We start from the raw sequence: 576,716 nt of genomic DNA, 5'->3' as shown, positions 1-576,716 counted from the left end.
CATATTAAACTATAACTGGTCTGAAACTAGCCCAGAAATCTGCCAAAGGAATTGGTTCAGCATTTGCAGAACATAAAGCAAATCTGGCAAATAAAGCTGGCAGAGTGAAAGCACAGGCCCACTGAAAGCATGTGGCAAAGCTCCCACTTGTGAGAGCAGAGGCAGAACACATCCACATTACCTGCTGAATTGATGCAAAGCAGAAAGTAAGATCTTAGGATGGAATTTTTCGTGGGATCTAAGGTGTCGGGCACCCTGCTCTCACTGCAATTCAGCTTGTTAGAAAATTCCAGCTGTTTCCCAACAGCTGGGTCCCAAAAGTTCCATTATTGCTTTATGATTTGTTCCAGCAGAGCTCTAAACTTAATCTCTTAACACCTGCTGGAATTCACGTTGCACTGTATAACAGCAGCAGTACTAACAAATATTTGCTAATACTTGCCGATATTTGCTCCTACGGCTTTATTAGCCTCCTTACTCTAAGCAACCTTTTTTTTATTACTGCTGCCACGGTTCCCTGATCCCATTGGGCTGATGATTGAAATTACCAATCTGCCTGTCGTCACCAGGCTTTGCATAGATCTTGCAGAAAGTGTGGAGGCAAAAGCAAAGTTGTTCCAAGCTTGGCTGGAAAAAATTGTGGGCATTATGGCTAAGTTTAAAGAAAACTGTCATTGCAAAATGCCAGCTACAAACTGCCACCTCTAATTTCCACATCCTCCCCTTCTGATGAATAGGCAATGATTTGGGTTTGTTCCACTTGCTTGTCCCTCAGACCATCAAATAACATTTCTCCTTGCCAGTCAGTTCCTTTTGTCTACTTGGCAAACAGTAGTTTGCTCCCCGCTGCATTGCCTTCTGCGCAAGAAGCTGGCTCTGCAACTGTTTGGTTTTGAGTTCTGCCTTATTTTTAATAGCATAGTCTATAGCAGCTCAGCTTTAGGAGCCTGGCTAAAGTCCTTCCAATGCCTTGTCCTGACAGCTCGTCTGTCCAGCAGCAGCATAAAAGCAGTCTCATACACAGGAAAATTTTAAATACCCATTGATTGTAAGGTGGCTGTAGCTGGGCACAGGCCAAGTATTCTGGTGGTAGTCCAAGACAGTAACATCTTGGTTCAGAGGAAGGGACCTAGCAATTAAGAAGTCCATTTTTGGCTACCACACTACAGCACTCTACCGCAACTTGAGTATTCCCTGGTGATAGACTTGCCCACACCCCCAGCAGTGTGCTGGCTTGTTGGATACCTGGAGTACCAGGGGCACTTAGTGAACAATCCAGACCAAATGAAATTGTTATGTTTGTGAGCAGCAGGCCTCAAGGACATCACTGAAGCCGCTTGTGAGAAAGTACTGAAGCTGCCTGTAAGAAAGTACTGAAGCCACCTGTGAGAAAATAATGAGGCCACCTGTGAGAAAGTAATGAAGCTTCCTGTGAGAAAGTAAACGAAGCAACCTTGAGAAGAAGGAAAACAGCTGGCATGCGTGACGGGGGGGGGGAGGGGGCTGAACGTGAAGCAGGGTGCAGGTGGAGAGAACTGTGCGCGTGAACAAAGAGACTTAACAAATCATATTTTAGCAAAGAGCGCGTGCATGATATAGTTAGCCAATTAGTAGAGAGCTTGCGCATGATACGGAATTAGAAGGGCTATATTAACCGGGATGTATCAACAATAAATCGGCATTTGCTTGATCATATTGGTTGTCAGCAGTGTCCGTGACTTCCGCGTCAGCACTGGCTGAGCTGTAGTTTCTATTAGGAATGAGTCTAATATGGGAAAACTGCTTCTGTTTCAGTATAAGCAGGGACTGAGCCTCAGTCCTTCAGTTCCAAGAGCTGCCTTTGCTCTTGAAAGCAACAAAGGACAGAAATAGACTTTACTGTCACATCTTCAAATCCCAAAGGATTATGTCAGAAACAGCAGGTGATCTCCTCCACTCCTGCTCTATCCTCTGCACAGATAGAAAAGTACTTAAAAGAAAGAAACTGAAATTTCCTCTATATGTATTTTTTTCACTCTTTACTGCTTTTCACTCTACTGCATTTTAAAAAATGTGAATTAAAATAAGACTGAAAAGGGAATCTGACATTCTTCAAGTCACAAAAACATACAAAAATAGGGAGAGGCATTAGTTTAAAAAAAAAACCAAACACAAAATCAACAAAACAACAAAATTTGCAAACAAGAAATTATGTCTGCCTCTTGCCTATTTTCTGATTTCATTTGGGAGATAATAAAGCACTGAAACAGCTTGCACAGAGCAGTCAGGAATCTGTCCTTGTGCTGAAAAAATCCCTGAGCAACCTGGTCTGAATGTGCTGTTGGCCCTGTTCAGGGCAGACAGCTGGACTAAATGACCGCCTGAGTATATCTGGTACATCTGTAATATTGCCGCTGCTGTTGCACATTCTGTCATTATTTATGCAAGATACTTACAACATTTATTACATTTGTTCAATCTTTTTTAAGCAGGCATATCACTAACATAAAGCAGGACCTCAAAGCAAATCCTGAAGCTCTCCTGATTTGACCTCCACCTCGTTCAGAGCTGCTGTAGGGAGCTACATTACAGATATAGCTCTACCACTTTAGCCACAGCATCCCGTATGGGCTGGACAACTCTCTCAATTCCTCCAAGTGTAAACCACTTTCCAAACTAATGGGCTAGAGGAATTATAGCAGGAGAATGCTATCACCTTGCAGTTCTAAGATACTACCTTTTAAGATATCTAAACAAGAGAAGTCTCTGATGTACCTATTCAGAAAGTGCCTGGACAAATGCTTAGCTAAAAGAAGTGTGTATTCATACAAGTTTCAGACTTCATATTTGCACTAGGGAGGAAAAAAAAAACACTGAAATCCTGCAAGGAAGTCAATACATCACTGGAGACAAGTAAACCTTGACTGCAGCCTCTCCATCTCTCTGCCTTGCACTCAGTCAATAGGTAGGATGACCAGCCACTGCAGATAGGCCATGACAGTAAAGGAACTGACATGTCTGCAAAAAACATACAAACCTCATTTGTTAAGCCAGCACATTATTCATGGCTACTAAACCCAGCACCGGAGAGGGTGTTCTGCCCCCACCACATCCATATGGGTCTCAGCATCCTTGGACTTGCAGAAGCATCATTCTTTCCTTTAGCTACATTCCCAGGTTTGTGTCCATCCCTCTTCAGATCACAGCAAATTTCCTTTCTACCTTTTTCTGAAGTCCTTCTTACTTTAAAGGACATCCCATTCATCAGTTTCTCATCTACAGTCTCTTTTCCCTTTTCTTATGTGCAGAGGGAAGAGCTCTGAGAACTACCTCTCTGGCCATCTCCAGATCTCAGCTCTGCTCCCAGGCCTACGAAACATGCCAGCTGACAAGCAAGCATTAATTCAGTGAATTGCTCTTTGCCATGCATGACTCATTCAGTTAACTAGTATTTGTCCTTTACCTCCACTTATTCCCTTCTCTCCCAAGTCAAAATTAAGTTTTGTGAATCTTTTCAGTCCAGGCTTCTGAAAAGCTCTCAGCACCTGTCACGGCCCACTCGGGACTCGTGATGGTTCTTTTAATGCGATCTCAAAGTGCAAAATTACGGCGAACACGCCAAAGGGGTTGGTTTCAATCAAACAGCACAAACTTTATTATTTTGCCCATAAAGCGGCGTGCGATAGGTGAAAGGGAGTGAAAAGGAAAAGTAAGGATAGGGAAGGGAAAAAAGAAGATAATAGCTACCACCGCGGGTCCAAGGCGTCCCTATGGTCCCAGGTCCAGGCAGCGTCCCGCTGGTCCTCACGATCGATGTCGATGTCGATCCTTGGTGGGGAGAGCTCTTCGGGGGTCTCGTTGTTAGGGGTCGACCTTTTATGCCAAGTGGCAAACCTTGCTCCTCCTTATTTCGGGGATCTCCGCCTGTTCTCGGCCCTTAGGATAGAAGTGTGTTTTTTGTACATTATAATTAGCAAAGTTCCGTTAAAGGGCACTTTCTCACCGTTGTTTTTGAGACAGCAGTTGTGATTCATCCTCCTCGATAGCAGCTGCACGGTTATCTCTGCCAGTTTTGACAACAGGGATGAACCATGGCAGCTCTGCGCCACTCTGTCCGCCGTTTCAAGGATGTTGTACATTTTGTTGTCAGGCCAGAGTCGGCCTTGTCCATAACAGTTCCGTTCTGTTCCCGGGAGGAAAAAAAAAAAAACCAAAAAACCCAACTGCATCTCAGGCAGGTTGCTCACAGCAACTCATGTCAAGTTGTGAGCCTAACTTTTAGGCCAGATCAAGTCCATAGTCCACCTGGAAGTCCTCAATGACAAGGTTGAGACAATACTGATTTTCTGACCAACCCTTACACCACCCATGACCCCAACCAGTGTTTCAAAAAAGCGTAATTCTCTTTTAACTGTATGTGTGAAAAGATGAAGTTTTCAGGCATGCCCAGCACATCAAACAGATCTCAGTAGAAAATGTAAGAGGCAGAAATATATTTCAGCATCGGTGGCTAACCAGGAACCGCAGGAGCAGACCTCTGAAAAAAAAAATTATTTTCAGCATCATCCATGTTTAAATGGCAATATTGACACAAGTATCTAGCTCTTCACTGTAATTGAGTGTTCCATTTCTGGTCCTTTATTACCAGTTTCAAGACCAATCTTATGCCTCATGGGGCAGGGGGAAGAGGGGAGGCAGAAAACAACATTTCTATTGAATGGGAAATTCTAGTAATTCAATCTTTTTTCTTCTGTGTAGGAGAAAACAGAAGTGCTTACAAGAAGGCATTACCTTTTTTTTTTTTTTTCAGAATGAAAGAGTTCAGGAAAAAAAAGGTTTCATTTTTATGAAACAGTTTGTCAATTGAAATTATTTATTTTACCTTCCTGCCTGAAGAAGTCACACTCCATTTTGTTGAGCCAAACAGACTAGTCATGTTAATCCTGTTCCTTGTTCCACCAGGCCTTTCTGAGACACAGCAGACTCACTGCTCCCTCTTTCAGCCGGGGCACTTGGAAATGCCACATGCCACTTCAGATTTCACAGCGCTGGGATGATGCGTCATCCCCTCATAAGTCACACTGTTCTTGCTACAGAAGCTTCCAAATGACCAAAGAAAGTGGCTGCACAGGAAACAGCTCCACAATTGCACTAGCCTTCTTAATCAGCACAAAACTCTCTTCATTTAGAAAAAACAAAATACTGTAACTTCCATTTAACTCTGTCTCACAACTTAAGCCTATGATTCACGACAAGGTTCACTGTTGTAAAATTACTTGCATCTTGGTTTTGTTGTAAAAGCAGGTACAGTATGAAACTTACATCCATGTCTCCAAACCACAGTTAGACCTGATTCCCCATCGCTGAGCCTCAGCAGAGCTGATCCTCAGCTGACATAGCCTTTCCAAGTCCACATTTCCAAGCGCATCTGCCTTGCCACTCACTAACAATGTCAAGTCACTCAGGTCCTTGGAAAGCACTACATCACACAGCTCCCAGAATCCTGAATTTTATTTCCTCTCCTTCTTGAGGACCTTAGTCACCTCACTTCACCATTTGCTGGTGGAAAAATCTCTCACTGCAAAGTAAAACTTCAGCTTCTGTGGAAAATTTCCCCATGAGTAAGCACTCAAAAAAAAAAAAAAGCCAAAATACATCTCTTTTCTTTATGCATAATTTCCTGTTATCAAATATTTTAGATAAAACATGAAAGTGTGTTGCATTTTCAGCTGTTTAACAAAAACAATCTCTTTTTGTTACCAGAATACCCAGCAGTCATGGTATTGTCTTGCTTTTTGTTGAGAAATTAGTTTTGCCTTGAAAGAAACCATGTAGTTGCTTTCTCCATTTATTCTGCTATGACCCGTAGCAGCTCCCAGCACTACTAACCTGTGTGCTTGTGGAGTAGCCATTCCCCCATTGAGACAGACACAGAGGAAAGTCTTGCTACCTCTCTTCCCATCACTGGGACTGCAGAGCTAATTGCAGTTTCCCAGTCTGGAGAGACCCTTGAGCTTCTGAAAGTGAAGACAGAAAATAAGGAGGAAGGGAAGATCTTACAGTTCTGGTACCTGCTCAATATTTCTCTGTTTAGGGCTGGAGATAACAGAATGAATAAAGTCCTGCGGGAAGAATGCTCTCCTATTTTGTGTTCCTGCCCACCAGCTTTTCTATCTTTAGATACATGGCAAGAAAGCCAGACAGCTTTTTTCCTTTGCTGAGATGCACATTTTTTGGCATAGAACTTCAGCTCTTCAAGTATTTTTCAAGATCCATCTCCAGCCTGATTTTGCAATTAGTGGTGTTAGTACAATAAAATTTCCAAACAAAAAAAATTTGAAGCACTTGAATCATAAAGGTATTATGTTTTCCATCATCTTACAACTTCTACTAAATCCTTCACAGGATTCATCTTCCTGACTCAGGGTAACCACAAATTACACTATTTAAGTTGTAAATTACAGCCTTTTACAGTATTTGAAAGCCCAAATCCTGCACACACTACATTATTTCCACCTAATTGCTGAAGAGATTAAGTATTTAAAAATAAATTTTCTCTAGAATCTTTCCCCTTAGGATTACCTGGAAATGAATTAGTGTCAAGAGACCAGGCTTGCTCTATCACTAAAATGTGAGATCAATACAATGAAGATCAATATCGCTAATTTTGACTTACCATTTTTGTGTCTTCCTGTTAAACACCTCCAAGCACAAAATGCAAATGTTTCCATCACTTGCTACACACAGGCTTTTACAACCAGAAACCCTCTGAATGCAGTATACAAAATTCACTTGAATACAGTATTGCTTCCTGCCTGTGTAAGATAGAGTGACGCAGGAAAGGTGAACAAAACTGGATGAAACAGGGGTAAGCTTAACACCACATCATAGAATTATAGAAACATGGAATCTTAAGGTTGGAAGAGACCTCCAAGATCATCAAGTCCGATCATCAGCCCAACATCACTATGCCTACTAAACCATGTCCTGGAGTGCCACATCTACACCTTCTTTGAACACCTCCAGGGATGGTGACTCCACCACTTCCCTGGGCAGCCTGTTCCAGTGCCTGATGACTCTTTCAGTGAAGTGTTTCCTTATATCCGATCTAAACCTCCCCTGCCACAACTTGAGGCCATTTCCTCTTGTCCTGTCAAAAGTTACTTGGGAAAAAAGACCAACACTCAACTCCCTACAACCTCCTTTCAACTAGTTGTAGAGAGCCTCCTCTTCTCTAGACTAAACAGTCCCAGTTCCCTCAGCCACTCCTCACAAGACTTGTTCTCCAGACCCCTCACCAGCTTCTTTGCCCTTCTCTGGACACGCTCCAGTAACTCAACATCCTTCTTGTACTGAGGGGCCCAAAACTGCAGACAGTATTCGAGGTGCAGCCTCACCAGTGCCAAGTACAGGGGCACGATCATTTCCCTGGTCCTGCTGGCCACACTGTTCCTGATACAAGCCAGGATGCTGTTGGCCTTCTTGGCCACCTGGGCACACTGCTGGCTCATGTTCAACCAACAGTCAACCAGCACCCCCAGGTCCCTTTCCACCGGGCAGCTTTCCAGCCACTCTTCCCCAAGCCATAGCATTGCATGGGATTGTTGTGTCCAAAGTGCAGGACCTGGTACTTGGCCTTGTTGAACCTTATACAGTTCACCTCAGCCCATCTGTCCAGCCTGTCCAGATCCTTCTGCAGAGCCTTCCTGCCCTACAGCAGATCAACACTGCCGCCCAGTTTGGTGTCATCTGCAAACTTACAGAGGGAGCACTCAATCCCCTTATCCAGATCATTGATAAAGATATTAAACAGAACTGGCCCCAGCACTGAGCCCTGGGGAACACCGCTTGTGACCAGCCCCAGCTGGATTTAACTCCGTTCACCACAACTCTCTGGGCTCAGCCATCCAGCCAGTTTTTAACCCATCGCAGGGTACACCTGTCCAAGCCATGAGCTGCCAGCTTCTCTAGGAGAATGCTCTGAGAGACAGTATCAAAGGCTTTGCTAAAGTCCATTTAGATCACATCCAGGGCCTTCCCATCATCCACTAGACAGATCATCTGGTCATAGAAGGATATCACGATGTCAGGTTGGTCAAGCAGGACCCAGCTTTCATGAACCTGTGCTGGCTGGGCCTGATCCTCTGGTTTTCCTGCACATGCCAGGTGAGCACACTTAAGATAAACCACTCCATAATCTTCCCCAGCACCAAGGTCAGGCTGATAGGCCTGTAGTTCCCTGGATCCTCCTTCCAGCCCTTCTTGTAGATGGGAGTCACATTGGCAAGCCTCCAGTCCTCTGGGACCTCCCCTGTTAACCAGGACTGCTGACAGACGATGCTTAAGAAGACCATGCTTAAGGATAAGGAAATAAAATTCATTTTTCTCCTCCCGTTTTTGGCCAATTAAGAATTACTACTGCATTTTTATAATTAGGAAAAATAGCACAGGAGGCAAGAAACAAAAATATGACAAATCAAGACAGATAACATGTACTTTTCCCCTTTCACAGTTTGAAGTTTGGGAGAGGAAAAAAAGGTTCAATTTTTTCCAGCTCTTGCTTGTTAGAAATTACCCTATGACTTGGCTCACTTTTGCACATGCTCTCTAACAAAAATAGCAAGAGGAAATTGTTGAACTTGTTAAAGTGTAACTTCAAAAAGCAGATTAGCAGAGTCTTTTCTTTAGCTAGCCAGGCTCCTCTTAATACAAGTTTCACACTGTTGAGAACAGCAAAAAGCATAGGAATGGTCAGAGCAAGGGCATGCCTAGTCTCATAGACACTCTTGGACAGAAGCCAGCCCCGACCCCTGGCCTTAGGGACTCATTAAGAACAGGTTCACAACAAGCAGGTTCAGTACCTTCCTCACAGTCCTCTTCCAACATCCACCTATTTGTGATCTCCAGGACTCTGAATCAAATGTTGGTTTTATGTATTTAGCATCTTTCAATCAATTTATTTTCAGCAAAGCTCAAGAGTCCCACTGAAACAGTGAGAGCTTTTATGGCAACCACTACATTGCATAGCAAGTGACTCCACAGACAAATGTCAAAGAAGAGCCATCTCCTCTCTCTTATTTTATGCTTGCAACCTGTTGGCCTCCTTTAATGCCCCCTAGTCCCTAGATCTTTGCATAACCAATTTAGACAGACCTGTCAATTCAGAGAGATAATTTTGTGAGTTGTTACACACATTGAAATTCATACAGATGAATTTCAGACTGGGATATTTCCTTCATGGAGGATGCATTTAAAAAAAAAAGACTACAGGGAACAAAATAGCGACAAATTTCTCCATGTAAACTAAGAGAAACATAGAAAGATCTGTTTGTTGCTGTAGAGCTTTGGTGTAGAAAGTCAGCTGAAACCATGCAGACAAGCATTACACATACAAGAGCCACAACCCCATGAAAGACTGTGAGGAGGCAGGTCTAACAAGACATGGTCAAAAGGTCAATTGCAAGACTTTCTCAGGCATAGTAGATATCCTGACTAGAGATGAGTCGGTGCAAAGGAAGGAGTTACCTGGTTTTGTTACACGTAGCAAAAAGTGTTTTCCCATTGGGAGCAGGAGTGTGATTCCCTCACACGGCCTGAAGCAGTCCGTCTCTGCCTCTCACTTGAGATTGAGAAGGGAGAGAATGACAGCTAATCACTGTATGGGGTATCTATCACTACATACAGAGGAAAAGACTTGACACATTCTGACAAAACTCCACCTGCTCTGCGGCAAGCAGAAATCTTTGATCTTCCTTCCTATTTTGAAGTTATTCATTACCAGAGAGTGGTATGGAAAAAGTCAGTGGTTCACCAAACAAAATACATTATTGCTTCACTTTTTGGCAATTTAAGGCTAGTTTTTAAAAAAACAAACCCTAGGAGGCAAAGCAGAAGCAAACAGTTTCTTCTGTAAAGGAGGCTTATTAAAAATAGGGAACATGTAAAGAAAATTCACTCTCTAAATACCAGCTGTGCATGGCCAAATTGATTTAATGAATCTATCACCTTTTCTCACCTTTCTCTCCCCTCTGATGAAGTCACAACTAATAAGCTTTCTCCCGTGATCCCAAAATATGGTGAAAGATCTACGGGAAATCCGTTCAAATAGCTATAGTTTGGCATAAAGGCCTTCTATTAATGAATTGACACTAAAAACACAGCTTTCATCTCCCGCGGAGCCACTGCTATAAGGAAGTACTTATGTGATCTCTAAATGCTGAAGTCATTCTTTTGTTCAGAAACGTGGTCTTGACTGAGCTGTCAGACCCATGGGAAATTACACTTCTGTGGAGCTCAAACATAATAAGCAACAAGCAAATCCCACTAGCTCAAAAGCCAGGTTGGTATATTCCTGCTGCACCACCACCACCACCCCCAAGTCAGCAGCATTCAAGCAGCACCTAGTGTGCTCACCTCTGTTGAGATAATTGCTAACCTTGGCAGCTTATTCCATGGATATATTACAACACCTCATGCTTATACAGCCCCTTTTAGGCAGGAAGATCAACTTTCTTTCCAGAACAGATCCCACACAAGGATGCATGACTAGCGAAGAGGAACCTAAGGCGCAAAACCAGATCTATGTTATTCATGGTAGGCTTGCATCACTGGAGAGAAAACACAAGGGGCTCTCCTCTCACTTTGAACATTAAGAACACTGTCTCACTGTTGGTCTGACATTTAAGTATAACCTATTCAGACTCAAGAAAGGATGTGCCAGCACCAAGTGGACAGCCAGCAGAGGTTTTCTCCAGACACCGCTTTTCTTTGCATTGATGTTTGCTGCTGAGTTGTAACTACCTGTGGGGAACACCCACCTGCCTGTGTTGCACTACTGCAAGCTCGAACACCACATACTTTGCTAAGATGAATCAGGCCAGTGCGTGCCCCCTTTCATAGCAGCAGAAGGTGCAGGTATACAGCCTTTGACCGGAACTGAAGTAATTAATTGCACTCATGCAAATTTCTTCTGACTAATTATGCTTGAGAGGCCCAAGATATGGCAGTCCTAATGATTGAACCATTGTCTTGTTTACCAATTAGATTAAATTCCTTGCTGCTGCTATTGGACAAGAAATGAAATTAGAGTGCTGACTGCATGCCAGACCCCCACATAAAAATATATATATATATCATATATATATATATATCAATACTTAACTTACACTACCAGCATGATGTGTGTCTCTGATTTTACACTTGCAGAAATCATATAGTAACATGTTGATGTTGAAGCTAAAGTACTGGCCCCACCCAAGTTTCTCTGCAATGTCTCACCCAACTCCCCACTATGCTAAACCTAACTGCTTAATCACAACACCAGGCAGCCTCTCTAGGGAAACCAGAGAGATCTCAGCTGAAAACAAATCCCTGTAGCCCTGATGCAATAGCTGGTCATGACAGCCCAATGAAGTAAGTGCTCCTACCTCCAAACCTTCCTGTTAATAATGGCCCTTTGGGGATTTTCCACTTGCTTCCTCATATGGGTGGATGGGACGAAGCAGGGTTGTTGCCTTTTTTAAGTGCAGGCAGTTGCAACAACACAACCTTCTATTTGCATGCTTTTTATGTGATAACACTGTGCTATGAAATTCAGTGCAATGTGCTCCATAACTAAACCAAACTGAATGTAATGTATTTTATTTGCACAAGGAACTGCCTTTCATCTCACTCCCACTGCCATCTGCCCCAATATTCTATTAAGGTTTGTAAAAAATACTGTTTTATTTTTTCATAATATCTCAGATTTCAGTGATTGCGCCTTCATTTTAAAAGCCCCCACCTTGGGTGAAGCACTAGCTACATTAGAAACATGGAGCTGAGGTTCAGCAAACATTATTTCTAATCCAAATCTTGCCATTGCTTTACAAATACAACCAAGTCATTGAGACATGTTCGAAAAATTATCTCGCCACTGCACACAGATAAAAATTTACCAAAAAAAATTTTCTCTCTTCAGTTGGAGGTCTTAATATTTTTTTTTTCACCTGACACATTGGTTCCAGATTTAAAAACTGAGGGGCATGTGTGGGGGAAGGGAGTGGAGGAAAGAGGGGGAGGTAGATAGATGCCTTACGAAATAAAGTGGGAATACAATTTTAAGTCAAAGATTCCAAATTAAAAACTGCCAAAATGGCATTAAAACTAGTTTTTCTTTTTGGGGGGGGGGGAAACAAAGTTTTGCTTCTAAAACTTGTATTTTTATCTGAAAAAATATCTTCAAACAGTTTTCATACCCCATATATTACTGATTGAAAAGATATGGCCAGGAAGCTCCCCCCGTCCTGCAATAAGTACTGTATTTACACTGTTGCAGGCTTCTATTTGAACTTGTTGATAAATGAAGAAGAGGAGGTAGGACTGTAGTTGAAGACTTCACGCTAACTACTTTATATTAAGCTGACAGATTATTACGATCTAAAGATATTAAAGTCTCATTACTTAATACTAATGACAATGTGAGGGCTATTTGCTAAATAGCCTTTCTGTCCTCTCAGACATCAGTACTCAGCAGATTACAGGAATGGAATTTCAACAATCACTCATATTTTTCTGCTAGGCTTCAATAACATGCTATGCTTACAAAAGACAAAATGCAATACAGTTCAATCCCTCCAGGTCTCAATACTCTCCTAGCAGCTGTGCAGTAGGCTTATCAGGGCTTACAAAGTGGGCCTTTTCTACATCTGTTCATTTAGAGATAATAATTGAAGGCACTAATCACACATTTCCAACAAAATTTTCTGCAGTTAGAGACATCCTGCAAATTATGTGATCCCATGTACATCCACTATATGTTGTTATGTTGCTATGGCTGTGCTGTCCTTGGTCTGAAAGATATAATCAAAACTTAAACAATAGATGGATTTTCACATTTAATGGGCTGGGCTTTCAGCTTAGTGGCAGTGACCCTCTCCTGACTTTCATTTTTCGTTACTGCTGTTGGAGCGACTGGGAGAAATCATCCCCAGAAAGCTTAGGAGCATGCATATCACTAAAATAAAAAATGTGAAGTTGCTCTCAGCCACACCATTCACCACTAAGTGCGGTAAGCTATTTTAAGTGATGTGGTATCCTCTCATTCTATCAAGCTAACCCCAGCACTGAGGAACGTACTTTGTCTTCATATCAGATTAATTAGAAATTAAACTTTGAGGCAGTCAGCAATGCCTAGGTGATTGATTGCCCAGTTTTGCTGACTGAAGCTTAAGGAAAGTTTTAACTTTTAGATCTAGACCTGGGCACCAAAACAGAGGCAAAATAACCTCAAATATCTTTTTAAAAGAAGTCTAGGGTGGTGGAATAATAGAATTAGGTAAGCTAACCGACAAGGTTGCAAACTGAATATCCAACTCCCTTAAGTTTCTTGTAAATAAGGATTGAGACACAAGACTAGGTATATGTTTCCAGTGGTGTAACAATGGAAGACCTTGCAAGAACAACTTTTCCAGCAATGTCCCCTAATTGCTAATAATCTTTTTTTAGTGATTAGATTGTTTTTGTCAAGAAACACAAATGTTTTCCATGTTGCAGAGCCTTACGCTGAGAGCAGACAAATTCATATCTGAGGTTTTCAACTGCTTCCATATACCCATTGTACAAGTGACATCAGTGTGACACCACTTTACTTTTCAGCCCTCTAGAAGAGCAAGTTACAGGTGCAGGGCAGAAGGCTAGGGCAGAAGGCCAACTCGGAGCCACTGCAACTCAAGTTGAACAGACATTTGAATTTCAATAAGGCTTTTCTCTCTCTCTTTATCCACAGAGGAAATGGCAAACATTGCCCTCTCAAATACCGCTATTGTTACAAGACTACTCTTAGGATTTGTATTTCTCCCTATGAAGTATATCTCCAGCTGGAGCAGGTAAGAAACATTCAATGGAAGTAAAGTGAAGGCAATTCATCAAATTCAGAACATTTAATGGAAATTGCCCATGTTAGAACAGCTGAAATGCTGTCAGAGTTTACATGGGGCCTCATTGGTCTCCAGCAGTGTGCCTGCTAAGACACCAGGAAGCCTTAAAGGCCATATAGAGAGCCATGCAACAGGAGGCAACACGGCGCCTGCTTGGGTCCTGTAGGTCACTGACCTCCTGGAGGGGCTGCCAAAGGGTTGGGATGAAGCGTAAACATTGCTACAGCTTGAAGTGGAGGGCAAACAGAAGCCCAAACAGCTTTGTGTTACTTGCCACATATCTAGGAGCCTCCATGCCCACAGTCTATGGCCCATACCTCTACCCTGACCCAGAAGCTCTACTTTCCTTATTTAAAAAAAAAAAAAAAAAAAAAAAAAAAATTACTCTGAAGCAAAGAAAAAGTATCCAGCTGTCCCTAAGCCTGTATTTTCACAGGACCTTCCAGGAAACAAAGCCATTTATTACTGCAGGAGAGTTTCAGACTACACAGGGCAGATTCAGAAGGAGAGAAGGGGACCTGCAGGGATAGCAGGTTTTTCTTCTCCATTACTTCTGCACACGCCACACCAAGCTTCACATCATGGAGCAGTTGTACCTTTCCACATCCACACCACGCTGCCTGGAGCTCTCTGCTGTCAAACATGCTAAGCAGACAGATGAGAGCTTCATCTGCTGCTGATAGGCTCCACAGAAAGACTCCCGTTAGCAACAGGGGGCTCTCATGGCACTACATACATTAGCCCTGTGAAGGTTCTCTGAAACAGTTTTCAACTGCTGTGGAGATAATCAGTTATGTCTCTGGTAATACCATATTTAACAGCTCCATTTGTTATGGAACATAAGAAAAGGTCTTGCACAACACACGCTTTTTCTTCAGAGGCTAGAGAAAGTCACTGGAATCTCTCCTTTTGCTGTTTCCTTAGGATGAGGCTGTTTGGTTTACCACTGGACAGCAGCCAAGGTGAGTTCATGTTTGGTGAAAAGCAGAAGTCATCCTGAAGAAAAAGTAGCAAAGAGGGGCAAGATAGGAGAGAAGCCCATGCAACTTGGGTTTAAAACCTTGGCAACTTCCTGAAATTTCTCTGCAAGGAGATTAGATCTGACAGAGCCTCAGAGAAATTCAGAAAGGATCTGTCACGGGCTGTCATCTATTACAGAATAAATTATACACACTGTACCAAACAGAAACATCGGCAAGGCTTACAGCAAGTGCAGGTGTGCCTAGCAAATTGCAGTCATGTCATATATAATATCCCTATCACTAGGTGAGGTATTTACACATTACATGGAAGTCTTCCCTTTGTCTATGGCAAGTCCGCACTGAAATATGTCCCCACAGTAAATCTACCTTCTTTCAGCATATGTTTCAAAAAATCATTATGAGTTTTATTGAGATCCCCACAATGCTTTCCATTTTTCTTAAGTCTCCTACTCCTGGATTCCTCTGATTACATGAAAAAAAAAATCCAGTCGTGACTATTAAAAAAAAAAGTACAAATTTACACAAAGACAGTGAAAACCTTTTTTCTATTAATAAAAAAATCCACAATCTTGCAACTTCTTCCTGAATATGTATAGGCAAGGAACAGCTGAGGTGTGAACACTGCCATGTGGCAAGAGAAAAGAACAGAGCTCTCAGACAGCGCTATCACACATAGCTTACTTAGACAAAAGTAAGCAAACTCTTTACTATGAAGCCAGTCTCACAGCTGAGGTACATAGGAAGATAAAAGACCTTTCTCCCTTAGATTACAAGGCATGCACTGAAGTCACCTATGAAATTTTGAAAATCATTACCTTCAAATCTGATTAAGCAAACCCTAGGGGTTTTTCTAATGAGTATAGCATGCATCCAAAAGCATTTAGAACAGAACCGAATCATAGAATAGTTTGGGTTGGAAGGGACGTTTAAAGGTCATCTAGTCCAACCCCCTGCAAGGAGCAGGGACATCTCCAACTAGATCGGTTTCTAACCTAGATCAGGTTGCTAACCTCAATCAGGTTGTTAACAGAAAGCCTAGTAAAACAGTAAGCAGAAAACATTTCACAACTGTTCTGGTTTTATTTAGTGTGTGGGGGGGTGGCTACAGTGGTAGCTTCTGTAAGAAACTGCTAGAAGTTGTTCGGGGCTGAACTACGACAGAAAAGAGATAGGAAAAATAAGCAGCAAATGTTAATCACTGGGATGCTAGTAAAACAATGCTCAAAAATAAATTACTTAATATAAATTACTTATTATATATAACAGCTATGATAATAATAGAGGTTGATATAGCAGGATAGATGAACGTAGCTGAAAAAAAGCCTTTTAGTTGTTGTAGTTCAGCCCCAATTGGGACCAGACTATGCAGTCTCTCTCTCACTCCCCCCACCCTCCAAGAGAATAAGGAGAGATAATATAAGAAAAAAGGCTCAAGGCTTGAGATAAGGACAGGGAGAAAATCCTTAAAGTTACCGTTACGGGCAAAACAGACTCAACTTGGGGAAAACCATTCATTTATTGCGAAAAAAAACACAGCAGGATAATGAGATAGAGAACAAGATAACCCCACCGCTCCCTCTTCCTGGGCTTAACATTATCTCTACTACCTTCCCACTGCCCCCACCCCAAGCGGCACAGGGGGGAAGAGGGAATGGGCGTTAAGGTCAGTTCATCACATGTTGTTTCACGCCACCACTTCATTGTCGGGGGAAGAACTCCTCACATTCCTCCCCTGCTCCACCATGGGGTCCCTCCCATGGGCCACAGTCCTTTGTGAAACTGCTCTAGCACGGGTCATCTCTTCCGCGGAGTGCAGTCCCTCCAGAATGGCTGCCCCAGTGGGCCCTCCATGGGCCACAGCCTCCTTCAGGCCTCCACCTGCCCCAATGTGGGGTCCTCCATGGGCTGCAGGTGGATCTCTGCTCATCCATGGACCTCCATGGGCTGCAGAGGGACAGCCTGCTCCATCACAAAGATGATAAAAGGGCTGGGGCACCTCTCTTATGAGGACAGGCTGAGAGAGTTGGGGCCGTTCAGCCTGGAGAAGAGAAGGCTCCGGGGAGACCTGATAGCGGTCTTCCAGTACCTCAAGGGGGCCTACAAGAAAGATGGGGAAAGGCTGTTCAGTAGGGCCTGTTGCGATAGGACAAGGAGTAATGGTTTTAAAATAGTGGGGGGTAGATTTAGATTAGATAGTAGGAAAAAATTTTTTACAATGAGGGTTGTGGAACACTGGAACAGGTTGCCCAGAGAGGTTGTGGAAGCCCCATCCCTGGAAACGTTCAATGCCAGGTTGGATGAGGCTCTGAGCAACCTGATCTAGTCAGGGATGTCCCTGCTTCTTGCAGGGGGGTTGGACTAGATGACCTTTGAAGGTCCCTTCCAACCCTAACCATTCTATGATTCTATGATTCTACCATGGTCATCACCACAGGTTGCAGGGGAATCTTGGCCAGGAGCATCTGCAGCCTTTCCTCTCACAAGAAAAATTCTTCACAACAGGCTGGCAGAGGCCCTCAGTAGCTCTTCACATCTCATTCACATCTCATCTCCTCTCCACTTCTTATGGCTGGGCTGAGTCGGGCCCAGTTGGCTGCCTGGCAGGAGGCCAGAGGGTGAGGCCTGCAAGGCCCACGAGGCTCACGCCTCCCCCTCTCTGCCCCCCGCTCACCTTCTTCACATCTTCTCTTTTTTCCTGCTTTTACCCCTTCTTAAATATGTTATCGCAGAGGTGTTATCAGGGAACGTTTTGCTACCAGTTGGCTCAGCCTTGGTCAGCAGCGGGTCCGCCCTAGGCCCTGTGAGTCCACTGAACAAAGGGGGACAACTTCTAGCAGTTTCTTACAGAAGCTACCACCATAGCTCCCCCTCACTAAATAAAACCAGAACACTGATCTTATGTTGTTTTGCTATTTGAAATTCCTTGTTCCTTGCAGATATATCTGTGCAGATGGCACAGAAGCAGAACTACCTCATCTGTGTGCAGCTCAGGACGGCTGCAGCCACAGCCACCCACGTTGGGAGTGCAGGTCAGAGCACAGAGGGGTTAGCTGCTTTGGCTCAAAAGGAGCATCCACAGCTGCTTACAAGAACATAACAGAAAGGTAGGTTTGCCAAAACAGCAAACTGAACTGGTGTCTTCTTTTTATGTCTCCTGTTTGCTTGAGAAGAGCAATAGTCAATACCAGTCACTGGATTCTGATCAGAAAGGAGAAAGGTCCCTAGACAGTCTTACTCCACAGCAGTTCTCATTACCCTACAGCATAGTGACTTTGTGGTAGCTGCAGAAATAAACTCGTTTTTGTCTCCAGAACTACTGGCAACAGAAATAACTGGAAACTCAGTGTGATACAGACAACAGATATCCACTGGCTCCAACTTAAGTTAAAGTCACAGAGTGACTAGAGTCTTGATAGAGGAAAAAAATAAACCAAACTCCTAACAACAGCACAAAGTCTGAGGGATGACTTTTCAGCAAAATTTTCTACCAGAGCCCTTTTAGTACTAACTGAGTTTAATGTAGTTTTTGGCACAATAAGTGGTGTAGTGTAAAGCTGTTAGAAGATGGATCTGCCAGAATGGAGGCAAGTAATATAAAGGCTTTCTTGCATCTGCAGCTGATAGACAGAAACGAGAAGTCACAAGGACTAAATAATAGAGCTGAGTTAAAAAAATAAAAATCAATGTTTTCTTCCAGACTTAGGACAAGCACTGACATTTTTCTCAGAAGTGTAAAAAATTCCAGTTTGGTGGTGGCAAAATATTTAAGCCACTTTGAAATTAAACTCAATTTGCCAGTAAACTCAGTCATCTCTGGATCTCAGTCTTTTGTAGACCAGAGTCTCAGGGAAAGCAGGCAATACATTCCAAGAGATCATTTTCTTGATCTGTGCTGTGCAAAAAAAACCCACTAGACTTTTGTGGAAGAGAGAATGCACATGGCCCTTGAAGCACTATAACCTCCTTAAAAGTATGAACTGACTGAAAAAATAAGCCAAGATAACAGTATTAGGTTATGTTATAAAAGCCGATCTACACGCACATAAAGGAGCACAGACACACAATGGCAGGATGCATGTATTACAGGATGCAAAAAGCATTTGAGGATTGCACAGGACTTATTATTGGATGTTTAGGAGAGGAATTGAAGGCAGGTAAAAGGATGGCTCTAAGTGATTTGGAGAGGAAAAACTGTGGGAAATAGAGGGATAAGGGGATAAAAATTATCAATCTCCTGTTAACATGGCTGCTCTATACACTTGTCTGACAATACCCTGCACCTGATCAGCACAGTCTGTCCTATTTTTTTTATCAAATTCCGTTCCTATCTGTTTTGCTGGGTGAGGGATCCTCTTTTATGTGTGCATGTGTGTGTATGGGAGTCTGCAGTACCAGCAACTGGAAAGACTGGTGTGAGTGAAATGAAGTATCAGCAACTGGAGTAGTTCCCTGGATCACAGAGGCTCATGAGTCTCAGGTGCCAGCACCTGGAGGGACTGAGGGTTTAACCCTCTGCTGATTTCAAAAGGCATTTTAGTACATCCTGAAGACAAACACCACCTTTGATTTCACAGTCTTGTCACAAGATGTTATTTGGACCTACCTACCTACAAGGAGATGAAAAGAAGTCGTACACTTTCACTTGCATTTTGTTACATTCACTTGCATTTTGTTACATTAGAGGCCTCAAGTACTTGCATACTTTAAAGGAAAATGAGGATTCAAATCTCGAAGGCAGCTTTAACATCACAGTCTTCCCCTTATGAATCTTATGAACATGCAATCAGATGTTATCAGATGCTCAAGTTGTCTCTCTTGAGAACAATATAGTACACAGCCACATATAGCTTTCAAAATTTGACCTATAGCTACTTGGTATTATGAAATATTCAAATCCAGTATCAAATATTTAAAACTCTCTATCTTTGACATATTAGAACAGAAACCAATTAACACACCAATAAGGAGAATCTATCAATTTGTTTTTTTCATTTTTATTAAAAAACAACCAAAATATAATATTTTATTCACGTAAAATAATGCTGGTTTTCCATTTGGATGGAGGAAAGTCTTATATATGATCCATTCTAAATCATTTTTTATTATTATTGTTATTTTTAGTTTGGCAGCTGAAGCTAAAAATCAATTATTTGTACAGCCCTGGATGACAGCTGAAAAAAAAAGTTTCTGATCTTGTGTCAGTAAAGGCTGTTGCCATGAGCAGCAGGATCCTCTGACTAACACATAAACCAGTGGCTTTCAGAATAGTTTGACAGCTATTCTGTAGGATTTTTTTTTCCTTTATTTGTTTTTGTTTTTTAAACAGAGAAGTCTCTTATTATAATTAACACACAGCAATTCCTCTCTCCAGTACATTAGCTGAAAATCCACTTGTTTAATTAAGCTTTAGGCTGTAAGCCTTCTGTTCTTTCACTTTAATAGGCTTAGACATGGAAACACAAGCTCTGCAGGTTTTACCTTAAATATCATCAGGTTGCTGACTTCTTAACTAGATGACTAGACACAAGGCATGTTAGCAAGGCCTTGCTGACTTGAGTCAAGTGGGAGAAGCCACAGCCAGCCTGCTTCTAGATAATACAGATGACAATATTATTCTCCTAATAAGTGAAAGAAAGCAAGCCACAGTGATTTTATACACAGGAATGCAACCAGCAACTATTATGCAAACAGGTAGCAAAAATCTGTCGTGACCCCAAGAAGTTGACAAGACAGACAAGTGTAGTGCTAGATGCACTTGCCTGATGTTATCCAGCAGATTAGTGAGCCCAAAGCAAAAACAACAAACCATTCACAGGGCCCACGCCACCCTTCCTGGAGAACAGTCCGTGTGACTATTTATGTTGGACTCACCTACTAGAAGGTAATTAGGTTATATATTTTTTTTTACTTCTAATTAATACAGACAAGAAGAAATGAAGTAGCTCTTTCTAAATTCTAAAAGTATGCAGAAAATATGCCATTTTATCTGAATATGTGTTTTTTTACAGTGTGGTTACCCTTGCTGAATGGCACTCTGCAAACACATGGGAGAGGGGCGCTGCTTCGGGACACAGCATGATGCCAGGTGCTGCACATGGTGTACAGCAAGAGAGAAAGATGATGATTTTGAAGTGACTAAGCAAGGCCATGTTGCATGCTTCTGTTCTGTTTGACATATCTCACGTACCACTATCTTTCTGCCTTTCCATGTTACATGGTATAATGACAGAGCTACAGTGAAGTTTTAGGATTACTCAGTGCTGCGAAAGAAATTATAGTAAGATGACAAGAATATTGTTGGGCAGCACTTGGGGATTTTGTGGTGTGGCTTTGTTTTGGTTTCGTTTTTTTTTAGGTTAGGACTCTTCTTACCTATCTTGAATCGTATACAAAAGTGCAGGACACTTGACACCACCTATACTGAAATTTAGCTACACTTTTAAGGGTAACAAGTAACAGTCATGCATAGCCATAAGGAGAAAAAAAAAAAAAAGGACCATAACTGCACCTAAATATTTCATCAAGGCATAGAAAAAGATAATTAGCATTATTACATGGCCCTTAAGTACCAGCAAGACCTTAATAGATCATGGACAACCTCGAGCCCCAAGGCTGCCAGACAGAATCGAGGCCAGAGCTTTTCTGTGCTATGGAACTATTTATGCTTATTAGATACCAATACCTCCACGTCAAGGTTTCATTGTGCCAGACCCACACATAGCAAGAGACAATCTCTGCTTCACATATCACAAGAGAGCAAATGAGCCAGGAATGGGCTGGAAGGGGAGAGAAGGCAGACGTTAAGATAGGATTGTAGTACAGCCTCTCCTCATTAGCATTGCCCAGTAGCATCATGATACTGATGGAGTCACATTCTTCTCCCCAAAGCCCATTCTTCTATGCCCAGTCCACAGAGCAGCTACATATGACTGGAAGCAAGAACATACAAAACTCATTCTCTGTTCAAGGCTTAAATCTCAGGAGTCTGACAGACATCTGAACTAGTTTTCCTTACAAGAAGCAGGGGTCCAGAAGAAAACCCATAAATACTGTGCAGCTTGGAGATAAAAGACTGAGTCTGGACAGAAATAAGGCAAGGCAAAAGAAAATTTTCTGCATCCCTTCATAATCTATATCCTGTCCTTTTTTTGGCGGTCTTCTTTCCTTAGTTTAGACTCTTTGCAATCTTTTACCAATGCAGATATAAAACAAATGCAATTATGATGAATGTATTTTCATTCAGTACACTGCACATTATAAGTGTTCTTCCATCACCCTCAATATATCTCATTTTGAGTGAGCAGACATGTTAAGAACTTTCACTGAAATTTAGGCTATAACAAAACAAAATTATATTCAACAAATTATAATGGACAAGATATTCAAAGATAGATAAGACAGGACACAGCAGACCAGTCGACATTGATTAGCAGGTTTGCCAAATGTGTTTTCAGTAGATGGCAAAAAAGAGAGCAAAAATAAGTTGTCTTAGTTGAAGCACTTTATACAGGTAATCTAGGAGCAACATATTGGTATGCAACACATGCTTGCATCTGAGCACAAAGAGTACAAATTTGCTGTGCTGTAGATGCACCGTTGGAGACCAGGGCTCTGATATCTCTTAAAAACACAATCCAGTACAAGAGATGGCAGAAATGTAGAGTGGCATTTCTGCAATACTGGAGTGTAGGGAATCTCAATCCCTATTTGTAAGGAAAAGTGACCCAAGAGCATCTGTGAGGCCAACAGCCAAAGGCTGCTGCAAGAGCCTGCTGGAAAGCTATGATGTACCTCCCTCATTGTAAGCTAAGAGATTAAGCCCTGGGAAGCAGCAGGATACTCGCTTGCAACCAGCTTCTTAGATCTTTTCTACCCTGGTTCCTCACTGTTCAGACCATACTTTGCAGTGCTTGGCCAAATGAGCTTTTGGGTACCCAGCTTGCAAAATATGGAAACTGGCCATCTCTGCTCTAGTCTTTTATCTGGGCAATTTTCAGAAATCTGAATTTGCATTGATAGGGAACAGTAAACAAATATTTGGTGGCAATTAGGAGAAAAACTTCTATTTCTCTCCCTTCAAAAAAATCTTAAGTATTCTTATGCTAATTGAAAAAGCCAAGAAAGGCAATCAAAAGTAATGGAACAGCTTCTATGCAAAGAATACTCAATTAAGTAGGACTCTTCAACCTGGCAAAGGAGATGGGAAACTGGAGGGAAAAAATAAGAGGTTTGAAGAAAGCAATCAAATAAATAAAATCAATAAATAAGGAAAAAAGTTTGTTCATAGTCTCTCCCTATAAAGACACTAGAGGACACTAGGGAAACCCAGAGGTGCTAGAATCAAAAGCAAATAAGATGAGGTGGTTCTACAGTTGTGCATAACACAGTCATGAAACTCCTCATCGTCTTATACTTGCACCTCAAGTGGCAGCCTCACAAGCTATCCGCTGTGCCTTGAAAGTTTTTCTGATATGAAGCCCAGCTCACAGGGGCTTGAGGAAACCTGCAGAGGCCAGATCAGCTGGTAGCTGAGGCTGGGAAGCTGGTTTTCACATTACTGAAATTGTTAGACAGATGATTGGCATCAGAAAAGCTATGTCCTATGTAGGCACGTAAAGACTGATACAATCTCCCCTCCCTTCCATACAGAACAGACCTGCTCATTAGAGAACTCCTTTCGCATGAAGACACCTTATTTTACACCTTACTTAGAAACACACACACACTCCACTGCCGACTGTATGTGTAATGATGCCTCTGCATGTACACAGAACAGCAAAAACACATTAGCATTACTGGTCGTATTACACTCCAATAGTCTTTTCAATTTGGTCAGAGGATAGACATTTCCTTAAACATTCCTGTTGCTTAAGTTTTTCCTCTAACAAAGTCTATGTTTGTAGACAAAATCATGCTTTTTATTGTCTTTCCTTCTAGACACAAAGACTAGATTTTCGGACTCCATTTCCTATGTCCTTGTTTTTAATCCCATTCATTCCCCTCTACCTTGTTTTTGTACTCTAAACGTCATTCTCAGTCCTTCAGAACAGAGCTGCATCTGTGAAACCGAGTCAAATTTTGTTTCCTTCCTCTCATAGATCTTTAATGAAAGCTGAGGAACACCTCATCCCTCAGCAGCCTCTTACTATTTCTCCTCCCTTCATCACACACAATACATTGCTCTTTGTCATTTATGGTCTTCCTGACAATCTTCCTGACAAACTTTTCTAGTAGCATTTGGGAGAACGCCACAACAAACGCTTCAGTCACATCCACAAGTGCAACAGCATAGCTGGCAGCATTGCTAAACAGGTGAAACAGAGAAGATTAGGTCCATTTCAGCTATCTTTTCCTCACCTAGTGTCATTTTCCTTTCAAACAAAACAAGCCAATCACATGCATAGACAGACCATACTCATCATACTGTCCCTGTTCACATTCTATTATAATCAGAATTTTTTGGGGGTGGGGATTGGGTCCTCTCTGTCCTTTTTATTTATTTGGGGCATCCCTTCAGTGGATGGAATGGATGAGAATAGAGATGCATAAAGAAGATGGGTATTAACACATTCAAGTACATCAGTAGTCCTTTATTAATATATTAGTAGTGACTCTATTCAATGGGTACTAGTAATGTATTCCTGAATGTTTTGCATCTCCCTATGAAAATCCAGGTGATATCCAAGCAATTCCTAGGCTGATAAGTTTGACATTGATTTAAATATAGTAGAAATTGGTATGAAAAAGTCGGCAAGATAAAAGATACAGTGATAAGGGTTGATCTTTTTCTACAGCCAGTGAGGACTCTAAAACATTTGATTTAGTCTCACATGGCAATACAGAAAAATATGTACCTTTGCAACTCATAAGCGGTCACTAGTGCAGCAGTAGAGTACAGAAAAAAAATTAAGTGGGAAACATTCAATGACGTAGCATTATTTTCCTTCCGATCATTATTAAATCCTTGCAAGTAGAATTCATGCTGTACTGAAAACGGGGAGGCTTGGGTATAATGACAACAATGAATCTGTTACACAGACAAACTTGATCTCAGAATAAGATTATTAATTTGAGTGGTAGGGATTGTTAAACAAATCAAATACATGACAAAATATCTTGGATGTAAAGCTGTGCTCGTAAGATAGGAAAAGAATGTGAAATCCTGAAATACAGTGCCACGTAGTGAATGACTAAGGACCGTAAGACAGAAAGGGGAGCAGAAATTCCCCACAGCTAAGTCTTCCTCATTTTATGGCAGAGGGCCAGCCTGACTGCCAGGTGTTCAAGAAGGAGATATGAGGCAGGACTGAGAAAGCAGCCAGAGAATTACCTGAAATGCTCTGTGTAGTCCAGGTGTCTTTACTCAAGGAGAAGGGAGAGCCAAGGTGTACCATATCAGAAGAATTTTAGAAAAAAAACCACATAAGTAAGCTAAGGTTTAGAAAAACCAGAAAGGAAGTAAGAAACAGTCTACATGAAGAGATCTGATGAGAGAAATCCTCAATGAAGAAACAAAGGTCTAGAAACTGAAAGTGGATAAATCCAGCTTAGAAATTAAAGTACACAACTTAATTTTTTATCATTTATTAATTTGATAACTAATCGAAGGCTCATTGGATGTGCTTCTGAAGCTGCACCTTAGCTCAAAACAGAAAGCACAAACAGCACCTTTATAGGGCCCCATAATGAGACATAAAACTCTTGGCTCAAAAAAAAAAAAAAAAAGGTAGAACTTTTGGGACCATTTTCAACCAAATCAGGTTTAAAAAAGAAACTACTCTGTCACTTATAAGCTTGAAACTAAGACAAGGCACTGGTTTCACTTATTTTAATCCATTTTGTTTAAGTCTAACCTATCCCTGCTGGCAGCTTTGCACAACAGTACTATCACCATAGCAATCTATGATATCATTTGAAACAGAGAGGTCTTTGCTAAGTTGGCACTCCAGTGAAGGCTACAGTGAGGGCACTGAAGGCTCTCCAAGTCAGATACTGGAAGTAATCTACTGTGGAAGAGAAAGTCCCATATATCATTACTGAAGCCAAGTCATTGAGATAAATGGTCAAAAAATAATAAATATGATCTCACTGTTTATGGTGCTAAGTGGTAGCTGGGGCAACCCAACTCTAAAAAGCTTAGTGAGGGTATCAAAGATGAGAAAGTGAAGTCTCTGAAGGCTTCTCTGAGTCAGTCCACACTATGATAAAAAACAGAGAATAAAATTTGTTTCTAAGCTTCCTAAGCTTCTTGAAAGTTTACTTCTTCCTTTTCCCTCAAGTGAACACAACGAAACACATCAGCTTCACATGCCAAACCCCCTCCCTGCTAGGCTTTCGCTGCAGTTTCAAAGCCTTAGTTCTCCTGGCTACTCTGGCTCCTCCTTGCTGCTACTGTGCACAGGTAAAGTCCCATAGGTGCCAAAGAAAAGATCTGATAAAAGTCGACTCTTTCCCTCAAAGAGGGGAAAACAATTACAAGAAAATTTTGCTAATCTTCTAGATATACTTCAGTGACTGATTTTGATGTTTCAAGCCAAATACATGCTCTATTTGCCTCTTATAGACTGCATTTGCGTGTGAAGAACAGTAGCTGTGGATAATCAGGCTAAAATAATCCCATGCCAAGGATTTCCACTGGAGCTGTACGTGTTGGGGAGAGTTACATAGGCATTTTGAACACGGCCCCCATAAAAAAAAAAAATCAGAATTGGCAGAAATGGCAAAGCAGAGTTTCTCAAAAAAAAACCCACTTGGCCTTTGCTTTTTTTTTACAATGCATTTCAAACTTCTCTGTTGGATCAGCTTCCCTCCTGAGGAGGGAATATTCAAACAGTATGCAAAAATGTGACAACTACAGAAAAGATTGTTCAGAGTTATCTTCACTACATTTCAACACCAAATGTTCACTTTGAGTGTTTTATTTTCACCTCTGTTACATTACACATTAATGTCTGATATTGAAAAATATGATGAGCAAACTATGCCATGCTGCCAATTTTTATTTTGCATTCCCATTTTTGAACACAGTTTTTGAAGTTTTATCTTCTTACCCTGACTGAAGACACATTTCTTAAGTGGAGAAATGCAAACTCAATTGTAACTTTTATTGAATTAAGGAAAAAGCAGGAACGTGCATTTCTTACAAATGTGAACTGTAAGACTGATTTCCTAGCTCATTTAAAGGCTCCAAGCAACACTGGATGCTGATTATATGCTGAGGTCAGAAGGAGCAAACAGGTTTAGCTGCTTTACTAATAGTAATCAAGCCTCTTTAGGAAAATGTGCAGTGAAGTTTTGAAAATTCTTGACTCAAAGATGGGAAGTCAGACTCACAGAAAACTCAAGACTCAGCCTGTTCCTTATATACTGGGTATACTTCAGGATGCGCAGCAGTCATTATTTTTTTTAAGCATTTCAGGAAGTTGGGGTCTAATTCCTATAGAGCTCCCTTTGCTAATTCTGAAAATGTTAAGCAGATTGTAAGGTTCTGAAGCAGAAAGTGTATATGGTAAGTAATGTTATAGGACAAGGTCTATTACATGAGACTGTTCACAGTCACGTGACAAATCCTGCAACAGCAATAGCAAATGGCAAACCAGACTTTTATTCAGCTAGCTCAACAATTTCTCTTACAGAGAATGCTAATACTGCTTATGCATGTTTTCATTTCCCAGCATTTTAAAAAACAAAATTCAAGGTTCCCAAGGTAGCAAGATATCTCACAATAAAAGAAATTGGCATCAGTCAGACAGTCTGTTACTCTAACAGAAGCTGTCAAGGATCAAGAAAACAACATTGGGGCATTCACTATAAGCTAGTTAAAGTGGGCTCAGCAAGAGCTTTCAAAAACCACTGCTCAGAAATCACAAAAGCAATACAGCCTTTCTTTGCCCAACTCAAAACCAGTCAACTTTCTTCACGTTCAGCACAGAGATGCTCTATCCAACTACTGTTACCTTACCTTTGGACATCCAAATCTCACCAATGCAGCCACAGACCTCCCCGCCTCAGCAAAAGCAAGATCCCAGTGAGGCATGATATGCCATAACTCAAAGCAAACCAGTGGTGCCTTCTTTAGGGGGTCAGAGATGCCAGTGAATTACTCATTTTTTGTTATCTCCTGCTTTATTTCACACATTTCTTAGAAGAAAAGGGACACACTCTTTAGTGAATGAGCAGACTAGAAAGGTAGCTGCAGCATCTTGGCAGCTAAAGCCAGTCCCTACAGCTCAGCACCTGACAGCAGCTGCCACAACAGCCTTAGGAACACGATTAGATATGTCCTTTACCAGTGCAGCAATCAAGGTTGGTTGTGAAAGTATGCTTTTTAAGGGGGATTGGCGAGTTCTTGTTAGTTTGTGCACTAAGCTAATGCTAAATGGGCATAACATGGAACAGTGCTTCACATGGCAGGGATGCAGAATAGGGGCAGAGCTGGTCACTTTGCCTGAGCTCAGTGTGGGGCTGGTGAAGTCCATGTCAATCCTGTCAGCTGACCGCAACAGTGATCAGAGTTAGCTCCAGAGCTGGGAGTCACTGGTACAATTCTGCAGCTCTACTTAAGTCTGCAATTTAACCCTCTTACCCTGTTCAAAAGAAATCACACTGTGCTGGGTGTCAACTGCAGGTACTTTTTAAAATGCCCTTGTTATCAGTTCTCATAGAAAGTGTCCGTCCTTCACACTGAAGAGAACTAAATGAACATTTCAGCTTCCTTTAGCTCTGTCAGGGAAAATACATACAATCTGAGAGCTAGTTTTGACTTTAAGAAAGTGTTTAAAAAGAAGCAAGTATCACCTTCCATATTGCAATCAGAGGCCCTACAGACATCAGATCAAATTCCTAGGGCATACTTGGCTTTCACCAAAGGATATATATAAACAGTAATGTATGGAAGATCTAACACAACTAGGAAATTAAAACATTCCCTTGAATTGTGCTCCTAAAATATGTATAGATATATACATGAGACACATGAACAGCCAGTGGAACTTGGAAATCCTTTTGGTGTCACAAAATTCAACAGAGTTTTTCCCCAAAAGAGACATTGCACAGTGAGGAGTTAGGATTTACCTGTCTAGAGCTTATTTTACTGCAGAAATATTAACATAATTTACTTTCCTGAAGGCTGCCTTGCTCTCTTTTCCAATGTAGATTGAAGAGGATCACTTTCTTATGATGCTTCACCCTGCATTCCTTCTGTCTGAACTTCTGCTGTCATCTCCATACAACAAATGGGATTACAGTTTTCCTCCTTCTCTCAGGGATATGGTAGTTTTCAATTTCTGAGCACAACATGGGTTTGTTCCACTGTGCAAGCTGACCCAGGCAAACCTATTTAGAAAACAGGTACTGCCACTCCACAGTGCTTTTACTGAAAAAAGAAAAAATTGTGTCTCTTGGCACAGCATGGAAGCAAGCTCAAACTGTGATGTGGTCCACTAAGTAGCTTGTGAGCTCTGCTCACACTCTCCAGTAGGCCAGACAGTCCAAGGTAAGAGTCCACTGCTGCATTTAGACTGGAGACCTCTCCAATTATGATCAAATCATCTTTGCAGTGAGAATGTGTGTTTGTAAGGTATCAGAATTTATATGACTGACACATTCCTATATCTGAGGGGAGGAACTCCGTGGCAGGTTTAGCATTTCATTTAAAAGAAGTGAGAGCAATTTCAGATAAGTTTTATGAGCACAAGGTCCCCATCCTGCTTCTCTACTCATCAAGAGAGAAGTTATTTCCATTCCTCTCTTCTCCCCCAACCAAACTGCATGAGATATGTTTTTTAAGTAGTTCTTTATTTATTGTTCTCAACCAATACTCCTAATTGGAACATTAATTTTTAGGCCCATAAGTGATAAGAAGGATAAGGAGGGAAATCATGTCTGCATTTTCTGAAGGAGAGTAGTATGTAGATAGAAGCCTTAAAGGGAAGTACCATTAGCAGTAGTATTAGCTAGCCATACAGTATCAAGGTTAGCAGTCTGGTCTTCAGCTCCACAGGAGAGCAAGAATTATGGGTATCCTACTGTAACACAGCCTTCTGGTGAAATATTTTCACAGAGAAATTATGTGGGTAGCTGTACAGTATGAGTGCTGTGTTTTCTGAAAAGGTTTGAAGCCCCAGCAGTAGCCTCCATACCTCTGGCAGAGGCATTTGAAGCAATCATGAAAGAAGGGCTGCAGCGTCCAAGTTCACATGTTCTTCTGTTGTCTGTGCTGAGGTCATGATTTTGATTTTTAAAGTTTTGCTTTACGCAGATTCTTTTCTGCATTAGACCCATGACAATTGTCCATCTCTCTACCCCAGGCCATTAGTACCACTACTTCCACTCTTGCCCATAGTATGGTGGAGCCAATTATCTTTAGCTATAAAATGGGTTTGCACAAACATACCATTGTACATCCTTTGTAACTGGCCCCACACTGGATTTCTGTTGCTTGTAAAGACATTCCAGCCCTTTTTTCTAAGCTATCAAGCTACATGGATGCATTTGATTGTGTTCAACTCTGTTAGTTCTTGCACACTCAGAAAGCTTAATTTCACAACTTCTGGTTCATTGATATTGCTTGAAGTGACATATTGCGAGGGTTTTCATACAAGAGCAGCAGCTTTATGCTGAAGAGGTTTATTCTAATCAGGCAGCAGTGACTTTTATAAATTAAAAAATCCCCACACATTCTAATTTAAACCATTAGCATGGCCTGTGGTTAGATGACATTATGTTGCTAATGGATCCACTGTGGAATATGACACCAGTTGTGCTGTCCACTGGGATTTACAGGCAGATAATACACATGTTTATTTCAACTCTAAAAGGCTGTACTAATGGCTTCAGCACTTTTGTGTTAAGTAATCAACATTCTCCCCCTTTGGCAGTGAATGCGTATGTAATGCAATCCATATTTTCCTGGGATAATTGGTCTTTCTTTCCTCAATCAGAGATATGATGAAATTCCAGACTAGATGTGTGTTAGAGACAAGTTAGGTTTGCCCGTAGGCTATCTCTAGTTTTCTTTGGTTTTCTATCATTTTAAAGCCTTCTAGGTATTTTAAAAGTGGTTATGCTTTTTACTTCTCATGTCCTCCCTTCCTACTGTTTTGCTTCAGGTCTAAAATGAAAACTGATGCACTAAGATTTTTGTGAAGACATGCTTCTTCTCTAGCCCAACACTAATTTAGAAGAAGCAATTCCAGTGGTGAAATGGACTGAACTGTCAATGGGACAGATGCAATTGCTTAGTGAAAGGCACTATCAACGAGTAATTAGGCTATGTGGTCTTCTATCTAATGTAAAGCTTGCTTGTTGGTAAAGCATAGAAGTGTTTTCTTCGGTTATCAGTATTCCAGCACCCAACTTGACATCTGCATTAACAGAGGATGCTTGTCACCAAACCAATGCCTACCATTTTTAAAATGGTAGCACACAGGGGACAAGCAAGAGTAGGTAGCCTTCCAGATACTGCATTCAGTATTAGGTGGTCTAGGGCACAGAACACACTGTGGTAGCGGCAATTAGAGTTTGAATGTGCAACAACTGATCAACTGAGAAATGATCAACATAGTCATGTGGATGAAGTTATACTTTCCTATTAGTTTTATTTATTGTGTTACAAGTATGCAATGCTGTAGTTGCTGGAGTGGCTTCCAGGTGTTTTTGACTACATTGCACAGAATCATGACACATTCCCATTTGCCACACTGCCGGAATGAAAGAACCTCAAAGGGTGTATCCAAGTCTGAAAGGGATTCAGTCATGGGCTTACTCCTAGCAGTCAGCTGTAACAAATGGGTCACTAACCAAACCTCCAATGGGTAGCAGACAGTGAAAGATTCAGATTCTGGAGAACAACTCCCTCTTACTGTTCACTTTTTCCTTTTTAATCTTTCCAGGAGGATCATGGTTCTGTTTGGATCACAAATAGCACAAAACCAATATAACACTTTGCTGTGCTGTTACATCACCCTTCATACACACCTCAAAGATAAACTCTCCTGAGATCTACCCATGCCGCTGGGCACTGTACTTGCAGTGAAATCCAGACACACCAGAGTTTGTCTGTTTGGATGACGAAGTTCTTTACAAACACAAATTTCAACCACCTGCACTGAAAACAAACTAGAAGGTCTAAAGCTTTCGAAGAGGGCTCAAACTATCAGAAAATTGAGTTGAATGCTCACCTTCCTCTTTCCTTCCCTGTTCTGCATTACTTCAGGTTGACCTCACTGCTTCCATAGAGAACTTGATGATCAGTGTGCTGTTTTAGACACATACTAAAATTCAGAGGGAGAGCAAGTGAAATTCTGACCTTTAAATAAATAATTGTTTTATTATGGATCTCCCCTGGATCTGACTTCCACTCTCTTTCTGAATCAAAGCACAAACAGAGCTAAATTCAGGAGGAAAATGTTTAGTTCAATTGAACAATACTAGATGCTATACTAAAGGAAAAGTATTCCTTATAGTACCTAAGGAACTTAAGACAACATAGCAAAGCATAATCCTGCAAATATATGGAATGGTATGTATTTCATAAGGCTCTGTAAATAAAAAAGGGAAAAAATTTGCTCCAATTTATATGCATGCCACAGGCAAAGAGTTGAAACAAAGGAAAAAAAAATATCTAGAGGAGCACTTCCCCAAGGTGCACTGATATTCAATTTGAAAAAAAAAAAAAATTCCACACAGGAAAAAGCTCATTCAAATGCCTCCTTATGCAATAGGAACTTTCTTAAGAGTCCTCCACGTCACAGTAAACTGCATATTGCCAAGTGTTTGGGATTTGCGTATTTCTAGTCTGCCACTGCAGCATGTGTGCCTACCAGGCAGCTACTGTCTGAAAGTCACTAAGTGACTATTAAATTTCACAAAGGAGGTACGACTGTAATGCTATACTACTATTAATTAGATTTCAACCAAGATAACGATTACCAGGGATTTGTCAGATTTGTAAAATTGTAACTAGTGTAATTTCAGTGTTATCTAGGGACCAGAGATAGACATCTCACATTATATTCAAGTTAACTAAACGTGATTTATAAAAAGGTAAAACCTCAGTACAAAATGAAATAATTTCAATCAAAACCACACAATCTGAGGAGGCCGCTCCTTCAATCTTGCATTTAATGAGAGGTTTCTAATTTGCATCGCTTTTCAGCAGGGGATGATGTGTCCAATTTAAAGTTCTCACATTTTATTTTTCTCTCTCAAGTACAAAGACTCTGCCACCTGCTTTGGAAGTGTCCAGCTGGCCAATCTGTGTGGACAGCATAATTATTAAATTGTCTTCTGCCTCTTGCTGGCACTGGATCCAACCACTACAGCGCACGCTACTTCCTCAGAAGCGCTCAGCACGCAGAGCACCCACTCTGGACAGACAAGTGTAAAATGGCATCACTTCACAGGCTTAAGTTACAGCCATTTATTAGCTAGCCCAACAATATTCCCAGTCCTCTTCAGATCAGCTGACAAGGTGGCATTATAAAAGTGCAACACCTACAATCCACAACCTTATAACAAAAACTATATTCTATCCAGCATCCTCCAGCAATTTACAAGAGAAACAAAAGTAGAATATAGATGATTCTAAATTTCCACCTGAATTAAGATGCCTCTATGAGGCAGATCTGCTTATTTGCTCTACATGTGTGTGTGCTTTCCAGATTTCAAGTGACTGAAAACTGTGATGCAAGACAAAAAATAATGCACCATTAACAATTACATACCTTGATAGCACAACTATTGTAATACCATAGCTAAGAGGAACCTGAGATTTTTATACCACTCTACTTAGTTGTTAGCACTGAAACGGCAATTCCTACACCATTAGTTAGTCACAGTATTGCCTACTACCTATAAATGCACTTATTATGGTACGTGTGGGTTTAGAAGCAATATGTATTAAATTTCCTAACACATCTCCTTCAATAGACAAAAGAAATAACCAGCACTAGAAAATTACATAGCTTTAATCAAAGCCATTCAAGAAATTAGGTGGAAGATTACAAGACTAAAAAGCATGTGCCAGCAGTTGGAATGGCATGTAGAAAAAATGCAGACTAATTAGGATGGATGAAAAAATCTTTTGAGAGTTACTTTTGTTGCATATTCATGCTCCAATAAATTGTGTTAATTAGCTAAATGAATGAGGGGGCAACCAAGAATGAATATCTTGTGCTGAATATGCACACCTTAACAATATAACTAATGTCTCAAAAACTGCAGGGTTGAAATCCACACCTACCCAAACACCTTTTTTCCTTTTGTATTATTCAGATAGTCACTGCTGCCAGGACTGAGGAACTGTGTATGAAAGACAAAGCTACTTTGCAACACAGCTATCTGTTAAGATGCCCACAATAATTCTTCTCCTTTATCTCTCTCCCCTCTCCCATGAATAACCATACTTTTAAAAACCCAAAAGACTTAAAACTCCATTTTCTCCTTAAGATAAATGTATGTATGCTGCTGTGGAAATAGACAAGGGGTGTTTAGAACATGACTATCAAACAAAGCCCAAGGCATCAGTTCATTATCCCACAAAACCCTTGAGCCATCCCAGGCCCACCCTGGACAAGACACCACCCTGGGCCATCTCAGAACTTCAGAACCCAAGTATTATACATACACCTGAAATAAGATATATTCCCCTTTGCAGCTTTTCTTAAAAAGGCTGCCAGGAGGAGAGTCAACACTCTACAAATGCATAAAAAAGGAAGATTAAGATCTTGGAGATACAAGGACATTAGCTGTCCAGTTGCTTTTAAAATTTAAGTGCTAAACAAATTCTGATTCCTTTATGGGCTTTAGGTTAAACTCTGGCCTTTACCCTTCCACATTGCTAGTTATGAACATCCACTTAAGGGAATAATGAACTTGCTATTTGATCACAATGAACAACATTTTGAACAACATATTACTTTAGAGAAGAGTATCTGCTTCTTGACTTGACAGAACTCAGCACTAGTTTTCTTAGCCTGTTCAGATTATAGTTCTCTATTTGCCCTTCTACTTCATGGACAAAAAAAACCCCTACAATGAGAGCAGCAGTTCTGAGTTAGGACTACACCATGCAAACCTTAGAGGGAATGGACAGGAAGGGAGAAAGCTGATCCTTTTTTCAGGTCCTACTACAAGCTAGACTTAGGGATTTCCCTTCCTCCTTTTAATTCTAGACTTTACTAACAAGCCAAGTGTGTTTTTGAGCACTTGTTGATGAGTTCAGATTAGATGGGGAGATGGCTATTTCCCTTTGGTAATGTAGTGAATAGTGAAGTAACAAGCTAGCCCAAGAAGCATTTTTCACCCAAAATTCCTTCTAATTACCATTCTCATTTAAAAACAATAAAAGGTGATTTCCCCTGTTGATATCCCTTTGAAGGTCAATTTAAATTAAATTCACCATATAATTCTAAATAACCCATCTACACACATGCACATAATTTACTTAACCATCAAGGGATTCAAGAAGCTCACACTCAGTGGTCTTCTTGTAGTAGTTCAAAGTAATGCTTTTATTCCCCAGGACAAGTAGTGCATAGCAGCCAGCCCTCTCCCTTCCTCTCAATACCCTTATTTTTCCTCGTATTACTTATTCCTTTGCAGACACCTGCAATGTAGTCCTGGCCCCAGTGAAAAAAAAACAAACAAACAAACAAAAAAACCAAACGTATGGCTTGGGCATTTTACACTCCAAACTCTGCACAGGTTGTACATACTCCTCTGGAGAGATGGTGGTAAACAAAAGATCAGAGTTAAGGTGATCAAAACACTCTGAGGGCAGAATAGACCCAGCTTTTGCAAAACATGCCGTCACTGACAAGATGATCTGCAAATGTTTTCTGATTGCCTTTTTCTCTGCTGGACAGTCTTCTGTTTTTGGCTTCTGTTAGCCCTATCATTTACACTAATGCTACAAGAAGCTCTCAGACTGCACCAAGGTTCCCTGCTACAACTTCATTTATCATTTGGACTAACAATTTGGAGAAAATTTCTGGAGAGGAGGAAACCAAATCTGCCAAAGCCATGAACTTTCTTTTAGTGTAGTCAGAACCAAGAGGAAGCTGCAAACAGCCTAAGAGAACAGCACTTGTAATTACAAAAAAACCCACAATTATGCACAAAGGCAGAGATCAGCTGAACTTATTAATTGTAGCAAGGTCTAAATAACCAGTGCAGGCAAATAACCTGGCCATCATTACCAGCAGGCTGAGCCATGGTTCAAAATCTTTTACAGTGCAGCTGGAGCACTGCCAGAAACAAGCATTGCAGCTTGCAGATTGCATTGCTGCATATCTGCCCATCATAGGCACACAAACTTTGAAAATGCTCTACTGACTCCCACTAAAGGCTGCAAGAGTATGGGCTTGGACACATTTATGAGCATCATGTGCCTAACTGGATCAGTGATTGTCAACAAACACATTCCTAATCCTCACAGAAATCAAAGAGAAATATATCAAGTTGTAACTTATTTGGCTGTTTTGAAAGTTGCAGCTGTTACAGCATCTTGAGTAACAGTGGGCCACAGGCAATAGAGCATTCTTATTACAAAAAGCACCAAATGCCACATCCATTCTTCTCATAGTCAGTTCCATTGAAGTTAACAGGTGATCATCAGTCTCACCCGATTGCTTTGTGCGTGCAAATTGAGTGTACAGGTAAGTCACATCCTGGATGCTGGGCAATGGTAGGGACAGAAGTTTTCAGTGCTGCAAACCATTACCTATTTTGAGCAACTCATCTGTGGCTGTGATATGCGGAAGAACAATCTCCTTATACATACATACTTCCACAAAAATCCTGAAAATTGAACCATTTGGCAGCCAGATTTGCCCCTGAGGTTCTCTATGGCAGTAGCATAGTCCAGAGGCTTGTTAGTAATACCTGTCCTATTTCAGCAACCCAAGTACTCTCATGAATGCCTTTATCTCCCCATTTCCCTTTAACAAAAGTATTAACAGGTTACAGGCTATTGTTCTTTAAAAACTAAAATATGAATGCATTGTTCAGACAAGCAAGTAAACACTATATTCACACTACAATGTAAATCCACATCACTAGAAACACAGAAAAAGAAATTCTGAACCTATGTGGTTTGGATTATCATCTACCAAACATGCTGTACAGTACAATACTCCTCTAAACAAAGAAACTGAGTCTTCCTTGAAATCTGTTACAAGGAGCAAGTAGCATTGTAGTTGAAATTATAACCTAAATAGGCATGTTATGTTTCAAGAATCAAAAGGTTACTGTCCCTAGAGTCTCAAATATTAAGTCTGGAAATAATTCCAATATTTTACAATATAATTAAATTCATTGCTTGCCTAGGTTTTAAATGCTGCGCTGGGAAAAAGTGTGAACACGGATAATAAAGTGTGTGTAGTTATTATTGAACTTAGAGGATTTCTGGTCCTAGCCAAATTTGCAGAACCCACAGTCAAATAAATGGGAATCAAAACAGGCACTTTGAATGTTAAAAAGGATAAGTACAACGTCCTTGAAAATGTCAGAAGAGCCAGGTACCTAACTCTGAACATTGTAGCACACTAATCAGTATCACCCTGGCATAGAAGAGCTTATCACGTTCCATCATATCCCAAAACCTTTAGAGTCTTCAGTTGCAACAGAGAACAGCAGAAGTTCAGCAACTAGTACTGCTGCTAGTACTTGAACTGTCAGAAAAAAAAAAAAAAAATCTTTAATGGAAGCATCAACTGGCATTGTGATTCGCACACACATATCCCAGAGAAAAAGCCCACCCGGACCAAAGAAAGAAAATTCACAGATTCATACTCATATTTTCATAGAAGACCTGTCTCTAATTTGCAATGGTTCTATAGTCAAATACATGTTGTCATATACGAACAAGTGACAGTTAGGGCATGTCAACATGTAACCCTGTCTCCTGCATTGGTTTCCCTGGGTGTCACTCCTCTGCATTAACCATATGGTGTACTGCTCTGCTCTGCCAGGCTGAGATGCTTTGATCCAGCAGAGGACTCTCCAAGGAATAGATATCTCCTGTGGCCTACCAGGGTGTCAAAGCAAGGCTCAAAATCTTTTTTTATTAAAGTGGAAACTTGAGATCAGAAGACGATATTAAAAGAAAATCTAAATTTAAACAAAAACAATTCTGGAAGAAGTTCTCAGTGGCACTTTTCTTCCACACCATTAAATAAAAATACAACAAAAATGGTGTTGAATCATTAGAATGACTATTGCTTTTGAAACTCAAACTGCAAAGCAATTGTACTGGTGACTTGGGGAGGAAGGGGAGATGGGGGAAGGTGCTTGTCTTTTAAAATACCTTTCTCACACTATCTATTCTGTAACGGTACGGTCGATCACAGTACCAGTTCATTTGTTTGGGCATAACAGTTTTCCAAGACTGCTTTCCACTCTTAGTTAAATCAGACCATCTCTGAAATGAAACACCAGTTTTTTGGACAAAGACTCCCATAGGTGACAGAACCTGCCTTTGTGATATCAAAGCTACTAACAGCTTCAGAACTGCAGCAACTTCTGAGGCAGCAGTTCCTCCTAGCAGCAAGTTTTGGACACACTCTAAAATACATACAGAGCATCCATCCACACAGTATCCTGCCGTAATTATTCCCAGCCTGTCAGGTGAGATAAGAAAATACGAGTGAACTGTGGCACAGAAGAATATTGGCACCTGCCCCATCTCACAGAACTCAGTAGCAGAAGAGGAAATCATTGCTTGTCTTCCAAGCTAGCGCTCTAGCACTACACCATCCTACGTCTCCTTGACAGTTTTCAAAACAGTGTTATATTAAAAAATAAAAGATGAGCTTTGAGGGCATCTATGCATATCTTTAACACCTAGCAGCAGTAGCTAAACATAACTTTAAATACGAATCCAAACAGTTACCTTGACAGTGCTTGCAATAACAGAAAGCAGGATTAACCAAGCCAAAACTCTGAGACAGTGGCACAGTAGGACTGGGACCCCGTATGGAGCAGGACACCTTATCTTCCCCAGCATTCTCTCTAGGTTCATCAGGGTCTTCAAGGTGTCCTGACTGCTATTCATGCACATCCTGCATATTCCACAAGCTTAATTGTTCCCACTAGACCCAGCCTGTTTCTCAAACAAAGATTTAGTAGCAAATTTCTGTAAGGAAGTTGTGTGTCACCATTCCCTCTTTACTCTTGCAAGAGATACTGCTATAGTATTTTTACTAGTTGAACACTATGAAATGCTGTCATAAATTATTTAAAGAATAATTGTCCAAATAAATGAGTGAGGTACTGCTTATTTGTGAATGCACATTTGCTTGCTAATTCATAATAACTAGTCTCCCACAGAAGGCTTCAAGGCCATTACTGTGAGTTAGTGTAGTCCTACATTATGCTGTATTTTTTTTTGGTTTACCATATCCCTGACAAATACAATAAAGTCAGATTTTTTTTTTTAATGCTTCATACTTCCTGGGCAGATATCCAGCCATATAAGAAATTCCAGAGTATTTCAAGACACACAAACTACATTAAAAAGAACTGTTTTGAACAGCAGCCCCTGCCATTATAAGGAAAAAGGAATCAATTCACCAAAGCTGTGAACAACTGGTCAAAGTAGGGGCTTCAGTAGACTAATTAGGGAAGTGCATTAAAGGTTCTAACGGTCAGAGTCACCTGAAGTTAATGCAATATTTTCCTAGTACAAAATATATAATATTGTATTGCATTACTCAAACATCATCATGTAATCCCCAATATTGGACAAGCCTATACCCACATCCTCCAGGCAATACCATCTAGAATTTGCCAGCTGCTGCAGAATTACTGAAAGCTCTTACAAACCAATGAAGATGAAATGCCTCAGAGGACATAAGTGTGTCACATTCACAAAGACAGTAGTGTTGGTATGCCACAACTGTTCCTTCTTTTTTTGTTTATTAAACATAACAACTTGTAAGAATAAACAGTGATGTAAATCCAGTTTTCACATATCTCAGGAGACTGCATCATCATTAAATGATACTATACCTCTAGGCATAAAAAGACATGACAGAATGCTCTCATTCTTTATTCCTGAAATTGCATTATTTCACATGGCATAATATGCACCTAATTATCAACCAAACAAAGAGCATTCCTGCATTCTTGGAATCAATTCCTCAAGCAGAGAGGTCACTGCATTCCACATTCCGTTCCCAAAGAACCCTGAAATATGAAAAAAATATAAATAGTCTATGCAGCACAGCTAAGAAGCCAGGTTTTACCCATCTTAGGTGGCACTCTGAAAGACAGTCCTGCCCTCACTTGCACTTCACCAATACTTGCTCATTCACAAGAAGTGGAAGAGCTTCCACAAAGCCAGTAAGAACATCCTAGAATATCCTATAGATAGTCTAATAGTTGCAAGACCTGGGAAATAGTTGCTTTCAAAATCTCTCAGATAGATGAAGGATTTGAATGTGTTTCACATGAAGGAGAAATGAAAAGAAGAAAAGATGCAAACCACTGAGCTAGCAGGTAAACACAGAGTTAGTCACACCTTAACTACCTAGCAGTCAAAAGTTAGGTAATTTAGCACCCGCTATCATAACACACAAACCTTCTGTCTATATTCAAGTTGATGTCTAAAAAGCTTATTTTTTTAATGAAAATTAAAATCCAGTTCTTCAGCTAAATCCTTAAAGAAGCTCCTGGAGAGTTATGTCCCATTTTAGGAAGAATCTTGGACAGATAAAGCCATATTTGGAACATAAGTTTAATACTGAATTCATTGGGTTTTCCAAGGATGACTAAAGTAGTCTTTGTAATCACATTCTACCTGCTTTTGAAATACCTGCTCCCACTTCCTAGCCTGCTGGTTCTGTTTATTTATACTTTTAAGTCTTTAGGGCAGAGACTGCTGCTGACTGTAATGATGGAGTCCTGAACTCATCTGGGCCTGTGGACATTCCTTTGATGCAGACCATAATATGTTTATGGAAAGGAAAAAAGCTATGTTCTTTAGCAGCTAGATCAAGTTTGAATAAGCAGCCATCTATTTCTGGCAGTAAATACACAAGAGAACAAGCAATACCATCTTTGATCTATGCTCATCTAACAAAAAAGGACTATTTTGACACATAATTTCTAATCTAATCAAAAGGATAATCTGGACAGTTCATTGCAGCTAACACTGGTGAACAACATTTTGTTAAATTCATATACTTGTGAATTGTCAGCAGTTACTTTAGTGTGCATGTAGTGCAGCTATCAGCACTATTGATCATGAAATTTTAATATAATGCTTGGAAACATTCACTGGCATTTCAAGAATACCATACAATTGATTTGGAACTTAGCTGCCCCCCAGAGACAAGTCCTTATTGTCTGGAATCCTCTTCCTCTCCCTTTTCAGTTCATAGAATCATAGAACGGTTAGGGTTGGAAGGGACCTTCAAAGGTCATCTAGTCCAACCCTCCTGCAAGAAGCAGGGATATCTTCAACTAGATCAGGTTGCTCAGAGCCTCATCCAACCTGGCTTTGAACGTTTCCAGGGATGGGGCATCCACCATCTCTCTGGGCAACCTGTTCCTGTGTTCTACCACCCTCATTGTAAAAACTTTTTTCCTACTATCTAATCTAAATCTACCTCATTCTATTTTGAAACCAATTCAGCTGGTTACTGAATAAAAAGTTGCTTGAAATTTAAGTTTACTCAGAATCCATAGGCTGTGCTGGCCTTTATACTATTGCCCATTACTGAAACTCTGCATTTCTCAACAGTTACTCTATAGATTTATTTAACTTTTACCGCATTTGATGCTGTTATGCTGGGCTCCCTTTTCCCTAGCTCCATGCAACAGTGAAAACTCAAATATAATCAAGTTTTCTCACAAGTAAATTAATCCAAATCTGAAATTACGATACCTTGTCACTCCATTGCCCTTATAATTAATAGTCCACCTCCATTTGCTTTCAACAGATACAACTTTTGGATAAAATCTTGCCTTCAGAATCAATTTGGACTGTAACCCAACATGCAAATTAGATGCAGAACTTGAAGGCTATTAAAAAAATTACAAAAACCAAACCAACAAAACAGCAATAAAAATTGTTAAAACATAAAAAAAAAAAAAGGCAAAAAACTACCAACTGTTTCCTCCCCAGTCCATTCTCCATCTCTCAAATATTGCCTGACTTTACTGACATTTGTTTCCCAAGACTGAAATTCTGCTTTAGGCATGGATTTACCCCCATCCCCAGCAACTTGATTATTGCCATTCCTGTTAGTTTTTCTCCCTTCAGCTACTACATCAAACTGCAACATGGACAGAGCCAGCTTGCACAGCCCTGCAGGAGACACCTGGCTGCTTCCAGTATCACTTGGTGCCATGTCAACAGACATCCTGAAATCACCCCAAAATAAATACAAACTTGATCTCACTCACATGAAAGAATACCTGGCTCTGGATCAGGCCCTGGGGTCTAATTTCATCCCAACAAACTTCAGGAAACGAACTCATACATTTTAGGAAACCTGGAGAAAGCAAGAAAGTTTGACACGTTCTCTGGGCAGCTTAGCTCTGCCAGAGCCGTAGTCCTCCTAGAAGCACCAGAACTTCTAATTGCCTAAGTATGGACATTATTTAACAACAATATAAATCCTTTTTGACATGGCTTAACTTAAAAAAAAAAAACAAACCAAAAACTAAACCCCAAAAAAACAACCAACAATAAACCTCAAACAAATTAAAAGCATAACCAGTTGCATCGCTGGTGTGTTTAAAGTCCAAAGTAAGAGCCAGGACAAATTTAAACAAGAAGAAACAGCTCCCTGTTGTCCCACACATCCCAAAATCCATTAATAAAGCACAGGAGGGAAAAAAAAAGCAGCTCTCATTTTACAACAGGAGCTCCAACCAGCCCTGCATTGGCTCTACCCAGCAGCAAGTTTCTCAGAGAACTGCAATAACTTCACTCTCTATTTCTACTTCACCTTCAGAAACATCACTATGCTCAAACTTTTAAGTTCAGCTTCACTCCAGCCACCGCGAAGCTCCCGGTGTCACTCCCACCCCGCAAAAAAGAAGCAGGAGTTCAAGCCTTATGAGTGAAATTTTACAAAAGCACTTTCAAAAGTAAGAGAAAACACAAGGCAAACTGGGAAGGAAAAAAAAGCAAGTAGAAAAGAAATACTCAGCCCAGCCCCAGCTTACTGTGTGGCAGAGAGGCATTTGCCTCACATCTGCTGCCGATGTTGGCCCTCCTCACAGTGGGTGATGATGTGGAGGCCCAGGTGTTGGTGGAAGAGTGAATCATTGCACCTACCTTAGGTGCAATACCATGCTAGTAAGGGACAGGGCCAAAGCTTGGGGATGGGAGGAATTGGGAGGAATCTAGACACCCCCTGCTAGGGGTGTACCTTGATGCTGGAGGAGGGGGAGCTCCTAAGAGGGAGCTCCTGTCCACTAGCCCCCTGAAAACTTGCTTCTGGGTGGCTGGCATAGCCAGGAGGAGTTTTATTTGCTGTACGCTTGGCTAAACAAGAAGTAGGCAAGCCTCCAGGCCAAAGAAAGCAGCCTCTGCCCTTCAGAGGAAATGTCTGTACCCTGCTATGGCCCTCAGCTGTGGAAAGACCTGCCCAGTGCTCAGGCCTGGCACATGCCCTCCTAAGGGCAAGTACAGGATATCTTCCTGGTAGAGCAAAGCTGTACAGAGACAGCCACGATTTGCAGAACACCAAATCTCCTCATTTGTTGCCCCTCTGTCTCCTTCAGAAACAATATATTATCCAGCAATGATGTCTCAGCTGTGATAATTATCAGCAATGTCAGGCAATCAAGGGCTTAAAACTGACTAGGAGAAGCAGTACAAATGAGATCTAAGCACAGCATAGACTATATTCAGAATTGTTATTCTCCTAGCCCTATCATTCCCTTGATTTCCTGCTGTCTGTGATATTGTAGATACTCTAGTAACATGTCAACAGTTGGAGCCAAAGCAAAAATGTAGGCTCAGAGGCTGTGCAAAGGTAGAGCAAGAGACGTGAAAATGATCAAAATTCTGGGCTTGAAAAACAGAGCACGGGCTGCTCTCCGCAATCCCGTTTGCCATAAGGATTTCCAGGACTGCAAGCACCAGCAGTGCTAACTCTCAGTAGTAAGATGACCTTTCATCTGGTCATTCCAGCTAAGGAAACACATCCCTATCGTATTGATAGCTCCAGTCTGGGCCTCTGTGAAATCCCTTGAGGGATCCCTCTCTTAACGTGTCATGTTTTATAGGCCTTAAACATAGACTTGGATTCCACGAGCTCATCTTTCACTCAAAAAGTTGGAAAGCACACTGGCAAATAAACTTGAAAAGCAAGCTCTCTTGCTTCCAGTTAACAAGCCACAAAATGTGGCTTTGTATATGAGTTTGTACATGAGTTTGCTGTAACCCCTACACCAGGACAGGACAAAGGGTTGGGCTAAAATGTAGCATATACAACAACAAATTCCCTTCTCCCCAACACCATCCAAGAAAAGTAGCAGAACAGTTCTACACAAAAGAAAGCGATCAGAGGCCTGAGCAGTTCAGTAGATCCAAGTCAATAGCAGCTGAGTTATAGGATTAAATACTGAGGTGCACTGCCTGTAAGGCAGTAATGCCACTGGAGCACTCACAGAGGCAGTGGGACATCTGGTCCCAAAGCCCACTTCTTCCTGAATGCAGTGCAAGTGTCCCCTCCTGGGAAGACAGACCTCTGACTACTAAATGACAATATCAGCTGGGTAGGAGTACTTTTCACCCTGCAGCAAAAGTTACACTGTTTGCCAAAAGAGCATAAAATTAGAGAGGTACAATTATAAAACTAGAATACATACAACTGTCAGACAACTGGAAAGGTTGCTAGACACATAATGAGACTTACGCAGAAGCTGCCAGCACTATCTCTGCAGACTTAGCACAGGCTGAAAAATTAGCCACGATGATTAGACACAGGGCGTAACCTTTAAATGTGTGTTTGGAGCAGGAGCTCATCTCAGAGCTGCTACGAACACTTTGCCGTCTTCCCTGCACAGAACTCCTCCAGAATAATAATTCTGTTGTCTTTCCACTTCCACAAACCCACATGGTCATTAAGAAAGTCGAACTGAAGTGTCATTCCCGAAGATTCTCAGGTGACTAAGCTAGCATGGCTAATGACTTTTAAAAATCTTTTTATGCCATCAGGAAAAGTGATATAAGTAATGTAGTATTTTGTTTTCCAGCTCTATAAAACCATTTGGTTTTGTCTCATTTCAGAATCCCTCTGGAGTAGCTCTCCAATTTGGCTTATTTTGTATTTGTTGAAATTTATATCCATCTATTGTCCTAGTAACAGGGTTGAAAGCCAGGAAGCATAACATCTTTCTATTTCTGAGAAGTCACTCGGTCACTTCTCCCTGACCCAGAAGCAACTGTATCATCATTGAATTAATTTTGCTCAAAAAGAAAAAAAAAAGCCTAAAATGAAATAAGCCATGGGGAACTGTGTGGAATAGGAATAACAGCAGACTAATATGTTCATTTTATGTAACTACTTCTGCTCTTTTATGGGCCAAGTAAATTATTCTATTCTTCCAGTTCTTGTGGCTTGTTATACATTAAAGGTGTTATTATAGCTGTAGCTAAAAGAATCTTATTCTGGTACTACTTAAATAAGCTTCTTTTTTTTTTTTAAGAAATGTATCTGTGCTTAGATAGAGTTACTATTAACTGTAAAAAAAAAAGCAACCAAATATAAACTGCAAAAGAATTACAGTCAAATGAACTGCAGGTGGTAAACGTGTTTCATAGAAAGTAATACAAGTGCTATCATTCAGACTGCAGATTACATTAGAGGAATTAGAGACAGATTATTGTTCATTAGGATTTAATACTGAGACTCTCACGAACATTTAAGCAAGCCCATTCACAGCATTAAAACATCCTCTGACCAGTTCAGAAACTAAATACTGGGACACAATTATGTAATGTGCCTTATTTTCAAGCCTATGTTGCAGGTGTCCTGCAACTTACTACTGAAGGAATCAACCTGAAGATTGGTATCTCAATATTTTACCACCTAAATAGCATGCTGAATTTGGCACAACTGCACACATGTTTTTCTTAGCCCTGTCGCAGAGCAGACCAATCTTACTCAGACATAGTGGTAAAGCAATCCATGCTCTCCCAGGGGCAGGCTTGTGTGAGACAGCACCAGGCTGCACATGCATGTGGAAGACTGTTGAATTTCATAGAATCATAGAATCACATGGTTGGATGGGACCTATAAGATCATCTAGTCCAACCGTCTTCCCACTACCATTGCTGCCACAGCTACTAAACCATATCCTGTAGCTTCTCATCAAGCCGCCTCTTGAACACTGCCAGGGACGGAGACTCCACCACCTCCCTGGGCAGGCCGTTCCAGTGCCTTACCACTCTTTGAGAGAAAAAGTTTTTCCTCAAGTCCAATCTAAACCTCCTCTGGTACAACTTGTGGCCATTTCCTCGGGTCCTGCTTGTTGCCTGGAAGAAGAGGCCAAACCCCTGTTCATCACAACCTGCCTTCAGGAAGCTATAGAGTGCAATGAGGTCTCCCCTGAGCCTCCTCTTCTCCAGACTAAACAATCCCAACTCTCTCAGCCACTCCTCATAAGACTTGTGCTCCAGACCCCTCACCAGCTTTGTTGCCCTTCTCTGGACACGTTCCAGGGCTTCAATGTCTTTCTTGTAGTGAGGGGCCCAAAACTGAACACAATACTCAAGGTGCGGCCTCACCAGTGCCGAATACAGGGGGATGATTACCTCCCTGCTCCTGCTGGCCACACTATTTCTAATGCAGGCCAGGATGCCGTTGGCCCTCTTGGCCACCTGGGCACACTGTCGGCTCATGTTCAGCTGAGCATCAACCAACACCCCCAGGTCCCTTTCCTCTTCACAGTCCTCCAGCCACTCAGCTCCGAGCCTATAGCGCTGCATGGGGTTATTGTGGCCAAAGTGCAGGACCCGACACTTGGCCTTGTTGAACCTCATGCCATTCAGCTCAGCCCAGTGATCCAGCCTATCCAGATCCCTCTGAAGGGCCTCCCTACCCTCAGGCAGATCAACACCGCCACCCAACTTGGTGTCATCTGCAAACTTACTGAGGGTACACTCAATCCCCTCGTCTAGGTCATCAATAAAGATATTGAACAAGATGGGCCCAAGTACCGACCCCTGGGGGACACCACTTGTAACAGGCTGCCAGCTGGACTTGACTCCATTAACCACCACCCACTGGGCACGGCCCCCTAGCCAATTCTTTATCCAAAGAAGGGTATACCTACCCAGTCCACAGGCAGCCAGTTTCCCTAGGAGAATACTGTGAGAGACCGTGTCAAAGGCCTTGCTGAAGTCCAGGAAGACCACATCAACAGCGTTTCCTTCATCCACCAGTCTGGTCACCCAGTCGTAAAAGGAAATGAGGTTGGTCAAGCATGACCTGCCTTTCGTGAACCCGTGCTGGCTGGGCCTGATCCCCTGGATGCCACTCATCAAATTTCTAATTTCTCTTTGAAGTGGCACTCTACACCGAAGCAGGCCAACTAGAGAAGGTGTCTAGAGGGGAATTCTGCTTTTATAAGTTGAAAAGATGAGTTATATGCCTTTCCTTACAGTTTTTTCATCCCTCCAGGGCACAGATACTGAACCTACTTATGGAAGCCATAAGTGATTTTACCTCAACACTTAACCTATTTTTGTGGGGCAGTTGCAATACTGCATTTCATCCCTTCCATAATGCCCCATAGGCAACTCCAGAGGAAAGAACAGCCCAGAGACTAGACAGCCCATGTGGCCATTATCAGTACTTGCAAGCACTGCTCTAATAGACAAGTGAGACATTCACTAGCTGAAGAGAAACTGCCTCAGGAGTAACAACTCACAGAGAGGCAGACTTCTGCATATTGCCACAAATCGGCACCAGTGGATCCCTCTGTGGCACAGCCACAGGTGTAATCCATTAGGATGTTGACATTCTCTACACCAGGAGTTTCCTACATAATTACCTTTAGCTAGAAAAATGTTAGTCTCATCTTCTGTTCACCTCAAACTTTGTGCTTCAATGTACCAAATCACCTCTAGGTGATTGCCTACTAGGCTGTGGACAAAAAAAAATCTCACAATCCAGCTGACTGCTACTTAGGCTCTCTATAAGCAGAGACAAAATACAGGACCTCTGTTTCAAAGCTCACCCTCATAAAGTAAATGCTTATAGCTCTCCTACCACCTTATTTCTTAACATCATTCCCATAGAGAGGAAATTATGGCCTTTCCCCTTTCCTACTGTGCTAATTGATCCTCTCAAGCTGAAAATGTCTGCTAAATGCCCTTCAAGAACCAGTCAAAGTGGAGTAATCCGATTCCTCCTTTTGCTTATGCTATCAGCAATTCTACTGACCTAATGAGGGCTTAATGATGTGACTGCAGAGGATTCATGTATCTCCCACAGTTAAGTCCCTTCAGCTCCCCTGGTCTGTTAAGCTCCTACAAGAAAAGTAGCATATTATAGTTTGCAAGTTAAACTCTTCTCTGCCAGTTTTTGCAAGAACCAGGTCTGGCTTGCTCCACCCTTGGAAAAGCTCAGCTTGTTGAAGCCGAAAAAGCTAAAATAAAAGAAACTTAATAGTCCATGTAATTATTAAGCAGGTATTCTTTGTAACAGCGCCAGGCACACGGGGGATCGCTCCTCCAAATGTGTGCAATGTGTTAAGGAACAGGTACAGTATTTATGCATCATAGACATACATATTGATAGAATTCCCATGGACCTGGTTATATATTAATTAGGTTTCCGAGAAATCGTTATCATGTGTTTCCTCCCACGACAGGTTATTCCTCAGTCTCTGTGTCCACCTCGTGTCTGTTCTCAGGAGTCATAGTCTCTCTGGTGGTCGTTCTCTCCTCCTTATCACTACATCCAGCTGCGTGGGTTCAGACATTTGTCCTGCTTTGTTCTTGCTGCCAGGGTGGTTTCTTGCTGACTTATCTTTGCTGGTTCCCAGTTTCCTTGATTATTGCACCCTATCAGTTGCTCCTAAACTCCTCAAGCCCCCTTTATCTTGGTTTCAGCCACTGTGTCTGTACCCCCTCAGAATGTTCCCATTTAACTTATCTTAGCTCCTGCTAGAGCATCCTGAAAGTATCTCGTTATGTTAAGCTTATGACTCTGCTGTCCTTTCTCTCAAGGTTAGTAGTTTATATTTTCATACGAGAATTAAATTGTTAGGCAGGGTTCCTGCTAGGATGTATATTTGATAATTTTATTATTCTGATTAGTGTTTTATTCTTCTAAATCTCCTCTTCATTGTATAACACTGCTTTGCCAACCATCCTACTAAAATAACTTTATATTCCTCTACAGGCTTGTTATGATCTGATTTTGGATGAAAAGAAGGCCCCTTTGTGTTCTAGCTGACCTCAGACAAGTCTAGGAGGCTAGGGGTGGCTGGACCAACCTCTCACGGCAGGTTCGATCCCTGTTTGGGATAGAGCTGCAAGAATACTCACCGCTATGGATCCACGGTGTCCCAGGAGTCCAAATCTCTTGATGCTTCGGCAGTGGGTGATCGCATCGGTGTCCCAAGGGTCTATATATCTCAGTGTTTTGGTGGTGGGTGATCGTGCCGGGGTTTGTCTTTGGAGGTGGGCGATTGCATCAGTGTTTCAGTGGGTGATCGCAGTGAGGGTTTGTCCCAATCTTCACTTTTATCCGTGCTCAAGAGCTGCGGTTTCTGACCACCTGCATGTTTCTGACCACCTGCACATCTCTGTATACTTCACGATTCTTCTTCCCATCCCTTCAGACAATTGTTACATAATTTTACATGCAATTATCCTTATCTTGTCCAACATCTTATCCAGACTTTCTCACTTAGCCAAGCAATCTTTTGAGACAAATGCTCTTTTGTCTTTCATATGCAAGCAAGCTTTGAGACAAAAGTCCCACAATTCAGTTTCTCACAAGACTTCTTGTACAGCCAAAGCAGCACTTCCATGAATTCCTAGTCAATAGATTTTTTTTTTTCTTAATCTTATGTTGACATGTCGGAAAGCTTTATACCAGAGGATTTATAAAGCAACTTAGCCTTAATTGGCCCTGTACCTTTCTCTGGCCTTACACACATGCTAAATGGGTGTGTTACCAAAATCCGGAATAAAACTCCTTAACAGCAATGAGAAGTTAAGGAGCAGGCACTTCTTTATTGCAGCGCTGGGCGCACGGGGGATCGCTCCACCTAGCGTGCGCACCTGTTTGATCAACAGCACAGGTTAAATACATACCTGTTATACGTATTCACTAAATTTCTGAGAAATATTATACATAAACATCAACTTCCCAATAAGTCATTATAATATTCCCCACCCACTTGCTCAGTTCCCATGCTCAGTCTTTTGAGTCGAGGGTCTTTTGGTGGTCTTGGTGGTCGTCAGAACACCCCCTCCTCGAATTCACTGGTCAAACTCCTCCTTGAAATTTCCATATATGGTCTTGAGCTCAAGGTTGCGCTGTCCTTGAAACTTTCTGGCTCCAAAGTGATGGCTTAGGGCCTATTTTCACAGGTGGTGTTTGAGGTGTTTGGGACCTACCATTGTTCTAACACCCTTCTTAATTACCCCCAGACATGCTAGACTAACTTCTAACAAATTGGATATTATAATATCTCTAAGATTCCCATTCCCTTTAAGGACAAATAGATTTCATATAAAATTTAACCTATGTAACTACAGTTCTACTGTTAGCAAGAATCACCTCATATTGATATTTAATTTTCAACATTTATGTCATGTAACGTTTCCCCCCTTTAAGACTTATTTAATTTTTTTTCAATAAGTCTCATTTACGTATAACTAATCCCCATAATCAATAAAACAAAAAGTATTATTAACATTACTACTAAAATTCCTTTGATAGATGTCATTATTTTTGTATGATTTTGTCTAATTCGCTAAAAATGAGAGACTGTTAACTTTAAATGACATGTTTCTTTAGAAATCCATTTGTTCTGTTTTGGAGGCGGTGCTTCTTGACTCTCAAATAATGAATCCAAGAATCAATATCTTCAAATTTAGGGGCTGTATATATTGCTAGAAGCACCTGATACGGTTCTTTCCATTTTTATTAAAGACATTCTGATTCCCAAATTTTCAGGTACATATGATCTGGTTGAAAATGGTGAACTGGGGAATCTAAAGAAAGAGGCTCTGTGGCAGTTCCATATCCTTTTAAAGCATTCGGAGTTCTTCCAAGGGATATCAAATACAATTCCATTTCATTACCCCCAGTAACAGTCACATTTTAAACAAGGGTTGGAGTCTGATAAGATTTTCCATACATTAACATATGGACTAATTTTAGTCTTAGATCTGGATTGAATCTTGATTCACTCAGAAGTGCTTAAGGAAGAGCATAAGGCCATTTTAAAGATATTTTCTGACAAATTGTACTTATCTATTAGATTGTGACCTTCAAGGAGTGTGTAAATTCAATTTAATTTCCAGAATTTTGCTCAATATTTGAATAATTTCAGCTACAAAGTGAGGACCTCTATTTGACGACATTCTTTTGGGGATTCCAAACCATTATATTATTTCTTTTAACAGATTTTTAGCCACTTCTCTTGCCAATTGGTGCAACAGGAAAAAAAAAAAACTTTTGGCTATATCTACTAATACCAATAGATATCTATATCAATTTTGTTGTGGCAATTCTGAAAAATCAATCTGCCAATAATTTTCAGGCAAGTTTCCCTTATATGTGGTTCCTGGGGGTGGTTATTTAATACTTTTAGGGTTATTCTTTAAACAAATTTCACACTTTTTGTTACTGATTTTATTAGCTTTATCATCCTAACACTAATCACCTGTCTTCTTAAATCACTGATCATTGCCTCTATTTCCCAGTGAATTTCTCCATGTTTTTTGCTTTGTGGTGAGACCACAACTTGATTTTTAGGAGTAATCATCCATCATTTTTCATTTTTATTTGAATTGATTTAGCTAATTCCAAATCAACCTTACTGTAATTTGGGGTTTGTTGTTCAAATCTCATTTCTTTAACTGGTATTATGGTCATGATGCCTTTTTCTGCTCTCTCCTTTGCCTTTTGATTGACTAATTTATTTCCAATATTCACTGGGAAATTCCCAAATTGGTGGGCTTTGCAATGCATAATTGCAACTTCTTTGGGTTTCTGCACCAGTTGGTGCAATTGCAGAATTTCTTCTTGGTGTTTAATGGATGTTCCTTGTGCTGTCAGCATTCCTCTTTCTTTCCATGTGGCTCCATGGGCATGTACTACTCCAAAAGCATACTTTACATCAGTCCATATATTCACTTTTTATCTTCTGTCCTTTTTAGGGCTTTTATGAGGGCTAGTTATCAATTCAGCCTTTTGTGCTGAGGTGTTAACTAGGAGTGGCTTTGCATCAATAACAGAGGTTGTTATTGATATTGCATATCCAGCCAATCTTCTTCCCTATCTCATGAAGCTGCTTCCATCAGTACATATCTCGAATTCTGGATCAGGTATATGTTCACTCTTCTGTTACTTCTGCTGGAATAAACTTGTTTGATGGTCTGTAGACAGGCATTACTTAAAACTTCTTCTTCTATTGAATTTAAAAAGATGGCAGGATTTATTGTTGTAGTTGTTTTCAATTTGACATCATCTTGTTCCAACAGGACAATTTGATGTTTGAGCATCCTGCGTGGGGATAACCAGTGTCCTTCTTTCTGTTCCAGAACAGAAAGTTCCATATGCAGTACATAATCTGTTCTTGGCTGCCCCATTGTCAGCTTACGAGCTCCTCAAATCAGGAGGACAGTTGCTGCTACAGCTTGTAGACAACCTGGTCATCCTTGGCTAACATTGTCCAACTGTTTGGAGAAATAACCAGCCGGTCTTCTTCATTCTCCATTTTTCTGAGAAAGGATTTTTCTGAAAGCCAAGTGTTGTCTTTCATGAACAAACAGTTCAAAGGGTTTGGTTAAATCAGGCAACCCTAGAGCAGGAGTAGACATCAGAGCTGCCTTCACATTCTGGAATGCCTTTCGAGCTTCAGGTCCTCACACAAGGGGTCCCTCCTTCGATTCCTTTAATCCACAGGTGACACCAGCCACCATTCCCAGAAATGTTCGCGGCTCCTTAGCTCCTTTTGGCTCTGGCATTTGGCAAATTGCCTCTTTTCTCTCATTACCAGGTCGTCTTTGTCCCTGTGTGATTTCAAATCCCAAATACATGACAGTCTCTTTTCCAATCTGTGCTTTCTTCTTGGAAAATCTGCTATCACTTTGGCCCAAGAAATTTAGCAGGTTAGTAGTTAAGTTGAAATATTCTTCTCTGGTTTCTGTGGCTATTAAAATGTCATCCACATATTGCAACACCAGTCTTTCAGAATAAATTATTTTCCATGTTTCTAATTCCTTAGCTAATTGATTCCCAAAGATCATTGGGCTATTTTAAAATCATTTCCAAAGATCATTGGGCTATTTTTAAATCCTTGAGGTGTCCAGGTGAGCTGAGTGTTCTGCCCAGTTGTGGGATTTTCCAGTTCAAAGGAATGATATGCCTGACTGTCAAGGGGAATACATAAAAAGGCATCGTATAAGTCCAATACTGTGAACCACTTGTGATTTTCTTTTAACGCTGTCAACAAGGTATATGGGTTTGCCACTAAGGGGTGAAGCATAACGTTTATGGCATGGAATACTCTCTTTGGCCAGTTTGGATCAATTATTCTGTCTGTCTTTCGCCCAGCTTCCCGCATCTGCACGTTAATGAGACTTTAACGAGACTTGGAAAGCCAGACAGTGTCTTTGGTCTCAGTAACAACAACTCGTATCATCAGAGTGTTTTTATCAACATTCTTCACACACGAAATCCAAAACACACCAGCTACTGAGAAGAAAATTAACTCCATCCCTGCTGAAGCCAGGAGACACACCATAAGCCACATCGAACTGTCATACAAATTGCCATGTTAAATTTGGTAACCAAGAAGACAGTTTTTCCCACAGCTCAGAAAACCCCCAGGAAGTGTTATCCCTGGTTACCTCATGGAAAATTTTAGTTTGTTCCCAAATTTTGGATAAGTGTTTCTCTATCCTTTGTTCTTGATTCACATACATACAACAATGTTCGCCTATGACGGTACATAACCCACCTTGTTGGGCAAACATCATGTCCAAACCTAATCTATTCTGGAGGACCATTTTCCCCAGAGAAGAAGTCTCCTCCTGGAGGGCTTTGATGGCATCTCTTGTCGCATTACTGAAACTTTCCATGATAGCTGAAATGTTCACCAAAGCCTTTTCTAATTCACTCACCCCCAACCATGGAATAAACCACCATGCAAAATTATGAAAACTAGTGGGCCTTTCTATTAAAGGGTTTCTGGTTGTCCTAAGAGTTTTGGTGTGTTAGGGTGGGTCAGGTACCATCTAACGGTGATGTTTGGTACTATAGTTCCCACAGCACATTGGCCAACACAACCCAATGGTAAGATTTTATATCCTGTATGCCCACAAATCCAATACCAACCTAATCCAAGCGGGGTGGGCCATCCTCGTGGGGTGGTCCCATAGCCCTTGCGGGTCTGGTTTACTGCTTACATGTTTACCCCTCCGTGTCTAATACAACTGGTACAATTGGGGTACTGTCCTATAAATATTCTCTTTCCGCACCTTAAATTGGTGTTATTTCCCCCCGAGTTTGAATTGACAGTAGTTAAATGGCACTTTTGAACACATGGCACACCTTGGGTCTCATTCCATAGCAAACTTAAGTCTATCTGCCAATTAAAATTTTCCTGTGTTATGTTTGTATATTCTGCAAGAGACACTTTGTTAAAGGCTTTGATTATCTTGGAACTGTTTGGGAAGACTGCAGCGAGCTTCTCAGCGGATGTGAGCATATCCAGCAATCAGACCAATTCATGGCCTTGGCAATTTTCCCATGAAGCTGTAGAAAAGTGTTATCTTCCCATGCCCTGACTTCCTTTATCAAGGTAACGACTAGCGTCATGATAATATAAGTTTTTGAGGCTGTACTTGCGTGACCCTCCATGTAGACTTAGGTGCTCTTTTTACCCTGGTGTGGTGTATCCAGGCATTCTGCTCTCTGATCTTGATTGCTGTAAAGGAGGTGAGGAGTACCTGGTATGGTCCTTCCCACTGGTTCCAAGGTTTTTTCTGCAAGAGACTTTACATATACATAATCTCCAGGTTGTATATCATGCACAGGTTCATCTAGACCTCTTCCCCAGGTTCCAATTACATGCTTTCCAATTCTATTAAGCTATTTGCTCAATGCTACCATGTAGGAAGTCATCATTTCATACCCAGCTTGCATAGACGTCCCCCTCTGTATTCCATAGGGTCATCCATACAAAATTTCCAAGGGGCTCAGTCCTTCCTTCGCCCTTGGTCTCGTTCATATACGCAAAAGGGCTAAAGGGAGAGACTGAGGCCATGTCAGGTTTGCTTCTTGTCCCAATTTCACAATTTGCTGTTTGATTAAGTGGTTCATTTTTTCCACTTGTCCACTCGACTGAGGGCGGTATGGGGTATGAAGTTGCCAAACTATACCCAAATGGTGGCTAATTTGTTGTACTACTTTTGAGACAAAATATGGTCCTCTATCAGAGGATATGGTTGCTGGAACCCCAAAATGTGGTATTATCTCTTCTACCAATATTTTAGTTACCTCCCGAGCCTTAGCTGTTCTGGTTGGGAATGCTTCTGGCCAACCTGAAAAGGTATCGGTTAATACCAGTAAATATTGATACCCCCCTTTTCTTGGAAGTTCTGTAAAATCAACCTGCCATTGTTGTCCAGGCCCATTGCCTTTTCCAATCTGGCCCACTTCTGGTTTGGGGCTATTTTTAGGATTAGTCTGGAGGCAAAGATCACACTGTTGAGTCACCTGTCTCACCATGGTATATAAATTTCTAGCCACAATTTCTCTTATTAAATGTTTTTACAGAACCTCTGTTCCCCAATGGCTTTTTCTGTGTTCCTCCCATATCAAGTGCCACAGTAAACAAGAGGCAATGATTAGTTTTCCCTGTGGGGTATAAACCCACCCCTCTTCATTATATGACCCTTCTAAGTCTGTAATAAGTTTCTGATCTTCCTTGGTATATTCTGGCTTACCTTCTAGGGAGATTTGCCTATCAGGAATTAGAGCCCCTTCTATTTTTACTTTCGTTTTGGCCACTTGTTTTGCCTCTCTGTCCGCCAGCTCATTCCCTTTTTCCAAATCTGAGCTCACTTTCTGGTGTGCCTTAATATGCATAATTGCCACTTTCTCAGGGAGCTCAACAGCTTCTAGTAGCTTCAGAATTTCTTCTCCATGTTTGATATTTTTTCCCTGGGAGTTCAATAGTCCTCTTTCTTTCCAAATTGCTCCATGTGCGTGTACAACTCTGAAGGCATATTTTCAGTCTGTATAAATGTTCACAACTTTGCCCTGGGCCAATTCCAGGGCACGGGTTAGGGCAATTATTTCTGCCTTCTGTGTGGAGGTGTTCGTGGACAAAGGCCCTGATTCTATTACCTCTTGACTGGTGGTAATGGCGTACCCCGCATGTCAATTGCCATTTAAGACATAACTGCTCCCGTCTGTGAACCAGTTTTCTCCATTTTCCATGGGGCTATCCCTCACGTCTGGGCGGCTTGCGTATGTTGCTTCGATGGTTTCCAAACAGTCATGATGTACCGGTTCTCCTGTGTTCCCACTGAGAAAAGAAGCTGGGTTGACAATGTTAGTGACCACGATTTCCACATCATCCTGTTCTATTAGTACAGCTTGATATCTCAGGAATCTTTGTGGAGCCAGTGCCCACCCTTTGCTCCCAGTACTGTTGATACTATATGAGACACCAAAACAGTCATTTTCTGGCCCAGAGTAAACTTTTGGGCTTCCTGTATGTTCAGTATCACGGCTGCAACCACCCGTAGGCATCCAGGCCAGCCCTTTGCAGTCGCGTCTAACTGCTTAGAGAGGTAGGCAACTGCCCATCAATATGGACCCAGATCTTGTGCTAATATTCCCAGGGCAATGCCCTGCTTCTCATGGGAGAAAAGAAGAAACAGCTTACTCACATCTGGGAGTCCTAAGGCTGGGGCCGACATCAAAGTCTTTTTCAGTAGCTCAAAGGCTTGTTCAGTCTCCTTGTTTCACTTAAGGTGTTTCTGCTCAGTGGCTGTCAGTGCATACAGTGGTTTAACCAGCAGTCTATAATTATAGATCCACAATCGGAACCACCTCATCATTCCCAGAAAAGTCCGTAACTCCTTTACTGTCTGAGGCCTCCGAGTTTGGCATATTGCCTCTTTGCGGGCCTGTCCCAAAGTTCTCTGCCCCGCACTAATTTTATAGCCCAAATAATTCACTTTACATTGCATTACCTGGGCCTTCTTCTTGGACACCCGGTATCCCTGGAGTCCCAGGAAATTCAACAGACTCACTGTCCATACCATACAGTCTTCCTCTGTTTTGGTGGTGATCAGGATATCATCCACATACTGCAACACTTTTCCTTCCTCAGACGGGGTTTCCCAGGATTCTAAGTCTTTTGCAAGCTGATTCCCAAAAATGGTAGGACTATTCTTAAATCCTTGCAGCAACACCGTCCAAGTGAGCTGGGTCTTCCTACCACTTCTAGGGTTTTCCCATTCGAACGCAAACAATTTTTGACTGGCCTTGTGGAGAGGGAGGCAAAAGAAAGCATCCTTCAAATCTAAAACAGTAAACCAAATTAGTTCAGGTGTTAACACAGTCAGCAGGCTATATGGGTTTGCCACTACTGGGTAGAGGTCTTCAGTTACCTTATTCACCGCCCGTAAGTCTTGGACCACCCGATATGACCCATCGGGTTTCCGAACAGGTAATATAGGGGTATTGAATTCAGACTCACACTCCTTTAATAATCCTAACTGCAGAAATTTTTCTATCACCAGCCGGATTCCTTCTCTATCGTCCTTCTTTAGGGGATATTGTTTAATTCTTACCGGTTGTCGGCCTTCCTTAATCTTAACTTTGACAGGTGGAGCACTTTTTGCTCTTCCAGGTACGTTGGTAGTCCATACCCCCAGGTACACTTGATTTAGGATTTCCTCATTAATTTTTCCTTCTGAGGGGAGACTGGTTAAGGTTAGACTCAATGTCTGAACATATTGCTCATCTTTTATCTCAAGAGTAATTTCTCCTTTTTCAAATATAATCTTTGCTCCCAATTGTTCCAACAAATGTCTTCCCAAAAGTGCTTTCGGGGAGTTGGGCATATGTAAAAATTTGTGGATGCCCCATTGTTTTCCCAATTTGTATTCTATAGGCATACAAAAATATGCCTTTTCATTTTGGCCAGTTGCTCCTTTTACCATGACATAATCATTTCCCAGGGGCATCAAGGCTTGATTCAAAACCGAGTATGTTGCCCCTGTATCTGCTAAAAATTCTGCTTCTTCTTGTTTTTCCCCTAGCCTGATTATAACCAGTGGATCCGCTAGGGTAGATTCCCCAGGTTCCCGTCAATCTTCCTTCACATGGGCTATCATTCTTCCTGTTTGAGCCCTCTGACCTTTCTTGTTCCTTGGGCATTCCTTTTTCCAATGACCAAAATTTTTACACAAAGCACATTGATCCTTGCTCAGTCAGGGCAGGTCTCGTCTAGTCCTTCTTCCTCCCTTTTCCCGGATAACGGGTATCAGTTTCTTTTGCCCTTGTCTGTATCCTTCTTCTCTGTTACTGAATACTCTCCATGCTTCATCTAACAGTACTTCTAAATTCCTGCTTTCTGTAGGGCGTAATTTCTGAAGTTTGCACCTTATATCCCCTGTAGATTGACCCAAAAATAGGGTGACTGATTGCTGTACTCCTATCTCTGACTCAGGATCCAGCGGTGTGCTGCGGCGCATCACGTCCCTCAGTTGATCCAGGAATTCAGATGGGCACTCGGAAGGATTTTGCTTGACTGCATATAAAGCTGACCAATTTATAGTTTTGGGGATTGCCCTCTCCATTCCCTTTGAAATCCACTCCTGATACTCCTGCAATCTTTTCATATGTACAGATCTATTAACATCCCACTTTGGATCTTGGAGAGGGAAATATTCCTTAATGTCCCCTCCTGTAATCTTATAATGGTCTTCGGCCAGATTCCCTGCCGTTTTTAAAATTAGCTGTTTCTCTGTCTCAGTCATATATTCCAATAATAGCTGTATATCCTTCCAATCAGGATTATGTTGTTTTACAATAAATTGGAAATGCTTAGTTACACTTACCGGGTCACTCCTATAATCTTTTGCAACCTTTTTCCATTCCCCTAGGTCAGCAGTAGAAAAGGGTACTTTAATTAACATCGTTCCACCATCCAGCCCCACTGCCTCCCGGAGAGGTGCTTGCAAAACTGTTGGAGCGGATTTCTTCCTAGTACAGGAAGATACGGGACTGTCCAGGAGGGTCGAAGCTCTGTCCGAGTCCACATCCTGTTCCTGTGGTCGAGGGGGAGGTTTAAACAAATCAGTTAAATCTTGTTCTGGTGCCTGGTGAATCTTATTTGCCTTAGTACATCTTTGTCCAATACTACATGCCGAACAACAACGCCTCAGTTTACCCCTAAGCTCCTTGTTGTTATCTCACTCAAGTGCGAGTACCATAGGGTCCTGTGGGGGTACCATGCCACAGTCCCTTTGCCACTCTGGATGGTTTCGGAGGGTGAAAAACATATCTGCATTCAAAACCTCATCCCATTTCCCTTCTCTGCTTAAAAACAGCATTAGTTGTAACAGGGTATTATAATCTATTGACCCATTGAGCGGCCACTTAGCCTCGCATTCTAACTTATACAACGGCCACTACTGATTGCAATATTTGATAAGGGTCTTTTTATTTTCCGTACCTCGAGTCCCAACAATATCTTTCTAGTGGGCAAGTATACACCCCAGAGGACTCTTTTTAATAGTCCTCCATGGTTATTTCCCATTTCACAATTCTCCCAATGATCCTTAATTTTGATTTGGCTGCCTCTTTGCTTCCACGCAAATTGTCTCTTACACTTCTTTATAATCTCTCTTTGTGCCGGCATACAAAGGTACTCACAAGTGTTCACACTCCCGTGGACATCCACACATTCATAGTGGTCACACAATCATACAAGAAACTTCAGAAAGAGGAAAGTCCCCTTGCTTTCTAGCCCACCTCAGAAGAATCTGGGCGGCTAGGGGCGGCTGGACAGACCTCACGCCACACACACAGTCGCAGCTTTGCTCGGATTCCCGGGACTCACTCACGCTTTTACAACACAGGCATTTACATCACAGAAGGTCCCGCACACAACATAGAATTTTTACCATGCAGCACAGAAGATCTCACACACACACAAAAACCTTTAACATAAAATTTCCAGACATTCAAATCATGCAATTATTGCTCCAGCTGACAACCTTCCAGCAGCTGCAAGTATCTTTCAAAATTGCAACAGGCCCACTTACCCTTATCTTGCTTCTCATATACTGGTCATCAGCAGGTCCGTCCTGGCTCCTGACACTGGGATGCAGCAGCTACCTCAGACTCACTCTATCTACCCCCAAGATCACTAGCGGCCACTCTATCGGCCAGCGAGTCCCCCTTTGGCACCCCAAACCTACCTGGGTACCCACCCAACGGGGACTATGGTGCACGCCAGATGTCTCTGTGTGATTTACCAGCTGCCCCGGCCATGCGTATGACTTACAGGCTCCCTCCGTAAAACATACCGTTTGGTCTGCAGCTTCAGGAGGTTGTTGTCTGCTCCCGCGGTGAGCGGCTGGCAGCTGAGGCTCCTCCTAGGAAAGTGCTCAGGGCGCGCCTATGAGCGTCTGCTCCACAGTCGATCCCACAGCCAAGCGGAGATTCTCCTGCCTGGCTCGTCAAACTGACGTGCGGAAAACGGACTCCACAATCTATAAGATTGTAAAGTAGGTATGTTTATTCAGCGCTGGGCAGCACGGGGGGTAGTCCCACCAAAACTATGCATGCCTGATGCAGCAACTCACTTTAAATTTATACAACCAAGTGTTACATATACATAAAGTTTTGCAATATGCCTATACATATGCATGACTTATCCCCGCTTTGTATTAAAATTAATCCCAAGGGGTCATTTTCATAAACTCCTCCCATCTGCGCCCGTTCAATGTCTCCCAGTGGTGGCCGTTGAGGGTCGCGGGGATGAAGGCAGGCAACTCCCCCTCATCACCGACAGCAATCTTCTGTTCTTGCACAACCGCAGGGTTTGTTTTAGCTGGTCTTAAGGCAGGTCCCTGGTTCTTATCAGGAACTGTCTCTCGTGTCTCTGGTTCTTATCAGGAATTGTCTCTCGTGAAGAATCGCAAGACTTTCTGCTTCAGATAGTTTGCACAATGGTTAGTAAATCATTGAGCACTGTTTATCATCTTGATTCCTTAGTATTAATCCCTTCTTTCAACACAGCTCTCCTCCATTTGACTCCAGACCTTGTTTTTATGATGTGGTTGGCTCCTAAGTACACTTACCCTTAAACATGTTATAGAAAGAAAGTTTGATACAAATTAGATCATTCTGTATTAAGATAACCCCCCCAAAACAATCTCTTATATTCTAATCTTGTGATTCAGTGTAATTATGTAATGCTTGTACAGTGATGAATACACTGATAGGTTGACATTAAAGCAAAGTTTGAACTATTCTAGTCTGTAGCATAATGATCACATGCCCAGGAATAAAATTAATGTGGCCTCTTGGAGTTGTACCCACAACCTCTGAGAGTGCTCCTTAGACCATCTCCGCCATATAGAAGAAATGCCTCAAGGAGAGGAAGAGAAGCTGTAACATTCTCCATGAAAATTGTGGTTTGTTGCCATATGCCTTTTCCCTTTTTTATTTCAAAATACTTCCATCTGCTTCCTGCAGAGCTTGCTACAGCATACCTGTGTGTAAATAGCATGGTTCTCTATAATTAGCTTCCTCCTCTGTGACTTAATCAGTGATATTGTAAACCAGACACTGTGATAATTTGATCAGCTCGGTGACAGTGAACTGTACCATGACTAAAAAGTCCAAGCTGGTTGTAACTATAGAAGAAGCATCTGCTTGAGGGGAAGGGTGATGTAGTCATTAGGTTCAGAGCACATGACTACATTTAAATCCTATATCTAATCCCAGTTCCTATTCCTCACAAGCAGTCCTACTCCTTAGAGTGAAGAGGCACGCAAGCTTTCTCTTCCTCTACGATACCCAGTGATTCTTAGCTACTCCATGTTGACGCGGAAGTAACGGATACTGCTGACAACCAATATGATCAAGCAAATGCCAATTTATTGTTGATACATCCCAGTTAATATAGCCCTTCTAATTCCGTATCATGCGCAAGCTCTCTACTAATTGGTTAACTATATCATGCACGCGCTCCTAGCTAAAATATGATTCGTTAAGTCTCTATGTTCATGCGCACGGCTCTCTCCACCTGCACCCTGCTTCACATTCAGCCCCCAGTCACGTATGCCAGCTGTTTTCCTTCTTCTCAAGGTTGCTTCGTTTACTTTCTCACAGGAAGCTTCATTACTTTCTCACAGGCGGCCTCATTATTTTCTCACAGGTGGCTTCAGTACTTTCTTACAGGCAGCTTCAGTACTTTCTCACAAGCGGCTTCAGTGATGTCCTTGAGGCCTGCTGCTCACAAACATAACAATTCCATTCGGTCTGGATTGTTCACTAAGTGCCCCTGGTACTCCAGGTATCCAACAACTCCATGCACTGCTTATGCAGAAGGGGAGGGATTGCTATATCCACTCCAGAAGATATCATAGTCACATGATTAAATGCTTTCCAATTAGCTAAAATTTTCCTTCTACAGTGTCAGTTTTCTCTAGAGTGCTTGGGTAACCACTGGCTGTGCTAGTACATGCAAATTGCACTCGGCAATCTGCTAATGAGTTCTCAAGCTGGATTGTGCACTTAAATAGCTGAGAGTTGCTTACATAATTTGTCTTTTGCCCCAAAAGTAAGCCTGGTTTCAGAAGATCGAGCATGCTATTAGGAGCAATTTGCTTTTGCATCAACAGGATTGCATTGTTTCTCTGTGTGTCAACTCTGGGTTTGCGGGTGTATGCTTGCATGGAGGTAGTATGAGCAAGCTTACTTGCCTCATGCTGCTAATTACTTTACAGCATTTAGTGCCAAAGCTCTCAATCAATGCTCTGACTCAATACCAGAATTCACTCTTTCCTGTATGTCACCTGAGTGTGAATTTTAGAGCATATAATATGAGCAAAGAAGAAAAAGCTGTGCATTTCTTTCCAAGGAATTTTGCTGAGTCTACCAATCAGTGAAGTACCAAGATACTTCCAGGAGTAGCAAAGGATGAGCTAGACAAGAGGAAGTGACCGTGCACTGTGTAGATAATGCATGAACAGGTAAGAAGGGCCGTAAGGGGAAGGTGGATTTGTGTTACATGTCTAGGAAGTCAGTGGAGAGATTCCCTGGCTGCAGTCAGGGAAGAAATATGCATAAGCAGCTGACGCAAGTGACACAGTGCTGTCCCAGCACAGATAGCCTGACCTCTTCAGAGGTCAAATTCTGCCTCCATGGATCCATACAATACAGCTCTGGCTTCTTGCCCTAATAACAAGCTGAACTGAAAACATATCATGCCCCTAAAGGGGGCCATTTTGTTAAAGGCCCCCGGCAGCAATACAGTGCAGGGTGGATTCAGGCTGTTGGAGTTGGCAGTGGCTTAGTGTAATGGCATAAACAGACTCCTCTCAGTGTACTGGGACTCATGGAGGTGTTCACAGCCTGCTTTAAAGGCCAGAAAGAACTGAGTGGTGATAACCATTCTGTTTGCCCGTGTATGTGTGGGTAGGTAGGAATGTATGTGTGCAAAACCACACATAGACCTTATTGTTTACCTAAGAAATGTTGCAGCAAGGATGCATGGTTGGATGCTGTTTCTCCCTGAAAAGGCTCTTCCCAGATACCCCGTTCTGTCCACAACACAAATCTGGTTCCCAGAGAGACCGTCAAGCAGACAGGAGCAGCAGAGAGTGCTGGAGCCTCAGTCTAAGCAAGCAGAACTGCATCGTGACATGCCATCCCCCTGTGGCTTGCAAAACAGACTAGATAAATCAGAAGCTTTTCAAAACCCACAGTATCTCCAGGAACAGGCATCTTGCCCAGTGTGACAGTACTTTTCTTTACTTGAGATCCTTGTCCTGAAATATCTCTTCTAATTTCAGTGCTTATTTTGTACAAAGGCAAGACAGTAGAATCTGTCTGCCTTTTAGTGCTTTGTGCCTTTGCCATGAGGGGAGTGTGTTGCTGCAGAGCTCTGAAAAAGCATTGAAGTTAGAAGCAGAAGTGCCACTGAGAAATGGTGAGCCTGGCACTCCTACATCCTTTGACAGCCACTGGGAAAACCTCTCAGCATTAATACAGACCCTAAATGCTCAAAGGTCTTTGTCACTGAAAGAAACACATCTGCACTGGAAAGTCATGCTGGTGCGTCTCCATTGTATAAAATACCAGCCAAAATTACAACCAGCCCACCTCAGTAAGGAAAAGGGAAAAAAGAAAACTCAACCTGTGCAAAGTTGTCTTTTCCTGGCCTCTTACTTTGGCAAAGAAATTAGAGCCTATGCATTGGGATTTCTGGAGAGGGTAAGGCTTATCCTTATAGTAAGCCAATCACAATAACAGCACCACACCAGTGAGGTTGCATATGGGCTAAGTACCAGTTCATGCAAGTACTTTTAGTTAAGGGATGTTATATAGGAGCACTTAGGAGCTGTGACCAGTAGAAGGATCCAATTTTGGGTCCTTCAAGGATTTTTGAAATGCATTCTACATATGCTACACTTTAAACTAGTTGCTTTAAAGCTGTTGCATAGCTCTGCATCTTGCAATTCAAGAGCAGGGCTTGCTAGGACACATTTGACACCACCACTAAAATACTGCATGCAGCCATTTTTGCATTTCTGAAAAGACACTGTAAAGTTGGAGAGGAAGCAGAATTTTGTGGTTTGAGGAAAAAAAAAACACCTTACATCAAGAGGTTTAATCTGCCTAAATTACCAAAACAAAAATCAAAAGGTGACTTAAGAAGGGAATACCTTAACGTGGATAAAGTTCTGGGTATTGAAGATATGTTTAACTAATGGAGAAATATGTAAAAAGGCAGAAGCTAAGACCAGAAAGAGGATAGGTTCAAATGGAAGAGGGTATAGCTTTTAAGAGTGAAGGAACTTAATTATTGCAATAAATATTGGAGCAAGGGTGGAGTTGCATCATTCAATAAATTCAGATCAAACCTGCATCTCTTTCTGAGGAAATGTTTGTTACCCACAGATTACTGTTCCTAGTAAAGGAAGGATACATATTGTTTTAAGATCTTGTGATACACTGGGGTGCAGACCAGAGGATCTGTTAACATGTTCTGAAGTCAAAATGTCTGCGCTAAGGATTCTTGGTAGGCTCAACCAGATCCTCATATCCCATGACCTAAATCTTTCTAAAATATTTATTTTTATTAAGCCCTTAAGCATCCTGTCCTTGAGCTGACTGACAGCTCCTCTTCATCACATAGCCAAATTGAGTGCCACTTAGAGAGAGGATCCTCACTAGAGGGGACACTTCCAGCCTAACTAAATGAAAATAACCTGATTCTGGCAGCAGGCATGCTACGGTAACATCACTGCAAGGTAGAAGGCTATGTTTCAGCCAAAATGATTGCTTCATTTCTCTTGGATAATATTTTATATCATTATTTTGCTAAAGGCATCAAGTGCCACAAATAAAACTCTTCTTCAATTTAGAGTTGTATATTTTGGAGTCTGGCTGACGCAGGTTCCTTCAGCAAATACTAGCCTGAATGATGGGAGATGATTGACTAGGCAAGTCCCAGAGTAAGCCCTTACTCTGAAACAGGGCTTCTTGTCTGGCAGGTCGCTCTTCATTATCACATCATTCTATAGTGCCACAACTTCTGCTGCATGGCAGGGGATCTGTTTCCTTTAAGTGCGCAAAGATAGTTAATTTTGGCAGGTAGCCATTGCTCTTCTCTGAATTCCAATCTGTCATGGCTCCAATGTGAGATGAACATAAACAAAAGATTCATGTGCTGTTCAGCAGCTATTGCACCACCTTATGAATTCACCATAATCATTTAAGCAATACATTCACATGCAGTGTGGGATGCAAGCGCTTTATGTATCACACTACATTTTTATCACATACCAGTCAGTCTAATCCAGTATCAGTAAAACAAATCTTTTGCAATATTTTCCCCTATATCTAGTGTTTGGATATTGAATTTGTACAAATGGGAAGGGTTCTCAAAAGATGACCTGTAAATAATTGCAGCAGAAAGCATAATTACATTCCTCTTTCGGAGTAGCATGAAATCATCTGCACGTGCTTAAGAGTTCAGCAAGGCTTAAATACTTTGCTGAATAAAGATTGATGGATAAGTCAGATCTGCAATGAGTCTGTCTTTTGCATTGCTACGCCTTTGTCTTATCAGCACTCTGGTACCAATCTGTAAGCATTGCTTCTTGTATTCAAGAAGCATTGGTACCAATTGCTTCTTTTCCACTGGCTGTATGGAACAGTGCAAGGGCAGGCAAGTCCTGCTGGCTGATTTTAGTGTAATAGGAGTTATTGAGTAGAGTTTCACCACAAACTTAAATGTTTGAAGGGAGTTTGGCTCCCAAGCATTCAAAAAAAATTCTCCTGGAGACCAATTTGCCACATTCTGATAGGCATCCAAGACACTTCCAAATAATGGACAGTATAGGACAAATACTTGCACATCAGTGCAATGAATGGTATATGCAGATGTGACTGAAGTTTGAATCTGTATTAGACATGTCAAGCAAGAGCTTAACAGCCATTCCAAAGCCAAGTCATTTTAAATATATTATCCTTCTTCAGTGCTGCTTGCTACAGAAAATGTAGCAAATGTGTTCTATTTTATTTTTCCCTCAAAGGCTTGCAACAAATAAACCTTATGGTATGATCATAGGAAGATTCCGTTTGCAAGGGACCTCAAGAGACCATTTACTGCTCATATGATTCCCCTGTAACTCAGATTTTGATCTATTTGTCTCAGCAAACCTGGGTCAAATCTTGGTTTTAGTGTGATCTAGTAGAACAGCCTGGAGTTGGGTACCATGAGACTGCTGCTTCAGGATTCAATATTGCTGCCATACAGTTTTGTGCAACCTTATTTTTTTTTATCCCTTTTGTTGCTTAATTGCACAAGAAGGTCTTGGAGGAAGAGGGTCTTTGTTCCAGGATATTTGTAGTCTGTGTAGCATGATGTGGCTCTGATTTCAGTCAGGGTTTGTAGATGCACCCATAATAAAACTTAGCACGATAGTGAAGTGATAGCAGCATTACATGGACCCTGCAGCAGATAGTGGAACCGAAACCCGATTCCCTAAAGCTTAGACTCTGCTTAATCATTAAAGTAATCTCCTGTGGAATTTGCCTATTTCCATCAATAAAAGAGCAAAATTGACACTACAGTTCACTCATTACTCGAACTCTCTTTTTATAAGACTCATAGCACTTGTACCAGGTGTCTGAGGCAATTGAATTATTTAAAGATCTTGGTTATTATTTTTTCTAATTCTTTGTTTCTTTTTGGCTTCATTGCAAAGTTGAAAGGCATCATTTTAAGTCTCTGTAATGAACCATTCCAAATTATTTACTTGAAGCACCATCTCACAATGGAACTCGTCTTAGTACTGACTTTTTTTTTTTTACCACAGTAGGTTAATTATTTACTGAGTTATTTAGCAAAAAGCCCATTGATTTGATATGGCAGTGAGCTCTTCAGCTAATGCTCATGCTATCTTTTCTACCTCTCAGTGTGTCATCAGATTGTTTAAAGCTGTAAGCCAGATTCAGAGCCTGTGAATTGGTGAGCGTCTTCTGACACCTTGGGCCAGATTTTCACCTGCTTTATATCATGATAGGGCCACTCAGACATGCAGAAGATATCTTTACCCAGAAAACAGCTTTAGTGGAGTCTGATTAGGCATTTTGCAAAAAGAACTTTTTTTTTTATTATGCTAATGGCCAGTATGTCTCATCCTAGGGAGAGTCTGGCTTACTCAGCACAGAGAAAAAAATGGGTGTTAGATTAAGTGCCTTCTGACCTCAGTTAATTTAAAAAAAAATTCTAGTACATACAATTTCACTGAGATTTTAAAAAGTATGGTTTAGTGTGTGGACACAAGCCAGATGTCTCAAATGGAAAAAATGAAATTTAGACTAATACATGGTGATACAATTTAGTAACATAAATTGGTATGTATTTTACCACTTATTCTAGGAGAGGTGGAGGGGAAAAGACAGCTAAAAACAATGGTGCTATTACTTCGAAAGAAACTGCGTTTTTCCCCAATGCACTTGGATATTCAATTTGAAAAAAAAAAAATTGTTTCAGTTGCCAATGAGAAAGACTATGGGACCAAGTTGTCATGGTCTATTAGTGTACCGTATACTTCTGCTAGCCCTCTGGTTGCTTTCAGTTCTTTTGCCATTCAGAGAGAATGTAATTTACAATCAATTTCAACAAATACCATATGGATAATGTTGGGAAAACAAATGATATTTCAATATTATACAATATATTATTATATAGAAGAGTTTCAAGTTCACCAGACCTTTCAAGTTGTTTGATTTGGTTTGGGTTTTGTTGTTTGTTTTTTATTTGGTTGTGGGTTTTTTTTTTAATAATATCTGCAGCCTAGCAGCTTGGAGACTGAGGGTCCAGTTGGTAATCTTGCAAGTGCTTGCTCAGCTGCTTGTGGTGAGATATGCAGAGAGACTGAGGAGCCCCTTCTGAAGTTAGGACTTGTGAGACCAGCTCACAGGCATCAACTCCAGAGCACATGACATGGCCTGGGACTGAGAGCCTATTTCCTACTCAGAGCATGGGCAAGAGTAAGAACATGAAAGACATATCAATCAACACCAGGGCTTCTAACCCTGAATTTGGGAGCTGGTTTGCACTGATGGAAGATTTAGTGTAAAAAACTCAGGACCTCTTAATACTTAACTCCTCAAGGTTTCTTCCACAAGTATTCAGATATTCAGGCATGAAGGGAGGTTCTTTATAGCTACTCAGAATTTTAAGAGACAGATATTGAATTCAGTTTTGGTAAGCATTGTTTTAGTGCTTTTATTTTTCAGTTAGCAAAGTACATATTTTTTTCCTACAAAAACTCACTCAAAAAAAATCAGCAGAGTTTCATTAATCTTTTCACATATTTGAAAGTTCAGATAGTAAATATTTTAACAGTGCTTCTAATTAGTTAACTTAGTCATCTAGTCTTGCAAGTAGAACGTATGGAAAATTTCTACTGACATTGAATGTTAACAGATGGGACTTTACAAGCAGTCAGCATTTATCTAATTTTCCCTCTATATTTGACTAAACTGGATATTTACCACTTGCTTCAGGAAGGACAGGTTTGGGCCAATTTTAAAATTCCTTTGCTATTAAATACATAATAACTACCAGATTTGGACAAAGTTGCAGTCTCATTTTCAAGACAGCATGATAAGCATTGATATTTTTTAATAACAATTACATTCCATTCTAATATTTTATAAGAGTCACATTAAGCAGGACTGAATTTCTATTCAAGCCACTAAAAGATCATACTGTAAGATCTTTTCAACTTCAGCTCAAGAGCAGTGTGAATGACACTGAAGGAATATACAGAATGAGTTTAGAAGCACTTCCAAAAAAAAACCTGACTGCCCATTCTTGAGATTACAAATAAAGATTCCTTTGTGGAAGTACACTAACATTACAAGTGTAACAACAAAATATTATCAGTCTGGCTTCAGGTATGTCAGTAACTCCATTCCTTCTGCATGTTTGGAGTCTTATACATTGCAAAATGCGTCTTAGCATCTGAAAAGACATTTTCTGACGAGACATGCACATCCCTTCCATGATTAAAAGACCTTATGCACAAAACCTCACATTCCTTAGCGTTCAGAAAAATATGTATACTAATTTGTACTAACTAGGGAATTGATTCTGCTGCACTGCTCATGAGCAATGTACTTGGCAAGTTACAAACAGCACATTATCTGTAGATTTAATTTTTCATGGAAGGTTGTAATCATCACTCCCCTTACAGCACTGTTATTTCAATGGAAAGTGCTCCAATCATAGTTAGGCATTTTGTCTCCAGATAGCACTATAGGATGGATGTGACTGTTACTGCACCTGCGATGCCCTCAGCAGATTAACTGTTAGCTTCATCTTGCATGTGCTACCCACCATAGATATTAACTGATTACAAAAACAAAGGAGTCTGAAAGAGCTGTGCATTTGATCTACCAGTCTTATCTGTGCTGTGCCCTGGTGTAACCAGTTTGTAGGATTCCTATGCACAAAGTTCACCCAGCATATGATATTTAAAAGCACAACAGTATTTATTGCTCTATTATAGTCTTGCATAAGCAGTTACCAGTGTATTGTTTTCCCTTTATGAGAGTCTTACCAACCCGACTAAGCTGGAGACACCGCCAAGCAGGAGGATGATTACCAGTGGGGTCAGAGCAGAGAAGGGAGGTAGGCGCAGCACCTTCAGGGCGTTCCCTGTTCTTCATAGAGTGTGCTCTGGGTCCTTTCTCCCCCTCTCTGCCCTGAGCCACCTCTGCTTATACCCTCCGTAGCTTCAATGGAAGAGTACTGGCTAAGCATTGACGCACACGTGGCCAGCAAATGCAACAAGGCCTGCCAAGTACATGCCCTCCTGGCTAACAGTTGTTTCCGGATAGCAACAACATACTGCTCAATGACAACCCTCCTAGCTCCCCTCTCTGAGATAACAACCCTCCTAGCTCCCCTCTCCAAGGTTGCATTCTCACAGCTGTGTGCAGCTTGTAATTTCCCCCAGTGGCCCTACACAGACCATTACTGAAATCCCTCACACACTTGAACACACTGCAGTTCTTTTCAGTGGAAGATGTAAGGTGTCAGAAGTTATTTTTATAGAATAGCTTCTGTAGAGACCTGTCCTGGAGTAGTTAGCACCAGCCTGAAATAGCTCTGCTCTTGATGTTAACACGGCACAAACAGCTGGGTTTCAAATTTTCAGAGATTAAGCAAAACCTGAGCATCAATGTCTCTCCCAAGACCCTTCTCAAGGAGTGTTCTTTCTAGCGCTTCTTTTGAAAGCAAAGTCCCTTTTCCCATGACTTGTGGCTGCTGCCACAAGATCAGTGGGCTAAAGAAGTTCTTTTCCAGAAGTCACCTTTATGACTGCTTCCTCAGCCTCTTGGAGACACACAGCCAGCACCAGACAAAACTGACTTTCAAGCTTCCAACAACTGCTCAGTGCTTTGGATAGCAAGAGAAATGTACAGTTATAGTTAAGACAAACCTACCTCTGAGCATGTCTCCCTCCATATTCACAGATCTCAGACATTATTTGGGTCATGCCTTTCAATAGCCCAGAGCTCTCCACCCCATGTACCTTCTGGGTCCTTGCAGAGAAATCTGAGTATTTCTCTCACCTCTGTAAGCCCCTTTAAATCTTCCTAATTTGGGTACCTTAGGATATGGGTTTGTTTTGCTAGCCTCTGGAAATGCAGACACTATCTCACCTTTTTTTATCCTGTTGACTGACATTGTCAAATGCAAGCCAGCAATCTCATCATGGGTTTCCTATTCACTTCTCCACAGTAAGGCCCAAAGACCTCTTGTTCAGGAATGTTTCTTGGCCTTGACATGCATTCCTTCCTTATGTTGCCGTGTGGATCCATCCATCCTCCTAAACACGTCTGTTAACCAAAAGGCAGCTGTTACAAGAACATCCCTTGCCTACATACAAATTTGTGGTCTGTAAATAGGACTCAAGAACGGATAGCATTGCTTGGAAGTCTTGCCAACTGTCACCAGCTTCCTTCATACAATTCCTTAGTATAGCATAGTATCTTATTGCACAAAACAAAATAAGCCATTCTTTCTTGCTTATTCATACTGTCTAGTGGCTAAAATGATTGATTTTCTAGCTAATTCAGTGTTCACTAAAACAGAAATAAAGATTAATTTAGTGAAAGCACAATACTAATTAAGCTCTTCCAGTAAATAAACTTCCGGTAAATAAACTTCATACACTGAAATATGGGGAGCATGGAAATTACAGCACACAACCCATATGACCCATATCACTTGTTAGCAATGCAGCTTCCAGAGACTATTCTTGGCTTTCAGACACCTCAGAAGCAGATTTTGCTGAATAGATGAACCCCAAGCAAGCAGAGGAAACAGTAGCGCACTGCTACAGGTTAGCTGATACAGAGCAGTACTGTTGGTGAGCGGTGTTGGTTTAAGTGTTTCACAGTGTTGTATCTACAACAGGTTGCTACCAGCATTATATCTGAGCCACCTAGTAAATATAAGTTCAGAACTCTTTGCAACTGCATCTTAACTCCCATAACTTACAATTCTGGATTGTGGGTCATTACCACTTGTAGCATTCACTTGTAGCATTTATGTCCCTAAAAAAGATTATTTAATAGTGAACCAAAGACATATCCAGGCTTTTTTAGCCTCTTCCATTTGGAGCAATTTTGTGGAAATTTTTGGTGGTCTGAATCATGATTTCATGAAATGGCACTAGTGATTTCATCAATGGCAGGTGCTAAGCAAGAACCATCATCACTTTCCATTCTGAGTAAATGAAGAACAATGAGGTCAGTATGGAGCAGCTACTGCAGTGTGTGGCTTCTGAAATAGAATATTATCAGTTTCCAAAGTTCTGTCTGCACTATATAGTTTTTAAGCAAAAATGTGATTCTCAAATAAGTCTTCATACAAAACCCCAACAACAAAACTCCAGAGATCTCATAGATACATATTTAAGAAAGTATGCCAAAGAAGGAATGTTGTTTGTTGTGAAAATTTCAACTATATAAAAATGTGATAACATTAAACATGATAACATTAAAACAGCTACATAGAGGATAACTCTAAACCAGCTCCTCTGAGATTTATTGTTCACATTCTGAATAAGACTAGGGGTGCATGTGAAAATGAAAAATGCTAGATGCAGAACTGATAAAACACTTTCCCCATTACTAATCTGCAGAGCTCTACCATAAGATGCCAGTGGCAGATACCATAGCAGCATTCAAAACAGCAGCATTTGTTTTAATATATTCGATACATTATCAGTGTTAAGGAAAAAGATTAAGTAAATCAAGTTACTTTGGGAGTTAAATCAACAGCTATTTAGACATGGAAGGAAACTTTCTTTATAGACAACTTGCTTGCAGGATGCTTATATCTTCCCCCTGAAGCAGTGCTGATTACCGCTGCATATAGCAAAGACTTAGCTGGTATGTGGATTTTGTCCAGTCAAAAACTGACAGTCCTGAAGTCACATGAGGTTATTGCATTCAACAAAATTGTCAGACTTCATTAAATACTTTGAAACCAAAAATCGAAGAATTTGTCTTCAGTAATTTAGAATAAAATATCTGAGGTTTGCTTCTTAAAAACTCACCTTTGTGTGCATCTATGTTTGCCCCTGGTTTACTACTACACACATAGAGCACTCAAGATCAGAGATCTTATTTCTTTTTGCCTTCCTCCACAAAAGCAGAAAGTAGTAACTAATCTGGTCACATACTGAAAACATGTTGAGACAGCTTTAAAATCCTTCTTTGTGTAAGAGAAGTTGCTTGAAAAATCAGATGCCACATCAGGTGGCAACCCCACTACTGCTGAGAGCTGGGACAAATCATACTCCAACCTATGCACTTACAGCTATGGTAATGCTTTGCATTTTGGTTTACAGCTCTCTTGAAAGTGTAGAGGTGTATGCTTGCTCCTCCAGAGTTTAAAAGCATACTGTAAATCATGCATAGAGTTTTGCAGAAAAGTTTCTACCTCAACTCAAGAGCCAAAGTGCCTGGCAAAGCAGGGACCATATTGTTTCCATGGGTTCAGGTCAACTGAAGGATATCCCCAAGCACTCACTTTTCATGTAGCTGATGCTCAAGACAACGCCAAGAATCCACTCAAGGTTTGAGTGAGAAGCACACAGCAGTGTTAAGCAGGCTGAAAATACACTACATCTGAAATCCAGACAGCTTCAATTCAGGCTATGTTTCCAGCTGCAAAAGCCCTGAAAGGGAGACCCAGCTGAAGCTGAGCCTCAAACAACTTGGCAGAAGATGCTGGACACATTAAACAGGGCAGACACATAAGTTATGCAAGCAGGTGGCCCTGGCCTTAACCCAGTGCCAAAGACCCACACAAAACTAAAGGGGATGGGTGGAGGGAGGGGCATCCAGTGAGACATTGGAGCAAATCCTGCCTTCTCTTGGGGTACCTTGTAGGCATTTGTAGCCTTCAGAAGACTCCCTATAGGGCCACTGTGAAAATTGTAAAAGAGCGAAGTCCAATCGTTTCTTGTTCCCAGGGCAGCGCCAGTATTCCTGACCTAATCTGCTGCTCATCTTCTAATCCATTCCTCCTCGAGCAATGAAAGAAATTAAGAGCCACCTTTGAAAATCAGATAGTTGTAAGAAGCCAAACTATTTTGTCCAAGAGATTTGTCTTCATTAATTGGAAGAAGCCAACCACACTTCAGCCTCTCTAAAATAAAAAGTTACTAGGTGAGGTATCTTCTTTCAGTTGCCAAGTAAGGGCTCAAAATACCAATATGAATTACAGACAGAAAATTCTTCCTGAAGGAGGAACTGCTGCAGCTGTAGTTCTTTGTGCTATACTTCATTAACTTTCAGACCTATTAGCACCTCTTGTCTTTCACTCCCATTCCCTCTTTTCACCCCATTCCAATGCTTCTGCTTTACTAAACATCTGGGAATGAAAAGAAAATCAGGAAGTCAGGATCAGAAGACAGATTCAGACCCATGTAAGCAAAATGGACAGTTTAAGCAACAGCTTGCATTTGCCATTTGCTTTTGTGCACTGCAGGGTTTTTCCCTTGATCCTAGGTAAAAGACTGGACTGTGAGAACCCAGTTCACTCAGTTTTGCTTGCCCATTTCGAGAATGCCTTTTCACAGTAAGTGCTCAACCCATACCACCACCCACTACTATCTGAGAGATGTTCTTGTCCCTGATGCCTCACACCAGATGCTCACAACGGGTATGCCAAGCTTTTCCCCTCAGCCCTTCTGTGTCATCCCTACAAGTTAGCTGCCTCCTTTGCTCTCCCTTACTGGTTTGTGAGAAAAGCAGCCTTCAGCTTCCTTAGCCTTTAGGAAGCAAAAACTTCAGATCCCCAGATCCTCAGTTCAGTGTCTTGAAGAGTTTCAGTAAGCAAAGACAAAACCCCTAAGAGGAAGTCCTTTTGAAAATTAAAAATTCCTCTCCCTAGTTTAAACAGTGGAAAGATGTCACTTACCGGTGTTTGCTAATGAGTAAATAAAACCAGGGGAAAAAACAGGAGAAAGTAAAAAGGAACTTCTGTAGGATTTAATGTCCAAATATCTAGCTTGCTACTGTCGCCTTCCACATTCTTTACAAGATCATCATGACTCAAACTAACCAGTTTGTCAATATAATTTGAATTCTTAAAAGCAACTCTAATCTCTCGTGTTCCTTTCTCAGGTCCAATCTATTCTGTATTCTTTTTCAAAGTTTTCCAGCAGAGTAAGTACTATAGCTTCATAACAAAAGGAAACACAATTCTTACTTTATGGAAAATTTATTTGAAGAAAATAACTGCACTATTGCAGCTTTTATTAATTTCAGCTTTTATAATGGACATTGGTATGCTCTTTGGTTTTCATAAGAGCCTTGCAACTGCCAGACATTGTTTTATATATATATTTATATACACACACACACAAATATATGTAATGCTCAGAGAAGATAAATAATTTCAGAATATGAAAAAGTGCAGCAAACTTGGGAATGTTATCTTCTTAATATCTTCTTAATACTAGTAATTTGCTAAAACTTACCTTTAAGTAGAACAGTATTTGATGAGCTTTGCAGGACCATATAATAGCTCAGATATCTTAATAGCTAAATATCAGTATTAGTTTCAGGTTTGGCTGCTACACTGATGAATGACAAACTGGAAAGCCCAGAAAATACACCAGAAGTAATGGAATATGAGTTTAATACATTTGGCTACATATAAACTTCATAAACTTGCATAAACTTCAAATTACAGATCTAGTTCTCTTCTCTAAGGATGATCTAAGCTATCAAGGGATGCAGAATTCCTTGCAGACATAGACCTTATATGTGGTGGAGCAGCATCACATCTCATATTTTGGCTGCTATTTTCAGAAAAGCCTAAGTAAGTCAGTTCAAAATACCACTGAAATTAAATACATTCAGATAATTTTGTTTCCTTGAATAAGCAGTTGTGCAGTGTTACTAATAATTCAGGTCACTAAGTCACTGCTGCTAAAATCTTGATACCATATTGCTCCACAGTAGAACAAGCATATGGTTTTCACTGGGGAGTTATTTCGCTTCTTTTCACCAGTCCATTTTTTTTAAATTTTGACATAACATGGGGCTCTCAGGACCACAAATTTAACCTCACAGGAACTCAAAAAATGGGAAAAAAAAAAAAAAGATAAATTTCTGTTGGGGACTACGAGTATCAGAAGCCATGAGAATGAGAAACAAGAAGCCATGGGAAAGAGAAACAAGGGACTTTTCGAGAGAAGGAAAACAAGATAAAGGACACCTGGTGGTGGTTGGGCCATCGGAGGGTATATAAGTACATAAGCTGTAACAATAAATGATTTTCGCTTAGCATGCAGGAGGGGTCCATGACTACGTTCCCACAAATTTCTTTAGAGTAGTTCATTGTGGCAGCACTGCAGGATGTTACAGGAATAAAAGCAGTGTTTTGTTCTGATGGGACATGAGAGTAGTTGCTTCCCAATGGCAGAGGGAGTCTACTGATATTTCTAGGCATATAGAACATTATTACACTCATCTCCATGTCAAAACTCTGCATTGATCACCCAAAGTCTTAGACTGGAATTATTTTGAAATAAATTTCAATCTGAGCTTGATGACTAGATCTAAGCAGCCCAGCAAGACGTTTGTCAAGCAAGGCGTTAGTCTTCAAACAGTTTTTATCTTGCAGTATTTAAAGCTGTTTGCAATGTTAGACTGAGTCCTGAGGGAGGCAGGCTAACAGGGAAAATGCAGATGAGATTTTTAAAAACATACAACTCACTGCAACAACAATACAGCTTACAGCCTAAAACTGACCTCACCTGTATTCAATACAGCACCAGCACTGCCAGAGCTGGGTGCTTAACAAATGCTCATTTCAGAATGGGCATAAACGTGCATTTGTAGGTAGGATCTTTGACAGCTGGCTTTAAAAAAATAGGATGTGACCATCTATCTCCAACAGACACATATGCATATACCTGTACACCAAGTTTCAGTCAAATATCTGACCAAGTCCCAATTTGATGGGCTAACTACTGATTTGGAAACTTTAGTTTCTAGAGACTTTGGAAAATCTAGAGATGATTTATTCTGAAATGTTGGGTGACTACATGCCAGGCAAGCAGAAAGGTCTTTGTCTCTAAGGCACAAGACTTTTGCCCCACGGCAAACTCAGTCCAGAGGTTAATGAATGAAGCACAACTAATGAAGCCCTGCACCAGTTTTTATACTAGCTTTCAGGCTTTTAAATTCAGCAAGCTTTTGCAGTTATGCTTTTTCCCATCTCTTTTTAAAAGTTGGGAACACTTAAAAATTCTTCAGCAGTGAAGTGTGGTGCTCAAGGAAAAGAAATCTAGCTGCAATACTCACTCTAACAGCATATAAGGTACATACCACAACCCCTCCAGGCACAGTACCCACACTTAACTGTCAAAATTCAGGCTAGCTCGCACAGACAGATTTTCCTGTTGGCAAAAAAAAAAAAAAAAAATGCCAAAGAAATGGGAATGGTTTCCTAGCCAACAGTGTTCACTAAGCCAACATTTACCTGGAATCTTTTCTGACTCTTTACAACAGTGCCATACTCAGATCTAAATGCAGTCAAGCTCTGTTCTCCAAGATTTTCCCTAGCTTATTCATTATACCCAAGGCAATACAAAATGGAAACAGTTCAGCCTCCCCAAAACTTAACCCCTAAGAGAAACTGCCAGTGAAGCCTTGAATTAGTAAATAATTTATGTTATTTTGCTTGCATTGCTTCTTGCTCGGGGGAGTATGTACATGGGTATTCACATGCTTTTCTGAACAGGAATGGTTTCTTTCAACCAGGGTGTCTCATCCTGCATCTTCCTTCAGCAGTGCCTTTTTGTTTTGACTAATAGATCATTCGAACAGTTAGCTTTTGCACATCAGGCGAATAAAGGATCTCCCATAACAAGGCTCCAACCTCACTGCAAAAAAAAAAAAAAAAACATACAATAGAAATGACTGAAGCATGGAGTAAAGCCTCAAGACCATTTTGGAGATGACATCGTTGAACAAAAGAATGTCACCCCCTCCCCCGATATTGAGACTGATGATTTACCTAATCAAATTATGAATTACTGATATCTTTTTGTTGTACCAGTGTGTAATTGTTCCTCAGTCAAAGCAGCTTCCTGCATCTTATCCTGGACATTTGGACATATTTTGACACTTCTGAAGTTAAATAGACACCAAGAGATGACATAAGCCTGTCCAATAACATACTGCTTTTCACAATAGTCACGACAAGGGAATTACAGGTTGTTATTCTGTTTTTGTTGGCTGGAATGTCTTTTAACTACTTATTGTTTATTTAAAAAAAAAAATTCCCCATTTTAAAGATTCATAGAGCAAATAAGATGACTTGTTTTTCTGAAAATAAAATTACCCTGCAAAGGTAGATGATCATGCAATCAGTCTGAGATGACAGCTGGTATTTAAGTGGAAAATTAATTCTTCTCAGTCTGTCAAAGCAGGGACCTCTTCTTCCAAAGGAAGTGTAGTATTGCTTAAGACCCCACATATCATGAAGTCACTGACAGGAAGAAGATATGAATGAGGTGAAAGTAGAAATCATCTTTCCCCATGAAAGCTGCAGCTCGCTTGCAAGCCCTGCTCCCACATGCCCTGAAGAGGCTCTATATGGTAGCAGAGGAGTAACACTCATGTAACAATGGTGACAGTCCAACAAATCCTAGAGAGACAGTGTCTAGCTGCACAATAAAGGCTCACACTTAGCTCCTGCTCACACTCACCCTGGAGGGTACTTTTATAGTCTGTTTTCAACCACTGAGATGTATCTGCAAAGAAGACAGAATGGGACTGTTCAGAGCCACAATTGTTCCTCACTGTGTGATGGTACCATTAACTTATTTTACTCCAGAACACAGCTTATCCTCCGCTGTATCCCCCAACCTGGGGGTGGGGCTGCTCAGTGAGTGCTCCCTGTTGAGTGCCTAGGAAAACCAAAACTCTTGTGGGCACTGTGCTGTGCATCCCGTGTTCAGCTCCACCACCTTTCCCTGTCTGCTCCAGCCCAGCAAGGAATACCTCAGACACAGTCACTGCACAGCATAGCGGGAGCCTCCAGGAATAAATACCCAGCAGCTTTTGTGGAGGTCCTTCATGCTGTATGTATCAAAAAAGATACTGTAAATGGAATATTTAAAATTATTGGCCCACGTGTATTTGTGATACTATGTTCAGTTTCTCTGTTTGAGGAGTGTTTTGATAGCTGCAGCAAACCAAAGAAAATAGTAATATAGATATTACTTACATAGTTTGTTTTGTTTCAGAAAGAATTCAAAGCAGAATTATTTTAAAAGATGTGTTGAGAGCGCCTTTAGGTGAAGTACATCAATTTTATTCCATGTATTTCCAGGCAGAGACTCCCATGTATTTCAAGAGCTGCCCAAATATGATTATCTTCAAATCATAAGCCTTTATAATTCTATTGTATAGATAAACCTCCACTACTGTAGTATATCATATTGCCTCCATCCTCCCACAGCTCCACAACATAGGAAAGCACTACCAACCAAATCAGAGATGAACATGAGGTCCAGAGAAAAATAGGGCAAGCTTTCAAGATTAGCCTGCAGCCAGCTTGCCAGAAGTCACACAAGAAGCACATAGCAGAGCGGAGAACCAAGCATTAGGCACACATAGACTGAGGTAAGCATACTAGCAGTAGCTTACACTGGCATTCCCCTCAGTAAAATCATAGAATCATAGAAGACACCTCCATGTCCACTAAACCACATCCTGAAGTCTACATGTTTTTTTAACATCTCGAGGGATGGTGACTCCACCACTTCCTTCAGCAGCCTGTTCCAGTAGCTGACTACTCTTTCAGTAAAGAAGTGTTTCTTAATATCCAACCTAAACCTCCCCTGCTGCAACTTGAGGCTTTTTCCTCTCATCCTATTACTTGAGAGAAGAGACCAACACCATCCTCCCTACAACATCCTTTCAGGTAGTTGTAGAGAGCAATGAGGTCTCCCCTCAGCCTCCTCTTCTCCAGACTAAACTATCCCCAGTTCCCTCAGCCGCTCCTCATAAGACTTGTGCTTTAATTCACTGTTTCCCTTATTCTGCAGCACCCCTCCATCCATCACAACCTGGTTTATACTTGGTGAGCTCCACATGCAAATTAAGTACCTGAACTTCCACTACAGTCATGAGAGACTAGGGTGTGTCTAAAAAGTACTACTTAAATATAGTCATTTAGGGCTATTTAAAGTGCCCAGAGTATTTCAGTTATCTACACAGGACTGGGAGATTAGAGGTGCATTTGTGTATTTTATGGTGGCAGGTGGCGGTCAGCTGAGATATGCTAGAGCTTCCCTAATGGCATTAGGTGTGAGCAATTGAATCGGGCCCTAAGAATGCATCCTATGGCTGAGCACACACCTCATTTTAGGTAAATGTGAACACCCAGGTCAGCAGTTAGTTGAATCCTTCCAGCACAGGGTAGTACTGCTCATGCAAGCACTTCTACTTCACAGGAAAATAAGGCAGCTTCAACCAGGTGGTTTTCAGCTCTTGTCTGAAATGGGAAGTCATGGTATCTGACTATCCTACCACAGAGGAGCTTCAGGCAAACTACTAAAGTCAATCTCAGTGTCAATGTGTTTCCAGACCTCCTGTGAGCAAGTTCAGGATTAGGGGTGCTATCATGTAACTGTATCCGGCAAATGAACAATAGCACTGTAAATCCACAACTGTGAAAAATAACATTCATCTCTATTTGTCTTCAGGCTTTATACTTTGCCATAGTGGGATTTTCAGCAGGAAAGGAGACTATGAGTATACATACACACATATAGGAGGCATGCAGGTAAACACATGCAATTTTAGAAAAAACAATAGACAGCACATAGCTTTAACTTGTCAAAGTTCTGTCATAGGGCACGCCACATGTTTCTGCCAAACTGATGATCTGGATGCAGATCATGGGTTCTGACTGCAGATGTTAAGAGCACACCATTCCTAACGGATGCATAATCTGATTAAATATGAAATGCAATGATATTGTCAAAACCCATTAATCACTCTTTCAAGACACATTAATGTAGGCTTTACTGACAGTTGTGATTATACTGTCTCTGCAGGTACTGTTGCTCAAAGTTACCCATTGGGTCTCAAAGAAGAAAAGATATTCAGTATGCAGAATATACATAAGTGCACTGTACAGATATTTCTATCATGAAAAGTGTTTGCATTACTTATATTCCTGCAGCTTTCTCTAGGTTATTATCTGATATTTACGTAGCCTTCCACATCTGTGCCTTGTGCTAAGACAGTGATAACTCTTCAAAAATACATGAATTCAGAAACAAACTGCAAGCATGGCAGGTCCATGTATTAAAATGCAGCTCCACAGGGGATATTCTACAATCTCCCTGCATAACTGGCAGGAACCTCCAGGCATCTGAAGCAGAATGAAGGACCAAGCACCTTGCACCTGTGAAGTACATTGCACAGAAGGGATGCCTCATGATTAGGGCGTAAGTATCATAGGCAGAGAGTTTCAGAAATAAACGCTTACATCCAAACCCCATGTTTAGGCAACCAAGACTTGATTTTCAAGGCTCTTCAAGTATCTGTTGACCTCCATGACAGATGCTGGTGCCTGGATCCTCTCAATAACTAACCAGTACAAAACTTGAGTTTAGTTCTTACCACTTCAGAGAACTTGTGTCTTCCTGTGCTTCAGTCTGCCAATGCTGCTCCAGAAGAAAGAGTTTTCCACAGTTTCTATAGGTCCTATCTTCTTTACCCTCCGTATACTACTGCTTTTCAAAACCACTCCTTTGCCTCTCTGCATATAGCTACAATTCTGCCACAGAAATGCTAGGATAGCAACCTAGATGCATCAAGTTTTAGTAAACACTATCTGCTTGCATCCCTTCCCTGCTGCATCACCATCTTGGAATTGACCCTGCTGCCTCTGTTATCAAGGAAGGACACTCCAAGCTTCTGCTGTTCAGGCTTAGGACCCATAAAAGAGGAATATAGCAGGTAGAGGACTTCATAGGGCTGCTACGTCAACTGAGATGGCCACTCTTTAACAGAGGCATCCAAATATCTAGGTTCTTGACCTGGGAATTAAGTCTGCATGCTCTCCCTTATTTTATGTCAGTGAATCCAAAGGAGACAAGCTATGAATCAGTCTTACAACCAAGCAAGCTTCCTTTATTCCAGCCTCCTATGTCCTTAATGCATCTACCAGTATAAACCTGCCATTGCTAAAGTTACCTGCACATTTATGCATAACTGGAATTTATTTCTACATCTGATTTTAGTCTTTTCTCAGCTTCATTTATTTGATTACAGCCTTGTTATATGGCTTCCTAGACCTCTGAATTAGTTATTTTGGCCTCGATGTAAGAAAAACAGTAGCTCCAAGGGCCAGTAGACATTAAGATGACTAACAGAAGATAGACTTTGGTAACAGTAGAGGGAATAGATCCAACCTGGTTGGCACAGTAGAGACACGTCCACTTACTGTTCAAGAGTTTGACCATGACAAGCTGCCTAAGGAAGAGCAATGACTCATTTACAGAAATGACCAACTGTGTTGTTGAGGAAAGAGTAATAAAGGCCAGTGTATGTTCACAAGGCAAAAAAAAATATTCTGGCAATTTTAGCAGCAACAAAGTTTAGTGGCTACCAGTAAGTTACTATACCAGACTTCCCCAAGAAGATAATGCCAAATGAAAAAGCATAGAAAGATAAGACCAGGAGGTACCAGGTCACAGCAAGGACTAATGTCCCATGAGAGACAGTGGCCAGACATATATACCTGTCGTAGTTCAGCCCCCATCGGGACCAAACTACACAGTCTCTCTCTCGCTCCCCCCACCCTCCGAGAGAATAGGAGGAGAATTGGTAAACAAAAGAAAACCAGGAAAAAAAAAAAACCAAAACACATGGGTTGAGATTGAACAAAAAGTAAATTTACACAGTAATGACAGAAGAAAACAAAACAATCATGGAATACAAACACAGTATAACAGCTTACAACAAGTCTCCACATCCAGTTTCTTCCAAGCAGCAGGAGGCTCCCTTCAGCACCCTCCTCACTTATGTACTGAGCATGATGTCAGAGGGGATGGAATAGTCTTTGGCTAATTTGGGTAAATTAACCCCAGCTGTTAGCTAATTAGTTAACTATCCCAGCCATAGGGACCACCAGCTTCAGTTCTCCACCCAGCTCAGGTGAATATTAACTCTATCCTAGCCAGAACCAGGACATTATCCACCCCTTATTCCATACCATCTACATCATGCCCAGATCCTACACTTTCCAATTAATCATCAACTTTTTCTTCCTTTGATCTACTTGTATGCATACACACAGATGTAACTCTCTTAGTCCATGGCCCATCCCTTCAAAAGGTCTGTTGAGTTTATCCAGTCCATAACTTTGGGCTCCGTCTGTCATAACAGTCTCTCAGCATAGGACAGATGACGCAGTGTTTCCTCAGGTAGTCTATCTGGTGCGAGTGATTTAGCAAGTTCATAGTCTGCAGGCTGAAGATCTGTTGGTAGGTGCTAGTAGCAAGAGCCAGTTCTGGTTGCATCACTGCTGCAATTGTTTCTGTTTTATTAAAGTTCATTCTTTGTTAGTCTAGATGATTTTACTATAATACATTTGACACAACATAAGTATCTCAGGGAGTGGAGCAGGAGGAAGCAAGGAAGGACATATAACAGCTAGATAATGACATACTGTACTGTATAGTAACTGACATCAAGCACTTCAAATTATTGGCTCTTTTCACCTAAAATTAGATCTCCTTGAGGTACACATCGGACTTTCCCATCCTCCTGCATTACCCACCAAGTACACCCAGGTCCTTGAGCAAAAGCAATCCCATGCATGGGTTTGCCTTTGCCCAAGGGAGAAATGACCCAGACTGTCTTCCCCAGTGTATTCCTTACGTGCACCACAGGGACTTTATCCCCTTCTACAGTATGTAGAAGTTCAGATTGGGCAGGGCCAGCTCGATTGGTGGATCCCTGAGTGTTGACTAGCCAAGTGGCTTTTGCTAAATGTTTATCCCAATTTTTGAAGGTTCCACCACCCATTGCTTTCAGTGTCGTTTTCAGCAGCCCATTATACCTTTCAATTTTTCCAGGTGCATGATAGGGGATGTGGTATACCCACTCGATGCCATGCTCTTTGGCCCAGGTGTCTATGAGGTTGTTTAGGAAGTGGGTACCATTGTCTGATTCAGTTCTTTCTGGAGTGCCATGTTGCCATAAGACTTGTTTCTCAAGGCCCAGGATGGTGTTTCGGGCAGTGGCATGGGGTACATGATATGTTTCCAGCCATCCAGTGGTTGCTTCCACCATTGTAAGTACATAGCGCTTGCCTTGGCGAGTTTGTGGGAGTGTAATGTAATCAATTTGCCAGGCCTCTCCATATTTATACTTCAACCATCGTCCTCCATACCACAGAGGCTTTAACCGCTTGGCTTGTTTGATTGCAGCACATATTTCACATTCAAGGATAACCTGTGCAATAGTGTCCATGGTTAAATCCACCCCTCGATCACGAGCCCATTTGTATGTTGTGTCTCTTCCCTGATGGCCTGAGGTATCATGGGCCCACCAAGCTAAAAATAATTCACCCTTATGCTGCCAGTCCAGATCCACCTGAGCCACTTCAATTTTAGCAGCTTGATCCACTTGCTGGTTGTTTTGATGTTCTTCAGTGGCCCGACTCTTGGGTACGTGGGCATCTACGTGACGTACTTTTACAACCAGATGCTCTAACCAGGCAGCAATATCTTGCCACAGAGTGGCAGCCCAGATAGGCTTGCCCCTATGCTGCCAGTTGCTCTGCTTCCATTGCTTTAACCATCCGCACAGAGCGTTTGCCACCATCCATGAGTCGGTGTAGAGATAGAGCACAGGCCATTTTTCCCGTTCAGCGATGGCCTTCACCTCCGCAAACTGACTCGATTCACCTTGGCCTTCAGCAGCTTCTGCAACTCATCGTGTAGGACTCCACACAGCAGCTCTCCACTTCTGATGTTTTCCTACAATACGACAGGAGCCATCAGTAAATAGGGCATACTGCTGCTCATTTTCTGGGAGGTTGTTATATGGTGGGGCCTCTTCAGCACGCGTTACCTCTTCCTCTGGTGGCTTTCCAAAATCTTTGCCTTCTGGCCAGTCTGTAATTACTTCTAATATGCCTGGGCAATTGGGGTTTCCTATTCGGGCCCGCTGTGTGAGCAGTGCAACCCACTTGCTCCATGTAGCATCCGTTGCATGATGCGCAGAGGGGACCCTTCCTTTGAACATCTAGCCCAGCACTGGCAGTCGGGGTGCCAAGAGGAGCTGTGCTTCCGTACCAATCACCTCTGAAGCAGCTCAAACTCCTTCGTATGCTGACAGGATTTCTTTTTTGGTTGGAGTATAGCAGGCTTCAGATCCTTTATATCCCCAGCTCCAAAACCCAAGGGGTCGACCACGGGCCAGAGACTCCAGGTAGGGCCATTCTCCGCAGCTGCCGTGTAGAGCACATTTCTTACCTCTTGCCCTGTCCGGACTGGCCCAAGAGCCACCGCATGAACAATTTCTTGTTTAATTTGTTCAAAAGCCTGCTGTTGTTCAGGGCCCCATTTAAAATCATTCCTCTTTCGGGTTACTTTATACAGAGGGCTTACAATCATACTATAATTTGGAATATGCATCCTCCAGAAACCCACAACGCCCAGGAAAGCTTGTGTTTCCTTTTTGTCAGTCGGTGCAGCCATAGCTGTTATTTTGTTGACTATATCTATTGGAATCTGACAACGCCCATCTTGCCATTTTATCCCCAAAAACTGTCTCTCTCTTGCAGGTCCTTTCACCTTACATCGTTTTATGGCAAGCCCAGCTTTCAGGAGGATTTTAATTATTTTCTCCCCTTTTTGAAAAGCTTCTGCTGCTGTGTTGCCCCATATGATGATGTCATCAATGTACTGCAGGTGCTCTGGAGCGCCACCCTTTTCCAGTGCAGTCTGGATCAGTCCATGGCAGATGGTGGGGCTGTGTTTCCAGCCCTGGGGCAGTTGATTCCAAGTGTACTGGACCCCGTTCCAAGTGAAAGCAAACTGTGGCCTGCATTCTGCTGCCAATGGGATTGAAAAAAACGCATTGGCAATAGCAATGGTGGCATACCACTTGGCTGCCTTGGATTCCAGTTCATACTGAAGTTCTAACATGTCTGGCACAGCAGCACTCAGTGGTGGTGTTACATCATTCAGGCCACAATAGTCCACTGTTAACCTCCACTCTCCACTTGATTTTCTCACTGGCCATATAGGACTGTTAAAAGGTGAGTGGGACTTGCTGATCATTCCCTGGCTCTCCAGCTGATGAATCAGCTTATGGATGGGCATCAGGGAGTCTCGGTTGGTGCAATACTGCCGCCAGTGCACAGATGTGGTAGCAATTAGCACCTGTTGTTCTTCACCTTCAGCAACTCCACAACAGAAGGACCCTCTGACAGACCAGGCAAGGTGGACAACTGTATAATTTCCTCCATCTCTAAAGCACCTACACCAAAAGCCCACCAATACCCTTTTGGGTCCTTGAAATATCCCCTTCTGAGGTAATCTATACCAAGAATGCATGGAGGATCTGGGCCGGTCACTGTGGGGTGCTTTTGCCACTCATTCCCTGTCAGGCTCACTTCAGCCTCCAATACAGACAGCCGTTGGGATCCTCCTGTCACTCCAGAAATACAAATGGGTTCTGCCCCATTATATTTTGATGGCATCAAGGTACATTGTGCACCAGTATCCACTAGAGCTTTATACTGTTGTGGGTCTGATGTGCCAGGCCATTGGATCCACACAGTCCAATAAACTAAGTTGTCCCTCTTCTTCTCCTGGCTGGAGGCAGGGCCTCTTTATTCCTGGCCACAGTATTCATTGTTCATTTCTTTTAAATATGCACGAGAGGTCCCTTCAAGAGGGTCAGAACTAAAGCTATTCCTTCTACTCTGCCTATTGGAGACTGGTGCAACAATTTTCCGGGGAGAACTTCTATTTGCAATGGTTTTTCCACACAAGTCACATACCCAGGCCTCTAGGGCAGAGGTAGGTTTCCCATCCCACTCCCTCATGTCCTCTCCTTGGTCACACAAGGTCAACCACAGGGTACCCCGCCGCGTATACCATCTCTCTTGAGCAGGGAAACGTTTACTCCTAATAGTGGAAATATTGGCCAGTACCGGTAGGGAAGGGGACATATCTGCTTTGAATTGCTGGAACTCCTGGGATAGTTTCTCCACAGCTGAGACACAGGCCTGTGGGGTAACGTTAGCAGGGCTGCATGTATGCAGGAGGGGCAGTCTGAGGTGATTCGCGCTAGGCGCGGATAGGTCCATGGGCGCAGGGGGCAGGTGCGTCCACGTACGTGGTAGGCACGGATAAGTCCATGAGTGTAGGGTAGGTGCGTGGCGGGCATGGATGGGTCCATGGGTGCAGGGGGGCGGGTGCGTTCACATGGGTAGCGGGTGTACGGGTATTTAACCCTGTGTTGCGCAGCATTAAATTGAAGGCTTGGCTTGGTGGTATCCGTGTGATGCCCTGCTTTCCCCGGGGCTCCGGTGCGTGCGGGGTAGGTTAGCTGGCAAGAGAGCCGGCACAGGCCCATAGGGAGGAAGACAGGCTTTCCTCGTACTGCCAGACTCGGCCAGCCAGTTCATCCACTGTTTCTTCCTCTTCATCTTTCCAGGTCATAACTGCCAATGAGTTGGCATATGATGACAGTGCACTTCGAACAAACTTCCGCCACATTTGTCGTGTGCACCTGACTTCATCTGGATCCTTAGGTAACTGATAATTGTCCAGGTCATCATAAATGACCTCCAGCACAGCTAATTCCCTCAGGTACTGGATACCCTTCTCCATGGTAGCCCACTTGCCTGGGTGACACATTACATCCTCCTTGAAAGGATACCTTTCCTTCACACCTGACAGGAGTCGCCTCCAGAGGCTGAGGGCTTGTGTCCCTTTTCCAACTGCTTTGTCAATGCTTGCTTCTCTAGAAATGGATCCCAGTTGCCTAGCTTCTCTGCCCTCTAATCCCAAGCTATTGGCCCCATTACCCCAGCACCGCAGCAGCCAGCTGATAATGTGCTCCCCAGGATGACGGCTAAAATCTTTTCACATGTCTTGCAGCTCACCCAGGGATAGAAATCGAGTGCTCACTGTCTCCTTTAGGAGTTCTTCCTCTGAGGAAAAGCCTGCCTGCCGAGTTCTTCCTTGGCATGAAGCAAATAATCCTTCCTCTTCTTCCTCTTGCTCCTTCTTAGAAGAAGCTTCTTCATCCCTCACTAAACGAGCTGACTTCGGCTTCCAAGTCTTCTTGTATACAGGGGCAACTGATACTAGCACGGGTTCACCCTCTGATTCAGCTGCAATACCTGTTGCTGGAGTTTGAGTACCTACATTGCAGGTCAGTTTGTTCTCCCTCATACCATGCCACGTATTAGTATCTTGCCTTAGGGTAAATCTCGGGAGGAGATTCCCAAAAAGTGGGTTTGCAGCCCTAGACAAGACTTGGCACACATTCAAGGTACATAACAACAACATCAGAGTGGCTTGAACATCCCCCAGATCTTCAAAGTTCTCAAAAAGTGGTTTAAGTACCATGGAAGTGAAAGAATTTGGGAAGCTGTCCACATAGGAAGACCAATTTATCTCTAAGGCCATTGATGTCACCATGTCATAGATGTATATGGCATAGTATAACAGAAGGATAATTCTCATCATTTTCCCTGAGGTGATAAACACCACCACTGGGAACACATAGTACATATAGGAGCGTAGACAATACAACAACATAACCAACCACTGCAACATCATGACCAATAACTGACAACCAATACAATGAGCATGTATAAACAAATTTGTTTCAAGCAAAAAAAAAAGTCAGATCTGTTATTATCTCAACCCTTCGAGCCCCACGTTGGGCCCCTTAACATAAGGGGTTAAACCTGGAAAGCAAAGTTGTTACTTCCTGGCCCACTGGAAAGTTGTTTCCCATTTGACCTGTGCCAGAGGCAATGGCTCTGTTTAATTGCCTGCAATGCCTTTTTATTCCATTAATTTTTTCAGTCACACTTTGAGCCCATATAAGCTTTCAGGATGTGCAGTATCCTGTGACAAGAAAATCAACAGCTTAACTATCTGTTGTGTGGCAGGTTACCTCCTGCACATCTACTAACCACCTACTAGGTTACCATTATGTCTTATAGCTCTTGTGCTAGAAGAGGCAACATCCTACCCCTACTTCCATTCACCAAGTCATAACTATGGACTTGTCATATTTCTGGTCATTTTTTCATTATTATTTAGTCATTGCTCAGGTATAGAAAATACTCTGTCAATTTTTATTGCTCTTGTTTCCACTTTCTTGTTTTACTTTTCTCCTTCCTCTCACCTCAGCCATCTTGTCAATCTAGGCCTCCAGTCTGCAGTTTAGAGGGTGAACTAGAAGCCTGACAGCTTCAGAGGGGAACAAGATTGGCACAGAAGTCCATCACATATTGTTGATTAAAGGAATATAGTTTATATTTAAACTCTTCAAAGCAGGGATTTTTACTATGTATTTGCACAGTACTTGCCTTATCTAGGACTCATGGGTGTTGTTCAAACAAATAATTAATAAACAACTCAAATAGGTAAAACAGTGCTAGATAGGCATTTAAGAATAAACACTTGTAGTTGAAGGCTTACAGATATGCTAAAACAAGCATTAAGATGGTGATCAGTGAGGGAAAGGAAACAGGCATATTCTGTAAAGTGACATGGCTTTTGGTGTTGAGAGATGTCTCAGGACAGAAAAAAAAAAAGAGTAGTGTCTGCATATAGATACATATATGCACATAATTGACATACATGTATATCAGCACATAGCAGCATATGAAGACAGCAGTATTTTGACCACGTAGGCTGGAGAAAATTATTATAAGAAAACCATCTTTCTGCACTGCCTCTTAATGCAAGACCACCAAGGCTTGAGGGAGGCAGGACTATACAGTAGTGTCAGAAGTAGGGTGGAGAGGCTTTTCTTAGGTAGACACTGATGCACAGACAAGTTAATAGGGACCAACAGCAGCCTCATCAGTCCTATGGATTAATGAGATGATCACTAAACTGAAAACTAACAAAATTCCTGTACAAAAGCCTAGCAATAGTCATTTATACTGAACTCATTGTTATTTAAGCTGCTGTTTGCTATTAAACAGTATGCTTTACCTTTCCTAGAAAACAAAAAGCAGTTGCCCTGCAGTTGATTTAGTCTAAGTAAGTCCCTCAGCAGTCACCTGGCTTTTATGTACAGCTACAGCAAATAGCACTGAACACAGGGATATTTTCTCTTGAGATTTTGCAGGAATTGCGTACATCAGGCTTGAGGCCGCTACTTCATCTGCAGCAGTATTTCAAGGGATGGAATGAGAATATCTTAGACAGACACAAATGCCTAGTTCTTGAGAGTATTTCTTGACTACCTTAACTTGTACAATACTTCCCAAGTATTTCTTGAGAGTATTTCCAGTTATTGAACATACAAATATTCACACCTTGCATTTAAACACAGTGGTACAACCCAAGACTGCTTATGGTTAAGCATAGCTATATATGCTTGGCTAAAATCAGGGTGAGAGCACTCAGCATCTGCAAGCTGGAACTCTCCTGAACAAATGTTTGCAGAAGCTCACAGTAATGTCTGTTACTTCTCAACAGAGGCTGACACCCTGAAAATCACTGCACATGAAGTTTTAATAAGAAACACTGGCCATAGATAGAACATAGATATTGACTTTATGTGTGGAGTTGGTTAGGTAATAAATTTTAGTACCATGCTGCATTTCATGTAGAAACAATCTAAATGTAGGCAATTATCAGCCATTTGCTGTAGTCTGTGAAGTTGGTACAGGAATTTGGATCTTTCTGGTCTCCATCTCAAGCCCAAAGCCAATAAGAATTATTGTAATGGTAAAAGACTAGCACTCTTTCATACTTTGAATCATAATCTAACAAGGCCATTTATTTGCATGATTATTCAAAGAGATTTTCAATGATTGTTCAATATCAAGAAATCCTCAAATACCTGTAATGTTCCCGCTCTTTCTTCACCTAAAAGCACAAAACTCTTCCACTGCGGGAGGTAGAGAAACCTATCATACTGGAATACTGTCTTTGTCCTCCATCAGGCCACTGTAGTCTTGTAAAGGACTAGAAGAAATAGCTATGTGTGAGTCCTCTTGCCTTGCTGCCACCTCTATGCAGAGATCACCAGAAATATTACTTTATTGCAAAACAAGGCATAACCTTAGCAAGGCTCAGGATAATGGCACTGTGATTACTACAGCTTGAGACTGAGCCAAAGCAGACTCAGAGCTTCTCAAGCATGCTTAACAGTCCAGATGTCTGAAGGTAAAAAGAATATAGGGAAAAAGAATATAGGGAAAACTGGTTACAACAGCATCTCCCACTCTTCCCTGTGTCGTGGAAGAGTCATTTTGTTACACTAGCAGCTTCTGAGTCATTCTCAAAAAGCGGTTTTACCCTGTGGAAGGATTTTGTCTTCTTTTTCCATATCAGACATTTAATGTGCCTACACACCCAGTTCCAAGGACTGTCCTTTCACATGGAAAAATATATAGGCTTCCAGTGCCTTTTGCAAAAAAGGCCTAAGTTCAGCCTGTGCATTATAACACTGGTACTCTGGGCAGGGAACATCTCCTTATGGTACAATAGACAGTACCCAGTTGAGAGATGACTCAAGCACCCACTTTGGGGGTGGCTCACTCAGTCATAAGGTGACTCATTCCAGGTAGGCAGAGTGATATAACTCCCTCACGGACCTCAAATTCTAAAGCATACATTTAGCAGCTGCATCCAGCCTGAACACAGCTCACAAGCTTAAAAAAAAAAAAAACACATGACCAGCTTGGATACTTTGATTTTCATTTATCCTCCTGGAGCTCACTAGTCACCACTCATACACCAAGGGTCAAGGAATCCAAGGTATACACCAGTTAGCGTAATCATTTCTTAGCGACAGCAAGCTGCCAAATAAAAGCAGAAACCTCATGGAGGTGAGAACTTTTATGCACTTGCTAACACTTGTCATGCCCTAGCACAGGGAGAAGGGCTGGCGGAGGAACAGGAATCACCATTACACTTAATATAACTGTACTGGCTTGCACCTCTGCAAAAAAAAAAAAGCCTCTTCCACAGCAGGAGAGCACTGCAACTCCAGCAAGTTCAAAACAGAGCAATGAGAAGGTGATATTTTCTTCCCATACAGAAAAATACTGACAAGATCAAAGTATTCTGCAAATCCCTGCATCTCAAAGAAGAGAACAAGGAAATCTAGGAATAGTTGAAGATATCCTGCTTATATAGGAAATCCCAATGGAAAAAAAATTCTTACCATTTTAAACAGAAAACTGCTCTGAGATCAATTTGCAACAAGCTGAAGAGAAGGAAAGGTGCTGTCATAGTCATCTGGGGGCAGAACAGCACAGAGCTGCTGTTTCTCCATTGTGCTTTACTGAACCATGTATAGGGTTTCACATCAACTGTCCATCAAATCCCAGGATTTAGGCTAACTTTTATGAAAACAATTTATTGGCTGGATTTGAACATACTTAAACAAAATATTTCAGGGAAATTGTGTAAGCCATACTGATTCACAGCATGAGAAAATGATTCTATTAATTATTGTTCACCTCATATCAAGAGGAATACAAGTAAGGTTTATAACAGGAGCTATCTTTCAAATATCAAATTTTACACAACGGTCACAGAAAAACAAATATCCCACACCCCATCATATCCCTCACGTGTGATAGTTAAAATTTGCTTAAAGATAGGGCAAGAGTTGGAGCAAAATCTCTGCCAAGTGTTGGCATTGGCAGAGTACCTTCCTGGAATAACATCACATAAGCAGGAGAATTACTCATAGAAGATAACACAGTCTGAATTTTTACTATTCTGGAATTTGCTGAAACACACAGCTTGGAGAGGAGAAGACAGGCTGTTGACATGTGTGACAATAGTTGGGAACGTTGTCTGTATTTCACAGACAACACACTGTCCCTTTCAATAGCATCAGCTCCATATCTCCATGTAATCACTCTAGTTTAAAATTAGAACAGAAGCCTATGGCCAGCGAGTTTTAACACTTCTGCAGCACTTAAACAGTCAACATTTTGAGGAAAAAGTGATCAGATGATCCACAGTGCATGCACTGTGCTAGCTGTCAGGAGGTTAATGTTGTGCCTCCAAGCACAAGGCTAAAGTAGGATGTGAACACCTTAATCTACAGTTGCAAATGCTGAGAGCAATGGCACTTCATTAACTATTTTTGCAGTCTAGCTGCATATCTCCCTAATTTCTCAAGCCTGTGCCACCAACTCTCCCTCATCTCCACATAAATTAGCTAAATGACCTCTTGCAGGCTGCTTGAAATTAAAATTGTCATCTGGAAAAGAATATAGATGTTGTAAATGTTTGCAGAGAATGAAGAGTGTTGAGGATTGCAAGGTTTCCTGCAATACAAAACTTTCAAAAATCATGTGTCAGAAATTAGTCTTATCTGATATTGAGAGCCAAGAAATGAGTACTCTTCCCTTAAAAAAAAAGCAGATCCCTCTTTATATTTGCATTTAACATTTTTAGGTCTGTAATACATTAACAACCTATGGATCTTGTTTAAGAAAAAGTGTTGCTGTAGCAGAGTTGTAATTTATCTGTATTTGTTACATAAGTCTTATAACACAGATTCTATACCATACTGCTAAAGAAAACTGATGGATAGAGGTATCTGAGTGACCAGATGCATTGATAACGTGCTCTTAAAAACTCTACTGCAAGAATGTGTTAAACAAAGCTGAATAGTAGAGACAGCTTCAACCTTACACTGGCACTGTTTGAGGGGGCAGAGAGATACTGAAATCAGAAAACAGAAATTAAACTATTTGCCAGAGGTATAATAATAGCAATTCTCCAACATGTACCCCTGAAAAGATTAATTTAAGGACAGCAACAGAAACAAGTCACAGTGAATTGACCTGGGAGTGAATTATTTCCCCCAGGGTAACTGCCTCTGAAGACATACCTATCACAGCAGATATCAAGAAGTTTTCACTAAATAGAGAAGCTCCTGATAACTTCACTACAGATGCCACGGCCCATCAGGCAGGGAGGAGAGGGGGATATCACCTCCTTCCACCAGCTCTTACACAGTTTAAGACCCCAGTGGCATCCTCCACTGCCAGGACACAGGATTAGCTCATGCTTAGCTACCCAAGTCTGGAGACACCAGGGTCTTTCTGGCAGAGTAGCTCCCTGGGTGGCCAGGGAGCCATGGCCTTGGCTCATGTCTTTGCTAAGGGCTCATTCTCCACTGGGCAAGACTTGCCATTCATCCTTGTTGGTTTACACAGGGTAATTTGGCCCACTCCAGCCTGCCTAGGCCCCTCTGCATGGCAGCCCTGCCCTTGGATCTAACCAGTCCCTCCAATTAGAGATCGTCTGCAAACTTGAAACCATCATGCTCTATCCCCAGCACACATTCCAGTACAGACTGCATGGTATGGCTCTTGTTGCCAGCCTCCAGGTAGATTATAAGGCATGAACCGCAATCCATCTCAGATTTCAAAGTTTGAAAGCAATGTTGAAGGGGCAACACTAGCCTTTAAGTCTTTAGTAGGTAAACTGTTCTGCAACTTTAAGGAAAAAGTAACCTCTCACACACTTCTTGAGAACTGAGAAGGTATGCCAGTGCTGCTGAGAATCCTGTTAGTCATCGCAGGAGTAAGCTGCCATTTCACCTTCACCCATGGGGCCAAAGCTTGGTAAAAAATATTTTTGGTGATCTTACTAACACCATTACTAAGTGTCTGTATATGTAGAAAGGCATGAAGGGAGAGAAGCAAAAGGGAAAGTAGTCCATCCACCCAACTATGCCTGCGTCCCCACAGTTAAGATACCCATCATCTACATACCTAGCCTGTGACCATGTTATCAGGAAGTCTCGTAACAATGCTACTCCAACTGTGATGGAAACTCAGAAAAGAAAATTTAAGATGCATTAGCTAATAGATCTTTTAAGAAGGCAGAAAGGCATCTTCAGGGAATAGCACAATGTGGGGGGGATTATCTCCAGAAAAACATCCTTATGAAGAGAATAATAATGGAGGAAGGTTGGAGAATACAGTATGTCCACTATGTCAATGCAAACAATTATTCTCCAGACTCTGAGAGCTAAATAAGCCTTTGAGGCTAAGATCTGACCCTTTAAAGAGTGCATGACAGAGTAGAGGCAGAAGACCATGAATGTAGTTTACTCATTTATAAGAAAGCCTGATGAGAAGGCTAGGACAACATGATATTTGCACATCAACTGACAGCTCAATATGAAAGGACATTTCAAGTACACACCCTGCACCACCTGAACAGCATGAAAGAGGTGTCAGATGCCCCACCTCTGCCTTTGATACTCACTTTGTCAGCTCACTTACAGGCAAGATTATTCCACATCTTATTGCAGCAGCTGAAACACTCATCTGAGAAACATTTTGAGTGTCTTTCCGTGCTAGATGCATAAGCAGGAGAACTACTTATAGAAGCTAATACAGTTAAAACTAAAAACGAGCCTGCCACCTCCCAATTCCTCAATAACTCTTCCAAATATTTAGAAATCCAGTAAATTCCAAAACTATTTGCTTCAGCAAGTTGTATCTTTGCCTCCTCACTTATTTCTGCTTCCTCAAGAGTAAGGGAGGCTACAGAGCAGCTGCATGGACTCTGGATTTCTCTCCAGATAGATATAAAGGGGCATGATTGCCCTGAAAATCCAAGAAAGGGACACCCTACACACTGGCAAAGCCATACAAGTTATCCAAGTTGATCCCAAAGCCTGTTCTTCCTCTTTGGCAGAGAGGCTTCTCATTACACAGAGACAGACAGCTTCAAAATTGCCACAGAGAAATAAATCCTGAAAGAAAGGGGCAGCAACATTTTTCAGGCTTGAGAATTTTGTGCTATATAACACAACATAACTGTTCAATATTTTATTATTTTTTTTTTACATATTGTGGAGTGCCCCTGTAATCCTCTTATGCAATTTTATGCAAAATGTGTTACGCTTCTTCCCAAGCTGAGTGAAAGAACCAGAGGAACTAGAACAATGAAGAAAGGAAAATATCCATGTACTCAGTCACCGTTGTTCCAAAAGGCCATTAACACAAGGTTGTTAAGCAAGTACTTATAATTATGCCTGAAGTTTCCCTTCAAATAATGCTTTTCTAGATTGGAAGGAAATCAAGCAAGAAAAAAAAAACAGTATTCTTGTCCTGAGATCTTAAGTGTCTTAAGTGTAGCATGGCCTAGCAAAGGTTAAAGTCTCCTACAAAGGAAAACTTTCTAGAGTTAAGTTTGGAGTACTTCCTCCAAAAATAACTCAGTACTAAGGTGCTCTTTTTTTTTTTCCCTTTCTTTCTTTTCTTTTTTACACACTTGCCACAGGGCTATTGCTAGCACCTTTTTGCACTGAGATCCTCAGATTCACAGCAACTCAGCTCAGGTGGCCCTGACTTCAGCCTTCACTTATTTTCAGCAAGGGTTCATGAGTCAACAAGTCAGTGTCCCCAGTTTCCATGGGGGCTTATGAAGGGACTGTTCTGCACAGCCACTAAATCTGTTCTCTAATTTCAGCATATGCCTCAGAAGGATCCATGTCTTGGAGGGACACAGAGAGTGAATCCAGTGCCTTCATCACTGCCCTAGAACACTCAAGACTCACCAGAACCTCACTAGTTTAACACAGGTGCAGCAAAAGTGTGAGGTTTCAGAGAGGAGAAGGATTCAAGTCAGCCTAAGTAGTAAGGAGTGTTATATCCAATATTTCCCAGTGTAATGGTGAGGGGCTTATTTACATTAGTTATTCAGAGTGCAAACCACTGGCAAACATCCCACAGCAGGTTTGCTGAGTGTTTTAGCTACAAGAGAAATTCTGATCTCTTTGGTGATTCTAGACCAGCAAGCAGAAGATGTAAAGAGATAACTTTCATTATTACAACAGAACATTTCTTTCATAGCAGTTGTTACCCCATTTGGAAAAATACTGCTTGATATCCTGTAATCCCTCTGCATCCGTCATTTCAGTTTATTAGTTCCCTGAGTATATTTCAAAGCTGTAAATGGAGAAACTGAGCTGTCTAAGTTTTAAATTGAAGATAGGGGCCAACTGACAAAATAGCATATAGCTATTTCAGTTTAATAATCCCACGTGGACAGATGATGCATCTACTATTCCTTCAGAAGCTTATTTCCCAAAATCAGTTATCATGCAGATGGTAAAAATCTATTCTTTGAGGGTCAAGATTAAAGCCAATGGAAAATACCATGTAATTCATTGAGGAAAAATAGCTATTACTGCTACCTGGAAGGGAATATCTATTTCCAATACAAAACTCTACTTTTTATGACAGGTAACATTTTCCTAAACCTTCCTAAGCACCTAAACTTTAAAATCTAATTTCAGACACTGCACAGAAGCAAACAAGTACAGTTCAATATGACCACAAATGTTTTCTAGACTATGTCACCTAAACAAGCACCTGACCCACATGGAGAGCATTTTCTCTCTTTTGAATTCCAAGTGTCCCAGTACCCAGAGAAGGGCTTAGGCACCTAGTCTGCCAAAAGCAAGTGAAGAGCTTCTGCACACGCCAAAGCTTCCCCCGCACAAGAAATCAAACACGGTCCATGCACAGCCTTCTCAAGGACTCAGTATAGGTGGAGTGATGCCTACATCCTATGAAAGGTCCTGGCATCCTTACTATAGCCAGACAAGTGGACATATTCCCCAGGGCTTGCTGATGTGAGATACAAGTCAAGCAATACCATGCAGGCACCTCTATGCCATCTCTACAGCATTCCAAACAGAGCTTATGTAAAAATTGGCTAATGGTGTAAAACCAGAAAAATATTATCCCAATGTGTCTTACAATAAATTCATAATATTTATTACTTTGGAAATTATTAATTTGTACAGCTGGTGCACTTTATTTTTACTGGGAAGAAAAGATGTTTAATTTAACCCTAGCATTAAAATACACTTGCTATATGTGTATATTTGTAGTCTTCAACAATGTAGTACATTGTTGCTCTGGATTCAGGAGTTCAATAAATACATTTAAGTGCAATGGCAAACCTTCCAAAGCACATCCTGACTCACACATTGGCATGGTACCACACCAAGGCAGGCATGTAGCACTTGCCAGCAAGGAACAACACAAGACAATACTTTGAAGTCTTCCTCAAAGTCTGGACCTTGGCCAGTCTGTCCAGGTAAAGCAAACACTGCTTTGAGCAGCAGGCCAGGGAGATCCTCCAGTACCATCAGGCATACTTGCTTCCTACCCTGTCCCAAGGAGCTCAGTTTCAACAACAAGCCAGTACTTCGTCAGGTCTCAGCAGGGAAAGGTGAAGGTATTAATGTGGGTTTTTCTCTTACATCACAGCATTCATCTGAAAATTCATTTCCACTAGCAGGGCTAGTTTAGAATCTGCCAGCTTTTTTTTTTTAGATTCTTTGTACAACCCAGCTTTTTCCCCACTCCACACAGATCTTTTTTACTAGAAGGTATTGTGTTTTTAATCTAAATTCTCTGTAGAGAGACACACGCTATCAATATTTTTGAGCAACTCCCTGCTGCAGTCAGCAGGGAATTCTGCTCAGAAAAATCAATGGCACAATGAAGCCTATGGTTGTTGGGGCTTTGTTTTATATATTATGTTACAGCTTTTAAATGGCATTGATCCTTAGAAAAATTAATGAAAAATTAAATGAAAAGGAGAAAAAGATTACAAAATACTTGCTACAGTGAAAAGGCTGGTAAGGGCAAAGATAGTAACATATTGTGCTGCTAGAATATCAGATGTAGAATCTTGATAATGTCATAAAATAACTTTGCTATAAGCCCATCAGGTGTTTGTGGGATCTGTCTGCATCATTTGACTATTTATTGTAGAAGCAGTCAAAAAAAAAAAAAAACAGAGTAGGACTACCACTATCAGAAGTGAAGGACTACAAAAATCTGGCCAAAGGGAGAACATTCAACAGTATGTGAAAGCTTTCAAGCACATCTTTCCCACTAAAACAAAAGGGACTAGCTCTCCTAAATCCTTTAAGCACTTGGACAATCTTACCTATTAGGTGCAAAAAAACCCCTAGCCTAGCACAGAAGCTTTGCCAACATGTACCAGCCCACTAACTAAAAAAAAAAAAATTCCATTTTTACTATCTAAGAAGTCACCTCCACCCCTCCAAGCTCTAATTGAGTTATGATTAATTGCAGCAAAGTGGATCTGGCCTGGTCCTTTCAATGCAACACTATTGATTTACTCCTGCAGCACAAGTAATCCACCAGATTTTGACACTGAAATATGATGTCCTTTAATGATACCCTCTCTTAGTAATATCTTCCAGCTTTCTCTGTTATTCATTCTGGGATTTAGATTTAATTTGGGTGCTGTTATGTTGCATATACTTGTATTGTGCTCTGTTTGTAAACAATTATTCTTGCAATTATTGCAATTATTCTTGCAATTAGTTATAGTAATGAGATTATGGCTAAAAGACTCACAGAATGCTGATTAGATAATGATTGGTTGTTATTTGTAGCATTATTGAATATACACTCCAGGTTGGTCTCTCCCCTTTCGTTTTTTGGTCTTTCTTGCCTGAGTTCTAATAGGTAATTGAGTAAATGATTAGTGGGAAAGTAGATTACATGAATCATATTTAACCCCTCAGCACTTAGACAGGAATCCAGAATAATATAATGTGAGGAATATAAGAAATCAATTTCTTTGATATTTTCATTTGAGTAATTACAGGCTGAAAATAGTTTTATATCAGGCATTATTTTAAAATTGGCAAATAGGCTGGACCTGACATAAGGAACCTCTCTGCAGGAGCAAGTGAAGTTAGAATAGCTGTCTGCCAGTGAAAACAGGACTGATCATCCTGCAAAGGGACTGGCCAGGACACAGCAGAGCTTGACCATGCAACCTAATGTGGTCAAGTCTAGAGTCAAGTGGCTGACCATGAAAAAAAAAAATTTCCTTTCAGGACCTGAGATAGAAACAAGAGATTGGGTCATGCTTTCCTTGTTCTCAGTAAGCTCCTGTGAAACTCTTTAGCCAAGCTAAAGCCTCGTCTCTCTTCAGGGCCAAGCCATATCACAGATAAAAACATACTACCACCATGAGCTGGATGACCAACAGGTGCAGTCAAGTTCTAGATTAACCAGAAGTATTGGGACCAGTACTGTTTAATATCTTCATCAATGACAGACAGTGGGATTGAGTGCACCCTAAGCAAGTTTGCAGATGATACCAAGCTGAGTGGTGTGGTCAACATACCTGAGGGATGGGATTGCCATCCAGAGTGACCTCGACAAGCTTGAGAAGTGGGGCCATGCGACCCTCATAAGGTTCAATAAGACCAAGTACACCATTTTGCTCAGAGTAGTTTAGATGTCAGCCTCCAGAGGTGAGGTGGAAACAAGCATAAGCTTCAAAAGGATACAAAACCAAAGACTTCAGTGGTGTGCCTTTGAGACAAGTCACTAGTTTACCAGTCATATGACAGATTGCCAAATTCACTCAGATAAGTTGCATCCCTTAACATCCATCAGAATCTGGCTATCCTGTGATCAGCATTATTCCACTACTGAGGCAAACCACCCAGATTACAGCAGATGACACACTAGCCTATTCTGACATTGGTTTAATGAATGAAGATGAATTATCTTGCCTCTACCTACTACCAAAGACAGGCCTCCACAGATGAATTCCTATAAGACAGACCTATTCACTCATGGAAGGGCAGATTAAGCTACCATATGCCCAACGCATATAACTTTCTCATTATCCACCTATATTTCTCCAACTATCAGTTCAGCAGTTTTCCAATGAAACACATATTTTACAATTCATTTTCAGAAGACAAAGAAATGTAGCAGGGAGAAAAGTGTGTAAGATTTCTCCCCATCCACCATCAAAAAGAAACATTACCAACTGACCAGGATAGCCACACATTTGAGGGAAGTTACATATTGAGAATGATTTTCTTCTGCACAGCATGACCATAGATAATTAGCACACATGACTGCTAAGAACACAATTCTAAGCCCCTGGCTAGAACCTGACTTTGCAAGAATCCCACTCTGATTATATCATATGTTATAGGTACTTCCAATATGTTTAAGACGAGGAACAGGATTGCTACTCATACAACACAAGCTTTTTATAAGCTTCAGAAGCCAGCTCTCTTGGAGTAAAATCCAAGTCTAGCAATGCTGGTGGTTTGTGTGAGCACAGTTAACAACAAAGTTTCTTAAGATGTTTTGTTAACCCATATACAGCACCTAACACCTGATGAGTCATTACCTTAAGATTTTAAGGGATTAGCATCTATCTTGAATGAGAAAAAGCATAAGAAGGATTTTATTTTATTAAGGACACGCATGTCCTGCAGTTACACTTATATACCAGTCTGTGGCAAACCTCAGGCTGCTGGCAGCTTGCCTGCACTCTAACCACTATTTATCTTGTACTCCTGCAAAGTAGTTTTTTTGCATACATGTTTAAATGCTTTCTGCAGTTGCCAACTAAGAGGTAGACCCCTGCAGGTTAACTCATCTTCTATGACCAAGGTCTGAATGAACTGCACAGCAAGCCAGAATTCAGTTTAAGTAGTTTTATTTTGAAGTTTCTGGCTATTTCTCATTTCATGCAAAACCTCCTTGCAGACTGAAGGGAAGTAACTGCTGCTTGATTGAGTATTAGACCACACCATTTCTGGCCCCTCATTCATACAACGAATTTTAAGAGGGCCATTGTTATATAACCAGCAACTTCCTGAAAATTCACAGCATAGACATGAAATTAATAAATATATGGGTACGACAGAACAAAGCCTGGCTGCAGATAGCACAAGTGCTGTTGTACCCTCACAACAAGATCAAGGAACTCAAAATGTCCAAGAAAGCAGCAGCTTTCATCTCCACTCCTTCCCAAAGGTCAGCTCAGTACATACCACCAGATATTTCCCATCATGTCACTAAACTACAAAATAAAGTTGAAGTTCCTGATACAAGTGCTGATATGATAGTTTGAGGTAACCATTACAACTTATTACATTAATAAGGGACAGACATTAGGTTGTTGTATATTTTAAACATGTTTTAATACCTCAGAATAGTGAGGAAAGAAGTTTTGTTGTAATTTTACTCTTGTTAGCATTGACCACCTTGCAAGAGAGCAGATCCTTCATTGCTGCAGACATAGCAAACAAGATAGCTCAGAAAAGACACTCAGTTACAGCTGAGCTCTTGCTGAAGGTCCCAGAGAATAAGCTGAAACTCAAGTAGGTGCTGCACTTGACTCCTTTTCTAGCCTTAACTATACACAGCAAGCACATTGGAGAGCTTGAGATTGTTGTCCAAACAGATGTACAGACTGGACAGGAATCCTGGACAGCACAACGAAGTGAGCCATATAAAATAGCCTCATACAACTTCTACACCAGGCTTCATTCAGCTTCTACTTCCTGAGGTCAAGAACCCAACTTCATGTTAATGTTAATTCAGTATATATCTTACTGAGTCACATTTATCATGTTAATTTGTAGCACAGTCACAGAATGATAGAATCATAGAATGGTTAGGGTTGGAAGGGACCTTCAAAGGTCATGTAGTCCAACCTCCCTGCAAGGAGCAGTCCAGTACCAATGATAGCATCTTACTTTACTCCAGCTCTGAGCTGCAGCTTATTTTTCTGTAAATCATGGGAAGCCAGTGACTCTTGAATTGTGTCATGGTACTTCACTCAGAAAAGCTGTCAGCTTTGCAGCGGACATTCTAACCTCTGCAAAAGTCTAGAAATGCAAAAATTTCAACAGGAAGGACTGGAAACTTCCCATCTCTGAAGCAGCCCGCTGGGTAAACTAAAGGCCAGTCATTTGCTTTAGTTATGAACCTAGTTTCTGCACTCTATAGATGCCCCTGAACTAACTACATGTGTAGTCCGCGTTTGCTGTTGCAAGTGAGGCTCAAAATACCTTTAACTCACCATACCTAGAATTCTTTATAGACAAAACAAAGAGCATTTAATTTCATCAGGAAGAAGACATCACAACTTCTGCTTAAGTCTGATACTACACTACAAGTAGTTTCAGTCAGCCATTCCATTTTCCATTTTGGAAAAAAAACATGGGTATTTGGGTCAACCATTGAACAATTAGAAAGTGTCAGTCCAATGAACTGCCAAACCAACAGTTACCTCAAGCAAACCTCCTAAGCCAAGGCCAATCTCTTCTCACTTCACTGAGAAGTATATTGTACAGTTACCACTAGTTCTGCAATTTTCCTCAAGTTGGAGTATATAGTTTGGTGAAAACCCATGAGCATTCTCACCATCTGAGATGAAATATTTTGCCCTGAAGCCAGACTGCAAAGTGATATAGAAACAAAAGAAAATCAGCACCTTAACAGGAGGAAATACGTGCAACTGGTTCTTTTACAAAGAACCCAGTACATCACAGACACCATGATAGTAACTTCTGTTTTCTTGCCCACAAAGCAAGGAACCCAATGCTACATAAATACTCATCCCGCTTCCTCAAAGCAGTGAAAACATCTGTCATACATATACAACAACCTCAGTCATACTACTGCTTAACTTCCTGCTCTCTCCTGAGTTGCCCCCATGCGACTTTGGTCCCTTGATGGACAGGTAAATGTAATATAAGCAGATAAAGTAGAGCCATTATTTTTATATTAAATTGTACAGCAGAACTTCAACTGAAAGAAGTTATTCCCCATCCACATATGCCAAGTGGATGTGTCAAGTTCACTTGACAAATATCACCTGATGAATTTTATTACTAAGCATCTGAAATGGAAATCATACTCCTTTGTCATGCTTTTTATATGCCCAGGTCTAAATAGAAGAGATTGAATTAGGTGGTCATTTGCTACAGGATTCAGATTTCACACTCATAGGCCTTGAGGCATTTTCCAGGGTCTGTGCCATGTCTGACATGTGATGAGTTAACTCCTAAATTGGTATATCTTAGTTTGATTAAAAAGATACAGTTATACCTTAACAACATGCTACAGCACTAGTATGAAGTAGAAAAAAATCTGTAGTCCCTAGGACCAGTACAAAGTGGTGAGACCTCAAAAATCAACTGGCCATTACAGCTCTACATTAAAGGAATAATAAACAGTCTATTTTCATTAGAGTAACTTCTATAAATTAGTTTCTGAAATAATTATTTTATAAGAAAGGCTATGAGAACATTACCAGCAAGGAAGTGAAACTGCCAAAGAAAACCTCAGGTATGACTTTAGTTTCTTGAAGTTAAACTTGTGAAGGGGTGTGTTGGTTTTATTTAGTGCGGGGGCTACGGTGGCAGTTTCTGCAAGAAGCTGCTAGAAGTTTCCTCTTTGTCCAGTGGACTGGGCCAGGTCTAGGGCGGACCCGCTGCTGGCCAGGGCCGAGCCAATTGGTGATGGAATGTTCAGTGATAGTGCCTCTAGGATAACATATTTAAGAAGCGGAAAAATGAAGAAAAAGCTAAATGATGTGAAGAATCTGAAGGGCAGAGGAGGGAGGCATGAGCCTTGCAGCCCTCACCCAGCCTGGCCGCAAGAAGTAAAGAGAGGAGATGTGAAGAGAACCTGAGAGGCATCTGCCTGAGCCAATTGAAAAGAATTTCTTGTAGGAGGAACGGCTGCAGACACCAAGGTCAGTGAAGAAGGAGGGGGAAGAGTAATGTTGCTCCTGGCCGAGACTCCCCTGCAGCCCATGGTGAGGCAGGCTGTCCCCCTGCAGCCCATGGAGGCCCACAGAGGAGCAGAGATCCACCTGCAGCCCATGGAGGACCCCACACCGGGACAGGCAGATGCCTGAAGGAGGCTGTGGCCCATGGAGGGCCTGTGCTGGGGCAGCTGGTCCTGAGGGACTGCAACCCGTGGAAAAGGACCTCACACCAGAGCAGTTCATGAAGGCGTGTAGCCTGTGGGAGGGACCCCACGCTGGAGCAGGGGAGGAATGTGAGGAGTTCTTCCCCTGAGGAGGAAGGAGCAGTGGAAAGCGACATGTGATTAATTGACCATAACCCCCATTCCCTAATCTCCCCTGTGCTGCTCAGGGAGTGGGGAAGGAGGTAGACATAACTGACATAAAGTTAAGCCTGGGAAGAGGGAGAGGTGTGGGGAACTTGTTTTTGTTCTTTTCCTCATTATCCTGCATTGGTTTTAATAATAAAGTTTTCCCTGAGTCAAGTTTGTTTTGCCCATAAGGGTAACTCTAAGGATCTTTCCCTGTCCTTATCTCAAACTTGAGCCTTTTTTTTTATATTATCTCTCTCCATTCCCTCAGAGGGTGGGGGAAGTGAGTGAGAGACTGTGTAGCTTGGTCCCGAGTGGGGCTAAACTATAACAAGGGACTGGGTTTTCCAGCATGAAGAAGCACTTCCAGTGAAGATTTCTTCAGATGCTGCACATTACATACCTAAAGGCAACAAAAATAACTTTTGTCTAGTTTTACATAGATCCCATATGTTGCCTTTTTAAATTCTTCAGGTACATCCATACTTGTCTTTTGCAAGCTTCCAAGAAGTTTCTGTTTGGAAAGCCTTAATTTCTTCCGTAAACTCAACAGCTAAGGACACAATAACTCCTTAGAAGTCTGAAAATTGTTTTCTGTGTCCATCACTCCCATTTAACACGAATATGTATAGTTAAGCAGAAGAAATCCATCCCTACTATAGTACAAGTCCCATACATCCTATTGTACCACTGATGAGACAAGTAGATTCACTAACCCTTCATATAGTAAAAAATTTTTTTCCCTACTGGGGAACTATGGTTCCCATCCTTCCCACATATAGACCCCTCACCCTCCCCACCCAGGAGCATGTATCTCATGGAGCAGTTTAAAGCTCTTAGCAATTATTGTCAGTATGGCACAAGTCCTTAGGCATCTGAGAAAGGAAGTACCTTATCACACACATTGCACAAAAAGAGCAAGGAATCAAATATCTAGAGACTTCAGAAGCCAAATATCTCTATACATTTAGATTAAGAACTTGACATATACAGACTAAAAATAGAATAAAATGAAGTGAAAGGTTTAAGCATTATGTTACAGGCTTCAAAAAACAGCACAGTAGTAGCAAAAGGAAAGCCCTTTCAGTTCTATGCAACTGTATCTGTGAGAAACTATTTATTTGCACTATTTCATTTAGGAAAGACCATTTATGAAGGGGTGGCAGTCCTTGTTTTAGACATAATAAAAACCAGGAAAGTGAAAGATAGCATATAGACCATCAAGGATTTAAACAGTTCTTTCAAGCTCATAAGTATGATCACATGCACCTTAAGACTCCTTGGTTCTGCACTCAAACATCAGCTCAATAATAGAGCATGAGTGAAATCTGTAGGTCATATCACGATGTGATAAACAGACTGAATCACTGCTCTACGTTTACAGGAGCAAAAACATACATCATGTAAATTAATCACATCAAGTGTTAATGACAGATCACATTTCTTCTGCACTCACTGTAGAACCAAGTCTGTTTTCTGGAGTTTCTTGCATATGCTTAGTTTTATGCACCTGAAGCAGCCTCAAACATGTCAACAAAATTACCCACAGCATGACATTCAGCATATGCTTAAGCAGAGAAACAAAACTTGGTCAATATATTAGCAGCTGTTCATAGAATCAGCTTGCACTGAACAGGCATATAGCTTTCACCTGTACCTAGCAGGCAAAGCTTAACTAACCCAGCTGAGACAAACAGATTTTGGACTGCCTAAGGAAGACCCAAAGTTTTAACCAATTTTAACTACTTTTCCAAAACAGCAGTTATCACAGGGAGCCCCAGTAACCACCCTCTCCCCCTTCCACTGTCTCAGGGAAAGCAAGCTACTACTTATAAGAAATATGCATATAGTGTAAAGAATGGCTCAGGATGAAAAAGCTACAAAACTACTTCTCAGGGATAAGCTAAGAGGAGAGAAAAGTCTCTACTTCTTACAAGAGTAAGAAAAAAGGTTCCTTCAGCTCCCCAAACTGAGAATTCTTAATCTCCACATTTTAAATATGCTCTAGTAACAGAGGAGCAGAGCTCACCTACACAGCTGAGAAGCCTCAAGCTACGCATGAACAAGAGCTGCTTATGGAAAAGCCACAATTATTCAGTTGACAAGAGAAGAAATCAAAGGGCTTAGTAACATTCCTGCCACCAACCAGACACCTTTTGTAAATGTTTCCACACTGCCTAAAACCAACAATAAAATATCATCCACAACCCATAAGGATCTCCATAGGCTTTCAGACCCTTAGCTCACTGCTCCCTAGCCCTTTATATTTAAGAACACAAATCCTTCTTACCACAAATCTTGAGTTGAATAGGAAACACCTCACCTTTCCAGAACAAACTACAGCCTAGCCCTCCCAACTCCCTTACCACACTGTCTAACTCGCTTCTACAGGCAAAACTGCAAAAATCCCTTCACATGCAGACTTTACAGAAATTGTGACCAGTTGCTGCTCGGTCACAGCTAGGGGAAGCTCTCAGATATTATTTATTGCCTGTGTGCATAACAGAGGCTCTTGTTTATTCCTCTTAAGGAAGTTGTAGAGTAGAAGGTTGGTTGTTGCTATTTTTGTATTAAATGTTGTGGTACATCAAGTTTATTAGTTTTTTTTTCAATGCATTGGAGAAAGTGCTGGTTTAATTTGAAGTCTTTGAATTTTGTTTTGTTCAATTCACTAGCATTAGGACATCAGCCCTTTGATTTTATTATTTTTGTTTTATTTAGGTTGTGTTAGTTCAAAATACAGAAGACTGAAGCTGTTCAGAATTGCTTGTGGAAAAGGCATTGAAGACATATGGTTCATCTACTGTTGTGGTTTCATGGCCACATTCCCAAGTTATGTTATGTTATTAACTGATATCAGTCTTTGATTATAGAGGAAAATAGGCTACTTTTAATTATGGCTTATAATATCTATAATACTTCTAGCTATTTTATTTACCCCTTTAAAAATTTCTTATTCATGCCTGCAAAAGGCTTACAGAAGTTACCAGTAGCTTATTAACAATTTTAAAAGTGAATGGTTTGTTTCAGAGAATTGAATTTATATGTTTGCTTAAAATAAAAGAAATAGCTGACTAAACTTGTTCTCAAAATTAGCCTCTGAAATATCTGAATATTAGTTTCTTTCATATTTCCCTTTATAATACTAGCTTCCTAGCTGCAAGTATTATTAATTGAGATATTAATGAAGGTTGATATTTTCTAATGCAGGGAAATTAATAGACAGGGAAAAATATTCTAAAACTTGGCTTTATCTGGCACTATGGAAGGAGATTGTTCTGACTATAGGCAGTGTTATGTTTAAAAACATAATTTTAATTTTTTTCTTGAGGATTTTAAATTTCTTTAGCCTAAATGCTGGTCTTAATATTGTTTTAAATTACTCAGAAGGATTAATGATAATTAACTGCAGAAAATTTTAGTACTATTTTAGCCTTCTGAAAGAATCAGTCTGAGCATCTCCAGATCTACATGGCAAGCTCTAAACAACAATTTGGTACAGAATCAGGATTTCTTTATTACATTTGTGATTTTAAAAAGTAATGGAGTGTGTTTTAAGTTCAGGTAACAGCTTCCTGTTTCCAATTTCTAGTTTGACCAGAGTAGTAGGATAGAAAAAAGTTTCAGTAGCTAGTGATACATACAGCTTCTTTGTTACAGTATTTCTAGTTCTTCTATGTTTTAACATTAAATAGGATTATTTTGTAATGCAAAAGTGAGAAGGACTGAGACTGGACAGCTCTTGGTTGGCTCCCTTCTACTTGAATGAGAATCCCACTTCTGGTAGCCTAAAAATGATGATGCTTTGTCAAATGCTGTATCTCTAACCTGATGTGTCAATGCAATATGATTTCCACTTTGCTGGCAGCCCATCTTGGTCAGAGTAGTTGTAAACAGTGATGCTGCTATTTTTATTGGCTAATTTTACAAGCTGGCATCTGCCATCAGCAGCTTCGTGTAAACACACTCCTGCCACAGAATCTGTTCTGCTGCATATTGCCCTTACCATAGTGCTTGCATGGAGCTGAGGACGGAGTGACAAAGCTCTCTTCTGAAAGGAGGTATGTGTCAAAAAATGGGAGCTGAGTAAGGGGCTCAGACCTTCTCCTGGGACTGAATTTCTGGAAATGGACTACTTGAGTCAATTCAGGGACACTGTTTTCTAAATGGCTTTGAAGCCTTCACTTAGAGTCCAGCACTGCTTGATGTGTGAGCAACCACATGCTTTCTCAATGTGAAGTTAGAAAATGTGAGGGTGATCGGAACAATGGACTTCTGTATAGAATGGAAGATAATTAATTAATTTTTTTAAAATAAAACTTGACTGAGATGACAGAACTGACTTGCTACTCAAATGCAACTAAGCTAAGGTTTTGCTTTTGGAACCCAGGTATAACCCAGATGAATATGAGCATCAAGAGATAACAGACCACAGCCTAAGAGAAGACAGTTGTGCAAGGAGCTAGGTATGTACATAGAGATAAACTTTTGGTCTCAATGGAGAAGATAAAAGGAAGCTATGACCTGCAGTTTGCCAATGGATTATGAAGCTATTTAAGTACGGGAGACTTGACTAAGAACCAGAGCAAATCAGTGTCAATGCCACAGAAAGTCCAGCTTGCTTTCGTGTCAGGACAAAGAAAGAACAGACCTAGGCAAAAACTGAATTGCATTAAATGTAGTATGATACAAGGTATTATCATGTTTAAGTGGCCTCTTGCATCTCCTACTGTTTATACTGTAAACATAGCTGCTTTGTTTGAGTATCTAGAATTTTTTTCTGTTCTTGTCACCATTAGCTTTTCTTCCAGCAGAGCACTGAGGGCTGATTCAGATACAGATGGTAGAAAAGGAAATGACAGAAGTTGGCCTGTATTTTTACTGGGAAGCATTGAGGTTTGTTGGTTTAAGAAGTTCATGTAAAGTCTGGGATCAGTCCTAGGAAAAGTGTCAATTGTAGAGTGGAGAGAGCTTTATAAATCTGTCCTAGGAAGTAGGAGTCTTCTCCTATGTTGAACACTGCCCAAGCAAGATTTTGAGACTGGTGTAGCTCTCCTGTCAAGATTAGGAATTTTTTCCCACTCAGTGTGTTTTTCTGCCTCCACTGTGCATGGGAGGATGACACCTAAATACCGAGAAAGTAGTTACTAATCTGAAAATAAACTAAGCCTGCTCTGTTCTCCTGGAGATGCAAGCAGACCTGCAGGAGCCTCTTCTCCATGGATGCTGACATGATGTGAATGTGCTCTCACCTTCCAGATTAGGGGCTAACTCAGACCCAGAGCAGCCACCTAACTTGCAGGTGCCCAGTTCCTGTGGTAGTGGTTGAGAAGAGTTAATGGGGGAGAGTTTGTGGTAAATGAAATGGGGTGAGCTTAGCATGGAGAAAATAGATTTGCAACACCCACCAGTAGCAAAGCAACAAAGAACAAAAGTGTCTACTGCTACCATGTGCAATGATCAGCCCCTGTAGCATTTTAGAATAGACTAGACTATTTCAGTTGGAAGAGGTCTACAATGATCACCTAGTCCAGCTGCCTGACTTGACCCTGGCTGATCAAGTTAAAGCATGTTAGGAGCATTGTCCAAACGCTTCTTAAACAGTGACAGGCTTGGAGCATTGACCACCTTCTCTAGGAAGCCTGTTCCAGTGCTTGACCACCCTCTTGGAAAAGAAATGCTTCCTAATGTCCAGTCTAAACCTCCCCTGATGCATCTTTGAGCCATTCCCACATGCCCTGTCACGGGATCCCAGGGAGAAGAGATAAGTAGCTCCCTCTCCACTTCCCCTCCTCAGGAAGCTGTAGAGTACAATGAGGTTGCTCCTCAGCCTCCTTTTCTCCGAAGTCCTTAGCCGCTCCTCATAGGACATGCCTTCCAGCCCTTTCATCAGCTTTGTTGCCCTCCTCTGGATGCACTCAAGGACCTTTTTATCCTTCTTAAATTGTGGGGCTCAGAACTGCACACAATATTCAAGGTGAAGCTGCACTAACACTGAATACAGTGGGACAATCACCTCTTCTGGCTGGTTATGCTGTGCTTGATGCATGCCCCAGGATGTGGTTTGCCCTCTTGGCTGCCAGGGCACATTGCCGACTCATCTTGAGCCTGCTGTCAACCAGAACCTCCAGATCCCTTTCTGCAGGGCTACTTTCCAGCCACTCGTCTCCTAGTTTATACTTGTGCTCAGCATTACTCCATCCTAGGTGCAGAATCTGGCATTTCAACTTGTTAAATTTTATTCCATTAATCATAGCCCAATGCTCCAATCTATCTAGATCACTCTGCAAGGCCTCTTGTCCCTCAAGAGTCAACAGCACCTCCCAGTTTGGTATCACCAGCAAGCTTGCTAATGTGCGTTCAACTCTTGCATCCAGATCATTGATGAATATATTGAACAGGACTGGGCCTAGAATTGAGCCCTGAGGAACACCGCTGGTGACCAGTCATCAGCCAGATGTAACCTCACTCACTGTAACATTTTGAGCTCTGCCCTTCAGCCAGTCCTTCACCCAGCACACTGTGAACATGTTCATCCCATCCAGAAGGATGCTGTGAGGGATGGTATCAAAATACTTACTAGACTAACTACATCCATTGCTTTCCCTTCACTCACTATGCAGGTGACCTTATCATAGAAGAATACCAAATTAGTTAAACAGGACTTTCCCTTTGTGGAATCACGTTGACTGTGCCTGATGACTGCATTATTCTTTAAATGCCTTTCAACAGTACCCAGTATGATCTCCATAATTTTTCCAATAACTGAGGTTACACTAACAGGTCTGTAGTTCTCTGGGTCTTCCCTCCTGCCCTTTTTGTAGATTGGAATAACATTGTCTAGTTTCCTGTCAGCAGGGACCTGTCCAGACTTCTAAGACCTTTGGCAGATTTTTTGCCTTTTCTTTATGTTTTTCAAAATCTAGCACAGGCAAGCTTTTTTGAGTAGTACTTTGTTTGTAACTCTTGGATGGGATAGGGGAAGAAACATCAAAAACTAAGAGTGACAGTGGGAAACACATGGATTGTACGTCACCAGGCAACATTTGTGTCAGAATTTGTCACATGAGACAGTCTGTCCCAGAAAGCTGGCACTGATTCTACCTTGTCACTCTGTTGTTTAAAAATTACTTAACAAAACATATGCCAAAAAAATATTTATACTTGCTGAAGAACTTCTCTGAGTAGACACTGGAGTTTTGCAAGCTAAGTGTTTCTGAACACAAGGGGTACCTAAAGGCACAATTTGCACACTGCAAAGGAAGGAGAGAAATAAATATGCTCCTGCATTTCAAAACCAGTTGCAATTAGCTGATGGAAAGTACTCAAAGACTATAGCTGTGATCCAGATGCCATCTCACAAGAAAATAAACGAATATGTTGGCAACAGAAATTGCTAAGCATTTGAGAGTATTTGAGATATGAAGTGACTGACAATGATGTGATTTACTTAGGAAACCATAAGGGGCAGGTTGAAACAGAGAAGTCAGTATCAAACAGCTATGCTCATAGGAGTGAAGTGAGATGAAATGGATTTGCTTTCTTCAAACAAGAGGAGAATAGACACAGTTGGCCTCAGTGTGGAATAATAGGGCAGTAGCTCGAGTTAACAAAACTGGTCTGCCTATAATAAAAAAAATTCAGGGTAGCCACCCAGACTGTCCTTAGAAATTAAAGAAGGTATTATTGACCTTATGAAACATAGTTTGGAAAGGAACTGAGTTCTGAACTGTATGCAGGAGATTAATGTACTTCATTATTAAATGATATGTTAATATAGTGATTTTTATCATCGTATCCATTATTGTGTTTATACCTTGAAAAAAATGTGCATTTAATGAGTGGAGTGCTGAATGTGAACCCTCGAACTACAGTAATGTCCACACAGTGTAGATCCTGATCCAAAATGACATGCTGGAAAAGGAAAACTGAGAATGAAAAGCAAATGGATGCTCTAATAGCTTTTGTGCTTGATTCAGGTCTGCCATACACCTTCTGTGTGACCTTGAGTAAGTTGCTCAAGGGCTAGGTTTTCACAAAGCACTCTGATACTTGCAAATGTACCCAAGTCACTTGCCTGAACGTCTGCAGCATCTGCTAAAGCTCATGACTGAATGTCTTGAGGAGATAAGCCAGTTCTTCTTAGTATCTGCTGATTCTTATTCTGATACAATAATAAGATAATTTCATTAATATTTTAAGAACATTGCCCCTAATCTAGAGAAGCCATAATCAATTCAGTAATTTTTATCTGGATCTTTAACGTCGCGTTTACTTTTGTCTGTCTGTGCAGGAGTAGTAATGCTCCTCTTCCTCACAGGGATGAGTTAGGAAGACAGATTCAAGAGCGTCACATGTTGAGCTATTGCAGTTAGTGGATGCATATGAATAGCTTACAATAAGAAATGTGGAAGTGAGTCCATTATTAAATTTATACAGGGCTAACAATGTAATCAAATTAGCCTTTGCACTTTCTCCTGTGCTCCATTTTCTGCATTAGAAAATCTCCATAAAACTCTACAAAGCCATTTCATTTATTCCCTTTAATGCTCTCCTCTGGTGTGATGCAAAGAAACACCTCATTACTTGCTAAGTAGTGGGTGGGCTGCAAGTACTGCCAGCTGTATCTGCTGCTGCTCTTGGTGCTCACAAGTGTGTACTTCCACATCTGACCTGGATTATTTTGCTGATCAGTCTAATCCAGACTGGCATGTGAAGTGATATACCCTGAGCCTCGTGGGCCAGGGACCATTCTTTTGTGTGCAGGTGGACAGTGGGCTTTTAACACCTGGGATCTGGCTCCACTACAGGGCAGTGAGCGAGGGGAGCAGTGACACAGCATTTGCAAATGGGAGAGTGTGCTGCTAGGTCAAGGGCCTTTGGAAGAACTGTTATCAGGACCGAGGCCTGGTGATGAAGTGCTCCAAAATAAAATGCCAGGCTGAAATGTCATGCTTTCTCTAAGCCTTTTCTGACTGAAATAAATATTCACATTTTTTTTCCCATGGATTTTCATGGCTTTGGATTGCATTTCAGGCTGTAAATGAAGTGAGCAGACCTTTTCCTATGTGCATAGTTGTCAGTAGGTCCTGTGTTTTTTGGGGGTGGCAAAAGACAAATCAGTGCAGATGCCATATATGTGGCTGGGTTGTGAAGTTGCCCAGGCAATGCTTTATTTACCACTTGTTCATTTCTCTTCACACAAATACCAGTTCGTTGGTTAAAGTCTTTCTCCGCACTGAAGTATGAAAATTTCAGCAGTGCCCAAAGGGCACCATCACTGATACACCTCGTCTGGCCAAGGGGTGGCCCACCTGGACTTGATGTTTAACATTTTCTGTTCCCACTGGCTCTTGGTAGAGATTTTTCTGTTGCCCACTGGGGCTCTAATGATTGCTTTCCGCAGTCCTACACAGGCTGCTGGGGTGTTCGTCAAACACAGACATTTTGTATTAAAATTGCAGTTGCATTCATGGTACAAATCAAATATATCTACTATGCAAAGCTGCTTAGCTGCTCCCAGATTGCTTTGCTTTTAATATGCATTTCATTTTTGAATAGAAGGTAATTCTTCTGTTTCAAAGGGCTTGTGGGGAAAAAACAAAAACTAATTACAAAATTTCATGAGGGTATTCCTTAAAGGTGTCATCTTCTCTGACTCTTTTGAAAGAAAAGAACTTTTGAATGGAAAATGGAAATGCTTATATGCCTAACTAATTAAACAGTTGCATTATAGTGGGGCTTCTATTCCATTAATGCAACAAAGACAGGGCTTTAGTGGGACTGTTTACAGTCAAATTTAAAATACGAAATTGAATCTTTTCTCAGATGGTGGCCTTATTGAATACGGAGCTGCGATAAGCATCATGCCCTTACACTTCAGTAAAGGATAATGATGCAGGGAATTGATTTGGCTGGCAGTTTTTGGTTCCTGAAATAATCTGAAGGATAGACTCATTTATTGTTCAAGTGTATCCTGTTGATGACAGGATAAACAGCACACTAACAAAATAACTGGCAATGCCGAACTAGAAGCCAATCAGAACACAGAAATTATATGAAGGGAACTACATACATAGGAGAAACTAAATTAAACTTGGAAAAATTAGCTTTTGCATATGTAAGTGAAGTAATCTGAAATGAACTAATTCAAAAGACGTCTGGTTTAATACATAGTTTAAAATATGTGTAATAGCTGACAGCAAATTAGATACAAGTTGGCAAGTTACATGGGACAAAGCTGTAATTTCAGTTTCAACACTACAAGCAAAAACATTTCAGAGATAGCTGTATATTATCACTTTAGTATGGTTACACTTCTGGGCAAACTGTTATGAGGGAGATGCTGGGAAAACTGGAGGGAGTTTGAAGTATAACAGTATTACTAACACTCTATAGGAGTAACTTATGAGAAAAAGATGTAAAGGATGAAATACAGACCTTAACTAAGCGATTATTAAGAGGGAATACTGATTGCATAGGGGGAAAGGCATAAACATAAGGGGCAGAAATGAATTAAAGAGATGCAGAAAGAAAAAATTTGAAACTATCAGAAAATACTGGGTGGATATGGGGAGAAATGGCATGAGCTTGAAATGGTTTAGGTTCCTAAATAGTTTGTGACCCACACCTTGTGATTTTTACAGTGAACTTACTCAAAGCAATAAAAGAAAGATACACTCTTTGGTGGGAGAAAGGAAGGGATCCCATCAGATTGTCCAGCTTCTCTCTGATTACCCATCAAGGCTACTGGGAATGCTGCAGCACTTTTTGCTAAAATTTCTGCCCTCTCTTAAAGAGGCCACTGAGTGTACTAGTGGGGCAAAAGGCAAGAGAGAATTGCCTGCTGCAGCTTACCAATAAGATTGGTGGCAAAACCAGGAGGAGGGTTCTAGAAGACTGAAGCCCCCACCAAATAGGATCCACTAAGCAGTGCACTAAGCTGCAATACCCTCCATTTAGGGATAAGGCAATAACCTCTTTCTAAGGCTGTATTTAGTTTTTTTATCAGTACTTAATGATGTCCTGGGAGATGAGGATAGGACACTCTTCCTGTGCCACAGCCAGGGTGGAGAACAAAACAAACGTCTTGGAATAAAAGCTGTTTTCCTGCAGGAAAAAAAAGGCAGTTAGGATAAAACCTAGAGTATGGTGGCTATTCGTAAATAGCTTATGAATCATACGAAGCTCATCTCAGTGTTACGTAGAAAATTAAGATGTCACTAACACATCATCTGAAATGCCTCTAAATTATAAGCCTGGCAGTCCAAACAGCAGTTAATGACTGCCAAATAGCAGCTGAAAATCAGGAGCAAACAGTAGTTTAACACAAGATTATGATGAGACTTGTCTAGCTACAGCAGTTGTGCCCCTCAGCCAGCACATGCTCCCATCCAGCTTGGCGTTTTACTTGTTCTTCGCCATCTGATCCTTTTTACTAGCAAGGTGCTGCTTCTGATGACACTTTCCTGTATTGCCTTGATTTCTGGGTGGCAAAACTTACTGCTGCTTCTACAGATGGCAGATCCCTAGAAATGAGTATACCACATGGTGCTACTCCTGTCCTAAATCTGATGCAGGGCTAGGGTCAGATGTTTTCAGCAGTGATTCGCCCCAGATGAGGATCTGGCCATGTAGCTTTATGCAGGGCTGGTCTGATGGCAAGCCTTAGCGCCTTTTGAACTACAGCCTAGTAGGATATTTGAATAGCAAAGATCTGGGGCACCGATGTAAACAGATGCATGCCATGCTTTTCATTTGGCTGACAACTTCACTGATGTACCTCATCTTGTAAATCAAAGGCCCTTCCTTGTCCTCCTGGTAGCAGTAAAAATGTTGAATAGCTTGAGGTAGAAAATCCTCTTGCAAAAGGAGCAAACACTTTTAAAAATAATATGCATGCACAGATCAGGACTATGTTTATATTTTGGCAGTAGCTAAGGTTTGCATATAGTGCAGGGGCCCAGAGAAAAACATTGTCCAGCTACTTAAGAATAAAAAATGAGCAACAGCAGCGTAGAGAGCTGTGTTATCGGCAGTTCAGTGGTTGAAAACTACTTGTCCTCTGAAAACTGACTTTGGGGATTTTGTTATTTTAATTGCCACTTGTTTCGAGCTCTGGTCCTGAGCCCTGCTGACTGGAGGGAGAGCCTTTTGTAGGTGGTCAGCCTTCAGTTACTGCTTTTATAACATAAACAAACAGGCCAAAATCTTGGCAGTGGAGTGAAATAGAGGAGGCAGCAGCAGCTGAGAAGAGTTTTGGTCAGCCTTGACTTGCTGCTTGTGAACGTGCAAGGCTGGCTTTTTGTCTTTATGGGCTTATCTGGAGGCAGCCTCCTCAGGAGAGTAACTGATGTGGGTGAATAAGCCTCCATGAATTAATTTTTCATACTTCTGGGTTTTGGGTTTGTTTTTTTTTTTTTAGGAATATAGTGAAAACTAGAACAATGAGGAGTAAAGAAACCTCAGTGAAAACTTTACAAATCTAGTTGTCAGCGCTTGGATTCAAAGCTGTGGTCTGGTGGTGTCCTGAGGTAAAAGACACCTGAAAACCATCTTTCTATTCACCCCATTGCAGAGTGTCTGGCATTTTTGGCTTTCCTGGCCGGGAATGAGCTTTCCTCTCAAGCTTGCCCGCCCTGTGAAGCTGTGGCTTCCCCAGCTCTGTGGGCCGAGGGGGCGTGGGGGATAGCTTTTCGCTCCGTGACCCGTGGCGGCTGCGGGGAGCGCTGGGGCTCCCCGTGACCTCCCAGCGGGTTCCTCGGGGACAGCGTGGCTCTGCCGGGGGAGGGTTCCCCTCGGAGCGGCCGTTTTATGTGCAGTCCCCGCTGCGGCCCAAGACGCCGTGAGGCGCGGCGGGCACCAAGCCCCGCAGCGGATGGCGGCACCGAGCGACGACGATGGCGGGTCCGCCCCGTCGGGGGCGTCTCCGCGGCGGCGCTGGGCCGCCTTCTCCGTCCCCGCCCCCTGGCTCCCCAGTCGCGCCGGCGGCTGGACGGGGAGCGGAGCCGAGCCGCGCCGCCAGCCCGCCCGCCCAGCCTGTCCCGATCCGAGCGGACAGCGCCAGGGGAGAGCCGCCTCCACCACCCCATGCGTTGAGGGGTGGCGGGATGGGGCCGCGGGGCCGTGGCGGCTGGGTCGGCCATGCCGAGGCGCCGGCTCCCGGTTGGACGTGCCTCCTGCCGTTGCTGTTGTGCGCCGCGTTCCGGAGCCTGCGGGCCAGCCCCGGCAGCGAGGGTGAGCGGGAACGGGGCGGCCGGGCCGTCGGGGCAGCGCCCGTCGAGGCAGGAGGCTGCCGGGCGCCGCACCTCTTTGGGCTTGTCTGACTTGGGTTTTGGAGGAGGAGAGCTCTGCCCGCGGGAAGGCGGATGCCGCGCCGGGGGATGCGGGCAGCTCTGGCCGGTGGGGCTGGGGGTCCCGGATAGGGAGAGGGGAGGCAGCGCTGCCTCAGGGCACGGGCAGGCTTGCGCGGGTGGGAGTGCACGGATGCCTTGTCACGGGCGCATTTTGCGGTGTTTGGGGTTTTTTTTTTTGGTTTTTTTTTTTTTCTTTTGGGGGGGGGCGGGGGCCGGTGCGCGGGGGTGGCGTATTGCATGGGTGCCTTTGCACGGGGCCAGGGGGGTCTTGCGGGAACGGGGCCGGCCGGAGCCCGAGGAGCCCCGCAAGCGCTGGCCGCAGTGCGCTTACTTCGTGCCTTAAAATACATCTGTGGAAAGGAGGGGGAGCCGCGGAGGTACCGGTATTTAACTCGCAACGCTGCAGAGTGCGGCCCCTGGGGACTGATTTTATTATTATTTTTTTTTTTAATACGTTTAATCTCTGCGAGGCCTCTAGCCAAAAACATGTGTCCAGGCTTCATGTCTAGCAGGGTACTTCCAGGCGTTTGAAAACCGGACTGTTTGTTTTGTTTTGTTTTGTTTTCCTTTATACGTGGTGTGGGCACTACTTGAGGCTTTTTATTATTATTTTTGGATCCGTACGCAGGCTGTAATGTGAAAGCAATGGGTGGAGAAGTTTGGCATCTGATGGCAATGCCGGCTTCTCATAGCAGGCTGGTTTCGTGATGCACCGTGGTTATCTGTGAAACTCCTTTGGAGGGAGGAGGTACGTAGGGGTTGGTGAAGGAAAACCGTACTACAATTTCAAAGATGTGGCCTGAGGTAACCAGCTATCTGTAATTGATCTTGGAGAGGGAAAATAACGTGAATCGCAGTTTTCTTTAAAAGGATGGGAGTGGGGGGGGAGTGCAGAGGAAGGGGAAAATGCTGTTCCTCTGTATGTGAAGATATCAAATGTTCAGGAAATGCATTGGTTTGGGGATGGTGAAAACGGCTTTGCCTTGGTGACATAGCAGTGGGCCCGATCCTACCATCCCTGCGCAGTTTGGCATGATTTCACCCGTGGGAGCGATGCCAGGCAGGCAGCATGGTTGCTTCCTGATGGCTCTCCCTGTTCATTGGTGGCCTGTCTCTGAGGAGACACACCGTCCGGCACCCCCTGGTCTGCCCTCCTGCTTTTCCCAAGAGCTGGGCAGATGCTCTGAGCCCTGTCTTGGTCATCCTTGGCAGTTCTTGGGAAATTTGGAGAGTGCTCATGGAGTTAACAGGACCATTCGCCAAGTAAAGAGGTGCCTCTGTGAGAACAGGTGGTTGCAGAATGGGACTTTCACACAATAGGAATCAGTACTGGAAAGAACTGATGAAGCTGCCTAGCAAACGGGTCTAATGTCGTCTTTATAGGGAGGTTTGCAGGGGAATATTACAGTAATGCTTAGCAGCGTGAGTGCTTGCTTTGGGGTCTCTCTCCCTCTACTTTTCCGATTACTGCTCTCTAATTCTTGCCTCTTCGGTAAATGCAAAGCTAAAAGACTGCTGGGGGTGGGTGTGTGTGTGTCTGACTCTGGACCTGAACTTGTTCAATAACTGCTGTCCTTTACTACTAGGAGATGTATTTGTAAACAAGCATTATTTGACAAGTGCTTCTCACAGCATGTCCCCATTGCCAATTACTGCTGAACAGCTCCGCTTCTGGGAATGGCTTGCCCTGCAGTACGCGAAGCCTAACGCATGAGAAACCTCAAAGGCTGAAGTCTACCTGCCTAGCTGTATGCCGCTGGCTCTTGTCACCATCTCGGGTTTGAAAAGTTCAGTTTGGCTGCTTCTGGGCTCTGATGAGAAAGATCCTCCCCTTGTTGTCATATTCAGCTGGTCAGGAACTTTACTTTTGCTCGGATGGAGGTAGCCATCTTAGACCTACGAATAATATTTTCAAAAGTTGGTGGCAGTGGCTTTCTGGGTTATGTTTTTTGTTATCCTTCATCCTACTCACCATGGTTAAACAGCCAGCCGATACCCGGTGCCATGTAGGTGTGTAATGTGTACATAGTCATAGAATCATAGAATGGTTAGAGTTGGAAGGGACCTTCAAAGGCCATCCAGTCCAATCCCCCTGCAAGGAGCAGGGACGTCCCCGACTAGATCAGGTTGCTCAGAGCCTCATCCAGCCTGGCCTTGAACGTTTCCAGGAATGGGGCTTCCACCACCTCTCCAGTCGCATAGAGGATGTCAATTTCTCATAATTACTTTTTTCTTTAACCTGTCATCAAGGTTTTTTTTTGTTTCTCTAATAGTGATTTAGAGTGACTTCATAGGATAATATATATGCAGTTAACAATTCACAGTGCATGATTTTTTACCCTCTAGTGGAGGGGCACTTAGGGGAAAATGATTTAAAAACCTAGGTTAAGGTTTGGTTTGGAGGAAAAAAAAAAGTAAATTCAGTGTTTGCATTCCTTAACATGGAAATAGCTTTTTGCAAGGTCAGCCGAGTTTCAGAAGCTCCTGCCATTTTTATGGGGAGGTATCAAGTGCCCAGCCTATATCATAAACCTGGTCACTTTCATAGATATCTCCAGTTATGAACTGAAGGATATACATTGGGAAAACTGAACTAAATTTTTCCCAGATTTTCCTATAATAGGGAAGTAAACCAGATTTTTATTTCAATCACCTTTTCTCAGTTTATATACTAAAAGCAAAACATGTAGTGAAGGATGAAGGCTCAATGCTATTTCATGCATTTTTTCAAGTATCTTCTAGTTGGAGATGTCCCTGCTCCTTGCAGGGAGGTTGGACTAGATGATCTTCCAGCCCAAACCATTCAATGATTCTAAGTATTGTTTAGCCATTATCTTTAACTCTTTAGCAGAGTTCATTGATTAGACCCAGAGGTTTCCTTCTTCCCTGTGACTATTTTTACAAATTCAGAAATTAGTCACAAAGAAAATATTCCAAAGAGTACACTGAAAGTATTACATAATTTTGAAGTGCTGATATTTCAGAAGTACATTATTACTTTAAAATGTATTCCCTTTGATAATAGTATGCGGGAGGCATCCCTGCAGTAGGCGACTGGGCTTCCTGCACCTCCTTCAATTAAAAAATGCATGTGTTTCAAATCTTTCTGTTGTAAGTACTAGGGTTTGGGAAGTGGTTTATATAAATTATATATGTAAAACACAGAATGAACAAAGGAATTGTTTAAAGACCTCCCCTCCACTTAAACTCCATGGTTTGTTACACATCGCCTGTGGATTTGGGTTGGTTTGCAAATCCTGTTTGGACATCACCTAGATGACCTTAAAAAAATGGAGTAGGTTACATCTGATTGCTTGTAACAAAGTAACTCCATAACACACTTGCATAGTTGTCATTAAATACAAAGTTGTCATTAAATAAATATTTCATTTTAGGGTTTTTCAGCAAAAGTACATGCTGATGAGACAGTGCTGTAGCAACAAAGTATATTGTTAAGCAAATCAAAAGAAATACAGTTTGAAATAATCATATTGACTTAAATAGATAAAGGTGAGAGAGACAAAATGACTTCTTGTAATGTGTTGCATTGGGTTTAAGACCATAAGGATATTCTGTAGTTACAAACTCCTGCATTTGTTCCTCTTCCTCTTAATTCTTACAGGGTTTTTTGAAGCTCGCTATATCTTAATGTATAATTTTTAATTTGAATGAATGAACAAATGAGTACAATTAAAGGGGTGGGTCTAGTGTAGGCAAAAACAAAGGAAGGTTGTAATTTGCAGATTATTCATGCCAGAGCCTGGAATGAGCCTACCTGTTCTCAGTGTATTGACTTGTATGTGTGTTGTTTCATACCAACATATAATTTCTGTGTCATGGCACATGGGATAAATGCATATTTAGGTATAACATCACAATATTTATCTTTAATCAGTGAATGAAATCTTTTTCAATGAGACTTTTTTTTTGTGTGTATTTAGTAGAAGCAGGTGTGCAAATAGTCTTAATTGTCATAGCAGTGTACTCTAATGCTTTGGGTAAAAAATACACACTTATTAGGTTGCTCTTAGTAGCTTGGCTTCTTATGTCATTCATTCACACAGCTGTTGCATTTTGTGTAATTCTTTAGGTATTAAGTACTGCTAGTACGCATACACCTTGTATATGCAGGAGGGGTAAGTTTGAACACATTTCAATCTGCTCACAGTGCTTTGTAAGGACGCTTTGAGGAGGTATGTATCTTAATTTCATAGAATAGTTCCCTGTGTACTTTCCATGATAGCAGAGCATAGTCGCGGTGCCCTGTGTTTATTTTACTCACAGGAGTAATTACCATTAACTTTTAAATTTACTGCGGTGGAATTACTGGTATGAGAAAGGACAGCTCATGTCTAATGGTCTTTTTGGGATCAATCTGATGTGTGATGTATGGCTTTTCAAGAGGTTTAGAATGACTCAATCATGGCTTTAAAATAGCAACTACTATCCTTTTGACAGTAAAACAACATTTGAAATGCAGCACTTTTAGAATACATGACTAAAAGCATTGCTGCCTAGTGACAAATGTTTTTAAAAGAAGGGAAATAAACAATAGCAAAGATTGACTCCAAGGTAGTATCTGTTTCCTTTTGAAGCTTATCTTAAAAATTGCAATAAATAATGGAAAGTAGATAAACTGCCTTAAACAGAACTGCTGACAGAGCATCTGCTTACAGTATCATAAATGTTGACACCATAATTTGATGTATAAAGCAGGTATTTGCACATCAATTTACAGATGGGTAAACTGGCAGGTACCATGGGAGAAAGGGAAGAGTTAGTGGGTTTGTCTGACAGCTTCTTCCCTCTCCACTGTTAACTCTCCCAGGGTTACCTAACTTTTTAGCTCAAGTATACAGTCCATCTCCATGTCTGCCATGCTCTGTCTGTTAAATAAGAAAATAAAAGCTCACCTGTAAATAAATGTTTATTATTTGCACTAAAGTACAAAGTGTTTTGCAGCAGGCTCGAGGGTGGGCAGGGGGAGAGGGGGCAGGGGGAAGGCGGGAGCAGGATTTTGTAAAATCTGGCAGAAATTGCAAAGCCAGGACAGTTATTATGTGGTGCCTTGTTCTCTGATCTCGCCAGTTTTACGCTTTATTGTTGAGGATTTCTGTGCTGCTTCTGCAGGAATCCTTGTTGCCAGCACATGCTGAGCAAGTGTCAAGCCCTTGGACCGGGAAAGTCTAGCTAAGATTGCTCAGCTGAGCAGTGGTGTTGGACCCTGTTGGCTTTAGGCTGTTGAACAGAACTGGGGCTATTAGACTCCCCCACCCCCACCCTGTCTTTCTGACTTGGAGCTGCATTTTTAGTGGTCCATTCCTTTAAGTGTGCAGGTGTGTATATTCTTGAATAGAGATGAGCTTCAGACATTGCTCACAGATGTCAAGGAAGTGAGACCCTGGCCCCCCCCCCCCCCCCAAAAAAAAAAACCAAAAAAAAACCAAAAAACCAAACTTTTTTGCCAGTTTTAAAAAATATTCTCACTTCCTCTTTAGGAAATAAATCTAAGCCTGTATGTGGTTCAAGGGCAAAGTGAGATGTAAAAAAAACAAATGCACACAGATTGGTCACTTTGTAGAAGCACTGAATTTCTTAGTAAGTGCTCACTTCTATGGAGGAAAGAGTATTTAGTGCAACTCTTCAGCAGATACTCAGCCTACTATCTACTAAAAAGGTTTTTATAAAAAAAAATAAAATCTTGTACTTATAGTAAAACATCTAAACTCAGAATTGAAATATCTGTCAAAAGTGCATCTTTTTCACTGACTGTAAGTGCTAGTGAGAGATGGGGACTCACTTCAGCCAGGATAGACTTGAGCTAGGTATTTTTCTTTACTCTAAGAATGTTGCAGATATACTGTGCTAATGATTGCATTGGAATTAACTTTTTTTTTTTGGTAACTTGCTCTTTGCTAAACCAATTTTCTTTGATATCTGCTGTAAAAATGCTGCATATTTTACAGGTAGTAGAAACTCCTTTTTTCCATTGGAAATATGTTCTTATGATGTCCCTTGTTTTTGGCGCAGGCGGAACAGAGAGATGGATTGCCCTCTGTGTTCACATCGTGCCTATCCCTCAATGTGATCTGTGACTGACTGGACATCAAGGTGATAGGTTTTGCTGCACTGAAAGCATTTGCGGCCCCAGTTCCTTTCACAGCCAGCTGTATTGGCAAACTGGAGGACTGATCTTCAGTAGCTTAGGTCTTTCTAGGGATTTGTTACCCTACTAGTTGTCTCTTTGACCTATTATATCTTTCACAGTCTCAGTTTTGGTATTTGCTATGGCTTTGGTCAGCGCAGTATCTGAGCCTCTGTGAAGGTTTAATGTGCTTATCCTCTTGGAGGTAAAAAGCAATTATCCCTGTCTTGAGAGGGAGCAGTCAGGAGGAGATGCAAGCACCACAATTCACAGCACTTGACTCCTAGGGGCATGGGAGGTGACGGGTGGCTATCTGCAGAGCTCCAGTGGCACGTTGCCTGCTGTGGACAGAGGTGCGGGGACCTGCAGGCTGCTGTGGACTCTGTATATGAGCACAGCCTCCCTGCTTCTACTATGCAAAGAGGACTAAAGATGTTTTGGGCTAGAAGAATTGCCACGGGAGCATTTGGCACATGCTGTGGCTATCTCACTGGGGATGTCAGTGGTGGGAAGCGCTGTCCTTTTCTCTCTCTCTTCCCTGGTATTTCAGTTGTGCAGGAGGTATGTTAGGAGGACTTTGACCAGGTAGAGCTGCCCAGGTGACCACTAGCTGGAAGGATGAGAGATGCCTCCTGAAGAAGGTGATGTAGCAGGTACTATCACTGCAGGTCAGGGAATGTCAACATAGAATCATAGAATGGTTAGAGTTGGAAGGGACCTTCAAAGGTCATCTAGTCCAACCCCCCTGCAAGGAGCAGGGACATCCCTGACTAGATCAGGTTGCTCAGAGCCTCATCCAGCCTGGCCTTGAACGTTCCCAGGGATGGGGCTTCCACCACCTCTCTGGGCAACCTCTTCCAGTGTTCTACAACTCGCATTGTAAAAAAAATTTTTCCTAATATCCAATCTAAATCTACCCCTCTCTATTTTAAAACCATTACCCCTTGTCCTATCGCAACAGGCCCTACTAAACAGCCCCTCCCCATCTTTCTTGTAGGCCCCCCTGAGGTACTGGAAGACCGCTACCAGGTCTCCCTGGAGCCTCCTCTTCTCCAGGCTGAACAGCCCCAACTCTTTCACCCTGTCCTCTTAGGAGAGGTGCTCCAGCCCTCTGATCATCTTCGTGGCCCTCCTCTGGACCTTCTCCAATTGGTCCATGTCCTTCTCATATTGGGGGCTCCAGAACTGGACACAGTACTCCAGGTGGGGTCTCACCAGGGCAGAGTAGAGGGGCAGAATCACCTCCCTCGACCTGCTGGCCACGCTTCTCTTGATGCAGCCCAGGATGCGGTTGGCCTTCTGGGCCGCAAGGGCGCATTGCCTGCTCATGTTGAGCTTCTCATCCACCAGCACTCCCAAGTCCTTCTCCTCAGGGCTGCTCTCAATCCATTCCCTGCCCAGCCTGAATTTGTGCCTGGGATTGCCACAACCCAGGTGCAGGACCTTGCACTTGGCCTGGTTGAACTTCATGAGGTTGGCATGGGTCCACCTCTCCAGCCTGTCAAGGTCCCTCTGGATGGCATCCCTCCCTTCCAGCATGTTGACGGCACCACACAACTTTGTGTCATTGGCAAACTTGCTGAGGGTGCACTCTATCCCACTGTCCATGTTGCCGACAAAAATGTTGAACAGGGCCGGGCCCAACAAGGACCCCTGAGGGACACCACTCGTGACCGGTCTCCACATGGACATTGAGCCGTTGACCACCACTCTCTGAGTGCGGCCATCCAGCCAACTCCTTATCCACCGAGTGGTCTGTCCATCAAACCCATGTCTCTCTAGTTTAGAGAGAAGGATGTTGTGCGGGACAGTGTCAAAAGCTGTGCACAAGTCCAGGTAGATGATATCCGTTGCTCGTCCCTTGTCCACCAGTGCTGTTACCCCGTCATAGAAGGCCACCAAATTGGTCAGGCACAGTCTGCCCTTGGTCAAGCCATGTTGGCTGTCACCAACCACCTCCTTGCTCTCCATCTGCCTTAGCATGGCTTCCAGGAGGATCTGCTCCATGACCTTGCCAGGCACAGAGGTGAGGCTGACCAGCCTGTAGTTGCCCGGGTCTTCCTTATTCCCCTTTTTAAAAATTGGGGTTATGTTCCCTCTCTTCCAGTCATCGGGGACGTCACCAGACCTCCACGACTTCTCAAATATGATGGCCAGTGGCTTGGCAACTTCATCCGCCAGTTCCCTCAGGACCCGCGGATGGATCTCATCAGGTCCCATGGACTTGTGCACCTTTAAGTTCCTCAGGTGATCCTGAACCTGCTCTTCGAGTACAGTGGGCAGTTCTTCATCCTTGCAGTCCCTGTTTGCGCCTTCTACAGCTTGGGTGGCAGGACAAGAGCCCTTATTGGTGAAGACTGAGGGAAAAGAAGTCATTGAGTACCTCAGCCTTCTCCATGTCCCGGGTAACCAGGACACTGGTTTCCTTCCGGAGGGGGCCTACATTCTCCTTGGACTTTCTTTTGTCCCCTACATACCTATAGAAGCTTTTCTTGTTGCTTTTTATATCCCTGGCCAGATTCAGTTCCGTCAGGGCTTTAGCCTTCCTCACCCGATCCCTGGCCACTCGCGCAGCCTCTTTGTAATCCTCCCAGGCTAGCTGTCTCCATTTCCACCCTCTATAGGCTTTCCTCTTCACTTTCAGTTGGTGCAGGAGCTCCTTGCTCATCCACGCGGGCCTCCTGGCCTTTTTGCCTGACTTGTTCTTCGTCAGGATGCACCTCAGCTGAGCCTGGAGGAGGTGCTCCTCGAATGTGGACCAACTTTCCTGGGCCCCTCTTCCCTCCAGGGCCGCCTCCCATGGCACTTGGCCCATCACATCCCTGAAGAGGCTGAAGTCCACCTTCTTCAAGTCTAGGGCTGAGAACTTCCCATGTAATTTCCTCGCTGCCCTGTGGATTTTGAACTCCACCGTCTCATGGTCGCTGCAGCCAAGGCTGTCCTTGAGTTTCACATCCCCCACCAGTCCCTCCCTGTTGGTGAGCACAAGTTCGAGCATGGCACCCCTCCTTGTCAGCTCCTCTGTCGCCTGCAGGAGGAAGTTGTCATCCATGCATTCCAGGAACCTCCTGGACTGCCTGTGCCCTGAGGTGTTGTCTCTCCAACAGATGTCAGGGTGGTTCAAGTCCCCCACGAGGACCAGGGCCTGTGACTGTGAGGCTGCTCCTATCTGGCTATAGAGTGCCTCATCTGCTCTGTCCTCCTGGCCAGGCGGCGTGTAACAGACCCCCACCGTGACGTCCCCTGTCCGTCCCCATCCTCTAATCTTGACCCATAAGCTCTCTGTCAGCTCCTCCTCCATCCCCAGGCGGAGCTCCACACACTCCAGCCGGTTGCTGACGTAGAGAGCGACACCCCCTCCTCATCTCCCCTTCCTGTCCTTTCTAAAAAGCCTATACCCTCCATGTTGATGCTCCAGTTGTACAAGTTATCCCACCACGTCTCATAGCCCTGCTCTAGTGCATGCATCTCCAGCTCTTCCTGTTTATTCCCCATGCTGCGTGCATTGGTATAGAGACACTTCAGCTAGGCCCCGAGCAAAGCCGACTTGCTGGCTGGAGCTACAGGGGTGCTATTGGACCGCAATTTAAGTTCATGTACATGAACTGGTCTGGCAGCCACGAGGGACAAGGTGACTCCTACCCCTCACAAGATCCTGAGCATCAGCAGGGGGTCAGCTGGTGTGTTCCTGAGCAAACTGTGCCTTGTGGGGAGTGCATGGAGAGAAACCAGTCCTCCACATAAGTTGAGAGTTTCTAGGTTTAGATGGCTGTGTAGCCCATATTGAGTCTGTAGGAGAGGGGTTAGGACCCTGGACTTGCAGGCTTTCATGCCAGCTCCTTCATTTTGGTATAGGGGGCAGTAAAGTGCCTTGCCAAGGTATTAACTCCTGGGTTCTCTAATCTGGATCACTTAATCTTTGAAAGAGGTCACAATAACCAGTTTGAACTTTGTAATTCTCTGAGGTGACAGAGAAACACCTGCAAGGAAATTAATTATTTAGCATCAATAATGTGCATTTCATTATGATTCTGGGTGGACTGGTATAATTTTTTAAAACTGTTTTGCATGTCCCAAACTAGTGAAACTACTTGGCGAAACTATCTGCATACTTACCTTTTGTTCTGGTTTTGTTTAGTGAGGGGGGGCCTAAGGTGGTAGCTTCTGTAGAAAACTGCTAGAAGCTGCTCCCCTTTGTTCAGTGGACTCGGCCGGGCCTAGGGTGGACTAAGGCCAAGCCAATTGGTAGCAGAATGTCCCATGATAACGTATTTAAGGGGAAAACAGAAAAAAAAAAAAAAGGGAGAAAATGTGAAGCAGCTGAGCGGGGGCACAGAGGGGGAGGCGCGAGCCTCATGGGCCTTGCAGGCCTCACCCTCTGGCCTCCCGCCGGGCAGCCGACTGGGCCCAACTCGGCCCAGCCCCGCTGCAAGAAGTGGAGAGGAGATGAGAAGTGAATAAGATGTAAAAAGGATCCTGAGAGGCGTCTGCCAGCCTGTTATGAGGAACGGCTGCAGAGGCCAAGGTCAGTGAAGGAGGGGGAGGAGTGATGTGGCTCCTGGCCAAGATTCCCCTGCAGCCTGTGGTGATAACTGTGGTGGAGCAAGTTGTCCCCCTGCAGCCCATGGAGGTCCACAGAGGAGCAGAGATTCACCTGCAGCCCATGGAGGACCCCATGCTGGAGCAGGTGGAGGCCTGAAGTAGGCTGTGGCCCATGGAGGGCCCGCTGGGACAGCTGTTCTGGAGGGACTGCACCCCATGGAAGAGATGACCCACCCCAACTGCTGTAGCAGTTTCATGAAGGACTTTGGCCCGTGGGAGGGACCCCACGATCGAGCAGAAGAGGAATGTGAGGAGTTCTTCCCCCGATGATGACGCGGTGGCGTAAAACAACACGTGATAAACTGACTGCGACCCCCATTCCCTCTTCATCCTTGTGCCACTTGGGAGGGGAAGATAGTAGAGATAATGTTAAGCCCAGGAAGAGGGAGGGGTGGGGTTATCTTATTCCCTGTCTCATTCTCCTGCTAGTTTTAGAAATAAATGAATAGTTTTCCCCAAGTCGAGTCTGTTTTGCCCGTGACAGTAATTTTAAGGATTTTCTCCCTGTCCTTATCTCAAACCTTGAGCCTTTTTTCTTATATCGTCTCCCCCTATTCTCTTGGAGGGTGGGGGGAGTGAGAGAGAGACTGCGTAGTCTGGTCCTGATCAGGGCTGAACTAGGACACCTTTGTAAGTTAATTTATCCAAAACTCCATTTATTTTGGTTTATCCATCTTTGCTTTACTAATGTTCACATGCAGTTTCTTCCTAAAATGCATTGGCAATGTGCTGTTCCCACTAGCAACCTCCACCTTCTTCCCTCAACAGAAATAGAAGGGATAAACTGTTAACATCCCTGAAAAGCCAATAGATCATCTTAAATGTTTTTTTTTTTTTTTTTTCGCTCCTGAATGCTATCTAAGCATTATGTCAGTTCCTTTTTTTTTTTTCTACTTGAGTGAACTTAGTGGCAGCACAGTAGTCGTTATTGCCAACAGGAAGGCTTTATTGGTGTTGGACAGTAAGGTCCTGCGAGTCCACTGGTAGTGAAAGCTGACAGCCTTGACAGCTCTGGATGTGTCTGTGCCAAACTTCTTTCTTTTTGTTGAGTTTAGCTATATACATAATAGAATTTGTCCATGTATTATAGGATACCTTTTAGGAACAGAGACCATACTGCTTTTAGTTGGTGATGCCCTAATTTAGGGAAGAAGGTGAGATTTCATCCCAGCATTGCCAGCAGGTGTTTTGATTGCACTAGGAAGCTGTTAGGATTTTAGGGCTTGACTTTATGTGAGTGCTTAATAAGGTGCTTGCTTTAAGTAGGGTCTTGAAAAACTGACGGCCTCCTTCAACCATTTGCAGATGATACCCTGGGTCTGCAGTCAGCACCGGTATTTTGTTTCTCCACGCAGGCTGGTTGTCAGGTTGCTGGTTGCAGATGCTAGTTGTATCTTGCTGTGCCTGCTGGAAAAAAAATGCAGCCAACCTGAAGAACTTTGTCAAAGGGCAATATCACAACCCTTGTAAACAGTTTGTTCAAACAAATTATTGACATAATGCAGAAATTACTGGGTAAGATTCTCTGGCTGATCTTATGATTGCAGTTGTCCATCTGGCCTTAAAAACCTATGAATCTGTAATGCAGATTGTAGTATTAAAAGGGAATCATGAGAAAACCTAGAGCATAATGAAGCCAATGTAATAAAATATAAATCTGCAGTTAATATTAGTTTGCAAGTTCATTAAGTAGTGTATATTTTCTTCCTCCAGTGGGCTATAAATAATAGGTACTGCTGAAGCTTGCACTCTGCTGTAGCTGGTTTCCACTGATGGAAATGTTTCTGAGGTTCTTGCCTGTGTGTGTTTTGTCCCAGTTCAGTGTACCTAATTAATACAAAACATCTGCTCCCCGATTAGTTTGATTTCTTTCAAGAGTTTATTTTTTTATCTGTTTTTTGCTTTCTTGGATAATTTTTGACTGTTAACTTGTTGAAGTGCCTTGGATTTATACTTTTTTTGAATACATACTTGGCACAACAGGGAAAACAGTTGGAAAATGAATGGCAACAATACTGCAATAAAACCAGCAAAGACTGATGAAGCAGGAAAACTTTGACTCGTAATGATGAAGAGTCCTCTGCTGTCAGTGTGTCTTGGTAGTGCTGTGAACTCCAGGAGTAAGGATGAGGAAGTATGCAGTGTAAAGAGAAACCAGCTCTGTTAATGATGTCTTTGGCAGCTATACCCCCTGCCTTGGGAAAGAGGAGGAGAGAAGAGGCGTGAAGTTTAGCAGAGAGCCTGTGATGCTGTTCAGGAGACCTCCCAATGAAGGTTTGGTACAAAGCACTGCTATCGCATCTTGTCGTGCACCTTGACTCCCATCCAGCAGAGCATTTTACCTCATGCTTAATTAGCAGTGTGTGAGCATTCCCATGAGAGATTTCTCACAAGTATTTTAAATGCAGTTGCTCCCACAAGCTATGAGTGTTGGATCAGAGCTGGAGCTACCTTAATGTAGCTCTGACCTTTCCATGGGTGCTACATCCTGTGGAGTGCTGTGCAAAGTGGGCCAGGAGCTGCAGGAGGATGTAGGGGAGTTCAGATTCAGGTTACTCAAAACAATGTTCACATTCCTGTTCAATTCATAACAAATGTATTAAAGCAGAATTTTGCTTCAGTTTTTTAAAACAAAACATTTTGATTCAAAAGAGTTGCAGTCAACAGCTAAATGTCCAAGCGGAGGCTGGTGATGAGTAGCATTCCTCAGAGGTCAGTATTGGGACTGGCACTGTTCAGCTTCTTTGTTGGAGACATGAACAGTGGAATAGAGTGCACCCTCAGCAAGTTCACCAACGACACCAAGCTGTGTGGTGCGGTCAACACACCTGAGGGACGGGATGCCATCCAGAGGCACCTTGACTGGCTTGAGAGGTGGGCCTGTGCAAACCTCATGAAGTTCAACCAGGCCAAGTGCAAGGTCCTGCATATGCGTCGGGGCAATCCCAAGCACAGATACAGGCTGGGCAGAGACTGGAACGAGAGCAGCCCTGAGGAGAAGGACTTGAGTGTCAACACAAGCCATCAATGTGCGCTTGCAACACAGAAAGCCAGCCGCATCCTGGGCTGCATCAAAAGAAGCGTGGCCAGCAGGTCAAGGGAGGTGATTCTGCCCCTCTACTCTGCTCTGGTGAGACCCCACCTGGAGTACTGCATCCAGCTCTGGAGCCCCCAACATAAGAAATACATAGTTCAGTTGGAGTGAGTCCAGAGGAGGGCCACGAATATAAGAGGGCTGGAGCACCTCTCCTATGAGAACAAGCTGAGAGAGTTGGTACTGGACAAGAGAAGGCTCCGGGGAGACCTTATAGTGGTCTTCTAGTACCTAAAAGGGGCTTATAAGAAAGATGAGCACAAACTTTCTACCAGAGCCTGTAGCAAGAGGACAAGGGGTAATGGTTTTAAACTAGAAGACGGTAGATTTAGGGCCAGGCTGGATGGGGCTTTGAGCAACCTGATGTAGTTGAAGATGTCCCTGCTCCTTGCAGGGGGCTTGGACTAGATGACCTTTAAAGATCCCTTCCAATCCAAAGTATTCTATGATTCTGAACATTATTGTTTTAAAATATGCTACTTCAGAAATCATGTGGTGTTTTGAAATATCTATGCAGGCTTTAAGGAAGGCTTCTTTACTCCTGTTTGTTTTATGATGGAAACTGTAGTTACAGGGTATTGATTCAGTCAAAGAGGATGTTCCTTTCCTCCTGCTTCAGGTGTGTTTCAGTGAAATAAAAGAAAAGATTCTTTTGACTTTACAGCTTCCTGGCATAAACTCCATCCGCTTTTGCTATCCTGACCATTTTGCCTGTTCCAGAGCGATTTTTCAGAAGAAACTTTGGTAGAGCGTGCCCTGTGGTAAGCCTTAGCTTGCAAATGGTGCTGCTGAAGAGCAAGACTGCTCTGGAGTAAAAGGATTTATTGGAAATCAAGCTCAAAGACCATGGCAACCCAGAAGAGTTCAGTCTTTTGTCTGCCTGCAGAGACTTTGCCCCAGTGTGAGCAATGAAGGTTCTTCTGGAAGATCCTTAGATGTTGAAATGGCTGGAGGACGTGTGGCTAGTAGGACCAGAAGTGCTAAATGTTTTAGCCTCTTGGCGGGGGATTTTTTTTTGTTTCTTTGGTTTTTTTTTTTATATTTTGTTTTGGTTTTGTTTGTTTGGGTTTTTTTCCAATTTGAAATTGGAGTGAAGAAAATGAGGCTGCTTCAGCTAATTCTGCTCCAGACCAGAGCCAGACAAGCCGTCTTGCTTCAGTGGTGTGACCAAAAAAATCCATGGAATGATGGCTTCTACTTCAGGCATTGTACCATCATGACACACCTGTCTTGCTTTTGCCTGGGCAAAGTAGTGCTGCCACATGGCACTGTTTTAGGTGGCTGTGTCAGATGGGGCACTCTGCTGTGTGGGCAACACTGTTGGTTTAAGTCAACAGTGAATGCCATCAGCTCTGGCATTTCTTGTGCTTTCTTCCAGCCACAATCCCTGTGTAGCCATAGTGAAGCTGCTAAATGTCAGATGTTTGAATGTGACAGGGACATTTGACTGAAAAAACATATCCAGTCTCCCTGTCAGAGATTCCTGAATGAAAAAAAAACCACTATTAATTCACCAGCTGGAGTTCAGGACAAAGGTTGAGATCACTTCTGGTTTTATTCTAACTTGATTGCTCACCCATAGTAACTAGCCTGTCTAAGAAGTGTATGCAGATTCCCTGGGCTATTATTCTGTTCTAAAAAAGAAAAAAAAAAAAAAGGCAAAAAAAAAGAAGGCTGTGGTATGACTTTTAACTTAATCATCATTTATCCTACCCTGAAGGCATGGAAGTTAATGATGATATAGATCTGTGTGTTTTCATGTTCCTCTTGACTGAGCATTAGAAATAATTAAGGCTTGTGGGATGGATTCACTGATATTAGAGATGAGCATTTTTGAATGTTTGTATGTGCCTCTTCCAAGCTTGCTGGCAAAGATACAGGTGCAAAGGGTGTGCTTATGGCCTCTGAGGTTTCTTGCTTGCTTGTTGAGACAAAGCTAGCTGGTGATGAGGAGGAAGGAAGTGGGAATAAATGCATTCTGTTATTTTGGAGGCTTCTGAGATTATGGGCCAAGCAGAGTTGCTAATGACTTCTGGAGAGACTTCTTCAGTGGGGTAACCTCTCCTGCATCCCAAGGGCTACTGAGTATAGCTCTGGGTTATGCTCATGGATCATCTACAGCATTGGGGCTGGTCCAGGAGTCCCAAGCTGTACAGAAGCTGGCACTAGACCTCCCAAAGTATGGAAGCCTTAAGCACCATAGTTGGAGGTTGTCGTAGTTCAGCCCTGATCGGGACCAGACTACGCAGTCTCTCTCTCACTCCCCCCACCCTCCAAGAGAACAGGGGGAGATGATATAAGAAAAAAGGCTCAAGGTTTGAGTTGAGGACAGGGAGAAAATCCTTAAAGTTACCTTTACGGGCAAAACAGACTCGACTTGGGGAAAAGAAAACTATTCATTTATTTCTAAAACTAGCAGGAGAATGAGACAGGGATCAAGATCACCACCCTGTGCCCGGGAAGAGGGAGGGGAGGGGGGAGGTTAAGAGGGAATGGGTGTTGTGGTCAGTTCATCACACGTTGTTTCACACTGCCACTTCGTTGTCGGGGGAAGAACTCCTCACATTCCTCTTCTGCTCGATCGTGGGGTCCCTCCCATGGGCCACAGTCCTTCGTGAAACTGCTACAGCAGTTGGGGTGGGTCATCTCTTCCATGGGGTGCACTCCCTCCAGAACAGCTGTCCCAGCGGGCCCTCCATGGGCCACAGCCTACTTCAGGCCTCCACCTGCTCCAGCATGGGGTCCTCCATGGGCTGCAGGTGAATCTCTGCTCCTCTGTGGACCTCCATGGGCTGCAGGGGGACAACTTGCTCCACCACAGTTATCACCACAGGCTGCAGGGGAATCTTGGCCAGGAGCCACATTACTCCTCCCCCTCCTTCACTGACCTTGGCCTCTGCAGCCGTTTCTCATAACAGGCTAGCAGACACCTCTCAGGATCCTTTTTACATCTTATTCACTTCTCATCTCCTCTCCACTTCTTGCAGCGGGGCTGGGCCGAGTTGAGCCCAGTTGGCTGCCCGGCGGGAGGCCAGAGGGTGAGGCCTGCAAGGCCTACAAGGCTCGCGCCTCCCCCTCTCTGCCCCCACTCAGCTGCTTCACATCTTCTCCCTTCTTTTTCCTGTTTTCCCCTTCTTAAATACGTTATCACAGAGGCGTTATCATGGGACATTCTGCTACCAATTGGCTTGGCCTTCGTCCGCCCTAGGCCCGGCCGAGTCCACTGAACAAAGGGGAGCAACTTCTAGCAGTTTCCTACAGAAGCTACCACCTTAGGTCCCCCACCTCACTAAACAAAACCAGAACAGAAGTTTTCCTGAATTACTTCCTTCAGTGAACCTGAGCGTTTGGGTTAGTTGGCTAGTAGACATTGGGTTAGTTGGCTACTAGACAGTTTCATAGTTTAGCCCTAGTCAGGGCCAAACTACACAGTCTCTTGCTCACTCCCCCAACCCTCCAGTGGGATGGTGTTGTGGTTCAGCCCCTCTCGGGACCAGACTATGCAATCTCTCTCTCTCACTCCCCCCACCCTCCAAGGGAATAGGGAGAGATAATATAAGAAGAAAAAAAGAAGCTCGAGGTTTGAGATGAGGACAGGGAGAGATCCTTAGTTACTTTTACAGGCAAAATGGACTTGACTTGGGGAAAACTACTTGTTTATTATTAAAACCAAAGCAGGATCATGAGAAAGAACAGATAACTTCCCCTCACCCCTCCCTCTTCCTGGACATAACATTATCTCTACCTTCCCCCACCTCAAGCAGCACAGGGAGGGGAAGAGGGAACGGGGGTTACGGTCAGTTAATCACTTGCCGCTTTACGCCGCTCCCTCCTCCTCAGGGGAAGAACTCCTCACATTCCTCCCCTGGTCCATCATGGTGTCCCTTCACAGGCTACAGTCCTTCTTGAAGCTGCTCCGACGTGGATCATTTTTCCACAGGGTGCTGTCCCTCCAGAATGGCTGCCCCAGCACAGGCCCTCCACAGGCCACAGCCTCCTTCAGGCATCCGCCTGCCCCGATGTGGGTCCTCCACAGGCTGCAGGTGGATCTCTACTCCTCTGTGGGCCTCCATGGGCTGCAGGGGCACAACCTGCGTCACCATGGTCTTCACCACGGGCTGCAGGGGAATCTCTGCCAGGAGCAACATTACTCCTCCCCTTCCTTCTTCACTGACCTTGGCATCTGCAGCTGTTCCTCTCACAAGAAATTCTTCACAATCAGTAAGCATGTGCCTCTCAGGTTCTCTTCACATCTCCTTTCCTCTTTCTTGCAGCCAGGTTGGGCCGAGTTGGGCCCAGACAGTCATCCAGTAGGAGGCCAGAGTGTGAGGGCTACAAGGCCCGAAAGGCTCATGCCTCCCCCTCTATGCCCTCACTTCAACTTCTTCACATCTTTTTTTGTTTGTTTTTTTTTTTTTTTCCCTTCTAAAATACATTATCACGGAGGCCTGATAAGGGAACATTCTGCTACCAATTGGTTCAGCCCTGGCCAGCAGCAGGGCCACCCTAGGCCCAGCCGAGTCCACTGGACAAAAGGGAAACAACTTCTAGCAGCTTCTTACAGAAGCTGCCACCATAGCCCCTCCTTTACTAAATAAAACCAGGACAGGCAGAGAGGAGAATTGGTAAAGAAAAGGCAGCAAAATTTGTGGGTTGAGATGAAACAAAAAAAAATAAATTAAGAGAAATAACAGAAGAAAACAAAACAGTGATGGAAATGATTAGGTAGGGTGGTGATGCGGAAGATACAGATACCTTGTCTCTAGATGGAGCAGTGGTAATTTGTATTTATACCAGAACCTTGGGGATTCTCAAAGCAAAATGTTTCTGTGCTTGCAGGCAATTTAGAATAACTACCTGCTAAATATATACTTCAGAGCAGATCAATATAGTGCAGTATTTTAGAAGATAGACTGTGAAAGCAGTCCTGGGCAGAAGCCCACAGGGTAGCCAGAGAGTCTGCTGTACCTTAGCAGCCCCTCAGAGCTGTCTGAGCAATGCTGGGAGCCCCTCTGGTCTCCAGAGCAGCCCAGGCATGGGGTAGCGGGAGTTTAAAGTCACTTGTGACTTTTGTCTTCCTGGCATGTGAATTTGGGTTACAGTGTGGCACCTGTCAAAAGGTGTATCCCATCCTGTCCTATTTATTTTGCTCTATGCAGAATTCTACTAAATTAAGGGAGGAATTGAGTCTTTCCTAACTGGAGATTTAGTATTCAGCTCTGCTGGCTGACTCACCGGTAGGAAAATTCCCACTGACTTGAGTTAGAGTTGAATAGGTTGTATTATCTTTTCATATGAAGAAAATTATTTTGAAATTGAAGTTAATAACAGCAATTTAAAAATTGCCATTGATAGAAAGATAATACAACATTTAGTAGTATCATGTTCTTTTTATGATCTGATGTTTGAATAAAAACACTTCTGCTTTTTTCCTTAATTAGCATGTCATGAAGAAGTTTGTGGCATCAAGCATGCTATTTAATTACTTTCATTATTAGCATCTCCAGGACAAGTTTTAATTAAGTTGTGCAATGAAGATCAATACTTGTTTTGCATCTATTGCAACTTAAGATGGGAATATACTGTTCTGCACAGTTTAATTACAGTGATTGTAATAGAAGGAAGTTAGGTAAACGTCATTTTGGCAAGTGCACTCCCTTTTCTTTTTAAAATAGTATACGGTTATAATACGGGATATCTCGTTTATGTGTGTCCTATTTTGAAGTATATTTTAAGATCTCCCTTTTTATCCCATTAAAATGAAAATGCACTGTCATTCAGGAACACTTGGGTACTTGGTGCTTGACTTCAGCTGGAGCAGCAGACCTTAATGAGCATTTTACCTGCAGACTTCAGGAGAGGAAAGGCTAGTCGTCACAGGGTGACATATTTAATGGTAGATGATAACAATACTTTTATTTTGCTTAGGCTGTGGGATGAAAGTCACCTAATTGTATGTTTACTTACTGTGGATGTAGTTCAGTGTAGTCTCTGAGCATTGCTTCCACCTGTGGTTCGATAGTATTGCCAGCTCCCAACTGTTTTCTGTTTTGGCAGGAAAAAGAAATCTAGGCATGAAAACCCTGAGCTGCCAAATGTTTTTGCTAAACATCACAAATATATACTTGACCAGACAGAACGCCTGTATGCCTTATGATAGTGTGCTGCATTAACACTTGCATACATTGTGAAAATGTCTGGATAGACAAATCTTAAGATAAGTATTTGATGCTAGAGCTGAGAACTGTTCTGGTTTTGGTTTTGTTTTGTGGGGGTTATTTTTCCTACCTCAGCATTGTATTTTTGTGGTTTGAGTTGCTTTTTTGTACAAGGGACTACAATTCTCAGCCTTCAATACTGTACAATGATTAAGACCAAACTAATTCAGAGAACTGGTTTTTTTTTTTTTTTCAAACTAAATCTGTTGTTTAATTTTCATTTGTTTTTTAAATATTTCTTAAGATTTTAAAGGAGATCTTTAACACAATATCTTTTGGTATAGCATTAAATATATATATATATATAAAATATATATAAAATATACAATATATTTATATAATATATAAAATATATCAATATATTATATAAAAATAGAAAATGTAAATATATATACCAAATACCTTTTAGTATAGTGTTATAAGCTTGGGAATAGTTTTTTGCTTTTTAATGTAAATTATTGGTTGCTTAGGTGCCGTTACAAAGCTACTCCAAATTACTGTGTGGGGGAGAAAAAAGATCCCTTGGATATCTTACAATTAAGTTGTCAAAGACTTGAAGAAAAATGTGGGAGAGGGAGAAAGGAATAGATTCCTGATAACAGTAATACCGTAATACTTGCACATAAATTACTTTAAAAATGGAATTCCTGATAATCAGGAAACTGCATGTTATTTCTGGTTTAATTTTTGTCTTAAAGGCCTGAATATGCTAAAAACATGTGCCACCTTAGAAGAAATGTGTGTATAAACACATAGATGTTTGTGAGTGTATGTGTATACCTATATATTGTATGTCTAACATATACACATAAACACACAGTATGCATTATGTATTTATTCCCCTCAAAAGACCAGATCCTAACGTGAAGGATCTGGATTTTACAGAAGTTTAGTGCATTTGTAACTTGGTTTCAGTGTCAGATCTCAAAGGAATAAAGTAACGCATATATAGAATTGTTTTCAGTGCATGACCTCATTGCTAGAGGAGTTATTGCATGTTATTCTGCTTTACGAAAATCTAGCTTCCTTAGTTAATTGTAAACAGCCTTTTTATAGCCACCCAAACCTTGAAGTATGTATTGACATTTGTAATCCATCCATCTTCCTTAACAGTTTTTTCTCTTATTTTCAGTGAATTTACTGGACTCACGCACAGTAATGGGGGATCTAGGATGGATAGCCTACCCAAAAAATGGGGTAAGTCTCTGCTTTTGTTTACTTTTTCTCTCACAAATTATACTAACCGTTTCCGTTTGGAAAGTAGACTACCGGGTTTAAACAGTCCCTGGAGTTATTTGTCAGCAATGGAGAGGAAAAAATAAATAAAACAACAAGCTGTGACTGAAAAAATGGAGTAGTGTTGCTAGGGTATTGATTTATTTATGCAGTAGAGTCAGCCACAAGTGTTAAAAAAAATCATGAGTGAGCCCCCTCATTCCTTCCCTCACCAAAAAAAAAATCCATGACGTTATTTAATTTTTTTTTTTAAAGTTATAAATTCCTGTTCTTTCCTTGAGCCTTTCGGGTAAATGGACTACACAATTTTCTGGAAGTTTTCTTCTGAAACACATGGTCAGGGACATTACTGTTAGCTTTAAATGACCAGGGCTGTTCAGAAATACTTTCCAGGCTCATGATAAAATTCTGGGAGCTGGTAACACTGGAAGAGGAGTTGAGTTTTAAAGACCTTGAAGAGCCTCCCTCCCTTACCATTAGAGAACTGAAAGAACCTGGCCTCATAATTTAATACCTGAAATAAGTGCTGGAGTTTAGGTGCATTAATACTGTCCAGTGTGTGTGCTTGACCTGACTGCATTGTGCAAGCAGTCATTGCTGTGACTTTTGATCTTTGGTTCGGCTGGGGCATCCTCGATGCTGTGCTGTAACAAAGCTTTGGTACTATCTTGAAAGGTTGGTTTCTGCATGGCGCTGAGTATTCATGTCAGTTCCCAGAAGCCATGAGCACCATGTGAGGTGAGAAAGCATCCCAAGACAGAAACGCTGCATTACTGCGCCCTCCAACAGCGTAGCTCTCAGGAATGTGTTATTCCAGACTTAGTCACCAGTTGAAACAGGCTGCAGAATTGTCTTGGACTCCAGTTTGATTGCCATAAAAATGGTGGCATTGTTTATATAAAATGCAGCTAACCCTGCACATAGATTTTAATTCACCATGTAATATATGACTTTCCATTTATTCTGTGTAGATTAAAGGTTGTAGAAATGGCAGCATCACTCAGACAAGCTGCATGCTTGCAGGCATGGGTTATGGCAGAGATGTAAAAGCTACATAAGGAGCTGAGTTTATCTTCAACTCAGTTCAACATCTAATCCTGTTGTGATTGGAGTCAAATTATATATATATATATATATATAAAATATTTTTTCTTTACTGATTTAAAGACAAGAATTAAACTAGCTCCCCTTTACATGTGTGGACATCAGAATAACCACGGCCAGACATGCTGGCAAAGCAGATGTATTGGTGCCATGGCATGCCATAAAGATCCCAGTGTCCACTTCTTAATGGAAGATTTTTTCCTTTTTGAACACCTCTAGGTATTTTTCCTATGGTATAAAGCACAATTACTATATATACACCAATGTCCTTACAGGAATATCAGTAGACAACTAACTAGACTTGAAGAGTTGAGAAGATTCCTGGGTCTCTGTGTGTGGATGAGTAAACGAAAAGTTAAATATTCTATGTGTGAGCCTCAGTTGTGTTTTTTCATTATTTAGATAAACCTTTCTTTATTTACAAGCTCAATTTCCAAACAGCACCTGGAAGTGCACTCATGAATGCCAAATTAATGGTTACTGACTCAAAAAGGAGGATTTTTTCCTTAAATTATCTTTAACAAATAAAAAATGAATCAGGCAGTTGGTTTTTCAATTTCCAGAAATCTCCTCTTAATCATCTTTGTTTTCGTAAGACATCATAAAAATTCATGAGGTTAGCACAATTGTCTTTCTTGGCCTAATATATTAGCAGTATTTTGCAAGTACTGAAAAAAGTCTTTCCAAACTTCCTTTTCTAACCCCCTTATCTGCTGTACAATCAGCTATACTGCAGTCATACTCTGTTGGCTTAATTTTTTTTTAAAGATCTACCTTGTATAAATATTTTAAGTAATTCACTTCAGAATTTAAATTTTGAAAAGGAGGGAGCTTTCATTGAGATCAGAAATATACAAGCTTTTTTTTTTTTTTTTTTTTTTTTTTTTGAGGTATTCTCATGCTGATTTGTTATCTCACAATGTCCTCTTACGGAAATTTTGGAAAGTCTCTGTACCTGTCTGCATAGTCCTCCATCAAGGAAAGGAACAGAAATGTCATAATGTGTGACACTTTGCAATGCTACAGTGTGTAGATACAGAGCATGTGCTTTTTGATTTTATTATTTTTTATTATTTTATTATTGCTGTTAACAGTATCCTGTAGAGTCTAGTTACTTTTCAAGTATTTGGTAGCAGTTTCAACTGACTGAAAATACATTAGCTTTTGAAGCAGCCTTCAATTCTTCTAGTGTTGCTGCTTCTCCACTTGATTTTTATTATTAATCTTAAGGAAACTTAGTATTTTTCCTAGAACCACATCTGTTAGAAGTAGGAGATTGCACCAGGAGCACAGCTGCTGTTAAAGAAAGCAAGTGTTTAGTCTTTATAGTTGTATGGGAGTGCCTGGGAGAAGTTATCTGTGTATCAAAAAGGCTCAGTCTGGTAGGTTTTGAAAACAGATTTTCGCATTTATTTAAAAAAAAAACAACCTCAAAAAATTCTCACCAAAACAATGGGAGTAAGAGGTCTCGTCAAGCCGAATGAGCTTGCTTTTCGCAGATCATTTATAGGTGTGATAGTCTAAATTATTATTATAGGTGTGTGCCATGGTATTTTTTGTGTATTAAAACTTTAAGACATTCCATGCTCCAGGGAAGTCCTTCTGCCCTTGTTTAGCCCATCGCTCGCCTCATTTTTGCGGGACACAATGGGGAAATGTGATCTAACGTAGGAAATGAAAGTAGCAGTGCACTGGAAGGAGACTGACCCTCCAGTCTGAAAACAGATTAGACTTAGAGTTAGACCTGTTTCATGGCTGCAATTTCAAATAAAGCACTGCAGCTGCTTTAGTCCCTACAAGATCAGACCTTGGTCCACTGTTAAATAGCATGCACCAGCACATCTAGTGAGTGATGTGCTTTAGGGGAAGGGAGAAGAGCACTTTAGCCAAGGGTTGCCTTTGCAGAGCTTTGCCTAGCTAGGTGGTTATTTGGCACAGGTTTTGTTAGTGTCCAGTGTCCTCGCAGCCTGGCTGGCCTTCATTTCCCTCATGCCCATAGAAGGTAAGAAAAATCCCCCTCTTCCATCATATGGACTACTGAGTGACCAATGGAGATGAGATAATGTGACTGAAACATGCTGTGGCCAAGCAGAGGTTGAAACAGCGTCTCCTACTTTGAAGAACCGGCTCTTGTGCAGAAGTTACTTTCTTCTTTCTGTTACTTTACTCTGAAGGATTAATGAGTCCTAGTAATGTGACTTCCTGACTGCCCCATGAGGCCTTCCCTGGCTGTGTGGGTTCAGCAGCTTGCAGCAGTCATGCAGTCGGCACTTAAACCTGCAGTTTTATCTGATACAGTGTGAGCAAAGTCCTTGTGAGGTCTGCATGGCCACGGAGCTCAGAAAAGGAACTCTCTCCCTGCCAGTGGAGCGTGGCCAACATGGAAATGCTGCCTTTTCCACAGCTCAAGTCGAGAATGGATCCTGTTATTACATGCCAAAGAAACAATTTGGACGTGGCTTTGCAGCTCCTGTAAGTTTGCTGTAACCTGAAGGAGGTTATTGGAATTAGCAGAGGCTATATCAGAAAAGTCTGGTTCCTCTTGTGTAGTAGGAAGCCTCCAAGTACATCAACAAAACAAGTCAGATTTTTTTTTTATTAAAGCCTATGCTTGTACAGCAGGTCTGCAAAGCCTGAGAGTCTCTTTTACCTCCAAATTTATTCCTGGGATGCTGCTTAGGATTACCCAAACTGGGCACATCAGAGGTTTATATGTGTGTTATACGTGACTGTGACACTGTCTAGCTCTGGCTTACAGAAACTGCCTGCACTTGCCTGTGCTAAACATACATTTTTATCATATGGAAGCTTCCAGAGGTGGGAACAATGGTAAGTGCTGCGAGTTAATAAGCCGAGTCAGGCAGTGTTTGTAGGCTGTATTGCCTCCTCTCCTCCCTTGGTTTGGCAGGAGACTGCATGATGCATTTTTGACTCCCTGCAAAGCCATTGCAAGGGGAGAAGCTATAAATAGCCCCCTGTAAACCTGTGCTGTTCAGTCTTATTTGGTCTGGGCAAGTAAAAAACTAGCCATTTTTAACAATATCCAGATAATTGCAGAAGTTGCTGATTAGAATAAATGCTTTTTGCTGGCATGATTTATTGAGCGATTATGTCTGATTTTTGTTTCAGTGGCTATAATAGCACTGATTTATTTGTTTCAGATTCTCCCTTCTTTCAGAGTTTATTTTAAAACTTATTTATTTTCAGCTTAGAAGTACTCTTTTTCTGTCTAAATCTGAGTGCCGCACACTTGCTTTGCTTTTGTGGTCCTCTCCCATCTCCTCCACCTCCCGTTGATTTCCCTGACCTTCCTGTAGCACAGAAGAGGAAAGCCTCTGTGGTCCTTGGGATATTGGCTGTGTGTTGTGGCTCATTGCACTGGGATTTTATTTTTTTTAGGCTCAGACAGGAAAATAAACATGTACTAAGGAATGTGGTCCTGTGGAGATGTTCATAATTCTTTATTCATTGCAGAAAATGAGAGAGCTAGATGACTTGTTGCATGTGAACGGCAAGAGGGGAAGCAATTTCTGTTGCTTTTGGTAAGGCCAAATACCAAAAGTTAGGGTGTAAATCGAAAGCAGATTGATTCTGCAAGTTGCTTCTCATTTATCTAGGACATTGGCGGGTTTGATTTTTTGTTTTTGTTTTCTTTGTGTTTTGGTGGGTTTTTTTGTTTGTTTGGTTTTTTTTTAATTTTTTTTTGCAAGCAGCATTTTTTACTCATTCTTTTGAGGACAAGTACCCTAGAGTGCCTCTTTGAAGTTAAAAATAACAGTTATTTAGATTACTCAGCATGGTTTGTGAATAGATTCATGTTGTTCTCTGTCTGTCTGTTGATCTTGGTTCAGATAGAGATTTTATACTGGAATCCTGGATTGGAGGCAGTGTTTGCCCTCAGGGATAGAAACAAAATAAAGGGGGAGAGATAGGGGGTAGTGAAAGGAGGAGGAGGATTCTTGGCACCATTGAGATGTGTCATGTAGCTATTATTATAATTGGCATTTTCAGGGCAGTACTTTTGGCAGCCTGTGTGGGTTTTTTGGTTGGTTTGTTTGCTTGTTTTCCTGCAAATGCTACTCAACTGTAACTGGTGTAGAAGAGGAATCAGGGGGATATGCTAACATGGCAAGAATGCAATTCATACTGCAGCAGGCAGCATGAAGGAAATAAATAATATCTAAGTAGCTGAAAAAATATATTAATGACACCTTAAAAATCTGCAGTTTGGCTGCTTTGGTTATCTGTACATGTTTTTGTTGCATGCACAGGTGTCCTGGTTTCAGCAGGGATAGAGTTAATTTTCTTCTCAGTAGCTGGTGTGTTTTGGATTTCGTGTGTGAAGAATGTTGATAAAAACATTCTGATGATACCAGTTGTTGTTAATGAGACCAAGGACAGTGTCTGGCTTTCCAAGTCTCGTTAAGGTCGCGTTAACGTGCAGATGCGGGAAGCTGGGCAAAAGACAGACAGAATAATTGATCCAAACTGGCCAAAGAGAGTATTCCATGCCATAAACGTCATGCTCAGTATATAAGTGGGGGTTGCCCATGGGAGGGGGCATCCTTTTCTGGCATCCTTTTCTGTTCGGGCATTCTTGTTGGGTATCCATTCAGGCACCCTTGGCATCCTTTTCTTCTTTCCTGCTTGCTGGCATCGTTCCCTCTACCTTTCTAGCTTGCTCTCCCCCCTTTTGCTTGCTGCTCGGTGTCGTTCCTGTGATTGCTGCTCAGGACAGGCTGCGTCGGTCATTCGGACATTGGGTGGTGAGAAATCGTACATTGTTCATTTTGTATATTTTGTATATATTAATATCCTTATATCCTGTTAGCTTTGTAGTTTTTAGTATTTTTAGTAAACTGTTTTTATCTCAACCCACGAGTTTTCCTTTCTTCCCAATTTCTCTCCCCCATCCCACTGGGTAGGGGCAGGGTGAATAAGAAAACTGTGTGGTGATCTGGGCTAAACCACCACAACAGGTTAGTAAGAAACACAGTGCACATCTAAGTATTTGAAGTAAACTGAGTAATCCAAACCAAAGCATTACTTAAAGTTTTCTGTTACATACAGAATAAAGGAATTTTACATGAATAATTTGTAGGATGATGAGTTCAATAGAATTGAAATATGTGGGGGGTTTGTTTTCCACTAGGATTCCTTAAGGTAAAATGCCATATCTGAATACATGTAAACATCTGTCCTCTGTGACCCTCCCCCTGGCTCTTCATGTGCTTACATGGTCATTTTTGCTCATATCCCATGGGGCCATGATGATGTTTTGTTCTTTTGGTTATGCTGCCTGTTTGAGTCTGCCAGAGTGATTCATGTATGCTTGTATTGTATAGCATAATTATAATAAAAGAGCTTGAGCTTTGAGTCTGAAAAGACACCAGAAGTTATCCAGATAACTGATAATTGAACTAAACTGTTTTTTAAAGCAGCACTGAGTTCATGTTTCAAACTCTGAAAGCTCCAGAGTGAGACTGAAGATGCTGGAGTGGAATTTGTCCAGCTGACTACTGTTCAAATTGATGGGTTTCCCTGGTGATTTGGTGGCCTTGCTAGTGCTTGCAGAGCTACATTTGTTTGACACAACTTCAATATATCAATCAAAATCTAAAGAGGTCAGCTCTGCAATGGAGAGATGCATCTTGTGTGGAAAGGCTGATGGAGCTGGGTATCGCATAGAGTATTGAACTGGCCCACAACCACCTTGAGGGATGCAGAGAAGAAAGGAATAACCTCTTGCCCAGGTTGGCAGTGGGTAGGATAAAAAAACCCCAGGATTTGTTTCAACTGAACTGATTCAGGTTACATTTGATGGTAAGTATTTTCTACTGGTGCATCTTTGGGGCAGATGTGAGGTTTCTTTCACAGGAGGTTTCTGACAGCAGATCAAATAATCATCTCTGTCACTCTGGACAAGCAGAATTAATCTCTTCAGGAGGAACAAACCAGGTGATGTGTTCTGGTGTTTTCCAACCCTACATCTGAAGCCCTGCTATTTGAAAGCTAGTTCTGACTCTGTCTAGGGTGCAATCTGTTTTGTTTTTTTCTTCTCTGAGCTCTTTTTTTTTTTTTTTTAATCTTGCCTCACTTAAAAAACATTACTGTTACTCATTCAGCACCCCATATTTAAGATCTATTCCCCCTGATGCCTGCAATAGATTAGCTATGGTATGTAGCTGCTTTTAAACCGGAGCACCTCATGCTAGACAACAATTCTCACTGAATAGCCTCACCATTTTATTAATGTCCTTTCTCATATCTTTCCCATCTGAAGTTAAATCTTCTCTCTCCATTTCTGAATGCTCTTAAACTTGTTCTGCACTCTCAGCTAGCTGCCCTTTAGTTTATATGCTGTTGACATGTATCAAGCCCTTATTTGGGAGCAGCATCTGGCAAGGTGTAGGTCTTATTAAAGGAGATCTAAAATGCCTAGAGTACTCCCAGATACTGTAAAATAAATTAATACTAGTAAGATTAAGAATAAAGCAAATCATTATCTCAGCTAGAACTGTATTATTGAAATAATATATTACTATCCTGGTCTTGAAAATCCGCCATAGAAGAAATGAAGGCTGATCCTTCAGTGTATTGTTTTGTAAATACAGTTGTCAGCATTAGGTTCCTCCACACAGGTTCAATGGGCAAACAGTCATCTCCTTTCATGCTAAAAAGTATTTTTTTTTTTTCTCTAACGCTTAAGAATTACATTTGGGGATAAAAGACTTTTGAAGACCTTTATCTTCTAAAACCATTGTTTTCTCTGTTACTTTTGTGCCAATTTCAGAAGTATTGGTATCCAACAGTTAGTAAACGTACAATTAAAATATATAAATGTAGTGCTGTCATGGAGAATCTGAAACTTTGCAGAGTAAAGTATCACTATTACAGAACGCATATGCAACAACCCAGGGTTTAGAAAATATGCATTAGGATTCTATACCTTATGTTGCTGATTTTTTTATAGTATGTTACTTACTAATTCATATGCTTAATAGATGTATCAGTGAACTACTTATCACTTAATTGCATAATCCTTTTATAAATCTTAAAATGCATTGCCCCATTTGACAGCATATGTTTTTATTCAGGTTGATGACTTATTTGGGTAACTAAATTCAAGACTGCAGTCCTGTTTGATTTGTTTAGTGTTCTTATAATTGAGGAAAGTTGGTTTTGTTTTCATGTTACTCATTCAGGAAAGCCAGCTCAAAACCCATGAAATAAAACTAATGCTAACTTCAGAAAGGGAAACACATGGTAGGTTTGTCTAGAAGGAGAAAAATTTAAATGCAAAATTCCTGAAAACAGTGTTAAAATGGAAGCTGCTACTTTGTCTTCATGACCAATGGTTGCCTTGTGTATTGCACAGTGAATGAAGACAATAAAACACAGAGGGCTTTTTTGAAGACCATCATATATCTTAAAACCTGTGAATCTAAGGAGAGCTTTTTAATTGACTTCTGTTTTACTGCAAAGGCTATTGAAGAAATAATTCCTCAGTTGAACATCTAGGCCTGTTGAAAAATGGATGAAAGTTTGTTCTAAGTTATTAATGGAATGGTTCAGGATCTTCAGAGATTGAAAATGGCAGCATTGTGTTCTCTCTTTGCTTGTGTGGGTCACAAAACCAGAATGGTTTTCAGTTGCTGAAGGCTATATGCACATATGAAACGGGAGGGTGGGACTGAGTTTTTGGCTAGTGGAAGAAAATGCCAGTATTTTAGTTGGAAGCTCTTTTTTTGCCTCAAAATATTTTGGTTTTATAGTCTTAATTTATCTTAAGATGTCTTTATTTTGGGGGAAAAAGCATGCTGAGCTATATGATATAGTGTGTTTGACTAAGGCAGGCAGTAATCATGAGGTCTGTTGGTTTTAATATTGAAAATACTGTGGTGAAACAGATTGAAGATTAAATACCAGGAGTACCCATGGATGGTAATACATCCTTTCTGGGGTTGTATGTTAACTCTTCTCCAAAGAAAAGTGGTAGCTTCTCTCACCAGCTTTTAGGCTCTTCCCAACATGAATGATGAAGCACTATTGAAGGGATCTTCGCAACAGAATGATGAAGCACTATTGAAGGGAAGGTGAATGACACCCAGCCATCAGTCATCTCTGTGTTACCACTGTGACACTGTATGCTGCCAAGCTGCCATGATTGATTGTCTGTACCCCGTGGGCTGAACAGTGGCTGCTGCTGCTTCTGCCTGGCCAGAGGGTTTGGGGAAACAACTCTCCCCACCCCCTCAACCCACGAAAAAATCCCCAACCAGCCAACTAAACAAAAACCCACCAAAAAAAAAACTCAAAAAAAAAAAATAGAGACCCTACCATCCTGTGGGGAGTTTTGAACATTTACGGGAGAAAGCAATTATTTTTTCCATATTCCTTATTTCTCTTTCAAGATGGTTTACTGAAAACACATCAGTGATGTAGTAGTGGTTTAGAGTTAGGAGTGAATGACACTTGCATGTTAGTTTGATCCTCACCTACCCCTATATGATCTTAGTAAGGAATAATCCTTGGACAAGTTGTCAGATAGCTGTGGGGTGGGGGGTGGGGGGGGGCAAGATCAGACCAGTACAGTGGGAGCTGTACATCAGTATGTTGATGGAGGAGCAGCTCCCAGGGGAGGAGTGGTGATGATGAGGAGTAGAGGTTACTGATGGCTTTCCAAAAACTACATCTGTCAGACCAGGCTGAAACACCCCGAGCACAGACCTTGATTTGCCTCCTTTTGCTGCTTTCCAAGAAGGAAATTATTATTAGATACCTCATTCTTGCCAAAATCCTCTGATAAGTATTTAGCTTGTGTATTCTTGGTTGTTTCTCTTTTGTGATCATTATTCTAGCAAGTGCCAGATCACTGCTTTGATTATATTAAATTCTTAATTTGACAAAATGAGTCGTAGAAAAAATCAAATTATTCTACTTTAAGCAGATGTGTTTAAATTGTTAGAAAAACTATTCATTCCTAAAGCCTAGTTCCACTTTAAGACTGTGCATCTTATGGTTTTTGGTATATAAGAACTACCTATATATTGAAACACAGAAAAAATGTCCTGTAGATCCGTTGCTGTGCCAAAATAAGATAAACCAGAAGCTTGTAAAGATGTGTATTTTCTGTGGATAAATTACCCTCCTTGGGATACTTTCTAGCAGTATCAAAGATGAGAACTTTTGGCTCTGGAGGAGGGGAAGGACTGAGTCTTTATGCTGCAAAAATTCTCATTTGACTTCAATAAAAATATTCTGGGACAAGTGACCTGGCCCTTGTCTTCAAAGGTCTTCCTGTAACAGCAGTGATTCTTCCCGTAATATTGACAGTCCATAATGCTGTGCAGAAGATGCAATTGGCAGGAGAAGATAGCGTGGAATATTTCTTAATTTGATTTGAGATGTTTGTGTACACCGTTAATCCATTTGCAGCTCTGTTCCAGTGGTGAGGAGCAGCTGCAGGCTTGGTTCAAGTGAGTCCTCACCCCCTGCCTTGCCTTTGGCTGTCAGCTAGACTAAGAACTGGTAGGTGAGGGCAAGGTGGGAAAAGAGATGATTACAAGATTTTGTAATTTAAATATCTACTTATCTAGTGAAAGTAGTCTTTCAGAATTAATTGGTTTTTTAGGTATTTGGGTTTCTCTGTGATGCATATGTGCTGCTCGTAGGGAGCAGTCCTGCTGGGAAGATATCCCAAGACCCAACTGTATCCAGCAGATACCAAGTGGGGTGGGAAAATTGTCTATTTCTGAAGAGAAGGACTTAGACTTGCTATTTTTTCCTCCAGCCATTTAGAAAAACAAGCACCTTCTGCCTCCACTGGAAGCCTTTTTCATTGGGACCTCTTTTTTTACACAATCTCTGTCTGGTTTACTGTTTGCTTTAGTTTTTGCAATGCTAGATTGAATAACTGAATGTTCCTGTGTAGTTAACTTCAATGGCAGAATATCTGCTTTTTGTGTTGCTACTAAGTCTGGAGTTTATTTTACATCCTTAAAAATATGGATATTGGTAATACAACAGTTGGGCAAAGCACTGATTATTTCAGTTCTAGTGCTGGGAAAATCAATCTAAAAGTGATGAAATTTTAGAAAATAATAGCTAGTTATGTCAGTCATTATAGGTGTATTGTCAGATGATCAGAAAATAAATAAGTTGTGGTCATTGATACATGGTGTTAGGTGATGGGGTAGGTGACTGCGAGCAGGTTGGTGCCTCCCTTAAAAAGCAGTCGCTGCAGTCGCTCTGCTGCAGAGTTACAGCAAGGCAGAGTGCAGCTGCTGAACAGGAACGAAATGAATAGTTAACTTGGAAATGGATTTCAGACCAAATCAAACCTTTTTGCACGGTTTCAGATATCCATCTCCTTTCTTGTGCGGTACTTGTTGGATGTCATGATGCTTCCAGCGTGAAGGAAACTGCAGTGGGCTAAGGAGCAACTTTTGCCCGTCGGCCAGAGCCCAATGACTCAGTGTGTCAGAGTAATTCTGATAAATACCAGTTTGAGATTATAAAAACCTGTCAGGGGATTTGGTTGTTGTCCTACTTATTAATTTTAATGATAATTGAATATCTGTTCTGATTACACAGCCCATAAGCTTAGCTTCCCAAGACCTGTATATTGCATTTCAAAATGCTGCTTATTCAGAGCCTGGTATATTTAACTCAGAGGAGTGGTCTCGATGTAGATAAGCTGTATGGATAGGCTGGAGCTACTGTGTCCTTTGGAGTCACAGTAACTAAGTCTGGCAGAGCTTGTTTCTCAGAGCCGTATAAGTGTATAGAACTGGCAAATGTCCAGGGCATTTGCTTATGATGCTGCCTGTATAATGTTTGTAAAAGGCTTTTGCTATGAAGATGCTGGAGAGAAAGCAGGGAATCTTAAGCAGCCCTTTCTTAGTGTTTGCAAAGCTATTTTGTTTGATGCCACTAGCCCAGGTAAACCTTTTGGACTCCTCTCTTCCCTGCTCCTTTTGAGCACAGCAGTACTCCTGAGGCTTTCTGCTTGAAGGGTTAGCTCCTCCACTGCTAACCTGGGGTGTTTTTCCTCAGCAGTGTTGTTTGCAGTGGCTGACCTTGCTGAGGTTGGATGTGCATAAGTCCCTGTGTATCTCTCCAGGTGTTGCAGAGTGTCTTTGGCAGAAGCCAGAATCTGTGATGAGCTTTTTTGTATCAGAGGGTCTTTTCCCAGATGAATTCCCTGGTGCATCTGTTCCTGCTGGAAGACCATGTAGTGTCTCCATTGATCAAGGATAAAGCAAAAAACGAGAGCCAAAATGGGTGCTAGTGCCATAGATGTCCTCTGTTTTCTTAAAGTGGGAATGAGCTTAATTTAGCAGAGTCTTGACTGTTGCCTTTAAAAAACGGACTGCCCCCTTCCTTTTGTCTAACCTTTGTTTTGTCTGTTCAAAAGAAAGCCGGAAAGAGAAAATAAAGTGATTTTTTTTTTTTTCACACACAATGCTGTGACGAAAGCTATTACTTGGCAAATTTCCTTTATTCTCTGCTCCACACTGTTTTAAATCTGAGAACTGAACTAGTTTTCTCCCATATTAGAGTAAATACATAAGTAATCAAAATGATATTAAAGAAAGTTAGGCAAATCCTGCTGTCCAAATATGTTAATTGCAAATCATTAACATTCTAGACATGCTGCTTCCTAGTGAATTATAGTTTCCTTGCTGGTGAAGTAAAACAATCAATTGAAAAAAAGCACAGTATTATAGTACTTACTAGTTCTCGTTATTTAAAAATAAAAGCAGGTTTGTGCATGTGTGAGCTGAAGGTAATGGTGCTGTAGCTTCACAGAATTGAAGTCCAGTGGGGCTGTTAACATTGTGTAGTTGAATTTCCTGTGATATGTACAATGTAGAAACTTGTTCAAGGGTCCTTACAGCAGGTCTGTAACCTTGATTTGACCTACAGTGCATCTTCTGAAGAGGGACTTCTTCTTTTTAGTCTTCCTCTTCCGGTGAGTCCACAATATCCCTTTGTAGCTTGTGCTGACAGCAAGCTCTCCTTGTCATAAGACAAACTACTCTTTTTAGCCATTAAACTTCAGTTCTCAGACAATGGATCTTGCTATGCCTCTTGCTAACTTTACAGGTATGTACTAACCGTCTATCTCTTCCTCCTCCCCACACCCCATTTCAGGCAAATAGAAGCCACAAGCAAGTAAGCCACATCCCAGCCTCCTCTTCAAAATGTTTTTACAGATTTTTGTGCTGTAGAGTAGATTTTTTTTGGTCTCTCGAGTAGCTGTGGATTCTCCTTTCTGGCATCTTTACAATTTGTCCTAGCTGAAGTGTCATCATTTGAAATGAAAGTGACTTTCTTGAAGTGGTCTTAGTAAAATGTTGTATTATCTTTTTGTTTGATCTGTGAAGCAAATGGATCATGAGGAGGAGAAAATCATCTTTGTGATGGAAGCCAGGTAGAAATGAAGGGGATATCTTAGTGGCTACTCAGCTGAATGCTGTGGCAGGGAGGAGCTGGGGTACAGTGCCAGATGTATCTATGACCTGAAAGTGTGTGCTGGAGCTGTGCCGAAGCCTCTACCAGTAGCTGACCTGGATGCTTGGTTATTTGGTCAGAGGAGTCCATGGATGACAGTTGTGCTACTACATGAATCCATAAAATGTACATAATTTCTGTTGGGAAGACAAGTTCCTGTTTACAGGGGATGATATAACCCTGCAGCCTCCTAAAGCCATAGGAAAGGTAGGATTCAGTTCTGGCTCAGCATCAGCTTTAGTGCAATTAAAGGCTTCACACCTGCAAAGCCAAATACCCTGAAGCATTTTGGGACTCTGCATCTCTGAGAGAAGCAGACTGCATCGAAGTTACCTGTGTGCTTGGATGAGCTGTCTCTGCTTCAGTCTACGCAAATACAAAAATTCCCCTTTTGAGTGTATGAGTGATGCAATTCTTTAGGTCTGGTCCTGTGTCACTCACACCCATGGCTAGGGGAAGTTATGGAGGTACAACAACAGGTTTTTTGTATCCTTCCCCTAAATGGCATATTCCTTTACTTAGTAGGAAATGTCTTTCACTGCTTACTATTTTAAGTTTCTTTGTGCACAATGACTTATGGATGAGGGCCCACATTATTAGAAAGCTTTATGTATTATGCACTATGGGGGCAACTTTTCAACATCAGAGTGCCATTTCTTCAGCTGTCTAACTTCCAGTGGGTATGTGCTTTGGTAACAAGAATGATGTCAATTAACCACATAACCTGCAGAAGTGCTGTTTCTTATGCTAATTAGTTCTTCCTCTGAGAAATGTACTTTTAATTTATTGTTTTAAAGTGCATTCATTCATCCTTTTCCTTTCGAATGTCAACATTTTGTGAAACGTGCATCCAGTTTCACTGAAAGTCTGAAGCTGAAGAGACAAAGATTGAAAGGGGATTAATTTCATGGTTTAACTGCTAAATAATTATGGAACTGGATTTGTAATTTCATGTTTGTGTGAAGTAGTCAATTAGTCCATTTTGTAGAGTGAATGTAAGGCTTAGAATAGGGATGGATAAATAATTATCTGTAGTTTCTGTACTGCCTAGTGCCTTTCCTCCTGGGGACTCCTGAAGATTATTTAAAACTTTTTTAACCAGAAATTCAGGCCATAAACAAGAACTATCTTGCCTAGCAGTAAAATACCGTTGCTGCAATTTGGCCTTGTTATGTCCATAAGCTGCACAAAATTGAGAGAAGCTTGCATTCAGTCATGGGCTTGCTGTGAAAACCTCTCTCCCATACACAAGTCCATGGGAGGTCCTTGCTTGTGGTTTTCTGACTGGCCCTGGGCTGCTTTCCTAGCCATGGCATGTTAGTGTTCAGTCGGTTCTTTAGTGATTGTCAGATGCTGGAAGACAGTGTGGAGTAGCAGGAGGTTGCAGGTGAGGAAAAATATCTTACGAAGTATGGAACCTCTCCAGAAATGTGTATTTTCTGAGATGGTTAGGATAGGACATTCATCATAAACAAATGAGCATATCTGTGTTTCTTGAATTCCCAATTTAAAGAAACATCGAGGTCCAGGTTGCATGTCTGTCTGACAAATTTACATCCTTGTAATTTCATATTTAAGTAGTAATGTAAGCCTGACACAATGGGAATTAAATTCCATGGAATAAAAAGTAACTAAAGGTTGCATTATATGGTGGAATAAGCATAACAAGCATCTACATGTATAATTTATTACCTATAGTGGGTAAGTACTTAACAACAGTCATAATAAACTCATTCTGTTTATTCATTTTTAGATCTTAGCATACTGACTCAGACCTTAACTGAAAGTGAATCTGCAATCAATGTGAGGCTTTTTATGCTGGTTTAATAATGTAGGCCTGCCAAGGATCTTTAATTAAAAAATTATTCTTTGTTCAATCAGGATAAATTGTTTCACTATAGGGATTGCAGACAAGAGCATGAAAAATCTGCCCCGAACTGATCATGTTTTAGCTGCTTACTGTAATCCCATGTAAGTGGTAGTCTTTTTCACATAAAGCAGTGAGAGCAACCCAAAAATTGGGGAAAAAATTGTAGTCAGATATTAAAAATGTAATGCCTAATTCTGAGATGATCAAAGAAAAGTATGCTAAGACCTAATTTGGTGGTGCTGTGAACAAGTTACAGCTGTCTGATAAATGGGAAAAGTGAATTTTCTACAGGGCGCAACTTCAACAGCTTGTTTTGGTTTTGGTGACAGTTGTAAGGTGCTCAGCATGGAGTGAATCAGAAAATCTTGGTTTCTGTTTTCTTACTGGTAACCACATGTACTCAAAAGGTGGCAAATGGAGCTGTTAGGAGGAGGTGCAATATGGTGTATGTGCCTGCTGTGCATGCCAGTTGCCATAAGAGGGTCTGCACAGGCAGAGCATCCTTCTCATTTTTTCTGTCTGACTGTATTGGAAATGCAAAAAAAAAAAATTGTTTGGCGTAGGGGCTGCTGCTTCTAGCATCACACAAGGCTGATTTTGGATGGCCCCTGCCGCTGCAGCATGTCATTAATGCCACTCACAGCGGCTGGACTGAGAGGACTTCAGTGTTTATTAGGGACATATAATCATTTAAGCCTGAATAAGCTTCAAAGCTCTGATGTGGCTGTTTGACCAACAGAAATGAGGTGTAAATTAGTGCTGGATAGCCACTGATTATAGAAGGATGATTAATGCAATAATTAAAATTGATCTATGGGTGCAGTTGTCAAAGCCTAAGCCAAGAATGAAATATTATCTCTATGAAAAGCTTTGAGCAGATTAGAGACCAGTGAGCAGGGGCAAAATAATGCATTTGCTGGACAGTCTGATATGGTGTATGGGCCATCTATAACCCAGTCAAATTTGTTATATGCCTGAGAGGTTAGGCTTTGCCAGCAGAGCACATGGATAACAGTATCACTTTGCCTGAAATATTAGAAAACTGAGAAGTTTAATCTGTTTTATTTTCATTAAATGCACTTTTTGATCAAGCATTTTTTATCTTTTACTGGAAACTCTTAAAAATGTTTCCTCATTTTCAGGAAACTATAGATAGTCAATGACAATGATGAAGATTAAGAATTTGGTTTAGTTTTTGCAAATTTTCACTGTTGTGGGCATTAAAAATAAGCTTTGTGTTATTCCAATTGTAGTAAACATTTTGATTTATTTAAATGTTAGGACTACATTGAAATAACACGGCAAACTTATTTTCTTGCTGCTTTTGAAAATTGTTCTGTGAACCTCTTTGTATCATCACTTTATGAGTAACATGAACAGTGTCCCAAAAGCTTTGAAAATCCAAGCATCTGGTTATAAAACTAAAATATATGTCATATTGTGGATCCTTCTGAAAATCTGTCTCTGTCAGTCTTCCAGTGTTAAACTGAGTGATGCCAACACTTTGTTATGGTATTTATTAAATTGTTCTGCAATGAGTGTTACATTAAGCAGTGAAAAATGATTTAATGGTATTGTGTTTCTTCATTGACTCTTTCATGCTCATCTCTGTTTTCTTACCCTCAATTGCTGGGCTGCAATTTGAAATGGATATTTTAATTCAGATGTATGGAGAATTTCAAACCTTTAAAAAAAAAAAAGAAAGAAAATTGGAGAAGGGGAGGCAGGGTTTGCAAATAACACATTGCTTTGTTCTGGTAAGGAGTCAGAGCAGCCTCTGATTACGCATGCTGGAGAGGGGCTGACGCTCCTTTCATTTCAGTTGCGCTAACCTCCAGCTGGGTTCTTCTTGCATTTGGATTCTGGTCCTGACATCTTTCATTGATCATGCAAATGATCAAAGTCTGAAAAAAAACTCCTGTTCCATTTTCATTTTTTTTCATTGTGTCTTGGTGTGCAGCACTGAAAAGTCAAGGTGATTTTGTCCTGATGGTTCTTGATTTTTTCAACAGCTTGAGTTGTGCAGGTCTTTGAACAGATAAAATATTTCATCATAAGCATGTACTGCAGTAAGAATTTGCTCTTTATGGGGTTTTTTTGGGTTTTTTTTTGGGGGCAAAGGAGGTGTAATGGAAGTGACTTTTAAAGTTTGCTTTCTGCTAGGCAAGTGTCACATGTTGGATAGCAGGAAATATGCGAGTGTTTGGTTAATATAGGGATGGAGAAAAAAAGTTCACTAGTCAGATGTGGCATGTCTCAAAAAGATGCTTTAGATTTCCAGTTCATAACTCTTTGCAATTTCCTTCCCCCACTTATATTTTAGTTCATGAAAAAATGATCCTTAGCTTCTGGCTGGGAAATCTCCTCTAATGTGCGAAATAACTCACATTTACTTCAGGTAATCAGCCTCAGGGTATTCTGAGCCTCTGTGTTAACTGGACTATGCATTTTAGTGTCCAGAGTAGAGTGGCATTATAAGAAAAAGCAGAAAACTGCAATCCAGTAGTAAAATGAGAAGTGTAGCCCAAAAGTTGTGGTATTCTTTTGTTTGTTTGTTTGTTTTTAAATTTATTTTCCCAGTTGGATAAATTGAAGGCAATGTGCCAAACCACCAGAAAATGTTAAGTTCCTTCTTTGGAAACTCAGCTTTTAAAATTAATTTCATTAGACCAGACTTCTGCCTGAGTAGGGAGATTAATCAGATCCTCTCTGTGCTCTGTGTCTGTTATCCATTATGGTTTTCAGTTGACTAGTAACTACTGCCAGTAGGAACATACGTCTGTATGTATAAATGTCTTGGTTGTAAAATTGCCATCCAAATGAGGCTTGAGCCTCGGGTGGGGGGAGTGTCAGATGCATGGAAATGGTAATATCCTGGGTAGTTGCAACTGCTTCTGGTTTTTAATAAACCAGTTGCAACTGCTTCTGGTTTTTAATAAACCAGTTTTTAATAAACACTGGGCCTAATATGGTTTGTCTTGAAGTCACTGTAGTTTCCTTTTGACACTGGCTCCTGCCCTTAAAATTAGCTCCACCCCCGGCCCCCCCCCGCCCCCCCCCCCCCCCCCCCCAAAAAAAAAAAAAAAACCAAAACAGGCTGAGGCTGTCTAGGAATCTGTTCACCTTTTGCATTACAAAAGTGGATGTTGGTACTGGAAAAGAAAACTTTGTCTGCACAAGTAGTAACGTTTTTTATTTGGTTGGGTTTTTTTTGGTAGCTGAAATTTTTAAAAAGTGTTTGATGTTGAAGGAAATAGTTTGGGTTACTCTAGAGCAGTTTTCATGTTCATTTCTTTTTTGTTCTGCCCTCTAATTTATTTGATGGTACACACATGGTTTGGGAGGCTGTCAAAATCACTGTTTTCCCCTTGGTCTGTTTTGTTTTGTCCACTCCTCTCTTTTCTTAACTTCATCCAAGTGCGTGAATTGCTTTGCTTTACTTATTATTTTTATTTCAAATTTGTGATTTACTGGAAAAACTCACATGGCCATGGCTGGTGTCCTTCCACAGTTTGGCTGGTTGAGGGCAGGAGGGAGGATGCTGCAGGGCTGTCCCACTAAGCAAGCATCCTGCCTCAAAGCTGTATTTGAACTTTAAACCTGAGTTGTCACACTGGCACAAATGCTTAAAAATTGTTGCCTAAGAGCTCTGTTTAAAACAGGATCCAGTGACCTGGCAGTGGTGGAAGAGAGCTGGGCAAAGCCATTTTGCCTTCTGTTCTCTCTGGAGGTAGCATGTAATGGGCACCGTTTATCCCGTAGATCTTGAACTACTTGCCATGTCTCTGCTCTGCTCCTGGCACTGCTTCTCCATCGGAAAGAGTAGACTTGCAAATTTGCAGGATCTGACAGGTTACTGTATTTTCTTCTGCTTGAGAGTGGCTTGGATCATTGTTCCTCACTGTGAGAGGGGACCAGGCTTCCCAACTGCTCCGTGAGGTGCTGATGGACTCTACTACAATCAGTAGGTCACAGAGGTTATACATATACCTCTTGCCAAAGTCAGTGTTCAAAACAGAACTGTTTTGCTCCTGCCAATCCTGAAGTCAGCTTCACTTTAGAGGAGGCTACTAATAAGATGACTTTTGGGTACTTTCTGTTTTGTCATCTCGTTCTTTGAGACAGCAAAACCGTTTTTCTTTTAATGAAGACTGAAACACCTCCAGCAAAAGCAAAGACACTAATCATACGGCTCCAGAGCTGAAAATCTGAGCAATGCTGAGCATCACAGGGCGTGTTGATAAAACTGGCAATATTGGTAGCAGGCTTTGAAGCAGTTGAATTTTGGGACTGGTGTGTCTGTACGTGGTGTTTTGCAATAGGCAAGATGGTGACACAGGCTTATTTTACAGTTAGCACAGCCCTGCAAAACCTTCTGCAGTGCAGAAAAAAAAGATGTATAGCGCTCTGCCTGGCTTTCAGTAGAGGCCTTACATGACCTCATTGAAGTTACTGAAACTGTGCAGAGAGCCTGCTTCTTATTTACTTTAACTTTGTAATACAACAGCAGATGGAAAGCTGTCAGGCAGCTAAAAAAAAAAAAGGGCAACGAGTTTTTGGTTTTTGTGATGGAAGGAGAGTAGCAAAGGGAGGAAAGGAGCAGGTTGCAAGATAAACTAGAGTAGCGGGAGGGAATGTGCGCATGGGAGCTGAGGTGGAGAGTATTTTGGCAGCTAGGTCTTAGCATCAGCTGCAAAAAAGGAAATCGAAGAGACTGCCCAAATATTATTAGCATGAAAGGCAGGATAAATAACAGAGTGCTGAATGCTGGGCTGGTCTGCCCTTCTGGAAGGGCGGCAGGTCTCCCCTTTTAACTTGGTATAGGGATTGCATAGCCCTATGCCGCGCTCTCGTCTGCACCACTGTGTGCTCGTGCTGGGTTTGACAGGAGGATTTTGGGGTAAAATTACCCTCCTCTGTCTGTGGGAAATGCGTGTGCAGTCTCTCAGATGCTTCCACACAGTCAAAGCCTCGGATACGATATCTGTGCCAGCCTTGCCTTTCTCCAAAAGAAAAAAAGGTGAAAATGCATAAATCATTTTCCAATTTTACATCTTTGCATCAGGAGACACCTGGATTAACATGCATATGTTGCAGAGCTCCATGTGGTGGGGTGGAAAATGAAATGGGAGAGGATGAGGCTTCTTGTACCAGGGAGCCTGTGAAATAGGCAGTGGGAATAGAGGCAGGTTGTACAGTCCTTGGAGGGAGGGAATCCTGCTGGGAAGGTTCCAGGTAAGTCTTAGGAACCCCTTTGCTTAATGCTCTTAAACTCACTTTCCCTCTTAGAACTCCTAGGATATTGCAAAGTGCCTGATTTCTTTTTCAGCAGTGCTAGGATGTGTGGACTTAGGAAAGAGGATTGAAATTTCCGCACCACCTTTAGTGGCTGCTAAAGAGAGTGAGTGAGTTACTTGAAGATCAGTAACAAAAATTCTCCTTGCCAAAACAAAACAAAAAACCAAAAAACCCAAAACTAAATAAACAAAAGCTCTGAAATTTTCATTCCCACTGTCAGCACTTGTTTTTGGAGTACCAGTCTTCTACTGTGCTGTGGTAGCAAATTACCTGGGATCCCAGAGATTAGAAACAAGCCTGAGTAAAAGAGAGCTGGTGAAGGTGTTTTAAAATTCTGTTTAACACAAGGCTGCTTCACTGGGTGCTTTCTTAGCTCTTATATTTTTTGTTAGATGTGTGATATCTTTGGCCTTTCCATAGGCAGACAGCCTGTGTGAATTGCATGCTTCTTATGGATGGAGCAGAGTGCAATCCTGAGTTTCTGTTAATTTTCTTGCAGTAGTGTACTGGAAATTTCTGACTCAGAAATAGATCTTCTATAAATGATTTAACATCAGGCCACTGAAATGTGTTTGTGTTTTCCTTCTTAGGGCTATTAAAAATGTAGAGAAAACATTTAGCACCAAATTAATGGTTGCATTTTTGTTTTAATCCTGCAGATCGGGTTGATTTATATCTCAAAATACGTGCTGCAGAGAGGAATTACAATATTACACAATTTTTCAGTTGTACTTAATTTTTTATGCCAATATTTTCAGCTAGATGCTGCCTCTTTAATATGATGAGTTTTCTTTTTCATTAACTGTAAGGTCCTGCATTTCATCCTTGTATTCCTTTATCAGTTGAAATACTTGTTTGAGGTGATTGGGAAGCTGGGACCAGGCAGAAGGTCTTACACCCATCACCTTCTCATGGAGGGATGCAAAAGCAGAAGGGTACCAGGCTGCCTGAAGTCTCTGGGGGGAGGCAGACCTGGCTGAAGAAAAATAAATGGTGCACGCCTACATGCAGACAGGAGAGAAAAAGATGGGATTAAATGACAGAGCAGAGATTTTGCACAATAGTGGCTGCTCTGATAAAATCTATTTGGCTTTCCCTTGAGGACAGCCAAGATAAGCAGCCTTAATTCATTAGCACCTCCTTTTCCTCTTGCTCTCTGATTGTTCTAGGTTTGATGGCAGGTGGTGATGGCAGGTCTTGCTCTGATCCCAGGTGCAGTGCTGAAAATGCAGTGCATCCTGAAGCCTGAGATGTTGGGTCATGTGCCATTTCTTGCAGCTGAGATTAGACTCTAGTTCATTTGATGTATTTATGCTGGGACCTTCCTCTTCGTGGTGTTTAGTGCTCTCAGTGCACGAAAGCAACCATTGGAATCACTGGATTTAGTTGCTGGAGGACAACTCCTGGAGCAGGGATGGAAATGAGCTTGATTTTGTAACTATGGAGAGCATGATGGCTGGGTCTTTGAAAATTGATCTGGCAAGTATTAAAAAAAGTAAGTGCTGTTTTTTTATATGCCTTCAACTTAGATCACTAACGATATTACTGTAACATCACAGTCACTGTAAACACCAGTTTTCTGAAAGAAATACACATTACACGCTCCCTAAATGTAGTTCGGAGTTACACTGTGTACCTTGTAGCCATCCATACACATCCTCACTTGCTAAAACTGGTCTGAGCGATTTCCAGCCCTCAAATGCTTTTCACCCCCACCTGCTGGAGGTTAACATGTCTCCATATATGCTGGTTGATGTGTGTGATCGTTTGAGTGATCTTCTGACCTTCAGACAGAAAAAGCAAACGTTTGAAGTCATTAAGGTCTTTCCTGGGCCATACTGGGATGGGCTCACCTGTCCCCTGGCCTGATTCGGCAGGGACCTCTGCATGGGTCAAGGAGGGGAAGTGGAGGGATACCCTCCCTTTTCATCAAATGGAGAATCGCCACTGTAATAAAAATAAGACTTCACGTTTGTATAGTGTCATGTTAAACAAATCCACTTAGAAGCACATAAGTACAGCATATATGCACTTAAATTAACCACAGTAGTTGAAAAATGGGGCTTTTCTGCTTTTTAATTTCACGTATCTGAATTCACCCTATTTACTGGAACATAGAGAAGCCAGCTGCAGATTTTTGCTATCTTGCATACTTTTCCTGTGTGTTTTCTGAGTGGCTCTACTCTTCGTAATTGTTAATTGCCTGTCCTCAGAGTTAGGCATGAATCTTGCACAGATCTACCTAGTTTTCGCTGCAGACACATTTCTAGCTAACTCTGTGGCACTGCTAGGAAGGGTGAAGTGACAAGTTGTTGTAGTTCAGCCCCGATTGGGACCAGACTACACAGTCTCTCTGTCACTCCCCCCATCCTCCAAGAGAACAGGGAGAAATAATATAAGAAAAATGGCTCGAGGTTTGAGATAAGAACAGGGAGAAATCCTTAAAGTTACCGTTACGGGCAAAACAAACTCAACTTGGGGAAAACTATTCATTTATTACTACAAACAGCAGGATAATGAGACAGAGAACAAGATAACCTCCCCCCACCCCTCCCTCTTCCCAAGCTTAACATTATCTCTACAACCTTCCCCCCTCCGAGCGGCACTGGGGAGAGAAGAGGGAATGGGGGTTGCAGTCAGTTCATCACACATTGTTTCACGCCGCTGCTTCATGGTTGGGGGAAGAACTCCTCACATTCCTCCCCTGCTCCATTGTGGGGTCCCTCCCATGGGCCACAGTCCTTCATGAAACTGCTCTGGTGTGGGTCATCTCTTCCACGGGGTGCAGTCCCTCCAGAACGGTTGTCCCAGCGGGCCCTCCACAGGCCACAGCCGCCTTCAGGCATCCACCTCCCCCGGTGTGGGGTCCTTCACGGGCTCCAAGTGGATCTCTGCTCCTCCGTGGACCTCCATGGGCTGCAGGGGGACAACCTGCTCCACCATGGTCGTCACCACAGGCTGCAGGGGAATCTTGGCCAGGAGCCGCATTACTCCTCCCCCTCCTTCTGAACTGACCTTGGCGTCTGCAGCCGTTCCTCTCACAAGAAAAGTTCTTCACAACAGGCTGGCAGACACCTCTCAGGATCTCTTCACATCATCCATCTCCTCTCCTCTCCACTTCTTGCAGCTGGGCCGGGCCGAGTTGGGCCCAGTCGGCCACCTGGCAAGAGGCCAGAAGGTGAGGCCTGCAAGGCCCATGAGGCCTGTGCTTCCCCCTCTGCACCTCTGCCCCCACTCAGCTTCTTCACATCTTCTCTTCTCTCTTTTTTTTTTTTTCTGTTTTCCCCTTCTTAAATACGTTATCGCAGAGGCGTTATCACGGAACATTCTGCTACCAATCGGCTCGGCCTTGGCCAACAGCAGGTCTCCCCTAGGCCCAGCCGAGTCCACTGAACAAAGGGGAGCGACTTCTAGCAGTTTCCTACAGAAGCTACCACCTTAGGCCCCCCCCACCAAACAAAACCACAACACAAGTACGTATTTATCACAGTAGGGTCATGGCCAGTTTAAGCCTAGGGACATAGAAAAGGTTAGAAATTAAAATACAGCTTAGCATGACAAAAATGTTCTCAGGTTAGGTTCCTCACTTGGAAGACTCATGGTACATGTGAACTCGGTGCATTGTGGTGGGTATGTCTTGCTGAAATTGCAAGTCCCCGCTTTCATATCACAGGTCAGGGAAGAGAGGAAATGCTTTTCTGCTGATGGTGTTTATAAACTGATTTTGGACTGTAGCAGCAGATTATGTTTTCATGCAACTTGTTGCTGTCATTTTAATTTAAAGTTTAAAAAGAACATTTCCCTTAAAAAAAACCCCACTTCATCATTATGTTGACTCTGAGGGTGTTCCCTGTCAGCTCTGCAGTAATGACATCTCGGCTGAGAAGGCTTTCAACTTCATCTCAGGCTGTATTTCCCATGAAAAAAAATTATCCTTTGGCCTTTGGAGGTATATAGCTTGGGACATAGCTATTACCTTGTACTGGAGCACCTCTATATTATGCTCTGTGCATCTGTTTTTTGCTGTGTCTGCAGCTGTGACTAGATGCAGGCAGCAATGCTTAGCAGAGAATGGAAGAGGCTTTGGAAGTTAGACCCTTCCAGATGAACAGGTCAAAAGTAGAAGAGAACAAAAATTAAATCACCGGTTTTCCCGAGTTCTTTGCTTTACTTATGTGGGGTAATATAATCTCTTAATGTGACACTAAAGTTGTAAAAGCAAAGAGTCTCTCTCTTGTAGGTTCTGTTGTGGTGCTACTGACTGTGGTGTGCTGGATCAGGAAAAAGCATTTCTTCCAAGGGATGCACTTCAGAGCATGGCCAAAATAAAATGAGAAAACAATTGCTACAGTTTCCACAAACAGCTGCAGGAAGTTATCTGGAGCCCTGCTTAAAAACTTGTGTAGCACACAAATAGGTCAAGATTTGCAGATCCCTGTAACCTTTTTTGGAATTAATCTCTGTATCAGCAGGAACTCCTCTAAGTAGCACACCCAGGGACAGCACAGACCCATTTATTTCGTATATCACTCTGCTGATTTTCTGGCAGGCTGTTTGGTGGGGGAGAATAGCTTGGAGAAATGTGGTCATCCTCACTGCATTGGGCAGTGATTTGAGGACGTGGTAGAAAGGAGCCTGGGGGAGCAGGGACAGATGAATTGTAAATAGGTTTTTTGTTGGTTGTTCTTTTTTTTTTTTTTTTTTTTTTTTTTTTCTTCCCTTCCTATGTGGATGCATTGGAAAAGGCCAACTCATGACCCCATCTGCTTTTGTTTTGTTCCCTAACAAAGTACTAGTGCTCCAACCTAGCAGTATGTTTTCCCACTTCTAAAATGTCTGAGACAAAAAGTTTTAACTAGTTTTAATGATATCTTTTTATATTTCTAAAGAGTTTTATCTGACTTTATCAGGAATGTATCAAGCCTCCAGTATGGAAAACTTTACCATTTAAGATATTTTTTTCCCCTAAAAGTCCTCCTGAACCTCTGATGCCCAAGGTGCTCTTTGATGGGAAAGCCAAGATTGTGCAGGACCTGTAATTTTTTTTTAAAAAGTAATACTTTTCCTTTTTATACAGTGGGAAGAAATTGGTGAGGTGGATGAAAACTATGCTCCAATACACACATACCAAGTATGCAAGGTAATGGAACAGAATCAGAACAACTGGCTTCTGACCAGCTGGATCTCTAATGAAGGGGCATCTCGTATCTTCATTGAGCTCAAATTCACCTTGAGGGACTGTAACAGCCTTCCTGGAGGACTTGGGACTTGCAAAGAAACTTTTAACATGTATTACTTTGAATCAGATGATGAAGGTGGGAGGAACATCAAAGAAAACCAGTATATCAAGATTGATACCATCGCTGCTGATGAGAGCTTCACAGAGCTAGACCTTGGTGACAGAGTTATGAAGCTAAACACAGAGGTGAGAGATGTTGGACCCCTAACAAAAAAGGGATTTTATCTCGCTTTCCAGGACGTGGGTGCCTGCATCGCCCTGGTCTCCGTGCGTGTGTACTACAAGAAATGCCCATTGGTGATCCGCAACCTGGCCCACTTTCCTGACACCATCACGGGGGCGGATTCCTCACAGCTGCTAGAGGTGTCAGGTGTCTGTGTCAACCACTCAGAGACTGATGAAGCACCGAAGATGCACTGCAGTGCTGAGGGGGAATGGCTGGTGCCCATTGGGAAGTGTTTGTGCAAGGCAGGATACGAGGAGAAGAACAACACCTGCCAAGGTAAGGGTCTGCAGGGAGGGTGTTGTGTTGAGGCTGCCGAGGTGATGTGTGGTTTTCTTCCATTCCTTCATGTCTGGTTGAGTTGACAATGGTGGGTCAGGGTCTCACTTCCCCTGAGGTCCTTTGAATGACCATGACAGCATGAAAAGAGAGGCCTTGGCTGGATGTAGTGGGACTTGACGCCTATGTATGGGTCCTTCTGGTACTTAGAGGGTTATGGAGAAAGAGAATTTGGCACACCACTATTACCTCTGGAGCAGAGTCCATGAGGTGATTGCAATCTTATCTATTATTTAAAGATTTACATTATTTTTCTTCAGTATTGGAGTTTTCTTATGAATTTTAGAAACTTGGTTTCTTTTTTCTGGATTGTACCAGGGAATGCTTGAAGTTAATCTCCCTATCCAAGATGAGTTTTTTGGTTTTGTACTTAAAGGAGTATGTTTTTCTCTCTTTTTCACTCAGAGGTGGGGGCAGGTGGTGGAATTTGATGTGGTTTGAGTTGATTGATTTTTCCTCTCTGGTAAATAGTTTAATACAAAGATGCTCAGCAGTTCAGAGTTAAACTTAAAGCCCCACTGATAAAAATGCTTCTGTATGTGCTGAAGTTTTCACACAAGTAGCTGGCTAAGGTTCCTGAGTTGTGGGTCAGCATAGGTCTCTTAAATTGTCGCGGGCCTTGTGCTCTTAAGAGATCTAGGATATCTGAAGTTCAAGACCTAAAAAAGAATACTCTTAAAGAAGTGCAACATACTCTCATTTTATGGTTTGCTGTATTATATGCTTGTTTTTACAATGGAAGGGCAATTCTATAGATATATAACAAGTAGCTTAAAACCAATTTGAACATAAAAAAGAAGGGGAAAGAAAAAATATTTCAGTGCAGTTTGCCTTTGGCAAAATTATTATATGTTGGTCATCAGTCCCATCCTAACTGCCTTGTACTTGCAATGCACTTGGCACTATTACTTGGCTGCACTTAGTAATAGATAACCTGTGAGGAAGGCAGAGGGATTCTGCTCCAGCCAAAGCTGGTGTTGCATTTTGTCTTCACCTCACTCCAGACACTTGTTATTGGTGTTTGTAGTGTTAGTGCAAAGGATAGATCAGTGTGTATCCAAAGCAAACTGTGGCCTTGATCCTTTCATCCTTGGTCACACACTGTGCCCCTGAAGATTACATAGTTCAAGTCTCTTCAAGGGTTTACCTGGAGAGAAAACATAGGTATGCTTGGTTTTGGAGAAACCTCTAGTCAACAGAAGGCCGAGTGTGCTTTTTGGCCTGGATAGTCTCCTTTTTCTGCAGAGATAGTCACATATAGCAATTTGCAGATACAGCAAAATCTGACTTGGTTTTGCTTTTCTTGTGCCAATAAAGATATTTCTCTCGTTTAGGGGGGAAGAAGAGTTGGAGTTTATGTTTGATACTGCACAAAGGAGGGCTAAGATAAACATTAGCCAAACCTGAGGAAATCTACACTGTCACAGATGAAGGATGTGAGTCAGATAGATAAGCAAGGATTTGCTTATTATGGCAAAAAGTACTGTGTCTCAAAATAACATGCACTGGTTGGGTGCTATGTCTGGACCCTGACTTCAGTTACCTATAAGAATTTTTGGAGAAAAGGGGTACATCCATTAGTCACCCTCCATATCCTACCCTGCTACACTGCATGAACAGTATGGCATATCTCAAAGCACTCTTTAAAAAAAATCAAAAGCAAACAAAAAAACCAAAACACCAAAAAAACCCTAAACCAAAAAATTGGTTTAAACTAGAAACCTGGGACTATCTTTGAAGAGCCTAATGTGCATGTAGAGCAGTTGGATCTCTGATAGTGCTGAGATAGCAATCTGGGGTGTGCTTTCAGAATCATAGAATCATAGAATGGTTAGGGTTGGAAGGGACCTTCAAAGGTCATCTAGTCCAACCCCCCTGCAAGGAGCAGGGACAGCCCTGACTAGATCAGGTTGCTCAGAGCCTCATCCAGCCTGGCCTTGAACGTTTCCAGAGATGGGGCCTCCACCACCTTTCTGGGCAACCTGTTCCAGTGTTCGATAACTCGCATCGTAAAAATTTTTTTCCTAATTTCTAATCTAAATCTACCCCACTCTATTTTAAAACCATTACCTCTCGTCCTATCGCAACAGGCCCTACTAAACAGCCTTTCCCCATCTTGTAGGCCCCCTTGAGGTACTGGAAGACTGCTATCAGGTCTCCCCGGAGCCTCCTCTTCTCCAGGGTCAACAGCCCCAACTCTCTCAGCCTGTCCTCATAGGAGAGGTGCTCCAGCCCTTTTATCATCTTCGTGGCCCTCCTCTGGACCTTCTCCAATTGGTCCATGACCTTCTTGTGTTGGGGGCTCCAGAACTGGACACAGTACTCCAGGTGGGGTCTCACCAGAGCAGAGTAGAGGGGGAGAATCACCTCCCTCGACCTGCTGGCCACGCTTCTCTTGATGCAGCCCAGGATGCGGTTGGCCTTCTGGGCCGCAAGGGCGCATTGCCTGCTCATGTTAAGCTTCTCATCCACCAGCACTCCCAAGCCCTTCTCCTTAGGGCTGCTCTCAATCCATTCTCTGCCCAGCCTGTATTTGTGCCTAGGATTGCCATGACCCAGGTGCAGGACCTTGCACTTGGCCTGGTTGAACTTCATGAGGCTGGCACGCGCCCACCTCTCCAGCCTGTCAAGGTCCCTCTGGATGGCATCCCTCCCCTCCAGATTGTCGACGGCACCACACAACTTGGTGTCGTCGGCGAACTTGCTGAGGGTGCACTCTATCCCACTATGCATGTTGCCGACAAAGATGTTGAACAGGGCCGGGCCCAGCACGGACCCCTGAGGGACGCCACTCGTGACCGGTCTCCACATGGACATTGAGCCGTTGACCACCACTCTCTGAGTGCGGCCATCCAGCCAACTCCTTATCCACCGAGTGGTCCGTCCATCAAACCCATGTCTCTCTAGTTTAGAGAGAAGGATGTCATGGGGGACAGTGTCAAAAGCTTTGCACAAGTCCAGGTAGATGATGTCAGTTGCTCATCCCTTGTCCACCGATGTCGTCACTCCGTCATAGAAGGCCACCAAATTGGTCAGGCACGATCTGCCCTTGGTGAAGCCATGTTGGCTGTCTCCAACCAACTCCTTGCTCTCCATCTGCCTTAGCATGGTTTCCAGGAGAATCTGCTCCATGACCTTGCCAGGCACAGAGGTGAGGCTGACCGGCCTGTAGTTACCTGGGTCTTCCTTATTCCCCTTTTTAAAAATTGGGGTTATGTTCCCTCTCTTCCAGTCATCGGGGACCTCACCAGACCGCCACGACTTCTCAAATACGATAGCCAGTGGCTTGGCAACTTCATCCGCCAGTTCCCTCAGGACCCGCGGATGGATCTCATCAGGACCCATGGACTTGTGCACCTTCAGGTTCCTCAGATGATCCCGAACCTGCTCTTCGAGTACAATGGGCAGTTCTTCATTCTCGCAGTCCCTGCTTGCACCTTCTACAGCTTGGGTGGTGGGACAGGAACTCTTGTTGGTGAAGACTGAGGCAAAAAAGTCATTGAGAACCTCAGCCTTCTCCATGTCCTGGGTAACCAGGACACCAGTTCCCTTCTGGAGGGGGCCTACATTTTCCCTGGACTTTCTTTTGTCCCCTACGCACCTATAAAAGCTCTTCTTGTTGTATTTTATATCCCTGGCCAGATTCAGTTCTGCCAGGGCTTTGGCCTTCCTTACCTTATCCCTGGCCACTCGCGCAGCCTCTTTGAAGTCCTCCCAGGCTACCTGTCCCCACTTCCACCCTCTTTAGGCTTCCTTTTTCACTTTCAGTTGGTCCAGGAGCTCCTTGCTCATCCACGCCGGCCTCCTGGCCTTTTTGCCCAACTTGTTTTTCATCGGGATGCACCTCTGCTGAGCTTGGAGGAGGTGCTCCTTGAATATGGACCAACTTTCCTGGGCCCCTCTTCCCTCCAGGGCCACCTCCCATGGCAGTTGGCCCATCAGGTCCCTGAAGAGGCCAAAGTCCGCCTTCCTGAAGTCTAGGGCAGAGAGCTTGCCATGTATTTTCCTTGCTGCCCCGTGGATCTTGAACTCCACCATGTTATGGTCGCTGCAGCCAAGGCTGTCCTTCAGTTTCACATCCCCCACCAGTCCCTTCCTGTTGGTGAGCACAAGTTCGAGCATGGCACCCCTCCTTGTCGGCTCCTCTGTCGCCTGCAGGAGGAAGTCGTCATCCACGCATTCCAGGAACCTCCTGGACTGCCTGTGCCCTGAGGTGTTGTCTCTCCAACAGATGTCAGGGTGGTTGAAGTCCCCCATGAGGACCAGGGCCTGTGACCGTGAGGCTGCTCCTATCTGCCTATAGAGCACTTCATCTGCTCTGTCCTCCTGGCCAGGCGGCCTGTAACAGACCCCCACCGTAATGTCCCCTGTCCATCCCCATCCTCTAATCTTGACCCATAAGCTCTCTGTCAGCTCCTCCTCCATCCCCAGGTGGAGCTCCACACACTCTAGCCGGTTGCTGATGTAGAGAGCGACATCCCCTCCTCGTCTCCCCTTCCTGTCTTTTCTAAAAAGCCTATGCCCTTCCATGTTGATGCTCCAGTCGTATGTGTCATCCCACCACGTCTCCGTGATGCCAATGAGGTCGTAGCCCTGCTTGTGTGCAAGCATCTCCAGCTCTTCCTGTTTATTCCCCATGCTGCGTGCATTGGTATAGAGACACTTCAGCTGGGCCCCCGACAAAGCCGACTTGCTGGCTGGAGCGACAGGGGTGCTATTGGACCGCAGTTTAGGTTCATTTGCACTTATCTGTGATCCTTCCTCAGCTTCTGGACCCTCGGTGCTGGCACTGGCGCCATGCTGACAGCAGTGGGCTGAACTGTGCTCCCCCTCCCCCAGCAACACTAGTTTAAAGCCCTCCGGACGAGCCTGGCAAGTCTTTGTCCAAGCACACTCTTCCCCTCTTGGTTAGGTGCACGCCATCCGCCCCTAGCAGCCCGGGCTTCTCAAAGCACGCCCCGTGATCTAGATACCCAAAGCCCTGGCTGTAGCACCACTCCCTGAGCCACGAGTTAACCTGCCAGATACATCTGGCCCTTTCAGGTCCCTGCCCTTCGACTGGGAGGATTGACGAGAAGACCACCTGCGCCCCAGAGCCTTTGACTGTTGAACCCAGAGCCCTGAAATCCCTTTTGATGTTTCTCAGACTGCTGCCAGCTGTGTCGCTGGCCCCCACATGAAACACCAGCAGTGGATAATAGTCTGTGGGCCATATGAGGCTAGGTAGTCTCTCTGTGACATCCCTGATACGAGCCCCCGGGAGACAGCATACCTCCCGAGAGAGCGCATCGGGGCGGCAGATGGGTGCCTCCGTACCTGTCAGGAGGGAGTCACCCACTACTGCCACTCCTCTCTTTTTCTTGGTAGCGCTAGTTATTACACGAGCCGGGCGCGCTACCTCGCACAGCTCCTGTGCCTCCCCCGAGGTGCTGGGTCTCACTTCCTCAGTCTGCAGAGCAGCAAAGCGGTTCTGCAGGGGCACCTCGGGGTTCTGGGGAAGCTGCTGCTTCTTCCTCCTGCGCCTTGCCCTTGCAGCTTTCCATTCAGTGGCATCTTCTGCCTGCTTGCTTACGTCGTGTGTCACTGGGGGGGGGTTGATTGGTTCACTGGGTGCTGCGGTTCCGGTGCAGACTGTGCCTGGAACCAAGTATCCAGCTCCCTCTCCGCCTCCCTGATGTCCCGCAGCCTCCTGACCGCCTCCTGCAGCTCAGCCACTGCCGCAGGAGCTCCTCCACCCGGGCACACCTTCTGCAGCCAGGGCTGCCGCCTGCCCCTGCCCCGGGAGCAGGGTCCAGGCTCTGCCTGCAGCCCGAGGTCTGCACCGCAGCCTCCCCCCTCGGCTGCTCCGTCTGCACGGAGGCATCGACCGCCGCAGGGGGTGCCGGTGCAGGCCTCCCGGCCGGAGGGGCAGCCTTTGTTCTCAGGCGGGTGTTGGCCATGTCGCCCTGAGCGGCGTGAATCACCAAGTGCCCCGGGGCGGCGCCCTTCCTGCGCAAACTGCCGCGCCACGCCCTGTTCGCTCCCTAGGCCCCGCTGTACCCGGGGAGAGGGGCCGGGCCGCCGGTGCCCCCTGGCTCCGCCCACGTCTCGTCAGCCGCTCTCGCGCGAGCTGCGGGCTCCTGGCGCCTCGCTCCGCTCCCCCCTGAGCTTCCCTGCCTCGGGAATCCCCTGGCTGCGCTGCGCTGTGCCGCGCCGCTGCGAATCGTGCCGGCTCCGAAGCTGTTGCCTCGGCGACTTTAGTAATCTGAGGTTCTGCTTTCCATTTTGGGGTGTGGATTGTTTTTTTTTTTTAATTTATTTTTCTTAGTTGAGAGGATATCATCTGGCCCTACAATATATGAGTCTGTTGGGTAGGACTGTGATCACAGTTTGGAAGTGTAAAGATGCTTTGTGGCAATGTTCCCTTGCCTGCCTTTCAGAAGGCATACTCACATAAACTACTTTTATACTTTATCCACAGCCTGCACCCTTGCCAGGAGTTTATAATTTTAATTGCTCTAGAGCTGCCAAAGCCCATAATTCTCGTTTGTAGAAAAGCCCTAAATTCCATCTCCAGATCAATGGGATGTTGGGATCTGAGTGCCTATAGCACAGTCTGTTTTAGGGCCCCAGATTTGATGTCCTGTGTTTAACCCAGGTCATCGTGCCAAACGTTTCCTGCTGGTTGGCTCCAAGATGCTCAGTCAATAGGAGATGTTCAGCCTTAGGCCATCCAGGAGGTCTGTGTTTCGTATGTATGGGTTCATGCTGATATACTGTGTGAGTAAAATGCTTTCTGGTTTGGATATTGGTATATTCACAAGGATGAGGTCTTTTTCTAGGACAGTAAAGTTAAGCTCTGTCGCCCATAAGCAGAACAGGTAGCACCAAGAAAGGCAGAAAGGTCCTATGTGCTTGTAGATGCTTCCCCCCAGCGCCTGACTGGTATTTAGGAAATGCGCTCTATGCTCCTGCCTGACATAATGATGGTCTCAGCACACTGTGGTGTAGCTTTGACAAGTACTTAAATAACTTCTGACCTTTGGTTTATAAATCACTTAAGCAAATCTTGCAAGTGGTCTCCCTGCTTACTTTCACTTAGGCATAAGCAGGTTATTAGTGAACCGTGCTTTGGGAAATGTTTTCAACCCAGAAGAGCCTGGCTTTGTTTATTAAAATTTCTCCCTTTTGCAAAGATGACATTTTCCAAGCTCTAGTGTCATGTCTGGGCAGGGCAGAGTACACTCTCTGATTAGAGGTGATGTAAATCCTAGTCACCCTCACAAACATATGGGAACTATTGAAATCCCTTCTGCCTACAAATCATTAATGGGCAACGATGTTCTGAATTCATCATCTTGTCAGCAGGGTTCCTATTTGAAGAAGGCACTGACAGTAATAGCTGAGCAATTTCTTTCACTGGGGACACACAAGGTTGTAAATATGACATTGTCTAATCTCCTTACATATTGTGCTCACTCTTTCAATTAATATAGGCAGCTAGGTAGTAGGTACTGTAAAGAAACCAAACTACTTGAATTTTTACATTTCCTTTGGCAACATGGCCCATTTATCAACAACTGCTATGGGACAGCTAGAGGTAAATTGTGACTGTTTTGGGACATGTTTATAATGGACCACTGTTAAGGTTCAGAATTCACAAGAATAAATTGCTGTACTGGTTAATAAGAGAAATGAAAGCAGTTGCTCTGGAATTTCTGTGCCACTTTCCAGAGTGGTGATTTGATGCCACTAAAGGACCGGTGGTTATTGGCTTTGCCTCAGTTCAGCCAGTGCTGTCTGAATGGGTCCTTAATGTTCCTGAGTGTTTCCACTAGCTGGCAAATGTCCAGTTTGAAGTCTGTTTGGCCAATTTTCACGTCTCCTAATGGTGATCTCCTCCTTAGTCAGCAGTACGCAGCCCAAGTTGAAGGCCAGATCCTAAAATGCTGTAAAACTTGAAGTAGCGCTTCTGAAGTCTCTGTCTTTACCCATTTTGGGGTTTGGCCAAACAATTTCTTATCTGCACCAGTCTAGGCTTTCCTTCTTCCTGCACTGGCATTTTATTGTGACTTCAATTTTAGTTGCTTACTGTATACAGCAGGGCTCACCATTTGGGTTTCTGCAGGAAATGAATAAAGCTGTGAAAAGTGCACTTTCTGCTACTTCTCTCTGTAGTCATCCTCCCCTTCAGCCTCAATGAGGCTTATGTTCTCAGTGAAAAGCAAGTACTGTTTTTTATGCCTTTAAAGGCTCTGGGGCCTATGATGCTGGAATGGAGGGGATGTTGACATGTTATGCTAATGAGACCCAAATACACTTGCAGTGATGAGGTCCTGCTAGTGACTGGGGTGGGCTGCAGAGCAGTAACTGTGGATGTAACTGATTTGCAGAGCCTGTTATTTTGTCAGCAGCTTTCAGAGCTTAATCACATATTAATTAATATTAGAGGGTTGGTTTTTTTTTTTAATAAAAAAACCAAAACAAAACAAAACAAAAAAAAAACCCAAAACAAAACCAGTCAAAAAACCAAACCAAGCCAAAAACCAACCCCTACTGCACTGAATGAAAGCAAAGCTGAAAAGGCAAGTAATGAGTTCACGAGGCTCTTCTTTCCAAGAATTGGTGCATGCTGCTACTGGAAGAGACAGCGAAAGGAACACAGCTGGTTTTAGCGAGCTTGAAGGTATGGACAAGATTAGATGTTAGAGGTGGACAAAGTAATGGAAAACTTAGTGCAATCTTTCTTCACCCTTACCTTTTTCTGAGGAAGAACTTTGAAACTGAGGGTTGGAGGGACGATGGGTTGGAGTATGCCTTTCTGGTTTTAGAAAGGAACTTCTGCCAGAGGAAATACTTGGATATTTTGTAAAACAACTCTAGAATGTTCAAGCCCTTCTGCTATCTTACAAATTGATGTTTGTTTGATTGTTCTTCCCTTAATCAACTTTGCTGGACATACCTCAGTGCATTTACAAAACAATATTTATTTTTGATGATTGTTCATTACTTGTATTGCAATTCAGCTGAGCTCTTGACAAGAGACATGAGAATTTTTTACAGAAAACAAAGGCTACAGAAAAACCTTGTGTTTGCGGTTCTTTTATTCCAGATATAATTAAAACTAATTGTCATATTAAAACTAATTGTCATAGCTTACATAGATCAGAACTTTACCTGCCAAATCAGTTCTCAGGTGATTTTGTTGGTTGATTGGGAGTGAAGCAGAGTTACTCGTCTTCCTTGGAAAGCAGCACAGACAGCGCAGATGTCTGAAGGCGCTTTCCCAGAGTGGTGATTGCCTCCCTGTTGATCAGCTATTGCAAGGATATTCGGAGGCAATTGTTTTTTTTCAGCCGTGCAGGAGCAGGCAGGCAGAGGTAGTGACCCTCAGCTAGTGGGTAGCAGAAGGCAGCATCTGTGGAGGGTTGGGGGGAACTGAGGGCTTACAAAGGTAGCGATGGCAGAACCACACTTGATGAGTATTGTGTTTCTGTGTCTGCACAGCAGCTATCCCAGAGGCCTGACTTGTGAATGAAACACATATCTGATACTACAATAAAAAAAAAAAAAAAGTGTTTTTAACAAAACAGCTGCAGCTCAGCAATTCCCTTTCCTGTCCCCTTATTTCTAGGAAATGGAAATGTGCTACTGCACCAGTAACCTTATTTTGGAGCTTGGGCTTTTGCTCCAAAGCAGACAGTGTTTCTGGTTTTGCATCTGATGTAGGTGCAGGAGGGGACAACTTTTCTTCAGCCCCCTCCACAACTTATTTGCTTGCCTCTCTGCCTCAGGTTGGCTGAATTCTCCCTCTAAACTCCTTGTTATGGATGCTAGAAAGACAGTGTACTGCTAAATCCTGCCTGTCTTGTGGGAGACTTCCCAGCTGGTACTCAGGTGAATAAGGCAAGCATGCTTTTACACTGTGGTGAAGTGGAAAGCAAGCAAAGTCCAGGAATAATTTAATTGTTCTACTGGGAGGTGATTATATAGCAAGAAAAACATTGATGGAAATATTCAGTATATGGAAAATACTGAATTTGTAAATACAGTTGCCCCTCTAGGGAGTTTTTGCCCATCATTCATACTTCTCATGTGTTTTTCTGATTAAAACCAAATTGGCTAGAAGTATAGCATGATAGGTATTTATATAATTATAAGATGAAGTGCCTAGTTAATTTTAATTAGGCACAAAACCAACCAGTGTCAGAATAGCTGATTTTTTGGCCATGCAGTGTGTATTATCTTTTCAAATGTAAAGAAAATAATTTGAATGCTACATTTCAGCAAAGGTAGGTGTCACTGGAGGAGGAATCAGTTTTATTCTGTAGAAAGGTGTGTGCATGTATATATTTAGGTGTTTTGTTCTGCTGCTGAAATAATTAACAAGAGCAGGGAAATTGTTTTCCACAGGAAAAAAAAACCCAAAACTATGTTGCAACAGGTTTGATTAAATATTACTCTCTATTTTATTTTATTTTGTATGTGTGTTTGGCTTCATTATAGGAGGCACGGTATCCATGTATGCACAATATATCGTGCTTTGCTAATGAGTTGTAACCTTCTGCACTACCTTGTATGCTTGTAACCCAAATGACTCTGAAGCTCTTTCCCCATTCTGCAGCGATGCTTTTAGGCCATTACTTTGATCAACTTAACCTTACCGTTCTTCGCAGTGTGGCTGCTGTGCAGTCGTCTTTCAGAAGGACAGTTAAGGAGTACTTTGTTCCCCACCAACAAAGTATAGATAGAGCAGTGCAAATAAAATAAGGTTTAGAGATGGCTCTGGAAGTATAAGCTGTGAAGGTCATGTTTACTTCTTAGCCATAAGGTATTTTTGGGCAGATCTTAGGATATGCTTTTTATTCTGGTCTTAGATAACTAACTGATAGTTACTTAATGCTGACTTTGTTTGGTTTTAGCATTCTTGAATACAGAATATCTATTGGTAGCTTAGGGGATTTCTTAAATTGTGGGATGGGAGAAGTGTTGCAGGAGAAAAGGAGTGTTAGCCATGGTGCTGTTAGGTTCCTTTCATTGTCACCTTTGACTTTGGATTGCTTGGAAACAGTTTGCTTACTAATTGTGGTTTTTAGGAACAGTTAAGGACTCTGGAGAAATATTAAGGATAAAGTACATTAATGCTGGTTGGCAATACGGTGAATTTATATGCCTTGATTTAAGATATGGCTGTCTCCAGCTGCCCACTCTTTCCCATTGCTGGAAGCTGCTCCTGGCTCTGCAGAACTGGCTAGTCTGCCCATGAGTTGATGTGACCGATGGAGGACTTGTCTGGATGCCCTGGCCTGGGGGCAAATAAGACATGATCACTATCCCTGGACAGTAATCTTTATCAGAAGGGTTGCTGCAACCTCTCAAATTGCTGAGGGTCTGCCAGAGCTCGTTTGTCAGAACCCTTGTTCCACCTAATTTATATGGAGTATTAAAATGGAGTTGTACTACTGTGTTTTGTTCATAATTTGGGTTTTCAGTTTTGTGTTTCTCATTTAGAAACACTTAGCAGTAGTTAGTATGTGCTGACATTTCAATAATAAGCTTTTGTCTCTGCATGCTTTATATTTTGATCATTTTAACTGGCTTTGGGTTAACGTTGAGGTTGAAATCCAGGCACCACAGAAGGAGGGCACAATTGTGCCTTCTATGAACAGGTTTGCAGCTTACTTATTATTTAATTTCTTTAGCTGGATAAACTTGTATCCGCATAAGGTAAGTGTTCAGTAGACTGCAGTAAAAGCAAAGAGACTGCAATACAGATGTCTGCAGAAAGAGGTGAATCTGCTTTTCGTGTAAACAGAGACGCCCGTTGATTTTGCTGGAAGTGTGCTCATTTTCTATCACTGAAGAAATTAATCTAGTATAGACACGATAGTATCCACGAACAACACATGGTTAAGGTTGTATTGAGCATGGTACTGATGTGCTTCCATTTTTTATTTCCCTCAGGGGTGGCTATGAGGTTGTTAATACTGGAACAAATGTGAAGAACAAGGGCAGGTGTTATATAAGCCCCAAACCATATTCTCAAAACAGATTAAAAAAAAAAAAGACAAAAGAGACAATGCCAGGCTTATGTATGTCCCTCATTACTTTCATATACCTGTCTTATATTTATAAATATATGTCCTTAAAAAAAAAACCAGCTGGAGATTGAAGAATTGGGATTTAAGATGATAACTTTCTTCTCACTGTCAATGACAGTCAAACAAGTTATCAATTTAAGGCAAAGGAAAATGTTCCCTCTGCCTGAAAACCCAAGCTCTAAGAGCTGCAGCTCAGTGGCATTACCAAGACAAATCCAATGGCTAGGGTATGAAGCAAGGCTGTTCCTGCCTACATGCCTCCCTGCACCACCTCAGGTGATGTTCCTGGAAGCAGGGTGGGTGGGAGGGAGAGGATACACATCAGCAGAGCATCTACATCTGCATCTTCAGCCTGGCATCTCTGCAGAGCTGACTGTGGTGGCAATGGTGGTGGGCTCAGCTCCCATGGCAGGTTTGCCTGGCCAGCATGGCACACAGGAGGCAGCGTCGGCTTGGGATGTGACTCATTCTTGCAGTGAGACTTGGTGGTATATCCCGAGTTAAATCCTCATGGTAGGGTTTGAGTGGCTCCTGAGTAGTTTTGCTGGCACTTCAGACGTGACTGTTTCAGTTTAAGAAAAGGAATAGTTAATACAGACTATTAAAAATATTTCCAGGTCATACAAATGGCTTTTCTGTGTCGGATCTTGAAGGGTGTACTCTATGAAGGAGGTCAGAGTCACTATTCCCCCTTTAACAAATGACAGCCTTGGGCCAGAGGCTGAGTTGTTCAGTGCCAGCCAGAGGCTAAAGCCTGAACCAAGGTTCTAGGTGTCAGTGCTGCACCTAATCTCCTGTGCTCTTCTTGTGGTCTTAAACTAGCCTAAAACCCTTGTAGGATCATTCATCTCCAGGTGGATTCATTGAGAAGTAAAAACAAACTTACCATTCTTCTAGAGAACAAAGTGAATCTGCCTAGGGAACCACTGAGTGAAATGGCTGCCTCCTGCGTGGTCATAATGGTTGCTCTACTAATTCCCTGAATAATGCATTAGAGGTCTTACACTGAGTCAGACAGTCTGTCATCCCATTGCAACGGTGACAGAGGTCACAGCGTTGCCTTCAACAGCTGCCTGGAAAGGAAGCTTTTTAATTACTGCAGAGCCAAAGAAAAGCTGCTCCTTACAAGAATGGCGAACGTGCTAATTTGGTATTCAGCAGAAGCAGCCTGTGGGTTGCAGCTTCCCAACTCCAAGCTGCTTTGCCTGCAACCTAGGCAGTGACAGAGCCCAGACCATGGACTTCATTACTGCTGGGGCTCTGCACGGGTTTGAGAAGTGCCAATGAGGATGGAATCTTAGGACAGGACCCAGCATTTTATTACAATAAATCCAAAGCAATTCGGCATGTTAACTACTGGAAGAAATCCACAGCAGGGAGGAAAGGATTCAGGATGACAGGAAGGTGCCATGGTTAGTTGTCAAGGTCCACGGATGCCCTGTGACCCTGTGCTGGTGGGGTTTCCTGCATTGAAATTGTTGAATTGCAGCAGATTGAGTATTGTCTCTCCAGGAAGAAATCTCTAGAGCAAAGTGTCTGTAGAGGGAATTTCAGATAAAAATGGCAAAAGGCTCACAGAGTACTGTGGCAAAAGCAGTAATGGAACTCTTAAGTACCAAGTCAGATGTTGCTCATGTCTTTTGCATGTGTATGAGTGTGATTTCACTCTTCCTGTCCTACCTGGTTTTGGGGCTACTTTTTGCCTGAGCACTTGATGCTCTTTCAGTGCCAGAGCAGGTGATCGGCAAGAGACTCATCTTAGAAGTGAAATGCATTGAAATGGCTACAAACCTCTGCAGAAAAAAGCAAGTGTCTGTTTTGCAAAATAATCTTTCCCTTTCTGCCTACCTAAAGTCCTCAGTCAGGCTCAGACAAAAGCTTTTCTCCCCTTCCCATGTACAAGGCTAGCCCTTGCATCCAGTTCTGGAGTCCCCAATGTAAGAAGGACATGGACCAGTTGGAGAGAGTCCAGAGGAGGACCATGAAGATGATAAGAGGGCTGAAGCACCTCTCAGCACAGGCTGAGAGAGTTGGGGCTGTTCAGCCTGGAGAAGAGGAGGCTCCAGGGAGACCTTATAGCGGTCTTCCAGTACCTAAAGGCGGCCTACAGGAAAGACAGGGAGAGACTCTTTAGCAGGGCCAGTTGCAATAGGATAAGGGGTAATGATTTTAAAACAGAGGGAGATAGATTTAGATTAGATACTAGGAAAATTTTTTTTTACAATGAGAGTGGTAGAGCACTGGAACAGGTTGCCCAGAGAGGTGGTGGATGCCCCATCCCTGGAAATGTTCAAGGCCAGGCTGGATGAGGCTCTGAGCAACCTGATCTAGTTGGGGATGTCCCTGCTCCTTGCAGGGGGGTTGGACTAGATGACCTTTGAAGGTCCCTTCCAACCCTAACAATTCTATAATTCTATATTAGTTATTTATTTGAAAAGTCTTTTTTTTTTTTTCAGAAGAGCTTTTACATTATTTTTCTTTGCTCTCACAGTTCAAGCACGATTTAATATGTCAAAACTAGTTTGCTTAGCTGGCCTTGATTGTCTTGCATACTTCCACTAAAACAGGGCAATCATCCTTCCAGCTATTCTGCTGCCCAGACAAATGAAGTGTCATGGCACGTAGGACCTGCTTTCGTGTTGTGACAGCAGTAGCATCCTCTGACAAAGCCAGCAGTGGGTAATGCCTATGTACACAGCTTAGGTCAGAGCAGTGTGGGCCCACACAGGCAGATGCAAAGACAAGCGTATACTCAAGAGACTTAATTGATCATTCATGTGCAAAGGCATATGAGTTCAGATTGAGAGTCTAGCTAGTACCAGAGAGAAAGAAGCTGTCCTGTTGGTGCCTCTGCTGGTGAGCCAGGCAGAAATAGCACTTGGAGCCCTTAATGCAGGGTAGTGCTGCCAGACTAATGTATCTAGGTGCGGGTTTCTTAGTAGAAGTGAGTTGCAGTGTGATCTTGTGCTTTCTACAGTCGGTGGGGATTTTATAATTGATTTTAGTGGGAAGGAAATGATAATCCTTTATAATATATTCTTAATGAAATTATTTCCTGGCCTAGATCTTTATTAAGCATTGCACTGACTGCCAGCAGAGTACAGCCTATAGGATAGAAATTTAGTTCATAATAATTGATGTAACTCAGATCAGACCTATTTCTCAGCAAATAATCTGATCCTGATCTCCTCCAAATCTCCTAGATAACACAGAGTTTCTGGCTCTTTGTGATTGTCTTTTTTTTTTTTTTGTCTTTTTCTCATCTCGTGCAGGGGGACACAGGCTGAAGTTCATCCATGTGTTTCTGCACTGTGCTCCATCAAAAAGAGTAGGGAAGTTTTGAGTCTCTCTTTACTCTTATTAGAGTTTAAAATGGTATGTCAGCCGTTCAAGCTTGCTTGCAGGACTTGGTGCATCATAAGAAGCCTTCCCTAAGCTGCTGCTGCAGTGCTGTTTGCTCAAGTGACTCTTGCTCTGCATTTGACATCATTATCATTGATGTCTTTGGGCTCTCACCTCCTGGACACGTCAGTAACACAATATTCAGCAGTCAAGTCAGACATCTCCTGGTGCTTTTTTGCTAGTGTGCTACATGGAGTTTTCACTCTCTGGTGTGTGGGATGGCTGCCAGCGGAAATCTGGTGCTTGGGGACAAGTAAAATAATTGTATGGGTCTGTTATTGACTGAGCTCTAAGTATCACCAATGACATTGACAAGAGCTGTGTCATCCTGACGGTGAGGGTGGCACGTCATGCACTGGCTTTGAAATGTAGCATGTGCACTTAAGTGCACTGGTAGACTGAGGGGCAGTGCCCCCTGCCAGACCTTGCCCTTTCAAAATATTGTAGGGTACTGTTGGCTTTGCTGGCCTCCCAGCAATTCCCAGGGCAGAAGGATGCTTGCAGAGAGCCAGCAAGTCTGCTTTTTTTCTTGGTGTGTGGTGGGGGTTTTTTGGATTTTTTTGTGTGGGTTTCCCCCCCACTGTCATTCTCCCCCCTCTCCCCACCACCCCCCCCAAGATAAGCCTATGCTAGATCAGACTTTGGTATATAAAGCAGTTGGCCAGTGTTATCTGAAAACTTGATCCCATGACTGTAAACTTAGGTTTGAAAGTATGCTTTTACAAAAGCTGTTTATCAAGATGCTTGTGCATGATGTGTCTTCAGCCACGCCTATACGTGCAAGTAGTTTGCTGCACTTTGTGCGTGCTGTGCACGTGACTAACAAGATAGTACTTCAAACGTGGCGTATGTGTTTTAATATTATGTGTAGCTTTGGGCTAGCAAGAAAATGAGTATGTTACAAGAAAAGCAAGACTAGCCCAAACTAGAGTCAGTCCTTTCAGGTGGAGGCATTGCTTTTAGGTTGGAAGCATGAAAGCTTAAAGGTCGGTGTTCATTTTCAGTGAGCTTGTTTTAAGTGTTTTGCCACTCTGATCAGGGAGAAACCAAGACTGTGCAACAGTCACGCTGTAGTTATGTCTGTAGGACATCTGCAGAGGTGTTGTGGGATTTAGTTGGAGGCATGCTGTCTCTGCCTGCGTGCTGCTGGTAGATGGGTGATGGCCCATGGAAAGCTAAGCTATATGATTTCTGGTTCCAGGGTCTCCTTCTGTGTTTTACATTGTGTATGTGCATGCAAACAACATGGGCTACAAATACAGAGAGCAAAAATATTATTTCTGAAAGCTTATTGAGGCTTCTGGTTTAACAAATTCAAATTTTACATGTTCCAAAGACTGATTTCCAGATGCCATTGGGAAAAGTGTTGGGCCACATTCAAATTAGCCTTATTGTTCCTTAATGTCTTACTGGAGTACAAGGTTAATTAGTACCATAGGCAGTATGCATTATTCATCACAGCAATCAGGCTTTTTTTCTGTTGGGCTGTCATATGCTGCAAATGATTTCCCTTACAATAACAAATCCTTCATATATTATTTTCATATTTAATCCTCCCAGATGATGTTTATGATATATAAATTATGTGGACACTCTGATGCTGATGGAAAACATTCCAGGTGTCAAAGGACTATACTTTTAATATTTAACTTCTGGCTTGATTTGGCATAGACCTCCAGGACCATGGGAAATACAAGAGGATACCCATTATATTAACATCCATCTTCAATCTGACCCAAACTGAGGATAGCACTAGTGATGTCAGTAGTGCTATGTTTTACATCAGTAGTGTTTTCAGTGCTAATTATCAGCAGTATCTCATTGCAGGCGTGAAGTGCTGAAGTCATGTTGCCGCTATGGCACTGTGGCTGCTTACAATATCCCAGCACAGATCTCAAGCATCTCCCTTCCCACCCCGAGGGTTGCCACTGTGGGAGGCTCCTTTAAGCGTAAGAGCTAAATATGAGGTGCCCTTGGCTACTTTCCAGTGCCAGGGTCCCTGCCCTGCTACGAGCAGGGGAGATGCTATCTGACTGGTTTGCACAAGGTCTAGTAAACGGTGGCTTTCACTTTAAAAGCTAATTTGTGGTGCATAGGGTTTGGCCTTTTGTTTTCAGTTCAAGAAACCAGCACTACCTTGTCCTCAGCTGGTAATGAGTCCACTAGAGAAGAGTCATGTTGGAGGAGGAGTTACACGGTGCTCTGATTCATCTGACCCTTTGTTTATTTCCCTGAAGGCCAGGGACTTTCACCTCTGAGATCCTGCAGCCTTCCTTGTCCAGCATTCAGGAGGCTGAGTCACTCCCATATCCTGAGATTACTGTGCTGCAGGTGCTTAGAGCTTCCAGAGCAGCATTAGGAAAACACAATGAGCTGCAGTGATCCCTCTCTGTCACAGTGTCTACTTAAAAAATAACATTAATCTGAAAGGTCTTTGGGAGGTCTTTCACTACTGCTTTCTAGCTCTGATGCTTCACCCTGGCTGCCTTCTGGAAGAATTTTCCAGCCTTCAGTCAGCTGTACACACGTGCATTAAGTGCATAGATAGGTTTTAGCAGGGAAAACTGAAAAACAAAGGCTAGCTGACTAAGGTCCCACGAACTAATTTTGACAGAGTTGGGGGGCTCAGGCTTCCTGCTTCTGCCATCCTTGCTTTAAGATCATTAGCAATTCCTCTGATCTGTCTTGCTGTCCTGAAAAGCCCTTGCTTTCTAACATAAGATGCTGTAGCCTGCTTGCACAGCTGGGCATGCCTTGCAAAGTGATGCTGTGCTGTCAGGGCCCAGGGCAGTAACTTGCACTGACATGGCTAGAGGATAAATATGGCAGACTTATTATCTTAAATAGCCTGCAGCAACAAATCCATTGCTCTACACCAGCCTTGCTGAAGTGATGGCAAGGAATGCTCAAGATTCCTTTGCATTCAAATCGGCAAGTAAATATTTTCCGGCAACCCTGACTCATTTCCCTTCTGCTCCTTTTGTTTTGTATATGAATTGTTTTCTCCCCCTCACAAGTTTCCCTTTAGGAGGAACAGAGCGCTCGGCTTAGGTGACAGCTTTGCTGCTTGCCTCCTCCTGGCTGGGACGGAGAGGAAATTCCAGGGCACAATTTTTGCAGTCTGTTGTGGAACACAGTATTGGTTTTGTGTCAGATAATAGAAAATGAATGCTTTGAAAGTGAGTAACCTGGTGTGTCCAGGGCTTTCTGGGGCAGTTTGGAAACAGCTTCTCAGCAAGAACAGGCAAGTGGATAAACGGCCAAATTACACTTGTTTGTCAAACAACTGGCAAATGTCTCTGGCCCTTCCTTTAGGTGCTGTTGTGTTATAAACAAATGAGTGGTCACAGGAGTGTGAAGAGGTGATGATGAGTATTATTCTTTTCCCCTGATTATTACCCACTGCTTTAAAACAAGTAGCTGAGATGCCTTTCAGGAGACCTGTACTCTTGCATGAAACTCTGTTTGGAGAGTAATTTGGATTGCTTCAGGTTAAAACATACACACAATGTTTGCTCAGAAGTTGATTATAGGCAGCAGAATAATAAGTAAATTGTACCTAAAATATAATTATGTAAATCACCAAAAGTGGAATGGTTTGTCAGCTTAGTCTTTAAGAGTCTCATCAATAACTTATGAGCTTCAGTAAGTGTATAGTGCTTGTATGCTATTTTGTTGTACACTGTATGTCATAACATACCTCCCCTCCCTTTTCTTATGTTTACATGACATGAAACACTACTTGGGAAAAGTAGTGTGGTGTTCAGTCTGTACCAGAATATAACAAAAGCCATCATTGTTCCAGAGAAAAGTTATATTTCTGTTATGTTTTGATTTTTGAAGGAGCTTAATTAGAAAATCATAGAATGGTTAGGGTTGGAAGGGACCTTCAAAGGTCATCTAGTCCAACCCCCCCTGCAAGGAGCAGGGACATCTCCAACTAGATCAGGTTGCTCAGAGCCTCATACAACTTGGCCTTGAACATTTCCAGGGATGGGGCATCCACCACCTCTCTGGCCAACCTGTTCCAGTGTTCTATCAACCTCATTGTAAAAATTTTTTTCCTAATGTCTAATCTAAGTCTAACTCCCTCTATTTTAAAACCATTATCTCTTGTCCTATCACAACAGGCCCTACTGAACAGTCTCTCCCTGTCTTTCCTGTAGGCCCCCTTGAGGTACTGGAAGACTGCTATAAGGTCTCCCCAGAGCCTTCTCTTCTCCAGGCTGAACAGGCCCAATTCTCAGCCTGTCCTCATAAGAGAGGTGCTCCAGCCCTCTTATCATCTTCGTGGCCCTCCTCTGGACCCTCTCCAACTGGTCCATGTCCTTCTTATGTTGGGGGCTCCAGAACTGGACACAATACTCCAGGTGGGGTCTCACCAGGGCAGAGGAGAGGGGGAGCATCACCTCCCTCAACCTGCTCCTCTTGATGCAGCTCAGGATGCGGTTGACCTTCTGGGCCGCAAGGGCGCATCGCCTGCTCGTGTTGAGGTTCTCGTCCACCATCACTCCCAAGTCCTTCTCCTCAGGGGTGATGTTGATCCATTCTCTGCTCAGCCTATATTTGTGCCTGGGATTGTCATGACCTACGTGCAGGACCTTGCACTTGGCCTGGTTGAACTTCATGAGGTTTGCACGGGCCCACCTCTCCAGCCTGTCAAGGTTCCTCTGGGTGGCATCCCTCCCCGCAAGGATCAACAAAGAGTGGAAACTGTACCAGCCTTGAAGATGAATCAGTGCTGCGGTGATTAAAATGATACACATTTCCTATGTTCCATGTAGGAGTCAGCATTGTTTTCCCTGGGGATTGTCGATCTGTAAATAAAAGATGCTGGTGGTTTCCTTGGGGAGCAGCTTAAGGTTTGAGAATATTGTTCATCATCATGTACTCTTCGTTAGGTGGTAGCTGGTGGCTGGCATAGGGAAAGATAGGCAGGGTGCTGAGCTTTGGCACTTTTCCTCTCCCTGGCTGAGTCTCTCCTTCCCTTTTCAGTGTCCCACTGTCTAGCTGAGATGAGGGAATACCTGTGGATCAGCCTTCCCAGGCATTTGGGCAAGTGGAGGGGAAAAGGTTTCTTGGGGACTCGATGCTGTGTGAAATTAGAGAAGTCCAAATAAATACTGTGTCTCATCATAGGGTACGGAGCTTGTGTATTTCCAAGCACGGGGCTCGTGGGGCACGGATGCTCCAGGGTACCACAGTGAAGTTAATGAACACTGCTGCTTTTCTTCCGTCAATATGTGAGTGGCTTTGCAAGCAGGCCAGGGAAGATGAGGGGCAGCTTGTGAGCCCAGTCACTGTCCTTTTCTTTAATTATTACTGTTTTTAAATCCCTTTCAGTATTCACAGCTCAATTTATGTGCTAATTGGCCCTTTTAATAATCAAAAGATAGAGACCACAAAAGTCAGGGTGTGTGTTCTCTTGGCAGTGCCACTGAGTAGCTGTGATAAATTATCTGTGGCAAATGTTCTGTTGCCTTGTGGCACTTGGCCTCTATCAGCCGGCACATTTTCTGCTGGGTCTGGTGGCCTCCTGTGTGAAAGCTGGTCCCGGAAGGAAAAAAGCCTATGGGAGAGTGGGTACAGAGTCTGTGGTGCTGCTGGAGCAGGGAGATGCTGGGGCACAGAGAGGTGGATGCTGCTGCAGGGAGGGTTGATGCTGCTGGGGATGGTGATAGAGGAGTGGAGACCATGCAGCTCCTTCCCCAGTGGTGCATGAGGAGTGCAGCACCAAGTGCATATAGGAGTGAATTATCCACAGCTCCTTCTAAGGTACAAAAATATAATTCCTCATTTTCACTGCCTTCCTGTGTCTGCCTCCTGCTCCTGTTCCACCTGAGATCAGAAGTGGAGTGAAACCCAGCTTCCTCAGAGTGGCTCTTCTCTGTGCTGTTGCATATGCCACAGCATTTTGCCAGAGCTGCTCACAATGCAGCTATAGTTATCGAGTACGTATCTGCTCTCCTTCCCTTCCGCTCACCCTCTGGTACCTTGTGCTGGGCCCTACTTTTCCCTGCAAATCCCCTCACTCGTTGCTAGCACTTGAACCTCCTCTCTCCAACCTCCGCCTGCCCCTGGGTGTGGGAGAAGCCCCCTCCTCCACTCCACAGCCCTTCCCACACTCTTCAAAGCCCACTAGTGGGCAAGATTTTCTGTGGCATCTGTGTTGGGAAGGAGCAGTGTGCTTGGATGTAGGTTGCCGTCTGCCCTGGGATCCCAGCTTGCAGTGTCCCTTGCAAGTGGAATCATTGCCTTTTTTGCTGGAACAGTGTCAGCAACTGAAAGAGTTAATGTCTCAAACATTGTTGTGGCTGTGGCACTGGGTGCAGTCTGCAGTCTGCATGGGGAGGTGGAGGCCTCATGGGGGATGTGCAGCTCGCCAGGCCCCTGTTCAACACAGGAGATGAAGGCCACATGGGGGATGTGTAGCTCCCCAGGCTCCTGTTAACGACTTGCCAAATATGGCCAGGGGTCACACAGCGGTCATCTGAGGAGGGGGCTTCGGACCACTCCTCACATTTAGCACCCGCTTCTCCACCTGCGCAGAGGACTCAGAACTTTCTAGAACCAGAGCTTCAAGGGGCAGAACTGGAGGTGGGGATTAGACTATAAAAGACACTGCCTGTGGGAGCCCCACAAGAAGACCATCACGGCCTCTCACCGTTGCGGCTCTGCCACTGGAAGTCACGTGGCCACCACCCCACCGGAGGATCCGCACGCCTGCCCGTCATCGTCGTTGCTGGATCCAAGGGGTGGTGATCTCTCTTTCCCTCTTTTCCTCTTTTTCTTTTCTGTTTTCCTTTTCCTTCTTAAAAATATCCCAATAAGAGCCCCACCTACCAACCTCCTTTATGCTTTCCAAGTTTCCAAAGTTAAGCTGTTCCTTCAAATGTTAAATAAAATCCTAAATCGATCGTTTGGTGTTGGTTCACCTTAATTTAGTCTGAGGGAATCACAAACCTGCTACAGCTCCGGGCCATAACAGGCAATTTTGCTCTTAGGTAGCAGTGTGTACAGGAAGAAAGGAGATGTAACACCCTTCCTGCTCCCAGCAGTATCCAGGCAGCCCAGATGGGTCGAGTGGCAGGAGTCAGCATCTGGTCTCCTGTTACAAGCTAAGTGAGTGAGACTGGAGAAAACTCCAGCTTTCTGGCTGCTGGGGAGGATATGCATAGCAGGATGAGCTCCAGCGGGTGATGGAGGAGAAGGACAAATCAAGTTGGACAAGGGATGGCTTTACGATATAAAGCATTTGAGTTTTCTTTTCTAGAGCTTTCTCACAGGTGCATGTGAGGATGAGGAGTGTGGGTACAGTCTTGGCCTTTGGGGATGCTGGGTCCTCTGCTTTTTACAAGAAAACAGCATTTGCAATTTTTCTTGGTTGCTAGTTTGCTTCTAAACTGCTTTTGTTTTAGGCCATCACAGAGTTGGTAAACCTTTTTCCATAGAAGTACTTAATAATGTTTATCCTGCTTATCTGGAGTTGAGAAGTATCCACTTGTATCTTTGGAAAAGTCACTGTAATTTTGGAGGAAGCTATTTTTGTTGGTACCTTAGTTTCGGGAAATATTACCATGTTGCTTGCGAGATGTTAAGAAGCTTTCTTCCCCCTGGGTGTTTTCCTTCCAGTGATAGATGATCAGTCTCCAAGGCCAGCTCTTTTGGAAAGAAATCAGACATACTGTGCATTAATTTCTTTTTAATCAGTTCTTTCACATCACCGGCAAGAGATGTTTGCCATGAAAGAAATACACAAACCTTCTTTTCACTCTTTATGGCAACAAAATTGGTAAAAGAGCCTTGAAGTAGAAACTGTTTTCTTAATTTCTTGGTAAGTTTGTGGAAAGTGAAGGGGAGGTTATTTGATTTGTTAGCAGGGCTTGGAGAATTCCATTGGGAGATGCTGCTATCCACTGTTATGGCTGCGTGTCTGTGCAGAAGTAAGAGTCTGCAAAAATAACCAGATGGGCATAGTACGTTGAAAAGAACAGTCATGATACTGCTTTGAATAATACACTACTGAGGGATCTTATTGGAGGTGAAAGAAGCTATAACATGGGAGAATCAAGAGTGATGTATGAGTGTTGAAAAACAGGAGGTAGCAAGGTGTAATGCATAATTACTTAAAAATATCTCAGTTTATCTTCTCCACAAGCTTCGATGGATCAGAATTTTCTGGTCTTTTTCTAAAAGCAAGAATTTTCTTTTTTCTTTATTTTCATGGAAAGTAGTGAAATGAATACAAGCTTATTTGTTTCAAGAGAGCTTCTACTCTGTTAACTACGGACATAAAGAATTCATGCTGAAAATGTTATGAGCCCAAGTTGTGTATAGTTCGCAGTTTTCACATTAACCTTGTCCTTTGACTTTACCTTTTTTTCTGGTGGAAGTGACATTGGTGGGAGGGGAAGTGGTTTGCATCTCTAAAAATATGTGTGGTGCTTAGTAGAACAAAACCAATAAATTATTAGAAAGCAGTATTTGTCACAAGTGGTTAGTAAACACAATTCTGTGGATTTTCCCAGCTCTCCCTGGAGGCAGGTGGACAGTAGGGGGTCGCTGGGGTAGAGCTGGTGTATGGGTTGAGCAGCCACAAGGGAGTTGTCTTAGCAACACCAACACTTAGGGGAGAAATATGACTCGAGACATGAGCTTAGACTTCTTAATAGAGGCTCATCTTGGAAAAGAGTAAGTTTCAGACTGTACATATGTCTTTGATTTTTGGAAAAAAATGTGGAAAAAGCCTTGGGATTTGCTCTTGCGTAACCTTTTCATGTTGGTTGTTTCACAGAATGCAATTTATGAAATAGGATGGTTTTAGGGAGTTGGTGTTCATTTCCATTTGATAGGTCTCAATTTATCTCAAGCCAAGAGTGACCAGGTGTAATGACCCTGTGATGACCATATATAAATAGTTACGGGACTGTGGGAAAAGAGGGAGAGGCAAGGAAGCGGGTAGAGCATTGACTGTGTATTATCACTTCTTGCAGTTATCAGTATCACAGTATTGCAAATGTATGCATGCAGAAGTTGTGCAGTTTGCTTGAAAATCATGAATTTTAAAATCTTACTTATTTGTTGAATTCTTTGATCTGCCTCACAGATTTTATCATAGAATCATAGAATCACATGGTTGGATGGGACCTATAAGATCATCTAGTCCAACCATCTTCCCACTACCATTGCTGCCACAGCTACTAAACCATATCTTGTAGCTTCTGATCAAGCCGCCTCTTGAGCCTTTAGTTTTCATTTTCAAGTTTCACTGGGCAAATGTGAATCCTGCAAACCTGATTAGAAAAAGAAGGATGGAGGCTGTGATTCTAATGGGTCATTTAATGTAAAATACCAAATGTGATGAAAATAAGAGACCTGGCAAGAGTGGCAGGAGAACATAAACAAATCTTTTCCAGCTGATACTGATTGAGGGGCTTGCTCCAGTTTGAGGGGCTTGCTCCAAGAATATCTGGATTAGGTTTTCTCACTTAAATTCACTACTAGATGAGACAAGATTAGTATAATAAAACTCATTTAGCTTTAACATTTCAGTGCTTTGCATCTAATGTCTTTTTCATCAGAAGGCCGAACAACTGTACCCATCTGAAGATCAGCTTTGCTGTCTGCATCAGTAATCGCTTCTGAGGGCACTTGAAATATCAGAGGTGAGTTCTGGGAATGTGTACTGCTTTTACCTAGGCTATATCAATTCTCCATTGGAGAAAAACAAACATTAGTCCCCAGCACTGCCGTTCTGTCACTTTTCTTTCCCAGCAACTTAAGATTATATCCACAGTGTAGTAAATTATTTTAGATCAATACACTTGGCAAGTTCTTATCTTGTTCAGTAGACTGAAGATGAAAAATTATATAGCATGTTTCCAAATGAAGTGTTGCATACATGATAAATAGTCATTAAATTGTGCCTCACAGATGACATCATACCTAATAATACATTAGGGGTGTTTGTATCTGTGTAGCTCCTGGGAGTCAATTATTTTGTCAGCTATTGCTGCCTCATGCAAATAGGAGATTTTTTTTTCACTAGGGCCAGGCAGCTAGCCGTGAAGGAAAAACTAAAGTGGATGTGGAGGCGAAGTGAATGCTTAGAAGTTGTAGAGAACCCTGAGGTTGATACTTTTTTCTCTTCATATTACTGATAGTATCAGATGGCCAAAGTGCAGAAGCAAATGTTCAGCTTTAAAAACAAAGGAGAGCAACAGAAACTTTCTAAATGGGAGTGGGCACCTCTAAATTGAGCATAGACTTAATGCTTGACTAGCAATGTGCCTAGAAGGAAAATTTAGCTTTTTTGATTTATATTTATTAGCTACCCAGTAACTAATTGATGTCTACAGGAAACTACAAACTCAATCCAGGCTAGAAGCTGCTTATGAAAAGTTGAAAGCTGTCTCCTATTTGTAGTATTATTATTTATACATTGAGTTACACTTCGTATATTTCACTGTTGGTATTAATCTGCAAGTAGTCAATGTACCTATTTGTATCATATATGGCATATGTGACTTAACTGGTTTAGCCTTGTTTTACAAGTGTTTTTCTGTTTCCTATGAATGATAGCTCTGAACACTTCATTATTTTGGGAAGTGATGAGCGTGTGTGAGTTATAACAATCTTGCTGCCTTTCTTTGCAGCAGTTGCAAGTCTTGACATAACCAATAGTTTTTCTTTGTAGCTGTAGCTCCTTCTTGAGCTCAGTTGTATGCAAATGTTTGAGCACTTTCTCTCCTCTCTTCTTAAAAAGTTCAGCTTTAAGACTTTATACTGGGATGGAGGTGGTCTCTGATCCCCCTTCTGAAAGCTCACCTATGGCAAACCCTGGATATGCAGACTGTTCCAGATGTCTGCAGCATAGTCTCTTCCCACACCATCTGAATGATGGTGCACTGCAGCTGATGGGGAGCTGCAGGCACCTCATGAGCTTGAAACTGTCCCTAGTCAGTCTTTCCTTTGGTGAGAGTTGTTTGTAAATTTTTCTCAAAAAAAAGCACTTAAGGTAGTTTCTGCCTTTCGTGTTTTCCTGAACACAGGTGTTAAGGTGGTTGTATTCACTGGATATTATGAGAATGATGTTCTCAAGTTTAAATAGGCTCACAGCCTACTTGAAATCCTGAAAATGCTGATGCAGGCAGGATCCAGTACTGAACTGGCAAAGGTGAAAGCATGGAATAAATATGAAACAAAGATTTTGACAGTGGTGCATCCTTGCTTGCTGCCAAAACAATCTGTTTGTGTGTTTGCAAAAGCCTTTTAGGTACTGAAAATTATCCAGCAGTAGAGTATGGCCAGAAAATGTCTGGGTAAAGAAAGCTGTAAAATGTGGATTTCTTATGGCAAAAAAAACCCCACTTCTCTTGATTAAAGCAAGAATACCAATTGAAAACATTGCATCTTTCACTACAAAGGATGCTGGATGCTCCAGTAGTCTTGGAGGCTACCCAGGTTGGTCTTAAACTATTTTGAGACTGGTTGTGATGTGACCTTGAGAGATCCCCTGCAGTAGATTATCCTTCTAAGAGGAATGCAGCAGGTCTTGCTGAAGCATCCTGCTGGGATGAAGGAGAACGAGAAGCATGCAGTGCTCACTGTGTAGAAGGACCATGAGGTGATGAAGAACCATGTCTGTGGCATGCGTGGCATTGAGGACCATGGTGCTCGCAGGAATGGGCATGACTAATGGGCATTTCTGTGCCGTGGGCTTTCCTAGCTGCTCCTCCACAGCTGCGAATTAATCGGGAGCAGTGCTGTGCTGTCTGTCATGATTTTACTCGAAAGAAGGGGCTGATAACTGTGTTAAATTGATACTGCAAACAATGGGGAATGATGGTCACTGTTTTCCATCTTCCCACTTTCACAGTCCTAAGGCCTATGTTTCTGTGAGGGCTTTCTGAAGCCCTGAGAGCCCTCACCCAAGATACCACAGTGCATCTGTGAATTAAAGATTTAACAATTTTGCATGCTCTCTGATGCCATTGGAGGCTGTTGGCTGCTCTGTCTCTGGTCAGCGGCTTGCTTTGGATGATGAAGCAGATGACCTGCTTTTGGACTTTTGTTTTCAGTGAAGTCGGAGGGCCCTCCTTGGAAGGAAAGAGCCATCTGAGACCCTCTCCAGCCTCTTCCTTCAAGTAGATACTTGTTGCTTTTATGGTGAAAGTAATTGGGAGTTGGTGTGTGGGAAGTGGATGGTGGTTGTGTTGCTGGCCGTCAGCAATCACCTCATCCACATCCTCTGAACTCATCTTCCTATGTGTGAATGCAAAAGCCGATCTGTTGAGTCTTCCTTGCTTTAGCTGTCTAATTCAATCATCCTTATAAACCACTGTTACTTTAATTCCAGGAACATGCTTTTGCTTTTTCTCGGGGCTTTTGAGTGTTTCTGTGCAGAAGAAAGGGCAAAAAGAGGAGAAGGGGAGAGTGTGGGAGCTGAACCATGGTTGCAAGACAGACAAGATAAATACTTTTTGAGGAGGAATTTTTAAGATGAGAAGTGGGCAGCCTCAAGTGGCTCGTTCAGAAACCAGTGGAAATCTACCTTTTTGATATTTTGGTTGGAATTTAAGGACTGTAGGGAGAAAACATAGGAGTGAGAAATAGTTTCTGGTACTGTGGGAAATAAAAAGGTTTTGTAAAGGAGCTTTATAAAACAAAAGAAACTCACTACCTAAGAATAAAGCAAGAATAGTGTTCTAGATGTTAAAACATTTTAATTTGATTACCCATGAATGGATTTGGTTCACTACAGTAGCATTTTTAAGCACATATGAGTACATATATAGGAATGTTACAGCTATTACCCAGTTTTGGTAAGACACCTGGTTTCTGGCAATATTGTTGACAGTAATGAAAATGGTGTTTTCATCCTGCATGAAAAACATGCTGCTTCTAGGTTAGTGTGGAAATTGTTTACATTACTTCAGTGCTAGCAATACAAATATCCTTAGTTTTATTCCTTTTTGCATGTTTAGTATGCTCTACTAATCATTCTTCCCCCAAAACCCTGTTTTAGGGAAATGATGTATAACTCAAGGAGCAATCATAGACATCGCCGTATTTTTCTGCTCCCTGCATCCTTATTTTCTATTGCATTGCTTGAAGTGTGTTAGGATATTATATTATTTTTCAGGTTGTAATTAGCTTCTTTCTGGGTGGATGTGGGTTTTTTTTTGCTCTTAGGTATAATAATACTGTGACTTCGTTCTGTAAGTGCAATGATTTGTGGTGTTTTGAGAAGGAACCAGGGCCTTATATAAGTTCATATATTTGAATTTCATGCATTGTGTTTTGAGAGAAATCATAGTTGACCCAAACTTTTGAGAGCTTTTTAGAGTCCCAGCTGGAGTGTTCTTACGTGTGACTGGTCTCCTAGCAAAAATTGAATCTCCACAGTCAGAAAACTGAAGCTGTTTTCAGGTCCTTATTTGACCTCTAAAAATATGTAGTTTTCAACTTTTGCAAAACTTGCCTCTCTTCCAATTCAGCCTATAAAACCTCAATGTTTTTTCCTATGTTCCGTTGTGTCTAGAAATTACCTATCCAAGATTGATGGCAGAAAATGTCATTCTCTGTGCACCCAGAGAAAGCCAAGAAGGGAGGAGATTTCCAAAATGGAAACTGGGTTTTAGAAACTTCTCAGTATCTTGTAGTGCTCATGGAAGTGGAGAGCTTTTTTCAGGATGTGCATTAGGCCTTTGAAAATCAGCTATAACCGCACTGTGTTGCAGGTAGCTCTTTGAATACCTATCTGGAATTTTATATTGTCAGTATTAAGTTAGTTTGGTGCTTGGGAAACATGGACTGGGAGTGTATGTGTGGATCCTCTTATTGCACTTGGATGCTGTACCTGTCTGAAGAACAGCTAAGGCCTACGCTGGGTGCTCAGAGCACCTTGTCCACTCAGTAAAAGAAGAGGTGTCCCTTTTCAGCAGAGAGAACCTAAGTTACCTTGTTCCCTGCCAGGTTGGCTAGGGAAGGGGGAATAAAAGGAGAGGAGGGAGGAAGAGCATCTATTTCTGTGGCTACTTGTGCAGCATTTCCGCATGCTGAAACACAGCCAGGATTCAAAGAAAAATGAAGTAGTGCTGTTTGGAAAAACTAAAAATTCGGATCTTTTCTCACCATTGTGACAAGCTAACGGAGAAATAGCTGAAGTATTCAGAAGAAATGTTGATGCACCATCAGGACAAAATATTAAACAATAGTTCCTCTGAGTCATCTACATCCATATTTTGACTCCTGTGCAATTACCCTGACAGTCAGACTTAATACTAAAGTGCGTAGAAGTTGCTAGAGCACAAGGGATTTTTCTACTTGAGTGATTTATGTAGGTACCCAAATATATGTTGAGAAGACTAATTTCAAATGAACCTTGCAGAAGGCAGCATTGGGGGCAAGACTATTTCTCTCTCTGGAACTTCTGTCTTGCTCTGGAGAATTACGGCTCAAATGTGTTGTTGAAAGTGCATTTTGATGAAGATGCACGGGATGATTTCTGAGGACTAAATAGGAAATGCAGGGAATTGATGTAAATCTGGGGAAGGCATTGCAGTGTACTGTGAACATATCCATCTCTGCACAAAGAGTAGAGGCTGGGATGTTTAAAACAGTGCTTCTGACCTTGGACAAGTCTCTTTCTGCCTGTTTCCCACCTTTTTTTTTTCAGTTCAGCCTGTTCTTACCATCTTTTGGGGCAAAGTATACCAAATGGCATGAAGATTTACTAACTTTATTTGGGGCTTATCTGTACTGCTATATTATACATAACAATAGACTTAGCACTTGATTTTTTGCATACCCATCCGTTTGCCCTTACTAATGCTAGCTATCAGCTGCCTTATCCTGGACATTTGCATCCATTAAAATATTAACGATAAGAAGAGAAGGCGGATGAGTGATTGGAAAATGAGATTTGCAATTAGTAGTAGGTGAACTAACCAAGTCTGGAATTTGCTGAAGCTCCTGGGAGATGGTCAGACGTGCTCTCAGACACGTGCACCCCATGCAAGCAGCACGCAAACACTGGGGTGCAGCATGGGCAACCCAGATAGCTAATATTTATTGAAAATGCACAGCCTGTGAAATCGCTGTGAAAACACTGCATTGTGGAAAGACTGTGGAGAGACCCGAGGGCGGCTGTTGGGGTGAGACATCAGAGGAGCTCCTTTGGAAATGAGCAGTTTGCTGGTGAAGAGCAGGCTGTCGTTTGTGGAGTGTGTTCTCGGCGATACCCAAACAGCAAAATCCACTGTGCTGGTTGTTTGTGTTGAAGGAGGATGGGGTTGACAAGCTAAGTGCTTCCTTTGGAGTTTTTATAATATGACTTTGAAATGCTGCCCAACAATGCCAAATTTGTAAACTGATGGAGCTGCTTACTGCATTACAGAAAGCCACATTGCCCATGCATTTAAGTGCTGCCTGTCTGGCTGTAATCCTAAATTTTACAATATTTATAGCTCAAAACTAGGGGAGAAGAGAGAAAGAATTTGAACTTTTTCAGATTCTAGTGCGGTCCAGAAATTTGCCCTTTTTCAGTAACTTCAAAAAGATGTACCGAGACACAAAAGCAATACCTTGCAAGTGGGCATTTTCATAGAATCCTAGAATAGGTAGGGTTGGAAGGGACCTTTAAAGGTCACCTAGTCCAACCCTCCTGCAAGGAACAGGGACATCTCCAACTAGATCAGGTTGCTCAGAGCCCCATCCAACCTGGCCTTGAATGCTTCCAGGAATCAGCCATCACTCTGGGCAACCTGTTCCAGTGTTCTACCACCCTCACTGTAAAAAATGTTTTCCTAATATCTAATTTGAATCCACCTCCCTCTATTTTAAAACCATTACCCCTTGTCCTATTGCAACAGACCGTACTAAAGAGTTTTATGTTTTATTTTATTTTATTACTTTTATTTTAGTACTTATTATAAAGCCTAAGCTGAGCAGGGAATCAAACACTTTCTTTTCCTAGTACAAGCAGTTATCCTCTTGAGATGCTCAGTTTTGAGAGTTTGTAAGTCCAGCCGTTATCTACCTTAAGAGTTAAGGCAAACATGTTAGCAACAGATCTTGAAAGACTTCTGCATCTCCTCTGGCTTTCTGCAGGCTGGCTGCTGGGATGCAGTGTGTTTTCTTCCAGATTCATGTACTGCTTAATGTGTCCACACTCCAGCACATAGTTTGGTGATGGAGCAGGTAGCCATACTCACTTGAGCTATGGCTGCATTGACAGCCTTTGGTGCATGTGTATTCTGGAGTCTGTTGGCAGATGGGGTCAAATCCAAAAATGTATGTAGGCATCTAAAAAGAGATGCAGATGATCTTCTAGGTCTGAAATCCCAAATACCTTCCCCACGTTCTCTCTGTGCAGCAGCGTCAAACTCTGGAGGCATCAGAGTTTGAACTGAAAAAAAATCCAGGGCCCCTCAGTTATTCCTGCACTGAGTAAGTTTATTATGCTGCTGAGACACAGAGGCTGACCACCAACAGCAGCAGACAAGGCTCCTCCTATAATAATGAGAATGTGCTTTTGCTGCCCAGACTCCTGGCAGTCCTCATGGTGCCTGAGGGAGATAGGGATGCTCCTTGTAGCTGAAGGGTTTGGCTCCTTCCTGATGGGAGGATGGGAAGTGCCGCTTTGGGGATACAACTTAACTAATTTGAATTCTCTAATTGTATTTCTCTCTTTAATATGTTGAGGTTTCTTACCTGTTTAACTTGACCGATTGTGTTAGGTTTGTTCTATAAATAGCTCCCTCTACTGTTGTGTCACGTGAATTAAATAGCAAGACACCAAATTGTAGGACTGTGGAATTGCTAAAACAGTGGGTAATTGTAATATCTTTTAAAGCAGGTCTGGTATACCAATCCTGACTTTTTCCTCTTTTGGTTATTTTGACATGAGAGGCTTTTCTGGAAATGTTTGGCTTTTTTGGCCATCTCATAACTGTGCAGGAGGCATCAGGCATATTTCCTTTGTTTTTGCCTGTCCTTGGAAAAAGTCCATCAGTAAAAGTACATTACAGGTAAGTAATCCCTTTGGGTGTTTGCAGCCAGTGAGTGTCCTAGAAGGTCTGCAGCTGAGCTATTTGATGGAAGAATAGGTTGCTTCTTTTTTTTTTTTTTCTTTTTTTTTTTAATGTTTTACCTCTTGCACAACGCTATTTCTCATTTATTTAGGTCATCTGTTATAGCGGGGGGGGGTGCGCTATTATCCCTGCTGTCTTCATACTGCTTGTGATTTGTTTTCAACTTAAGTATCATGCTGGCATCACACAGGATATTTATGGTTCTTAACTGAGATACCTCCCTCCCTGCTTGGTGGTAATGCCCTATCAACTCCAAATGGCAGTTAATGCCATTTCCCCAAAATTACTTCTGCAAAAATAAAGTGTAATTGGAAAGTAGTTCCCCATTACAGTGATTTTCTTGTCAGTGACTGATTTGTTATTTAACTCTAAAACATTTTATTGATGTCTTTGGAACGTGACTATGTGACCTAAGTAAAAATGTTAAACTTATTAATCATGGTAAGCTTTCTCTGCTGGATTTACTATATATGTAAATTATGTAGCTTGTAGAATAGGCTGTTTATTATTCTAAAAAAAATACAGTGCTATACTACAGGCAGCACATAGTTTTAATTTTATTAGTGTTAAAAATAAAATGTTCAATAGATAAAAAGGTTAAGTGCAAGTTAGTTGTTTTGGTTTTTTATGGAGTCAATTTAAAGATAAAGATGCTGTGTCCATAGTGAATAGTATTGTCATTATTCATTTCCAAACTGTGAAGTTCTTATTAAGTTGCAACTGAGAGGAAAATCACCTCTTTTCCCCCAAAAAAAAAACCAGAGGTGATGGAGTGCAACAATTTAGGCCTTTCTGAGCCTTATACATTACAAAATTTCTACAAATTTATTATCTGTAGTGTAAGAAAATAGCCTTTATTATCTATTGGATTCCTTTACATTTCTGGTGGAAAGCAACGTGACTAATAATGCTAGCTCCTTTCTTTGCTGCAAGAGTAATAACTGTGAAGGTTGGTTTTGAAAGCATAAATGCCAGCCTCTACTGAGTTCTGGCATTTCTCATGGAAATGAGGAGAGTTGAAGAAAAAGATCTTGAATTCTTCTGTAGAAAAAAAGTAAGAAAAGGAGAGGGAGTGCAGCTCTGCTCATGAAAAATCACTTAAGATGCCAGAAATGAACCAAAGGACTCTGCAGATCCCGGGAGGAAGACTGGCCGTGTTGTAGAGGGAGGACCAGAAGGACAAGGTCTTCCTTGTATCTCTGCTGTCCAAGATAGTGTTGAGCTATCAATGGGCCCCTTGAACAAGCTGAGGAACAAAAGTCAAAATGCAAATGGTGAAAGTATCAGACCTCCTCCTTCTTGAACGAGGCAACCTGGGAGCAGAAAACTTGGACACTCATTGAAACTGACCAAGCAGAATCATGGTTTTTTGTAGCAGAAATCCTGTTGTAAAAATTAGAGCAAAGTTTTTGATGCTTTTTTAAAGCAAATCCCATGGTTACAAAATCACTGCATTTTTCCATGCAGTAAGGGCTGCTCCCAACACTTCTCTTGCTGCATTGTGAGAGGAATTAACATCATGCCATACTAGAGTGAGATTTCTCTGATTTCAGTGCTGATGGGGACATCTGAGAACAGGCAGAAACTTTGGCATAATCAAATGGATATTTATTGCTTACCTGTTTATGTGCTCCATCGCAGGAGGATCTCAGCAGTTTGTTTACAAGACACATCCTCTTTCTCCTGCCAGTCTCCGGTGTCATTGCAAGTGATAAATAGATGCTCTGAGTTGGGTCTTGAAGATGTTAGTGTGTTAATATCCTGTTGAATAAAAATGCGACTCTATAGATCTTTCTCTAATTTCCTTGTACCTGTAATGCCCAAGATATTCTTTATATGATCTCATTTTATTTTCTTATCTTACTCTCTCTAATTTTTATTTTATTTATAAGAAAAACATAGGATGAGCAGAAAAGATAAAGATCAAATACAAGACCAGAAGCAGATAAAGAAGTTTGTAAGACGAAATTTCATGCTATTAATATTCAATTGCGCTGGAACCAGATGCGGTGAATTGGTTGGGGGGGGCAGACAGAAATCTAAAGGATGTAGGAAGAGCACTGGGCTTGGAAGGGACTCTTCTGCCTGAAAAAGTTTGGATCATGTGATTGTCCTTGAATCATAGAATGGTTTGATTTGGAAGGGATCTTTAAAGGTTATCTAGTCACTGCAGGGAGCAGGGACATCTCCATCAGCTTGCTCAGAGCCCCGTCCAGCCCGACCTTGAATGTTTCCAGGGATGGGGCATCCACCGCCTCGCTGGGCAACCTGTTTCTGTGTTTCACCACCCTCATTGTAAAAAATTCATTTCTTATATCTAGTGTAAATCTACTCTCCTTCTATTTTAAAACCATTACCCCTTGTCCTGTCACAACAGGCCCTGCTGAAAAGTTTTCCCCTCATCTTTTTTATAAGTCCCTTTTAAGTAGTGAAAGGCCGCTATAAGGACTCCCTGGAGCCTCCTCTTCTCCAGGCTCAACAGACCGAACTCTCTCAGCCTGTCCTCATAGGAGAGGTGCTCCAGCCTTCTGATCATCTTTGTGGCCCTCCTCTGGATTCTCTCCAACAGGTCCATGTCCTTATGTTGAGGCCTTGTCACGGTCCACTCGGGACTCATGATCGTTCTTTTACTGAGATCTCAAAGTGCAAAATTAAGGCGAACATGCCAAAGGAGTTGGCTTCAATCAAAGCAGTACAAACTTTACTTCTGATCTTCCTTCTGATGTGGGGGGCTCCAGAGCTGGACGCAGTACTCCTGATGGGGTCTCACAAAAGCAGAGTAGAGGGGCAGAGTCACTTCTCTCCACCTGCTGGCCACACCTCTCTTGATGCAGCACTGGCCTTCTAGGCTGTGAGTGCACATTGATGGCTAATATCCAGTTTTTCATCCACCAGCGCTCCGAAGTCCTTCTCCTCAGGGCTGTTCTTGATCCATTCTCTGCCCAGTGTGTATTTGTGCTTGGTATTGCCCCAGCTGAAGTGCAGGACCTTGCATGTGGCCTTGTTTAACTTCATGAGGTTCACACGGGCCCACCTCTCCAGTCTGTCAAGGTCCCTCTGGATGGCATCCTGTCCCTCAGGTGTGTTGACCACACCGCTCAGCTTGGTTTTGTCTGCAAATTTGCTGAGGGTGCAATCTGTCCCACTATCTATGTCATTGTTGAAGAAGTTAAATAGGGCAGGTACCAATACATACCCCTGTGGGACACCACTTTTCACCAGCCTCCATCTGGACATTAGGCCATTGACCACTACCCTCTAGATGGAACCATCCAACCAATTCCTTGTCCACCCATCAAATCCATATCTGTCCAATTTAGAGAGAAGGATGTTGTGGGTGACTGTGTCAAAGGCCTTACAGAGATCCAGGTAAACAACATCTGTTGCTCTTCCCTTGTCCGCTAATGTAGTCACTCCATCATAGAAAGCCACTAGGTTGTCAGGCAGGACTTGCCCTTGGTGAAGCCATGCTGGATGTCTCAAACCTCCTCCCTGTCCTCCATGTGCCTCAACATAGCTTATAGGAGGATCTGTTTCATGATCTTCCCAGGCACAGAGGTGAGACTGACAGGTCAGGAGTTCCCAGGATACTCCTTTTTACCCTTTTTAAAAATGAGTGCAATATTTCCCTTCTTTTCCTGTCAGCAGGGACTTCACCTGACTGCCATGACTTTTCAAATTTCTTGGAGAGTGGCTTGGCAGCTACTGTTACTCTCATATCTGTGCATCTAGCGACACTCGCAGCGTCTTTTGACAGGACACCCTTAAGCCTTGATCTCCAAGTGTCTATTTTAAGCAGTAACCATTAAAATTAAGGATTTTCAGTTTTAAAAAGTCAGATTCTCTTATTTGTTTCAGAGCCATTGCTCAAGATGTTAGAGATGGTTACTGATGGTGGTTTTTACTGTTTAATGCTGGCCAGCTCATGGCTATGGAAGTCTTTTCCTGTTGTCTGACTGTAATGTGTCTATGGGATTTTGCCCCATCAGGGGCTCTCCAGAACCAGTTCTCCCAGCTCTGTAGGGCTCCTTGCAGTTGCCTCATTGACAGTGCATGGTCCTGTTCTAACAGACTTGGTTTGAACAAGTCCTTGCTCTTGCGTACCTGCTTTGCTAAGGCCATTGAAGTAAAAGTCAAGCGATAGGTGCAAAGCACAGTGGCAGTGGAAGACTGAAAAACATTGAGATGGGGTGCTTTTCACAGACTTTTTGACATGCTGTAATCCACTTTTGTACTTCAGTAGTTTATTTCATTAGCTTGATACTCCTTGTGTAAATATAAAAGGTGCACGCTGAAAAATTGATTACTGTTGCTTGTCAGTGTGCCTCATTTACCTTGCCTCAAATGCCGGGGGATAATTGGCAGCGATGGAAGAGTTAGCAGCCTCTGACTGTCAGCAATGTTGCGAAGGCACAAAACAGGGTCTCCTTTCATGGAATCGGCATGTCAGTTTTGTAGGGGTTTTGGAGCTGGGTTTGGAGAGATGGTGCCCATTGCAAGCTCAGAAAAGCCTTCCTTCTCTGAATTGCTCTCTGGGACAGACCATCCGTTTTTCCTAGCTCTACAAACCTGTCTGTAAATAGCTTTCTGTGAAAGTCAGTTCAAAGAGCTTGAAGTGCTGTGCAGGGAAAAAAGCCTTCCTGGGGCTTGTAGCCCTGAAATGAGTACACATGTACAAATTTTGAAGTTACTTCCTCAGCTTATGCTTGTGTTGAAACTTGGATGGAGTCTCGTGAAGATCCAGTGTATAAAGTTTTCCTGAAGGGAGGTAAGCCGTGCAAGCCTATGCTTCTTGGGAAACACTGGAGAGTTGGGTGTACTTTTATAACACTTGGATTGTACTACAGGCTTTCTAGTCAGAGATGTGGCTTTAGGAATAACTCCATGCAAAGATTATAAACTCTCTAGGGTGCCTTATATTTTAGTCCTCCTAATCTATAATATTTTCAGACTCTGCATATTGGTTGTTTTCTTTTTTCCTTTGGTGATGTTAAGAATAATTGCCAAAATAAAAACCTTAGTGCTGAGCATCTCGGCTGCTTTGATATTTTTTTTTTTTTTTTTATTCCTAGTTAATCAGCAGTGAGTCTCAGGGTGTCAGTGGGTGGTCCTCTGTATCATCAGTTAATACAACTCTGTGGGGCAGAGCTTGATGTCTTAGAGTTTAAAGTATATTACTTGATGGAGCACCTGAAGTTTTGCCCTGTCATTTTGAAAGATATTCTGTAATACTACTTAATGTGGAGTTAACTTTCAACAGGGGCATGACTAAACACTGTTACATTTTTTTTTACATTTTTCTGTTTTTCATTATGGTTGATGTGCAGTTTGGCATCTTTTTTAAGTAATGCTGCATTCAACACTGATAACAGGCTTGGAACATAATGAGCTATTGAAAGATTATAGCAACGAAAAGATCAAATAATCACTTAAACATGGTTAAAAATAATTGTTGAAAACACTGTTGGGTTGCTTCTTCATTGGATTTAGTTAAAATGTTTAAAGAAAACCTCCAACTCCCATAGTTCTGCTTTCCTGAGATAAATACAACAGAAATAGATAACATAGAGGAAGATGAAAACCTCTTCTGTTTTAGAGAAATAAACACCCTGACTTGACAGGGAGGCACTCTCTGAACATATTTTGCAAGTATATTTGTCTCTCAGTGCAAATTAATTACTAATTGCCTGTTGAAATTAGCTCTTTCTTCCTCATCATAGCTTAAGACGTCTTTGCCTCCCACTTCTTAAGGCAGGTCAGGGCTTCGGCCTCCTCTGGAATCCCAAATAAGGTTTGTCAGTCAAGCATAGCAAAATCTAATCTCATCCAGAGAAAAAGAAGAAAACAGACCAGAAAATGATCTGATTTTCTGATTTCATGGCCAAGGTTACCCCAGGAAGTGCTGAAAGTGGCATTTAAAGCCCATAAGGTAGCATGCCAAACTAAGTACTAATAACAGAGCAACCATGTGGAAAGATATTGCTTTAACAATTTTACAGTTGCTAAGTGTGAAAATTGTAGTGTGGGCAAGCTCCTGGAATCTGTGGCAATTGGTTCAAAGAGATGGAATTGATGCTTAGCGAGAAAACATTCTTAGCCCCTGTAACTCTTAAACACCGATGAGGTCAGCTCCTGCTTTTGCTGTTCAAACATAAGGCTGAAAAACTTCATTAAAAAAAACATTTTTTTTTTTCCTTGAACAATGAAAAAAGCAACAACACTGCATAGAAGGGGCTTGGTGGCTTGATAGGATATCAATGGGATCTTGTGGTATACAGACCTAAAAGAAAGATTTAGGTGCCTGCACTTAAAAGGTGATGCTTTTTTTGCTTGTTTTAAGTGCCATTCTGCTTTTGCGTCTCAGACCCACATGCTCCTCATGCACATGTGCACACTCCCCTCCCTTGAGTTATGCTTGTGCACAGTTTTGCTCTCTGAAAATACCTCCCTGATGCATGGTGCATATGAGTCTCTGGGATGGGGACTGTGAGACTATGTGTATCAGGAATGTGTTAAAGGAGCAGACTGAAAAGCAAGCTTATGTTCATGTTTCTGAACTTATCTCTGGGATGATTTGTGCTAGAGGTGGTAGATGCCTTGGAAGAATAATCTGTTGAATGAGTTTGTACATCAAAGGAGTGGCTGCTGTGTAGCCAGATATGAAACCAGCCAAAGGCCACTAAAAGTCTTCTACAAATTGTCAGCCAGCCTTCCTATCCCAGCACGGTAAAGTGCTCATACCATAGGCTAGCGGTAGCAAGAGCTCCAATCCACCTCATAAAATTGTGTTGCCAGACCACTCTCCTCTGATTAGTTTTGGCAGCAGAGTTAGCACTTGTCAACTTGTGCAGGAAATGCACAGGGACTATCCCAGGCACTTGTGTGGTTGCAGAACCACCCCACCAGAGATGGCTGGGCAGCCAAGACCCTGCAGCTGGAGGAGGCTTTACTGGGACTGAAGGAGCTTTGCAGAGCTTCTGATGGCTCTCAAGGAAACACCAGTGGGAGGAGAGTTGTCTACAGCTTGAGATGGTGGTGTGGTTTTGTTTAGTGAGGGGGGGGGGCTAAGGTGGTAGCTTCTGTAGGAAACTGCTAGAAGTCGCTCCCCTTTGTTCAGTGGACTCGGCTGGGCCTAGGGCAGACCCGCTGCTGGCCAAGGCTGAGCTGACTGGTAGCAGAATGTTCCGTGATATCACCTCTGCGATAACGTATTTAAGAAGGGGAAAACAGAAAAAAAAAGAGAGAAGATACGAAGAAGCTGAGTTGGGGGCAGAGGCAGAGGTGCAGGCCTCATGGGCCTTGCAGGCCTCACCTTCTAGCCTATCGCCAGGTGGCCAACTGGGCCCGACTCAGCCCGGCCCAGCTGCAAGAAGTGGAGAGGAGATGAGCTGGATGATGTGAAGAGATCCTGAGAGGTGTCTGCCAGCCTGTTGTGAAGAACTTTTCTTGTGAGAGAAACAGCTGCAGATGCCAAGGTCAGTATAGAAGGAGGAGGAGGAGTAATGTGGCTGCTGGCCAAGATTCCCCTGCAGCCTGTGGTGACGATCATGGTGGAGCAGGTTGTCTCCCTGCAGCCCATGGAGGACCACGGAGGAGCAGAGATCTACTTGAAGCCCGTGAAGGATCCCACAGCGGGGGAGGTGGATGCCTGAAGGTGGCTGTGGTCCGTGGAGGGCCTGCTGGGGCAGCCGTTCTGGAGAGACTGCACTCCGTGGAAGAGACGACCCACGCCAGAGCAGTTTCATGAAGGACTGTGGCATATGGGTGGGACCCCACAACGGAGCAGGGGAGGAATGTGAGGAGTTCTTCCCCCAACTATGAAGCAGTGGTGTAAAACATTGCATGATGAACTGACTGCAACCCCCATTCCCTGTTCCCCCCTGTGCCACTCGAGGAGGAAAGGTAGTAGAGATAATGTTAAGCTTGGGAAGAGGGAGGGGTGGGGGGAGGTTATCTTGTTCCCTGTCTCATTATCCTGCTGTTTGTAGTAATAAATGAATGGTTTTCCCCAAGTCAAGTCTGTTTTGCCCGTGACAGTAACTTTAAGGATTTTCTCCCCGACCTTATCTCAAACCTCGAGCCGTTTTTCTTATATGATCTCCCCCTATTCTCTTGGAGGGTGGGGGGAGTGAGAGAGAGACTGCATGGTCTGGGCCCGATCAGGGCTGAACTACAACAGATGTTCACCTCCTGTGGCTTCAGGGTATGCCTGAGCTTGGATAAAGGCACTTTGGGCCAAGCTGCAGCAGTGCTGCAGGTTGATGGGCCATCTCTACAAGGCACTGGGCGAGAAATTGCAGTGGATGTTAGGTAGGTGCCCAGAAGCAATGATTACAATAGTCTTTTCTGTGAACATGGGAGACCTGTGAGATCATGCCTCCTCCTGGCTGATCCAGTATCAGCATCTTTGCAGCTGAGGTTGTTTAAGTGCCTAAATGAGGCTGCAGGGATCAAGCTTTAGGTAGCTTTAGGTTGTGGCTCTTGATCAGCTGACGTTAGTGAGGCTGGGGAAATGACCACTGTTGGTTTACTGGTGGGAATTTTAAGCCTTATCTATTTGGCAGCATATTTATAACCTGCCATTGAAAAGAGTTTGTTGTGGCCTGTGTGAAGTACAGCCAGGAAACTCTTCAGGGCCAGTGTAATTTTTGTGAAGACTTTGTCATGGATTCTCCCTGCCCTCCCCCTGTATTTCTACTATTGTAAGCCTTGCAGATCTTTTGTGTGTCTTTTTCTTCTAGCCTGTTTTAACTCTTGCCTTTTAAAAGTCAAGATTCCTGTGTAATAGCACTAGAGAGGCAAAGTGTGTCGGTGGTTGGCTGGGCTGCAATAAGCTATTTCTGCACAAATTTATTCTCTCACCTCATGTTGATGTCAGCATGTTGTGTTTCCAGAACAAGAAGTCTAAAGCAGCTTATATTTAACACTCTCTCCAGAGAGAGACTGTAGCCTGACATGCTCATGCAGAGTAACAAGCTCTCATCTAAGGGCAACTCAAGATGTCTTGGGAACCCATGCCCTGGACCGCATTGTGCCACAGGCTGCCTGATGGAGGCGATGAGCATTAAGGCGGGTGAAACCCTTGCTCGGTGGGTGAGAGTGAGCAGATGCTCCAGCACAGGTTTCTGCAGTGGCTGCTCAGCCTAGCAACGAGCTCTCAGAGCTGGCTGACTTGGCCTAAAGATTATAAGTTAGTATTTCTTTTTTGTTTTTAGGGGGAAAGCTTAGAAAGCATCTGAGAACTGAAGAGTGAGAGGACTTCTGCTATTCTTCTGCTAGTCCTTGTCTACTATAAGCACTAAGTTATATAATCCTGCCCGTTAACTTGTTTTAACATCTTTACTATACCACCTGGTCCAAATGGAGGTCCCCTTTAACCTAACTTGGAAGCAAAAAGCTGAACTCTAGACTTGCTTCATATGGAGGACTCCTGGTGAAATGAAAGAAAACCAAGGGAAATGCTGATTCAGTTCTTTCTGTAGATCCCTGTGCCATCAGCCTCTCCGTTTTGGAAGAACTATGAAACATGTGCTGTCCCTGCCAGCATGCCAAAAAAAAAGAAGACTTTTATGCAGAAATTATATGTATGCAGTGCTTAAGCCTCTCCGCTCTTGGGGGCTGCGCTACCTGCTTGAAATTAGGAAAATAAAGGAGTCACACAATGTGTCTTTGCAGCCCATCCCTACTGGCTCCTCCAGGCATACTGAGGCATTGGGAAGGCTGGAGAGACTGAAAAAAGCTTCTGACATTGGGAGCAGCACTATCCTGCTGCCAGCAACTGTGATATGGCAAAGCATTGGGCCCTGGCTGGGCTTTTTGGCATTGATTTTGGTTGTGGGGAGTTTTGGGGTGGTTTGGTTTGGTTTTGTTTTGGGGTTTTTTGGTTTTTTTTTTGTTGTTGTTGTTGGGTTGTTTTTTGTTTTTTTAAACAAAAAGGGGAATTGAATGTGTTTGCAATTAGGCTGTATTGTAGTTTTAATCTATGGCAATTGTAGATTTGTCAGATCCTCCGTATTTATCATCTTAGACAAAAAAAATGTGTTTAGAACTGGCTCAGTCTAAAGATGCTAGAAAGACTTTTGTTTCAATGAGTTTGGTTTCAGAAATATGTTGCCTGCATGAGTATTTAAAACCACATCCAGTGGCGTGTACTGCAAGCTTTTATTCTGATGCCCAGAATGCACAATATGTACTTTCCTACATAACTCTATTTATATCATATTTTGTAAACTTTAACCCTACATTCACATGCCTTACTGCTTCAACCATGTTTCTTACAGCCAGAGATATTTGGACTCCTGCTTGTTTGAGTCTTAAATGAGCAGATGTGACCTCATGAATTTAAAGTGACACATGGGAGAGATTTCTGAGTTTATCAGTAACAGAGAGCAAGAATTGCTTACTTTACTATCTAACCATTTTGGGTCAGGGAGGAGGAGGGTTGGGGATAGATATTACCATACTCAGTGAATCAATTTGTCATGTGTCCAAGATGTCACTATTGGCTGACTGCTGGTATCTCTGCGGGAGGCAGAGGCAGCTGTTAAAGGCTAATGTGTGTTAACTTGCGTTTTTACATTTCTGTCCACCTTCCAAACCCTCAGGGAGGGTAAAATGGGGAGAAGTGACTGGAGCAGGAAGAGGCTTGTGGAGCAGCCTTGGAAGAAGTCAGAGTGCGTTGGGTCCAGTCCTTGCCTGGGCTGGAGAAGGGTGGGGAGAAATTATGCTATTTCTGCCAGACATTATTTCACTGTTGGTTGTCTGATAGAGACTTTGAAAAAAGGAAGGAGCCCAGGCTGCCTGCTTTCTTCTTCTGCAATGAAGAAGTGGCGTAGACCCTTCCAAGTCTCTGGACTTTAGTTTATAGCCAGGCAAGTTAGCTCCTCTGAATTGTCTCCTCTTCTGAACAGGTGGCTGAATAATAAGCCTCTCTTTTTTAAAAAAAACAAACCTTCAAATAATGAAGCATTAGCTCCTAAACCACCTAGGGAAGTAGCATCTGGTGTGTCTATAAAGCCATATGCACTGAAATTCAATATAGCAACAGAAAAAGACAGGGTGAACATTAATTAAGAAGTCCACTGATAATAAGAACTGACTCCTCCATAGAAACGGTCTGGACTTGAAATACAGTTTGTTTTTTAAAAGGAAAAGGAGGAAAAAGAATTACCTAATTGGCAAAAGCTGAATGGAGTGACCGGGCAAAGGAATGTTTTAAAAAACACCAAAACAGCCCGCAACAAAAACCCCCAAAAGATCTCAGCAGAGATGACATTTGCATAATGCTTCGTAACTAGGCAAGGAGATGAAGATCTAAATATGGATACTTTGCTGATAAACAGGTATTGTGGAGCGGTGCTCCACAGTGGCAGTGTGGATTTAGTACTGTGGTTGGAGGAGAGGGATGTCAAACCTGAGGTCCAGACCTAGTGGATTCCCATACTGGAGTATGTTCTGTTCTCTTGTCTGTGTCTGCAAGCCCAGCTGGCAGGAAACTTCCACCAGTCTCAATTTAGATTGCCTTGACTAGCAGAGAGAGTGAATTTCATTGGTAGAGGCTAGCAGGCTTGCACAAAAGTAATGAATCATGAATTTGCCCTGGTATCTTTGCTGCAGTTTGGTGTCCAGTTGTAGCAGAGTCAATTGGAGGATGCTGTGTTGTTTCTGATTGAAAAGATTAATTTACGCATTGTAAGCTATTCTTATGGTTTGGCTTTGTTTCAGTTCTTGCCCTGCTTTCCCTTCTGATCTGTTCCCCAGGAGAATTCTGACCAGAAGCCCCAGATGCTGCTATAAATTAACATAAATGAGCAGCCATGGTGCTGTATGGGAAGAATGCAGCAAAATGTTTTGAGGGTATATAAAGTATGTGCATCATCAGCAAATCTCATTGCTGTGGACATTGTTATTGGAGCAGCTATGAAGTGTTTTCCGTGAATGCTTCTGAATTAAATTAAAAACTTTTAAAATTCTTCTCATAACTTTGACTAAGATAACATTTTGCGGAGTGGAAGTATCTGGGTTTTGGGCAACCAATGGAAATTATTTAAATGCATTAATTATCCAGCAATTCTTAGAAGAAAGATCATTTAGAAAAATAGTTTCCAATGAAAAGTTTTGAGCGACCGTAATTATAGGTGTGCCTCAGTACTTTACTGTAAAGGAATCCAGATGATGAGTAACTGGAGTCTGAGTTCCCCCAGTGCCCATTGCTCCTCTTGGCAAAATAAACACGTGAGTTCTAGTAACTGTTTAGTAACAGTCTAGGAATTTTACAGATGTGTTGGAGACCATTTATACCTGCCTTTTCCCCACGTGGAGAGCCCTTCTGTGTAAAGCGGGTCCTTTTTACCATGCATTTCTTCATGAAAAGTTGTCAGTCTGAGTTTCTTGTCGTACCAAAGCCAGGAGTAAAAAGCAGGAGATAAAACCTTCTCCTTTTCCAGCACAACCAGATACAGAAAGCTGTAACTAATATCTTGTTGGGAAAGGAATAGTATCTGTTATATATATTTTAACATGTGCATATATACTTGTATGTACACTTGCGCATTTGCATAGGTATTCTGATTTTTAAAGGGATGAATCCTGCAGGTGAAAAGAACACTGGAGATAAACAGAATGGATTTTTTTTTTTTTCTCTTCCCTGGGACTAGCTGAGTCTGTCTTAGTCAATGTAAGTCTGTGTTATGAGGCCACAAGTCTGAAAGCAATGCTTTTGCTTTGTGGAGTCAGTGTAGTGCACACAGTAGTAATTGAAACCTTAATTGACGCTGACTCCTGTATTCCAAAACTCAAAGGAAAAAAAGCAGAGAGAAAATAAAAATATTTTTAATAGTCTCTGCATGAAAATGTTTCAGCAGCTCTCCTTTAGATCCCAAAGATACAAGGTGCATATTTCTGATGTTACAAAGGAAGCAATTTTTCCAGCCCACAGCAGAGAGCGATTGCTGCTTTCACATTCATGAGGACAGTAGCTAGCATCCTCCCAGATACAAACAGTATCAAAAGAGACTCTGGGTTATGATAGTAAGTGGAATATCTGAGTCCTGAGGCTCAGAGATGTGCAGGATGCATGCAAGTTCCAGCTTGCCTTGAGATGCCGGCATGTCTGCTTGCTCTTGAGAGGTAAATATGTTTATCTCAAAGGCAGAGTTGTCTTGTAGAGCAATGTATGCTAATGGTTAGGAGGTCTATCCTACTTAGTAGGATCTTAATGCATATGTGATACAGAGATGGCCTGCATATTGGCATTCAGACTGGGAGCTGAACTACATACGCTTAAACTTTATTATTTTGCCCCTAAAGCAGCACACGATAGGTGAATGGAAGTGGAAAAGAAAGATAAGTAAAGATAGGACAGAGTACTATAGCTACCACCGCAGGTCCAAGGTGTCCCTATGGTCCCAGATCCAGGCAGCATCTTGCCAGTCTTCACGATCGATGGTGATCCTTGGTGGGGAGAATTCTCTCTCTCGGGGGTCTCGTCGTTAGGGGTTGACCTTTTATGCTTAAGTAACAAACCTTGCTTTTCCTTTGCTTCAGGGATCTATGCCTTTCTCGGAGTTCATTATCCTGAGCAAAGTTCTGAGATGGCTGTTGTGCTCCATCTTCCTTGATAGCAGCTATGCTATCTTAGCAGCTCAGGTCCTTCCCTCATAATGGAGAACGGACAGTCCACTCAGTCCCCGCTTCAGGAGTGCGGTGCCTCATTCAGTCACCGTTCCAGGAGTGTTATGCCTCTGGCTTCCACAGAAACCGCACTCCACCCATGGGAGGAGCAACTGAGTCTTACAGCAACTAATCCATGGAAAATGCATTCCACTCATGGGAGCAGCAACTGCGTCTCAGGCAGACTGTTCGCAGCAACTCATGTCAAGTTGTGAGCCTAACTTTTAGGCCACATCAAATCTGTAGTCCAACTGGAGATGCTGTGTCCTTGATGACAAGGTTGAGACAATGCTGATCTTCTGACCGACACCTACAGGGCTCCAGAGCTGGATGCAGTACTCCAGGTGGGGTCTTATAAGAACGGAGTAGAGGGACAGAATCACCTCTCTCCACCTGCTGGCCATGCTTCTCTTGATGCAGCCCAGCATGCAATTGGCGTTCTAGGCTGTGAGTGCACATTGATGGCTAATATCCAGCTTTTCTTCCACCAGCACTCCCAAGTCCTTCTCCTCAGGGCTGCTCTTGATCCTTTCTCTGCCCAGTGTGTATTTATGCTTGGTATTGCCCCAACTGAAGTGCAGGACCTTGTACGTGGCCTTGTTTAACTTCATGAGGTTCACATGGGCCCACCTCTCCAGTCTGTCAAGATCCCTCTGGATGGCATCCCTCCAGCATGTCGATGGCACCACACAGCTTGGTGTCATTGGCGAACTTGCTGACGGTGCACTCCATCCCACTGTCCATGTCACCGACAAAGATGTTAAACAGGGCCAGGCCCAACACGGACCCCTGAGGAATGCTTGCCTGGACATTGAGCAGTTGGCTACCACTCTCTGAGATGATAGATGCCCGCTTAAGCAGTATCCTTTATTAAATTTGAATTTGTAGCATGGGATGAAAAATACTCTTCATAAAGGGCATACTTTCTCTACAATGGGGGTTGACGGAGGCTTTTTGCAGAGCGTATACTTGGGAATTTAGCTTGGGCACAGACACAGCTGCAAAATTTCTGGCCAGTGGCTGAAATTTCCTCGTGTTTATCTTTCATGAAATCATTGCAGCAACATTTTCTTGCTATTGTACGTCAGCAGCAAATGCTTGCATAGAAAGGAGATGACAAATACAATTCTCCTCCCTCAGGTTGCTCTTAAGAAATATGAATTGTTTGTAAAACTAGATGTAAATCGAGAGGGTGAAAACAGAAAGGAGAGGCTAGGACGGAGTCTGTGATCCAAATACCTGTGCGGTGGGGGCGTTGAGCTGAAGGTGCTCTCTAATCAAAAGTAATCACACTGCCGTGAAACCCATAGGTAAACACCCGGTCTCCTGACAACAAATGTTGTCACAGCATAACAAAACCAAAAATATTTTGTATGCATATGCTGGGACCCTCACTTGCCTGCAGCCCCTCATTTTCTTCGTTAATCTGAGTTCCAGTGGGTCAGATCCTGCTTTTGGGGTTCACCCAGGGGCTGTTGGGGTGCAGGGACTCTGGCACTGCTAGGAACTGCAGGCACAGAAGCCTGTTCTGTAGTTAGTACTACATGTCTCTTGAGATGTATCTTGTGAATGATCAGTTGATATAGTAACACAATCAAACAGTCAAGATTTTAAAAATACTTTGGTTTCTGAAGTACAAGTTGAAGTGATGTTTTTCTTTTTTAGAGCAGGTGTTGTTATGGTGTGAGAGAGCTGGCTGGAGCGACAGCACGAAATCTTCTAGTGAGTGTAGACCAGCACGATTTTCCATGCATATGGATGAAAAGAGAGGAACTATTTGTATTTTCCCCAATAGGCTTTGGTGATGGCTGACATATTACCACAGGTCTTCCTACAGAGTAACAAAGAAAACAATAGTTTTCCTCCATGGTCTCATCACCTCTCTCTAAGAGTTCTGGCTTGGTATTAACAAGTAAACAATGTTTGTTTCTGCTAGATTGCCTTATGCTACAGAGAGAAAATAAAATTACCAGGATGAGAAGGTTTTATAAACGAGTTACTGGGGTTTTTTTTCCTCTCTGAAAACAACCCAAACCAAATGCTGCCAACTGAAAGGAACAAGGAGAGAAGTCACTGAAGGAGGAGATGATTGGATATATATTTATTGCATTTGTAGGAGTACATTATTGCTGATTCAATGAAGTAAGAAAATTGTTTAGGCTTGCCTGAATAAGCATTACTTTATCTAATCAACCTTTTCTAAATTGGTCTTAATGTACTTCTATAAATACATTATTTCCAAACGCAAGGTTGTGTGGGTAGCATCAATTCTGTTCTGCTGTGGCACCGAAACATGCCCACCCTTTTATTCCGTGTTGGAAAGCATTATATACCTCCCTCACCCTGTGAAGGAGAGGTTAGGAAATTGATTGGAACGATAATGGATCATGTGTGGCTGAGTGGGAAGGGTTATTCAGTCACAGGGTGCCGGCTTCTCTGTAGGCAGGCTGCTGACTCCAAGCCTGGGCTGCCATAGGTGTAGGGCTGATTTTGGTAACCTTCTAGTAGCCTTCTCATGGCTACAAGCACTACAAAGAGAGGCAATGAGAGCAGCCCAAAATCTGTTTCTGTCATCTAAGGAGGGTTTAGGAGACCTTTACTGTTCCTTCTGTGATGTCCTGATGTTGGGATGGAGGTATCCTAATGAAGCAATATGGAGAAGATAAATTATTTTATGTAATTTATATAAATTTATTATATGGGGGAAGGTGTGTGTTTGGATTTACATGTATTTTTGTGACCATAACCAGGATTTTGGTTCATGATCAGCACTCTAGCAGGTGCTTCCCACCCACTACAAGACCTCAAGGGATTGTGTCCTAGGAGTGTGCAAACAATCACATTTTATGCTCAGTGACTGGAGAGCAGCCCCAGGTAAGACTGTAGGTAACAATTTATCTTTGCGCACAACAGCTTACACTGGTTGGGGAGCTGAGCCATGAGAAACGCGAAGTTAACACAAAATTAAATCTGTAGCTTGGAAACCGCAGCTGAGGAGCTCGTGACTGTTCATTTTAGGTGTTAAAACGTTGGGGATTAGAAGGTGAGATGCTGCAAGGGTTGCAAGGTAAAGTCTCTTGGGGGCAAACTCGCATGTGGGGAGGTGGTAACTATTACACTGGGGGCTTTGCAGAAGAGCAGGCTTACAAAATCTGACAGCAGAGACTGTATTTGATCCCTGCAAGGCGATATGAGAAGCTTAATGCATAGCCTTCTGTAAAAGCAAAAACGTCATCATTTGTAACCTTTTAAGCAGCAGTCTCATTGAAGGGAAATAACAGATAACAATCTGGTTATTTATGACATACTTTAAAAAAGATGAGCGGTAGTTTCTACATTTGTTCATCTTCAGAATGACATACAGCTCTGAGTAAGCCATACATAAGTTTCCTAGACCGCGGCAGTATATTTTGTTTTTTTAAGAGCCATTGGGTAAATCCAGAGACTAGCAGATAATATACTCAGCTTGAAAATCAGAAGCAGAGAGATATGAAAGCCATTCCTTTCCCTGCTGTTGAAATGGGGAGATTAGTGGAAATGTCATGGCTTAGAATTCATGAAGCAATGTTTTCCTAATCAGCTATCAGACTAAATTGCCAGAATACAGTGCTGAATGTATATGAATACAGTATTTGAATGAATACACTATTTATTTATTTTATATGAAAACACTGTGTCTAAAGGCATGGTGAAACAGATGTTATAAATATATGTAGGAACCCTTATACATCATAAGGCTTATCTCCTAATTGTGTTCTGTCTGTGATTAGCTTCTATAAAATAGCTTGCCATACAAATTGGTGAATACTTGCCATAACATGCTCTAGTGGAGGGGTCTGCCAAAGTGCAGTGCTGCTCGCTGCCCATTTACCTTGGCTGGGGGTGTGGCCCACATATATCTGGTGGTGCTGCGTCCTTTGGCTCTGGAGCAAGGAAGATGTAAAGGTTTGCTTTGCTTCTAAAGAGGTCTTGGAAGTGCCTGCAAGTAAGTTGCTACTTGCAGGTGCAAGTGGTGACATCTCAGTGGACATGTCCGTATTGCTTCTGTCATTCTTGGGAGACATAGAAAATGCCAAATTTAGGAAGAGCGGGGATAGAATTGGCATAAGCATGGCCTGTACATATAAATATAAAAATATCTCTACACACACATATGAGCCCCGCTGCTCCTCAGCTGGAGGTTTCTGCCCCTTCGAGTCTGGACATTAATTAGAATGAGTGAATTAGCAAAAACTGTAACAAATTATTTTAGCTAAGGAGCTTGCTTCACTGAAGCAGGAGAAGGAGGGATCACTCCAACTGCTCTGCCAGCAGATCTGGAGGCAGTAACTTCTAACTAAGAGAGCATTTGGGGCAAATAAACTCTTTACCCATTAGAGCTGGGTATAGGAAAGGAAACAAGTGCCCTCAGCTCTTCCCAGAATGGGACTATCTTTGTAGGAGATGAAGGTGTAATCAGTTCGTAGGATTCCTGTGCACAAAGTTCACCGGTATTTATTGCTCTATTACAGCCTTGCATAAGCAGTTCCTAGCATAAGCAGTTACAGTTCCTAGCATAAGAAGTTATCAGCGTATTGTTTTCCTTTTGTGAGAGTCTTACCAACCCAACTAAGCTGGAGACACTGCCAAGCAGGAGGATGATTATCAGTGGGGTCAGAGCAGAGAAGGCAGCACCTTCAGGGTGTCCCCTGTTCTTCATAGAGTGTGCTCTGTGTCCTTTCTCTCTCCCTCCGCCCTGAGCCACCTCTGTTTATCCCCTCAGCAGATTCAGTGGAAGAGTACTGACCAGGTGTTGATGCACGCGCGGCCAGCACATGCAGCAAGGCCGGCCAAGTACGTGCCCTGCTGGCTAACAGCAGTTCCTGGATAGCAACAACATACTGCTCAATGACAACCCTCCTAGCTCCCCTCTCTGAGATAACAGCCCTCCTAGCTCCAAGGTCACATTCTTGCAGCTGTGTGCAGCTTGTGGTTTTCCACAGTGGCCCTACATGGGCCATTACTGAAATCCCTCACACGTGCCACCACGTGGTCCATAGTTGGGACACTGTGGTATTCCACAACCGCACTCTTAAGCTTGTAATTTCCCGCAGTGGCCCTACATGGGCCATCACTGAAATCCCTCACACAGAGGGACGTAAAGCGGAAAAAGCACAAAACTTGATGGGATAACATAGGGTACCTCCCCAGTTAACAACCTTGTAACAGGAACTCCATGGGCCCAGTAAGTGTGCCCAAAAATATTGCATGCTATTTTGAGATTATATTACCTTTTTTATCCAGCATGGACAAAATTCATGTTCTCTGGTCTGGACTGAGATTTATAGCAGTGCAGGATATGAGTACTTTTCAGATTTCAGGACTGTGGTAATAGGAGACTTCCATGCATCCCACTTGCTGCTAGAAGGCTGACAACAAGCGCTTATGCCTGTATGTGTATTAGCAAGGGCTATTAATTTCTTCTGGATGCAAAACTACAATTAGTGTCCCTTGGCTGTTTCTTAACTGAAAATGGTTTTTTAAATATGTAAGAATCGGAATTATAAATTTTTTTTTTGATACCTGGCTCCTTTCCTGAGCCTATCATTCACATAATTGTTTGTTATTAGGCACAGTGGGCAGGAGGTTAATTGTAATTGTGCAGTCACCTGGACTGTTGTGTGATTTGAAGCAGAGTTTCTCTGCTGTGTCAGGTCCAACAATATATTATTCGAAAGCCTTAGTGCCAAGTTGCTCTTTAAATCTGCCAGGGAACTGAGGAAGAAGTGATTTAAGCCTTCTATTTAGTGCTCTCTTCTTGCTGTTTGCTTCAGGCCACTTTACTAGCGATAGCCGAATGTGAGCAGACTTAAAATACAGAATTTTAAAATAAAATAAAATAAAAAGTAGCAACCAAGAAGGTGGAATCCTTCATCTTGGTAACTTAATACCATGTGTCTTTGTTAACAACTCTAATCACTAATTATTCTAAACTATTCAATTTCCCTCCAGGAAATCCAGATTTCAGCATTAAAGGCTAACGATAAGGAATGAAAGCCTTGTGTGAATTCCCCACAGGTTTTAATAAGCTGCAGAGAAAACCCAAGGTGGTTTGTTTTTTTTTTTTTTTGCGTCATGAATTACAGTGATAGAGGAGTCAGCAATTTACCTACATCAGGGGAGATTACTGGGTTTGGGGCCATAATTGTGAGCACTTTATGGCTTCAGTAATACGTATTTTCTACCTCAGTGGAGCAGCAAGGGAAGTAGGGCACTACTAGCTCTGCTTGGCTGAGGTCTCCTTTCATCACTTCACACTAGAGATGATGTCTAGGAATACTGTGAAGGTGCACAGCTGATTGGAGATGTCTGTCTTGGATGGTTTTTGACAGACTTTTTTCCAGCCTTCCCTTTTTTGGGATGGCTGATCATTCACAGACCTACTTAGGTGCTGGGACCAGATTTGGTGGCTTTAGCACTGTCTGATCCAGCTCTCAGGCTTGTGGTTTGGTAGTGTTTCCAGGCAGAGCCGTAGGTTGCTTGATCTGCATATGTGATAGTGGTACATACTCTCCCATAGCCATGGGATGGCTGGCTCTCTTGTCCATTGATGCATTTGAACAGCACCCGTGTGAGCTGAGGAGTGACTGGGTGCAAAATAAGGGTTGCATGTATTTTAGACCAAGTGTTTTGGACCATGAAAATTGTATTTGGACCATGAAAAAGGAGAGGGCAAGAAGAAGATGCCTCTCTGCAGCCTGATGTAGCTGTGGTGTGAGCAGGTGTCATGCATCTTGAAGAAGGTGAAGACAAGCTCTCCCCTGGTCGTGCTGCCTGTAGGCAGCACTGCTGTGGAGGCCCTGTAGTGACTTTGGCATGTGCTGAAAGGTAAAGACCTGGTTGAACCATAAAGACCTATTTAATACCTTTGTTCTGGATTTTAACTCCAGTTATATGTTCACTTTTGTGTTTAAACCTCTCTTGAAGACTGTCTTGCAGAGATGGAGGAATCGCCCTTCATTGTGTTCGTCAGCCAGTTACCATAAATCTCAACTCTGATTACTGTCTTGTTTGAATGTTATGTTCATTTTCTATTGTTTCATTTTTTTTAGCTAATTCCTACTGTATTTCATTGTAACCTGTCTACGTGCTTCTGGTCCAAAGTTCTTTGCAGTGAGACACAAGCTGAGTCTAAATTTGGGGCTTCATTTGCAAGAGCATGTTCCTACACTATCCCTGGAAGAGACTGCTTCTGCTTCTCACCTTCTGCTTCTTTCCTCAGGCTGGAAAAAGGAAACCTTGGAAAGCAAAACATCCTGTTCAGATTTCTTCTTAAATCTAATTTCTCAGGAGCAAAGGAGAACTTTCTTTTTTTCCTCTCTCCTTTTAAAGAAGAAATAATACCAGCCAAAAGCCTTCCTCTGGGTGTGTGTACAGTGATGCTGATGCCTTCTCCAACTCTGGCTTTTTGTCTTCTTTCTCCTCTGCCTTCTATTTATATTATTCTTGGCCACCTTTCTTGAAGGAGCTATTGATTAAAGCATGCAAACTGCCTCAGATTCTGCATATCAAGCTGCTCTTTTTTTTCAAGTTGCTTGGTATGTGAAGAGCATCCATTTTTACACTGCAGTGCAGCTTTACCCAGATACCTGGTGTCTACCTGGTCTCTCCAGCTGTCTCCTTTCCTTCCTACCCCCGCACCCTCCCTTTACCTTCCCATCTTGATAAATGGACATCTTGTCAAGTCCTGTTTGCACAGACTCACAGCTATAGAGGTCTTGGAGAAAAAGCCAGATCCCTACACATACACCCTAACAAACAGAAACAAAATGTCAAGGCACAAGTGAAATATATTGCTGTGCTTCCCTGTCAGATTTTGCTAGTATCAACTGGATACATTGACAGAGGAACACCTGCAGCAAGTTAACTTATTTTTATTAGCACTTGTTTCACATATTTATATTTAGTTATGAATATAGGGACTGCTGGGAAGAAAGCTTTCAATTATTTCCTGGTAGGATGAAATGTCCCCAGTTCTTCATATTGAAAGACAGTCGGGGCAGTGAAAACACTTGCAAGTAGCACAGTAATTAAGAAAGAAAGAAAAAATAATTTCACAGTCTGTTGTTAAATTAGCAATTCTTCAGAATGTTTGGAGCTCCTGGCAGAATTAATATGCACTCTGAAGCCTTGGGCAGCCTTGGTGCATATCGTTTTCCCAGCAGCTGTAAGAACAAAATGCAGGAATGAGGAGAGGTCCTCGATTGCAAGGGATACATTGGGATTATCTGTCTAGTAATCATTAAGCAGCCTTATTCATTAACAACCAAGAAAGATTTGGGTTTGGATTGCATCCCTTGTTCTTTCAAGGCAAAAGTAGCTTAAACAGTGGCTGGAAAATGATGTGTTAAGTAACACAGAGGAAACAAAAGAAGCAGGAAGTAGGGAGAAGAAAGCACACAATAAAAGTGCAATAAATTTCCCTTGTATTGAAAGGGAATATTTTATAGCCGCTTTCTGCAAATTGAATGAATCTGCATAAATAATGTAGCAACACATTAAATTGCAACTATTTCTTTTTAAATTTGGCTGGATGACAAGAGAATTTCTGTGCGGAGTAATGAACCTTGTATTTTTGCCTCTTGCACACCTTAGGAAAAAAAAACCAACAAATTGTGAATGGTATTTAGGATAAGTGCCAGAGCCTCAGAAGTTCCTAGCTGCTTTCTAGTGCATCTGAAAATAAACCAGCATCCAGAAGTGCATCCGTATGGAATGGATGCTGGACATTGAGGAGGCCAAGAGATGACAGGGAAGAAAATATTACCAGTCCCTTCTTGAGACAGGAAAATCTCATTTGGTCCTCAGTACAAAGTGTAGCACTTCAAATAAAAGAATAAATACTAGGCTTTTTACATTTACCTTCTGCTGATTGAGCTGTTGATGTTTGCAACTTCAGACTTTCTTCTCAAAAAGGCCAGAAACCTCTTCTCTCTCTCTTTTCTCCCCTTTTTTCTTCTTGTTCTTTTTTTTTTTTTTTTTTTTTTTTTTTAATAAGACTAATTCTTCAAATTCTTCTGCAGTCTCTACATTTCAGGGCTGCTGAGAGGACAAGCACCATCCTCCCATGTCACCCTCACCCACTGGGTGTCACGGGATAGATGCTTATTTCTTTGGATGTAGCTGGGGTGCCAGCCAAGCTACACCTAAGCAACAATCTCACCTTATAATAGTTTGAGAATTAAGTCTCCATAAATCAAGCTTTGGCAGCTCAAAACCTTAAATAAAAATCCTATGAGAATGGCCAGCATCACTGCTGCAAAGTGTGCTTCAGGCTACTGCTTTATGGTATGGGTAAATGGATTTGGTGGGAAGGAGGTTGTGGTGAGGCTTCACGTAGCAAGAGGGAAGGAAGACAGTGTTTGCTTTGCTTTACTTTTTGCTTCACGTCTGAATTTCTGGAGCAGTTGCATGTGTGTCAAAGCCAATTTTGAGGCAAGAATAAAGCCCGTGAGAAGAGGCAGTGGATAGGGTTGCTAGCAGGACATCATCCTCCCAAGAGCAGGATGCTTTTTTCTTAGAAAAGTACTGTTTATAGTCTGATAAAGAAAATATCTTCCTGGCATGCAACTGCATTTTTTTTTCCTCTGGGGTTTTGGTGTTTTTCTGTCTGGTCTGCAGTTACAGCAGTTCTAGCTAGTTCATGGCAAGGATGGTCCAACTCCAGCATCCAAAAGCCACGAGACCACCTGCCCAAGTAGTACTGAGATTGGCTCCAAAATCAGGAAGTTTAAAGTGTCAAGTTGCATTGATTTAACTTGAGTTCGAGTTTGTTTGTTCACATGCAGCAATGGGCGATATCATACTGAAATAAAATCTCTTGTTGTTGCAGGGCTGCAGAATTGGAGCTCAAAGTAAACATCTTAGTATTTTCAGGCCAACATGGGAAGAGCCAGCAATGCCTCAGATTGCCCTCATTCCTAACAAGGAGCTTTTTGGTCCAGTTACTTGGCAGGGCAGATGAACTGTGAAGTGTTGCAGTGTTCATCTGACCCAAAGGAATAGTTTAACCAACTTAACAAATAATTTCAGTGTTTTGATGTTTAATTAACTGAAATCATGAAGGACTGTGTCTGCATGTGACAGGATAAATGCTTGGTGTTTCTGCACGTTGTTGTTTGTGTGGAGCTTGTTTAGCTTTCCTCATTAAATTTCTCAGGGTTTCAATACTTACTGTGTCCTTCTTGCACACACCCTTGGATGTGTTGCCTCCTAACCAAAGCCAAAGCATCTCATGGTATGCGTATCAGGGCAGAATTTAGCTCAGTGAGATCTGCATCTGTAACTCCAACGAGTGTTCTCCAGTGCAAAAAAAAAAAACAAACCCATGAGCTTCTGTGAAAGGGGACATAGAATCATAGAATGGTTAGGGTTGGAAGGGACCTTCAAAAGTCATCTAGTCCAACCCCTCTGCAAGGAGCAGGGACATCCCCAACTAGATCAGGTTGCTCAGAGCCTCATCCAGCCTGGCCTTGAACGTTTCCAGAGATGGGGCCTCCACCACCTTTCTGGGCAACCTGTTCCAGTGTTCTATAACTCGCATCGTAAAAAATTTTTTCCTAATTTCTAATCTAAATCTACCCCCTTCTATTTTAAAACCATTACCTCTCGTCCTATCGCAACAGGCCCTACTAAACAGCCTTTCCCCATCTTTCTTGTAGGCCCCCTTGAGGTACTGGAAGACCGCTATCAGGTCTCCCTGGAGCCTCCTCTTCTCCAGGCTGAACAGCCCCAACTCTCTCAGCCTGTCCTCATAAGAGAGGTGCTCCAGCCCTTTTATCACCTTTGTGGCCCTCCTCTGGACCCTCTCCAACTGGTCCATGTCCTTCTTGTGTTGGGGGCTCCAGAACTGGACACAATACTCCAGGTGGGGTCTCACCAGGGCAGAGTAGAGGGGGAGAATCACCTCCCTCGACCTGCTGGCCCCGCTTCTCTTGATGCAGCCCAGGATGCAGCTGGCCTTCTGGGCCGCAAGGGCGCATTGCCTGCTCATGTTAAGCTTCTCATCCACCAGCACTCCCAAGTCCTTCTCCTCAGGGCTGCTCTCAATCCATTCCCCGCCCAGCCTGTATTTGTGCCTGGGATTGCCATGACCCAGGTGCAGGACCTTGCACTTGGCCTGGTTGAACTTCATGAGGTTGGCACGGGCCCACCTCTCCAGCCTGTCAAGGTCCCTCTGGATGGCATCCCTCCCTTCCAGCGTGTCGACGGCACCACACAACTTGGTGTCGTCGGCGAACTTGCTGAGGGTGCACTCTATCCCACTGTCCATATCGCCGACAAAGATGTTGAACAGGGCCGGGCCCAGCACGGACCCCTGAGGGACGCCACTGGTGACCAGTCTCCACATGGACATTTAGCCGTTGACCACCACTCTCTGAGTGCGGCCATCCAGCCAACTCCTTATCCACCGAGTGGTCCGTCCATCAAACCCATGTCTCTCTAGTTTAGAGAGAAGGATGTCATGGGGGACAGTGTCAAAAGCTTTGCACAAGTCCAGGTAGATGATGTCAGTTGCTCGTCCCTTGTCCACCGATGCCGTCACCCCGTCACAGAAGGCCACCAAATTGGTCAGGCACGATCTGCCCTTGGTGAAGCCATGTTGGCTGTCACCAACCACCTCCTTGTTCTCCATGTGCCTTAGCATGGTTTCCAGGAGAATCTGCTCCATGACCTTGCCAGGCACAGAGGTGAGGCTGACCGGCCTGTAGTTACCCGGGTCTTCCTTATTCCCCTTTTTAAAAATTGGGGTTATGTTCCCTCTCTTCCAGTCATCGGGGACCTCACCAGACCGCCACGACTTCTCAAATACGATAGCCAGTGGCTTGGCAACTTCATCCGCCAGTTCCCTCAGGACCCGCGGATGGATCTCATCAGGACCCATGGACTTGTGCACCTTCAGGTTCCTCAGGTGATCCCGAACTTGCTCTTCGAGTACAGTGAGCAGTTCTTCATTCTCGCAGTCCCTGCTTGCACCTTCTACAGCTTGGGTGGTGGGACGAGAACTCTTGTCGGTGAAGACTGAGGCAAAAAAGTCATTGAGAACCTCAGCCTTCTCCATGTCCTGGGTAACCAGGACACCAGTTCCCTTCTGGAGGGGGCCTACATTTTCCCTGGACTTTCTTTTGTCCCCTACGTACCTATAAAAGCTCTTCCTGTTACATTTTATATCCCTGGCCAGATTCAGTTCTGCCAGGGCTTTGGCCTTCCTTACCTTATCCCTGGCCACTCGCGCAGCCTCTTTGTAGTCCTCCCAGGCTACCTGTCCCCACTTCCACCCTCTTTAGGCTTCCTTTTTCACTTTCAGTTGGTCCAGGAGCTCCTTGCTCATCCACGCCGGCCTCCTGGCCTTTTTGCCCGACTTGTTTTTCATCAGGATGCATCTCTGCTGAGCTTGGAGGAGGTGCTCCTTGAATATGGACATGACGGAAGGGAGATGTTCCTCATGAGATACATCCGTGTTTCCTTCTGTTCACCTCTAAGCCGCCTGCTCGCTGCAGAATTGGCTATCATCGCCTTTATCTTAAATTTGGAAAAAAAAAAAAACCAAACACTTCCCTGAAGTCATTTTTATGTGCACACTTAGTCCAGGTAACTCTGGATAAATGCTTACTATCTTTTTTTTTTTTTTGTCAGAAGGACTGTAAAAGATCCATCTCTGTCACCCTCTGATTAAATTTGAATAGATGTGTCTGGAGTGACATATGTTCAGCCATAAATTACAGAGGAACAATTTTAAAATAAATTGTCTGCAGCCAGTCCTACCAAATCTACCTTCCAAAACAGATGATTGTAAAGCTAGAAGCAAACAAGCTCTCAAACACTTAAGGCAAGATTTGAAAGGATCCTTTGTGTAGGTGCAAGCATCACTGTAGGTTCGTGCGATGCTGCCTATTTTGGACCAAAATAATCAATGGAAGAAAGGCTGGGTTTATACCACCTAGTAATCTTGTCCAAGTTGTGCAAGGTAGAGCCAACCAGGAGGAAATATTTTAAGCATCTTTACTTCTCTTTACTGCCTGCATAGGTACAGTCTATTAATTCAGGCTAAAACTTTGTAATGTTGGTGGAGTAAACACATATGACATAAATCTTCAAAATGAATACTCCCCTCATGTCGTATTTCTTAACCACAATGGATTGCAATTGTCCAAATCACAGCTTAATTAGAAAATCATAGAATGGTTAGGGTTGGAAGGGACCTTCAAAGGTCATCTAGTCCAACCCCCCTGCAAGGAGCACGGACATCTCCAACTAGATCAGGTTGCTCAGAGCCTCATACAACCTGACATTGAATGTTTCCGGGATGGGGCATCTAACACCTCTCTGGGCAACCTGTTCCAGTGTTCTACCAACCTCATTGTAAAAATTTTTTTCCTAATATCTAATCTAAATCTACTTCCCTCTATTTTCAAACTGTTATCCCTTGTCCTATCACAACAGGCCCTACTGAAGAGTCTCTCCCTGTCTTTCCTGTAGGCCCCCTTGAGGTACTAGAAGGCCACTATAAGGTCTCCCTGGAGCCTCCTCTTCTCCAGACTGAACAGCCCCAACTCTCTCAGCCTGTCCTCATAGGAGAGGTGCTCCAGCCCTCTTATCATCTTCATGGCCCTCCTCTGGACCCTCTCCAACTGGTCCATGTCCTTCTTATGTTGGGGGCTCCAGAACTGGACACAGTACTCCAGGTGGGGTCTCACCAGGACAGAGTAGAGGGGCAGAATCACCTCCTTTGACCTGCCAGCCACGCTCCTCTTGATGCAGCCCAGGATGCGGTTGGCCTTCTGGGCTGCAAGGGCACATTGCCTGCTCGTGTTAAACTTCTCATCCACCAGCACTCCCAAGTCCTTCTCCTCAGGGCTGCTCTCAATCCATTCTCCACCCAGCCTATATTTGTGCCTGAGATTGTCACGTGCAGGACTTTGCACTTGACCTTGTTGAACTTCACGAGGTTTGCAGGGGCCCACCTCTCCAGCCTGTCAAGGTCCCTCTGGATGGCATCCCTCCCTTCCAGCGTGTCAATGGCACCACACAGCTTGGTGTCGTCGGCAAACTTGCTGAGGGTGCACTCTATCCCACTGTCCATGTCACCGACAAAGATGTTGAACAGGGCCGGGCTCAACATGAACCCCTGAGGAACACCACTTGTCACGGGTCTCCACTTGGACATTGAACCGTTTACCACCACTCTCTGAGTGTGGCTATCCAGCCAATTCCTTTTCCACCGAGTGATCCGTCCATCAAACCCATGTCTCTCTAGTTTAGAGAGAAGGATGTCATGCGGGACAGTGTCAAAAGCTGTGCACAAGTCCAGGTAGATGATGTCCATTGCTCGTCCCTTGTCCACTGATGCTGTCACCCTGTCATAGAAGGCCACCAAATTGGTCAGGCACAGTCTGCCCTTGGTGAAGCCATGTTGACTGTGACCAGTCACCTCCTTGCTTTCCGTGTGCCTTAGCATGGTTTCCAGGAGAATCTGCTCCATGACCTTGCCAGGCATAGAGGTGAGGCTGACTGGCCTGTTGTTGCCCGGGTCCTCCTTGTTTTCTTTTTTAAAAATGGGGATTATGTTCCCCCTCTCCCAGTCATCTTTGCTGGCTGGGCTGAAGAACCCTATGGCAGATTGAACCAGAAGACTAAAACCCTTCTATTGCAGTATTGTGCCAGCAAACATGCAGCTTTGAAGAACCTTATTTTCCAGGTCTTTGCCTTACTGTCCATAATACATGTACACGGACAAACATAGGGGGATTTTGGCTGCATCATTTTCAAGTTTGATCCTGTCCCCTTTTGCCGTTAGGGATGATGCTTGTTATTGCTATTCAGTCAATGCCACTATTGAATCTGAGGGAGTTCTGCAGCTTGTCCGTCAATTCTCCCCTCACTTAGTGCACAATGCAGCTTGAATGTTTTAGTTACCGCTCGTGTAACAAAAGATAACCCAGGGTGCATGTCTTTGCGTGCCGAAACCCCCAAAAGAGACTCTTGTGCTTCTTGAATTACACGTGGAGCCAGGTGTCTCAAGTTATGTTTATGAGCATGCAGAAACAAATGTGTCTGCTGCCTTTCTGTATCTTAAATCGTATTTTTCCCTTAGGTGTAGCATTGTAAATCACCACTTCCTCTGTTTAAGGGAGTAAAATTATTTCCATTTGTCTTCATTAAAAAAAAAGAGACAGTAATTTAAGCATAATTAACGCAAATCTTTGTCCTGCACCTTGGAGAACAAAGAAAAGATGCACAGGTAAATTTTTTTTTACAGAGATAAAGATTTTATGGCTACAATAGGCGGAGAACCTATAGCAGTAGGATGCAGACTGCCTTTTTTTATTGTAAGCCAGATAGTTGGGGCTCAGCGAGACCAACCTGGATCCAGAGAGTGAGGAGGACTGCAGGTGCTACCTGGGCTGAGAGCTGAAGGAGCTCTTGTACACACTGGCAAGAGCATGCAGCTGCTGGTCACAGAAATTTTGAGTTTGCTAGGAAATGACACTTCATCCCAAGCAGTGTTTTCTCTAGAAATGTACTCGTTTCTCTCAGGGTTTTCTTTGGACAGGAAAGTTTGGAAAAAAAAACCCGCAAAACCAAAGCACGCCCAGCTAGCCCTGCTGCCGATGCAGCCGGTGGGAGTACAGTTGTGCAGTGCTGAGTGCTTTTGAAAAACCTTCTATTTCCCTTAAGAGCATTTGTTTTCCATTGATTGCTTTCCTTCTGTGAAATCAAACCCAGATTACAGCATGGACTTCTATATATGCCAGGATAAATCTCCTTCCCCTCTCCTCCATCACACTGCTGAGAGTTTAGGCTTAACTCAGGGTTTGCCTCATTGACTGCTTCAAAATCTTCTTTAGAGCAAAGTCAAGATATGCAGAAATATAGCCATGAAGATCTTAGTGTAATCGCGACCATTTTAAAATACATTGTGTTCTAGGTATTTTTGTGCCTTGCACATGTAGCTGACTTGGGAATTTGATTAATTTTTCGGAGTGATGTCATGTGATGAAGTTTTGTATTGTTTAGAAGAAACACATAAGTGTCATAAGTGGCAGTTAATTCTTAGTTTTCCAGCAACTACGGTGATGTCATAAATTGCCATGTGACAATTTACTGAATCACGTGGTAGAAAAAGTGATATTTCAAAGGGAGGAACTGAAAGTACTAATTTATTTATATTCTAGTTTTCAAGGTTGTTGAAAATCAGCTAGAGCTGATTTCAATGTGGAGCAGAGATAATTCAGCCTGAATTACTGTGGGGTTGGACAGCATCAAAAGACACAATGTTTTCTTAAAACAAACAAAAAGCTTAAAAGAGTATTTCCCACTTGAGATGCATGAATCAGTTTACATCCAAGGCAAGGGAATGAGTCTCTTTTTTTCAAGGTGCAAAGCCTTCAGATGCCCCACTTATCCAGCAAGCTCCAGGTACTTGTTTAAAAGTACCTTTAGCAGGTCTTGGGCTGCAATGTTGGATGCTGGAGTTGCCTAAGGATGCTGGCAAGTCCACTGGATTCAGGCAAACCGGCAGCTTTGAACGACAGTGTTTTATTAGTGGATATTTATTTAATTCCCTTCAAATCCCTAACACATGCTGTAGGAAGCGACATAGCAGTATTGCAGATAGAGAGACCAACCCTAAAGGCATTTTACACATTTTTCTATAGCTTTATAGCTTTGGCAGCAATTTCGGTGTTGGCCTGCAGTTCAAGGACAGCTGTTAGGGAGGGCAGGATTACCTGTTGGGAGCCTGCTTGTAAATTCTATGGGAGGATGCTCGATGGGTTGCATGGAGATCATCTGTTTATATGGGTTTGAAGACATGAGGACTGTCTGCAGTGGTTTTTGTTTTGGTTTGGTTTGGGTTTTTTTGTAAGTAAAAGTGCATGTCAGGAGCACAAGCTGAGGCTTGGAGCGGCTCAGCAGTTTAATTGATTCCACATTATAAAGACCGTACCTCGCTAAACCCTTTTTTAGGTTTTGGACACACCTAAGAGGCAGCAGCCCCCTCTTCTCAGTGCAAACACTTCAGGGCATGAGAGCTACGGAGACTAGAACAGGGGCTGGTTTATTTGTAGCTTGGTTTTGCTCAAATCCTTCAACTCTCAAGGCATGTTCCCTGTGCCAGGGCAATGTTCTAATGAAGGCAGATAAGCTTCAGAGCTCCTCTCTTTCCTGCTGAACACACAACACGTCCTGCTTGTGTTTCAGCTGACAGCTGGCTTGGTGTGGATTATGGGACAGACGTCCATGGGGCAGAGTTTTACACTTCAGTTGCTTCTAAAAGCCGTGGTAATTGGAGCTGCGTGTCCCTGCCCAAAGAAGTTTGCAGTCTGAAAAGGTAAATGGGACTAAAGGATGGGAAGGAGAAGTAAAGGGGGTTTGGAGTTTGGGGAGGAAACCTCAGTTTCAGACAGATAACCTGTACTTCATCTAGGGTAGCCATCCTTATCCTTATTAATTTTTGTTAGATTTTGTCCTTTAGCTTTATTTATGGATTAATGGCACTGCCTTATGAGTTGTACTTGTGGTTTCTGATTACTGTGGAGACTAATTTGGTGCTCCACAAGGAAGACAATGTAATTCCTGTTTAAGCTTTCTTTTCTGGGATATTTGAAAGGTTGCTTTGCTGATCCTAAGCACTTAAGTACTGTGAGCTTATCCTCCCAAGCATTGTGAGAGTGTGAAAGGAGTGATAGGTTGGACTTTTTTCGTATCTCCTGGGGTTTCAAGGCTCATAGGGTCATGTTTCTTGGCTTTTCTCTCTCCAGGGACAAAACTGAAATTCCCACTAATATTAATCAGGTGGTTTTACTGACATGGCCACATACGTGCCTGTAGATGCGGAGAACCGCAGAGGTGGCCATTGCTTCCAGCACTTGTTGTATGCATTTGGTGTGCAGTGAAGGCAAGGGGCAGCCGGAAAGGAGAGGAGCCCTGCCTGTTGGATGCAGCCTTCAGATGAAGCTCAGGGATAGTTACAGGGATGCAGCTGCGAATCATTTGATGTTAAGGCTTGCAGAAAATAATCTGTCAAGTAGTCCCAGCTGTTTGATGTTATTGGCTTGCTCTGCCTGCTCTCTCCGTGCCTCCTCCACCCCAGCTACTCACTGACTCTAGTACTGATATGGCACATAAACTTCAGCATTTGAAGAGACTGGTTTTCATTGTAAGAGGGACAGTGATTCCTCCTCCATCCACCTGCATTCGAACAGCCAGTTTCTATCAGCACGGCTCTTGTTGGGCTCCCATCTGCAAGGTACAAAGCCAATTTCTAATCTGATTGCTGCCAGTTTAAGGGATCAGCCCACACCATTGCTGTCTCAAGAGGCTTTTGCTGCCATCCTTTATTGCAGCCATCTCTCTTTGGCCTGTCCTGAAGCGTACAAGCAAAAGGCTGCACAGACATTAATGTTCTATGCCCACAATATTTTGTGGTTGCTATTAAAAATAAAAAGAGTGAAATTAACTTGCTAATAATGGGTCTGCTACTAACAGAAACACACCCCGCTTGTATGTAACACCAGCAGGTTGCTTATGATGCATTTTTTTTTTCCTAGCAACCAATTTCATTTAAAGACTATTTTCACACATCAGTGGCTGTTAATCAGTTAAGAAGTTATCAGTTTTAATATTCGGAAGAAAGAAGTGGGTCGCATCAACAGCCTAAAACTTGATTTCATTTCTTTTCAACTGGCTTGCAGCAGATTGTGAGGAGTCTTTGGCTTGTCTTAGTTCTCCTCCTTTTCGCATCCCTTTGAAAAGAGAGATAGCACCATCACGTGAGTAACCATACTGTGCTGGTTCTATGTATTCTTTCAGGAGCTGTTGAATTAGGAATAATGAGAAATATATAAGATGACTAAAATAAGATTTAATTAGAAATTAAACCCCAGGCACCCATGTAATTTTAAATAAATTCACGTATACTTAATGTAAGTATTGTAAGGTTGACTGTCAGAAGAGGAAAGGTAAGATAAAGATCAAAACCTAAGGTATGTGCAAGGTGAGGTGCAGGCTGTTTGTGGCCCTGCTCTTCTCTGAATCCAATTTCCAAAATATCTGAGACATTGCTACCAGTGGCAGAAAAATGGTGTGGTACCAGCCCCTGCTTTTGGCTGTTGAGCTCACCCAAGACTCTGCTCATCCGGCTACTGTGATACATGCTCTGCAGTGTGGAGGCGTAGGATGTTCCTGGGTAACCTTTCACCTAACAGCATCCATTTCATCACAGCATCCTTGTTTATTAGAGGCTTGCTACTTGAACCACCTCACTGGCTGTCCTCTCCTTTGTGTCATGCACAAAGCAAACATAGGAAAGGATAGAGAGAAGATGCTAGTTACACTTGAAACACCCATGTAGTTATGGCTGCTACTGCTCCTAAGCATGGTAGTAAAAGTGTGGTTTCCATCAGGAGTAGTCCCCAAACTGCTGATCACGAGAGGCTGGAAGGCTGTGCTGGAGGAACGCTGCAAATAGCCCTCTGTCCTCCCCAAAGCATCTACTGCAGGAGTGTCAACTCAGCACATCATCACTCACTCTGGTAATTCTTGCATTTATTTTTGTTTTCTGTCCTCCCTTTTTTTTTATATATCCCATCTCCCATGCCTGAATTCTTCCTTTCTAACCAATACAAGACTATTTCACTTAGATACGACAGCACACTGCTCTGCTGGCTGTTCGTTATAAGGACTCATGTCAAAATCTTCAGTGTAATTTAATGCTCTTGAATGTGCCTCCTTATACCTTTTAGATAGAGGAGGGACTTGCCTCACCCATGGGAGCCTGCAGATTATACAAAAATTCATCCAGTTCAGTTTCATTTCACATCCCTCATTAAAACATGGGTTATTTGTGTTGTACATCTGTTGTCTCCATACTTATTCATGAAAACCAAACATTCCTTTTGAGCTGAGCTATGTATCATACCATCGTTAAAAAGCTGCACCTCGCTGAAAATTTGTAAAGAAAAACTGACTTATTTTGCATTTGCTGCTTTGCATAAAATAGAATCACTGTAAACTCTTGTGTTGTAATGATTTTCTGTCTGTGTTGATGGGACATAATGAGATAAATTCAAGTCCTTTTTTGAAGGCTAATTACATTGAGTGCACACTAGACTTCAGCTGCCCTTGTTATATGTTGCTCATTTCTGTGCTTTCATTTCCCCGTCTCTATTGTCTTGTGTGTGCAAGTGAGTTTGATTTGCCTTTGAAATACAAATTGTAGGCTAGAGAGGAGCCATTTGGTGGTCTCCTTTCCCAGAAATCTGTATAGAGAATGTATTACAAATCCTTGCTGTAGGTAGGGCAGCATTTGAAAGTGGCTGTGAAGTAAACAAAATAACTCTGTGCTGGAAACTGGGGAACATGCCATAAAGCATAAGAGCAGTCCGAGGCAAGTCCGCTAACAGCCAGCAAGAATAAATTCAGTCCTAGGTATGTTCACTGATCCTGGTGTGTGGGCACAAAACATATGAACTGCATCCTGCAGAGCTCACAGCCTAGGTATGGAGCACTAGTTGGATAATGAGCAATTTTGGAAATTGACTTTTTAAAACCTGTAAATCCCTCTAGTCCCACTAGTTGTTCTCTACCTGTTTTATGGGAAGAAATGGGAGCTGGGGGAAGGTGTGGGGAGGGTGCGTGGTTTGGGGAGGTGAGCAGGGATGCTGGAGATGAGCATTCCCTAGAGTAGGATGGAGAGCCTGCATATGCATGATGGAGAACTGGCAGCCCGTGGTGGACTTGGGAACTGCTTCAGGGTTGCATGGTGCTTGCTGTGAGAGCCTTGTGGTCTGGAAAAGACTGGAGGTGGGGCCTGGGGGAGGTCTTTTGGAGGCTTTTGGATCACATCCCTTTTGATGCATGAGTGATCTTCTTTGGCAAAGACTTCTTGGTGAAGAAGCTAGTGATGTAAAAGGGAAGATATCGAAAGAATTTCTCTGGTACTATGGGAAGCAGAGCCAGCTTTAGAAGCAGTTGTCCTAGTTGGTCAATCAAAGGAAAAGGGATTCTTAGTAAAAATCTACACCATATCTACAGTGAAGATGAATTCTGTCATCACTGGCTGAATTTTAGCACATGACCTTCATGCTGTGATTGTTTGGAATGTTCCTGGTGGGATAATATTAATGCTTTTGCTATGAGCTCATTTTCTTTCTAAGCTAATTACTGGGGAAGTATGAATGCAGATCGAAAGGCTCTGGGATTTACAGGTAACTTCTGTAACTCTGATAAGCAGACCCATGCGTCATTGCCATACTGGGCAGAGTTATTTTAGAGCAAATCTGAATGAAAAATAAGTAGTAGCACTTCGGAGCTGCTTTACCATGTCTCTGTGTTTTTCAATACAAACAGAAAATCAAGTTTTCCTCATTTTGCTAACAGTGGGTTTGTATTTCTACATCTAATGGCACAACTACAGGGCCAGCTGTTTCTTTTTTCCTTAAGCTGAGGTGGATACATGCAAACCTATGGCTGTCACTGCTCCTAGCTAAGTGTGCACCTGCAGGTGAAGTTCAGAGTGCTTTGCTTATGTGAAAGAGCACTTGTTTCAGGAGGCTGGAAACAAGGTATTACTATATTACTTCAAATTATTTAAAAAAAAAAAAGAAAACAATGCCAAGCTACCCTTAGCCATATATTATGTTGGTGAGAACAAAAATAACTCTCATATCAAGTCTTTGTGCCTCATCATGGATATATATTGGAGCTGGAAGGAATATCTTGTATGGTGAGCATGCCTGGTTCAGGCTATACCCAGAGCACTTCAAAATTCGTTACAGGTTTGCAGGGGAAAAGACCCGAGGGAAGTAGCCTTATCACAATGTCATAAAGCTGTCGATCTTGAGATGCCCTGCACCACTATGTTGCTATTTGTTTGCCAAGTCATTGATTTCTGGGTGTAGAACATCTTAAAGGAAAACAATGAGATATATTTTGCCTGTTTTTCTAAGACTGAATATTTTGTAACATAATAATATTTTGTAAAGCAGAGTCCAAAAGATGTTACCTCTAATGCATTCAACAAGGAAAATAAATACCTAGGAAAGGCAGATGCTAGGGGAAAAAAAGAAAATCAACAGCTTCTCATTCTCTTTTCTTGCTGATATTTACGTATCACTGTCTGTTAGTGGCATAGACTGTTTTGAAATATGCAAACCAAATAGCTCATGCATGTTTGTCTGTTTTCTAGCTGAAGATATGTTTTTTGCTTTTTTTTTTAAGAAAATATGAAGAGACTAATTTTATGATGGAGAGCTCAGTCTGTGGTTCTTCTTTTCACAGTATGCAGACCTGGGTTCTTCAAAGCTTCAGCCCACAGTCCATCCTGCAGCAAATGTCCCCCTCACAGCTATACGCTTGATGAAGCATCCACATCTTGCCTGTGTGAAGAACACTATTTTAGGAAGGAATCAGACCCACCTACAATGGCCTGTACAAGTAAGCATGTGCTTGTAGGGTTGTTTTTAATCCTTTTGAATTGTTCCTGTACTGTGACTAGACATTATGATCCTAATTAATGTGCTTTTACAGGCTTTGGGCTGGAGTCTGAACTAGCCTTGACACACTTGTAATGTCACTGGCTTTGTCCACTGTATCCCTGGTTACACAAGAACAAACTTTTTGAAGCATTTTGCTTCAAAAGCTGGCATTAAACCCAGGAAGCGTTTTTGTAACAAACGGATGCTCCATCTCTCTCTGTCTGCTTGTGGGAAGACTCGGCAAGTAGCATGGCGTTCAGACATCCGCATCACTGCATGCGTGGCTGCTGGTTTGGGGCGTGCACACGAAGGAAAAAATTGGTAGCGCTTGCCAGTGATAGACATGGATAGAGTCTATATGGTCCTGCTTAGTGTCATCTCTTATTTCGTTTTCGGTAAACAAGCAGCGAGAGAGCCCTGCCTTTCCAAGCCTCCTGGAGATGGTTGTTCTTCAGGATAGCCTCAAAACTCAGCAGTGGAAACTGCTTCTCCAAACCTGCAGCACAAACATAGAGCTTATCCCCTTAGTTTAGGGGGAGGGTAGTATAACAAGCAAATTGGGGTATTGGGAGTCCAAGGTGGGGATGGTGGAATCAGAATTACTGATTTTGCCCTTTTCCTGCCGTCTGTGAGCTATCCTGTTAGCTGTACCCTGAAAGTTTCTTGCTCAGTTTTTGTTTCTGATACTTAGGGCCACAATTTGCATGCCCCTGCTAGTCCCACTGAGTGTTGCACAGTGAGTCAGCTCAGGTTTTTGCTGAGCCGGATCTGTCATGCTCTGATTGTGATTTTTGCAGTACAAAAGTGGTTAGAAAAGACCGAAGAGAAGCTGTACTGGGGCAGGAGCAGGCAGAGCTTCCAAGGAACTTAAACAATGGGGAAAAAAGTAGATTTATGAGTCCATGCACATTCAGAGGCATTTGACAGTGGTACAAGAAGACTTCCATAGTGTTTCCTTGCATCATGCAGGCATGGTAGTGGCTTTTGTGCCTTCATCCCAGTGAATACAGATGTCCTTCCTAGCTTCCCAAGTTTGCATTTCAAAAAGAGAAAGGAAAAAGTCTGTTCCTGTTGGAGAGATGCTCTCACAAAGGAAATTGCTCTTGGCAGGTCTCTGCTTGCCTTCAGGAGGCACTCAGAGCAGAACTGGGGCCCTTGAACTCTGCTTTTCACCAGCCAAAGGAGCATGAAGCGCGTGGCTCTTGGAAGACGTGCTACAGGGAAGGAGAAGACAGCCTTAGGCAGTATGACAGTAGCTGATGCTGTAGGATCAAAGTGGTCTGGGGGGGGGTGAGTCATCCAAGCACTTCTCAGTTTATTAAATAGATATGCTGGTGTCTTTTGGAATGGTACCTAGGGTGGGTTACAGCATGGAAAACTTTGATACCAGGGCTTCTTGATGTCCATTTTGCCCCTTGGCCTGACTTAAAAAACACAGATAAATGAGAGATGGTGAGGTCCAGCTTGGTATTGGGAAAGGGGAAGGGACAGGAGTACTCTGAGCTCTGGAAATGCACATAAAATTGGTTTTTCTGTGCAGGCAGAACCAAAGCCAGGGACTGATACAGAGTTATGTCACGCTGCTGGTGTCCACAGTGCCACCATCAGTGATGTTGCTGTCTGTCCCTTCTCAGGATGGAGCGGTACGCATCCAGTCTGTCCTGGTGAATTAGCACAGGGAAGGAGCTGCCATTCCCGAGGAGGAGGTTTATGCATGTCTGTGACCTAAGCATAGGGCAGGATTTTCAGAGAGGCAGAAGCAAGATTGGTGACCAGCTCATGTTAAAAATAAATGAAATTCATGTGCCTGTCTCCCCCACGTTTCTGGTGCAATTTGAATCCTGTAGGTAAAGGCTGCAATTTCTGATTTGCAAATACCATGGCTTTTTCTTTTTATGTTTGTTTGAGGAGTTTATGCTTATTTGTTTGTTTGGGTTTTTTTTTTAAATTTGGTTTGTGATTTTAATGTTTGAGTGGTTTTGTTTCAGGTTTTTTTGTTGTTTTATTTTGAAAACTTACTATAAGCTAGTTTAAAGTACAGACATAGTGCCTGAAGCTGTATTAGGATATGGCTTGGGCAGGTACCGAGTGCTTCTGGAACAGGTGAGAGGTTTAATGCCGACCAAGGCACTGCTCAGCTTCTGTCACCAAATGCAAACCGCAGTGCAAAAATTGTGGATGTTGCAGCATCTCTGCTGGCATTCACGTTTACTACTACAAAAGCAGAGTGGATCATCTGAGCCTTCTCCATGTACTTCATTCGCCCTTGCTCGCCCTACACATCCTTTCTTGGGATTTTGTTCTAATCCAGCTATACTTGTGCTGAAGGCACATATGCCCATGTGCCCACCTCAGCTTGACTGCAGGGGTAGTAAATTTTGGCAGGGACAGTGAAGAGTAAGTATCAATACTAACTTTTTAAACCAGTACAATTAGATCTGGAAGGGAATGTCTCATCGTGAACTGAAACAAAAGTTCAAGACAGACTTGAATCATGACTGATAGGAAAATATTGCCAGTTTTTTGTATGTTTTTATTATTTATTACTGCAGAAGTAATACTGCATTTGAGATTTCTCTTAATATTATTGTATCTTCCAGGAAGTACTTTATTTCTTCTTAACTAAGTAATCCTAGCTTCTGTTCCTTGTATAACATCTCTTTAAAAGGAAAACATAAAGTTACACTTGTTTTTTCCCCCTCCGATCACAGCCAAGTAACCCTATTGCTGTTCAGAGCATATTGAGTAAATATTTTTACTAGTATGACACATGGAATAAACTGAAGATTTTGTAGTATTTAGTGTAATATTCTACTCACAGAAAGTTTACTGCTAACTTTACTTTTGGTCTGCACATATATATATTTGTATCTCAAGGATGATTTCTCACGTAATATTTGTAAAATATGTGTATCAGCAAACAACAGGCTTGCTGTCCATCAAGAAAAATACCAATATCTTTGTCTTCAGAAAGTATTTGCCTCTGGTCAGTAAATCGTGGTGCCAAAGGGGTGAATCTTACCTGCTTAGGGTTTAAAGTAGCAAATTTTAAATATGTAGATATATAACATAGTAAACTAATAAATATATATTGTCCTTCACAAAAGGAGGTTGGAAATTAACACAGACCATTTTAGGAGACCTACGCCTTCCCTCTTCTGAAAGTGAAACACCATTTTGTTCTCCCAGCTGTGATTTATCAAAGTTTCACTGAAGTGTGATTTCAGGATTCTTCAAGTAGGTCTTGTTAGATATCTGTAGACTACTAAAGACCTTTCTCTGAGCCCCTGTGAGAATGCTAATTTTATAGGTTACAAAGTCCCACCAGCTTCAAAGCACTTCCACTGAAGTTGATTTTTTTAAGCCTTCAAGAAGAGCAGCTGACTCTTCTGCACAAAGAAAAATCTCTGATGACTTTACAAAAGTAATAATTTATCTCTTGTTAAAGACACATTGTCCACTAAGTGTTTCTTGTGGCTGAGTTCTTTATTTTTTCCTTGAGTACTGGTAGCAATGAAAGGGCATTCATCCAGTGGAAGAAAAAATAGGTCAATTTAACCAGTAAAAAACATACTAAAAACGCCTAAGTGCAATGTAATAACTCCATACACATCTAGTGATGAATTTCATAGTTTCCATTATATCAGTACAAGTATGACAGTGCAGAAGATAGTCCTGGCTTGGGCTGTACTTTGATGTCATTACCTAAATAGTGCTGGGTTCCCACAGTGCAGGTTGCACTCCCTGTTCGTAGTGATCTGAAAGGATCACAGAACAAAAAGCCTGATCTGCTGTTTCCTAAACTAACTTAGCTTTTGTCTTCAACTGGTTTTCCCCAAAGGAAAAAAAAAAAAAAGATATTGGGATTATTTACTTCCTCTGGCAGCGAGTTTCTCATTGAATCAGAACTGCATGAGTCAAATTCATGACAGTGTTTTATCAGTGTTACCAATCTTGTAGACTTAAAAAGGGGAATAGGAAAGGGAAACAGACGAAAATGCTTCTGGCTTATAAGGCAATTTCATTTTTGCAACACTACCTATTTTAAATAACAAATCAAGTTTAATTATCACATTAAAATAGGAAGATGACAGCCTAAGACAGGTTGTTAAATTTATATAGATTTCTAGCTGGTGAAGCTACTTGTTGGGCTCTTTTCAAGGAACTACTCATGAGTTTTGACAGCTTCGAGCCAAAGGGGAGTGTGTCACCTTCCCTTCTCTCCCTCCCTTGGAAAAATCCTAGTCTTTGCTATATAGCTTCTGGTGGTGCCATTACTAACATCCATCCTGGCTTGCTTTGATAAATTTCCCCTTTCTTCCTCATTCATTAGCATTCCCTGAGCATATAACATGTGAATCTCTTGCATAAGGTTCCTGCTTGTCGTTTCAATTGTCTTCACGGTGTATCTGCAGTTTGCCCTTCACCTCTGACACAAGCCTGTTAAAACCCAAAAGCTTGCAGCACCTTCTGCAAGTAAGCAGACTTGAAGGTGTCTCCAGGTGGGCTTTGCTTGCCCTAGCCATGGCCTTTCCCGACAGGAAAACACCTTGCATTTTGCAGGAGCTCTGGTACCTCTGCAGCAACTGTTCCTCCTCAAATAGCCTTGCCAGTGCCACACTGGCATCCTGAGTGGGGCAGCTTGGCAAAATAAGCAGTCGCGGTGTGGCTAACCAACGGTGCTAGAGCTTGGCAGAGACCAAGAAGGCTGCCGTTGAGTAGCTGGATACAGCTGTGTTTCCAGTGGCCCGTGTAGATCACCATCTGCTTTGGGCTACATGGAGCGTCTCACTTAGGTGTGATTTGGATACCCAAGGTTAGGTTTCACTGTTGGCAAATAGCTGATGGCAAGAAACAGTTGCAGAGGAAAGATTCGGCATCAGAGTTGAGTACCTAAGCAGTGTGAATACCCCAGTGTGTGTCTTTCTTTAGGACTTAGGGCTAGTAATACAGAGGCAGTGGGGTGAGGAGGGGAATCTTGCCCCAGTGAAGCTGTCAGTGACTTGTGTAGAGCAAATGTTTGCAGCTTCCTTCACAGGAAGAGCAAGAAGAGCACCTGAGGCAATGGCCTGGGTTGGAGTGCTCCTCCTGTTGGGTTTGAGCCAGCCCATGTCTTGTCCTCCCATGCAGGTAGCTGCATCTCAACACAGACCCCTTGAGGTGAGGTGGGAGTGCTCAAAACAAATCCCCATTTTCCCAGTTCTTCAGGTGCTGCTGAAAATGGTCCCCATGTGCTTTTTGGCAGATGAACAATGGGGCATCTTTTTTCAGCCTATAGAGTAGTAGAGAGCAGGATGACTGATAATACTGTTTTTACACTGTGTTTTTCTCACTTTACAAACCAGGACCCCCCTCTGCTCCTCGGAGTGCCATCTCAAATGTTAACGAGACTAGTGTCTTTCTGGAATGGATTCCCCCTGCTGATACTGGTGGAAGGAAAGATGTGTCTTATTATATTGCATGCAAGAAGTGCAACTCACACTCAGGTCTGTGTGAGGCATGTGGCGGTCATGTCAGGTACCTCCCCCAGCAAACCGGCCTGAAAAACACCTCTGTCATGATGGTGGATCTGCTTGCTCATACAAACTATACCTTTGAAATTGAGGCAGTGAATGGAGTGTCCGACCACAACCCCGGAGCCCGGCAGTTTGTGTCTGTAAATGTAACCACAAACCAGGCAGGTAAGTGATCTTGAACCTGGGGAAATGTCTGGGGTGGGAGCCTGAGCCAGTCAGACCCAGTACAGACCTCCCTTTGAAATGGGTGGAAGTCCCCAGCATGGAGGGCTGGACTGTGGCCTCTTCAAATATGTGTGTGGGGGTGGTTGTGTCACACAGATTATAATTACTGCAGTCTTCAACATGTTTCCTTCCAGCAGGACACACTTTTAGGATTTGTGGGTGCTTCCTTTTACATTAAGCTGCTCTGAGGTCCTTCCACTTCTTTCCATTTCGGTGTGTCCACACACTAAACCAGAAAGAAAACAATGGCCTGTCCTGTTGGGAAAGGGAAATTTCTAAGGGTTAATTTTTATTCCAAATGCCAATGGTTAAAACATCCTACCTTGGCAAACAGTTACCCTAAGAAAATTGCTTTGAGTGACTGTAGGAAATTTAATCCCTCTTCTGCACTGTGATGCTAAAGTGACTGGACTCAGGCTTGTGAAGTATGGTACATTGCCACTGCTTCTCCAGCAAGGTAGGGTTGAGATGTCATTACATACTGTGTCCTTCTTGGTTTTGCACATAGACTGGCTTGTTCCTTTGTCCAGGGCTCAGATCTGTCTGCCCTTCCTTTCCCCAGCAATTGAAAAGAGCTGTCACCTTGGACACAGGTAGGGAGCTGCTGTTGTCCCCCGTCATTTGGAGGTGTGATGGGAGGCAAAAACGTGATTAAATCTCCTTCCATACACATCAACACACCAGGCACATCGCGTGGCTTCTGTAAGCCCTGGAGACCTTTGTATCCTTCTTCTCTTGTCCCTCATGCTCTGTGTTTTAGTCTCTCTCCCTTTGCCTACCTGACTGGGTTCCTGACATTTAATTCAGGACTCCCCAGTGGCACTGTCCACTGCGGAGCCCTTCTGGGAACGTGAACTGGTGGCATTGGGACTGTGAAGACTGTGCTGCCAGATCACTAGAGCCACCCCTTGCCTTCTCCTTACAGACTAGGCTTAGCCAGGAAACCCGGTGCGGTATGCAGCGTAACAGCTAAATGGAGGTTGGCAGATCCTCACTGCGGAACAGAAAAATGCTAGCTGGAGCAGAGCTGCATTTCGTTCCTGCTACTCAGGTTTACATGTGCGAGCTTGGCAGCCAGCAGCAAGAGAGTGCAATTGCATCACACTTCATCAGATACCTGCCCTGGTAATTAGACTGGATTGTTGAAGTGTTGAACAAATTGTTTGGACATATCTCATGGAGAGGAAATAAAGGCATGCTGAGGTTGCTGCTGATGGATGTGGCAGGAAATCTTCTGCAGGAACATCAGTGGATGGCAGTATGACACCTGTTGAAGACACCTGTTTAATGTAGATCAGTGAGTGTCACGGTCCTAATGCTGTTTACTGCTTTCCCATTGTGAAGGCTGCTGCCAGTAACTCTGTTATTGGAAAAAGTATATTTTCTTGTTAGTGGGCTTACATTAGTATTTCATTCATTAGTCATCACCTCCAAGCCTTCTATTGAAAGGTCCACTTGTAGGAAATGGTAGACCTATGATGAACATGACTCATGCTAAAGGACAAGTGGGTAGCTTATGGTTCAGTCTTACTGTTTGCCCTGGTGGAGTCGCAATCAAGGAAGATACTAACGGATCAAGCTATGAGTGTTTAATTCACTGTGTGGTGTTGAAATTGCATCAGTATGCTCTCATATTTGATTCAACGGGACGTGGATCAAACCACTGTCCAAAGCAAGGAGTGGTGATTGTATTTGATTGTCTCTCTGACTGGTCCCACCTCTTGTTCAGGAGGAGAACCAGGCTTGTCTAGTTGATCTGTGGCATCAAATGTGCTTCCTAGTAGTGTGCTTTTTTGGCACTCCCAGGGTAATCGTCAGTTTGTCCATGTCAGAAGTAGAGCAGCTGTAGAGAGGGACTTTGCAAATCAGACTAGCTCACAAGCATGGAAAGTAGATATCTGTTTTCTTAAGGGCCCTCTAAAAAATGTCCTTTGAAGCAAGTAATGGAGGTCTGCAGGTGGAGCGGTCCTTTCCTGACCATGGCCAAAGATTCTGGTTATCTCTGAAAAAGCCTCACCTTCAGCTATCCTCTCAGATAAGAGCAGGCTGGGCACATGGGGCTTCAGGCAGTCTCAGCCCACTCATCTTCCCCCTGAAATTACCACTAAGAGATGCAGCTCTGGGGCCCCATCCTTTCCCTCACGCAGATTTTCTGGTGGTATGATTATATTTTCATGAAGGCTGGTGTAATGAAGTTGAGTCACTAAACATGGTGACATAAGGCCAACTGTAGGGATAGGAGCAATCACGCTACAAGAACTGCTGGCTGTGGAAAATGAAAAAATTGCATGTTGCGGGGTAGTTCTGGCTGCTGGAGTCCTGCTGGCAGATATTCACTAACCCAGCACTGCAGAGACATGCCAGGGTCTGTTTTGTTGGTTTGGCTTTTGTCTGTCCTGAAAAGATCATGCTAATTTCAAGACTGCAGAGAATGTGCAGGCAGCAGGGTGCTGGGCGCACCACCTATTCCGTGCACAGGAGCTTTTGGCAGCAGAAACTATCTCTGGTTTGTGTTCTTGAAGGGATTACTTCCTGATAAAAAAAGTGTTTTTCTCCAGAATAATTTGTCCCACTTCCTCTCTCCCCAATTTAAAATAATGAGAAAAAGAATTGGCGCTGGCAGTCAGTCTGGCATTTTCAGAATAATGTAATTTTCCTCTGAACATTTGAAATCAGATTTGGAAATACAGAAAGGAAACAGTAGTTTTTGTGCACAAGAGGAGGCAGATCAGCTAATCTCAGCTGGAGACCCCAGTGTGCTTCTGCTCCCCCAGTCCCCGGGGACCTAACAGTACTTGGATGGGACTGGTCCATGTGGGACACAGTGACCTTACGCTCTGGATACAGGACTAGTTCCCCTGTCACCCTCTTGCAATCCCCAAACCCGGGGAGACCTTATAGCAGTCTTCCAGTACGTCAAGGGGGCCTACAAGAAAGATGGGGAGAGGCTGTTCAGTAGGGCCAGTTGTGATAGGGCAAGGGGTATGATTTTTCAGGTGTTTTCTGCTGGAAAACATAGAATCATAGAATGGTTAGGGTTGGAAGGGACCTTCAAAGGTCATCTAGTCCAACCCCCCTGCAAGGAGCAGGGACATCCCCAACTAGATCAGGTTGCTCAGAGCCTCATCCAGCCTGGCCTTGAACGTTTCCAGGGATGGGGCTTCCACCACCTCTCTGGGCAACCTGTTCCAGTATTCTTCATTGGGATGCACCTCTGCTGAGCTTGGAGGAGGTGCTCCTTGAATGTCCTGACCAGGACCATTTCCTGGACCAACTTTCCTGGGCCCTTCTTCCCTCCAGGGCCGCCTCCCATGGCACTTTGTCCATCAGGTCCCTGAAGAGGCCGAAGTCCGCCTTCTTGAAGTCTAGGGCTGAAAGCTTGTCATGTAGTTTCCTCGCTGCCCCGTGGATCTTGAACTCTACCGTCTCGTGTTCGCTGCAGCCAAGGCTGTCCTTCAGTTTCACATCCCCCACCAGCCCCTCCCTGTTGGTGAGCACAAGTTCGAGCATGGCACCCATCCTCGTTAGCTCCTCTATCACCTGCAGGAGGAAGTTGTCATCCATGCATTCCAGGAACCTCCTGGACTGCCTGTGCCCTGCCGTGTTGTCTCTCCAACAGATGTCAGGGTGGTTGAAGTCCCCCATGAGGACCAGGGCCTGTGACTGTGAGGCTGCTCCTGTCTGGCTATAGAGTGCCTCATCTGCTCTGTCCTCCTGGCCAGGCGGCGTGTAACAGACCCCTACCGTAACATCCCCTGTCCGTCCCCATCCTCTAATCTTGACCCATAAGCTCTTTGTCAGCTCCTCCTCCGTCCCCAGGTGGAGCTCCACACACTCCAGCAGGTTGCTGATGTAGAGAGTGACACCCCCTCCTCATCTCCCCTGCCTGTCCTTTCTAAAAAGCCTATACCCCTCTGTGTTGACACTCCAGTCATATGAGTTGTCCCACCACGTCTCTGTGATGCCAACGAGGTCGTAGCCCTGCTCGAGTGCACGTATCTCCAGCTCTTCCTGTTTATTTCCCATGCTGTGTGCATTGGTACAGAGACACGATCAACGATTGTCTTTCCTGACTGATGTGTAAAAGAGTGTAAAAGAGGAAAGAAGGGAAGTGTCACTATTGCAATTAAAATTTGGGAGAAAACAGACCCCACATCACACTTTTCCTCAAGCTTTTCAGCACACTTTAGCTCACTAAACACTTTGGATAAACATACTGTTGACTGACATTTCTATTTTTCATGCTGCAGTGAAATTGAAATCATAGTAATAATAAAAGCAATTAAAAAAAAAAGACAAACGCAACAACATACCCATCAGCCCGTCTCCAGTGGACTCTTGCCAGCCTCCTCTATCTGCTCTTAAAACTAGTTTGGCAGATTAGGAAACACCTTTAATGCAGTGCAGGGCTCCAGCCCTTACAGCAAGGGCTCAGCAGGGCAGAGGAGCAGCAAGAAGAGTCCCAGCCCTGGTCTGTACCCTCTAGCTGGTCACACCACACCTCTGTGCCTCAGCTTCCACATCAATAAAGCAGATGCCTGAAAATCCTCCCTGATGAAAGGCAGCGCGTAAGTTGTAGGCAATGAAATAGCAATTTACTGACATTAGGCAACCCTTCCAGTGATGCTGTATCCATCAGGTCTGGATATAAGAAAGCTGAGACAACTTGCATTTATTTACTGCATTTATTTGCATAATGACCATGTATTTGCCTTCCATATTTTGTCTTAAATGAAGAACTGGATGCTGTACAAGATGAATTTAAAATAGCAGTCATCATTCATTGACTAATATCGGAAGATACAGCAACAGTGTGAGGCCACGACAGATGCACAATTGTTATTTGAGCTCAAGCAATACTTATCAACTGCCTGACTACTTTATGGCAATTTGTTTTGTTTTATAGAGGTGTTCTACAGGGGTTGCAAATAGCACTGAAAGTCCTGCAAGGCTATCTGACTCTGGCAGAAGTCCCCCTTGAAGCCTCAGCCAACAGGTGGCAGAGGGCTTCGTGCATCACCTCTGTGGAAAGCACAAGGCATTTTGTCCTTCATGCACACCCAGCTTTGCTAGTTGCTGTCTGCAATTCTGGAAAAGGGGGAATGGGTCTGTGCCCTCATGTGCATCCTTGCCCAGTCATCCTCCAGATCTTTTCCTTCTTGCAGGGACCAAGTCACACCTGGTACAGAGATGTACAATAAATTAACTAATCTGGTCTTTTCTGCAGCGACAGTCTTCCACTTTACTGAACTGGGTGAGGGTATCTCTCTGTGGAAACTGTCCTTGCATGGCCAGGCGTTTAGAGGTTCATATTGTAAGTCTCCGGCAAGGTCAGCAAGCAGCTTCACACTCTTGGTGCCACCCCTCAGGAGAACAAGGCAGAACCACAGAGCTGTGTGGTTTAATGATCCAAGGCAGGAACCCATTGCAGGGAAGGCAGAGCCCTGAAGATGACAGGATAATGATGTGGTGCAGATCAGTCCCCTGTAATAAACCACAGTAATGCTGAACTGTGTGAAAGACAACTCAGAAAACAGAGCAATTAATAATATGCTTGGCTGAGCACCACTTTCTCTCCTTGGATTCAGGCAGACTGCAGAAAGTTGGGAAGAAGCTGGTGTAGTTTAGACCTAGTCACCACGCAGTTTCTCACACACCCTCCCCCTCCCCAGTGGGATGGGGGAGAGAATTGGGAAGAAAGGAAAACTCATGGGTTGACATGAAGACAGTTTACTAGAATAGCAAAGGAGAATCACAATAATTACAGAATATTAGGATACTAAAATATACAAAATTAACGATGCATGGTTTCTCACCACTTGATGTCCCAGTGACTGATCAGCCCATCCTGAGCAGCGATCACGGAAATGAAACCAAGCAGCAAGCAAAGGAATGAGAGAGAGAGAAAGAGAGCCCCCTCCAGCCAACCCCCACTTATATACTGAGCATGACATTTATGGCATGGAATACTCTCTTTGGCCAGTTTGAGTCAATTATTCTAGCTGTATCCCTCCCAGCTTCCTGTGCCTGCACACTAGCGAGATCTGGAAAGCCACACAGTGTCCTTGGTCTCATTAGCAACAACTCATAACATTAATGTGTTTATCAACAATCTTCACATTTGAAATCCAAAACACTTCGGCTACTGAGAGGAAAATTAACTCCATCCCTACCAAAACCAGGACAGAAGCTGTGAAGGAATTGCACACATAAACCCTTGCAAACCAAAGGAAGGAGTGCAAGTCCAGTTTTCTGCTTTCACTGGATTCAATACTGCTTCCTTTCATCTCATTTAGGGGCACAGAGTAAAGATGCACAAGTTTTGCACAGCAGGATGCAGAAGCATGGTGGGCAGTTGCGACGTGTATTCCTGGAAAGGCAGCAAGCGCATGTGGTGCCCTCCACTGACATTTTCTACTTAATTCTGCAAATTTGCTTTTGACGCATCTTCGTCTCTCTATAAAAGGCCCTGCAGAGCTAAGGGGTCAGAAGCAGAAGGCCCCTTCTACCACTTGACTTGTCCAACGCCTTTGGCCAAAACCCACAAGGTGGATTTTGCCAAATGCATAAAAGAGTTTGCAAATTTCCCCATCAAATTCCACAGAGCATCTCTCTCTCCAAAGCTTGCCCAAGCTGAATCACTTAGAGGACCAAGCCAGTATGTTCGGTGCCTCTCAGCAAACAGCAACACATCGCCCTGGCTTGCTGCATTGCAGTAGAAAACCATCACCCAGTGCCGCTGTAGCCAGTGGGTGTTCTGCATCAATTTGTACAGGGCCTTTTGATCAGACCCTGTATTCTTAAAAATTATCAAGCCTGAAGAAGCAGGCAAATAAATAAATAATAATGCTTTCCTTCTGGTGATTTCTATTGTACTGATCTAGCCAGAAGTCCCATTAGTTACTTGCTTTGATCAGGACTGTTCCTCCAGGACTGGGAGATGCAGGAAGCATTCTGCCACCAGCAAATGAGCACATCTGAAGTGCATTTTAATTAAAGCCTTCCAACTCTTGAGCTTTTTGTAGTATTTGCATGGAGCTGAACTTTGGCCCAGCTGCTGCGTAAGAAATATTGTTTATTCTCAAGCTGCCTGTCACCTTAGCACTGCTCTTGGTTCTCCACTTCGAGCAAGGAGAGGAGAGGCAGTAAGCTAGGAGAAAGCACTAGCCAGTGCTATTACTGCTGTTACATTTCATTACAATACAATCCTTTGCAAGAAATACAAGTGCCAGAAGTAGCATTTCAGTGTCTTTTGAGGAATGAGCAAGGGATTTCCTGTTGAAGCGCACTGTAATAGCAGCTACAGTAGAAGATGTGGAAAAACCTTCCAAGCCTTGTTGAAACACACCTCTCCAATGACAAGCAATCCAGAGGAGAAAAGCATTTCAGTCTGATACTGTAAAATACTAATTGGGAACCTGTAATTCATGCACATTGCAAGCTGGAGCTCAGTTTATATACAGCAAAATCCTTCCCAAGATGCGCAAGTCAGCCTGCTCTGTCAGTGCAGACACCACGTGAATCAGCAACTGAGGGGAAAAAAAAATCTGGTTGAATGGACAGATAAATAGATAAATTACAAACTGCATATTAAGGAGAGGTCGGGCTCAAGGCAAAAGAAAGCAGGCAGGAGGAAAATAGGGCTAGAAAACTGTCAGGTGGCCTTGCAGCACAGAGAGCCACCCTCTTTGAACGTGGGCATGGCTAGCATGCAAGTTGGTACCAGGACAGCAAGAGTGAAAGGCATGTGAACCATGTGAGCTTAACAAAGCTGCCACAGACATCCATGTAAAACAAAGGTGGGTAATCTCTGTCTTCTACCTGGCACATGTCCTGCATGTTCATATACAAATGCACACACACTGCCACGTGTGTACTTACACCTTTACGCTCACTGAAATTTGTATTATCAGTATGACTGTTGCACGGGAAAGGAGAAATGCCCTGTGAAGTTGCTATACCCTGAGTGATGTCTCTGTAGCACAGCTCATTCAATGCACAATTACCAAAACACAAATGTTTCAAACTACTCTGGCTCCTCCACTGTTATATTTAACTTTTGAAGGAGATTACTATAAAGAGTTTACTTGGTACAGTAAAGAAGCCACAGCCAGAGAGCAAGTGGGACATTTATTAAATGCCTATGAGTCCCCTGCTGTTTCTTTAACAGCACTGGAAGTATTTTTACATTCTTTTTCGGCTATTTTTGAGTGCTAGTGTCTTAAGAGCACTTTCAGAAGTATCATCTATGCAGAGCGTTAAAAATGTAAAACTACTTGTAATGCTAAGATCAGAGAAATAATATATAAGACAAAAGAATTATCAGCTTGCAGACTGAGACTAAAGAGCTGAAATGGATTTTTATTAGCAGTAAAATTCAGATGCTGCATTAATGGGAAAAAAAATTATCTATATATTGATATCATCTGGGTAGTGAAACCATTTAAGATACTTTGCCAAGTACTGTGCTCAGCACAATACAAAGAGAACTCCTTGGCCCCAAAGACTGTGTTTTAAGGTGATTAGAATTACATTAATATAAGATTACTTGGCAATCCTTTAAAAATATGCCAGTAAAATGGGAAATAAAATTTTAAACCAGCACTATCACTCTTGCAATATAACATCAGTGATGCTCTGCCAAAACACAAGTGTCTTAACAGCTCTGACCTCGTGAAGCTCTTAGCACATCTGATCGCAGCACACTCTGCTCTGTGCTTTTTGGAAAATTTAAATATTTGCTGCTTATACACCTCTAAAAATCTAGACTCAGGCTGCTCCAATCTCTATTACTTTATCCCAACCATGAGGCTATATTGCTGGCAGTGATCTCAGCAGCTCCAGGATGTTATGGAGGAATTGGTGTCAGTCCCCACCTCAAGCAGGGTATTTTGGGCAGCTCTTTCTCCCTTGAACCTGGCTGCTTGGCACTATCTGGGTGCAGTCCATGGATAAATTTTCCCCAGGAGTAACCTGGTATTTGCTTTTCACAGCTCATGTGATTGCCTCACAAGTAGCATGCTTTGAAGGAGACTAATTGCTTTACCATAAAGATATTTGTCTTGCTGCTACTGGGAGATGGTAAAACCTGCACCCTACTGCACAAAATGCAATAGATGTCATCAGTCAAATCCCATCACAAGAACTTCAGCACTTTTCTCTTCCTCTTTTTTTTGGAGGAGGGTGTATGGGGACAACTATTTCGTACTATTTTTATTTTAATCTATAAATAAGATGGTTTACTTTCATGTCAAAATTGAAAGGTCTGTCTGTAGATGTAGCAACATGGTTTTTATTTCATCTTTTAATGTCCTCATATATCAACAATGGGGTTCTCACATACTTCAAGAATAAAAATAACCTCTAACTAAATGTCATATTGTAAGTTTGGGGATTAATTTTTTTTCATATTCCAAAGAATTCATATTCATATTCAAGCATGTATTTCTAACACTCCAAGTATAACAAAAAGACTTATCACAAATGATGAAAAAGTAGCAGTTACCAGCTGGGGAGTTATAAATAAAACTGTAAAATATTCAGCTGATCCATAATTCATTTGGTAGCAGACACCCAGCCATCTGGGCTGGGGTAAACTCGCAACTCTTGAATAGGATAGTGGATGAAGATTTTGCATTCAGAATAATGCAAAATCATCACCAAAAAAAAATTCAAACAATAAAACTTTTGTGCAACACTGGCTTTCAGCTTTTACTCTGCTCTACCAGTGTGTTTGTTTTTTAACTACCTGCGGTTGCATTCTCTGATTACATGTGACCACACTTCAAAAATAAAGCAAAATACTTCTCAAAGGTGATTACCAGCATATGCATGGGACTTCACAAATGAAATTAACCTCTCTTTCTTCCTAAACACTCACTGGCAGTTCAATACTCGTTTTTGCATCTCCCTGGACATGAAGAGTGTTCACAGCCAGCAGAAGGATCCTGCCATACGGCGCAGCCATGCTGCAACATGCTACAGTGCAGAGTACATCCAGGTTTAAACAGACACCATGGTCTTTGAGGCAGTACTAGTTTACTCCTACTTATTAAAATACTCCTGTATTGGCCCATCTTCATATGGAACACTAAAGTTTGCTTTTAAGAGTACATTGTTCTAGGCTAAATGGCGCAATACCTGTGTTAATGCACTGGAAGCTAGTGCGGCATCTCTAAATTACAATACTTTCCAAATAGATGGGCAATTGCAAGACTTAACCCTCCATTTATGCCACTAATGGCTCCTCTCTGACCAATGTGAACGCAGCTTAAACTATCACACATACCAAATTCAAACAGGATTGCCTGCAGCTGCTAATTTTCAGGGAGTTCATAAAATGATTAGACAAATTCAAATACTTTTGGTAGGTTTTAAGCCTGGAAAGGTTTTAAACATTACACCTTCCCAGTGTGCTCCTACGATGATACAATGGGTATGCAGGCAACCATGAATCACAACTGCTTGCTCCCTATGGACTCATTACAAGACACGCGTCTCTGACCAAGACGTCATGGTAGGTGCTTTCTGTATACAGGGCAGATAAGATGAAAGACCTCAAGGGAGATGCACATCTCTGTCTAGAGTGACAGTGTTACTTAATCACCTAGCTTGCTGAAATTGCTGAGAAAAAAAAAGTCACACAGTTGTCACTTGAAAAGCAAACTTCAATATTAGTGGCACACGCAGACCACTCTCTGGAAAACATCTAAAAAGGGGCATTAGGTGGCAGTTTCAAATATATGAAAACTTGAGCAAAACCATGAAGAAGAGAAAGATGGCTAACTCAAACCTATGATTGCCACTTTTGGCTCCAGCCAAAAAAAGTGTGCATGAGGCACACTTTCTAATTTCTAATGTGAGAGTGCATTACAGATGGCTCCTTGCCATCTCCGCCAGGAAGTCCCTTGGGCACATATTTAGCAGCAATCCCATAGGGGAGAACCATGCCTTAGCCAGCCCATGCACCTATGAAAGGAATAAGGTCCTCTGCCTGCAGCACCTCTAAGGTAGTCATGATGGAGGCCAGTGCACTTTCAACCTCCCCTGGCTTGTGGCATAGCTAGAAAGGGTGTTCTAGATACAGGTGTCCTGGTTACCCGGGTGTTCTGGTTTTGTTACTGAGGGGGGGCCTAAGGTGGTAGGGACCTGGAGAAGGCTGAGGTACTCAATGACTTTTTTGCCTCAGTCTTCACCAATAAGGGCTCTTGTCCCGCCACCCAAGCTGTAGAAGGCGCAAGCAGGGACTGCAAGGATGAAGAACTGCCCACGGTACTCAGGTTCAGGATCACCTGAGGAACTTAAAGGTGCACAAGTCCATGTGACCTGATGAGATCCATCCGCGGGTCCTCAGGGAACTGGCGGATGAAGTTACCAAGACACTGGGCATCATATTTGAGAAATCGTGGCAGTCTGGTGAGGTCCCCGATGACTGGAAGAGAGGGAACATAACCCCCATTTTTTAAAAAGGGAAACGAGGATGCGGGCAACTACAGGCTGGTCAGCCTCATCTCTGTGCCTGGCAAGGTCATGGAGCAGATTCTCCTGGAAGCCATGCTAAGGCAGATGGAGAGCAAGGAGGTGGTTGGTGACAGCCAACATGGCTTCACCAAGGGCAGACTGTGCCTGACCAATTTGGTGGCCTTCTATGACGGGGTGACAGCATTGGTGGACAAGGGACGAGCAACGGATATCATCTACCTGGACTTGTGCACAACTTTTGACACTGTCCCGCATGACATCCTTCTCTCTAAACTAGAGAGACATGGGTTTGATGGACGGACCACTCAGTGGATAAGGAGTTGGCTGGATGGCCGCACTCAGAGAGTGGTGGTCAACGGCTCAATGTCCAAGTGGAGACCGGTCACGAGAGTGGTGTCCCTCAAGGGTCCGTGTTGGGCCCGGCCCTGTTCAACATCTTTGTCGGCGACATGCACAGTGGGATAGAGTGCACACTCAGCAAGTTTGCCGACGACACCAAGCTGTGTGGTGCCGTCGACAATCTGAAGGGGAGGGATGCCATCCAGAGGGACCTTGACAGGCTGGAGAGGTGGACCCATGCAAACCTCATGAAGTTCAACCAGACCAAGTGTAAGGTCCTGCACCTGGGTCATGGCAATCCCAGGCACAAATCCAGGCTGGGCGGGGAATGGATTGAGAGCAGCCCTGAGGAGAAGGACTTGGGAGTGCTGGTGGATAAGAAGCTCAACATGAGCAGGCAATACGCCCTTGCAGCCCAGAAGGCCAGTTGCATCCTGGGTTGCATCAAGAGGAGTGTGGCCAGCAAGTCAAGGGATGTGATTCTCCCCCTCTACTCTGTCCTGGTGAGACCCCACCTGGAGTACTGTGTCCAGTTCCGGAGCCCCCAACATCAGAAGGACATGGACCAGTTGGAGAGGGTCCAGAGGAGGGCCACGAAGATGATCAGAGGACTGGAGCACCTCTCCTATGAAGACAGGCTGAGAGAAATACCAACAGTGGGTATTTCCAGTGCTGACTATGCTAGTTAGTTCACACTATCTGGAGATGAACAACTGCTAATGCCATTATTCTCATTTACAGCTTTTAAGATTGCCAGCGGGTGGAGCACTTCCTATCACTTGCAATTTTCTCTTGTGATGTCTGGTCATCTTTTCCTAAAGCCTCATGCCTGCGAGTCATGTGAATCTCCAGGCAACTTCCACTCTTTAAGAGTACATGTCTCACATCTGTGATTGCCAGGAGCTGAAACTATGTACAACTCTGTAAACAGAAGGCAAATAGCATGAATCCAATTTATTTTTTTTGAATCATGTACTTTTAAGAGTCTTGCCCAAGATTATGTGGTGTTTGGAGATGGCAGTGATATATGATAGATTTCATTAAATATTCTGCCTCTCTTTTATATGGGTGGTGTGCACATGAAGAATGACAAAGTAGTCGTGCCCCAAAGGCTGTACAGTTTAGTGCCTAGATCCTGTGATGTCTTTAGGCTCTGCTAGTAATCCTGTCGCAATTGCAATTGCAATGTATGATAGCTGTGTCACAGCATAGCTTCATTGTGCTAAATTTTTTAGACGTTATTTGCTATTTCTGTGGCAAAAGTAGTGATTTTTGGAAACATTTGTGCAGTCAGAAACAGAGCATACAGAAAGGAGTGCCGGAGGTGAGACCTTGCTACGCCTGCCTGAGCTGCCTCCACAAAGGTACATGCTTCAGTGAGTCTTAGCTATATTTTGCTAAGGCAAAATATTTTGTGAATGGCAAAGCTTGCATTGGCTGCATCCACTGTCCTTCGAGGAGTATGTGTTGAAGAAGGTCCAGAGGAGGGCCATGAAGATGATAAGAGGGCTGGAGCACCTTTCCTATGAAGACAGGCTGAGAGAGTTGGGGCTGTTCAACCTGGAGAAGAGGAGGCTCCAGGGAGACCTGGTAGCGATCTTCTAGTACCTCAAGAGGGCCTACAAGAAAGATGGGAAAGACCGTTCAGTAGGGTGTGTTGTGATAGTACGAGGGGTAACAGTTTCAAAATAGAGGGAGGTAGATTTAGATTGGATATTAGGAAAAATTTTTTTACAATGCGAGCTGTAGAACACTGGAACAGGTTGCCCAGAGAGGTGGTGGAAGCCCCATCCCTGGAAATGTTCAAGGCCAGGCTGGATGAGGCTCTGAGCAACCTGATCTAGTTGGGGATGTCCCTGCTTCTTGCAAGGGGGTTGGACTAGATGACCTTTGAAGGTCCCTTCCAACCCTAACCATTCTATGATTCTATGATTCTATGAAAGTGCAGCTGAGTGCAAAGTATTGCCTGCTAAACATTTGTTTGGTGAACCATGCTTTGTGTGCTTAAAATGGAGCCGTTAATAATGAGACAGTGTCCATTCTAAGAGGTTGCAAGTTCCAGTGCCCAGGCAACTAAATGTAACTGAAATGCTGAACCTTTTGACTTTCTATCCAGCAGGAGAGCAATTGCTACCTCTTCAGTAAATACCTTTGGTTTTATTTGGTCTTTGGCAGTAATAGTATTTAGAGTGGCTTGGCAACTATTAGCTGATAAAAGTCCAAAAAAAGCATTTAACAAAATCAAGCCATAGCAGTAATGAAGTAATAAAGACACACTTTGTTTTTCCTCTTGAGAGCTTAGCAGAGATTTGAGCAGCTGCTCCGGGTTTCTCTGCCTCTTTAACTTTTGAACCTGGATCATGAGACAGCATCTGCTAAGGGGCTGGCGAGGGGGCTGCCTCCGAGCCAGGGGCATCACCACACAAGCCTGTGTCAGGCTGTCGTCCCCTGAGATGCTGTGGTATGGGGTCACACAGCCCTCTGCTCCCTGATCTCCATGGCTGAGCCCCAGGCAGGTGCCGGAGGGGCTGTGCCAGTGGTTTGATGGGAGAATATCCAAATATCTGAAGTATGGGGCTGCCAGGTCTCCTGGCTCTGTGTCTCCTGCTTCAGCTACTCTGCTTTATAGGAGTAATGATGTACTTATCGGTACAGGGCATGCACATAGCTCCTAAACCATTAGACCCTGGAAGATCTATGCCCTTTTCCATAGCAGGAGAGATTTGGTGCCACATCTGGAGCAGTGCTCCAGCATGCACAGGAGCCGCCTTCTTCCTTTGGCAAGTGGGGGTTTGAAAAGTTCAGAGATGCCTTGAGTCAGACGTTTTTATAGCTGCTGTTTGGCTGAATCCAGGAATGTTTTTCTCTCCAAGAGAAGCAGCAACTATTTTTCACAGACCAAATGAAGCTACTTGTTGGGTTAACTGGGCTTCGTTTGGTACCCAGGCAGCCGTGTGCCTCCATTAGGACCCAAAGGAGTCTTTGGAGTACCATTGAATTTCATTGTTAATGTCTCAGTCATTTACCCTGAATGGAAGAGGGTTGGTGGTTTTTTTTCACTCACAGGCATGAATAAACTCTCTAGATTGCAGGGAATAATCCTTCTTAAAGGAGAGTTATAAGTGCTGTCTGTTAATATAAGATGAGAGGAGGCAAGAAAAATGAAACCTGGCACCTAGCCGTGCCTAAGACTGCTCCAACTCTTCTTGAAAGCACTGGGGTTTTTTTAATGATTAGAAACTGAATAAATCAGATGAAAGGAAAGGAGCTGATGAAAGGGTGATACATGTGTCGGGGAAGGGGAGGGAGTGCTGTGCTACAAGGCTATTACTTTTTTTTTTGCTAAATTATTATATGTGTCATAAAACAACACTCCAGAAAAGGCAGGCAGAGACAGATCGCAACATTTGGCTCTGTGCTTACGTGAACAGTGGGAAAATATTGCTATCATTAGGGCATTCTTTCACATTGTGTTTAGTCAGACACTTAAAATCGCAGAATGGTTTGGATTGTGTTTGGATTATCCTTGTTATAATCTCAGCTAACCAGCTTCTTACCCAGATTACCATGATGTCTGTTTATTTTAATGTCAGGAGGTAACACTGCAAGAGAAGATGCATAAACTCCTCAGCACTGGCTTAATTCTCTTCCTACTGTAGTCAGCTAGGGACTTTGCCATTTACTTCACTGCAAGGATGGTACCTCTGTGTCTGAGTGGCTTTTGCACATCTCTCTCATTATATCCCTCTCACGTCCCTCAGAAAGCAGCTTTTCTGTACTCTTGTGGTGTAAGATGTTTGCCAGTATCTCCGCAGGTGATGCAGGTAAGAAATGCATTTTGTCTAATGATACCAGGTTAGGCACAGGAAATACCTTGGATCTTGTGGCATTGTTAATTAAAGTAAAGGTAAGTCTGCAAACAGTTCATGACAAACGCTGAAATACTGACTGGGGAATAGCAGGTATTAGCTAGTGAGATTTCTTTCATTTCAGATAACATAATTCCTCCCACTGATTAATAAAAGGGCTAACAACATTTCTGAATAGCAGTAAAGTGGCTGCAGTGAAGTCCTGGCAGTACTTCTGTAATTCCTCCATCATACTTGGAAAGTTAAAACAGATCAAAGGAGAAAACTCCGTTTTCTTCGGTGTTGTCAAAACGAAAATCCTTGATTACTTAGACGTAGCTATGTCAGGAGTAAGATATGATGCAGTATGATTGCAAAGTTCTTATTTGGTAATTAGTATCTTGCAGCCATCTGAATGCTATTAAGAAATAGGCATAATTGCACGTAGGATGCATGTATTTATCATGGGAGCTGACACTTCAGACCATTAGGAAGTATCTGTAGTGCTGTGTGCTGCACATAGATTAATCTAGTTTAGAAGAGTTACACGCCTGTCAGAGAGACTCTCCCATCATCCAAGCAGTTGTACTGTCAAGTGATAAGAGAGCTTTTGGAAAAGCACCAGATGTTTCCCATAGCCCTACTACAATAACATTGTGGGTCCCTGGTATTTGTGTATTTCCAGAGGTTTCCCTGTTGCTGGCTGCAGTGTTCACCATTGCCTGTTTTGTATACACACATATAAGAAAAAAAAAATTTGTGAGGGCCAGGAGGGAGTAGTGTTCATCTCTGTTTGAGCTCTGTTGTGCAGAGTATTTCTGTGTGCCAGCATTGGAGGAGGGAAACCAGGACTCCTGGGAGCTGATGGGAAGAGGCTTGCCTGTGAAGTAACCCTAGCCACACATCACAGGCACAGGGCTCTGCAGCCTTAAATTAGAAAATTGGTTTGGGGGATTAAAGTTGTTTTCTTGTCAGCCCATCAAAGAAAGTATAGGTAGAAGCAGCTTGTTGTGGAAATAAGCAAGACTGGAAGTCATGACTAGGAATAAGATAGGAACAATTTGCCAAGGGAAGAGGATATTTAATAAAAGATCATCATTAGTAGCTCAGTAGCACTTAGGGCTTTTTAATTAAATGTATTTGGGAAGGGATGGACATGGAGAATGTCCGGGGAGAGATTGTTTTCGCCACAGGCCTAAAGCTACTGCTGAAGATGAGGTTGTACACGCTTCAGCAGAACATGTGAACCTTGCAATGCTTTGCGATGGACATGAACGTCCCTCCCACACATATTACAGGCTGCAGGAGAGAGTGAGGTGATTTTTCCTGAGGTCACCCAACAGTTCAGCAGCTGGGCTGGGAAGAGACCAAAAGTCACCAGGGTTTGGTGGCACTGCACTTTGCTGGAGTTGAGGTAGAGCTATAAAGTTAACTTAGTTTATTTGTGTCCTCTCATTCTCCCTCAAGTTTCTTGACTTCTTTTTAGTGCTCTGCGCAGGAATACAGGGTTGGGGGTTGAATCTTGGTGTACATGTGAGTCCTTCCTGATAAGGACTGCTGAACAGTACAAGATCATAGGCAGAATCTCTTCCAAAATGGAAGAGTACATTTTTTTTTCTGTGCTAATCTGCAGCTGACCTTAGGTCCAAGTGATCTTCTTTTTCATTCATTGCTTTGGCTAATTCAATACCTGGAGGGATATAATATGTTTCCCCTTCCCCTAGTGAATCAAATTCTTGTATTAGTTGTATGGAAGCTACCCCTGATGAAGTTGCTGAGTAGTCTTTTATGCAGATGAATGTAAGGTATGGCCTGATATCTTGGGTAGATTTATCTTCCCACTTTTTCCTCTGGATGCCTTCACTTGTATGCTGCTTGTGTTTCTGACTGGGCTCTAGAAATTTTGTCTCTAGACATAAATTTTTGCCCAGGGTGTTGAGAAAACAAGATTCTCTGGTGCATGAAAGTATAATCATTTTTATTTTAATTCTTTGAAAAGTACTGTGTCTTGCAAAACTGCTTTTTTTTCCCCCACAATTTTCTGAGAATCCTTTTGCCCAGGTCATTTAGTATATAGTCGTAGTATATGATTTGACATGCCTTACTGAGGAATAGGCAAAGCAGAGGGCATCAGATTTATTATTGGGTCAGTGACTGAGATGTATTTTGAGTTCCCAGAGCTTAATCATAGCGACCATCCTGGGTCTTGTCAGTGAAGAGATGATCTTGAGAATTAGATCACTGAGATTATAATATACTGCTGTGTTAGACAAGATTCCTGGTCGAGCAAAGATATGACATTTAATGGCACTTTTAAATGTCACATCCAGGCTTTAAAGGCCATAGTCTCAGAATAAACAAAAGAGGACACAGCTAGCTCCAGCAGCTTTGAAATGAGCAGCACCCCAGTGATGCCAGCGGAAACTTGCGATGCATGTTTGTGCAGCAGATAAAAGACTAAGCAACCACCGGAAACAATGCAATGGTGAAAGTGGTATCTTCCTTGAGATACAAAGTAAGATGTGCCTATGCAGTCGGCATGCCTTTCGTTTAGCAGGAGAAAGGTAAGTAATATGAGGTTCTTAACAGACCAATGCACAAGAATTTAGATGGGCATTAATGGCTTGAGTAATATTGGTTGGAGTACAATAAATAAAGTGATTGTGTACCACATGAAGTAATATACATCTCTGCAAGCAGTTGCTTGGCAGCTGTACAACTGGATAGGGTGTTTTTTTTTCTTTTTGTCTTAGCTGTTTAACATTTTGAATGGATGATAACACTGAGAAAAATGTATTTCCACTTTTCTCGGATGCATTCATCACTGGTAGAAAAAAGCTCATGGGAGGGTAATCCACAGAGCTGAATTCTGTATACTGTAGTGCTAAATAGTATAAAAATACAGGTGCACAGTTCGCACTGATCAGATGTAATAGTTCGGTATCTGCAGGCTTTTTAAAATCTGGCCATTTTTATATTTTTTATAAAAATATAAAATATTTTTATAAAAAAATATAAATGTTCCCAAATTGCTTGAAAATTGACTGACAATCTTCAAGGGGCATTCAACTTTAAAAAGCACACCTGAAACATGCATCCTTACTTGAGGCTTTTCTTGATTTTGAATGACTCATGGAAGTGTGCATGTGTGTATATCTATATTTAAGTGTCCTTTTGTATTTTATTTTTCAGGTTCTTGGCAAGTAAGTGTTTTATTGATTTTTTTAGTATACTTTTTGTCTTCAGTATTAATTTCTAGAACAAAGTTTGGTTTTCTCTTAAGATTTTTTTTTTTTTAAACAAGTTTAGCCCCCTTTTCAAATTGTGCCCTTCCTTTACCCAAGCAGACATCACTATTAGATATAACTGTGGTTTTGTCATTCAGGACACAGGGCAAGATGGGCAATAATCCAGCAAGTCACTGCATGGTGAAGTTTGGTAATCTGCCCCCAGGGACGAATCATTATTGATTTAAAGGAAGATGAAAACTCAGTGGTGTTTTGTGGGAGGGCTAAATTATCTCTTCTGGCCTTAAAATCTAGGGATATTAATTTGAAATTTATAATCTTGGTTTACCTGCTGCCTATAAATTTGCAAATTCAAGTTAAATGAGCATAAAACGTTCTGGTTGAGTGTAGTGTATTTGTACAGACTTTTAACTAAACCATTTTAAATAGTGCTCTTTTTGTTAAGCTAGCTTAACTGTTTGTAACTCTCTTAGAATACTCATTTTTGGGGGGTAGTCTAGCAACATTTGAATACTTCACTGTAGTTGAATCCTGATGCAAACTCAAGTCTTTGTTACTTTGTTACTCTTGCATTCACTGCAATGACCTTGATAGTGTGAACTCACTGCTCCTTGGAAGGTGATTCTGTAAAACCAGGATCAATTACGTGCATTGCTGGGAATCAGTTTTCAATATTACTGAATTAAAAACAGTTAGAGCTAGTTAATGGGTTTTCCCCTTGTATAGAAAAGTGGGGAATAAACAAAGGGAAATAGAAGTTAAATTGTTTGAGAGGAGGTAATCTCTGTTTTGTTTCTGCTATAGGTTAGGGGTGATCAAAGATCATGTTGGAAGGCGGAGAAGCTAATTACCCCAGAATCTACACATAGTTATTTAATCATCCTGCCTGATGCATAGCATTCATAGCATTCATCATACACATTTTCAATGCCACTTATTGTTACCACGTCACTTTTATGCAGGGCACATTTAAGCTGAGAAAAGTCATTCTGATAGGCAACATCCTGAGGAATAGAACTGAACCCATAGGGTTCAGTTTCTGGCTGTTCAGTCTAAGTAGCTTGAGCCCTGGCCCATGCAGACAAACTGTTGTACATGTCTGATCTTGAGATGATAGCCCTGTCGACGACCCAAGTTGTCCTCTGGGCAAAAATGTTAATGAACTCCCATTGGTACTGGGTCAGTAGCCTTCAATGGTGCTGTAAACTGCTTTTTTCCAAGAGCCAGTGGGAGCTAACATCGTCAAAGACCCGTGAAGGATGTAGGCAAATGCTTGTAAGCAGCTAGTATTTGTGCATTAAGCTCTAGTAGCCACCCCATCTTGTCGCCTCCCTTTTTTGGACTACTTTCAGTCATCTTCAAAGTGCAATGTCAGACAGCCCTTGGGTGAGGTGAGCACTTGCAGCATGAAGGCTGGTCAAAGGGTAATACCAAACAGGAAAATATTTAGTGTATAGAGACTTGCATATGATACAGGGAATTAATTGTCTGCTAAATATTGCTTGATTTAGGAAACTAACTGTCTGCTAGACAATGCCTAACAATCCTATTTGCCTTGAAACTCACTTAAGCTTATCAGGGACTGGTATGTGTCAAGAAACTGGTATTTGTCAAGGACTAATATGTCTAGCAAAGGATGGAATGTTAGTTCCACCACAAATCCGGTCAGAAGTTGGGAAACTGCTGAAATCCCCAGGCGAAAGGAGAGCATGGGTGAATGACTGAAGTTCATCTAGAGGAAGATAAAGACCCCTGAAGAAGTAAACGACCACCAGAGACAGATCTGAAATGCTAACGCAAGTGGTTTTTTAATAACCCCACCTCACTTATGCATATGTCTGTCTGTATTATGCAATCCTGTGAATATGTATACCTGCACTGTATAAATTTTTGGTAAAATGTGCTGTTGGTGTGCGTGCTTTTGGAGGAGCAATCCCCCATGCACCCGGCGCCAAATAAACATGCCTGCTTTATAACTCTCTCTGAGTTGTAGAGTTTGATCCACGCGTCACATATACATATTTTGTTTCATCACTAAACTTTCTGGCGGTCTAATCCACACACTGAATAAAGATGAAGGTGAGAGAGTTGGAAGGAGCAGGGCACTTGCATAGGTCTATCCAGGACATCCCATGGTCCAAGTTGGAGAAGAGAGCCAAGTAACTCCTCTGAAGGAGGAGCTGCCAGTAACTGATCATGTTGACATCCCCTTTGCTCTGCTAGCATTTACAAAGCTGAATGGAGGTGACTGATCAGTATAAGGAGAACTTACCCAAAGCAAATCTGTAGCCCTATTGTAGTGTGAACGAAAAAAGGAATCTGGTGATAGAGTTGTCTCCAAGTTAATGTAATCCTTGTGTGAAAATGTAGACTAACCTTGAGAGAAAGAACAGCAGAGTTGTAAAATTTAAGGTAACAAAGTACTTTCAGCAGACACTAGCTGAAACCAAGATAAGGGGGGGCCTAAGGAATTTACAAGCAGAGCAATGAGCCAAAACAAGACCCTATATGGAAGAGACACTCGAAGTTCAAGTGCAACTAGCGAACACAGTGAGGAAGAGTATTTACTTCATCCCTTGACCACCAGAGGACTCATGAAGACCACCAGGAAGAACCTCTGCACATATGAAGATGAACATTTGCATATATTAATGAGTTCCAGGAAGTCTTATGTTTATGTAAATTAGTTCTTGGAAATCTGTTGAATATGTATGATTTTGCAACATATATTCTCTGTGATTTTGCCTGTTCATTGGAGCACTTGTGGTGGAGCGATCCCCAGTGCTACCCAGCGCTGCTAATAAAAGAATACCTGCTTAACAGAATACCTGCTTAACAGTCATATTGTATTCTGACTGTTGAGTGAACTTCTTTGTTTCATTGGATGCAATGAGATTTGTCTCACCTCCTTATTTCTATAATGAGGTCTTGGGAATGCTGGATGACATGACGTCACCAAAACCTGAAGATATATTTGAAAGTGCAGCTTCACAAATGCCTACGCTGAAGCAGTAAGTTGCTTGATTTCTACAAGCCTCTTCCTAGCCATATCTACAAATACGAAGCCACTGCTTTGTAGCAAGGAGATGGATAGATATAAAAGGTGGATTTGTAGCACTTTTTTTTCCCCTGATGCTTCAAAAAGCAGCACTATCAGAAATGCAAGCCAAAAAGGCAGAAAGATCCCACTCTTGCTATCCTGTGCGTGTATATCTGGCATAATTTTTGATCAGTCATACCCACAATGCAGAGAAGAATACTATCACAGGAAGATCAGGTGCCAACCAGTGTAGATTGTGTTAAGCATTGTGTTGCAGACATAAACCTGTTTGACCACAGTTCTGATGCTGAGCAGAAGCTAAAGACATGTCCATTTATGCATCACATGTGCGATTACAATTTGAAATATCTTTGGGACCATTCAGCTTCTCAATGACAATGCTACCCTTGGATGTTTGGGCTGTTTTCCTGTTCCTGTAGCGTTGCCCCAACCTCCAGAGCCTATAGTGACCCAACTGAGTAGGCAAGTGCCTGGAACATACCCTGTCAGCAGTAGAGGGGGAAAATTGGGCTAGAGAGTCCCTGTACAGTCTGTAAATTGTATTTTCATGTCAGAAGTGTTCTGGAATATTCTTGAATTTGTCTCTAAATCCTTTTCAACACCTTCAGAAACCAACTGGAGTGGAAAAGCCTGCCATATCTTGTCAGAAGAGAGGCATTACCTGCAGGAAGGTAATGCTTCTGCAGGGCAGGAGATTCAAGAGCCATGCTTTTCGTATGCAGCTGCATTTATCCCATTCAAAACACTGATGTTCATCCTGGGCTTTGTGTGGCTCGGTCATAATCTCTGCAGTTTTGCCTCAGCAAAGCAATTTTACACAGCGCTTGTCTTTAAGCACACAACTAGTGTTTCTGCTTGGAAATAGAAGTTGGAGAGATTAAATTATGAAAATAAGCCTTTACCACAAATTTCCCAATAATTTTCTTTTTTTTTTGTCACTCACATAGCATTTTTGTTCCATGTTTGAGCTCAATGTGATTTTGCCAAGTTTCTTGTGACTTAAATAGAAGAAGCAAGATGCCAGGAGTAATGCTTGCAGGTATTCCTGCTTTTCTTTATTTGCCTTACAGAAGTGCCTGCAGGCCAAAGCAAAGATTGTCTTGGCAGCATCTGAACAGTTAGTTCCTGCCCCTCAAGTCGAAATAGATAAAGGAATTATCATTATCTTCATTGCACAGATAACGGCAGGGAAAGATGAAGTGACTTTCCCATAGTCATGCTATGAGTCTCTGGCAGAGCCGGAAAGCAAAGTATTATTACCTGTGGTGGTTTAGCCCGGATCACCACACACTTTTTCGCTCACCCTCCCCCTATCCAGCAGGACAGGGGAGAGAAATTGGGAGAAAAGGAAAACTCATGGGTTGAGATAAAAACAGCTTACTAAAATACTGAAAACTACAAAGATAACAGAATATAAGGATATTAATATATACAAAATATACAAAATGAACAATGTACGATTTCTCACCACCCGATGACCGAATGACCGACGCAGCCCATTCCAAGCAGCGATCACAGAAAAGACACCAAGCAACAAGCAAAGAGGGGAAAGAGCAAGCTAGCAAGGTAGAAGGAACGATGCCAGCAAGAGAGAAGAAAAGGATGCCAAGGGTGCCCAAATGGGTACCAGAATGGAATGGAATGCAATGGATGCCAGAAAGAATGCCCCCTCCCATGGGCAACCCCCACTTATATACTGAGCATGACGTTTATGGCATGGAATACTCCCTTTGGCCAGTTTGGGTCAATTATTCTGTCTGTCTTTTGCCCAGCTTCCCGCATCTGCATATTAACGAGACTTTAACGAGACTTGGAAAGCCAGACCGTGTCCTTGGTCTCATTAACAACAACTCGTATCATCAGAGTGTTTTTATCAACATTCTTCACACATGAAATCCAAAACACACCAGCTACTGAGAAGAAAATTAACTCTATCCCTGCTGAAACCAGGACATTACCTCTGGTCTGATGCGTTTATCCCAGTGCCATCCTTTTGTGCGACTAGCCGCTTTCAATAATTTAGATTTTTCTTTAACATCTCCTGGCACAAACATGCAGGCTGGTAAATGGCACAAAATGTATGTCTCCTGAATCTCTGCCTTTCAAGATCCTTTTTATTTTTATAACTCACCTTAGGATGCCTTTGTAGAGCTGTGTGTCTGGAAGGATCTCTGGATGTGCTTATCTAATCTGCTTTAAAACCTCCAAAGACACAGGTGCCACAAGTTCACTGGGTGATTTTTCCTGGTGCTTCATTATCTTTGTCCTTAGAAGGCTGTTCCTAAGTTTAATTCTGTGCTTGTCTTACTCTAGAGACAGTAACCTTTTACTTATGTTCTCTTTCAGTCTCTTTTTTCCCTGGGACTGAACAGCTCTGCTTCTCTTAGTCTCTGTTCATAGCTTTCTCAGCTTGTGCTTGTTCTCCAGTTTCCTCTTGGATTCCCTCAAAGTGCACTGTTTTTCCTAACATTTGAAATGGGGTGCAGTATGGAGTTGCCAGCTCCCTTGAGCACTTTTCTTTTCTCTCTAAGGACCTGAAAAATCACTTTGCCTCCTGAGAAGCCCCAGGTTGAAGCTGCTCCTTTCTTCCAGAGGGGCATTGCGTGCTCCCATGTTTCACATGGCAAAGATTACCCTTTAGGAATCCAAAGGTACCCAAATTTCCCTTGGTAGTATCAAGAGATGTTTTCTGAAGCACCTCTAGTGCACTTCAATCTGCACCAAATTTGCTAGTAAGCTTCATTTCAATGCTTGGAACCTGACATTTTAGGGCAAATGGTACCTCTGGTGTTCTGGTTTTATTTGGGGGGGGGGGGGTGGGCTATGGTGGCAGCTTCTGTAAGAAGCTGCTAGAAATTGTTTCTTCTTTGTCCAGTGGACTCAGCTGGGCCTAGGGTGGATCCACTGCTGGCCAAGGCCGAGCCAGTTGGTAGCAGAATGTTCCCTGATAATGCCTCTGCGATAATTTATGTAAGAAGGGGAAAAACAGGAAAAAAAAAAGGAAGAAGAAATGAAGATGTGACGAAGCTGAAGCGGGGACAGAGAGGGAGAGGCGCAAGCCTTGTGGGCCTTGTGGCCCTCACTCTCTGACCTCCCGCCAGGTGGCCGTCTAGGCCCAACTCGGCCCAGCCCGGCTGCAAGGAAGTGGAGAGAAGACATGAAGAGAACCTGAGAATTGTCTGCCTGCCTGTTGTGAAGAATTTCTGGTGAGACGAATGGCTGCAGATGCCAAGGTCAGTGAAGAAGGAGGGGGAGGGGTAACGTTACTCCTGGCCGAGATTCCCCTGCAGCCTGTGGTGATGATGATGGTGAAGCAGGTCAGGTGGAGGAGGCCCACGGAGGAGCAGAGATCCACCTGCAGCCTGTGGATGACCCCACATCAGGGCAGGCGGATGCCTGTGGAGGGCCCACGCTGGGGCAGCCATTCTGGAGGGACTGCATCCTATGGAAGAAAATGACCCACGCTGGAGCAGTTCATGAAGGACTGTGGCCTGTGGGTGGGACCCCAGGATGGAACAGGGGAGGAATGTGAGGAGTTCTTCCACCAACAAGGAAGCTGTGGCATAAAGCGACAAGTGATGAACTGACCATAACCCCCATTCCCTCTTCCCCCTCATGCCACTCTGGGAGGAACGAGGTAGAGATAATGTTAAGACTGGGAATACGTAGGGGTAGGGGGAAGTTATCTTGTTCTCTTTCTCATTATCCTGCTTTGGTTTTAATATTAAACAAATAGTTTTCCCCAAGCGGAGTCTGTTTTGTCCGTAACGGTAACTTTAAGGATCTTTCCCTGTCCTTACCTCAAATCTCGCGCCTTTTTTCTTGTATTATCTCTCCCTATTCTGTTGGAGGGTGGGAGGAGTGAGAGATAGACTGCGTAGTCTGGTCCCGAGCGGGGCTAAACTATGACACCGTGGTCACACTTAAGTGCCACAAAACTGAGCAGGATGTCTGGGTTGGCAGCAAGGATGTGATCTGTTAGATTTAGTCTCTGTTTGTCTGCCGTTTCCCTTAAAAACAGTGATAGCATCAGCAGCATTTGCCGCGATCCGGAACAGCCACTGTCAGTCTGAAACCAGGGACAGGGTGAAAGTGGGTTTATGGATCACAGGTATATAAACCTTTCCATTTCAGCTCTAGTCATTCTGAGGTTTTACTATTCTAGGTTTGTGTTCTAATATAACCTGTTTGGTTGTGTTTTTAAAATAATTTTATTTCAAGCCTTCTGCTCTTTATTGGGGAACTTGCTTTTATGGAAAAGGTTCAACAAGTTCAACAAGGCCAAGTTCAAAGTCCTGCACATGGATCAGGGAAATCCCAGGCACAAATACAGGCTGGGTGGGGAATGGATTGAGAGCAGCCCTGAGGAGAAGGACTTGGACTGGTGGATGAAAAGCTGGACATTAACCATCAATGTGCACTCACAGCCTAGAAGGCCAACTGAATCCTGGGCTGCATCAAGCGAAGCGTGGCCAGCAGGTCAAGGGGGGTGATTCTGCCGCTCTACTCTGCCCTGGTGAGACCCCACCTGGAGTACTGCGTCCAGTTCTGGAGCCCCCAACCTTAGAAGGAGGTGAACCTGTTTGAGCAAGTCCAGAGGAGGGCCACAAAGATGATAAGAGGCTGGAGCACCTCTCCTATGAAGACAGGCTGAGAGAATTGGGGCTGTTCAGCCTGGAGAAGAAGAGGCTCCAGGGAGACCTTATAGCGATCTTCCAGTACCTCAAGGGGGCCTACAGGAAAGACAGGGAGAAGCTCTTTAGTAGGGTCTGTTGTGATAGAACGAGGGGTAATGGTTTTAAAATAGAGGGGGGTAGATTCAGACTGGATCTAAGGAAGAAATTTTTTACAATGAGGATGGTAGAACACTGGAACAGGTTGCCCAGAGAGGTGGTGGATGCCCCATCCCTGGAAACGTTCAAGGCCAGGTTGGATGGGGCTCTGAGCAACCTGATCTAGTTGGAGATGTCCCTGCTCCTTGCAGGGCTGTTGGACTAGATGACCTTTAAAGGTTCCTTCCAACCCAAACTATTCTATGATTCTAAGGTCTGGCCCATGGTTCTGCAAAGCTGTGGCCAGCTCAGGTTCCAGTTAAAGGCTCCTGCTTTTCTTCTATTTGTGAATGAGACATGAGAGAAGAGCGGTGGTGATAGGAGGGGCCAAATACCACAGGAAATCCCAAACTAGCTACTACAGAAGTTAAGGACTGTCCATTCTTCCCTCCGACCTGCTGCACATCTTTAGTAGCTGTTCTTCAAGTGGAAACATAAGGAATTTGTTTGGCCACTTCTGGTTTCATTGGAGTGTTTAGTAATTTGGCTTTAATATTAGAATTCATCAGCAAGACTGACTGATGTATCATACAGAGTGGCAAGCTTGGCAGAGAATGAAATTTTCCACACAGTTTAAAAATGGTCTGTGAATTTACGGGGTTTAGCATTTGATAATAGCTGGAAGAAGGACGCAGCCAGTCTTGTATGAAAAAGGAGCCAATCTAGGAATTAAGAACGTGAGTTATGGTAGGGAGCAGGAATATGCACATTTTATGCATTTTATTAGGTAGCTGTGTTTTTGCTTTGTTTTTGGTGGTGTGTGGTTTTTAAAAGCAAGCTTTTGCTTAAATGCAAATAAGATACTAGGTTACTAATGATAGGAGAGGTGCTGGTAAGTGTGCTGGAAGCTAACCTGATAAATGCACTCAGTAATGAGGATTCCACTGCCAAATGCTGAGCCCTGTGGCTATGATCCAGCAAAGTGCTGACAGCAGTGGTAGTAGTCATGCGCTTTAAGTTACACTTTTTCCCAAAGCGCTGTGATGGATCAGAGCTGAAGTCCTTATCACCTTGCTAGGAGTGAATTTATAATAAGAGTCCTGTGATTCAATAGTATTTATTATTAGGCTTCACAACTAAACCACTAATGGAATGTAAGGAAATTACAGCTCTTCTGTGGCGTGAAGGAATCTGGCTTTGGTCTTAACCACAAACTGTTCCCTGACTTTGAGAAGAACTTAATATCTTGATTTTCAGGGTCCCTAGAAAAAAAGAAAAGCAAGTATTGCAATTCCCTATGGATCTGTGCCCTATAGGAAGATATTTCTTCAAGCCTCTCTTCCCTGCTTTCGCAGCCCTTTGTCTCAGGTATCCCTCTGCCCAGGGTGTGAGCACCTGCTAGGGACAGCAGAGAGCCCTTTTCCCTGAGCCCAGGCAAACCTTGGTGCCCTAACGTCTCACTTTCCCTTCCTGGAACTGTGATAAATTGCAGCCCAACAGGAGCTGTCTCTGCAGGACTCAGAGCTGGTGCTACTCTAAGTACAAATGAATCTATGCTAGGCCTGACAATTGGAAATATGTTTCACAAATTGTGAGTTACAGCCATGTCCAGTCTTGCCGGGACAAGTTTTTAATTTGTTTTTTTTTTAAAAATAATCTGTAGCTTTGTGAAGGGGATTTTGCACCACGGTGCTTGTGACTCTGGCTTTGGAGTCCCTGCAAAGTACGGGTGAGTGTTTGTGAGCATTCAGGTTTGAAGGGGAAAAAATTACCTGGATTGATGTTACAGAACATGGTGCCCTTTGTAGCCTTTTGTATAGACAGTACTTAAAATTCTCATAAACTGATGTTCCTGATAAGGCATTGAATGTGTTTGTTGAGTGAACAAGCTGGAGGTAATACTTCCCCTCCCTCAAGGTGAGTGTGCTCAATATTCTGCAGTTGTCTATGGTAAGTCATCTCAGAAAGCACAAAAGAAATGAAGATAAAAGAGTACAGAGGATTTCTCAACAACTGAAGTGCCAAAGAGTTTCTCATTTCTCTGCATCCCAACAGTGGGTATTTCCAGTGCTGACTATGCTAGTTAGTTCACACTATCTGGAGATGAACAACTGCTAATGCCATTATTCTCATTTACAGCTTTTAAGATTGCCAGCGGGTGGAGCACTTCCTATCACTTGCAATTTTCTCTTGTGATGTCTGGTCATCTTTTCCTAAAGCCTCATGCCTGCGAGTCATGTGAATCTCCAGGCAACTTCCACTCTTTAAGAGTACATGTCTCACATCTGTGATTGCCAGGAGCTGAAACTATGTACAACTCTGTAAACAGAAGGCAAATAGCATGAATCCAATTTATTTTTTTGAATCATGTACTTTTAAGAGTCTTGCCCGAGATTATGTGGTGTTTGGAGATGGCAGTGATATATGATAGATTTCATTAAATATTCTGCCTCTCTTTTATATGGGTGGTGTGCACATGAAGAATGACAAAGTAGTCGTGCCCCAAAGGCTGTACAGTTTAGTGCCTAGATCCTGTGATGTCTTTAGGCTCTGCTAGTAATCCTGTCGCAATTGCAATTGCAATGTATGATAGCTGTGTCACAGCATAGCTTCATTGTGCTAAATTTTTTAGACGTTATTTGCTATTTCTGTGGCAAAAGTAGTGATTTTTGGAAACATTTGTGCAGTCAGAAACAGAGCATACAGAAAGGAGTGCCGGAGGTGAGACCTTGCTACGCCTGCCTGAGCTGCCTCCACAAAGGTACATGCTTCAGTGAGTCTTAGCTATATTTTGCTAAGGCAAAATATTTTGTGAATGGCAAAACTTGCATTGGCTGCATCCACTGTCCTTCGAGGAGTATGTGTTGAGCCCTGCTTTCTTACAATTAACACCATATTTTGATTAAGAGGGAAAAACAGCATATAAATGCTTTAAAGCTATGCATTTCATTATTTTCATAACTTGCGCATCAATACTCATTCATCACTCTTAATAACAAAGTATATGTTATATATGTTATAGATATATTTTAGTAATACAAGTTAATGTAATGAGGATTTCAGTAGTGATTTTGAACATGCAGTAATACTGCTCTCTTGCTAGTTTTTCCTTTAATACTGTTTATAGGAGGAGCTAAATATCATGGAGTGTTCATCAAAAGATTTGTGGCTATAAGGAATAGGTCCTTATGAATGGGTCGGTTAATGTTAGCTAGTCACTGTTAAACAGAAGGTGCTTGGTTTCCCTTGGCTTTTCTCTTTGCTGTTTCTTTCCTTGCAACCTCCTTCAGGAGATGCTCAGAGAAAAGGCAGCCTTGAATTAGGTGAATTTAGCATGCATGTACTCCTTCTTCCCCCAAGTTGTGCTAGGACAGTGGAATTACAGCAAGAACAGGATACTGAGGCATAGTAAATCTTGATACCTTAGACCACACTGGTGCATTGTAGTCCCAGTCTCAACCAGGCATATCTCCTGAGCTGTTACATAGATCAGAAGTAAGAGATTAAATGTTGTGCCTTTGCTAATGCAAATTGCTTGCAGATTACTTCTATTATCTCTCTAATGTGAGTATGAATTGAAGTGAGATATTTTTGCTTTTTTTTGTTTGTTTGTTCTGCATCTTCTGACCATGAGCATTTCTCTGTAGTGGGGCTGCTGGTAATTAAAACCTTCAGGTTAGTAGTGTCCACAAAACCACAGCATCCATCCTGTGCTGTCTGCCTTTAGCAAAGGTACTTTTCTGGTATCTTAGATCCAAGGATTACAAGGCTAGAGAGAAATTATCTGAGGAAAGCTTTGTCAAAGAAAAAACAGGCTCTCCAAGAGAATTAGGCATCAATTTGGGTTTCACCTTCACAAACCTAACCTTATGTCCAGCTGGGAGGCAGCAAGGTCTGGGAATGCCTTAGCTCTGCAACAAGCTTGGGCTTCAAGTCATGTCCTGCTGCCAAGCTCAAGGAGCTGCATTTAATCATTTAGGGACTGGACTGGGAACCACCTGGAAGATCATCCCTTTTCATATGAGATAAATCTGGTTTCTTGGGTTAGCCATGGACTCATGTTACAAAAATGAGACCCTGCCTTATGTGAGAGCCACTGGGTGCTTGAACTGAGTTCCTCTCTCTTGAGTGACCTCTTTCGTTTCAAGGTACACATCAAGGCATCTCAGGTTTCAGAGGCATTCAGAATGGCAGTAGGTAATAGAGACTGTAAATTGGTTTAAGACCTGGAATTTACCTCAGGTGTTCATCTGGGGAGGTAGAAGATGTGAAGAAACACTATATATTTGTTGCCAAGGAAATTTGGAGATTGTGTTCTTGTTTTGATATTCAGTGTGTGAAAAGGACCAATGTGAAGTCCCCATCTACTCAGGAGATAGATACCCTGAAAAATAATTGAAAAGAAGATGATCTCATGTATGAACTCTGTTTTAGAATTGGGCGTGTATTTGGCAAGGTGTTTGGTTTTAATTCTTGCACTATTTACGGCCTGTGCATCATTTAAATTTCATGTAAGATCACAGGTAGAATTGAAATTACATTAATGGTACGTAGTCCAAGGACCTTTAATTCCCCGGATCCAGTTTTCAGAAGCACTTACAAGCAGTTGCAAATTTGGGTCCAATCTGTTTGCCTAACTAGCCAGGCATGGTTTGCAACTACTTATCCTTAGGGAACAAAGAGTTTTGAAACCCATTATCAGGCAAACTGAGGTACACTTTGGGATGTTAAAAACTGCAGCACAAAAATCAAGTTATGACTTAAATGCTAAGTTCTGACCCAGGTGTAATATCTGCAGTAAAAGTATCCTTAGGGAAGCCATTGGGTGTTGAGCTTTTTTCTTAAAAGTATATCATTTTTATATAGAAATGCAAAGAGATAATACAGTGGAGTTGGTTTGGGTTTTTTTTCCTCAAAACAGTGTTTCTGTTTTAACTAATGTGTGTATTTTGTTTAAAAATAACCTACTACTTGAAGCCACCTGCAATTTCACATGCCTTTAATATGACTCGGTGAACAATGCAGGTCTTGCTCCAAACTTTGAAGTCACCAAGGGCTTGAAAAAAAAATTTCAATAATATCATTAATTAGAAACGGAGTGAAAAATTGTAGTATACCAGGCTTTAGAAGTGGAACCAGAATCACTTGTCTTGTGGTTACTCTTCTGATACAGGCTTCATTTTATTCAATTAAACCTGGCTTTATAAATGTATTAATGATATTGGTTATATGATGACAAGTGAAGGTATTGATTTAATCACAAGCAGGAATTTGACTTTTGAATCTTCTGGCATAAATTCAGGCTGCAAAAGAAACGTAGCGTCATGTGGAGGGAGGAAGCCCAAGGTGTATTTTGAGTTCTGAAGTGTTAGATCCCAAATGTTTGCACATAGAGAAATGTAATCACAGTAAAAGAAATTGCACACACATGAAAAACACCCGAAAATCCTTAGCATAGATGTCTATAAAAGGTGATATCTATATCTATAGACAGCTAAGTCATGGATGTCTGTAACAGCAGCCAGGACAGAGATGGTAGTAACAGGGTCTTCCTCTTTGATGCTTTAGTTGTATTTGGAGAGGAACCTGAAGCCCAGATGCCTAGAGAGCCAGACAAAGAAGAGGTGCCAGCCCCTTTGCCATTGTCAATTGACATCTCTTCCTGAGTTACTCTGGCTTGCTCCAAGTGAGGATCTGTCCTGGCAGAAGTTAAAACTGGAAGGTCCTGGGCTGGTGACTTGGTTTTTGCACCAAGGGTGAAGGGAGCTAGTACTTTTGGGTTTTTATCAGGAGTAGAAAAATTCACTGTTTGTGGCTGTGATGGTTTAGCCGGAATCACCACACAGTTTCTCGCTCACCCTCCCCCTCCCCAGTGGGATGGGGGAGAGAATTGGGAAGGAAGGAGAACTCGTGGGTTGAGATAAAGATAATTTACTAAAATAAAAAGGGAAAACTACAATAATAACAGAATATAAGGATATTAAAAATATACAAAGTGAACAATATGTGTTTTCTCACCACCCGATGTCCCGATGACCGATACAGCCCGTCCCGAGCAGCGATCACGGAAACAAAACCAAGCAGCAAGCAAAGGAGCAAAAGGGAGCCAGCAAGGTAGAGGGAACGATGCCAGCAAAACGAGCAGAAAAGATGGATGCCAGGAAGGCAGATACCCACCCTCGCCTGCCCCCATGAGCATGACGTTTATGGCATGGAATACTCTCTTTGGCCAGTTTGGATCAATTATTCTGTCTATCTTTCTCCCAGCTTCCTGCATCTGCAAATTAGCGAGACTTGGAAAGCAGGACGGTGTCCTTGGTCTCATTCACAACAACTGGTATCATCAGGGTGTTTTATCAACATTCTTCACACACAAAATCCAAAAACATACCAGCTACTGAGAGGAAAAATTAACTCCATCCCTGCCAAAACCAGGACAATGGTGCTAGGGGTGAGATGGTGAGTCATTAGCTGGTGCTTCTGCCAGACTGAAAAACACCAAGACAAAAGTAATTGGACCAGAAAAAGCATTAGATAGACCATGAGATGTAGAAACTGGATTATTTGTTTTTTTGTGGTGCAGTGGTCATTCACCTGATAATGCTCATTTCTGTTAAAATACAATTAGCATTTTATTCCACTAAGCATCATTGTATATTAGATGTTAGTGGCACACAACACAGTATGTTGTAGATACTGGGTTTGGTGCCTAGATAGCCAACTCAGTGCTAATGTCGTTATCAAAGGTTGCAGAGGAAGATGTCCTCATGATTCCTCATGAAATCATCTCCTGTAGTTATTCAGATGTGACTGAGGATGCATCTTCTGCAGGAACTTTTATTTATTTATTTGGTATGTCCCCTTATTCTTCTTAAGAAGAAAAAAAAAAAAAGTAGAATCAGTTTTCTGTGCTTTTATTTGCTTCCTGATTTATTTTGGTCTCATGAAAGCAAAAATGTACATTAGCAATTTCACACCTTGTTTCATCTTCTGTCTGCTTTCATCACATGTGTTCTGGTTTTGTTTAGTGAGGGGGGGCCTAATGTGGCAGCTTCTGTAGGAAACTGCTAGAAGTTGCTCCCCTTTGTTCAGTGGGCTCGGCCGGGCCTAGGGCGGACCCACTGCTGGCCAAGGCCAAGCCAATTGGTAGCAGAATGTCCCATGATAACGCCTCTGCGATAAAGTATTTAAGAAAGAGAAAACAGTAAAAAAAGAGGGAAGATGTGAAGCAGTTGAGTGTGGGGCAGAGAGGGGGAGGCACGAGCCTTGTGGGCCTTGCAGGTCTCACCCTCTGGCCTCCTGCCGGGCGGCTGACCGGGCCGGACTCGGAGAGGAGATGAGATGTGAATGAGATGTAAAAAGATCCTGAGAGGCATCTGCCAGCCTGTTGTGAAGAATTTTTGTTGTGAGAGGAACAGCTGCAGACGCCAAGGTCAGTGAAGAAGGAGGGGGAGGAGTAATGTGGCTCCTGGCCAAGATTCCCCTGCAGCCTGTGGTGATGATCATGGACCTGCAGTCCATTGATGACCATGGATGACCATGGACCTGCAGTCCGTTGTCCCCCTGCAGTCCATGGAGGTCCATGGAGGAGCAGAGATCCACTTGCAGCCCATGGAGGACCCCACGCCGGGGCAGGTGGAGGCCTGAAGGAGGCTGTGGCCGATGGATGGCCCGCTGGGACAGCTGTTCTGAAGGGACTGCACTCCGTGGAAGAGATGACCCACGCCGGAGCAGTTTCATGAAGGACTGTGGCCTGTGGGAGGGACCCCACGAAGGAGCAGAGGAGGAATGCGAGGATTTCTTCCCCTGACGAGAAAGCAGTGGCGTAAAACAACACGTGATGAACTGACCACAACCCCCATTCCCTCTTCCCCCCTGCGCCACTTGCGGGGGGGAAGGTAGTAGGGATAATGTTAAGCCCGGGAAGAGGGAGGGGTGGGGGAGGTTATCTTGTTCCCTGTCTCATTCTCCTGCTAGTTTTAGAAATAAATGAATAGTTTTCCCCAAGTCGAGTCTGTTTTGCCCGTGATGGTAACTTTAAAGATCTTTCCCTGTCCTTATCTGAAACCTCGAGCCGTTTTTCTTATATCATCTCCCCCTATTCTCTCGGAGGGTGGGGGGAGTGAGAGAGAGACTGCGTAGTCTGGTCCGGACTGGGGCTGAACTACGACAACATGCATGACTGTTTTCATGAATGGTGAACATAAACATAAATGATGTAATAACACTCTTTGATTTTGAGTGTCTTGCTGAGAAATTAATGCATATGTGCCGATTACTTGTAAAGCAATATGTGAACAATTCACCATGTACATCCACCCTTTGTAATGTTGAGGCAGAGATTCGAACAAGACTTCTACCTGCTTACATAAGAAACATGGGCTTTATGTGTCTTGACTCTTATTTTTTTTTTTTTTGTTACATGTTATACTCCAAACTCTTATATGAATTTATTTTTTTACCTATTGTGCTCAAAATGGAAGTACTCTGCGGCTTGGCTTCTTTCTGTTAAGAGGATGGTGCCCTTGCAGAAGCAGTGACCTTTGAAAAGCAAGTCTCAAGTAATCCTTTTATTTTCCTGAGATCATATAGCACGATATCCAGTTGCAGGCTTTTAAGATGGAATGATTGCAGACTTTGTCTACTTGCCTGGATTGGATTACATTTTGTTTGACAAAGAAAACTCTAAAATATGTATACCTTCCCTCCTTCAGTTCAGAGCATCGTAATCTCCGTGTGTTGAGGATGCAGAGTAGCTTCCGTACCATCCCAGCACCACTGGGATTTATTGAGTTTACTTAATTGGCCTGTATCTCATGGTTACACTTTAACACTTCTTTTGAAGGAGATTCAAAAAGGATACAGTTACTCCTTTTCTAATTTACTTTGAGAGTTGAGTTACTTGTTTTCTTATCTTCCCTTCTTTTCCCCCTAAAGCAGAGCATTCTGCAGAGCCACAATTGAACGTGTTAGAGACTTGCAGGGTGAGAGATTTAATTCCATGAAGCTGTTAACTAGCAAAGGTTTTTATACACTGCTTTTTAAAGAGGATGCTCTGTTTTAGGGGAGTAGGGAGTTTGATGGGTACTTTTGGATGGCTGGTGGTGCGTTGTGTGTTGTACGTGCTGATGCATGTGAACAAGAGCTAAACTCCCCTGAACCTCCCAGGGAAGAATTTTATAGCAGAGTTCAGGAGCACTTGCATCGTTCTCTTGTTTTAAAGCACTTGTGAACCTCAGTCCTATAAACACTTCAGGAAACCTCAGTGAAGTGGATGGAAAGTCCCTTATTTGGTCAGGCCATCTTGACACTGAGAATTGCATGGTTTTCACCTGCCTGAGAGGCACGTGATACCAAGGAGGGCTGAGGTCTTCCCTTGCTGCACTTCTCAAGTCTACTCTTGCTAATAGGAGTTTTAAAAGATTTAATGCTCAGCTCTGACTTTCTCCATCCTGGCAGACCTATGCTGCTAGCTCTGCAAGCCTGGGATAGGTGATGCAGGGATTTGGGAGCCTTGGAGAACAGTCCCAGAGGGGTACGGGTTCCTTTTTCTGAGTACTTTGGTATCTCCATCCCCTATATATAGCATCTGAGTGGCTCATGATAAGCGGTGATCAGTATCATCTATTAACTAGGGTTGTAGAATCACCTGTTATTTAGAACCATCACCCCACAGTGAGACTTGTTTTCCAATGCCTCTGAAAATCATGTAGCTCCTTTTGCATTAGAAGGGAAGGTCATCTTATTTTAGCAAAGTTCACTACTCACTGTTTTCTCTGGGTTAACACATTTGACCATGCAAATGTGCATGGACCGTATATCTCACATGCACAACTCAACTTGCTGTGCATATGCATGCACAACACATTTAGGCACCTGGATTAATTAATGAAAAGTCATATGCCAGATTAGCAGTTTGAGTCTAGGTTGTTATTCGCCTTCACATAGCCCAGAAAATTGTGGAGGACATCATCTGAGAGTAAGGTGACTTTTGCAGATGAAAAATTGTTGGTGATGACCATATGGTGCCTGCATAAACTACATGATCATAATTCAAATCAAGGTGGTTTGTACTTGCTCAGCTGTGAGCATGGTGGTGGATGCACAGCTAAAAAGCAAACATCTTTGCAGCTTGATGCCAGCTCTCCAGCAGAAAACAGTATAGAAATGGCCAACACTTTTCAGAATCCTCCAAGAGCCAAATGGGAGAGAGATTAGTAAACAGAATTGAGAAAAACTGGTGCTGAAAAGAGATTGTGATGCAGGAGCTTGCTTTAAGAGAGAAAGCTCACTGCTAACCCTCCAGTCCAGGGACAATTGTCTAGAGCTCTTCCCTTTCTCTTTTTGGCTGAAGATCAGACCTTGCAAAATGGATTTGTTTGTTGTCTTTATTTTACTTAATGGTTGGGTTTTTTTAGTATGGTAATTAGCTAGTCCTGCATATAGAAGTCCTTTTTTATAGTTCCAAATACATTTTGGAGGATAAAATGTGGTCATTTGCTACTGCTTTTTACACTCATTTCCCCATATGGCAACAAAGGTCTTTGCTGCGGGTCTCTCCAGCCCCACTGTAATCCTTGCTGGGAGCTGGCCTATCCCAGAGCGCAAGTCAAAGGCCCTCAGCCAGGCATGGCCTGATTTTTCCTCTGGAAAAGCTGCTCTTGGCCTTGTAAGTTAGAGACTATTAATTTCTCCCATCCCCTTTCCTTTTCACTCAATGTTGTTTCCTAATCTCTGGCATGAAATACCTGGGCTGTTAGGGTTACATTTCCCGTAGCAACTTTTGCTAGGGAGCTGCCAAGAGTGTTAACAACCATAACTTGAAAAGTCACTGCAGATATTGGACTGAAAACAAAGGATCAAGCCTGTTTCTGATGAACATGTGTGCTGCAAGGGCAGATAACCTTTCAGGGCTGCATCTTAAAATAATAAGCAGAGCTGATATTGCTAATTCTGTGGCTTCCCCAAGCACACTGTGAACTTCCAAGCTGTGATCACGATTAAAATCTTTACAGTTGCCATTTGCAAGGAAGTAACATCACTATGCAAGCTGTAACATGCCAGCAATATTTATGGAAAGCAACTGAATTGTAAAGGTTGTAATGGCCTTGCTACCATGTTTCTTGGTTCTGGAAGGAGGGAGCTGAAAGATGTCTAGGCTTTAACTACTGCACAAGTCAGAAAATAAATAGTTAAGGAGCCTATGTAACCTAAGTTCTGTAAAATGCATGCCTTCAAAGCAGCTGAAATAAAGCAATATGTAATCAATGTGTAATTCTATTGTGACAATACAGCCCCCGACACATTTGAAAAGGCAAGTTATGCAGTTGATGTGTTTGAAAAGTGCTTGAAGAGACAAGACTGACGTGTAAACTGCTGGTGTTAATTCATATTGTTACTTTTTTTGAGTAAGTGTTGCTGGTCACATCCTCAGCTGCTGAAGACTGTGCAAATCCAGTTGTTGAAAATGAACAAATAGTATTGAGGTGAAAACAGACCTCACTGATCTGCAGTAGCTAAGGATTGCCTTCTGTTGGAGGATGCAATAGCAAGTTTGACCGCCTTAGTAAACATGGTTTTTATCTGTTCTGTTTTTCCTCCTGTCTTGCAGCACCTTCTCCAGTCAGTAGTGTGAAAAAAGGGAAGATAACTAAAAATAGCATCTCGCTTTCCTGGCAGGAGCCAGATCGACCCAACGGCATCATCCTGGAATATGAAGTCAAATATTTTGAAAAGGTGTGACAGACTGATTGCTGAGGATCCCAAGTACCTTCTCTTTACTGTCCTCTTCTTTTAGTTACAATTATTTGAGTCATGGAAGGGAATTGAGCAATTTTATGCATAAATCAATGTCAGATTGATTTTGAAGTAAATTATTAGGAAGACTTGAAATGAGGGTGTTGTTTTCCATTAGTGTACCACTTCTCATCAACAAATACATTAAATCTGCATGTCAGATTCCTCTCTGGTCTTATCACATTAAGACAGAGCCTGCTTATTTGTTAAAAATAGGAGGGGTTGGGGATTGAGCATCTATCTCCTCCTGGAAACATCAGGCTATCCCTTGCCTTTGGTATTCCAGTTTATCTTTTGGCTTTGCATCCACAGTGTAAGGAGAGGAGAAAAGTTTTACAGAGAGATTGCATCTGTTCTGATGTGAAGAAGGGCATGCTGGCTTAAAAATTTGCCTCGGTTTTGTAGCCCTTGCTCTCAGTCTAGTGGAAAACACTCTCTCTTCCTACAAAGCTTGCTTCTTCTAGTCTCCACTACAAATGGCAACTTTTTCTCTTCCTACAAAATTAATGCAGTTTCAATGAAAACAGTAACAAATGCAGTATGTCTAAGTAGCATCTTCTGAGCAGTGCAAGGGAGTCTTTATTTCCAAAAATCTATGGAAACTATGCCTGGGTTCTTACTCCTCCTTTCTTCTTTCTCTGACCATGGAAGGGACCTGCTTAAGTAGCCAATAGAAACAGGGGAAAGAATTTCAGGAATTTTCTGCATCAGGATAAAATCAACATTATTTTTGCAGATGAAGGAACTTGGGCAAGGGCACAAGATGAGAGTGTGGCTTAAATAGGGCTGAGGTTTTCAAAAACATTAAAGCACAAAGCAAGAATCAGGATATGCTGTTGCTGGAAATAATCCATTACTGATTCTTTTATTAACTTGTTTGAATGACCATTGTGACACGTTGAATCCTTACAGTGGAGTAGCCTGCAAAGGTTAGCTTCTAGAAATCTTGATAATGAGCAAATAATTAAAGCCAAAAAAAATCTGTATATTTGTTCATTTTACTTAGTTTGTTTTCATACAAATTGAAGTGGGGTGTTAAAATGTTGTATTTGTGGTCCAGAACTCGTCTCAGATAGCTTCAGTAAGTATTTCTTCAAGTGCAAGTCCTTCACAGGGAGGTAGCTACAGCCAGTCTGAGTTTATGCTGTCTTGATTTTTTTCTTTCAGACTGATAGAGAATCTTAGTGTTTTCCACAGGAGATCTCAAGTGCTTAAATGTTTGCAGAAGCCATCAGTGCATTGAAAAACTAAGTGGGCTGACATACAAGCAAAGATGTGAACTAATATTCACATATTGCTTTTTAACCAGTCATTGAGATAGATTTGGGATGTCATCCTTAATCCTTGTTTGTTGCTACTGTCACTTCTCAATTTTTCTCCCTTTATAAGGGTAAATTCACAGCATTCATTTCCAAGGGATAAGTATGATCTATATTAAATATTTTGGAAAACTGAGTTTTGTCAGATTGCATTCCTTTAAGAGAAATCACTCCTTAACAAGAAAAAAAAAAAGGCATAAATATATATATATACGCACACACACATTTCTCCAAAACAGTCTTTTGTAGCTACAGGCTTCAATGCACAAATCTGTATTCCTACGCTTTGAGATTTCTGAGGCCTTATCCAGGCATGTTACTGTCTATGGAAAGTTACCCATTAAATTAAAAAGAAAAAGGAAAAATCAGTTCAAATCCTAAGAGCTATGCAGAAATCTTGGTAGGGAATTACTAAGAACTCTTGTTTATCTCATAATAATTTGGATCTGAGAGGATATGGTGAATAAAAAGCAGTTTCCAAGTTTGTAGTCCTTAATTTATGAACTCTTGTCTAGGTTGTGTGTTACAGTAAATAATTCTAAGACTAATTACCAAGCATTTGAGTGAAATTTTAATCAAACAACTGAAACTCTTTTGCAATAGAAACTGATATAAATGAAGATTTATTTCAGCAAATTTTCTTCGAGTTTGTTGCTTCAAAAGAACAATGCTAAATTAGGTATTTTCCTGTAGTTTTGGTTTATTATTCCCTTCCCAAGGTCTAATTTGTGGTTCTAGAAATGTCAGCCTAACGTTGTACAATGTATAATATATTATTCTTTTTTAGGCCTAATTACGTTACTGCAAAGTTGTTTTGATATAAATTAAAATCCATTTCTAAGGTGATGGGACTGTTTTCCTCTTCCCTGTGCCTTGGGATTGATATTTGTAGGATGAACCTTCCCATTGCCCCGAGCTGTATATGTCCCAAGCAATGGCAAGTTGCCAGTTTGGTCCCCATATTGTCATTTATGAGTGGAAAGTCTCTCTGCTCTGTTTCATACCTGCTGGAGTCATTGATTATAAAAGAGGAAATCAGATCTCACATTTTGTACTGCAGAAACGGCCTTCCAAGGGGGTGGGTTGGGGAAGAGATCCTCAAAAATGCGTATTTCAGTCATCTTTTGCTGTGGGGGTTATTAAGACTCTATCTTCTCTGAGAGCCACTATTTGTGTGTTTGAAATTTGTGTTTTTTCGGGGGGGGGGGGGCTGGAAAAGGACCAGGAGACAAGCTACACCATCATCAAATCCAAAGAGACAACGATTACAGCAGATGGCTTGAAACCAGGCTCAGCATACATCTTCCAAATCCGAGCTCGGACAGCTGCCGGCTACGGTGGCTTCAGCCGAAGATTTGAGTTTGAAACCAGCCCAGCGTGTAAGTCCTTTTAATGACTGTCAGCCCTTGTCTCTGAAATGGTTACCAGAAACGAGTCAGGAGATTGATATCTTTGCAAAGAGCTGTTCCTTGTCCTTACCTCATCCCTTGACTTTGGAAACGTCAGGCACATCATGACTGTGCACTAGACAGTGTAACACATCTATCCTTGCTTCCTCGACTCACTTGGTGAGATGGGAGATGAAGTCAGGAGGTCTTCAGGGTCGAGAAATTCATAGCATTCCCTGCTTAGAAAAATCTTGTATTTATGAGACCTGATGCAAGAAAGGACAAGGGCTCTTCTCTCAGAAGGGACAGAGGGGATGAGACCTGCTCCTCTGCACCACTTAGTGGCTGTCTGCAGAGGATGCTGAGTTCTCTTAGATATCTGCATCTGGGGAAAAAACCCTGAAATGGTGCCTCTCTGCAAGGGGAAGACTTGAACAAGCATTAGCATCTTTTGGTGTAAGTTCCTGTCAAGTTGAAAGATGGTTTCTATTGGCTGCCAGTGCCACAGCCTCGAATTTGACTTGTGATCAGAAATGGGAAAAATGTGCACTGCAGGCGCAGGACTTCTGCTTGGCCTGCTACAAATATGTGGGATCTTTGGGGTTTTGTTTGTTTGTTTGTTTGTTTGTTTTGTTTTTTAATGAATCTGATCATCCAGGTCTGGATTCTGGAGCAGATTCTGTGGCAGGGTGAACTCCTGAGGCACACAGTGGCTCAGTTGCTCTTTCCTCTATGTTGAGGAACAACTATGGAGAAATTCTTTTTGTTCCACTTACCAAATTTTTGCAGAGTTGTCAAAGATAATTTTCTCCCTCAGAAAATATATCCTATCTATTTCAGTTTGTACAACTGTCATTTATTAATTTTTTATACTGTTTGCATGGAAGAGAAATTTTGTGGTGGAAATACTCTGTTCATTCCTGTGGGAAAGAGCAAATTTTCTATGTTTTCCTTGGAAATTTAAATTCATCAATACTTTGGTTGGTGTTACTCCAGTTTATATAAAATTCATCATCTTGGATAAGAAGATGTCAAGTTGTCTTTTCAATGTGTGCTACTTTTGAAGCCGTAATAGATTTGAAATGAATCATTATACATGTGCCAATGTTGTTGTGGAGCCAGTGATTGAACTAATACAGTGCAAATTGCATGGTGATGCAAACATTAATGCAATAAGAATGGTCTATTTAATGTATTTCTTATTGTATTAACCATTAATTGTGCTCTATAAGTAGAAATAAAATAATGTTATGCCCCAAATTATTCTATATTATACTAAGGAAATTTTGCTTGCAGTTGGGAAGTTTCTAATTTAGAGTCATTTGAGTAATAGTGTTCCAGACTATTAATAAATAATACATTAAGTGTATGCACATTTGGTGCAGTGCTGTTGGTACCTACGATCCTGGTCCAAAAATGTCACTTCCATAAAAGCCAATCATGTAAGCACCTATGTCAATCAGGATTTTTTGAGGACATCCCATGGTAATATCTTTAAACATTTTAAACCCCTTAAGTCATTTAGTTACACCTGCACCCCAGTCTTTTTAGCTTTTTAAAGGCAGAGAAGTAGGTACTTCTCTGATACTAAGGAGCTGCCAGCATAGTTGGCGGAAAACCTAGTGCATGGTCCTCAGTTTGGGAGCTGGGAACTGTTCCTCTGTTGGACTTGAACTCTGGCTGAAGCAGCACTTAACCAGATGTTTAAATGCTTGGTAGAATTGAAAAGCAACATAAGCTTAAGTATCTTGCTAAATGCAGCTCTGTTTTACATTTAAAACCTTTTTAAAAGTTATTTTTTTTCCCCCAAGGCCCTATATAAAGTCAATATTAGTGCCAGGAGTGTGACCAGACTCCCACTGCTTTCCTGCACATCCTAGAGAATTTGAAAGCATGCACAGATTGAAATCTCACTGCTACATCGGAGTTCAGATCTGAACCTCTTCGTAGAGCCAAAGCAAATTATTTTGATCCAAGTGTAGATGAAAAGCACTCAGTGACTGTTGTGAGAATCAAAAACAGCCTCCACAATCATTTGAATCAAACAACAGGTTTTGTTTCCTGTCCGCAAGGTTTCTGTAAAGTTATTTTTAATAAATTTAGAGGAAATATGAAACAACAGCCTAAGAAATGCAGTGATGGGGAAGCCATAACTTGTTTTGGACTTTTCTATATTTCCAAATTTTGGGGTTTTTTTACATACTAGTGCCTGCATGTGCAATTCTGCAAATTGCCATGATGCAGCCACAGGGCTGCATTTTTCAGTGGATGATTTTATTTCTGTGGAAGCTGTTGCTGGGTGTATGCACTTGCTGCTGTCCTCCTTTTCAAATGCCACCAGGCTCATCTCACCTGAAAAACTAACCTTGCAAAAAGCTGGTTTTCAGCTGGATCGGTGAGTAAATCCAGCTGGTCAGCCAGGCGGGAGTGGAAATACATCACCAAGTCGAGGAGGGGTAATGTAGGTTCCCCCCAGCTTTAAACGGCAGCAAGGTCCCAGCTCAGCTTATGAATCCAAGCTTTTTAGCTGACAAGAGATCACAGCAGGATTTATCTCATTTCCCCATCCCTTGAGCTGTGCAAAAAACCACCAGTCACGGCTTAATGTTCTCCTTTAAATGTTTTTCTTCTTAATTATTTTGTCAAGAAAGTGATAAAACATCATCTTAAGGAGCGTCCATAAATTTGTGAGGCTAATAAAAATCTCTAGATGATGGTATGGGTTTGGAGCAGTTAACACTAAATATTTAATATATTGAGGGAAATCCTTCTGAAATCGTTTACATTGCTGTAGCAGGTCCATCCTGCTCGCTGTTGAGCCCTGGAGAGCTCCAATACAAAGAGCTACTTGGAACCCATTGAAGAGCAATGTTTAATGTCATACCTTTTTGTCTTTTTTTTCTTTTAACAATATGTTACTATATTAAGTTATTTTATAACCTCCATAAAGTTAATCCTGTGCTAAGGACCCCTTTTTACTTCAATCATTTAGTTAAAGGCTTCTTTAGTGCGCAATCAATTCCTGCTGCTCCCTGGGGTGGATGAAGCTTCATCTGGGGCTGGCATAAGGGTAGGAGCCATAATGAGGTTTTTCCCTGCACAGCAGCAACGCCTATGCCAGGGAGCTGGTTTTGGGGAGAGGAAGCCAAATTTGTATCCCGAGGTGGTTAAATATATGCAGCTAAATAAGCTGGAAGTGGAGAGGGCAGGGTGAGCAGGCTTTGATTTCTGCTTGGAGAACCCCACGTGCAAATGCCTGAGGAGAGATGGGTTCCTTCCCCCACAGCGCAAAGCAGGTAAACAAGATACAAGTAGTGTTAGCATTTCCATTTTACACGCTGCAGGAGCTTGCTCTCACTTAAGCTGTGGCAAAACCTAGTTCTCCGACAGCTGGAATTCTCCCAGTTCTCTTGTTGGAGTGAATCCAAAGGAGGGCCACAAAGATGATCAGGGAGTTGATCCTCTCCTACAAGGACAGGCTGAGAGAGTTGGGGCTGTTCAGTCTGGAGAAGAGAAGGCTCTGGGGAGACCTTATAGTGGTGTTCCAGTACCTAAAGGAGGCTTATAGGAAAGACAGGGAGAAACTCTTTAGTAGGGTCTGTTGTGATAGGACCAAGGGTAGTAATTTTAAAATAGAGGGAGGTAGATTCAGACTGGATATAAGGAAGAAATTCTTTACACTGAGAGTGGTGGAACACTGGAACAGGTTGCTCAGAGCCGTGGTGGATGCCCCATCCCTGGAAACGTTCAAGGCCAGATTGGATGGGGCTCTGAGCAACCTGATGGAGCTGGAGATGTCCCTGCTCCTTGCAGGGGAGTTGGACTAGATGACCTTTAAAGGTCCCTTTCAACCCAAACTATTCCATGATTCTATGATTCTAACATTCCTGACCTTTCTGCTGGCATCTTTATCACAGGACTTGTCTGCCTTTTTGCAGGAAGGCTTTTTTCAAAGCATGGGCTAGGAGAGTTCTGCTTCCCTTGGCTTATAAAAAAATCAGCCAGTGGATGTGTCTTAGCAAATTCCTGTTTTACAGAGGGCACCTTCTGGCTTTGTGATATAGGTGCCACAAGGAGTTAGTTTTAATTGTTTATAGCTTCTTGAAGCGCAGGCAATGTTGTTTGTCTTGAAGATCTTACTTAGGTCTCTTAATAATAACATTCCATAAATGTTCTCTCTGCAATAGGAATGTGTTGGGTTTTCATCTTTTATTGCTGTGATTTCTAATGCAGCTAACCCAGAAAGACAAACCTGAGTTTGCAAACTCAAAGGCTGTGTTCTGCAATGCTTTAGTTTCTGAATTCAGCAATGAGATGCAATTTTGTTGGGATTTTGGCTTGGTTTTGCATGTGTGTGTGTTTTTTTTCCACCCATTTCCTTTCCAAACTAGAAACAGACAGCAAAGGGGGAAGACGTAAAATGTAAAAGAAAAAATGAACTGGTAAGTCTTGAAACCTTGCTGTCAGCCTCACTAGAAAGACTCATGTGAGTGCTGACTATCATTTTAACCTTAATCTCCATTTTCTGTTTCTCATCTCAGCAGTAGCTGCATCCAGCAACCAGAGCCAGATTCCTATAATTGTTGTGTCTGTAACAGTGGGAGTCATTCTGCTGGCTGTTGTTATCGGTTTCCTTCTCAGTGGAAGGTAAGAGAAGAAGCTGTGTATTTATACTTCTCCAACTTTTGTAGTAACTTTTATCTGACCACCTGATTAGTGAGATTTAGGTGAAAGCAGCATGTGAATGAAGCTCTCGAGTGGTGGCACTGTAAAACAGGACGAGGGTGGGCTGATTGATCTGTTTAGAGAGGCAGGAATGGCAAAGGCTCACTCACAGATGTAGCTCACTTCACAATGATTTTAATCTCTTTATAGACTGGGCCTGCTTATTCTATTTTATTCTCACAGGAGTGTTTTCACATTCCTTTAAAAATAAGCAGCACATATTTTACAGGTAAAATATCCCAAAGCCCATATGTTGGCACTCAGAGCTCACAATGGACTTTACTTGCCCATTACAGAAAACTTGACTTCAGGAAAACATTTGCAAAGAAAAAGAGAATAAACCCAGCCAAGTGACCAAACGCCCAAAGTTTTGGTCAGGTCTGAATTTAATTTTTCGTGTGTAGGATACTGATATGTTCCCCACATGCTAGTAAATTATACAGAGAGCTCCTTCCACAGGAGACGCTTAGCTTCAAACCATCGAGAGTCCCATTGACTTCTCATGTGCTTAAACATAGGCAAGTGATGAAAGCCTGGGCTATACTGTCTTTGACGACTCCAATGGAAGTTGATGGAACTTGTTGGTGAACAAGGGATTGTGGTATTGGGGGAGAAATATGGCTTGTATCAGCATCAGTTTGTACTGTGGCACTAAATTTGTGTAGCAGCCAGCACACAAGGCACTTTTTTCATGTACTGCCTGTGTATTAGTACATTTTTTTTAATGGCGGTAGTTAAACGATGTAACATTCTTCATGCAAAGCAATATGAGGTGCATCTATTTATAAGGCTGAATTTGTTTTCAGTGTAAAGTAAACATTTATGCTTCTAAGGTATCCATCAGACACCTGTTGCTTTCATGATGCAGGCCTGTCTTAAGCTCAGGTCTGGCAAGGTGGCTGTAGATTACAGATTATTGTATTGTTAATAGTTACAAGGTACTCGCAGAGGAACTGCACTGATAATGAATGTATTTCTCAGAGGATGCAGGTTATCAGTCTGTGAACATAGCATGGTGAAATCTAGCCAGGCTGAGCAGCTCTGTCCCCAGGCATAAGGCGTCCATGGAAGGACACAGTTATTTCCTGTCTTAAAAGGTAAATGTGATGCCAGATTCATCTCCACTCAAGGTCAGAGACTGACAGTCTCTTCCAGCTCAGCTGTTTGAGCTCCTGTTGTCCTCTTTGAGTGACTTGTTGGGCTTAAAAATAGGAAAGTAAATTCTCCTCTCTGCATGAGAAGCATGCAGCAATGTGTGTGGTGGGGTGAATTGCTACAGGCCATTCACATCAGGGACTACAGAAAAGCTGTAGTCAAAAAGACTTGGCTCTGAACACTGTAGGCAGAAGTGCAAGTCTCCTTAAAAGCTGGAGGTTTTGAGTCATATCCCTCCTTGAATAGAGCGGGGGGATGTGGACCTTGGCTTCCTCCAGCCTGGATATATGCTTGTATCCATGCATACAGGAGGATGCCTGTGTGGCCGTAGGGAACCTACAAACGTAGCCTGGCACCTCTCCAAGGAGGAATCTGGGAGGGTGAATTGCAGGTGCAGGAATGTGTATCTTTCTGTGGCTGTAAGGAATCACAGCTGTCTGGCAACCAGCAGCTCTTGCTCTTCCCACAGTCGCTCGCGAGTGCTTGGGACCCCTTTGGGAAGAACGTGCCCTTGCAGGTCTCCTTTTTGCTGCTACCTTCTATGGCCCAAGCAAGCAGTTGCAAAGCCTGAGACATTTGTCAGCAATTCTCATTAGTTACATCTTTTTGTCTTTTGCTCTAATGGACTTTCCAGGATGTGCTTCCTCTTGGCTCTTTATCTCTTGGCATGTTTACAAAAGCCCTTGCCTCCTTTGGCTAGAGTTTTATCGCGACCTCTGCTGCTACCTTAATCCTCCTACCATATACTTACCTCTCTCTGTGAATCCTGGGGCAGCTGCAGGTTCCCAGGAGCTTCTCTGTGGTGCCATAGTGGACGTATGGGAAGGGGCAGGCACAGAGACCTGAGTTCTTAGTCCATTTTTATCTTTTCAACCTTCCCCTAAACTGGGAAGAACCCAATCCCTCAGCTAGAGGTGGTGGAGAAGCCTCCAATGCCAAGGTTTGGTCTGTCATTAGAGAGCTGACTCCAAAAACCACGGAGCTTCTCAGCCACTTTGAGTTCCTGTGAATTTTGTAGCCTGTCTAGTGCTTTGAGTAACTTGTGAGAACAGAAAAATAAACCTCAGAAGCCCAGAAAGCTGACAGCCAATTTGAAATTAGACAAAGCAAAACAAAAAAAAATTGCTTCTTTTTGGAAGAAGCAGAAATGTCACTGAAACGTGTCAGTCACACTGCTTTGCCTCGGATATGATTTTGAGACAATTCGTGGAGTGACTCCTGCTGTGACACTGTAGGGACAATAAACACATTCCAAGTCATGGGATAATCCCTTTCAGAAGCTGTTAACTTGATTCTGGAAGACATTTCCCTCTATCTTTGAAGTGGTTATGTTGTTCCAGTGCCTGGTTCCAGGGGGTTAAATTTCCTTTCCTAATTGCTTCCTGTCCTTACTTTTAAAAAAACAGGCATTTTGAACACCAGGTGTTGCTCCAGCTGGAATCACCACTGCTTTCTATGCCAGGCAAGCTGTGCAAAGTCCAGGCTTTGTCGTTTTCTGCTAATGCAGGAGAGCAAGTATGGCCCAGCAGCAAAGCTGAGAAGAAAAACCTTCTTGCTCTGCAGCAGCAGGGATGGAGCCTGGCCAGCTCTTGCAAATGGGCTCCTTGTTGCTGGCTCAGTGCTACTCTCAGGCTCCCTGGGAGGCCCTGGACGCTTCAGAATTAGAATATTCCTCCCTAGGGTGCTGTATGGAATCTCTGTGCCTATCCTCTCAAACACCAGGCTCAAGCAAGCAGAAGCTTGAGAGCAGTCCTGCAGTGAGAAGGGGATGTTTTCCTGCTCTCCGCCACTCAAAAAGTAATTTCCCAACTGTAGGACTCAGAATTTCATTAGGCTCTGCAAGCTTTTTATTTTCCACTAGGTCTCCAGAGGTAGAAGTTTCCACACCTCTTCCCATTTATTTGCTTTAAAGTGTCTCTGCAGTTTTCTCACTTCTTTTGAACAAATGTACATAACAGCTTGGCATTTCCCATTGGCAGCTGGCCCTAAACCAAAGGTGAGCTGAACAGTAGTCATGGTAGCATTTCCACATGCCAGTGTCCATCTGTGTCTGAAGCTGGAGGTTCCTAGGAATTTGAAACTAAATGCACTGTGCCCTAAACAATTAAGCTATGTTTCAGAGCTGATTTACTTGCAGATGGTCAGGAAAACTCTGTCTGTAAATAATGCATCCTCTGACCAAGGTCATAAACGCCACCAACTAAAATAGCTGATCACTTTAAGTTATCCCACTCTTTGCATCAAGGGCATAGTAATAATATAATGATCAGGATTACAAATCAAAGAGATTCACTAAATCAGACCATAGTTGTCTCAGCAAAAAATAAAGAAGTGGATTGAAAATCTGTTATTAAACCGTCTACAAGCATTGAATTAAAGAGTGTGGAGTTATTATTATCTTTGGTTTTTTAGGATTACATGTTCTTCTCAAAAGCACAATGCATTTTACAGATAGAGCAAGCCTATAAAATTTGCTTTCCTAGCAATGCTTGAATTAGATGCTGCTTGGCATCGTTGTTCCTAATTGAAGTGCATATTAATCTAAAATCATTACAGACTTTTGTTTTACAGTCTGTGTCAGACAGTGCCAGTCACAAAGATCATTGTGCTCTGTCTTGAAAGGAGTAATAAGGTGCCACAGTCATCATTGTGGCACCAGCCTCTTTCTTCCTACAGACCAAGGTAGGAAAGCCAGATTTGCATCAGCCTAGGAAGGAGACCCACTGCTCTGGAGCAGTTCTCCCTCTTTTGTCCTTCAAACTAAGCCTTATTTGCAAAACTGACAGGGTCTTGGAGTGAGTGTTAAGAGACTACTGGTCTGTCCGGTCCCCTAAGCTTTTGAACTTTGTAGCACTAAACAAAGGCACGGGCTTTTACAGAGTAAAATGGGGATGCTATTAGGTCAATGCTGAGCATGTTTGCAAAAGCCACTCAAAAAAACTAAGAAGTGTACCGTGCCTCTGCATTTGTAGCCAGCTACCCATTATGGATGACCTTTCCATCTTGAGTGATCTTCCAAAAGACCAGAGGGAGCCTTTTATAGAACTTAAGAAAAAAAATAGATTTGAAGCAACAAAAAACTACCCCTCGCCCTGTGTGTGCATGGATAGAAAGTCTCTTTCTGGCAAGGAACTAGCCTTCGAAAGACAAAGCAAAGACAAATATTGCCACCTGGGTATTGGCAATTAGAGGCTTCTGCAACAGAGTATCCATCCTTGACCTTAGTTATTTAGACTTTTAAATATCAGCCCCTGAGGTGGCAGAGGGCTTTCTGGACACAAATATGTGCATCTTGTTTAAAAGTGACTTTCTGGGAGTAGAGAGGGTGGAAGGACTGTGTTCCTGAGTCAGCATTTGCAACCTTCTGTGTTGTGGAAGGTCAAAATGGATAAATTTTTCCACAACCTCCCCCCGCATCCTATTTTCCAAGATGTGACAGGGCTTAAAATAGTTTGGTTTTTTGATATTTCCATAGGAAATGAAAGACAGTTTCTAGATAACATTTTTCATTGAGGGAATTTTTCCAGCATGAATCATGATTTTTGTTAGTTGTGACTTTTTAAAGAATTTTTATCTCAATGTTCTTGCCTGCTCTTCCTACAGGACATTGTCTCCCATGATTTATAGCTGCTTTATGATGCTGCCTACTGCCAAATAGTGCTCACGATTCACCTGACCAGAGGAAGGATTTTATTCAAGAAGCTATTGCTCTGCCAAGTCAAAATTCCCATCCGCCAAGAACAGGCAGGGTCTGGTCCTCCTTCTGTTCAGGTCAAAGTTTTTACTACCTCTGTCATGTTAATATCCACTTTGGTCTTTGGCAATATGTTTTCCCAGAGAGTAGCATTAGTGGCATTCGTATACAGAATCCCTCTCTGAAAAGAAAGTGCTCCAATCCACCCTTCTGCACAGGGTGGTGCCTTCCCAGGGCTGATGTGGAAATCTGGTGCCCATACTCCCCATCTCTAGCATCCTGCCGAGATCAGCTTGGCTTAGTACTTCTGTACAAACACACCAGTTTCCACAAGCCAGTCTCAGCTGCTGCAGTTTTAAGGAGGGTTTAGGGACCAAGGCTAATCTGTCTTCAGATGACTTTCATCCAGATAGGAGGTGAGAGTTGACCAAATCTGTAATTAAGCTCTGAGCCCATGAGACATTGCCCTTGAAAGCAGCATTTCTGAGTTATTCTGGCAGCAGCCAAGGGAATGGGGCAGGAGAACCATCATAAACAGATAAGTGGTTGGCGTAAGCTTTATCTGAGCATGGGAAATGTGAGGGAGTGCAGCAGTCAGTGATGAAAGCTCACCTTCATTCAAACAATGCATTTGATGGCATTGTGCAAGTCCTGCTTCCACTTCAAGAAGGGAACTTCAAGCTGAAAATGGAGCCTGACTTCAGTGGTAGCAGCTCCAGTGGTAGTGCTCTCCTGCTGAGCACTAGTGAAAGCCCCATGCATATGTAGTGTTTTAAAATGGAGTTTTACAGTGTCTTCTTTTGGCTGTGAAGTGGGTAGAGGATGAAGAAGCAAATCAGATTGTGGTCTCTCTGCACTTCTGAATATGTGGATGTTTCACCTTACTTTGAATTCTAGAAATAGGAAGCCTGACCTCTCCTGGGGGATGCCATGTTGTGATACTTAGCCTCTTACCTAGCAGAAAGGTTATCCATACTTTCTTACGGCTTAGATGTAGCAAAGTATAATGCCAGAGGTCTTTACAGGTGTAGTTTCTTTCCCTGGAAGCATTGCTCTCCTTCCCCATAGTGATTGCATAGATATCTTCTGTTCGGGCTTCTGCATTCTTAGTTATTCTCAAACAGCACAGAGATGTTCTTTAACATATAAATATAGCTCAGCAGGAAGAGGAGCTGACTCCTTAAACATTCATATAATTCTTGGTGAAGCAGGAATATATTCCTAGCAGCTCACAATGTGTAATGCTACTCCTCTGATGTATGAAGCATGTTGACTCACAAGGTGCTAGGTGTAGTGCTGGCCTCCTGACCTGGAGATGCAGGAAGCGATCATTGCCATCACTCAAGGCTGCATGAAGGATTAGAAAAATCTTCCCAGGCACCCTCAAGTATTTCAGACTCTAATTGCAAGCCTCTGAAGAACATCCCATTACAGGAACTTATTAAAAGCAAAAAACTAGGCTTTCATTTATCATGACTCCAAGTCTTCAACTTATAACTTTTAAAAGCTGCAGCTGTATATGGCAGAGCCTCTCCGAGATGTATTTGGCCATTAAAAATGTAGTTTAATTCTGAATGTTCTGTGGGTGATCTGCAAACTTGTCATAAATTAATTACATTGATTGAAGGCAGAGTTGTTGGGGCCCATCATATATGTACCTTTCATTAACAAAGCATGCAGCCCACGGTTTGAAACTGTGCCAAGGTTGTTGATAAGTCCTCCTACCACAGGTTTATTAAAGTTTGCTCTCTGGATGGTTAGGTTTGCAAACCACATAGGCATTGCACCTTTGCTAGAACTGGAGGAGTGTCAGCTTTGTGTGCCTGAGATAACCGAAAGTGGTAGAGTTGGTCTAGCTAAGAAGCGGGGCAATGTCAGCAGGCAGCAAAGGTCCAGGAGATGCCACTGCAGCTCCAGGCTCCTCTGCACTGTCTCTGCCCATCTGCAGCTCTTTCCTTGAAGCCAGGGCTTGAAGCAGAAGTCATACTTTGTTTCAAGCCAACTTGGCTTTTGGAGATGCTGCCTCTTCAGTGCCTCATTCTTTCCCAGCAAAGGGGATTTTAAAACTGCAGATGTCTTCTCAATAACCTTCACCGTTACATGGACCTGTCATCTGTTAACCTGTTAATCTGTTAACCTGTTAACCTGTTAATCTGTTAAGCACATCAGAGTGGCTCCTGACCGCCCACTGGAGTCAAGGACAGTCCCCACAACCTCTCCTCATAGTCTGCTGATTGATTCAGTGAGGCTGGACGAGACTTTGCAGATAATTTTGATGTATATACTGCTCGGTTCAACTCTGACTGCTCCCTGATAGAGGCCAGCTTGCAGATCTTAAAACCCCAGAGAGGTCATATTTCAATGAGCAGCGATGTCTTATCCTGCCACAGCATTTGATCTTGTCTGGAAAGCATTTACTTTCAGCTCCTTAGTTTCTAGACTGAGAAGACCCTGTGTGGAACAAGGAGATGGGGAAACTGCCCCACTGAGAAGCAATCAGCACCTAAATACAGTGGCCATGAGGACATGATAGGTATGCTGGAGTTTAACATCCACTTTTATTTGCCTCAGGTTTTTTATGTTCTAAAGTTTATCTGCCAAATCAAGCCATCCTTTAAACACAAGCCGTAATAAATCTTCCTTTGCTAACTGGTCAGTCCAAGTAGTCCATTCACTTACCTATCCAAGTGCTGCTGAGACTGGAAAGTGATTTTTTTTTTTGTCTGCTGGACCACTGTAGTTTGTTTCTAAGTCCTTACACCTCAGAGTATTTTGACCCTAAGTGCACAGTGTTATGTGACATATTGCATTGAGGCATATTTTCCTTGCACTTGAGCATTTTTTTTCCTCCTCTCCTGCATTCAGTGCACATACCTGATTTTGTCTCAAAGCAGCCCAGATGCTGATTAAGTGCTCAAAGAGTTTTATTTTTTTAAGAAAGTGAACTGTTTTCATTTTAAGGAAGTGATTGCTTTTCAGGTTATTTGAACTGTTGTTTCAACAACTTTGACTTTGCTTGTGTGGGAAGGTCTGGTGGCAGCAATTGTTAGAAAATGCCTGCAGGGAAAGGGCCTCCTAGTAGTCACAGCCACAGTGATCTTCTTGAGATGTACCCATTCCACACGCTCAAATTCTGCAAGGTTAAATCCAGAAAATGGCAACATAAACTCAAAATATATAATTCTTTGATTCCCTTTTTGAGCTTTTGGGTTTTGGACCTCTGGTTTTAATTTGCATCAATGGAGACTGAGCTGCTCCCATATTAGTATGACTACACAAGCTGGGACATTATGAAAATACAAAATATTGTCAACTATAGTAAGTAAATATTGACATCACTGTGTAGAAAATGGTAGCAAGTTGTTTTGCTGATGCGAAAGGAGCTTAGAGAGACATTCTTCACCAGTTCAGATTTAAGTAAGCCCATAATCTAGTATATAATTCTGTAAATCATTGCATGCCTGAAGTTATTTTGCATCATAATTTAGGGCAGTGCTGTTGCAGAATGTTAATTTTGTCTAAATAGGCTATTTTAGTGTGTTTAGGCATTGTAAGTTATACTTTATAAAATCTGATGGACACAAGTTTTTTTTCAAGAACAACATGTTATGATAATTTGAGGAGAAATGATGAGTCAGATCTTCAGCCAACTTTAACCAGAGTATGTCTGTACTGTTGGGCTCCTACTTGTATATCGTACTGAAGTTCTTCCTGTTGTTTCTTCTGCACTGTGTTCTTTTTCAGGATGAATTACCTTAACAGATTTGGTAACAGAAAAAATGTCCATGCAAGTTCTCTGACAAGGATAAAGGGCAATTACTCAGGTGCAACCAGCCTCGGGTTACAGACTGATGTCAGGCGAACCCATACTCTGATTAGACTAGAGTAATGGCTCAGCAGCCTTCAAAAGCAAGCTGTGGATGCACACAGTGCCTTTCAACTCACCATATTTTTAGTTTATTTAGGCTGAATGCTCTCATATGACTCATAAGATCCTGCTTCTGCAGATACATGATGCACATCTCCTTCACTGATACAAGGAGACTCGGAAACGGCTGTGTGAGTTGAATACATGCATAAGGGTCTCCAAAAGCAAGGCTCACATTCGTCCAGTGGTGGGTTGTTTTTTTTTTTTAAAGGAAATTGTAACTGTACTGCACACATGCTTGTGGAAAAAGTCGCTTTGCCTGCTCCAAGGCAGGTGCTTAAGTTTAAGCACATGGGTAGCTCCATTAATCCTAACAGTGGTACTGAAGTATTGGAAGCACATGGTTAATTGCTTTGCAGGACCAGGATCTATACACTCTCCCCAAAGCGTTTTTCCTCAACGGTAGCACATGCCATGAAATTCTTGCAGCCCAGGGTGTTAAGGTCCAAATGATAATTGCAATTAGAAGAAATAACTGCATATATAAACATTGCAAATGTATTTGCACCTTGCCAGGGAGGTGGGATTATTCCTTATTGTGGGCCTTTTTGTTTGCTTTTCAGTTGCTGCAGTCATGGCTGTGGGTGGGCTTCTTCTCTGCGTGCTGTTGCCTATCCGAGCCTAATATGGTCAGTGTTCCCACCTGTGCTAGCTCCTGTTTCGTGTCCTCCCTCCATGTTTTCTGTATAGTCTGCCTCACCCTCCCTTTCTTGTATTCGCCTGGAAATTGCCTTCTCATCCAGTCTGTGCACCTGGCTTGTCTATCTCAACAACTGGAAATAGCATGACCCAAAGTAGTGTGTCTCCAGCAAAAGCAGGGGTCCCAGGGTATAAAAACCCTGCTATGTTATGCTATGTGATTGATCAGGACACTGCACTATAATGTCACGTGTCATAATAAAACATCATGTATGCTGGACACTTCATCAAATTCTACTTCTTGTCACTGTAAGGGGCCAGGGGAGGTAATTTGCCCCTAGAAAGAAGGCGAGGGGCAGACCGGAGTGGAAAAGGTATTTAGTGGCATGTAACGTGCGTGTCAGTGAAATGAACTGTGTGTCATTGACATACATGTCAATATATGACATACATGGCAATGAGATGATGCCGTTTGCCAACAATATGCTCCAGTAGTGTTGGACATCTCTACAGGCATCGAGAGCTGTGTGTCCGTGCTGCATGCTGCCCCATTCTGCCACCTGGGCTGTCTCACCAGTTTCTGCTCTCTTCTACTCTTTCCCTCATTTCTAACTAATCAAAGGAAGGGTGATTTTAATTTCTGTTGGTTTGACTGAACACAAGTTGAGTTGCTCCCCAAAGGGAATGTATTTTAGGTCTCTGAATTGTCTGTAACCTGTGCAGGCAGAGATCTTCCTAGGCCTTCTAGGAGAGTCATGAAATCACCATCCCCATCAGATAGCTGCTTGAGACCATAGGAGCACTGAGACATCCCACGTGCATTGTTAAACTGGGAAGGTTTTGCAGCATAGCTGGGCGAGAGGTGTGAAACTCTTCTGCTGTGTTTTCTGGGGGATGCTGAGGCTTTGCATGGTGTTAGCTGGGTCATAGTGCAGTCCCTGGCTGTGAGGCACAGAAGTCATCAAGGTAGACCATTTGCGGGTCCTCTAGTGCTGTATTTTGGCTCTGACAGAGGCCTGAACCAGGAAGGAGTTTGCAAATGCAGATCTCAAAGGCCCTAAATCAGTAGTCTTGTTTTTTTTTTCCTATTGGAGCATTTTTAAATTGGTTTTCATGACTTTTGAGTGCTTAAGAGCAGCATTAGCAAGCAAGGCTGGTCAGCTCAAAGTGTTTGGCTGTAAAATGTTCTTCTGGTATTTGCAGTTGTTCCTGCGAGCCACTGGTTTGGCAATATTGTGCTAAAAGAAAACCTCTCAATACTTCTGTTGTCTGTCACACATGTGCTGCTAATGCAGAAGCAGGCTCTTGCTGGGAGTTAGGCTGCAAATGTTTTCAGCAAGGCCCCCAGCTTGAAAGTGGCAGCAATGAAAAATACTTATCAGATGAGACTGGGAATGGACTGGATGGCTACGAAGAGGACAGATGCATAGGGAAAACTTGGCTGACCTGCAAAACACCCTCTGCGTGTTTCCTGCTAAGCTACAGAGAGGCTAATGTGGCAGCAAGTTGGGAGGGGGAAATGGGAGAAATAACTTCAAAGTACGGACGCTGTTGGCTATGCAATGGGAAGGCAGCACAACCTCTTTAGAGAGATTTATGAGATTACTTCAGAGGGAGCTTCCTGCAAGAAGGGGAAACAGTATCTTTTTTATTTTCAATTGTTCAGGTGGTGGTTTAGGAAAACAGGGAATGCGAGGGCAGGGAAAGACTGAAGGCTAAAAATACCACTGTTGAAATTGTGAAGCTTCCTTTGTAAGGCGTCCAAGTTAATCGGAAGTCTAAGGCAAGGTCACACCCTGTAGAGTGGGACAGCAGCAACTGGGAAAGCAGTTGAGAAGGTGATGAGCCTGTGCAGCCCTTAGGAGAGGAACTTCCCCTGGTTCCTCACAGGCCAGTCATCTAGTGGATCTTTGAACTGAGCTGAAAGTCATAGCTTGTCATCTTAAGACCTTTTACTGCTCTTTTGATCCCATTCTCCAAATTATAGGACTTTGAGAGAGATAGAAGAGTTGAATGAGTCAGATTCCCAGCCTGTGTGTGTTGCTCCAGGTTACTCCAGGTGAAAGTTTGGTCCAGTGCAATGGAAGTAACTCATTACAGACATCAAAAAAGCAGCAGGAAAGTGAACAGAAAAATGGGAAACAACTGTTTTATGCCAGTTCCTTGAGTGTTCCCTGGTTTTGTGATACTGAATATATTCTAGGACTGCAAGCAGCAAAGGTGAATGCTGAACATGGACCAATGTTGCTAGAGGTTGACTTTTGCCTCTGGCTCTCAGTACTGGTGGTTTCTATTTAGGATAAAACTGTTTACTGAACAAGTTTTTGTCTCCGCACGTAAGCTGAGGCAACAGGATCTTGTCCAGATGGACAGATCTCTGTTTGTTTGTTCCTCTGGGTGGACCACGGTCCTGCCCTGCAACACATATGCAGCCTTATTGCTTTAACATCTTGGAATAAATAGTCTGAAATGAGCACTAACCCCTTGTAAACAACAGCATTGTAGTCCTAGCAAACCTCCTGTAAAATGACAGCTTAGATGCGTTGGATGCATTTCTCAAAGTTGACTTATTGGAAAAGATGTGCTTCTGAGTAAAGGTCTCACCCCTGAAAAGCAAGTGGCATTTTGTCTCTGTCTCAGAGAAGTGCACAGAGTTAATTTATTTCATATTTAAGAGATTAAATGCATGTATAAGTCTCTGCAGGATTGAGATGGGAGATTGCATGCTACTTCAGGGCACAAACTATTCGATGTTACTGACTGCACCTAGCAAGGTGAGGTGCCTTTCTTTGTCAGGGATGTCTAAATGCTGTCCCCTCTTGCATTTCCAGTAGCACCTTGACTGTGTGCTGAAATGCTTTGGCCTATGCCTGTAAAGAAGATATATGAAAACTCTCCCACATCACTGCCTAGGGCTTGGATGTCCAAGGTCCAGCTCCACAGTCCCCTGACTGTGTCATGCCTGAGTTGTGTCCAGCGTGATGGTCCCAGCTAGGGAGTTGGAAACTGCTTCCCTTGGGTATTCTGTGGGCTTTTCGTGATGCCTCGGGTGGCTGAGAGGCCACACACCACCCAGCAAGGGCACGCCAAAGCACAGGGTCAGACACAAAGTATCTCCATCGGTCCAGGGAAAGCAAGCATCTTCCTGCCTTGTTTCTTGAAGGATTTTTCTCCATAAATCGGCTTCTGCCAAGTGAGACAGTGGGCACTGGTTTCCTTGCTGGATTCTTCATCTTTCTACCTATCATTTTATATTTTATAAACCTATATAGGGATAATTTTACAACTTCACTTTTATAATCTGCCCCATAAATATTTTATGAGCTGTCTGCCAATCTACAAGTAGTTTTTAAATAAGACATGATGCCTTAAGAATATTTAAAGTCTCACTTTATTTTCCTCTGATACTTTTATTGAAAAACACAGAGCTGTGCAAGGAAGACATCTGCTTTCTAGATACAGAAACTGGGACAAATCCTCAACAGGAGTAAATGAGCTGAGATTCAAGTGTGCTGCTGAATTATGTTAACTCTTTGGCTGAATCTCTGCAGCTCAGTGGCAGATGAAGCGAGCATCAGGATCTTTATGGTTTTGCTGAATGTGTGTTCTGGTTTTGTTAGTGGGGGGGGGCCTAAGGTGGTAGCTTCTGTCGGAAACTGCTAGAAGTCGCTCCCCTTTGTTCAGTGGACTCGGCCGGGCCTAGGGCGGACCCGCTGCTGGCCAAGGCCAAGCCAATTGGTAGCAGAATGTCCCATGATAACGCCTCTGCGATAACGTATTTAAGTAGGGGAAAACAGGAAAAAAAGGAGGAGAAGATGTGAAGCAGCTGAGTGGGGGGCAGAGAGGGGGAGGCGCGAGCCTCATGGGCCTTGCAGGCCTCACCCTCTGGCCTCCCGCCGGGCAGCCGACTGGGCCCAACTCGGCCCGGCCTGGCTGCAAGAAGTGGAAAGGAGATGAGAAGTGAATAAGATGTAAAAAGGATCCTGAGAGACGTCTGCCAGCCTGTTGTGAGGAACGGCTGCAGACGCCAAGGTCAGTGAAGAAGGAGGGGGAGGAGTAATGTGGCTCCTGGCCAAGATTCCTCTGCAACTCGTGGTGAAGACCATGGTGGAGCGGGTTGTCCCCCTGCAGCCCATGGAGGTCCACGGAGGAGCAGAGATCCACCTGCGGCCCGTGGAGGACCCCACGCCAGAGCAGGTGGAGGCCTGAAGGAGGCTGTGGCCCGTGGAGGGCCCGCTGGGACAGCTGTTCTAGAGGGACTGCACCCCGTGGAAGAGATGACCCACGCCGGAGCAGTTCCACGAAGGACTTTGGCCCGTGGGAGGGACCTCACGCTGGAGCAGAGGAGGAATGTGAGGAGTTCTTCCCCTGTCGATGATACAGCGGCGTAAAACAACGCGTGATGAACGGACCGCGACCCCCATTCCCTTTTCCCCCCCCCGTGCCGCTCGGGAGGGGAAGGTAGTAGAGATAATGTTAAGCCCGGGAAGAGGGAGGGGTGGATGGAGGTAATCTTGTTCCCTGTCTCATTCTCCTGCTAATTTTAGAAATAAATGAATAGTTTTCCCCAAGTCGAGTCTGTTTTGCCCGTGACGATAACTTTAAGGATTTCTCCCCGTCCTTATCTCAAACCTTGAGCTGTTTTTTCTTATATCATCTCCTCCTATTCTCTCGGAGCGAGGGACAGACTGCGTAGTCTGGTCCTGATCGGGGCTGAACTACGACAATGTGATATAGAAAACATACAGGAAATCTATGATTTGTACAATGACAATAAACTGGAGAATGAGTCTTCCATCAGGAGGCTTTTGACTTGCAGCTTTTCCAATAAATATTAAGAGCAAATGCATGTGCGGAAATGGATTATTTCACAAACAAATGGGAGCTTTTTCTTCCCCCAATATATATTGCAGAGCCATGATATTTAGATACTTTTATCTGCCAGTAAGACTCATGTAATGAGTCAGGACTGTTAACCTGTAAAGCAGATTTTTATGGAATTTAGTTGGGAAAGAAAGGAAAAAAAAACTGCTTGTGTGTGTTATTTAAAGCATCTGAAGGTCAAGAAAGGAAAAAGTGCGGTTTAGCCCCAGTAAGCGTGTTCATAGCTTGTTTCTCTGAGTAGTTTAGGAAAGCGAGTGTGCGAAGGGCACAAGTGATTGCAACAAGCAGGTTTTGCAGCAAACTTTGTTAGTGATGCCCAGCTATTGCTTGGGAGTTGTCGTCCACTAGCTGCCATTTCACTTCAGCATGTCTTGTCGAGGCTTGTTTTAAAAATGCTTTGGGAGTCCGAGAACCTGATTTTGTGTGCTAATGTCATGTGCTGCTGTATGTGTTACCCAGCTCAAGAGAGGGGGACAACCGGAGCCAGCTGGTTTGCATTGGCCCTTTCAGTGTGGCAGTAAACCATGAACCATTGTGCATCAAGGTGTGCTTGGATCACTAGACACAAGTGATGACATATTCCCCATTTCTCTCTCCTCCCTCTTTATGGTCAAAGAATCATGAGATACAGGTAATAAAAAGGATACTATTAGAAAATCTTATTTATACGTTAAGTACTCCAAAACTGAGGAAGAGATGAGGGCATTTGCTCTAAAAGGCAAACAGAAGAAACCTTGTATATGTGCATTTGGTAGAAAGACGAATTGAAACATTCATGTATTTTTAAGAGGAAAAATTAGTTATATGCCTCAATCTAGAAAATTACTTCTGCGGAAAACTAATGTAACTTTTGGCAACTTGCAGCAGAAAAAAAAATGGGGTTGCCAGAAGTGGGAATTGATACTCAGATCTCTAGATTATATACTTAAAGTGGGAGGCAATATGAAGACGAAAGAGAAGAAACCTTTTTCACCTAGGGATTGTGAACACCAAAACGTCCTTTGAAATTACCTTACTCTCAGGGTCTCTGTGTACACCTAGTGCTTAGGTTTTGTGTTAATTAGGCAGGACCCCATCTCAGGAAATGGCACTGCTGCTGCTAGAGCAAGGTAATGAGCACCGACATGTGGATAACTGAGCTGTGTCTCCAGGCACCTCATTGCCACTCTTGTGGGTTTTGCATTCAGAGCGTGATGATCTCAGCTTGGTTGCTGCTGCTGAAATCATGCCCTGCATGGATAGCCTCTCTGTTTATCAAATAAAACCTGTTTATTTGCCCTGTCATCTCCCTGCCTGTGCCCCTAGACTACCTGTCAGCTTCCCGCCTTGTCTTCTGCACCTCGTCTCAAGCCATTCCCCTGCGCTTGCACAACCTTGGCAGTCTGTTTTTTCCTCCTCTCCACTTGGCACAGGTCTCCCCCTCTCCCCAAGGTAAGCTTGCGAGCCTGCTCCCCGTCCCCAGAGTGATCCCAGAAGCTCATGTTGTTTTTCCCCTCCTCGACCCTCCAATGTCCAGCTCTGCTGGGGCCAGCTCAGCAGCAGTGCATGCATCTCATTGTATTGGGGCTTTTGTTTGTAATCATGGTTGTTTCACAAATCCAATGCCAAAATCCTATAGCCGAAAGACTGCTTGGCCCCTTGCAACCAGGCAGACAGCAGTTCCCTGTAATAGGACTTCATACTGAGGGAATGTTTCATGCAGATGCCTATCACTGCCTCCTCCTAATTGCAGTTTTGTTTCTGCTAATTGTATGCTCCTCCTTGCTATGAGTGATGCTGGAGTGCTTGCGTCTCCCTATATCAAAAATCTTGGGCAACAGAAGAGAAGACTCCAAGTTTCTCAGCTTTTAGTGGCTCCTTGGTAACCTGAGGCTTTCTCTGTGGTGTGCCCACTAGCAATCCCACTGCGTGCTCCCTAGCTTGCAGGTGTCTGTTTTCCACTCTACCAAGCAGTGTTCCTGTCTCATGTCCATGCAGTTTGCTTTAAGGTTGATATAGTTTTTGTATCCGGTTATCAGGCCCTCAGAAAGGCATATAATCATAGAATGGTTAGGGTTGGAAGGGACCTTCAAAGGTCATCTAGTCCAACCCCCCTGCAAGGAGCAGGGACATCTCCAACCAGATCAGGTTGCTCAGAGCCTCATCCAGCCTGGCCTTGAATGTTTCCAAGGATGGGGCATCCAGCACCTCTCTGGGAAAACCTGTTCCAGTGTTCTACTACCCTCATTGTAAAAATTTATTTCCTAATGTCTAATCTAAATCTACTTCCCTCTATTTTGAAACTGTTACCCCTTGTCCTGTCACAACAGGCCCTACTGAAGAGTCTCTCCCTGTCTTTACTGTAGGCCCCCTTGAGGTACTGGAAGACCGCTATAAGGTCTCCCTGGAGCCTCCTCTTCTCCAGGCTGAACAGCCCCAACTCTCTCAGCCTGTCCTCATAAGAGAGGTGCTCCAGCCCTTTTATCATCTTCATGGCCCTCCTCCGGACCCTCTCCAACTGGTCCATGTCCTTCTTATGTTGGGGGCTCCAGAACTGGACACAGTACTCCAGGTGGGGTCTCACCAGGGCAGAGTAGAGGGGCAGAATCACCTCCTTTGACCTGCCAGCCACGCTCCTCTTGATGCAGCCCAGGATGTGGTTGGCCTTCTGGGCTGCAAGGGCACATTGCCTGCTCGTGTTAAACTTCTCATCCACCAGCACTCTCAAGTCCCTCTCCTCAGGACTGGTCTCAATCCATTCTCCACCCAGCCTATATTTGTGCCTGAGATTGTCACGACCCACATGCAGGACTTTGCACTTGACCTTGTTGAACTTCATGAGGTTTGCAGGGGCCCACCTCTCCAGCCTGTCAAGGTCCCTCTGGATGGCATCCCTCCCCTCCAGATTGTCAATGGCACCACACAGCTTGGTCTCGTCGGCGGACTTGCTGAGGGTGCACTCTATCCCACTGTCCATGTCACCGACAAAGACGTTGAACAGGGCCGGGCTCAACATGAACCCCTGAGGAACACCACTTGTCACGGGTCTCCACTTGGACATTGAACCGTTGACCACCACTCTCTGAGTGTGGCTATCCAGCCAATTCCTTTTCCACTGAGTGATCCGTCCATCAAACCCATGTCTCTCTAGTTTAGAGAGAAGGATGTCATGCAGGACAGTGTCAAATGCCTTGCACAAGTTCAGGTAGATGATGTCCATTGCTCATCCCTTGTCCACCGATGCTGTCACTCTGTCATAGAAGGCCACCAAATTGGTTAGGCACCATCTGCCCTTGGTGCAGCCATGTTGGCTGTCACCAACCACCTCCTTGCTCTCCATCTGCCTTAGCATGGTTTCCTGAAGAATCTGTTCCATGACCTTGCCAGGCACAGAGGTGAGGCTGATTGGCCTGTAGTTGCTTGGGTCCTCCTTGTTTCCCTTTTTAAAAAAGGGGGTTATGTTCCCCCTCTTCCAGTCATCACATATATATGTGCCTCATACATACCTTACCCCGTGTTTTTAAATGTATATGTATGTGTGTATGTGTGTCCCCCAGGAGGATATCCTGGGGGAGATGTGACTCCCATATAGTTGTGGTTGTAACTCCGTGGTGGGATTCAGCAGCATCGTTGCAGTGCCTGGTGCTAACATGGGAGCATGTTAGGTCAGGAGGTGCCTGTGTGCCTTCTTCCATCTTTACTGCTGCTGGGCAGAGGGGATTGCATGAATGGTAACCCCCCTGGGTAAAGACAAGAGATGTGCGAGAAACCCCATCAGAACCAAGAGTACATAGGAGATCCTTGAAGGCAGTGAGGCAATAGGTTTTGAATTTTTTTAACCTGTCATTTTGCATGTGTATAAGGTGTTAATGTTTACATGTGGCTGCTTTCTGAAGTATGAAAATTTAAAGTTCTGTGCAAGTGCCCAGTGGATGAAGGGGAGCATGCAATACATACAATATGGTGCATGCAAACGCTCTGTGTTCCAGAAGTTCATGCTTCTGCGATTCTAATGTTTCGTCTCATTCCACTTCCGTTGTCCTTCCTGTTCTTGCTTTTTTTTCTTCTTAATAATAGCTAAATTACATGTATGGTAGAGTGGAGTTTTTCAGAAGTGTCTGTGGGGTTTGGACACACAAGTCCAATTGAAAATCAGTGGGCCTTGGGCCTTGAAACTGCAAGTAGTTTGATGAGCTAAAACTGAGACAGCAGCAATACAGCTGCTAGAGAGGTTGGGTTCATCGCCGCTCTGGGTTTTTGTGTTTTGTGTGATTTGAAGTAAAGAGCTTCTGGTTTTGTTTTTTTTTTTTTCCAGGCGATGTGGTTATAGCAAGGCTAAACAAGATCCAGAAGAAGAAAAGATGCATTTTCATAATGGCCACAGTGAGTAAAGATCAAACATGCATATATGTGGTTTTGGCTCTGTGTGGTAATGAGAAAATACAAGTGAGAGGGGTTTTTTATAAGAAAAAAAAAATCTAGTTTTGCTGGTAATTCACAGAAGAATTCAATTTCTTCTGTTATTCAGTAAGTCCCCACCTGTCCCTGCTCCAAGACTCATGGAGAACTTAACATTTGAACAGTCCTTATATGTGCTCAGCTACTCACAACTGTACGTTTGCAGCAGATCTCTCTAGCGAGCCATTTTGTTCTATTTCTCTGTCTTTGCGGTGTGATCCAAGGTGCTATTAATTTTGCCTAGTCAGCACGTAACAACTCTACATTTTTGTGGTCTGGATGCATCAGTCCAGAATACCTGTTTGAAACCCATGCTCCACCCCAGCTGGCAGTGAGGACCAATCCCACAGCTGCTCTTTGCCTTGGATGCTTCTGCAGAGGCATGAAGAATAACACCTACTTCTTGCTCCGCTGAAGCTTTCAGAAATGCTGTGTTAATGCCCTTATATACAAAGAAACCTCTGCGGTGATGCTAGAAAGTACATCTCATAGTTACAATCAGTCCTGTACATCCAAAGCCAGTGTTTGAAAAGCATTCCCTTGTCAAGTGCTGTGGGGTTGGGTAACAGCAAGGTGCCTTTTGGGGTGGAAAAGGCAAATTCTTGAATGAAAGTCAAATTTTCATTAGTGCTATGTAATGAAGGCAGCAGGAAGCAAATCAATTAAGAGCCACGGTGTAATGTAGCTGTCTTATTAGACTGATGAGCAGTTCTTCATGTGGGTAGCTTTAATGATAGTCAAAACAAACTTATAATATGGATAATGAAAATACTTTTTCCCCTCTCAAGTCCTGGACGAAAAGCCTGCTATTGACTTTATTTATACTGGTACAACCCACAGGCTTTGTACTGCAAATATACTGTTCATTTAAATCTCAGTAACTCCATCTGAAATAATGTGGCTGATTGATTAACTAATATGTGACTGGTAGGGCATAATTTCTTGCAGGTCCCATCAACCTCCATCCATCCATCCAACTTGCTTTGCAGGTTGTTCCCTTAACATTTTGCTTTTTGTACTTTTCCTCCTGGCATACGCTTTTCAGATCCAGAAAGACATCCGTTTGCACCAGATCTCACACCAGCTCATTATGCAGCATTGAGAGAGATTTTTAGCTGCTCTAAATCAGCTGACCACTATCATGTGCTTTTCTAAATGCAATGAAGTTGCATACGTCACATTGTTCTGTTTTCGGCAGCGATGGAGTTAATTTTCCTCTCAGTAGCCAGTGTGTCTTGGATTTCATGTGTGATAAAACACCCTGATGATATGAGTTGTTGTTAGTGAAACCAAGGACACTGTCTGACTTTCCAAGTCTTGCAATGTGCAGATGCAGGGAGCCGGGAGAAAGACAGACACAATAATTGACCCAAACCGGCCAAAGAGAGTATTCTATGCCATAAACATCATGCTCAGTATATAAGTGGGTGTTGACCAGAGTGGGTATCTATCTTCCTGGCATCCATCCCTCTCTTTTGTTCGCTGGCATCGTTCCCTCTACCTTGCTGGCTTCCTTTTCGCTCCTTTGCTTGCTGCTTGGTTTTGTTTCCGTGATCGCTGCTCAGGATGAGCTGTATTGGTCATTGGGATATCATGATGAGAAAACCTACATTGTTCATTTTGTATATTTTAATATCCTTATATTCTGTTACTATTGTAGTTTTCCTTTGCTATTTTAGGAAACTGTCTTCATCTCAACCTACAAGTTTTCCTTTCTTCCCAATTCTCTCCCCTATCGCTATCAGGGAAGCGAGAAACTGTGTGGTAACTTGGGCTAAACCATCACATGCATATAACCTAAATGTCATTTTCCAAGATTTTTTCCCAAAGGAATAGATTTCCCTGCTGCAATTTTTCCAGCAAAGCAGAGTATAAGGCACAGGAGCAGGTCTTGCTCATTGTCTGTCATGCCACATGCTGGTAACACTCTTCATTTTTGTTTGCAGTTAAGCTGCCTGGAGTAAGGACCTACATTGACCCCCACACGTATGAGGACCCTAATCAAGCTGTCCACGAGTTTGCTAAGGAAATTGAAGCTTCATGCATAACCATTGAAAGAGTTATCGGAGCTGGTAAAGAAATGCATTTCATGACCCTTAGCAGCATGGAGGGTTGGCTTTCTTAACGTAAGAGATCTAGGAAAGGCCATGAAATATTTCTGCTGTTAGGTACCCTGCAAATGATGGGGAGCATGTTCCAGCTGAAGTTTGGGACAAACCTGTCATTGTCTGCGGTTTTGAAATTCAGGGACTGAACTGAAACCAGTGGAAAATGATCATGTTTAGAGCAAGCTGAGTTATTCCAATAGATGCTAAAGGAAATGAGTCACTTAATTTTCAGGTTCTTTTCACCATTTTAACCTTTTTCTCCTCCCCAATTAAGATCAGTCTCAAAGCAAAAATTAAGAGTAAGTCATCATCTGGGAGAGAAAAAAAAAGCAGAAACCGAAGTCAAAGCTAACTTCCTTGGTTAAAAGAAGAAACTCCCATTTTCTTTCCAGTTAAGCTGACTTGTGTCCAACCTTAGGAATATTTTCTATCCTCTGAAATGGTGTTTTTGGAGGTGATTTACTGTTCAGTAGAAAAAAAAAATTAAATCCATTTGGGTTACTTTTTTAAAAAGGTGGTCATAAAATCAGGAAAGGTTTATCGTCTGTAAAAATATAAGCTGCTGTGAAAGACTAACAGTATTCCATCTATTTAACTTACAAAAGGAAAGTTAAGAAGCAAGTGGCTTGTGTTTTACAGCTATCTACACAGGGCAATGATATAGGATATGACAGAACTCTTTCATCTAGTAGACAAAAACATGAAATGAGGAAAAAATCCAATGGAATACAGAGAATATCTCTTTAAATATAGGAAAATTATATTTTTCTTCCCAGTTTTCTTGTGCTTATGAATTACTTGGCTTGTGGTACGCTGGCTATTTGAGATGGTGATCAGTGTGATGCTTAGCTTTCCATGTCCATGACTGCATTGCGTGCTTTTGATCAGCTCTCTACAGGGACTAGGCTGCATGCTGTAGATGGACACATGCCATGTGTTCCTTCAACGCACTGTGGTCCCGTTCTTTCTGATTTTTCTCTGAAGGTGAATTTGGGGAAGTCTGCAGCGGGCGACTGAAGCTGCAGGGAAAGCGTGAGTTTCCGGTGGCTATCAAAACCCTGAAGGTGGGCTACACGGAGAAACAGAGGCGAGATTTCTTGGGGGAAGCGAGCATCATGGGACAGTTTGACCACCCCAACATCATCCACCTGGAAGGCGTTGTCACAAAAAGTAGGTATAATTTGTTGTGGACTGCTGTACTTGAACTCTGGCTGATGGGAGAGTTGGTTAGGGAAGGAAGACTTGGGTAACTCGCATTTTGACTGCACTATTCATAATTTCTCAAAACACGGTGAACTGCTCTTGGCCGAAATGTCACACTTTGTAGGTCCAGCCAGGAACAGGTTCCCAAACATTGTAAAGGGGATTTGTGCCTGAAAGATTTCAGCTTTCTTCTAGCTAGAATGGATAGATAATGGCTAAAATAATAAAAACCTTAACTCCTTCTGCAAACTTTGCCTTACCTAGGCATAATATGCATGGACTAAGAGAAGACCCCTCTTCAAAGGCCCAAAATTAAGTGAGACAGAAATAGGAGATGATATGCCTGGCCAGCCTCAGATAGTGGGTAGGTGATGGAGACACCGTAAGCTCAGAGTATCTGAATGGCAGTGGAGCGTGCTGCCTGACTTCTGCCTTGCAAGTAGTTCAGCAGCACCTACCACCTGCAAAATGCAAGAGCATTTTGAATGCAGTGATGCTGAGCTACCCGCTAACTTTTTTTGAGCGGGCTTTCTTCTTAGTCCTGCCTTTATTTGTTTGCTTTTGAAACTACATAAGCTGCAGGGTGAGCAAAGATGTGCCAAGAAGTGGGAAGTGATTTCTCTGACAGGGAAATGGGGAGGATTTTGCTACCAAGAGTCTGGGGGAAAAACAAACAAACAAACAAACAAACAAAACCACAACAAAACAAACCACAACCCCTGATGATTTCCAGCCATCATATTTTGAGAAACCGCTGAAGCAAAGCTCACAGGAGGGTAGTGCTGAGACTTGTGATCACTCACATGGGATGTGAACAAGGACAGAAGTTAGCTGAAGTTTTACTTAACAGGAGCAGGGAAGAAGAACAAGAGCATAGCTGAAGACAACAGGACTGTCAAAAACTACAATTAAGGCAAGCTTCTCTGGGATCTGCTAGTGATGCCCATGGTAACAATTGACCCTGGTGCTGGAATATAGATTATGAGAGGGGTTGAGGGCCTGAGTAAAATGTGAAATGACTGGCAAAACATTCCAGCACAAGAGTTACTGAGGCCTGACTTCTCAGTTAGCAAAATAACCTTCCATAACTTTCCCAGCCTAATTCTTCTCCAAATTTCTATATGCACTAAAGATGAGGGCAGAGGAAGGGACAGCACATCCGAATGTGCCCAACAGAAGCCTCTCTGGCTGTTGGTGCTGTGCTGAGGCTGTGGGAAAGGTGCAGAGGTGTTGTTACTTTTCCATTTTAAAGCCTTGGAGGATCTACATCATTTGCATCAATGATTTTTTTGTTGTTGAAAACAATTACTCCTTTATTTTAAGATATATTTCAAGTGTTTCAGGAAGTTTTTTCTACCTGAAGAAGCACCAGCCTCACAAATGTGAATGGCTATCTCCCCTCTTATTTTCATGATTGGTAACATCAGAGCTTAGCTACTGCCATTCAAATGCTGGCATGTGGGGCCATGTGGCTGCTCTTGGTACCATTTGTCATTCATCAGAGGCAAGATTCCAAAATTAGTTCTTTTTCAGAGCTGCAATTGTGATGGTACAGAGATGCTGGCTGTTTGTCCTGTTCATATCCTTATAACCTATGCAAAAGCAATGGTATTTTGCCATCAACAGCCTTTTCTTGCATTTTTTCCTTGAAATTGTATTTCCTAAAACTTTTAAGAAAAGAAAAAAAAACTGAGATAGGTTTCTCCCAAAAACTTAATAAATATCAAAATCTCTTGAGATCACCTTGTATAGCCCTTAATATATAAAAGCTCTCATTTGTAGACCTGCAGGGATGTGGGATATTGGACAGGAAGCGAGTGACGACTATACATCCGTAAAAGCTGCTACTGACACGGCTTTTAGTCTTTCTGGCTGCCAGCGCCTCGGGATGAGTGGCAATCCCACTTTTAGGGAGGATGTACCTCTCTGGTGAACTGCCTTCTATATAAAGTGGCTATCTGCTCCAAGGGCTGTGGAAATGCTGGGAGCTTTGCTTCTAAATTGGACTCGGAATGACTGGAGTTTGGATGCAGGGTGTTATGTGCACCCTGAGCTCCTCATTAGCTCAGTAAATGCTTGGTTTGAGTTACTGCACTCACATTTTTTTCTTTCGGGCATCTGAAGCATCTTCCCAGACTTTCTTTTCTTTTAAATGGACTGAAGCAACCTCTATAAGTCCCAAAATATGCTGCTATCTCAAAGTATTGCTTAACTTCTTTTTCGATTCTGTGTTTTACTCATTGGCCTATCGTAGGTACAGATCTTTAGGGTACAATGTCTTTACTGCATCGTGATTTACTTTGGAAGTAAATTAAGTTAAATTGAATTAAGCCATTTTTAATTCTGAATGAGAATATCCGCCCAGGGGCTTAATACCATTTAACTAATCTAGTTAAAATGCACCCTTAGTTAATTTGGATTAATTGTCTTCATTGTCCCTGTGCAGACAAGCCCTTAGCTATTTCTGCTTTACTAAGGTAATGACAGTCCTGTTTTCATTTGCCTCTTGTTTGGTTGCACTGACAGTGTGCACATTGCATTAGTACATTGACATGAATGACATCTACACACATTTTATGGCCCTGTAACATCAGCAGGAGGGAGCTCTGCTGACATAAAGAATCAGCCCCATGCTTTGGAAGGGCTGATGTTTACTTTTAATTTACTTTGTTGGAAGTTATTCTATTTGTATCTTTATTTTCATGCTCTTGGATATGGGGCTTATTTATTCCACGATTACTGTCAACGTGCAACAGTCAGATAATGAAACATAAGCGCCTGCAATCTTATTTTCTTGTCTCTGATGGCAATCAAAGGCAGGAGTCTGAAGGAGGTCCCCCAGGGTGGTGGCATAATGAGATGCCAGTCTCACTGCAATGCTGCCTTGAAGTGTCAGAGATAAGGGACTCCATACTACAGTTGGAGATTTAGTGTTTAAAAACAGAAAAATTTTCAAAAATTTATATATACCTGGGATTTTCCTTCCCTGTGTAGCCACCGATGTGTCTGTCAACCCAAGAGCTCTCCTCCCTCCTGCACACAGCCCATGTTCTGTATAGACAGACAGCTGTCATCCTCGAAGATGAGACCCATTATTTAGTCTGGGACTCAGTGATATTTTTCATGACCCCAAGGTGCATTTCTCGTATCAAAAGTAATACTTTTGGCAAGCTTTGAGCTTAGGCAGTAGCTGTAATATTAACTTAAAAGAACTGAAGCAGCACAAGTCTCTCACGCTGCAAAGGTAGTATCTGCATAACAATGAGTGTTTTGATTGACAAGTTCACAATTACCTTTATTATGTAGATGATTAAGCAGTAAATTAGGCTAATAATTAGGGTAATGGAAAAGTGGGAAGATTAAAATCAATCTAAATAGTAGAACATGTGCCAATTTTTAGGAGCATTTACCTTCATGTGTGTGTTACGACACACAGCAGCTCTTGTTGAGCATTTCTGTGAAAGATATTTATAATACACTTTACAAATAATTGACAGCTCCTCTTTTGTCTGTGCTTCATGCTAGCTAATGGAAATTGATTTAAATTAAAAAAATAATTTACATATTCTTATAAGATGGCATTGAATTTACAAGGGCTGGAGCACACCACATTAATTACTGCTATGTCATTGTGGCAAGCTAGCGAGAAATTAGATACAAAAACTGAGCAAAAACTATGTATAATTACCATTAAAATGACTCAGGCATGAAAATTAATCAAATGGATTTGGAAAAACATTATTATTCCTGTCAACAATAGAAGACCAGGTCTTTTGTTAAGAACTTTTATTTTTATTTCCTCTCACACTCATAACTCGCTTTTGTTCTGCAATATAAATATTCCTTTTCTTACTTCCAGATGTGTTTACAAGGGTAGTCACATGACATTACTTGAATTACAAGGGATGTAATCCCATCTTTTCCTGGTCTTGGTTTTGGTGGCTAACAAGCTGAGATACACACTTGAGATTGTCCTGGTTGCTCCTGTTGGGCTCCTGTGGTTACTTCAGAGTGGTGAAGCTATAGAAAAGCGTCCAAAGAGGTCGCTGTGTGCAATTTGGCCTTTACAAGCTTTCAGCTTGTTCATGGAGATGAGAAGGTTGCACACAGGTTGTCTGGGTTCAGCTTCCAACATCATCTAAACACTCAAGGGCTTGGTACCCTACCCACAATATGGGATTACTTTTTCATCCCCTCCTCCTCAGTTCCCTTATTTCTGCATGTATTCTGTCAAAAACTATTGTCATCCTGCTGGGACAGCAGTGTCTTGGTGTAGATTTGCTGTTGTAAAGCTGTATATTCGCATTCAGATGCATTATGAAAAGACTTTATTATCGTTTGTCGTTTTTAAACAGATTGCTAACAATCTCGTGCACATTTTTTCTAGGCAAACCAGTAATGATAGTGACTGAATACATGGAGAATGGTTCTCTGGATACATTTTTAAAGGTACTACCTAGATACTTTTCCCAGGGGGACCTTGGTTAAAGTTTCGGGTTTTTGCAGATGGTTTATATTAAAGAAAATATTTTCTTAGTGCTAGTCCAGCTGTTGATGTTGTCTGGAGGCAGGAGTAGCTCTGTTGTCTGTTTGATCTATATATATCAGTGTCATGAAGAACCTCATTTGTGCCTTGATACAAACAGATAAGAATAAATTGGAGGATGTTATGTTTATTTTAGAAGATAATCTGCTTCATGGAAATTATCAACTTATCTTGCAAAATTTTATGTGTTTCAAGAGCACATCCACACTGCACCACGGGAAACCCCAAACTTGTCAGTGTTTTTCCATGAAACGTAAGAGCTAGAGAAGGAGGATAGGGGAAGTGGTTAGAAATGTGGCAGGGCAACATGGGCGAGAGCCTCTACCCCTAAACATTCACACGTGGACCTCTGCAGATAGGGTTTTCATGCAACTTGGTGCCATTCAGTTGGCTGAAATGGAGATAGCCCACCCCAATGCCTTTATATACATAACTACGTACGTTCATTCCCAGTCGCAGTCTCTTTCTCAGTCACCAGCGGAAATAGCTAGCTCCTTGATCTTCAGTTAAAAGAACTACATTTCCTTAGCTTTATCTCTAGAGATCCTAATCCAAACAGTGAAACTTTGAAAAGCTTTGTGGTCAGAGCATGAGAGCAACGAATTATTAATTTCCCTCTTTTTCTTCCCTGGAGACTTGCCTTTGCATTTTTATTCATGCACATGCAATGCTGAGGGTGCAGAGACTCTCAATTGATCAAATGATTCTTTCCTTTTGCAGAAGAATGACGGGCAGTTCACGGTCATTCAACTGGTTGGCATGCTGCGAGGCATCGCATCAGGAATGAAGTACCTGTCTAACATGGGTTATGTACACAGAGATCTGGCTGCCAGGAATATCCTAATCAACAGCAACTTAGTCTGCAAGGTGTCAGACTTCGGCCTCTCCAGAGTCCTAGAAGATGACCCCGAAGCAGCATACACAACCACGGTGAGTTATGAGGATACCAAGCTGACTGAGCTCAAGAAAACTGTTCCCTGCCACATTTTGCTAGGCTCTCTAGCTCCAGAGCCTCTAAACTGTGCACAAACAGTGCAAACAATCATGTAATACCAGTTAATTGTTATCAGATTAATTTTTGCAAATACCTGTAACTTTGTGGGGGTGGCCAAATAAGGCAGAACTTAACTAATAACTTCTAAGTTCGTGCTGGGCACCTGAGTCAACTAGCAAACTTTGCAAAGGTGCTGCACTCTCAGCTCTATTCTGTCCTATTTGATGAATATGAAAGGGAGGAAAGAGCAAGTGCTTAGCCACCCGTGCAGGGATGTAAACCATGGTCTTCTGGACAATTTGACCCTTTTAAAACAATAATAAGTATGTAATGCCCATTGCAAATAATGCACATTGCCCGCAACTTTACCCTGTTGAGGGTAATTTCCCCAACCTGAGAAAGAGCTGCTCCAGCCTCAATACTCTGCCTCTTTTCATCCTTGATCTGCCTTTTCAGAGCATCAGCCCACCCATCCCAGTGTGAGGCCATGTGGCCCCAGCACTGTGGAGAGCAGCTGGACAGGACCCATTCTCAGCAGCACAGGCTTAGAGTGAGCCTCCAATATTCATGGCAGTGATTGGCATGCCTGGACATGTCCTGTTAGCATGTTTTTCCATGGGTATTGTTTTACTGGTGGTGGGAGCTCTCTGGGTCACGTTCCCAGTTCCTGCAGAGATCTGGAAAAGATCTTTCAGCTCTTGTCAGTCGCAGCCCCATGACAGGACTCAATGCACAACTGGGCCAGAGCTCCCTGCAGGCTGGAGGGCTCCTGGTCAGCCCTGCTGCAGCTGCAACGTGCTGCCATGTGCTAATTGACACTGCTGAGAATCTGCCCCCTCACTTAAGCATGTGCTGATAAGCCTGTGAATAAATAATTATTGGAAGGGAAGTTTGCTTTGAAAATGTGTTCCAAATTCTGGCTTTTTCCAGTAACAAATACTGTTAGGGAGCATTTGGGGAGACCTTCCAATATTTAGCTCCACACTGAGAGGAAGGGACTTCACAGTAAAATATATTTTGATATAAATGAAGGGAGATGACTCTGTCAACCCAGTGAGAAAAGTATTCCTTAATCCGAACTCCCTTCCTCTTCCTTCTCAGAGCTAGTCTGAAGTTTGATTTCTAAAATGGTGGAAAGTGGAAAAGGAAACAGCAAAGCACATGTGACAGCTGTGGCATCAATTTCAGTCTCACAGCAAAGGCCAAGCAGGCTGGTCTTTGCACACATAGATTTCTGTGCCCACTACGCAGGTCTCTCTGCAGAATCAAGACTACATTAAAATAATAAATTTAAAAAAAAAAAGAAAAAGAAAAAAGAAAGGACATTACTTCCACAGCAATTTGCATGAAGCCCTCGTTAGATCAAAGTCTTCCTCGGCTTCAGAGCTGTCTGTTCCTCCCCTGCTCGCTCTCAGAAACTGAGGAACTGTATTCCCCTACCAAGCCATGCAACATAATTGAGATGTTGATCCTATACGTATCCCAGCATTCAAACAGCATTCAGACAGCAAACCTTCAGGACAGCCAATTAGTAGGCAGCCTACAAATGCTTATGGGCTGAGATAATGTGGAAAGGAGCCACATGCCATCAAACAGATTTACTTTAGAATTTGATATCTCTTTCTGGAGAGAAAATAACATCTCTCGGTACTCTAAGAAGTGCTGTTTCATCCTCTTTTGCATGTTCTCTGCCCTCTGCAATCTGGTTTTGGGGATTTTTTTCCTTCTAGGGAGGGAAGATCCCCATCCGATGGACAGCACCCGAAGCGATCGCCTTCCGCAAATTCACATCAGCCAGTGATGTCTGGAGCTACGGCATTGTGATGTGGGAGGTGATGTCCTACGGCGAGAGGCCTTACTGGGAAATGACAAACCAAGATGTAAGCACGTGTGAGAGCTGCCACATGATGCAACTTTGAAGGCTCAGTGTTCATTCTCAGTCAGAGAGGCAGGATGGGGACAAGCAGAGGAGAGCCACTGTAAAAACAGCTTTGCTCCTCTATGCCAGACAAAAATGATCCTCCTGTTTGATACTCTTTTTTGCAGCAGCAAGAGGCCAGAACAGGCTGTGTGCGGAAGGAAATGTGTCTGCACAGAGGCAAGCCTGCTTCTCGCAGCAGACCACTGGAGCTTCACTGATGCTGGTAGAGCTGGAGCCTGTCCCTCCTCTGCTTAATGACAAAGGTCGGCTAGGGGATAGATGCTGATAATTGGCAGCATTTCAATTGTGTGTTCAAACCCCTGCTGCCATGTAAAGCAGAAACTCAAGAGAGTCATGGTAAGGGCTTTGTTTCTCTGCACAAAAGCTGGGTGATTTGATCTAGTGACAGCAGTCCAGAGAGCTGTGTCTGGATTACCCTTGCATTGCTGATCTCAAGAGCATAGTTTTGCTCCTGTTGTGAACATCTTGTACGTCTGTGCTAATGCAAGCTCTCATGGTTCGTTTGTACAGCAGCCTTCGAGTTGTGTCCCCTTGCTCCTGGGCCCCAGTTACCCTGGGGTCAGAGCCTCTGATCTTAAGGCCACCCTCTGAAACATCTCCAAATGGGGAGATTCCTGGGGACACTGTCCCCCTCCTGACTGCAGCTCTGATCCCAGCCTGTGTAAGGATCTCTTGATCCTACTGCAGGGCTACCTCCTGCCCTGAGGTCACCATAAACATCTGTCCTTGTCTAAGGCTAAAAAAATTTAAGCCTGGGGTTGCCAGATTTTGTAGACCCCTCCTTCCTCTTCACATCTCTGAGAACCATGATGTCTGGAGGTTCTGAGGATGTCAGTTAGTGCATGAGGTTGGGGTCACCACGAGGCATGTGGGACTCCCAAAGCAGCTCTGCGATGGGGTGCGAAATGCACCACTGCCTGTGGCAAATGGAGTTGTTCATGGTTCCTCCTGCTTCATCTCTGCAGCCCTGCTGTCTGCAGAGACGCTGCTGCCGGCTGAAAAAAGCAAGCAGGTCCTTGCTCTGCCATGGGTTTCCTCTGGCTACAACACCTGACGTTTCAGCCTTTTTGCTTTTTTGAGCAGCGTCCCTGTGCCCATGACTTTCTGCCATTTCTCTGGCAGCAAAGGCTCTGGGTGAGTCCTCTGTTTCTCCTGTGTTTTGTCTGTGGGCCTTTGCCATCAGTGGCTGTTACTACCTGTCACCCTAAGCTGCTGTCTCGTCTCGCTTCGAGTCCAAGTGTGGGAATGAGTGGTGCCTTTGAGACAGTCATGCCGTGCTTCTTTCCAGGGAGATGAGCGCATTGTTTGGCATTGTTACCGAAATCCGGAATAAAACTCCTTAACAGCAATGAGAAGTTAAGGAGCAGGCACTCCTTTATTGCAGCACTGGGCACACAGGGGATCGCTCCACCTAGCGTGCGCACCTGTTTGGTCCAACAGCACAGGTTAAATACACACCTGTTATACGTATTCACTAAATTTCTGGGAAATGTTATACATAAACATTAACTTTCCAGTTAGCATATGTAAATGTCCTTTACGCAGGTACAGTGAAGGTCCGTGGTGGTCTTCTGGTGGTTGAGGGATGAAGTAAATACTCCTCCTCACTGTGTCCACTAGTTACCTCTTAGATGATTCTGCGCAGTACAATTCTCACCATTACCTAATTGTAATTTGCATACTATGTCTATTGTTAAATTTAACCTTTCTAATGATTGGTTCGTCAGTCACACCATCTTATTAATATTCTTATATCAAAGCAATCATTGGTTAATCTCACTTAACTCTACTGATTGGAATCCTTGATAATTAGATCAAGATGGGAAAGGTACAGGGTTTCCTAGCAGCAAACTGGTGTCCATAATGGTTTCCTTAGTTTCCTAAAACAAAATGCTACAAATCAACTAATCTTTGTCACAATCTCGGTGGTTAATGGATTTTAAACAATGCTTAAATCCTTGTGGTTACAGTTCCTATAACTACAATTGATTCTTAACACTCCTATATTCTACAATTTTACTTTTAATCAAACGTGGCTCTTTTATATATAATCAAGTTGTAATTTTTATCATAATATTTGCAACAGCATGAATGCCCCACTGCTTCTGTGTTGCTGAGCCGGTCACGTTTGCAGGGAGTCTGGTACAGCAACATGTATCTACGTAGAGATTTATCTCAAATACAGAAACTTTCTTCCATAGCCTGTGCAGAGAACGTAGCAATTGAGAGCCAAGCGTTTTTGATCACACTGAGCACTGTAACTATCTTTACTACTGATGCACCAGCATATCACAGATGTTTTTCAGTAAATGCTAGGCAAAGATTCAGGCTGGCGCTGGTGAAATAACACTCTGTGGCCAGGGGAGTCCCTTGTCTGGATTGTAATGCTATGAACATCAATACAGAACTACTCTGAAAAGCCTAAACACCTCCAGGAACTGTGGGGCACAGGGTGAATTTCACACTTGCCTGAGAAGAAACAGATGGGGGACTGGTTTCTTTAGCAGCAGAAAGCAGAGGACTGGTGAGATATTTATGAGAATCAGTTTCTACTTGGGCTTTGCTTGGGTTACCTCTCTGCCGATGTTCAAGTGGCAAGTGCCTGGATGGTGGTAGCCTAGGAGACTTAATTCAGTGCTGTGTCACATTTCTCATGTGATTTATGCCTTCCTCCCTCCTCTTCTGAAGGCTACCTCTTCTTCTTTCCTCCTCTGCTTGTGTTGGCAGAAGAATCAGTGATGTTAGCTTGGCTTTCGTGCAATGGACCAGGGGACTCTGCTCACATGAATTTTGGACTCTGTTGCACAAGAGTTTCTTGTTGCATGGCTTGTAATTAAAGCACATCGTTGGCAAGAACAATCGATGATGAGCAAAATTATTCTTAACATGTTACAGACAGATTCCTTTAAAGTAGGTGCAGTGCCATAGGGCAGGCAGCATTGTAACTGCAAAGGCTACAAACTACATTTTAAAGTTGTGCTGGTTTCTGGATGACTTTCCAAAAATATCTTTGACTCAACCACAAAATAAGGCTTTGATGCAGGAATTGTTGGAAGGAATTTTGTGGCCTGTGTTATTCAGGTTGCTGAGCTAAATGATCACAGTGGTTACTTTTTAGTCTTCAGACTGGTGGTTTTATGAAAACACAGAGCTAAAAGTGTTGGTTTGGTTTACTATAATAGACTATTCCAATTCATTCTCTCCCAAACATCCAGTTCAGTCACCCTTATCCATAAGTGAGTAGTGCTTGTCCAGAAGAGGAGCAAGGACAAAAATGTCTCCTTATAGATGCAAATTTTAGCTCTTCAAGTCTTAAAAATCAGTAAGCACCAATGAATGGAACAGCAAATATGCCGTTTTCTTATTTTCTAAGTGTTGTGATGGCTACAAGTGACTTAGTCTTTGTTGCTTCATTCTTTTGCTCCTCTTACTGCTAGACCCTTCAGATGCGAAAGTGTATTTCAATGTCCTAGCTCCTCACAGTATCTTGATACCATTTATATTGTAAGGCCAGAACGAACGAAATGCTGTAAATTGAGTTAACGCTATTGATTGTGATGTTACTGCCAGGAATATCAAACATGCATAACCCCATTGCACATATAGTTCAGATACTTCGTGCTGGTGCCAGATGGTCTGCTCCCAGTCTTATTACTACTTTCTTTCTGCTACAGCTGGAGGATGATCTGTTATTGTTATAAATACAGATGCGAACACAGCAAATAACGTTCTCGTGGCTGTGCTACACTGAAGGTTTTTTTTATAGGGCAGCTGCAAATTTGGTATCAGGGACCAAAGGCATGATGTGAAGAACAGATAGTGTAGATAGAGTGTGGTGGGGTTGATTTTGATGCTGTGGGCAAAAGCCAGGTCACAGAAGAGATTGCTTTGCAAGCACAGGTTGGGTGGAGAACAGTGCAACTGCTCCAACGACAGATGAAATCTTAGATGAGCGCAAAAGGACTGCAGGTCTTACCGGCCAGATCTTCAGTTGTGCTTGTTACCCTTGGAGAAGATTACAAAGCCTCACCTAACTACTTCTCTACTACATATGTCCTTAGGGAGTCTGAGGTTCCCGCTACTGCTGCTGAGCCAGCCCAGCTCATTCCTGAGACTCTTTCCCTCAGCAAAAAGCCCTATGGTGGAGAACTATTTGAAAGTGATCCACGCAGACTTGAATTTTGGAGCCTTCTGTAATGCAGTGCCAGCCTAACACAGCTCTTCCTGTACTGGTTGTATAGGGACTAAAGATTAAGAAAAAACAATTTCCATGCTAACCACAGAGCCTTCTTTTTAAACACAGAATGTTTTCAAGTCATAAGATGGTGCCTAGAATAAATGGTGTCTGAGACAGTCCTTGGAGTCCAACAGTGAAGCACTGTGGTTTTCCACATAGGAAATAGCTGCTTCCAGCTCCTTTTGGTCAAGAAGTCTTGGGAGTAGAGGGTGTGAAGATAGGCCACTGAGACTCTCTTGGTGCAGTCACAGACCCTTGTGGCTTGAAAGACAAGCTGCATTCTCCTGAAACTTGTAATGGTTCAAAATGGGAACTGCTAGGCTTGCAGCCCTGCTGTAAATCTGCCCCAAACTGGGGAAAACAAGTTGCTTTCTCATTTATTCATTTCTGCTTTTCAAGAGGGCAGGCAGTACATGTGCATACCACTTGTTTGAGATATAGAACCATAGAAGGTATGTATTTGAAATCAGTGCAATAATCCTCCCCTGGTTTTAATTTACATACTCTTGGGCTGACATTTTAAATTACTGGCAGAAATGTGGGCACACTAAGAAATTACTAGACCCAGACCATATTGAATGATATATAAGATGGTTGTTCTGCTTTTGCCTTGAATCCATTCATCAATTAGCATTCAAAGTCTCTTTTGAAATACAGTTAGACTTCTATTACCATAATACAAATTTGTGGTCTAGCACATGCCTTTTCATTTTAAAAGCAGCCAATATCTGAATAAACAAAATCACTGCACTGCGAGAGGATGCCAGAAAGCCCTGTAGTCTGCTTTTCATGGACTTAGGGTAGGCTCCAAGAGTTTCCTGGTATATAACCTACAGACCTCAGCTGCACTTTGAACAAGAGCAACCTGGCAATCTGACCCACCGGTTGCAGCAGAGCCTTGGCTTTCTAAATTTATTTTGCAGTGACCATAAATTAAGTTATTCAACCCACCTTGTAGAAAATATAAAAGATAGTGTTGATTTGCTGGGTTTACCTCTTGTGTTGAGGGGCAGTGGGATTCTATGTGAGCATATTGCTGATCCCAAAGCTCTCTGTTTAAGTCAATTTGCATTTGGGAAAAAAGCAAGAGCAAGAAAAGCAACCCATCAGCCTTGTGTTTTGTCTCCCGTAGGTGATTAAAGCCGTGGAGGAAGGCTATCGCCTGCCAAGTCCCATGGACTGCCCTGCTGCTCTCTACCAGCTAATGCTTGACTGCTGGCAGAAAGACCGCAACAGCAGGCCCAAGTTTGATGAAATTGTCAGCATGTTGGACAAGCTCATCCGTAACCCAAGCAGCTTGAAGACATTGGTTAATTCATCAAGCAGGTACAAACTCGGGCTAGAGCCATTTCTCAAAGTAAGATCTTTGTCTGAATACCCACCCCTGGGGTTGAATTACCACTTATTATTTAGCCTGCGTGTATCCGCAGGTGAATGTTCCTCCAGTTTAATTATGTCCAGGGGAGTTTTCCCAAATCAACTTTTTCTGTTGAAATTGGCAGGCAGGTGAGCAATTCAGTTGCCCTGTAAATGCAGTGCTGCTGCCACAAAGAAAATTACTGGCCTGTCAGAAACGGGAGTTTCAGTGGTATTTATGGATCTATGATAAAGCTACTTGTGCTCTACCCCAAGGTTAGAGAGGGCAAGATTTGAGTGCATGAAGTAGATAGTAAATGCTGCTGAAATTATCTGCCTGTTGACTTTATCTTGATAATACAAATGAAGAGCATCTCTTGGGGAAACTCTTAGGATGCGCAAAGCTCATGGATGTCCAGGTGCATTCTCCCACAGCTATTCCCAGGCATGCTAGCCACCACCGCTTGTTCTGACAGTTTTGGTAATTGTGAGAGGGTTTCTGTGGTTCCAAAGAGCTGTACACAAACCATTTGCTAAAACCATATGAAGTGAATAGAGCAGCCAGTGTGCAATTAAACAACAATCTGAATAGCTACATGGCAACAAGGAAAGTAAATACAGTCAAGAAATAAAACTACACTTGGGGAAAAATATATTAATATTTTTTAGTGAGTTTTATTATTGGGGTCTCCATTGGAGTCTTGGAGAGGCTTTTTCTTTTTTCACTGTAAGCACATAAATATTACTTCTGAGCCATTTGTGTTGTTAATCACTCAGTCCCTTTCAAGATCATGAAGGAGTGATGAATATAAATCGTAGGTGCTTCACTGGTGGTGGTGGACTTCCCCTGATTAACATTGGAAGAGGCCCTGCAGAAAAGATTATTCTCAGAGGAGGAAAAAGAAGACACGTACTTTTTCTTGGACAGGAACGAGAGGGATGTAAGATGGAGTTAGACTGGTGGTGTGGACCAAAGCACATGTACTGTTGTGAGCTTAGGCCCATCTGTCTCCACACCTTCGAAGTGAATCTTGCACAGCTGCATGTGACCCACCTCGCCTGTTGCAGCTAGACCTCACATGCCCGTGCTGGCGTGTCCCTATGCACGGCATCTCATGCACTGGAAGAGAAGAAACATGGAATCTCTGTTATTTTTTAAATACAAGATAGATCTGACTTCTCAGGCTATTTTGCATGCATCACTTACCATCTGAAGAAGAAATTACTCTTATTAGCAATTAGATGGAATGTCAGTCCCAGCAAACCTGCAGGAAAAGGTTTATGATAGCATAAAATATACCATGTTTCTCTCATTTTCAGTTCAGAACAGTCATTTTCCAGGCCTATTGTGTGGTGGTTCATGCACTCTTATATACCAAACTGTTATGCCAGAAAAGAGGAAAATAGGCAGCAAACCATTTCCTTGAGGTGCTAAGCACTTTGCTGATGTTTTAGTCTGTGAACAGGTCCATGCGATTCCAAATCTTTCCTTTTCAGAGCTGCTGTGGATATTTTCAATGTGGATGGAGCACCTGAACAGCCCAGCTTTGAGACTGTTTCCATGAATCATAGATTGCCATGCCCAGACCGTAGTAATTCCAAACAAGTCATAATTTCAACACAGAGCAGCTGTAAAGGATTTTTTTATATATGTAATGTATTCTTTGTGGAAATTCTCATTAATGTAAATGAGGGAGAAAGTCACTCTGTGCATATCAGTAGGTACCTCCTGACATTAGTGATGAAAATCCACTTCTCATTATGATTACTTCGCAGTTTTGAATTCCTCATGTGTATAAAATGTTATGGGAAGCTATTATGTTCTTGGTACTGCAAGTATTCACATTTTATTGGACTCTTCACATTGCTATTAAACAAATAATACTAACGTATTCATAAAATATGAAGATTCCTGAAGTGCTATAATATCCCAGCTCTCCATCCACTTGAAAGTCCTTTAAATGTAATTCTCACCATCAAAGGCTGACCCAGAAAAAAAAATTATTATTATTTTTTTAACCTGTGTGTAATAATCTTTATGCAAGGCTTGTGTTAGCTGTATGTCTTGGTTTACAAAGCATAGGGCAAATCTAGTTTCTGTCATAGTTTAGCCCTGCTCAGGACCAAGCTACACAGTCTCTCACTCACTACCCCCCCACACGCTCCAAGGGGACAGAGAGAAGAATTGGTAAAGAAAAGGCAGCAAAATTCGTGGGTTGAGATAAAACAAAAATAAATTTAAGAGAAATGACAGAAAAAAAAAAAAAAGATGAAAAACAAATATAGTACAATAGCTCACAACAAATCCCAATGCCTAGTTTCCTCCCAAGTAACAGGAGCCTCCCCTCAGCACCCTCCTCACTTATATACTGAGCATGATGTCACATGGAATGGAATAGCCCTTTGGCTAATTTGGGTAAACTTACCCCAGCTGTTGGCTAATTAGTAAACTATCCCAGCTGTGTGCCCCTGCCATAGGGGCCACCAACTCCAGTTCTCCTCCCAGTTCAGGTGAATGTTAACTCCATCCTTGCCAGAACCAGGACAGTTTATTTCCTGGCTGACCTTAGACAAGGCCCCTTTGCTCTCTGCACATCATTAGTAGGGTGGTGGACCTGTATGCGGCCCAGGTTGCTTGTGCCAGGTAGTATACCAGTGCTTTTGCCGCGGTGAAAGGTTATTATTTGCTTGACTTGCTTCTTCGGTGTGTGGTGTAACCAAGCAGGTAGCAATTGTTGCAGCGACCTCTTGAGCAAGTGTTTGTGAGCAAGGAGTCTACTTCTGGTTTCAGGGCTGGAGCATGGTTGGAGCATTGCTGCTCTCTGCAGGGCTCGCCGGATGCTGCCTGCATCCAAAATCCCCCCCTGACTGCAGGAGCAGCCCCTGAAGTGTTAACAGCAACCTAGCATTGATGGCTGCTGCTGGGAAATGTAATTTGGGTTTGGCTTCCAGGCTCTGGGCTACCTTAAGTTAATTATGAGCTTTAAAGGAGGAGGAGGAAAGCAGAGTGGGAGAAGTGAAATCAAAGAGTTTGGAGTAAGATTGACTAGGGGAGCCTGATAGAAGAGGACCTTGCTTGTGGGTGAGAGGTGTTGGGGATGGATACTAGTCCTCCTCTTTCTGCTGGCAGTGAGGACCAGAAATGGCAAAAACTAACTCGAAAGTGTGTGAAGTTACAAGTGAAGTGGTATGTTTGATACATTGTGTATCAAGCCTGCTGGGAGGATTTAGGCCGCAGCAGTCACTGGAAATGCAACAAAAGAATCATCTTTACTTTATAAAAATGTGAGTAACTGAGTCACAATGGGTACATCTTGACACTGATTCTGCTTGCTTTTCTGTTTTTGCTTGTCTTTAGAGTATCAAATCTGTTGGTAGAGCACAGTCCAGTCGGGAGCAGTGCCTACAGGTCAGTGGGTGAGTGGCTGGAAGCCATCAAAATGGGCCGATACACGGAGATCTTCATGGAGAACGGATACAGTTCGATGGATGCTGTGGCTCAGGTGACCCTAGAGTGAGTAGTGCCCAGATAATTTTCGCCTCATTTGTTGGAATTGCAGAGGAGGGGAAGATAAACCATTCTAAAATATGTACGGATGAAGCTGCAGAAAGGCAAATCATTACCCTTTGTTTGCAGTCAGCAGTTTCGCTTTTAGCATCTGTATTGATGATAACAAGTGCAAGCATGACTAAAACTTATGGTCACTACATTGGCAGTACTTTGGCTCTTTGACTCACAACGATTAATGATTGAGTTTGAATAATTGCCAGACCATCCTCTCAACGAAATAGCAGTTGATTATTTGAGGTTACCAACAAATAAAAAACCTTATGCTAGTAGTAAATGTATAGGAACTAGACTCCCTGCTGAGGTATACGGATTTACACTGGATTAGCTGATTTCGCAATTGAGCTGGATATAACCAAATGGACAGTCAAGCCCAGTAAGGTATGGAAATAGTATTCGACATTAACAGAAGTAAGCATAGATACACTCCATGCCAACAGAAGAGCATCAGCAAACCCATAGCTCTAGGGGGCAGGCTCCCTGGCAAAGACTCTTCCTTCTGAATGTGCCCTTGGTGTTTGCATGAGGGTATGACTGCAGTTGGGGTGACAGCACTCAAATGACTTGGTAAATGCCTCGAGGCTGCTGATTTGTTACACTCCACCTTTAATTGCCTGCCTTGCTTGTGTAATTTCGTCTGTACTTTCCTCCTACCGCTTACTCAAACTTGCCCCAAAGCCTGCCTTTCCAGCTGGGTTAATTTGAGCTTAGTTTACTGCAAACATTAAGGCAGAGCAGGAAGGTTTATGCTCTGTGCTGCTTTAGAGAAGGTCGTGGCTCCTTCAACCACATGCAGATTGCCAGTGCACATACAGAATCAGTGCCAAGGATTAGGAGTAAAAGAAGAAGTCTCCACACCCCACAAAACCGCAGCATTTCTCCTGTCTGTCGCAGGGCTAGGAGATCGGTGCATCTCCATGGAGTTCAGTTTTGCATTACATGCATGGAGGGAGCACAGAACTGTATCTGCTCTCGTTCAGATTTTATTTTGTTCTGCTCACATCGCTAATATTTGTCCCTTACACCTGGACTCATCCAGTCTATCTTCAGACATTCATGTGAAAACCCTGAGCTAGGGATTAAATCCTCTCTGGCGACTGTCTAGGGAGTCAGGGTGTATGGATTTCTACCTAGATTCTTTTTGGGTGCCTGAGATTCTTACCTGCAGTTTCCCAGCCTAGTCCTGCGATTACATGCCATGTTACTTTGGCTTTTGAGGACTCCACACTTCCTTACTTACTCATCTGATACAGCAGTGCACAGAAACACCAGGCTTCAGGGCTCCATTTAGACTGGTGATCTACAAACATTGACCAAGGAAGAGGTCCATCGCCAGGGTAGTCAGAATCCACATGGCAGAAAGACCTAGCCAGAGGGTGAGTGAGAAGAGGAGGGATAGGATGAGGCAGTAATTTAAAAGAAAAGGTAAACATTGGATCAGTCCCATCTGCTGTGCCACCTCAATCTTATGACCAGAGCAAGTTCTGGTAGAAAATGTAGATTGCCTAAAATATATCACAGACTTGTTGCTGTTTGGCTGAATTAGTCATGTCAAAGAAGAAAATTAAGTTTCACGAAAGCTTCCAGTTTGTTCTTCTTTAGAATTTTATGTAATTTAAAGAGTTCTAAAAGAAATGCTTAGAAGTGGAATGCTTTGGTTTGGGTGAGAGGAAAATGTTGAGTTTTAGCCCAAATTAATGGTAATTTTTGATAGTAAATTAGAAGTTCACTTACTCATGTAGCTCTAAACAGTCTAGCATCTGTCTGTGCTGACACAGTCTTAGCATCCTATCCCACTGACAAAACTATTCCTAACCTCCAATTTTCTTGAATCCACCTTTTCAGATTGTTATATTATCTCCTTAATTTGACTTAAAAATTTAAGTAATTCCCTATATTTACTCTTTTCTATTCCAGAAATTTCAAAAGTATCCCCCAAAATCTTCTCAGGCTACCTAAAAAGTACTTCAAAATGATTTTTCTGATTGGCAGTGAACCAAGAAATCAATTATCTGTATAATTCTAGCCAGAAAAGCAAGTAGGTTTAAAAGTCTTTAAATAAGATTATAGCTGCCAGAGATGCTCTGACCATCACCAGCTGCAAACCAGATCCCAGTATGTTCTCTATAGCACAAATGTCATCCTACTCTGGTCCTTTACTGGCCCTAGTGGAGAAAACATGTCTGAGCTGCTCTGCTTCAACTTTCTTCCGGACTTCTACAGCACTAGGGCAGTACAGGGGAGCCTGGGGGGCTTCCGGGTTTTTTGGTTTTATTTTTGTTTTTTTTAAGCTGAAAGGAGACATTTCATGAATCTGTCTCGCGTTTCAGTTGAAACTGAAAAAAAAGGTTGAAATTAACTCCAACTAGTTAGTTATCCATGCCAGCAAGTAAATTGTACCCCCAGCTGCCTTGGACAGAGATGCTTGCATGAGTCAGGCTGGGTTCTTGAACAGCTCAGCCCTGTGCCCGTTTGTGTTGCAGTGGTGGCTTAGCAAGAAGGCTTGACTCCACTCAGGTCTCCTTTTGCGAAAACTTTGGAGGGTTCATTAAACAGCCAACCAGCCATCCAAACCAACACTTCTCTCATCCCTCTCAGATACAGTAAAAAAAAAAAAGACAAAAGATCAGATTCTCAGCTGTTGAAAAAGGGGAAACTATCATAGTGACTTAAAAGGAAAGGTGTCCCATATTGAAGACCTGAAGCATGTGCTCAGACTAATGTAAACTGGCAGATTGCCCTTAAAATTGACAAAATAAGGGAGAGAAATGGCTCCTGGGTGGGCTCATCTGAGACTCTTATGGGTTCTCCAGAAAATGAACACCAGAACAAGCGAAACTTTTTAAAAGGTTAATATATTGGGGGGGTGGGGGGCGGGGAGTGGTTTTCTGGAGGTTTTCATTTTTTTCTTCTCATAAATGGAACAACAAAACATTTTGTACTCTGCAAAGGAGAACTCAGGTTAAATGCTCCTTGTAATTTTTAATAGAGGCAACTGTTCAGTATATTCCAGAGCTGGGACTTTGGGGGGATCGGGTGAAAAGATGATCTGAACATCTGAAAGTAGCTTGCTTTCCCTGAGTGACATCAGCAAAACATTCTTTACAATTTAAGAGGTTGCTTTCAAATACCATACAAAATTATCTTACCCAAATTCCAACTGTGTAGGAAACAGATGTGGAAATTAGATGGAGAAAGGAGTACTGGATAATCACTGCCAGAAAGAGCAGGAAAAAAAAAATATAATGATTGTAAAGAATTCCTAAAATGTATTGAAAAAAAAATTCCTAGTGCTATAGGAGGGGTTGGCCATAACGCTGATGGGACTGGTGACTGTGTGTGCCCAGCTTGTGGCCTTTTTACAGGACCTGGTTGAGATGGTAGATGTTTAGCATTTTTTTTAAATCTCACCCTTGGCATGCAAAGCAAAATCCCAGTTACCTCCCTGCTTCTTTGAAACTGATGGCTTGATGCATTTATTCCAGAAAAGAGTAATATTAGTGACAAATTTCTGAAAGCAAAAGATTAATGAGCTAAAACTGGTGAATATCACCCCAAGTCCTGAGCTCTGCCTGCTTAAGCAAAGACCTGAAAATGTATGTGTTCAAACAAAGAGTGATTTCTACATTTAGCTCTAATTCTTGCAAAGGGACGAATCACCTTGTGAAAAGTGGAGCCTCACCCTCCACCCACTCTTTCCAACTGGATATCAGACTTGAAGGCAACCTTTCCAGTGGACCAGACCTGCTCTTTAAACTTGTGGACCACCTAGTGACTTTGAGTGTGTCTGGAGCTCTTTCAATCCACTGCAAGAATAACTTTACCAAGACAATACTCAAGAATAGATAGATCCATGACATGAGTTTCCGTCTGACCCTTGACTGGACCAATTACTAACCATGTGAACTACATATTTCCACCTTTTGAAAGATCTGTACTCACTGAATCTCAGGACACCCTGTTGTTTGTTATTAGATGAAGAGCTCTGAATACTTGTAATAATATGTGCTGTGTGGCTTTGCATTGTATTTTTTTTCTTCTAAAATAAAATCAATTATTTATTAAAAGCTATACTGGATGAAGAGTGTTTAACAGTTCATCTGCTCTAAATGCTTATTCTTAACCTGAAATCTCAGTCTTGAGATTGCGATATTCTGTCTGCTTCTGAACAAACAAATTCTCATCTCATAATCAAGTAGGATGAGAATAATAAATAAGAGCAGATGAACTCTTAAAAAAAAAATTAAGTCCTCATTTCATTCAAAAGTCCCTAGCAAGTGGATTCCTCTCTCTTTAGCATCTTCTGAAGGTCTTTGCAGTTGTTCTTCTTTCCCTTCATTCAAACTAACAACTAACTAACTCCATGAGTAGTCCCAGTCTGTGTGGGCAATTGTAGGGTTACACCAAGTGAAGAAGAGGGGTGAAATCTGGCCCGAATGGGAGATGAAATACAAAATACCTGTGGTAGCTTGACAGCTGCCAGCCACGGACATCTTTCAGGAACCTGTCCTTTTTGTTTGCATGACTAAATTGACTGGTGAGGGGGTTTGAATTTTATGTGGCAATCCAGTCCTAGTCTGCGCTGTGTTTCACAAACTGGTCCATGGTGTATAAGTAGTTCTGTTTGTAAATAAAATGGTTTAAATATATTTCTTACAACATGGAGATTGTGAATTCAACCCTTACAAATGGAGGATATTGCAGGGAAGGGGATACCATGTTGTTTTTGGTACATTTCAGTTGAGCTTTTGTGCAAGGTGGTGGTAAGAGAGCAGCATGCTTGCAGCTTTATACAGGCTGTTTGGGATGAGCCGACACCTATTTTCCCCTTTATTTCCTTGGCTTTTTGGTCAACTTAGGTCAACCTCTTAGTACTGTGGTGGTAAGTGATTTGAATTCCTGCCTGTTTCCATTTTCAGCCCTATGTGAATGAAAGAGAAGTGACAAGCGGAGACTTCTCCCTGAAACAAGAATATAACTTGTCTCATTGCTAGAGGGGTCAAGTGTTTTGAAGCAGGGAGACCAAACAGCACACGGGTGCACGTATCTCCATGGCCTCCTCATGCACACAAAACCCAACACCAAGGGTCGGGTCACTTGCATGGCAAGGTGCAGCCTGAATCCTGATCACAAATGTCATTTGCCCCCGGGTCTTAGTTCTGCCTTTTCTTGCCAAGAACTGCACATTTCTATTGCAAAGCCCCAGTAGATACCCACATACGTCACCTCTGCGGAGCTGAGCCCAGTGAAATTACCAGTTGGCTGCAGTAACATGAGCCAGGCAGCTCTGGACTGGAGCTTGAGAACAGTTGATTCACAGTTCTTTGGCACAGAAGGTGATTTTTTGTGTGTGTGTGTCCCAAAACCAGCTGGTTTGTGCTTTTGTTTTAAATTGGCTTCTGCCTTTAAGTCCTTCAGTGCTGGATGCACATGAGCGTGCAATGTGCTGTAAGTCATGCTTGGAAAATGGGAATTAAAGCTCCTGTATTCTCTATGTGATTTTTTGAAAGTTTTGTTGCTGGCTTTGCAACATGTGAGGTGGCTTTTGAATAAAGCTGCTGATTTTATACTAGGTGTACATCTTGCTCATGAGCTGTTGTCCTCTGGTCCATCATTGCAGAGGTGAAAGACCCCATCATAGGTTTTTTCGCCTCTCTGAGGAGTACCCATGCTTTTGGCCAGTGGCTTCACATTCAAGAGGATTTGATATTAAAAAAAAATAGACTGGATCCCCTGCTGAGCATCTAATGGATTGAAACCAGAAACTCTTGTAAATCAATGAGGCGTTCATCAAGGATATTGAGTTAAGGAGATACTGTAAGGGGAAAAAAATCTATGTAGTGAGTATGGGATTTTGTAGACTGATGGAGCTGCATATGAAACACCAAGATGTACATGTTTTTATCATAGTTTTAGGCTATTTTTTTTCTGTGTTAACACACAAGCGTATCAGAAATGATACATCTGTGAAATACATGGTGCTGGATTTTCTAAAGAGCTCAGCTTGCACTTCAGATACATGGAAAAAAATTTTTTAAAAGCTGAATTTTCAAAAAGTGCCAGCAGAGCAGCACTCAGCAGGAGAAAGATGGATGTTGGCTCTTTTACAAATCAGGTGTTATAGTGGGTTGGTTTTTGTTTTGTTGTTTTTTTTTTTTATCTTTGGTGTGAACTTCCAACTGTGCTGTGTACGTAAAATAAATTGCATGTAACAATAGCATTACTACATTTTCCTTCATTATTAAGATGGCTTGCTGAACTAGTTGCGCAATTCAGTGGAGGCAGAAATGAAAGCATGTCCCCCTGAGAAGGTAGACACCTCTTGCAGATGCTGCAGTCTTTTCTCTGCCAGGTAAGGAGCGTTGCTGATGTGTCTCATTGGCCTCTCTTGCTCCATGCCCCTTACATTGTGATTTCCCCTATGCATTGGCGAGATGCATCACCGGAAAAGGGTATGATAATGAAATGAAGTGTTTAGCCTGGAGCAGCAAATCTGGTATTTTCAAAATCAGAAGGCTGTAAGTGTGACAATCCTTGGAGAACAGATCTAGCTTTTGGCTTAACCAGCTTATGAGTTAATGTATCAACCTTCACTCAGGATTGCTATTTTCAAAGGAATTTTCATCTATGTAATTTTTGGACATGGATGGTTGGTTGTATTTGCACAGGAGTCTCTGTCCAGAATGTGAAGCTGCTGAGAGAGGTACGCCTCCATGTGTAGCTCACACAACGTTACATGACAGTGTTTTGGGGGTCATTGCACATGTTCACCTGCAGTCCAGCATGCAGCCATGCTGCGAGCTGTAAGCTAGATTTGCAGTATGTCTCACGTGATGATTGGGCTCCCAGGTGTTGCTGGCAATCCCCAGCCCTTGTACGTGCCAGCCCCACCAGTGTGGTTTCCAGAAAGCACCTATGTGTTTGAGGAGGTCACGTCCTGCTGGCTTTTGGTGGCGAGCTTTCTCCTAAAAGACTTGCACACAGGGTGTCAACAGCTCTGGGATTCATGTGTGTATTGGCAAGATCATAGAGACCTACTTTGAAAACATCCTTTATTCAGTCCAGCCTGGAGGTAGAAAGCGTGGGGCTGATATTTCTCCAGTGGAAGTCTTCAGACAAAATACATCTCCTCTAAGTCGAACTGCTTCTCTAATAGTCTCTGTGTCTTGTGTTGGAAATACAGATGCACTTGTCTTGATGTTTCTTCTGAGCTTTTATTCCTGTAATTTCTTCGTTAACACTTTTCTCCCTAGAAAGAAATCCTTACAATTATACTATGTCATAACCCATGGCCTTATCTGACTTTAGGTGTGACATCGAATCTGAACACTCAGAGTCCTGCTTTAGTATCTCCAGGGGACCATTTGTCCCACTCCTGTCTTTGGATGGGTTAAATTGTGCCCTGGAGGTGCCTCTTTCATGCCATCAACGTGAGTCTTGGTGATTACCTTCATCTGTACACCTATATTTTAGAGGACTGAGCTTATGAAAAAAACAGTCTTTCCTCCTAATCCTGATTTCACATAGACTGTCTTATTTTATGGCTTTCCTGTAATGGCAGCCCAGTAGACAGAGTCAACATAAATGCCTTTTGCTTGTAGAATTGACCTACCCCAAAAACATCAACCATGAGTTTAAAGGAAGATTTGCAAAGGCCTAGAGGGGAGCTGCACTGTCAATTCCTGTTGACTTTTGGAGGTCGTTGGGGTAGTGGCCATGCTGGAGGCTTTTGCCGTTCAGCCCTCTGTAGGAGCTCGCTCTAGGATTGTGATTTGTGTATCTTTGGCTTTGCCTAGTCTGAAGAGGAAGGAAGCATGGATTGATCTCACTCCTACTGCTCGTATCCAAGATCAAATACCAGCCTCTCCCAGGAGAAGAGGAAACTGCAACACAGGCTTTCTTACATGGCTTTTCTCTTGGAAATAGGAACCTTCACACCTAGCAGAGTCTTTGGCCAGAGGTGATGCTTATACTTTGTTGTCTGGCTTTTCTCCTTGGCCAGTGAGCTAATCTTGGTCAAATCACATCACCTCTCTAAGATGATGTCAACTGTTAAAAAAAATTGAAAAAAAAATGGGGAAAATTAAACTTGCCAACTAAACTTGGCTTTGGGAGCTACCAATGGTAAGAGATAGGCGATGGCAGCAGCATCAGTGCATGTGGCATGTGGTATGCATGGCAGCATGTGCCTGAGCAGTCCCTGGAACCAACGTCTGCTTTCTCCCACAGGGATTTGAGGCAGCTGGGAGTGACACTTGTTGGTCACCAGAAGAAGATAATGAACAGCCTTCAAGAGGTGAAGGTCCAGTTGGTGAATGGGATGATGCCATTGTAACTTGGTTTTAAAGTCACTTCCTCAAGTGGGTCGGTCCTGCACTTTGTACACTAGCCCTGAGATTTATTTTCACTAAAAAAAAAGAGAAAAGATAAAAAAGGGAAATTCAGTGGTTTCCCTCTTTCAAAATACAAGTGAAGGACATTGACCTCTGCCACAGTGTTTCTAAAGCAGTGTTTGACTGAAGTTTTCCTTTTCTTCCTATTTGTGTCCTCATTTTCATGGAGCAAATGTAAGATGCATGGAACATGGAAACAAATCTGCTGCACGTCAGGTTAATGCATCTCTTAAGCTTCAGTGTCGACGACAGCAAGCCTTCCCACCACGTGTTGTCTGTGGGAAGATATATATATATAGAACCTTTGTATACTGAATTACAGGAGCACATGATAATACTTCCAAGGACTGATTTGAGCAGAGGAGTTTTGTAACTGTTCATGGACTCCCAAAAGCGGCAATTTTACTGAAGTTTAGCTTTCAGTCCCACTTGTCTACAGAAGTGTATTGAAGAGCAATATGATTAGATTATTTCTGGATAGATATTTTGTTTTGTAAATTTAAAGAAAAGAAAAAAAAATTGCTGTTACACAGCATTAAGTTATAGAGACTAGTGTATAAATATATTGCTTTCTCCATGGCAAATACAATACAGGGTGTAATTTTATTTTTTTCCTCCCTCTGTGTTACAAAGTTCTTTTTCTTTGCTCTTTTGGGAGGATCATACATGATGACAATGTATATACTGTACAGTTTGCTACACATCAGGTACAAGATTGGGGCTCTTTCCTTGATTTGTCTGGGGTTTTTTTCTCCTTTTTTGCTCTGTTTTGTCTCCCTTACTGCTATGCTTTGTATTTTTGCTGCTGTTTGGTTTGAGCAACACATAAAGCCTTCAGGAGTTTTGATTACATATATGAGGTAGGAGGAGTCTGCTTAAATAAAAGATGTTGCCTTCTCTTCCTTTCCACCATGGGCTGGGGACATCCAGAAGAAGAAACGTAAAACATGCGGTTCTTGGTGGCCTCCAGCGACAACATGACATCGGTTTTCATGTGTGAGTCCTGCCCAAAGATAGCATGAGATTGCCTCCGTACTGGTGTTTCAGTCCAGTAGCAATCACCCAGTGCAGCCCTCGCCCCTGTCCCTGGAGCCCAGGAGAGAAACCATAAGGCAGTTTTAACTGGAAGGAAGGGATTTACAGGGTTAAATCATTAGGTGCAGTGTGGAGACTAGCATGGAGATTTTGCAGTATTTCCCCCAAAGTGGTGGTGGTGGTGGTGGGATTATTTTGGGAACTGCTTTCCCGACTTGTCTGTCTGGGCACTTGTGGTCTGAGTATGGACCTGGCCATTTTGAAGCAGAGCACAGAGAGGAGAGAAAAGCAGAGCAGCCCAACATGGTCACAGTGGTGGCATCCTGCGAGCAAGAAGGTCCAATCCATCTGGGGCTGGCACAGCTTGGGTCAAAACTTGGTTGTAGCTGGGGTTCAGTGTGTCCATTAAAGTGCATGGCTGCTGTTTTCAGAGGGACCCGAAGGCAACCTGATCCCCTGGGAATCCCACCAAGGAACAATCTGGAGCTGTTCTCCTCTTTTTGTTGTAGACAGGATTAATCAGTGTAGTTGATTTGGTATTCATAGCTTGGGCTTTTTTGTATTTTTTTTTGTCAAGGATTTAGTAAAGACAAGGATTTTAAAATGGCCCAGTGGATGGCAAGTGTTTTGTTGATACATTGTTTCCTTGTAGGCTGGGTAGCATTTTGTAGCATACTTCCTTGGTGATAACATCAACAGATTGACTTGCCACAGCTCCCTTCATTGCTGGCACTGCAGAGTCGAGACCGAGGAGCTCGTCCAGTGACAAAAGTGTGTCCTTCACATCTTGCAGAAGTAGGTATCAAATGCCACCTTCAGCTGTTTCAAAGGTCTTTCTTCCATATCCCCCAAGCCTTTGGATGATATTTGATACAAGGAACGATTTCTAAAGAAAAGGGAAAGCTCTAGGAAGAGAGGGTTGGGTGGTTTCTTTTCTTATCAGGAGGGCTTGCTTGCTATCAGCAGGACTTCTTCAGGCAGTATTTGCCTGTTTCAAAATGGCCACCTCCTCTGTGAGCTGCTGCCAAGCTCCTCAGGAATCAGAAGAAATAGGAGGGAGAGGAGCCGTAGCGAGGTCTAACAAATCTTGACAGTGTGATTTCTCATCTTATTGTTTAGTTTTGGTAGTCACTGGACCACAAAATGAGGGGAGGAATCAAGATATAACAATTTTGGTGCAAAAAAAAGAAATTTGTCATATAATAAATAAGATTATTAGAGCTGTCAACAGATCTGTCTTGGGATTATTTGTGCCTCCCTGCCATCAGCGCTTGGGAAAATAACCCATAGGAAGGCAGAAACAACTCAGTTCATTGGGAGGAGTTGCTTGGTTGCCACCCACAACTATCAGCCGCACCATGAGAGATGTTATTAGCAAATATGCAGCATTTCCTCCCCGTCATATCCACTTGTTCTTACCCGGTAGCTCTGTGGGAGGAGTTGAGTTTGGTCTTTTTTCATGGACTTTTAAACAGCAAAATCCGCTTTTCAACATTTGTGGAGTTCTAAAGGTGTATGTGGAATGGGTGGGGTGCATACCAGATGCTGGACTAACCTTCGAAATTATGAACTTGTGGAAAACAAACTCTTCTTAAGCCAGATGGCATTTGTAAATAAGACACCTCAGTTCCTCCAATAAATAAATAACATTTTCTATTTATTTCAAGAGCTGTTCTTGCTACAGATCTCTGTATAATAGGTTTTGTCTCAGAGCTAAAAATAAAATTGTGTTTTAATGAGTAGGGTCCAAAAGTTACAGCTTCTATGTCCACAACCAAATTCCAGAAACAGTTTTGTTTCCCATCCAAGAACTACAAGTACTCTGTATTTTGGGGATGATCCTATATATTGGGGTGGAGCAGAAGGAGATGTCAGTAATATTTCACTGGTCATGCTCTTTGTAAGGGCCGTAGGTGGATTTCCTGCCTACGGCAAGTCTGAGCACTTTGCTTGTCCAGCTCACTACAGCTGTGGTTAGTCCAATGAATACCTTTTTTTCCAGGTATTTCAAAGGGTCTAGGAGGTAAAAAGGCTTTTTTTGATATGTTTTTTCTTTTTGGGAGAAGGAAATGTTCCTGAAGGATGGCTTGTGTAGACTAGCCCCCTTTCATTGTGTAGCTAACATTCAGAAAAATTACTGGAGCATAAAAAGGAAGACTGATTTAAAAGAAAAAAAATCGGTTTAAAATTTTATTTATTCCTTCTATATGTCAACAGCAAGAAGTGTGGGGTAACGTTAGCAGGGCTGCATGTATGCCGGAGGGGCGGCCCGCGGTGATTGGCGCGCTAGGCGAGGATAAGTCCATGAGTGCAGGGGGCGGGGGCGGTCGCGTGCGTGGTGGGCACGGATAAGTCCATGAGTGCAGGGGGCGGGTGCGTTCGTGTGGGTAGCGGCTGTATGGGTAGTTAACCCTGTGTTGCGCAGCATTAAATAGAAGGTTTCGCTTGATGGTATCAGTGTGATGCCCTGCTTTCCCCGGGGCGGGGCTCCGGTGCGGCCTGGGTTGGTCTGCTGGCAAGAGAGCCGGCAGGTGGTGACCCCGACGTGACTCCCCGGGATGGGATCCCGATAGAGGGGGGGTCTGTAAGCTGTCGTGCGGCGACAACCGGTGACCCCCGACGTGTCAGAAGGTAACGCGTGGCCGCGGGGCGGTCGTGGTCTGGACGAGTTTTGGCCGCGGGGCGGTCGTGGCCTGGACAGGTTTGAGTCGTGGCCGCGGGTCGGTCGTGCCTGCCTGCTGTTAGGATGGCATCCATCCAGGATACAGTAAAGGCGTTGGGAAAAGAGGTAAATTGTCCGGTGCATACGGCACCGTTGACGAAGGGCTTCATTAGCAAGCCGGGAGAGGTGATGGACGTGGCGCGGTTACAGGCGGCGGGGAGAGAGCCGTCGGAAGGGGAGGGGGACGAACGGGGTCGAGACGGCGCGGAGGGGACGGGGGGTTGGCGCTCCGGTGGTCTGCCCGGTTCGGCCGAGAGCCTCTGACAGTGATAAGGGGGCGATGGAGTTTGGGTGTGCTCCCCGGTGTGTTGCGCCTTGCTGGCCGGGGGGGCCTGGGCCGAGGGGGCGACCCCCCGGATGCGAGGACGCGGGGGTGCCCTCTGTCTCTCCTTCTACCCTGTCGGCTCCACCGCTTGTGGATTCGCGGAGGGGCGATACCGGCTTGCCACCTCTCCCTGAGAATTCATCGGTTGCGGACAGGGAAGGGGGCAGCGAAGCGGGAGGAGTGGACGCTTGAATCCGAAGGTTCACGCGGTTGGCGGCGGACGTAGAAAAAATATTGAGTAAAGTGGCGGGGGGGCGCGGAAAGCGGAGGCAGCGGCTGAACAGAAAACGGGTAGTGGATTAACGGATTGGACATTGACTGCTAAGAATTGCGTATTGGAAGGGGTATCTCTAGGGCCATCAGATGGAGATGGGGGTAGAATGGTGTGCCCAGTGATACAGGGGCAGCAGGGTCGGCAGTGAAGCGCGTTGGATTACAAATTATTCAGGGAATGGCAGAAGGCGGTGAAGGAGGAAGGTGTTAATGGGGTGGCGGCTTGAGCGATTTTGGATGTGATCTAGGCAGCAAACCTGCTTCCTTTTGATTGTAGGCAGCTGGCTAGAGCGGTTTTTACAACCCCCAAAATGGTGTTGTGGGAGGCTGCGTTAAAGGAGGAAGCGAATAAGGTGGTTTTAGAAGCTTTAGATCCGAATCACCCCTTGCACGGGATTAGTGTGGAAAGGATTCTAGGGCCAGGTAACTTCGCTGATCCAGCCGCACAGGCTAATATGTGGGGCAGGGATATCCACGCCACCACGCAGGTGGTGCAGGTGGCATTTGCAAAAATGGGTAAATATGAGGGCAAAAGGCAGCCGTACACTCAGGTGAGGCAGGGCGTAGGGGAGTCGTATACCTCTTTCTTGGAGAGGCTACAGAAGGCAATTGAGAATTCCGATTTACCAGAGAATGTGAAACCTATAGTCGCGAAAGAGTTAGCTAAACAGAATGCAAATGAGGTAACTCAACAAGTTTTGGCGCAATTGCCTGGGGATGCAGGTGTGGCGCAGATGATTAAGCGGGTTATGGAGGCAGAAGCGTTGCAGCAAGCAAAACCGCTCATTGCAGCAGTTTCCACTATGCGATCACCCCCCGCGGGCCCCACCTGCTTTGGTTGTCGGGGTGTAGGACATTTCAAGCAGCAGTGGCCTTCAGGGACCGATCAGGGGATAGAACTTACAGGTGGCCGGAACAGGAGATATTTTCGATGTGGGCGGGGTGGACATCTTGCCAAACAGTGTCTGTAGCTACGCTTGGCCAGAGGGCAGTCAGCTGAGCCAGGACCGCCGCCACGGGCGAGCTGTGAGGGGGGCGAGCAGGGAGAGGCTCAGCGGTGGCTGTCCCTCAAGCGAGCCCGGTGCCGGGAGAAGCGGCGGGTGGAGGCCGGTTTCTGTCACGGTCGCCGTGGGCAGGCTCGCCCAGTGACTCGGCGGATCCAGGTATATGCTTCAGAGATGTCCAGCAAGCTGAAAAGCCATCCTGCTGAAAATGGAGAGCATCCCAAGAGAAAAACGAAAAACAGAACGGACAGCATGGCTGCCTCAGCCCTTAGCACCTACACCCCAGAAGAAATGGTACAGCAGATGAAAGAGCTCATCACTGAAAGCAATGTGATGCACGGATCAAACTCTACAATTCGGAAAGAGTTATAAAGCAGGCATGTTTATTAGGCGCCGGGTGCGTGGGGGATCGCTCCTTCAAAAGCATGCACACTGACAGCACATTTTACCAAAAATTTATCCAGTGCAGGTATACATATTCATAGGATTGCACAATACAGAGATACATATGCGTAAGTGAGGCAGGGTTATGAAAAAAACACTTGCTTTAGCATTTCAGATCTGTCTCTGGTGGTCGTTTACTTCTTCAGGGGTCTTATCTTCCTCTAGATGAACTTCAGTCATTCACCCATGCTCTCCTTTCACTTGGGGATTTCAGCAGTTTCCTGACTTCTGGCCGAATTTGCAGTGGAACTAACATTCTGTCCTTTGCTAGACATATTAGTCCTTGACAAATAGCAGTTTCTTGACACATACCAGTCCCTGATAAGCTTAAGTGAGTTTCAAGGGAAATAGGATTGTTAGGCATTCTCTAGCAGACAGTCTCCTAAATCAAGCAATATTTAGCAGACCGTTAATTCCCTGTATCAAATGAGTTAAAAGAAGCCATGAAGTTGCATAACCAAGCTATGAAGGACCGGTACGAGGAACTTTCCGTCTGTTGAGAGAAGCAGAAGGAAGAACGAGAATTTTATGAGTTAAAGTTTAAGGAAGTTAAGCAGTGCTTGCTAGACAAGTGCATGGAAAATGAAAAGCTACAGCAACAACTTCAGAACTTAAAGGAAAGAGAAGGAGCTGAAATGGAGGGCTGCATGGCTCCTGAGAAGGAAATGAGGCAGCTGATATCCCAGGTGCAACGGCTCCAGGCTGAGAAGGCCGATATGCTAGGCATCATTTCAGAACTGCAGGTCAAGCTGAACATCTCCACAGAGGATTCCTTTGTGGAGACTGGGATGAACGAAGGAGAAATAAATAGAACTGCAAAGGAGCATCAAGAGAATAGTGGTGAAATGACCAGTAACATTGATATCTACGGCAGGAGCAAAACTGCCAATGAATCAAAGAATCTGCAGTCTGAGGAGCTAATTGTAAGCCAACTGCTCTACTGCCTTAGAAATGAAACTCAGAAGAGGGAAGAACTTGAGAAGGAGCTGCAGAATCACAAAGAGAGACTGTCAAAACTGGAGAAGAAAACCAGCAACTGCCTAAAGAGTGGGACACAAACTGAACAGCAAGCAGAGGAGAGTTCAGAGGCTGTTGGCAGTGAAGTAGAAACTCTGAGTTTGCAAGTTTGTGCTCTGTTTAAAGAGCTTCAGGAAGCCCATGAGAAGGTAAAAGAAGCAGAATTGATTCAGAAGAAGCATCCAGAAAAGTGCCAAGTACTGGAAAGAGAAAGCGCAGCTGCTGCATCAGAATTGGAGGAGAAGCAGCAGCTAATACACACCACCAAGAAGCTGGAACTTCAGGTGGAGAGCATGCAGGCAGAGGTCAAGCTGGAACAAGCCAAGGCACATGAAGAAAAGGCAAGATATAGTAGCTTGCAGGATACAAATAGCAAACTCCTTCCTGAACTCACCAAGGCAATGAAAACCATTGATGAAATGAAACTCAAAGAGCTGCACAGAGTGGATAAAGTTGTGGTGGAACAACTGAATGCAAAGGTGGAGTTGGCAGAACAAGCACCTGCGGCAAAGCAGCTCCAGATAGATGAAATGAAGCAGATAATTGCTAATTATTTGTTATTGACTGTGCTTTTTGATTTGAAAAACATTTATTTTTTCTATGATGCTTTCAGTTTAATTACTTGGGAAACAAACCCATCAGTTTACTCAGGAATACAGCATAAGACTTTTGGCTATGTACTTAATAGAACTATAGATCAGTGGTTTAAGAAAATTTTATATTTTGTTTTGGAAATTTCAACTTTAGGCTAGAATGATTTAGCATAGAGGGGGGGTGGGGAGAGGTTGTCTTGTTCCCTTTCTCATCGTCCTGCTTTGGTTTTGGTAATGGATGAGTGGTTTTCCCCAGGTCGAGTCTGTTTTGCCTGTGACGGTGGCTTTAAGGATTTCTTGCCGCGGCCGCCGCCAAGCACCCCTCCCCTCCCCCCCATCCGGCGGGGCGGGGGCAGCTTACCCAAAACCTGCCATAATTACAGATACTCCCGTCTGAGTTGACCAGTGGCCTTTAGCAAGAGAAAAGCTGCACCATTTGAATGAGTTAGTTAACGAGCGATTACAACTTGGACATATAAAGCCAACAGACAGTTCGTAGAATACACCTGTGTTTGTAATACAGGAAAATCGGGTAAATGACGACTCTTACAGGATTTAAGGGCAGTAAATTCAGTAATTGAGGATATGGGGCCTCTGCAACAGGGATTACCATCTGATTCAAAGTACGAACTTTGTATAAGTGAAAAGATTAATCCCTCAATATTGTCTCAGATTCTGCCTATGTGGTCAACGTAATGCAATGCGCTGAATGGACAATGTTAAAGGAAATTAATAATCCTTTGTTGTATGACCGGTTTAAAAAATAATGTTGGAGTGAAAATAATAATCTGGAAACAGGTAATTGGGAAGGACCATTCCCTCTTATGACATGGGGGAAAGGATATGCTTGTGTCTCTACAGGAGCAGTGAACAAGTGAATCCCTGCACGATGGGCACGACCTGCGCTCCAAGCTGCCTTGCGTTCGTCAGATTGTTAACAAGCTGTGTGGCAGCTCCATGGACATCAGTCACAGAAAGAACAAACATGTGGGTAACTATGGCTGGTGCCACAGGGTGGGGCGCCATTTGTCTGTATCATCTTCAAATAAGACTTTCAGAACATGCTTGGGCAATCTGCCAGATCAGATAGCGGTAGGACGGCAGCTCTGTGTTAAACAACAGCAGCAGCAAGTGCTGAGTGCTAAATTACAAAAGATGGAACTTTTGGGATCAGTAAAGATGGACTTCTGCCTATTTTCTTTAACTATTCAGGAGCTAATGTTGCTAGAGGGGTAATGATTGTAAATGCTTTAAGACCTATACATTGCAATGATACTGCATGGTGTAATCACGTGAGCACATATCAAAATCAAGACAGCATAAAAGACCTAAACGAAGTACACATAGCTTTGAATCTGATTGCCAAGATAATATAGAGTTTTGGAAACCAAGTAAAATTATTGCTGCTTCAATCTTTGCCCCTGGTGTGGCAAGTGCCCAGGCAATAGCTACGCTAAATAAATTGGGCTGTTTGCTTGCTAAGCAAACGCATACAACTGCATTGGTACTGTCAACGCTGTTACCTGATATAGATTCTGTACACTATGCTACTTTACAAAACAGAACCACTGTTAGCCTGCAGAGTACATTTTTGACAGGCCTTGTTGTATGCGCTGGCCACGCATGCAGCAACGTCTAGTCACTACTCTTTTACTGAATCTGCTGAGGGTATAAACAGAGGTGGCTCAGAGCCGGGGAGGGAGGATGGACCCAGAGCACACTTTATTTATGACAGGGGACGCCCTGAAGGTGCTGCGCCTGCCTTCTTTCTCTGCTCTGACCCGGCTGATCATCATCCTCTTGCTCGGCGGTGTCTTTGGCATAGTCGGGTTGGTAACAGAATAGATCAGTAATAGATTTTTTTTATTATTAGCACAAAATCATGGTTGTCAGGATTTTGATGGGCTTTGCTGCATGAATCTGTCTGATTATTTGGAATCTATTCACAAAGTATTCAAAACTTGCAAAAAGGAGTGCAAAAACTGCAACAAAGTAATGATTTTGATATATTCAGAAATCTTTTTGGTGGATTGATATAAGCTTATTACAAACAGCTGTAGGATGCTTATTCATGCTTTTCGTATATGTATTTTGATCTGTATTCCATGTGTGTGTTGAAATATGTGCAGACTTTAATAGATAAAGCGTTGAAACAAGCCTCTTCTCATAAACAAAGAAGAGAGAGATGTGGGTACTTCTTGAGCCAGTACGGTGTCAGTGAAAGCAAACTGACCTTGGGAGAGGAATACAGTCATGCTCGCTGAAAGAAAGCCATGGAATGAGAAGGGAAACTTTAAGATACAAAACATTGTTAGCAGAATTTATGGCTTGTTTCAACAGAGGCTTGCAAAAAACTAGTCACTTTCCTTATAGATAAGAAAGTTACTGGAGTTGTTATGTTTGTAATAGTAGAAGAATGCTGTAGTAGAAAATTACTAGAAGGTAGTGAAACTTAGTTTTGCTTAGCAGTCATGAATATGTATAACATGTGATGAGTAACTTTATTGGCTAAGCTTGTGTGTGGCATAACTGGGTGGTTGCTATCCTTGGCTAAAATCAGAATTGTTTCCCCTATCCAAAACCATTTTTCCTCATGTCAGCTGCTCTTTGGGAGCAAGGCACTCCCAAAGGTCTGGTACCGCCTGCCAGAAAACCCACGTTGGGAAGGTCCCGCTGATTTGCTAACATGGGGACGAGGGTATGCTTGTATCTCCACAGGTGCGGGGACCTGATGGATCCCGGCCCGGTTGGTACAGCCGTGGCTGGAGGATCGGCAGGGTGACCGAGCGGCGCGGCGCTCTCCAGCTCACCCTAGTGGGATTGATCCTCATTGTGAGTCCTCCAATGCCAGTGATAACGACTAATTTCTGGGAGTGGTTCACGAACTGCGCCAACTCTACTCAGGTTTGCATAGCGCGTGGCCTGCTGGGCTCTTGGGAATGCCAACCACACAGCCCTCGCCATATCTGAACTGGCGACTGCCTTAGCAGCACACGACGAAGGACTGACACAAATGAAGCTGGCATTAGATTATGCCCTTGCGAGGCCTGGCATTGGTTGCAGCGACCTAGAGGAAGTCCTAGGTCTCCAGGGTTACTGCTGTTTGGACTGAGCAAGAATGCCTCCTCGGCCTTGGAGAAGACGCGTGCACATGCTGCCCAGTCGGTATTCAATGTCAAAGCCCTAAAAGGACTGGGGGTAGTTTCCAGACCTGTTCGGTTTACCTAGATGGCTAGGTAATATTGTGTCTATAGGTTTGACAATCCTAGCAGTTGCTTTGATAATGCTTTGTTTGTTTCTGTTATTGTTATGTTTCTTGCATGCTATGATTAAGGGGTCACTAGGCAGCTATCCATGATCAACTATGTTATGATGGCATCCCCCCCAGAGTACCAGCCATTAGACCAGGATGATTTAGCATAGAGGGGGGGGGATTGTAGGGTAACGTTAGCAGGGCTACATGTATGCCGGAGGGGCGGTCCACGGTGATTGGCGCGCTAGGCGAGGATAAGTCCATGAGTGCAGGGGGCAGTTGCGTCCACATACGTGGTGGGCACGGATAAGGCGTTCACGTGCGTAGTGGCTGTATGGGTATTTAACCCTGTGTTGCGCAGCATTAAATAGAAGGTTTAGCTTGACGGTATCCGTGTGATGCCCTGCTTTCCCCAGGGTGGGGCTCTGGTGCGTCCTGGTTGGTTTGCTGGCAAGAGAGCCAGCACCTGCGCTGCCTCCATTAGCAGCCACGGGTGAGTGGTTTGTTTTCCCCTCCCCTCCAGTGTGTGTGTGATCCCCCATGGATGTCCAGCTGAGACCCAGTGACTTTCCCAGTGGGGCAGCAGGTGCAGCTCAGCCTTTGGGGCTGGGGGTACCCAGCAGCTTGCAGTTTCACCATGAGATCAGCCCGAGCTCAATCACAGCAGAGGCTCCTAGGCCCAGCTCCTTGCAGTGCAGAGAAAAGGCAGGATGTATCCTCTGGGGCAGAAGAGGACCTGGTGGGGCTGGGGGTCTCCTGAGGCAGGCGGTGACTCCTCCTGCCACTGGGGTCCCTCCTCCTGGTGCAGGCACCAGGTGGTTTCTTCTCCCCAGCTCTTTTCTGGAGCAGCTGCTGGCAGGACAAACCTCTCCAGCCTGGTTCTGGCTCTGCCAGAGCCAGGGAGAGCTTGAACCACTGAATGTGGGAGCTGCTCTTGGGAGGAACTGGTTTCTGCTGGGGTTCAGCCCTTCAGCCCTGCCTGGCATTGTCCTCAAGGGCCGGAGCCAGCAGCATTGGGCACTGCCACAGTGGGGTTTCAGGGTGGCTTTGGGCCCTGCTTTTACTGAAAACCTTCTTTTTCAGCTCAAAACATGCTGCTATGGGAGCATAGGCTGCTCCAGGGATCCGTGCCAGCTCCTGCAGCCCGATCAGTGACACGGTGAAGCTGGCCTGGCCGGGCATAGGGAGCAATGGCTGTCCTGGTGCTCCTGGTCCCTCAGGAGGTGTTGGCAGCACAGACGAGGCTGTGCCTGTTCTCTGCCTGCCTAGGTGAGTTCCCCCGGGTGGCCAGAGGCTGTTTGTGGATGCAGGGGGTCCCTGAGCTCCCATGCTCACAGCCCACCCTGAGCTGGGGCTAGGGCAGATCGGTGCTGTGTGGCTCCCCCTGCATGGTTTGGCAGGACTGTGGCTGTGGGGGGCATTCAGGGAGGTGGGAGCGGGCACTGTCAGGGTGCAGTCCAGATCGTGCTGGCACTGGTGCAGTACTGGCCCTGTCCTCAGCCCAGGGCTGATGGTCATCGGTCTGTGCCAGTGCTGCTGCTGCACTGGGTGGATGGGTCTTCAGACAGATCCTGGCTCTCTCCTGGGGAGAAATGGAACATTTCTGGTGTCTTGTCCCCATTTCTCCATTCCTCTCCCATTGCAGGTATGCAGTACCAGGGTGTCACTGCCAAAAGGGCCAGTGAGGGGCTGGGAAGAGCTGCCCATGCCCGGGAGGGTTTGCAGGGGCAGCAGCTCCAGGGCTCTTTTGGGCTGTTCCATGCCACTGGGAACTCTGTCGGTCCCATGTCTCTCCCTGCACAGGAATGGATAGAGGAGCCCCAGCCACACTGTGAGCCACCTGCGCTGGAGAGACCTGTGTGGGGTATGGATCCCCCAGGAAGAAGCTGGCTTGCCTGTGCTGAGGATGACACTGCCACCTGCCCAGCACGTAGCTGGAGACAGCCATGCCTGCATCCACATGGCTCTGCCAGCCCAGAAATGCTGCGGGGACTTTGTGGTTCCAGCTCAGTTGCAGCTTCAGGTCGATTGTTTCAGCCCCCATTTGTTTTGGGTCCAAGGCAGTTTGGGCTCCCATTTGTTTTCATTTGTTTGTTGGTTCAGGCTCCCATTTGTTTGCAGGTCCAGCTCACAGACAGCTCCAGCTTGTTTCAGCTGTGGTTCAAGTTTTGCCTCTGGCTCATTCGCGGCTTCCCTTTGTTTCTGTTCTGTTCAGCTCATGGACAGTGCCAGCTCATTCCTGGTCCAGCTCAGTTTTGGCTCCAGTCAATTTCGTCTCAAGTTTGTCTGCAACTCTTCAGTTCCAGTTAATTTCAGCACCAACCTGTTTTGGCTGAGTTGCTCTGCAGCTCCAGTTCATTTGTGCTTCTTCAAATGGTCTTGGCTTTTGAAAAGGTCATAAATCAATCACTGTCTTAACTGTACATTGTCTAAATAAGGACTAATGAGTTAATGACTATTTGGCTATTGTATACACCTTGAAGAAAGAGTTGGACACGCAAAGATGCTGTGACAGGCGCCTTTTCCACCCAAGGACTATTTCAGATGCTGAGTTTAGCCTAGTGCATGCCCGCCTCCCAAGCTTCAGGGACTAATGCGATCAGATCCCCAGCCTCTGGCGGGGATACATGCGCCCTGCCCACCCCTCAACAACCCTCCCACTCCCCTGCCCCAGTGGCCAACCTGTCCCCTGGGTTTGACCCCAGAAACGGCAATTCAGTCTCCGTTTCTGAGCCCAAACATGCACGACTCAATCTTTGCTCCAACACCCCAGCACAGCCCCAGGAGCCCGTTTCCCAGCCTCAAAACTGCGGGACTTGGGCTCCATTTTCAAGCCTGGGAAACACCCAACTCGATCTGTGCTGCTTGGACCCAGGAGATGGGTCTTGAGCCCCACAAACACCAGACTGAGCCCCCGAGGCTGAGCCTCCAAACTTTCGAGCCCCACCTGTGGCACCAGGGATAGGCCCGGGAGCCCCGGGCAATGCTTGGGAACTGGCAGGGGCGGCTCCGGTGAGGACAGCAGGCACCAGGCTCTGGCCCTCCGGGCTTTATTCCCCAGCTCTCTGAGCGCCACCTGCTCATCCATTAAGCCAACGGCAGTGTGGCTGCCCAGGCACTGTCACTTGCCCACCCGCCTCAGCTCAGCCTGGTCATTTCCTTGCTTCCCAGACCCTCTGCTGTGGCTGGTCTCCAGGCCGAGGTGCCCAGGCTCATCTGCACCCCACTGGGGAGACAGGCCCAGCTGCTGCCACTCCGGGGCCACATGATGGGGCACTTGGTGAGGAGGAGATGAAGTGAGGGACAGCGGCAGCTGGGGCTAAAACCTGTTCAGCCCTGCTCCACACAGGCACCCTGAGACCCTGCCCCTTCTTGCTGCGCCACCCTCTCTTGTTCCAGCCCTCAGAACTGCGTGCCGGCACAGAGCTGTGTGGGCTCTGCAGTTGACACCCAGTGGCTTATTCTGGAGGACTCGGCTGCCTGGAGCAGTGCCGGAGCCAGACTATCCCAAGCGCCCAGAGCCCCAAGCCCGGCCTCTTTGTCTCTATCTTCCGCTACGATCCGCCCGCCGTGCTGGAGCTCCACCTGCCTGGGCACGGACTGACCGGGTCCCACACCGCGGCAGTACCCGAACCGGGGCACCGAGTACTGGTCGGGGTACGTCTCAGCATTCAAAGTGCCTTTTGTCCCCAGGCCTGGCCCGGAGACAGGGAACAGCCAGGGAGTTGGGCCATTACTGCCGAGTCCTGAAGCGGCAATGGGGGGCGGGTTCCAAGCACAGGACTTGGGCTCTGTGTTCAAGAGGTGAAGGTGTACAGAACAGGCACAAAGCCAGGTTTCACATTCCGCAAAACCTGCGACTCTGTCTGTGCTGCTGAGCCCCAAAACCGGCCCCAGGAGCTGGGTTCTCGAGCCCCACAAATGCCTGTCTGAGCGCCAAACCCCTCGCCAGTGCCAGTCTGTGCATGGTGCCTCAAATGGACCCAAGCCCCCAGGCTTGGGAAATGGCTGGGGGGTGGGGACGGACCCATGGGGCAGCACGGCCTGGCCTCATGTGGCTGCGGGTGCCTCGGGCGAGGACAAGGGGCGCCAGGCTCCAGCCCTCCGGGCTTTACTCCCCAGCTTCCAGAGCCCTGTGGCCCCACCTGCTCCGGCAGCGTGGCCACCCAAGCACTGGCATTCTCCCACCCGCCCTGGTGATCCCTCAGCCCCTTCCCTGCTGTCCGACTTCAGCCCTGGCTCCTCTGCACCCTGCGATGCTGCTGGTCCCTGGGCCGATCCCGTGTTCACACCTTAGGCGGGCAGACTCTGCCCCGCTGAGCTCCCGGGGCAGGGCAGGACTGGGCCAGGCCCGCCCACTGAAAAGGGAAACACGGACCCTAGGCATCCAGGGCCTTGTCCCTCCCGCAAAGGTCATCTCCTCTCTGGTAAGGGCCTGGTTTTAGCCCCTGGCTGCCAGACCTCGGAGCCCTGACATCATTGGGTCAGAGTGGGAGCAGGCCAGAGCTCCCAGGCCACCCCTAGTGCCCATCTTCACATCACCCGGCCCACTCGCGATGTCCTTCAGCTCCCCTGTTCTGTTGCGGCCATGGGGCAGACGACCTCCATCTCCCCCACCCTGAGCCCCTCAGGGGTGGCTGTGCCCAGAACTTGGACCAATTTCCACAGCGTCTCCCTCAGGGAAGAGTTGCCGGGGATGGGAACTGAGGGGCTGCTTTTCCCTGCCCTGTCCCCTGGATGCCAAAGGGTGGGGGCCAGAGGTGGAAGCTCCCAGGGGACCCCCACGGCCCAAACCCACAGCATTTCCCCACCCTCCATCACTGGAGTTCACCCCTGGTCCTCAAATGGTTTACAGCAATGACCTTTGCATGCCCAGTCTGGGCCTCTGGCCCCTATGGGGGGGACATATGGTCCCTATGGGGGACATGGTCTCACAGGGACACCTGGGTCTCAGCTTCCCTCTGCTTTTCTGCCCAATTCCCTCCAAAAAGGAGATTTCTGCGGATAATCAGCCCCTGCCTGTGCGTGTGCTCATCTAATCTCCTCCATAGCCTTTTTCCTCTCTTTCTCCATCCAGAGCACATACAGGCAGGAAATGGAGACCTCAAACCCATTCCGGTCCCAATTCCGTCACCACTGCAACTGCCACCATGCCCGGGGTGTTCACTGCCCACAAAGTCTCACTGGCACTTGGGAGCCACCCCCACCACTTGACCACCTGCAAAGGTGTCTTTTTGCCCCTCTCTTAGCTCTTGGGCACTTCTGTCACCCCAAAAGCAGTGCCCCAGGGCTGGCTCCACTGATGCTAATGGCGTTAGAAAGGCTGAGCAGGATTTTCCTGCCTGCCATCATTTTACCAGCTGGGATGAAGACACCGCAGCAAAACCTGGAGCCACACAACTGTGCGAGTGCCCACGCCAGAGGATGGAGCCCACCTGGCATGCTCAGGCACCTATGAGTACCCCAAGCATCCAGCTGTCCTGCCCTGCGCTGCTGCTCCCTGCACATCCCAGTGCCAGGGATGGCAGAGGAGGACCCCTGCCACCAGCAGCCTTCCCCTAAACCACACTGGGGGACCATGCCACCATCTCTCTTCCCCTGTTGTCCCACAGGCTTCTTGCACCCACCACCTCAGTGCAGTGTCACCAGCTCTTCAGCAGAAGTAGGGTGAATGGTGACAGTGTTGTTCAGGTTGGCCTTTGTGGCCTCCATTTTGAAGGCCGCAGCAAAGCCCCCACAGCATTTCATCACAGCCCAGACCTTGCATGTGCAATTCCACCACCTTTAGGGAAGAAGCAAGAGGCTGGGTGGGAGCCAGCATTGTCGAAATCCAGGCTAAACACTGGGCTTGGTGCTGGGGAGCTGGATCCCAGCCCAAGACCCGATCAGAGCAGACCATGAAGGGACAAGGGGAAAGCTGCCACAGCAGGAGGGAGCCAAGCCACTGCCCTGCAGCACCCGTTTGTCCCCTTCATCTCTTCCATACACCTTCTCCTCCTTGCCAGCGCACACCAGCTTCATGGTACACTTAAACTTCCTCTGGGTGATGGCATGGTACAAGGGGGTGAAGGACCTGTTGTAGATCTTCACATTCTCCCTCCTGTGTGTGGCCACAGCTTCCTCTGCAGCACAAGACATGACATGGCAGGCAGGGGAGGTACAGTAAGAGAGTTAAAATGGATTTTGCAAGGCTCAAACTGCTTGCTGGAGATCAGATCACTTCCTCAAGCATCAACCCAGCAGCTCTGAGCCGCCATGTCCTGAGCCTGTCCCCTTGTGCTGCCACCCCTCGTGCTCTGCCCTCTCCCACCTTCAGTGAGGCTCATGGTGCCGATGGATGAGTACCTGAAGATGATGGTGAGGATATCATGGTAGTCCATCTGGGAGTCCTGCTTGCTCTCAAAGAGCCTATGCAGCAGCTTTCTGCCAGCTGCTGTCGTCACTGTAGGAAGGGACAGGAAGCCTGAGACATTGCATAGCATGGGGACGAGGGGCTGCGGAGGGTGTAGCCAGTTCGTAGGATTCCTATGCACAAAGTTCACCCAGCATATGATATTTAAAAGCACAACAGTATTTATTGCTCTATTATAGCTTTGCATAAGCAGTTCCTAGTATAAGCAGTTACAGTTCCTAGCATAAGCAGTTACCAGCGTATTGTTTTCCCTTTGTGAGAGTCTTACCACTCCGACTACACCGGAGACACCGCCGAGCAGGAGGATGATGATCAGCGGGGTCAGAGCAGAGAAGGGAGGTAGGCGCAGCACCTTCAGGGCCTCCCCTGTTGTTCGCAGAGTGTGCTCTGGGTCCTTTCTCCCTCTCTCTGCTCCGAGCCACCTCTGTTTATCCCCTCAGCAGATTCAGTGGAAGAGTACTGACCAGGTGTTGATGCATGCGCGGCCAGCATATGCAACAAGGTCTGCCAAGTACGTGCCCTGCTGGCTAACAGTTGTTCCTGGATAGCAGCAACATACTGCTCAATAATAACCCTCCTAGCTCCCCTCTTCAAGGTTGCGTTCTCACAGCTGTGTGCAGCTTGTAATTTCCCACAGTGGCCCTACACAGACCATCACTGAAATTCCTCACACAGAAGACAGGCACAGCTGTGGTACCTGGGGTGAGGAGGGCTCTCCCACAGCTCTACCCAATAGCATAGACTTCTCTCCTGATGGTTTTTCTCACCATGGGGCCCTTGGCATCCACCTGCATACCGTGCCTTGGGAAATGGCAGCCTCCTTGGCATATGCCCTGGCCAAGACATGCTGTCAGTGATGCCCAGTGAGGGTCTGTGCTGACCACAGCAGCAGCTGACATGTTCCCAGCTGTGGGAGCACGGCAGGAACACCATCCCATGGCAGGCTCTGGAGACCCCTAGGAGCCCCAGAGACCTGTGGGACCTCTGGAGACCCTGCTTATCAGTCACCAGTAGCATGAAGATTGCAACACCTATGGTGCGTGCAATAGGCAATGGTGGCCACACTGCAGGGCCAAGGATGCCACCAAAGCTGTGGCTCAGCAAGCAGCATGCAAAACACCATTCCTGCCTCTCCAGGAGGGATGGGACAAGACGCAGGGCTGCTCTGCATGCTTGTACCTTCCTGTGCTTCCACACATCCATCCTGGTGTTCTGCAGCTCCTGGGGCAGTTTGAGCTGATCATTGAGTCGAAGGTCCTCAAGTCCTTCAGTTATCCCTTAACAGGGAAGACTTGGAGCCTAGCGTGGAAAGGGTACCCACAATTTCCACTGCCATGTTCCTGGTAACAACACTAACACTGACTGCAGAGAAGCAACAATGTTGTGCAGGCATGCAGAGCAGAGGGAGATGGATGGGGCAACAGTGCAGGCAAAAGATCACAAATATCTCTGCTAGGTTTAGATCAGCCTGCTCAGGTACTGTGCTTGCCTAGAGCTCTGTCTGGGTTAAAGGTGTGTAAATATGCCTCAGATGCAGGGTGAAGGGATTCAAATCATTTGAGTGTGCATAGCGCTGCTTCAGGTCTGTGAGGAGATCAGCTATTACATGGAAAGTGGATTAGAAATGTCCAATGTGATTATTTCACAACAACTCTTACACTGTTTAACCCCTAGTGGATAAGAGACTGACATTACAATTCGTATTTTGCACATAGCAATAAGTGAATGTTGAAATGAGATAGCTACAAAGCAAAAATTAAAAACACTAAGGGCTTTTCCCCCCAGCTCCCTATTACCACCCAGTGGGGGGCATAGTCTGCAAAGGAAGCTGGGGACACTTTGCCAACCCTAATTCATGAGGCTTTCTTCATACAAGCGGTATGAGATTTTGGTCTCTGTATATCAAGCATGAGTTATCCCAGCCTCAGGAGCTGTTTTCTTCCAGTCCTTGCAGCTACATTTGGGAAGCAAATGTTTCCCATAGGCCAACTCTGAGATGTCTTACATCCTTTAGCCCTTGTTATCTTGGGAAGGGAATATTTTCCACTTTGGTGTGCTCTGAGGATTTCTTTTGGCTGTAACTAGGCAATGGACAAGGGATATGTCTCAGAAGACAGAGCGAAAGCTGCAGGTACAAAAAGTTCATTTACTAAATAACAATTTCAGCTAAGAATTATAAGAACTGATATATAAATAAGATGCATTACTCTACACAGTACTGCATTAATTATTTCCCAGAAACAGGCAGGGGAACTGACTTGACTAAACCTGATGGCTGACTCCTCTGCTTGGGAACCAAGATGAGCATTCTTCTTGCCACCAGCTTGGATTTGGGCTGAGGATCTCCCTTCTTCTACCTCTGTCTCTCCACTATGAGAGGCCTTCAGAGCCAGGAGGGCAAGCCTGCCGTGGCTTTGGGAAGTCATATTAGCTCCATTTTTTACAGACTGGGTGCTAAAAGAACAAGCAGGATTAAATATGAAGTCCACTACAGACTGTGAAGGGGAAGTGGAAAACCACATCTGAGTAGTGATCTCTCCTGGTAAAGGCAGGATAACTCCTTGTGTAGTGGGGTGAGTATTCACTAAGTGATGGCAGTTTCATATGTAGAAGACTGAAGCTCCAGACACAATCGTAAAATATATTTGAAATGCTGACACTACAGTACTACAAAACTGGGAGATGGGCATTCAGATAATATGGAATCATTTCTAGTTTAGGGTCATTTCTTATATCAAAACTAATGGATATTTGCACCCAGGAGGGGATTTTAAGTAGGTCTCTCCATGTTTGGTTCTGTAGATCACAGCAGTGTAGGGTCCTCAATCAAATACACACACAAAAAAGAGAACTAAATACTCTCATAATTGTTATTTTAGGTCTGTATAAGCCCCATGCAAAGAAATTCAAACTAGCTTTTGTGGGAGAAGCTGTGCAAATTCCAGAATAAGAACGTATCGTCCTCCAAGAAATACATACATGATTGAGTGGCTTTTTAGCTAGTAAATTAACACAGGCAGTGTATCTAAGCCATCAATTTGAGCGGAGAACTTAAATCCTGAGGACATCATCTTTACAATGCAATCTGTTTGTACTTTTAGGTTTCCTTAACTAAGATTTAATAGGAAATGAAACAAAATGAAATAAAATTAAATGAAAGGATGTTTTCTCAACTGGTCTAAAAGTCTTTGCCCCTGACAGGTCACAGGTCTGCAGTGTTTGGTTTGTTTTTTTTTTTCCAGCTAGGGATTATGCCTATTATATCTATTTGAAAACAAAAAATGTCTGTACAGAGATAATAGAAGTGTGCATGTGTTTGTGTGCGTGCAGACACATACATTTAATAGGACGAGAGGTAATGGTTTTAAAATAGAGGGGGGTAGATTTATATTAGAAATTAGGAAAAAATTTTTTACGATGCGAGTTATAGAACACTGGAACAGGTTGCCCAGAAAGGTGGATGAGGCTCTGAGCAACCTGATCTAGTCAGGGATGTCCCTGCTCCTTGCAGGGGGGTTGGACTAGATGACCTTTGAAGGTCCCTTCCAACCCTAACCATTCTATGATTCTATGATTCTATGATCTACACATGAATAAACACATGCAGGTATATACATGAATATAACAAGGATAAAGCCCAGTTTTCTGAAAGATAATTGAACACTATTTTACATCACAAAATAGACCTTTGCTTAACCGTGACAGCTGGAGGAGTGGTAGTGTCTTAGTCCAGCTGAGAACCTAACCCTGGAAAGCTGCTCCGTGGACACCACAAAGTCTGCTCTTCTTGCAGCAAGCAGCCTTCTCAGCTATTTCTCAGATTTTTCCTTCTCTTCTACTTTTATCTGTCCGTATCAAGAGAAACATGACTCACAAATTACTTCAAAAGAAAAAGGTAAAGAATGTGACAGACCCCCTCTGCCTGCAAATCCTGACATCCTCCTCCCTGTCTGAGCCCATCATCAAACAGAAAGACCTCAGCTGCTTTCTCAGAGTACACTGTTCACTCATACACCTTGGGGATGGGTGTTAAAGCATCTCTACTTTCAAAATCTCTACTTCTATGTATCTTGTGGACAGCTTAACTGCATGCTTCTCTTTAGACAGCCTTTGTGTGTCTTTTTACTCTTTCTCTGTATCCAGTCACAAAGGACCTGTGAATCTATCCAGTCTTATCTGAACTCTTGAAGTCCAGTGAACTTCCTTGGTCTCAACTCATGATGCCAGCTGAAGACCTTATTGTCCCCAAATGTCTTTCCAATTTTCCTGGGGAAGTTGCTACATATAACAGGAATTGTGGAGTACGACACGTAACCATGTGCGTAGCTCCCAGTTCAAATCCACCTTCACTGAGAGTTCAAGCTGTGATACACTGGAGCAGATGAGGTGTAGATTCAAAATCGGTAACATAAGTCTTTAGAAGGAAAGAGAGAGGAAGAGGAGGAAAAGTGAAGGAAAGCAGAAGCCCTTACCACTGTATCACTATTATTCAGCCAAGATCATGTTCATTTTGGTCTTTTGCTCTGCCCGAGGGAGAAAGAAAGTGTTGCTGGAAAAGAGGATATGGGTGTCTTAAGGAGTGGAGGAAATAAAAGAAACCCTCACTGAAACAGATTACTCAAATTGCTTCTTATCCCAATCATGGAATTAACTCTGTGTACGTAAAAATAGTATCACTAGCTCAGACCAAAGTTCTCCTCTCTGCTGGGGACCCAAGCCTATGGGAAGAGATGTCAGAGGAGGGGAAGGTTTAAGTGACTCTTCCCTTGGCTATACTCTTCTCAGGGGCCAATATTTGAAGAGCTTCCTGACCCAGTGGTTGTGTTGCTCCATCCCATTTGGCAACCCCCAGTGTACACATCCTCCCCTATCTCTTTGAGCCACCCTTATGCTTCCTAGAGTGTCCTGGAGTGAGGACTGTAGCATACACCACCCTCCCCATTAAAACACCTTCTAGGTGGGGAAAAATGAGTGTACCTAAATTCAGCTGTAAATGATTTTATTTCTATCCTATGTCTCAGTTGGAGTTGCAGGTCTATACACTACTTTGGATACTAATAGCCCAAGATTAGCAAATATGTTCTCTGAGTGGCTGCATGAATGACATCCGCCATAATACAACAAAAATGAGACTCTCTACATCAAGATGTTCACCATCAATGATGAATGGTTGGAGCTGCGTTCACTTTAATAGCATGCTATAGCAGAAGGTCTGGTTTAGGCCCCTCTTACCCTTCAGTTCAGTAATGCACAGAGCAGTAGGTGTTATTGAGAAATTCAATGTTCTCACTCCTGTGGGAGAGGCAAAGCATCAATAAGGTACACACAGGTTACCAATCTCAGTTCAAGCTTACAGTAAAGAAGCCTCAGCCTTCTGCTGTACATCAGGGTGATTAAGTAGTGACTGTTGCAGCTCAATTTCCATGATAACTATTTCTTTTTTCTTTTGACTTAAAGAAATGTCAGCTTACTCTTGACACACTTGGAATATCTACACTACGGTCTGCAAGACCTGTTTCAGGACTTGCTAGCAGACATATTTCATGTTCCTATTTAATTTCTCTTTTTTTTTTTCCTTAGTATACAGAGAAAACACAGCTTTTGGACCTCACCCATTAACATCTGGGTTTTCTTTCCCCTCGTGCCATAGTTAAGGAGGCTGTGGCAGATCTTTTCACATAAAGGTATTATTCTGCCAGGGAACCCAGAGGCAATGCAGTTTCCTTTCCAGGAACTTTGACCGGGACAGTGTGTGTTGCTGGCCTTGCTTTGTTCCAGCTGCTTTCTTGAGCTAGGGGAATGATGTGTGGATCAGCAGCAAATTTGAGAACTGCCAGAACAGCACTTGATCATGGCTAGAACATCCCCCTTTTAGGTCAAATCACATGAATGGAGTCAGAAAACTAGTTTTCCCTTAGTAGTCTTGATTTTGAGCCATTTACAAACCCTGGGTCAATCCTGTCGCTCCCAAGTCTTCATAGACCCTGAGGGCAGAGGCCACCTCACCAGCAGAAGGATTTGCTTTGCCCCTAGCACAGCTCAAGCAGGTTCCCAAGGGGTATTAACAAAGCTGAGGAAGATGCTGATGGCACTGTGCAAGGAAGAGCAGCCCCACAGAGCCCCTGGGGTGCAGGAGTCAGCAGGCAGGTCTGATGAAGACAGACCATAGCATGGGGCTACCCATCTGCTGGTACCCGAGCTGACGATAGGCTGTGACCGGGTCTCTGTGTCTGCCTCAAGAGCCAGCACGTGTCACATGTCCTAAGCAGAGGTTTGATGGTGACGAAGTGCTGTAGTGTGGGGAAACATCATCTGCTTTCACTGTATACAAGACATTTCCTGCCCTTGATATTTACTTTAAGGATGCTTTGAGAGGATGGGCTGTCAACATTTGCTCCGTCACTTTGATTGGGCTGGTTCTTGCCAGATAAGCTTACTTCTATCAGAGCAACTACTGTGGGTTTTTTTTCACTGCTGCAAACCCCCATGGCTGCATGTGCCCCCCTTTGTGGCTCCATTGTTTTCCACCAGCACCAACCCCTTGCAAGAGGAAAGAGAGAAATGCTGTCAGAGGAACTTCTTTCCTTACACAGACTTAATTCCATGATTGGGGTAAGAAGCAATTTGATTAGTCTGTTTCAGTGAGGGTTTCTTTTATTTCTTCCACTCCTTAGGACACCCATATCCTCTTTTCCAGCAACAGTTTCTTTCTCCCTCAGGCAGAGCACAAGACCAAATAATAACCTGTGCCACTCAGAGTGCTCACACCTGTAGCATCACTGCCTTGTCAGCATCCAGAAATGGATTACAGAAGTCTGAAATATATCCAGATGCATGGGAAGAAAAGAAAATGTAGCTATTTTAAATGTATAGGACCATTGTAAGATACAGCTCATCTGAGAAGATCCTCAAGGTCCTCCAATCTTATTTTAAATAAATACTTATTTAACTTATTTTAAGCAAGGAAAAGTGCTTTTTAGAACTCACAATTTCAATGAAAAACTCAAAAAATCTCCTCTCCAGGTGAGCATTACATAAAGAGAGAGCAACCTGTTAAGGCTGCAATCTGCACAGTCACAAATAGAATCATAGAATCATGGAATCATAGAATCATAGAATGGAAGAGACCTCCAAGATCCTCAAGTCCAACCATCAGCCTAACACCGTGACGTCTACTAAACCATGTCCTGAAGTGCCATGTGTACACGTTCTTTGAACACCTCCAGGGATGGTGACTCCACCACTTCCCTGGGCAGCCTTGTCCAGTGCCTGACCAATCTTTCAGTAAAGCGCTTCCTAATACCCAATCTAAACCTCCCCTGCCACAACTTGAGGCCATTTCCTCTTGTCGTGTCACAAGTTATTTGGGAGAAGAGACCAACACCCACCTCCCTACAACCTCCTTTCAGGTAGTTATAGAGAGCAATGAGGTCTCCCCTCAGCCTCCTCTTCTCTAGACTAAACAATCCCAGTTCCCTCATCGGCTCCTCACAAGACTTGTTCTCCAGACCCCTCACCAGCTTCTTTGGACATGCTCCAGCAGCTCAATGTCCTTCTTGTACTGAGAGGCCCAAAACTGAACACAGTATTTGAGATGTGGCCTCACCACTGCCAAGTACAGGGGGACAGTCACTTCCCTGGTCCTGCTGGCCACACTATTTCTGATACAAGCCAGGATGCTGTTGGCCTTCTTGGCCACCTGGGCACACTGATGGCTCATGTTCAGCTGGCTGTCCACCAGCACCCCCAGGTTCCTTTCTGCCAGGCAGCTTTCCAGGCGCTCTTCCCTAAGCCTGTGGTGTTGCATGGGGTTGTTGCGACTGAAGTGCAGGACCCGGCTCTTAGCCTTGTTGAACCCTGTACAATTGGCTTCAGCTCATCCATCCAGCCTGTCCAGATCCCTCTGCAGAGCCTTCCTGCCCCAGAGCAGGTTAACACTCCCGCCAAGTTTGGTGTCATCTGCAAACTTGCTGAGGGAGCACACAATCCCCTCATCCAGATTGTTGATAAAGATATTAAACAGAACTGGCCCCGGCACTGAGCCCTGGGAAACACTGCTGTGGCTGACTGCCAACTGGATTTAACTCCTCATCTTTGGGTAGTGGTGACCTGAGCTGCTCTTAGATGAAGTTAAAACATTACAGTTTGAAAGTCAGACTACCAAAAAGTCAACACTCAGCCCTTGAATTCTGGTGCTGGTAGAAATATGAAAAATGGTGCTGTTCCAGATCAGTTTGCTGGCTAGAGAGCAGCGTGCCAAGGTCCAGCTGGGCAGACAGCACAGCTAGGAGCACACATCACATCTCCACTCTGCAAGCAACTTCTAAGATTGAAGAGCTCAAATGGTGACTGTGGTGTGGGAGCATGGGAAAGGTCATGGAGAAAATCAACCAAATTACATGGCTGCTTTGATATTGCATTTATAATTTGATTGTACTTTTTCTCATTTGGAAAAAGAGAGTCTACTGGAAGAACAGAGAAAATTTCCCTTTCTGAAATTCAGTACTCAGAATTCCCTTCTCAATTTCACTACTGCATTTAACATGGGAAGGTACAGTGCTACAACAGAACTCCTGATCAATATTTCCTTTTGCACCAGTGAATTGCCAAAGGCAGTTGAAACCAACTAGAACAAGAAGTTACACTCTGTTGTAACTAGTTGTACCTTCATTAAATAATAATTTTAAAACTCCATCCTGTGTTGTTATGTAAGTCAGGAATGATAAAAAGAAATGCACCTGGAAAGCATGCCTCTTTAAAATGTCTGTGTCCCCATCTTGACTTTCATCTTGATGCATGAAGAATTTGACAAGACCATCACATTGCTTTTCTCCATCTCTCTAGTGTTCATCTGCTGGCCACAGCTTCTGATTTATATTGGTCTGAAGTCAAGATAAGGTTGGTGAAGTTTTAGCCACCTGCAAGCAAAAATCAAAAGAAAATGTGCTTGTTTGTAAAACATTAATCTGAGGTTTGAAACTCAGGATTAAATTCTTGGCTCTCCTGCAGAATCCCAGTGGATGTCTCAGTAAACCAGCTCAGCTCTGAGTCCTGGGGCTGGGCTCCTTTTCCTGTATTATACAAGTCCTGCCAGGTCTCATGCCTCATGTGTGTGGGTCTCCCAGACAAAAAAAAAGAAATAAAGATTTTTCACACCTTGGAGCCTCCTTGAGTCTCCTTAAAGCAATGTCCATTGTTTAATTCAGTTAAACACTACAGCATCCAAATCCCCAACTAGTTCAGTCACTGCTCTAAAATGCACTGCTGGAGAGAGTGTGACCTCTGAAAATGAAGCCAAGAGAATGAGATGTAAAGCACTGGGTATCAGGTTTATACCAGAACACAGACTAGAGTTATGGTCCAGAAAAAGCTAGTTGTCTGTTAAGCAATATCCTCAAGTAGATGACTTCTTCCTGCCTTCTTCCATCCATCTCAGCTGTATCCCAGCAGCAAGAGGCATGGTGAGGATCCAAAATCATTTGCACTCTTTCCTCACTCTACCTTTCTACGTCACCTCCATTTCCTGCTTGTCATTCACTTTGATGCAATGCTTTCTATCAAAGGCTGTCCAAGCCAAATGGGGAGTGAAGGGAATTGATGATCTTGGCATGAAGCCTCCTGTTTTGATTTTTTTTTTAAATTCACCGTTAATGAACTGGAAGTTGTTCTCTCTGACCATCCATTTGTTTTCTGTGCCAGCACAGCACAGAAGCAGCCTCTAATATCATGTTCAGTTGGGGCAAAAACCAGGCAGAGCTTAAAGTCACTTCAGATTTTTCTTGCTTGCCAGGTTTGTGCTTGAACTAATCTGATATTCCACCCACAGATCACACAAAGAAATTTCCAAAGCCTCATCATGAACATGGATGTTCAGATCATCCTTGGTGTATTTTCAGATCCAAGAGTCTCTGTTTGACTTTTTTGCTGGTTTTGAAAATTTCAGCCCAAGGAACAAAGTAATGGTGAGGGGCTCCAAATTTAGAAGAGAAAAATAACTGCCTCCTGAAATTATCCCATCACAAAAGAGTTGTTATTTCCATCCTGGGAGATATTTTTAAATGTCAAAAAGCTGCGCTTTGACTTAGTTTGAAAGACAGAAACTCTATCCTGGATGACTATAAGGGTGTCAGATGCCACCAAACGTACAGAAACCAGGGCTGGAAGGAACATCAGTAACTCACACAGTCTGTCGTACAGGGTTCACATTTGTGTGTGCAAAGTGGCTGTAACTCTACCTCCAGACCCAAATCCCAAGTTCAGAATATCTCTTCTTACCTGGGACAGGAATTCCTTCGTCATAACAATGATCACAAATTGCACTGGAGTAGCCAAGGAAAGGCAAATGAAGGCTCAGCAGAGTACAGCAAGAGCACTGCATTAACACTTAGTAAGATTAATTGGCTCCCTCTACCAAAAATGTGCAATTCCAGGAGCAACCTAGAAACCATAACTGGAAACATTAGGCAGATGGGAACTGAGGGTATCCAAAGTCACAAGACAATTAGTAATGAGCAGCAATGCTGTGCATCATTGGCTAAGATAGCAGTGTGAACAAGGGTTAATTTTCCTGCACTCTGGTGGGCTACATACCCAGCACAGCAAAGCAACTAGAAACTCAGTTTAACATTTGATGAACTGCTTTATGTTTGCTTTGTGCCACTGGGGAAAAGTTGAGCAGACAGTGCCTGCCTGTGCAGATACCTCTCTATGTGGCCAGGTGGGGAATAAAATGCAAATACAGTTGAAGCACGCACAGAAACGTGTCCATCTGTAGATGGATCCTGCAGATGAAGGTGAAGATGGGATAAAAGATGTCTGAATGGGGGAAAGGTCTCTTCTTTGCCCAAGACCGTCAAGTAATATGTACATTCATAAAAGATTCACCTTTCCTTCTTCGTGCAGACACAGCCAACATCTCACCATCCTGACTGTCTTTCTTTCCTCTTGTTTTTCCAGTGCTGAATATCCTTCCCTGGATAATAAGGCTGTTCTAGAGGCTGGAGGATTTCCTTGAGACAGTTTCATGGCTTTTACTGGTGTAAAGAAAAAAAAAAAAAATAAAGTCAATTTCTCTGCTAGCAGCCTTCCGTTAACCAGGACCTCATACATGGGTGATGGAGGGAAGACTCCTGGGAATAAAACGTAGGTCAGTGCCAAGATTGCAAAGCACTATTAATACAAACAGGATATAAACTACAATGATTGCTGAAAATGGTGAATAATATCTCAACAGTATCCTTCTCATGTTGCTTGCTCACCATCTGAGAGTTTAAAGGAAAGAATCATCATATGGATCCAAGAGGCTTCCTGGAAGTAATCCTGTTTGCCTTCAAGCATGCATTTATTCTCCCAACCATGGGATGCATAACTGACCTGCAGTATTTGGCAGCTGTGGTTATCAGAACAGTTTCCTTCTAGGTATGGAATGCAGAAAATAGAGTTGCCTCAATATTTGTTGCCACTTTGAGCAGAGGGAAGAGGTTTTGCTTGAAGTTGTAGACTGGTCAGTAGAAAGAAATAGTGAAGGATGTGACTTCTTCCCTTAGCAGCCTCAAAGAACAGGAGGAGTTCAACAGACCTGGGTCTGAGCACCCAGTTCAGCCAGAAGAGAGCTTAGCTGGCAGGCTGCATGGTTTCAGTTTGAGTTCAAGAAGAGCCCTGGTTCTGGTTCAGTCCTTACTGCAGGCAGGATGGGGGTCTGCAAACACCACAAGTGTTGGTCAGAAACTATATTCCTTATGGCTCAGGACAGCAGAACAGTTAGGCTAAGTTCTCAAGAGAGGCTCATGTCAACCATGTTCCTAAAGCACCTTTTTTATGCAAGTCTTTTAAAAGTGGAGACCAGGACATTTTCAACAACTGTGTATGCATATTTTGAGGAAACATTCTTCGTTTTGGTTTTTGGGTGCAGCTCAGGAGAAAGAAGCAAAGGCAAAGAGTGCTGGGTGGGAAAAGAGAAACCAGACTATAGTTTTATCTATAGCTAGCAGAGATGAAAGGTTCTTAAACTAATATTAGGGAAATAAAATTACACCTCAGGGGCTGTGGAGACCGGTTTTTGTAAGCTACAGTTATATAGCCTGTCAAGCTAATGGAGCTTTTTACATTCCTATAGAGGGAAATGTGACATTGCTGTTCCGCTGGCTCAGGCTGCAGCACTAAATCTGGGCTCTGAAACTGTTCCACTGTTTGCACAGGCTCTGAAAATAATTATTATATTCTTACTTAAAAAAAAAACATGAGGAATATTAGTTTTTGGAATTTCTACAACTCGTACCAACACCTAAATACAAGAGAGAAGTGGGAAAATGACATGGTTGCGAAGGGACAGTCTCCTTAGGGAGGAGCATTTGATAGTAAGTGCTGTGGAGGACAGCACACTAAAGAAATTGGATGTAAGCTTGGTCTTGTGTTCCTGTGGTTCTAAAACTCTACTGTATTCCTTCAAGGAGTACCCATCAGACTTTTAAAAAGCTATAATAGCCACATAAGGCAGTGCTTGAATTATTCTACTCCAGAAAAATAGTTTTCTTCTTTCCTCTTTCCATCACCCTCTCTGTGCTTGGAAGGCTAGCTACATTTAAATTTAAAATTGAGAACAAAATTTCCCTCTTCTATCTTAGAAGATTAACATATGCACTTAGAATTGCTTTTGATTAATAACATTAAAAAAGGAGAAGAAGATAAATGGTAGAAGCTACTAAAATTCTGATTTCTATGCAGGCATCTGGCAATGAAACATGTCAGAAGAAATACGCTCTGAATGACAATGAAAAAACAGTGTGCAGGGGTTGCTAAAAAGACTTGTTCTGTGCTGTGTGAGATGGTAATACGTTGCTACATCAAGCAAGCACAACAACAGCTTCAGTTGTTTATACAGTGCTATTTTGTTCAACATCTTTCTGTCTCAAACTGAAAAAAAAAAAGTAAAAACCACGCTTGATACCAATGACTATTCTCCTGCATGAAATGAGATTAGCAGAGCATTAACAGGTATGTTTTAAACAGTGAAAGAGTCAAATCCTGAAAATACACAACCCTTCCTTTTGATATTTAAGTTTCTTCTCATATATTTGCCTATTATGGTTTTGCATCATTGCACATCTGCTGATTTCATGACAGTACATTCATGCTGACACTATTGTCGCCTACATATTTCACAAGTGTCTTCCAACTGTGTTGACACAGTAGCAGAGCAGGAACCTGCAGAATAACTACAGCATAAAAAATGTTGAGGTGCCTTGCACTACTTTGCATATACCCTAGCTGTCATGATTAATGAAGAAAAATACAAGTCCCTGGATAGATGAACCCTGACTCTTCCTCTTTCACAGAAAGTGACACTTTCTTTGTGGCACTGATAAATCACTCCCCAGTCCCCTTCTCCACACCCCAAACCTCCACATCGTCTCTTGAGACAGGGAAGATTTATGGGATTCCCTGGCACTCTCCATTGGCAGTGCCTAATGGAACAAGCTACTGAAGTGATGGGAACCTCTAGAGCCTGCAGTCATAAAAATAATAATCTCTGAGCAACACTGCATGCCCTGCATTTATCTAGTCCTGGAGTTGTATAACTAGCACCTTCAGTTTTCCAGCTCTGCTTGCTGTTGTTTAATTTAATTAATCACTTAAGTATTTTTACCTCACACAAGTGATTTTCAGATGGTGTCAGGCAATTCATTCCATGCTGGATAGCTTCACCAAGATTCACCTCAAGTTACATAATTTCTTCTTTTGTTCTCTGAACAGTGAATTAAAATTCTGCAGTTAAAAGAAAAACAGAATCTCAAGATTCTGAGAGCTACAGGAATCATTTAGGCAACTTTTACTCAGTGATAGACAAGACAAGATATCCTGAAGACAGCTATATATAAGAAAGGAACCTCTGTTGTGGTTTAAGCCCAGCGGCTAACTAGGTACCATATAGTTGCTCATATATCCTTCCCCTTTCTAGGGGAATGGGGGAGAGAACTGGGAAGAAAGGAAAACTCGTAGGTTGACATGAAGACAGTTTACTAAAACAGCAAAGGAAAATTACAATAATAACAAAATATCAGGAAATTAAATATACAAAATGAACAATGCACAATTTATCACCACCCGACATCCCGAGACTGATGTAGCCTGTACCAATCAGCAATCATGGGAAAGAAACCAAGCAGCAAGCAAAGGCGCGAGAGGGAGACAGCGAAGTGCCACCCCCCCTCCCCCCGCCCAGGGCAAACTCCAGTTATATACTGAGCACGATGTTTATGGCATGGAATACTCTCTTTGGCCACTTTGGGCCAATTATTCTGTTTGCTTTTCTCCCAGCATCCTGCATCTGCACATTAGCGAGTCTTGGAAAGCCAGAAGTGGCTTTAATGAGACCAAGTGTCCCTGGTCTCATTAACAACAACTCATATCATCAGGGTGTTTTTTTCATCAACATTCTTCACACACAAAAGCCAAAACACACCGGCTAGTGAGAGGAAAATCAACTCCATCCCTGCCAAAACTAGAACAGATAACTAGGAGAGCAAAGGAAGAAATAACAACAACAATAATAATATATACAAAAGGAACAATGCACGATTTCTCACTGCCTAACAACCCAACGTCCATCCTGAGCAGTGATCACGTAGTGGAACTGAGAGTGATCTCAGAAAAATCCTGAGCAGCAATCTTGGAAAAGTGATTTCCAGAGAAAGATGGCCCACCAGCCAACCTCCACTTATATACTAAGGATTATGTCTATGGTGTGGAATACTTTCTTTGGCCATCCTAGGTAAACTGCACTGGCTATACCCGTCCCAGCTTCTTGCACCTACACTACACACTAGCAAAACCTAGGAAGCTGAAAGAAGTCCTTGACCTCTTAGCAACAACTAATAAGATCAGTTTATTATCAACTTCTTCACACACCAAATCCCATACTAAAGCCAAAATATAGAAGCTACTGAGAAGAAAATTAACTTCATCCTGGCTGAAACCAGGACAATCTCCTTATGCTTTTTGGATACCTTGAAATAGCTCACTACATATGGAGAAGGCTGTTGACGACCCAGTGCAGTATGTGAGCTAGGCAGCCCAGGCAGAGTGATGACAGTGGTAGCTTCCAGCAACAGTCCAGCAAACATAAGGGAAAGTAAGAAGTTAGGGCCACTGTGAACCCAGGAAACCTGAGCAACATTGTGGGATTGGAACAGGTACACCTGTCGTAGTTCAGATTGGGCAGGGCCAGCTCGATTGGTGGACCCCCGAGTGTTGACTAGCCAAGTGGCTTTTGCTAAATGTTTATCCCAATTTTTGAAGGTTCCACCACCCATTGCTTTCGGAGTTGTTTTCAGCAGCCCATTATACCTTTCAATTTTTCCAGTCTCTTCCAACTAGGAGGGCCTCCCTTCAGCACCCTCCTCACTTATATACTGAGCATGATGTCAGATGGGATGGAATAGCCCTTTGGCTAATTTGGGTAAATTATCCCCAGCTGTTAGCTAATTAGTTAACTATCCCAGCCATAGGGGCTACCAGCTTCAGTTCTCCACCCAGCTCAGGTAAATATTAACTCTATCCTGGCCAGAACCAGGACAACACCTTAAATGGAGCTTCTGGCTAACGAGCAGACAGTGAGGGTATAGGACCCTGGTGTGGTCTCTTAGGGTAATAAGAACCCATTAGCGCACTCTAGACTCTGACAAAATGTGAAAGAGTACAGATTTTAATTACAGCATGACCAATCACACAGTGCGAACAACAGATTCAAATGATTCTTGGCAATTATTTCCTGTAGGCTGAATTATAGGTGCAGAAAATACTCGCTTAATGATTTAGAAAGATGGGAAAAAAATCAGTTTTGTTTGTGAACAGTGCAGTACAAAAGTTTAAAGAGGTTAAATGAATCAAATAAACTATTAATTACAATTAGCTCATCCATTAGTATTATGGTAGCATCTAAATGCACTAGCTAGCATCAGGGCTCTTTGCGTTGGTCCCAAAAGGGACTTGCAAAGGAGAAACGCAGTCTTATTGGGACTAGGAGAAAGGACCTCCTCCAGCTGAATGTTCCACCACCAGTCTGCAAAGATCAAACTACTCTCCTCCTTACCTGGCCCAGTATGTAATTATTTTCTACAAGTGAGAACATTCTGTCAGTAAGAGTGTCTGTTGAATAGCAAGACCCCAAAAGATTGAGGTTTGGCACATCCTGGAAAGTAGAAAAACAAGGGAAAGAATATTTTGGACAAGACCAGAGCTGAACCGAGCCCCTTCACTTCTTCTGTGAAGAATATAACCACTGAATAGGAGCACTAATGGGGTGGTGTGAGAGGGTGTGTATGTGTGTTGCTTTTTCCCCTGAGTATACTTCAAAATAAAGTAATTCCTTTTGGAAGATCAGGAACAAGCATATCTCTTCCAAACAGTGAATGTAGGAAGTGAGAATATGTCCCTTGGAAGCCGTAAGTCAACCAAGCAATATGAAGGTTGGATTCATAAGCAGATGGCTATCTCCCCTTCTGACATCCTTGCACCAATGCACCCAATATATGCAGGCAGGTGATGGGATCATGTGTTGCACTCTTGGAACGAGAGCAAGAGACCTCAAAGAGCATTACAGTGCTCAATCTAGAAAGAATATAGATCAGCAGCTTAGATTTTCTATGACAGAGCAAGGACTAGAGTGTAGGTTCCATAAGTCACAGTTCAGTGCCTGAACCACAACCCAAATTGCTTTAAAAAAGCACTAAAATTTACATAGCATGAAGCTTTAATGTGTTACTCTATCAGGATCAATAGGACAATTCTATCAGGCAAAACTATGTTCTGTTTGCCTGTAGATGTACTTGCAAAGTGCTGGGGAGGTGCAGCAAGAGCTGTCAGTGCTGGCAATTTTGGTGTGGGAGCAATTGTTTGATGTTTGCCATTTTTAGGTCTTCTTTGCACTAGCTGGCCAGGCTAAGGTGATGGTAAACTTTGGACCCCAGGTCATCCAGGAAAGCTCAGAGCCCCAGGGACTGTGGGCCTGTAGATACCCTGGCACTGGCCAGTAAGGAGCAGCAAGTGCTGGCACTTTTGGTGTGGGAACAATTCTCTCACATTTGCCATTTTGAGCTCTTTTTTGCTCTTTGCCTCCAGGCTAAGCTGAAGTAAAAGTCGAAGTGGTGGTTGTCTAGGAAAGCCCAGAGCCCTGATGTTTGTGGGACTGTAGGTGCATTGGCAAGTGCCCATGTGGTGCAGCAAGAGCTTTCAGTGCTGTCACATATGATGTGGGAACAATGGTCCAACGTACCTTATTTTTACAAATTATTTTCTTTGAACCTCTGGGCCGGCATGATGGAGCGCTAGTCGTTCAGAAAAGCCCAGAGCCCAAATTCTTGCAGGCCGGTAGATGTGCTGGCAACAGTTTTCAGTGTTAGCACTGTTGATGTGGGAGCAGTTGTCCGACGCTAGTAATTTTGAGGACTTCTTTTTATCTTCTGACCAGCTGATCCGAGCTCATAATAAACGTCTGAGTGCTGGTGATCCAGGAAAGACTTGAGTTCCAATGTTTGCCTGTAGATGTACTTGCAAAGTGCTGGGGAGGTGCAGCAGCAAGAGCTGTCAGTGCTGGCAATTTTGGTGTGGGAGCAATTGTTTGATGCTTGCCATTTTTTAGGTCTTCTTTGCACTAGCTGGCCAGGCTAAGGTGATGGTAAACTTTGGAGCCCAGGTCGTCCAGGAAAGCTCAGAGGCCCAGTGTTTGTTGGCCTGTAGATGCACTGGCAAGGGCTGGTTAGGTGCAGTAAGAGCTTTCAGTCCCGTAGTTACGGATGGGATGGAAAGATCAAACATCCAGACAGTGCTGCTATCTAGTCCGCGTGTACCAGACAGTGCTGACTCTACTCATGCCATAGCTATCTTGCTACTTTCAAGGAGCTTCTAACCAAGTAGCCATAGGCACGTTGTGTTAGAAAAATGCTTATTTGTGAAATATTAGTGTCTTGTTAAAGCACTCTACCTGAGCGCACTAAGCAGAAGTTGAAGCAAGTGAGAGGTCAGTGAGTGAACACAGTGAGGAAGAATATTCACTTCTCCAGAGGACCCTCGGAGACCGCAGACTCGAAAGACTGAGCATGCGCAGCTGGGTGGAGACCTATAGAAATAAGTTACAGGAAATTGCATGAATATGTATAGTTATATCCTATAAATACCTAATAACATCTTGAATAGTGAAGATGAGATTTGAAAGAATAAAGGACTAACCAGAATAAAATTATTAAATAATAGAAACCAAGTAGCTTTTTGAATAGAGTAGTAATGTCTAAATAGCCTACCAGGAACCTGGTAGAACAATCTAATTCTCATCTGAAAAAATATAAACTACTATCCTTGAGAGAAAGAAGAGCAGAGTCACAAATTTAACATAACAAACTTTCAGAATGCTCCAGCAGGAGCTAAGACAAATGGGTACATCCTGAGAGAGTACAGCCACACTAGCTGAAACAAAGATAAGGGCTCTTACGGAATTTAGAAGCAGGGCGATGAGCAAAGAAAGGACTGATAAAGCCGAATAACCAAGGATCTCAGGAAACAATAAAGAAAAGTCAGCAAGAAACAGCCATGGCAGCGAGAATAAAGTAACACAAAGGTTTTGAGCTCACGCAGCGAGCCCTCTGATGAAGAGAAGGAAACGCCCACCAGGTGAAGGAAACGACCACCAGAGGCACTGCGACGCCTGAGAAAGGACACTAGATGGCAGCAAAGCCAAGAGAATAACAAGTCTCGTGGGTCGAAACATAGCAACTTAGAGAAAACCTAAAGAATATGTAACCCAGTCCTATGAATACTTATGTCTAAGATGCACAACTGTCGTACGTGTTGCTTAACTCGCGATGCACGTTTGGAGGAGAAATCCTGAGTGCATCTGTTGCAAAACCTCCAAAGTGTTCCAAACCTGTTATGAATACCAGCTTGCTGCTAGGAGACCCCACACCCTTTCCATCTCAATCTGGGCATGGAGGTCTTTAATCAGTGGAATTACAATCAATAACAATATCGATGATTGATAATAGCAAAATACTGGATTAATGTGAATTTAGAATGTAGGTGTAGGGTGATTCTTACTAACCATAGAACTATACGGTTAAGTTTTATATATGAAATATCCTTATCCTAATTAGTTTGGTATTTCAGGGGTAGTTAGGATAGTGGCAGAACTAGGCACCAGTTATGCAGCTGGGGCCTTGAGCCGTCACTTTCAAGCCAGAGAAGAAACATAAAACTCCCTTATCTTAGAAAGGTAACATATCCTTATCCTAATTAGTTCGGTATGTCGGGGTGGTTAGGCACCAGTTATGCAGCTGGGGCCTTGAGCCTTCCCTTTCAAGCCAGAAGATTTAAGGGCAAGGCGACCTTGTTCTCTGAACTATACATGGAGATTTCAAGGAGGGATTCAACCAACAAATTTGAGGAGGGGGCATTCTGATGACCCCGAGACCGCCAAAAGGACCCCCGACTCAAATTACTTAGCATGCAGGAATGGGAGGAGGCGTATTATAATAATTTCTCGAAATGTTGATGTTTATGCATGACAATATCTTGTAAATCTATTGAATATGCATATCGAATGTGTATTTAACGGTGCTATTGAATCGGACAGGCATGCATGCTAGGTGGAGCGATCCCCGGTGCGCCCAGCACTGCAATAAAGAAGTGCCTGCTTCTTAACTTCTCATTGCTGTTAAGGAGTTTTATTCTGGATTTCGGTAACAGTTTTGGCGACCCAGATGGGACACCACTTCTGAACCTCAACAGATCCGAGGGATCGTGAGACCTCCAGCGTGCACTGGGGGATTCTCAGGGAGAACCTCTGATCCCTGGACCTAAGAGCTCGAAGCAAGACCCCTGGGAAAAAGGCTAAGGCACTTCTTTCTGGTTTGGATAGCCTGCCCATAAGGCGCGGCGAAAGCTTCGCAGGGTTGGGGCTCAGAGGGTACCCGTTTGGTTTGGTTTGGGAGCCTAGGCGTCTTGCCCGTATGTCATAAGCGAAAGCTATTGCTGGGTTGGACATTTGTGTATTTGGGACAATTGTCATTTGCATTTATCTGGTATCTGGCATTTGGAATACTTGGACCTGGAACTCGGTAACTGGTATTTGGAATACGGTATTTGGTTTTTGGAAAATGATATTTAACATATTTGATATACTTTGATATATATACCTGCTACACCTTTTATTCTTACCCCTCCCCACCTACTACACCCGCCGTACCTACTACACCTGCTATATCTGTTGTAGCTGTTACACTTGTTATATTGGATATAATGTCATTGTTTAAATTGTTTAAGAGTAAGACCAGTAGTATGGGGAATCTTAATGATAAGATACCGAAAACATCACCGTTAGGATGTTTGTTGGCACATTGGAATGAGCTGCATGATGATTTACGTAAGGGTAAAATGATTGAGTATTGTAATCACTGGTGGCCTTTATATGTTTTGGAAGATCAGGAGAAGTGGCCAGCTAATGGGACTTTAATCTATAATACTATCTTGCAGTTAATGTTGTTCTGTAGGAGAGAAGGTAAATGGAGTGAGGTGCCGTATGTGGATTTGTTCTTTTACTTGAGACAAAGAACAGATTGGCAGGACGAGTGTAAGTTGATAAGTCAAGATAATTTGGTGATGTCATTAACTTCAGAAAATCAGAAAACTAAGAAAACTAAGAGTTGTTGCTCGGCTTGTGATATTGGAAGGAGATGCACTCGGTGTACAGTGCCAAAAGAGGATGAAATGGAATTAGAATTGGATATAGCCCCACCGGTAAGAGGGAGAGGCGGAGCGGAGTCTCTCTCCTCACGAGAAAAGAATGAGTCGGGAGGAATAGAGCTGGACAGTACAAGGGGGGGATACTGATGAAATGACAGAGGTGGTAGTGCATACTCCGGTATCTAGGCGAACTCGTCAGCAAACCCAGGTGTTGGCTCCCTTAAGGCAAGGCGTGGGAGTAAACGGACAGGTATATGTCAAAACTCCGTTTTCTGTCACAGATCTAATGGCATGGAAACAGGCAGCAGGGACTTACAGGGAGGATCCGGAAAAAGTAGGAAGAGTGGTGGAAATGATTATTAGAACTCAGGATCCTGATTGGAATGATTTACAAGTAGTATTAGATAATTTGCTGGACAGTACGGAGCAGCAGATGGTTTTAAAGGTGGGAAAGGCACAAGCAGAGGCGACAGGTGTGGGTGGAGTCTTTTCTGGGACATTGGAACAAAATTTTCCTTCAGGAGACCCTCAGTGGAACCCAAATGACCCTGTACACCGGGAAAGACTAACTCGTTACCAGAAATGGATATTGTATGGAGTGAAACATGCAATGCCAAAGGCTTTGAATTGGACTAAATTATATGAAATAAAACAAGATAAAACTGAGTTGCCCTCTGTATATTTGGAAAGATTGAAAGAAGCCTCTAGAAAGTATACCGATTTAAAATTGGAAACAGAGGCAGAACAACAACAATTAGCCTTAATTTTTATGGCACAATCACAACCTGATATAAAGCGGAAGCTTCAAAAATTAGAGGGGGAAGACTCAAGAAATTTGGTCAAAATGCTGGAAACAGCACGGAAAGTTTATAATAATCGGGAGAAGGAGGAAGAACAAAAGAAAAGGGTGAGAGACAACAGACTGATTGCTGTTTTGACAGGGAGCGCAGCAGCAGGGAGAGGATAAGTGCGGGGAAGAGGAGGTTTTAGAGATTTTGGTAACCAAGAATCTAATGCACCTCTAGGAATAAATCAGTGTGCATACTGTAAAGAGAATGGGCATTGGAAAAAGGAATGCCCCCGGCTACAAGAAAAACAGCAAGGGATTGCGAATATGATGGTTTTAGATGAATGAAGGGGACCAGAGGGGAACCCAGCTGAGCCTCTGGTTGTAATTAAGCTGGGAGATGATAAAGTTGAATTTTTAGTGGACACTGGAGCTGTGTACTCTGTCTTGAATACTTGTAAAGGGAAAATAGGAAATAAAATGGCCACTATAGTTGGAGCGACAGGGAAACAAGAAGATAGACCATTCCTTCAACCCCTTGATCTGAAGTTTGGAAATAAAGCAATCACACATGAATTTCTGTATGTACCACAATGTCCAATACCCTTGTTGGGACGGGATTTGCTATCTAAATTAAATGCACAAATTATTTTTGAAGAGGGAGAAATCCTTTTAAAAATACCAGAATCAAAGGCAGGAGAAATATTAATGATCCAGGAAAAGGTTTAAATTCAGGAAATTCCAAAAGAGGTTGATGATGGTGTAATACCTATAGTTTGGAATACAGAGATCCCTGGAAAGTCTAAAGCGGCACTGCCTGTAAAAGTGGACTTAAAAGAGAATGTGAAACCAGTGAGGTTGAGACAATACCCAATTAAAACTGAAACAAGACTGGGAATAAGTAAATTAATTGATAAACTCTTGAAACATGGAATTTTAGAAGAATGTGAATCTGAATATACCACTCCAATTTTACCTGTGAAAAAGCCATCTGGGGAATACAGATTAGTGCAGAATTTGAGAGCAATAAATCAGATAGTGAAGGATATACACCCTGTCGTAGCTAACCCATACACACTCCTGACAGCTTTAGGAGAGAACTATCAGTGGTTTACAGTGCTTGATTTAAAAGATGCTTTCTTTTGCATACCTCTGGAGGAGGAAAGTCAAAAATTGTTTGCTTTCGAGTGGGAGAATCCTCACACAGGACGAAGGACACAATTGACATGGACCAGATTACCACAAGGATTCAAGAACAGTCCGACAATTTTTGGAAGCCAATTAGCAAAAGAACTGGAAACATGGAAACAAGATGGTCCTAAACCTGCACATCTGCTCCTACAGTATGTAGACGACATACTGATAGCAACGGAAGAGAGACCAGCATGTATAAAGGTAACCATTGACCTTTTAAACTTTTTGGGGCTAAGTGGATATAAAGTTTCCAGAACTAAGGCCCAGATAGCAAAACAGACTGTAATATATCTGGGTTTTGAAATTTCACAAGGGCAGAGACGACTGGGGACAGATCGTAAAGAAGCAATTTGCAGTACCCCAGAACCAAGGAATACCCACGAGTTAAGAACATTTTTGGGAATGACTGGGTGGTGTCGGCTGTGGATAATGAACTATGGTCTGTTGGTTAAGCCATTATATGAAGCTCTTAAAGGTCCACCATTCGAATGGGGTCCAGACCAGCAACGAGCATTTCGAAGTTTAAAACAAGCTTTGATGACAGCACCAGCCTTGGGACTTCCGGATTTGACCAAAGACTTCCAACTGTTTGTACACGAGAGACAACATATCGCCTTGGGAGTACTGACTCAGAAGGTGGGAAGTTGGAAGCACTCGGTTGGATACTTCTCCAAACAGCTGGACTTTGTAAGTAAAGGCTGGCCTGCTTGTCTGAGAGCAGTTGCAGTTACTGTGATGCTAATACAGGAGGCTTGTAAGTTGACTTTGGGAAAAACAATGGTGGTATACGTACCCCACATGGTGATATCGGTGTTGGAACAAAAGGGGGGTCATTGGTTTTCCCCGAGCAGAATGGTGAAATATCAAGTGATTTTGATGGAACAGGATGATGTAATATTGAAAACCACTAACCTAATTAATCCTGCAGTCTTTTTGAGTTCAATACAGGAAGAAGGGCAACTGGAACATGACTGCTTAGCAACCATTGAATACGTGTACTCCAGTAGGGAGGATATGAAGGACGTACCTTTGGACGATCCGGACTGGGAGCTGTACACAGGTGGTAGCAGTTTTGTTGAAAACGGGACTCGCTACGCAGGATATGCGGTAACAACTGAGAAATCTGTTATAGAAGCAAATGCTTTACCCAACACCACCTCAGCTCAGAGAGCAGAACTGGTAGCTTTAACCAAAGCCTTGGAATTAAGCGAAGGAAAGAGAGTGAATATTTGGACTGATTCCAAGTATGCATTTGGTGTGGTACACATCCATGGAATTTTGTGGAAAGAAAGAGGATTATTATCCTCACAAGGATCGGACATTAAGTATAAAGAAGAAATTTTGCATCTGCTACAAGCAGTTCAGAAACCTACTGCAGTGGCAGTCATGCACTGTAAAGCACATCAATCAGGGAGTACAAGAGAAGCTGTAGGGAACAGGCTAGCAGATAGGACAGCTAAAAGTGCAGCCAAAAGAAATGTCTTGCAACTGGCAGTGATTCCCACTAAAACCATTGCTTTACCAAGGGAAAGGCCTAAATACTCAGAAGAGGATGAGAAATTAGGAAAATTATTAAATGCTAAGAAAAATTTAGTGGGATGGTGGGTAACTGCATCAGGCCAAGTAATAATCCCGCCATTGCTGATGAGGAAAATAATACAGACAAAACATAAGGAATGTCATTGAGGGGCAGAAGCATTGGTGGCCTTATTAAAGAAGCAAGTAGTGTCACTAAAGATGTTGGGAATGGCCAAAATGACAACGGCAAAATGTGAGATATGCTTACAAAACAATCCAGTAGTAAAGAAAAAGGTTCAAATGGGAAAGTTGAAATTAGGTACGGAACCAGGAGACTATTGGCAAATCGATTTTTCAGAATTGCCTCAACAAAATGGGTATCGGTACATTCTGGTAGGGGTTGATACTTTTACAGGATGGCCAGAAGCCTTTCCTTGTTGCACCAATCAGGCAAAGGAAGTCATTAAATGGTTGCTTAAAGAGATTATCCCAAGGTTTGGAGTACCTATTGGAATCTCTTCTGACAGAGGTTCCCATTTTGTTGCAGAGGTGGTCCAAGGTGTTAGTAAAATTCTGGGAATTACCTGGGATTTGCATACAACATGGAGACCACAGTCTAGTGGAAAGGTGGAGCAGATGAATCAAACACTGAAAAGGCAAATTAGCAAAATTTGTCAAGAAACTAATTTAAAATGGCCCCAAGCGCTCCCGTTGGCCCTGTTACGAATTCGGGTCCAGCCAAAGAGTGGAACATTAGTCAGTCCCTATGAGTTGCTATATGGAAAACCTTGTGAATCCCCAGAGCCAAATTTGGATATGCCTTTAAAAGGGAAACAAGATGTCTATAATTATCTGCTTTCTTTAGGGAAAACTTTAACCGCACTTCGGAGTGCAGTTGTTTGGAACAGACCTCTGTCCTTGGAGAATCCAGTACATGACTTCCAACCAGGTGATTATGTCTATGTGAAGACGTGGACCTCTGAACCCCTTCGGGAACATTGGAAGGGACCCTTTCAAGTACTGTTGACTACTTTCACTGCCATCAAGATTGCTGAATCCGACGCATGGATCCATTACACCCGGATAAAGAAGGCTCCTACGTCCTGGCAGATCGTAAATAGAGATCCCAAAACATTGAAACTAACTGTGAAACATGTTTAACTGTAGATGTTATTCTGGGATTTTGGGAAAGTGGGTTTTAGTCTGGGAAGTGATAATGGTGGGAGTTTGGTCAAAGGCTGCAGCTGAATCACAAGTTGATGAACAGGTGATATACCTCCCAAAGAGATCCTAAGAGGTAGGGTTGATCAAGGAATTTGCTAATTTACAAAATCTGACACAGATTGCTGCGTGTTTGCCCATGCCAAGATCAGTCGGTGAATCTATTCCATGGGGAATTTTGACAATGAATTTGACTAATTCGGAACATGGGGCAGATTGTGAGAAATTACGAAATCCTGCTCCTGTTAACAATATTCAGATGGCAGAAAATACAATTTGAATGATCAAAGAATGGAAGTGTGACGCAAAGGAAACGGTTGGCTGGGATTCAATATGGACATTGTCCATATTGTCTCAATTTCGATATATGGCCAAAACTTCTTGGTGCTTCAGTTGGGATGGCTCTCTTTTTCCTGTCTAGAAAACAAAAAGTTCTGAACCTGCGAACATGAGATGCTTTCTTCCACTGAAAAATGCCAGAACTAGGAGCTTTTGCTGGTCCTCACTAGTTCTTGTTAGCACATCTACAAACTCACAAACATTGTGACTCTGCGCGTGCTTGGACGACTAGCACTCAGATATTTATGATCACCGTGTCTGAACACTGGAACGTCAGAACGCAAATGCCAGCGAGGTGCAGCAAGAGCTTTCAGTGGTGGCACTTGTAGTGTGGCAGGAATCATCTGACGTACCTTACTTTTAGGAATTATTTACTGTGGGCCTCTGGTCCGAGGTGATACCAAGCGTCGGCGTGATTGTCATGCGGGAAAGTCCAGAGCCCCTATGTTTACAGGCCAGTAGATGCGCTTGCAAGGGCTGGCGTGTAGCAGTAACACCTTTCAGTGTTGTCAATTTTGGTGTGGAAGCAATCTTTGGATGTTTGTGATTTTGAGAAATATTTTGCACTCTTTGACCAGGCAAGATGATGGTGAAAGTCAGCATGCTATTAGTCAAGGAAAGCTCAGAGCCCCAGTTCTTGTGGGCGTGTAGACGCGCTGTGAATTGCCACTGAAGCAAGAGCTTTCAGTCCTGGCACTTTTGGTGTGGAAGCAATCATTCAGCGTTCTCCATTTAGAGGCCTTTTTTGCACTCAGCTTCCATGCTAAGTAAATGGTACACATTAGAGTGGTGGTCGTCCAGGAAAGCCCAGAGCCCTGATGTTTGTGGGACTGTAGGTGCATTGGCAAGTGCCCATGTGGTGCAGCAAGAGCTTTCAGTGCTGTCCCATGTGATATGGGAACAATGGTCCAACGTACCTTATTTTTACAAATTATTTTCTTTGAACCTCTGGGCCGGCATGATGGAGCGCTAGTCGTTCAGAAAAGCCCAGAGCCCAAATTCTTGCAGGCCGGTAGATGCACTGGCAACAGCTTTCAGTGTTAGCACTGTTGATGTGGGAGCAGTTGTCCGACGCTAGTAATTTTGAGGACTTCTTTTTATCTTCTGACCAGCTGATCTGAGCTCATAATAAACGTCTGAGTGCTGGTGATCCAGGAAAGACTTGAGTTCCAATGTTTGCCTGTAGATGTACTTGCAAAGTGCTGGGGAGGTGCAGCAGCAAGAGCTGTCCGTGCTGGCAATTTTGGTGTGGGAGCAATTGTTTGATGCTTGCTCTGGTCGTCCAGGAAAACGCAGAGCGTCGAAGTTTTTTTTGCGATTTGAACACCGACACTTCTCATCAGCTAAAGCCGGCTGCCCGGAGGAAAAAAGGCTGTGAAAGTTCGTAGAAGGCACGATTGTTGCCACACGAGAAGTGCCTTCTCTGGAGGCTTCTCACTAGTAGCGCTAAAGGCACACGAACATTGTATCTCTGTGCTTTCCTGAACAGCTTGCGCTGGGACAGTTACATTCGTGTTTTCCAAGCTGTCCAGGGAAGTGAGGCACTAAAAGTGCGGATGTCTGGTGACTCTCCAACACGAGAACCGGCTGCTTTGAAAGCCCTTACTGCTCTTCACATGCGCTTTCTAGCAGATCTACGGGCACACAAACGTCGAGCATCTTCACTGTCCTACACAGCTAGCACACTGTCAGTTACCGTCAACGTGGAACCAGCGGTGCAGAAGGAAGCCGTCCTCCAACCGACAAACAGCGGATGATCGCCGCCACAAGAGAAGTGGCCGCACTCGAAGCTCTCGCTGCTCCTCTCTCGCTCTTTCCTGCAGGGATCCAGACGTGGAGACTCTCGGCCTTCGCTGCACAACTGGCACCGCCAAAGTCGCACTGATCTTTGTCCAAGCTGCGCAGAAGAAACAAGGCACTAAAACGGCAACTGTCTGGCCAATCTCCCACGCGAAAAGGGTCAGCACTGAAAGCTCTTTCTGCTCTTCACTCAGGCTTGGTAACGTTCCCTCAAGCCCAGAATCATTGCAACTCTTCGCTTCCCTGGACGATTTGCCCAACAACACTTCTCATCAGCTAAAGCCTGTTCCCCGGAGGAAAAGAGGCTATGAAATATCGTAGAAGGCACGATTGTTGCCACATGAGAAGTGCCTTCTCCGGAGGCTTCTCGCTAGTAGCCCTAAAGGCACAGGAGCATTGTAGTTCTGTGCTTTGCCGAACAGCTCTCGCTGCGACAGTTGCAATCGTGTTTTCCAAGCTGTCCAGGGAAGTGAGGCACTAAAAGTGCAGATGTCTGGTGACTCTCCAACACGAGAACCGGCTTCTCCTAAAGCCCTTACTGCTCTTCACATGCGCTTTCTAGCAGATCTACGGGCACACAAACGTCGAGCCTCTTCACTATCCTACACATCTAGCACACTGGCAGTTACCATCAACGTGGAACCAGCCGCGCGGAAGGAAGTCGTCCTCCAACCAACGAAGAGTGGATGATTGCCTCCCCACGCGAGGTGGCCGCACTCGAAGCTCTCGCTGCTCCTCTCTCACTCTTTCCCGCAGAGCTCCAGGGTTCCGGACGTGGAGACTCTCGGCCTTCGCTGCACAACTGGAACAGCGAAAGTCACAATGGTCTCTGTCCAAGCTGCGCAGAAGAAACAGGCACTAAAACGGCAACTGTCTGGTCAATCTCTGTCCTGGTTTTGTCCGGGATGGAGTTAAGTTTTTTCTCTCAGTAGCTGGTATGTTTTGGATTTCGTGTGTGAAGAATGTTGATAACCACCCTGATGATACCAGTTTTTGTGAATGAGACCAAGACACCGTCCTGCTTTCCAAGTCTCGCTAATTTACAGATGCAGGAAGCTGGGAGAAAGACAGACAGCATAATTGACCCAAACTGGCCAAAGAGAGTATTCCATACCATAAACGTCATTCTCATGGGGGCAGGCGAGGGTGGGTATCTGCCTTCCTGGCATCCATCTTTCCTGCTCATTTTGCTGGCATCGTTCCCTCTACCTTGCTGGCTCCCTTTTGCTCCTTTGCTTGCTGCTTGGTTTTGTTTCCGTGATCGCTGCTCGGGACGGGCTGTATCGGTCATTGGGACATCGGGTGGTGAGAAAACACATATTGTTCACTTTGTATGTTTTTAATATCCTTATATTCTGTTATTTTAGTAGTTTTCCCTTTTTATTTTAGTAAATTATCTTTATCTCAACCCACGAGTTCTCCTTCCTTCCCAATTCTCTCCCCCATCCCCCTGGGGAGGGGGAGGGTGAGCGAGAAACTGTGTGGTGATTCGGGCTAAACCATCACAATCTCCCACGTGAAAAGGGTCAGCACTGAAAGCTCTTGCTGCTCTTCACTCAGGCTTGGTAAAGCCTCCTCAAGCCCAGAAGCATTGTGACTCTCCGCTTCCCCGGATGATTTGCCCACCAACACATCTCATCAGCTAAAGCCGGCTGCCCGGAGGAAAAAAGGCTATGAAAGATCGTAGAAGGCACGATTGTTGCCACAGGACATGTGCCGGCTCCGAAAGCTTTCGCTAGCAGCCCTGGATGATTTGCCCACCAACTCTGAAAAAATTGCTCTCTGACAGGTATCATGAACTGCACCCAGACAGCAAGAAAAATTAAGCACTCCACTATTTCCTTCTTAAAAGCTCTTTCTACTCCACACAGACTCTTGCCACATCATTTACATGTAAAGAAACAATGGGAATTCAGGCTTTCGTAGACCACGAGAAGTCTGACATTTTCCAACATCTCTAACGGCAGTCCAGTGATAATAAATCTTAAAAATACTGAATATGAGATGATTGTTCCAGAGCCAGAAGTGCCATCTCTGAAAGCTCTTGCTGCTCCTCAACAGCTCTGGACACTACATCTACAGGCTCACAAACACAGGGGATTCAGCATTTAGTAGGACACCAGGACTCAGACATATACCATCACGTCAATTCGGCAGTGCTGTTAGAAAAAAAAAAATCCCAAAACTCACCAACGTCGGACGATAGACCACACACCAGAAGTGCCAGCTCTGAAAGCTCTTCTTGCTCCTTACTGGCCTTTGCATCTTTAGGCTCATAAACATAGCGTCTCCATATCTATATGTTAACAACTCCAACTTTTCAATTATATACACTCAGGTAACTGCCATTGCACCTACAGTTATACAAACGCAGGGACTCTGGACTGTCTTTAAAAAGCAGAACTCTGACATTTGACATCAAAATGGTTGAAAACATCGGAGTCATGATCATCTAGAAAAAACTGAAGCACAATGATGTCGATGCTGTGGGAAGAGCCTTTGAGAAGCAGGAAGGCCTTTCAGAGCTGGCACTTTTGTTGTGGGATCTATCATCTGACATTAGTGATTTATACAGATTTTGGCCCACTGGGCGGCCGGGTGTACATGGTGGCGAACGTCACAGTCCTCATGAAAGAGGAAAGACTGTAGCCCCAGTGTTTATCTGCATGTATATGAGATCAACATAGACGATGAGGAGCAGCAAGAGCTTTCACAGCTGCCAATTCTGCTGTTGGAGCAATAGTCTGATGTTCAGAATTTTTTAGATTTACACTCACAGTGCTGCCAGGTTGAATTAGTAGCAAATGTCAGAGTCCTGGTCATCCAGGAAAGCCCGCAGTCCCTGTGTTCATGGGCCTGTAGATGCGTTGTCAAGAGTCTGTGAAGAGCAGCAAGAACTTTCAGGGCTGGCACAATTGCTGTTAAAGCAATCATCTGACATTCATGATTTTAAAGATTTTTGGCTCACTGGGCAACCAGCTGTAGGTGATGGTAAATGTCGGAGTCCTGGAGTACAGGAAAGCCTGAAGCCCCAGTGTTTCTAGGACTGTAGAAGTGGTGGCAAGAGCCGTGAGGAGAAGCAAGAGCTTTCAGAGCTGGCACTTTTGGTGTCGGAGCAATTGTCTGATGATAGTGATTTAAAAAAAATTTTTTTTTTTTCTGGGTTTTCCTGGACAACCAGAGATTCAATGTCTACCATCAGGTCGTGAGTGAGCCCACACCCTCAGTAAAGAAGAAGTAATAAGAAGTTACATTGAACGATTGCTCAAACACAGGAAGTGCCAGAACTGAAAGGTTCTGTTAAGAAGCAGGCATTCTTTATTGCTGCGCTGGATGCACTCAGGATTTCTCCTCCAAACGTGCATCCCGAGTTAAGCAACATTTGCGACAGTTGTGCATCTTAGACATAAGTATTCATAGGACTGGGTTACATATTCTTTAGGTTTTCTATAAATTGCTCTCTTTTCTACCCACGAGACTTGTTATTCTCTTGGCTTTGCTGCCATCTAGTGTCCTTTCTCAGGCGTCGCAGTCCCTCTGGTGGTCGTTTCCTTCACCTGGTGGGCGTTTCCTTCTCTTCATCAGAGGGCTCGCTGCGTGAGCTCAAAACCTTTGTGTTACTTTATTCTCGCTGCCATGGCTGTTTCTTGCTGACTTTTCTTTATTGTTTCCTGAGATCCTTGGTTATTCGGCTTTATCAGTCCTTTCTTGGCTCATCGCCCTGCTTCTAAATTCCTTAAGAGCCCTTATCTTTGTTTCAGCTAGTGTGGCTGTACTCTCTCAGGATGTACCCATTTGTCTTAGCTCCTGCTGGAGCATTCTGAAAGTTCGTTATGTTAAATTTGTGACTCTGCTCTTCTTTCTCTCAAGGATAGTAGTTTATATTTTTTTCAGATGAGAATTAGATTGTTCTACCAGGTTCCTGGTAGGCTATTTAGACATTACTACTCTATTCAAAAGCTACTTGATTTCTATTATTTAATAATTTTATTCTGATTAGTCCTTTATTCTTTCAAATCTCATCTTTGCTATTCAAGATGTTGTTAGGTATCTGTAGGATATAACTATACATATTCATGCAATTTCCCATAACTGATTTCTATACGTCTCCCCCCAGCTGCGCATGCTCAGTCTTTCGAGTCTGCGGTCTCCGAGGGTCCTCTGGAGAAGTGAATATTCTTCCTCACTGTGTTCACTCACTGACCTCTCACTTGCTTCAACTTCTGCTTAGTGCGCTCAGGTAGAGTGCATTAACAAGACACTAATATTTCACAAATAAGCATTTTTCTAACACAACGTGTCTATGGCTGTTTGGTTATAAGCTCCTTGAAAATATCAAGATAGCTATGGCATGAGTAGAGTCAGCACTGTCTGGTACACGCGGACTAGATAGCAGCACTGTCTGGATGTTTGATTTTCCATCCCATCCCTAACTGCGGGACTCAAAGCTCTTACTGCACCTAATCAGCCCTTGCCAGCGCATCTACAGGCCTAGAAACATTGGGCTCCTGAATTTCATAGACCAGGAGGACCCCGATGTTTATCATCACCTTGAGCTGGCCAGCTAGTGTGAAAAAAATCTATAAACTCACAAGCCCCAATATTTCTAGGCCTGCAGATGTGGTGGCAATAGCCGGTGGGGAGCAGCAAGACTTTTCCGAGCTGGCACTTCTGGTGTTGGAGTAGTCGTTTGATGTTCAGAAATTTTATGATTTATTCTCACAGTGCTGCCGGGTTGAGTTAGTAGCAAATGTCGGAGTACTGATGGTCTAAGAAAGCCCACAGCCTCAATGGTTGTAGACTTGTAGATGCAGTGGTAAGAGCCCGAGAGAAGCAGCAAGAGCTTTCAGATGTGGCTCTTCTGGTGTGGAAACTATCATCTTACATTTGGGATTTTTAAGATTTTTGCTCACTGGGCGGCCGGGTGGATATGGTGGCGAACATTGGAGTCCTATTCATGTAGGAAAGCCCACAGCTCCATTTTTTTTAGGACTATCCTGGTTCTGGTTAGGATAGAGTTAATATTCCCCTGAGCTGGGTGGAGCACTGAAGCTGGTAGCCCCTATGGCTGGGATAGTTAACTAATTAGCTAACAGCTGGGGTTAATTTACCCAAATTAGCCAAAGGGCTATTCCATCCCCTCTGACATCATGCTCAGTATGTAAGTGAGAAGGGTGCTGAAGGGAGCCTCCTGCTACTTGGAAGAAACTAGGTGTGGAGACTTGTTATAAGCCATTATACTGTGTTTGTGTTCCATGACTGTTTTTTTTTCTTCTGTCATTACTGTGTAAATTTATTTTTTGTTCAACCTCAACCCACGTGTATTTTTTTTGTTTACCAATTGTCCCCCTGTTCTCTCGGAGGGTGGTGGGGAGTGAGAGAGAGAGACTGCGTAGTCTGGTCCCAGTGGGGGCTGGACTACGACAAGGACCTATGATGTGGTGGCCATAGTCGTTGAGGAGCAGCAAGAGCTTTCACAATTGGCACTTCTGGTGTTGGAAGAATTGTCTAACATCCGGGATTCTTAAGATTTATTGTCACAGGGCTGCCGAGTCAAGGTGGTGGTAAATGTCAGAGTCCTGGTCGTCTTGGAAAGCTGGCAGCCAAATGTCTGTGAGCCTGTAGATGAGGACACGGAGCGGTTAAGGAGCAGCAAGAGATTTCAGAGCTGGCACTTCTGGTGTTGGAGCAATAATCTGGCGTTGTGATGTTTAAGATTTATTGTCACAGGGCTGCCGGGTTGAAATGGTGGAAAATGTCAGAGTCCTGATGGTCTAGGAAAGCTTAAAAATCCCCAACGGCAGACAATTGCTCCGGGCTTCCCTAAGCCAATAGGACTCTGACATTTGCCACCGAGTCAACCTGGCAGCCATCTGAGAACAAATCTTAAAAATCTCAAACGTCAGACGATTACCCAAACATCAGATGTAGCTGCTCTAAAAGTTCTTGCTGCTCCTCACCAACTCTTCCCACCACATCTACAGGCTCAAAGACATTCTGTCTCTGGGCGTGCCTACACCACCAGGACTCTGAAACTTACTATCACCTAGAGCTGCCTGCACAATGAGAAATAAGTCATAAAAATCATGAACGTCAGACGATTGCTCCAGCACTGGAACTGCCAGCTCTGAAAGCTCTTGCTGCTCCTCACTGACTCGTGTCACTGCATGTACAGGCCCATGAACGCTGGGCCTCCAGGCTTTCCTAGACGATAAGGACTCCATCTTTAGCAACCATATACACTCGACTGCTCAATAAGAAAAAAATATTAAAAATAATGAACATTGGACCATAGATCGCACACCAGAAGTGCCAGCTCTGAAAGATTCTCCTGCTCCTCTTCCCCTCTTGCCAGCAATTATGCAGGCCTAAAAAACACTGGGACTCCTGGGTTTTGTACATTACCAGTTTTTCGATGTTTGTGTCATGTAGTGCTGGCTGCTGAGTAAGAAAAGAAGCAAAAACATCATACTCTAGATCCCACGTCACAAGTGCCACCTCTGAAAGCTCGTGAAAATTTTTTGTCTGCTTAGAATTAGAGGGCAGAGAAGCTAGGCAACTGGGATCCATTTCTAGAGAAGCAAGCATTGACAAAGCAGTTGGAAAAGGGACACAAGCCCTCAGCCTCTGTAGGCGACTGCTTCTCTTAACTGGCTATTCCCACCGCACCTACAGGCTTAGAAATATTGTGGCTGTGGGTTTTCTTAGATGATCAGGACCTTGATGTTGGTCACCCTATACACTTGGCAGCCCTATGAGCCAAAACCTTTAAAATCACAAACGTCAGACGTTTGCTCCCACACCAGAAGTGCCAGCTCAGAAAGCTCTTGCAGCTCCGCACCGGCTATTGACACCACATCTAGAGGCCCATGAACACTGGGACTCTGGGCTTTCCTGGACAACCAGGACTCTGACATTTGCTACTAATTCAACCTGGCAGCACTGTGAGTATCAGTCTTAAAATTTCTGAACATCAGATGATTGCTCCAACAGCAGAATTGGCCGCTATGACAGCTCTTGCTGCTCCTCATCGTCTACTGCGAACTCATTTCCATGCAGATAAACACTTGGGCTACAGGCTTTCATAGAGCACTAGGCGTGTGACGTTCACCACCATGTACACCCGGAAGCCCAGTGAGCCAAAATCTTTATAAATCACTAAGGTCAGATGATAGATCCCACACCAGAAGTGCCAGCTCTGAAAGCTCTTGCCTCACCGGCTCTTGCCACCGCATCTACAGGCCTAGAAACGTTGGGCTCCTGAATTTTATAGACTAGGAGGACCCCGATGTTTATCATCACCTTACGCTGGCCGCCCAGTGAGAAAAAAAATCTATAAACTCACAAGCCCCAATATTTCTAGGCCTGCAGATGTGGTGGCAATAGCCGGTGGGGAGCAGCAAGACTTTTCCGAGCTGGCACTTCTGGTGGAGTAGTCGTCTGATGTTCAGAAATTTTATGATTTATTCTCACAGTGCTGCCGGGTTGAGTTAGTAGCAAATGTCGGAGTACTGATGGTCTAAGAAAGCCCACAGCCTCAACGGTTGTAGACTAATAGATGCAGTGGAAAGAGCCTGTGAGAAGCAGCAATATCTTTCAGAGCGGGCACTTTTGATGTAGGGTCTATCGCCTGACATTTGTGATTTTTAAGATTTTTGCTCACTGGGCTGCCAGCTTTGGTGATGTTAAATGTCAGAGTCCTGGTGGTGTAGGAAAGCCCAGAGACCCAGCATTTGTGAGCCTGTAGGTGCTTTGGCAACAGCCATGGACGGAGCAGCAAGAGCTTTCACAGGTGGCACTTCTGGTGTGGAATCTATCATCTTACGTTTGCGATTTTTAAGATTTTTGCTCACTGGGCGGCCGGGTGGACGTGGTGGCGAACATCGGAGTCCTATTCATGTAGGAAAGCCCACAGCTCTGATTTCTGAGGACTGTCCTGCTTCTGGTTAGGATAGAGTTAATATTCCCCTGAGCTGGGTGGAGCACTGAAGCTGGTAGCCCCTATGGCTGGGATAGTTAACTAATTAGCTAACAGCTGGGGATAATTTACCCAAATTAGCCAAAGGGCTATTCCATCCCCTCTGACATCATGCTCAGTATGTAAGTGAGGAGGGTGCTGAGGGGAGCCTCCTGCTACTTGGAAGAAACTAGGTGTGGAGTTTTGTTGTAAGCCATTATACTGTGTTTGTATTCCATGACTGGTTTTTTTCTTCTGTCATTACTGTATAAATTTACTTTTTGTTCAACCTCAACCCATGTGGTTTTTTTTCCTGGTTTTCTTTTGTTTACCAATTGTCCCCCTGTTCTCTCGGAGGGTGGTGGGGAGTGAGAGAGAGAGACTGCGTAGTCTGGTCCCGGTGGGGACTGAACTACGACAGTTATTTTGGCACCCAACATGGGGCTCGAAGGGTTGAGATAGTAACAGATCTGACTTTTTTTTTTTTTGCTTGAAACAAATTTGTTTATACACGCTCATTGTATTGGTCATGATGTTGCAGTGGTTGGTTATGTTGTTGTATTGTCTACGCTCCTATATGTACTATGTGTTCCCAGTGGTGGTGTTTATCATCTCAGGGAAAATGATGAGAATTATCCTTCTGTTATACTATGCCATATCCATCTGTGATATGGTGACATCAATGGCTTTAGAGATAAATTGGTATTCCTATGTGGACAGCTTCCCGAATTCTTTCACTTCCAGGGTAGTTAAACCACTTTTTGAGAACTTTGAAGATCTATGTATCTTGCATGTGTGCCAAGTCTTGTCTAGGGCTGCAAACCCACTTTTTGGGAATCTCCTCCCAAGATTTACCCTAAGGCAAGATACTAATACGTGGCATGGTATGAGGGAGAACAAACTGACCTGCAATGTAGGTACTCAAACTCCAGCAACAGGCATTGCAGCTGAATCAGGGGGTGAACCCGTGCTAGTATCAGTTGCTCCTGTATACAAGAAGACTTGGAAGCGGAAGTCAGCTCGTTTAGTGAGGGATGAAGAAGCCCCTTCTAGGAGGGAGCAGGAGGAAGAAGAGGAAAGATTATTTGCTTCATGCCAAGGAAGAGCTCGGCAGGCAGGCTTTTCTTCAGAGGAAGAACTCCTAAAGGAGACAGTGAGCACCCGATTTCTATCCCTGAGCGAGCTGCGAGACATGCAAAAAGATTTTAGCTATCATCCTGGGGAGCACATTATCAGCTGGCTGCTGCGGTGCTGGGATAATGGGGCCAATAGCTTGGGATTAGAGGGCAGAGAAGCTAGGCAACTGGGATCCATTTCTAGAGAAGCAAGCATTGACAAAGCAGTTGGAAAAGGGACACAAGCCCTCAGCCTCTGGAGGTGACTCCTGTCAGGTGTGAAGGAGAGGTATCCTTTCAAGGAGGATGTAATGTGTCACCCAGGCAAGTGGGCTACCATGGAGAAGGGTATCCAGTACCTGAGGGAATTAGCTGTGCTGGAGATTATTTATGATGGCCTGGACAATGATCAGTTACCTAAGGATCCAGATGAAGTCAGGTGCACACGACAAATGTGGCGGAAGTTTGTTTAGAGTGCACTGTCATCATATGCCAACTCATTGGCAGTTATGACCTGGAAAGATGGAGGGGAAGAAACAGTGGATGAATTGGCTGGCCGACTCCAGCAGTATGAGGAAAGCCTGTCTTCCTCCCTACGGGCCTGTGTCTCAGCTGTGGAGAAACCATCCCAGGAGTTCCAGCAATTCAAAGCAGATATGTCCCATTCCCCACCGGTACGGGCCAATATTTCAGCTATTAGGAGCAAATGTTTCCCTGCTCAAGAGAGATGGTTTATGCTGCAGGGTACCCTGTGGTTTACCTTGCGTGACCAAGGAGAGGACATGCGGGAGTGGGATGGGAAGCCTACCTCTGCCCTAGAGGCATGGGTACGCGAGTTGTGTGGAAAAACCATTGCAAATAGAAGTTCTCCCCGGAAAATTGTTGTACCAGTCTCCAAAAAGGGAGCGTAGAAGGAATAGCTTTAGTTCTGACCCTCTTGAAGGGACCTCTCGTGCATATTTAAAAGAAATGAACAATGAATACTGTGGCCAGGATTAGAGAGGCCCTGCCTCCAGCCAGGTGGAGAAGAGGGACAACAGAGTTTATTGGACTGTGTGGATCTGATGGCCTGGCACATCAGACCCACAAGAGTATAAAGCTCTAGTGGATACTGGTGCACAATGTACCTTGATGCCATCAAGATATAATGGGGCAGAACCCATTTGTATTTCTGGAGTGACAGGAGGATCCCAACAGCTGTCTGTTTATGCTGAAGTGAGGCTGAAGTCAGCCTGACAAGGAATGAGTGGCAAAAGCACCCCACAGCGACCGGCCCAAATGCTCCATGCATTCTTGGTATAGATTACCTCAGAAGGGGATATTTCAAGGACCCAAAAGGGTATCGGTGGGCTTTTGGTGTAGGTGCTTTAGAGATGGAGGAAATTATACAGTTGTCCACCTTGCCTGGTCTGTCAGAGGATCCTTCTGTTGTGGGGTTGCTGAAGGTTGAAGAACAACAGGTGCCAATTGCTACCACAACTGTGCACCAGCGGCAGTATCGCACCAGCCGAGACTCCCTGATGCCCATCCATAAGCTGATTCATCAGCTGGAGAGCCAGGGAGTGATCAGCAAGTCCCACTCACCTTTTAACAGTCCCATATGGCCAGTGAGAAAATCAAGTGGAGAGTGGAGGTTAACAGTGGACTATTGTGGCCTGAGTGAGGTAACACCACCACTGAGTGCTGCTGTGCCAGACATGTTAGAACTTCAGTATGAACTGGAATCCAAGGCAGCCAAGTGGTATGCCACCATTGATATTGCCAACGCGTTTTTTTCAATCCCATTGGCACCAGAATGCAGGCCACAGTTTGCTTTCACTTGGAGAGGGGTCCAGTACACTTGGAATCGACTGCCCCAGGGCTGGAAACGCAGCCCCGCCATCTGCCATGGACTGATCCAGACTGCACTGGAAAAGGGTGACGCTCCAGAGCACCTGCAGTACATTGATGACACCATCGTATGGGGCAACACAGCAGCAGAAGCTTTTCAAAAAGGGGAGAAAATAATTATAATCCTCCTGAAAGCTGGGCTTGTCATAAAACGATGTAAGATGAAAGGACCTGCAAGAGAGAGACAGTTTTTGGGGATAAAATGGCAAAGATGGGCGTCGTCAGATTCCAATAGATATAGTCAACAAAATAACAGCTATGGCTGCACCGACTGACAAAAAGGAAACGCAAGCTTTCCTGGGCGTTGTGGGTTTCTGGAGGATGCATATTCCAAATTATAGTATGATTGTAAGCCCTCTGTATAAAGTCACCCAAAATAAGAATGATTTTAAATGAGGCCCTGAACAACAGCAGGCTTTTGAACAAATTAAACAAGAAATTGTTTATGCGGTGGCTCTTGGGCCGGTCCGGACAGGGCAAGAGGTAAGAAATGTGCTCTACACTGCAGCTGGGGAGAATGGCCCTACCTGGAGTCTCTGGCAGAAAGCATTAGGGGAAACCCGTGGTTGACCCCTTGGGTTTTGGAGCTGGGGATATAAAGGATCTGAAGCCTGCTATACTCCAACCAAAAAAGAAATCCTGTCAGCATACAAAGGAGTTTGAGCTGCTTCAGAAGTGATTAGTAGCGAAGCACAGCTCCTCTTGGCACCCCAACTGCCAGTGCTGGGCTAGATGTTCAAAGGAAGGGTCCCCTCTGCGCATCATGCAACGGATGCTACATGGAGCAAGTGGGTTGCACTGCTCACACAGCGGGCCCGAATAGGAAACCCCAATTGCCCAGGCATATTAGAAGTAATTACAGACTGGCCAGAAGGCAAAGATTTTGGAAAGCCACCAGAGGAAGAGGTAACGCGTGCTGAAGAGGCCCCACCATATAACAACCTCCCAGAAAATGAGAAGCAGTATGCCCTATTTACTGATGGGTCCTGTCATGTTGTAGGAAAACACCGGAAGTGGAAAGCTGCTGTGTGGAGTCCTACATGATGAGTTGCTAAGGCTGCTGAAGGCCAAGGTGAATCGAGTCAGTTTGCAGAGGTGAAGGCCATCCAGCTGGCTTTAAACATTGCTGAATGGGAAAAATGGCCTGTGCTCTATCTCTACACCGACTCATGGATGGTGGCAAACGCTCTGTGCAGATGGTTAAAGCAATGGAAGCAGAGCAACTGGCAGCGTAGGGGCAAACCTATCTGGGCTGCCACTCTGTGGCAAGATATTGCTGCCTGGTTAGAGCATCTGGTTGTAAAAGTACGTCACATAGATGCCCACGTACCCAAGAGTTGGGCCACTGAAGAACATCAAAACAACCAGCGAGTGGACCAAGCTGCTAAAATTGAAGTGGCTCAGGTGGATCTGGACTGGCAGCATAAGGGTGAACTATTTTTAGCTTGGTGGGCCCATGATACCTCAGGCCATCAGGGAAGAAATGCAACATACAAATGGGCTCGTGATCGAGGGGTGGATTTAACCATGGACACTATTGCACAGGTTATCCTTGAATGTGAAACATGTGCTGCAATCAAACAAGCCAAGTGGTTAAAGCCTCTGTGGTATGGAGGACGATGGCTGAAGTATAAATATGGAGAGGCCTGGCAAATTGATTACATTACACTCCCACAAACTCGCCAAGGCAAGCGCTATGTACTTACAATGGTGGAAGCAACCACTGGATGGCTGGAAACATATCCTGTACCACATGCCATTGCCCGAAACACCATCCTGGGCCTTGAGAAACAAGTCTTATGGCGACATGGCACTCCAGAAAGAATTGAATCAGACAATGGTACCCACTTCCTAAACAACCTCATAGACACCTGGGCCAAAGAGCACAGCATCGAGTGGGTATACCACATCCCCTATCATGCACCAGCCTCTGGAAAAATTGAAAGGTCTAATGGGCTGCTGAAAATGACACTGAAAGCAATGGGTGGTGGAACCTTCAAAAATTGGGATAAACATTTAGCAAAAGCCACTTGGCTAGTCAGCACTCGGGGGTCCACCAATCGAGCTGGCCCTGCCCAGTCTGAACTTCTACATACTGTAGAAGGGGATAAAGTCCCTGTGGTGCATGTAAGGAATATACTGGGGAAGACAGTCTGGGACATTTCTCCCTTGGGCAAAGGCAAACCCATGCATGAGATTGCTTTTGCTCAAGGACCTGGGTGTACTTGGTGGGTAATGCAGGAGGATGGGAAAGTCCGATGTGTACCTCAAGGAGATCTAATTTTAGGTGAAAAGAGCCAATAATTTGAAGTGCTTGATGTCGGTTACTCTACAGTACTGTATGTCATTATCTAGCTATTATATGTCCCTCCTTGCTTCTTCCTGCTCCATGCCCTGAGATACTTATGTTGTGTCAAAAGTATTATAGTAAAATCATCTATACCAACAAAGAATGAACTTTAATAAAACAGGAACAATTGCAGTAGTGATGCAACCAGAACTGGCTCTTGCTACTAGCACCTACCAACAGATCTTCAGCCTGCGGACTATGAACTTGCTAAGTCACTCGCATCAGATAGACTACCTGAGGAAACACTGCGTCATCTGTCCTATGCTGAGAGACTGTTATGACAGACGGAGCCCAAAGTTATGGACTGGATAAACTCAACAGACCTTTTGAAGGGATGGTGCGATGGACTAAGGGAGTAACATCTGTGTGTATGCATACAAGTAGATTAAAGGAAGAAACAGTTGATGATTCATCAGAAAGTGTAGGATCTGGGCATGATGTAGATGGTATGGAATAAGGGGTGGATAATGTCCTGGTTCTGGCTAGGATAGAGTTAATATTCACATGAGCTGGGAGGAGAACTGAAGCTGGTAGCCCCTATGGCTGGGATAGTTAACTAATTAGCTAACAGCTGGGGTTAATTTACCCAAATTAGCCAAAGGGCTATTCCATCCCCTCTGACATCACGCTCAGTATGTAAGTGAGAAGGGTGCTGAAGGGAGCCTCCTGCTACTTGGAAGAAACTAGGTGTGGAGACTTGTTGTAAGCCATTATACGGTATTTGTATTCCATGATTGTTTTGTTTTCTTCTGTCATTACTGTGTAAATTTACTTTTTGTTCAACCTCAACCCACGTGTATTTTTTCCTGTTTTTTTTTTTGTTTACCAATTGTCCCCCTGTTCTCTCGGAGGGTGGTGGGGAGTGAGAGAGAGAGACTGCGTAGTCTGATCCCGGGGGGGCTGGACTACGACAAGGACCTATGATGTGGTGGCCATAGCCGTTGAGGAGCAGCAAGAGATTTCAGAGCTGGCACTTCTGGTGTTGGAGCAATAATCTGGCATTTGGGATTTTTAAGATTTATTGTCACAGGGCTGCTGTGTTGAAATGGTGGTAAATGTCAGAGTCCTGATGGTCTAGGAAAGCTTAAAAATCCCCAAAGTCAGATGATTGCTCTGGGCTTCCTTAGGCCAACAGGACTCTGACATTTGCCACCAAACACCAGAAGTAGCTGCTCTAAAAGTTCTTGCTGCTCCTCACCGACTCTTCCCACCACATCTATAGGCTCAAAAACATTGAGTAAAAATCCTAGGACTCCTAGTAGGAGTCCTCGTGGTCTAGGAAATCCCGGAGCCCCAGTGTTTGTGGGCCTATACATGCAGTGGCAAGAGCCAGTGAGGAGCAAGAAGAGCTTTCAGAGCTGGCATTTCTGGTATGGTATCTATCATTCGACGTTTGTGGTTTTTAAGATTTCTGCTCACTGGGCAGCCGAGTGTACGTGGTGTCAAAGGTCGCAGTCCTGGTGCGCCAGGAAAGCTCAGAGCCCCAGTGTATCTGGGCATGTAGATGCAGTGGCAAGAGTCGGTGAGGAGAAGCAAGAGCTTTAAGAGCTAACACTTCTGGTGTGTGATCTATGGTCCGACGTTGGTGATTTTTAGGATTTTTACTCAGTAGACTCTGTGTGTATATGGTACGAAACATCGGAGTCCTGGTGGTCCAGGAAAGACCAGAGCCTCAATGTTTGTGGTTTTGTAGATCCGGTGGCAAGAGGCGGCAAGAAGAAGGAGGATCATTCAGAGCTGGCACTTCTGGTGTGGGATCTATGGTCCAATGTTCATTATTTTTAATATTTTTTTCTTATTGGGCGGTCGAGTGTATATGGTTGCTGAAGTCAGGGTCCTTATCGTCTAGGAAAGCCAGGAGCCCCAGTGTTCGTGGGCCTGTAGCTGCAGTGACAAGAGCCGGTGAGTAGCAGCAAGAGCTTTCAGAGCTGGCACTTGTGGTGTTGGAGCAACTGTCTGATGTTCGGGATTTTTAAGATTTTTTCCCACTGGGCTGTAGGGTTTACCTTTTGGCAAATGTCGGAGTCTGGATCACCTAGGAAAGCCCGGAGTCTCAATGTTTTTCCGCCTGTAGATGCGGTGTCCAGAGCTGTTGAGGAGCAGCAAGAGCTTTCAGAGCTGGCACTTGTGGTGTGGGATCTATTGTCCAACGTTCATGATATATAAGTTTTTTTCACTCTGCGGCGGTAAGTACATGGTGGTAAACATCGGAGTGCTGGTGTTCTAGGAAATCTCAAAAAAAATCTTAAAAATCCCTAACGTCAGATTATAGATTCCACACCAGAAGTGCCACCTGTGAAAGCTCTTGCTGCTTGTCCACAGCTCTTGCTAAAGCACCTACAGGCTCACAAATGCTTGGTCTCTGGGCTTTCCTACACCACCAGGACTCTGACATTTAATGTTATCTAGAGCTGGCCACCCAGTGAGAAAAAAATCTTAAAAATCACGAGCGTCGGACGATAGATCCCACACCAGAAGTGCCACCTCTGAAAGCACTTGCTGCTCCTCAGCGACTCTTGCCGCCGCCGCTGCAGGCCTACAAACATTGAGCCTCTGAGATTTCCTAGATGACCAGGACTCTGACGTTTGCGAGCACCTCAACTTGGAAACCCTCTGAGAATACATCTTTAAAATCATAACCGTCGGACGATAGACCACACACCAGAAGTGCCAGCTCTGATAGATCTTGCTACTTCTCACAGGCTCTTGCCACTGGATCTACAGGTCTACAACCACTGCGGCTGTGGGCTTTCTTAGACCATCAGTACTCCGACATTTGCTACTAACTCAACCCGGCAGTACTGTGAGAATAAATCATAAAATTTCTGAACATCAGACGACTACTCCAACACCAGAAGTGCCAGCTCGGAAAAGTCTTGCTGCTCCTCACCAGCTATTGCCACCACATCTGCAGGCCTAGAAACATTGGGGCTTGTGAGTTTACAGATTTTTTCTCACTGGGCAGCCAGCTCAAGGTGATGATAAACATCGGGGTCCTCCTAGTCTAGGAAAGCCAGCAGCCCAATGTTTCTAGGCCTGTAGATGCGGTGGCAAGAGCCGGGCAGGAGAAGCAAGAGCTTTCAGAGCTGTCACTTCTGGTGTGGGATCTATCGTCTGACCTTAGTGATTTATACAGATTTTGGCTCACTGGCAGCCAGGTCTACATGGTGGCAAACGTCACAGTCATAGAATCATAGAATGGTTAGAGTTGGAAGGGACCTTCAAAGGTCATCTAGTCCAACCCCCCTGCAAGGAGCAGGGACATCCCTGACTAGATCAGGTCGCTCAGAGCCTCATCCAGCCTGGCCTTGAACGTTTCCAGGGATGGGGCTTCCACCACCTCTCTGGGAAACCTGTTCCAGTGTTCTACAACCCTCATTGTAAAATATTTTTTCGTAAGATCCAATTTAAATCTACCTCCCTCTATTTTAAAACCATTACCCTTTCTTCTATCGCAACAGGCCCTACTGAACAGCCTCTCCCCATCTTTCTTATAGGCCCCTTTGAGGTACTGGAAGACCGCTATCGGGTCTCCCTGGAGCCTTCTCTTCTCCAGGCTGAACAGCCCCAACTCTCTCAGCCTGTCTTCATAGGAAAGGTGCTCCAGCCCTTTTATCATCTTCGTGGCCCTCCTCTGGACCTTCTCCAACTGGTCCACGTCCTTCTTGTGTTGGGGGCTCCAGAACTGGATACAGTACTCCAGGTGGGGTCTCACCAGGGCAGAGTAGAGGGGGAGAATCACCCTAACGACTGTAGTGCTGTAGATGAGCTGTGAATGTCCGGTAAGGAGCAGCAAGAGCTTGAGTTGCTGGCACTTTTGGTGTGGGAGCAATTGTCTGACGTTCTTGATTTTTAGGCTAATTTTTCAGTAGGTGGCCCTGTGCAGTTGACGGTAAACGTCGAAGCGCTGTGTGTCAGGGAAAGCCCGGAGCCCCAATGTCTGTGGTGCTGTAGATGTGTTGTGAATGGCCGGTGAGGAGCAGCAAGAGCTTGAGTTGCTGGCACTTTTGGTGTGGGAGAAATCGTCCAAATTTCATGATTTTTAGGGTTTTTTTCATTGGGAGCCTATGTGCAGTTAATGGTAAACGTCAAAGCGCTGTTCGTCAGGGAAAGCCCTGTCGTAGTTCAGCCCCAATCCGGACCAGACTACGCAGTCTCTCTCTCGCTCCCGCCACCCTCGGAGAGAATAGGAGGAGATGATATAGGAAAAAACGGCTCCTCAAGGTTTGAGATAAGGATGGGGAAAAATCCTTAAAGTTACCGTCACGGGCAAAGCAGACTCGACTTGGGGAAAACTATTCATTTATTATTACAAAGAGCAGGATAATGAGACAGAGAACAAGATAACCTCCATCCACCCCTCCCTCTTCCCAAGCTTAACATTATCTCTACTACCTTTCCCTCCCGAGCGGCACAGGGGGGGAAAAGGGAATGGGGGTCGCGGTCAGTTCATCACGCGTTGTTTTACGCTGCTGTATCATCGTCGGTGGAAGAACTCCTTGCATTCCTCCCCTGCTCCATTGTGGGGTCCCTCCCACGGGCCACAGTCCTTCGTGGAACTGCTCCGGCGTGGGTCATCTCTTCCACGGGGTGCAGTCCCTCTAGAACAGCTGCCCCAGCGGGCCCCCCACGGGCCACAGCTGCCTTCAGGCATCCACCTGCTCCGGCGTGGGGTCCTTCACGGGCTGCAGGTGGATCTCTGCCCCTCCGTGGATGTCCATGGGCTGCAGGGGGACAACCTGCTCCACCATGGTCTTCACCACGAGTTGCAGAGGAATCTTAGCCAGGAGCCACGTTACTCCTCCCCCTCCTTCTTCAGTGACCTTGGCGTCTGCAGCCGTTCCTCACAACAGGCTGGCAGATGCCTCTCAGGATCCTTTTTACATCTTATTCACTTCTCATCTCCTCTCCACTTCTTGCAGCCAGGCCGGGCCGAGTTGGGCCCAGTCAGCTGCCCGGCGGGAGGCCAGAGGGTGAGGCCTGCAAGGCCCATGAGGCTCGCGCTTCCCCCTCTCTGCCCCCTGCTCAGCTGCTTCACATCTTCTCCTTTTTTTTTCTGTTTTCCCCTACTTAAATACGTTATCGCAGAGGTGTTATCACGGGACATTCTGCTACCAATTGGCTCGGCCATGGCAAGAAGTGGGTCCGCCCTAGGCCCGGCCGAGTCCACTGAACAAAGGAGAGCGACTTCTAGCAGTTTCCTACAGAAGCTATCACCTTAGGCCCCCCCTCACTAACAAAACCAGAACAAGCCCAGAGCCCCAATATCTGTGGTGCTGTAGATGCGCTGTGAATGGCCGGAGAGGAGCAGCAAGAGCTTGAGTTGCTGGCACTTTTGGTGTGGGAGCAAGCGTCCGACGTTCGTGATTTTTAGTTTAATTTTTAAGTGGGAGCCTATGTGCAGTTGACGGTAGTCTTCGCAGCAGTGTTCGTCAGGGAAAGCCAGGAGCCCCAATGTCTCTGGTGCTGTAGATGTGCTGTGAATTGCCGGTGAGGAGCAGCAAGAGCTTGAATTGCCTTCACTTTTGGTGTGGAAGCAAGCCTCCCATGTTCATGATTTTTAGGTTAATTTTTGAGTGGGCGCTGATGTGCAGTTGATGGTAGTCTTCGCAGCAGAGTTCTTCAGGGAAAGCCCGGAGCCCCAATGTCTGTGGTGCTGTAGATGCACTGTGAATGGCTGGTGAGGAGCAGCAAGAGCTTGAGTTGCTGGCACTTTTGGTGTGGGAGTAATTGCCCGACGTTCGTGATGTTTAGGTTTTTTATTCAGTAGGCGCCCCTGTGAAGTTGACGGTAAATTTCGAATTAGTCCCACACCAAAAGTGCCAGCAACTGGCACATTTGGTGTGGGAGCAATCATCACACGTTCATGATTTTTAGGGGTATTTTCAGTGGGCGCTTCTGTGCAATTGATGGTAAACTTCGAAAAGCAGTTTGTCAGGGAAAGCCCGGAGCCCCAATGTCTGTGGTGCTGTAGATGCGCTGTGAAAGGCTGGTGAGGAGCAGCAAGAGCTTGAGTTGTTGGCACTTTTGGTGTGGGAGCAATTGTCCGACATTCGTGATTTTTAGGGTTTTTTTTCTCCGGGAACTGATGTGAAGTTGATGGTAATCATCGAAGCGCTGTTGTTCAGGGAAAGCCCGGAGCCCCAAAGTCTCTGGTCATGTAGATGCACTGTAAATGGCCGGTGAGGAGCAGCAAGAGCTGGAGTTGCTGGCACTTTTGGTGTCGTAGCAATCGTTCGACGTTCGTGATTTTTAGGGGTTTTTCTCAGTGGGTGCCCATGTGCAGTTCATGGTAAATGTCGAAGCGCTGTTCGCAAGGGAAAGACCGGATCCCCAATGTCTGTGGTGCTGTAGATGCGCTGTGAATGTCCGGTGAGGAGCAGCAAGAGCTTGAGTTGCTGGCCCTTTTGGTGCAGGAGCAATTGTTTGATGTTTAGGATTTTTAGTGGATTTTTTCAGTGGGCGCTTCTTAGCAGTTGATGCTAAAGGACGAAGCTCTGTTTGTCAGGGAAAGCCCGGAGTCCCAATGTCTGTGGTGCTGTAGATGCGCTGTGAATGTCCGGTGAGGAGCAGCAAGAGCTTGAGTTGTTGGCACTTTTGGTGTGGGAGCAATTGTCCGACGTTCGTGATTTTTAGGGTTTTTTTTCTGTGGGCGCTCATGTGAAGTTGATGGTAAGCATCAAAGCGCTGTTTGTCAGGGAAAGACCGGAGGCCCAATGTCTGTGGTGCTGTAGATGCGCTCTGAATGTCCGGTGAGGAGCAGCAAGAGCTTGAGTTGCTGGCACTTTTGGTGTGGGAGTAATTGTCCGACATTCGTGATTTTTAGGGGTATTTTCAGTGGGTGCTTCTGTGCAATTGATGGTAAATTTCGAAACGCAGTTTGTCAGGGAAAGCCCGGAGCCCCAATGTCTGTGGTGCTGTAGATGTGCTGTGAATGGCCGGTGAGGAGCAGCAAGAGATTGAGTTGCTGGCACTTTTGGTGTCGTAGCAATCGTTCGACGTCCGTGATTTTTAGGGGTTTTTCTCAGTGGGTGCCCATGTGCAGTTCATGGTAAATGTCGAAGCGCTGTTCGCAAGGGAAAGACCGGAGCCCCAATGTCTGTGGTGCTGTAGATGCGCTGTGAATGGCCGGTGAGGAGCAGCAAGAGCTTGAGTTGTTGGCACTTTTGGTGTGGGAGCAATTGTCCGACGTACGTTATTTTTTGGGGTTTTCTTCTGTGGGCACTTATGTGAAGTTGATGGTAAGCATCGAAGCGCTGTTGTTCAGGGAAAGCCCGGAGCCCCAATGTCTCTGGTCATGTAGATGCACTGTAAACGGCCGGTGAGGAGCAGCAAGAGCTGGAGTTGCTGGCACTTTTGGTGTCAGAGCAATCATCCATCGTTCCTGACTTTTAGGGGTATTTTCAGTGCGTTTCTGTGCAATTGATGGTAAACTTCGAAGCGCTGTTTGTAAGGGAATGCCCGGAGCCCCAATGTCTGTGGTGCTGTAGATGCGCTGTGAATGGCCGGTGAGGAGCAGCAAGAGCTTGAGTTGCTGGCACTTTTGGTGTGGGAGCAATTGTCCGACGTTCGTGATTTTTAGGGTTTATTTTTCTCTGGGCGCTCATGTGAAGTTGATGGTAAGCATCGAAGCGCCGTTAGTCAGGGAAAGACCGGAGGCCCAATGTCTGTGGTGCTGTAGATGCACTGTGAATGGCCGGTGAGGAGCAGCAAGAGCTTGAGTTGCTGGCACTTTTGTTGTGGGAGCAATCGTCCAATGTTCATGATTTTTAGGGGTATTTTCAGTATGTGCTCCTGTGCAGTTGATGGCAAAGGCCAAAGCGCTGTTCGTCAGTAAAGCCCAGAGCCCCAATGTCTGTGGTGCTGTAGATGCGCTGGGAATGGCCGGTGAGGAGCAGCAAGAGCTTGAGTTGTTGGCACTTTTGGTGTGGGAGCAATCGTCCGACGTTCGTGATTTAGGGGTTTTTTCAGTGGGCGCTTCTGTGCAGTTGATGGTAAACGTTGAAGCGCTGTTCGTCAGGAAAAGCCCAGAGCCCCAATGTCTGTGGTGCTGTAGATGGGCTGTGAATGGCTGGTGAGGAGCAACAAGACCTTGAGTTGCTGGCACTTTTGGCGTGGGAGCAATCGTCCAATGTTCATGATTTTTAGGGGTATTTTCAGTATGCGCTCCTGTGCAGTTGATGGTAAAGGCCAAAGCGCTGTTCGTCAGTAAAGCCCAGAGCCCCAATGTCTGTGGTGCTGTAGATGCGCTCTGAATGGCTGGTGAGGAGCAGCAAGATCTTGAGTTGCTGGCACTTTTGGTGTGGGAGCAATCGTCCGACGTTCGTGATTTAGGGGTATTTTCAGTGGGAGCTTCTGTGCAATTGATGGTAAATTTCAAAATGCAGTTTGTCAGGGAAAGCCCGGAGCCCCAATGTCTGTGGTGCTGTAGATGCGCTGTGAATGGCTGGTGAGGAGCAGCAAGATCTTGAGTTGCTGGCACTTTTGGTGAGGGAGCAATCGTCCGACGTTCGTGACTTTTAGGGGTTTTTTCACGGGGCGCCCATGTGCAGTTGATGCTAAATGTCAAAGTGCTGTTTGTCAGGGAAACCCCGGAGCCCCAATGTCTGTGGTGCTGTAGATGCGCTGTGAATGGCTGGTGAGGAGATGCAAGAGCTTGAGTTGCTGCCTCTTTGGTGTGCGAACAATCGTCCGAAGTTCGTGATTTTTAGGGGTTTTTATCACTGTGCGCCTATGTGCAGTTGATGGTAAACGTCAAAGTGCTGTTCGCAAGGGAAAGCCCGGAGCCCCAGTCTCTGTGGTGCTGTAGATGCGCTGTGAATGGCCGGTGAGGAGCAGTAAGAGCTTGACTTGCTGGCACTTTTGGTGTGGGAGCAATCGTCCGACGTTTGTGACTTTTTAGTGGTTTTTTTCTGTGAGATCTTCTTTGCACTTGATGGTACACGTTAAAGCGCTGTTCGTCAGGGAAAGCTCAGAGCCCCAATATCTGTGGTGCTGTAGATTCACTGCCAATGGCCGGTGAGGAGCAGCAAGACTTTGAGTTGCTGGCCCTTTTGGTGTGGGAGCAATCGTCTGACATACATGACTTTTAGGGTTTTTTTTCAGGGGGCGCCCATGTGCAGTTAATGGTAAACGTCGAAGCGCAGTTTGTCAGGGAAAGCGGGGAGCCCCAGTGTTTGTGGTGCTGTAGATGCGCTGTGAATGGCAGATGAGGAGCAGCAAGAGCTTGAGTTGCTGGCACTTCTGGTGTGGGAGCAATCATCCGACGTTCATGATTTTTAGTGTACTGTTTCTCTGGGCGCTACTTTGCAGTAGATGGTAAACGTCGAAATGCTGTTTGTCAGGGAAAGCACGGAACCCCAATGTCTTGGGTGATGTAGATGCGCTGTGAATGGCCGATGAGGAGCAGCAAAGCTTGAGTTGCTGGCAATTCCAGTGTGGCAGCAATCGTCCGACGTTTGTGACCTTTTTAGTGGATTTTTTCTGGGAGTGCTTATTTGCAGTTGATGGTAAACATCAATGCGCTGTTTGTCAGGAAAAGCTCGGAGCCTCAATATCTGTGGTGCTGTAGATGCGCTGTGAATGGCTGGTGAGGAGCGGCAAGAGCTTGAGTTGCTGGCGCTTTTGGTGTGGGAGCAATCGTCCGACGTTCGTGACTTTTAAAGTTGTTTTTTTCATTGGGCTCCTATGTGCAGTCAATGTTAAACGTCGATGTGCTGTTTGTCAGGGAAAACCCGGAGCCCCAGTGTCTGTGGTGCTGTCGATACGCTGTGAATGGCCGTTGAGGAGCAACAAGAGCTTGAGTTGCTGGCACTTTTGGTGTGCAAACAATTGTCTGACGTTCGTGATTTTGGGGGTTTTTTTCACTGGGCGCCTATGTGCAGTTGATGGTAATCTTCGAAGCGCTGTTCGTCAGGGATAACCCGGAGCCCCGATGTCTGTGGTGCTGTAGATGCGCTGTGAATGGCCGGTGAGGAGCAGCAAGAGCTTGAGTTGCTGGCACTTTTGGTGTGGGAGCAATCGTTCGACGTTCGTGAATTTTTCGGTTTTTCTTTTCCCGTGGGCACCCATGTTCAGTTGATGTAAACGTCAAAGTGCTGTTTGTCAGGGAAAGCCCGGAGCACCAATGTCTGTGGTGCTCTAGATTCCCTTTGAATGGCTGCTGATGAGCAGCAAGAGCTTGAGTTGCTGTCACTTTTGGTGTGGGATCAGTCGTCAGACGCTGGCCTTTTTGAGACTTTTCTTTGCAGTATGTTGCCGGGCTGAGATTATGATAAATGTCACAGTCATAGATGTCTCGGTAAGCCAGAGTCCCAGTTACTGTGTACCTGTAGATACGCAGGCAATGGTATTTGCATTCTGACATTCAAGTTTTCAGACACGGTGATCATAAATATCTGATTGGTAGTCGTCAAGTGCAGGGACAGGAAATTTTTCTATAAATTGCTATGTTTCGACCCACGAGACTTGTTACTCTCTTGGCTTTGTTGTCATCTAGTGTCCTTTCTCAGGCGTCGCAGTGCCTCTGGTGGTCGTTTACTTCACCTGGTGGGCGTTTCCTTCTCTTCATCAGAGTGCTTGCTGCGTGAGCTCAAAACCTTTGCGTTACTTCATTCTTGCTGCCATGGCTGTTTCTTGCTGACTTTTCTTTATTGTTTCCTGAGATCCTTGGTTATTCGGCTTTATCGGTCCTTTCTTGGCTCATCGCCCTGCTTCTAAATTCCGTAAGAGCCCTTATCTTTGTTTCAGCTAGTGTGGCTGTACTCTCTCAGGATGTACCCATTTGTCTTAGCTCCTGCTGGAGCATTCTGAAAGTTTGTTATGTTAAATTTGTGACTCTGCTTTTCTTTCTCTCAAGGATAGTAGTTTATATTTTTTCAGATGAGAATTAGATTGTTCTACCAGGTTCCTGGTAGGCTATTTAGACATTACTACTCTATTCAAAAGCTACTTGATTTCTATTATTTAATAATTTTATTCTGACTAGTCATTTATTCTTTCAAATCTCATCTTTGCTATTCAAGATGTTGTTAGGTATCTGTAGGATATAACTATACATATTCATGCAATTTCCAGTAACTGATTTCTATACGTCTCCCCCCAGCTGCGCATGCTCAGTCTTTCGAGTCTGCGGTCTCCGAGGGTCCTCTGGAGAAGTGAATATTCTTCCTCACTGTGTTCACTAACTGACCTCTCACTTGCTTCAACTTCTGGCTAGTGCGCTCAGGTAGAGTGCTTTAACAAGACACTAATATTTCACAAATAAGCATTTTTCTAACACAACGTGCCTATGGCTACTTGGTTAGAAGCTCCTTGAAAGTAGCAAGATAGCTATGGCATGAGCAGAGTCAGCACTGTCTGGTACACGCGGACTAGATAGCAGCACTGTCTGGATGTTTGATTTTCCATCCCATCCGTAACTACGGGACTGAAAGCTCTTACTGCACCTAACCAGCCCTTGCCAGTGCATCTACAGGCCAACAAACACTGGGCCTCTGAGCTTTCCTGGACGACCTGGGCTCCAAAGTTTACCATCACCTTAGCCTGTCCAGCTAGTGCAAAGAAGACCTAAAAAATGGCAAGCATCAAACAATTGCTCCCACACCAAAATTGCCAGCACTGACAGCTCTTGCTGCTGCACCTCCCCAGCACTTTGCAAGTACATCTACAGGCAAACATTGGAACTCAAGTCTTTCCTGGATCACCAGCACTCAGACGTTTATTATGAGCTCGGATCAGCTGGTCAGAAGATAAAAAGAAGTCCTCAAAATTACTAGCGTCGGACAACTGCTCCCACATCAACAGTGCTAACACTGAAAACTGTTGCCAGCACATCTACCGGCCTGCAAGAATTTGGGCTCTGGGCTTTTCTGAATGACTAGCACTCCATCATGCTGGCCCAGAGGTTCAAAGAAAATAATTTGTAAAAATAAGGTACGTTGGACCATTGTTCCCACATCATATGTGACAGCACTGAAAGCTCTTGCTGCACCACATGGGCACTTGCCAATGCACCTACAGTCCCACAAACACCGGGGCTCTGGGCTTTCCTAGACAACCACCACTCCAACTTTTACTTCAGCTTAGCCTGGAGGCAAAGAGCAAAAAAGAGCTCAAAATGGCAAATGTGAGAGAATTGTTCCCACACCAAAAGTGCCAGCACTTGCTGCTCCTTACTGGCCAGTGCCAGCGTATCTACAGGCCCACAGTCCCTGGGGCTCTGGGCTTGCCGAGACATCTATCACTGTGACATTGATCATAATCTCAACCCGGCCACCCACTGCAAAAAAAAAGGTCTCAAAAAGGCCAACGTCAGACGATTGCTGCCACACAGAAAGTGCCAGCACTGAAAGCTCTGGCTGCACCTCACCAGCCCTTGCTAGTGTATCTACAGGCCCACAAACACTGGGGCTCTGGGCTTTCCTGGACGACCACCACTCTAATGTGTACCATTTACTTAGCGTGGAAGCTGAGTGCAAAAAAGGCCTCTAAATGGAGAACGCTGAATGATTGCTTCCACACCAAAAGTGCCAGGACTGAAAGCTCTTGCTTCAGTGTCCCTTGCCAGTGCATCTACATGCCCACAAGAACTGGGGCTCTGAGCTTTCCTTGACTAATAGCATGCTGACTTTCACCATCATTTTGGCTGGTCAGAGAGTGCAAAATATTTCTCAAAATTGCAAACATCCAAAGATTGCTTCCACACTAAAATTGACAACACTGAAAGGTGTTACTGCTACACGCCAGCCCTTGCAAGCGCATCTACTGGCCTGTAAACATAGGGGCTCTGGACTTTCCCGCATGACAATCACGCCGACACTTGGTATCACCTCAGACCAGAGGCCCACAGTAAATAATTCCTAAAAGTAAGGTACGTCAGATGATTCCTGCCACACTACAAGTGCCACCACTGAAAGCTCTTGCTGCACCTCGCTGGCTTTTGCATTCCGACGTTCCAGTGTTCAGACACGGTGATCATAAATATCTGAGTGCTAGTTGTCCAGGGACGCGCGGAGTCGCAATGTTTGTGAGTTTGTAGATGTGCTAACAAGAACTAGTGAGGACCAGCAAAAGCTCCCAGTTCTGGCACTTTTCAGCGGAAGAAAGCATCTCACGTTCGCAGGTTCAAAACTTTTTGTTTTCTAGACAGCAAAAAGAGAAATTATGGCAACTCTCAGAGCGCTAGTCATCCAGAGAAGAGCAGAGGGACAGTGTTTGTGTGTTTGTAGACACGGTGTTTGAGTGAACAAGGGGCAGCAAGAGCTTTCAGTGCTGGCTGGCATTTCTTGTGTTGCAGCAATCGTCTGGCATTGGCAGCTTTAGAGACTTTTTACCTCTGGGCAGAGTAGATGAGCTTCTTGTAAACGTTGACGAGCTTCGAAGAGCCGACCATGTGAAAATAGACCTGAAAACTTAAAATCTTGGGCAATTGCTCCCACAATAAAAGTGCCAGCACTGAAAGCTCCTGCTGCTCCTCGCTGGCCCTTGCAAGCCCATCCAGAAGCCAAGAAACTTCGAGGCTCTGGGTTTTCCTGGACGACCGGAGCTTCAGCGTCTGCCGTCAGCTCGGCCCCCACACCCCCAGTAAACAAGAGCTAATAAAAAGGTACATTGAATGATTGCTCAAGCACAGGAAGTGCCAGAACTGAAAGCTCTTGCTACTCCTACACTTCTAAAAACATTGCGGTTCTGGACTTTTCTGGGCGATCCGTGCTCTGACATTTGTTATCAACTCGGACCCTCCACCCATTGCAAAAAAAACGCCTCAAAATTGCGAACATCAGACAATTGCTCCCACACCAAATGTGCCAGCACAGTAAGTTCTATCCTCACCGGCTCTTTCCAGCACATCTACAAGCCCACAGACATTGTGACTCTGGGCTTTCCTGGACGACAAGTGTTCCAAAGTTTATTATGAGAAAGGTCTGACATCTGTTTTGGAGGAAAAAAAAGCCTAAAAGTAATCAAACCTGGGACGATTGCTCCCACACCACAAGTACCACTGTCACCGAAATCTGGATTGACTTTCCATAACACCAATATAGTGTTAAGAAGCAGGCATTCTTTATTGCTGCGCTGGATGCACTCAGGATTTCTCCTCCAAATGTGTATCCCGAGTTAAGCAACATGCACGACAGTTGTGCATCTTAGACACAAGTATTCATAGGACTTGGTTACATATTCTTTAGGTTTTCTACAAATTACAGTTAATTGTCCAATTAAGTGTGAGGAAATCAATTTAGAAATTGGAGCAGCCTTACAAGTTGCAAGAAGAAGATTGAAGAGCAGTTGAAAGGAAAAGGTAAGTTCAATTATAACCTCATCTAAGTCAAGTTTTATAATTTTTAAGACAGGGAAGAGAGGTGAGCAATTTTCATCCTACTGCTGAGATATCTCTTCTCTACCATTGAGATTTCTAACATCATTAGCTCTGATCCTTTGATCACACCATAGCTCAACCTATTATGTAGAGACCATTAGCCTCACTGAGCTCTGGGTCCTTTTTCCCTGAGGAAGGTTTACGTACATAGACAGTAATGCTTGAAATCTTCTCTGTTTGATAATACATTATTGGGAAGTAACTTTCTATGAATTGGAGTATTTTCATTCATTTTTGCAAGCTTATAGCAAATATAGCTAGACCATGAGGTACCTACGTGATGCTGCCTGTAACACTGCCTTCGGGTTTGATGACCCTTCTTTGATACAGAGCTGTTAGCATCAAACTTCAGACAGACTTCTACAGAAAGCGAGAGCCTGGGCCAATCTGGTTCTATAAGGCTGTACATCACATCCACACTGAGGGAGAACAGAAACTTAAGGTTTACTTTTTAAAAAGGAAGGAAAAAAGTCAGGGTGCTACAATAGAAGAGTTGAAGAGCACATGGTAAATTGCCCTTTCCATGAACTAACAGTACAGTCACTTGAGCAGAACAATTCAGAAGCACTGCTCACCACTGTAGGGGGGCAGGCAGCATCTTAGAGGGGGCTGGGAAGTTCTGATGTTCACTTTTCTCTGACGATTTTAAAGGACAGCTTCTACTTTTCACATGTTACTTTCCAAGCCTTCCATTTCTTAGCCATACCTTTCCCACCACCAAGTTTCCTTTTCCAGTAGCATCTGAAGGGAGAATAATAGCAATTTTAATAATGAATGCTTTCAGATGTGTATTTATTTTTAGTGAAGATTGTTCCTCCCTCCTTGCTTTCCCAGGTAACTGGGTACATATGTCCTACTAAATTACTTTTCATTTTCTTATATAGTCTTCTGATGAACTCTTCCCTATCACTCACACTTCCTTGGTTGTTTAGGAAGTCTGCCAGTATGCAATATGTTTTACTCTTTATTTTATGATACTAATAATGGAACTCCTTTGTTGTTTTTTTTTTACTCCAGTTATCCTGGACTACAAATGACATAGCATATACAGTCACTTACAGTCTTTGCAAAGTCTAATTTTTCCTCATTCCTCCATTTGACATACAGTGTATTGCCATTTCTTCTCTTCCTCTGCTTTCCTATCATCTCCTCTATCTCCAGCTCCATGTAAATACTGATAATAGAGGATACAACACTTGGATATTTCAACATTCCAGTATTACAGGCACTCCTGAAGGAGCAAATGAGGCCTCCCCTTCATGTTTTTTTGCCAGGGGAGGTTGGCTGTGGGTGAGAACACAGAATGATATCCCAGCTCAGCTGACCAAGGATGGCTGTATTGAGTGTAAGTCATCACAACTAGTGAAAAAGAGGAAAGTTGGATGTTTCCTAGTGCTTTTGACAATGAGACCAAGCTGCTTGGGAAAGGAGGTTTGTTTTGTTAGCTTTTTGGAAATAAATGACTGTGGTCCTAATTCAAACACTTCTGTGTTGCTAGCTAAAAATTACTGATGCTCTCCAAACAAATTTTTCAATTACTATTCATATTGTTCTTTTTCCTTTATATTTTCCTATTCTATTTCAAATGTTTCAACACTGCTGTGATTACCCGCTAACCACATACTATTTGTCTTGCAGATTTGCACTCTAACACAATTGAATTAGCTTTTTTCATCAAAGGAAGCAGGCAATGTTGAGATGTGTTTGGCATCAGGCAATATCCAGGGAAAAAAAAAAATGTTTGAGAGTGAAGTTCAAAGTCACTGTGAGAGAAATTCAGCCTGTTTTTGGAAGGTAACTTTGTCTCAATAATTTTAAAGACTCTTTACCTGAATGTTAGCCAAGCAAATTATTATTGTTATTCATGGTGCAGGGCTGTATTAAAATGCTGAATGCTTGCTCTTTCTTAGTTTCTCCTGTTTCATTCAGCAAATACTGGAAAGTTCTAACTAAGATGCAGAAAAAAAGAAATCAATGGAAATTGCGCTGTATTCGTCTCAGTTGCATCAAGCAAATGCTGAAAACTGGGAACAAATTCAATTGCTGGAAGTAATTCTGCATAGGGTAATATCTGCTGCTCAGCTCTACCAGAATCAAAAATGCAGTGATAACTCATAAGTGCTTTAAAAATATATACACACACTTGAGGTAAAAGCAAATATGGATCAGGCTAGTCTGAAAACTAGCAGATACAATTTATGATGCTTTTGATCTTACCATCCACTAAATGTAGGGCTAGGGTAACAGTGGGTTTATACGGTGTACGTACTTGTATCCTCTGAGGCACATCACCTAATACCATATTTATAAAGGTATTTAGGTGCAGTTAACTTCTAGTGATTTTACCGAGTACGGGTGCTTTAGCAGATCTTGGAGTATGACCTCTCCCTTGTATGTGCTCAGGTTACCTGGATGTAAAAAAAAAAAAAGGCAGTAAACCATTTCCTCATAGTAACATAGAGATTCAGGTTTGAGATACTGAGGTAACTTGGTGATGGAAGGGGTGTAGGTCCCTCAGAAATCCCCAACAAGGATTCTTCATGTACCTAAATTAATTGCTTCTTATCCCTGACCCCAGTCAGACATTTCTGAGCCTAACTCATCAGCCCCAGCATGACTGGAAGCAATGCAAGGAGGAGAATGGAGGATCTCTCGGTGTTCCAATATAAGGGTACAGATCTTTCACCAGCCAGGCACTACCAGCAAGTCCCAGATGACAGCGGCAGTTTCCCTTCTGAGCTGCATTGAGCTGCATTGAAATCAACATCATCTGTCTCAACAAGTCACGCTGCTCATTCGTTCCTCAGAAGGGTCACTCAGGAGCTGCTCTGTTCTGTAATGTTGGATATACACCGCACTGTAGGATAATTATGTCCTTCAGCAGACTTTAAAAAGGTTAGGTTTTTATACAAGCTGGTTATCAAAGCCTGTTGAATTAACAGACATTTTCCCCTGTAGTTATGTGCCCCGCAGCCCCAGCCCTAGAGCTCTTTCCGACATAGTGCTTTGGTGGCATACCAACATTTGTCACTTGTTATTTACGGACAAAAAGGTGGCATTTCAGGGGACGCTAGGTCTCCTGTATTTAATAGGGTTAAGCCAGAGGATCCGTTCTTGGCCTAGTTTTCTTGCTGTACCACTTGATGGCACACTTGTATTAGCACACTGCAGGCTGAAGGCAGGACAAATCAACAAGCAAATCTGCAAATCCTGTTCAAAGTTGTTCCACTTAATTTGTTTTGCATCATGAATGTATCTGTGTAATTGATTAAAGGAATCTAACACCATAGTATTGAGTAGGAATAAGCAGGCCATACAAAGTAATTACACGAAGAAAGCCCTGTATTTTGCAATTTTAATCCCAGCTATTTCCTAGATCATGCATTACTTTTTCATTCTTTCACTAAGTTTGGTAAGAAATTTGCCTTACTGAGCCTTTTCTTCTAAGGCTGGCAAAGTTTCCTTGCCCAGTATTTTCTTCTTTCTCTATCAGAAGGTTTGTTCATTGCATATGTTCATGCATCGTTCAGGGTTTTCTTTTGTCCTTTTGGTTCAAACGCGACTACTGAAATTAAACAACGATACCTTCTGTTCGGCTAGATGGTAAATGGAAATTAATTTATGTCCTCTGAGTTATAAAATTATGATTCAACTTTATATTAAAGGAATATTGTCCAGTGAGCTATATAAGGTTAATAAATGAGTATGATGTGTTATCACATATGCCACTAATCTCTAGATGGTTCTAAATATATCAGCAAATAATGCAGATGGTTACAGGCCACAGGTAGAAACAACTTGCTGGTCTGTTGGATTTTATGACTTCATGAAGAATGTATTAAAACATTTATTAGCTCTTTATATGCAAAGTCATAATGGCATATATCTGTATATGATGTTAAAACATCTCAGGGCCTGGAGTGAAATCTTCAGAGGGTGGCTGGCTGTCATAGGAGCATCTTCTGTTCAAGGGCTGAGATCCAAGTTCTGAATGAGAACATCTCAGTACAAATAACAGAGTGCTAGATGACCCTTGAAGCCTAAATCCCACAATCTTCTCTTAAAAACCTTTACCTATTCCACAATACAGTTGCTAATAATCTTTCCTGCCCATTACTTTAATTGTCTCATTTCTTACTTTGACCCTTCATCAGCTCCCCTGAGGGCTAAATTTGTGACTGCAAACTTCTTGCCGTGGTTCTGTAATTACCCTTGTTTAAGTTCTAAAATTTGTTCCCCTTCTGCCTCAACACTCCTTCCCTACTCCTTCAAATGGACAGGTGTCGTGGTTTTGTTAGTGAGGGGGGGCCTAAGGTGGTAGCTTCTGTAGGAAACTGCTAGAAGTCGCTCCCCTTTGTTCAGTGGACTCGGCCGGGCCTAGGGCGGACCTGCTGCTGGCCAAGGCTGAGCCAATTGGTAGCAGAATGTCCCGTGATAACGCCTCTGCGATAACGTATTTAAGAAGTGGAAAACAGGAAAAAAAAAAAAGAGAGAAAAGAAGATGTGAAGAAGTTTAGCGGGGGCAGAGGCGCAGAGGGGGAGGCGCAGGCCTCATGGGCCTTGCAGGCCTCACCCTCTGGCCTCTCGCCAGGCAGCCGACTGGGCCCGACTCGGCCCAGCCCGGCTGCAAGAAATGGAAAGGAGATGAGAACTGAATAAGATGTAAAAAAGATCCTGAGAGACATCTATCAGCCTGTTGTGAGGAACGGCTGCAGACGCCAAGGTCAGTTCAGAGTGAGGGGGAGGAGTAATGCGGCTCCTGGCCAAGATTCCCCTGCAGCCTGTGGTGACGACCATGGTGGAGCAGGTTGTCCCCCTGCAGCCCATGGAGGTCCACGGAGGAGCAGAGATCCACTTGGAGCCCGTGAAGGACCCCACACTGGGGGAGGTGGATGCCTGAAGGCAGCTGTGGCCCATGGAGGGCCCGCTGGGACAGCTGTTCTAGAGGGACTGCACCCGTGGAAGAGATGACCCACGCCGGAGCAGTTCCACGAAGGACTGTGGCCCGTGGGAGGGACCCCACGATGGAGCAGGGGAGGAATGTGAGGAGTTCTTCCCCCGACCATGAAGCAGCGGCGTAAAACAACGTATAATGAACTGACTGCAACCCCCATTCCCTCTTCCCCCCTTGTGCCGCCCGGGGAGGGGGAAGGTAGTAGAGATAATGTTAAGCTTGGGAAGAGGGAGGGGTGGATGAAGGTTATCTTGTTCTCTGTCTCATTATCCTGCTGTTTGTAGTAATAAATGAATAGTTTTTCCCAAGTCGAGTCTGTTTTGCCCGTGACGGTAACTTTAAGGATTTCTCCCTGTCCTTATCTCAAACCTTGAGCCGTTTTTCCTTATATTTTCCCTCCCTGTTCTCTCAGAAGGTGGGGGGAGTGAGAGAGAGACTGCGTAGTCTGGTCCTGGTCAGGGCTGAACTACGACAACAGGTAAAATATGGGCTAGAGGTTTAAACCAGGGAGAGCTGATGCTTTTTATTCTGCCTGGAGCAATGAAGTAGCAGAGTGTGAGCTTCACAAAATAGTGTCATGCGTAGGTAGCATCTGAGAGGTTTTGAAGACTATTCTGTCCTGACTTCCTCCATTACCCACTGAATTGCATTGGCAGAGATAATTGCAGCTTCAGGAAGAAAAAAACCTGCTAAACAATGATAACACTGAAGCCCTACAGCCTTTCTCAATTAAATCAAATGCAAATTTAGTCCTTCAGTACTACTTCTAAAACTGGTTGAGCAGAATAAGAGCAAGCATCTTGGTGGGTTGGACAATAGTTTAGGGCAGGAGAAAGACTGCTCGCTTTGCTTTGTGACCACCCTCGCTATGCCCCCATCTGAAAAGTTAGTGACCACCTCTGCCCTATATCTAAGGGTGGCATAAAAGTGACAGATTGCAAGTTGAATCTACTCTAACAGAGGCCATGTAAGCTGGTGAATTTAGGGGAGGGCCATTGTCAACTCTGTAGCCATCTTTTTTCACTTTGCATCAGCAGCTTGTACGTCCACTGTTATTCATATGTCTCAGGCACAAGCTCTTGATCTTTGAATGTTATTTTGGTGTTGTTAGTATGTCCTTTCTACCTCATTTATTTCTACCTGTTCTGCTTATCCTGGTACTTGTGTTTTTTATCAACACCATTTGCAAACAACTCACATTTGTTAATAGGTCTTACAAGGTAGAACTTTTTTATCTCTATATTTCCATGTGAAGGGGAACTGGAGTAATTTTTGGTAATAAAGGAAATATCTTTACACTGATTTGATTAAATGAAATAACGAAGCAAACAAAAGTCTTTGTCAGAATACTCAGTGAATCCAGGAGACCTTTTTTCAAACGATATCTAACAGCATTTACTTCAGCCTTTGTAAAGGAAGGGGAACTCTGTCGTAATGAATATTATTTGGGATAAAGATGGAGTAGGAAGGACATGGTTTTATAGAAGAGAACAGTCTGAAAATTGATATAACCTATTAATGTCTTTCTACAGTCCTTAGAAACAACAACTTAAGTAGGTAGAAAGGTTTGAAGCCAAACTTTATATTATCTAACTTGTAAAGAGTGCTGTCTCAAAGTGATACTGACACTTTCTAGAATCATAGAATGGTTAGGGTTGGAAGGGACCTTCAAAGGTCATCTAGTCCAACCCCCTTGCAAGGAGGAGGGACATTTTTTACTAGCTCAGATTGCTCAGAGCCTCATCTAACCTGGCCTTGAGCATTTCGTCGTGGCGGTCTGGTGAGGTCCCCGATGACTGGAAGAGAGGGAACATAACCCCAAATTTTAAAAAGGGGAATAAGGAAGACCCAGGCATCCCTCCCTTCCAGCGTGTCAACGGCACCACACAACTTGGGGTCGTCGGCGAACTTGCTGAGGGTGCACTCTATCCCACTGTCCATGTTGCCGACAAAGATGTTGAACAGGGCCGGGCCCAGCACGGACCCCTGAGGGACGTCACTCGTGACCGGTCTCCACATGGACATTGAGCCGTTGACCACCACTCTCTGAGTGCGGCCATCCAGCCAACTCCTTATCCACCGAGTGGTCCGTCCGTCAAACCCATGTCTCTCTAGTTTAGAGAGAAGGATGTCGTGCGGGACAGTGTCAAAAGCTTTGCACAAGTCCAGGTAGATGATGTCAGTTGCTCGTCCCTTGTCCACCGATGCTGTAACCCCATCACAGAAGGCCACCAAATTGGTCAGGCATGATCTGCCCTTTGTGAAGCCATCTTGGCTGTCACAAACCACCTCCTTGCTCTCCATGTGCCTTAGCATGGTTTCCAGGAGAATCTGCTCCATGACCTTGCCAGGCACAAAGCTGAGGCTGACTGGCCTGTAGTTGCCCAGGTCCTCCTTTTTTCCCTTTTTAAAAATGGGGGTTATGTTATCTGTCTTCCAGGGGACCTCACCAGACCGCCACAACTTCTCAGATACAATGGCCAGCGGTTTGGCAACTTCCTTCGCCAGTTCTCTCAGGACCTGCGGATGCATCTCATCCGGTCCCATGGACTTGTGCGCCTTCAGGTTCCTCAGATGTTCCCAAACCTGCTCTTCCAGTACAGTGGGTGGTTCTTCATTGTCCCGGTTCCTGCGTGTGTGTTCCACAACTTGGGTGGCGTGACAAGACCTCCTGGACTACCTGTGCCCTGCCATGTTGTGTCTCCAACAGATGTTGGGGTGGTTGAAGTCCCCCAGGTGGACCAGGGCTTGCAACCGCGAGGCTGCTCCAGTCTGCCTGTAGAGGGCCTTGTCCGCTTTGTCCTCCTGGCCAGGTGGGCTGTAGCACACCGCCACTGTAACATCTGCTATTCCTTCCATTCCTCTGATCCTGATCCATAAGCTCTCTGTCAGCTCCTCCTCCATCCCCAGGTGGAGCTTCATGCACTCCAGCTGGGTACTGACATAGAGAGCAACACCGCCTCCTTGTCTCGCCTGCCTGTCCTTCCTAAAAAGCCTATATCCCTCCATCCCAACGCTCCAGTCGTAGGAGTCGTCCCACCATGTCTCCGTGATGCCAACAAGGTCGTAGCCCTGCATGTATGCACACATCTCTAGCTCTTCCTGTTTGTTGCCCATGCACTGGTGGACTGGTATAGTGACACTTAAGCTGGGCCCCCGACAAAGCCAACCTGCTGGCTGGAGCAATAGGAGTTCTTTTGGGCTGCAGTTCAGGTTCTTGAACTTACCTGTGATCCTTTCCCGGTTTCTGGGCACTTGGTGCTGGCACTGGCGCCATACTGCAAGTGGTGGGCTGGACTGTGCTCCCCCTCCCCCAGCAACACTAGTTTAAAGGCCTGTTGACGAGCATGGCAAGCCTTTGGCCAAAGACGCTCTACCCCTTCTCAGTTAAGAGTACCCCGTCCGCCCCTAGTAGACCAGGCTTCTCAAAGCAAGTCCTGTGATCTAAGTAGCCAAAACCCTAGCTGTGGCACCACTCCTGAAGCCGTGTGTTGACTTGCCAGATTCGTCTGGCCCTTTCAGGCCCCTTCCCTTTGACTGGGAGGACTGATGAAAAGACCACCTGTGCCCCAGAGTCCTTAACTGTTGCTCCCAGGTCCCTGAAGTCCCTCTTGATGCTTCTCAGGCTACTCCTCGCTGTGCCACTGGCATGCATGTGAAACATCAGCAACGGATGGGCCGTATGAGGTTTGTTACTCTCTTAGTAACATCCCTGATATGAGCCCCCGGGAGACAGCACACCTCCCTAGAGAGCTCATCAGCTCGACAGATGCATGCCTCGGTACCTTTCAGGAGAGACTCACCCACTACTACCATGCATCTCTTTTTCTTGGCAGCACTAGTTATCACATGAGCTGGTCGGGCTACTTTGCTTGACTCCAGTGCCTCTCCCAAGATGCTGGGTCTTACTTCTTCAGCCTGCAAAGCAGCAAAGCGCTTCTGCAGGGGCACCTCAGGAGTTGGAGGGAAGCCTCTTCCTCCTGCTGCCCCTTGCCTTTGTGAGCTTCCATTCCTCGGTATCCTTTGCCTGCTGACTTACCGTATGTGTTGGTGGGGGTTTTTTGGCTGATTGACCAGCCACTGTGGTTCTGGTGCAGATTGTGCTTGAAACCAAGTATCCAGTTCCCTCTCAGCCTCCCTGATGTCACGCACCCTCCTGACCGCCTCCTGCAGCTCAGCCACCTGCCGCAGGAGCTCCTCCACCTGGGCACACCTTCTGCAGCCAGGGCTGCCGCCTGCCCCTGCCCCGGGAGTAGGGTCCAGGCTCTGCCTGCAGCCCGAGGTCTGCACTGCAGCCTCTCCCTTCAGCATCTCCATCTGCATGGAGGCATCAACCACCGCGGGGGTGGCTGGTGCAGGCCGAAGGCAAGTGGTTGCCATGTTGCCTTGAGAGTCGGGTATGGCAAATGCCCTGGGTCGGTGCCCTCCCTGTGCGCCCTGCCCTCATGAACTGCCGCGCAAACTGCCGCACCACGCCCTTGCTGATGCGCCACACCCTGGTCGCTGGCGCTCCCTGGGGGCTGCCTTGTACATGGAGAGGGGCTGGACCACTGGTGCCCCCTGGCTCTGCCCAGATCTCGTCAGCTGCTCTTGCGTGAGCTGCGGGCTCCTGAGGGTTCGTGGCACCTCTCTCGGTTCACCGCTGAGCTTCCCCAGTTCAGGAATCCCCTGTCTGCACTGCACTGTGCTGCACCGCTGTGGATCATGCTGGCTCCTAAGCTGTTGCCTCAGCGACTGAGTACCTATTGAAGAAGAACTATGCAGAAAAATAAAGAAAGTGAAATTAGTTTAATAGGTTTTCCATTGCCACTGAAGTGGGATTTTCTGCAGCTCAGTGTAGTCACCTGTCTGTACAGTATGCAAGATAGCGTGTGGTTTTGCATTCAGAGTTTGAGGTGACTGGTATCAATGCAAATATCATGAGGGAAAATAGGAGCCTGTGAGTTTATGGGATAGGCAGCAGTGGTATGGTAGAATAATAGTGACTTCTGAAGAGTATGCTCAGTATGCTGGAGACAGAATTTTATCCTGTCAGTCTCTAGGGAACATGGGCTCCAACTTATGCTGGGGAAGAGAGGCTAGTTTCTCCCCTTCACTTTTTGTGGCATATTGTTGTTAAAAAGCTCTGCCCCAGCACAGAGGCTGTCCCCAGTGGTAAGTCAGGAATTTTTATCCTAATGGCATTTTTGTTGGAGATAGCGTTGCTTCCGTACTCACATGCATCAGGCCCTCCATGAAGCATAGAGCTGGTTGGATGCATGCATCTCTCTGCTGCTCAGTGCAAAAGAGGAGGTGAGGACATGACTTTCTCCCTTGGGTCAGACAATTCTTATTCACTACAGTGTGGCTCTTATGTGAAGTATCTGGGCACAGATTTCTGTATCTAAATTGTTCACAGTGCTTAGAAAAACTATTTAAAACATTGGAAATCAGGTAGACACAGCACATGTCTGTGACCCAAGAAAACGTGATGCATTCACCTTCGCCTGCTATCAAAGCTTGTCAAAGCTTGAATTGAATTTGTGCCACTCTCCCCACAAGATGACCAAAATCTTCACAATGCTTAGGTCTAGCCTGAAGTTTCCTTCCTGCCTTTCATCGTAATTTCTTGTACCAGTTCCCCTTTGCTTTTGGTATAATTTGAGCAGCACTTAACTCTATCACTCTGACAGGCACTTTATGAGTGTAACAAAGCATCTCTGGTCTTGTGGGAAACAGAAGTTCTTGTCTTTCTGGAGGCAGCCAAGACTTCTCCACATCACAATGTTGTGATGCAAAGTCAGAGGCTGAGAAGAGAGAAGTTGTCAGCTTTACCTTGATAAGGCCATGAGTGTGAAAGACACGCCACATGCAATTTCCATTGCGGAGATCAGCAGGAATCCATGAGAAGCATGAATGTGTGGAAGGAGTCAGGTACATAGAAAATTATTCAGATCAGAAACCTTGGACAGTTCCCAGTGTGCCTGCTTTCCATGGGAATCAAGAGGATTCTCAAAATTGTCTTTCAAGATCAAGAGAAGATAATCCAGTATGAAGTACACCAAGATAGCAAGGTAACATTTTCAGCTTAACCTTCCTATATTTTTTCCCCTCAAGCAAAAAAAAAAAAAGGGGATAAATTCCCTAACAGTAGGAAAGCAGCTTTAATATAATCCAAAAATGTTTTAGTGCTTTTCTGCTTAGTTAGGATCATCTTCCTGGTTCACTTAAGAGCAGCATACTACATCCTCCTTGTCTTTCCCTGGCACTGGCAACTTCATCCACAGGTACATGCATCCTCTCCCTTTGTGCTGGAAGAGGAATATGGACTGTTGGTGGAGTTGGCTTTCAGAGTCTGAAAACCCCAGCTGTCTTTACAATGAGAAATCAGAAATCAGGATCCTATTCTTTAGCAGCATCTCAAATTCTGTAGCTGCATGAGCAACTCACAGCAAAGGAACTGGCATGCGCCATGCCACTATGCAGGAAGATCCCATCCTGGAGCTGACTACAACTTGGCAATGAAGAGGACCGATCATCAGCTGGACACCTTTTCCTCCTTCTGAAGCACAGCAATGACTAATGATCTACAGTAAATACTTGCACTGTGGCACCATTGCCAAGCAGTAGGAGATGTTACATCCTTGAATTTGGGGTTTCTACCAGATGAGAAGACATTATTTGAGGCATGTATTTGCTTGTCTAATTCATGCTTGTACCAGCCTACAGTGGAAGAGGTCATAGAAGGAAAGTCCCCTGAGGAAAGCAGGCCAGTCAGTGGGCTAAAGCAAGTGGTGTCCCCAGATATACTATACACATGCCCCACTGCTGGCCATTAGGACCCTTGCAGCTCAGCAGCCTTCTTACACCTAACACAAGTCCAGCTAGGAGATTAAGGCTCATCTTCCTGAAGGTGGCTATTTGGTGTCAGCTGGGGGAGATGCAAGAAGCCATACAACTGAAATGTGTTTGTGCTTGGTTTCCAGGCACCAACTTTTTTTTTAGAAGCTGACTGCAATTAAGGAAGGAAACAAACTTCCGTTACTTGCATTCACATTCCTCCTCCAAAAAATGTCTGCACCTGGAAGCTGGTAACAGTACAGCATATTTGCACAAGTTAAAAATACTGTTCACTTAGAAAAAATAATGCCCTTTTGAAAACTGCTATTAGTTGAAAAAGGGAAATAATATGCATATAAGATTTTTCAGACCAATATTACCACCAGACAAAGTGTTTGTTCATCAATACAATGCTAAAATAGCATCACTGTAAAAGTCCTGTAGCCTAGTTTAAAGAACTAAGTTTAGAAAATGGTTACTTTTGCAAGACAAGTGGAGGCAAGGTCTGTTTGTGTCAATCAGTATGAAAATATAATTTAATTTAGTGCAACACACACAAAAAATTTTCTCCTAGGATCTAAGATAACGAAATATCACACAGTCAGCTTAATTAGTTTCTGATACTTGTACAACTTCACTTTTAAACTCTGTAAAAACCACAATTCAAATGTTTGTTCTTTAATAATTCTTCTGTTCTGCTTTACTGCTTAGAAGAAGTAGGTTACAAAGCTTTACAGTGGCAATAAAATCTTACTGAAATTCAGACTTTCTTTCGGTGACCAGGAGATGGAATCAGTGCTCCATCAGATCCATTAGGCCATCTCATTAGTATCACTAAAGCAAGGTCAACAAAAGGAGGAACACAAACCCAGAGGTCCTTAAACCTTTCAAAAAACCCCCTTTCTCATCAGTTGCCTTCCCTAGAGAAGTCATAGCACATAAACTATGCAAGACTCTCATTCAACGTTATCTGTCCTCCCAAAAAATGTATCTGTCCAACTTTTTTTCAGTATCTGTGGCTTCTTTTAAAGACTCTGCTCTAACACCTGGCAGCCCAGCGGCACCCAGGTGATAGAGACTGAAAAGGTTAATTAATGTCTCAACATCGCTAGACGACGCAAAGATATGAGATTTTTGTTTGTTTGGGTTTTTTTGTCTTTTGGTTTGTTTTTTTTTTTTTGAAACCACCATGGGTCCATGGGGCGATATAAAATTGACAGCAAATGTATAGTTTTATTTTTTATTGACTGTGCTCTGAGTTGGAGGAGTGGAAATCCATTTTCCTGCTGCATATCCAGACCCCAGTTCCAGTGGACCAAGATTGCACAGCCACAAGCTCCACGAGGACTTGGTCGCACAGCCTCACCAAAAAGCGAAAACTGAACTGTTTTGCCGAAGAAAAAAAATGGTTGCAAAAAAATGAACAAAATGCTTAATATTTTGATGGTGCTTTATCTTGGGGCATTTATGGTGTTGTGCATTCTATAGTTTTGTTGGTTTATCTTTGTTTACCTTGTGATTGTCCTTGTAAACAATTACTTGCTTCTTCTGATCCCCCAGAGCCATAAGCCTCAAACTTGGCCTGGAACAAATTTTTAGTTGTGTAACATAAGTGTTGTTAATTAGATTTAGATATGTCAATGTTCTGGTTTTGTCATCTACTTAGATAAGATATTGTTAATTAAATCAAAGATATTATAGTTAAGAGAAATATTTTTGTTTGGTTTTAGTTAGCATTTATGTCTCTTTGTACACTCATATGAAGTTTAGGAAAGAACCTTTCTTTCTTTCCTTTTAGTTTTGTAACTTGCCTGGCAAACAATAATGTTCAGAATTGTATATATATATTGTGGTTGGGTTTTGTTCGTTTTTTTTTTTTTCCCTCTTTCTTCCTCTTCTTCTTCTTCTTTTTTTTTTTTTCTTTCTTTTCTTCTTTCCTCTATCATTCATGCCACCATGGAACCCTGTCCCTGAGATGACAATGTTGAGCCAATGAGGGTGGTGTAAAAGACTGTGTCTCAACATTGTTGAAACATCAAACCACCACCCAAACTATGGCTTCCCGTTATCTTGCAAGCCAACTCCTGTTGTCTTGCTAACCTGAATGCAGAGCTGATTCCAAGAAATTTAGCCCTACCTGTCCTGGCATGGGCCCAGAGACGATAATGGACATGCATACCACCCGGTAATGGGCATGCATATCACCCGGTAATGGATCACCCCGTAATGGGCATGCATATGTTTAGGTGAATATCAGGAAACACTTATTCACTGAAAGAGTGATCATGCACTGGAACAGGTTGCTGAAGGAAGTGGTGGAGTCACCATCCCTGGAGCTGTTCAAAGAATGTGTAGACGTGATACTCCAGGGCATGGTCTAGTAGGCATGGTGATGTTAGGTCGACAGTTAGACTTGATGATCTTGGAGGTCTCTTCCAACCTTAAGGTTCTATGATTCTATGATTCTATAAGTCAAAAGTTGTATTGGGATCACTGTGGTTTTGCCACACGTGTAGCTGCTTGAGGCTTTCAGAGGAATTACCTGAGTGAGGAGCTGGTTATTGGCAAAAACTGAGGCACAGACATACAAAACCCACAATCCTTCCCTTAAAAGCTTGCAATTCAGAGTTTTCTTATTGACTCTTGAAATAGTCATAGGATTGTGAAGGCAAAGATGTTGAGAAAGGAGTGTGTATGTATGTGGACTGATTGTATAGGGAAAGAGAAAAGCATAACAATATTTAGATTGGCAAGGGAAGTACGGTACTCTGAGCCAAGCCTCTGAACACATTTGATTGCAAGTGACAGCAAGAACTCTGTGCGTGGTTGAAAGTCCTCATATTCAAATTCCTGTTGGAGTGGATCATAACACGTAAAATGAAGCACCTTTCTAGAATCAGTGCTCCAATTGTTCTCTGCTGAGACAGACACTGCTCTACCAACATGGACATTAAAAACACCACACATAGAGTATTAAAGAGGAGCAACCTAACTTTTTGTTAATAAAAGCTGATGCTGTAGCATAACCATAAGAAGCTGACAGTATTCATTCCTCTGTATTTGAAGTTAAAGAACAAGATTTTCTAAAGAAGTCGTGGTTAATTTTGCTCATTTAAAAAAAAAAACAAACCACACAGCAAGGAATTGTCTAATTAGCAAATATTCTCTGATACAAATTGTTCAATACTGAATGTCTGATCCCCCATCTGATCTTTGATGAGCATGAGGGGCTGTTTATTACTAAGTGCTATTTCCAGTGTCTCTGAGAAGACAATTTTTATTTTGTTAACCTTCATATAGGTAATGGCTCAGATAGCCATCCTGTTTTCCCCTGTGAGACAGATATATTGAGCTTATGGGATGCAAAAGCAGTTCAATTTTAGTGTGGAAGGGTGAGAAGCACACTGCAGCCGTCTTTCTGGAAACTGGTAGTCATGACACTGTCCCTTATGTTGCTGTTCTGAGAGAATGGGTAGGATGTAATTCCCTTCATCTCACACAGAAACTACTTGGCCATGTTGACATTTGCAGCCCTCTGGGATAGCCACAGCTACTGACTTGTTTGCTAAACACTAGTTCAGCTGTGTTAGTTCTGTCGAGAAAACTATTTCCTGGCATTTGTGTTCAGCTTGCAGCCCAGCCATGATTGTTTCCTTTCTTGAAGAAAACAACCTCTCTACTTAGGCCATTGAAAACGTGGGTGTTAAATGCCTTTCATGTCTTTTATCAGCACTGTGCTCCCCGCCTTCTCTGTTGTGAAAAATCATTGCTGTTCATAGCATGTCCATTTGTCATGCTTCACGTCCACAGATTGTTAGTGGGGTTGTCTCTGAGAAGCCACACGGTACAAAATATTCTCTGAACACTCTGGACTGTGCAACTGCATTTATGCTTAGAAGCAAAACTCAGAAGCACTGCCCCTCGCACAGCAGAAACAGCAACATCTGCTTTGGGCTGGGAGGGAAGCCCACAAAAAGTGGGCTTTGTCCCTCCAACAAGGACAGAGGCACAAAAGCCTGAAGATATTTCCTGCTGTCAGTTACTCATCTAAAGTCATTGGGAAATTACTGAGGACAATACATTTAATTACAGAGATCAGTTCTGCACATCATTGTTATATGACATAAAATGATTAATCAATATAATTTTAGAATAATATGATTTTTGAAAATTAAATATCAATATGAAGTGATTCTTGCTAACTATAAAACTGTAGTCACATAGGTTAAATTTTATATGAAATCTATTTATCCTTATGTTACATGACATAAACGTTGAAAATTAAATATCAATATGAGGTGATTCTTGCTAACTGTAGAACTGTAGTCACATAGGTTAAATTTTATATGAAATCTATTTGTCCTTAGAGGGAGTGAGACCCTAGAGATATTATAATACGCATTTGTTAGAAGCTAGCCTAGCATATCTTTAATACAATGGTAAGTCCCAAACACCCCCAAACACCACCTGCAGAAATAGGCCCTGAGCCATCACTTTGGAGCCAGGAAAATCAAGGAGCATCGCGACCTGTTCTCAAGACCATATATGGAGATTTCAAGGAGGAGTTTGACCAGCGAATTCGAGGAGGGGGCGTTTTGACGACCACCAAGACCACCAAAAAACCCTCGACTCAAAAGACTGGGCATGCGTGAGTGGGTGGGGAAATGATGTAATGGTTTCTCAGAAAATTTATGTTTATGCATATTATTCCTTGGAATTTAATTAATAGATATAATTAATGTGTATTTAAACTGTGATGTTGATCAAATGGGTGCGCACGCTAGGTGTAGCGATCCCCCGTGCGCCCAGCGCTGCAATAAAGAAGTGCCTGCTTCTTAACTTCTCATTGCTGTTAAGGAGTTTTATTCCGGATTTCGGTAACACTTAGATGAAACAAAATCAGAAATCAAACTCCTTAACACCAATGTAGCATTAAGAAGCAGGCATTCTTTATTGTGGCGCTGGATGCACGGGGTATCCTTCCACTTAGCGTGCATGCCGGTCTGGAAATCTGGACAGAATATGTTCAGTGATTTCATGCATAATCATTAATAATTCTCAGAACACTCATACATAATAATCAGTTTTCCTAGAAATCGTTATAATATTCCCCACCCAGTTGCGCATGCTCAGTCTTTTGAGTTGAGGGTCTTCTGATGGTCTTGGGGTCTTCGGAGCGCCCCTTCCTCGAATTTGCTGGTTGAACTCCTCCTTAAAATCTCCATATATGGTCTTGAGAACAGGCCACATTGCTCCTTGATTTTCTGGCTCCAAAGTGATGGCTCAGGGCCTATCTTCACAGCTGGGGTTTGAGGCCCACCTTTGTTCTACCACTTTTCTTAGTTACCCGAGTCTTGCTAGGCTAACTTCTAACAAATGAGATGTTGTATTTTCTTAACAATTCTAAAACTCCCTGTTTCCTCTAAGGACAAATATATTTAATATAAATTTTAACCCATGTAACTACAGTTTTTATAACTAGCAAGAATCATATTTAATTTTCAAAAATAATATTCTAAAATTATCCTGATTAATCATTTCACCATAACATTCTCAACTTCTATAAAAAAAAGACCATAGCTGGTAAGGCATTCTTAGTAGAGAACTGGTTTTATGGTAAAATGGAGAAAAGCAATGATAACTATGTAGAAGAGTAGTCAAGATAGCCCTTGCTAAAGTTCTCAGGTCAAAAGATATTTTCTGAGGGGTCTCAAAATTCTTAGAAAATATCCACCCTGCAGTGAAGGCACTACAAATGGACTGTCTGTGCAGTCCCAGGCAGGAGAGAATCTCGAGCTCAGCTGGAGCATTTAGGTACCTTTATGACGCAAAGAACAGGTATAGAATGGTTACTGCACCCTTGATATTAAAACCAGGAGCAACAGACTAGGGGAGTGACATTTCCATTTGTGAACAACCTGTGAATCGTTAGCTCAGATATATGAGAGATGTAGATTATTCTGAATTTGCTAAAATGGCCACCTCTGAATTTATTTCACAGCTCATTAGAGATCTGTGTATAATAAATTACCCAGCATGTTATGTTCAGCTAATCTGCCAGCTCTCTGGTTTGTTTTATGCTCTGGGTTGCTGAATGTGAATAAGCAAGTAGTCCCTATTTGACCATTGTTTCATTGTGCAAATGACAGAGGCAGTGACTTGACAGAGCTCTTTCTCTTTCCATCAAATCTAAAGTGGTGTCTTGCAAACCTGGAGGTGATTTCCTGCGATCTATATCCATGAGGGCTGTTTCCAGTTGATAAGAAAGGACACACTAGCAGAAGGACAGAGTTACCTAAGGGCAGGAGGGTTTATTCTTTTTTCTTAATTGGTGCCCACAGGGATGGCTCCTCTCTGCCCAATAATTTCCACTGCCCAGTGGGCAGGATTTCCAGACAGGCTTGAGATGTCTTGCAGACCTCAAGGACATGCTGGACACAGGCTCAGCCTCGCTGTTTTGTTATTCACCTTGGGCTATGGTTTCAAATGGCTGCTGTGCAGCATTGGGCATAGGGAAAATGCTTCACTTCAGTTTCTATCTGTAATAACTCTGTGGAGTTCTGGGTGTTTTTTATGTTACTTGATTATGCAGTCCCATTTTGCTTTGTGTCCCACTTTACCATCTCTAGAGTCATGAGAAGGCACTGTTGCTGATGCAAGTGAGAGTGGCAAAGCTGGAAGAATTCCTGTGTGTGTTTTTTTAAAACAATTCAGCTTTTCAAAGAATAAAAGCTTTCTATTTTATTTTATTTTTCCAGGATTTGAACCCTCTTGGCAAGATTTTCTTGTTTTTACTTCAACTTTTTTCCTTTTCTGTTTTACAGTTATTACCTAAAATATGTCTCTACAGAGTGAGATGTTTCTTATTTTATACATATATGTGTAATAGTATTTATGCTTTCTCATAGCAAAAGTTTTTGATGATGATAAGAGAGCTTTTGTGAGATGTTTCACTGTGAAGCGTTTCCATTTTCTGTCAGTACCATTCTTTGATGGGATTGATATTTTTCCGCAGGCTGGCTGTTCCAGGCCATAATGCTGGCTATATGAAACTGTGTGCGGACAAGTCCTGTTTCCTGTTCTCTGGTATATTTGCATTAAATCTGGTCTAAACAGAAAAGCTGTACTGACTGTCTATGCAGATTTCCCAGTTGATTTCATTAAATCAGCAACATCCATGACTTTGATATGTATTTCAGATTGGAGAGTCCTTTATTCAATGTTCCATGAGTTGTTAAAAGGAAAAAAAAACAACACCCAGACAAGTATTGGACACTCTTATCTCATACAAGGAGTGCCCTGTGAAAGAAATGTGTGTCTACCGAATCAGTTTTCAAACAGATATAGGAAGATTGGTGCTCAAATGGACTCAGATTTTTCCATAAAGTAAGTCACAATGTAGATTTCAATTTACGCCACTGCTTTGTCATTGGGGGAAGAACTCACATTCCTCCCCTGCTCCATCATGGGGTCCCACCCACGGGCTACAGTCCCTCATGAAACTGCTCTGGCGCAGGTAATTTCTTCCACAGGGTGCAGTCCCTCCAGAATGGCTGCCCCAGCGGGCCCTCCACGGGCCACAACCTCCTTCAGGCATCTGCCTGCCCCGGTGTGGAGTCCTCCATGGGCTACAGGTGGATCTCTGCTCCTTTGTGGACTTCCATGGGCTGTAGGGGGACAGCCTGCTCCACCATAGTCATCACCAGGGGCTGCAGGGGAATTCTGGCCAAGAGCGGCATTACTCCTCCCCCTCCTTCTTCACTGACCTCGGTGTCTGCAGCCGTTCCTCTCACAAGAAATTCTTCACAACAGGCAGGCAGATGCCTCTCAGTTTCTCTTCACATCTCACCTCCTCTTCTCTCCACTTCTTGCAGCCAGGCTGGGCCGAGTCGGGCCCAGATGGCTGCCTGGTGGGAGGCCAGAGGGTGAGGCCTGCAAAGCCCACAAGGCTTGCACCTCCCCTTCTTTGCCCCCCCGCTCAGCTTCTTCACATCATCTCTCCTTTTTTGTTTTCCTTTCCCCCTTCTTAAATACGTTATTGCAGAGGCGTTATTGGAACATTCTCCTACCAATTGGCTCGGCCCTGACCAGCAGTGAGTCCACCCTAGGCCCAGCTGAGTCCACTGGACAAAGGGGAACAACTTTTAGCAGCTTCTTACAGAAGCTACCACCTTAGGCGCGCCCCCCCCCCCCCAAATAAAACCAGAACACAGAGTTTATATGTGGGCTATGCATATCAGAGGATGCTAGGGTTTTACATCAGAAAACATGCCCCACATACAGAAGCTCTTCTTTCTTTCTCCCCTTCCCTCCCTCAGTCTCCATGCTCTGCATGGTGTGGGAGTGGTGACCTGAAGTAGTGATGGAAGGCAGGTTAAAAACAAAATAGGAAATGTTGCAGCTCTGAGCTTTGAGACTGCAGTAGTGTTTTGTGCTTCCTCTCTGGCTCTAGCTAGTGCTAGAACCAAAAGAAATGAGGGAAACAGATTTTCAGAGCAAAACCCAGTGGCTGCTAAAACCTCCCGATGGCTTCAGTGGTGCTGTATGTTTTGCTCCCTGCTCAGAACACGGTGAAGATCAGGAGCCTCCTCATAATGCTAAGCAGGATGGCCCGTGCATGTGCTGCTCTTGCAAGCCAACCACCAGGAAAACAGGCAAAATAAGATGTTTTATCTAGAAATCTTCCCACATGCCGAATCCTCACTTCTGTACCTACCTCTCAATGAAGGTGATTTTCCCTTTTAGTGTCCTGATACATGCACTTGGAGAAGCAGGGAATGCATGGATGCACGTTTGGAGTATTGCCCAAGACTCTTGGCAGTTTGCATGTTTCCACTACTGCCTCTGCTGTGAAAGCTCAAAGGACTGTAGTGTGTCTATCACTGTTCCATACTCAGGAAGCAGTATGAGCACAGTTAGACTGCTCAAAAGAGCTACAGACTTCGCAGCCTAGGCCTTGAGAACTACTTGACCAAAGATGACAGCTTATCAGCTGCTGTGGCAAACAATGACTGTAAAGATGGAGGCTTTGAATTTTTAGGGACAAGTCTCAAGTCACTCGTAAGTTTGGCCCACAGTTTGCTTTCTGTAAATCATTTATCCATGTAAAGTTCTTTGTGTCCATTTACCCTTGAGAAGTGCAAGCACCACTAGAGATCTGCCCCTGAAATAAGCTTAAAGAGTCTCATTTTATTAAGTAAATTGCCTTGATAAATACATCTCCCATTTTTTTTACATTCCTCCCTATTTAAAGCAAGTTAAAGAGGAATCTTCACTCTTCAGTGTCAGAGAAAAAGAAAAAAAAAATTGTCTCTTTTTCCTCCCCATTCTATTACCCTTTACCATTTACCTGTTCACTATTAAAATAACTATCTGATGGTGGCATTACTTGCTGAAGTGATGCAGATATGCTAAGTGGAATGTGACAGATGAATTCCATAATTTGAAAACCTGCTAGCTATGAGGTAGCAAGCATTGCCTTTTTCTGACTTTATTGACTATTAAAGCGCCATTTTGCAGCACATACTGTTCCAGTGACATGATTTTCCATGCAAAAAAAATCTTGATTTTTTTTCTGAAACCAAAATTTTTCCTTTCTGAGTTTAGGTGAGCTTTGTAGTATTGGGGTAATTTACTCAGCACAGAGAAAATACTTTGTTTTGTTAGTAAAATGGCTTTTAATTAGCTTCCTAGAATGTAATTTTTTAAATAGGTAAATTAAAACCTTGCTTATTGATTGCAGTGGATGCAAGTGCCATTGGCATTCTTTCAGTATACCCATGCCAAAGCTGTTGCTGGCCAGGATGTGACAAGGCAAAGCAAGAAATCTGAGGTTGTATGACTCCATCTGGTCTGAGTGATCCTGATGGGAGATCTGACCACAAATCCCTCTTAATTCCTTTCTGTGATTGCTTTCTTCTCTAATTCCTTTGTGAAAAGACAGAATGATTGTCTTTTCAATAAGCTGACATACTTTGTAGATTGAAACTGTAGTGTTTTCCTTTGGTGGAGGCTTCCACTTTAATGCACTAGGAGTGTTTACAAATTCAGTTAGCTTATCTCACTTTGGCTCAGTTCAGTTCAGCAACAGGCAGCTGAGAAGTAACTTCATTAAACATGTACTGTGTGGCAGGGGAACATTGCTTTGCCAAAAACTATACTTATTGTGAAGTATGTTATTTTAAAGAGGGAAAGCTAAGATTTCATTATACATTTATTCTCATAGTAAAGATAATAGTATTTGTCTCTCATATAGCAGCTTTCATGAACTTTAATAAACATGAATTGAACCATTTACTCTGCAAACAAAATTATAAACGTCCATCTTTAAAAATCAGCTCTCAAATATAATTTTATTTTATATATATATATTGTTAATTGAACTGTGTGCTGAAAATGAAAGGCTGGATCTGGTGACCCACTAAGGAACGATAATAAATGTGCTGGGGCTCACAGATTTATATAGATGTTTTCATATCAAAAAGCTTTTCTGCAAGTGTAATGTTGGCCTTGTCCTTCACTCTCTCGTGGCAGGTACGCATGTGCACAACTCTGAGAATTGGGTAGTAACTTAAAGTCTGGTGGGAGTCCTGTGCTACTGGGAGTTTTTGTAGCTGAAATTTAAGGTGCAGTTTCTGATTACCTACAGCTTGACTGGATGCTGGCCTACCTTTTCTGAGAAGTCTGTTAATCCCAAAATTTAGACCATGGAGTGACTAAAGCAGATTGGAAAGCAGAGCCTTCATTCCTTGCAAGTTTCTGATGGTCGACATCAGAGCCTGATCTTGGGCACACAACTCCACAGAAAAGAATGTTTTTCCCAGGCCTTATTTAGGTGCCTCGGTTTGCCTTCTGTTGACTGTGTATGTAGGAGAAGTATAAAAAGCAGTTTCCTGGGCTGGATGGTGTGAATAGCTGTCTTTTATTCATTTCTAGATGTTTAAAAACATCTGAACAAGACAATAACTGAAATCTCTCTAAAACTTTTATCCCATAAATCTTTTTTAGGTTTCAAAATACTTCTTTTTTTTTAAGTGCTTCATTCAGATGCTTCTAATCAAGGACACAAACATACTCGCATTATTCAACAAAAACCAAGTTTCTTCTGGCTGCTGCAAAGAGTTTCATTTCAGTTTATGTTGTTTCTGAGCTCAGCCTCCAGGTCACCATTCACTGAGCCCCTTGAAGCCTTCAGTTTTGGTAAGTTCCCTCTGGCTGAACACCGAGTCCACACTAATGCACTTGCATTTTAAAAATTCTGCCTAGATTTTCTTTTCCTCTGGAATAGTTTGCAATGCTCAATCTCCCATTTTCCTCAGGAGAGAAATACATAATCTAATTTGCAGGTTTCAGTAGTCTTACTAATGACTTTCACTTGTTCTGTTGTTTTTAAGTAGTTACAGATGCTTCACTGGCACTTTTACATTGTCCTGTATTGTTTCCATCAGTTGTTGGATTTCAGGAGGGAGAGATGTAACCTGTACTTCAGCTTCTTTCAGACAAAGCTGACAACTGTTGAAAATGAAGCACATGCTGCTGCTGAAGATTTTGCCTTTTTGGGTTGTATTTTGCAAGAGAGAGCTGGAAAAGAATATACATGTGAGAAACTACAGATACTGACATGCTTGTCTCTCAAAGTCTAAAGAGCATCAAGTAGGAAACCATTCACTTCTGGCTCAGAATTTGCCCTTTAGCAATACATAGAACATTATTAAAAACAACCTTTAAGGATTTTGCAGGTGAAGATGTCCGACTACTTCTTTATCAGCATCTCAGCAGTGCTAACTTAAGGCATGGACCTGAGGAGCTCAGCCTGTCTCCTGATCCAACAGGTTCACAGGTTTGCACAGCACCCCACTGGCAATGAGTCAAGTCTGTGCATTGGCTAAAAGAGAGGACCTACTGGTCTATGTGTGGAGAATTCCTGGGGCCTCTACTGCTCTTAAAATAGCTTCTCACTTTGTTTAGAAGTGTTTTGAAAAGGTGTGCTGCAGTAGTTAGCGTATAATAACAAAATTTATACAAGCAGAACAAGGAGAAATTATTTCATCCTTACCTTCTGGCAGGCCATTCAAAAGCAAGATAGAAGGTTGCTATGTTCCTGTTCAGACAGATTCTTTTTATGCTTGAGTGCTACAGCTAGCTGAGAACAGAAATGTTTTCTGGGAGAAACTTTGAGATAAACTCCTTTTTTTTTGGCCCTATTCATTAAAGCTGTATTTTTATTCTAGCTGAAAACCTAAGTACTTAAGTTTGAATGGGTGTTAGTCTGCAAAACTGACTTAAAAATGATTGTTTAACTAACTGAAAAAGAGTAACAAAATATTTAAGTAAAAAAAAAAGATATTTCACATAGTCACGTATTTCCAAATGCCATGTACTTAGGGGAAAAGACCATCACGTGTCTCAAATAATGAGAGTTAATAACATCAGGAATAGCACAATTTGCACTGATTTAATTTAAACACGAACTGAAAATTCTCAGCTGCACATCTGTAAATATACTATTTATTGTCGACAACATTAAAAGATTGACACAGCAGGTCACCTACAAAGGTTCCTTTGGGCCTCTTCATCACCATGTGCATCTCCCAACTTCTTCTATGCTGCAGTCCAACAGCTGTCTTTTACAATATGTCCTGACTGTCATCAGATTTGAGCTCTGTATCATGCTGTATTTATTTTGGTGAAGAAGTAGGAGTGTGTTTGTGTACGACAGGTGCTGGGGGTGGAGATATAACTTTGTACTTCTTGCAGATAGAATTACTGTGCCTGTCTCTTGGCTTTGCTTATTTCTTTTATGGTTCTTGTGAATAAGATAAAATAAGCGCTGGCTTTAGACTTGATTTGCACTGTAAATTTGCTTCTAATTGGCACCACCCACACCAAAATTTAAAGTCAACATTTTCAGTTTTCAAAGCCAGAAGGATAAATCCAGGCTACTAGAGTGAGATTTTAAACAGCTGGCAAAACTCCATTGCTGTGGCAGTCAGTGGTAAAACTTCTCCAGGGACAAGGTGGGCACTAGAGATTTCTGGGCCCTGCTTGCAAGCTGTTCCCTGCACTTTCCCTTCTCACAGCCTCTGAAGGATGTGGCCCGAGACTTGTGGCTTTTGGCCATGTAATGTTTCCATTGCACAGCTCGCATGGTCAGAAAGGCTGTCATCCTTTGCTGACAGTATTTATCAGTATGGCTGAAGGGGAGGAACATGGGTGTGTATCACTTTTGCCCTGTCCCTTAGGACTAATGAGGTCTAGTTCTGACTTCAGCATTATTTAAAATAGCTTTAGGATTTTTTTTTGTTACAGAGTCAGTGCATTCTCCTTTCTATCCTATTTCTTACTTGTTAAGAGATTTAGCTTCAAAAGAGAAAATTACAGTACCCAAGTAGTTTTAGTAGTAATACTGCACAGTTTCTTCTAAGTGTCTTTTTTTTGCATGTATGCACATGTCGATAGAATGTTTTGAATTGATTTTGAGGCTCCTAAGGTAGGCATCTGCAGGAAAAGAAATCCCAGAGGTTCATGCAGGGTTTGGTTGGTTGTAGGGTTTTTTTTTTTACCATGCAGCCTTTATTAACAGTATCAAATTTCACATACTATACATTGCAATCTTAGATCTACATTCTTAATTTCTAACAGCCAGGCTCACATACTTAAATTTCTATTATGCTCCAGAAATGCATTCTAGTTGTTACTAATATGATATGGATAACAGAATTAAACCAAATATTTAAAAGCATTAGCCTGCAAAAAGATCTGGTAAATCTATTCCCAAACTCTCAGACAGATGAAGCCAGAGCCAGACAAACAAATTATTGTTAGTGTTTTTCTAAATAAGTACATTGTATCAGGTTCTTAAATCCTTCCTTGGACAGCTCAGTAAAAAGAGACTGAAAGGACAGCTACACTCCTGCTAGGCTCTGAAACATTAAATCCAAGATTGAAATGGGAAGATGTGGAGCAGCTTTGATTAGATCAAGCACAGCACCGGGTGTATGGGCTGTGCAGCTACTAAACAAGAGTGGTGAGGCCATGAGGCACGCACGGTATGTATCACATGAAAGTATTGATTCAGCTCTTCTTTAGGAAAGGGATCTCACTGCTTGTTTGCAACACAGTGGAGCACTTGATCCCAGCATTTCCTTTCCCAGCAAAATAAATGACAGTATCTCCAAAAATGGGACACTGAAGTGAGTATTTGTGACCTTGGGAATCTGCTTTGCTTTAGGCTGCATGACCTGCAGTACCAAACCCCATGCACTGTAGTCTCCGGAGTCTTGTGTCTTGGGGGCTTTGTTTGTTTCTTTGGCATCACAAAGCTGGTGGGAAAGGAATAATCCTGCTTCCACTAAGCATTCAAAGTGTGTAAGATAAAAAAGTGATGTGTGAGGGGCTGCTGACAAGCATCTGGACTGACAGAGATGACCCTCTGCTGCTGACTTAACAGTTGACATTCTGCAGACTGAAGGGAGGTGACCAGTTCTGTAGGGAAGGAGGAGTACAAAACAGGAACAAAGATAAAAAGTAACTTCAAAAGTGCCTTAAGGCCCCAGCTGATATCTTGTGAAATCCTGTTGTGCCAGGATGTCTGCAACATACACAGTGCAAGAGAGCCTCATGCAGAGAAGGCATGTGGAATGGGAAGGGAAAAGCAGGAAAAACAGCAATACTCTAACACCTCACAGGAAATCAGTGTCATAAGGAAAAACTAAATGCTAAGTCTTAGTCCCTGCAAAGTCTTCTGTTACCTGTTTTGTCATGATCTGCACAGGTTGATGCTTGGTTCAATATATTGTATTAGAAGGGTGCAAAAATTCCACTACAGGTGTCACTTTTGTTGTGAAAATATCAGCAATTAACCACAAATTATGGCCCCACTGTATGCTTGAAGGGCAGGCATTCCCTCCTGCCTGGAAAAAGTGCCTTTCAGAAGGATGGCTTAACGAAATGCCTGTCTGTCTGCAAAATGGCTCATGTCAGCCAAGTGACAAGTGAAGAAAGCCACAGTTTGAGAGGAGTTATGCCCATCCTCGTGGCCCCTCAAAAATATCGGTCCCTTATATGGCAGGAAATTCAGTGTGAGTTGAAGCTGTCAGAGATGATTTAATTCTTGCTGAGTGCTCTTTGACTCCTCTCAGAGTCCCAGAATGAAGCTGAGGTCAGGGACTTGGTGACTGCTGGCTACTAGCCCTGCCACAGCTCTGGGAACTGCAGCTCATACCCATGCAATGTGGATCAATAAATCTCAGCATAGAACCCCATGTGCTGGGACTCCCCATCTCCAGTGTCGGGGACTGAGATGAAGTACATATAACTGCATTGAAAGAGAAGATGCGCTTTTTGTCCAGTAATTAATCTTTCCCTTCTATGTGCACTTCTATATAGCATAGGCTGAATTACTTCACACCGAGCAAGAACATCCAAACCCACAGATGACATTTCAAGCAAGTGCAGCACTTGTCACATTCATGGCAAAATCTCTACTCTTTTATACATTTCCCTTTTAGAGCTTAGGTTATGAGTGGTAACTGTATCCCTGATTATTTTTGGTAGAGTAGCTCTCACCCACCTTATATGCAAGTAGTATGTTTGCTGTAGACATAATGCTGCAGTCTGGTCTTAGATCCATAATTTAATGCAGTGAGGAAAGGGCCGGTCACCTTCAGGGAAGCCCTACTAGTTTATATCAGCAAAGTATTTGGCTCTGTAAAGACTGTTGTTTATTAAAATATAGAAATTGCATATGATTATCTTAGATTGAAAAAATAAAAATATATTCTTGTAAGCATTTTCCTGGAATTGGTTCAGATATTCAAGTGTTCATTGGTCAGTAATAAAATTCTGATCAGTTAAATGTCTGCAGTAAATCAAAAGCAGAAGCAGTAGCTCAGATGTTATAATTTTAAATAACATTATAAATATATCCACAGTAATGACTGCAAGACCAGTTCCTTATAGGCACAGAAATTTGCCATGATTAATATTATTCTTGACTGCTTTTGAATTGAAATAAATTTAGAAATTTATTAATATATACTATTACAGCTCACTGATTCATAGATTTTATGGCTAAAAGAGGATATTGTATCAGTTTGTCTTATCTCTTGTATAGCTATTTTATATAGATTTCTTATAGTAGTCTGTTCAAATAAGCGTATCTCACACTTGGAATTTAGGACCTGTGCGTTCTGTGGTCTTTACCTGGCTGTTTCTGGCAAGCCCCTTAGAATTAGTCAATAATTCATCACTCTCCATGTTTTGACTAGCTTATACAAAAATTTCTGCTTCCTGTATTGACTCCATCAAAGTGGTAGATCCTTGCACATCTTTAATCTAAACTTGGAGAGAGATGTACTTCTTTGATCACAATATAATCTTGTTCAAGTGTAACAATTTCTTTCTTTAGATGCTGACTTGTTTTGCATCAATAGCAAGATACTAACTGCTTTCAGTACAGCCAAAATGCAATCCTTTTTTTTTTTAATCAAGTGACCAATATTGTTATACATCTGTATTCCCACAGTCAGGGCTTTCCACTAACAAAGCCAGTGAAGGCATTTAAAGGCTGCATGACTGCATCAACAAATACCAGGGACTTTTCTCTCAGACCCTAGCTGCACAGAAGTTTGTTGTATCATATGGACACAAAGCATCTCAGTTATGAGTTGGGGTTAGTCTCTTTAGTCAGAACAACTGGTTAAAAAATAATGAATGAATTAGAGTAGCTCTTGGTGTTGCAAGTATTTTGTAATTTCAGATGCCCAGTCCTGTTACGACTGAGCTTAGACCTATTCACGAGTTCACCCCCTGCTAATTGGCTGTTTCCTTCTATGTCTCTTCCATATGTCTACATTTAATGTATGCAAGCTTGATTCTCCAGAACTTACACATGTAGACAACTTGATGTAGCATGGATTATTCCATCAACAGCAACTAGATAACATACATATGATGAGCGTATCTGTGAATATTGTCAGGAGACGGGCTTTAGTTTGGAAATTGCCTTCCTTTGGGGATGCCCCTTACTCGCATTTTTAATTATTGTGACAACTTATAAATTAGTTTCTCTATTAGTTCATAGAGCTTCTTGTCATTTGTGGCTAGACAAGATGTGATGACCAATAAATTTTCTGTAAGTTATAGCAGAATCAAAGAAAAGAGACCTGTTCTGTTCCCACCTTGTCTCCCAGAAAGGGTGCTAGTTGTGTGGTCACTTTTACCTTGTGGAAGGTTTTTTTCACCTAATTAAATTTCTATAGTGTAACAAACCTGTATGATTTTTGTAATAGTGATTATAATTTCTGTGACATTTTACTAGGTAAAAATGTATTCAGAACTTACTCTGTGTTTATACTGGAAAGAGCTATCTGCAGAAATCTATGGTGCCTTTCTAACACTGTAATCCTAGGCAGCTCAGGGAAATTTAAGGATAATCTCAGGATGAAAAAGTGCTGCTAGTTCTATTAAATTCTAATAAAAAGTCATACAAGGAAAAATGAAGTTTAAACCAGTCTTAGGGGAGCCCCTTTAGAGAAAAATTGTTGGTTTAAGTCATCCTTATATTTACCATTAAGGCTACTTTTGTTTTGCTGAGGAGTTGTATTGTAAAAATTGTAAGGAAAGAATAAGAAAATGGTAAAATGATTCAAGCCCTGAATTAGTGCTGTTATGGTTATAATTTCCTTTACTTCAGTGGAATTTCCCTGGCAGAGCTGCAAGGGAAGATCTACCACATTAAAATAACAGAGTCCATAGTACTAAATACAAGCACGTACGAGATCCTCTCTCTATTTGCAAGCAATCCCTAAATTTTGCTGATGAACTCCTGGCATTTTGTTAGTAAATGTTTCTAGGATAGATGATATCTGATATAATTTTGCAGATACATACTAAGGCTGCGTACATGCACACACGCACATTATATATATATATACACACACACATGTACCTATACATATGCCTATATGTAGACACTTCTAAACATCTATCTCAGTAGATAACAGTGGAATTTGCAGCATTCATTGCTGATTCCTCTGGGGCTCTGGAATTTCAGGGTGTAACTTCTTCTAATGGGGACTCCCTAGATGTTTTTTTTCAAATGTTGGTTTAAATAAAATGAAAAACCAAAGAAGCAGCAATACAGCACATCACAATAGCAGGTTAAATATAGACATGGATTACAGAGTCATCGTTTTCACTCCCACTAAGTAAGACAGTACTCTTAAAATGGAACACCACTTGACCTTTTGTGTCTCATCAGTCTGTGATTGTATTTAACTGATGCAGGGAGGAAACATTTTCCCCCTGGAACTGTCCTCTGTTGATATGACGATCGCTACTGCTGGGTCACACCATGCACAGAAGGCAGAAACCCAGTGCTTCAGAACACAAGAGGGATCTTGCAGCTCATGGAGGAGCTCTGTCCATGTCCCACAATGACACACGTTCTTTTTTCAACTTCTCTCAGCTTGTGCTCTCTGCTGGCCATCTCAAATCACCACCAGTGCTCAAACATTCAAAAATCACTTACTTTGAAGTGGAAATTCTTGATGTGCAAAGCAAGAAGCAGATCTGCATTGTAGATAAGGTGAGTGTATTATTCCAGCATGCTGGAGATGTGCCTGGTTCACAAGGTGTCTGTTCAGGTACTCTGTTTTCACTCTGTTGTGGTCTTATTTTGTAACAGAAATATTTTCATCCTTTTCTGTGAGGGATACTCAGAACTTCTAATTAGTCACAATCCTTATCTGTTTTTCTCCAGGATTGTCACAAATAATCCAACATTGGTTTCTTTTAGACTTTCTGGCTGCTCTGTGGATTCAAGATATGTCCTTAGGCTGTCTCTTGACATTTAGTGTTTATTTCAGAGCCTGATACTTAAACGTCTACTTCAGAATGGATATTCAATTTTAACACATTTGTAAAGCTCAGCATCTCTGCAATGCTGTGGGTTCTTGTTGGTATCTAAACATACTCAGCTGCGCCTTACTTATCAGATTGGGCAGGAACCTGGCAATTTTTAGGGGGTTTTTTTAGGTTTTTTTTTTTTAAAGCGTCTTAGTTAAAAGAGGGTTTTTAAAAAAAATAATGTGAATAAAAAATAAAAACTACAGGCAAATTGTGTAAGTAGGGTGAGAGGACTGGGTAGGAAGAAAGTTTACAATTCAGGAAACAACAGCTGAAAAAATGCTTCATAAATATTTTCATCACAGTTTTTGTGATTCACTGTCCCTCAGCAGAAGAGCTGGTCTCTTGTGTGCCATGAAAATGAGAATCCTAATCTATTTAGTCTGTAGGATTTTTCAATAACATAGTAGAGTTTTGGCACTTACTGTTTTGCTAGAAGAAAAAAATAAAGATAAAAAAATCTCTTATCCTCACTGGCAACAGCTGCAATTGGTGGATAAGTTTGCTTCAAATATTTAATTTAATGCCTTTGAAATATGCAGGGTGGAATACTACCAGATTTTTAGTGTTCTTGATTGCTTAAATGGTGTTTTTTCAATTTGTATGCCTAGTTAAAGGTAAGTGTCTCATTTGTTCATTTTTAATGTGGCAAAATGTTTTCTGAGATTTTTTTTAATCTAGCCAAAGGGAAACGTACAAAATAGCCAAACAAATATGGTGACTATTAATACCAACAGTAATGACAATGTTTGCATTATTTAATTTACTAAGTGATATTTATGCAGTTATTAAAAAGTGTTATCTAAATACTGAATACACTGAACAAGGTTTCAATCCAAAAAGACAGAATCTGTTTCTTATCTCAAGCTTTCCTATAGTGTCATTAAAATAAATATATTAACAGAAACAGAATTAGGTGGAGTCACATTTCAGGAATCCTTACATGATGCGTAGAAGAACTGTAGTCTGCTGGGACAATAGCAGACCTGCGTTTTGATCTTTATTCTGAATTTTGATGAGCCTGAACATTTTCTACATCTTCTCCAAACCATGAACTGTTTCCTTGTAGTGGTAGGAAGAGACTTATGGGTGGTGATTGTGAAGTACTCTCTATATAGAGGTACAATACACACAGAGGTGCAATAACAATTGTAAAATGAAAGTGTTTGCTCAGGAATCTATGTTCAATTTACATGGTCATGGCCAGAAGCATGGGCGCTTTTTTTAATTTAATTTTTTTTTTTTTTAAACAGTACCAAGGGATTGGTGGAAGTATAGTGCAAGGCTGATATTCCAAGATTGCCTAAAGAATTTGGGTTTTGAATACATATTCACCTGACTGTCTAAATCCCTTAATTTGCTGTGATAATCCCTTCCTAAGGTAACCTGGAAAGTACTGAAGTTTAGTTTCCTACTTCTGTTGAACACTTGTTCATATTGGTGAACCTCATTTCAGTTGGTTATTAGAGAAACAGGAGACCATTTTACTGGATTATGCATAATCTTCTGCTTAATTAAATATAACATTGATACAGACCCAACATGACACTTCTAATGCCTGTTTTCTGTTTGTAAAACAATTATGATTAGCTTCATTTCTTGGGGCTGCATTGTAATTATTACTTGTCAAGAATTATAATAGGGGAGACCAGGAACCACAGATTTTAAAATGTATGTATTTTCACTCTTATTGCATATTGTTAGTAGTTTTGACTATTATGATTTAGCAAATACATTCATCATATTCTCAGATTAATAAAATTCAGGCAGATTAATAAAATTCAGTAAAAATTCAGGCATAGTGATTAGATTATTAATGCTATGTAGTTAAATACTGGTCGCTGCTTCCAGAGGGTGAGTTTCTATGAACTCTTGCATAGGCATATGAATCCTATTCAGATCAGTGGGAGCTTCGTAAAGTCTGCAAAATGATGATACATCTAACTAGTTTTGATATTTAGAAAGAAAAGATGTCTTGTGCTCTCCATGCAGTGTCAGAGGTTTAGAAGAGGTATGTTCAGCTGTGTGATCTCAAGCAATTAATTGACATCATTAGGCTTTGGATCCAGCATAAGAAACTGTGAATTAATTCTCCATCTGTAAAATGAAACTAACATTATTTCCTTTGGCTTTCTTAACCATCTTGTACTTTGAGGAAGGATCAATCACTTATATTAAGTGAACTGAATGGTCACTATAAGGTCTTGATTGTCTTTAAGATTGCTTTAAAGGAACAGAATAAATACATGTTTGCCTGGGTTTTAAGCCTGTAAGGTACATTCACATTGTACTGCAGGCTTTTCCACAGTCAGGAAAGGCAGAAAAAAAAATTACTGAAATAAAGTAGTAGAAGAGGAAAAACCCAGTCATCCCCTCCAGGAGCTGAGTCTTGAAGAAAAATCCCTAATCTTGCAAAAGTTGAAATAAATTCACGAGAGACAGCAACACTGGTAGCTCATTTTGCACATGCGTACTTTCAACATGAAATTCTTTATAGGAGTACCATTCCTTTTATTTAATATTGTCAATCTACTCTGGGGACTTTCTCTGCTGTGGATATGACATTATGGAAGCAGTTTGGTGCCCATGAGCTTTTCCAGAGAGTTACTTAAAGAGTTTAAAATACAATAATAGCAGGGTGAGATCTTTTCCCCAGATTTGCTTTGGGTATAGAAATTCATTCTGAAGTTAGATGTCTTGGAGAAGAGGCTTCACATTTTGAGGATGGAGTGAGAAGGGAGGAAACACAAACCTGTCCCAAATTTTTTTTTCCCGTTATGCGACAAAATGTCACCAAACTACTTCTGGCAGGATAGCAGGCACCAGCAATTTATAGACAAAAGGTGGCTACTTTGGACAGTTGGAAAAAGACTTCAAAAATCTTTTAGAAGGGAAAACTAATTTAAACCTACACTATCACCCTGTCCATCTGTCCTTAAAAGCAGTATATAAATACTCAGAGGAGCTACACTGGGACTGCACTTATGTGACCAGAGGTATCCACACTCTGATGTGACGGCAGGAGGGAGACAAAAGGCCCTGCAGTTTCGAGGAGATGTATCAGTGGCCTCCTGCTCTGCGCACAGCCCGCGAGAGACCAACAGTCCAGGTGTGCGGGTCAAGTTTGAATAATGGAGTCCTGGGTCTTCCTTCCTTCCCTGGTCCCCAGGGAGGTAGCTGGTGTCCTCATGCAGAGCATGGCTCAGCTGTACTCAGAGCATCATGCCTGACCTGAGATCCCTCTATGGTCTGGGACAGGATTTCTCAGAACAGAAAGGTGCTTACCTAGGCAGGCCTAAACGTGTTTACCTAAGCCTTACAAGACCTGGGGACTGAAAACCACAGTCAGGCAAATTTAGCCAAGAAATTTGGCCCATATTTTGACAGTCAATCAAGGGGTGATAAGTAAAAGATGGGCATCTTGGTGAATATTCAGTCTCTTCAACACTCAAATCAATACTGCATTTTTTAAAGATGTTCTGCAGTTGAAACATGAGTTGTACAGGTTTCTTGCTCGAGGAGTGCTCAAGTATTCAGCAAGGAATAGATCTCTTATTTGGCCATTGTGAAACAGCAGATGAGCCTAGATGATCATAAGTCCCCTTTTTCCTCACAATTCCTGTTTGTCTGTGAAGAGCAGTGATTTCTTGTTGGAAATATTTTCAATAGTCTCAAAATGTCTAAGGATTTTAGCTCCCATATTACATCCAAAAAGCTACAGAAAACAACAGAAATGCAAATTCATCAAGTCTTAAAAATGAAAGAAAAAACTCCCTTTTGCCTTTTTTAACAAATAATCCACATTTTTCATTGTCAGCCACAACTTATGAAAAATACATAGCTACTCAAAAACTGTTTTACTTGTGTATTATTCCAAAAGCCTGACGCAGCTTACTTTTAAAGTTATCGATGTGTAGTGATTTATTTTATAAATGCTGTTAAGGCAACTCATAACTGTTTCTGTTACAGCATTCATTGTATAATTTTTTTTTCCTTCAAATTAACTTGTAGTAAAATCTATTTTCCCATAAACATAGTGCAATGCAATTAATTTTGCATGAGTTGCTTTTAAGGCAGAAAGTGTTAAACAATATACTTTTTACAGAATAAATCACCTTTAGGGAAACCAGCAAAGAAAGCTTTTTCCCATCAAAAGCCTTAGAGCTCAGTAGTTTTATGCTACATGATTTTGCAAGTTATGCTATAAGCAGAGGTGCAAACTCAGGTTTTGGCTGCTACGCAGTGGCCCTCCTTTCCAGTAAACTTTTTAAGGCCTACAGAAGACAGCTTGCTTCCTAAGGTGTGCAGGAAAGAGTCTCTTTTCTTGATGTGCTGCAAAGATGATGGAAGCTACTTTCCTACTGTTCCTTAAAGCAGCCCTTCATGCACCCAGTGCCCTCTCCCACTGAAGTCTCTTTGGAAAATCTGGTTACTGATAGCGAAATGTTTGTGATTAACGATACACACTGTGGGAACATTTAACTATATATTAGTGAGTGTAGACATGCTCTGTAATACCAACAGTGAAAGTCATGTGAACACTGTGATTTTTCTTAAGTTAAAGGATCCTTGCATAGGGTCCTTTTTTACACATTTTTGTCATGCCCAGCATAGCACAAGTATATGCATCAATCCAGTCACTTATATATACAACTCATCTTGCTGTTAAATATTACACATTATATGTATTACTACATCTTTTGCCAAATATGAATTAGGGCTTATTCTGATTACTCTGAAAGGCTTGTCTGTCTCTGCAGGAGTTCACAAGCAATTTTGTTTGTAAAGAATCTAAACCAATAGTGCCATTGTATCTGCATGCTCTGGCTTAACGATACACTGGCATGACAGCAAAATCAGATACATGCAGAAATGGTGTCTCCAGTACTAGGAATCTATTACCCTCACCTGTGGGTTACAGCTCTGCTACAGAAAGTGAACAGCCAAGAAGAATAGTCATCACCAGCTCTCTTTTGCGTAGTCATCTCTAGCAAATAAAAATAACTTCTCACATCATGACTTGGAGGTTAGACGTACCACATTCATTTTAGGTGAGCAAATGCAATCATTAAAGTAAGCAATGAAACTCTGCAAAGGCACTCTTTGCAGTACCAGAACATTGCCTTTTACATCAGACTCTCCTCAATTGCCTCATTCTAGGGAAGTACAGTATATAAGTCCTTTCCCAGGAAAGAAATTAAAATTTTCATTGCCTTGTATAGTCTTTTTTCCCTGTAAATCTTGAAATTATAATATTTCACTTCACAGGACTCTATATTCTTACTTGTCAAGAATGAGCAGAAACTGTGCTTTTCCACAGGGGCCTCATTTCATGCATAGGAGTTTTAAGATCATCATTTTTATCACTCAAGTAATCTGTCATAAGAGATGTCCTGCCTCTGATGCCAAAGATACCCAAAGGGATTTTATAACCAGCTATGTCAAAGGAGGGAGTTTCCATGGGAAGACCACAGGTTGATGCTGAGTCCCAGAAACTAAGGATTCCCACAGCAATATGGGTGAAGGATCACAGACACAAAACTAGCTGGATGTAGGATCATCACTGTCAAAGTCCTCTTTTTTACTTCCTTTTGGAAGGAGGATTTCATAGTGTCTTGTGTCTTTTACTGTATGTTTTCACAGCATCCAGCACAACAGGGATCTCATCTCTGCTGGGAGGCACTGCAAGAAAATACACAACATTTACAAACACGCTATGAAGTCTATGCATTTTCTTGCCTGTAAGAATTGAATCTTAGAATCTTGTGCCTACTCCCCAGTGCTGGAGGTGATGACAGTATTATTTTCTTCCTCAGTTATTAATTACACTTGGTAAAGTAGGTAAATACATTCAAATTCTGTTGAAGCAATGCATTACACTCATTTCTTCCTCCTCTTCTAGAAATTCACATCATTTTAAAGTGAATATAGCTACAGATAGTTTCAGATGAAAAGAGGCAACTAGATGTATTAATTTCTGCTTTCTCTTTGCTGTCACTAATCTTGCTTCAGAATGGCTTTTAAAATGGAATATCTGGGGAAATGGCCTTTGAAGAGAAACACTAGGAAGGGGAGAACCTGGTAACTTTGGAGTATTTAGAGTATTTAGTATTCGTAAATGGATAATTTAAAGAATTACAGAAGCTACTACAGAAAGCTAATGCTTCAGCTGATACTAATGCTCAAAGCTTAGAGGTGCCTTTAAATTCTAGGTTTTATACATCTCTTATTCTAGATAGAAAAGTTTAAGCCTAGGGGGAAGAAAGAAAGAGTGAAATACAATAAATGATTAAAAAAATTAAAGCTTGATTCAAAGTTCAGTGAAAACAAGAAAATAAATTCTTGAGACACGATGGTGCTCCAGCTCTTCATGAACATAAGCCATTCTGGCCAACAGTAAAAGCTATGCTACCTGAGCAGTGAATATTGCCAGAAGTGTATCTGTAGAGATAGATTCACAGTCAGTGTGAAAATGTCCTCTTTCCCAATGAAGTTATGATATTTTACCCCAAGTGCACATTTCCCTTATTGCATCAAAGATAATTCACAGATCATTGCAAATTGTGAATGTACTGGAGCAATATAAGACCATAGGGAACAGTAGGTGTTTTATTACTCTAATAGTTAATCAGCACAATCTACGATGGAAATTTAGGTGTATAATGGCATCTCATGTAGGCATTATTGTAGCATTAAAATACTCCTGCCCCTGATTTATTGGTCCATCAGAATATGCTTCAGGTTCTTTCTGAAATCAGACCTGTGATTCTTCACAAATACCTGAGCCATGTAGTAATGGATATATAAGTATCTAGCAGTATATATTAATGCTATCATTATAAGATATCTGCTTACATTTAAACGATTTTGGATTTTTAAAAGTCCTTAAAATGCAAGCTTTCCTTTTTAAACAGGAAATAGCAGCTCTTGTGCTACAAGAGAACAAATTGTGACAGTCAGAGAATCTGTACCAGAATGTCGTAGTTCAGCCCCGATCGGGACCAGACTACGCAGTCTCTCTCTCGCTCCCCCCACCCTCCCTCTTCCCGGGCTTAACGTTATCTATACTACCTCCCCTCCCGAGCGGCACGGGGGAGGGCGGAAAAGGGAATGGGGGTCGCGGTCAGTTCATCACGCGTTGTTTTACGCCGCTGTATCATCGCCAGGGGAAGAACTCCTCGCATTCCTCCTCTGCTCCATCGTGGGGTCCCTCCCACGGGCCACAGTCCTTCGTGAAACTGCTCCGACGTGGGTCATCTTTTCCACGGGGTGCAGTCCCTCTAGAACAGCTGTCCCAGCGGGCCCTCCACGGGCCACAGCCTCCTTCAGGCCTCCACCTGCTCCGGCGTGGGGTCCTCCACGGGCTGCAGGTGGATCTCTGCCCCTCCGTGGACCTCCATGGGCTGCAGGGGGACAACCCGCTCCACCATGGTCTTCACCACGAGTTGCAGAGGAATCTTGGCCAGGAGCCGCGTTACTCCTCCCCCTCCTTCTTCACTGACCTTGGCGTCTGCAGCCGTTCCTTACAACAGGCTGGCAGATGCCTCTCAGGATCCTTTTTACATCTTATTCACTTCTCATCTCCTCTCCACTTCTTGCAGCCGGGCTGGACCGAGTCGGGCCCAGTCGGCTGCCAGGCAGGAGGCCAGAGGGTAAGACCTGCAAGGCCCACAAGGCTCGCGCCTCCCCCTCTCTGCCCCCCCGCTCAGCTGCTTCACATCTTCTCCTTTTTTTTTCCTGTTTTCCCCTACTTAAATACGTTATCGCAGAGGCGTTATCATGGGACATTCTGCTACCAATTGGCTTGGCCTTGGCCAGCAGCGGGTCCGCCCTAGGCCTGGCCGAGTCCACTAAACAAAGGGGAGCGACTTCTAGCAGTTTCCTACAGAAGCTATCACCTTAGGCCCCCCTCACTAACAAAACCAGAACACAGAAGTACACTAAGAATCTCTTCATTGTACTTGGTATTGTGAAAAGTATTTAGATTTCTAATTGATCTGATAATGTCTAATTGTTTTTATGTATCACCCTTATTTCCTGTTCCTTTCTGCTTCTTAGCTTCTTCTGCTTCTTCTTATGGACCAACGCTGGTTGGCTGTCTCTCCGACTTTCCCTGGCTGCTCTCCCCAACATAACTCTGGACGTACTGGCCAAGTTTAAATACACCTGAAATAGAGGAGAAAAAAAAAAAAAAAAAAAAAAGAGGCTAAAAAGTTTACTTGGCTCCTGCTTGTCTAATGGAAGCTGGTGGCTCGGCAGCATAGCATTTCAGAGCAGGGAGCACAGGCAGACTGCAGCCTTCACTCCTTTTACAGGCCAGTAGCCAGCTGTCAGCTCAACGTGTACATTCTGACTAGGCAATCAGCAAGTGCGTGGCAGTAAAACAGCCCGTTTCTTGCCCAGTGGAAACATCATAGGATGCAGGGAGGTGACATGGGGCAATTGGAAAAGGCTTTGAGGTCCTTTATTGGTAGAAATAAGGCCTGCTACTCATAGAACCATTTGTTTTGCCAGTACCTATTCTCCTGTGACTTTTCTTTTGAGTTTGTTGATCTCACTCTTGCTTTTTGTTTTCATACAGTCCCCAAAATACCAGTGCTAAGTACTGGTTCAGTTTCTTGGGTGCACTGCTTGATTTTAGATGTTATCGGTCTGCATAAGTATAAAAAAGCAAACATAAACCTCTACAGCCATTTGATAGAAAAGGGAAGACAAATTCAGAGAGATTTCACAGCTAAGCTACATGCTTCGTCTGTGCTAGGACTGGCAATTAAAATGCAAACAAAATCCTAAATCTTACTTTCTTCCTGAGAAGAATTGGTCAAAATTAGTTATGGTTTTTTGGTTTTTTTAAGTGCATGTCTCAAATGTTGTTTCCTTTGCAAATTAGAGTGGAAAAAAAAAAGAGTCTTGAATTTTTGATGAGGTAGAATTTGGGAAAGATTGTGTTGCAAATTAATTTTGGAATAGTTCAATTTGTTACGTCACAATAAATATTTAAGTGCAAATGGAATTTATTTTACAATTTACAAGTACATTTATTTGAATATTATTTCCTATTGGGTTATTTTTCATGGCATGGGAGCCATGTGTTATATTATTTTACACTATCGTGATTGATGTGCTATAAAATAATGCAAAAGTAATGGAACTTCCATATCAGTGAGAAATAAAAAGAAATGAAAAAATACAACAAAATTATTTTTCAGCATGTTCCTGAAGCCAGTTTTTTTTTTTTAAATTCTATTTATTTTTAAAAAGTTAAAGTCAATACAAATTACACATCCAGAGTTTTGTCAGAACAATTCCATTTCCTTGGTAGAAAAGTGTTGTGACAGATGCTTTCTGATTGATTCTGCTGTCAAGCTCTCAAGATGAATACAGCAACCTTACTCAGTTCCCTTTGACAAAAGGTCAGAAGGCATGGAGGTGTACCAGTTCTAGTCAGATTTGTTCAGAAATATGTGAACGTAAGGAATTCTGTACGTTGAGATATGGCCTGAAAGACTTCTGTCTGCTAATGGATTGCATTCTCTTTACTTCCACTCTCATTTTTAGCAGATGGGGAAAAAAGTTCTTTCTGGTGTCTGGCACTTTTTCCGAAAATTTCTTGCAAAGGGAGAGAATTCTTTTTGCGTAAGCACCCAGCTAGCAGTACAAAAACGATATAATATCTTTAAAGACAAACCTGGGTAGTGTAAATTGACATGACTGCACCCAGCAAGCATGTGGCTATGTGTATTCTTAGATAATTTGACCCATAGTCACTGGAAATATTAGTCAGTTGGATTATCTCATATGCCAAAGTTCATGTGACCACATAATAATCTAGGAGATTGGTAAGCAATACAGCCCTCTACTTGTGTATACTGGAACCGACTTGAGCTAAAACCTGAATATCTGAGCTAGTTCTGAATATCTGCAGTTTTTTGAAAGACTGGCTTGACATCAGAGCTAGCTGTTTGGTAGGCAGCTCACTGCAGTCCGCTAAGTAAAATATTAAATTCTATAAAAAGTCTTTGTGTAGTTGCTGACAACTGTATCTATATGTAGTTATTTCTATGTCATTTCCACGGTGAGCTCATCTATTTATATATCTTTGGACATGACCAGCACACCAGTTCATCAAGAGAACAAGAGAGCAGTGTGGGACATGCTGAGGGAGGTTACAGTAAAACAGTACTCAATTTTCAATACTGTCTTTGAAAATTAACAATAAGAAAATGTAATCTGATCTAGAAGCCAAATTCACAAAAAAAAAAAAAGGAGATCAATTCGAAAGGTGTTTTCCTGATTCTTCTATGAAATGATGACGATTTCTAATAATACAGCATGGTCCAAAAGCAAGAACAGGATGCAAAAGCATTATGAAGTGTTTGTTGAGTGCTGAATTTGGAAATTACCTGGCTTTCCCAGCTGGTTATCTGTTTTGGGGCCACATCCTCAGCTGCAACAAGCTGATATCACTCTTTTGAACAAATTTACCCTGGCTGAAGATCTGTGGTTAATGAGCAACTGGAAAGTCAGAATTTCCAAATTACTGCAATTATGAAAAATGACTGCCTGTTAGAAAGTAGGTGACTCAGCAGTGCAGTAGTACTGACATGTCACAAATAAAAAATATTCAAAGGGAAAAGTTGAATGAAAGATCACTTATTTTATAAAATTATATTATTCAAATTCTCATTGATACTAAAAAATGAAAAGGTGCCTTGAATGGAAAAGTAGTTTTGCTATGAAGGTATAGGAAAAACAGGATTTGAGGTTTTTAAATCATCCTTTTCTGAATGAAAAGTGTAATTAATGCAACCCACACTTGTAAAATCTGCATTTCTTCATAATATTTTTTAATGAAGAAAAAGTAGTCTTGAACCTTACACATTATAACTTACTAGAAAGTTAACTATATTTGAAATCTGATATTAGACTGTGAGTTAAGAAGTTGTAGGGAAAACTAGCTTGACCATCATACATATAAGGTATGTGCCAAGTAAGAGGTGTTTTTATGATGAAATCCATCTTGCTTTAAATAAACTAAGGATGGTCTTTCACTCTATTTTTTGATTTGTGTATTTGAAAAGTGCTAAAACAGAGGAAGAGTAAGGTTATAACACTTTCAGAAATAATTTAAAAGAATAAAAGGAGAGTAAGACCAATAATTACAGAGAAATGTTCCAGGGTGTTTTATTTAGTTAGCATAAAGGGTAATAAGGGCAGATGCTGTTCCAGTCCTTACAATTTAGGTCATATTGATATACAAGGAAAAGAACAAAAGAGAATTAATGGTCTACAAAGAGGATGCTCTTAGTAGTAAGCTGATGTCTCAGCATGCATCTTCACATTGATCAATATTAGAAACTATACCTTCACTAGTTGTTTTATTAGGTCTTTAAAAAAAAGGACACAGAATTATCAAGATCATAAAAAATGTATTTTATTCTTTTGTAGCTATAGCCTCATTGTTCTGCCTGGGAAAGGACACTGCAATTCCTCTATGTCATAGACCACTCTGAAGAGGAAGGTATTTGTGTTATTTTTCAACTTGTAATCTGTGTAGTTTCTCTTAAGTTGAAGGGTCCTTCTCTAAGCCAGCTGGCCCATAAAATAAATCTCTTTCTGCCCTCCTGGCTGGATGTGTGCTCCAGGCCTTTCCTGGGCACAAGCAGACCGTACAGTGTGATGCCACACAGAGCTGCCAGACTGCGGCTAACTAACCAAGGAGGTGCTCTGCCTGAGCCTGAGCTGGCAGGATCTAAACCAGCCTAAAGCAGCTTGGATGTACTCAGGCACAGCAGTCCTCTTGCTAATGAGCAAGGTGTCTCATAGGTGTCGTACAGAGCACATTTTCTCCTAGCTGCAGCTTCAGTCGAAGCACCAGCTTTGGATGTAGGGGACGTAGTGTATAATGGTTCACATCACACCACATGGAAATACTCACTGGTTCCTCTGCCACAGCAGGTCATTGTAAGCACAGATCCTGGAAGGCACGTTACTTTTAAATACCTAAGACATGTGAATAGTTCTACAGGTAGACTTAAACCACAAGCTTAGACTAATTTTTTGATAGCTAAAGTAAGGTTATATGAATCCCATGGCTGGCATAGCAGGATTTGGAGGGGAGAATGCACTGAAAGATTCAGGTTGAAAAATGAGAAAGGGATGTAAAGGTCAAGTTGCTAAGAAGGGCCATATTGGAAATTTTGCACTGATTGAAAGCAGCAGTGCCATGAACTTGACACATACTCAGAAGTGCAGGAGATAGGGACCACGGGCTCTGTTTTGAGCCAGTACTGTCTGTGGTGAGTGTGATAAGCTTAACAGACTTTCAGCTTCCCTTGACTTAATCAGATGATTAGCTCTCCAGAGCATGAGTTGGTCCTGGCTACTCTTTCCCAAAACCCAGCATGGTGAGATGCTGATCTCCTGTAGGGATGCAGGCCCTGCAGTAATGCAGTTTATACTGTATTTAAAAAGCCAGATCATCTTCCATCACATCGGAAAAGACCTGTCCTTGAGCTGGCAAAGCCAGCTGTGAAAACCTGCACACCTGCCCTGCGCTATGACATATGACAGATTTTGGTTTGTAGTCTTGTATGCTGTACAGTTGTTGCCAGCTAACAGCACTTGCATCCATATCTAACAAGTTCTGGACTCCAGATGTCACAGGTATGAGATAACAAGGTGTGATAAAGCAATTTCAGATATTTTTAGAGGTTTTGAAAACATTTAAAAAACCTCTGTCTCCTGTATTGATGTCCAGAATGGTTGTACACATTACAAGAAAAAGGCACACGTAGACTATGAGAGATGTGCTGTTCTACTGGATGTTGTGTTGTGTGGAATAGCTTAAGTGCAATGAATACAGAGAAAATATTTTTTTTCCTTTTTGAACTGAGAAAGACAGTTCTATTGTTCCTTGCAGCTAGGAAGAAAAGGGACCCAGCTGGCAGCAGGATTTTCAAGGGCAATGCTCCTTTCCATGGCCCAGCATGGTTTGGGTCCAACACAGACATGGTGATGTTCGGAAGGGGGAAAGGGTACATCCTTGGTTTCAAGGAGCCCAGCCCTTCATTTGGGTAGGAATTGGCATCCCTTAGGAGGTGCATCAGAGAGACAAGTCAGCACTTAAGTAGAGGTTCACTTACAGCAATTTCTGCAAATAGGGACTTCTCCAATGCCCAGTAAACCCTCTGTAACTGCGGAAAAACATTCTCATCTAAACCCAAAGAAAAAGCTAGGAAAAATCTGAACTTTACATACCATTTAGCACAGGTATAATTTTACAGCTTTAAATCATTGAAATCTGTATTGAGCTCTCTGCCTGATCATATTATTACTGGAAACAAGTTGGCTTACTCCTAAGCACTAATGGCACATATATTGTATATTTGCGTGGGGTGTCAAATTATGTAAGAGCAAAACTTTTATTTCTGTACTGATTTGTTGCTTTTGAGTCAGTAATTTTATTTTCTTATATCAGTATTTCTCCAAACTCAGCCTTTTCAGCAAAACAACCTATGTGAAGGTGCTGACTGATCTCTACTAGCAGAATTTCTTATTTTCTTCTCTATTTTTTTCATGGTTATAGTCACAATTCACTAATATCACTAATAAGTAAAACAGATAGATAAATATCACTAACCACATTAGGAGTGGGGCTACAGGTTAAGATGGCACCAAGATCCAGGCAAGGCTCAGTAAGTCTATTGATGCTTAAGTGTGTGAGTTCTAACTAATGCAATGAAACAGGAATTGGATTGCCGAGCAAATCCCACAGAAATCTTTAAGTGTGAAGAGACAGACAAGCTTCCGTGGAGCAGAACTGTTGGGTTCCTGCATAACTGCCAAGGAGGCTATGTCAGGAAACTGCTGCATTCTGGTTAGACTGAGGGAAGCTGGAGATGGGGTGAACCAGGTGATGAGGTGAGCCAGGGAAAATGGTGCAATGGCTGTTTCTCTACCTCAACCCAAAGAAATTCTGCTGCTTCTCAAGATTCTGCTGTATGTCACCACCACTTCATACTGGCATTAGCCTGTGCTGCGCAGTTGCCTAAAGTTTCCAGGGAAGGAGGTTTTCTGCATTCTGCTGTCTCACTGCAGCAATGAGGTCTCTTGCTAGAGCCAAAGCAAATCCCTATAGTTAAGACACAGTTCGGTCTCTGTGCCTAAATGAACAATATAGCATATTAAATCATGTGAACTGCAAAGAAATGGTCTTGTTAAAACCAGACCTCTTGCCACTTCAATCTCAGGCTCAATATAATGCTTCCTGAAGTGTTCCATTGCCTTTCCTTGTAAATGCAAAGTACTTTTAAGTCTTTTGCTCTAGTAAATTCTGTGTTTCTCACATACTTTGTACAAAGTGTGTTATCAATATACACAATAAAATAGAGCATAAAGGCCTCCAGACTGCCATCTAACACTGTGACATCTGAATTGCTCCAGTGCATATGAACAACAGCATGCAGACACAAATTAATTTCAGGCAGAAACGACAGAATCTGCCATTTTTGTTACCAGCCTCTCGGGAAGATGCTTGCATGTCTCCAAGAGATGTGCCCCAGCATGCTTGAACCTAACTTTAAAGCTAACCCTTCAAGTTGTCCCACTGGTTTGATCTTGGGGGCTGTTATTACCTCAAGCAGGGCCAGCAGCTGTCCTTCTTGACCCTTGGGATTTTACCCTTCGTTTGGCCGTAATGTGTATATCAAATGTGGATCAAATAACATATCAACATGTGAGAGTAAATTTGCCGATTTGCTTCTTTATTGCCTAAGGAACTTGCAGACAAATTGAATCATCTCTTTATTAGACGAAAGGAGAAGGGATCCCAGTGTGAAGAAGACAGAAAAATTAATGTGCATGCATTTTGTTTTCTTTTCCAGGTGCCTCCATCATCTACCCTTCTTGATGTGAAACACAAGTTTCACAAAGCATGTAAGTACTAGAACTAGCAGGCTGGAGGCATAGTTAGAGGCCTTTCAGCTTGGAGAAATTGTCAAATTTATTTTTCATGAAATCTTGCACAAAAGCTGACTTGACAGCTCCAATGCTAAATAAGAGCAGTGTTTGCACAGGTTCTACTGTAGCTATCACAGATGTGAGAGGCTGGAATAGAATCATAGAGTAGTTTGGGTTGAAAGGGACCTTTAAAGGTCATTTATTCCAAACCCTCCTGCAAGGAGCAGGGACATCTTCAACTAGGTCAGGTTGCTCAGAGCTTCATCCAACCTGGCCTTGAATGTCCCACGGATGGGGCATCAACTACATCTCTGAGCAGTATGTTCCAGTGTACCACCACCCTCATTGTAAAAAAAAAAAAAAAAGCCTAATATCTAATCTGGACCTATCTCGCTCTATTTTAAAACCATTACCCCTTGTTCTATTGCAACAGGCCCTACTGAAGATTTTTTCCCCATCTTTCTTGTAGGCCCCCTTGAGGTACTGGAAGATCTCTATCAGGTCTCCCTGGAGCCTCCTCTTCTCCAGGCTCAACAGCCCCAACTCTCTCAGCCTGTCCTCATAAGAGAGGTGCTCCAGCCCTTTTATCATCTTTGTGGCCCTCCTCTGGACCCTCTCCAACTGGTCCATGTCCTTCTTATGCTAGGGGCTCCAGAGTTGGATGCAGTATTCCAGGTGGAGTCTCATGAGAGCAGAGTAGAGGGGCAGAATCACCTCCCTCAATCTGATGACCATACTTCTTTTGATGCAGCCCAGGATGTGGTTGGAAGGAGAGGACTGCATAATTTATCACCACCAGCACGTGAGGGGCAATATATTTCTACCCCCTTTTTAACATTACACAATGCCAATTCAAGACTACAACAGTGTTTACCCTCCCAGTGTTATATTAGATAAGCTTTAATAACATTAGACTGCTTCAAGCTGGCCATAAACAGACCACGTAGACCAAACAACTACTGTAGTGGGGAACTCAAGGGCAGAGTGAATAAATTACAGAGTGATCACACAGGCAGTCTGACAGGCTTCTCAGCTGACTCAGCCATGTCCAGTTCCTTAATGGTTAGGATAAACCTGAAACCTACAAGATGTATATGTGCGTATAGTGTGCCTTGAGTTCTGAAATGCTAGAATACTGCTGTATCTGTGTTTGTAGAGAACCTGACTATGCTACTCTTGCTCCTAGACTGCTGAGAAATGTTTATCCCATTCCTGACTGTGGGAAGTAAGGTACTGCTTGTGATGAGGACTGGTAACCTTGAGTGTCACCCACATTTGAGATGTGCAGGTCTATGCAAGGCCTATTAACTTGAACTGGGCTTCTTAGAACTGCAAAGGTATTTAGTTGAGAAAAAAAAGGTGCAACAAGAATTGAAGGTTGGAAGTGAAAGCCAGAGAAACTCAAATAAGAAATTAAGTATTTTGTTCCAAGAGGCAGGATGGTTTACTGTTTGAGTAAGCATCTTAGATGCTTACTTAGGCTTTCATTATTTTTATAAAAAAGTGTATTCAACCAAAGGCCAGATGCCTTTTGCAAAAAAAACCCAGTTTAGTCAGACACTAATACTCTGAGTTCGTAGTAGAGTAAATACTTCTCCACCCTCAGAATTTTCTAAAACACTAAAGCTGAAGGCTTCTGTGGTTGCACAAAGTTTCAGTTGATGAAGCAAAAGGCTGTTGACCTGACTGCTCTAAAACTACTTGGTTTTACTCCCTGTAAGGGCTTGTAAAATGCAAAGGTGAAAGTTCAAAAACTCACATGAATATGAAAAGACTGACTGCATAAGTTTTAATCTTTCATAAAGAGTATGTCCTCCCATAATTTTGTGAAATGCTATGCATTTCTGCACAGATTCTCTTAAATTAATTGAAACTGGATTTATATTGATGCAGCTTAAATCAGTTGAAGATCACTGACATGAAGGTTTATGCCAACTTAACTGTAATTAGGTTTTTAATTATTTTGGGCTAAAATGGTGCAAGTCTGTGTATAAGCCATTTTAATGGCACCTGATTTCATATTTCAAGGTATCTTACTCCTAAAATACTCCCAGTGATGTAAGTGGAGCTGAGTATAAAAGAAGATAGTAAGCAATACAACAAAGCACAATACAAATCATGAACCATAACTCTGACAGTAACAGCATTTTACAGCCCATGGAAAGGCTGGCATGTGCCTTCAATGCTTTTTTCAGTTCTCAGTATTTTATGTCAATTCCTCCCATTGCTGGGAGTATACCATATTAGTGTCTTGTGTCTTTTCTTCGCGCTTCAGCTCATTGCTTTGATCTCTCTTTTTCAGTTCAACATAGATGTTGTTGTCTCATGAGGTTCCCCCCTCCTCCTCCTTTCCCACTTGCAAAGAACAAACCTTCCCTTTTTTTCCTTCGTATAGTTTGGAGGATGACAGCTAACAGAATACAGTTCTTTCAGGCAAGAGCTGAGAAGTAGCTGAAGCTGATCCATGGATGCCTTTGGGTAGAATGCTATTTTGTATTAGCTCATGTATTCATTTCTGTCATTTTGTGCATGCCAGGCTCACATGTTGCCCTATAATCTCTTGCTAAATCACACTCCTGTGTACACCCCCTTACAGTCTCCCTGTCTTCATACATTCTCCTTTGATCACCCATGCAATTAAGCTTTCTTCTCAGCTGGTATCTTGTCAGCCCTTCAGTGAGAGGAACCCCTGTTCAGCAATTTCCCAAGCATCATCTCTATCACCAATCAGTTCTTGCCGCCTGATTCAAGAAAAAAGACTAAATTATGAATTGCAGCACAGGAGGATGTTAATCATTAAAATAAGAGAAATGGGATACAAGTGACACAAAACATGTTACTGCTCAGTAGTTTTTAAGTCAGTCAAACATTAGTTTGAATCTCTATTTGTGCAAAAGGCAGAATATATCCTTAGAAGTCCAGGAACAAGTACCAAAATACTCTTCAGCCCTCACTTCAAAACTATCTATACTGAAACAACCCTTTTTGCAGCACTGAGTTCAGGGAGGTAATCCCAGTTTTACCACTGGAGATCCAGGGATCTCTGAGTTCTTAGTGAAGAATAACCATTCAAGATAAACTACCATTTCCATGGAAATTCAAAAGCTTTCTCCAGACTGAAGACCACTGCTTTGAATCAGTCCTTCATCACTATAGCCACTGCCCCTGGCAGGGACTGGCATCACCAACCAAGGTCAACACAGAACAGCAGTTTCCCTGTTGCAGCCTTCAAGCCGTCAGCTCCACAGGGGTTTTCTGTAACAGATGTGAGATCCAGGCTATCATGCTTAATAGCAAACATCACACCTGCTCACCATGAATCTGTCTAATCCTTTTTAAACCTGCTTACAATTTTGACCTCAGCAAGATCCTCTGGGAAGGAGTTCCACAATATAAATATGTTGTGGACAAATGTCTACACTTCCACTGCTTGGTATTTTCTGCCTGAAATTGAGTGGCAGCTGAGTGCCTGGGCATCACACTGTATCAACTAAGGTATGGCCAAAGAAGCCTCAATCAAATTGCTGCTGGGCACTAGGTGACTTTACTACTATTTTTGTCTCATTCCTTTGGCTAGCTGGCAGAGGTGAATCCAAATCAAAACCTAAGTGTATAAGAAGGAATAGAATCAGAGAAACACAGAATCGTTAGGGTTGGAAGCCTCCACAGAAGCCTCCTGTTCCATTTTCTCAGTATCTTATAATGAGTTAGACATCCAGCTTTTTCTTTATCTATAAAGACTATGTTTTCAATTGGGAAAGAAATACTTTTTAGGCAAAACTTCTCAAGCTCTTGTCCTTGGCAATAATTCTTCACCTTTAATTTATTTTTGTCTTCATAAAATATATTGGGCTAGTGGGGGAGGAAATCTTAGAGATAGAAAATGAAAAACTGTAATAATAATGCTAATTCGAGTATCACAAATCTAAAATAAAATATCTCTAAAACAGGTAATATAATGGAGTCAGTGATTATTAAATATTTTCTAGGTTACTTGACAAAAGTTGCTGAAGAAGCTCTTGAAAGAAGAGGAAGAACAGAAAGGAAAGGAGGAAATAAGATCTCAGTAACAAACTCATGGATGCAACTAGGGCTACCCTTTGAAGTCAGAAGAGTGAGCTTAGGGAGGCCAGAAATTGCCCTCTAGGTGGAAGAAGCAGGCAGGGAAGGAAGGGCAGATGGGAGGAAGCCTGCTGATGAGTGGAAGGAAAAAGGGAAGTTGAAGAGAGAAGTGAAAACATCATGTGCAGAGTATCCTGATCTGCAGAGGGGAATGAGGTGCTCAAGGAATAAGGAACATTACAAGCTGCCAGCTGTCCCAATAAAATACTAACTCCTAATCCTTCAGCTCTAAAATTGCAGGCCTCTCCATCTAAGCTAACAGATGTAGTGGCCTTCTATTGATGAGGTTACAGCATTGGTGGACACTGTCCCGCACAACATCCTTCTCTCTAAAACAGAGAGACATGGGTTTGATGGATGGACCACTTGGTGGATAGGGAATTAACTGGATGGTCACACTCAGAGAGTGGTGGTCAACAGCTTAATGGCCAGGTGGAGACCAATGACGAGTGGCATTCCTCAGGGGCCTGTGTTGGGCCTGGCCCTGTTTAACATCTTTGTCGGCAACATGGACAGTGGGATAGAGTGCAGCCTCAGCAAATTTGCCAACGACACCAAACTGTGTGGTGCCACTGGAGGGACGGGATGCCATCCAGAGGGACCTTGACAGGCTGGAGAGGTGGGCCCCTGCAAACCTCATGAAGTTCAACCAGGCCCAGTGCAAGGTCCCGCATGTGGGTCATAGCAATCCCAGGCACAAATGTAGGCTAGGCGGAGAATGGATCGAGAGCAGCCCTCAGGAGAGGGACTTGGGAGTGATGGTTGCACGAGAAGCTCAACATGAGCTGACAATGTGTGCTTGCAGCCAAGAAAGCCAACCGCATCCTGGGCTGCATCAAGAGGAGGGATGTGATTCTGTCCCTCTACTCTGCTCTCGTGAGACTCCACCTGGAATATTGCATCCAGCTCTGGAGCCCCTAGCATAAGAAGGACATGGACCAGTTGGAGAGGGTCCAGAGGGCCAGGATGGGCCACAAAGATGATCAGAGGGCTGGAGCACCTCTCCTATGACGACAGACTGAGAGTTGGGGCTGTTCAGCCTGGAGAAGAGAAGGCTTCAAGGAGACCTTATAGCGCCCTTCCACTACTGCAAGGGGGCCTACAGGAAAGATGGGGAAAAAATCTTTGTCTTAGTTACGCATCAGATAGCAATAGAAGACTAGTTTACGATGAATTTCAGTATCCCTCAAACAACACAATTCTAAGCTCTTTTAACTTCTGTATGCTTGTCAACACAACTCAGTTTATTAGAAAGTCCTTGAATTCTTTGCTACTGCCACAGTGAGGCTTGTATATACTTAAATTCTTTACTTTTTGTTTTGCAAGGCTAAGCACAAAGTAAGTAACAGCTCCTGCCACAAAACTCAAACCAGTTGCTGCCATCTTCCTCCGTAGCTCACAATCAGAGATCTAATCTGTAAATTGCTTCCTTCCTCTGCAGCAGGGGCATGTCAGAATAGAGATCTAAATGCTTGCCTTGGCATGCTGCTTTAGGCACGAGGCCAGCCTGTCTGGTAGGCTTCATTTCTGATCTGCGCAGGAAAAAGATTACATCCTTTCAGCTTATTTGTGGCATATGTGTACAAATCTCTCTATGCAAAATACAAGAGTCTGTCTCCTCATACAAATTTGTGTAACTTTAATTTATAGCTTAGCTGTCAAAATAACTGAAGCACAACAGTGAAAGCTGGGAATACTTTCACTTATTTTGTCATAGCCAGTCAGTAAATAAGAATGGCATCATTGATCTGACACAGTTAAAAGAAAGAAGCAGCCAAACTGAGTTAGCCTAATGATTTTCATCTTCAAAGTGACTAAAAATTTACCTTATACTTAAAGTCCAAAATCTCTCATTTTTCCCCCCACATTCTATGTTGGAATTACAGAAAATCAATTCTTGCCAATTTTCAAAAGGGACAGACAATGCACGGAGTGCTCCAGCTGAAATCACTGTGGTGTAGCCATTGGGTAGACCTTCAGAAGGTGCCCTTCACAGAGACTATTTTGCATCCTGAGCCGTGGCCATAACCCTCCCATTTGAGCCCTGACTCATGTGGCTCTTGTTGACTCTGCTAAAGCCCATAACTTGCATTTGGGCATTTCTAGCTGTGATGCTTACAAATGAGTTCTTGCTCCCAACTTAATTGGAGAGCAAGCATCAGACAAGGCACCTGCAGTTCACTTTTGCTGAGCATTTGAGTCTCATTATAAGTTGTAGAGAAAGAGATATTAAATCAGTCTGAAATGCATCTGCATTCTTGGAGTTTCGCTTCCTGAAATGTACATGCGGTTACAAAGTATATTTTCATTACTAGAAAGCTATGGTTGAGGTTTGGCTCACCCAGCTGGTTTAGAAGCAGTGCACTTAGTAACATACCACCTTAAGCAAGACTTTTAAGTTCAGATTTTTAAAGCATTTTGATCTTCTAAAGATAACAATAACAGACGGAGGGCCAACTGGGATTTTTGAAATCTCCTGATTTACACTGAAGTGAATGTGATGTTTAAGACTTAGGTCTTTAAGACTTGATTCAAAACTAATGGGAGTCACACTATGGACGAGTGAGTTGTGTGCTAGACACTTTCTCCCTTTTGCGCTTCATTTTCTCATCTATAAAATAAGAATAATTAACCTGCCTTTCATCCACCTTAAAATGTTTTCTCTGTTTTGGCTGTGATCTGTAAGAAACATTTGAGACAAAGAGTGACTTAAGTATACGCCTAATGACCTATTGAACCAGAGAGAGTAAGGTGTTTAAACACAAAAGCCAGGCTATCCATGAAAGCTCATAGAAATAAGATGACCTTCAGAAAAAAAATCAGCAATATTTAAACCAGCAATCGAAAAAGTGAAGATCAACTCAAAAACTTCAATGGAAATTCACATTATTTATCTTCTTTTTTTTTGGCAGCTGCTGCATTTGATGTTATTGCATTTCATTAGCAGATATGATTACAGATATGATTTCAGATGAGTAATATAATAAAAGAAAAGGCAGTGAACCTATTGAGATGTAGCTTGAAGCAGAACTGGCCCTCTCTGCTCTCTGGGATATTGTTCCCAGCTGAGATTTACAGGGCTCTAACAATGCATCGCAAATGACATCGTATGTAAACAACTGGAGAACAAATGTGAGATGCTATTTAAATGCCTCATTAAGAAAGGAAAATTTCATAGCTAGATTATTTTATTTTCTTGTCTTTGCAGTAAATGTAATTGACAGATCTAGATGACAAACAACAGCATTTGTTTACTAGAATTGCCTATTATTAGTTCCATTGTGTCTTATATTATTGCCTATGGGTCAACTGAGAACAGGACAGTGCAAGGCCCTATAGAAGTAATCCAGGCTCTAGAGAATATCTAGTCTCAGGCAAAATGAAGAATTAAAGCCTACAGAACTGTTAATGGAAGATGCCAAAGTAGTTTTGGTTTTTAAACAGCTCCTACATAAATTTAAACGTGGGTTTACAATTTTTTTTTTTTTGTGTGTGAAGAAAAGATAGACTTCCAGTGTTACCGTGATGTGCACGACAACATTCGTGTGGGCTTTATGTTCATTCACAGAATTCAAGACACTAAAAGCCCCAGTGGGTCTTCATGATTGTGAAAAGAATCTCATGTCCATTAATAAGATAGATGCCTGTTGATTATAGCAGGGTCAAGACCACTTCAGGCCTTTAAATGTGCTCTGCATCTACATTAGGATTTTCATAGAAGTTCCCGTGCTTTTGGATGCCAGAGTTGGGCAGGTGGTTTTATGGAAAGATCTAACAGTATATCTTACAAGGAGCTGCATGGAATGAGTTTGCGTGGAATGCCCCAGGGACTTCTTGTGAAAAAAAGAGCCAACAGGCACTGGATAACAGAAGAGGAAGCAAATCTCCCATGCCAGAATGAGAGGAACCTGCTTCCTTCTTGGGAAACTCTGAGAGAACATAAGAAAAAAATGACAAGGCCCATGGTGTCACCTCTGCTAGACAGATTAGAGAAGAGGCAGCAGCTTCAACTGCTAAGTTCAGTCTTTCCCACAGGTCTTCTTTGCCTCACAGCTTCTCTGGCTGTTCTTCTGAAGCCTCTGGCTTCCACAAGGCCAAGAGGAGATGTGACCTAACAAATAGCTGCAATTCTGGGGGTAGGCTCAGGTGAGCAGGACACGAGCAAGGGAGGCTGTTCAGACCTGAATGTGAAGGACGTAATCCTGAGATAGTGACTTGTTTTGCATTTGCTTACATGTGGTCTCTCATTCTCTCATATTTGTAGCCTGTTTATTTATTTTCCTGTTTGGGCATGGGGAGAAAGGAACCCTAAGAAAAACCAGAATAAGAACTCTGCCAAAAATAAGAACTCTACCAAAATAAGAACTCTGCCACTGTTTCAAGTTAATGAAAGCAATACATCAAAGACAAGAAGCTGAACAAATGATTCACAATAGAAATAATGTAGTAGAGGGAAATTCTGTATCTTTCTAGATTTGTCCCCAAATTGCAACGATATTTAATATATTTGCTGTTGGAAATGATTCACCATTGAAATAATTGATATGCAAGTTATACTGGATCTGCAGCTCATTCACAAGCTGTGCTGATGTAAAATGTGGGCTGTCCTTGCCCACTGTCTGGGTCTCATTGCTGGTACTGGACGCCTTTGCACATCTATCTCTGTATTCCAGTCAAGCATTTAGTTATTTCCAGTCCTCCAACCATGCTCTACCAACTGACATTAGCCTGAAACTAATTCAAATCCCCACCAATTAGTCTCAAAGTTTTCAATGAAGGGGCCAAACACCTCATCTCATATCTGGGGAGAGAGGCACAGGCATCTCTTGATCTTTCAAAAGACTCTGGAAAGAGAAGCCAGTCTTTGAGGCTACCTGGTGTTTCACCTACTACCTTCCCTTTCTCGTTATTTTAATATCTTTTTTGAACGTTTGAAAACAAGCAAGCACATACACAAATAGATGGGGCCTCTGAAAGCATGGAAAGCTTAACCGTGTCTAGCTAAGAGTGGATGGGGACTTCTCTAGAATATGCTTATCTTTAGGAGAGCAACTCCGTTTTTCCTGGAGGTAACCCATTAGGTAAGAGCAGTGGTTGCTGTATTCCTCTGTAGAAAGCTGACAACACATCAGTTAGTTTGACCATTGCCAAGGACTCTCTTAATTTACAGAGATGACTACGCAGCAGCACATTTGTTGAAGGAACATTTCTGATCCCTAAAAAAAAATGACACTGTCCTTGAAGTTTTGAAGACCTGTTTTAAACTTTCCATTTTGAACCAAGTAGCTGTGTGAGTCCAAATACACTAGATGATACACTACCAGCTAGATGCTTTGATATGAGGCAAGCTTTGAATATGGAGAAGTACAGCCACATTTCCTGCATGGTCCAAACAAGATTTACCACATAAAGGTACAGGCATTTGAGCCCAGGGGAAAAGTGAGTGTTCCTGTACATACTTTGCTCCATTTTGGTTTTATATAAACTTTTTAATTATTTAGCATACACCTTGGAAAGTCTTAACTTTTCCTTCACCTCTTTTGTTGTTGCTGTTGTGATGACATATATTTGATGGGGGTTTAAGGCCGCAGTCTAGACACTAACCTGCTTTTGACACACACTTACATTTTTACTTGTGTTTTTGGGTAATATGGCTCATACTTTTGATTTCCCATCAAAATAAATATAGAGGTACCATGTTTCCAATCAAGATTTCCAGCTCAGAAAGCTAAGTCATGCCTAGCATCCATTAACAAGACTGGATTTTCTTTTTAAGGCAGGCAAACTTAACTTCATAGCCTGCCAACCAGAAGTTAACAAAACTTAAGGCAAAGAAAGGAATGTTTATAGTCTAAATTATTTCATAAATGTGGTTAGAAAATCTGGATGTAGAAAAAGAATAACAAGAACTGTACATGGAAATCAGAGGCTGAGAAGAAAAAACAGTAAGCTAGTCAATGAACACAAGACTAGGTTTTTTTTTTCTGTGTTTGAAATATACAATCTCAATTTCTTTATAAACAACTCTGAATTCTGAAACAAAAGCTGTGTTTCTACACCATCAAAAATATTTTTGAAAACTTTCAACTAATCCTATCTGCAAATAACAAGGCCAGCTCCAAAAATTGTTACTGAATGGCACAGAAACAGAACAAACAGAAGATTATGCTAGTGGTTTATTTCCCTTGAATAATGTATATTGCTCTGTTTTAAATATATACTAATGGGAAGGCAATATTTTTTTTTAATATTCTGTCATTAGAGAACAAGTTCAGAGCTCACAAACAGTCTAGATGAGTTGTGAGTATAACATTTATGGATGAAAAATCAGTAGAGGTGTTCAAAGTGTTACACATTAAGTGTTCGCCCTATAGATTGGAAAAAAAAAATCATCCCTCCAGTATGAGAATGAGCATACTCACCAAGCAATATCACCATAATTGTGTTCCTCAGAGACTGTGTCTGTATAACTTTGGAAAAGCTGTTTCCTGATCTGTTTTAAGCATACTACACTTCTTTCTACATGTCTGCCTCATGGTTGATGTGCAGACAGCCTGCCTGGGCTCATTTCCTGCTGAGAGAGCTTGGGTCCTGTGCTCTCCATGTCAGCTACAGCATTACTCGTAGCGTGCACAGGAGGCGACCTGGAATCAACCGTGTTTGCTGTTTATCCTCACAATGTCTCTATTTGCTGGAAAGGTACTATAGCCTCATTTTACAGAAGAGGAACTGCAGTATGCAGAGGGAAAATTATTTGTCCTCTGTCATAGTGCTGAGATGGGAAGAGCAGTTTTCCAAGATTCATGGCAGTGCTTCTGAGGCACTGAAGCCTCTGCTTAACCTAACTAAGGTGATGGGATGGGGGAATTAAACCAACCCAAATACACTTCTCCCAGGAAGGGCATAGGAACATGACTAAGACTCTGGCTTGCATGCTAGTGTCTGATCTGCTGCCAAAGCAGGGCAGATCCATGCTGCCTTTTCCTTATCACTCATGGAAAACTACAATTTAGCCCTACTCTACTGGGGATTAATTTTCAGTGTGGTGAATTTACCAATGAATTTATGAGAAGTTAATTTGTACTAAGGAAGAAATCATGTCAGTTCAAAAGTATTCAGTTAATTGTTGGTGGCATTGGTGTGGTCATGAGACACCGAAAACACATCGCTACTAGGGCTTAGCGAGGGAATGCATCCTGATTATATTAGAGGCTGGAAAGAGCACTATCCCCTGGACAGTCAAATATTGAAAGAAAATTATACTTCATTAGCTTATCTTATTAGCCAATTGACTAAGGAGTGCTTTTAAAGAGCCTGGGGTAGGACTGTCCTCTCCTCAGTACATCTGAAGTGGAGGCACAAATGAGCTTTTGAGCTATCTTTGCAGTGTCAGCTGTGCTTGTTGGAACACTGGGTACTTTCTGACACTGGAACGTAAATTGGCAGGGCCCCAAGCTTGCTGTAACACATGCCAGTGCAGTACCAGATTCAGACAGTGTGCAACCAGTGACCTTGCCAGTTCTCTGCTCTCTGCCTCTCATGCAGCTCTGTGGAGAGCTGCTACCTAAATGTACTTAGCAGTTGCGCTGATTGTGGCAATAGGCAAACTAGAGCTTTCTGAAGTAAGAAGGCAATGTCCTGTGCTATCAGTGTCCTGAAAGACAGTGTAACATTGCAAGGCACAGCACTGTTTGTTCTCTCAGAACCTGGCACAGGCTGAACATGGACAAAGGTTTTAAAAGAAACAACTTTTTAAAACAGGCCTTTGTATCTTTTTACTTGTGTTTTCTGAGACCACAAGGATGGTCAGATACCTGTGTTTAAATGCTCTGCTTTGCTGTCTATTAAACCCTTGGTTGGGTTGTCTACTACCACACTAGTAAAGGTATTTGAGCAGTTAAGGATTCAGATAGACAGCAACTGATTTAATAAACCACCAAATATTAAGCTGCATTTTAAAAAATGCCATGTTAGAATATTGTCAGGCAGATATAGAAGGAAGGATATTTTTCGTCCCTGAAACACATATTCAGTTCAGCAAATGTATGTTTCTTAACGTGCAGTTTCTCATGTTTGGGTTGCCCTTTGTATGAAAGCTTTACTGACAGTTTATATTTAGGAAAAGAATCCTGCTCGAGTTCTCACATCCCCCTGATACATCAACAATTATCATTGTTACTCTTTCTGAACTTGTAGAAACAGGAGAATCAAAGACAAACATAACTGCCAAAGCACAGATCCTCAATTGGCAGAAATTACTCATCTCTCTTTTAATTGGAGTTGGCATTTCAGAGCCAGAACACAACTCTCTGCAAATATGAAGCAAACTTGGTGCTATTTTAGTGCATGGATCACGGGACACAGTCCTCGCTGGTGGTCCCTGGTCAAAAGACTCCCCAAACCCATTACACAGAGTCCAGCTTCACTGATCAATCTGCTCACCACCACCCCGCAGCGACAGTGCATGCCTCTGTGCAGTGACCGTGTGTCACACAGGCAGTAAAGGTAGCATGAAGCCCAGGGGAGGGGAGCCAGGCAGAGCCTGTCCCCCCCACTGCTGCAGCAGCGTGATGCATTTTGCACCTCCTCACCTCCTTGAGCTGATTAAGAGCAGTCCCTTATAGGAACATTGCTTCAAGCTTCAGGCTCGTCAGAGTAACTATTTTCTTGTTTCTCTGTATTCTGCTCTATGGTTGTTACTAATAAAACAAAACGTGAGCCTCATTCTCTTTCCCTTCCCTTGCCCACACACATTAATTTAAATGCAAATCCACACAGACAGATCAAAATTAATTATACTTTCTGCAGCAGGCTACATGGAAAATTGAAATGCACAGGGCTGTTCTTTTTCCTTTTATTTTTTTTTTTTCTTTGAAGTGAAAAGGAGAAACAATGTACCAAAAATATTAAAATACACACCTAAATGTTGCATGCTGGCTTGCTTTTAGACTCAAGTATTTTGCTTGTCTAAAATTCCTCAGTTGCTTTCAGTGTCAAGTTGTTTCAGAAAGAAAATTGAAAGCTTAATCTGCTAGTGACATAAATTGACCTCTAAATGACAAGTAATATTGTTTACCACTAATAACAATCAAACTTCATTAAGAAAAACTAAGCTGACTCTTAAGAAATTTGTCCATTATTGCCCAACCAGAATATCACTGAAGTCTGAGATATTTTTTTTTTCAGGGGAAAAAAGGTAGGGGGAGAGGAGTGTTCTGTTTCTCAACAAGTTCAGGCATTTATATAACGTTTTTTCAATGAAAATGCAGTTGGGTGAATTTGTGACCCAATATGCACTGCGGAGTTCCATGGACTGGAATTCCACATTTGGGCACAGTAAGAGCAGATTGACTGCTCCCAGGAACCAATGTGTGGACAGGGATATCCTGTTTGTCAGATTCTGGGCAAGAAAAGCAAAATTCTGACACTTTTAAAGGGGAATGGCTGCAGGCATTGTATGCAACAGAGACGTTAGGTATGCACTAAAAAACTTGGATCGAGCTTTATGGGATTTCTTTCAGTGGAGGTGCCAGGGTGACAGTTATGTGACTTTATGTAGGAAAAATGGATGCTCACACATTTTAAGCATTTAAGGCCAACAGGAACAATAAAATGGACAGCTAAAAAGGAAGCATGTAGGCAGATACTTTGTCAGGCTGGGGCTTAATTGCTTAGTAGTCTGTGGGAAGTGCATGTTATTCTGCCCCTTGGTCAGACCCTGTCCTTAGCACTGTTGGTCTTAACCAACATCTGAAAACAACAATTCAGCCAGCCTACTGCTCGCTCTCCCTGTGCAAGCAATATGGTTGTAGTTAGATTTATTAATATATTACAAAAACTAGAAGAAAGAAATGGATGCTTATGATAAAATAGATCCCTTTTCAAATTCCACATGTCATTAAGAAAATGGTTATTTGTGTCCCCATAACACCTAGGGGTCAAACTGCCTTAGTTAAACACATGGCTAGAGATCTTTCCCTGGAAAGCTTACAATTAAACAAATCAGCAAAGATACTCAGAGAAAAAAAGCTAACAAAGAAAAGGGATTTAACCCTGGGTATGGAGCCATTAAAAACAACATCTGTTTCAGTATCCTGCTGAGATTTTACTGAACAGAACATATTTGATCTCCTATTTCCACTAACTTCCCATGAAAACATGGATCTAATTCAAGACCTTGCTCCCACTCTTTAAATATTCTGATACCCCATATCAAAGATCCTTCTACAAGAAAAACACAGCACAGCTGAGTCATCCTGGATCCAGCAAGGGCCTTCCCAAGGCCAGCTGTGTGTCCTAAAGACTTAGTGAGAGGTGGAAGCAGTGTGCAGTTGGTAGCCTGGCCCCTGTGAGCCCAGCTGGGCTCAGGAGCTCAGTACAATGCCAGGCAAATATAGCTGGGTGGTACCCGGGGGACCCTGGCTAGAGGTGGTCTCTCTGCAGTAGCCCTGAAAAAAAGACTATCCAGATGATTGTGCTTGCATTTAGCGGGTCAGAGCAGGAAAACATCTTTTGGTCTTTGGCCAAAGAGAGCCTTTTGAGTGGGGCTATGTGAAGAGATGCTAGGGCCTTGCTTGCCCCAGGCTTGCTGCTAAATGCCACAATTCTTCAAGTGGGCTGGTCATTCAGATTGCAGTACTCAGCAGCTGTCATTTATTACAGTGATGGCAAGCATACTAAGCAATAGCTTCAGACACTTTGTCAGTTTTGTGGCCCAGCTTAGTTTTACTGTGGTTTCTTAGATGTGCTTTGCTTGCTGCCATCATGCTAAGGAATCATTCCAGTACAGTGTTAGCACAATACTTCCCACAGCCTTTTCTTCCAAATAAAAATAGAAAGCAATGGCTTCAACTCATTTCAGCATTCTGCTTTCCTGCTATCAGCTCAGTCAAACAAGGCTATGCAAACTTTGGTCCAACAATCTATTCCTGTTTTCTCAGAAGTATTCCTGAGAATACTCAAACACACCTACTGCAACCAACAGAAACAACACTTGTGACCATTAGTATTTAAGGTTGCTGTCATGGTTTAACCCCAGCCTGCATCTAAGCACCACACAGCCACCTCCTCACTCCTTCCTGGTGGGACTGGGGAGAGAACTGGAAGGATAAAAGTGAGAAAACTCTTGGGTTGAGACAGTTTAATAGGTAAAACAAAAGCCATGCCTACAAGCAAAACAAAACAAGGAATTAATTCACTTCTTCCCATCGGCAGGCAGGTGTTCAGCCATCTCCAGGAAAACAAGGCTCCATTACACATAATGGTTACTTGGGAAGATAAAATGCCATCACTCTGAATGTCCCCCATTCCTTCTTCTTCCCCCAGCTTTAAATGCTGAGCAGAATGTCATATGGTATAGAATATCCCTTTGGTCAGTTAGGGTCAGCTGTCCCAGCTGTGTCCCCTCCCAGCTTCTTGTGCACTCCCAGCCTACTTGCTGGCAGGGATGTGTGAGAAGCAGAAAAAACCTTGACTCTCTGTAAGCACTGCTCAGCAATAATGAAAAAATCTCTGTGTTAGCAACACTGTTATCAGCACAAATCCAAAACATAGCCCTGTACTAGTTAATATGGAAAAAATTAACTCTATTTTGACTCTAGTCAAAACCAGAACAGTCGTGGACATGGAACAACCGTATTTGTTTAGCATTTACTTGCTAAGGAAAGACCTGGACAAGTTTTTGGATAATCTGTGTGTCAATATGTCTGTTTGTCATGCACAAAACCACCATCCCCACACATACTGATACATGAATCTTTCCTAGCAATCTCTTCTTATTGCTTCACAGATATCAAAACTACCATCTGGTTAAGGAGGTAGAATGCATTTCAGCTGTACTTAGTTCACATGAGCAAGTGCTGTTACATTTCTCAGCTAAAAGTGTAAAATTTTGAGATCTTATAAGGGATAATGGTGCCACAGTAGTCCCCAGAATTTCCTGTATTTCTGAAATTTAAACAACATGCTGCTAACGATTGATTATAGTAATTTTGTTGTTCATATACTCCTGTTCATATCACAGCAGGTATTGCTTGTAATTATTAAGGCTATATGTTATTAGAGATGTATGGGTGGTGATGTACAATGATAAGCAAATAATTTAACTGCTAATAAAATCAGCTGATCATGGGAAGTCAATCTGCTAATTATCTCTAAATTGTGCCCATCAGCTCTGATTTTGCATTTCTTAGACTACTCACTCTCCGGTGGAATAGGTGAGTATTATATCTAGGAACAGCTTTTACAGGGCTGCGTTCTAAGAAATGTAACATATTTCCCAGGAAGAGAAGTCTTCATCATATTATACCTTTGGTCTCATACAAGGTCACATAACTTCCTAAACACTTTGGGACAAATAGACATTTGATTGTGTAATCTACTACAGAACAGGCAGCACACTAAAGAATCTGTATGGAAGGTTCTGTATGAAACTTAATAAAAATTAGATTGACCCCTTCAATTTCATAACTATTGGAAAGTACCTAGTTGTACTTTACATTTCTTAGTTGTTAAAGTTTCTAAACCTCTTGTAATATTTAAGTGGTGGAGCAAACATTAAAGTCCATTTGAATCATGTGGATAGAAAGTACCTGTGGATGCTTTTAAAACTGCATATAAGCTTTTAAAACTGTTCTCAATTCCTGCGATTGTCAGCTGATTCATTTACTGAAATTCTAGCATAAATGCAGTGAAAAAAAACAAACTGTGTGAGCAGTGGGACGAGTAGATCTTGGTTTTCTGTGCATCTTTGCATAGTGGTATTGGCAGCTGGGCATGGCACTGAGGCCACCATTTTAGCAAGTATTTGGACAGTTGTTTAACAGCACTAGATCTCCTTTTTATATCCAGTATTAATAGGTCATTTTGTAGTTGGGTATGGTCAAATTAAAGGTGCCTGTCAGTTTTTATACATCCTGTCAGTGTGCTTATGTTTTAATTTTTGTTTTAAATAATAGCAGGTACAACAAAGGACCCATCCAAAATTAAATATTTTTCCTCATGTCCATTTTAAAAACCAGATTATTAAAAGTAAACATTGAGTCACTTTACAAGAAAATATTTTCCTGTGTTGAAAAATTATGATGCTTTAAAGGTAATAGAATTAAAATATTTTAACTGTCTTTAAATAAATGAATGGCTTTCTTCCATGAAGTTGGAACAGATTCCTGACAGAGAAGATGGAATAAGGTAAAAGGCTTAAGAATTATAATGAATTGCTTACACTTCCAGACTAAAAGAAGCCTATACACATAGAAGGAACATTGAATCATAACAGAATGAATCACAGAATTGTAAAACAGTATGGGTTGGAAAAGACACTCAAAGATCATCTAGTCTAGACAGGGACATCTTTCACTAGATGAGGTTGCTCAGTGAAGAAGAATGATGTTGAAGACACTTGAAATCAAGGAGTTTGTGAATAATCTTTCAGCTGAGCGCAAAGCTTTCAGTGCCTATGTGCATGCAGTTGTAAGGTGACTGTATTAAAGTCTGAGACCTTTAAGAGAAGGATAAGTCAGGAGGGTAGAAAAAATCAGATATGGGATGGAAAACCAGGAAGTCATTTCACTAGTTGTTCAAACATGCTGCAAAGAAAGGAACCAAAACTGTTCTATACAAATTCTAGAAATCTAAAAAATGTATGGAGGAACCACAATATTGGCTAAATATGAAAGGACAAAATACTGGCTAAATAGACCTGTGGTTTGAACCATGATGGCCATTGTTATTTTCTGGTCAGTCTATATCCGCTTTTTCACGTCAAAAGTGGTCTGGGATTTAGGTAGGTTGCAATGTTATTTTTACAATTGCTTCCAAGTGTGAAATGCATGGTCAAAACCCTGTATAAGGGAGTTGAACAGCTTTGCTGATCACAAGGTATATACAGGGACTGTGACCTACCAAGTACCATGTGGCTGAGCTCTGACACACCATCCACAATGTCAGAAAGTAAATAACAACACATGCCTGGTCTTAGATGCAACAGGAGTTACGAAGTAAACTTCAGTCACTCATGTTCTTGGATTGCCATTAATCTCTGCAGGAGGCACCAACGGGAAGTGTCAATGAGAATAAACTGGGAAGTAAATCCTACTAAAAAACACCTTAACTCTGGGAAAGTTAAGAGTTAACTCTAGCTTTAGATTGGAAGCAAGGGGAACTTTACCTGGTGTGGGAGTGCAGAGACATGCAGCTGCAGCTGTATCTCTACCTTATTGAGTGCTTGTTTACTCTGTCTGGGAGCATACACTCTCCATATGCACTTCTGAACTCCTGCTGACGGCAGGTGAAGCTTATCTGCCAGATAGTACTGGCTCTAGGTATCCAAGAGAGTCATCAATCCTTTATTCTGTCACGCAGTAGCAAGAATTAATACAGTGATAATTAGTTACTGCATTTGGCTTCTTTTCACTATTAAAAGAAAGATGAGCTCTTCTCCTATAGGAGTGATATGAATGTGTGTTTGCCAGAGCCAGGCTTCCTGCATTGCCAAACACAGATCTACAGCAGTCCTAGTGAGGTCTCTAGAGGATCCCTGCAGAAAACACTCAGTCACAGGAAGAAGGCAGATAGATGTTGACATGTGGGGCCAGAGTCCCCTTGGCTGACTGCTACCAAGTGGTAAGCAGGCAAATCTCTGATGCCTAGGAATGTGTGCGGTTTCCTCCCTCTGCAATGAGTCTCATCAGGCTGGGACAGCAGACCAGACAGACCTCTGAGACCTTCTCTCCAGAAAGAAATGCTGGGTTTTTTTGCAGGACCTCAGGCAGCTAAGACTTGAGAACAGCTTTGCTAAAGTCTGCTGCCAGCACAGACTGAAAGTGGGAAACTTTCATGTTCAGACTAAAACCAACATACTTGCAAATAGAGATGTGTTTAGACTTTGTCCCCTAGTCCGTTTGCATAGTATTTCCACTTGACATTAGCTAGTGGCACCCCACCAATAGAAAGAGCTGGGAAGGAACATCCCAATAGCTAATTCCAGATCCCTCCAACAAAATACACACAGCATCCCAAGAATGGTCTGGAAACTAGGGAGACACAGTGGTGTGACAACAAGGTCACTGCAGACAAGCAACAGCAAAGGCATACTTCCATCTGTCTAAACCTTTGAGTGTGTTTGAACATAATGGCGTACTGAGGCTGAAGTACTGGAAATGTGGGATGATGTGCTTAAAAGCACAACCTCTGTTTGCCCTTGTGAATATTATGAGCCATACCTAAAAGTACACTGTCACAGGATTGGGTAAATTGGCTTTTATTGAAACAGACTGTAATATGGGAGGGGGAAGGGGGGGGGGGCTGGGACGGAGATTCTAATTTAACACAAGTACATTGCTTTTCAGGCTCCCAAATAACTATTGATATCTGCTGTCCTGGAGCAAATCATATCTTTGTTGACAAGTCGGACACCTGATCTTTCTCTGTCTTCCTTTAGTTATCTTTAATCGCCATGGATTGTTGTGGTATCTTGAAAAAAATGTTTGCAACTTACTTGATGGATGTCTCACGTCCTGCTATTAACCCTGGTTCATGGGTTCATCTAATGCTTGTTCTTTCCTACAAAACTCAGACCAAGTGCTTTTGAAATGAGAGTGTGCTGGGTGCCACTGCAGAGTGGGTGCTGTGCACACTGTGTACAGCTCCCCTTCCCCTCCAGCTGCCATACAGTTTGGTGGGCAAACTCTCTTGATCATCTGGAAATACAGTTAAAGTAGAAGAAACCACTGGAGCTCGTTTCATCCAGGCTTCCGCTCAGTGCAGGGCCAACTTTCATGTCCTTTAAGATTGCTCAGGGTCTTCCCCAGCTGAGCGCTGACTATCTCTAGGGAAGTAGATCCCACAGCTTCTCAGGGCAAATGTTCCCATGTTTGACCACAGTCATTGTGGACAATATTTTTCCATTTGTTTGAGGTATGGGAATATTAGTATCTTAAATACAGGAATACTAACAACGGTAAGATAAATCTGAAGAAAATCATGGCTATATTTGAGCAATTTCACTGAGACTCTGAATTCAAAAGACAAAGTAAATCTCTTTCAGGCTATCAACTGTCCTAAGGTGTGTCAAAGAAAATAATAGAATCATAGAATGGTTTGGGTTGGAAGGGACCTTCAAAGCTCATCTAGTCCAACTCCCCTGCAAGGAGCAGGGACATCCCCGACTAGATCAGGTTGCTCAGAGCTTCACCCAACTTGGCCTGGAATGTTTCCAGGGATGGGGCATCCACCACCTCTCGGGGCAACCTGTTCCAGTGCTCCACCACCCTCATTGTAAAAATTTTACTCCTGATGTCTAATCTGATTCTACCTCCCTCTATTTTAAAACCATTACCGCTAGTCCTGTCACAACAGGCCCTACTGAACAGTCTTTCCCTGTCTTTCCTGTAGGCCCCCTTGAGGTACTGGAAGACTGCTATTAAGGTCTCCCTGGAGTGTCCTCTTCTCCAGGCTGAACTTCTCTCAGCCTGTCCTCACAGGAGAGGTGCTCCAGCCCTCTGATCATATTTGTGGCCCTCCTCTGGACCTTCTCCAACTGGTCCATGTCCTTCTTATGTTGGGGACTCCAGAACTGGACACAGGACTCCAGGTGGGGTCTCACCAGAGCAGAATAAAGGGGGAGAATCACCTCCCTGGACCTGGTGGCCACGCTCCTCTTGATGCAGCCCAGGATGCGGTTGGCCTTCTGGGCCGCAAGGGCCTATTGCCTGCTCATGTTGAGCTTCTCGTCCACCAGCACTCCCAAGTCCCTCTCCTCAGGGCTGCTCTCGATCCATCCTCCACCCAGCCTATATTTGTGCCTGGGATTGCCACGACCGACGTGAAGGACCTTGCACTTGGCCTGGTTGCAGGGGCCCACCTCTCCAGCCTGTCAAGGTCCCTCTGGATGGCATCCCTCCCCTCCAGCATGTCGACAGCACCACACAGCTTGGTGTCATCGGCGAACTTGCTGAGGGTGCACTCTATCCCACTGTCCATGTCACCAACAAAGATGTTAAACAGGGCTGGGCTCAACACGAACTCCTGAGGAATGCCACTCATCACCGGTCTCCACTTGGACATTGAGCCGTTGACCACCACTCTCTGAGTGCAGCCATCCAGCCAACTCCTTATCTACCAAGTGGTCCATCCATCAAACCCATGTCTCTCCAGTTTAGAGAGAAGGATGCCGTGCAGGACAGTGCCAAATGCCTTGCACAAGTCCAGGTAGATGATCTCAGTTGCTGGTCCCTTGTCCACCGATGCTGTAACCCTGTCACAGAAGGCCACCAAATTGGTCAGGCACAATCTGCCCTTGGTGAAGCTGTGTTGGCTGTCATCAATCACCTCCTTGCTCTTCATGTGCCTTAACATGGATTCCAGGAGAATCTGCACCATGACCTTGCCAGGCACAGAGGTGAAGCTGACCAGCCTTTAGTTGCCCAGGTCTTCCTTGTTTCCCTTTTTAAAAATGGGGGTTATGTTCCCTCTCTTCCAGTCATTGGGGACCTCACCAGACTGCCATGACTTCTCAAATACAATGGCCAGCAGCGTGGCAACTTCCTCCGCCAGTTCCCTCAGGATGCATGTCATCGGGTTCCATGGACTTGTGCGCCTTCAGGTTCCTCAGATATTCCCAAACCTGCTCTTCCGTTATAGTAGGCGGTTCTTCATTCTCTCAGTCCCTGCTTGTGCCTTCCACAACTTGTGTGGTGCAACAAGAGCCCTTATTGGTGAAGACTGAGGCAAACAAGTCATTAAGCACCTCAGCCTTGTCCATGTCTCAGGTAACCCGGTTATCTGTTTCCTTCCGGAGGGGGCCTACATTCTCCCTGGATCTCCCTTTGTCCCCGACATATCTATAGAAGCCTTTCTTGTTGCTTTTGATGTCCCTGGCCAGATGCAATTCCATCTGGGCTTTAGCCTGCCTCACCTGATCCCTGGCCACTCATACAGTCTCTCTGTAATCCTCCCAGGTTACCTGTCCTCGCTTCCACCCTGTGTAGGCTTCCTTCTTCATTTTCAGATGGTCCAGGAGCTCCTTGCTCATCCATACAGGCCTCCTGGCACTTTTGCCTAACTTACTCTTTATCGGGATGCATCACTGCTGAGCTTGGAGGAGGTTCTCCTTGAATATTGACCAACTTTCCTGGGCCCCTCTTCCCTCCAGGGCCTCATCCCATGGCACTTTGCCCTGAAGAAGCCAAAGTCTGCCCTCCTGAAGTCCACGGCAGAGAGCTTGCTGTGTAGTTTCTTGGTGCCCCGCGGATCTTGAACTCCACCATCTCAGGGTCACTGCAGCCAAGGCTGCCCTTGAGTTTCACAACCAATATGAATAAAGACAAATGCAGTAGAAATGGCTTGGGGTGGTGTTAGTGCAACTATTCCCTTGTTTTCCTGTGTCAAACTTTGCTGCCCCCCAATCTTAGTCAACACTATGGCCTCTGTAAGGTCTCTTCAGGCTGCTCCAGGTCAGCTGTAAAAACCTTCAACACCAAACCAGAGTGTGTGTGTGTGTTAAGCTACTTAAGGTGTCTTTGTGATGCAAAGAAGTGCTTATATTCAGACAGCCGTTCAGTCAGCACAGCTGTATGTGTGAAGTCTTCTGCATACAGGTGCTACAAAGGGCTGGTCAAGTTAACAATCTGAACAGCTACAGTCTCTTGTGCAGTCTTTCTGTGGCAGTTACCCACTTCCCCTGAGACAGGGGAAACAAATGCAGCTCGAGACCTGTACCTGTTTGAACAAACCAACAGGTCTTTCTCCAAAATCATCGAAGGACACCTAACAACTGCCAACTGCTATTGTGCATTTAGGAGCAACCCTTAAACTACAGCATTTAAAAATCTGCTTCTAAGGAACATCCTTAAGTTGATGGGTATCATCAAAGTCATATGTAATCTGATATTAGCTACCCAGGTGCCTCTCCTTTCTTCTGTCTCTATTTGCCTGATTAATCCATGATTAAGAACTAGTGCTAGTTGCATGTTCCTAGTAAGGTTTTATATACATAAATGGGGAAAAAAACCAACCCCTTTGGACCAGACTGTAGACCAAGCGTCATTTTGGAGGGAGGGGCAAGACCGATATTTAGTACAGAGTTTTGGCAAATACAGTAATGACCAGGGTCCTCTTTATACTTCCTAGTGTTGCAAGCACATGCACATTTTTCATGCGCTGATGGAGTGCTCAGCATTGAGATTGGCCCTTCCAATACTCAAGTTGAGAGAAGGGATTTCTGCTCTAATGTGTATATTGTGTGCTCTCTTCTATTCTCTTTGCATAGCAAAGACTGAAAGAGAGGATGTTTTTTTTTAATCTCACATTTCTAGCTATCAGCTCTAAAGAATACTATGAGAAAGAGAAATTTAGATCCTCCATCATGAAATTAACAGCCATACTTTTTGATTTGAACAGGTCCCCAGTGGTACCCTTCCCGTGTTGGCCTGCAACTAGAACACAGTAAGTATTCATACAGCTGAATACAGCCACCTAATGTATTATTAATCCTCTAGCAAGTTCTCCTCGTGGAATTTAGCACCCTCACTGACTTAAACAGTCAACAAAAACATACAATACACAAAGTGGAAAAGAGAAAAAAATGTTAAAGCCATGGCAACACCCCATGTCAGTGGCCACTAGGGTTTCCTAATATCCAACTCACTGCCTCTATAAAAAAATTAGAATCAGATATTACCATTTTATGTCTCTGTCTTTACACTCTAGGTCTATCAGGACTGCAAGCAGATGCCTCAGAATACTGTGAAAAGTAACATAATGCTCAGACACACCTGGTCTGCCTAGGTCAAACAGCTTACAAAGATATCTTAGACTGTGGGCCTTTGATCATGAAGTTGTGTTCATCATGATGCCACCTATTGTAAAATAGCCTGAGAATGCAAATGCTTCAGTAAAAGATACCAGTGAAGGAGACACTGCCTACCATCGACTTTCCCATTAGTCTTGCAAGTCAGAACAAAAAGTGCTCTATGAAGTTGTCTGTGATTGCACGGCATGTCTCTAATGGTCTAGATTAACAGAGATAGCATTGTAACAACTGCTATGCATTGCCACTCAGTGTCACATCAGCCGAATGCTTTTTATTAAGATGAGAGGAGAATAACTCTCACAGAAATGCTCTAAGTTGCTAACCTGGAGAATAAGTGCCAAGTCACCAAAATAAATCAGAATACAAGGGGGGCCTACACCTTGATCATTAGCAGGGCAGCCTAGGCATTACACTGAGCCTCTGAGAGGATATCTGTTCTTCATGCCATCTCCTCTTCCCTTTTTATCATTACAGATGGGCCTTATTTGAAGGATTCCGTTAACATTCAAAGTCTTGCTGTTTCCTCCATCATTACACTGTATTTTACAGACCTGGGTCAGCAGGTCAGTTGGACCACAGTAAGTATGTCTTTGTAACAATCAATATGATACATCTTATTGTAGAATGTCTTCTAGCATCAAATCACTTCCACTTCCTCAGCCTCTCCTTCCCTTTGTCACATAGTGTAATTACTTTATCAGCAGTAAAAACAGAATTAAAGTTATCAATGAGCTAACTCTGACATCCAATTAAAGATTAAAACATGGACATAACTATTGCCTGTGGAAAAAAAAATCATTTTTTTAAAAAACAGTTTAGCTTATCTAGGGTTATATGCCTGTGCAGGACTCGTATCCAAATACATTAATTTGCTGCAAGGCTTCTCAGCTTTGAAAGTGGAAGGATATTAAAAAGAAAAAATGAATTTCTGGTAATCCTGTTACTAATACAGGAAAATTACTGGATGGGAATGTCCTACTGTATGTTCACCCGAAGAACAGTTCTGAGAGAGCGGTGAGGCCAAGGATTTCAGGCAGGCTCACAAAACTTTTGAATTTCTTTGTAAAACAAAAGCATTTGCCATGAACCACGGTCTGTTTTTACTTCTGGTCTCAGTTTGACTTCAGTTACTTTCCTGTAAGCAGCTGCTGGAAGTTCAGGTGGTGAGAGAGAGGCAACACCTTCCACCCAAACAGGGTTGTGGGGAACTCTAACCTTAAAGGCTCATCTGTGCGAGAAGGAAGTGAAAGATTCAATTCTTTCACAGCCCAAAAACAGAATACAGCAGAAGAGTTTGAAAGGACAATGAATGAATAGGAGATGAAGAGGCCTTTCCAATGTCCTGCAGCAGGTATGGGTGGCAGAGCTGAAAGTAGTCTCACTACTAGACTGACCATGACGAGACTATTCATAGCAATGGAAAACAAACTGCTTGCAATTCCTTTAATGAAGCAAGTAAATTTTTGCTAACTGGCATCATGACTGTAGGCCAAATTATTAGATTCTTACTTCAGGCAGCCCACAGATCCCATCCCGCTCATGTAGGGTGACCACAAGGCTCAGTGACAAGCCACTGTCCTTCCTTGGCTGTGCCTATTTGGATGGAGCTTGTGAGAATCAAGCGGCTTGCTGATGATAGTACCTGTTCCTCTCTGCAGTAGGTCACTATGGGCTAGGAAGCATTACTACAAGATACTTAGAATGGACATGCTATTTTACAGATCTTTATCTGTTAAATAGTACACTCAAGGTGGATGTTACTGCCAGAACTGCCCTTGACTTTGGGAAGAGTCAGCTTCTGGATTAGCACTGTAAGATCACATATCCATCTCACCTGCTCAAGCTCATGTGCATTTCTCTCCGTCCATGGAAGCAGATGGCCCCTAGCAGCACAAACTCTGGGAGGTTTTAACCACTATGAACAAGAACATGACCTATATCTATCCTTCTCAGTTCAGATTTCTGGGCAGTGACAAGCAGTTTTCTTCAGTGGAGTTAGAGCAGTTCACACTGTGTGACCTACCTGTTTCAGTAGAGGTCTGCATGTTTATCAAGGCTGAGGCTTTACCCCACCGATTCCCATACTGATTAATGGCCTGCTGGGGCCACAATGATTCATGCTAGTTGGGGTCCTTTTCCCCCCCCCAGCCCCACCCACAACCTCTCAACTGTGGAATTTCCTTGCAAAGCAAAATTGTGAGTAGTGCAGCCTCCTGTTTGCTACAACTAAGTAATCTGCAAGAACTTTATTTATTTTCTCCTTTCCTGGTCCTTTATGTAGCCTAAGACAGTAACATAACTAAAGCTTAATATCCTATTATAAATAGTGCAGATATGACTAGGCATTGATACTGCAGGCACTGACATTTTTTTATTATTTAATCTGTGTGTGCAGAAAGTTGACTACATGAATTTCTGAATATTCATCTTATCCCATTCTCTCCCCTATTCTAAATTGTCTCCATTCTCAGTGGGAGAAATCTTCTTCCTAGACAAATTTAAATAGTCAAGGGTTTTTTTTTATATTAAAGCTAGTCTACTGCAATAAAGAAAAAGTTCATAGAAGATTATATTATAACAATAGCAATTAAGAATGTATTTGTATGCAGGATGTACAGTTTTACTGCCACTTTTACTGTGCTTAGAGGTCCCATTCTCCCATCCCCCTTGATGCTTTATCGGATTTATACACACAGTGAGGGATGCTTCTGATTTAAAGGGTTGACATTTAAATAAACAAGGCACAGAATAAGAATATTCTTATCTCATCAGCAAAATGACAGCTGAGGTACAAAGGGCCACGTTCAGGTCTGGACTCCAAAAATAGGCTCAAAAGCACATGGAGACATGTTGGTGCTCCAGAGCTTGATGTGTTGGGCATGGATCTGTCTAGGGGAAAACTAAGCACAGAAGTGGGTCTTCTTGGGCCTTGTCACCTCACCGGAGATCACACTTGACATGCTCACTTGAGGATCAAGAACACCAAGACCTCCAATGCTGGGGGATTTACACTGAGACAATGAGCTCATGTTTTCTAAAAGGAAAGTGGTAACCACCTCCACCTCCTAGGAGCAGTAGCCTCTCCAGACATGTTGTAAAATAAAAGATGATGCTGTTGTCTGTTCCCAAACAAACAGTTTGAGTCCCTAAGTTTAGGAGTATATTTTTGAATCAAGAAACCTCAGCTTCCCTTTTGGAGCATGCATGGTCTCTGATTTACAGTCCATATCACACTCCACCTTGGTGGGTCAAGAGTTTGTCCCCTCCTGTTGTCTACTCAGTCCCTCTGTCAGAGGCTGCCACTTTGTAGGAAGGATGTTTCCTTCTCATCCTCAGCCTTCTTAAAACATGGTTGTACAGTGACTGAAACATTTTTGCTGTTTTGTGCTGTGAAAGGCCAGACATCCCCTGGGCTCAGGTTCCACCACAGCTCTGAGACTGGTTGACCAGATTTCAATGAGTTCTAGAGGCTGGATTTCTCTGACGGTGGAGGGAGGACAAACTAGGCTGAGGGATTTGCCGTTCTCGTCCACTGGAGCAATTACTTGTCAATCTCTTTTGAGAATAAGCCCCTTTCCTGGGATAATGCAGTAGAAATCCAACCTCAGCTGGCTCTTTTAGAAGAATGAAGGCCCTTAAGGTTCATCCCCAGAAAGCAATTCAGGGAAAAAACGAAACCTGTTTCTTAGTATCATGGACCTTGTTAGAACTCTCTCTCTACTCTGCCTTCTTTTTAAATAAAACAAATATTATCCGAGACGCATAATTTACTTCTGCACAAGATTTACCAATTCCTTTACTCTTCCTGGGGTTTGCTGACTGATGCTGCAGAGATACTAATGGGAGCTGAGTTTACAGATCTTTTCTATATGCAAAGATTGTGTTTGAAATTCACACCACGGGAGTGAGAGGTTTTATTTTTAATCTCAGTCCAATTTTGGTCCTTAGTATGTTTGACAGAGACCTCTTTTTACATATTACAATGTTGCATTTCTTGAAACATCGCTGGCATTTTACCGCTAAGAATGCATACTGGTGCTGTAGTCAAAAGGAAAGAGAAAAACATTCTTCATGCTCAAATTCAGACCTCTGTTAAAGCTTTCTTCATTTGAGCAGTGATTGCAATTTCTGATTTATCAGCTTCTGTTATCTAGTTCCTGCCTGGGCAGGCTACCAGGAGTATCAAAATAGAACTGAGAAAATATTATAGAACTGTGAAAAAATATTTTTCATCTCTAAGTCTGTGAGTTTCATAAGATTAATCATGAAACACAGTACTTCAGTAACTATTTTTTTGTAACTGTGCTATAAAATTAGAGATTGCTCAAATCCTTTGACTCTTGAGAGCCTTAAAATACTGAGGCTGGCAGCAGAACTGCACCATTTGCTTAGACTGTAGTTCCTTAGCTTGTACAATTTTCTGCTTTGTGTTTGTACCGTCCCCCCCTTGCATACCCTCTATGTGTGACTCTGATTCCACACAGCTCAGCAATACAAACAAATAATCACACAGAGAAAACCATTGATTCTCTCTGATCTGAGTTACCACTTCAATAGACTTCTGCTGGTGTAAAACATTGCTGGTTGAAAAATTGAACTGTATTTAATAGGTTTAAGATTTTATTACACATCATTATTCAATTTCAAATTTTCCAAGAAAAAAAAACAATTTCTCAATTTAGAAATGTAGAGACTAATACTTATTTAAACCTGAGAACATCTTTGAAATCTGAAAATCTGCGCTTTCACTGTTCCCTTCTGGCTGTCAAGCAAAATTATCACTGAGTTAGATATCGTGGAAAATTAACAAGAAGCCAAGAGATCTATGTTTGAAGCTTTGTGGTTATATATAGCAGGTGTACACAGTGGGGAAGCACGTGCTGTACTGAATAATGAAGTGTGCCTGTTCTCTGGGGTGGAGGCAGTGTTTCAGTCAGTGTGGTTCTCTCCTCTTATGTGCACAGTGCACGCATACCAAAGTTTTTCTGTCCTATGCGTGTGGGTGGGTGGTGAATAGGGGAAAAGCAGTTTTCTCTGACTGCGGCTGGCAGAGCTCTCTCAGTTGGTCCTGTAGATGTGGAACAATCCCATGAAGTCTGTGGGATGAGTGTGATATGAAGCAATTTATGAGTATTGATGGGTTTAAAAAAAAAGAGGCAGCCAAACTTCTGCAGACTCATTTTCTCCACCTTCTCTATACTGAAGTCAGCTTTGGACTTCTCACGGGGAACAACTTATGATGTTTTCCCTAATTTGAGAACGGAAAAAGAGACTTCGACAAAGGTTTATAAGCTTTCAATGGGATGCAGAAATACAGACAATTATAATAAAAGAAAAAAGACAGGATCAGAGGAATTTGAAGGAGTGGAAAGGCTGGGAGTCCCAGAAGACTAGTGTGCCAGTGTGAAGAAGGTAAATGTAAGAAAACTCATATGATCATTGCTTAGGAAGGAATTTGAGATCAAAGTAAGAGAAAGAGCTGAGGATCTGTAAATGTATCAGTGGTGATTTTCACTGAATATATTTCTCAATGGATACATATTAGAGTTTGCATATTTTTGCCAATTCAAACACACTTACTTGTGGGACAGGACACTACAAATCAAATAACACTTTCAGGGAATTGTGGGTACCTGGAAAACTTAGCAGCAGTGCCAAATAAACAGAATGTATGATTCTATGTAAATCTGTGAGTGGCTTAAGAATGACTACAACAGAGTGCCAAACAGGGAGAAATCCCCAAATGGTTTTTCACTGCTAAATCTCTTGGATCGACAGATAATTTGATCCTAGAAGATGGCCTCCAGGAAAAAAAAAAAAGAAGTCACTATTTCCTCTACAGCCCCTTTTCCAACTACAATTATTTGTAATGCAAAGCACCTTCATTTTACAGCTAGCAGTTTGTATTTGGCAGAGGTTTCTGTTTCAACACATAGTAAGTGCTACTCTGCCTTGATACAGCTGGCCAAATCTTGAGCTGATCCTAGTCAAATGCTATGAACTTTCAGAACATTGTAACTTTTCACAAAGGCAAACTAAACCAAAAATTGTTCTTATTTCTCATTTAATTAAGTCTAATGGTTTTCAGCCTCCAGGGTTATCAGAAGAGAACAGCTTGCATTTGACTGATTTCTTGCCATGGTTTTATATTGTTTGTGCCTTTCCTTGGGCCACATATACTTTTGGCTTTTTATTACTCCCCAGTGTCAGCATGAAGTCAACTGATAAAGGCAGAGGAGACCTATGAAACTGCCCAGCTGGCTGACTGGTATTCCTCAGACACTGCTTCTAACAAGGCAAAAAGTATTGCAATAATTTCCCTTGGTCTCAGCAACAAATGCCACAGGCTTATGATGAAACATGCCAGCGTGCCCATTTTTCAGGCACCAAAGGGAGTTAGTTAGGGAGCTACTAGGAAATTAATTCTGAGTGAACAACTTGGTTGCTGTTGAGCACAGTACAGGCTGAAGAACCTATGCCTAAGAGTTGACAGTAATTCCCTTGAGTTTTTACTGCTTCAAGCACAAAAATAAGGTAGAGGGAATTCAGTAAGCATAAATAGAACAAGCTGTTTCTTTCAGTTATACACAACTTTATGCTTAAACCCTTTCTGCTACTTAAGGAACAAAGAGCTATTTGATGTATGGTGCTGATAAGTGCACATCCTTTCCTATTTGTATTCAGAGTAACTAGGGAGGCTGACAATTTGTCAGTCTATGCAAATTTGAGAAGTTTTAGTCCCTCTAGAATGTGTAAGCCTGGCAAAATTATTTTTTATGGGGAATATTTGTCAAATCTCATACCGGGGGTAAGGAGAGCATAAAGAGGAGAGTGAACGAGAGAGTGACCAGTGTTTAGGAGAGTGAACCAGAGACTGAACCAGTGTTTGGGAGGACTAGGTGCCCTTCTGTCAGTCTTTGCTAACCTTGTCTGGTGAACTTGACAAGTCACTGAATGTCTCTGTATCTCAGTTTCCAGATCTGTGGCAAGAAAATAACAGTATTTTCCTCTTTGTAAAGTGCTTTGAGGCACTTTGATGAAAAGCACTTTGGAAGAGCTAATTGAGTTAATAGTCAGGTGTTTAAAAGCACTATTTAATTTAGATATCTACATAGCAAATGATAGATATACATTTTAAAATGATAGACATTATATGGCAGATTTCAAAATGCTGTCAAAGCCCTGTAAAGATTTGGCAGCAAATCTGAACTCACATTGGTATTTGGTTACAAACAGAACTTCAGTGTGTCACTGAATATATATAGGTACAAACATATATAACATGTATATATGTGTGTGTATAAGAAGAGCATTTGTTCATTTGCAGTGATTTTCCATTCTAAGTAAGAAACATGCAAAGGTTTGTGCTCTCAGGGAAGAATCTTGACCAGAGTATGAAGTGGTCTGATGCCAAACCAGTGGTTTCAGACAGCTCAATCTTAGGACAAGAGACAGGAGGAAGCTGGGATTTCACCTCGCTTTTTGCACAGAGGGAGTACAGGCCAGCTCAAGGAGAAATGGCATCCATCACAGTTCACTCCCCAGCTCCTGAAGCTGGCCTGAGTCAGCTGTAATTTGCCTATAAAATCCTACAGGAAATCAATCCCTATCTCTGGTATTTGCAGTAAATATTGAGCTGCAGCCTGAAATACTCTTAGACATCGAGTCACTGCAGAATCTACCCAGATGAGGGAAGTTTCAGGTGCCCCTGCGTGTCTTTTTAAGTTTTGTAGAATGGATTATCCAGTTCCATGAGAATGGGAACAAAAATCATTGACCATTCAAGCAGCCCTTGAGATTTGTACTACTTGATGCATAACTGCTGTTGCTGTGGATTTTGCCAAACATAAAAATACAAATATTTTTAAAAGGTGAAGATTTAGAGATGCTGCTAAAATTATGCCATTATCATACCCACTTAACTCTATGAGGTAGCAAAGCATACAAAGTAGAAATTAGTCCATGTTTCTTAATTATCATTAACTCAAGAGTACTTAGGCCTGGCATTGTAAAAGGAGTCTAAGGCAGTTAGATGCTAAGTTTAATGTAATTTGGGGACTTGGAGGGGTTCAACTACCTGTTTCTCTTGAGTTTCTCAGAAGTCCCACCTGCTCACTGTACACTCACACATAGTAATGGTCTGTCTGTCTGATATCAGTAGATTCTCCGCTTTATGTGGTACATGATGTCAGTCTGATCCTGGCTCAGACCTGAAACTAGTGCCTTTGTCCCACATTTATCAGAGAGACTAAGCTCTGTCCATTTGTCGTAGTTCAGCCCCGATCGGACCAGACTACGCAGTCTCTCTCTCACTCCCGCCACCCTCTGAGAGAACAGGGAGAGAAAATATAAGGAAAAACGGCTCGAGGTTTGAAATAAGGACAGGGAGAAATCCTTAAAGTTACCGTCACAGGCAAAACAGACTCGACTTGGGGAAAACTATTCATTTATTACTACAAACAGCAGGATAATGAGACAGAGAACAAGATAACCTCCCTCCACCCCTCCCTCTTCCCAAGCTTAACATTATCTCTACTACCTTCCCCTCCCCGGGCGGCACAGGGGGGGAAGAGGGAATGGGGGTTGCAGTCAGTTCATCATACGTTGTTTTACGCCGCTGCTTCGTGGTCGGGGGAAGAACTCCTCACATTCCTCCCCTGCTCCATCGTGGGGTCCCTCCCACGGGCCACAGTCCTTCGTGGAACTGCTCCGGCGTGGGTCATCTCTTCCACGGGTGCAGTCCCTCTAGAACAGCTGTCCCAGCGGGCCCTCCATGGGCCACAGCTGCCTTCAGGCATCCACCTCCCCCGGTGTGGGGTCCTTCACGGGCTCCAAGTGGATCTTTGCTCCTCCGTGGACCTCCATGGGCTGCAGGGGGACAACCTGCTCCACCATGGTCATCACCACAGGCTGCAGGGGAATCTTGGCCAGGAGCCGCATTACTCCTCCCCCTCACTCTGAACTGACCTTGGCGTCTGCAGCCATTCCTCACAACAGGCTGGTAGATGTCTCTCAGGATCTTTTTACATCTTATTCACTTCTCATCTCCTCTCCACTTCTTGCAGCCGGGCTGGACCGAGTTGGGCCCAGTCGGCTGCCTGGCGAGAGGCCAGAGGGTGAGGCCTGCAAGGCCCATGAGGCCTGCGCCTCCCCATCTGCGCCTCTGCCCCCACTCAGCTTCTTCACATCTTCTCTCCTCTTTTTTTTTTCTTTCTGTTTTCCCCATCTTAAATACGTTATCGCAGAGGTGTTATCACGGGACATTCTGCTACCAATCGGCTCGGCCTTGGCCAGCAGCAGGTCCGCCCTAGGACCGGCCGAGTCCACTGAACAAAGGGGAGTGACTTCTAGCAGTTTCCTACAGAAGCTACCACCTTAGCCCCCCCCACTACTAAACAAAACCACAACACCATTAGATAATTTATATACTGTAGCTACTTTTCCCAGGACATGCTTGAGCTATTTTGTTTCCCTTGATGTGCTGAGAGCTTCAGGCAATGACCCAAAGTCATTGTCCCAGCTGCAGGTATTATGCTTATGCACACCCTCCGCTTCTCCTGCTTGAACCCAGACGTTCCATTGGCAGTGGAAGGGGAAACATCATGGTCAGCACCGACGAACTGGGAAACTGTCCCTACATGGCATGGAAAGAGTTGCAGGAAGGGATTAGTATGGAAAAGGCTGTATGGCCTTTCCTCAGCTCTGCTCTGCAGCTTGTCATACATGAGATAATGTGAGACTATGCCAAAAGGCAACATGATACAAGATAGGGTGAGTTGTGTGGTATTGCAGAAAGGGCATGTCGTAAACATTACAGAGAGGAATTAGCTGATGTCCTCATGTGGAGATTACTAATCCATGGGCTGTTAATTTATAAAGATTCTGATGGACTTTTTTTTCAGACTCCCTTCACTCCACCCTCTCTGTTTATAGCTTCCTTTTGTCCTTTTCTGCCTTTTCCCAAGCAGTACACATGGTACTGTTAACTTATATCAGAAATCTTTCTGTTCTGTGTAGTAGACCTGTTTGGATGGTGTCAGGCACTATGCTAGCTGCCCCTACCAGCCAGAAAATTCACCTCATATTCCCTCAAATAACTTTAAAAAGCTCCTTTCACCTTTGCTGTATTCACATCTCCCTAAATATACCCTCTGCCTCATAAGGTCTGGCATTATGATTTCTGACCTGGTTGTTACTCAGTTCAGCAAGGTGTTATAGCATGATCATCTGAATGAGATAAAAGAAGCAGGTACAATTTGTCTCATGCAAGATGAAATGCCTGGCTGGCTTGTGAATTAGCTATCCTGTCTTGCTTTTCCATTTGTCTCTATCTCTTGAATGATGCAGACTCCTACATTAGCTCCCTTTTAACATATTTCAGATCTCCATTTTGTTCTTTATATAGTAGATGTTTCCAGTCAAGGTACTACTGAATCAGGCTTCCAAGGACCTGATAATTGAGACAGTTAAGGAAGTTTGAGTTTAGCACCCTGTATGAAGCTCATGCCTGGAAGAGGTTTGATTCAAGAACAGCACTTTCAGTATGCCACTGAGAATAAGAGGTATATAATGCCAGACACTGTAGAGGAGAGAAGGAAGGTAAGAGAACTGGACACTGTGCAAGTGTACAGACATGGAAAAAAAAGATACAACCTCGTGTTTTCTTTCTTCAGAGAGTTAGTGATGAGCTCAGCAGTTAAATTCTGTTGAGCTATGCACAGTGTAATAGAGATGAAATGCTCCTCCAGGGAAACATCTTTGTGTTTACTGTGGACCACCACATTTGGCTGCACAAAATACATCAAAATAATCTAGGCAAGGCCACAAGATGGTAAAGAAAAAGTAATTTTCTTCTAAATATTGGATGTTATTTACATTTCTGCAGAAGAAAAATGCTCTGTGTTTTAAATGATCACTTTTTTGGTTTTTACAAAATGCTTTTGTCTAGAGACTACAAGATACAATGTTATTATTTTCAGGGTTTTGTTTAAAATTTGATTATTATTTCTGCAGGATATGTCATCAGGAACTAGTATCTTAGTAATTTTATAGGTTTTTTTGAGCATCTGGAAAAATGATAAGTTGAACTGATCCTTAACACAACTAAATACTCCTCAAGCACAGCAATTAGTCAACTACAGGATGAGCATGAAGATACTAGATAAGCTTAATTGTGCATATTCATTGAGAATCAATAGTAAAAGAATGGTGCTTGCCTTTGATTGCCAATGGTTAGAACTGATTGTAGAATCTAAGACTACTTTCTCTTCCACCTGGTTGAACTCTGTGGGATTTTTAGCAGAGTTTCTCTGCTTGCCTTTCTGAAACTTACTTCTCACTTCTGATGAATCAGTGGGCCAGAGGAGAGCAGAGATTGCAGCATGGGAGATGCAACAGGGGGAAACAGACTGAAACTCATCTAGAATGTAAAAAAACCCTGAAAAACACTATAGCAAATTGAACCTCTTCCTCCAAAACAGAATGCTACTGATCTTAACTATGTTCCAGCAGTGTGACGCAATTATAACAAAGGCAAATACAGTCCTGCCTGCTAGACAACGCCTGCTTTGATTGCAAATTTCACAGCTGACCCTGGACTGCCTGCCTCTGTATGGGAGCTTAATGCTTTGTGTTGGATGTGACTGACACACAGATAAGACGGGACCTTATCCCTGGCCTGTAAAGCGCCCTGAGCATGCTGATGCTGCTCACCTCCACAAACCTCAACTTAAGAGCTGCTGTCGGTGCTATCAGCTGCTTCTCTGAATTGCCCTGATGGGATGCACTGCGTCCTCCCTCCTACATCAAAAGCGCCTCCTTACCTAGTCACAGAGATTCAGGTATCACATGGCTAGTAGCTTTGGCTGTTAGAGACTGAATTGTTTTACTAAATTTTGAAGCTTTCTTTCTCCTTTTAGCATCTGAAATCAGCCAAGAGGTAAGCAGGGAACACTTGGTGCAGTGACAAATAACCACAACTTGGTGCTAAGTCCTGCCAGCCTTTTCCTGGCACCTTTGTAAATATTCTCATGCCAAACAGATGATAAAAGCTGGCAGTTATGAGTGTATTTGCGGTGCGACTTACGGCTGAGAGGAAGAGCTACACTGGAGAAAGCAGCTCATTCCAAATTCTTACACTGACCTGCCCAGACCATATCATCTGCACCTCTGTGTCCTGTACCACCATTGTTTATATTTAGTGTATCAGGTTTTAATAGCAGAGTTTGCAGAGTGCCTAACATAGTGGATTTGCAGTGAGGAATAAACCCATACAATTGCTATTAGGACAAAGCTCTAATAAGCCCTTGGCTGTGGTGTGTTCCACAACAATGTGGGCTCTTAGACATTCCTTGATTAAATGTTTTCATACACACACCCCTCGCCTCCCCTCCACCACACCCCCCAACTCTTGTGATCATGTGAAGTCTAAATGGAGCACAGAAATCATGGTGTCACGTGGAACAAAAGAGAATTTAACATTTCCCTGGTAGAAAGCACTCAAGTCTGTTACTTTTGGACACAGTCTTGCTATGAAAGGCTGAAACTTCAAAAAGTTACCCTCTGTAACAGAGGAAAAGAAATGGTACTGCGGGTCCCAAATGAAGGAAACCTAATTGCAGAATATTTCTGGAGGAAAACCTTTCTATTTCAAAGCTCTTCTGAAGAGCAACTAGGAGAACACTGGGGGTCAGACTGCCTGCCAAATACTATTTTTGAGAAAGGCAGTATAAATTCAGTATTGCTTCGTTAAGCCACAGTTATTTATCCATTACAATTCTACAGCAGTGCAAACAGCCACCTTAAAGGCAAATGACCCATTAGTTATGAATATTTATCCCTTAAACAATACTTAAGTTATAATTAAGTTATGATTTGCCAGGTGCTGGTCCTTGTAAACGTGTGGGACTATACTATTTCCATTTAATTCTGAGATCCATTCCAGTGGGGACAGATAATCAAATCCACACCTCACATCACTTTAATCACATTTTACTTCGTCCAGCTGTTTGTAGCTTTAGAGTGTGGCCTGACAAAAGGCAAAACAGGCTGAGTGCAGCCTCAGCAAGAGTGCACGCTCAGCAAGTTCGCTGACCAGTTGGAGAAGGTCCAGAGGAGGGCCACAAATATGATCAGAGGGCTGGAGCACCTCTCCTGTGAGGACAGGCTGAGAGAAGTTCAGCCTGGAGAAGAGAACACTCCAGGGAGACCTTAATAGCAGTCTTCCAGTACCTCAAGGGGGCCTACAGGAAAGACAGGGAAAGACTGTTCAGTAGGGCCTGTTGTGACAGGACTAGCGGTAATGGTTTTAAAATAGAGGGAGGTAGAATCAGATTAGACATCAGGAGTAAAATTTTTACAATGAGGGTGGTGGAGCACTGGAACAGGTTGCCCCGAGAGGTGGTGGATGCCCCATCCCTGGAAACATTCCAGGCCAAGTTGGGTGAAGCTCTGAGCAACCTGATCTAGTCGGGGATGTCCCTGCTCCTTGCAGGGGAGTTGGACTAGATGAGCTTTGAAGGTCCCTTCCAACCCAAACCATTCTGTGATTTTATGAATCAAACCAAAGCCAGAATGTAAAACTGAGGGTGACTCAGGACTCTGCCTTCTCTCTCTGCTCCCGAATGTCCTCTTGGCTCTCTATGGCTCGCAGAGGTGACAGTGGGGAGACAAAATTATTTCTTTCTGTTTTACCGAGTAACTTATTTGTTCAATCTGCCTAGCACAGGCTACTTCTGCTGATGCCTGCACAGGAAGGAGTCCCACTTGTTCACCCAACAAAGGCTCCAACCACGATACAGGAGGCTCTTCCACCCACCACCAAATTTCGAGCAATGATTCCTCCTTTCCAGATGACTTTGGTAGCAACAAGGATTCAAAGCTATGTTTGTTTCTGTCATGCTTGGTTGGCTTTTAACTGACGTGTCACTTAATTGCAAAAACACCAGCAGAAAGCAAGCTGCCTTCAGCTTTTGGCCCTTGATTTTCAGTGTTATTTAGATTCCAAATAGGCATCTGATGGCACAGTCAAAAGTATTAAGAGGAGGTAACTATGATTTTGACCACCTTCCATAAAGTATTTCTCCCTAGGTTAATGTTCCGTATAGAAACCTCTCTCTCGTTTCCTAGATGGATTTTAATCCTTTGCTAAACGACATCCTTCTCTCTAAACTCTCTAAATGTCCAGTTCTGGAGCCCCCAACATCAGAAGGACATGGACCAGTTGGAGAAGGTCCAGAGGAGGGCCACGAAGATGATCAGAGGGCTGGAGCACCTTTCCTATGAGGACAGGCTGAGAGAGTTGGGGCTGTTCAGCCTGCAGAAGAGGAGGCTCTGGGGAGACCTTATAGCAGTCTTCCAGTACCTCAAGGGGGCCTACAAGAAAGATGGGGAGAGGCTGTTTAGTAGGGCCTGTTGTGATAGGACGAGGGGTAATGGTTTTAAAATAGAGGGAGGTAGATTTAGATTGGGTATTAGGAAAAAAAATTTCACAATGCAAGTTGTAGAACACTAGAACAGGTTGCCCAGAGAGGTGGTGGAAGCCCCATCCCTGGAAACGTTCAAGGCCAGGCTGGATGAGGCTGTGAGCAACCTAATCCAGTCGGGGATGTCCCTGCTCCTTGCAGGAGGGTTGGACTAGATGACCTTTGAAGGTCCCTTCCAACTCTAACCATTCTAAGATTCTAAGATTCTAAGACACCAGAAAAAACCCTATGTGTTATTTAAATCTTGTCCTGGTTTCAGCAGGGATGGAGTTAATTTTCCTTTCACTAGCTGGTGTGTTTCGGATTTCATATGTGAAGAATGTTGATAAAACACCGTGATTATATGAGTTGTTGTTAATGAGACCAAGGACACTGTCTGGCTTTCCAAGTCTTGCTGATGTGCAGACCCTCTCCTCATTTGCTGGCATTGTTCCCTCTACCTTGCTGGCTCGCTTTTGTTCCTTTGCTTTCTGCTCGGTTTTGTTTCCATGATCACTGCTCGGGACGGGCTGTATTGGTCATTCAGACATCAGATGGTGAGAAATTGTGCATTGTTCATTTTGTATATATTAATATCCTTATATTCTGTTATTATTGTAGTTTTCCTTTGCTACTCTAGTAAACTGTGTTTATCTCAACTCATGAGTTTTCCTTTTTTCCCAATTTCTCTCCCTCATCCTGCTGGTGAGGGTGGGGGTGAGTGAGAAACTGTGTGGTGGTTTGGGCTAAACCACAAGTCCTCAAAATGAAGTCAAAATGACATTTGAAGGATGAAGAGATGTTGTGGATAGGGGTTCTTTTTCTCATGCCTTTATTGGTACAATTTCCTACTCTGATACAGCTATTTTCTTTTTAATTTCTAGTTTTTTCTAACAGAGTACACTGGGCCTCTTCTGATATATCTGCTCTTTTACATTCGTCTCTCAACTATCTATGATCAAGTGGAAAGTATGAAGAACTTCCGCCACCCAGTAGTTCAGTAAGTGACACTTGCATTAACTATTTTCCTGGAGGACAGGGAGCCAGAGGGATGGAGGTTGCACTTCCAGGACTGAGGAGGTTACAGGAGGTGTGAGGCTGCATGCCTGGTCTCAAGACAGTGGGAGTTCCAGGTTGTTCGTATCGATAGTGGTTTGGCACTTTAGCAGCACTCATAATCCTGACCAAAAACAGGATTCCAGATGCATCAGTCACTGCATCTGGTCACAATGGGGGATGTAGTATTTTCCCCAAATAGTTTGCACTCTAAACACATAGCCTGAACAGAAGGTGAAATAATAAAAACGGTGTGTAGTAATCCAAAGTTACGATTGACAGAGAAGAGAGGACAAGACTTCAGATGTTCCGCTCCCAGTCTCTTTACAGCTCATTCCCATTCATAAAATGAGTAGCATCAGCATCCAGCAGAGAAGATAATTATCCCCACACCAGCTCTCACCTAGGCACAACAAGGAGGAATTTTGAGAGGTATGCATGTCACAAGTCAGGTCAAGAGCAACTGAGAAACTCAAAAGAAGCACCATAGGAAATCAAAATTGGTAATTTGATTTTTGAAACTAACCTCTTCAAACTGTAATTGTTCCCCAGGGCCATACGTAACATATTTGAATTCTGAAAGAATTTTAAGAAATAAAACACTTATGTGACAAATAAAAATAAGAGCTCAGCCACTGTTCTAGAACAGTGAAGAGCAGAGATTGTATCTAGGTGAACAGAAACAAACTAGAGGAGCTTATATATAAGTATAAACCAGATAGCTTTGCTTCTCTCCATCACTGGAACAGTAATGCTAGCAAGGAAAATTAAACATCTCCGATATATGACAGTAGGAGCTGACCACAAGGAAATGCAACCTGCTTAGTCTGCTAAAAGTTGAGCATGCCAGTAATAAAGAGAGGATAGCCAACTAAGGTCACTTTTTATGACCTTCAACAGCCCCTGCCATTCCCAAGCCTTTCAAAGGACTTGGGAAGAAACAAAGCAGACCTGATCGATGGGAAGGATTAAGAACTGTTACAGACAAGAAAATGGCAAGCAGCTATACACGGTAACTGTCAGGGAGGCCGAAGGCACTGCCATCACCAACTGTACCCCTCCACAGGATGGTGATTAATGCACCAGGCAGGCTGGAAAATTTACACTTAAGGAACTTAGTTTCCTTCGGTTTGATTGTTCCCATTTGTCGTGGTTTATCTACAGTCAGCAATCGACCACATAGCTGCTCAATCACCCTCCCCCTCCCCAGGGGACAAGCGAGAGAATCGGGAAGAAAAGAAAACTCGTGGGTTGAGACAAAGGCAATTTACTAGGATAGCAGAAGAAAAAATAATTATATATATGTATATATATATAGTACTGCATCCAGTTCTGGAGCCCCCAACATAAGAAGGACATAGACCAGTTGGAGAGGGTCCAGAGGAGGGCCACAAAGATGATCAGAGGGCTGGAGCACCTTTCCTATGAGGACAGGCTGAGAGAGTTGGGGCTGTCCAGCCTGGAGAAAAGAAGACTCCAGGGAGACCTTATAGTGGTCTTCCAGCACCTCAAGGGGGCCTACAGGAAAGATGGGGAGAGGCTGTTCAGTAGGGCCTGTTGTGACAGGATGAGGGGTAATGGCTTCAAAATAGAGGGAGATAGATTTAGATTAGATATTAGGAAAAAAAAATTTATAATGAGGTTGGTAGAACACTGGAAGAAGTTGCCCCGAAAGGTGGTGGATGCCTGATCCCTGGAAACGTTCAAGGACATGTTGGATGAGGCTCTGAGCAATCTGATCTAGTCGAAGATGTCCCTACTCCTTGCAGACGGATTGGACTAGATGACCTTTGAATATCCCTTCCAACCCTAACCATTGTATGATTCTATGATATATAAAATAATGATAATAATACTAAGAGGAAAAAATTAAGAAGAATAATAATTTAAAAAAAACCCAAATCAACCAACCAAACAAAAACAACAAATGATGCACAATTTCTCACCAGCTGATGACCCAATGACCAATACAGCCTGTCCCAGGCAGCAATCACGGAGCAAAAAAAAACCAAACCTGATCCCGAAATGATTCTGAACAGCAAGAGAGAAAAGAAAAGAGAGCTCACCAGCTCACCTCCCCACTTAAGTACTGAGCGGGATGTTTATGGGCATGGAACGCTCTCTTTGGCCAGTTTAGGTCAATTATTCTGGCTATATCTCTCCCAGCTTCCTGTACCTGCACATTAGTGAAACCTGGGAAGACAGTGACCTTGGTCTCTTTAGCAACAACTAACAGCAGTGTGTTTATCAACATTCTTCACATCGGAAATCGAAAACACATCAGCTACTGAGAGGAAAATTAACTCTATCCTAGCCAAAACCAGGACACCATTCTGGGGGATTAGTGCCTGGCAGAGGCGTGGAACATGATCAAGGAAAGCCTGTCAGCTGCATAAGTTGGAGCACTGGAAATGGGAGGGCACACAGGAAACTAGGACTGTCAAGGAAGTGTATGGCTTCCCACAACTCTTTTTCCACACTATGATTACAGAATCAACAAAGTTGGTATATAGCAGAGAAACACAGTGAGTAATAATACCATTTACAGATGGGTGAACAGAGACTTAGAGAGACATTAAAGGAGTTAGTGGAGCTGGGAATGAGAACACAGAGTAGTTGAATTAAAATCCAGAGCTGCAAGACACTTGCCTTCATTCTCTTGCTCATACACTCAAAATGAGAGTGTCAGGTAACAAAGAAGAGTCAGCAATACTTTACCTTCTTTTAAGTGGGCAAGGGATGTGCACAATCCTTCCACTGACCACTCCTTAATGTGTTTATCTAAGGTCCCCATCCTCAGCCAAATTAATTCTAAAATTCCCAGCAAGGGCGGAAGTTTGCTCCAGACTTTTGATAAGTCATTAATTGTTTGACATTTTCTTAGCTCAACTTTCTCTGGTTTAATTACTTTGAAATTGTTTAATCTTTGACTCTGGCTACCATACAAGATGCATAATAAAAATATTTGAGATTTCACATGCTGAAAATCTCATTTCATTTATGTTTTATAATTGGTTTGCAGTGAGACAGGCTCTGGTAGTATGGTAAATGCAGCCAAGATAAAATGCCACTAGGAATCACTCTTGACATTTGTTTCTGAAACCTAATCTCTGTGAGCTGCAACTCATTCTTGGAAGCAAATCAGCAATGCCTGTTATTGTTTCATAATCTTCCTCAAAAGAGAATCAGTATAATAATTTCTACAACGATTACCTAATTTCTTTGTAATAAGCAACAAAAAAAGCCATCAGAATTGATTAATTTTGCAACAAAATATCATTTTGCGTCCACCAGGAAATGAAATACAAACTATCTACATGCAGATACTTGAGCTGGCAAAGGACAAGGAAACCATTCAGAAGATATTCAGAAAGTTTTTAAATGTCAGACACATCCTATAGGAGCATTAAGGTGCTCTTAAAACGTGGGAGACATCTTTCAGAAAAGCATAGAAGATACCTACTTGTATGCACAGCGGTCTTATTTTAATGTCTTGGCAGGGGTACGTGTCACATTCAGAGCTTGTGGAGCTCTTTTTAACTTAAGGCTAGTAAAAATAAGCTGCTTCCCTGCAAAATGAAAGCAACTTTGTATAACACTGAAAATGATTCCATTAATCTTTGGATCTAGATGCTTCAATTAAGACAACATCTTAACTCCCACAATTTCAGTTTAACTGCAGTTTTGGAATATTAGTCCTTTTTCCTTTTGTGACATTAAACTGTGAAGTAGTAAAAACCAGTATTTCATTTATCTTAATTTCCTTTTTTTTTTTTTTTTCTTCCAGCTTGTCCTGCTTCTGCCATTGTTTACACTACATCAGACATCTTCTAGAGACATTATTTGTTCACAAGTTTTCGGGAGGGCACACTCCCCTGAAAAATATGATAAAGGTGACTATATGTTTATCATTTTGTGTAAGAGAGAATATCCTCATATCAAAGCCAACCTTTGAAGAAGATAGAGAAATAAAAAAGAATGTATTTTCTAGCTCCAGGAATTATGATTAGACAAAATACAAATATAGGAAGAATTTCAGGGCCATGTCCTGAAGGACATGAACTGAAATCAATGCCCATTTTAGCTCCTGCATGTCAATGTCTACTTTGACTCATCCACCCAAGGGGCTGATTTTCATGTCCAGAGTATTTTTCAAACTGAATGCTATTTTATTATGAGATATGCTGCTGCAATGTCTAGCAATGCTGACAGAAATCACACTCCCTTTCCTCAGTGCAATATAAATACAGAGCAAGAGACAGGCCTTGCATTAGGAAGCTAAAATCAAATTGCAAGCAGGGAAAAAAAAAAATGTCCTTCTATAGGTGGAGGCCTCAGGAAAAAAGACACTCAGCTGACCTAGTCTTCTGTTGCTCAGAGCCTCTCAAATTTCAATTTTGTGTTATTACTCATAGGATCTCCTTTCTTTTATTTCACATCCTCATCTCAGTCATTTTGTATCACCCCATCATCCCACATTTAAGATTTTAGTGAAGGAAATAAACATATGGCTATGATAGGGGGCTTGATCTGATTCCTGTCAGAAAGGACGTAATGAGATGCACAGCTAGAAATATTGCTTTGCAACACATAGTGTTAAAAAAAAAAAAAAAAAAAAAGAAGAGGAATATAAGCTAAATAGCTCTAGAAACAGTGCCATTGCCAAAGTGATTCATGCACATGAGAGTTAAAGACCTACAGCTACTGTTGTCCCCTGTGCATTTAATAAAAAGATCAAAAAGAGAAAGCTTGACTTGCAGCCTTACTTATGGGATGGAGTTGCAGCCAGTCTCAGCACACTGCTCTTCCTGAGAAGGTACTGGGCATGGAATCCTTAACTTAGCCACATAGAAAAGCTTTATCCAGTCTCCAGGGTGGTTTTGGTTGTTTGGCTAGTGGGTTTTGTTTTCTCTTTGTACAAAGGATGGGAGCAGTGACTCCTACACTGGGCAAGAACATGATCACAATATCTCTCCTTGGGGTTTCCCAAGCCCATGGCTTCAGTCACCAAGCAAAGGCAGTTGGAGATCTGCTTTTTAACAAGAGGGGGGATGAATCCATGGGAGTAGATGCAGTGTGTAGCTCAAATATCTTTATAGGCACAGTGTACCTTTTTTTTTCTGTCAGGTCTATCCAGTTTTATTCTTTATTGTCTCACCTGGTTTAGTGTTCTGTTTGGCTAGCTCTTTCTTGCTTGGAAATGTTGATTTTAAGGTATAGTAACAGCTCAGCTGTGCTAACCAACCGTAGATTTTTAACAGCACAACTCAGAGAAACGTGCCCTTCAGCAGTAGAATCAAATAAGGAGAAAACAAATGTCAATTCCTACAACAGACATAAAACACATTCAACACAATGAAAAAAAAAACTATACTGTGCATTCTTTTTTTTTTTAGTGGCTTTATAGCATCTTAAAAAGATCTATATTCTGTGACTCAAGAAGCCACTACAATCTGGGTTTTGCATTTACCAGAATTTCTATTTATAAAGTTACAGTTTGTACTTGCTTATTGCCCTTTCTAATGAAAAAAAGTATCTTTTGTCCATTCCAGGGCTGTGCCTTTTACTGGGGATTCACTTCCTGGATTGCATACTACATCAACCATCCACGATATACGCCACCATGTATGTATATGTAGAGCACAAAACTGATCTTGGTTTTAAATAGTTTTTGGTATGCAACATTGAGTCCTCCAAAATCAATAGATGGCCCCTACATGAGATCATATTATTAATCTAACCAGACATTAGCCTTTACTCCCTGTCAGAAGGAAGATTGTTGTGCAGGAAGCATTCCTGCTGTGCCACTGAATATGCCTTCCTGTTCAGTGCTGGCCAATCACTGTTCAGTTTTACAAACTAGGAGTACTAGAAAAGTGGAGAAAACACAAAAATCTATATATTTTGCTCATCTTCACAATATTTGTATTAAGAATGCAGGAGAGAACTAGAAGTGGCTGCATTTTCTTGGAGGAGATATTTAGCTGCTGAAGATACATAATTCTCATAATTTTGTTCCCTCTCATTGTATTTTATTGTTGTACAGCTGTTTCTTCATAATTTTCTCCTTGTTTACTCTTTGAACTTTTGTTTCTTTTGAGCATAATTGGCATAAGTTTTTCTTCCTGCTACTTTACTTTCCTTACTACATCTTAGTCTTTCTTTTCCTCTATATCTTAGACTTATCTATGAGCTCTGGGAACAGAGGGTTTGCTTTGCCATTTTTATTCACACTCAGTTAAATTACTAATTTTTTCAACCAAAAATTTCTCCTACATGGCATTTGCTTTGCTTTCAAAATAAGGCAAAAGTTCTGTTTCAAAATGATGTAATTCATTGAAAGACAGTTGAATGTGGTGTGGCTGTAACAGTAATGCTGCAAACAATGTCGAAACCTCCCTAGACACAGAAGATAGTCTGGACCATCAAATCAGCAGGTGCAGCTTCTTTATAGAGGACATCATTTGTTCACGACACAGCTTTCCAACAGAGAAAGCATTCAGAAGAAGTACTTCTAATTGCTTGCCGCTGCCTTAAAATGACAATTATATGTACATGGTCTAATGCTGGAGATCACCAGCCCTCTGGCATAGTTAGATGGATTAGTAAAATGTTGATGGTTTATTCTAGATGAAGGAGCAGGTGACCTCCATAGCCATATCCAGAGATAGCTGGTTTGAGGATAGGTAAGGAAAGGCAAGCATGTTAGTTGCAGAATGCTACACAGGAGTGGTAAATTAAACCAGGCTGACAAAGGCCTGACAAATAATATCTGCTTAGAAGCTACATATTCACATGTTGACATGTGCTGGTTGTTCAGAAGAGTTTTAGTGCAAGCCCCTGGCACCATGGAGGAGTTCTGTGCCAGCCAAAGAAAAGTGTTCTCAAAAGTAAAGGCTCGACGAAACTTGGTCAGGGAAATGAGGTACATACATGTGGTTTGTGTCCCTCAGCCATGGCCAAGGTTTACTTGAGAACTATAAACCTTTGGAGATGAACATAATACAAATACAGCACTACAGTGCTGAGAACTATAAACCTTTGGAGATGAACGTGCTTGAGAACTATAAACCTTTGGAGATGAACATAATACAAATACAGCACTACAGTGGTCTGGGGACAACAGCAAAAAGGAGAGAGCAGGTAAAAGGCAGGTAAAAAATGCAAAGGCTAAACATATTTCTTGCACTATGAGACTGTGAAACAGATAGTGGCTATATAGTAAAGCCTCACTACTGAAAAAAAAAAAAAGGTGATGGATATGTTATGTCTTGGGTTCTCTGCTCATGAAGATAGAAGGGCCTTATCCATAGATAAGGCTGTGATTCCCAGCCTGGTTCTGACACTGATCTTCACTTCATCCCCCACCTTGCTTTTCCAAGGAATTTAACACCACCAGCTGCTTTGACAAAGCACTTGGATATATGAAGCTGATGAATACTAGAAAAAATTAGGTGAAAACTGCCTTCAGATCAGTGGTGAAGAGACTGGCATTTCTAGAGTGCTGTTACTAATTGCATTGTCTTCATATTGTGTGTGATAATATCCATTCTTTCTGCAGAGCCTGTCAGGAAAGAAGTCTTTTTGCTCCTCAGCACTGGATTAATTTCATCCATAGCAAACAATGTACAGACCCTAAAATGCAATTTATAATTTTGTTTTATTTTCTAGCATTTGGCCACAGACAAGCTTGTTTTGCTGCCCTTGCTTTTCTGGTACGTACAAAAATAAAGTTTTATTAATGATTGTGGAATAGGAATAACTCACGATGTAGCAAAATGCAGTAATGCTGCTATGCATTTGTATGTATGTATATATGCGCACATCCATGCCCACAGCCCTGTGCCCTTTGACTGGATTTTATTAAGGCTTCTAGACCAGGAAGTTTTCTAGTACTCTTTACCTATACAGAGGTCAATGTGAAGTACTGTATCTGAGAGCTATGAGAACATCAGCATTATTACTACTCATAATTGTGTAATAACACTAGTATTTAGCAGATTGGAAATTGCCATTTTTAAAACACTGAAGAATTGTTGCAGACTTTGCAACAATACTGTCTACCCTGAATAATTTAACCTCAACAGCTATTAAGAAAAATAAGAAACAATCCCTGCCAAAGTGGATTAAGCCAAGGGAAAGCATGGGTGACAAAGGATGGCTAAGACTACTGAGCATGATGTTTGAATGAACCTAACCACACAGTGAGACAGAGGCTCAGTATAAATTCTCACATGGAAATGTATATTCTCTTCCTGCCTCTGTGAACATTGCACTTAAGCCTTTTTTTTCTGCTGTTCTGCACTGCCTCATATATCTGAGACACTGACTAAGGACTGGCTTGTATTTAGCAGTACTACTTGATATAGAGCATTAGCAGCCACATTTCTAAAGCGGGACATAAAAAGCTAATTACAGCAGAATGCAGCTGCAGAGTCAAAGGTAAACCAATAAAATTCCATGCAGAAATGCCCTTTGCTTGTTTTACTTAGGATTATAGAATTAGTAGGAGTTAACTATAGCATGTGAATCTCTCTTGCTCCACAATAGTATGGGCATTGCACATTTCAGTATGCGTAGTGTTTCACAAAATCAGTTTTGACTTTGAAACTTTTTTCTTTAAAATAACAGTAACCAGAAAAAATCATGTTCCTAGCTCATAATTGGAAGTATGTAAATTAAAATTACTTCTATTGCTATGGCTAGAATTACAGCTTCTGATATGGTACTTTATAATAGAATTTCCTTTTCTGGCTATTTAGTGTTTTACATCTGGTGTTTATGATAGATAGACAGCCAGTTAGTTGTAATTAAAAATCATAAAAGGACTGCAGGATTTGACCTATGACTACATATCCATGCAGAATAACAGCTTTGCTAATAGAATTGATTTAAACTTTCCTAACAAAACCCACAGAAATCTCTCTGCCAAAAAGAGGAAAGTTCTTTAGCAATGTGCTATCATAGAATCATAGAATGGTTAGGGTTGGAAGGGACCTTCAAAGCCCATCTAGTCCAACCCCCCTGCAAGGAGCAGGGACATCCCCGACTAGATCAGGTTGCTCAGAGCCTCATCCAACCTGACCTTGAACATTTCCAGGGATGGGGCTTCCACCACCTCTCTGGGCAACCTGTTCCAGTGTTCTACCACTCTCATTGTAAAAAATTTTTCCCTAATATCCAATCTAAATCTACCTCCCTCTATTTTGAAACCATTACCCCTTGTCCTGTAACAACAGACCCTACTGAACAGTCTCTCCCATCTTTCTTGTAGGCCCCCTTGAGGTACTGGAAGACTGCTATAAGGTCTCCCCGGAGACTCCTCTTCTCCAGCCTCAACAGCCCCAACTCTCTCAGCCTGTCCTCATAGGAAAGGTGTTCCAGCCCTCTTACAATCTTTGTGGCCCTCTTCTGGACCTTCTCCAACTGGTCCATGTCCTTCTTGTGTTGGGGGCTCCAGAACTGGACACAGTACTCCAGGTGGGGTCTCACCAGGGCAGAGTAGAGGGGGAGAATCACCTCCCTCGACCTGCTGGCCACGTTCCTTTTGACGCAGCTCAGGATGCGGTTGGCCTTTTGGGCCACAAGGGCACATTGTCAGCTCATGTTAAGCTTCTCGTCCACCAGCACTCCCAAGTCCTTCTCCTCAGGGCTGCTCTCAATCCGTTCTCCGCCCAGCCTATATTTGTGCCTGGGATTGCCATGACCCAGGTGCAGGACCTTGCACTTGGCCTGGTTGAACTTCATGAGGCTGGCACGGGCCCACCTCTCCAGCCTGTCAAGGTCCCTCTGGATGGCATCCCTCCCTTCCAGCGTGTTGATGGCACCACACAGCTTGGTGTCATCGGCGAACTTGCTGAGGGTGCACTCTATCCCACTGTCCATGTTGCTGACAAAGATGTTGAATCCACAATGTTCTTTCAGATAATGGCACATTTCAATATAAAATGGAGTTACATGTTCCTTTCAATTAGTTTTAACTGAAGTTTTTTATGGATGACTTTCAGAATTGGCTTAAAAAATTACAATCATATTTTTTTTTTCAGTATTAATTTTGTGACTTTACAATTTCAACACTTCTAGGTTTTAGCACTCATCCTTTTTATTTTAATTTCTTAATTTTTCCATCTCTGCAAAATTCTGAATGGCAAATGAGATAAGAAAACACAACTTTTTAACACTGCATTTTTTCAATTTGAGAGGACAAATCAGTCTTCAAACCCAATGAATAAAATGTTCAATTCAGTCTGAGACTGAAATGTATATGGCATTTTGGTTTTCTTCATAAAGCAGGGAAAATGAAAAACATAAAATCAGTCTGCTGTACTGACAGGCTTTCTTCTTCAGGAATTGAAAATGGTTTTTCTACTAGTTCCCACTTTAAATATGGTGGTAATTGATTTTGATTCTATAGTAGTTGTAATTGATGAAGTACTGAAAGCCACAGACAAATCTGAAATAACTTTGTACTACATCCTGTAAAACTAAGTGAGGAGACATGGTACCTCTACCAAAGATTTAAACCATCTAAATATTAAAGCCCAAGTTTGGGAGGTTGGTTAGGGCTAGAAATGGCATAACCAGAGTAACAAAACCAGAAATAATACTGGGTCCCTTCATTTATCAATTCCCGACTACTATCCAGTTGACCAGTCTGCCCTTCAGCGAACTGCTGCCTTTTTATTCACCCTACTTTTCCTCCCTCTGTGACTTACCTAGAGAACTGGTTACTATGCCTTGTAACTGGCGTAACAAAGGTGTTAGTTATGCTGAACACCTCTGAGAATGTGTGTAGGAAGAGGGTAGGCACATTAACTCATGACATCTTTACAAAACCAGTGGCCAATTTTTCACCTGCTTCCTTGCAGCCTGTATTAAATCCAGATCCTGACAATGATGTTCAGCTACATTATTAGACCCTTGGGAACCTATCTGATCTCCCCAGATCAAAGCATGTTGCACATGCCGGGCATGGGAATCACACTGCAGGCCTGCCTGCACTGAGCTCGGCGGAGCTGAAACATGGGCTTTCACCCCAGGCTGTGCCCACAGTGCTGACTAGACATTTGTGCGTTTGATAAAGATCACAGAATGTATTTCCCATAGAAGAGTCATTTTGGAGTATGTATTTTCTGGATACAGAGACTCAGTTGTAATGGGGGGATTCTGGTTATGCACTGCAACACAGTTACTGCAGTATTTTAGGCATACGAATGAAAATATGTTTTTAATGTCTTGCAGATGTGTGAAGCTGGAAATCACTTTATCAACGTAGCTTTAGCTCAACCAAGTCATTCAGGTCTGTCTCTGCTTCCTGTTTGTCTATTTAAGACTGAAGTGTGCTTAACCTATCCATCTTCTGCTGGTATAGAGTAATTTACGTATCTACATCCACAAAATAAAGATGAAGTAGGTACCATGTCATCGGTATCATATCTTCAAAATAAATGTAGTGACAAGGAAACATTAACAACACTGGTTTTGGTCCAAAGCTTATAGCAAATTTATCTTAATTAGACACAACTGCAATTTAAGTATTGATTTAAGCATGAAAGTTCTCTAAAGCATCCTGTTGACTGACAACAAAGAATTCAATTTTAAATAAGTTCCAAAAACTTTTAAACTAGATTGCCTTATTTTTAGATACATGCATCTCATGCAAAGATACACGCATACACATATACAAATATACACTGATAGACTCATGAATACCTACACAGGTATATGTATGCTTTTAAAAGGCTGCTCAAAGCATGGGTTTTCAGGATCTTTTGTACCGTGAGAATAAAAGTTATACTATATATACACAAAAGTAAAATCTATTTTCAGTTAATAATTGTATAATTACACCTTATTCAAGAAAGTACTTCACTGCAATATGATCAGCTTCACACACTGAAGTCAGTTTCTATTTGGGAAAGCCTTTGATCTGCTGTCTAGGCAGGTGCTTACATTGTTTGTTGCAAGGGACTTCATTCAGTTTAAAAGCAGCAAGACCCAAATAATTCATCTACTTTTTCAATGCCTACAAGTGTTACAGATAGCATTGTTGCCAGAACTTAAAAATTAAGTATTGCATATTTAGCATTTTGTGTGAGCATTATCAGTGGCTTATAGAGAGTAATCTTGTTATCTCTGGAGTTTTTTTTCCTGTTCTATCCTGGGATGAAGGATGAGTCTGCAAGAGGGGATAGATCCATGTTCCTGAGTCAGGCTGAATAAGATACAGCTGCATCTTTTATATCCTGGAAGAGTGCCCTTAGCACTTACCTGCTGGCCTGTCCGCATTCAGCTACTTGTCTCTCTCTTGTTCTGAACAAAGGTTGCACCCTTTGGACACGCCAGACCTTCCTGTAAAAACTGATACATGGCTCGCTAAGCAGCATTCTCACTAGGATAAATAAAGCTTTTACTACGTCAGAAGATTTCACTGAAACTTTTCTAACAAGTTGTACTCTGGGAGCATTAGACAAGGGGAGGGCTGTTACACAGGCAAGTTGTGATAAGGCTCAGTTCCTCTTCCTGTATTGAAACTGGTTTTGTCTGTCTGGTGTTTTTTTTTTGTTTGTTTGTTTGTTTGAGGTTTTTTTTTTCCTCCTTATTTTTTTTCCTTTCATAAAGGAAGTAAAGCCTGTTTTCCAAGTCCAACCTACAACCCCTTCACATGGCTCTTCTTATTGGTATCCTGTCCCAACTACACATACGAGGTACATGACTTTCTTCTGCTTATATGCAAAGGGTAGGTGGTTACTGTGTTTCAGCCTTTGCCTGCAGAAAATCTGCAATGCCTCCATGCAGATGTGCCTCTGCACATCAATCATTATGTTCTGCATGTCAGAGCCTCCTTGCTCCCACAAATATTTCTCTACCAGACCCTTCTCTTATCTCACATCAATATCATGACTCTTGCACATATTGTCTTCCACTAAAGAATCCCCAGTGATCCAAGGATTTATCACCCATCTCATCACCCCATCCAGCACACTGCGAGTTTCCTTTCTAGCTATTTTTCCTCTCTGGTTTCCATCACAAGTATCACACTCTTCTTCCAGGGGGAGCTTTTGAAAACTTGCCCATAAAGTATACAATGAAAACTTTACAGAAAGTATACAATTAACAGTGCCTTTTTTTTTTTGCAACAGATTGGGTCTTGGATTAGTTTCACAGTGATGACACAAACTCTGCCAGGTAAGTTTGAAACAGAATGAAGACAATGTCTAAACTGTTGTTTGTGGAAGTAATTCTGGAAACCTAAAATTTGCCAAAAAAATTATGGCATATGAAATATTGCCCTCGAATCCCCCTTATGACATGACTTCAAAGTGCTACCCTCAGAAAGCTGCTGAGAGTGTGAACATTATTGCAATACCTTCTTTTGATCAAAACCAGCTCTCTGTTTTCTGTGAAATTCTGTTTCTTCTGTTTCCACAGTGAAATTAGACTTTGAAATTTAGAAAAGAAAACAGTCAGTATTCGTCATTTACAGTCAATCATTTTTTATATAGGAAAGTGTCTTTGAACTATGAACCTGGAATAATACTTCTAACAGGGAGAGGAAAGCACATGTACTTAGTATTTCAAAAAAGGAAACAGACATGTTCCCAGTAGCATTTCCCCATTTGCTTATATCAGGCAGTCAGCTTGTAACAGCAGCCTGCTCAGTAGCTTTTGCAACTCTTGCTCAGTACTTTCCTGCATCTTTAGAGACCTAAATACCCATACAAGTATGGTCCCTGGGACTGAGCTCTCCAAAACATTCACTTTTTAATTATTTTTCCATTCCAAAATAGAAACCTAGGAAAGCTACCTGGAAAAGGTAGACCCACGTGGTTTACAAATGACAAAGAAAGGAATTTCAAAAGTGGGTTAAACTACATCATGCAAAAATTAAACTTTCAATTTTGTTTGAAAAGATACAACATTTTCATACTTTAGACTCTGATGTGGAAATGACCTGAACTTTTGGGGACACTGTAGGGCTGTATTTACAAGTGCATGGTGCAGCAGCATGTGGAACACATTCACCCTTGCTGTAATTGTCCCAAACATAACTTGACCAGATGCCAAATGAATGTTTCTGATCCACCAGCTCATTTTAAGGAAAAGAAAGTTAATGAATTTGCAAAAAGCATTTGTAAAAGCGTTCTCCATTCAGTGCCACTCAGCCTGAAGGCAGTCACAGCACGGGTCTGGGCATCTAGAATTGTCAGGTTTGTCACCTTGCTGCCAGGCACCTAAATCTATTCATCACTGCCTACTTGCTCCAGGGCTGAGCTCTCCCTCCATGCAACAGGAAGTTACAGCACAGCTCCCTGTTACAGTTGGGGGCCAGAGGTAAAAACGAAGAAGTGTTATAGGTCAAAAGCAAATCAGAAAAACAGTTGAGAGAGGCCATGGGTAATTCTGTGTTCAGACAGCACCACGTCCATGGAGGCCTTGTGATTTATGGTGAAGTCATAAGTGATAAAGGGTTTGTCTAATAGATGTTAACATCATCTGTGTGAATTCTGATGTGCTCTGTGAACCTCGGGCTACGGTATATCAGCAAGAGGTTGAGAGCAAGGGCAGAGTTAACTTGTCTCTGCCCACAGAAGACACTGCAGACTTTTCCATAAATGCTCTTGTATTCACAGAAACACACAGTGAAAGAAGACACATGATCTTTTTTTTTTTCTTTTTTTTTTTCCCTTGGTAGTTGGCATTTTTGCTCTCCTGATGGTCATCCAGATGTCTCTCTGGGCCCAAAAGAAACACAAGCTGTATATGAAGAGATTTTATCCAGAGGTGCGGAGAAAAGCAGCTCTGATTCCTATCATCTTCTAAGTTCTTCACAAGAGTTGCAGCCTAAGTGTACAGTTCAAGAGCTAACTCAGAGTAAATGAATCATTTCATTCAGTAACCAAAGTGGATCAGAGGAAGAACTACTGGTTATCTTTTTCAGAAAATTAACAGTTCAAGATGAAGAGCTTTTAATTAAGTGAAAAAAAATGTAGCTCTTGAGTTCTTGGTTCCTGTTAAATATAATTAGATTTTCTTTAATGGAGCTAATTGGGAAGGGAAAGGAAAATTGCTTATATTGTGTGTTAGGCTAGATATTTAGCTGGTGTAAATGGGCACAGATGCTGTTAAAATTAACAAATACAGCTCATCTGCATACATTCAGGTCTGCTGATTTTAAGGTTCAGTATTAGATGTTGATGAGAGTCTTGGATTTTTGCATTAGAAAATGTTTCACAGCCTTGTTTTTATTAAACTGCACAGAAGCAGCACCTTCTGCCTCAGCTCCTCTAAAGCATCACATAAAAGAATGACCGCTATGCTGTTAACACAGCTTAGTCTAGCTTTACAAGGTTTTTCTTCCTTTTTAAAAAAAATTGAATCTCATAGCAAATTGTTCATTACAAAATGGCTTAAAATTATCATTGCAGAGAGGTTTGGTTTTCTTTTATTTTCAGGTGGGGAAATCATCCCCATGATCCCAGGAGGGGACTGTTTGTGAGGTGCTTCTCATCTTGCTACTAATTTGCAGTATAACCTTGGGTACATCATTTAAGTCCATCCCCCTTTCTCACAACGAACAGTTCTGGAAATAGAAGACTTTCTGGACTAACAAGCATGTTAAGATCCCCTTGTTTAGGGCCTGACTGCATCCGGACACCATTCACCTTACTTGTATCAAGCACTGTGAAATCCTTGGGCATAAGGTGTACAGCTTGTTATCGAAAAGGAAAGGGATCTTGCCAAGTGCATTTCAGTCCATATCTGAACTGTCTCAGATGGACACTACCAAAAGGCTTCAGCTTCCCTTCAGTTTGGTCAGTCTCTATCCACTACTTTGCTTTCCAAGACATTATTTTTTAAGGGATTCTCTGGGCTTGTTATTCAAGTCCTGAAAAGTCTGTTTAGCTCCATTTGCAAATCAGTGGCATCCATGTCATGCTGAAGCACAATTTTAGTTGCAGAGAATAAAAGAACCAGAACTTCTTCAGGAAGTATTAAGACATAGAGAGTTAGGGCCAGAGAAATACAGAGAGTTAGAGTCTAGTTTTCATTCTGGTTTTGCTGCACATTTATCAATGTCTTTCGGCTCCCTTAGGCTGGTGAAAAATCTTGCCTAAAGAACTTTAATCATTAGAGAAATGATGGAGTACACAAGCAAGGCAGGCGGTTTGTCTCCTAAAGGCACTATTATCTTTGCACTAGCTGAAGTGTTCTAACAAAGTTAATTTGCCCAGTAAATTGGGTTCATATCCCTCTTCTAATATCTAATTCGCAGCACTTATCCTATTAGCCACTGTAACTTAATTTCACCTGGGTAATATACATAAGTAACATTTCCTATTTTTTAACTTGTAACCTGTGAACACCTAGAATTTTTTATTCCTCTCAATGGAAAACCTGAGTCACAGTGAACATCCAATTTTCTAACGCAGACTGCTAATAAAGATCTATTTTTGAAAAATTCTTTTCTGTACTCTTTAGTCACTTACACGTAACAACAATGTTTTTGAAACCTGTTTTTTTTTTTTCCAGACGGTGTTAGATGAGTGAGTCAAGACTGTTGTCTATTTTTTAATTCCCACTACTGGGATTGTTTTAATTTCATTTTTATTAAATGTTTCATTTTAGCAATCTCTAAGTTTAAAATAGTTCATGTGGGAAGGTAACTTGCCAAGATTACTTACTTATCTGTTAATCTCTTGATTACAATGGCTGCAGCTTTAAGTCTGTTCAAGGCATGTTCCCAGAGTGATTCTAGTTGCTAGGAGTGTGGTTCCTATTCAACAGTTAGCTTAGGCACAAAAAGTACTTCAGGAATTGTTTACCTCCCTGCTTATTAGCTGATCATTCGGTACATGGAGAGGGGAGTGAGAAGGGTTTTGCTCCTTTAGTAAATTACTAAAGTTTTAAAATGGAGGTAAAAGCAAATGCTAGGTAAGAGTAAATGAAGATACACTACAGAAGGCTGTCTCAGATAAACATGGCAGATATTTTGGGAGTCATCAGTGGGATGTTGACCACCTAAAATTGCTCTGAACAGTGTTAAATGGCTTTACAAATACCAATAAATCTAACTTCCTGCACCTCCACAGATTTTTCTGTATTATTCTGCGTGCTCTGATTTTCAAGGCAAGTTCCATGTGATTACAATCATAGAATCATAGATCATAGAATTATAGAATGGTTAAGGTTGGAAGGGACCTTCGAAGGTCATCTAGTCCAACCCTGCTGCGAGGAGCAGGGACATCCCCGACTAGATCAGGTTGCTCAGAGCCTCATCTAACCTGGCCTTGAACATTTCCAGGGATGGGACATCCACCACCTCTCTGGGCAACCTGTAAGAACTGGTAAGTTAACTTCGTGGCATAGGGGGCACATTTTGCGTTAAAACAAAAAGTGTATAAAAATGGTCAGTCTTTGTTTTGATAAATGTTTTGGGGGCCTTGCTTTTGGAAAAAAAAAAAAAAACAAACAACTAAAAAAAAAAACAAACCACAAAACTAAAGGGAAAAAAACCCCCTTAGGCAGAAAGTATGTATCAGTATATAAAAAGTTCCAATTGACAGTTATTTTAGCCACAAGTGCCATGCACCTTTTGTACCAAAACAATTGTCACCACACAAACATTTTCATGGGAAAGTTTCTCAAGACTGTGCTGATTATCTAGGGGAAAAAAGATGCCTTGTTGAGCTTGAAATATAATGGTATTTCTTGTATTAGGGTCTGATGAGAAAGTAAATGGTTAACTGCAAATTCCTTTTGCAGTATTTTTTCTTAGGATCAGACCTAAATTTCTCAGAGTCATCAGTAGAAGGAAGGCACAGGCAAGGAAATCCACACCACTACCAGAATGTCATAATGTTTCAAAGTCAAAGGGAAGAAGTCAACCTCCAATATGAGCCATCAGATGCAGCTTGGGTAGTTGCTCCCCACTTTGGCCACTCTTAATATGTAACTGCTTCATAGGCGTTGCTAAGGATGCCAACATTCCAATGCATTGGATGAACTGGTACCCAGGAAAAAGTGAAAATAATCAGAACAATATGAATTACACTTTGCAATCTTGCTTCTCCACAAGGGCTGTGAAATACACTACTTGCAACAAAACCCAATTTGTCCCTTTGAGCTAAATCCCTTTCTAATACTGCTTTCCTCAGTTTTTGCATCTGGAAAGGTGACAGACTGCAGGCTAATGAATCCACTCTCCATAGTGCTCTGCCCTTACCTTTGCTGTCAGGGTCAGTGTGAGCTGCCGTGTGGCTTCTATCAGCCCTAAAGCTTTCCTAATAGAGACAAATTATGGCATTCGTCACAAAAGGCAGGAGGCAGCAGCACCATACAGCAGTAAAATCAAATGGTTAGATATCATGAGCCAGAACAGTCACTGGCACAGTTAGGCCCCCATGCATAGGGGCAATTCGTGCTCAACACTCCTCAGAAGCTTAGCCATTTAAGCCAAGAGACCACAAATAAAACAAGTCACTGAGACACTGGGCCTACTAGACAACAGTTTTGGCAGGGACTGTGTAAAAATAAATGACATGAATTACTAATGGGTGCTTCCTGGCCTGTCCACCAACTGTGTGAACAGCGTTGCGTGGCCTGTGGGCTCAAAATGTATCACAAAATAATCACTTCCTGGTCTCCCTGGAGAGACTGCTCAACATCCAGGTCCCTCCGTGTTCACCCTGCAGCTTGCAACTGGGTTTCTGCTGTGATCCTCCAGAGGGGTGAGACTTATCTTTCGAAAAGTGTCCCCAAGACTTTAAAATTCAGGAAATGAAAGTTAAGCACTTCAGATATGCAGCTCTGCACTTTTGTAGGCTGCTCTTACCATGAAATGCCAACCTGGAAAGAGCAGGCACCAGCTCAGGCTTCCTTGTGGTGCAGGGAGGTGTTGTGATGGGGAACTGAAGTGGCAGATGCTTCTGTGAACAACTTGGCAGCCCTTGTATCCCCAGTTTGAAGAAGTCCTTAAGATTCAGCCATGTGCTTGTCTTACAAGACGGTTACCAAATCTTCGCAGCTGACAGGACTGAAAATTATCTCAGTGATTTAATCTTTCCATAGGGAAAGTAGAGCCCAAAAGGACACCAAAAGCAGAAGTGGATAAAGGCAGATGGTCATCCTTTTCTAAAGATGCTATCATCATCAAAATATCTTATACTTTCTATTGTTTTTTATAGAGAAAGTGACTCTAAATTGGCTTTTATCACACTAGGAACTGAGATAAAGCAGCCTGATATCAAAGTAATTTCCTGAAAGAGTGCCTGCAGTGATAGCTAAATATAATAAAATAAAAATCACTGAATGTGAAGACTTCTAAAGCACACTATGAGAGGCAGAGGAAAAGTAGAGATTATTTATCTATTTATAGTTTTAGCAAGTGCTGCTGAACTAAAAATTAATTCAAACCATAAAGAGCTTTCCAGCATGCTAATATTTTCCACATGATTCTTTATTGGCTTCCCTTTTCTATATTTTCCTAGGCACGACTTCTGTCTTCAACTGATAGTCCTTGCCATTAACATTCATGAAAGCTTTCAGAGAAATGCACTGGATGCCTGTTCCAGTGTTCCACAGATAAACATAAATGAAGTGTTGGGCTGTCATTGCACACAGATTAGTATCTACATGATTAATATTTTATTACGAAAAGTCTGCTTTATCATAGGTGAGTGTATAAAAACTGCTGCATAGCTATGATTAAAGGCAATTTTCACATTGCACATGTTTAGCACATGTTTAGCATCACAGAAGAATGTTTATTTTAATGGTCCCTGTACATCTTCAGCTGTATGTGATTCAAACATACAACTCTTTCTGTGGGTATCAGAACCAAGAACTGAGCTGTCCTGGGCATTTATCATGGTCCCAGTGTTTGGTTATTTGTTTATTTATCACCTGTCTCTGCCCTCTGAGGAAACCTGAGAAAACATTTTCTTATCCACCTTGCCCAACTAGACAAGCAGTTGTCCAGGTGAGGACTGTCAGTCACTGTGTGGCTGAAATAATCTGCACTGAATTTCCTTGCAATCTAGTAGTCAATCTAAAACCTCTTTACCAAAGCGGAAGAAAAGTTAATAGGTAGTGAAATATGTGCACTTAGATTAAAAATTCTACCACATATTAACACCTCCACAATACACAGGCTTCTAATGTATATTTGCTTTTATCTTTGAAGACTGATGAACCAAGTAAGAGGAAGAAATATGAGAGTATTAAATAATACTACTTAATTCCTTATTTTAAAAAGCAAACATTACATCTTTTGTCAAAGAAATTTTATTGTTAGCCAGCTTCCTCCTAATACACAGTATTATTTCTGTGAAAAAGTAATATAGCTCTACCAGTGATCCCTTTTATTGTTCCCAGTACCTGGTCATACTCAATAAGGAAGGCTTTTGTTTAAAATTACAGGCTTCACCATTTAGGGGCTCTTTTAAAGCACTACAGGACAGGCTCCAAAGAAAACAGACCACATCAAATATTCTTTTCCTCTTATTCATAATGAAAAGTTTATGAGTTTTCAGTTGACTGGTGAAACACTGTGACACTAAGTTACAACACAAACAAATATGTAAAAAGATGTCCCTCTCCACAAGACAGTAATAGAAAAAAAAAAAAAAAGGAACTTTTTGTCTTTTCTATTAATAATATGAGGCCATATCTCAGGTTCAAGGGCATCCTTGCAGAAGGAAACATTGATTAGAGAGCTGGAAGGACCAGAATGTGGTCACAGTGTGCTTTTAGGGATTAGCAGTTACGTATTTTTGGAAAGAAATTTCACTCTGAGCTTAACAGAAATGGATTAAAGATGACACAACTCCAATGTTGTACCTAATGAAAAACAAAGTATCTATTCTTAAACCAACAGGGAATATTTGTGGCATATACAAACACTGTAGTCTTCCATCTGCTGGTCTACATAATCTCTCTGCAGAAGGTGCTTTACTTTTGGACTTGTACACCTTTCATTCTAACTCTTAAATATTTACCTATTAGAGCTTTGATATATGCAGTGATGTCACAGGAAAATTAGCTGTTGATTTCAAAACACTAAGGATGAAGAATCTAGTTGTACACTGTTAACCAATTTCAGCCCTCTTGCCCCACACATACATAATTCTTTTGCTGCCATTTTCAGATATCCTTCTAACAGCAACATGAAGCATGGCGCCATGTTCAGAGACTTGCCAAACATCCCACCTTAATCCGGTTGCAGAGGACAGAGCTAAATCTCAAAGCAGTGAATTGCAATACTCTGCTCTACCTGAACCCTAACCTCAAAATTACTCTCCTTGTTTCTTTTGCTCCTAACCTCTGCAGGGTGGAAGCTACTCAGGGAGTTCTCTCTGCAAAAATACATGCACAATTCTTCCAGGTTTGCAACAGTGTCTTACTATTACACCATAAATCTGTAACAGTAGAAGCTGCAACACTCCCACTTACATATTTGACGTGTTTTCTCATTCAGAGAGCTCTAGTGGGTAAAAGGAAGATGGATATTGTGCTTATATGGATACAGGGACAAAGCAAACAGGGTTGTAGTAATCCAAGAGCTGGCATCTACTCAGGGTCTCAGTGCCTTGGACACCTATCCCAGGAGATGGCAGAGCAACAAAGATTTACTGCAATGTAATAAAGGCAATATTGATCTTGATTATGGATCTGAAATTAAAAAAACAGGTCATCTATTTTGTTCACATGCAAATATTTGCTGGAAGCTATACCTCAAACATTTTTGCACTTGGTTTGGAAATAGTAATTTTAGAATAATTTTCACTCACATGCTATAAGCACAGGATGGACAGAGTAACGCAAGTTACACAGGGAATTGCTGCATGCCCTGTTATTATATGCAGTTACTTGCCTTCATTTTTTTTTTCTCAGAGAAATTAAGTGCTTTTCCTACCAGAGAAGTTGTTGAAAATTTTTCTGCCCTTATGACCTGCAATAGCAAATCCTTAGGGCAGACACAAGACCCTAATTGAGTGTGTCAAAGTGTGTGAGCTTCACAGAGGGAGTTCAGGAGTCATTCACAGATAGGAGATTAGAGTCTCCACGGACTGTCCTGCTCCAGTGCTGATGAGCCTGAGCCCACAACAGACCAAAGCCCATCTCAGCCACTGCTTCTCCCTCTCAGAGTCCCTTTGCTCTCCAGCCATGGCCCCAGTGAGCAGATTCAGTGCAGAAATCCTCTTTGAACTGCTCAAGAATGTGCCACAAACCAGCCCTAGTTGTGTTAGATGTGCTGCAGGTGCCAGGCCAGGATGCTGAAGCCAGATGCAAGATGGGCTTAGCCGCTTAACCATCTAAATAAGCAGCCTGCCAAACAGTTTTTCATCCTTGACCAAGTCACTGATCTTCACTTCTCAACCCTTAGGCAGCTCTCATGGTCCTTCCCAGCCTGTGTTTTGTTAAGGCACACATCAGACTTGCTGTCAGTGGCAGAGGACTGCCCAGACCAACAGAAGTGAGCATAGCAGCCATTCCCATCAAACACTAAGAAAAAAGATTACTTTTGTTTACTGGCAAACAGTTTATATAAGAGCACTAAATCTCGGTGCAGTAATAGGCAATATGATGCAATCTTGCTGCTGTGGTTTAACCCAGCAGGCAGCTAAACACCACACAGCCGTTTACTCACTCCCCCTCCCCCACTGGGGTGGGGGAGAGAATCAGAAAAAAAGGTAAAACTCATGGGTTAAGATAAAGACGGTTCAATAGGACAGAAAAGAGAGTGAAAATAATAGTAATAGAAGACTATAGAAAACAAGTGATACACAATGCAATTGTTCACCACTTGCTGACTGATGCCCAGACAGTCCGTGAGCAGCGGCCACCTCCCCCCAGCCAACTCCCTTCAGTTTATATGTTCAGCATGATGTCATATGGTATGGAATATCCCTTTGGCCAGTTTAGGTCAAGTATCCCGGCTGTGTCCCTTCCCATCTTCTTGTGCACCTCCAGTCTGCTCTGCAGACTGAGGAAGTGAGACCCAGCACCTCGGGGGAGGCACGGGAGCAGTGCGAGGTAGCGCGCCCGGCTCGTGTAATAACTAGCGCTACCAAGAAAAAGAGAGGAGTGGTAGTAGTGGGTGACTCCCTCCTGACAGGTACGGAGGCACCCATCTGCCGCCCCGATGTGCTCTCTCGGGAGGTATGCTGTCTCCCGGGGGCTTGTATCAGGGACGTCACCGAGAGACTACCTAGCCTCATACGGCCCACAGACTATTATCCACTGCTGGTGTTTCATGTGGGGGCCAGCGACACAGCTGGCAGCAGTCTAAAAAACATCGAAAGGGATTTCAGGGCTCTGGGTTCAACAGTCAAAGGCTCTGGGGTGCAGGTGGTCTTCTCGTCAATCCTCCCAGTCAAAGGGCAGGGACCTGAAAGGGCCAGACGTATCTGGCAGGTTAACTCGTGGCTCAGGGAGTGGTGCTACAGCCAGGGCTTTGGGTATCTAGACCACGGGGCGTGCTTTGAGAAGCCCAGGATGCTAGGGCTGGATGGCGTGCACCTAACCAAGAGGGGGAAGAGTGTGCTTGGACAAAGACTTGCCAGACTTGTCCAGAGGGCTTTAAACTAGTGTTGCTGGGGGAAGGGAAGCACAGTTCAGCCCACTGCTGTCAGCATGGCGCCAGTGCCAGCACTGAGGGTCCAGAAGCTGAGGAAGGATCACAGATAGGTGCAAATAAACCTAAACTGCGGTGCAATAGCACCCCTGTAGCTCCAGCCAGCAAGTCGGCTTTGTCGGGGGCCCAGCTGAAGTGTCTCTATACCAATGCACGCAGCATGGGGAATAAACAGGAAGAGCTGGAGATGCTTGCACACGAGCAGGGCTACGACCTCATTGGCATCATGGAGACGTGGTGGGATGACACACGACTGGAGCATCAACATGGAGGGGTATAGGCTTTTTAGAAAAGACAGAAAGGGGAGACGAGGAGGGGGTGTCGCTCTCTACGTCAGCAACCGGCTGGAGTGTGTGGAGCTCCGCCTGGGGATGGAGGAGGAGCTGACAGAGAGCTTATGGGTCAAGATTAGAGGATGGGGACGGACAGGGGACGTCACGGTAGGGGTCTGTTACAGGCCGCCTGGCCAGGAGGATAGAGCGGACGAAGTGCTCTATAGGCAGAGAGGAGCAGCCTCACGGTCACAGGCCCTGGTCCTCATGGGGGACTTGAACCACCCTGACATCTGTTGGAGAGACAACACTGCAGGGCACAGGCAGTCCAGGAGGTTCCTGGAATGCATGGATGACAACTTCCTCCTGCAGGCGATAGAGAAGCCGACAAGGAGGGGTGCTGTGCTCGACCTTGTGCTCACCAACAGGGAGGGGCTGGTGGGGGATGTGAAACTAAAGGACAGCCTTGGCTGCAGCGACCATGACATGGTGGAGTTCAAGATCCACGGAGCAGCAAGGAAACTACACGGCATGCTCTCTGCCCTAGACTTCAGGAAGGCGGACTTCAGCCTCTTCAGGGACCTGATGGGCCAAGTGCCATGGGAGGTGGCCCTGGAGGAAAGAAAGGCCCAGGAAAGTTGGTCCATATTCAAGGAGCACCTCCTCCAGGCTCAGCTGAGGTGCATCCTGATGAAAAACAAGTCAGGCATAAAGGCCAGGAGGCTGGCGTGGATGAGCAAGGAGCTCCTGGACCAAATGAAAGTGAAAAAGGAAGCCTATAGAGGGTGGAAGTGGGGACAGGTAGCCTGGGAGGACTACAGAGAGGCTGCGCAAGTGGCCAGGGATAAGGTAAGGAAGGCCAAAGCCCTGGCAGAACTGAATCTGGCCAGGGATATAAAATGTAACAGGAAGAGCTTTTATAGGTACGTAGGGGACAAAAGAAAGTCCAGGGAAAATGTAGGCCCCCTCCGGAAGGGAACTGGTGTCCTGGTTACCCAGGACATGGAGAAGGCTGAGGTTCTCAATGACTTTTTTGCCTCAGTCTTCACCGACAAGAGTTCCTGTCCCACCACCCAAGCTGTAGAAGGTGCAAGCAGGGACTGCGAGAATGAAGAACTGCCCATTGTACTTGAAGAGCAGGTTCGGGATCATCTGAGGAACCTGAAGGTGCACAAGTCCATGGGTCCTGATGAGATCCATCCGCGGGTCCTGAGGGAACTGGTGGATGAAGTTGCCAAGCCACTGGCTATCGTATTTGAGAAGTCGTGGCGGACTGGTGATGTCCCCGATGACTGGAAGAGAGGGAACATAACCCCAATTTTTAAAAAGGGGAATAAGGAATACCCAGGTAACTACAGGCCGGTCAGCCTCAGCTCTGTGCCTGGCAAGATCATGGAGCAGATTCTCCTGGAAACCATGCTAAGGCACATGGAGAGCAAGGAGGTGGTTGGTGACAGCCAACATGGCTTCACCAAGGGCAGATCGTGCCTGACTGATTTGGTGGCCTTCTGTGGCAGAGTTACAGCATTGGTGGACAAGGGACGAATAACAGATATCACCTCCCTGGACTTGTGCAACGCTTTTGACACTGTCCCATACGACATCCTTCTCTCTAAACTGGAGAGACATGGGTGTGATGGACGGACAACTCGGTGGATAAGGAATTGGGTGGATGGCCACACTCAGAGAGTGGTGGTCAACGGCTCAATGTCCATGTGGAGACCGGTGACGAGTGGTGTCCCTCACGGGTCCGTGCTGGGCCCGGCCCTGTTCAACATCTTTGTCGGCGATATGGACAGTGGGATAGAGTGCACCCTCAGCAAGTTCGCCGATGACACCAAGCTGTGTGGTGCCATCGACACGCTGGAAGGGAGGGATGCCATCCAGAGGGACCTGGACAGGCTGGAAAGGTGGGCCCCATGCCAACGTCATGAAGTTCAACCAGGCCAAGTGCAAGGTCCTGCACCTGGGTCCTGGCAATCCCAGGCACAAATACAGGCTGGGCGGAGAATGGATTGAGAGCAGCCCTGAGGAGAAGGACTTGGGAGTGCTGGTGGATGAGAAGCTTAACATGAGCAGGCAATGCGCCCTTGCGGCCCAGAAGGCCAACCGCATCCTGGGCTGCATCAAGAGGAGTGTGGCCAGCAGGTCGAGGGAGGTGATTCTCCCCCTCTACTCTGCCCTGGTGAGACCCCACCTGGAGTACTGTGTCCAGTTCTGGAGCCCCAAACACAAGAAGGACATGGACCAGTTGGAGAAGGTCCAGAGGAGGGCCACAAAGATGATAAAAGGGCTGGAGCACCTCTCTTATGAGGACAGGCTGAGAGAATTGGGGCTGTTCAGCCTGGAGAAGAGGAGGCTCCGGGGAGACCTGATAGCGGTCTTCCAGTACCTCAAAGGGGCCTACAAGAAAGATGGGGAGAGGCTGTTTAGTAGGGCCTGTTGCGATAGGACGAGAGGTAATGGTTTTAAAATAGAGGGGGGTAGATTTAGATTAGAAATTAGGAAAAAATTAGGAAAAAATGTGAGTTATAGAACACTAGAACAGGTTGCCCAGAAAGGTGGTGGAGGCGCCATCTCTGGAAACGTTCAAGGCCAGGCTGGATGAGGCTCTGAGCAACCTGATCTAGTCAGGGATGTCCCTGCTCCTTGCAGGGAGGTTGGACTAGAAGACCTTTGAAGGTCCCTTCCAACCCTAACCATTCTATGATTCTATGATTCTATAAGCTAGGAGAGAAAAAGTTCAATCAATTTAAAATCACTATTTTTTTTTTATTTCCAATTTTTGATTTACAGAAACTGTTGAATATCTATATTTACACCAGGAATCAAAAGGTACTACTACCCACTGGGGACTCCCTCTTCAAATCTCCTTTTTAGGAACAAGTTTTTCATAGTGCTTTTTTCCCACAAACCAAGATCACTTCATTGCTAATTACTGTAAATTACAAGTGCAGGGGACAGCATTCCCTTGTTTTCAGACAAAGAACCAGCCAGGCTGAATGCTGCAAACTGGAAAACATAGTGTTTGATTTCTCTAGAAGAAACATCCTCTGACCACTCTGTACTTGGGAGTCTGACATAGCTCAAACTGCAAGTGAACCAAACTTGATGCTTCAGACCACTGAAAAGTCAAAAGCAGCAGCAGGAAGATTTAGCATGCTGCCAAGAGGGAAACAAATGTAGCTCAAAAGCTCTGACCTTTTCTTTAACAAATGTAATGTGGTGAAGAATATGAGGGAAAGAAAACTGTGCCATAACTGAGACTTACTGTATGGCCAGATTTTTGCTCTGAAAATGGGCTACCCTTATACTTGAAATGGGAGTGTAGAAAAGGGGTTAGTGTCCAGGTTGGTCCATCCATATGATGGATGTAGGAGAGAAACAGGTGAGAAACGGGTTGCCTCTCTCCTTACCCCTAGCTGATGCGATGGAGTTTGCCACTAGCATGGCCAGGAGGAAGCAGATGGTCTGACAGAGAAGAGGGTCTCTGAGACCCACTGGCTCTCAGGGATAACCAAGTGGTGTGATGGGTTACGCATTTCCCCATGCCTTGCTTGGGACTCCAGCCTTACGAGGCCTCTTGTAGCATCTCTAGTCTGCATGGCTCCAAAGCAACCTCAGGGCAAGAAGAGCCAAAGTCACCAGAGACATCAAAGTGCCCCTTTACTGGGCTCTTAGCATGATTTATCACTCTGAACATCCTTGAAACTCTGCCCTGTTCCTCACATTCCCCTCCCCTCAATGGTGCTGTAGCACACTCCTTCAAAACAAAAGCTGCCCACAGTTGCAGATGGCCATTGTAATCTCCCTGAGTGACATAAATAAAATAAATGGATGCAAGACTGATGATCTACTCTAGGACGCCTGGTTGTGATGCATTGAAAAGAACAGCTTGTTGTTGGCAATGTATTTACCAGGAATTTAAAAGACAACAACAGCTGTATAATCCAGAGGGTTTAATGACAGTGTGGAATGAATGCTGAATAAACACTCCTTTTGATAAACTCACAAACATTTGGGGGATGCAACAGCGATTTATATTCTTCTGAGAGAAATAAACAAATTAAGGATTTCACAGTCTTGAGGAAACTAGATTTAGTAAATGTGAATTTCTGTGTATTTTCAGATTAATCTTCTCTCTCTTGGTATTAGAGGGAAACAAACCACAGAATTTTCAACTTGCAAGAAGTTCCAGATTTTTTGTATTCAGTTCACTTATTATTTGTCCCTCCCTAAATCAAGTGAGAAAAATTTGTTGCACACTCAAAATGTCTTTTGGAAGAGAATTTCAAAACTAGTCTGAAGTGAAATAATGAAATGACTGTACCAAAATTTTACCTTTGTGGATGTCAAAAATATTTGAGTAAAAAGTTTTGGTTTTATAGTGTCAAAGTGTTTCCTTGCAACATGGCACAATCACTGCAATTCACAGTGCAGATTATGAGAGTTGCATTGAAAAATTATTTATCATCCAGACTAATAAAAATAGGCATACTATTCATGGGTAAAATGAAACTATTAAAAAAAAAACCTGCTCTGGCTGAATTCAGCTGTTGGATATCTTCCTACTGAATTTTCACATGTCAATAAAAGAGCATTTTCCATCAAAAATAATTTAAGAAAATGGCTTTGGCTAGCTCCAAGGAATGTGCTGATAACTGAAGGTATAAAGTGTCTGAGTCTCTGGCCCATCCTGCTCTCGAGCATTGAATCTCTTGCACCTGTTCTCTCCAGTCCTCGTACATCTATACTCTCCAAAGACACAGCAACAGGCAGCACAACACAGCCTTTCCTGGCTGCAGCAGCATCATCAATGCAGCAATGCACAGAGAGCTGTCAGTTCTCAGCTCATTAAACCGAAGCATGCAGAAGTTGCCCCCTCCATGTGCACCCGCCAGTAATGCAAATCATGAAGTTCAATACTGGAAAGAAACACCTTGGTAAGTCAGCAGTTTAAGGAGCAACTGATCCATTGTGAATCATAGCCATCACATTCAGCATATCATAGGATCATAGAATCATAGAATGGTTAGGGTTGGAAGGGACCTTCAAAGGTCATCTAGTCCAACCCCCCTGCAAGAAGCAGGGACATCCCCAACTAGATCAGGTTGCTCAGAGCCTCATCCAGCCTGGCCTTAAACGTTTCCAGGGATGGGGCATCCACTACCTCTCTGGGCATCCTGTTCCAGCGTTATACCACCCTCATTGTAAAAATTTTTTCCTAATATCTAATCTAAATCCCTCTCCCTCTATTTTGAAGCCAGATGACAAGTAAGAGATTTCTCCCTTGTTCTACCTTGTGGGTGCTGGCAGGATTTGAAGCACCTCCCATATGGATCCCCTGACCAGATCAGGCTCTCGGGACAATTTCCCCTCCTGCATATGTGGCTTGGTGTGGGGGACAGCACTGCCCAGGTAGCTCTCTGTGGCCTATTATAGGGCAGAATGCCCTAGATACATAACACCGTAAATCAGACATTGCCAAAATGCTGGCAGGACTCTCAGAGAAGATCAATAGGTAGAGGATCCTGCTATTTACTGACAAAATCTTTTTCTCACTTCTTAGCATAAGAAGATGCTGTCTTTTGCTGAAGTCCTTCCTGAAATGCAACTCCTTTCATCCTGCCTCATCATCAGACACAAACATTCAGCTATATACATGCAGCATTTTTACTATGCTGTCATTGCTACTGCTGTGCTGAAGGTAGTTATTCTGTATCCTAACTGCTACCAGCACTGTTATTAATCTGCTTTACATGACCATTCAGTCGTGTATCTTGAGCCAAGACACAAGCACATACTTAACCTCAAGTAGACTGCAAACCCCACACAAATCAATGAGCCAAGACTTCTGCAGCCCTCAGTACCTGACATTTAACACTGAAAGCAGTATTAAAACTCTTCCCCTGCCCACAGTATTCAGCTCTGTGAAAAGGTCATTCTTTTAGTATTGGCAAAAAGTTCATGAATTTACCAGGAGAATAGTGTTGGAAGTTCATGAGGGTGCTTATTTCTCTTTCCGTTGGCTGATGAAGGAAGCAATGATTCCTGTTTCCTACTACGTGCTCCATTCCCCTGGACAGCTTACAGCCTCCTCTTGTTTCCCATACTTGGACCTGCTGTTGCTTATTATTTGCTACATTAGCAGCTGAAGTAAAGATCAAGACGTCACTGTGCTAGATGCAGTAAGCAAAAATAAAAAGGAAAACAATCCCTACTCCCATGTAAGCATGAGAGGAGGCAACAAATACAACAAGGCATGAGGGTGACAAGTCTTGAATTATGGAGGATGATGTGGAAAGAAAAAAATCCTTCTAGATTTTCATTATCAAACTAATTTGAGACAAAATGGAAGAACGATAATTTCTTGGAAGGGAAATGAACTTCATACACTTAAGTCTGTGCTGCCAAAAGCAAAAGATAAGAATGACCTTTGCTTTTAATGTGTTTGTCTTTCCATATCCATTCATAGACAGTGAACCCAGCCTACTAGCACCATTGGTCTAAAACTAAAAGTCAATTTGGTTTAACCATACTTGCTGGCACTGGAAACTGCCTGACTACGACTCAATTAGAAAAGAGACATTAGCTCAGTTGTTATCTAGAATCTAGCCACTCCCTCACCTTTGTAATGTACCCAGGATTTTGCTTAAATTAAATGTTCTGTAATCACCTGGGTTTAAATCAATCCAGGGTTGTCAAAAGCATATGGGATCAAATTAAAATGTGAAATTTAAAATAAAAATAAGCATTGAATGTAGATTTTAACTGTTAAAGGTGTATCATTACAGCAAAGTTGATGTCATTTACAGCAACATTAAAGGAAGTGTTATTAAGAGAAAATGAGGCATTTGTCAATGAGTGGTTTTAGTATCATTGAACATCTCAGAATTAACACACTTGCAATATTTTGACTAAAACAAGCTCATTCAAAGGCTCTTTCTATAATATTATCATCTTGCTAGACTTTGAGGATGTTTCAGATCTTCCTTCCTTAACCAGTAAAGGAAGAAATCAAATTCCAGTAAAAATGGCACAAAATTGTGCAAGGGTGTTATTTGCTGTTGCATGTACACTTTGAGACAAAAGTACACTGTAGATGGTCCAGAGGAGGGCCACAAGATGATAAGAGGGCTGGAGCACCTCTCCTGTGAGGACAGGCTGAGAGAGTTGGGGCTGTTCAGGCTGGAGAAGAGGAGGCTCCAGGGAGACCTTATAGCAGTCTTCCAGTACCTCAAGGGGGCCTACAAGAAAGATGGGGAGAGGTTGTTCAGTAGGGCCTGTTGTGACAAGACTAGGGGTAATGGTTTCAAAATAGAGGGAAATAGATTTAGATTAGATAATAGGAAAAAAATTTTTACAATGAGGGTTGTAGAACACTGGAACAGGTTGCCCAGAGAGGTGGTGGACGCCCCATCCCTGGAAACATTCAAGGCCAGGTTGGCTGAGGCTCTGAGTAACCTGATCTAGTTGGGGATGTCCCTGCTCCTTGCAGGGGGGTTGGACTAGATGAGCTTTGAAGGTCCCTTCCAACCCTAACCATTTTATGATTCTATGATTTCAATTTAGAAACATACATGGATAACCCCACCTACTGCACACTATGCCAAGAAGGATAGATATATTTCCCCCTGCATGGATAGACATCTGGATATTGCTCCCAAATACTGGTGCATCACAGGCTCCTTTCATGGACTCTCTTGTTTTCTCCTCTACTGCCTCCCCTCTGCTTCCCAGCCCAAATCCCTGCATTTCCCACTCTCTTTAAAACAATGCTTCCCGACAGAGCTGTCTCAAAAGGATGCCATTTCTGCAGTACACTGCAGGGGGACTTTCTTACCACAGAAAAGCAGGTCTGAAAATTAATGTATAGTTCTCACTGCTCACCTTTTAGTGTTCCTAATGAGGGTGATGAGGCACTGGAACAGGTTCCCTGGAGAAGTTGTGGATGCCCCATCCCTGGAGGTTGGATGAGGCTTTGAGTGACCTGGTCTAGTGGAAAGTGTCCCTGCATCTTGCAAGAGAGGGTTGGAACAAGATGATCTTTAAGGTCCCTTCCAACTCAAGTCATTCTATGACTCTATGACTCCAATAAAAGTCCATGTTACATCCAGACTACCTCCTTGCTAAACGTTACAAATGGAAATGTGATAATGTCAGGGAAAGGCTCATGAGCACATGAAAGGTGCAGCTGTGGGCAGCCTCGTCTGGAGCAGAGCACGAGGCTATGGCCATGCTGCATCACATGAAAGCCCATCTGACCTGGCATCTTGTCTTCAAAAACATCCAGAAAGGATGACAGAGGGGGAACACAACAACAAAGCGATTGTATATGTGACTCAGCAGGTGTACCTATGTGGGCAGAAGCAGACAAGATCAGTGTACAATCCAAAGAGTCAAAGCCAGATTACTTCTGGGGCAGAAAACACGTAACAGCAACAACACATGTGCCTAGGCAATTACACCCTGCTTAAAAGATCTGCATCTTTCAGGCTACAGCTGGCGTAGATCTGTCCAATTCAGAGCACAGCAAGAGAAACAAACTCTGGTCTTACTGGGGTCTTACACCTGTGTATCTTGTGTTAACCAAGATATACACCTCTAACCACTGTATACATTCATTAGAATACAAAATCCTACTACTACGCTGAAATATGTAAAGAGGAACTACAGGTTTCTTTCCCAAATGGTTTGCACTCATGCTAAGTTATTGTTACAGGTCTTAAGCAGCTTATGCCAAGTAGACGGGGCTGGCATCCTCATTTACTGAAGTCCATGTGTGATGAGATACAGACGGGATATGAGAGTGCCCTTCCAGTTGGCTTACAGACAGAGTGAGATAAAAGAAAAATGCACAAGACTCGGGCTATAAGAACAAATGCTTTAAGTTATAAAAGACTGCAATATAAATACAATTGTCCTGAAACGCACATTGAGCAGGCTCTACCCTGCCACTGCCAGTGCCATCCCTTGGCTGAGGAAGGTCTGGCTCTGTGGCTTATTGCTTAATTATAAAGTTAATCAAAGAACTAATTGAGCTTGGCCAGCTTGGTCTTTGGAACCTTTTCTTATGGATTAACTTTTATTACAGCTAACAGAGGACATGAGGAAGGCTATAAAAGGCAAGGAGATGATAAGCCTAGTATGTGAGAGGAATAAGAGTTGTATGGCATTTTTGTGAAGACAAAAATGGGTTCTAGGAAGCAATATGACAGAATTACGTACCTTTTAAAACCCTGTAACCTACATGGCATTAAAAATCTTTCTTGCTATGTTTTCCCCTCTCTACTGTGCTTCTCTCTAACTGTGCTTCTAGCTTTTCTAGCCTGTTTGCAAAAGACCAGTGCCTCATGGGAGACATTATATCTGTCTGTACCTGAAACTAAAGACTATACCTCTTTTCTTAGAACAAAGTGATCTCAAGGAGAAAACACAGATATCCATGTGATGTTATAAATCTGCATATATAACAGCATTTACATGAAGAAAAAATATGACAGAAAGGGCCTAGCAATAATAAAGGCTGTGCAGAAGAAGGATGATTTATCAAAGAGGCTGTTAAAAGTGAACTTGTATTATTGGATGTGAGCTTTGAAATTAAGGCACATCATTAAGTTATGTGGAAAAACAGCAATCAGTTACAGTTCCTGACACTTTTGTGCTGTTTTTCCTCTGAGACTAATCTGTAGAAAAAAAAAATTGTTTTATACTTGAGACCAATTAGAGTATTTTATCTATTAAAATTGTTTTGGAGAGGACACATTCTGCACGTCTTAGCTCATACTGGGTAATGATGAGCAAGCTAAACAAATTCATACCCTCTAAAATGTAAATTTAAGGAGGCGTTCTCTTCTCTTTCCAATGATCGTCCTATGCTACAATTGCCTTCCTTTCTGCTGTCTAAATAATATTCTCTTGATGAAAAGGAAAGTGCTTATGGGAACTCCTGTCATATAGTTACAGAGGAAGAAACTCTCTTATTTAATGCACAGCAGTCAGGTTTCAAAGGGAAAATATAAAAATTGAAGGTGCTCCCCGGCTATATGATTTTTACTTATCACTGGTATGAGATGAGAGCTACTGACTGGGCAATATAAGGCTAGTGTAAAGTTCAGAGTCAGGTGTTGGGGTACACGCATTCACTTCTGAAGGCTGATGCAAAATAGGCCACTTTGGTGACCCCCATTCCCTCCTCCCAGGAGAGAAGGGTATCATTTTCCATGTAAGACGACCTAGGGAAACCTTGACTGAAGTTCAAGAGACCGTTCTTGCCAGCTCTGTGCAAAAATATAAACCCAACAGGGCATAGGTGCAGGATGATCAAAGAAACTAGGAGTTTGTCTCTCGAGAGTGAAATAAGAGTGTTTGCCTTAGCTTAGCAAAGTGGAGGCCGAGAGAGATCTGACTGAGCTCTATAAATACATCGAGGTAAGCATCAGGGAGCCAAAAGAGCAATTTAAGCTAAAGAACAATGTTGGCATGAGAACAAATGAGCATTAATTGGCATGAATACATTTTACCTGGAAAGCTGAGGGTGATTTATAGCTATTTGAGGAGTGATTTCCTGGAACAGCCTTCCAGTGGGAGAAGAAAAAGCAAAAATAAACAAAAAAGGCAACAAAACCCAAACATCAAAGAGATTTAAGGCAGAAGCTGATGCATGCCTGACTGGCATCTGTGATAGCAGCACACAGAATTTAAGTGATCCTTTCCTGTCCTACTTTTCCATGTTCATTTCCTTGGTGGCATTACCATTTACAGAAACTACTCTGTTTTGCAGTCTGAGATGTAATTGATGCTTTCAAAGAGGTCCTAGGACTGGAGATACTTGCCTTGGTGATACAAAGCCTCTGGATTTTGGATCAAATAAAATACTCCTGCACAACATGAGAATACATCTTTGACAATCTGTATGATCCACTTAAAGTTAAATCTCTGCACAGTACAAACCAGTGGTCCTAAGATGCTAATGTCATGTACAGAAATATACAGCAGAAGGAGCAGCCTTTTATTCTTTAGTTAACTCATAGAATTCTTCAGCCATATCATACATCAAGCCTAGTCATAAAAATGGCAATTTTATAGTGTGTAAAAAAAGAATGAAATAATTAATGGAGATTGAAGATCCATTTACAGCAAACATATATGCCTTTCTGACTACAACAGATTCCGAATAGATACGTTACTACGACCCGCAAAACCACTCTGACAACTTATTTACTGTAATTTTGGGTGATATTGTCACAGATTAATGGTTTTGTAAAATGCATAGGTGCATCAGGTCATCATAACATTCTTGAAGGCATTTTTTTGGTCAGATGTTTAATATTGGTGTATAGCAAATGGCCATTGCAATTGCTTGATGTTAATTATTTGGTCTACATATTGTTAGGATATAAAATGACTGGATGAACATCAGAATAATCTGGGCAATTTAAGGCAAATCTAATTAGAATATTTCTTGCCTAAACTTTTTACCCTGAAAGCTTGAAAGAAGATATTTAAATGTAATGTAAATGTGACCAATTAAAAAAAAATAAAATTAAGATGGGAATAAGAACTTAAGTGGTGTAATCTCTGAAGAGAACCAGCAATCAAAGTCTAATATCCTCATATTGTGCCAGATACTGAAACATTAAGCTGGAGATAATAAGATTTCTTTCCACTGAATAGTCTTCCATGTAGTTAAACCTATGAACGCCCAGCTGAAGTGTTTTATATAAGCAAAAGGTTATATGTCAAGGATTCTGAGGGGTAAAAAAAAAAATCCCAGCCCATTTACTGAAAACTAAATAGAACTCACATCATTCATTCTCTTTTAAAATTTTGCCATAATTAAATGCCTTTTAAGAAAGACAGCTTCACCATTGTGCACTGATAAGAACTGAGGATGCAGTGGACGCTTTTTACCTAGCTTCCCAAAGTAATCATGCTGCATGTATGTGTACATCTACGCCTTCATCCTCCCCATTAAATGCAAAGATTTCCATCAAATTTGACAAAAAGGTAGTGAACTTAAGACAGTAAATTCCTAAAGACTGATAGTAAATTCCTAAAAACTTTCATAGAACTGGGAAAGCTAACAAAGAGAGATACAATGGAAGAGATTGCCCAGAGAAGTGGTTGATGCCCCATCCCTGGAAACATTCAAGGCCAGGTTGGACAGGGTTCTGAGCAATCTGATCTAGATGGAGATGTCCCTGCTCCTTACAACGGGGTTGGACTAGATGACCTTTAAAGGTCCCTTCTAACCTAAACCATGCTATGATTCTATATTAGCAGCCTCCCTCTGAAGGAACAGATCAGGATGAGTCACTTACATCAGCCTCTGAGAAGCCAACATTGTCACAAAAAGTCACAGAAACCCAGGTAAATTCATCCCGCCACCAATCGAGCTGCCAGCTCTTTAACATGCCAGTGAAGCACAATAACACTGGTAAAATAATTACTGCCCTGACTGTCTATCGTACTGTATTTCTGTGGTCATTCACCTGAGGCATTTTATGTTTAAAGCTCCAAGGAGGGGATGAGTCCATTGTATCTGCTATGGAGCAGAAAGAAAAAAAAATGAGCTTTACACAGTAAAGAGAAGTGCAGAAGAGAAATATTTCAGCTGGGATCTTACAAAACCCTATGGGACTGAGACAAACACAACTCGGTGAAATACAGCTCCCTGCCTCCTTGAACTTCACGTAGAAATCCAAGACAATCATCTCAGTAAAAACTATAAAATTCAATGCACAAATATGTGAGGCCTTAACCTTAGCCGGACACCAGGTGCCCACCAAGCTGCTCTATCACTTCCCTTCTCAGCAGGACAGGGAGGGGAGAAAATAAGATGGAAAAAAATCTCATGGGTCAAGATAAAGACAGTTTAACAAAGCAAAAGCAAAGGCCCTATGTGTAAGGAAAGGAAAACAAAGAATTTATTTCTGCTTCCCATCAGCAGGTGATGTCCAGCCACTTTCTGGGAAGTAGGGCTTCAGTACACTTAGCAGTTGCTCTGGAAGACAAACGTCATAATAACAAATGCCTCCCCTCCTCTTCCTCCTTCCTCTTAGTTTTTATTGCTGAGCAGATGCTGTATGGTATGGAATATCCCTTTGGTCAGTTTGGGTCAGCTGTCCTGGCTATGTCCCCTCTCAAGATCTTGCCTACCCCCAGCCTGGTGAGGGGGCAATGTTGGAGAGACAGTCTTGGTCCTGTGCGAGCATTGCTCAGCAGTAGCCAAAACACTGGTGTTATCAGCATCTTTATGGCTACCAGTACAAAGCACAGTACTAAGAGGGTTGCTATGGAGAAAATTAACTCCATCTCAGCCAGACCCAATACAGGGAATTACATACGCAGCCCTTGTGGGTCAATTCAAATGTCCATGGAGTGAGCTTCGACCTCTGAGCTTGACAGGAAGAGGCCATTGCAGAAGAGCACAGAGGAGGGCACAGACAGAGTACCCATTCCTCTGGGACTCCCTCCCAGCTTCTTGCACTGTAGAGGTTTGCATACAACAGGTTACAGGTAGGCCACTGCATGTAATAGATACCAATGGACCTCTATCCTGTCAAAGTCTTTAATCCCTTTTTTCCCCAATCCTTCTTTTTGACAGATGTTGCTCACTTTTACAAAACCAGTATAGATGCTTTGCCAATTTTAAAATATGCCTTTGAAACTGCAAATCATCAATGCTCTAATACAATGCCCTACAACAGCAACTTGCTTTACACTGAATGAAAAAAAAGATTATTTATTTTTCAAAGTGCATCTCAAGGAAAAGTTTTTGAATGGATGTTCTCTTTCACAAGTTTATGAAAGCCTATGCTCCCTTTAACTATCACAAATATTCACAGCATGTTTCTGCTTCATCCCAAATTACAAAATCCCATCAAATAATTTCTCCTTCATATGCATTTTTTCATGATCCCTTTTGTAGACAAATTGTGGAGAGGCAGACTTGGTCACATAGCCAACACCAAAGTCAGGGACAGTAGGAGCTAGGTGGATATTTATTTTCTCAAAAAAAGACCCAGGGCACAGGCAATCCAGTAGGTTCCTGGAATGTGGATGACAGCTGGTGTGGATGACAGCTTCCTCCTGCAAGTGATAAAGGAGCCAACAAAGGGGGGTGCCATGCTGGACCTCATTCTCACCAACAAGGAGGGGCTGGTGGGGGATGTGAAACTCAAGGGCAGCCTTGGCTGCAGTGACCATGACACGGTGGAGTTCAAGATCCACAGGGCAGCGAGGAAGCTACACAGGAAGCTCTCTGCTGTGGACTTCAGGAGGGCAGACTTTGGCCTCTTCAGGGATCTGATCTGCAAAGTGCCATGGGAGGCGGCCCTGGAGGGAAGAAAGGCCCAGGAAAGTTGGTCAATATTCAAGAAGCACCTCCTCCAAGCTCAGCAGTGATGCATCCCGATGAAGAGTAAGTTGGGCAAAAGTGCCAGGAGGCCTGTGTGGATGAGCAAGGAGCTCCTGGACCATCTGAAAATAAAGAAGGAAGCCTGTAGAGGGTGGAAGCAAGGACAAGTAAGCTGGGAGGATTACAGAGAGGCTGTGCGACCGGCCAGGGATCAGGTGAGGAAGGCTAAAGCCCTGATAGAATTTAATCTGGCCAGGGACGTCAAGAGCAACAAGAGAAGCTTCTATAGGTACGTCAAAGACAAAAGGAGGTCCATGGAGAATGCAGGCCCCCTCTGGAAGGAAATGGGTGACCTGGTTACCCGAGACATGGACAAGGCTGAGGTGCTTAATGACTTTTTTTTTGCCTCAGTCTTCACCAATAAGGGCTCTTGTTGCACCACCGAAGTTGTGGAAGGCACCAATAGGGACTGGGAGAGCGGTCGTAGATGCCCCATCCCTGGAAACTTTCAAGGCCAGTTTGGATGAGGCTCTGAGCAACCTATCTAGTTGAAGATGTCGCTGCTCCTTACATGGGGATAGGACTAAATGACCTTTGAAGGTCCCTTCCAACCCTAAGTATTCTATGATTCTATGATTCTATGATCATACAAGTTGAATGGGAAAGTAACACTGAAGTGCAGTTTGGGAATTAACCCTCTGAACCACTGTAACATACAAGATCAACATGGAGTGTGGCAGCACTGAAGGCAACATTGCGATTAGAGCATGGGATGCCAACATAGGTAACATTTTATCACAGACAAATTATATGCTACTCATGGATTGTTGTAAGGATTAACATAAATAGCAGATTTCTTCTTTTTCTTTGGTTTTTTTTTTTAACTTCTGCTAAACTCTTTGTTAGGCAGAATCTTAAAGAAGTATTAGTCCTTAACACATTAGCAAAATTGCTGTAGAAAATGTGCACAGAGAGTGTGAATTTATACTTGTAGCTGAACTACCTTTCCAGCAAAGGCAAAGCTGGGTCCTCTTGGGAGAATGTGTGGTTTTTGCAAAACGACAAATATGTTAGGGTTTTTTTCTCTTTCTAAAATAAACCAGAGTAATGCACAAAGAAGGTGGCAGATGGTTGCTTCCTAATCAGCATGTGAAATATCTTCCAATTACAGAATTTGTTGCTTAATGTCTCAAAGTCTGTATTAATTATACGCACTAACAGAGGGGCAGTACTGAAAATGACTGGATCTGGTTGTGAGGCTGAACAGTCTTCAGTGTGGAATTTAATTGTTGTTCCTCATAAATCAGGTGAAAAAATCTCAGACAAAGAAATTTTACCAGGTGGCAGCTGACAACTCAATGTTGTTCTGCTTTTTCTGCTGCAAACTGACAGGGGAAAAGCAGTCTGCAAAATCTCCCATGGGTTTGAGGACTTGGGATTTTTTTAAACATGGGATAGAATTCATGCTTGCTTTTGAGGTGACAATAAGGTCTACCAAGTAACTTGTGAGACTTCAAAATAATCCATAGGTGATATTTGAATGCCATACAAGCCCTGTCCTGATCTTCTGCCAGGGTTAATACTCAATAGCTTACTATCAGTCACTGAACTGCCAGAAAATATATTTTTGATATACATGTTAAGGAATCAGATTAATTATACATCCATACCCTCGTGAAACTGCAAACCTGCAATAGAGAAACCACCTATTTTACGATGCTGAAAGGAAGAAAAATACCATGGAAACCTTTCTATGCTATTTAATCACATTTACTGAAATTTTATTAGGTGCTTTTGAAATAAAATGGCAGGAAATAATCTATAAAAAATAATGTGCTTTTAAATACAAAGGCCTTGAATTTGAATATAAAAAAAGAAACCAAATCTTTAATTTAGTGGAACCAGTATGATTAAAAATAATTACATTTGTAAAGTGAATGTTTGGAGAAAAAAATATTAATGTGCATAGTGATAACATCCATCTAATTTGTATAATGAGCATTTTCATTTAAAGACATGTTTCCATTCAAACTATGAGGAGAATAAAAAGAAATAACTCGGGGTCATTAGTATCATATGTCCATATTTACATCAGCATCCTGATTCTGAATATGACATGGTTTTATGGCTCTATTTGCCACTCAGTCTTCACAAAAAAACCAAAAAGAACAACTTCTAATTACATTTTTTTTTAATTTATAAACTCATATACAAGTCAGGAAACATTAATTGTGGCAAATTAAAAGAAATACTAGACATTTAAATACTGATTGCTCGCCATGTCAGCAAAAGCACGAGTTAGCAATATATATGGGTATAAATTAATATTAATTACAGCTCTATTAACTTGCCCTGATAACAGCCTTGGAAAATATTATTTTGCCTTTCTGTGTGTGGTAATAACTTTAAATTGTCAGTTTATTTTTCATTCCATCCCAGACTGCCTCCTCTCTTTTTCCACAAAGGGCTTGGTCATTATTTTCGTTGTAAGTAGTGGATGATACTGGATCATGAACCAAACACTATAGCTCTTTGAGTTAGCTTCCCAAAAATGACTCTCAAAATGAGAAGTTATTTAATTTAAAGAAACAGAGATGTTGGTGCTTAGAACATGGCTCCAAAACCCTGCAGTGCGAGCCCTGCTGTCTCAGAGCCCACCCCGCTCCCATGACATGGCTGGAGCATCTCTCCATCTCCAAGACTCAACCCCTTGGATACTACAAGGAGATCGGCATGGCCTGGCCAGTGGCTGGGCTAGCAAACTGATCCCACTGCAAGAGAGAAGGCACTGGCTGGTGCCACCCCAGAAAATGCATTGCTACAAAGTGGGGAATGCCTGTGTGCCCCTGCTGGGTGACTGATGCCATGTCCATCTCATGTGTCTGCACCCAAATCAGTGCTCTGTGTCTCACACCAAAGACGAGTCCTGACTCTGCCTCAAAGAATGATAACAAACCTGCTCCTAGAGAAGGCATTTTACTGTCTTCGATCATTTTGCAAATTAGCAGGTTTCCACTAGCTTTGGAAGTGACCTGAAAACACAGTACACTGCCAAGACACCTGCACTGAGATGGCATTTGAAGGTTCACAGCTCCTAGAAAGTCCCAAGGCCCTCATAGGTGGCTGGGATAGATGTCACCCAGCACACACACTGCAGAGTCTTCTTGCTTTCCTGTCGAATCCCAAAATGCGCTGCATGTGGCACATCAGTCTCAGAAATACAACATCGTGCTTCACCTGAGAGTTTATTCATGCGTTTGACACTGTCCCACACGACATCGTTCTCTCTAAACTAGAGAGACATGGGTTTGATGGACAGAACACTTGGTGGACAAGGAGTTGGCTGGATGGCAGGACTCAGAGAGTGATGGTCAATGGCTCCAAGTCCACGTGGAGATCAGTGACGAGCGGCGTCCCTCAGGGGTCTGTGTTGGGCCTGGCCCTGTTCAACATCTTTGTCAGTGACATGGACAGTGGGATAGAGTGCACCCTCAGCAAGTTCGCAGATGACATCTAGCTGTGTGGTGCCGTCGACACGCTGCAAGGGAGGGATGGCATCCAGAAGGACCTTGACAGGCTGGACAGGTGGGCCCGTGCAAACCTCATGAAGTTCAGCCAAGGTCCTGCACCTGGGTCACGGCAATGCCAGGCACAAATATAGGCTGAGCAGAGAATGGATCAAGACCAGCCCTGGGAGTGAAGGTAGAGGAGTGTGGCCAGCAGGTCAAGGGATGTGATTCTGCCCCTCTACTCCACTTTCATGAGATCCCACCTGGAGTACTGTGTCCAGTTCTGGAGCCCCCAACATAAGAAGGACATGGGAACGACATGGACCAGTTGGAGAGGGTCCAGAGGAGGGCCATGAAGATGATAAGAGGGCTGGAGCACCTGTCCTGTGAGGACAGGCTGAGAGAGTTGGGGCTGTTGAGCCTAGAGAAGAGAAGGCTCCAGGGAGACCTGATAGCAGTCTTCCAGTACCTCAAGGTGGCCTACAAGAAAGATGGGAGAGTCTGTTCAGTAGGGCCTGTTGTGATAGGACGAGGGGTAATGGTTTCAAAACAGAGGGAGGTAGATTTAGATTGGATATTAGGAAAAAATTTTTTACAATGAGAGTTGTAGAGCACTGGAACAGGTTGCCCAGAGAAGTGGTGGATGCCCCGTTCCTGGAAACATTCAAGGCCAGTTTGGATGAGGCTCTGAGCAACCTGATCTAGTCAGGGATGTCCCTGCTCCTTGTAGGGGGGTTGGACTAGATGACCTTTGAAGGTCCCTTCCAACCCTAACCATTCTATTATTCTTTACAGCCACCCTGTACCTACATCCAGCCCTTCTTTCTGCTGCAAACAGAGAAAAAATTGTCTGAAAGAGCTTTCCAGTAAACTAGCCTCTGAGCTTACTGAAGTTTGTGCTTTATTAGTTCCCATGAGCTGCTTAAGTGACTAATTAACAACATCCACTACAAACTCCAAAGTTATTGTCGTAGTTCAGGCCTGATCAGGACCAGACTACACAGTCTCTCTCTCACTCCCCCACCTTCCGAGAGAACAGGGAGAAAAAATATAAGGAAAAACGGCTCGAGGTTTGAGATAAGGACAGGGAGAAATCCTTAAAATTACCGTCACGGGCAAAACAGACTCGACTTGGGGAAAACTATTCATTTATTACTAAAAACAGCAGGATAATGAGACAGAGAACAAGATAACCTCCCTCCACCCCTCCCTCTTCCCAAGCTTAACATTATCTCTACCACCTTCCCCCCCCGAGCAGCACAGGGGGGAAGAGGGAATGGGGGTTGCAGTCAGTTCATCATACGTTGTTTCACGCCACTGCTTCATGGTCGGGGGAAGAATTCCTCACATTCCTCCCCTGCTCCAGTGTGGGGTCCCACCCCTATGCCACAGTCCTTTGTGGAACTGCTCCGGCGTGGGTCATCTCTTCCACACGGAGTGCAGTCCCTCTAGAACAGCTGTCCCAGCGGGCCCTCCATGGGCCACAGCCGCCTTCAGGCATCCACCTCCCCTGGTGCGGGGTCCTTCATGGGCTCCAAGTGGATCTCTGCTCCTCCGTGGACCTCCATGGGCTGCAGGGGGACAACCTGCTTCACCATGGTCGTCACCACAGGCTGCAGGGGAATCTTGGCCAGGAGCCGCATTACTCCTCCCCCTCACTCTGAACTGACCTTGGCGTCTGCAGCCGTTCCTCACAACAGGCTGGTAGATGTCTCTCAGGATCTTTTTTTACATCTTATTCACTTCTCATCTCCTTTCCACTTCTTGCAGCCGGGCCGGGCCGAGTTGGGCCCAGTCGGCTGCCTGGCGAGAGGCCAGAGGGTGAGGCCTGCAAGGCCCATGAGGCCTGCGCCTCCCCATCTGCGCCTCTGCCCCCACTCAGCTTCTTCACATCTTCTCTTCTCTCCTCTTTTTTTTTTGTTTTCCCATTCTTAAATACGTTATCGCAGAAGCGTTATCACGGGACATTCTGCTACCAATCGGCTCAGCCTTGGCCAGCAGTGGGTCCGCCCTAGGCCTGGCCAAGTCCCCTGAACAAAGGGGAGCGACTTCTAGCAGTTTCCTACAGAAGCTACCACCTTAGCCCACCCCCTACTAAACAAAACCACGACAGTTATCCAAGTCTGGTGGGCAGGGAGGGAGGATGATCCAGAGAATGGGCACAGGTCAGCTCTAGCTCTAACTTACCCATTCTTCCTATTCCCTATCATTCAACTATTCCTTTAAGTGTGTGTCTCTCGTTGCATTTCAGATCAAATTCAAGAGAAGTTCCACAGAAAAACTGAACTGCATTTATATTACTTTTCTAATTAGGTGGTTAGTTAGAATAACTTCGTTCCCATGCATTCCCTAAAGGTTTTTCAAGCAAAATAAATTTTCCATTTGCTGGCTAAACAAATGGAGAGGAAAATAAATCAGTTCACATTCAATCCAAGTTACTGTAAGGCACCAAAAATGAGTATTCTGTTCTGTTTTTTAAAAAAAAGAAAAGGTAATTCCCACAAACTTTCTCTAAGTGTGTCACTTTCTGTTTTCTGAATGTTTAATAACACTTTCAAGCTTGCAGACTTATTCAATGAGACAAGGTCATTGAATTTCTGCTGTGTCTCTAGCCTTGTCTATGCCAGAAAAGTTTAAGTGGTTTTTATGTTGGCTGACTGAGTTGGTTATAACTGTCTGTGCTCCCAGCACTGAAAGACTGAATGCGTACAAGAGAGTTGCAAAAAACATAATCTGATAGTTTATGTTTTAGATGCCCAAGGTCAAGGGTGCAAATCCCTTAGTCTGAGTGGTGCATCAGTGGAAAATTAATGGGGCCGTTAAATGCTAAGAGGAGCTTTAGTCACATTATTGCACTCAGTACCGGGGCACAGGGCTGAGATGCTATGGAGGGCAAAGCAAATGATCTAATATGTCCTCCTGGCCTTAAAATTTATGAAAATGAATAAAAGCCTGAACTTAAACTCTCATTTTGGTATAGAAATGCCTTCTCCAGTTTTAATCAAGTTGTGTGGAAATATTGCTAAACTTATCTGAAATAAGAAGGCCCCAATTTCAGCTCAGCAATGTTTTAACCGTGTGTTAACTGCGAGAAAATTAAGAAATTCCTCACACAGGCAAATGAGTTAAATCTTTCCTTTAAAGAGTAGCCCTTTGCTGTTCAGGATCTCTTCAGCAGGCATTTGCCCCAGCTGTATGAGACCTAGTCTAACCAGTTGAGCATTTTGGCAGATGAACTGGGGTGATCTTCATCACAGTCCTGCAAGTTGTCACAGCCTGCTGTCCCCCCTGGGACTGTGCCACCACATTCCTGCTTCCCTTGGGATGGTGACAAGTGGCAACCCTTGCCACAAGGACATTATCTCTGGCAGAGGTGGTAGAAGCAGCATCTCCAGCCACCATGAGCCTGTGAGATCCTGCAGGCTGTTGGAAGCAGATCCACTTCTAATGACAGAGATGACAGCACAAGTGCCCTCCCTTTGCTGCCACCCCCACTCCTCCATCCAGAATGCATTGCTGTTAACCCAGATCGTTCCTATGATCCTTTTTAAAGAATAACCCTGCAAGGAGTTCTCCTGTCTCACCTGAGGGGCAACAATCTGCCAGGGCTGAGGTGGAGGAACTTCTTCCTTCAGCTCTGCTGCTCCAGAGACCATTTCCTTCACGTGCACTGCGAGATAAACAGGGGTGCTTATGGCTGCAGTACCTGCTAAAGCTTCCTCTCCTTTTGTTGCCACGATCCTTTCACAAGGAGAGAGGAAAAAATCCAGCCCTCACAGATCTTAGCTTCTGTTGCTGTTCTGCAAGTATATTTCCCTTTAGAAAAAAAAAAGCTCAGCCAGAAGAGGAAACTAGACTGTCATTTCTAAGGTAAGACAAGGAGGAATCTGTCATGGCCATTATTCAAATAATCAGGGATAACATCAACGACCTCATTCTGTCAGAATATATGTACAACAATGACCTCTTCCTTTATCAGGAGCAAAGGGATACGACAACTCAACCATTATTTCTGTGTTGATAAGAAAGTATCCCCCTGCCACTCCCCTGAACAGTGATGCATGCCCACAGCTTTTTCTAATGTCTCCCGTTTCTAATGTCTGGCATATTTTGAGTCTGATATTAATATTTTATTTGAATATTCTTGTAATAATTTAGAGACATACCTTACTAAAGAGAATTAATTGTTGATGGTGGGATATGGTGTTAATTTACTTAGGAAAGGACAGATGGCCAGTGTGACCTCACCATAGTTTGGCTGGGAAACCTGCACACAGGGTAATCGAACCACCCCATTGTACAAAATCCTCAGATAACTGCTAGTGGCGTAAAGCTTTATTATTCTAGTTCAGAGTCTGCCTGGCAAAGACATCATGTGAAATCAAGGAAGCCTAGAATTTGGGAAAATGAAACCCAAATTGCTTTTTTTTTTTTTTTTTTTTTGGTGGACAGGAAAAGAACTGAAAGGTTGAGAAGCTGGAGTATGTGCAAAGAATCCCTTCACAGGTTTTAAATTTAATTCCTTAATGCCATTCTCATTAAAACATGCAGGAACAACAAGTTGCCAGTTACTCACATAAATGTGAGTACAACACTGAGTGGGAGCTGAGGATATGTGTTTTACAAGGCTAGAGGTAAAAAAAAAAAAAAAAGAAAAAGAAGTTGAATACATAGACTGTGTGTGTTGCTGGCACATTTGTTTCAAGTAGTAGATTAGATAAGCAATAGGTGTATATTGATGGCAGTCACAGCAGTCCCTGCTGACCTGAAAATCTATGCATCAATCAAACTGGGTGAAACCTCAGTATAGTTTCTGGAAATTTGTCTTGGCTATGCAGAGACAGGACGTACCAGGTTTGGAGAGATGCACATACAGACCCACCTGCCTGCGCACATACTGACCCCACACAATGTGGATACTCTAGTTTGTGCACAATGAGACTGATTTGGAACTAGCAGCTGCAGAGTTACATCCTTCACAGACAGGTTTTCAAACTTCAGGGCTGTATTCCACTAGCTGAATTACATACTTTTCAAGATGAAATGGGCTATCCCTGCAGGGTGCTGCACGGTAGTATAAGCATAGTTGGAGCTTCAGCAGGCTTGGCAGTATGCTCTGTTGAGTGCGCACATATTTGGGGTAAACACAGCCCCTGTCCACGGAAAAGCAAGTGATAGATGGAGAGCTAGATGGGCACACAGAAAGAAAACTAGCTGGAAGGTGAGTGTGCATTTGTACATGTCATTAATTTTACTGCTGCTCTTTGAGTACATTTGGAATACCAGCTACGTACCACCACAAGCCATGTGGAGTAAATTCTGAAGAAATGAATTAAAAATGCTGTTAATTTTTCCATGAGTTAGAGCTAGATTTTACCTGCTATACAGACTCCCAAGGAGAGTTGTTTGAGAGAACTAATGAAACACTAATGTCTGCAAAAGATTTTTAAGAGTAGTACTTTAGGAAATATTTGGCTTTGATGAAAGGTTTTGTTACATGACATAAATGTTGAAAATTAAATATCAGTATGAGGTGATTCTTGCTAACGGTAGAACTGCAGTCACATAGGTTAAATTTTATAATAAATCTATTTGTCCTTATGAGCACAAGGTCCAACACGACCTTGTATGTACTTTAGGAAATATTTGGCTTTGATGAAAGGTTTTGTTACATGACATAAACTTTGAAAATTAAATATCAGTATGAGGTGATTCTTGCTAACGATAGAACTGTAGTCACATAGGTTAAATTTTATATGAAATGTATTTGTCCTTACAAGCACAAGGTCCAACACGACCTTGTGCTCAAGACCATATATGGAGATTTCAAGGAGGAGTTTGACCAGCAAATTCGAGGAGGGGGCATTTTGACGACCACCAAGACCACCAAAAGACCCTCGACTCAAAAGACTAAGCATGCGCAAGTGGGAGGGAAATATTATAATGATTTCTCGGAATGTTAATGTTTATGTATAATATTTCTCAGAAATCTAGTGAATATGTATAACAGGTGTGTATTTAACCTGTGCTGTTGGATCAAACAGGTGTGCACGCTAGGTGTAGCGATCCCCCGTGCGCCCAGTGCTGCAATAAAGAAGTGCCTGCTTCTTAACTTCTCATTGCTGTTAAGGAGTTTTATTCTGGATTTCGGTAACAGTTTTGGCGACCCAGATGGGACCTTGCGAGTGAGACTGGGCGAGATTGAGTGTTGAACGAATTCCAGACGGCACCAAGGGTTCTCAGGGAGACCCATCACTCCCGACTCACAAAGCTGCTTGCAACGTTCCCTGGAGAAAAGGGTAAGGCACTTCTTTGAAATCTGTCTGGTCTGGATAGCCTGCCCGTAAGGCGCAGCGAAAGCTTTGCAGGGTTGGAGCTTAGAGGGTACCCGTCTGTTCTGGAAGCCTAGGCATCTGCCCATAAGTCATAAGCGAAAGCTATTGCTGGGTTGGACATTTGTGTATTTGGGACAATTTTCATTTGCATTTGTTTGCGTTTTGTATTTGGGGCAATTGTCATTTGCATTTATCTGGTATTTGCCATTTGGTCTAAATTGTTTAAGAGTAAGAGTGTGGGAAGTATTGGTAAGATTTGTACATAGCTTGGAAAAGGGGCCCCAGGGTGTTTTAGAAGTGATTTACAAGCTGGTAATTGTTGCTTCAACGCTTTTTTTCTGAAGTCTGTATGCATGTATTGTGGTGTACGAAACTTGAATGATATACAGTATTGCATTTGGGGTTTTAAACTTTTCTTGGTGACAGGATTGACTTTGTCTGTAGAACAGTATTATTGTCTTTTTCGTACCAAAAAAAACTCTTTTGTAAAATATGGGAAAACACATATCTTCTATGTCTACCTCAATGGTAGGGGAAATATTAATGAAGTCTCCACTGGGATGTGTTCTTAAACATTGGGAGGATATAAGGGGAGACCAAATGACTAGGAAAAAAATTGATGCAATATTTTACAGTTGATGTTATCTTGTAGAAGGGAAGGAAAGTGAGATGTGGTCCCCTATGTTGATTTGTTCTTTACTTTGAGAAATCATCCTGAGTGGCAGAAAGATTGTGGATATGTCCCCAAGGATCCGATGGTTTTGGCATTAGGAAAAAAAAAAAAAAGAAAAAGGAAAAAGGTTGAAAAGATCTTGTGTGGCTTGTAGTATAGAAAGTGGTGTTTAAAATGCGGAACTGAAGAAGAAGACACAGAATTCATGTGTTAAATTTCTGTGTTATCTTTATGTGTTGTCTGTAAGTGTTGATACAGGTTTAAAAAATGAAATAAATAGTAGAAAAAGGGGACAGAACACCAAACCCCTGGTGGGAGCTGTAGAGCTGTAGATGTAGATGACATTTTAATAGCCACAGAAACCAGAGAAGAATATTTCGACTTGACTACTAACCTGCTAAATTTCTTGGGCCAAAGTGATAGCAGATTTTCCAAGAAGAAAGCACAGACTGGAAAAGAGACTGTCATGTATTTGGGATTTGAAATCACACAGGGACAAAGACAACTTGGAAATGAGAGAAAAGAGGCAATTTGCCAAATGCCAGAGCCAAAAGGAGCTAAGGAGCTGAGAACGTTTCTGGGAATGGCTGGCTGGTATCACCTGTGGATTAAAGGAATTGAAGGAGGGACCCCTTGTGTGAGAACCTGAAGCTTGAAAGGCATTCCAGAATGTAAAGGTAGCTCTGATGTCCACTCCTGCTCTAGGGTTGCCTGATTTAACCAAACACTTTGAACTGTTTGTTCATGAAAGACAACACTTGGCTCTCAGAAGAATCCTTTCTCAGAAAAATGGAGAATGAAGAAGACCGGTTGGTTATTTCTCCAAACAATTGGACAATGTTAGCCAAGGATGACCAGGTTGTCTATGAGCTGTAGCAGCAACTGTCCTGATTTAAGAAGCTTGTAAGCTGACGACGGGACAGCCAAGATCAGACTATGTACTGCATATGGTACTTTCTGTTCTGGAACAGAAAGGAGGACGCTGGTTATCCCCAAGCAGGATGCTCAAACATCAAATTGTCCTGTTGGAACAAGATGAAGACAAATAAAAAACAAGTAGAACAATAAATCCTGCCATATCTTTTTAAATTCAATAGAAGAAGAAGTTCTAAGTCATGACTGTCTACAGACCATCAAACAAGTTTATTCCAGCAGAAGTAACGGAAGAATGAACATATATCTGACGCAGAATTCGAGATATGTACTGATGGAAGCAGCTTCAGGAGAAACGGAAGAAGATTGGCTGGATATGCAATAACAATAACAAACTCTGTTATTGATGCAAAGCCACTCCCAGTGAACACCTCAGCACAAAAAGCTGAATTGATAACTAGCCCTCATAAAAGCCCTAAAAAGGACAGAACATAAAAAGTGAATATATGGACTGATTTAAAGTATGCTTTTGGAGTAGTACATGCCCATGGAGCCACATGGAAAGAAAGAGGAATGATGACAGCACAAGGAACATCCATTAAATACCAAGAAGAAATTCTGCAATTGCTCCAAGTTGTGCAGAAACCCAAAGAAGTTGCAATTATGCATTGCAAAGCCCACCAATTTGGGAATTTCCCAGTGAATAATGGAAATAAATTAGTCAATCAAAAGGCAAAGGAGAGAGCAGAAAAAGGCATCATGACAATAATAGCAGTTAAAGAAGTGAAATTTGAACATCAAACCCCAAATTACAGTAAGGTTGATTTGGAATTAGCTAAATCAATTCAAATAAAAATGAAAAACGATCATTAGTCCTAAAAATCAAGTTGTGGTCTCACCACAATCAAAACTAAAAACGCAGAGAAATTCATTGGGAAATAGAGGCAATGATCAGTGATTTAAGAAGATAGGTGATTAGTGTTAGGATAATAAAGCTAATAAAATCAATAACAAAAAGTGTGAAATTTGTTTAAAGAATAACCCGAGAAATATTAAATAACCACCCCCAGGAACCACATATATAACCAGGAAACTTGCCTGAAAATTATTGGCATATTGATTTTTCAGAATTGCCACAACAAAATGGATATAGATATCTATTGGTATTAGCAGATATGGCCAAAGGTTGTTTTTTTTTTTTTTCCCTGCCACACCAATAGGCAAGAGAAGTTGCTAAAAAACTGCTAAAAGAAATAGTATCATGGTTTGGAATCCCCAAAAGAATGATATCAAATAGAGGTCCTCATTTTGTAGCTGAAATTATTCAAATATTGAGCAAAATTCTGGGAATTAAATTGAATTTACACACTCCTTGAAGGCCACAATCTAATAGATAAGTAAAATTTGTCAGAAAATATCTTTAAAATGGCCTCATGCTCTTCCTTAAGCACTTCTGAGAATCAAGATTCAATCCAGATCTAAGACTAAAATTAGTCCATATGTTAATGTATGGAAAATCAATCTTATCAGCCTCCAACCCTTGTTCAAAATGTGACTGTTACTGGGGATAATGAAATGGAATTGTATTTGATATCCCTTGGAAGAACTCTGAATGCTTTAAAAGGATATGGAACTACCACAGAGCCTCTTTCTTTAGATTCCCCAGTTCACCATTTTCAACCAGGAGATTATGTGTACCTGGAAATTTGGGAATCAGAATCTCTTCAATAAAAATTGAAAGAACCATATCAGGTGCTTCTAGCAATATATAGAGCCCCTAAATTTGAAGATATTGATTCTTGGATTCATTATTCGAGAGTCAAGAAGCACCGCCTCCAAAACAGAAACAATGGATTTCTAAAGAAACATGTCATTTAAAGTTAACAGTCTCTCATTTTTAGCGAATTAGACAAAATCATATCAAAATAATGACATCTATCAAAGGAATTTTAGTAGTAATGTTAATAATACTTTTTGTTTTACTGATTATGGAGATTAGTTATAAGTAAATGAGACTTATTGAAAAAAAATTAAGTAAGTCTCAAAGGGGGGAAATGTTACATGACATAAACGTTGAAAATTAAATATCGATATGAGGTGATTCTTGCTAACTGTAGAACTGTAGTCACATAGGTTAAATTTTATATTAAATCTATTTGTCCTTAAGGGAATGTGAATCTTAGAGATTTTATAATACCTCGTTTGTTAGAAGTTAGTCTAGCATGTCTGGGGTAGTTAAGAGGACTGGTAGAACAATGGTAGGTCCCAAACACCGCCTGTAAAAAATAGGCCCTGAGCCATCATTTTGGAGCCAGAAAACTCAAGGACAACACGACCTTGTGCTCAAGACCCTATATGGAGATTTCAAGGAGGAGTTTGACCAGCAAATTCAAGGGGGGGGTGCTCTGACAACCCCCAAGACCACCAAAAGACCCTCGACTCAAAAGACTGAGCATGCGCAAGTAGGTGGGGAAATATTATAATGATTTCTCAGAAAGTTAATGTTTATGTATAATATTGCTCGGAAATCTAGTGAATATGTATAACAGGTGTGTATTTAACCTGTGCTGTTGGATCGGACAGGTGCGCATGCTAGGTGCAGTGATCCCCCATGCGCCCGGTGCTGCAATAAAGAAGTGCCTGCTTCTTAACTTCTCATTGCTGTTAAGGAGTTTTATTCTGGATTTCGGTAACAGTTTGACTGCCTGATAACCCCAGAGCCTGCAGTTATAGTACAATATTTATAAATGGAAGAGATGTTTATTGTTTTCAAATTGCAGTGTTGCACTAAAACATTAATATGTAACTTAACCTATTTCTTGTAGCTTTGTTATATGAATAGATGAAGTAGTTGAGCAGACATAATGGGCAGAAAACTAGCAAATAGCAAATGACAGGGATAACACATGACAATGAAAGAGGACAGTTCAAACACTGCTACCATACTGGTAGTCTGCCTTTGGCTCCTGAGATTTCCAGGTCAAGAGCACGGACAGTGCAACTCCAGTGCAATGTTTCCTGTGAACAAGAAATTATTTTACACTGACTGAATACTCTGAGGCTGTAGGAGACAGTATGGATCACAAATCTCACTAAAACAGGTCTGAGCAGCGTGCTGGGGAGTAACTGAGACAATAAATTCCCCTGGACATCCTCTTGCTTAGCAGATGTCTATTCATTTCTCCCTTGGCCCCAGCACTGACTCGTTCTGGCACCCTGCACTGCTTCTGCTCCTCCTTCCAGTCTGTACAACTACATGGACTGAATAAACCTACAAGAAACAACATCTTGTCTGACTGGGTAGACTCATATCTGGATCCTGAAATGGGTAGGGTTTGGTGTGGGAGTGGTCTTGGATGTCTTTGAAAATTTCTAATGCTCAGGCAAGCTTTGGCTAGGAACTCAGTGCATTAGAAATGCAGCGACCAACACAGCAGGACAATGGAAGAAGGATGTGGCTGTGAAAACTTTTGCTTACCCTATTCCACTTGATCAAGTAGAACATTTGACACAGAACAACAGCCTCTGATGCTCTGTACAGCTACTGGTGAATCAGAAATAGCATGATACTTTATTTTCCTCTCTGATGGATGTATACCCGTGGCAGTCTCTGAACAAACGTATTTAATTTTAAAATATTATGAGTTCATAAAGGAATGTAGAACTGACATTGCTGCTTTTATTGTCAAATCAGCTCAATATATAACCTTCGTCCTTCAAGGAAAGTCTTGAGCAAACAGACCTTGCAATGTTAATGAGCCTAGTCCTTATCTGGCTGAAATTGGCAGAAAAATGCTACAGTGGTTGCTTCTTTCTTTGAGATGCCCAAGGTGGCTCACGGAAGTTGTAGTTCTTTGCTCTGCTTGTGGCCCAAGCTCCTACTATGAACTACATCTTCCCTAAAGAACTACAGTTATGTTCACAGCACGCTGTGCTGTACAGTTTGGTTACATATATTTTAGCATAGTATCTCTTTGGAAATACTAGTACTTCAGGAGATCCGGTCCAGATAAGATGGAAAGGGCTGGAAATACAGGTTACAAGAAGAATGCACACCTTAACCTCTCACTGAATTAGCTTGGAATAAAACTCTATAGATCCCTACAATTTCAAATATTTAAAGTAATTTGAAATGGACCTTTCAGCTTTTCCACAGGAAATGAAATGCCTTTAACAATTTAGCAGGAATTATATTTTCTGCTGAAATATGTTTTGGGTATCAATTTCCTGGCCAGCTCTACGAATTCCTAATGAATTCTTAAGAAATCAGTCTTCTTAAATCCCGTAACTATTTTAGAAAGCCTCATTTTGTTTCTTTTTTCTGCCCACTGAGAATAAAATTCTGTTGTTCCATATTTCAATCACCTTTTTTTTTGCTACAATTTCTTAGGCAAAACATCAGTGAGACACTATATAGGTCCTCAAAGTCTTTTCAGCACATACATCTCAGGACCTTTAATACAGGTAGTGCATATGCTGTGGGAGAGCTTTACATTCCATGTTTAGCACTCTGGATTACAAGAAGCAGTGAGTCCTACAGACTACAGGTGAAGCACACTGCAGAAGTGCTCCCCACGGGTATATGTGTAAAGAGCTGAGCAAGGTAATCACAGAAAATTGTATGCCTCAAACTCTTCCACAGACTAATGGCAAGAAAATAATGAGCTGGGGAAGTCATTAAAAAAATATGAACTCACTTTTTTCTGTGGAAGGACGGAGGTTGTAGGAACTGCGTGAATACATATAGAATCATAGAATCACAGAATGGTTAGGGTTGGAAGGGACCTTCAAAGGTCATCTAGTCCAACCCCCCTGCAAGGAGCAGGGACATCCCCAACTAGATCAGGTTGCTCAGAGCCTCATCCAACCTGGCCTTGAACATTTCCAGGGATGGGGCCTCCACCACCTCTCGGGGCAACCTGTTCCAGTGCTCTACAACTCTCATTGTAAAAAATTTTTTCCTAATATCCAATCTAAACCTTACCCCCTCTATTTTAAAACCATTACTCTTTGTCCTATCACAACAGGCCCTACTGAAGAGTTTTTTCCCATCTTTCTTGTAGGCCCCCTTGAGGTACTGGAAGACTGCTATAAGGTTTCCCCGGAGCCTCCTCTTCTCCAGGCTCAACAGCCCCAACTCTCTCAGCCTGTCCTCATAGGAGAGGTGCTCCAGCCCTCTTATCATCTTCGTGGATCTCCTCTGGACCTTCTCCAACTGGTCCATGTCCTTCTTATGTTGGGGGCTCCAGAACTGGACACAGTATTCCAGGTGGGGTCTCACCAGGGCAGAGTAGAGGGGCAGAATCACCTCCCTTGACCTGCTGGTCACGCTTCTCTTGATGCAGCCCAGGATGCAGCTGGCCTTCTGGGCCACAAGGGCACGTTGCCTGCTCGTGTTAAACTTCTCATCCACCAGCACTCCCAAGTCCTTCTCCTCAGGGCTTCTCTCAAACCATTCTCTGCCCAGCCTGTATTTGTGCCTGGGATTGCCATGACCCAGGTGCAAGACCTTGCACTTGGCCTGGTTGAACTTCATGAGGTTGGCACGGGGCCCACCTCTCCAGCCTGTCAAGGTCCCTCTGGATGGCATCCCTCCCTTACAGCGTGTCGACGACACCGCACAGCTTGGTGTCACTGGCGAACTTGCTGAGGGTGCACTATATCCCACTGTCCACGTTGCCGACAAAGATGTTGAACAGGGCTGGGCCCAACACGGACCCCTGCAGGACACCACTTGTGACTGGTTTCCACATGGACATTGAGCTGTTAACCACCACTCTCTGAGTGCGGCTATCCAGCCAACTCCTTATCCACCGAGTGGTCCGTCCATCAAACCCATGTCTCTCTAGTTTAGAGAGAAGGATGTCGTGCGGGACAGTGCAGGACATATGAATATATAAAGCTAACAGCTGAGCTGCCTATTCCAATGTGGGTTAAATCTAGCTAAAACAGAAGGGGTTTATCACTGGTCTTAATTTACAGGCGAGAAGACAGTAATCCTCAAGTCATGTCCATGCACAAGTACAACTAGACTTGTTCAGGAATCTACAAGAGTACCTCCACTGCTACACACCACTGGTTCCCACTATGGATGTGAATGATGAGAATGAGTTCTCAGATGTGTAGGACAACAGGAAATAAGGCCTGAAGAAACTCACAGTAATTGTCTATCCATCTTCCTTCGCATTCATCTCACAATCCTCCTCTATGGTGAAATGTTTATGTCTCATCCTTGTCTTCATATTTAAGGCTTAGTATCTCTTCTTCCCTTCCTTAGGAATCTACAGACTTAATATGAGCCATTCAAAAAAAAAAAAAAGGAAATAATTCTTTTGGAACTGGTAATGCAGACACATGCATCTTAGCTGTTTTTTCAATTCATGTACTGAATCGTTTTAGACTTGCTCCCTGCTGAAACCAGCATGATAGCTGCAAATTTAGAATTGGTTCCTAAATTGAAGACCTTTGAGTTTTGATACTCTAGACGTTCATTTTCAAACTTCATGACAGCCATACCAAGGCACTAGGGTTATTTGAATTCATTTTTCATTATCAGTAAGAAAGCCTCCAATGTATTATGTCATTATTAATTTGAACACAAGTCTCTGAAACAAAAGAAAAGCAAGGAGAATGCTTCTAACTCTTAAGTTTTAGTATCAAGCAGCCTTTTGTAATGGAAACATCCTACCTTTTCTACAGCTTACTTGAGAATTTTAGGAAGACGCAGACGAAGCTCTTAATGTCCTTGTCCATTTAAAAACTTCTCTGATCATCTCAAACCCCAAAAGGCTAGGTTCTGATTAGTTTGTTTCCTAGTGGTCAAAACATTATAAAACAAAGGTTTTACTAATGTTACACTGTCACCCCATTTCAATGCTGATACGACACTTCACACAAAACAGTTTACAATGAAGACCAAACACATAAAACTTTACTTCCAGCTGTAAATACAGTTTCCATGTAGTTTGACCACAGCCTAAACGTGCACATAGAGTGCCCAGATATGCCTGCTTCCAATTCCGACTGTTAATTTGATGCTTGCTCACTTGTGTGTACCAAACTGCTGTCATGGGCTATCATGCCAGCTGTATTGACTGTCATGTCAGCTGTATTGACTCTAATTGCGTTCTGCAGTTTCCTTCCCTTGGCAGCTCAGAGGATGCCTTCCCTGCTGGAAAGCAGTTGTCTCGCCTTGCAAAACACAGAAACCATCCCTGCTCTAGCACTCCTGGCTGAGGAAACCATAGCCCTTGATGCTTGCCTCCTCCTGGGAACAGGCCCTACAGGCAGTGGTGAGATCACTGGCTTAGCCTGGGTGGCACAAAGGTGTCACAACTGGCACATAGCTCCATCACGGTGCTCATTTTGACAGCAATTGCTGCCACTAGACTTTGTGCCACATAAGCTGGCTGCAGTGAGCAGTACACACAGCACAGGATAAAGCTTTGCTAGCAGCAGGGTGAGCTGAGGCCATGCCTGGGCCTTGGAGAGAGAGAAAAGAGAAGAAAATATGATGGGATCGTAACAGGCTCCACACCACAAATTCCTCCAGCAGAAGCCAGCAAACAATTACTGCAATTTACAGCTGCCAGCTCCAAACATAATTAATGTGCAATCACAGCCAGACAATAATCTTAAGGGAGAACATGGTCTACTTATCTCACTTACCCATAGTAAAAAGGACTTTATTTTTAGGGATCACTGCTAATGGCAGACAGTTTCTTGGGGGCCATCAAGACTCAAGCAGATGTGCGAGCAGATGGCAGGACAATGATACTTTTTTGGATCATGGACTAATAATTTTTGCCAAATGCCAGTGGTAATAAAGATATTTTGCCCATCTTAGATCAAGTGAAAAGGAATTTTCATCGCAAGAGGTGACAGAAGTTGAATTTTACTTTTCTTTGTGTGTTTGCAAGCACAAAGAGGTACCCATGAACTATACTCGACAATGCTTTTGCCTTCTTTCCTTCCATCTAAGAAATTGTAGTTCTTTATAAATTTTGAAAAGGTAATACAAATATTTAATCAGTTTTGTCATGTCTCAATTCTGTTGAAAGCAGGATGACATATACGAAAGCAAGGGAATAAAATGTGTCTGGCAGAAGGGAAAATTTATGGCTGCAATTTTGCAGAGGGGTCCCTATGATGCAATAAACTGCAAGAATGAAGCACGAAGAGTTTATTAAAGCCATAAGAATCCTGAAATGAGATTGCAACCTTTATACCTTGCCACACTTTAGATTTGACAACATGTCTGCCACCCACCCCCTCCCCCTGCCAGCCCTCCGGGAAAGGTGGAGAGAGGAAAAAATCCACAGTTAATTGATTTGGATTTCACATGTAGCATTCTCATTAATTTTCAAGGCATCAGCTCATGCAGATCAAAGTGGCAGAAGATGCTGACATCAGCTTTCATATCTGAGAGCTTATCACTCCCTGATGATAAAATTGCACGATTATAAAGGAGTGTATCTGCAAGTCTATAGCTACTGTAAAAAGCACTGTGACATATAAATGCACAATGTGACACCATTACTGTATCATCTTTACTAGAACATTTAGCAGAACATTTTCAGTGTCAACAAATGACAGTCACGCCTTTGATTTTACTTCTCAATTTTGTAGCCTTGGAAATTATAATTTGTTTTTTTTTTCCTTTGTCCTGGCTGCCCCCAGCTCTGACATGACTATCTGAAATTGAAAATGTGCCATGAAAGATCTGTACCAGTATGGCCAAGGAATCCTTCACCTTTTTCAGGCCCGCTGATGGAATGTCATTGTGACAGCAAATGACCCCTTAAAACTGCCACTAGAAGTGCTTAGTTTATCATTCCAGGTTTTTTTTTCTTATATTTGGTTTGCTCCAACACAGAACCTTAGGAGTAAGACATGGCATTCCCTGGACTTCACACAAGCTATGCCCTCTTGTTTCCTTATTTTGTTATCAGGGGAGAGAAGTCAAGGAAAATACTGTATCTTTCTTTAGTCTTCTTCTTTAATGCAGAGGACTGATACAGTCCTAAGAGCTCTTAGGGCATTAAATAAATTGGAAAACAATTTCCCAATAACCATGGAGTGTAACATCTCTGGTATTTGGTCTTTGACAGCAGAGAGAGAGGTCATGAATTTTCTGTTATGCAGGGATAACAGTTAAATTTGCAGCCACTCTTCTTTCCTCTTCTGTATCCTACCAATCAACAATACAGGCTTAGGGATGAGTTCACAATGGGAATACAGGGGAAGGGGATCTAAAGAAGCTTGGGCATTTAGCTAGACATTTCACTAAAAGCCTGGTTGGTTGTACTGCTCAGAGTAACTATGAGAGTCAACAGACCTGTAACATTTCTTCTCAATCTGGGAATCATACAGGAGGGCTGATACATCTTTTCTTGCTTATTCTGGTACCATCAAAATGCACCTCAGCCAAAGTCAAAATCTGTTTACAGATTACAAAGATTGTAAATTAAGGGTAGAAAGCACACTGTAGCACACCTCAGGTATGTTTGCTTCTTACTATCACTGGGGAGAGGGAAGGCTATGTTCTTGTTTACCCACAAACCCAAAACAATCCAGAAATCTTCAGTCAGAAATACTGCATGAAGACTTAACTTCAAAATGCAATACTAACATCAAGTTGTTCTGAAGCTGCTAATATACAGTCCTTACCCTCAAAAATTAATGTGTGAGCAGGCCCAGTGAATTACATTTTTATGGCTCTAGCCTTGGTCATGTCAGTCCTTAGGGCCTTCCATTTCAGACTTAATGCACATCTGCCTACTACAGCTGCTTCTACACAGCTGCATCATGTAAAGCACTGCATTTCCTCTGTGTTTTTCTAAATATCTTTGATCTGAGAGGGTGCTAAAGAGTTACTAGTACTATCAGGTTGTAGATCACCTGCCTCATAGTGAGAAATTAAAAACATTTTATTAAGTTTATCCAAGATAAAGGTGTGATTGAAAGGCAAGAGGTTTGCATCAGAAGCAAACTGGAGTCAAGAGTCATGTCCTCAAGGACAGGGCAAACATCATCTGCAAATGAAGGCTATATGCCACTCCAACAAGACAATGTAGGACTAGAAACCATACAGACTAGAAACCATAAAATCACAATCACCATCACAATAGTTTATCCTGATATTAAAAGGACCTATTAATTTGTGGGTAAGTCTTATCAAGCTCACTGTACAGAAACTACTTTTGTTGCTGATAACAGTGCATCCATGAAAGCTTCAAGGTGACTGTAGGCTGCAGAACACAGTCAAAGAATCCACACATACAAAAAGTGCACACATTCAGATCCCCTGGATGTTAGCCCAGACTGAACTCCATAGCTGTCAGCTATGCTGCCTGAACTTGCTTTGAACTAGCCCATTCACCATATCTACCCCAGGTATCCTACCTAAGGAATCATTTAGATGAATGACAAAAACAAGCCCTTTCCAAGGAAAGGGACTAACCTTAGCAATAATAAACAAACAGAAAGCCTAGCTGGCTGCTGGGAACAGCAATTTGATTTGTGATTAGAAATAATAATATGCCACCCTGAGGGGAAAACAAAAAAAAACCAAAAAAAAATAAACCCCAAAACAATCAACAAACAAACCCAAACAGCAATGAGTGTTATGCTAGGAGAACTGGAATAGGAATAGCATAAAATGCCTTTTTTGGAAAGTCATTGACCATCTCCTTTATATCTGGTGTGAGGTCATGATCACTGAAACACTGAATAATGCATACGTCTTTTCTTTAAATGTAAAGAAAGAACCTGTGATACAAGACCAATATGATGAATACTTAAACACATTCTAGACAGAACTCAGACTGAAGACAAAATGAAGAAATACCACCCAGCAGAAGTAATAATACATCCTGTCAGTACCCATAACAGTCCAAAAGCGATTTATCCACTAGAACTGGAAAGAAAATTCTTCTGTTCAGTAGGATCTTCTGACACTTTGAAATGCATTTGTATTGTAAAATAGCACAAGAATTGAGATTTCTTGTGAAACTTAAAAATTGGAAAATACCAAAAGGCTGTTGAATATTTTTGTTTAAAAAGAGAAGAGGATGTTTTAAATCAATAGTGAAGCAGTATAAAAGAAAATAAAGAGCATTTTAGCATAACTTAATTATATAGTACCAAAGTCTCAATGGAATTAAATGAAATAGTTAGAAAATTAAACATTTTAACTCATTGAGACAAGCAATTCAGCATTACTTAAATGATGTGAGCAAGCTATTTGTTTCTACCCGTTCCCATTGAAAATGGCATTAAAATGTAAGTGGGCCCATGACATTTCTGCTTTGCTGAAACTGTGCCATTCCAGTAGAAAAAAAAATCTCACTTTGCCACACTTTTCTTTGTTCTTATTTCTGCATATATAATATAAAGTCTGTTGCAAAAAAAAAAGGACTCAACTACCCTGTTCATCAGTAAGCAAAATGGCTATGATAGTAAGAATCACCTTTTTTTTTTTTGCAACTCTTATCTAAGCAATGGAAGCTAGTAGGTAGTGAGGTCTTTTGAAAATGCTGTCCCTTTTAGCTCAAAGTATAAATATTTGCCAAGAAATTTTCAGATCATACCTGGGAAATTTCTCTGTTTAGTTGAATTTTGAGAGCAACAGCATGTTTGATGGGACCAGATGCAACTCAGACGTGTTGACAGGGATTTAATAGCAGTAATTCAGGTAAATATCATTAAAAGTCTCTATCAGATTGTGACATTCCCAAATTCAAAATATAACACATTAAGCACAAGACAGCCTACCATAATGCTATTTCACAAAGTTCTACTTCCTTTTCCAACTTGTCAACTTGGGTGAGGCTCTTTACAGCTATCCAGCAACACTCCACTGATAAATCCAAGTATCTCACTGATGTTCTCAGACTGCTTTTTCCTGCAAAGCTTCTGGGCACTTTGATACACAAAGTTAAAGTGTCCTCCCATTTGGCAAAAGGATTTCTTTGTCAGTTAGGGCAAGTGAGGATCTGCTAAACTGAACAAAAAGAAAAGCTGCCATTGAAGACACCACTTGGAATTTTAAAACCTAGATCATCCCAAGCCTCTTCTACCCATCAAAAAGTAGAACCATCAAAAGGTCTAACCTGCAAAATGGCGAGTGACTAAAAGGTCAAGCTTTTACAGGAGTGCACATTTTAATGCTGCCTGTTGAGTTAATGCCCATATTAGGTCACCAGCTCAAGTATTCTGGGCTATTAATATTTATAGCCAAACATCTGAGTGAACACATTTAGGACTTGAGTATACATCCTACATGCAGAAGATGGCAAACAGCATGACTTTCAATGTACAGAAATAAAAAACAAGGCACAGAGGAGACTTTTTGCCACATGCTTGCCCAAGATGACTCTGAATCTCATAATACTGGGAACTTGACTCAGCAATTCTGGCAGCTGCCCCTTCTGAGAACAAGCTCTCAGCCAACATGCAGCCCTCACCTGAATAGCAGAAAGGAGCTTCCACATGTCCAGGCATATTTTATGGAGAAGAGATAAGAGAGAGGGGCTGCTACAGCTCATGGTGCTACCATGGACCAACTCCAGGAAAGCAAAGAGCAGTCAAGACAGCAGACAAACATGATTATCAATACTGATTAATATTTTCAGATTTTTTTTTACACTGAATTTTCACTCACAAAAGTGGTGTCTTTTTAAAGACACTAATAATACTTGAATTTTCAGTTCTTGTAAAGAGTTTGCTGCTATGTTAGGAATAGAATAGGTTAATTCTAACAGTCATGAAAGTGACCTCAAACTAAAGACATAAAGCTCCTTGTTGCAACTTTTGTGCCTTATGGGTAACTCATTCCTATTCTTTCTGTCCTCCTCTCCTATTGGGTTTATTTTAATAAAATCTTTCCACTTTAAAATTGGATTAATGACTAAAGAACTATCATATTTTTCACCCTGTGTGAGGTTTTTCAGTATAAGATGTTTGTGACCTTAATGACTCTTGGCAGGATTTGTTATACATATGTGTTGAGATAATTCAGTTGCATTGGTTTAGGTAACACTCCTTGTAATTACTTCTGAAATCATAAATCTCTTGTAAACTTGACTTTTGTTTTCATTTTGTTGCCTGTTTGAAAGCTGTTCACACTGAAATTATCTCATCAGCCTTTGCAAATTCAGAAAGAAAATACTATTAAATGTATATATAATCCTCTTCTTAATCAAAACCACGTATTTCTACAAAGGTTCCATATTTTTATCTTTTTGCTTTGCAGAAATGTCTTGTGAACACCTATGCTCTGGTACAATACTAGAACTGCAGCCAATTCATATAGATTTCCAAACCACACTTATAATATGGCCCTAAAATATTTTCTTCAGGATCCAGTGCACAGTTGAAAACTGTGCACGAGATTAATGTCCTCAGAGTCATACACAGAGAATTACCCAGTCCCCTCAAAAAGTGTGTAGAGGTGTAATAATGCAGAGTCACTCTGTCACAGCTGATCCCTCCTCCAGCTCTTCTTAATTCAGCAGCCACGTGGCTCTGAGTCTTTCCCGTCTCTCTTTGGGCTGATGCCATAGGATGGGGAAATCAAAACAACAGCTTGATTCCCATCTGCTGCAGAGACTCAACTTTCCTCTCAGCAGCTGTCATGTCTTGTGCACTTAAAATGGTGCTCCATGAAGGATAGTAAGGGATGTGTCACTTCTGACCAGCCCACACATAAAATTATAAAAATGATGTCATTTATCCACACACATCAAAAATTCAGATCAAATTTGAAATGAGAACTGTTCAAGTCCTCCATTTTTCTTGGCCTAGAATTGCATATAAGTCTCTTTTGAAGACTGCTGGAAGATAAGCTGGAACCAAATCAAGTCTACCTGAGATGCAGCTGACCTGACTCCTTAAGAGGCACATACATACAGACATATAAATGAGTCTGCCTATACTCTATATCAAAACCTAGTTGGCACAGTCTGTACAGTATTTGCAGTTAAATATTACATTATGAAATAAAAATAAAGAAAAGAAGCCATTGGCTGCCTTTGATAATTTGGTGTTTATTTTTTCCTATTTGAATGTATTCCTTTGTGGCATCTGACTCCCCCACAGATCCCAGAAGATACTGACAGAAAATAGCACCTTCAGAGCCCATGTAGTGGGACTGAGAACAATGAACCCTTTTTCCACAAGAGAAGGGCTATCATGTGTCCAGTGACAAGCCTTTGGACATACCTAGTGGAAAGAGGAAAAGATTACCCTCATGCTGACCTGACACCAGCCAGTGCAGTAAAAAGACCAGCCAGTGACAGCACAGAGCTGCTCCACCGCCCCTTTTCATTTATGTTTGCATTTATAGCCTCAGTGGTATCACAGCTATGATGCAGGATAAACCAGTATGTGGAATTTCTGTCAGGGAGAAAGTCAGGAGATCATGGTACACCTCCAGAGCCAGCTATTAGTGCACATAAGAGCTCCCAGTACAAAATCTCAGAAACTCCTTATTCAGGCAAGCTTGCTGTGTATCTTGTACAAACTTACAAACATATACTTTAGGCCTACAGTGTTTCACAGAGCAAAAGCACTCATTCACTCCAGTCTCACAATCAATCCTTGAGCATACTGTCACAATCTTGCTTTTTCCAAATAATTCACATCTAAGCTACTGCCCCTCCAAGAAGATGTCAACCAGAAATGATACAACTTTGCAGTAACTTCTGCTTCTTTTACACTGAGGAAAATCCCGAGCAGAAAATGAGCCCAATGAAAACTTCAAATACTGAGAAAATACAAGACAGTAGACAAACAACTCACACAATGAAGTGGCTAGAGAATTCACATGTGCTTGCAGTTCCTTCTCAGGTAACCTCTCCCCAGCAGTTCTTATGGCATGAATTAGGAATGAACTGCTGTGCCAGAGAGCAACAGGCCCTCTCTGTTCCAAGGGATATATAATGATGCATTCAAAGTGGAACAGCTGTAATTAGAGGGATAAGGGAAAAAGCTTTAAAAGTTGGAAGATTGAGTGTTCTGCTGGGGTGCTAAGAACACGCACTGACTCACAGCTTGGACATTGATGATGTTTCCTAGATCCCTTGAATACCCAAATCCTGACCACAGAGTACAATAGCTCTTGAGGTAGAGGTCGGTGTACACATCCACATTTGCAGACATGTAAATATTTGTACTCTCTCATTTCTTATTTTCCCTTTTTTATTCCACTATGAAATAAATCTATACTCTTCAACCTGTTTTCCTCTCCCCAACAGTATCCTACATCAATGGTGCCATCCCCTTCATTTTGCTACAAGTAACCATCTCCATAGCTTCTCTCAGTAAGTTACCAGATTTACCCTTTAAGGCTCTAACTCACTTAAGAAAGTATGTGTGTAAATCTGCTGCCCAAATGTGGTTCAGCTACAGTGTGTTTATCAGTGTCTTCTTCAGGTGCTGGTCTTACAAATTTTTCCCTGAAGTGGACATGTGTAAAGTGGTAGGTTGCTTTGACAAGTGGTCAGCCTCTAGGGACACAGCAAGCTATGCATACTACTTCTTATTACTTTAATCATGTAAATGTCTGAAATGAGTTTATGATGGGCTCTTGAGACATTTAATAGAAGACACAATTGCATAAGTATCTGCCCTTGTGCTAATCAAAGAGAGGAATAACAACAGGGCAATGAGCTGGCCAGAACAGAAACGGCAAGCATACAACTTGGGTTTTGTTCATTGAGCCAAACAATCATCTGTGCTCCAGCTCACATCTACCACATTCCTGCAGCAGCTACATAGTTAGGCGCAACAGTCCAGACAACCACTGTTCAATAGCATCTCATGGAAATTATAGCTGCTCAAAGAAAATTAATCCAAAAGAGTTTGAAAGAAGTGACACTCAAGTAACTGGAAATAATAATTATATGGTTTTGTTCTTATTTTAATTAAATGTGCTAAAGTTTGCAATGCAAATAGAAAGATTTAAAACTTCCAAGTCTGAAAGACAGTAGATTCAGATTGGATATAAAAAAGATACTTTTTGTTATGAGGGACAAGAGACACTGGAACAGGTTGCCTAGAGAAATTATGGATGCCTCATCATTGGAAGTGTCTGTCCAAAAACAAGTTGGACAGGACTTAGAGCAATCTCATGTAGTGAAAGATGTTCCTGCCCACGGCAGAGAGGTTGCATTTAGAAGGTGCCTTTCAACCTTGGATGATCACAATCCTGTACCTGGGTATATTACTCTTGCAGTCTGTACTAAAGATGGAGAAAGAATGGTCCAAAAAGGAACACACTTGTTTTATTTACTCAATACAGTCAAATTGACTGTATGAGTAAACCTCATGAAGCTTAAGCAACCTCATGACGTTCAACCAAGCCAAGTGCAAGGTACTGCACCTGGGTCGTGGCAATCCCAGGCACAAATACAGGCTAGGCGGAGAATGGATCGAGACCAGCCCTGAGGAGAAGGATTTGGGAGTGCTGGTGGACAAGAAGCTCAACATGAGCAGGCAATGCACCCTTGTGGCCTAGAAGGCCAATTGCATCCTCACCTACATCAAGAGGAGCATGGCCAGCAGGTTGAGGGAGGTGATTGTGCCCCTCTACTCTGGTGAGACCCCACCTGGAGTACTGTGTCCAGTTCTGGAGCCCCCAACATAAGAAGGACATGGACCAGTTGGAGAGGGTCTGGAGGAGGGCCGTGAAGATGATAAGAGGGCTGGAGCACCTCTCTTATGAGGATAGACTGAGAGAATTTGGGCTGTTCAGCCTGGAGAAGAGGCGGCTCTGGGAGACCTGATAGCGGTCTTCCAGTAGCTCAAGGGGGCCTACAAGAAAAATGGGGAGAAACTCTTCAGTAGGGCCTGTTGCGACAGGACTAGGGGTAATAGTTTTAAAATAGAGGGATATAGATTTAGATTAGATATTAGGAAAAAATCTTTTATAACTAGGGTTGTGGAACACTGGAACAGGTTGCCCAGAGAGGTGGTGGATGCCCCGTCCCTGGAAACGTTCAAGGACAGGTTGGACGAGGCTCTGAGCAACCTGATCTAGTTGGGGATATCCCTGCTCCTTGCAGGGGGGTTGGACTAGATGACCTTTGAAGGTCAACTTCAAGAGGTTTCCAGGGGCCCACCTCTCCAGCCTGTCAAGGTCCCTCCGGATGGCACCCCTGCCCTCCAGCGTGTCGACGGCACCACACAGCTTGATGTCATCTGCGAACTTGCTGAGGGTGCACTCTATCCCACCGTGCATGTTGCCAACAAAGATGTTGAACAGGGCCAGGCCCAACACAGACCCCTGAGGAACGCCACTCGTCACCGGTCTCCACTTGGACATAGAACTGTTGACCACCACTCTCTGAGTGCGGCCGTCCACCCAATTCCTTATCCACCGAGTTGTCCGTCCATCACACCCATGTCTCTCCAGTTTAGAGAGAAGGATGTTGTATGGGACAGTGTCAAAAGCATTGCAGAAGTCCAGGGAGGTGATATCTGTTATTCGTCCCTTGTCCACCAATGCTGTAACTCTGCCACAGAAGGCCACCAAATTAGTCAGGCATGATCTGCCCTTGGTGAAGCCATGTTGGCTGTCACCAACCACCTCCTTGCTCTCCATGTGCCTTAGCATGGTTTCCAGGAGAATCTGCTCCATGACCTTGCAGGCACAGAGCTGAGGCTGACCAGCCTGTAGTTACCTGGGTCCTCCTTATTCCCCTTTTTAAAAATTGGGGTTATGATCCCTCTCTTCCAGTCACTGGGGACCTCATCAGACTGCCACAACTTCTCAAATACAATGGACAGCGGCTTGGCAACTTCATCCGCCAGTTCCCTCAGGACCCGCGGATGAATCTCATCAGGTCCCATGGACTTGTGCACCTTCAAGTTCCTCAGATGTTCCCAAACCTGCTCTTCCAGTACAGAGGGTGATTCTTCATTCTCCCTGTCCCTGCTTGTGCCTTTCACAGCTTGGGTGGCGAGACAGGAGCCCTTATTGGTGAAGACTGAGGAAAAAAAGTCATTGAGCACCTCAGCCTTCTCCATGTCCCGTGTAACCAGGACACCTGTTTCCTTCCGGAGGGGTCCTACATTCTCCCTGGACCTCTTTTTGTCCCCGACATACCTATAGAAGCCTTTCTTGCTGTTTTTGACATCCCGGCCAGATTCAATTCCATCAGGACTTTAGCCTGCCTCCCCGATGCCTGGCTGCTCGCAGAACCTCTCTATCATCCTCCCAGGTTACCTGTCTCCATTTCCACCCTCTATAGGCTTCCTTCTTTACTTTCATTTGGTCCATGAGCCACGAGCTCCTTGCTCATCCACACGGGTCTCATGGCCTTTTTGCCGGACTTATTCTTCGTCGGGATGCACCTCTGCTGAGCTTGGAGGAGGTGCTCCTTGAATATCAACCAACTTTCCTGGGCCCCTCTTCCCTCCAGGGCTGCCTTCCATGGCACTTGTCCCACCAGGTCCCTGAAGAGGCCAAAGTCTGCCCTCCTGAAATCTAGGGCTGAGAGCCTGCTGCGTAGCTTCCTCACTGCCCCGTGGATCTAGAACTCCACCGTGTCGTAGTCACTGCACCCAAGGCTGTTCTTGAGTTTCACATCCCCCACCAGCCCCTCCCTGTTGGTGAGCACAAGGTCGAACATGGTACCCCTCCTTGTCGGCTCCTCTATCGCCTGCAGGAGGAAGTTATCGTCTACACATTCCAGGAACCTCCTGGACTGCCTGTGCCCTGCCGTGTTGTCTCTCCAACAGATGTCAGGGTGGTTCAAGTCCCCCATGAGGACCAGGGCTTGTGACCGTGAGGCTGCTCCTATCTGCCTATAGAGCGCCTTGTCTGCTCTGTCTTCCTGGCCAGGTGGCCTGTAACAGACCCCCATCGTAATGTCCCCTGTCCATCCCCATCCTCTAATCTTGACCCATAAGCTCTCTGTCAGCTCCTCCTCCATCCCCAGGTGGAGCTCCACGCACTCCAGCCAGTTGCTGACGTAGAGAGCAACACCCCCTCCTCGTCTCCCCTACCTGTCCTTCCTAAAAAGCCTATACATCTCCATGCCGACACTCCAGTCTTATGAGTCGTCCCACCACATCTCCGTGATGCCAACAAGGTCACAGCCCTGCTCATGTGCAGGCTATGTGTGTTTCTTATCAGATGAACTTTACACTACACGTGCTGAGCAGCAATGAAGAAAAACATGCCTTCAAGTGGTCATTACAAAAAAAAAAAAAAAAAAGTTTTGCCTTAGTTAAAAGTATTTAAAAAATAGATGTTTCATTGGAACAGTAAAAATAAAAGAAATTTATAGTTATTGATTGTGTCCTAGGCAGGAAAGGAAAGAAAACGAAAGGAACAAAAAGATGATGACTTTATTCCTGGAAATAATGCTGATCCATCTGATATAAATCAAACAAAAAGAACTTGACATATACCTCAAAATGTAATTGATTAACAGATTAATCCATTAATTCTATCATGCTGTTTTTTATCTTCCTGTGTTTTCTTTCTCACTAGCTCTCATTTTGCAAAATTATTTTCTATTCAATTGAAGAATTACCTCAGTGGTTACTGAGACATGAAATGCCTCATGACAGACAGACTGTAGGACACATCATTGAAATATTTCTTCAGTCAGTGCATTCTTTGAATGGGAAAAGTCCACAGGAGGTCAGTATGTGTAATCTGTGCAGAAACCTGATGTACCTACCTGTAACATTCCAAATTCATACCAGGATACCTCACTGACAAAATATGCAGTCTGATTTCCAAATATATTTGGGACAAACAAGCTGATCTTCATTGGAATTCCTGGAAACCAGTGCTTTAAAAGCCTGTCCTTGGGGAACTGTGCTTGACTGCTAATGATACATCTTCAGTTATATTCTCTCATGCCCCTGGCTGCTGCTAGGAGATGAACAGTTTCAAGAATCAGGCCACCTTAATCCACAAAGACTGAAGTTTTAAAATATTTTGTAGACACAATACGGAAGGAAAAAATTACTATTTAAGGGTAGAAGCCAGAATACATTGTGCTATTCCAAACCATGGCATTGGTTTGCCATAAACATCAAACCAACTAGCTCTGTAAGTTAAATTTCCCATCTAATCAAGGATTAGTCACCTCCTTTTCATTGGGCTGTTGGACAACTTTGTAGTTACCAAGAACTGATTTGGGGTACAAAACTAGGCTTTAAATAAACAGTACATGGGATCTAACCCTTGTTAGAGACATCACAGTTGTTACTTCTTCACTATCAGTAGCATTGTGGCAGCAAATGGAAATCTATACCATGAATCTCATTAATATCACACTATGGACCATCTTTCCCTGCCTATGGTAATCCATAGTACCATTTCCTTGCTTTATTATTCAGCAAGTTCAGATGACATACTGCAAATAGTGACTGTGTATCTGTATTACAGTTTGTAACACCTAGAATCACTCCCTCCCGAAAGTTTTCCAATGTGTGGTGCTCTTAGCCGGCCATCGTGACATCCACTGATCAGCTACACATTCCGGATTGACATTTGTCCCTCATGAACTGGATGGAAATTTTGCTGCTTTCAGTAGAAATTGCAGCTGGTAAAACTGAAGGCCCCATGGGACCAAAACTGAAGCCTTAACCCAGGTTGTATACAGACATAAAATCACATAAGTAACTTAAATAAGTGAAAAAAAAGCATGAAAGGACAGCCTTCAGCTTTTGTTAGATGAAAAGGGTTAACAAAAACTGCTGAGGATGAAACTTCTTCATTCAGAAGTGACATATACAAAATCTTATACTGGAATTTGAATATCAAATATATTTTATTATCAAATTCCCTCAGCTGCTGGGGATATGCAGGACTAACAAAGCACATGTCAGATAGATGCATTTTGAATAGTGGTGGTGGTGCCTGTGGTGTGGTTTTTTTTAAACAAAACACAAACCAGTGTTTGTGGAGTGCATTGTTATTTGGACAGACAAATACCTGAAACTAATATGTAAAAGCTGATTTAAAATAAAGATATTTGACACATTAAGCACTTATCAGTAAGGGCATTATATTTGGAGGCAATCCCCTCTCCAAAGTTTAGCTCATTTTAAAATAAATCAAGTTTACTTAATCTATAGTTAGCATCTGCATTTCATGCATTCTTTTTTTTTTTCCCAAACAAAGACAAAATGCCATGTACAACAAACAAAGGGGTTAGAAATAGAATCATAGAATCATAGAATCATAGAATGGTTAGGGTTGGAAGGGACCTTCAAAGGTCATCTAGTCCAATCCCCCTGCAAGGAGCAGGGACATCCCCAACTAGATTAGGTTGCTCAGACCCTCATCCAAACTCGCCTTGAACATTTCCAGGGATGGGGCATCCACCACCTCTCTGGGCAACCTGTTCCAGTGCTCTACAACCCTCATTGTAAAAAAAATTTCCCTAATATCCAATCTAAATCTACCTCCCTCTATTTTGAAACCATTACCCCTTTTCCTATCACAACAGGCCCTACTGAACAGCCTCTCCCCATCTTTCTTGTAGGCCCCCTTGAGGTACTGGAAGGCCACTATAAGGTCTCTCCGGAGCCGCCTCTTCTCCAGGCTGAACAGCCCCAACTCTCTCAGCCTGTCCTCATTGGAAAGGTGCTCCAGTCCTCTCATCATCTTCGTGGATCTCCTCTGGACCTTCTCCAATTGGTCCAAGTCCTTCTTATGTTGGGGGCTCCAGAACTGGACATTTAGAGAGTTTAGAGAGAAGGATGTTGTGCGGGACAGTGTCAAATGCCTTGCACAAATCCAGGTAGATGACGTCCCTTGCTCGTCCCTTGTCCACTGATGCTGTAACCCTGTCATAGAAGGCCACCAAATTGGTCAGGCACAATCTGCCCTTAATGAAGCCATGTTGGCTGTCACCAACCACCTCCTTGCTCTCCATGTGCCTTAGCATGGTTTCCAGGAGAATCTGCTCCATGACCTTGCCAGGCACAGAGCTGACCAGCCTGTAGTTGCCCGGATCCTCCTTATTCCCCTTTTTAAAACTTGGGGTTATGTTCCCTGTCTTCCAGTCATTGGGGACCTCATCAGATTGCCACGATTTCTCAAATACAACGGCCAGTGGCTTGGCAACTTCATCCGCCAGTTCCCTCAGGACCAGGTGGATCTCACCAGGTCCCATGAACTTGTGCACCTTCAGGTTCCTCAGATGTTCCCAAACCTGCTCTTCCAGTACAGAGGGTGATTCTTCATCCTCCCTGTCCCTGCTTGTGCCTTCCACAGCTTGGGTGGTGAGACAAGAGCCCTTATTGGTGAAGACTGAGGAAAAAAAGTCATTGAGCACCTCAGCCTTCTCCATGTCCCGTGTAACCAGGACACCTGTTTCCTTCCGGAGGGGTCCTACATTCTCCCTGGACCTCTTTTTGTCCCCGACATACCTATAGAAGCCTTTCTTGCTGTTTTTGACATCCCGGCCAGATTCAATTCCATCAGGACTTTAGCCTGCCTCACCTCATCCCTGGCCACTCACACAGCCTCTTTGTAGTCCTCCCAGGCTACCTGTCTCTGCTTCCACCCTATAGGCTCTCTTCTTCACTTTCAGTTGGTCCAGGAGCCTCATGGCCTTTTTGCCGGACTTATTCTTCGTCGGGATGCACCTCTGCTGAGCTTGGAGGAGGCACTCCTTGAATGTGGACCAACTTTCCTGGGCCCCTCTTCCCTCCAGGGCCGCCTCCCATGGCACTTGGCCCATCAGGTCCCTGAAGAGGCCAAAGTCCACCTTCTTGAAGTCTAGGGCTGAGAGCTTGCTGTGTAGTTTCCTCGCTGACCTGTGGATCTTGAACTCCACCGTGTCATGGTCGCTGCAGCCAAGGCTGTCCTTAAGTTTCACATCCCCGACCAGTCCCTCCCTGTTGGTGAGCACAAGGTCCAGCATGGCACCCCTCCTTGTCGGCTCCTCTATCGCCTGCAGGAGGAAGTTATCGTCTACACATTCCAGGAATCTCCTGAACTGCCTGTGCCCTGCCGTGTTGTCTCTCCAACAGATGTCAGGGTGGTTCAAGTCCCCCATGAGGACCAGGGCTTGCAACTCTGAGGCTGCTCCTATCTGGCTATAGAGTACCTCGTCTACTCTGTCCTCCTGGCAATGCGGCCTGTAACAGACCCCCACTGTAACGTCCCCAGTCTGTCCCCGTCCTCTAATCTTGACCTATAAGCTCTCTGTCAGCTCCTCCTCCATCCCCAGGTGGAGCTCCACACACTCCAGCTGGTTGCTGACGTAGAGAGCGACACCCCCTCCTCGTCTCCCCTTCCTGTCCTTTCTAAAAAGTCTATACCCCTCCATGTTGATGCTGCAGTCGTACGAGTCGTCCCACCACATCTCCATGATGCCAACAAGGCTGTAGCCTTGCTCGTGTGCACGCATCTCCAGTTCTTTGTGTTTATTTCCCATGCTGCGTGCATTGGTATAGAGACACTTCAGCTGGGCCCCTGACAAAGCCGACTTGCTGGCTGGAGCGACAGGAGTTCTTTTGAACCAGAGTTTATGTTCATTTGCACATACCTGCGATGGTTCCTCAGCTTCTGGACCCTCGGTGCTGGTACTGGCACCATGCTGACAGCAGTGGGCTGAACTATGCTCCGCCTCCCCCAGCAACACTAGTTTAAAGCCCTCTGGACAAGTCTGGCAAGTCTTCGTCCAGACACACTCTTCCCCTTCTCAGTTAGGTGCATGCCATCCGCCCCTAGCAGCCCGGGCTTCTCAAAGCATGCTGTGTGGTCTAGATACCCAAAGCCCTGGCTGTAGCACCACTCCCTGAGCCACGAGTTAACCTGCCAGATACGTCTGGCCCTTTCAGGTCCCTGCCCTTTGACTGGGAGGATTGACGAGAAGACCACCTGCACCCCAGAGTCTTTGACTGTTGTACCCAGGGCCCTGAAATCCCTTTTGATGTTTCTCAGGCTGCTGCCAGCTGTGTCGCTGGCACCCACATGAAACACCAGCAGTGGATAATAGTCTTTGGGTCGTATGAGGCTTGTTATTCTCTTGGTGACATCTGTGATACAAGCCACTGGGAGACAGCACACCTCCCTAGAGAGCGCATCAGGTCAGCAGATGGGTGCCTCCGTACCTGTCAGGAGGGAGTCACCCACTACTACCATGCATCTCCTTTTCTTGGTAGCGCTAGTTATCACGTGATCTAGTCGGGCTACTTTGCACGGCTCCAGTGCCTCCCCCGAGGTGCTGGGTCTCACTTCTTCTGTCTGCACAGCGGCAAAGCGGTTCTTGCAGGGGCACCTCGGGGTTCTGGGGAAGCTGCTTCTTCTTCCTGCTGCGCCTTGCCCTTGCAACTTTCCATTCAGTGGCATCTTCTGCCCACTTGCTTGCTTCGTGTGTCAGTGCGGGGTGTTTTGATTGGTTGACTGGGTGCTGTGGTTCCGGTGCAGACTGTGCCTGCAGCTCCCTCTCAGCCTCTCTGATGTCCCACAGCGTCCTGACCACCTCCTGCAGCTCAGCCGCCTGCCACAGGAGCTCCTCCACCCGGGCACACCTTCTGCAGCCAGGGCTGCCGCCTGCCCCTGCCCCGGGAGTAGGGTCCAGGCTCTGCCTGCAGCCCGAGGTCTGCACCGCAGCCTCCCCCTCGGCTGCTCCGTCTGCACGGAGGCATCGACCGCCGCAGGGGGAGCTGGTGCAGGCCTCCCGGCGGCCGGAGCTACAGCCTTTGCTCTCAGGCAGGTGTTCGCCATCTTGCCCTGAGAGTCAAGAACAGCAAATGCCCTGGGTCGGTGCCCTGCCCTCGTGAACTGCTGTGCCACGTCCTGTGGCGCTCCCTACCCAGGTCTTGTCAGCTGCTCTTGTGGGAGCTGCGGGCTTCTGGCACCTCGTTCCACTCCCCCCTGAGCTTCCCCGGTTCGGAAATCTTTTCGCTGCGCTGTGCCGTGCTGCTGCGGATCGTGCGGACTCCGAAGCTGTTGCCTCGGCGACTGCTTCACATTAATAACCTAAGTACCAAAATGGTGCCAATACATTTATCTTGACTGCGATACTTTCAGAAGAAGGATAGATAACTAAACATATGGAGATGCTTAGTTCAAGTAGAATAAACTCCCATGTTAGTGAAAAGGAAAATATGAAAGAGACCATTAAACACATGCTTACACAAATTTATTTACATTTAAAGAACATGAAGATCGTTTCCTGTAACTAAATGTAAGATAATTAAAAATGGGAATTACCAATTAGAATCTCTATATTAGCAATAAGTATTCTTAGAAATACTGCAGTGTTGAATGTGCTAATACTATCAGTCCATTTTATTTCTCAAGCACCGCCATTTCTAAAAGCTCTATATAGAATTTTGGGAATACAGTGTAGTTCACTGCAATAATACAGCAACAACCTGTTAAGAAACTACAGCACATCTGCAGAAGCAGCCAGGCCTGATAGTTGGACATTGCTCCCCAAAAATATGGGTTCCGTTTCTTCTCTGTCCATGTTCCTCAGCAATGTCTAACCCTTCAAGTTGGTTAACCTTTTTCCATGGATCTCTTTACAGTCTTTACCAGCAGGGGACACTTCCAGTGTAAAAATAAAATTTGTTCCTTTGAAATTAGACTACCTGAAGACCCATTCAGTCATACTAAGCACCACTCAGCTCCTGGCACAGGCAGGACCAGCTCTAAGTTTTAGGTATTGCCACCAACATACTGATGAGGAAATTTGTGTCAAAAGGAACCAAAGTTGGGGAGCGTCAGCAGCAGGAACGAGACTGGGTAAGTGACAAATATGTACCTTCTCTGTTATGATTGAAATTGTGGGATCTGCAAGTGCTTCTTCGGCAGGTAGGAACCATGCTCTGCTCAGACGCTACTCAGGAAGGTCTGGAGAAAACTGCATACCTTTTACGCAGTCCACACCTAACTTCTCTGATGCAAGCCTGATGCACTGAAAACTGCCTTCTGAACAATTACTCCATATTTTTTTTTTTTACATCCTCTGCCCCTGTCCCAACAAAGCCTAAACAAAAGCATGAAGAACCATGGAAGGTGCTGCCAAAGGCAAGGCTGTGGTGCAATGCTGCCTACGCAGCTCCCCACCACGCTGAGGCTCATGAGGCTGAGAGGCAGTACAGTGGCAGCATGGGGCAAGCAGACATTATACCCAGAGACTAGTCAAGTCTGCAGCCCAGCTCAGATCTGGGACCAGGCTCCCCTGCTGAGAAATAAACTGCAAGACTCCCTCTCCCTGCAGTTCATAAGCAAATATTCCAAGTGGAGTCCTCTTGTTAAATTAATGAGGTTCTTGTGGGGAGGAGAGAGATGAAAGAGCATGAGGTGCTGGCTCCTTTTTGCATGAATGCAGCCATGTGTATCTTCCATTGGCACAAATAAGCTTTACACACATATACACACTGAGAATATATATACATATACTCTGCCCCCATATATCTATTGAAAGGAAAACAAAAGTACTGAATGAATGGCATACCCAAATACAGTGGTTAATAGAGTATTGCATATAACTGACAAGAAAGAATCACAGAATCACAGAATTATCAAGATTGGAAAAGACCTAAAAGATCATCCAGTCCAACCATCACCAATACTTCTCAGCTAAATCATATCCCTCAACACAACATCCAAACGTTTCTTGAACACCCCCATGGTCGGTGACTCCACCACCTTCCTGGGCAGTGCATTCCAGTGCCTGACTACCCTTTCCGAGAAGTAATATTTCCTAATGTCCAGCCTGAATCTCCCCTGGCGCAGCTTGAAACCATTGCCTCTAGTTCTGTCACTGTCTACACGAGAGAAAAGGCCGACCCCTAGCTCACTACAACCTCCCTTCAGGAAGTTATAGAGAGCTATAAGGTCTCCCCTGAGCCTCCTCTTCTCCAGACTGAACAATCCCAGCTCCCTCAGCCACTCCTCATAAGGCCTGTGCTCCAGACCCCTCACCAGCTTCGTAGCCCTCCTCTGAACGCGTTCCAGGGCCTCAATGTCTTTCTTGCAGTGAGGGGCCCAAAACTGAACACAGTACTCGAGGTGCGGCCTCACCAGTGCTGAGTACAGGGGGACAATTACCTCCCTGTTCCTGCTAGTAACACTGTTTTTGATGCAAGCCAGGATGCCGTTGGCCTTCTTGGCCACCCGGGCACACTGTCGGCTCATGCTCAGCAGAGCATCAATCAGTACCCCCAGGTCCGTTTCCTCCACACAGTCCTCCAGCCACTCCACCGCAAGCCTATAGCGCTGCCTGGGGTTGTTGTGGCCAAAGTGCAGGACTCGGCATTTGGTCTTGTTGAACCTCATCCCATTGGCTTCAGCCCAGCTCTCCAGCCTGTCCAGATCCCTCTGTAGGGCCTCGCTACCCCCAGGCAGATCCACACTCCCAGCCAATTTGGTGTCATCTGCGAACTTACTGAGGGTGCACTCAATGCCCTCATCCAGATCATCAATAAAGATATTGAAGAGGACAGGCCCCAGCACTGACCCCTGGGGAACACCACTTGTGACCGGTAGCTAGCTGGATTTAACTCCATTCACCACCACTCTCTGAGCCCGGCCCTCCAGCCAGCTCCTTACCCAGCCAAGAGTGTACCCATCCAAGCCGTGGGCTGCCAGCTTCTGCAGGAGAATACCGTGGGAGACAGTGTCAAAGGCTTTGCTGAAGTCTAGGTAGACCACATCAACAGCCTTTCCCTCATCCAGCAGATGGGTCACTTGATCATAAAAGGAGATCAGGTTGGTCAAACAGGACCTGCCCTTCATGAACCCATGCTGGCTAGGCCTGATCCCCCGGCCATCCCGCACATGCCGCATGATCTCCCTCAAGACTATCTGTTCCATAACCTTCCCTGTAACCGAGGTCAGGCTAACAGGCCTGTAGTTCCCCGGATCCTCCTTACAACCTTTCTTGTAAATGGGAGTCACGTTGGCAATCCTCCAGTCTTCCGGGACCTCACCAGTCAACAAGGAGCGCTGATAGATGATGGAAAGAGGCTCGGCTATCACCTCCGCCAGTTCCCTCAGCACTCTTGGGTGGATCTCATCCGGCCCCATGGACTCGTGGCAGTCCAGTTGGAGTAGTAAGTGTCTGACCGTTTCTTCCAGAATCACAGGGGGGTTAGCGTGCTCCCCAGCCGAGACTACCAGGTCAGAGAGAGGAGTACACTGAGGATAACTGGTCTGACCTTTAAAGACAGACGTAAAGAAGGCAGGTGGCCAGGTTAAATTCAAGCTGGGCTTTTGCCTTTCTGATTTCACCTCTACACATCCTAACGACTTCCTTGTATTCATTCTCAGTTGCCCGTCCCTCCTTCCACAGGCGGTAGATTCTCTTTTTCTCCCGGAGCCTCAAGAATAGCTCCCTATTCATCCACGCCGGTCTTCTTCCCCGCCGGCTCATTTTGCGGCTCAGGGGGACCGCCTGCTCCTGCGCCCTTAAGACTCCCTTCTTGAAGAGCAACCAGCTCTCTTGGACCCCTTTGTTCGCTAAGACTGAATGCCAGGGGACTCCCCCTACTAGTTTCTTGAACAATTCAAAGTCCGCCCTCCGGAAGTCCAAGGTGGCAGTTTTACTATTCCCCCTCCAAGCTCCACCATGAATTGAGAAATTTATCATTTCATGGTCACTCTGTCCAAGGCAGCCCCCAACCTCCACATCTCCCACCAGACCTTCCCTGTTTGCGAACAGCAGGTCTAGCGGGGCAGTTCCTCTCGTGGGCTCTCTGACCAACTGCATTAGGAAGGCATCCTCTGTGCACTCCAAAAACCTCCTAGACTGCTTCTTCTGTGCTGTGCTGTACTCCCAGCATATGTCAGGGAAGTTGAAGTCCCCCATGAGGACAAGGGCTGACGACCGTGCAGCTCGTGCCAGCTGCTTGTAGAATACCTCATCTGTCTCTTCATCCTGGTTTGGCGGTCTATAACAGACGCCCACCAGGATGTCTGCCTTGTCAGCCCTTCCTCTGATCTTTAGCCATAGGGATTCAATGTTATCATCCCCAGTCACAATCTCAGTAGCAGAAAAGGATTCCCTAACGTAGAGAGCCACACCACCACCCCTCTTTCCTTGCCTGTCCCTCCTGAAGAGTTTGTAGCCATCCATTGCAGCGCTCCAGTCATGGGAGCAATCCCACCACGTTTCTGTTATGGCAACTAGGTCATAGTTTGCCTGCCGCACTATGGCTTCCAACTCTTCTTGCTTGTTCCCCATGCTGCATGCATTAGTGAGAGAATATGCCTGCAGCCAAATAAACACATTTTTATTATCAGTAGGTAAAAGAAAGTGGATGTATTGTTTCTTACAAATTCCTATTTACACATTTCATAAAACCTTGATTCTCTGTAGTCCTGTCCATGAAAGCACTTCAAATTAATTTTTGTTAGTAGCCCAATTCCCTGTTATTGAAAGCAGGCTTTAGTTCCTGCAAAACAGCAAGATTGAGAATATTACAAGGTCTTTCTCCTGCAGACAAAGGAAATCTCATCCATGAAGATCTCCTGGATGACAGTCCCCATCATGACACAGATGCATATGAAGAAGATGATGCAGGTCAAGGAGGAACACTGCAGTAAGGCTGTTAGGAACAGCAGGAAATGTGAAAAAGACAAGGTGCTTTGCCAAGAAATTACAATTTGGCGTCTTTCAGAAATATAATGCCACTATAGCAGCACCTCAGGGCCCCAGCAGAGGTATGTGCTGCAGGCTAGGAGGCTCCTTGATCCCAAAGATCTTGTAATCTAAGGAAACAAAATTACACAATGCTGGGCAGAAGGTAGATGGGCAAAAGAGGAGGTCAATTGCTGATAGTTATTTTACATTTAAGCCCAAGCTGCAAGGTGTCCTAAATGCAGGCTTAAATACTGGAAATATCTGCTCCTGAAACCAAAAGACTTCTTGAGTAGTTCAGCCATGACCCCATGTCATGGTCCACTTGGGTTGGACTGACCCTTATACCCCATAAGGGAGATAGTCTTCATAGAAAATAAGACCAGCTGTATTTACCTGATTTAGTACCACAAATTGCTCTCAAATCAATGGAAATCATTGTCTTAGTTTTAAACTCACCTCTTTTGGTGTCTCTGAACACCTATATACCTTTCATTATGAGCTGGGGGACCATACCATCTCCTCTGTTAATCTCTTCATAAAACTCTGTCCCGTGTGCGTTTGTCAAGACTAAAGTCTTCTCTAAAGCTTACAAGTGCTAAGCTTTCAAATTTCTTGAGGCCCCTTTCTGTGACCTCGTATTACCTCTCCTTACCTCTGAACTCCATTTATTTGCTCACAAACCAGCTCATGAAGTCATTTATCAAAGAATGTAATGCTCTAGTTAGCAAGGAAGAGGCTTGCTAGCTAACATTTATTATAAATACTCTTCATTCAATGGGCAATGGACTATACAGACATTCGACTAAGAGATAAATTGCAACAAATAATTTTAGGTATTTTTTTTTCCACTAGGAATAGTCAATCTGAACTGAATGCAACAGAATTATTTTCATGGTGACAGCTAGAGCAAAAAGGCTCCTATAAAAGATACATCTGCACATAAAAAACAATTCATAGAAAGTGCTACCTGTAGACAGAAGGGAATACGTAGTATTATATAAAGCTCTTGTTATGCCAGGCAAATGGTTGCTGATCAGCAACCATAAGAATGCAGACCTAGGACCATCTGCAACATTTCAAATGGTGAAGGAAGGAAAATTAAACTAGGCAGCTTACAGGGTCATATGGAGTGCCTACAGAAATTTGGCCTCTAATTCATACTGAAATCAAGATGATAGGCTACTAAAGTACTTTTGAAAATCCTGCCAATCAGCTATATATCCACTTCTCAAGGGACCCATATGGGCTGTGGTGTCTGGCCCTTAAGTAGGTCTATAGTGCTCCTAAATCCATTAAGGACTCTTGAACATTTCAAAGTATTTCTAAATTGCCATTTTCATAACACATTTCCTAGAGGAAATTTCCTGAGTCAAAACAACTTGTAATGGAAGCACCAAAATAAACACACTACTATGATGCATGGAGCATTAGTTGCCCTGCAAAAAGAAACAAAATAATGGAACCACACTGTAATGATTTTCAAAACTATTAACTTTGTTAATGAGTCATTAAAAATTTACTCCCTGCAATGATTCAATGAGAGAACACAGTCGTTCATTAAAATCTCATCCAAAAGGTTTTAATCCAGCTGCCTCTTGAAGTGTATGGACCATGTATATGTTTGGTTTTAAATTACTAAAGTTTGGAATGTAGAGAAAAATCTTTTTGGAAGGAATAATGTAAAAGTTTCCTCAAAATATTCAGTACAGTTTTATTGCAGACATTTTACAGCACTTGAAAACCACCACCACCAACAAAAGAGGTAGACTCATATCAATGGGACTATGATATACGTTAAATACTCAGCTATTTATCATTATTAAAAATCTCTGCTGCTAATCATATGTTTAATGCGAAAAAATTAAACACGAGTCCACAGAACAGGAGGCATGTATTAAAGGGCAGTATTATTTAATTTTCCAAGGACACTAGTTCAATTTTAAAGGGTTCGGTTTTTAAGGAGAAGGCAAAGAACAGTAAGTTGGCAGTCCTCTGATTTCTTTACAAATCCAGTAACATTTCACGCTCAAGTTGTACCTCCTGAAGCCCTCTGTAACACAAAGGAAATTCTCAGCTTTTCTTCTATTCATATGTGATTTGCCTTTCAGCTGGCAGAGGAAAGCTTGAAAATGTAAACCTTAAAGAAATACCCAAGAGAAATACTCACGCACATATCCTGGAGTCTCAGGACTTTAAAGCAATCTCCTGAGTTACGGATCTTTAATCACAGTTTCTCTACTATGGCAAGTAGCAAACTGTTCTGGAGGAATCTATGAATATGAATACAGAATTACAGTATCAACACATTTTCCTTTGAAATGCAGTGAACTAACAGACAATGGTACTGTAAGAAAAGCCACTAGGGAATAAAAAGCAGGCACTTCTCAAGAGCACACCAGAGGGAAGGCAGCCAAGCTTCAGGCTTACTGTCCTCCACCATGCTGCCAGTTCTGTTTTGCTGCAGTTTAGGATCCTATATCAAAAGTCCTTCCCAAAACAGAAACAGGAGCATCTGCTGGAGTTGTCTAGTTAGACAAGTCAAAAGAGAATTTGGAAGGAGAAAGAAACTGAGAGACTTTTCAAGTCAAGGAATGGTAAAGACAAAGAAAATCTGTAAGTCATCTTAGTTTGTTTTACTGTTTCAGCACAAGCAAGAGGATGACATGCAAGACTGCAGGAATGCCCTTTCCAGCATCAGTCTGGACTCGCAGTCACAAAAACCTCACTACCCTCCACCACTTTGGTAGGCTTTTAAACTGGTTCTCTCAGGATCCCCTATAAGTAAAACTGCAGTTTTCAATGAAACCTCTGGGAGAAGGATCACAAAAGAAATATCTTTAGCTTTGGTAAAGACAGTGAGCATGAATTACTAAGAGGTGGGACAGTTTTATACATTAGTTTCAATAAAAGGCTAGCAAAAATGTAGAGAAGCTGGCAAACCTACAAGAACTGTCCACAATATTTAATGTGAATTTTCTTGTGGATTCCAGAAATTCTTCTAACCCTAATGGGAATGATCCTCTGCATTTTCCAGTTAAAAAAAAATCCTATTAGAACAACATAAACATTCAGGAAAATGTAGAGAAAAAATTTTACATACAAAAGGCTGCACAAATCTCATGCAATGGTAAATAGCATTGAGTGAAAGGAGTACTCCAGATACCTGAAGGTCAAGCTACACAGCTGAGCTGCTTTAATCATCCCCCAAAAAATATGGATAAACTATAATTAATTACTCATCTCATCAGCTTAGGCCAAAGGCGAAGAAAATAATAAACCTTGCTAAAGACCTTGCCAGTCAGATCATGAATGAGGTTGATTTAAAAAGTTTTCCCCTTAGCTGTTACTTAAAAGGGCCTAAGAACTTTCACAGCAGGAGGGTAATGCATAAGCAGTCCTGCTATCATCATCTTTTTGGGTCAAGAAGGAGGAAGACTCCAAAATGGTTCAATATGTGTTCAAGTGGTCAGGCCTAGTCAGGATGGGTTTATGAAAGGCAAGTCCTGCTTGTCCTGCAAGTCCTCCTCCTTTTGTGACAAGATGACCCTCTTAGTGGACAAGGGAAAGGCTGTGGATGAGGGATGGGCTGCCATCCAGAGGGACCTGGACAAGCTCAAAAATTGGGCCAACAAGGCCAAGTGCAAGGTCCTGCATCTGGGTTGGGACAACCTCCAGAATCAATACAGGCTGGGGGATGAAGGGATTGAGACCAGCCCTGTGGAGAAGGGCTTGGGGATACTGGTGGATGAAAAGCTGGACACAAGCTGACAATGTGTGCTTACAGTCCAGAAAGCCAACTGTATTCTGGGCTGCATCAAAAGAAGCATGGCCAGCAGGTTGAGGGAGGTAATTCCCCTCCTCTACTCTGCCCTGGTGAGACCCCACCTGGAGTACTGCGTCCAGTTCTGGAGTCCTCAGTACAGGAAAGCCATGGACTTGTTAGAGTGAGTCCAGAGGAGGACCACAAAAATTGTCAGAGTGCTGGAGCACCTCTCTTGTGAGAACAGGCTGAGAGAGTAGGGGCGGTTCAGCCTGGAGAAGAGAAGGCTCCAGGGAGACCTTATTGTGGCTTTTCAATACCTACAGAAGGCTTATAAAAAAGATGGAGACAGATAATTTAGTACAGCCTGTTGTGATAGGACAAGGGGTAATGGTTTTAAACTAAAAAAGAGTAGCTTTAGAATATATTTAAGAAAGAAATTTTTTACAATGAAGGTAGTGGAACACTGGAACCAGTTTCCCAGGAAGGTGGTAGATGTCCCATCGCTGGAAACATTCAAGGCCAGGTGGATGGGGCTCTGAGAAACCTGATCTAGTTGGGGATGTCCCTGCTCCTTGCAGGGAGGTTGGACTAGATGACCTTTGAAAGTTCCTTCCAACTCCAACTATTCTATGATTCTATGTTGTTTACCTGGACTTTAGCAAAATCCATGACACCATTTTCCTCAGCATTCTCCTGGAGAAACTGGCTGCTCATGGCTTGGACAGGCATACTCTGCAGTGGGTAAAAAAACTGTCTGGATAGCTGGGCCCAAAGAGTTGTTGTGAGCAGAGTTAAATCCAGTTGGTGGTTGGTCACAAATGGTGTTCCCCTGGGCACAGTATTGGGACCAGTTCTCTTTAATCTCTTTATCAATGATCTGAACGAGGGGATTGAGTGCACCCTCAGTGAGTTTGCACACATCACCAAGTTGGGCGAAGGTGTTGATCAACTTGAGGGTAGGAAGGCTCTGCACAGGAATCTGGACAGGCTGGATTGATGGGTCAAGGCCAATTGTATGAGATTCAGTAAGACTAAGTGCCAGGTTCTGCACTTGGGTCACAACAACCCCAGGCAACACTACAGGCTTAGGGAAGAGAGGCTGGAAATCTGCCTGGCAGAAAAGGACCTGGAGGTGTTGGCTGACAGTCAGCTGACTAGGCCGGGTATGTGCCCAAGTGGACAATAGGGCCAAGAGCATCCTGGCTTGTATCAGTAATAGCATGGCCAGCAGGACTAGGGAAGTGATCGTCCCCCTGTACTCGGTACTGGTGAGGCTCCACCTCGAATACTGTGTTCAGTTTTGGGCCCCTCAGTACAAGAAAGGCATTGAAGCGCTATAGCATGTCCAAAGAAGAGCAATTAAGCCGGTGAAGTGTCTGGAGCACAAGTGTTATGAGGAGCAGCTGAGGGAACTGGGGTTGTTTATTCTGGAGAAAAGGAGGTGGAGGGGACACGTTATTGCTCTCTACAACTACCTGAAGGGAAGTTGTAATGAGGTGGATGTCTGCCTCTTTTCCTGGGTACAAGTGATAAGATGAGAGGAAATGGCCTCAAATTACACCAGGGGAAGTTTAGATTGGTTATTAGGAAGACTTTCTTCACTGAAAGAGTTGTCAAGCATTGGAACAGGCTGCCCAAGGGAAGTGGTTGAATACCCCTGGAAGTATTTAAAAGACATGTAGCTATGGCACTTAGGGACATGATTTAGTGGTTGGACTTGACAGTGCTAAGTTTACAGTTGGACTCTTATGATCTTAAGGGTCTTTTCAAACCTAAATGATTCTATGAATCTGTGTCATGGGCCAGAGCATATCACTGTTGTGCCTGTGATCTTCAGAATCACTTACCTTTGCTGAAT

General features: G+C 43.1%; 2 protein-coding genes across 11 annotated transcripts; both read left to right on the top strand.

Annotated features, from left to right (window-relative positions):
- The first annotated feature begins 118,583 nt into the window (after nucleotides 1–118,583).
- On the top strand, nucleotides 118,584–337,179 carry EPHA5 (EPH receptor A5). Of its 10 annotated transcripts, none has more exons than XM_086747306.1 (18): nucleotides 118,584–118,828; nucleotides 140,139–140,203; nucleotides 166,111–166,774; nucleotides 235,404–235,559; nucleotides 240,946–241,281; nucleotides 279,702–279,826; nucleotides 282,425–282,584; nucleotides 287,138–287,240; nucleotides 296,659–296,724; nucleotides 305,913–305,980; nucleotides 308,002–308,127; nucleotides 309,148–309,333; nucleotides 313,754–313,815; nucleotides 314,633–314,842; nucleotides 316,637–316,786; nucleotides 322,218–322,411; nucleotides 325,800–325,955; nucleotides 334,239–337,179. In XM_086747306.1, exons 1-18 carry the CDS (start codon nucleotides 118,702–118,704, stop codon nucleotides 334,342–334,344), a joined length of 3,060 nt encoding a protein of 1,019 aa, XP_086603432.1. In that variant the 5' UTR covers nucleotides 118,584–118,701; the 3' UTR covers nucleotides 334,345–337,179. The 10 variants fall into 10 exon arrangements, with proteins under 10 accessions (XP_086603432.1, XP_086603431.1, XP_086603434.1 ...); XM_086747305.1 differs by having other exon boundaries at nucleotides 287,135–287,240; XM_086747308.1 differs by lacking the exon at nucleotides 334,239–337,179 and adding an exon at nucleotides 329,659–329,830.
- A 99,710-nt stretch (nucleotides 337,180–436,889) lies between these two features.
- Nucleotides 436,890–508,944, top strand: TECRL (trans-2,3-enoyl-CoA reductase like). Its single transcript, XM_086747316.1, has 12 exons — nucleotides 436,890–437,123; nucleotides 452,329–452,380; nucleotides 475,925–475,969; nucleotides 476,811–476,914; nucleotides 491,683–491,798; nucleotides 495,642–495,747; nucleotides 497,407–497,479; nucleotides 499,526–499,569; nucleotides 503,096–503,153; nucleotides 504,476–504,561; nucleotides 504,997–505,042; nucleotides 506,550–508,944. Exons 1-12 carry the CDS (start codon nucleotides 436,890–436,892, stop codon nucleotides 506,675–506,677), a joined length of 1,092 nt encoding a protein of 363 aa, XP_086603442.1. The 3' UTR covers nucleotides 506,678–508,944.
- The last annotated feature ends 67,772 nt before the right edge of the window (nucleotides 508,945–576,716 follow it).

Source organism: Chlamydotis macqueenii, chromosome 4 (genome assembly GCF_036417535.1).
Source record: "Chlamydotis macqueenii isolate bChlMac1 chromosome 4, bChlMac1.mat, whole genome shotgun sequence".
Lineage (NCBI taxonomy): Eukaryota > Metazoa > Chordata > Aves > Otidiformes > Otididae > Chlamydotis > Chlamydotis macqueenii.
The sequence above is the reverse complement of the archived record's forward strand: the minus strand, read 5'-3'. Positions and strand labels throughout refer to the sequence as shown.

Bases quoted from the DNA above. Each gene is read 5' to 3' on its own strand.
- EPHA5 (XM_086747305.1), top strand. From the start codon at position 118,702: ATGGGGCCGCGGGGCCGTGGCGGCTGGGTCGGCCATGCCGAGGCGCCG. The intron at 241,282-279,701 runs GTAAGTGATCTT...CCTGTCTTGCAG, and splicing joins TGTAACCACAAACCAGGCAG to CACCTTCTCCAGTCAGTAGT. The intron at 313,816-314,632 runs GTACTACCTAGA...TTCCTTTTGCAG, and splicing joins CTCTGGATACATTTTTAAAG to AAGAATGACGGGCAGTTCAC.
- TECRL (XM_086747316.1), top strand. From the start codon at position 436,890: ATGCACAGAAGGCAGAAACCCAGTGCTTCAGAACACAAGAGGGATCTT. The intron at 495,748-497,406 runs GTGACTATATGT...TGTCCATTCCAG, and splicing joins CCCTGAAAAATATGATAAAG to GGCTGTGCCTTTTACTGGGG. The intron at 505,043-506,549 runs GTAAGTTTGAAA...TTCCCTTGGTAG, and splicing joins GATGACACAAACTCTGCCAG to TTGGCATTTTTGCTCTCCTG.